The sequence below is a fragment of the Perissodus microlepis genome, chromosome 7 (assembly GCF_051167445.1).
Source record: "Perissodus microlepis isolate ML-2025 ecotype Zambia chromosome 7, ASM5116744v1, whole genome shotgun sequence".
Classification (NCBI taxonomy): domain Eukaryota; kingdom Metazoa; phylum Chordata; class Actinopteri; order Cichliformes; family Cichlidae; genus Perissodus; species Perissodus microlepis.
Genome location: NC_140467.1, coordinates 32,844,710 through 33,279,880, shown reverse-complemented (window position 1 = coordinate 33,279,880; position 435,171 = coordinate 32,844,710). Strand labels below are relative to the sequence as shown.

The window sequence follows — 435,171 nt, the reverse complement described above, 5'->3', positions numbered from 1 at the left end:
CCACCTTTTCTGAATAGGAATTGATCTTTGTCTGCAGGTCTCTCTCTGGAGTTTAACTAGCAATCCTTGATCCATGAAGCCTCAAGCTATAGCCAAAAGGAGCAAAGTGGACTTGAGCTCGGCTCCCAGAGTGATCGATCACAAGAACAAAACTGTGACGATATCAACTGCAAAATGAAACCCTGTGCTCCAAGGCCATTGTGTTGACAAATGGCGGTGTGCAGTTTTGGCAGAGCTTCAGAGCTGAGTCTTCCTTTAAAACTGAAGCCAGTGCAGATATTCATTCCACTTTATTAACCAGTAACTGAAGCGGTGGTAAGGCTGACTGCTCTCAGAAAAAGAACCATTGTGACATTTAAAGCGCTATACAAATACAGACCATTTTTTTACCATTTTAATTTGAAATTATGATCCTGGGTGTGCTGGGTGACAAAATTACTAATGTCAAAGTAATTAGTGAGGTTTAAAATGGACCAACAGACTTGGAAAATGAAACTAACTCGGAAAATGAAAATGGTCTTTGGAAATGAATCAATAAGACAGAGAATGCACTGACCATCAAAGGAGCAAATGAGGTTAAGGCGGAGCCGATTGAAATCACAGATGAAGTCAGCACTCTGCTTTTTGAAAGTGATGCAGCAGAACTGTCAGCAGGCGGCAACCCAGGGAGCTGAGATAAAAACAAAAGCATTTCAGACGATACGCATAGTTTCACAGGAGGAGGTTTATCATTCAATGACTCGCTTCCCAGAGTCAATCTTCTTCCTCCAAATAAGCTCGTTGGAATATTGATGGTTTGTTTCCATGGAAAAATTACTTCATATTGTGTCTACAACTGTCTCCCTATTACAGATTAATCAGAAAATTATTTCCAACAGCAATTTTACAAATTAATCGTCCTTAATTGTTTTTTCTTTAGACAGCAGCTTAAAAACAACAACAACAACAACAACAAAAGTTGATAGAAAACAGAAAAAGGCAACAATCAAATATGTGAGAAAGTCAAACCAGAGAGTATTTCACAGTTTTTGACAGATTAAACAAGTTACTAATTATCAAAACAGTCACAGTGATACTGGTAACAGGGATAAACTGTTCTGGCACTTGTTACAGACTCATTTAGTAAATACTATTAAATCTTGTTGTTACAGATCACCACAGGAATGTGCGGGCATGCATCTCTGCCCATAAAAATTAAAAACTCATGCCTGTGCTGCCCTTTATGTGTGGTGGCCCGGGCAATGTGGAGGTTTTTGTGTTTTACTTTACTTTCTTTCTCTCTCTGGTCTCAGGTGGAGTTATGGGATGGCTGTTCCGCCTGGGCCCACCTGCTCTGTTTCCCAGGGTTCAGCCGTCACTTCCGTCTCTCATCATCTCATCAGTGAGAAGCATTTAAAGACCGGTTTGTGCCTTCATTCTCCAGATTGTTGTCATTTCGATGGTGGTAATTGGCTCCCTCATGCTCAGAGCTCATTTTTACTTCAACCTGTGATCACAAGCTGGCTACCAGCTACCTAAGGAATACTCACCTGTAACGTACTTCTCTGCCCCCCTCCTCCCTGGACTCTTCCAGCCAGTCAGTGTCTGCTGACCAAGACAACTGGCTCCACTTCATTCTGAAATGAATATTGACTTTGAAACACTTACCTCTCCCTGAGTCTAAGTCCTGTTTTTGTTTTGTGTATTTCTGGCAGTGATATCCTGCCATGTTCCTGTTATCAGACTCTTACCTACACAATTTCCTGCTGCTATTTCCAGCATTGTTAAATTCCAAACACCTGTAAATAAAGCGTTTTGAATGGTGGCTTTCGGAGTCAACTTGTCCATTTGCACCTCTCAACTGCTCCAAATATTCCTGCTACTGTACCTTTGGATTGCTCACTACTGTCACTTGTCCAATTAGTCTGAAATATCCATCATCCATTGCATTTAATTTTTTTTTTTTTGGGGGGGGAGCCTGAAGGGCCAGAAGTGGCACGGAGTATGACCAGTAAAGTGTTTGGTAAAGATTGGGTTGGTGTGGCCCCACTTTTCAGTGGGTGCTACTGGTAGAGGCAGACTATTTCTACAGGGCTGGCCAGGGTAAGCTGCTGGTGTGGTATACAACTCATGTCTTCATTTATTTTTGGGTTGGACACCCAACCCACCCATCCATCCATTCTCTTCTGCTTATCCTTGTCAGGGTCGTTTGGGGGGGCCTCTAGCCCCAGCTACCATGGGGCTAGAGGTTTGTTATCTTAATGATTTAAAAATATTTAACATTTCTGAAAGTATTTTTTATTTGTTGCCAGTTTTTTATTGTTAAGCTTCATAAGGCAGTTACTATATAAATGGTTGGTTATGCTGTTAAAATGGATGTTAACAGCAGTCATAAGTAAATAACTCTGAAGGAATGTTACACTGGAAAGAGACTAACTAACTCTGATTCAGTGAATACATGTGTAGTAGTTCAGTTGGAGAACTTTTTAAACCACAAACTCACATACCCATATCTTTACCTACACCGATAACGCTACATATCCTTTAGTGCCAGAAATACACTTAGAATCCAAACGCACGACTCTGTGATGAAAGCAGTACGTTTATTTACAGTGTAGTAAATAATTACACAACTATGAATCCCCGTGCTCGTACTCCGTGTCTTCGCCCTCACTGCCCTGTCATTCTTGCACTCCTGCTGGAAAATCCACAGAGGCAGCCGTTAACACACACCTAAATAGCGACAGACTAACACTCACTGATTTTGCTGAGAACACTGACGGGTAGTCACACAACGATCCACCGTCAAAGAGAGCTCAGCCGCACTGCTAAGTAGCTCCCCGGAGAGGCTGATCAGCTACAGGTGTGTGTCATCATCGTTGGGTGTGGCCAGCCACCTGGCCTGGCAGGGCACACTCACCAGGCCTGATGGTGGTGCCTGTAAACCAGCCTACCAGATACACCCGCACGCACACACACACACACACAAGCAGGAAAACAGGGACAGCAGCACAATATACACACACACACACATGCCATCAAAAATATAAACAAGTCCAAAGACGTCTCATGAACCCTGGGACCCTCAGACCCAGGTCTTTGACACCATCCAGCTTTTGGATTGACCAAATGCTTCTGCAAACCTGGCCCAATCACCCAACATCAACGGCAAAACTTAGTAATCCAGATTCTGGAGGCTATTACAGCAGCTACTAGTGGTTTGGTCCTGTTTTGGACGTTGTTTGTTTTACCAAGAAACTAGGCAAGTGGCTTTCTGGAGTGAAAAAATGCAGACTAGATACAAAGGAATAAAGAGCAGTTTCATAACTGAAAAATCTAGAGTGTAATCTGGAGTATTCTGTAGAAAGTGTAAGAAAATTGCACGAGTCTTGGATTTATTAAAAATTAAATCCATGTCTAACTCATCACAATCTAAGAAATGGTTTTCCCAAGTGCTTAGTGTAAGACAGGGGCTGGTTGTAGAAGTCAGCCCGGTCAGACATAAATCACCAGCACGGCTGCAAAATGTCTTTGGACAATAATCCTGCCTCGTTGAGATGACATGTTGCGGCCTACAATAACGAAAATGTTTCCAATTACAGCTTTCAATGTGACAAACAATAAAAGGTGAGTGCGCAGTTGGTTTCACAGTAAAATTAGAATGAGAGTGAACACTTGCAAAGTAGTGATTTTAGGGTTTGAGGAAAAATTGTGACTGTCTATCTATATTATCCAAATTTGGACAAATGTTCTTTTTTAAGACCGCTGGAAATGACACAATGACATTTCATTACTTCAAGTTTTGCAGTTTCTATAGTTGGCCATTACTATTGACCAAAAATGGGTGGTAAGATTATCATTATATTGTGATGACGTGAAAGGAGTTGCTCATTGTAATGAGCTGTGGGCTCCGCAGTGAGTCTGTGGCCAGCAGCAGTGGAGTTGGACAAACTATGTCAAGCAAAATAGATTAAGTTTGTCCAGCAAATAGTAGATTTTAAATACACCCCATTATGCACAATTTAAAAAGAGTCTTCACATTGGATTCATATGACAAAATAGAGTTTGGTCTGGGTTTGCAAATTTGACTTTCAGTGATTATGAAACAAGTAAATTGAGCCAAAATCATAGTTTTTAGCTATTTTGTTTTACAGCGATATTCTTATCTGGTCTTTCAGTGCACACTTTGTTCTGCAACCAGCCTTAAAACTATGGCATGTTTAGTTCAGTTTGCACGTATTTAAGGTCGTTAGAACTTTTCCAAAACTTCACAGTAAGAAGGCTGCTGCTTCAAGCCCAGATCTGCATGTGGGGGGGGGGGAGAATATATTCCTTCTTTAGGCTGGCTATGCTTAGCCTTAGAAATAGGATGGGGAGCTCAGACTTGCAGAGAGAGCTTGGAGCTGCTTTTTCTTCATGTTGAAAGGGGCATAAAATGAGGATCTCTTCAAGGCATGCCCAAACTAAGGGGCAACCAGGGGTCGATCCAGAATTTGCTGAAAGATTATATGTGTCACCTGGCCTGGAAATGCCTCTTTCAAGCCCAAAGTCTGGTGGGGAAAAGGTTAATTTGGGTTATTTACAGAAGTTTTTGTACAGGAATAAATGAAAACCACAGGAGGCTTGTTGCAGAGATCTGATAGATGAGCTTGAAGGAGGTGCACTGGCTTGTCCTCGTGAAAGGAGTCCATTAAGAGTAGCAGAGTGGGCTGGCACGTGAGGCTAGATGGTGAGCCTCCAAACAGAATCCTTAATGGGGAGTATAAAATTCAGGTAGGTTTTAAGGTCTCTTTCTTTGGCAGTTACATGGGAACACAGATATAGGACCACAAGTAAGTAATGATAAGTGTAACTCAGAGTGGGCCAATTCACTGTCTCAGTGAGTTACACTGAGTTACACTGAGTTACACTGGCTCACTCTGATGACTTGGTGTTGAGCTGCTCCTTAAATATCAGATGCTGATGAGCTCAGTGAACCATAGGTGCTAGGGAGAAGAACATCTGTAATACCCTGCTTAGTCTGCTGCTAATGGATGGATGCAGCACAGTGGTTCACGGCCAGAGGGTTCTGGGATGGAAAGTAATGGCCGGATTGGGCCCTTCTGAGTGACTTTTCACTGTAAAGCCAAAACACTGCAAAGCCAAACTGCAATTTAATGGAAGAACACCCACAGCACAACAAACAGAGCAGATGCAGAGCTCAGTGTGTGACACAGAAACTGAATGACAGAGAGAGAGAGGAGGACAGACAGAAAGACAAAAGAAGAGCCAATGAACACAATGAGCTGTAGAGGACACCCACAATGATTTTGGCTCTTATCACAGTTTTCAATTTTCACTGCATAAACTCTTAGCTAAACGCCCAGCAATGAAATCCCAGTGATAGATAAAGACAGATTCTCTCATAGCAGCAGAACAATTAATGTGCTAATGAAGAGATGACTGCTGTGAGCTAACCAGTAATGTCAGACAAAAAATAAAGGCTGCATGTTGTTCCCTGTAGCTGATCAGTAGAAACAGGGTATGGGAATTTCCCAAAATAAAAAAGGCTACCTATTCCCAATTAAATTTCATGGTTAAGTGTAATCATTCTGAAGGCTTAACAAGGTTTAAATACTTTGCTTAATAGGCTTAACTACTTATGATTAAAAGCTTAACAGAGTCATCAGTTTTCATGAAATGGGAGATAAATGGGCTTTTTAAAAAGTGTGTTTTAAACAAAAGGGTGTTATGATTAAAACTGAAGAAATCAATATCATTATATAGGAACAGGTCAAAGGACTGTGAGTGATTTGAAAGGACGCACTTAGTGATGAAGTCATAAAGAATTATAAGCTACCTCTGCAGTTCTTTTGGCACAATGTTTGCACTTAAAGGGCCTAAACTGAGGGTTTGTTTTTAACCAGACAAAACAGATACGGGTTCTTAATGAAGAGTAGGTGAAGGTTGCCTCACAGCCTTCAACAAAAATTACATTAAATTCAGTTTTACTTATTTTGCCCCAAATCACAACAACAGTTGCCTCCAGGTGCTTTAAATTGTAAGGTAAAGACACTTCAGTAATACAGAGAAAACCCAAACAATAACAAGAGCGCCTATAAGCAAGCACTTGGCGACAGTGGGAAGGGAAAACTCCCTTTTAATGGGAAGAAACCATTGGCAGAACCAGGCTCGGGTCAGGGTAGCCATCTGCCAAGACCAGTTTGGGAGGGAGGCAGGATAAAAGACCACATCCATGTTTTTTACTGCTGTGTATTCCCTCCGTTCATCCTCTTTCTCAACCAAGCTGTTTTAGCTTCCTTCTGATTGGCTCCCCCTCATAAGCAGGATGCTTTCACAGCAGGTGGTGGTGTTTATATGTGTACAGCCAGAGCTGTGTGCCTTAAATGACCACAGTAAGGATATCCACCGTCTTTAACATCATGTAGACCCAAGTGTGTAAAATATCCAAGCTGGCTTATAGATTCAAACCTGAGACTTTCTTATTGTAAGGCAACAGTGCAAAATATATATATATCTACATGCAAACATTTCTGTAGTGCTTTACTTTAGTCTAGTATGGCAGGCCGTGAGTGATGTCTTTGTAAATCAGCAGCTCTGGCAACCTCTCTCATGATGTGACTCTAACTGTATCCAGCACAGTGCTTTCTGGTACAAAGTACATTAAACAGCAGCTTGCAACTCTCAGCAATTTTCACACTTTCCAAAGTGGGCTTGATTTGACCATCTGCAAGGCTGGTTGTGCAATCGAAATAATGTCATTGCACTCATGTTACTACAAAACACCTAATGCCCAAATGCTTTTTGTTTAATAACACTAGACGTTTTTTTGTTTTTTTTCAATATCAGAATCAATTTCAGGATCAATCAGGAAAGAAACCTGAAGCTATTCTTAACATGTTCACTGCATTTAAAATCGACTTAAACAGCTACAGAGGGACACTTAATCCTGAGAAAAAAATCTCCATCAGCATCGTGCACCTTCTCTAATCGTACAAATCGAATACACAAGAAAGTCAAGTAGAAAAGTGTGACCTGTATGTGTAGGACAACAGCTTAACAGTATGTAGGAGGAAACCGACTGCAGGTAAGATGAACTGAGAGTGCGGAAACATTAATACTCTCTGACTGGAGTCATTAATGAGTCATGCAACATTGATCTTGTCCCAACGATTAACTTTCAAATACAGCTGTGACTGTTCAGCTGAGAGGAGGTTTAATTTGGTTTTAAGTAAGACTCACTGCAACCTTACAGGATTTAACTGGAAGAAGGCGCAAATGAAAAGAAGGTGCTCCATATGATGTATACAAATTAAAGGGACACTACAGGAAGAAAGTAAAACTTTGAATTAATCAATGTTGCCATGAAGTTTTCTTCTTATATAAAATACTAATATTTGAACTACTTGAAATACAATTACCTATGTAAATCTGCACTGAGTTGCTTTATGGAACAGAGATCTGAACTTTGGAGAGACTGTGAAACACACAATCTGTAACATGATGCAAATATATTGCTACAATAGTCCCAACAGAACTGTGTTCTCTGTGTTTAACAGATAATATCTTTGCCATAATAAGCACCTTTGTCATGTTAGCATGATAATTGTTGCTATGGACAACACATAACAAAAGTCAGGCTGTTTAGTAGAGAAATGTCATGGTCGGTTTTAAGTTTGTGGGAGATTTGGGGGTTTCTTTTAAAAGTTTTGCTAATGTATTATTATTATCATTATTATTATTATTATTAGACTCATATACATTTATTGCTGTAAACATCCTGTAAAGCACAACTCCAATGAATCAATTCTTGAACTTTTTCATGTATTTCTTATTTTCAAAAGAAGGAAGCACGGTCTTACTGTGTGAGGATGTTAATGACCATCCTCCCGAGTATGCTGAAATAAAACAACCTTCTTGACCTGAAAAGAGACATCTAAAAGACTCACGCCGCACAGCTCACTGCTTAAACAGGGCGTAAATCAAATAAAATCAGGGCAGCACTTTTGTGAATTTGCATTCTAGTTTATCCAATTTTCTACATGAGTAGCTCCCTGTGGTGAAGCTTTCATGGTGTTTAAAAGGGAGTCTCAACAGGGTGTGACAAGAACCAAAGACAGTCGACATGCGCTAAGAAATTGGGTTTCTATTCAGCCTTTTCTGTTTTTTGATGAAGGTGGCTCACAGTATGAAATTGATCTGTAACCCACCTACAAAGCAATTTTTTAAACAGAAAAACGTACAATCCAAAGATAAGTTAATAAAGAGAGAGTGCATTAAAAATATATCTGGTATTGAGCAACTGTTTCTATTATTATATATTATTTAATCAATTTGTTTTCTTATTTACTGCCAGATTAAACAGATTTGGGACAACATCAAAGATACCAAAGCTTTACAAAAGCATTTGTGTTAATCAGCGATTATGTGTTCTGAGGCCAAACTATTATGATTACAAGCAGAAATGATTTGCAATCACAGAGGACATCTGGCTAAAGCAATTAATTTCTGCTGAGGTTAACATAATAATAAACACTCAATATTGTGGCAATTTTACAGGTCTGTTCACTCACTTCAGCACACAGCATTGATCCAAACCTAAAAATACCCATGCTGCGTTAGTTTGTGATTGATTATTTTATCAGGGGCCGCTGCTGCGGGAATGTCAGCAGAGGATGGACAGCTGACACAGTTTCAGACAATTTATAGGAACAAACAGGCCCACACACACCGCACACAGACACACACACAGGCAGCATGCAGGCCTGTGATTTAGCTCGCTGCAAGTGTCTAGTCAGATAATCTGCAGAGATAAGCTTGACATCAATCAAGAATCAGCATGTGCCTTAAATCTGCACATTCAGATCACCGCTGGTCTCCCTGCACACCGTGGAGCAGATAGAGCCAATCTGCCTTGTCTGGCTCTGTAAACACAAAGCTGGCAGCCAGAGCTCTGCGGCACCAGAAAGAACCCGAAGTCTGCATTTCAAAGCAAGAGTCAGCGGTTCAGGTTTAATCACAGATTCTGATTAAAGCTTGACAATTCATCGTCCCATACGAGTCCACTGATAAATATGTAAAACGAAACAGATGTTTTAAGCTACAACTTGAAAGGACGCAAAAGGACTCTTCAAACACTGGCATATATAGCTGTACACTAGAATGGAAAAAGGATATTGCATTTGAAGAAAAATAGATTTAAGTGGGTATAAAACCAGAAAAGGATGTTGTACAGTTTGTGAGCTGATGCTGGGGGGGGGGGAGAGAATCCTGGTCTGAGCCTTGATTCTCTGACGTATAAGGTTCCTTATGGCAATCTTTGTGGAACTTACAGTAACTAAGATATTTTTGGCATGCAGCCACTCGAACTGCGTTCATCTCTTGCTCCGTTCCTTCCTTTTAATTTCTCATCTGAGAGAGCGTTGTGGTTGACATTTTGCTGATAGATGACAGCTCCCAGCAGAGCCTGGTGCCAAGGTCTCGGGCTGCTCAGATGAGTTCACCTCTCAGTGATGAGAGGAGTTGTACTGCTGAGTGAGTCTGCACCATGGATCATCTTACACTGAGGTGGAGACATGGGGAGACCTGAAGGAGTGAAGCTAGAGAGGAAAGATAATCAACTTTTTGGACAGTCTTAAGATTATTGTCATTAAATCTACTGTCTCATTTGTATCTCAAAGTAAACACACAATAATAATAGCAACACTGATCCAGTGTGTCTCATCAAATGCCTTTGTCTGTTTCCTGGAAGTCTGACCTTGCAAAGAGGTTTTGTTTTTTTTATTTTAAAGTATGCGGTGTTTGCATCCATGTCCAGTCTTTTTCTTTATTGTCATTGCAGCTGCATTTCTATATTTACTCGCACAAATTTGGAATAAATGAAATAATGTGAAACACTATACAACCGCATGTTTTAAGACATTTTGTTTAAGGCTTCAAGTTTGTTCTACTGCTGATTAAACCCAGGAAATCGTACTGCAACAAGGTTAAACAACTGAGGGACATAAAAATAAAAAAACTAAAAAACTAAATCACGAGTCGTTTCTTTTACACTTGGGAAGGATCTAAAGACACTGATGTTTAGAACTCAGCTGTAATACACTCAGGATGAGAATTACTGTTCCAGTCTGGGACTTTTTGCACAGCCCTCAACAGATCTCCTTCACCACTGACTCCAGTACTTCAGGAGTACTTCAGGAACAACTCCAGGAGGCAATGCTGAGTTGTTCAAAAGCCAACAGAGAGACGTTAACTGTCTCACGTATACTAGCATTGTTAATGTTGAGCATGCCTAAACCACTTCACTTGTAAAGTACCTTAGATATTCCTTAACCACCTCAACTGGGTGCTTTAGAGATAATCATTTTGCACAATCCCAAAACCTCCAACTTTCCAGGAGCATTCCAGAGGAGTTGTGGCTATAGTAAGATATCGTCTCACATTCTTAGGCCTTTATGTTGGATTTCAGATCACTGGTTAACCCTGTGCTTTGGGGTCAAAGTCATCATAGGTGGTAACCCTAACCATACCCTGATACCTTTGTATTTTCACCCACTTCACCCATGGTGTCAGTCCATTTGATGGACAGTAATCAGCCCCATAGCAAGCCAGTAGCGGTAGTTCATGTTTTGATGTTTCAGTCTTTTCTGAACAGTCAGTCTTATGTTTGACCTGTATGATGCAGAGGCGTATTCTTAATGTGATCAATTTAAGGTACACAACTTTGCCTGTGACCATCTTCCTGCTGTTTAAACCTTATGTTTACATGTGATGGCCATTAAGAGGTAAGCTGACTCAAAAACAAAACAAAGTGAGCCACAATACTTTGTTTTAGATAGAGGGTTTTTTTTTTTTTTAAAAATTGTTAATCATGAAAATTCGGCAGGACAGTCAAATAATAAAAATGTATTTTATTGACAATCACCTAAATCGCAGTCATCAAACACAGAATCGCCCACATTTGTTGTATAAAGGATGTTTTTATCTGAAAATATGTACTTTTTGCTTTTCTTGAAACAGGCTGAAACAGACTTTAAAATAGAGTTTCTATTCTGCAACAATATCAAAATACCAGCACACACCAGCACTTTTACCTGCAGCTTCAAATGCAATATTCAGATATATCTCCCAGAGGAAGTCGGATGCTTTATACACATACAGTAAACAATGTGTAAAAAGCTAAATTGCTAAGTTAATGTTCACTATAACTGTTTGAATACCTTGCAGGAAAAGTGAAGCAATTATAAGTTTTTTTGAAGCCTATTAGTTGGCAAGAAGCTTAATGTTCTAGGTGAATAACCCTCTAAATCCTCCCTCTGGCAACAATTATTTTCATAAAATGTATTCAGTTAAGGGAAGAGATGCAGCTTTAAGCCTCAGGATAACTTTCGGAGCCAAACCACAGACTAATACAGTAATTCTGCAAAGTATCCGTCAAGTCAGCAACAGCAGACCTGAGAAACACCCAAATCTAATTATGCATACAAGTTAAAGATGCTGGATTACACTTGGCTTCCAAGCCATCTGTCTGTAGCATTATACCCCACGCTAGTTACTGCAAAAAATAAATAAATAAAATTTAAAAAAACTGTAGAGGGATCAGTTTGAAATCATTCCATGTGGGTGTGCAGTTGCTAAGATTCAGGGGGTGTATTGACAAGTATGTTGGTAGGTGTCATTTTCATCTGCCAGTGGATTTTACTACTCGCATTATTTCTTAAGATAAAAATAGCCACATCAATATTTATCAAAAGCATAACTGTCCCCCCCAAACATACAAACCACAAGATACAAGATTTAATATTTCTCCTCCACCACTGGAAGTACCATCGAAGCCGATGTATCAGATTAAGTTCCTGTTGTCTCTTTTTAATGTCATACAGTGCTTGCCAAAATGTGACACCTACAGTATTCTGCACCCAGAATCACCATTCATGTCTTTATATTTTACTATATAGACAAAATTGGAACAGCAATTTATTGAAATTTTGAAATGTACATGAAAAACGATCCGAACAAGCTTGAAAGTCAGTATTTGGCATGGCCATTTCAATTCTTCAACACAGCCTGAACTCTCTTAGGCAGGCTTTCTTGTAATTGCTTTAAGCAGTCTTCACGGATAGTTCTCCAGGCTTCTTCTTTGTTATTTTTTAGTTACATTACACTTCTTCTGTTCCCTTCTCTGCCAAGATCCTCAATAATGTTGAGGTCCGGGCTCTGGGGAAGCTTCTTCTTTTGTCTTACACTTGCCCAGTTTCTTCATTTATTTATTTCATGCTGAGACATCCCAAGTGGGAAAACCAGATGACTCATTAATTATTGAAAAGAGAACTCAGTGTAATGGAGCCATAACACAACTTTGGCTAATAGCTTCTTTGGGAATCATCTTGTTGGTTCAAAAATACACCAAATATCAGTGTCAGTATCCTTTTTGCAAACCCTGTATGGGTCATGTGCCACTAAATAATACGGCATACTAGACTTGCATGGAGTGTTTGATTTTTTTTTTTTTTTTCTTTAGTTCACCTTTTGTGAGTGACAGAAAAAGTTCCGCCTGATTAAAAAAAAGATATTGGGATCATTTAATGTGATATAAAACTTTTGACATCTTCAGATAAGAACTGTCATTTTTATTTTTTCTGTGACTGAAATGAAAATTGGGGGAAAAACAGATGTGTCAATATTATTAAGAATTACGTCTCTGTACTGTATCTGACAATTTAAAGATTACATCTGTGCTTCCTTGTGTAAACTACAAAGGAGAGAACAGACTGCAATCATTTACAGTTCATTTAATACTTTTTTTTTAAACAGAGCAAAGACAATACATGGAAAATAACAATGAACATACAAGTGATTATACTAATTAGCAGCACGACTGCTTTTTGGAATAGCATTCCACAGATCATGAGCCTTTCCGATGTGAAGATGGAGATGGATTCATCACTCATTCAGACTAAAAGATTAATTATAATGCTTTTCAATGTAAAATTACCAATAATTCTGACATTTATTCACCCAGCAAGCATGCTCAAGTAGGCAGATGTGGGTAAGTTGTGGGGCTCTGTGGCAGGGCATACCCACATTTATCCAATGTGGGCCGCACGTGGGTGTACCCACACAGAGCTCACAGCAGTTTTCTATGGGAAAGCCCACAGTTGGCTTGGCCACAGAAAACCAATGCAGGACCCAGAACAGTTTTGCTCTTCTGGCACCCCAGTCCTCCTGAGCTGCCTGTTCCCGGATTTGTTTTTCTCCCTGTCTCTCTCTCTTCTGTGTATGTATGCCTGTCTATGGTCAGGACCCACTGTGGGTTCCTGCCTCTGGCTGAACACACCTCCAGTTATCAACCACCTGCACCGCCAGATCATCTCATCAGGAGGCCACTACATAAGCTGACGTGTGACACTCATTTTTATAGATTGTTAAACTATGCAATTTTCGTTGCAACTAACCTCATCATCCTTCTTTTCATGTATAGACCTTCCCTGGAGTATTTGGAGAGACTGCCTGAGCTGAGTGAGTGAAGAGTTTTGGATTGTCTGGATTCCCCTTTTCGCCTGGATTCCTGGAGCCCCTGTTTCAACACCGTTACCTATATATATCACTCTGATGTTTTCTTGTCACTGTAAACAAACACACTAAACCTAAACTCTGCCCAGTGTTCTTGACATGTGTACAGACACCCAACAGTAAGCTTGATCACAGAGAACCCATGCGGGTCACACAACAGTTTTGGGAATTCTGTGGGCAGCCCCCTGTGGGCCCATAATGGGCCCCATTGTGGGCCACTCTGTGCTTAATGTGGGCAGCCCACAGTCAGCACATGCCATGTGCTGCCCAACTGAGGCCCAGATGTGCCCAACATTTCAGGCCAGTACTGGACTCCACAGCGGGAGCACTGTGAGCTATGTTGGTAAATGGACTGTTTCATATATAGCACCCTATGTGAGCACTCGAAGCACTTTGTACAACTTACCTCATTCACCCATTCACACTTTTTCCTTTGCTTTTTGTACTGAAGTGCTTTCTATCTAACATTCAGACACATGCATGCTCTGATGGATGCATTGGATAACAACTTGGGGTTAGTATCTTGCCCAAGGATACCTTATATGCAGCCAGGGATGAAACCTCCAACCTTCTTATTAGTAGATGACCTGCTCTACCCCCTGAGCTACAGCCACCCAATGTAGGGGCATGTTTGCTCGGCATCCACATTTCCTGTGCGTTTTAGTAGACCTTTGGGCCCAAGCTCATTTAAGGCAGAAACAGGCAAAGTGGATCCAATTAAAATCTTAGATATGCATAAAACCTCATAAAAACCTGGACAAGAGTCCTTGAATCTGTGACAGTGTAGGGAGACATCATCATGTTATCGGTAAAATGCACATCTGGGCAATCTCTACACTGTATGCTGGTTCTGCTGAATTACATGGCTCTATGTGGGCAGCATTTTTTGCAGTGCAATGTAAATTACATAGGACTTCTAGTCACAGAAAATTTGGAGTCCTTGGCCCTGGTTAGGCTTTTAAGACACAGCTGGCCTGCCTACAGTCCAGACCTGTGGCCCATTAATAACATTGCCTGCATTACTGAACAACAAATATAACACACTAGGTCCCAAACTTTCTTTGAAATTCAAAATTTATCAAATTATTAATAAAGCTTTAACACTGGGTACTGTATGTTGTCTCTGTACTATTTCAATCTAAGCATTCCTGTTCACATTTTGCACAGTGTTCCAACTTTTGTGGATGCAGGGCTGTAGAAGTGTCACACAGGCTTCACGTTGCTGTAGCAGCTGTCATGAGAATGAGCAATAAAGGTGTCAGGAGGTTGAAAATTACCCGTGTGTTATTTTAGACCGCGCAAGTGGGATCCGGGGAGAAACACTGTCACACACATCACCACCAGCCTTGACCATTATTGTGGCTGCCTGTGTTATTATCTGGATTTCTGTGTCAGTTTTCATTTTCATTTTACTTCGCCACCACCTTTGCAGGGAGCTAAACAAATGGTAAGTGAATCTTTTATATACAAATCTTCACTTATTTATTGCCTGAGTTAATGATTAAAAACACCATATGAAAGCAGTTCTTTCTGAAAGTTTGTGAGTCAGACAGGAGTCTTCGGGGTTGAAACATCATGAATTGAGTGTTGTTTGTTGTCCTTACACACACAGAAAACAGAATAGGAAGCGTGTAAAGAAATATAAAAAGGAGACAAAATGAGGCAGCATGGAGTCTTCTCCTTTTGTAATTTATCACACTTCTTTTTTACCTTCTACAGTGACTCTATGTGAGCAAGCATGATGTCTTCTGTTGCCTGTTTTAAGATGAAAAACATTTCCTGGTAGAACACAGCTTTACTAGAAAACTGTAAGCTTTTGCATTCATTAGGGTAATTAGGAAGTGCTTCTAGTATAGGCAGAGATGGATGGTTTCTTCTGCCCCCTGGTGTTTTAATTAGACAACGGCAGCTGGAGTTGGATGTTTAGAATGTGAATGCTTAACATGCTATTCCAAACCCATGGGCATTAATTTGCAACTATTAGCATCTGCTCTTCTAGGAAAACTCTCCAGTAGACTTTCTGGCACTTCCTGTGACTTTCCAGAGTAATTACAGCTACTGTGTGCAGATGTGATCCAGCCACAGCCTCTCCCTGCCTCCACACCATTGTATGCAAGCAGGTAGAAATTTTGTGTGTATATGAATCAGTGAAACATTATACAATACTATACTAATTTACTAAAATGTGCAAACATATATGGGAATATGGTATGTAAGGCAAAAAAATTAGTTTATACAATGCTAGGAGCTTGAAAGTCAATATTTAATCAGCACAGCCTGAAATCTCTCAGGAAGCTTTATTTTTTCAGGACGTTTTCTAGGCTTCTTTTGAATAACATGGATAGCATGTTAACTGCTTTAGTTCTGTTGGTTGTCAAGATGATTCCAACATGCAGAGTGTTGCAGTGTTGTTAAACACATGGCTGTAGACAGTGATTGTTGTGAATCTCTCATGACCGCCTCTGCATACTGAATATGGTTGAACTAAAAATTTCACACGTTTCATTTCACCATAACACTTTTTGCTATTGAGTTTCAGTGCAGCTCTTGTAGCATACGTCAACCTTTTTCCCCAGTTTCCCTTCGTTAAAAATGCCTTTCTAAAAGCGACCCTCATATCTAACGAGGCTTCGGTGAACAGGAAATGGATCAACTGAACGGCCAAATGTATCTCTCTAGTTATGTGTCAGGCCTTTGCCTCGTTTTTAAGGACATGACTTTCAGACATTGTTTAAAAAAAAAAAAATTAAAAAAAATCTCTTTAAAGGTCTGGTACAAAGACTGGACTTAAAAAAAAAAAGGGGGGGGGAGCCAATAGGCAAAGACAAACTTCGAAAGATCTTCAGAAAGCATGGACAACTACTGCTTAAATCTGCTTTTCAGAATTACAAGAACGTCTGGTTCCTTCCATTCTCTTCCTCTTATCCTTTTCAAAAGTTTCCAGCTATCATAGTCGTGATAGGCAGGGTGCAGGTCACCAGTCTGCAGCAGTGCATGTCTGGTTCTTTGGAAACAAAATATTAAGACTGGCTCAAGACTTGCATAATACGGCAAATGGTCATGACGAGGCGGCATGCACCAGTACCCAGCCATTCATATCTGTAAAGACATCCGTAGAGTTCAATAGGGAGAGACGGGAAGGGAAAAGATATCTATAACACAGAAAACCAGCTTTTCTAAAGTTTGAATTATTGAATGCAGAACAAGAAAACGTTGCACTGAAAAGCTTTATTGGAAAATTCAGTGGGCATGAAAAAAGTCTGACTTCAGCGAACATTTCAATAAGCCACAATTTGAGTTACAAAGTGCTAAATCAGTCACCTGTGGAGATTTGAGAAAAGGAAGAAAAATGCTCTAGGAAAAGCAAAGAACAAACCAAGAAAGTGTCAAAACATTATAAGCTTTGAAAAATAATCATTTCTGTAAGACATGCAGATGAGTTATCGACTTGTGGGCTCTGTCACAGTAAAGTACAGTGACGGCCGTGTGAAGCTGTGTGTTGTTTTTTTTCCTCAAGTGGCTCAATCAGTCAACTGAAACAGCATAAACAAAATTGATCCACGTCTTAGGTCCCAGACAAGGTGACAGTCGGAGCAGGAGCCTGTGCAGGCAGGAACCGACAGACAGTGCTCACGTTTTATTGCCCACATTTCATGAAAAATATAGCAGACATAATCATAAGTGGTATATTCTGCCAATCAGCAATTAAAATAGTTTTTACAAATACTGTACATTAAATTGTACAATCGCTTCTCAAAAAGAAGAAGAAAAAAAAAGACAAGATTTTGAAATATAACATTTGTCGAATCCATTTCACTTCATGTACACATTTATTTAAGAAAAAAAAAACACTTTACAAAAGACTTTTTGTACAATTAGGGACAAAAAATAATTACAATATGATAAAGCTGTGTTTATTGTACCATCCATACACTGTATGAAAGATGAATGAATTACCAGTCATTAGCCATTGAGCATTTCATGGAGTATCATCTTTTCCAAATTTTAGAATGACCAAAATGTGCAAAACAGACTTAACGTTTAACTCTGCATCATTCCAATTGAGTGACTGAGAATAAACTCATAAGAAAGTGTTTGTGTCCGTTTTCACCATAGACTTCAACAGGAAGAGAGCTCTTTATCCAATCACACATTTTGCCCTCTAGTGTCCATTAAAAATAATGGAGGCATAAACCAACTCCATTTGGGGTTCACTTTCTGACACACAAGCCGTGTTTGACTTTTACACTGTCATGGTGCCACCATAATAAGTGCAGTTGAAGCGTGGCATAATTAACATGCAAGGTTAAATACATATCTTAAGACACGTTAACACAGCTCATCTTTCATGATTTCTTATACAGCAGGAATTAAAAATTGAATTATAAACCATAGAAAACTGTAAATGAGACTGTGTAGAACAGATGCTAGGAGATTTAATTATCCCCTTGCTGCTGTGCAGTGAGGGAGGAAAGAAAAACTCAGTCAACAGACATCAGTCTCAGTAAATGTTAAACTTCCCTTAAAGCCAGCTGCTTACAGGATTCAGCTTCTGCAAAACTCTTTGTAAATTATATGTGGGAAAAATAGAGATTATACAGGAGACAAAAGAGAGAGAGGCTATGGCAATGTTTGTCTGCCAGTCGGTCAAACAGTTTGGTTCATACTGAATCTCTCAACAACTCTTTGACCAGCTGGTGTGACAATGGTTATGCCTTGAAAAACAACAACAAAAAAAAACAAAAACGGGAAAAAACCCAACATAGCAAAACAAAAATAGCATCTTTCAATTACATTTTTTCAACATGACGTTACACAATATTAAGACGAGAAAAGGCTCAGAAATCAGGACACCGATTTAATTCTGTAGGAAACAATTTACATTAAAAATATTTACACCACTTTTTGTCATCCACCCACCCTGACTAAAAATACAAGCCCGACTTTTAATTTTTCTGTGCTCAAACTTCCACTCCAAAAGCAGCAGTAATTACACAAAAGAGGAAACAAAACCACCAAAGCACAATATACATCCAAACAGGCACAGCAGAACAGTGGCAACAGTAGTGTACATTCAAATATGTGGGTCAGTATGGCTCTCTGGTGGATGAAGCTTATTAACATGATGTTTGAGTGGACCCATTATGCTAATTTCTAGCTCCATATCTTTACTTTTGGACTCTACTGGAGTCCCTTTGTTGTTCACAGTTAAAAATAATGCTCATTTATCTTATGCTTCGCACTCTAAAACAACTTGTTTTGATTCCTTTCCTTCTCCTTTTAAATAACCTTCCTTGATTGTTTTATTTGCATGTAACAACCAAAGTCTGAAAGGCAGGTATGCAGGGCTTCTGTGGTCATAACGATAGATGGAGATAATTAGCCTCAGCCTAAGCGCATTATTTGAAAATTTGGCCATATTTAATATGTGATTAAAGACATTAAATTGACTTTCCTAACACTTGTTGCGCATAGTTTTTTTTTTTTTTTTTTTAAATCCTTACCAAAGTCCTTTAGTCCTTACTAAGATAATTTAGTCCTGTATGTGCTGAAGAAGGTTGCCCAGGGAGAGGGAGGTCCAGGCTTTTCTGCTTAGGCTGCTGCCCAGGTGACCCCGATTTGGATAAGAGGCAGAAAATGGATGGATTTTAAAAATAATTTTGTTTTGCCGTCAGATGTGGAATACTCATTTCTGCTCTGCCCAGATCAACTTTGCAAAACCCATAACATTGCTGAAGGGTGTTTCTTCCAACTCTGCTTTTAAATTTTCATTTGTGGCCATTTTAAATGTCAAAATCAACATATCGATAAATGGCTAATATTGGCCATCAGTCAAGACTGACTGATGATTTCGTTGGGACCGATATATATTGATCAAAGTCTAACTGTAACAGTATATGTCAAAACATAAAGAAAAGCAACATAGGACCACTTTACAAGTGGGCCTTGACATTTCATCTAGTTCAAAAACAGATACAAATCAGAAGCAGTCTGTGATCAACTATCTTTAAAGCAGTGCTTACAGTGCACTGGATCAGTCTATGAAATAGATTTTTTCCTATCATTATCATAAGGAAAACAGGCATCCCATATGGCCCTATATAGGCATATGATAGATCTGACATCTCATGATCAATAAACAAAAACTGAATCAATCATCATAAATTAGAATAAATCACATATTTAAAAAAAAAAAAAAAAACAACTGTTAAACAAAATCACAATTCATAATTTATTTTAATGTTCAGAGTACAGAATAAAAACTACATTGCACAAACTTTTGAGAAATTAAAAGGTCAAGGAAAGTGGCAAACAATCATACCCAGGACAAATTAATATACTTTTACTAAAATCTGACCAATACTCTAGAAGGAGTAGTGATTCGTGTAAAAATTTAAAAGTGGTCATTAAATGACCAATATGCCCTCAGTCTGGTTTCATGGTGTGCAAGTTTCACTAAAATATGACCAATATTCTTGGAGTAGTGATTCTTGTGAATTGTGGACAGATGGACGGAAGACACCTTGCCATCAGTACCTTGGATAGACGAGTTTTAAAAATCTTAAACATGTCATTAGAACATTAGAATGGCCAGCTATTTGTTGTATTAGCCCAGTAAAAGGAAACCATAATGACCGATCACATTTACTACATATTTTTAACATTTGTTTTTGACGAATAGGCCATTTTACACTCCTGTTGGCAAAGGGTCCCTGAGCCATGTCAAACCCACATGTGTATATGGACTATCCCTCATAGCTTCAGTCTCTTCACTGTCAAGCATTAAACAGATTTTCTTTTTCCTGCAAGCTTTTTGTCAGACTAGTATCTCCGTCTATTTCCACCATAAAACTTGAGTATTTGACAGAGTCACAGGGAAGACGTCAGGAGATAGTAGGAAATCATTTGCATTCATAAAGAATGTATTTCCTCGGTGGCAATGCAGCATGGGCTTCAGAAATTTTTAAAGACTTTCTATAAATACATCATTGCCAATTTACATGGGTCTTACAAGAATCTCCACGACTGCTGTGGTACCAAAACTGAACAAATTTAAAGTGACCATGAAAGCAGATTGATTTGAGTCAGTTTCAGCCAGTTTTGCCTCTGAGGGAAGTCTGCAAAATCTGGCTGTGACATTGGCTTTGTGAACAAATATCCTGAATGAAAGACTTTTGAATCCTCTCCACAGTCAGAGTTGAGGGAGATACGCTGTCACCTATTGAACCCAGCACAAATTTGTTAATTAAACTCTCAAACCCATAAGCCACAATTTCAGCCTACACAGTACTAAACTAGGGGAAGGCGGTCCAAATACAAGTAGAGTAATGCCTTTGTTTTCTGGCCCACATGAAGCTCAGAATGGCACTGAAAAATACAGATTTACAAAATGTTTAGTCAAGGGAAATAAAGCATATCTGATGGAGTGGCTTTTACTTTAGCTGATAACAGAACAGAACTAAAAAGGAACACATTTCTAGATAAAAACAACCAAACAATGAGCTCCTGATCATCTGATACAGAGCTGTTTGCAGAGGTTGTAGGTGAGTGCCACCGCTGTAATGAAGAGAATACCTGCTTCCTCTTATAACGTGAATTTGTCGCATTAGAAACTCACCAGCCAAAACACTGCAGTACAAGAATGTGTTGTACTGGTACTCCTTACAGAAACAGTATGATGTTTTATTGAATCCAAGTGCTCTAGCCCTTGAATATAACATGACCTCCTTGTTTCCAAATCTAATTTACAGAGAAAAATGATATCAGGGCCAAATACTGGATACTGTCCCTGACACTGGAATGATAATGTTAGTAGGTTTGTTTGCATCTAAACTTAAAGTAACTACCAGCTTAAAACTGTATGGCAACCATAGAAATTTCCCTTTATGGAATATATTGTGCTTAACAAGTCTATTAAACAATCACTGAGTGTAAGGTTTATTCCACAGCTTCCCTAAATTAACCACATTGGTAATTAGTCATTTTTATGCCTTTTAACCAATATGTTTTTAATGCTGCAAATGCAAATATATACGTATATATTTATATATATTAATTTAAGAAGCCAAATTCCATTTATTTGCATTACTGAACACAAAAAATAGATTATGTGATTGAATATTATGCTTAAATTCTGACTTCCTTTAAGTCCAGTTTGCCGGCTCAAATTTGGGTATAAAAATAAGAATTTTGTTCAAGCTTTTCAACGATTTCTCAAATATTTGTGTTTTCTTCTTTTTGTGACAGGCTAATAAATTTGTTAAGCACTGCAAGTGCAAATATATTCAATATCACAATAATATATCTATAATAATAATAATAATAATAATAATAATAATAATAATAATAATAATAAATGGCTGCATCTCCCTAAGCCCATTTGTGTCCATCTCCCCTTCTCAAAAAAAGTGAGTTCTTCCTTCCCCCTGTGGCCAAGGGCTTACTAATAGGGGTTCTCTATCAAACAGTTTAGCATCTTCACTTTGAAACATAAAGTGCCTAAATATACAGTAAGCATTAAACTTCCTGCCAAATACTGGCTGATCTGCTAACATAGCTTCAAGGGGGGGGGCAACTGACACTTTGTGTATTTATTTATTAATGGGGGGGGGGGGGGGGGGGGGGGGGGGGTGTTATATTCCAGGCCAAGACTCCATGATCTAATTGCAGGTCATTGATGACACCTTTTTTTGTAAAGGACACAAGAAGCTCAAATGAGTGGTGGTTACAGTATTGCATTTTAGTAAGTGCATTCAACCAAAGTTTGATCAAACACGTACTCTGAAAGAACACAGACTACAAAGACTGCAAAGCTTCTTGTGCCAAGATTATTATTCAAGACTTATTACATCGTTATTACATCTGTAGAGCCAGTTTACTGGAATACAGGTAACACCTAAAGAACCACGACTGCTTTAATGCTACACAAAAAAGGTAAAGATCGTAAACAACAGCCACATTTTTCTTTACAAACACAGATATGGCTGTTCAGGAATTTAATTCATTTAACTCTTTATTTTGCAGTATCATGTAAATCACAGCTAAAAAGTGTAAAAGTGATATAGAAGAAGACAAAAAACAAAAAAGAGCAATGAAAAGTAACGGAGGTCAACAGCTGGAAGCTGCACAGCATGAGGGTGTAAAAATCGGTATTTGTCCTATTATTTCACTTGAAGACTTTTTTTAAATCAAAGACATAAATGTTCAGTATTAGGAAAGCTCTGATTTCCTCTGCAGCTAGGCACTGACTTGTGACCTGGAACTGATCCCCTGTGTGCTGCGCTGCAGTAGCCCATAGCTCCCACACACAGGGGTATAGGGCCACACGGAGTAACAAAATCCTGAGGGGTTTTTGACTTCTGTGTCATTTTTATATGTGAATAAGTGCCAGTGTAAAGATAACTATGCATCACACCACACTCACACACTAGAGCCAAACGTTTAAATATAAAATTCAGCTGAACGTGCTCAAAACATTTCAATCACTGCCCTTCAAGCATGAGAGTCAACAGACACCTAAACAGCCAGGACTCCTCAACATGTAGGACTAATGAGAGTTTTTGAACTCACATGGCAAAAACGAACAAACAAGAAGATTCTCAGTCACCCAAGTACTAAATAAAAGTGTTCCCGGTAGCTTGATCTGATTTTTAAAAAGTTTTTTTTTTGTTTTTTTTTACATTAGAGACCAGCTCTGTCACTAACCTTTTCCTTAGGAAAAATTAACAAAACCCCCCAAAACAAATTAAACTCCTTTACATATCAGGCAGACAACACAGATCTGCTTTCACACAGCAGTTCAGCTTGGACGGAGACTTAGAGATGCATGTCTCCAGTGTATTCACTTAGGTGGAGAGGGCCATATGGGGAGAGGATGGGCTTCTGTGTTAAAGACATACTTGTCTAGACTGAGAAGCTCCATGTCATCAGAGAAGAGCAGATAGAAGTACTTCAATGTCTCTCCCAAGAAGAAACTCTCCATCTTGTCCCGGGGCCCGGTGCTAAGTGGGTCGCGGACGTTGTTAATGGATGTGTAGCCACCACCAGAGACCTGCAAGAATAGAGGCACCTAATCAGAAAGTTAATTTCCCCATTGGGAAGCAGAAAAATATATCATGATGCAAATTAAACTTTTCCAAAGCTGCCCAAAGTTTTACACATGAAAAACAATCAGCTTTCCGTGCATGCACTGTGAAGCCACAAGAGAGGGAGACATTGAACTGTGGTCTTTTCTTTTCTCCATCAGTAATCAGTCTGCACTGCTTTACTTTTTATTTTTGTAAGTTGAAATAAGTGTGTGAACCTAATCATTTTCTTTTATGATCAAAAACTTAAGAAAACTGCAACTGGACTGGACTTTTAAATGATTAAAGCCAATGTTCAAAGTACAAATTTACCCCCCCCCCCCCCCCAAAAAAAATCAGATTCATTTACTGGCTAGTAACGAAAACGCATAATCTGATCTATATTCAGCTGTCTGTACCTTTGTGTACTTATTGAAACTCTGCAGCATGTCCCATCCCCAGTCTCTGTACTTGGCATCTTTGGTGAATCTGTACATGTAGAAGAGACTTTCCACAGTTTCTGGTCTCAGCAGGTTGTGTCTGTCTGCAGGCTGAAGTGTACAGGAGAGGTTGTCAGAACATTGTACAATAAAAACAACAACAACAAAAAAGATGACATAAAGATCAGTGTTTCAGCTTGACCCTTAATACAACCAGTCAGTCCCACAGAAAATGAAAAATACCATTTTGATGACATCTTATAAGAGCAGCAAGGCTACAGTTAAGATTAAATACAAGCTAAGAGCAGGGAGGATCAAAACTCAGTGACTGCACAACAGACATCTGGACAGCAATGAAGTCTGACTCTGTAAACCCCAAGCTTATCGGTATTATTATACTACTTTCTACCTTACAGTACCTACACAAAATACTTAGGCTGAGCGTGTTTAATGTCAAAATCATGTCTAAAAGCAACTTATGTCCAGAAACGTCAGGTGCACACTCACACAATGTGTAAAATCCTTGAGAATTTCAAACGCCTTCCTTAGTTTTTATAACAGAATTTAAATGAGCTCCTGAAATGTTTCAGAACCGTATTTTAATATTAATAGAAGTGGCAGAGCAGAGAAGAACAGTAACCATATAAACCTACAAGCTGTTAATGAAAAATGAAATGAGCCCTGAGGTGGGTTAAGGAGGGTACAGTCATGACTTTGACAACAAACATAAACTCACTGATTAAAATTTCCCTCAAAAGGGTCAAGAACTCTCAGTGGGTGTGCATTACTCTCGGTTATTGCAGCTCGTTAAGTATTGTACTTTTAATACAAAGAAATAACAAAGACTGTTTCGCAATGCAGATCTATAAATTCAAATAAATAAAGACGTTTAAATCATATGTGGTTGTAGAGAGTTCTAAAATGTTCACCAAGCAAAACCTTTGTGCTGGTCAACATCACTTTTTCCCAGCTGCACGATCACAGGGGGTGAAGGGGAGGTCAAAATCTACACTCACTAGCAGCCGCTTCTTAGCTGCTTGTGTCTGTGCTGGACTACAAGAGAGGGAAAGTAAATACAGCTGTTCTCTGAGTATCCAGCCTACATAAACTACAACATTAACATGAAAAATAATGCTTGGAGGAAGTGTTTGATTGCTTTTGGTCTACTAGGTAAACATCAGTCAGCGAGATTCAGTTTATTGCAACAGATTACCTCCATGGATACTCTAGCAACCAGATATCATAGCATAGAGCCCTACATCTCCATACCACATTCAAGCATTCCCACTCTGGTGGGACACACCTCCTTACAGTAACAGTAAGTAATAATTACATACAAGCCACACTGAAAATTAGGGAATACAAAAACCAAAAGACACTTCTACATGTGATTAATGTAATAATACATTTAACAATAATAGTAAAATAAGACATAAGATGATCAATAAGTTGAGTCTCACCTTCACAATAACATCACTCCCATCACTGGCCTGCAGGCTGAAGTGTGCAATCTCTGGGCTCAGTCCAGTCTCCATCTGCTTGTACATCTGGTGACAGGTCTCCATCAGCTGCACAGCCAGATCCATATGATCCCCTGGGAGGCCGTTGTGGGCCCCGAGAGCAAGAGTCCCTGGCAGGAAACATACCAGGTGATCCTGCAGAGTGAGAGATACAGTCCACAAAGAAGAGGCTGAGAAACAATGATAGATTAATGATAGCCAAAAATCGACCAGCTAATGAGTGTCATGGGACTTTTTATTGATACAGATTTAGCTCAAGCACAACGGGTGATTGATTTAACAAGGCAGTTTGTCTATGGTTGACTGACGATGGCATTATAAAAAATAACCCCGAACAAACAAGCGCATTGGATTCAAGACCACCTTATCTTGTCAATGACTCTGAATAAGTATCTCTACCATCTTAGGATTGAAGCGGTTGTGGGACAACTCTCCGACAAAGGTCAACTTGCTGGGTCCCGTCTGTCTCACCAGGTGTTTTTTCACTCCCTCTATGGCCTCAAGGTAGTCCTCCAACAGACTGAACAAAGCATACATATAAAGAGGAAAATTAGCAACATACATAACAGACATTATCATATGATTAGTCAGTCTGCAGTAATGTGGTTTGGGACACTGTAATACTCACTTGATAAAGTGCACTAACTTTTGTTGTCAACATAAAACACAGTTCAAAAATCTCAACTGATCATGACAAAACCAAAATATAAAGCCAGAGTCACAAAGGCGAGAAGAACAAGAAGTTCAGCAACAGACTGTCTGCTGCCACCCAAGAGCTTTGATCTTGACATCACAAATCTATTCAGAGCATGTGGTATCCATTCACAAATGAGTTAAAGTCAAACTGTACTTTAAAAGCTCAGCAAGATTTCTGCATGTGTTCAAAATATTTTGCTCTTCAAAACATGTTGTGGAAATTTGTGTTTCTTGATGTTTTTGTTTTTTGATGTTTTTTTTTTAGGAATCTTGTATATACTAGCTATGAGTCTGACTGAAAACGAGGACAATCAACATCTTTCTAAGATTAGTTAGCAAACTGCTTGTAAATCTCAAGTTCATTACATTGCAACACTTCCTGTTCATCTGTTAGACACACTCTTTTGATCTTTAAGTCCCTTATACCTTTTAAATATTACACGGACAACAAAATGATCGAGTACAGTTCATCTTAGGTGAGACACACACAGACTGATGATGGTTTATTACATTTTTTAGTTCTGCAGTTTAAGCTTTAGCAGTCTGGCACTTTCCCACAGAATCATGGAAAAACAATGGCAAACTGAAAAGCTGTACTCACTTGTCTTCTGTTTTGCCTCCCTGAATCCACTGTTTGAGCAGGTATTCATAGTAGCTGTCTGCCCGGGCACCAAGAGTGAAGACTCCTTTGTGGGTGAACTGGCCGTTGTTGGTATTGATGAACATGGGCACCAGTCCGTCATGTTTGCCGGGCAGTTTGTGGACCAGCGTCATTACCTCATTCACAGCCTCCTGGAGAGACAAAAGCGAGGAATGGGACTAATGAGATGACATGAAACCAACAGCCTCTGTTCACTTACTGCTGATGTTTTGGTTCATGTTTCATTTTTTCCACTTTAAGGCTCATCAAAAGCTGGCACACGTCTGTCTCCGGATGTGACAGAAACGATTTAAGTTCATGTCAGACCGGGCTGAACTTCTTTAGGCATAAATTTATGCTTGTCACTTCAATCCCCAGAGAACGAGTGATGGGTACACAACGTCAGATTTTAACTGAACTGAAACACATCATCTTACCACATTAATTGTTTATTTGTCACTCCATCTCAAAAATACAGATTACAATACATTTTACTGTAATGCAGAGCTTTGTGGTGTCCTAACCTGATACTGTGGGTCCTGAGTGAGGCGGCTCAGCTCTCTGAATTCCAGCTGAATGCTTGTGACTTCAGCGAGCGTACTGTCTGATGTCCATCTGGGAGGATGTGCTGTTCCCTTTCCAATGTTGACATCTGAGAAGGGAATCTTTGAAGGTGTTTTGAAGGCAGGCATCAATCTGGAGCCAATGTCTTTCTTTAAGTGTAGAGAAGAGACCGAATTAAAGAGGAAGTCACCACGTACGTGTTCTAAGATTAAAGCATTATTGAATTTATTTGAAAAATGCAGCTGATGAATTCTAAGTACAGCAAACCATTGTGATGATCAATTTTACTAGATAAACATAAATTATAAATATAGAAAAAAATAAGGAAGATTAACCTTATAAACACTATACTCTAGTTTATAGATATGGTACATGCATGTTCTAATGGGTTCAATTTATTTCACAGCCCTAATTCACGTAACAAGCAAGACGATTTTTGTTATAGGACAACTTACAGCTTTTTCCAAGAAAAGCTGGTCTCCTGTTAGATGGTAAGTGCTCAGCAGCCCCCCCAGGATACGTATGGTTGTTTCAAATAAATTCACATCCACATTCTTGTTAAAGGACAGATCTTTCTCTACCCAGGTCTTTGCTTCTGCAAATTCTGTGCCAAGAAAGGTAAATTACAACCGTGTGAGAAAGAGATACAGGACAAAAAAAAAAAAAAAAGTCTGTACATCTGTATGGCCGAGTTTTACTTCAAGTAACACAATCGAGTGGTGTAGTTACAGAGCACACCCAACCCTGTCAGACGAGACTTAGCTGGTCTGACAGGGTGAAGATTACTCCGTGAAAAAAGACAGTTTTCAAAATTTGTTTTATTGCTATTATTATTATTATTATTATTATTATTATTATTATTATTATTATTATAGATCATACTCCTCCTGCCACATTATTATTCATGGACCATGGATGGGTGATGCAAGCAACAACTAATGTCTCTAATTATGCTTGAAGGCTAGCAGCTGCTACAACGATGGACCTCTACATCTCCTCCTTGGTGGATTTTTTTTCTTGCATAGAGAAATTTTTGGTTAGTCAAAGTAAAATCAGCAGCACTATAAGACAATTATTTTATTTCAAACTAGTCTTGTTAATGGGGGGGGGGGGGGGGGGGGGGTCATATATTCAAGTATAAGCACAATTTCATGGTTTTAGCATAAACAACAAATAACAATAATTTTGTGCAATATCCTACACGGATATCGCGTTTGGTATCAGTTTGGAGACAATTTCAATGATGTCAAGCCCCCCAAAAAACGTCAAACCCAAAAGCCAAAACAAATGAACAAACAAACAAACAAAAAAAAAAAACCTAAAACAAGTAATAATATAAATAATACCTTCTTTTAGGCCCATAATCCACATGGTGTCCAAAGCATCAATCAGCGTCAGACCCAGTCCAAACCATTCACCAAAAGATTTGGAGATGGGCTTGAGTTCATCGTGACCCCAGGCGTAGTCCTTGTAGCCTTTCCAAGCATGTCTGAAGGCATCGCACACTGCCTCCAGTCGCTCTCTAGTTTCAGGTGAAACTACAAGCAAAGGAATAACAATGAATAATTAAAGTGTAAACTTACATCTGTGTCTCCTGCTGGAAGTTCTTTGAACAGCATACTTCTTATTCTTATTATTTGGAGTAGAAAGAGTAGAAATGAAGTAGAAATTCTGTGTCATGTGTTGATGCTTTGAGCACAGCAGGTCTTCATGGTGTGAGTTGGAAACGCTGAGCTATAAAGAGCATATAATAGTAGAACTGGCCAAAGCTATGTTAAAGAATCTGTTTGAGGGGAAATTTTTAAACCTTCTCAGTGCACCCTGAAAGCAAGAAAGGTTTGCTTAGAATTACAGCAAGCAGTGCTGACCTTCTAGTGGGACAGTGTCAGCTGGGTTGGCAGGTGCTGGGGGCACTGCTGCCTCTTTCTCATTGGCTGAGGGTGGAGGTTCTGTAGCCTGGTCAGCTTCAATCATTGCTCCTCTCCAGCTGTGTATTAAAAGTAAACATCTTATTCCTGAATTATTTATATCGGTCTCTCTGATATATCTACTGAAGCATGTGTCACTGCCTCCATCCAGCAAAAAAATGTTTGACTACAATCTTTTATCACCTGACAATCTTCTTTTGTTTTTCCTCCTCTTCACCTTCTTCCTCTTGTACCACCTGCTCTTGCTTCTCCCTGCCGACCGTGTCTGAAACATTTGCATCTCTCTGTAGGCTTGGTGGACCTCTTTTGTTTGCAAATATCTTTTTCTGTGAAAACACACATTGCTAGAGCTAAAAACACAAAGGAAAATATAAAAATATCATGGAAAAGGTCTGATGTGGGTCACAGGTTGTACAGGTCCTTCTCAAAAAATTAGCATATTGTGATAAAGTTCATTATTTTCTGTAATGTACTGATAAACATTAGACTTTCATATATTTTAGAGTCATTACACACAACTGAAGTAGTTCAAGCCTTTTATTGTTTTAATATTGATGATTTTGGCATACAGCTCATGAAAACCCAAAATTCCTATCTCATAAAATTAGCATATTTCATCCGACCAATAAAAGAAAAGTGTTTTTAATACAAAAAAAGTCAACCTTCAAATAATTATGTTCAGTTATGCACTCAATACTTGGTATTGAGTGCATAACTGTGCATATATCTGTGCACATATCGGTACTTGGGAATCCTTTTGCAGAAAATGACTGCTTCAATGCGGTGTGGCATGGAGGCAATCAGCCTGTGGCACTGCTGAGGTGTTATGGAGGCCCAGGATGCTTCGATAGCGGCCTTAAGCTCATCCAGAGTATTGGGTCTTGCGTCTCTTAACTTTCTCTTCACAATATCCCACAGATTCTCTATGGGGTTCAGGTCAGGAGAGTGGGCAGGCCAATTGAGCACAGTAATACCATGGTCAGTAAACCATTTACCAGTGGTTTTGGCAATGTGAGCAGGTGCCAGGTCGTGCTGAAAAATGAAAACTTCATCTCCATAAAGCTTTTCAGCAGATGAAAGCATGAAGTGCTCCAAAATCTCCTGATAGCTAGCCGCATTGACCCTGCCCTTGATAAAACACAGTGACCAACACCAGCAGCTGACATGGCACCCCAGACCATCACTGACTGTGGGTACTTGACACTGGACTTCAGGCATTTTGGCATTTCCCTCTCCCCAATCTTCCTCCAGACTCTGGCACCTTGATTTCCGAATGACATGCAAAAGTTGCTTTCATCTGAAAAAAGTACTTTGGACCACTGAGCAACAGTCCAGTGCTGCTTCTCTGTAGCCCAGGTCAGGCGCTTTTGCCGCTTTTTCTGGTTCAAAAGTGGCTTGACCTGGGGAATGCGGCACCTGTAGCCCATTTCCTGCACACGCCTGTACACGGTGGCTCTGGATGTTTCTACTCCAGACTCAGTCCACTGCTTCCGCAGGTCCCCCAAGGTCTGGAATCAGTCCTTCTCCACAATCTTCCTCAGGGTCCGGTCACCTCTTCTAGTTGTGCAGCGTTTTCTGCCACACTTTTTCCTTCCCACAGACTTCCCACTGAGGTGCCTTGATACAGCACTCTGGGAACAGCCTATTCGTTCAGAAATTTCTTTCTGTGTCTTACCCTCTTGCTTGAGGGTGTCAATGATGGCCTTCTGGGCAGCAGTCAGGTCGGCAGTCTTACCCATGATTGCGGTTTTGAGTAATGAACCAGGCTGGGAGTTTTTAAAAGCCTCAGGAATCTTTTGCAGGTGTTTATTCGTTGATTCAGATGATTAGGTTAATAGCTTGTTTAGAGAACCTTTTCATGATATGCTAATTTTTTGAGATAGGAATTTTGGGTTTTCATGAGCAAGGCTTGAACTACTTCAGTTGTGTGTAATGAATCTAAAATATATGAAAGTCTAATGTTTATCAGTACATTACAGAAAATAATGAACTTTAGCACAATATGCTAATTTTTTGAGAAGGACCTGTATAATACACAACAGATGTATATAGCCAAACCCTAATTTTGAAGGAGGAGCATTTTGGTGTTTTGATACGGAATGAGAAAAGGATCTGAGAAACTAAGCACACTGCATGCTCATAGAATAGCAACAAGAACACCCTGCTTTATAGTCCATTTAACTATAAAAAAGCACCACAATTTTCAAATTAAACATCACATTGCATTAAATATTAACAGAAACAGAAAATTGGGATTATGAAATCAGCGAGAAAGGGCTTATAGAGGTCATAAATGAGTAAGAAAAAGGGGTTATCATGTTTATGCAATTTTTGTGTACTTGCTACAGCACAATAAACAATAATTACACAGAAAAAAAAATAATTCTACAAAAAAAATAATTACATTTTAACAAGTGTTAAAGCTGGGTAAGTGTTACTAGACATCCAAGAGACATCCACAGGTGTTTTTAGACCAGAGCAAGGTTCAAACGCCAAGTTTCAAAAGCTGAGTCAGCACTGAATACCTCAGGCATGAAGACCTGTTTTGTTTTTTAATTTCCCCATATTCTTTTCAGGTTTTTTTGTTGTTTCTTTGTTTTATTTATTTATTTATTTTTACCTACTGCAGTTTTAACTTATGCTTCCAAAATAAAGAAGTACAAATACAACTCTAACCTTAACTGGAGGCTTAACCAATATGGGGATATTTGGTCCTCTGGCTTCTCCTGCAGCATCTGGAACAACAGTTAGCCGCAAATGAGGTCCCCCCACCGGAGCTGGAGCTTTACCTGCAGCCTGGCCCAACACTGGCTTCACACCTGGAGGAATGGCCTTTAATTCTCTGTCATTCAACTCCAGCCAGTCCTCCTGGTCAGACAAACCTACACAAGCACATGCACACATAAGAAAAGAAGGCCGTCATGATGGTAGCCCAGTAAACTACATTGTAGAGCTATTGCTAAATATTTTAATTATAAACTATGATCACTGTGTCCTGGAGCTGTAATTTTTTTAATCACTGTAAACATGGCAAACACCCAATCCAAATAACCATTTAGCTACATAAAAAGTAAGACCATTAAAATTAATAACAGACTTTTGTCTCTGTGTATGTGATGTTAGCTTAGCATGGAGAGGGAAGTGTTTACCTCTCCAATGTTCTGTGATGCTGCTGTAGGAGAGCAGTCCCAATATGAGCAGCAGAGCCAGCAGGAACAGGATGAGGCTTCGCTGGAGCCGAGACAGCTGCTTCCATTTCTGTGGGCAGATAAACAGTGCTAGCTAAACTGGAACACATCTAACAGCTCTGAATTTCAATCACAGATGTCTCAAAGGAGGTTGTAATTTCTCCCCAACAAATCTGTTTATGCTCCTTTTCAAAAAAAGTAGGAGCGTAAAAGAAGGAGGCATGATAGTCTTCTTACCCTGTATAAACTCCACATCTCTTTCCGCTTGGTGCAAGTACATTTTCAAATTTCTCATCTAACCAGCTAAACCCAGCAAAGCAGAGGGAGTGAGAAAACCAGCGTCTCTGAGGAGAGAAGGCAACAGGCACCCTGGCACCACTCTGCTCTAATTAACACCTGTGCAACATCATGAAAGCATTGAACCATTGTATGAGCCATGGCCTCAGGGGGCATTTTCATTTCAACATAATGAGGATATTCTGTTCAGCCTAACAGTCCAAAAATTGTGCACTGAAAGCAGTGTTTGAAATCACCAGGAGACTCATGATTCAGTTTTATACTTTTTGGCCAAACTGTGACGTTCAGATCTGCAGTCAGAGAACAGACCGTACATAAAATATGGCTGATACTTCCATGACATCACGAATTGGTTACTTAAGTTTAGTTGTGAAGCCTCAAGTTGAACATTTCTGATGGCAACATGTTGTTGTGTTGAAACTAGATGTAATAAGCAAGGGTAGGGGAAAACTGAGAAACCAAGGCTCACTGCTACTTGTCGATAACATGGTAAATCCCTGTGCATCCTCCCCCTTTGAACTGTAATGGAAACCAAAATTTACAAAAACACCATGTTGCATTAACCTACAACTAGCGACTAAGGCCATAAACTCACCCAGAAAGTGTTTACTAAGCTCACAGACAAGAGCCTTCAACTGTTACTGTCATTTTCCTTTTAATTTCCATCCAACTAGAGATCTTTTTGAAAAGAGACGCCCCCTACTGGTCATCAGGAAGAATGCAGATTCAAGGCACTTCACTTTTCAAACACAGAATAAGTTGCACTTCTATAGTGCTGCAGTCAAATGCTCCAAACCTATGGGATAAAAACATTCATAGAAATGGAATCCTACTGTGCCAACACTGGAAGAGAGGCAGGATTCATCCTGAGCAGATCAATCGTTCATCACATGGAGACAGACAACCATTATGCTTGTTTACACACCTATAGTGCCATGACTTGTTCCCTACCAGATTTCTTAGTGTCTTACATATTTGTCACACACAACCAGTTCTCAAAGGACACCTATCGTTTTTCCTTATTTTCTCTTACCATGACAAACTGTCATCTTAAATACAGCCAGAGTTTCACATAAGGTCTACAGCACAGACCCACGTGCCATTTAAAACTTCTATTTACGAGGGGCAACCAATCAGAAGAAAACTAGCTAAAAGGAAGGGAGCTAAAACGGCTCTTTTCAATTAGTGGATGAACCAGTTTAACATACATTAAAAAAGAAAGCATTATTAAGCATGAATTAACACCTTTACATAACATAGCTTAAATGGATGGATTGACCAATTCCAAATTCATGTACAACTATAAAATCAGCGCAAAATCCGTTCCTGACAGGCTGCAATGAGATACCCCTCCAGCAAACCGGCTTTTTGTACCCTCTTAAGCTTTTTTCTGAGAAAATTTAATTCAGTGCTCTAATAGCAGGAGATGGATGTTAAACTACCCTACCCTTCTCAAAGTTCATATAACACAATGAACAAAAGCCAGTCATTCAATGACCTCATCTGCAGAGAGAGAGGAGGAAAAGTATGAAATTCACTGCTTCCCACCTGTTACGTGTGCTTTTAGAAATGTAGGAAAAACACCCACTATGACTGAAACAAGGGCAGAGCACTTATTGAAGTCCCTTGTGCAGTGTGAGAAGCAAGCATTGAGCTCCTCAGAGGAACATGATTTGCAGAGAATGGTTTTCTCAGGAACCATAAACTGTCATTAAATTTGACGACCCTCAGGTGCAAGTCGACAGTCCCTGCTTCTTTAAGAACAGGTTTTATAGAAGAAATGTCAGATGACATACTGCTGAACTAAAACATTACAGATTAGTCGATAAGAGCAGTCATTTGCCTTTCCGGTTCAGAGGACAAAATTAATTCCATTTACGAGAGCCAACCGTGCAGTTAAAAAGTGAAGGAAAGTAATTGCACAGTGTTTATTACAGAAGCATTTTTGCTTATGATCTGGGCATCTGTAGAATTTCTCTTACCAGATTATCACAATCCTTTTTATAGCATTCAATAACAGCAACTAAGACTGTTAAAAACTGAATGCAAAATTGATTCTGTGCATTATGGCAAAATAAAAGCGGACATTGATTTGAGAACTGAATGTTGAGGCCAAGTCGAACACTGTTTAAAATGAAGCAGATTTGTTGGGAAAAATCATTTGTATTTGCAGATTCCTATGAGTGTATATGGATCTCAAGGGTTCAATTTGTCAGCAGTCATCTTGAAATGCTTCTGGATAGTTATTTTGAAGTCTTATTTAAAATAAAAATTTTCTTCCAGAGCTATTTTACTTTTAATTCTGTGAAGCTGTTTTTGTATTATATCCAGTTTTGTTTTTGTTGCAATTTTAATAGAGCGTGTGTGTGTGTGTGTGTGTGTGTGTGTGTGTGTGTGTGTGTGTGTGTGTGTGTGTGTGTTCCTTTCTTTTGCATAGTTTTTAAATGACTGAGATATATTTGGGGGGTTTTTCATATTGAAATTATATACAGCAAAAAATTGAAGGAACACTTTAAACACATCAGATCTTCTTCAGGTTCCAGGTTTCGCCTCATGTGACACAAAACCTAGCTAAATGGAAAACTAGTGGGAAAACACACAAAACAAACAAAAAAACAGGAGGAAACAGTGTCAATGGCTTCCACCATCAGGAACAATTTTTCAGTAATGCATTTTATTGAGTCATTCTATTTTATTTCATTAATTTTCCTTTATTTATCCAGGTAAAAGTCTAATTGAGTTTAAAATCTCTTTTCCAAAAGCGACCAGGCCAAAGTGCAGCAGAAGTTACAACAAATAACAATATAAAAATATTATATTTATTTATATATTTATACAGTTTGGCTACTGTAACAGTAATTTCCAACTTTTAAGACAAATGAAGCATAGCTTATCTTATAGCTTATTTTATATCGAATCAATGGTGTCAAATTTGATTATTACTCATTTATTTATTTATTTATTTTGAAGTGTAACACATTTGTTGGCATTGCCCCCAAATTTTGTTTTAAAATACAGTTTCTTGATTTCCTCTGGAAGTGATACTTCTACCACCATCTTTGGTGTTTTGGTGTAAATTTGACAATTTAAATTAGGACTTGTCTCTGTGCCTCAGGAGAGCAACAGTGCAGAGTGCAAGGGAAATGGGTTAGAAACCTTCTGTTGCTTTTAACTCTGTCTTTGAGCGAGTGTTTTACATGCAAATGCAGCACCGATTATGCCACAACCATTGTGTTTAAAAGTGATTTAATGGTAATTATGCCCCGATTATGTCAAGAGGAGAAGCTCCAACTGTAGGCAACACCTACACTTATGTGCTGTTAGAGTAATCAGAAAATTCACATGAACACAACCTTCAAGTCAAAACAACAACTCAAAAAGTCAGAGAAAATTTTGGCATTCTTGTTAGCAAAACATGAAACCACGTCATTTGAATGTAAATATTTTGCTGACGGCAAGAAATTTAATTACAGCCATTTTTCTGCAGAGATTTAAACAGTGAAATACCTTGAATTCAAGTTGAAATCCTGCACTTCAGCTGTTTGAATTAAAATAAACTGCGATCTGTCATTGTCTAAAAACTTATGGACCTAACTACAAAGCAGCTACATACTGAAAACCGTTATCATTGTTTATCTGCACAATTTAGCCTCTCTCGACTGTCGTGTACTGTTGTTTCCACCTTACAACTTAAAAGAACATGAAGACACTGAAGCTGGAAGAACAAATTTGCTACTTGGGAAATGGAGCCATCTGAGGAGCATGAGGACTACAATTTCTTAGCAGCAAATGACTTTACCTCTTTAAAAAGAAAAAGGACCACTTTCCACCCAGGACACCATGTCCTAGCTACTGTTCTGGTCTCCTGTTCTGCCTGCATGGTTTGTTTGTCCTATGAGTGTGACATAAAATACATCACAAACAGGATGTGATATTCCTGAGCTTATATCAACCTGCAGAGGAAACAAAGTAGTGCTTAACGAACAACATCTGATTCACAGCTTTTCTATTTAAAGCTGAGAAATGGATGTCATCCATTAATTCATTAAGAACCAAGGCAGTCCCATTGTGAGAAGGTTGTAGGACAAGTTGTACAAGGATGAAAGAAACCTTTTAGCAAAGCAGCACTGTGACTGTCAACCCCCCTGAGGAAGAGCAAAGATGAGTATTGAGACACTGAATATGCACAGCATAATATCCTTGCGAGTACTAAACTTGACAAAGAAGATGAGGACCCTCACAGATTAAACGCACAAGGATGAGAGCAAAAGTAAAGAAAACAAGATTAAAGAAATTGAATGTAAAGAAAACAAGATTAAAGAAAATGTTCTGGGAGACAAAAGAGAAAGTGAGGGGACCAATATCTATTTGATCTCGCTGGAGTGATCGGACACATTATGTGCTCAGGGGATGCTTTTATCTGAAGAGGTTTAAAGTTCAGGCTGCTCCACAACAAAGGAGGCGTAAGAAAGGAAAACTGAAGCCCTGGGAATCGATTTGTTACAAAAACAGGTCATAAAAACAGAGATAATCAATCCAGTCAGACTTGTAACTAAATAGTCTAATGCTTACAGCTGAAGAACAGAGAAACTCATTAACAAGTGGTCTTATCTTAATGGTGTTTCGCTCACTCAGTTTATCAAACACGTTCCCACCCAGTAACAGGAACACAAATAACACAACACATATTTCTACATCCGTTCAACTTCAAATTTAAAAGCTGTTTCTAGAGACCAGAGTAAGTGCGGTGTAGCAATCAAGTTAATTTGGATGAGCATTTCTCATACTTTGGTTCAAAGCTGATGTCAGTTACCAGTGTTTTCCCTCCACTGGCTGCTGCTTGCTCCACTAGGGGGACTGTGTATTTGTTGTCTTTTAATCGCCATTTGTATTTTACTAACATTCATTCTTGTGTTTCCACGTTCATATTTTCCCAGTATCCCAATTGTTTCCTTGTTGTCATCTCCCTCTGGTTTGCCTAAATGTTAGTTCCCTGTCCTTCCTTGTTTCTAACGCCCCTTTTATTTTAATAACTGGGCTTTGTGTATTGGCTGCGACTTCTTGTCTTCATCTTTTCTCCTTATTCCACCTGTGTCTCATTTCCTAGCTTTGTGATTATCTGCGTGCAATAGGCTCAGCATTTGTGGTTCCTACAAAGCAAGATTAACGACTTAGCAATCTATCTGGATCTTAAAGTCTGAGTTTTATGCATCACACGAGTGGTTCTCTTTCTTTTTACCAGGCTAAATTATTGGGGCAACTTATGATGAACATAACCTGGTCGGAGCAAGTTATGTTCAGAATTTTGGTTTAAGAATTATCTGGCCGCCTTTTAGCCAAATCATTTATTTACATGTTTTAAGTGCAGTAGGTTTACAGATTATCTGCAGGGCAAATACATTTTGTGTGCGCCAATCTGTTAAGCCATCTACCTTGCTAATATGATGAATGAACCTGCAAAGTTGCAGCAGTGTAAACTGTGCATCAGATTCCCACACTGGAAGCGATTCACTCACTGCACATTGTTTTGAAGATCACTCCAAATGTTCCAGGTGCCGGTTGCCTCGGTAACCCCCTAAAGTTTTTACTACTACCATACATCAACCAGCTTAATCCTGCATGCACACTGGTAGTTCAGTGATTCACCAGGAACAAATCTCATGCCCTGCCCACTTCATGTAGCTAGTGGTTATAATTTGCCTGTAGTCACCAAATGCCACATTCACTTTATATGTTCACTGTTCACCACATTGCTTCCATTGCGGGTGCAGCATACAAAGCTGGAATTGCAGCTACAAGAACACAGAACACACGCTAAGAATATCTGTTCAGTCAGTAAAGTCAGTTTCACTTTGATCTGCCAACAAACTAAACCACGTCTCCTTTATTAAGCTATGAGACAGTAACCTTTAAACCATTAAAGTCTGAGAACTTACAGCCATCAACTTGTAAGTAAGCAGCAGTGCCAAGAGCATATTCAGAAATAAAACCATTAACTTGAATTAAAATGTTTTTTTAATTGCTGTCAAATCACAAGAAGCTCCAGAAAATACGATTAATCTAAGTTTATTGTTTACTGTTATGTTCTCTGTAGATTGTGATGCATTTTATCATCATCATTCGTTAACGTCTGTGATTGGAGGAGGCAGCATTCGCAGGGATCTTTTTGTGCGTCAGAAGTGTCACATGATGTATGACAGATTGACTTTTATGTGTGCACACACAGACCCTGAAGCTGAAAACCCAAATTAACGGAGCAAATTATCGAATGGGGTTTTAGGTTTTGTTAAATCAGTTAAAGCAAGGAAAGCCTGGATCTGTTAAATTTCCTTTGTAGTACACCCCACAGGCCAAGAAAACACATCAATACTTTTGGTTTATGTTTCTATTTACATTCTTTATTTAAATTATTTTTTAGGTTACCATTATTATTTTCTTTATCTTGAGTCTGTAGTTTTCTGGGAGATCATTACTTATGTTGTTTAGATAAGTGATTCTGCACAATATCACACATACACAAAACAGCACACAGCCATCAAGTATCATTACATCTGCCCTCTTTACAAAATGACTGCCTGCGTTTGATGCATTTAGGAGAAAATTGAGGCTACAAAAAACAACATGGCCTGAACTCAACTCTACCTGAAAGGGCACTGCACTAGTTCACATAAAAGGTGTTTACTTGTTTGGAGTTTTGATGATGATGACGGTGTGTACTGCTGTCTAACACACTAGTCCTAAAACTCTAAAGTGCTTTGTGCTATTAAAAGCTGGTATTGTAACTCTAGTCACAAAACATGATTCACTTTGCATTCACAAACACTTAAAAGGATTACTGAACACTTTGGTTATCAAAGCACAAATAAATTATTTCCATATACTGATATTTCTTTTAAGCGTTAGCCCTGTGGCCTGACGTGTTGTTGCCAGCACAACCAACTAACCTGTGTCTCTACCGTAACTTCTCAATTTGCTCATCAGCTTCTTTAACTCGATGTATATTTAACAATTTCCAATCTGTTCCTGATTGACAAATAACTGTACATGTCTCAGCTTCATCATTTTAGTTTGAAAGTCAAGTCATCTTTATTTATATAGCACATTTAAAAGACATCAAGTGTCGGCCAAAGTGCTGAACAGAGGGATAATATAATAAAAGAATTAAAATAGAAAGAAAACATTTTAAAAATAATTGTAAGACATGTAAGAGTATATAGCATATAATGTACATGCAAATATGCACATACATCTACAAAACTGTACACATTCACACACAAGCACACATATGTGAACATAACGTATATACACATACAACATCATCCAATAAGATAAGAGACCAAATAGACAGAATAAAAAAAAGATATCAAAGAGATCCGAAAGCCTTGGAAAATAAGTAGGTCTTGAGATTCGATTTAAAGACTTCCAAGGATGAAGAGGATTTTATGAAGGGGGGAAGACTATTCCAGAGTCTCGGGGCGGCAATGGAGAAAGCCCTGTCACCTCTAGATTTGAGCTGGAGCGTGGAACTGATAAAACCATCTGACGGGAGGAGCGCAGAGATCGAGTGGGTAAGTGCAGGCTAAGAAGATCTGAAATTGTTCACTTCCTGCCACCATCGACTCACTTCAGTTTGCTTACCGGACTAATCGTTCCACAGACGATGCCATATCTCACCTGCTCCACACATCCCTGAGTCACCTGGACACTGGCAGAGGGAATTATGTTAGGATGCTGTTCGTGGACTACAGTTCAGCATTCAACACAATAATTCCCTCTAAGCTTTTCACCAAGTTGACGGATCTAGGACTCAGCTCATCACTGTGTCAGTGGATCCTCAACTTCCTCACAGACAGACCCCAATCAGTGAGGGTGGGAAAACAAGTCTCCCCCTCCATCTCACTCAGCACTGGAGTGCCTCAGTGCTGTGTTTTAAGCCCCTTGCTGTACTCACTGTACACTTATGACTGTGTAGCCACATCAGACACCACCTCCATTGTCAAGTTTGCTGACGACACTGTTGTTGTGGGCCTGATCTCCGACAACATTGAGACGGCCTACCTGGAGGAGATTAGGAACCTGGAGACCTGGTGCCAGGAGAATAATCTCCTCCTAAACATCAGCAAGACTACGGAGCTGATCGTGGACTTCACTACAAAGCAGGCGAGGAATTACAAACCCCTCATCATCAGTGGCACGCCAGTGGAGAGAGTGGACAGTTTCCGATACCTGGGTGTCCACATCACTCAGGACCTGTCATGGTCCTGTCACATCAACACCCTGGTTAAGAAAGCCTGTCAGCGTCTCTTCTTCCTCAGAAGACTTAGAGACTTCCATCTGCCACTGAAGGTGCTCAAGAACTTTTACTCCTGCACCATCGAGAGCGTCCTGACGGCAAACATCTGCACCTGGTTTGGGAACAGCACCAAGCAGGACAGACGAGATCTGCAAAGAGTGGTGCGCTCAGCCGAACGCATCATTCAATCAGAGCTCCCTGACCTGCTGTCCATCTACAACAAGCAATGCAAGTCCAAAGCTAGGAAGATTATGATGGACCTCTCCCATCCCAACAATGGACTCTTCTCACTGTTGAGGTCTGGGAAGCGCTTCCGCTCCCTTAAGGCCAAAACAGAGAGAATGAGGAGGAGCTTCTTCCCCCAGGCTATTCGGGCCCTGAACCAGGTGTAGGACTGGACTCTCCCACACACATCACTATAAGACTGAACTCTCACACACATCACATCACCACACGCACCACCACACATTTCCTATAATTTATAATCTTTATAATCTCTTTCTGCTATTTGCACATTTTTTACTGTAAATTTCTAAGTTAACTTGTAAATTTTGTAGTAACCTGTAAATTGTAAATACTGTAAAACTTTTTTCTGTCATTTAATGGTCGGGCATTGCACAGCTACAAGCATTTCACCCCCATGTCATACTGTGTATGGTTGTGTGTGTGTGACAAATAAAATTTGAATTTGAATTTGAAATGTAACCTGGAGCCAAACCATGGAGAGCTTTAAAAACAAATAGTAAAACCTTAAAATCGATTCTATGTTTAACTGGTAGCCAACGTAGAGATGCGAGTACTGGGGTAATATTCTCTCTCTTTCTAGTACCCGCCAGGAGCCTTGCGGCTGCATTTTGAACAAGTTGCAGGCGAGTCAGGCTTGAGTGACAAATGCCTAAATAGAGAGAGTTACAATAGTCAAGACGTGACGATATGAAAGCATGGATAACAGTTTCCAGGTCTTTAGATGACAGGATATTTTTGAGTTTAGAAATGCTCCTGAGTTGGAAAAAACTGCCACAAACAACTGAATTTATTTGCTTGTCCAGCTTGAGAGTGGAATCAAAAATGAAACCAAGATTTTTTACATGGGGATGTACATTAGCTGATAATGGGCCCAAATTGTTTCTTATGAGACTAATAGAGTCCTGCTTACCGAAGATTAATTAATGTCAGTTTTGTCATGATTTAGTTTGAGAAAGTTCAGAGACATCCAGCAATGTATGTCGCTAAGACAGTCTGAGACTTTCTGCAGTGTACTATCAGCACCTGGTTCTCCTTTCCCCTTTGGATATGTGTGTGTGTGTGTGTGTGTTTGTGGTTTTAAGCCTAGTTCAACCACTTTGACATTTTTGGCTATTTGCCTTTACTATCTTTTCTAACCCTCTCATTCCAGTTTTTAGTGCTGACTCCAGCCTCCAAGTCACTCCTGGTCCTATGCCCTAAAAATCCTCTTTAGGTGGCACCGTTTTAGATAATTATACGTGCATTCCTGTTTCATGTTTCTAAAATCTTTAAGAAACTTCACGTTCATTCGTCAGCCGAGCTCTGTATATCAAATTACAGGACTACTCACTCTCCAGCAGGACTGCCTTCGGTGTTTGCCATTGTTGTAGTTCTGACTGTGTGGGTCACTGAGTGTCAGAGAGATGAAGTCCTTTCTGGAAGGCGGGTACATCCTCTGATCGGGGTTGATGGTCGTATGTCATAGAACCTGCCCTAAGAAATGAAGAACACACGAAGTTAGGACTATTCCCTAAAATAAAGTGGAATGTAAATGTAAAATCCATCAATTTCAGCATTTTTTCCCTTACACATTCTTTCACATTGCAATTGTAAGAACTGTAAGCATGCTGGCTTACATTAGATTAGTCAGCTTTATGACAGCTTTTGTACACCTGACATGCAAGCCTTTTACTATGCTGCTTCTTCTGTTGGACTCATAAACAATAAAATAAGTTTTATTTGTGCTGACAGTGTCAGCACAAATACACCCCCACATAAGAGATGTAGTGTGTGCATGCTCCTTGGTGATGTTTTGGGAAGCAGTATAAAAACTCTGGATTTTAAAAACCCAAACTTTAACATGCTCTGTAATTCTTTTAAGGACAATTATCAAGATGCAAGTAAGCGTGTGTACGGCAGTACGAGTCATCTTTTTCCTTTTAACACCATGCTAGCTAAAGCGTAAAAGACTCGACGTTAATCCAGTTTTTCTCACATCGCTGTCACGCTGTGTAAATAACACCACAGAGTCCAAGTCAGAAGTCAAACACTCAGCTGCTTCCCTCTCACCTTTGTGCCTGGTTGGCTGCCTCACAGCGACGCTATTATCCCCAAAACTGAACAGCTGCTAGCGGGCTACCAGAGGCTAGCTGTGGCTCTTCGGGTCGTTTCTGAATGGAGCGAAATTTTATTTAAGACGCAGGTTAACAAACATGCAGCGCAGTCCTGTGTTCGAGCAACACACAATAAGACCCAAAATAAACTGGAGCAAATACGGTTGAAGTTAAGAGATAGGAAAGCAAAGGGAGATACGGAAAAGACCTGACAAGCTCTGACGAGGTAGGTCATGTGATGTGCGCACGTGATCTGAGAGTGTTTGAATTAACCCGTAACAACCCGGTTTCTTAACGAATTTGGCTTTGTGCTTGAGGTCATCATTTAACTTTATTTTAGCTTCTTTTTCTTTTCATTGAACACATTGTGTGGTGTTTTTAGTAACATCGTTTTAGAAATGTATTTAGTTTAAACAGTACAACCCTGAAGTTTGTTTCCGCCACTGAATTACTAAATAAACAAACTTCCGTTTTAGTTACGTTTGATTTACATTCGAAAAATTTCAGCGTAATAATTCAATCTTCTAAAAAATGACTCCAAATTTAATTATTTATTAAGAAATAAATAAAGCAGGGGAACTTCAGTACCACATTATATAAACGCATCCACTATATACATTCTAAAATAATAAAAAGAAATAATTTCACATGCCACTGCTCATCTGTTACTGTCAGTTTTATGAGCAGTTTTCATGATAGAGACCTTGATTTTGAGATATTTATAATATCTTTTTCTTTATTTTTTTGTAAACTTGTTTTGTATATTTCATTTTCTGTGACTTAAAGTGCAATGCCTTATCCAGTATGATCTTTCTCTGAATTTTTCAATTTATTAACTTGAAATTTCAAGTTATTGTCTCACTTTGGAGTTTGAGTTACAAGGCCATAACTTGAAATTTTAACCCTTTAAGGTCCACACTAAGAAAAAAGCAATGGAACATTTTTTTTTTGTTTACATTTCTTATTGACTTGGGTGAGTAATAACCACAATCAATATTTTTTTTTTCAATAGACCCTATAGTTTTTAAAATATTCATTCCATCAAAGGAAAGTATTATATCAAACAACAAAATACATATTTTTTTAAATCTGCAACTGTGAAAAATGTGCAGCAGCACAAAATACTCACATTCAGGCCACTTCTGATTGAATGCTACTGTGCAAAATAATTTTTGTTTTTAAAAAAACAAAACAAAAACTGTGCAAATCAAGAACATCTACTGGTTTTGGTCATTGGGGTCTTAGGGTGTAGCATTTATTCTGTGGTCATGGAGAGCTGAATCATGGTTGTCCAACTGTAGATGCTGGCTTGTTAACTTGGTTCAGACACAGCCAGGCAGAAACCTTTTGAGAGCCATCGGTTTCTGGTCCACTAGGGCACAGTCCCTCTTGTAGACCAGGAATTCAAGTCAAGGATGTATCCGAACACTGGCATATGCCATCTCCTTAACTTGTGACTTATAACTTGTCTTATACAGGTGTTATAGCATATCAGAAAGCTCAGTTCCTCCCATATGCTAATTATATACAGGGATGAGTGATGGGCATCAAATGGTGATCTTTGCATTGGACTCTTTGCTCCACCGTTTGACCAATGAAAGAGGCATGAGGTTGTCAAACCATTTTACTGCAATCATACCTTCATCAGACCTGTAATCACAGGTTCCATGGCCCTTCTTCATCAGGTCTTTGTCTGCCATCAGGGGAGCTCCACCGGTGCAGTTTGGTCATACAGTACCAATGCACCTGACACCCAAGGGCGTGTGCAAGTTCTGGACCAAGCTGAAACTTGTGAAGACCTCAGGTTCTTTTGCATAGTGATTTCTACAACTTTGGCCCCTTAGAGGTAGCTTCTGTTCCTTTTCACTGAGGGGAGCATTGAAGAATGTAGATCCCCCTTGATACAGCAGCAAGTCGTGGATGATGCCAGATGAACTTGCTTGGCAGAACAATTTAAAGCCCCACTCATCTAGTTTGTTAGCAATATACTGGTGGAGAGTGCCAGCCCTGTTGGCTTCATATGAAACCATGACCTCAAACACACTGTGGTTGAAGGTGGATGATATCATGAGACACCGCTCACAAATCTGCCACAGGAGCATGTGACTTTTAACTGCTTAGCGTCCATATAGTACTAGTTAAACATGAAATTATAATTTTGACAGCTTAATAATATTAATTTACCAGCTACTATAATTTGGTCAAACGGTAATTAGTTGTGATATTTGTGATTTCCACATGTTACTCTTGATTTTTACCATATTTACTAATATTAACTCGGAAAGTTACAAAAATTACTTACTGAGGAAATTATTTCAGCATATTCTTGCTGTGCTAACACTTAATGTAATTTATCAACAGCAATGGATAAATAAAATGGGTCCAGTGGGCTGATTTTATGGCAAATAATCAATTTTAATAACATTTAGGTTATGTTAGCATTAGCACCACAAAGTGACAAATCAACTGTTTGGTTGAGCACAAAAATTATTAAACATTTAATTTCACTTTTTTAATGCTGTCAAGTCAGATACGTTTGTTTAGTAAGTCCTCTAACACTATCATATATCAAAAAATTATAGCTTCCTACCTTAGTTTCATCAAAAACACTCAAAATATGTTGGATGGTTTTCACTGACCAAATAATTCCAAAACTTACAATAATAAAATTGAACTGAGACAATATTTGATTATGTATATGTATTTTTTTAATTCAGCTGACACACTTTGAACAAGTTGATGGAGGGATCACACAAGTTAGATGCCCAGCATTTTGTTTCATATTTTTAAGAGTGATAATTTTACAAAACAAGCAAAGTAAGAATGATCAGTCTCAGCCAGCTAAGGCAATCATATAAAATGCTATTATAAAATCTAAATACAAAAAAGAAAATATTACATATTTAACACAAAGCCAGAATGAAACAAATGTGACTGAGATGTTTAATTGTAATTCATCTGGTTGACTTCTGGCTCTCTGGTTCCCGGCAGACTTTGGTTTGAGAATTATGTTTTTTTTTTAGTTCTCCAGTTGGACTGATGTTGTTTGGGCTCTCACCACCAACTCCCTGACATCTTACTCTCCGTGCACACTTTGCAGCACATTGCTCATCACTCACAGCTGACCGACTCTGGGACACAAGCACAAATTCTGCAGAGTAGCTATGAGATTTTCCTCCTGCCACTGGACCCAAGCACTTTGCAGACTGAATAAGGAAGAAATTCAGGTAAACAGAAATTTCTCAAAGCTAAGTGGGTCATTTTGTTTAACAGTGAGTCAAAGAATCTTAGCAGGGTCAGGGTACTACTCTACTACTGGTTATATGTGTTTAGTCTCACTTTTTGGTTTGCATAACACTTCTCACATGGTTGAATGTCACATTTCCCATGTTAAAAGGGTAAAAACTCTGATGTAGGACTACATGTGTGGGGGAGAAGGATATGAAACATTTATTTAAAATGTGACAGATTGTCAGATTCCAGCAGTTTTTTGTCCAAGACATTAAAGAAAATGGAGGAAAACAGTAAGTTAGATAATCAGGATATTTCTAGACCTAGTGTGGATTCAATTTTTTTGAATTAAATGGTAATTTCTTAAAAAAAAAGGTCTACGTGTTAGAGAGAGCTGTAAATGGTTAGATTACGTTTTGTTTTTTGTTTTTTTTACTTATACTGGATCTGTGATGTCAAAGACAGAATAAATATTAATATGGTCATTTTTGAGTCAAAGCTCTGGATGTGAGCACTGAAGACCCACCCACTTGCTGTCAGAACATTCTGTTTGCAAGGGACAGCCAATCACAACAAAGCTGGCTTAAAGGGAAAGGAATCAAAACAGTCTGTTTGAGGCTGCACAAAGGATCAGTGTCAGGTAAATAAGGATTTTTTTCCAACTGTGAATCATGCAAAGCTGCTGTCGTAAAGCACATGAATTACAAATATGGAGCTGGAAACCAGTATTAACTTTAATACGGCTGGTAATCTCTATATGAATATTTAGAATGTACCAAGGGATTGGTACTGAAAGCTCTGGTTTCCACTTGTAGTTGCATTGACCAGTCATGTCTTTGCAGGCTTTCATTGCATGCAGTCTATGTGATGCTAAACTGTATTGGATTATTACCCACTTTTGTCTGACAATTTAGTTTTTTTTCTCCTGTATGGTTTCAAAGGTGTGACCCAATTCAAAATGTACTACTAATTTGTTTATTTACTTAATTATCTACTAGTTATTGGATGCGGAAACATCTTCTCAAAATGTAATGGTCGTGGTAGTGAAACCTATGATGCATGGTTTGGAGATGGTGGCACTGACAGAAAGACAGATGACAGAAGGCAGAAGGGTGGGTGGGGGGGCAGATTTCAGGATTTGAGGATGTTAAGATTTTTGCCGGGATGGACGTGATTAGAAATGAGTACATCAGAAAGATAGCTCAGGTTGAGCGGTTTGGAGACAAAGTTAGAGAGGTGAGGCTGAGATGATTTGGACATGTGAAAAGGAGGGACACTGGACAAAGGATGTTGAAGATGCTCCTGAAGGCAGGAGGAAAAGAAGTTGACCTCAGTGGAGGTTCATGGATATAGTGGAGGAGGACATGCAGAGGGTTGCTGTGACAGGAGAGCTAGAGATGGAGGAAGATGATCCACTGGGGTGACACCTAAGCAGCCAAAAGAAGAACTGTCATTACACCAATCATGCTTTTCTCTAAACTGAAGTGGAATTCTGTTAGAAAAAAAACTTTGAGGAATTACCTGAGACATACGGGCGCTACAGTTTTTACGCCACCATGATACTATGCACAACCACAAATGAATCTGGAGTTAATAATTACTTTTTTTCCAGCTATTTTCAGCTGTGGAGAAATACACATTTGTCCAAGATTTTTAAGGTTTTGGTTTCCTAAAATTTAAAAACTTCTATATTAGCGTCCAAAAACATTTATCTATCTTTATTTTCTATTTGAAATTGTATCCGTTCTGTAAATTATTCTACTTCAGTAATGATGCAAATAGATTAACAGTCACTTGTAGCGACTGCCAATGGATCACAAGCCACACAGCGTTACCGCCACAAGTCAGAAAAGCCACCAGCATCGCTAAAGGGCCACATTTGAGATGAGATGAGATGAGATAGCCTTTATTTGTCAGTTGCAGGTCTTTTGCCCACAACCGAGATGACATTTCACTGGCTGGCTGGCCAGCTCACCCCATACGGCTGTGCTGAGTGAGGATTTTCCCCTCGTAGCCGAGAGCTTTGCTGGATGAGCATGTGGACCAAAACTGTGTGTTGCTTATATGCAAAGTTATGCATATTAAACTCTTGAATAAAATGCATTTCACAGATATTGTTTTGAGAGATATTTGCAGGCAGTGATCATAAACATGGGAAATATTAGAAAGTCTGGTTGTTCCTTGGCTGTTTCTGTGCACAGCCATGATACTTGGTCTTTTCTTGTGCTGCATCACATTTAGTTCTCTGGTGAGTATCTCTAGCTACAAGATGAGGGATGGACAATCACATATTGTGTTTTCATTTACCATTAGCAAATCACTGTTGGATTATGTGTATTTATCCAATGTTTGAAATCAAGATTTTCTAGGTTTGGTTTAAAGGCCAAACTACAAAACTGGACAACAGAGTGGCAACATCGGATTCAGTGCCAACATGTGTAGTCATACCTGAGACAAATTTAAAGAAAGAAAACAAAAAAAACATAGCAACATTAAACATTGAAAACAATAAACAATAATTTGTATTTCAAGAGATGAAGACAGTTGGTCTTGTTGACAACAGACAGGTAAAATCAAGTAACATAACTGTCCCTTTCTATTGATTTTTGTATTAAATAAATGGTGGTCTTTTGAATAAAATTAGCACCTTGAGAAAAATGACACCTAGGTTCACTTACAGTACTAGAATAGTGGATTTACAGTGAGAGCTTTACAGGCCTATGGGACACCAGAAGCCGTGTCCCTGTAAAGAACACATTGTTATAGACATCAGCGAGGACAGTCTGACGTTTTATATATACAGTGAGCAAGCTGTAACACTATCCCTGCATAACTGCATAACAAAAAACTGTATAAAGGATGCTTGTAAAAAAAAAAAAAAAAAAAAACCATACACTTAAATTATTTAATGTCTCTGTAAACGAAATTGCCTTCTCCGTGAAAAAAAGCCTGGGGGCACTATTGGCCTCAAAGATTCAGTCATACAAAGTCACTGAACTTGAGGGATAAAATCCTCCAACACTAGAGGATAAAGAAGCAAAAACTTCACAGACTGGAAGGTTCCACTTGTCCATGATTTAAACAGAGTTTGTGTCCTGGACCTGAGAGTCTTCCGGGATGGTACAGTTTCTCCCACCTCTAGCTGAAACACACAGGTCCAACAGTGAGGCCAAACTGGTATGTCGCGTTTCCTCCTCCCATTAGTGCCACGTCTCTCAGAGGAAGGAGATGTAGGTCCTCAAACTCCAGCACAGACTCCCGAGGACCAGACTCCATCTCCTCTCCAGGCTGATAAACAAAAAATAGATTACATTTGAACATTTACAGTAGTAAACCCTAAGTAGAGATCAGCTTTAGATAAGTTTCTCTTTCTCTTGAATTGAATATACATAAATGGTATACATACATACATAAACTCTCTGTGTTATGATCGAAGAAACAAGAATAACTGCGAGAGCGCAACCCCCCACCCACACAGCTCAGTCTCGGACCAATATTTACTTTTAAGGAAATAGTATTGAAATGCACTTTTAGTGCATTAAAAAGTGCAAAGTGCAGCCTTTTCTTATTTTCCCTGTTGAAACCCATTACCTGATATCATTTTGAATATAAATATTTTTTTTACTCTTTTTATTTATGTGAATATATTATATTTGTAGCATTCATTTAATTGTTTAGTAAAATTCACTTAAATGTTTAGTCATAAATATTAAGTGAAAAAAAGTTTTTGATCAGGAAGTTTACTTTGTTTTTAAAAAAAAAACCCAAAGTAAATCTTATTCAGGGTCATTGTACATGTATTCAAACTGTTGTGTTTTTAAATGATTATAACCTGTAACTGTAATGTACAGAACAAAGTCATGATAAAATATTGCGATATTTAGAATCCTCATATATCATTCCCTATACACCTATATGTTGTCAATATAAACAATGACTGTAAGTTTTAAAATACTTTTAAAATACTTGATATAGCGTTATTATCACTTTGATCTTTTAGGTCAACCTATTGACCTTGAGGTCAAATGTGACATAATAATTGAAATCTTTACATGGTACTTTCTATATGTTGACACACCACACCTGTAAGAATCATAGTTTCTAAGTTATTAAACCTTTTGCCAAGTTTCAACCAATAAATCATTAAGTTGACCTTGAAGGTTGTAAGCCAATTTTGAACGGATTGTTAACATGACCCCACTGTACACTTGAACAAAGCTGTATCAGAATTTATTTAAAACTTTTAAAGGTATTGTGTTTACACACGGAGTGACAGAATGACATGTACGCACATAAACAGGACCAAAAAATACAGCTTCAATACGACTGCAGTAACCAAACTCCTATTTGTGAAGGTTTTTTGGAATTTCTGTCTCAAATCTGTGAGGCTTTGGCTGTACTTTAAATCTAATTAGCTAATGTAAATTCCTGTATACGCAGATCGATACAGATTCAATCACAGTTAATCACTGTGTTCTCACAAAAAGATTGCATGTAATTGCCAACTTGACCCCATTCAGTCACAAACTGATAGCAGACTGACACATTTATGCCATTTTACATGAAACTATTTTTCTTCTTTTTTTTCTTTGTTTAATAAGCAAGTCATGATTTTTGAAAACTGTATATATTTTTTGCACATTGAGCTCCACAAACCACATGCCATTTACTTATATATAAAAGATTCAGGATATTCAGTACAGTACACAGTATTTTATTTTTTGTTTTGTATAAAGGTGGTAAATATCTTCACTCCTCTTACAGATAACTACTACATTTATACAGATGCCAGATATTTTTCTCACTTTTTAATTTTTTAATTTTTATTTCGGGCCTTTGGGAATTCCTTCCAAACTATCTTGGATTAACAGAGCTTTATGTCCTTCTACACCCTGCCCATGTTGAGTTAATCTGTCCAACCTTTTGCAAATCTGGCAAAAAGGAGGTGAAAAAAAGTAAAATAGGAAGATATTTTTCAGTAGTTCTGTTACATACCACACAATCTTGAACTGCTCCGAGGTAACTTTGTGTCCTTGAGTCAGTGAGGAATTTGACATCTCGGTAGGCCGGGCCCAGTCTGTGTCCTGGATGGCAGGAGTAGGTAACCTTCTGTAAAGCTGTGCCACTGTGCAATCTCAGAAAGCGCATCTGGACCACATTAGCACCTTGATAATAAAACTATAAAAACATATTAGAGTTATCAGAAAGGCTTTATTATAAATCAGGCCAAAGACACTAAATAAAAGGAAAACTGAAAAAAAAAATACATTAATTATATGTGTGATAATATAAATGCATTATTATTATTGTTATCATCTCCTGTTTTCTTTGTGTAATGTGAGGTGTTTCCAGCTGTTTAGCCTATTTTAGATCATTATTTTGGTTTCCAACCATATTTACAAGCTCAAGTGGAACCTGCAGTCCCAGCTCCAGGAGGCGACTGTTTCAGCAAATCAAGTTCGATGAACTCAATGTATATGTGTCCAGTAACAACTGAATATCAGTGTTTTAGAGGGTGTTTTATTTACTCAAGCATAAAATACATTTTTATTTAACAAAAAGAAAGGCATCAAATGATCTTTGATGGCAACGAATGTCTTCAGAAGGCTGACTCTGGCCCCAGGGCCTTATTTTGATATCCATGCTTTAGACTTTAGCTCTTCTCCCAGTGTTTCATCCTCTTGTGTCTTTTCCCTTGTATTTAGTCTAGTCATGTCTGTGTTTTCCCCATTTAGTTATCTCACTTCCTGTTTGTTGTTGGGAGGTTGTGGTTCCTTGTTTGTCGTCTAGAGTTTTGTTTCTTTTATCTCGTCTGTTTTGATTCTGTTTAGCTGTGTCTCGTTTTCCCCTATTTTCTATTTCCAGTCCCCCGGTCACCCTTTTAGAAATATGTAGTTGCCGTCTATATATACAACAGAGCATCAGTTGATGTTTTTTGCCTTGTGTTTCCCAGCTTCAGTGGTGTTTTCCCTAGTGTTTATTCCCAGTTTAGGTTTCTGTAAGTAGCCTTTTTTAGTTCCCTTTTGTATTTTTGTGTTTCATCTTTTGTATTTTGGTCAACAGTCCAAATAAATGGCTCATTTTTTGTTCTGTCGATCTGTGAGCGCGCATTTGGGTCCTCATCTCCACTACATATACATGACACCATGTCATTAGCAGTGTCTCTTTTCCCTGTTCTGATGCTTGGTTTGAACTTTAGCAGGTCGTCTTGACCATGTCTACATGCATTAATCTGCTGCCACATGATTGGCTAATTAGATATTTGTGTTAACAAGCAGTTGAACATGTCTACCTAATAAAGTGAGAGTACATTTTCTCCACTTTAGAAACTTTTGCCCATTTTATTCATCTAGCCAACTTTATAAATGTATCACCAAGAACTTCTTGCCTAGCAGAACCCAGGCCCTAGAATTAATGTTTAATTTTGGCAGTGCCACCCAGAGGTATTCACTCACCTGAAATCCCTGATCCAGCTTGCTGAGCCACTGAAAAGATCCTTCCTCGGAAAAGTCCTCCATCCAAGCTTTCATTGGCAGCTGTAGGCAGATGAAAAGAAGGCACAATTTCCCAAACTGAATGTATGTCCCACTTTTACGTAGTCAGCGTTTTCAGACTGTTGCTAATGAAATCCTGAATTACCATGCTGCTTAGACATGACTAAAGCAGTATTCGACTCATGCTAACCGAAACCAATTCACATTTCTCTTTGGTTGAGTGAGTCAATTATTTATGTAGGCTGGACTATATTAGAGTAGATAGGGTGAAAGGTGAGTGTGTTTTGTGGTTTTAAACAGACTGAACCAACCATGAAACCAGGAAAACACAATACAATGAGAATAATAATAGTTTCTGTCCTTTACATGACCTGATACCCTTCAGATGAATATAAAGTAATTTAGCCATGCATTGCTTCATTCCTTCCTGCAACCAGACAACTTAGTTTTCTTCATGCATACCTCTGACTGATGCAAACAGATTAAATTTGAAACATTTAATAAATGAGGGGTGACATGCAAATTTAGTTGAATACATTTTATCTAATATATTTGATGTAGCTCATTGAATTTAGTTTTATATAAGAAACAAGAAATTTTGGAATTGTCAAATGTGACCATTTCTAGGGTACAGAAGATCTCAGCAGTGAAATTAGCAAATCAAACATTTTTAAGTGCTTATTACTACGTTATTCCCACTCATAGCTTCATAACTGTTCACACTTAAGTTGAAAAAAGGAGAAAAAGTGTAAAAGTGCAAAAGAAATTTCCTGTTTAGAGACAAAGATACAGGTTCAAGTTAAAGTCACTACTGCAGAAGCATGAGGTGAATGACGATTCACCTACAATACAAATACATTAAATGATAGTGGCCATGTCCTTGATTCAGAGGTACAATTTCCTGCAGACTTTCTCTGCTGATGTCTTTATACCTGAGAGTCTTGAGGATGAAGGCAGGTCTGTTTTGATGTGGAAGAGAAGCTGCAGTAAGCCAGCAGGGCATCGGCAGGACTGCCCTGGTTGGGGTCAATGTAATACATTCCTGTACAGAAAGGTTAGCAGGAAATGAATGAGAAACCCAGGGATCAAAGTATTACAGTATGCTCCATGCTGACAGTAAAGGCAGTGAAATACAGGGAGCACAAGAACTTCAACATGCTGGCCTGTAAAAGGAAAGCATTAAAGAGGCTGGAGTGTAAAAATATGTCTTCTGTGAACTATTAATATCCCCGTGGCAACAAGCAACAGGATTGCTGATGATCTGCAAATTTGGATCTTTGATAGTCAAATAGAATTACCCATATTCATTATCATTTATATACAAATATACCTTAATATATGTACCAACATATACAATAAGGTTGAATTATTTGTCAATATATTATATGCTGATAAAATAGATAAAATAAAGTTATATAAAATAATCTCTTCAAAGGAAAAAAAGTCATAAATGGAAAATAACATTTATTTTAAAACAAAGCATTTATCTATATACACAATGCTGCTGGGAAAAGAATTCATGCATTTTACTGGGTGATGCTATTTGAAACAAATTGATTTTGAGACTTGATATCAGCACTTAGGGACTCTTAGCAAAGTGGCAGTAAAACCTAAACAGCAAGACAAGAATTTAAATCTACCATCTGTGTTAAATGAGCCTAAATAAATGCAAACATTTCACAAGGCTACTTACTCTCCATGCTTCAGAGGTAGGTGAAGTACAGGGGTAATGTTTAAAACCAAAGCACTTCAACTGGTTTTGCTCTAATAACAATATGTATGTATAAATAGTATAAATAGGTTTAATCCATAATCTTAAGAAGCTTATCCAACTATGAGCACAGGGAGCCTATCAGAGCTGACCTTGGGAAAGAGGTGGAGGTGAACCTAGTAGATTCTGCTTGTTGATTATATGACTCAAATTATTTTAGAAGTACTGAAACAGACGGACGCTTTGTTGTAAGGTGAAGTTCTGGTTTAGATGGCCTAAACCACACGCTGAACCACACTACACAGAGAATATGCAGGTCAATCATCTACAAAGCCTCACTTTAGCTTTTACTCAAAACCAAATAAGAGAAAAATAAACTAATCTTTTTTCATTTTTCCTCTGAAATGTATTCTATTCTGTAAATCTATTCTATTATAGCACAAAGCTGTAATGGAGCAGGACACACTCATTTAACCCTTTTTTTACTCCATCTAGCTTGGGGATCCCCCTTACACAATCGTTCAGTGTTGCTTTAGTGTTTACTTTAAAGTTTCAGTAACTGACCACTGCTGTATTCAGGGTGACAGAGCCAGAGCTCCAGACAGGTAGTAGCTGGATGCTCTTTGCTGCCATCAGGAGGATCCAAAAGCAGCCGAAGCTCCTCCTGAAGAGTATCCAGCAACGTCTGGATCAGAAGGTAGCTGGGCTTATCTGACATGTACATGAGGTCCTGGATATGGGAAGACAATGAGGAGAATATGATTCGGTCAAGTTTAATGTTTAGAGCCCATGTAAATTTAATGAAAAATAATGATTTTGATATGAAGGGGTTTTTAAAAAATTCTTATTTCTTTATATCTCTATATCTTTAATTTCTGTCTTTCTTTTTTAAACACATACTGTTTCCAGTTGTTGGAAAGAAATGTTTTTTAATATGCAACTTTAATCGAATATTTCGTAACAGAAAACAATTCCAACATATAATTGGCAATACAGTTTAGAAACTACTTGCCTTGAGCTGAGACAAGGTCATGTTCAGTGACTTTCCGGGAAGTCCGGGAATGCCAGGTGGACCCTAAAACACAAGATTAATCTTCAAATGACTAAACCTAAACTATTACAAACTAGCCAAAATAGATTAAAAAAAGTATTATATCAATCATTTGACATAACTGTGAATAATTCTGTTATAATATCTTAGTATAATGTAATTCAGGGTAATTAGAATTAAACTGTACACCCTTGTTTGGGTTTTGTTTCAAGCTTTCCAAACAAGCTTTGCTAACCCATGAGAGCAAATTTGGGGCAAACACAGTTTCTACTCCACCCAGATCAGATGAAGTAGGAAAGATGGGAAAGCCCTGCACCCAGGTATTGCAACAGACAGAAAACTGTTTGCATTGTTAGAGCAAACATGATAACCTAGTGTTTTTTACCCATCTGTTGTAGACTTACCGGCAGCCCCTTCCTGCCAGGTGGACCAGGCAGACCTTGGTAGCCTTTCAATCCCTGCAGGGAGAATTATATATAATAGCAACAATATAACAATACAATTGCGTACTCTTCCACATGGCAATATCAAACTGTTAATTATCACATACACCGATAAGGAAATAAAGACTGCTGCATGATCGCATTAGACTGCCAACTTCCAAGTGTGACATCTTTATGATTATGTGAGTCACTTAAAAAAGGGGGAACAGGCCATTTTCTTCACAGAGTGGTGAGTAAGAGCTGAAGAGTGTTTGATATAGAAGAACAAGAGAGCTGGAGGTGATGATTTCATACCTTTAATCCAAACAAACCCTGCAAGAACAGAGGACAGGGGAAGAAAAGGGCATTAGTGTGATTTTTCAGTATGAAGTGCATTTATCGACTTCCGACTGCTTTTATCAGCTGCATTAAGAGCCTGTCACCTGTACCCTTGCTGATTTTATAATCTTAGTCAATGGACATTTTTTTCTCCTTAAGACACAGTGGGTTGAACAGTTATAAAGTGCTTCTGAATGATGATTGATTTCACAGGCTGGTAGCTGAAGAACAGGGTAGGCTAACAGATAGCAGTCTGCCTTTATGCAGAAATTGCAGGGGTATTATAAAACAATAACATTTGTCTTCATTTTTCAGACATACCCTGGCAAAAAGTGTCTGAGCAAAACATGTGAAATTCTTGAATTGAAAACATAAAATATTGAAAAAGTCCAAGATATATCTTCCTGACTAAACTTTGCATATCAGAGGGGGAAAAATGACAAACAGAAAAAGAAAAATACAACAGTTAAAGAGGGCTGAAAAAATGTATCATGAATAAAAGATGTTGCATAAGCTTGCCATACTCAAAAGTATATTAAAGATTTAGAGAGAGATAATACTTACAGGCAATCCAGGCATCCCTGACATGCCCCTGGGCCCTGGCAGACCAATGTTTCCCTAAGACAACATCAGTATAGTGAGAAACATAAACATCAGTCAGTCTTTAACATCATTTAAACACAGTTACACATGGGAAAATTCAAGGCTCTAAACCTGAGAGCTAACAATGCTGCAGTCTTTTTTTTGTGTACCTGTTCCCCTTTTGGACCCTCTGGACCAGGCAATCCAACAGGACCACGGATACCCTAAAAAAAGGAAAATCCCAAAGCAGCAGTGATGTAATGTTTCTAGTGTTTTTAATGGCCCCAGTAAATAAAAACCAGAACCACCTGGATGAGCGCTCTTTGATCAGAATGAACCACTATGTGAATCTCATTTGGCATTCGTCTTCCTTTTGTTATTTTCCAAATTATCTTGATATATCCAAACATATTAAACAGTCATTTACATCCCACAAAAGACTACAAGTTAAATGATCCTGTTTGTTTTGTTTACGACAGTTTTTCTCTTTAAATCTGTTAACTGCTCCTACCTTCATGCCATCAACTCCAGGTAGTCCAGGCAGTCCCATGTCTCCTTTGTCACCCTAAGAAGATATGAAACATATGTTAACAGACAGGATGAAAGACACTTTGAAAGACCTTTAGAAAGCCTGAATAAGTAGTTGGAAGCAAAACATAAAGAACTAAGGGATGACCCCAGACTTTCGAACAGTACTGTAGTCGGTCTTAGTTATCTTTTTACTTGTTTACCTTTTCACCCCTTTGACCTTGATCACCTGACTCTCCACGTAAGCCGGGGATTCCCTTGGTAAAGAACACAAAAACACATCACATAAAAATAAACGCATCGTATTTGTTAAAATCATCCATTTGTCTCCAACTCACTGAATGTGGTAGACCAATGAAGAAGCAATTTCAACAATGATGTATGGATGGGTAGGTGCACAAATTCACTTACAATGAGTCCTGACCATCCAGGGAGCCCCACCGGTCCTGTGTCTCCCTTTTCACCCTAAACAATAAAGCACAGTCTACTGTTAGGTCATATCTCATATTTAAACCAACTGTAGGGGTTACACAAAGCATATAGTTGTGTTCCCACCTTTGGTCCTCTCTCTCCCCTGGGCCCTCTGACTCCAGCCTTTCCCCTTTTTCCCTGAGGATGAATACGCCATGATAAAAAAAGAAAAATAATAATATTGATAATATAGAGATCATCTTAGCTTCATCACAACTGTGGACTCACTGTTACATCCTTAAAGCTATTTCCAGTCACTTTGTATACAGTGGATACTCTTCTCAACATAACTCCCAGAGAATTTGTTCCTCCTCCCACAGTCACACGGGGAATATTTTGCTTGTTAGCATGTAAATGACTAAACTATGGCGCTACAGCCTTACATTACATAAACCTTTCGTTGACCTTACCCTCCTTCCAACATGACCCCTCTTCCCTGGTGAACCAGTCTTGCCTTCTTCTCCCTGTGGAGCACAACACAAAGTGGGAAAGTTATTTGAAAAGTAAAAGCCAAGAATTCACATTTTGGACAGAGAGGACAGATGGTTTGAAAGAGGAGTGAAAGAAGCCATTTATGTCCACTGTGAGCGACCATCTTTGAGCAGAGGCGGTGGCTTATGACACCAACTGTCTACCATCTATAATCCAGTTTTGAGATCTCTTCCCAGATGCCTTAACGCCCACTCACACCCTGGGCCATCTGACCTCAGGAAATCACATGATAGGGTGGGGCCAGGTTTCACAATGAGCTCACCCAAAACCCTGGCTGATTGTGACCCACACCCGTTTTCACACCTTGGCTCATGTGATTAGGTAGAGGATCATCAGGGGGTCCTTTTTCCCTCTTTGGGGGGAAACTCCCACTGGGTTTAAATCTGGGACTCTCCACCATTTGACCTTAGAACTGAAGAAGCTTCTCGGATGAGAGGTGAAATGTCTTCAAGCAACTTAAAGAAGTCCAGACGCTTTTTTCTTTCCAAGCTCCTTAGACTACGATGACCTGGATGACTGAGAACCTTCACAGACACAAAAGCCAAGAATGTATATACACTCAGATATATGGCACCCAAAGGTGACAGTAAAGAAGATATAGGCATTTTGTCCATTTTTATGAGGAATCATAAGAATAGACAAATGTCTCATGAAACTTGTTGCGCATTACTTTAAAGCTGAAAGGTAATTATAGGCATTCCAGGTTACTACCCTGTCATGTGACTCTTGCTGGAATCATCATTTTGTTGCCCATAGTTGCTTAAGTTATCAAATGTCATTCATCTTCTGTGTTCTGTGGTCACCATATTGCTGCAAAATGCTTCCTGTGTGGGTGCAGCTGAATATTGCATTTTGTGCAACACATTAGTAGGGCCTCTTTAGTGTTTTGTGCACTTGTTGCTAGCTGAGATAGATTAGATAGATTAGACAGATTAGATAGGTAGATTAGATAGAATAGATAGATAAGATAGATGATAATTGTACCTTCTCCCCCTTCATGCCCTGTTTGCCTTCAGGTCCCGGTCTTCCTTGAACTCCCTGCAAGAACAATTTTTTTTTCTCATTAGCGGCTTTTTTTCAGGCACACAAACACATCGTGTGTACACTCTGTAACCAGGAACAATAATTTTAAACAAGCTGGCATGTTTTCATCATCTATAGTGACTTTATGCTATAAACTGCACTCACAGGAACACCTATAGGACCTGGGAGGCCCTGGGGTCCCACCTCTCCAGGAGGCCCCTAAAGAAAAGAGAAGATAGAAAGAGAAGTTATAAAGTCAGGGCTGTTAAGCAGGAAAAGTGCAGTCTTTACAATTCAAAATAGTGGTTTGGTTTTCACCTCTAACCCCGGCAGAGCCTCAGGACCCTGAATTCCTGGAAGACCATCATCGCCCTGCACAAGTGATCAATATTAACATGAGGATGTTTTTAAGAGGTCATATATTATAGACAGATGCAGTTTTTAGATTTAATGTTATTATTAAGATGGCAACGCACAATTATATTTTAATAAATGTTATACAGTGGAGTATACATATAAGACCTAAATCAAACTAACCGGCTCCCCTGGTGAGCCTGGAGGTCCTGGCTCTCCCTTGAATCCCAGTTTCCCAGGTTCTCCTTTACTTCCCTCGTGTCCCTTTGGTCCTGCATGTCCTACTGGACCCTGCAGGAGTCACAAATGTGGTACAAGTCTCGTGACATATTAGTAACATCTTTGATTTTTCCTTGCCCTTCAAATCTGATTACATTTAACATAAGATAAGATAAGAGAATGTGATTTTGAAGTAGAATGCTTCTGTATAATTCTGTATACAATTAGATGCCAGGTCAACTAAAGAACTGCGCTGAGTACACCTCTTGTACACAGTACATCTTGAACACCTGCAGGTACTTCAGTGGTCAAAGGCGTTTATTAAATTACTTTGGCGATTATTTATTTTAAAGATCATAATAAAAATTTTGACTGTTGTAGTATTCTGCTCGACCTTTCTTTAAATTACTTGATAATAAAGTTCTGACTCAAACACTTAACTGACTGATGTTTGCTGGGATAGAACAGAAAGTAGCACAACGCTGAAATATTAGTTTGAAACTTTGAAACAACTTTCTGATACTAGAAGGCACTTACAGGTGGTCCGAGCCTCCCAGGATCTCCTCTGACACCACGTGACCCCATTATCCCCTAGAAACATGAGAAAGAGAAAGCAAATTTAATTTTACATGTATATATGTTCTACACACTAAGTTAAAAAAAATATTAAAAGGAATAAAAAGTTTACCTGAGGGCCTGCTGAACCCGGCGGTCCAGTAATTCCTACGGGCCCATGCTCGCCCTAGAGAGACATGGATGAAGACCTTTTCAAATCACTGCTTAAGCATTTCTTTAAACAGAGCTCTGCAGGTTCTGGGCTCTATACCAGAAATACGTTCAGCATACCCAGGGTAGCTTTCTGTTATCTGGATTCACTTCACTGATCAGGATACAGGATCACATTTAGCTGGTTATCAATGTGCTAATTTAACTCGGGGTTTCCCCAGTTCACATGAAAGGGGTGGTGTTGGCAGCATACGGCCAATCTAAACAGGACTTTTAGAGATCATGTGACTGTTCTTCCATAGAAAATGATCCCTATGAGTGTCACCTACTCATCAAATGGTGATTATTAAAAATCTATAAAGAATGGTAAATGGCCTGCATTTGTATAGTGCTTTACTTAGTCCCTAAGGACCCCAAAGCGCTTTACACTACATTCAGTCAGTATGTGCCGGACACTGGCGCCACCGGGCCCTCTGACCACCACCAGTAGGCAAAAACATAAACGGTATAGCAGTAAAAGCCACCACTGTTGTAAAAAAAAAAAAAGACGAGATGAATTTTGCAGCAAATCATTTATTTGGATTAAACTGGATTGATTTAAACATTAATCCTTTATAGGGTGGTCATAGAAGGAACTAAATATTATAGTGCCCTATAAAAGGTTAAATGTTGTCCGCAGCCTGATGAAGGAGACTTATAAAAGAGATGTAGGAAAAAAATAAGGAATAAAGTTGCATTTAAGAATCTATATTTATTACTGATGCTCATCAGCTAAAATCCTGCCTCATAGTACAGGCCTCTGTACTGTAAATAAAGAATATGTTGATTAAAAAAACAGGTCAGTTTTTTCCTTGTAAGGAAAAGGTCCTCTCAGCCAACCATGTACGAAGCAGAAATTATCATTCATTCATTAAACTATGACTGTCAGCCTAAAAAAAAAAAAGAAGAGCCAAAGCACATTAAAGCTGAGGATTCTACTCACCTTAAGGTTACTTGTGGAAAAACAGGGGTGGCCCTATAGATGTATTTATTATTTAACAGCAATTTTCAGTTGTGCTACTCAGAGGCAGCTGATGTTGAAAAAATCTTCAACGTCTGTACTCAGGCACTAGATGTGTGCTGTGGCAGTGTCCAACTGAACAGCGCACAAGCCCACCCCTTGGCACGGTACGCTTAACCATTCCAAAACTCAACATTACTCAAATAAACTGAATTTTGGGGTGAAATGTACTGAGGCAGTGTATAGATAGCATATTGTGAGTAAACCTACCCTGCCCTTAGTCTGTTTGGGCTGAAAATAACATGAGCTGTGAATTCAGAAAGAACATATTCTGTAAATTGTGACTGACTCATTGATGCAGCATGTATATATGTTCCTCTAGTGCCAGGTCTCTTTCCCCTTGTTGTCCTTAGTCTCTTTCCATGTTTGTTTGTCCAGGTACGAGGCTTCATTCCCTCCAGCAGACTACTGATCATTCACACCTGCCCTTCAGTAACTCTACTGAGCAGCTGTGCATCTAAGCTGGCTTTTCCTACCAAAGTGATAACGGCGTTCATCAAGCTGCTAGACTATTGGGTTTGAGCCTCAGATTATCCCTGACTGATGAAACGAGTCTGCCTACAGCTATTGCCTAACTCCTGCCTGCCAGTGCAGACCATCTTCTTTATTACGACTCGTCCATTAACCCCGCATCACAGTAAAAATAAACCAATTGAAGTGTCTTTCTGAGTCTGAGCCTCCTTTTAGGCTTGACTTCATTGTGCATAATGAAAAGCACTTCAAAAGTTTGCTGAAACGTCGTGAAAAAACATTCTTAGAGGGCACGCTTAAAATTCTTATTTGGAATTATGTACTATATAAATCTTAACAGCACTGTGACTCTTATGAGAAACTGTTTTGTTACCTTCTCTCCCTCAGGTCCATCGGGACCTGGACGTCCCGGAGGACCTATCATTCCCTGAAATGAGAAAAGAATCACAGCACAATAAAGCTGCACATTAACATCAGTTTGCAATCTGCAGAGTTGTGAGGGAAAAAGCCAACTGTGTGTCATTAAATATCAGTCACAGCTATAAACTATTCAATACAGGTTAATTCAAAAAGCACTCTAAGCAGCATATCAAAAGCATCAATACTCTACATTCTGGTATTCAACTCACCAGTAACCCAGGCAGGCCCACAGGGCCTAGTTCACCCATCAGTCCTGGTTCACCCTGTTCAAGAGGAAGACATCAGTTTCCAATGATTTTAATAAATCTGAATGAAGTTCTTTGTTTAATTTACAGTGATAGATCTTAGATAATCTATCCTTTGTGTCACCCTTTTGCATTTCAGTGCTCTTAAAAATTGCTCTAATAAATCTCACTGTTGTAAACAAGCTTGAAGGAAATGTGGGTAGTGTTACTAAAATGTACTAAAAATGTACTAAAATGTAACATCCAACTTCCACCGAACTGTTGAGTACACATATTCTCACCATCAGTCCCAAGTGGCCCTTCTCCCCCTTTGGACCCCTGTCACCATTTTCTCCGAGGGGTCCCCAGGGACCCTCTCGACCAGACAAACCAAGAGGTCCCAGCTCACCCTGCACACATTAACAACAGCATGACCGGTACTGCAAACATCACCCAGAGAGAACTCGCCTGCTTGTTCAATATATTGTATTTTTAACTAAACTGAAGCTTACCTTCTCCCCCTTGGGTCCAGGATCTCCAACTTCACCGGGAAGTCCAACATCCCCCTGAAGAAGATGAGGGAACAGAAGTTACTTAATGGTTCAGTCATCAAGGAAGCCTACAGTGAGGTAAAACCAACATATTTTCCTTCTTCATAAGGCAATGTTTTACATGTAATAAAGAATCAGATCTGTCAGAAAACTCATGTTTGAAAAGATTATACAGTTAGTTTGGCCTACAGCTTTCAAGCACGACTTCTCGCAAATAGTTATGAGGACATGAGGAGGTATAGGGAAATATCCCCCGAGCCCAAAAGCCGGGTTGGTGGAAGGGTTAAAACATGAGGATAGGAGATTTTTCTCTGCTTAAATAGACCATCGAACTGGAAGGAGAGTGAGGTTTGAGTGGGAAACAGTTCGAGCTGGCTGAACTAGATATCAGGCTTCACTTTGTTAAAAAACAATAACACTGTTGTATTGCAGACAACAAAAAGATTATTAAAAGATACTTATCTTGCCACATCCTGTTTTGTTTGAGGTGCTTTCAGGGTGTAATGTAGATTTAAAAAGATGTCATTGTTGAAATGATTACAAAAACTACAAGCCACACAGCCACACAATTCTACCAATAATTAAAAGCACATCTGTTGCACAACAATACACTCTGGACAGGATGCTTGTAGGATTCAATAAAGGAAACGGGGTTCTGGAAATAAAGAATCACCACCGGTACAACAACTCTGTTATTTAAGAGACAGCAGCTGGACATGTGTTTCAACACCTGAAATAATTTAAGTAAACAAAAGATAATTGTACTTACCTCTTTACCGACTGGTCCAGATGGTCCTTGTAGGCCTTTTTCCCCCTGAGGTCCCCTCTCTCCTGGTGGCCCTTTAGAACCAGGTTTCCCACAAGGTCCTAAATCCCCCTGTCAAACAGGAAAATGTCGGAAAGTCAGAAATCAGGCTTTTGGAGGCTAAAAAGTTGTTAGTTATCAAACGTTTGGACCCTTGCAGACTGTTCTAAATCACTAAACAAAGTCTCCTTGGCTTCATGAGGTCCAAAAGAAAAAGTAATTTAATATCTTCCACATTTAAGGTTCCTGTACCCAGACCAGACTGTTCCATTTTCTTAAAGTTGCTCAGCATGGAGCATTTAATGAACAGGCGCTGAGTATTGCTGCAGCTACAGAGGTATCGCATTTATTGTGAATTTAATTTCTGTTGCAATAAAAGAATTAGAGAAAATGTTCATCTGTGCCACTGATTAATACAAGGCACAGTGGTCCCTCGTTTATGGTGGGAGTTACGTTCCAAAAATAACACGCAATAGGTGAAATCTGCGAAGTAGCCAACTTAATTTTTTACAATTATTACAGATGTTTTAAGGTTGTAAAACCCCTCACTACACACTTTATACACTTTTCTCAGACAGACATGAACATTTTCACACTTTTCTCTCTTGCTTAAACACTCTCAAAGTTCAAACCTTCATAGAAAAATAAGTGCAGTATTATAGAATGAAAAAAAAGGCACCCGCAGGTGATGACGTTTCATTGACATTTTTGTGTTTGTCGGGGAGAAAACAAACATACAGTACAGCACTTCAGAGTCACACTGCTACCAATCGAAGATTTATGTAAATTTGACAAGCTGAACGCATTCTGTACTGTACAGGAGACAAGGCACGAAATTGATTGACAATGGTCTACAGCCAATCAGGACGCAGAACACAATGCGCTGTAAAGAAAAAAAAACATTGAAAACTGCACACAAAAAAGTCCGCCAAATAGCGAGGCTGCGAAACGTGAACCACGTTAAAGCGAGGGACCACTGTAACTTACAATTCTGATTGGGCAGAAGTGTTTTTCAAGTCTGACTCTGACATTGTTATGAGAATAAAGACATTTTATTTCAAGTGTTTCCTCAATAATGGAGTCCAAGGTTTATAATTTCGGGTATACAACTTTGGTCCTGTTACCACTGACCTGGTCTCCTTTCCTTCCAAGTGGGCCCTCGATTCCTGTGTGGCCAGGAGGACCCTGATGAAAAATGTGAAAACTGCTTTATAGAACAGCAAAACTTTAAATTCTAATAGAAAAACATAAAACTAATCGGTGGCAAAAAAAAGGAGCAATTAAAAAAGCCAATTAAAAATAATATTTTCCTTATAAGCATTAAACAGGGCCTTAATCACACCGTAGTTTATGTTCAAAGTATGGAACAATTACAATAAGGGTTGTATTGTAGGCTCTGTCATTATGGCTACTCAAGCATGAACCATGAATGTGACTTAGTGTTTAATTAATCAGTGTACATTTTATATAATAATATATAATATAAAAGCTAGTTCTCTTTCATGGAGCTTGCCATGATGCACTGCCAAGTTATTCCAACAAAATGGACCAACAAAACAACGGCAGCTTAAAGTTGTGACGTTGCATGAGAAATTTGAGAACGCTAATTTTATTGTACTCTTTACAAGCACAAAGCAAAAACAAAATCGTTGCTGGTGACCGCACAAAGCATTGTAACCTTTTCTGGACTGAAAATCTCTCTGCTAATCAAAAATACATTTTCTTTTTAACAAAACAGAATTTATCAATATCTGTCTCAAGTTTTATCTCATCAATGGATATTATGGTGACTCAACACAGTCACAGGCAAAGAAAATTGAGCTCAAATCTTACTACCAGGTGTCAATAATTCCTACACACTTTCTTTAAATCTAATATACAGAATAAGGAAAAAGCTCATAAGATTAGATAAAAGTGCCTTAAGTATTGATCAGCTGGCTTCAGAGACCCAGCAGTTAGGAGAGGTAAGTGAAGAAATCAGATCTAAGAAGTTTTAATTGCTTCACAACAAAATACACCAACCTGCTGTCCTTGCCGTCCCATGGGGCCTGCTTCTCCAGGTAATCCAGGTAAACCCTGGAAGTTTCAGTGTTTGAACATTAATGAAGGAAGAAATAAGAGATTGTCATTATAAAACATTTACATTACATAATTGTTGAAGTTTACTGTAATTTACCTTAGGTCCTCTTTCCCCCGGTTCCCCTGATAATCCATCAGCACCCTGCGGACCCTGATCAGATCCAACAGACATGCACATCAGCTTTTATGCACTCTTGTGATGATTCAGTTTATTTTACATGTATTGAAAAACAAATAACATGGACATTTATCTCTCCATGCAACATGAGGTAACAGCAGTCGATGGTAGGTACCCACTCACTGGGATTCCTGCCTGCCCCTGTGGTCCCTGAGGTCCTGGAGGCCCTTTGCTTCCCATTGGTCCTGGTTTTCCAATTGCCCCATCAGGACCTGGTAGACCTGGAGGACCCTTAAAAATGACAGAAAAAAGAATACATATTGAAACTTTTTCAATTAGGTTATTTTTTTAAAGTCTAATATAAAAACAATCACTATTTTGCTCACTGATTATTTTTTTCATTAATTTGGAGTAAACACTTCCTGAAGCACATCCTGTAATTTAATCACAACACATTTTTCTCTTTAATGTGTACAATTCATCAATAACATACAATCAATTTTAATTTAAAGAGATTTTAAACCAATATATTTGCCCGTTTCCCTATATACATGTCTAACAAATGCAAACGATTGCAAAAGAACACTTCTTCTGTTTTTATGCAACGCTGGAGCACGTCGATGAGGAAATGACTGGTAACGTACTGATTTTGTGATGATTGTTTCATGGATTGTGAGTAATATAATACAAGAACGGGTTGCAGGGAAATCAGCAACAATGAATCAATTAAAACCCATTTATGTGATGTAAATACAGCATACTCAGTTTTATGGAAAGACAGCTCCCTCCCTGCAGTAACAGCTTACAACAGCTGCATCTCATTCACTGGAGCTTTAGATGATCTTTAAATGATTAGTTTTATTTTGTCTTATTGTGGGAGTCACAGTAAGCCTGACCAAAAATAGCTTCATCAACAAGTCTGACGGGACGATCAGCAAAAACATAGAATTGAATAGTAAGTACTGCAGACTGGTTTTGTTTTCTAGGCAGACCTTCAACAGCATGCAGAACTACATATTCTTCAACACCTAATCTAAACATGCCACGTTAAATAAAGGAAAAAGCAGTGAGTGAGATCAGGCAAACACAATCTGCCCAAATGAAAATGCAGAGTGCAATCTTCTTTATTTAACTCAAACTTACTTGTGGACCCTGTATCCCTTTGAGGCCGTCATCTCCTGGACGACCCTGTTAGAAACAACAACAGTTCAACTTGTTGATTAAGAAACACAGAATTGAAAGTCATGCTGTGATGGCTCTGAAAAGAATTTTAGCATAATGTTAAATTGCCTTTAAATCTGTCAGTTTGTGACCTTATTTAATATATTTCCTCATTTTATCTCTCTGACAGTTTTTAGTTTGCTCTGGTAAATATGCTATTAGCAAAATATCTGTAAATCGAATCTTGTTGGGCATGCTTTGTTCAGCTTATCACACTGATCATCCCAATTTAGCAGCAGGCTATTTTAATGATTAATGATGCTAGTGCTCATGCTAAATTGCCTTTAAATATTTACTGCAATTCTGTGAGGCTGTTTGGAATGTTTTTCTTCTTTTTAGCTTTCAGTTTATTCTAATTTAGGCATACAACGTATTGTTTGATGAATCACAATGCTGTTGCTAAACTAAACTAAATTGCCTGTAAGCCTGTGATGCCGTTTGGTATATTTTAACATTTTATTTCTCTGACAAAGTTGTCCTTCTGCTCAGCAGGGGTTGAGCCAATGGATGATGGTGTCAGGGATTGACGATGGTTAAAGTGACTGTGATAGTTCACCAATGTGTTCACCAACAAGGTGAACACATTGTTCACCAACAAGGTGAACACATTGTACAACAAAAGCATGTACACCTCCAGTACTTGGTAAAATGTCCCTTAGTAACTCAACCTTTTGATAGCCATCAACAAGTTTCTGGTATAACTCTGGCTGGATATTTGACAACTCTTCTTGACAGAATTGGTAGAGTTCATTTAAATTGGTTGGTCTCCTGACATGGATGCCTCTTTTAGCATTGTTCATAAAATTTCAATAGAGTTGAGGTTGGGGCGTTGGGAAAGCTATTCCAGAAGCTTAATGTTATTCTGCTTTCCAAACTGAGTTTTGATATGAATTTTGGATCATTCTTCTGTTGGAACAGCCAACTGCATCCAAGTTTCAGCATGATACTATCATCACCATACTTGACAGTTGATACAAAGCACTTAGCTTTGAAACCCTCACCTTCACTCTTGTCATTGAGCCTAATAGCTCAATCTTTGTTTCTCTGACCATGAAACTTTTCTCCAGAAGGCAAATGGATTTTCCATGGTGGCAGCTGCTCAATTTAAGCTGAGCATGAATGAGTCCATTTTAGAGCAGCGGCTTGTTTCTTGGTCAGCACCATCTCAGTAAAATAAAACTCTGGCTGTGTACAGTGATGCTGGTGTTTCAGCACTTTCCAGTTGGTTGTTCCTGGGTTTTCATTGAAAATCATAAACAATTTTCTTTATATCTGAGGGTGATATATTGGGTTTTCTTCTAGACCTTAGCAAAATGGCGACAAATCCAAATGTCTTGCACCTGTGTACAATTGTTTGAATGAATGAGCTTGGAATCTGCAGCTGTTTAAAAATGGTTCCAAGACAGCATCCCAACTTGTGTAAATCTATAATTCTCCTACTTCGATCTTAATCTTCCTTGGACTTTCCTATAACTCTGACTATTGGTCAGTCCAATTTGAGCAAATCCATTTTATGCTGGCAAAGACAAACTACCAGCTGTAGTCATAATCATAATCACTAATGAAAAGTTAATAGGCCTTTGCCTTATGAAGTTAAAAGACATTGTAGAACCTTTGGCACCACTCATTGAAATATTTAAGTGAGTTTATCTATACATTTGAGCCTGTATGCACTTTTGACCCTATGTGGATTCAAGAAAATGCTAAATAAATGCAAATGTGCACCCAGTTATTATATAAGTCAATAAAGATGTATGCTGTACAATCATTCCAGCCTGTAACTGTATAACCAGCACTTGCAATACAGGCGTCTGGGCATGCATGGGCATGTGCGTTCAAATTCATGTACCCACTTCCTTTGAAGTTAATGTGTGTGTGTCATCGTCATCATCATCATGGCTGTAGCTCAGGTGGTAGAGCGGGTCACCTACTCACTGGAAGGTTGGTGGTTTGATCCCAGGCTCCTCCAGTCTACATGCCAAATATCCTTGGGCAAGATAATAACCCCATGTTTGCCTACTGGTGGTGGTCAGAGGGCCCGATGGCACCAGTGTCCGGCAGCCTCACCTCTGTCAGTGCGCCCCAGGACAGCTGTGGCTACAATGTAGCTTGCCATCACCAGTGTGTGAATGAATGGGTGGATGACTGATTGTAGTGTAAAGCGCTTTGGGATCCTTAGGGACTAAGTAAAGCGCTATACAAATACAGGCCATTTACCATTTACCATCATCGTCATCATAATTATCATCATCAAATGCGAGAAAACAAAAGAAGGATATTTCTGACTGTTGGGCTGATTTTTAAATCAGGGTTTAATTGCATTTGCAGAAATACTTATTCATCTTGTGCCCTTTTTTATTTTCAGTTTATTATTATTATAAATTATGATGTTTAATGTGATGGTTTCTCAACCATCACATCCGGCAACAATATCAATATAACTCATTGGAATTCTCTTTATGATAATCTGGAACTGAGAACATTTCGATACACAGACCATAATGTTCTAGACTTAGAAAAGGATATAGACCCGGAAAATAATTTCTTCTACAACATTAGCAGTAACTGCTGCTACTTCACTGATGAACAGTTTAAGCACACCATCAACACGGAAAATAAATTATCAATAATCCATTTTAATAGCAGAAGTCTGTATGCCAACTTCAGCAATATAAAGGAATATCTAAATGAGTTGACAAATCCATTTGGAATTATTGCCATTTCTGAAACATGGATCAATGCGGAGAAAGGACTGGACTTTGGACTGGAGGGATATGAAGTGAATTTTGTAAATAGAAGGAACAAGAGTGGAGGGGGAGTAGCTGTGTATGTGGATAAAAACCTAAACTACAAGGTGGTAGAAAGTATGACAACTGTAATTGATAATTTACTAGAATGTATAAGAATTGAAATTTATAAGGAAAAAGAGAAAAATGTAATAATTAGCTGTATATATAGAACACCTGGCTCTAGTATTCAAGTATTTAATGACTTCATAGAGGAAATATTCTCTAAAACAAATCAAAAAGTTATGTTTATCTGTGGTGATTTTAATATTGACCTGTTGAATCCGAAAAAGCATAAAATGACCGACGAATTCATAAACACTATGTACAGTTTGAGTTTACATCCTAAAATAACCAGGCCTAGCAGAATTACACCACATTGTGCCACCTTACTTGACAATATTTTCACTAACAATGTGGAAAACAACATTGTGAGCGGAATATTAATTAATGACATCAGTGATCACCTACCAGTTTTTGCAGTTTATGACACTAATTATAAGAAAAATCAGCATGAAGAACAACTGAGATACAGACGTGTAAGGACAGAAGAAACTATGAATGCACTTAAGAACGATCTATTAAATCAGGACTGGGACAATGTGTACAAAGAAACTGATATTGATATTGCATATGGCATATTTTTAAGAATATTCATGGAGTTGTACGACAAAAACTGTCCAACAATAAAATACAACAGAAAGCACAAATATTCAGATAGACCATGGATCATTAAGGGTTTACAAAATGCATGTAAAAAGAAAAATACACTCTATAGGGAATTCCTAAAACAAAGAACAAAAGATGCTGAAAATAAATATAAAAAATACAAAAATAAGTTGACCAATATTATACGTGTATGTAGAAAGGAGTATTATAGTAAAATATTGAACAACAATAAACATAATATGAAGGGAATATGGGATGTTTTAAACAGTATCATTAAAAATAATTCTGGACAACAAAGTTATCCTCAATACTTTATCGACAATGGCAATATTATGGAAAACACTGCTGATAAGGTCAACAGCTTTAATCATTATTTTGTAAATATTGGACCAAAACTGGCAGAACAAATTCCTGAGTCACTGCCATCAGTAGACTGTAGTGAAAACCTGATTGATAGGAACCCTAACTCAATGTTCCTCACATCAGTGGAGGAAAAAGAAATAATTGACATTGTACACATGTGTAAATATAAAACATCTACTGATTGTAATGATATTGACATGAAAATCGTCAAGAAGGTCATTGAAGGAATTGTAGGACCTCTAACATATATTTGCAACTTATCATTTCAGACGGGAAAAGTGCCAAACAAAATGAAAATAGCTAAAGTTGTGCCGCTGTATAAAACCGGGGATAGATGCCACTTCACAAATTACAGGCCTGTTTCTTTACTACCACAATTCTCCAAAATCCTAGAAAACCTGTTTAATAAACGATTAGACAAATTCTTAGATAAATATAAATTACTCTCTGACAGTCAATATGGATTAAGATCAAAAAGATCAACATCTCTGGCATTAATCGAATCAATTGAGGAGATTACAAATGCTATAGATCAGAAACAGTATGCAGCTGGAGTATTTCTGGATCTCAAGAAAGCATTCGACACAATCAATCATGACATATTAATCAATAAACTGGAACGGTATGGGATCAGGGGGGTTGTACTGCAATGGGTGAAAAATTATTTAAGTGACAGGAAACAATTTGTGAAGCTGGGTGTCCATTCCTCATCATGCTTGGACGTTGCTTGTGGTGTTCCACAAGGCTCTGTACTGGGTCCAAAATTATTTATTATTTATATAAATGATATTTGTAAGGCATCTGATATATTAAAATTAGTATTATTTGCAGATGACACAAATATTTTTTGTTCTGGGGGGAATCTAAAGGAGCTGCTGGATACAATTACTTCAGAAATGTGCAAAATTAAAAAATGGTTTAACAGGAACAAACTATCGCTAAATCTAAGTAAAACTAAAATTATCTTATTTGGGAATTCCCTTAGAAATGCACAAGTGCAGATTCATTTAGATGGTGTGGAAATTGAAAGAGTACTTGAACATAAGTTTCTTGGTGTGATTATAGATGATAAATTAAACTGGAAGTCTCATATAAAGCATATACATAACAAAATTTCAAGAAATGTCTCAATCTTGAGTAAAGTAAAACACATTCTGGACCACAAATCACTCCACATTCGCTATTGTTCCCTGATTGCACCGTATTTGAATTACTGTGCAGAGGTTTGGGGCAATACTTACAAATGTTCGCTATCATCAATCTTTACATTACAAAAAAGGGCCATAAGGATAATCCATAAAACTGGTTACAGAGATCATACAAATCCACTATTCTTAAAATCAAAAATTTTAAAATTCCCAGATCTGGTTCATTTTCTCACTGCACAAATTATATATAAAGCAATAAATAACCTGCTTCCTGACAATATTCTAAAAATGTTTTCTAAAAGGGAACGGGGATACAATTTGAGGGGGGAATTAAATTTAAAACATCCTCGTATCCGTACAACATTAAAAAGTTTTTGCATCTCTGTGTGTGGAGTGAAGCTGTGGAACAGACTAAGTAAAGATATGAAGCAATGTCCAAGCATGGCGCAGTTTAAAAAGCGGTTTAAGGATATGGTTTTTACAGGGTACAGGGAAAAGGTAGAGATTTGATAGGGTGTTCTTGTCTAACATTTTCATGTGTGTGCGGGTGCACGGGTATGTTGGTATGGGTATATATATATATTTGTAGGTTGTGTATCCTTGAGGTGTTAATGGGGTTATTGAAAATGTGTATATGTGCGTATGTGTATATACGTATGTATGGATAGATAGAAACATATATGTATATATATAAAAAAAAAAAAAAAAAAAATTACACATGACATATAATGTAATTGCAAGGAGGTATTTCTGTAGTCTATTGATACTATATAGTGGAAAAGGGGTGGGATTAAATAAGCTTATGCTTCTTCCTGCTCCTTTTTGAACATGAACGTTATTTGGAGTTGTGGTTGCTCGTTTTCCTTTTGTTTTGCTTTGTTCATTTGTCTCTTTTAATTCTATTTTGTTGTACTTTTTCAACATGTTCAAAATAAAGATTCAATCAATCAAAAAAGTGATATTTCACAGAGACACCAGAAACTTAACACTTACAACTGAATTATAAGATAAACCACCTTGTGAGGATTTGTCTCACCTGTGGTCCCCGGGGTCCCTTCTCTCCAGGAGGACCTTGCAAACCCTAAAAAAAATGAAACAGAGTTAGATCATGCTCCTTATATCTGCATGTTAAAAAACACTCACATCACATTGGTTGCTTTCTGTGGTTGATCAGCTATGGGATAAGTGGGTAAAATATGTTAAACCTACAAAACTGGATATTGTTGATGTCTTAGGTGATCAACAGTGTGATCTTATTTATGTATTTATATTTAATTATTGTTATTTTATCTTATTTATTTATTCATTTTTATGTGGGCACTTCTCCAAAATTGTAGAAAGTTCACACAAGCTGTAAAATCTTATGATTTACTGACATTGTACTAGTTCTATTACTTGATTTGTAAAGATGAACTGTTATCTGCAGATGAAGATTTTTTTTTTAAACTGTAATTTTAGTGATCTCTGGCTGTAAAGATGTGTTTTAGGTTACTCAGTTTCAACCTGTCCTGAATCTTTAACCGTAGCTAAGCTAGTGTAACACCAATACAAACTAAACACACTTAAAGGATATTAAGTTCTTTAAGTATCTTTAATGATTTTATGACCTGTAATTGACCTAAAAGCACGTTTAAAAATTTAAGTTCACTTTTTTTAACTTATCTAAAAAGACAATATCTTCTGTCTGACACATCCCCTTGGTTTGTTTACTTGTATTTTGTTATTCTCACTGAGAATAAAACACTAACATTTGTATGCCTGATAATCTTTGGAACCTTAACCTGGGTTTTTCTCTCCCATGATGAGTGCAGCTTTAAATGCCTTCAGTGATGCGGAACAATGACGAGTTTAAGACATTATTTAGCATTCAAACTGAGCTCAAACTGCCTTATCTCTATGACAGATTGATTGATTTCACTGCAGTGTTGGGCAGCCATCTGTGTAAGTAAAAAGTGGCTCCAATGACACTGCATTGAGTGCTGGCAGCTTCAAAAAACAGTCTCACTTTCACTACTTAAAACTAACTATTTCCATGCACAAGGGACCTTCTTATTCCTAAATCTAACCAACAAAAAGGCCGACAGTGATTTATAGGGTAAACAAACTTTGGCAAGAACAGCATAGATTTTGTTTTTTCTCCCACAACTTAACCAAAACTGAAAAAAACATATGAGTCAAGTTGAGGTAATTATTTTGTACCATTACAGAAAAAAACAATAAACAGGGAAGATCAGTGGAGTACCTATCTGAAGAATTAAGCTGGCATTTGATGTGTACAGTTGTGGCCAGACGAGAAGACAGTGATTGGAACAATTTATTTGTCCTCTTTCAGCTGAGCCTGCCAAATCACTTACTTCGCCATTAGATTTTCCTCCAGAGCTCTCAGTAAAATCAATCACTCTGACTTGTTTGCCTTCATATACTGGCAGTCCCTGTAGACCAGCTGCACATTTCATCGGTCTATTTTATTTACCAGCCCCTTCTTGGTGTGACCCCACCATCTCTTCTGCTTTAATCTAATCTGCTTTACAATACTCAGTCTACCCCTCATATACCCCAAATAGCTCCCAGGGGTTAAAGGTTAGGAAACAAAAAACCAAAAATAAACTGCAGACACTTACTGGAGGTCCAGGCTTCCCAACAGGACCGGGTAATCCTCGTAAACCTGGCTCCCCCTGGTGCAGAAAAAAGAAAAATAATTTTATTGTGATTGTTTCTGATAATTGAAGCTGTAAAGTTACTTCCAATCAAAAGATTTTAACAGCTTTAACAGAACATTTCTGTACTCACCTAAATGTCAAAAATATTCTAGTCAAAAATCTTTCGCTTGCCCTTTTCATAGCTGAGTCCCTCACTTTTAACACAATTTACCGACTCATATACGTACAACAGCATCTTTCGTCCAGTTCTTATATCAAAAAGGACAAGGTGAGATAGATGTCAGGAGGACGATCTTACCCTCGGTCCTGTGAAACCTGTTGGCCCACGCATTCCCACAGTTCCTGGGATACCCTAATGACAGAGGGAGACACAAGACATTATTACTACTATCATTTCAGCAAATATGGAGCTGAAGGCTCTTGTAGGCTTTTAGCGCCATACCATAATTATTTAAAGATTAATTATTTTATTTCAGGATATACTACAATGTTCACGCGCATATTTGAAATCATTCAAAACTAATAAAAGCTATTACACACAACAGCTGTGACTTTCTTCCCAAAACATCTGTGTATTGTGTTCAAGTGATATGAGCTGAAGTCCAACTAGGGCCGAGCTGTATTCTCATGTAATACCAATTTTAACCACTATATCAAACAAAAGGCCTGGGGACCAGAATTGGACCAGCAAAGACTACAATCTGGCTAATTGTATGGCTTCATAAAATGTGAAAGAGAACAGAAATTTTGGATTTTTAATTGTATGTTCATAGGTTTTACAGCTTTTCCTACTGATAAAACCTCCCCCATGGCTATTCATGCTACACCAAAGCGGTCAAATTATGGTTTTCTGTAATTTTACACATTTACTTTTAAAAATGTAAGGTCAAAGAGTCGTGGCGACAGATTTCTTTCTTTAGAAATAACAAAGAAAAACAAAAAGAAATATGAAAAGACATCTATTTCAGGCCATCTACTGATAAAATGGTGTTCCCTGGTCATGAATGTTTCAGCAAAGAATAATTACAAAAAGGATCTTTCATCTTCAAAAATACACCATATAGATGTTGATTACCTATCCTACCCAAGTTCAGCTATACAAGCTCTAAGAGCTGTCTTTTGCTAATAATAGCCAGGAAGTCAGCCTGCTAAATGAGCCACATGGTGCCTATTATGCCAGTGTGTTACATAATGACACAGATAAGTACTGGATGAAAAGTACAAACAGAGCTTTGAAGGCAATTAAGCAACAGTGGTGACAGAGTAAGGTTCTCTTGGTGGGGACATTTCATCAAAGAAAAGCTATAAAATACACTAAAAAGACTGAATATACTTCAGAGCCAAGCCAGTCACCTTCAGACAAGATGGCGCCTGTGATCGGCAATACCGCTGTCAGGGTCTCTATTCTTGTTTTGTGTTGTATTACCTATTCTGCTGCTGTTTGTGGATGAGATTACAGCTACCTCTCAGGATCTAACCACAGATGTTTCAGCCTCGCCGTTTAAGATGACCCTATTAAACTGTCGTTCAATCTCAAATAAGGCATTTGTCCTCAATGATCCTTTTATTAGGAATAACCTGGATTTTTTATTCCTATCGGAAACTTGGCAGCGAAATATGGAATTTGCTCATTTCAATAAACTGTGCCCTGCAGATTTGTCTGTATTTGTCTGACCACACCATTGATTTCAGGATGTGGAGGTGGACTGGTTGTTATTGCTAGAAACTCCTTTTTCTGTCATCTGGTGAAGACCTCTTCTTTTAATTCTGTTGAGATTCAGATGATGAAGATAAACAGGAATAATCCCTTCCATGTGATCTCAATCTATAGACCACTGGCACTAGCGAGGAGTTTCTTAGTTGACTTTCTATCCTCCACCATCAAGCTGAATAAAATCCTTCTGCTGGGGGATATTAATGTCCATGTTGATGACAAATCATGCCACACTGCTTCTGAATTTCTTAGTCCTTTAGACTCCTTTAACTTTACCCAACACGTAACTGGGCCAACACACAGTGGTGACCACACCTTAGATTTGATTCTATCACTGGGTCTGGATATCGGTCCAGTTTGTCGTGAGGACATTTTTATTAGTGATCATAAATATCTTTTATTTGATCTCTCCTTTATTTCTGACACACTGCCCTCTGTTCATGTGAAGCATTCACGATTAATTACTGACCCTTTAATTCGCAATGTCAAAATATTCTAGATAAAGTGGCTCCTCTTAAAATCAGGAGAGGCAGCACTACCAAATCTCTGCCCTGGTTCACAGAAGCTATTCGCAGCTTTAGGCGAATTTGCCGTAAAACTGAGCGCCGGTGGAAAGTCACAAAACTTGAGGTTCATAAGCTCCACCTAAAAGAACTATTATCTACCTTCAACTACATGGTGAAAGATGCGAGAGCCACTTATTTCTCTAAACGACTTGCAGTAGGAAAAAGAAATCCTAAGGTTCACAGTACAGTAAATAACATAGTCTCTCCCAAACTCCGTGTACACCTGTCATTTCAGATAAGGACTGCAATGACTTTCTAAGATTTTTCCAAGACAAAATCAGTGACCTAAGAGGAAACTCAGCTCCCTCAGATAGTCCCTTCAACCACGATCTTCCACACCCTGTAATTATGGAATCCCTTCACCCAGTTTCTTTAGAAGATCTATAAGAAATACTGACCCAAATGAAACCCTCAATGTCCTACCTACTGATGTCCTACCTACTTCTTTATTTTGCAAAGTTTTTGACACCATTGGGCCCTCTGTGGTCACACTGATATACTGTTCCCTACTGTCTGGCTCTGTCCCCAGGTGCTTTAAACAGAGTGTTATTCAACCTCTGCTGAAAAAGCCGAACCTGGATCCGACTCTTCAGTCAAGCTACAGACCCATCTCAAAACTTCCTTTCATTTCTAAAATATTAGAAAAGGTCGTTTGGTCCCAAGTAAAGAAGGCACTGGAGAAACATAACATTCATGATGACCTTCAGTCGGGATTCAGAAAGTCACACTCCACAGAAACTGCTCTCCTCAAAGTCACAAATGACCTTTTGATGGCCGCGGACAGAGGTGATTGCTCAATCCTTGTCCTATTGGACCTTAGCTCGGCCTTCAATACCGTTGATCATCAGATCTTAATTCACCGCTTAAATCATATGGTGGGGATATCTGGATCTGTTTTGCCTCATTTCTGGCAGATAGAACATTCATAGTTTCATAGCTTCAAAATTATTTCCTACCACCTGTATGCAAATGATATCCAATTATACATCTCCTTTAAACCCTGGGAATTAGACAAATTATTCCCTCTAATGGACTGTCTTAAAGAGATTAATGGTTGGATGACAAACAATTTCTTGCAGATGAATGCAGACAAGACTGAGTGATTGATCATTGCCCCAGAGAGCATCAAGCCCCAAATTAGTCAATGTCTGTGTCCTTTTCATCCTCAATAAAAGCTACCGCTCAGAATCTCTGTCTTTTGACGCTCATATCAAGTCTGTGACCCGCTCCTGCTTTTTTCATTTAAGAAACATTGCCAAACTCAGGACTATTGTATCCAAAGGCAAACTGGAGATACTTGTCCATGCCTTCATCTCCTCTTGTTTAGATTACTAACGTAACGTACTCTTTTCTTGTCTGCCTAAGGTTTCCCTAAATCGCCTCCAAGCGGACCAAAATGCCGCAGCAGGGCTTTTATCCCACAGTCATAAATTCTCCCATATCACCCCTGTGTTAAAATCATTGCACTGGCTTCCGGTTGGGTATAGATATCAGTTTCACTCTTACATTCATGTCCCTACAAGGTGAGGCCCCCACTTATATCACTGAGCTTCTCCAACCCTACTCTCCAAACCGGATCCTTAGATCCACTGATAGTGGTCTTCTAACCATTCCACGGGCCCCTTTGAAAACAAAGGGGGATTACGCTTTTCAACCCCTGGCTCCAATACTGTGGAACAGCTCCTTTTAAAAAAACAGCTCAAAACACATCTGCTTAGACAGGCATTTAGGTAATATTCATGTGTAGTATACTCTTTTATTGGATATGCTACTATACCCTCTTTATACTGTTTTATTGTTTCGATTGATATGCTTTTATTCCCAAGTGAAGCACTTTGAAATAACTTCCTGTTTTAAAAAGTACTATATAAATAAATTTTACTTACTACTTTTACTAGTTGTTATGCTAAACTTGCGCTGCTTATATACTGTATGTACATACATTTTGTTTTGAAATGTAATGCAGGCGGATTCCTTGCAGCAGAAGAATCACTTACATACATGCCTACAGGGCCCTGAGGTCCCTCCAACCCTGGCTTCCCTGTGAAGCCCTGAAGAAACACATTCAAAACACAAAAAAAACATTAAAAAAAACTTCTCTGTAGACAGATATTACAGAGGTCATGACTACTATTTGCAGCCTCACCCTTTCTCCTGGGGGTCCTGGTGAGCCTGGTGGCCCCGTCTTCCCCGTTGGCCCCTGATATGTCAACAACAAGGAATCCATCAAAACTAAGACGTGGTAGAAAATGTTTATCTTATCAGCCAGTCAGATTTACATGTCATGACATTTTTGCAAACACAGTTATTTCCTGTTTCTCAGGAAATGATACCAGCTACTCAATATTGCTGCAATATATTAAGCTTAGTTTGAATATCATCCCAATAATTATGCAAAGCAGCTATAGTAGAGTCTAAGAATAAAAAAATGGACCTGAAATGAGCATAATAGGTGCACTTTACATGAAAAACCAAGGGATTAGATAATACCTTCATACAGTTTTTGAGCTATATCCTTTCAATGACAAAGTCTTTCCAGGCTATCAAGCCTCTACACCAGGGGTCCCCAATCCCAGTCCACGAGGGCCAGTGTCCCTGCAGGTTTTAGATCTCACCCTGGGTCAACACACCTGAATCACATGATTAGTTCATTACCAGGCCTCTGGAGAACTTCAGGACATGTCGAGAAGGTAATTTATCCATTCAAATCAGCTGTGATGGATCAAGGGCACATCTAAAACCTGCAGGGACACCGGCCCTCGTGGACTGGGATTGGGGACCCTTGCTCTACACGCTACACAGGTACAGTGCTCTGTCTCTCAAAATGAAATAAAAACAAAGGCATACCGCAGAACCTGGTGCACCATCAGTTCCTCTCACTCCGGGAATTCCTTGAAACCCCTAAATAGGAAGGAGAAGACGTAATGAAGAATGGGCAAAGAACCAAGGAGAACTGCACTGATGACCTATAAAAGTGCAAACACAAAATAATGTGCAGTGAGCTGTTATACTATTAGTCTAAATTGGCTGATTCAGCATTTTGCTAATGATTGCTGAATACAGGATTTAATTGTTTCTTGGCAGTTGCATTAAAAGGGATTCATGAGATGATTCATGTTTTCTCAGCTGATTTGGCAGCTTTCTTGTGCTCGGAAAATCGTATCTTAAAGTACATTTAAGATAAGTACAGTATAAACATTTTAGAAAATTCTAATTTTGTAGGAAAGGTTTGGGGAAAATTCTTCTTATACACTTGCTTTTCTCTCCTTTTCAGGGTCGTGGGGGGCGCTGGAGCCTATCCCAGCTGTCTTAGGGCAAGAGACAGGGTACACCCTGGACAGGTCGCCAGTCTGTCGCAGGACTAACACGTATACACAGACAACCATTCACACTCACATTTACAACTATGGGCAATTTAGAGTCTCTATCCCCACTAACTGCATGTCTTTGGACAGTGGGAGGAAGCCAGAGTACCTGGGGAGAACCCAAGCAAACACGAGGAGAACATGCAAACTCCACAGAAAAAGACCCCTCCCTGATGGTGGAACTGAACTCAGGACCTTCTTGCTGTGAGGCAACAGTGTTAAGGCAACAACTGCCCGATTTGCAAATAATCATCCTCTAATTTATAAATGTAGACAGACTGCCAACACCAGTTTCCAGTGTATGCACTGCTTTGCAATAGGGGATGAATTAACTGGTTGCCAACTGGTTGTATTCTCTTTATAGTCCTTCATAAAAGTAAGGTTGTAGAGTGTATGTGCACATGTGCAACTTTGCTGTTAAATCGCCATCCCACAGCATCCTTCTGTTTGTGTATGTAGATGACAATAATTTTTTTTGGGCCTTTTTATCTTATACAGATTGCATGTAATTGCTAAGTTGACCCCATTCATTCACATACTGATAGCAAATTGACAGCAGACTGGCTCCATCTCACTGCTGATTTATCATCATGTGCACCACCAAGCTCATTTCAAAGAAGAGAACTGACAATGAGTGGTTGAAGACCTGGTACCTGTCTTTGAAACAACCATTTCAGAGGCAACAAAAATGCAAGTTCATTGGACACTCTCACAATAATTTTGTTAGGCATGAACAAAAATTTAGGTTTTCCCCAAGGCAAATGTAACATGAGGGAAATTATGCTTCATAATTTTTCACGACGTTCTGCCTTGACGAAAACTTAAAACCAGTGACTGAGACTGGGCTTTCACAATATTAAATTACATTTTCACCTCATGATTATTGTTGCACTATGTATAAAAAATACCATCAGCTAAATGTATTTATAACTTCATTTTATAGTGTTTATTTTAATTAAATAATAAAAACAGAAGTGCAAGAAAACATCACGAGTGTTCAAAAGCAAAAAAGCAGTTGTGTGAATTACAGACACAAAAAATTATTGTTTAATTTTAAGATATTGTTATTGCCTATGCACAGCCCTAACTGAGACTATAAACTCAGGAAGGAAACTGATTAATGAGGTCATAAAGTGAGCAGCATATACTTTTATATTATCTGCCCCCTTTTTTTCCAGCCAGATTTGCCTCCTGCTGACCATTAGAAAGAATGCATGTTGAAGGCTCTTCCACATCGACTTTTCAGAGTTGATGTCTGCTTACATACAGTTTATACTTCAGGTGTCTTTGAGACTAAATAGAATACAGACTGAATGTTTTCTATTTCTATTGACTGACACACTAGAAGCAACTTGGTCATCACAAATTGCTTTGAAGCTTTAAGGTTACCCAATAACATATTTACCAGATCACATGACAATCAAAGGTATCCTGTGCTCCAAGTCACACTGAAAAGTTAATCTCAGGTCTATCCCACTTTACATAAGATAAGCTTTTGTAATGTCCATGGCTTTGGAAAATGTCCAACAACCACATATTGGTTCAGTGAGTCCAGAAACATTTGCAAAAGAGTGAGTATTTATTACATTAACTATGTGTAATTATCCTTGTGATACATACACGAATATACTTACTCAGACCAGCCAACGCAGCGCTGAAAACTCTAAGTCAACACAGCTGATATGTTTAACGGGCCGGTAGCGAGCGCTGTTCTGTCTTGTTAAAACTTCACTTTTTTAAGTGTTTGTTGCCTTCTCATGAATTTATAGAACCATCTGTAATTTTATCCTGAGCTGCCTTGTAAAAATGGTAATAATGTGTTTTTATTCTGCTGAACCCTGGAGGATGTGGCAAAAAGCCAACAATGCAAGGTTTAAGGAATGATGTCATGTACTGCTGAGGTCATCCTGCGGCTAACGGCCTTACCATCGGTCCTTTAGTACCAGCAACACCAGCTGCACCTGAGGGACCCTGAAACAGAGACAGAAAATACCAACAATGCAATTTTTCCCGGCAGCAGAGGTCATTAAAAGTACAAGTGTTCAGTCTCTTAATTATATGCATCGTTAATCATGCACTCCTACACATTTTCTGAAAAAATAAGCAGTTACACTAAATACAGAAATTAAAATACTGATTATAATGAGCCAAATGTGTTGCTGTGTAGCTCTTGTGTACATTACAATCAAATACATGTTTTACATGGGATCAGTTGGAGAGATTAGCAAACAAGACAGGGAGTTATTTCCTTCAGTACTACCGTGCTGTACAAAGACTGCCTCCTGCTGTTTAAACCAACAATTATTAGACACCTTCCCCTCAGCTTGGGAGTCAGTTTTGACAGTTTGAGGGCAAATCCATCATCACTACTTAAAATCTGTATTCAGCAGTCACACAGTTGTAAAGTGCACGATGTGCATTGTCGTGTCTCTTCCCTATAAAAGACAACACTGGGTCTAAACCCAAGTGATAAAATGTTTGTGAAATGAGTATTTCACTGAATAATACAGTACATGCTGTTGCAATACAGAACGAGATAGTAGTACATGAAATGCAGACACACACAAACACACACGCAGCATTTTCAGGTGATGGGATTGAAATATGATAGAGAATGGGAACCTGTGTACCAGGCTTTCCTTCTGCTCCCTCTGTTCCAGGTGGCCCCGGCAAACCCTGAAAGGAGATGGAGAGAAACACATAACTGTAGCTCAGCCGGATATTACTGAACAGTACAAAAGAATATGTGTTTACTGTATAGGTATATTTGACTAATTAAATTCAGCAATCCTCTAATGCTAAAACATTTTTTAAATAATGTAAATCAATTCTTGTATGGAGGACTGTAATGAAATTTAGATACAGAATATATGATAAATATACAGTTTATAAACATATCAACTGCAACTCTATGTAGCTACTGAGGGCTTATATTTGTAATAAATATACAATTTATTTATTTATTTATTTATTTTTGCAATTTGAACATTTAACCAGGGGTTAAAGTGAACCAGAATGACCTGGAATTGCATTCTGGCATTTGCAGTTTTGAATAATCAAATCTGACAAGCAGTTTAATACATAATACTGTCAAGAGAATTAATTTTTTGATTGCTGCAGCTTGGAGGTGCCTCCAGCTGACGGCATACTTGGTCAGTACTCAGAAAATGATCCCATCCTAGCCGAGTTCTCTGGCTAGCAAAACCAAAGCGGAGCTAAAATAAACGATTCGAATATTTGAAAAAATATCTGTCCAGTTTGCACCACAATGAGTGTGCAAGCTAAACGTAGAGAAGCTCGTGTCAAAAGGACTGTTCAGGTTTTAAAAACCTAAATTTAAAGCTTCTTAATCATGCTAGATTTTCTTTTAATAAGATAGTGGATCTATATGTGATGTGTTGCTAAAGATTTTTTTTTTTTTATTTATGAAATGACAAATTGAAGTTTGTTCAGGTTTGTCATTGTGGTGGGGTGTGGACTGCGGTGCTGTGCGGACACACCTGCATGGCATCTGCAATCACGCCCGTCCTGTTAAACACGGGGAATCAGAGTTTGGGGAGAGAGTTGTAAAAGTTGTGAACGTGGTGTGATGCGTGTGGCTGCCAGCCGCAGTCGAGTAAAATAAAGATGGCTCTGAACACCAATCTATGGATCGGCCGTGTCTCAATCACACCACAGTCATATTTAACAACATATTTATTTATTTAAAGGTTAAAGGTAACTCCATGTGAGAGTGAATGAATAGTGGAATTGTAAAGCGCTTTGAGGGGTCCCGAAAAGCGCTATATAAATGCAATCCATTATTAATATAAAGCGCCTTGTTCACTGTTGTTGTGATTTGGCGCTATAAAATAAAACTGAAATTGAAATTAAATAAATCTAAATTTTTACATGCCTCACTTCCAAGTGATTCTTTTCCCTACCCTGAAATGCTACACCAGAGCTTAGCATTCCCCCAGCTGCCAAATCTTACTCTAACCAAAGCTACAATATAAGTTTACCGGTGGGCCTGGTTGGCCAGGATGACCTCTTTGTCCGGTCAAACCCTGGGGAAAACAAAAGGAACAGATTAATATGAATGAATTAATATTGACATATATATGAACTTGGTAACAAAAAATGTGTGTATTCAAACATCTTTTTGAGTTCAATACCTTGTTCCCCCTGGGTCCTGGTTTGCCATCACGTCCATCTGGTCCCCTGTTTCCCTTTAAAGATATTAGTGACTACAATGAATCAATCATCTCAATCAGCTGTCCACAATGTCAGCATTGTGGCAATTGTATCTAAATCATATTAAAATCACAGATTATATTTTTATTACACAAAAAAGAAAAAAAAGACAAGAACAGAAATAAGTCATATTTCTGTTTATCGTTAGCTATGCTGTTATATGGTGGTGAAACTACATTAGTGACTGATTGTGTGGACTGAAGGATGTGAGCATGTGACACCAAATTTACATTCAGGAGGTCACTGGAAGTTCTGTTACGTAGTTAAATTGGACATTTGGAACAACATATGAAGTCATCTGACATTTTGTGGTGTTCAGACACATAAATCATCACTGACCTTTAACCCACGGCTGCCCTGTTTTCCCTGGAGGCCAGTTTCGCCATCGATGCCCTGAGTGGAAAATATATAAAGTCAGTGAAGCGCATCTCATTTTTTCATTCTCAAAAGGCATACTTCCAGATAAAAGAGCATGTTATACAATATTAAGCTGTGGCAAACACCAGGCCACATAGTTTATTGTGTTTATTATGAGTCTTTTGAACTGTATCATGAAAAAGTTTATTTTTCTGGAGGTTAACTCGAGATTGTTGAAACTCAGGACTGACTTTTCTGCCAGAGCTGAATTTGCACACAGCTTCTGTATCACACTGGGATCTCCATGAATAGGTTTAGCCACAGTGCTACACACTGTACCTCAGTGCCTTTAGGGCCGGGCTGGCCTTTGGCTCCTGGGAAACCAGGGAATCCAATGAGGCCCCTCTCGCCCTGAGGACCGCTAATGCCTGTTGCCCCCTGAACACCCTGAAAAAAAAAAGTTCAGATTGTTATTAAATCTAGATCTTTTTTCTTACTCACACACTGACTTTACAGCAAATGAGATGTTAAAGGAGACCTTTGACATTTTTGGAAGCACACTGGCTGAGTGTGATGGGTTCTTTCCTGCTACCACAAATTAATTTGACATAAATTAGAAGCAAAATGATAAAAGCATCAATTTCTTTGAGTGAATGTCATCTATCCCTAGGAAGCACACATATGTGAGGTTTCACTGCTAACATGACAAACGTCCCAAAAGTTCTCATATTATTAGGGTTCCCGGTAAAAAAAAAAAAATGCAATAAACAGTTGCTGTCAATGAATTTTTAATCACAGCTAATATGAGAAGTGATAATGTGACAGTCACAGTGCTATTAGATGGGATCAGTGTAATAGAGGGTGGCACCGGGCACAGACGAGCATACGGCAGCTGTCTGAGTGAGACAACTTACATCTGCTGAAATCTATAAGCCGACGTGACAAAACATATCAAAAGACTAGAGAAACAATGTAAATGGTCAGAATAGTAACTCTGTGGAGGGGACCAGAAAGGACCGCAGAGTTTTGCCTTTTCTGTCGTCCAGTTCAAACTCATTTCAAAAAATGATCATTAGTTAAAAACAAACTTTACAGACAAGGAAGGCACATCATTACAGGCTTTATCAGTCTGTCAGTGTCAACAAACAAAGTTTCAGGTTCATACTCTGTCGCCTTTAGCTCCTGGATCACCCTTTTCCCCGTCTGGTCCTCTGTTACCCTGTGAGGGAAAAAATGTTTAAAGGAAAGGCTCAGTCGAGCATGTTGTGCTGTAAATATGTTCGTCAAGAGCACCTACCGTTCTTCCAGGAAAACCCACATCACCCTTTCTCCCTGGTGCACCCTGTCAATTTAAAAAAAGGAAAAGAAAAATAAACTTTTATTGTTTTAATGTGGGGAATGTAAAATTATACCACACAAATCACATTAGTCAATGATTCAGAAGCAGATTACTGCTAAGAACATAGTTTTATACAATAAGAAGATGGCGAAGTCTAAATGAAAAGAATGTGAAGAGCTAATAAGAGCAGGATCTAGTAATGAGCATCACAGCCAGTAGATGGCACTGTGAGGCTGCAGCATTGTTTTCCCTCTCCGTAGCACTTTTAGAGAACCCGTGAAAAACACTTTTTATAAGCTGCAAGTGTAAACTGTGAAGTAGAGCTGCTGTGATGACAAAAGTTACAGGAAAAAATAAAAGAATAATAAACTTTATTTATTTATTATAAGAAAAGCACCACAAACAACAGAGTGAACTCAGTGATCTCTTTTAACATTCTGTCTGCTCACACAGTATTTATACATGCAGGTGCATAACTGTAATGTAATGATGTAATGGCCTGAACAAGTGTTTGCTCACCATAGGTCCCTCTGAGCCGGGATCCCCCCGGGCCCCCACAGGCCCCACAGGCCCCTGACATAAAAAGGAAACAGAAAACATTAAAATTCAGTTTTTTTTCTGTGATTGTTTGTACACTATTGTAAACTTATCATCATGCACATTAAGCATACATAGAAACTATATACTGCATGCATGTTTTAATATGATATCAACTAAAAAACATATTTAAAACACTTGAAATTAAACTGCAAAACAGTTGGAGACTCCCACCAAACGTAAGACTTAACACATAAAAATGAAGTGGTGGGTTTGTTTCTCACGATGAAAAGCTGGAAACAAAATGAAAAGCACCAGGTGTCTACTGCTAACTTATCTTTCCTAGAGACCTCTCTCCTCCCATCACCTGGAAATCATTTGCTCTTCCCTACCGTGAAGGATCTTCATGACACACCTCAAGGGGAGCGCTCCAAAAAGAGACTCACAAAACAGACCCCTAAAAATATAAAAATCTTTCCTGATCAAAATTTGGCTCATCTCACATTCAAGCTCATCTCTTAGGACATGTCCAGTCAGCTTTCAGCGTGACAATCTTTCAGATTATTCCCTGGGTGTTCTTTCCTAATCCGGCCATGGGGGTGGGGTTGCAAGGCAATGTATGCCTAGTGCCAGTCCCAAGCCCGGATAAATAAGAAGGGCATCCAGTGTAAAAATCTTTGCCAAATCAAACATGCGGATCATTTCTTTGGATGTTCTTTTCTGACAACTTGGATTTCGTGCTCTGTGATTTCAACATGGGCCTCAAACTTGAACAGAGAAAATGTCAACTTCTGTTTCACACTGACAGAATTTCATGTAAGGATCTTTGTAGGTTATGGGAACCTCCAGCTACAACCAAGCAGTTTTTACATGAAGAGTCAACACTACTTTCCAACCCAAAGGCAGAGTGTTAGGTGAGAGGCGAGACAAGGAGCATGTTCATAACTTTTTTCAGCATCTATCTGTTTGTGCACCAGGAATTCTTCCCACAGAGTCATGCTGTCAGCATTCTATCTACTGCAATGACTTGAGGCATTTGATGAGATACCAGTGCATTCCAGCTTGCCATCTCTCACCGGCTCAGAGCACATTAAAAAAACGTTGAAGCTTTTTGTCCACACAAACACAGTCTTTGTTCACCACCACTCCCCACGTTTGGCTCTCTGTAATCTGCTACATCATACACCCTGGAGGAGGTTTAGCCCCTTAAGGGGCCATGCTGGAGCTCTACTGAGAGATCTAAAAATGAGAGCTGTGGTAAATGAACGTCCAGATGTCCATGAGAAGATGACCATGAATGTGAAATTGGACAAATTAAAATCAGATAGGTTTTTGATTTTTATGGAGCTGGTCTGGTTATGGAGCAGAATGTTTTAATCACACCTTGTAGAAGAACTAAGATCAAAGAAAACAAAAATGTATCCTGTGCAGAACTGGGATGTGCACACGAGGTTCACCGCCACACTTTCTTGTGTTGTACATAGACATTATATAGACATCTAGGAGTAATATAATCAACTGCATTGTCATTGTGAGATAAAATTAATGCATTATCCCTTTAAACAGCCTAATATGTTATAAAAAAAAGAGCTATTGGCTATATATGAATTAAAGCTAATAATGATGTCACTTATGAAACCAAATAGTTTTCAGCTTTGGCCTCTCCATTCTTTCATCTCTTCCTCCCATGTTTCTCTCTCACACAATTACACTAAGAAGAGACAAATATGAAAAAAACATGTTTTATCAACCCTTATGGCATTACTAAGGGTTAAGACTAAAGGAAAGACAATCAACAAAAACAATGAAATACCCCTTTAATACGCTGCTACTTAACATTTTTTTTTCAGCTAAATTATTAAATGAAAATACCAAACCAGAAAAAGTGAACAAACTTACAGGATCTCCTTTGGGGCCAGGAGAACCCGTCAATCCTAGATGCCCCTGTTAAAATGGACAGACTGGCATTAACCTCTTGTACTTCATTTCACTGACAGCTGAGTGAAAGGAGCAGCAACTCAACTGAACTTAAAAGCTTCCATCAACAGTCTTGCCTTGAACTCTACTCACTTGCGGTCCTCGGAGTCCCGGAGGTCCAATCTGTCCCTCGAGACCTGGAGGCCCCTACACAAAAGCAAAGGCAGGTGAAACATTTTCTGTCAAACACAGTGTCTAAACATTTCCAAACAGCTGATTATCTGCAGCATATACATAACCAAGCAAAGCTTATACCTGTGGGCCTTTAAGGCCAACACTGCCAGCAGGTCCAATGTCCCCCTGAAAGAAATAAAGAGTTCACACACAGGCGGGATGCAACCTGTTAACTAAGTCTGGGTTTAGACTGACATCACACATAAAGCATCAGATCAGTACATTTACATTTCCTTTATTACAGAGGAACATTTCACTCCAAATTGTTACATATTTGGATACTGTGCTCTAATTATCTCCATCTAAACTGTTTTAGTGTCACAACCCACATTTTTGGGGTTGGCTGTAGAGATGTCTGCCTTCTGTTGAAAACATCCATTATGTATACAGCAGTTGCCATGTGGTACTCAAAGTGACATCCCTTTATAACTCTAACTCCTTCAACCACCCAGCCCTAGCAAAATAACCTAAAAAAATGGGTGAAAATCAGCAGAAATTTCAGTTTTCTTTCTGCAGTTTACGTCCAATAATCCAAAACACTGCATCATCAAGTGAGGGGAGTACCATCAGTGTTTACAGCCTGTCATGCTGACACAAACATGAGCCTCTAGCCATGATGTTCTTTTACACAGAGGAAACAGTTGCTGGGTGTGGTTCAGTGGAAAGAAAAATGTCCCTACATGAAACTGCTCACAACAAACTATGGAGATATTTTTGAGAACTGGGTCATGATTTCTGCAAAGACAGATTGCTGGAGAATTTTTTCTTTTTCTTTTTTGGGGGGGACAAGCACAAGACAAGTGGTATTAATTTCCAGTATACTGTGTAGGGGGGAGATTTCTCTAATAGCTCAGTCACACTAGATTAAAAACAGGACATTCGGTGATCGACAGCAGCTGCAGCAACCAATTTGTTCCCAACAAACTGTGCAACACCCTCAACCTCTAGGTGACCACTGTTGATCACATGGCAATCGTACAGGTCGCCTGGTTTGAGGTAACCTGTCTTCAAGCAACTGTGATCACATACTGACAGCAGACTGACTGCATATTATTGCTTTTTATCACCATGAATCAAAGGTATTTGGAAGATGGCAACTCACTGTAAGTGGCTGCAGACCTGGTTCTTGTCTTCAGAGCAACAAAGTTCATTCTGCATGGTCACAATATTTGCTTTTTTCATGCTGCATTCTCCAACCACTGTTTTCCCCAGTGTGACACAAATGATACCTAACTTTGTTATCTTTGCAAAATATTAACTTAACTTCTTTTAAATAAAACATTTATTGAAAATTGCTTAGAGAAGTGATTAAATCCTTAAAAAATCCACTTTAGGGAATTTTTTTTTTTTTTTTTTGGTAATTTCATTACAAATTGAGAATTGTATATATGTGTTTCTAAATTCAAGCAGACAGAGAGAAATATATGTTTTTCAAAGTGGTTATTAGTTTCAGCCTCATGAGGAAATCATCTTTAAGTTGCAGGCAAACTGAGCCAAAATAAAGACTTGAGGTGTGACTGTACCCTTGAGCCATTAACTCCTTGTGCGCCAACTCGTCCTGTGGCACCTGGTGCACCCTGTGACACACAGAGACACACACATACATGATTGCAGGTACATCTGGAATTTGCACAGACAGACTAATAATTAATCACTGAATATCCGCCTGCTTACCAGTGGCCCTGGCAGACCTGGGAGGCCATCCAGTCCACTCTCCCCCTGGTAATAAGCACAAAACAGCATGAATAACAGACAAAGAATAAAACCTTTTAATACATTTAAGAATAGAGAAAAAAAACAGGCATCAACACTTGCCCCTAATTTGGCTTTAAGTAATATGAAACCTTTAATTATAGAAAAACATAAACAAAAGAAAATCTGTTTTAGTACAAATTCCATCTGTTTTGCTTGACATAACTACTGTGCACTTGTAGTTTGGCACTTGTAGTTTAATCCTTTCAATGAACAGATCACCACAATAAATAGCAGCAATAAGTCGCAAAAATAGGATAACCCAAAAAAAGACAAAAAAAATAATGCAGGTATTGGTATCTTCATTTATGACAGTGCAATGCACAAACTAAAAACAGGACTATTTGCTTTTAAGGCTCTAAGAACTAGAGTCAGACAGCGGCTCACTCACATCAGGCCCAGGGGGTCCCTCTGGCCCAGCGCCACCTCGGATTCCCTGAGGCCCCTGCAGAAAAGATTAAAGATGTCAGCTTAATAGCAGTATACCATTAAAGTACATGGGGAAGAGTGTATACAAAGAGAGGATTAATGATACTAAAGCTTAGTCAGAGACTCCATTTTCTTGCCAGGCAGAATCAAAGTAAAATCACTGATAGACCAATGAGTAAAGCACAAGTGAATACCTCATTGTTTGAAACTGAAAGTTCAAAGGGTGCCTGAATTAGAGATTAAGATAGATTACAGAGCGCATGTCCAATTTTAACAAAGTTTTTTGATCATTTTATGTTTCACTAGTTGGGAGTAATAAGAAATCTATTGGATAAGAACTGTCATACTTTTACATTTGTAATTTTGAATGTATGCGCTGGCATCTTGTCCAGTTGACTACAGAGTATGAGCTGCTTTGTAAAAGAGATAAAGGGAAAACTGCTCCTGGCTCATGATCCACCCTTTTTTCTTTAAAGGAGTTATAAATATCATGTAAAAAAAAAAACAACAACTGAAATTTCTAGTTTTTTGCACATATAAAGCAAACCGTAAAAGACACTCACGCAGGGTCCAACAGGGCCTTGTGGACCAGGTAAACCAGTTCCACCCTACACAAGGAGAGAAATTTGAAAACAGATATCTTTATATCCACATAACCCACAAAGCATTATGACCACTGTCTAATATACTTGGTCCAAACAAAATGGCTTCAACTAAACAAAAAACATGGACTCTGCAAGACCTCTAGGTGGTATCTAGCACAGGAAAACCCAACATCCTGCCACTGGATTATTGTCTACCCCTCCTCTGACCACTATTGACAGCACTGTTGACCCAGAGCAATCCATAAACCCAGTGTGCAATCTTTACAAAAAGTAGTTCTAATTATATATTTAAGATTGATCAAAAAATAAATACAATTAATCAAAGAGTACCTTCTCGCCAGGTTCACCAATTTCACCTCTTGGACCTCTGGGGCCAGTAAGACCCTGGAGACATTAGCAAAAAACACATCCATCATTTAAATATTTTTTTCTATATGCATGAACATCAATTAATTTCACATAATTGACATGTTTCAAAATAAATGTTTTCCCCTTTGAGCAGAAGGTGCTTAAAAAAACTCATTAAATGTGGATTAAAAGTATAAGAATTGAGAATTTGAGTTTCTTCTGTTAACACTTAAAAACACTGACCTGTGAAAACATTTCTAAAAAAACAAGCCATCACTGCCACTGACACGAAAACATAATAAGCTTCAATTATCTGAACTACAGTGACAGCAAATCTTAACTAAAGCTAAAAGGTGACAGTAAGACTGCACAGAGTCTAAACATGTTCCTGCCAATACATACACATAATTTCACAACAGTAAATCAAATGTTTAAACAACACACAGATTGTGTTCCATCAAAAATGTCTGTGCTGTTTTATTACTCACCTCATCACCTTTTTCCCCTTTAGGTCCTCGCTCCCCCCTGTATCCCCACGGGCCCTGAAGGTTTCAACAGAAAACACTCAACATACACTAGTTTACTATCTGTGTCACACTCACCCATACTCTGCGTGTTGTTTAACAGTTAACATAAATAGAATATGCCCACCTGTGATCCAGGAACACCAGGTGACCCTGGCTGACCATCTTCCCCATTGTCCCCATCTCGCCCTGCAGTCCCAGATCGTCCTGGAGGGCCACGAGGACCACGATCCCCCTGTCAGACAGCATAAATCAGACACTTAATGCTCATACAGCAGCTTGCTGGTGGACAGTTTTGATATTTTACTTCTGATATGGTTGTCTTGTTACTTCAAGACAACTATCAAACCTGACAATGTAAAAGATACAAATACATAATCAAATAAACTGGAACTGCAGCGAGTAAAATCCACGGAGCACAGAGATTCACACTGGGAAAGATATTATAAATTATCAGTGTGGACTGTGAAGACACTGGCTCTCCAACTATGAGCAGCAATTCATCACAAAGACAAGGTATCGCCTATATGGCAACACACTGTCTAGAAGATTGTGCTGTGCAATAACTCAGGTGGGAAACGTGCCGATTCACAGTGAATGGCTAAACCACCTGTGCTGGCACTGAATAACACTGCATCTGGGATGAAGAATTATTTTACCAGGTAGGTTTTGTAATAATTTAAATGACAACTGGGTTTTACGAGAGTTGAATTAATTATTGTTTTATACTGTAACCTGCTATTATGTGTTTCCACCAGAGCCAATTTAGCTGTTATGAGCAAGAAGGTCTTAGTTCACTGAAAGTTTCTGTGCTACTTACAAATGCACTATATACACTTTGCCTGCAGAGGGTCAAAGAGCTGTTAAGTAACCTTAATTAACTGATTTATTCTACAAAAGATCATAAAATACTGTAAAATGACAACAACTACATTTCCCAGAGCCCAGGCTGATGTTTACAACTGCTGTCTGTGTGCTGTTCGCTGTCTGTTTAACGGTCCAAAACCTCAAATATATTCAGTTTACAACAAAAAGCCACAAATTTACAAATGACCTAAGCTGGTATCGTCAAAAAGAAACAAATACGTTCAACCCAGCCCACCAGACGGGTTTGCGAACGGAGGCCTTTCTTTTGGAGTTTCCACTCAAATATAAACCAGGAAACTGCATTCCTGTATATGCTGGTTATGAATCATCTTAAGAAAAAGTAATCATTTAATCTTATCCAGGGATCTCAGTTATCTGTGTTTCCCCCCCTCTTACTCAAAAAAAATAATTAACCAATTAATGTACAACAATCACATAGAGTGGTTAAGCTAAGGAGTCGTGCTGAGTCTATACGTCAGCTGAAATACAGCAAAAGGCAACTTTGACAGGTTGCCAGTTCATCACAGAGCTAACACAGAGGAACACACAACCACACTCTCTCACATCTGCATCTATGGCTACTTTGGAATCGCCAGTTAACTTAACATACATGTTTTGATTGTGGGTGGAAACCTGAGTAACAGCAGGACACCCACGCAGCCACAGGGAGAACATACAAACTCTGCACAGCAAACTTTGGCTGTGAGGCAATGCTAACCACTGCAATAGTGTGCCACACTAGTCAAGTCAGCGTAATAATGGATAAACATCCAGAATCTCAGCCTACAGATTCAACATGGTCATACTTACAAAAACATACAATGTGTGAATGGCTCCATAGACAAAACCTACATTTTTATTCAGCTTTACAGGGTTAGACTGATGGACATGCTACTCTCTCATGAAGAGAGGGGTATTTTATATTGCTGGTTTACGCAAGACACTTAGGCATGTGACTATTTTTATTTTGTATTACAGTTAATTTTTGTTACACATTCACTGGATTGAAAAAAAAAGCCCTTCGGGGCATTTTTGCCTTTATTTGATAGTACAACATTCAGGAGGGGAGAGAGAGTGGGAGAAGAAATGCATGAGGCCACATGCTCAACCAGTGAGCTATACTGGGACACCTGAACCAGATAACTTTAAATCCCATGTCCAACTTTTGACTTGAAAACTTGACTTCATGAGCAATACCGACTCCCTGTTTACTTTAGTACAGCTTTCCTTTTGTTTAGGTTTAAAACACTGGGAGGCAATTTTATCTTGAGTCACCTCATAGCCAGTAATTTTAGAGACACAGTATTTTATATAAGTTCGACCTTTATTAGGTACACCTTGCTAATGCCAGGTTTTACGCTCTTATGCCTTCAGAGCTGCCTTACTTCTGAGAAATCATTTTGATTTTCCAGCTGCTGGAAACATTCCTGAGAGATTCTGGTCCATATTAGCTTGATAGCATCACACAGTTGCACAAAGGTGCGCTGCTGGATTGAGGCTTGTGACAGTGGAGGCCATTTAAGTGCAGTGAACTCACTGTCACGTTCAAGAAAGAAATCACTTTGAGATGATTTGAGCTTTGTGACATTCAGCATTATCCTGCTGGACGCAGCCATCAGAAGATAGGTACTGTGGTCATAAAGAGATGGACATAATCAGAACTAGTACTCAGGCAGGCTGTGGTATACAAAAAATGTTCATTCAGAACAAATGGACCCAAAGTGTGTCAAGAAAGGATCCCCCACATCATTACACCATGACCAGCCTCTTGAACAGTACTAATATAGTATTGTTTAGGTACTATGTTAATAGTACCTGAACTAATATAGTAATAATACTATTTGAAAAAGATTATTATGCAAAACAGGGACTTTTAATCCATTTACATTTCATCAGTTACTCTGTGTTCTTTTGCTCTAATAGGATTTTACAAAGAGCCTTTATTTGTGATTTTTTTTATGTCAATAACACATTTGAATTTTCCATGATTGATGCTGACACACCCCAGCATTGCTTACAGTGCTGATGTATGATTATTTTTGCACAAACAGCAAGGTGCTTTGTCAGCGTAGACTACACAGTCACTCAGACACAAACAAACACAAACAGTAGATCAATATTCTCTGCCACATGGGTCCAAACATTTCAGGCAGCAAAGGTGACTGAGTGTTTCCAACAATCCCAAACCACACTGTTTCTCATCACCCAGCTGAGACCTCACACAATAGATGGCCCTGGCTTTCAGTTTCCATACAGTCAGAGCCCACTTCCAGGACTCATGTTTATGTATTTTGAGACAGTTTTCGAGATGGATGTAAGATTTACCTCTACCTTAAAAAGCCATTCACCCAAACAAATCAAGTCAGAGTTTTTTAGATTTAATAAAACCAGGCAATAAGCGACAAATAACGAGGTCCCACTGAGATAATGTGAAACTTATGAAATAACACAATAGAAAACTTGATTAACTATGGTTCAGCGTAATCAAATTTACTCACAGAAAATATGCAATGTCTTAATTTTGCAGTTAAAAAAAAGTTTGTTCTCTAAATATGAGAATGGTTACATCATAGGGAGTTTCATGCACACGGGGTTTCCAAACACCCACTCCCTTTAACCGCACTCACTCTGCTCAACCAGCTATGTGACGCTTAATTCAAATTAGCACTTAATCGTCCACAGTGGACTTGCTCAATCCCCAACATTGGCTGGTTCGCTTTGATGAACCACCCAATGTTTACAGCGACACCAAATGTGTCAGCTTTTACTAAAAATGGGTGTGTACCTTTTGTGATTTAATGATGGCAAAGTGGACACAAATTAGAGATATTCATCACATTCATGACTAAAAACAAATAATAAGATTAAACATGTAAAGAGGATGTTTCAGGACAGGCTTCATGTATTAATATGTGTCAGCTCATTGCATTTAGGATTAAATTTACTGCTGGAATTCCATCCATCCATCTATCTCAAGTTATTTTCTACACGTTGACTTTGGCATACTAAATCAAATTTGTGGCCTTACAGCAGATTTTTTTTATTGATAACAAACTTGCTGAAATTTCTGGAGCAGGAAATGCTGGTTTGTTTGCTTACCATCTCTCCTGGCATCCCTGGTCTTCCTCGCTCCCCAGGTTCACCAGGTGGCCCCTGTGAAAGAAAATCACTAAATCACATGGGAACATGTTTGTAACATGCACTAATATACTGCTAAAAAGAACTCATCTCTAACCTGTCTGCCAGGCCTGCCCATTTCTCCAGGTGGTCCTGCGGGGCCTTCTCTACTCTGCAAGCTCACAGAGAAGAAACCCGCCTCAGATTCACAGAAACAAACGAAACACAGAACAGCTTTTAGAAGAGAACAGCATACTTACAGGCCAACCTGCAGCAAGCAACTGGTAGAAACTGGTTTGCTGCGAGAAAAATGGAAACACACATTAAGTAACAAGTAGTGACCACAGCAGGTTGTCCACATATAGTAGTTCAAAGCACACACGGTAACAAATCGCCTTCACAAACCACTAACAGACTTTTATTTCTGTCATCTTTTTTCAATAACTGACTTGAAGCTCTCCATCATGCTGGCATACTATATGCATGTGTGTATAAGTACGTGCCTTATACAACACACAGCTGCGTCCAATGGAAACAGATTAAACAGATGAGGACAGATCATCAACTTGCATGCACGATAACCGAAGGGTTAAAGGTTTCACAGATAGTCTGGAAATCTGGGTTTAAGTAACATCGAAGATTATTTCAAGTCCTATGTGTCCTTTAGGTGACTCACAATAAATTATATGAGGGCAAAGGAGAGAGGAACGTATAAAAACAACTTCTTTGAGGTGTTCTGTACTTGGTGCCTTGATGTTTAATGGAAGGCCAGGAAAGCAGTTGATAAACCAACAACAGGTTTCCTCTTGGGGGTCTTTCTGTGTGGAGTTTGCACTTTCTTCTAGTAGGTACTCTGGTTTGCACCCATGGTCTGAATGCATGCATGTCAGAGTAACCTATGATTCTAAACTTGCTATAAGTGTGAATCTAAGAGTCTGTAGATGTCTGTGTTAGCCCTGTGGTGTCCTGGTAATCTGCTCAGGATGTACCCTGCCACTGGCCCTGCACTTTGCAATATCGGTGGAGCAGGCTAAGCTTAAGTATTATATAGCAGAACATTTTACCTGGAATGCAGCCCATTCCTCAGCAGTGTTCCTCCACAGGTAGAGGGTTGGTAAACCTGGCGGTCCAGGAGGTCCCCTCTCCCCCTTTTTTCCTTGTCTTCCTTCAGGGCCTGTCTTACCCTGTTTGTGAAAGATAAATCAATTTATGTGGTAACTTATATATTAGTTCTTGTTTTATTTAAAAGAATGCTGAACTTTGGCATAAATAACCTTAATGGGAGTTAGCAGAAGTCCACTGTGGACGATTAAGTAAAACATGTCTTGGATTGAAACTGAGGTTTAAATATTAGATACCATCTGAGATATTATTTCAGAAGCAGCTTTAACCTAACATATCATCATAACTTACTAGTTTATAAACAAGCTTCGGTTACCTTATCACCTTTAAACCCAGGGAGGCCAGGCTCACCAGGACAACCCTGTGGAAACATTAACTCTCAATAAATGAAAAAGACAAAATGCAATGAGGATAAATCAGCTGTCACGACACAAAACAGTATTTATCACCAACTTTAACAAGCCAGAGATACGTGACAGTTTATCCCTGACATTTAAGACTTTTCTACTACTTTCTAGAAGCAAAAAAGTTGATCTGATAATACTCGATCCTTGTAAAACCTCACAGCTTGTGGCACATTGAGGACCAAAAGGTATTCATTTTACAAGAGCTCCCTCCCTACACCTACAACAATAAAACACTTTAAGATAGGCGTATCAGGTTATACTGTTCAGTAACGCTGTTGTAAATTGATAGGAACTGTGTGTGGCTTCTTTGGTGCTTCCTGTAGGATCTGGAAAAATTCAAAAAATTTGGTAAATCTTGATGAATCTTTCAGGATTACTCTGCCTATGTTATGGATTCTGACCAAGTCTGAACACTAATTTACAGAAAGTTTGTTTAAGTCTGTCCTGAATCTTACTATAATGCTCGCTGTGTATCTCTGTTACCTAACGCCTCCTTGACACGTTAATTAATCTGGATGAAACTCACTATATAAACTGCCTAGTTTTACAACACTGAAATCCTTACAAATCCTCAAATGTGAGTCCATAATTTTTGACAACATAAAGCTTGCAATGCAAATTGATGAAGGGAAGACGGTGTAATCACTTTTGAAAAGTTTGAATATAATAAGTTAACTCATCTTTAGATTGACATTAGTGAGAGCTACAGTCTGTGGTTATCAGGCAATTGATGTGAGTCAAGAAAAATTACCATAAGAGGTTTACATAGGTGTTGATTAAACTTTTGATTTGACAGCCTTATGAGTCATTTTGATAAATCATTTAAATACCTTTATCAATTAATTTTTGCAGCCAGGTACTTTCCGGAAACATGCTGATAGGATTCAAGATGATCAAGAAGAACCTGTTGTGCCGCGTATGTGGACAGAAAAGCCAACAGGACATTTTCCCTCATGTTCAGCTGGGTCTAATCACATTAATCGTGCTGAGTTATCCTGTGGATTTTATGGCAGCGTGACTCCAGACGTAACCAGATGTGATGTCTGCTTTTGGTTCTGTCTACCCTGCAGTCACAGTTAAGACCCACTTCTTAAACCAGGTAAGTGTTCCAACTAGACAGTATGACCTGACTTTACTCCTCCCGACCAATCAGATAACTTGGAAGCCAAAGGGTAATCCTGTCATATTGTGTAATGCTATGACAAACGGCTGAGACTCCCTAAGCGCGAGCACTCCCATCACAGCAACAAAGACATGTGGATCAGCACATGTTTGAAGAGTGTAACCACCCCTAATCAGATTCATATGGCAGCTGATGGAGAACAGCGCTTGTAAGCTGTAAAAGCAAACAGTCGTTATACTCTTTTCATTCACAAAGAATTTTTTTTTTTCATCTCATCCAACAATGGACCAATATTATATATCCAATTTACTTTTAAACAAACAGGAAGGCCTTTGCTTTGATAAGCAAAATGAATAAACTCTGCAAAAAATTCTCACTGAGATATGGACATGAGAGAGAGCAAACTACAACAGATCATACAATAGAATTAAAACAGGTTTTAAAGAGCAATGAGAAGACCAAAAGACCACTTACTTCCAGCCCGGGCGGACCCATTCGGCCAGGTGGGCCTCTCTGAAGCCGGTACATTTTGCCGTCTGAGCCCAAAACCAGGTTTCCATCTCTAGACACAATGGCTACAGTTGCAGGGCGGCCTTTTTCTGGTAGTCTGCCTTTGTGCTCACGTCTACGATCAAACTGTATGGAACTCTGCGTGGTGCGGGAGCTCCCCTTGACATCAGGTAAAGGTGAAATAGTCGTGGTCTCTTTGCTAGAATCTGTGGCGGATCTGGGATCTGAAGGAATCTTAGGAGGTGCAGGAAAACCTAGCGAGGGCTTCTTAGGAGAACCTCCAATGTCCAGGTCTATTATATCATCTGAAGGCTTTCCAGGAAACAGTGATGAAGTCCTCCCATTAGAATCTTTCTTCTTCTCTGTGGTAATGTTTTCCTCCATATTTTTAGATGCTAGTTCAGGTTTCCCTTTCTGGCTTCCCTTAGGTCCATTTCTGGAAGGTTTTAACCGTGGGTTCACTTGTCTGCCATTTTGGAAGATCGTATCCAACAAGTCAGTGTCCTCATCCACCAAAAGGACACCCCCACGACCTACTGAACCTTTCCGATTGGGTCTAGAAGGGACCGTCCCATCGCCCCGTGAACTTTCTCGTCGCAGGAACGCATTCTGTCAAGAAAGAAAACAAGAATTGGGGCTCACATTCCATCTTTTAGACATCAAAGCAGGGTTTTCTGGTTTGTAGCACTGTTTGATGTCAGCACTTGTATGAATCTTTCATTGTTTGGTTCTGCATTATTGTGGTGGAATGTCTGATGAGCTTTAAAAATACTAAGATAAAAATCAGCCTGGTGCAGTTTGAAATGTCCTTACTACCATTACCATCAGTCAATAGAAACGAGAACAATAGCCCACTGACAGTAGAGACCCTGTTGATGAGAGAAACCAATGTCATGACAAGTGGACAAAAGCAAAACACACCATATAATCATTGTCAAATCAAAAGCTCTTTCTGAAAGCTGTCTGAAAAAAAAAAAAACACTTTTTAAATGAACAAAAATTTATTATGTAATAAAGAAATGTTGGTGTTGGGATGGTTTTAAATCCAAATGACAAAAACCCACATTTTCCCCTACTACAGGCCTCTACCCACAGAAAAAAACACTTTACTGACATCTGGCATTATTTCATTTTATCTGCCTTCAAGTTAGTTAGTTACTTTTAACCCATCTGGCAAATAAAAATGCACACCACCACAACTGATAATGGCATTTATTTTCAAAATAGTTAAATACGCTGTCTCTAATTAACATTTCAGCGGGTTACACTGAGATCCTAATTGAACCCAAAACTATTAAGAACTTCTCTTTTCGGCACTTAACCTTTCCAAAGTGCCACAGTCTCTGCTCTTTGACCGTTACTGTAGGTCAGCCATCACATTTCTTACAGCATGGTTGGGATACCATTGCTGTTGTAAATAATGACAATAAAGATCTCCTCACCTAAACTATAAAAAGGAACATTTCTGCTCAAATTCCACGGCTTTACCTACTGTCACTTCTGCAATCCTTCAGCTGATACTCAGGTTAAAGCACGTCTATCTCTAGTTGGATCTTCGTCTTAGGTTTAACATCAATCTTGACAAGACTGAGTAGTGCCTTTTTATTTACAGCAGCTGTCTTTGCAGACTGTACTGTAAGAAATTTTACTTCAGTACAGACTCTAGACTGGAGCAACATAGGCTCCCTCTGTGTCAAACTCTGTTTTACACCTCCCCACAACAGTTTATACAGTTTAGAGCTTTAATCGACTGCTCTTTATTCTGTAATCGTTCGTACTGTAAATCAGCTTTGCCAGCTGTCAAAATGTGAACTTATACATAGGCACGCACACACACAACAAAATAGAGCAAAATGCTGGGCCCTAGGGAATGGAGAATAGTGAGAGAGGCCTTTCAGGGGAAAGGGACCACAGGGATATAAATTTTGTTTGATGACCGTAATGGGCTGAAATGGAGAGCACAAAAGCGGAGCTAAGAGGCATATGGAAAGCAGAAGGACAGGAAGAGAAAAAAGAGGCGGGGGTTTACACATTGTGCAAGGGTCTAACACAAGATACAATTCAATAATCTCTCAGAATAGATGGCTTTCTACGCCAGGTCTATGTAACCGAATCGTTTATAGGAACTGGTCATCTGGAGATACGCAGACGTCTTGATCCTGGTACACGCACAATGTCACAAATCATGCTAAATAAACATTTTAACCAGTGAAGTCACATTGTAATTTTTTTAGTAACAATTCCAGTATCTTTTGGCACATAAGTGAAACTAGGTTTTGTGTTTGGACCATTAACCTGTGCCTTTTTTCAGCAGAAAAGGCACAGTGAGCAGAGAAGGCAACAGTTCATAACCCTTCCACCGATATCTGAGAACTAAATAAAAGTTTCCATGGGACGTAAACAGAGCTATAGAAAAATGAGAGCATCAAATATTAGGAATACAAATGCACTGGAAAGATTGCAGGAATATATATGAATATATGCTCTGTTTTCTTGTTGGTTATAGTTGTTTATCAAGGCAAAAATCAATTCAGCATGCTCAATGACATGCCCAAACATCCAGAAACATGTCAAATAAGTTAAACATGGCTTTCATTCATCTGAAACAACAGGCCAACAATTAGCCTTGTGCAATAGGGCCAGTCAGCCGGGCCAGCAAAGGCCCGAGATAGGCAAGAGCCAAAGCCAGTGCCCCGAATGGAAACAAAAGCTCTTTCTCTTTTTCTCTTATCCCCGGCCACATTCAGTCAAACAGGCCCAGCTGATAACCTGACACTGGATCTCCTCTGGTCAACATCGTCTCCTCCACTTACCTCCCTTTCAGTCAGAGAGACTTCCTTATGATACCATTATACATCTGCCAGTCAGCCAGGTGCTGATAGTTGTCAATGACTACAAGCCTTTAGGATATATTGAATGTTATATGTTGTACTTTATATATTCCAATCTGTTACACATGTACACAAAATAAACTCAAAAATAAAAACTAAGCAATAAAAACTTTTAGCTGGAAAAAAGTCCACATGTACAGTACAAAGACGTATTGCTTAATTTATTACTTCAGTAAACACTTTCCTGATGTTTTTATTAACTCAGTTGCAAGTTTCCAATCTAATTTTATATAAAATGACATTCATTTTGTAAATGATTTTCCCCTTTAGAGTAAAATAGAAAATAAAACAGGGCATGCTTTACAGCACTGACAAGTACAGTCATATCTGGTCTTAAAAAAGGACACACACGGCCAAGATGCTGAAGCTCAAGGCTTCAGAACTGATCGTCACAAACAAACAGGTGACGTCATGGTGGCTACATCAATCTCTTAGATACGGTCTATGAATCAAACAAAATATTTCTGCTGGAGATAATATCCAGAGTAGCAAATATGAACATGCAATCCTGTCTAAAAGAAAGTTTTCAAGTACACTTGACTAGCTGATTATCAGCCGATGAGACCGCCTCTGTGGAAGTAGATGTTTTGGCAGTTTTGCTCCTCATCTGGAGCATTCAGGTGTTTCTTAAGACATTGCCACAGTCTTCTCAGGGGCAGCAGTCTCAGCAAATTCACCCCAAACTCAGGCTGTGCAATGCTTGGAGAAACTGCAAAAAATTCTCACAAAAACTCTACAGGCCTCAGTTAGCATGTTAATTGTTAATGAAAGTACTCTTTGAAAAAGACTAAACAAGTAGGGCTTTTTTTTTGGAAGGGTTGCAAAGACAAAGCTTCGTCTTTCTAACAAGAAAGTGGAGCCAAGCTTAGGTTTGCAAAGTTGCATCTCAATAAATCCAAAGACTTCTGGAAAAATGCCTTTTACAATGATGAGACAAAACAAGATGTCTTACCATTTTTGGCAAAAACAAACCACCCATACCAAATGTCAAGCACGGTGGTGGAGGAGTGATGATTGGAAATGCTCTGCAACCAAAGAATGGGACAGCTTGTAGTCACCGAGTCAATCGGGAACTTCTTTCTATACCAAAGTATTATAGGGTCAAATGTGAGGTCTGTCTCATAACTACAGCTTGGTCCAAACTGAGTCATGCGACAGGACAATGATCCCAAACACACCCGAAAATCTAAAACAGAATCCTTATTGAAAAACTGTGGTGGGACCTTAAGAGGGCTGTGCATAAATGAATGCCCTCAATAAACTGAAACCAGAATTCCTTGTCACTATATCTATCCATCCGAAGAATCCTCAAGAGGTACTACTCAGTCCTGTTTGAGCAGCATTTGCTAAGAACCAAAGTGCACAGCTGTTTTTCTTAAACTGAAATCATATTTTTGCAGCCAGTTTATTAAGGATTTATGTATTCAGAGGAAACCTTTGAACTTGGAGATGAGTGCTACAAAGAGGATAACGAAGTCAAAGTGATAATGTACTGAAACACTGTCGGTTTGTCTAATTCTAAGGAATGTTTTGACAATAACAAAATATATCATGAAGTATGTTGCAGTCACACTGTTTATGGTTTAACAGTGGTGCTCACCACATTATACCATGTTTTTTTAATCATATTTAGAGAGCAAAAAGTTGAGTAACTGTGGGTCAGGGGCCCACACTTGTACTTCTCTAACCTACACATCAGTATCGGACCTATGTGAATGTTAGACACGGAGAATGAAGCTAATGGATTGTGTTTATCAACAGGTCTTCTCTACACTCTGTAACGGTCCTAGAGTATCATCAGGATAATGTTACATGTGTTAAATGTGAAAAACAACTGAAATTCAAGTTTAAACTCTTCTCAGTCTAAGGTCACACCAAGGCCTCCATGAGTCATCTTTAAAACAGCAGTTTTAAAGATGATCTACAGAGCAGACGTTGCATAGCATGTGTCTGTGTAGTTATCCTGTCAAACAAAACTCTAATAATCCCAGCAAGTGACTCTATGAGCCTTTAAATCATGAGCCAAGATGATGTTTACACTCGATATCTCTCTAAAGGTTCTGTAGTAGCAGGCTCGAGCAAGCAAGCATGTTCAAAGTGTGTGTGTTTATGCGTGTGTGTGTTTGCTTTTTAATCCTAACAAGACTTCTCGAGTTGGAGGAACGATGCAGCAACGGCACAGCCTGAGTCTTGGCTGACTTTAAGTGACTGGGGAAATCCATGATTTGATTTTATTATTATAATCCATATTATTTGCTGTTTTGGGGCTAATAATAGCAAATATTTTGAATAAAGATGAAAATTTTAGAAAACTAGTTTATCTTCTTTAATCTAAGTATGCCTGTTTAGACTGGACTCACACATTTGCACTGCAAACACAATGAAAATTGTAAGTAAAGGTACATGGACTGACTTATTAGTTACAATGAAATGTCATCTAGCAACACTTTGCTGCAGGGAGGAATCATGGCAAAGTTAAGTTTGGAAATTTTGCATATAATGATGTCAAGAAATTTCAAAAGACTTGGTCTGAAGAGAACAAAGCTTTTGTCACATATATTTATTAAGACTGCAAACAGACAGTACCATGCAAAAAGCATGATGGATTCAGCCAGTATTGGTTTTAAAAAGATGAGCCAATTAACTGACAGGAAATGTGCCAAATGTCTTAAAGGCAACATCATTTGCATTCATACAAACACTTGACTAATAGATCCAGGTATTAAGGGCATAACTATGCTTCTCCATTTGTTTTTCAGGGTACTTTTCCAACCTTCAAGGCAACTACTAGCCAGACTTGCAGGGACTTGAATCTAACCTAATCCATCATATTGTCTTACTATCATCTTAGTTAAAATACCATTGCATGGTAATGCTGTTGGAATGACTTCCAGAATGACATCAGTTCCATCAAAACAAAACAGGAGAATTTTTCATCCACTAATTAAAAAAAAAGAAAATCTCAATTTAACTTATGTGTCACTCTTATACACAGTAAATAAAAGTTATGGCAGGTGTTCACAGGGCATAATTAATGGCTATCTACACAAAGCTCAAGTCTCAGGAGGCGTAAGGAGCTGACAGTAATAAGAAATCTATGGGGGCCTCACAGCCTGACAAAGATGCTGCAGGCTAGAGTGTTATTATCAACACACATGTGCACGCACACACAGACAATGAAGACTTGCTCCTACAAAGGCTAATCAAATGGCAAGGTCCATAAATCTCGCTAAGACACAGGTATGCAGACAAGACATAAGGCGAGGCAGGCACTACAGTGTGTGTGTGTGTCATGTGCACACAAGTCAGTGTGTGACTTCACTGCAGCTCAGCAGGTCAAGTGTGTGGCATTAATGGTGTCACGTTCAGGGATTTTAGAACCAGCGGGACCACCCATGTTAGAAATGGTACATTTAGTTGTGATCAAAGCATCCACCAGTTCAACAGTGGTGGTCTGGGAATGTACAATAAGATCATAAAGCATTATAGAGAAGAGGAGAAATACCTAAACTTTTCTTGCACAATAAAACTGCTCTCCAGCCTACTAAGTACTGGTAGCTGGATTTGCCAGATGACCAGAAATGCTCTCTCATGGAGGCCGACACAGACACTAGCCCTTGTGAATAACTCTCACATTCACAACAATATAAAAACAGATAATAAAATAATAAAATAACCAACAGAACATTTCTAAATGGGCAATGACTGTCACTAATGTTCCCATGAATCATAGTTTTCACAAAAAATGGTGCATTGATGTTCAAATTTTCCTTTGTTTTTAAGTAGTTTGAACCCTCCACAGAAGAGTTAGCCAGGCAAACCATAAACCATGCAGGGGTACATCTGGCTAATGCAATATTCTGAATCCAAGAAAGTGACCAAGGGGTGTATCTTTTCTACTAAATGTTCTCATCAGTAATGCAAATTGTTTCCGTTACATATGAAAGATCCCTGATCCGAGACCAGGAGAAGAGGCTGAAGGGTCACAGGAAAGTGTATTCCACGTGCTGTTCACAAGCCTGGATAAATGTGAGAAATGAGAATCTCACTATACTGTTTAGTGTTACTAAAAAAAAATTAAAGCGTGTTTAAGCATAAGACAAATAATTAAAGAGTTAAGGTTTTAGAAGCTTGCTTTTATGAGCATCTTTAGGGTATTTATAAGTTGAAAATCACATCAGTTGCAACCTTGAATTAATTAGAATGAACAGCATTCTCAGCCAAGTAAATTGATTAAATTAAAAGCACCTCCACACTGAGTGCACTTCACTCCTGTCCAGAGTCTTTGCATCAGAACAGAAAACTCCAAAGAAAAGGTTAAAATCAGTACATGTATGAGCCGTAGTAGGGAGTACCTTTACTTCCCGTCGTCTTTGACCTTGTACATGCAACCCCAATAAATCCAGCAATAGGCATCCCAGGAGCAAGTACCAGCCAACATGGTAGGGCATGACTGCAGGAGACACTGCGGGTCATTCTGCACTTGAGCTCAGCTCCAATTGTAGACAAAGGCAGACCTCTGCACAGAAGGCTGATCCAGCTCCCAGGAGACACACCCACACACCTACTGGGTACACACTCACCACCCAACCATACAGGTTATATAAATAATACATCTAATCTGGCTCATGAAGAGACTAGCACAGCCAATTAACCCTCAGGGTGGCCTGGGTAATTGTTGAGAACTACTAGTGACCGTAACAACTGCAATGTGGGTCCAATTTGAATGTTGAACTCTTGTGAATAATAAATATGTTCTATTCTCTCACCCACAAAATGTCAGAGCAGGCAACGGCTGTTCTAAACTTATTAAATCCACAACATCTAAATTGCCAGCTCTTAACTAACCAAGACTGAGGTTGTGAGTGAACTTCTGATTGCAGCAAGCTATTGGCACTAAACTCAAACCGCAACATCACGGGCAACTAAAAATCTGCTTGAATGAATGCAGTGGCTGCTCGTTCCAACCAAGCAGAGCGCAATGAAGGAAAACAGGGATAAGGAAGATGTGAGGGAATCCCCACTGCTTTTGCACATGGTTAGAGGCATGCACAATAAAAAAAAGAAAACCTATGGTGGAATTAGGGGAGGGGAAGCCACAGTTCCCAGATTCAGTGAAATAACCACAGCTGAGAGAACTTGTGAGGGGAAATATTCATTGTGGATTCTCTGAGGTTGGCTTGATTTACATTTATTGTGTCGATGCAGAGAGAAGACCCCGTCTGCATTAAAGTCAAAAACAGCAGGGCACCTCAGTGTCACCGGAAGCATTACTTCATGTCTATTAGGACCAAAAGGCGAGGTGGTCTAGGACAAACAGCGATATAAATAAACAAGAGCAGGGGGAGGTTGATTCAGGGTGAACAGAACTTCTGTGGATGCTTTTGAACTGCGCGGCAGATGTGCAGGCTAGGGGGGAAATCAGTGATCTCTTTTTAATTGTAAACTACTTCCCGGCACATCTTCTTCCTCACCACATAATGGCTTCCAGAGGTCTCTTGTGTCTGCACTGAAAACGCAATTTTTATTGAACTTTAACAGCTGGGACTTGAATCACAGGTATTTCTGCCCTCATGAAAGCTAATGCGCTGATGTAGCACTCGTATAACAAGTTTTCATCACCTAGCATGTAACCATTTATCATCACAGCCTAGATGCCCTGTTCTAAATTACAGATGCGGAGAGGAAAATTATCAGTACGAGCATGTCCGGGCTTGTCATGTGGAGAAAACGGTTCTGCGCTGCTTAGCAACACAGGGAAAGAAGTGACTACAGAAACATTTCTTCAATCCTCTGTTTCCATCTCCTCCCTCACTTTTATCCAAGCATCTCTGCTTCCTTTTGTACTTCACGGTTTGACTTGTCTGTAATTATTTTATATTGGAAACAGTTATAAACCTTGCTATGCAGATGAAAAATTATTGCTGGATGTATGCTGACGTGCATAACAGAAAAGCTTGCCTGTCTCAGCTCTGGTTGTTTCCCAACACTTTTCAAGCATGCTGTTGTTCAACCTCTCCTCAAAAAGCCTAACCTGGATCCATCTATACTCTCTAATTATAGGCCCATCTCCAATCTGCCCTTTCTGTCCAAAGTACTGGAACGAGTTGTCCTCAGGCAGCTCCAGTCATTTTTAGACAACAACAGTCTCTATGAGAAGTTTCAGTCTGGTTTTAGAGCTCGTCACAGCACTGAAACCGCCTTACTGAGAGTTTTTAATGATTTGCTTTTAACTGTAGACTCTGGTTGTGCTGCTGTCCTAGTAACCTTAGACCTGACAGCAGCCTTCGACACTGTTGATCACAACATATTGTTATCCCGCCTAGAACACTGTGTCGGTTTGAAAGGTACTGTTTTAAAGTTTTTCCAGTCCTACCTGGATAACAGGAGTTTTTCTGTTCACCTCGGTGAACTGTCATCTCCCAGAGCTCCTTTAACTTGTGGTGTACCTCAGGGGTCCATTCTAGGCCCCCTGCTGTTTATTCTGTATTTGCTACCTCTGGGCGATGTGCTGCGCAAACATAACGTGTCCTTCCACTCCTTTGCTGATGATATTCAGATCTACCTCCCTCTGAGGTTAGACTGTAAGGACTCTCTGCAGCCGTTATTCTCCTGTCTGTCTGACATTAAGACTTGGATGGCTCTTAACTTTCTACATCTTAATGAAAGTAAAACTGAAGTCATTGTGTTTGGGCTTCCTAAAGACCCCAACCTTTCCTTTGGTTTTATGGGACCCCTAACTTCCGAATGTACTTCCTCCATTAAGAGCCTCGGTGTTACTTTTGACAGTGCTTTTAAATTTGATAAACAAATCAGCTCCGTAGTCAAGGGATCTTTTTATCATCTACGGATTTTAGCTAAAGTCAAGTCCTACCTGTGCAGGAACGATCTAGAAAGGGTGGTCCATGCTTTTATTACTTCACGGCTGGACTACTGTAACTCCCTTTATGCTGGTTTAGATCGTTCCTGTCTGCATCGCCTCCAACTGGTGCAGAACGCTGCTGCTCGCATGCTGACCGGCTCTAAAAAGAGAGACCACATCACTCCGGTCCTCTGCTCTCTCCACTGGCTCCCAGTTGCTTTTAGGATTGATTTTAAAATTTTACTGCTGGTTTTTAAGGTTCTTAACGGTACTGCACCTCCTTACCTGGCAGAGCTTCTTAGCATTTACCGCCCCAGGAGATCTTTGAGGTCAGCAGACCTGATGCTTTTAGATGTTCCCAGGTACAGACTAAAGACTAGGGGAGAGAGGGCTTTTGCTGTGGCTGCACCCAGACTGTGGAACAGTTTACCTCCTCACATCAGATTCTCCACAAGCCTAGGAACCTTTAAAACTGCTCTTAAAACTCACCTCTTCTCATTGGCCTTTAGTAAGGTTTAACTTATTGTTTTAATCTATTGCTTTATCAGTGAGGTGTTTTATGTATTTGTGTTTTATTGTATTTTATATTTGTATTTTATTGTACAGCACTTTGGTCAGCCTTGGTTGTTTTTAAATGTGCTTTATAAATAAACTTGACTTGACTTGACTTGACAGCATGCAGGGCCATCGAGCTGACATAAAAACAAAGAAATATCAATCAGATACACAAAGCATGCTTCCTCATCCTCGCTCTCTAATTAGGCAATATTTGAAAATAGCAAATGTTGCATGCCCTTCACTGAGCCTTTGATGTATCAACAGAAAACAACAGAAAAGCATGCCTTTAGCGCCAAAATCGATCCCACCAGATGATTGTTTTAATATGAATCTTTATTTTATTATGTTGTCTTGAGGAAAATAACTTTTTATCTGTTCCAACATATTTGCACTGCAGTGTATCAACAGTTTGGTTGAAGAGACCTCAGTCTTGGAGAGCTTGGAAAGATCTCAAAGTGTTTTGTGAAACAGATTTTATTGACCCTTTGAAGATATGGCTCCAAGTAAATCCTAATGAAGCGATAACTTAACACAAGGGTGAAAAAAAGAGGGAAGCTACCATGTGAACAGTATTGGTTGAAACCTCCGAGGAGTTTCTCAGAGTTTCTCAGATGGCTGCTTGTAACTGGCTTAAATGTGAATTCCATAAACTCCTTGGTTAAAATGCCTACCTATCATTTCAAAAGAAGATTTAAATTAATGCATTATTAGAAGCTTGGCTACTTTAAATGACACATATATGCCAAAAGCAACAGCAGACTAGCAGACTGCCAGTTTTGCATTTGCAATTTTTGCAACCTGATGCGCAGCCAGCATGGGCAGGTTGAAGATACAAGCCTATGAGTGCAGGAATTACTGTAACATCTGTCAAGATTTCCTTTCTATTTCAGCTTCTTTTACTCTCAAGTGGCAACATGTATCACTCAGCAGGAGATTGCAATAGGTTGAGGGCACCCCAGCCACCAGTGCAAATGGTGACCGGCTGTGGCGAGGTCACAGTTGACATGTGACACAACTAATATCTAGAACTGCTTTAAGTGCGGTCTATTAGGGTCAAGATGATAAAGGAACGTGAAGTATTCTGGCATGAGAAGATGTTGACTTTCGCAATAATGTGATATGAGAGGAATGCTTTGCAAAAAGGATTTTTTCTTTGTTTGTTAACCCATTAAGCCCTGTAGCCCAGCGGTCCCCAACCTTTTTTGCGCCACGGACCGGTTTATGCCCGACAATATTTTCATGGACCGGCCTTTAAGGTGTCGCGGATAAATACAACAAAATAAAACTAGTACCAGTACCGAAAAAAAGAAAATTTATTCATAACACACGTGAAAAGACCCAGGAAAACCGAGTAAACAATAAAAACGATAACAAAATAACGCTGAAAACCGATAAAAAGCCTGAAAACTATACATTTCACACCTGAGCCTCAACTCTCGCGGCCCGGTACCAAACGACTCACGGACCGGGGACCGCTGCTGTAGCCTATTGAACACATGGTTAAACATACAGACTTTTTAATTATACACATTTCACATGTGAAACTGCACTCCCAATTTAGTCAGTCACTGCTCCAAACATGATCAAATAATGTTGGACTATCTCTTACTCCTTATTAACATCCTTACCAATCAAGAAATGAAAAAAAACCCTGTGAAAATTGAAATTTTACGCACTTTAAGCATGAGAACCAGTGGTTCTCATGTGTTCTGCAAGGAATCACTTCCAGAGAGGGGAAAAAAGTTAATGCAACTGCATGACAGAATCAGCAACAGAATTGCTTTCAAATTCCAAAAATATAAATTCAGTTTAGTTATACTGTATTGTATTTTCCCTTCTGACTGAAGCCTGACTGGCAGCAGCTTTACACCCCACCAGCCACTAAAGAGGCCTCTAGGATGGAAGAGATCAATGATAATTTCAAAACTTTCTGTCCATACAAGTGCACAAACACACACTACAATAGCAATAACCTCCTTAATCACTGAAGAAGTATCTCATGTCCTCATAGGGTTGAATCCAGGCTAACCTGACCATCTTACAGTCTCTTCAGACCAGCTGGATGACCCGGTCTTAGCATTTGTCTTCAGCCAAAGGTCAGGTGTTAAATGAGGGGAAAGGGGAGTTAAGTTGCTGCATATGGAAATAAGACAGCAAATCCATGTTAACACATCTGTTCCATCAAAAATAGATTTTAATTTATCAACCTAAAATGGGTAATTCATTAACAGGCACACTCCTCAATGCTAAGGCTACGTCATGACATCACAAATGACACCTCACGTAAAGCAAGCCATTCTCGGCAGTGTAAGCGAGTCATGGAAAAGTGTCAGAATGATGGATCATTTTTCCCAAACCTCTTTGCTTTTGTCTCAGTGGGACAGTTAAAAGCCATTGTTTGACAAGCTTTATGAAAGGGGACTTCTCTAGAGACCCTAACGGAAACACTTGGAAGGGACAAGACATGGAACAGGGAACATTAACTCCATAGGCGTGTGTGTGTTTCTCTGTCTGTCTCTGACACTGTTAGGAATCGTGTGTAAGCAGTGCTGTAACTACAAAACCCCTCCAACAAACTGGTTTCAGTTGCCTGGTAACCTTCAACATAGAGAAACAATCAAATGCAAGCTTTGTCATGCTCTCCAGCACTACCTCCTTCTCTCCCCCCTCTTTCTGAAAAACATGCATTTTGCACATGGAAAGAAATCTGAACACATGCCTTCTAGTAGACTATAACGTTGGGAAGCTAATATGTTGATTACTCCAACAATTGATCAGTTGTCTAACCGTGTGGTTCTCTAACTTTTTGCGGGCAGGGAACCCCCACATGCTGAAACATTTTCAGGGACTTCTGTGTAATCCTAACATCAATACAGCAACATTTGGGTTCTTCTGGACTGAAATATTTATCCATGTTCATGAGCTAGCTGACTCACGAGTCAGGTGACACAGCAGCAGGAACAGTTTGAGAAGTTAGTTACATATGCCGCAAGTTTCCATTGGCCCAAAGATGAAGTGGGAGAAAGTAAAGAAAGGGAAAAAGATTCACAACTTTCTCATTTTATTATCTGTACATGCACTAATTGCACAGCTTGAACCCATTTTGATAACTACTTCTTTATCCCAATAAAAGTCTGCCAACAATATAAAACAGCCCTTAAAAATGTGCCACAGTACATATCGATGACTTAACATTAAATGTCTTGTACAAGGAAAACTCTGACCTGAGTGATTATGTAAAATAGGTGAAAAACAACATGGGTTCACAATTTGAGAAGCTGTAAATGACAAAGAGAATTTGCAAAACAAAGTAACTCTGACTAATACGGGACAAGTTAATTATAAGTTCAAAGCGATCAGATTACACTCAGGTTAGCGCTGACTTTGTGATTACATGTTTAGCTAAGGCCCATGACCTCCAGTGCCATTTAAAATCTTTGTGCACACTTGAGGTGCTGTACATTGACTGGTTGAAAGCCATGTCTCTAAAGAGAGTACCTGTCAACGGGGGCCCAGAAGGGACATTCATCAAATCAGGAAACCCCAACAAAGAGGCCCAGCAGTCAGAAATGTTAGGTTTCAAAGACGACTGCAGCAGACCTCAACAAAAGAGAAATAGGTCTTGTTAATGTGTTGCTATATTTACTTTCTTTAGAAATGTTTTTTTTTTTAAAGAAGGGAAGAGGGACCAGAAGAGAGCCAGAGGCAGCTTTACCACCGCAAGCATGGTTTGCATGGCTGTAATGAGAGACAGACAGCAGAAAAAACAATTATATCCTTATTCACTGATTTATTGTTACCTACATGATAAGCCGTGATCATCACTCACTTTCACTTGTAGCTAAGTACAGCTATTTAGTTGCCCAACAATGCCATGCAAAAATTTCATAAGCAAAAACAAAACAAAAACAAAAAAACAAAAACTCAAGGATGCAAAGACTTAAACAGATAGAAGAGGACAGAGACATGGAAAACGGAAAGACGGAATCAGACACAGTAAAAAACAGAAAACAGAAACAGATGAACAGACAGAGAGATAATTACGTGAGAAAATGTGATGCAGCCATATGAAGAAGATTTCAGTGACTATTAAGACGGATCTGGGGCAGCTTGTTCCTGGAAAAAACCCAAAAAGTCCCGACAAAACAAAACAGCAGGAGAGGTCCTGGTCATGTACATCATCAAAAAGGAATCCCAATGCCATCCTGATGTAGAAGCTTCTGCCTGGCGGGGCTAGCGTGGCACGGCATGGTCTGTTTTTTGTTTTTTTTCTTAAATATTCAAGGTTGTAGTAGCTTCTCTGGCTATACACTGCTGCATTTTTTTAAAGACAAACAGACCCTCACTGATTATTTAAGGTATGTTTTGTATACACAAAAATGTAAATTCAAACCAGCTTTGTTTTTCCTTTGTTTCAAAACATATGTAGCCCTCTTTGTTTTCCTCATATGGTGATTCCAGAAACACTCTACAAGCGCCAGTATATGCATTTCAAGAAGTGTTTGGTTCATGTGCGTGAACAATAGTATGTGTATGCACATTTTGGCATCCTAAGGCTGATGTGGGATGTGCTGATGAGATTAAACATTCATCATCACTGACATGATTTTAAACACTGAACGATCTTAAGTAGAAACAAATGAATCGGCTGGTACAGAGAGTAAGGCGGTTTTATTTGATGAGCAATCAATATTGCAATTAACCCTTTAAGACCTACCATAGAACCAAGTCCGCCAGAGCTTATAGTATATTTTTACATGCTGTGGAGCCATTTTTTGGAGCATTTCAAGTTGCTATACATCAATACAGCCATTATAGCCCAAATTTTAATAATATGTCTGCATTAAGTGCATAATAATTACATAAATTGCAAAAAAGTGCAATAAACTACAAAAAAATTTAAAATCGTTTTTGATTTTTTAACATATATTTCTAGTTAGAGAAATTTAAGAGGCTTATCCCTCAAAACTGTAAATACAAAAAAGTTGCACAAACTAGTTTCCCACCAAAGGAAATTTATTTTAACTGTCTTCATAGTTTTATTTTTGAGATACACCAATTTTCATATACTGCAGGAAAAACGAAAAAATATATTATAATGCAAATTTGCAAAAAAAAAAACAGCATATGCATCAAAATAAAATATTTCCAGCAGTGCAATATGAGTCCTCAGCATCCCAGAAACGACACAGAAAGTCATAAAGTCAAACATAACTTTTAAAAACACAAGTATAGGCTCATGAGGCCACGATGGTAAAAAACTACATTTCCGCAAAATGACGTCACTTCCGGTTTCGGGCAGGTCATGCCGGACATGTGATAGTTCACGCTGATGGACGTAGGAAGTGTTACAAACAGCTGATCGGATCGGCAAAGCGCGTTTCTGGAATATTATGTTTTTGTTGCTGCAAGTGCTTTTTATGCAGTTTTTGCAAAGCTATATGTGGAAGGAAACTGTGACCTAGGACAAGCTGATGGCATAAGATGTAAGTACAACTCCTCCGGTTTCATATGCAAAAAAAAAAATTATTGCGGTACCTTACGTGGTTGCAGTGCTACCGGGATTTAAAAATAGTTACGCAAAATGGAGCGTGTCCGCTCCGACCGGCTTTAAAGGGTTAATGTTAACAGTACATTTTCACACCTAATTACCTTTTAATCACTGCATGGCCAAAAATATATGATGTCTGTGTCTGGCCGTGAACTGATCATTACATGTGTGCTCGCACTCATCACCAACAGTGATTCAACATTCAGTCTACCTGGCTTGTCCTCAAAATTGTCACCAAAGACGAGGAAAATGAAGTTCCTCAAATGGCCACTTGAGGCTGATTCTAAAAGTAAGTTTATCTCCAATATTTACATGTTGTAATGCCCAACTTTACAGCAGAAATAAACAAATGGTAAATGGTCTGTATTTGTATAGCGCTTTACTTGGTCCTAAGGACCCCAAAGCGCTTTACACTATACACAATCATCCACCCATTCACACACACAGGTGATGTCAAGCTACATTGTAGCCACAGCCACCCTGGGGCGCACTGACAGAGGTGAGGCACTGGCGCCACCGGGCCCTCTGACCACCACCAGTAAGCAACGGGTGAAGTGTCTTGCCCAAGGACACAACGACCGAGACTGTCTGAGCTGGGGCTCGAACCGGCAACCTTCCGATTACAAGACGAACGCCCAACTCTTGAGCCACGATCGCCCATAACAACTCTACAGCCTGGTACTAGAGCAGGCTAATTTTACACTTCCTAAATACTAAAGGCTGATTTAAGTAATAGATGAGTGCCAACTAGCAAACTATCTGTGAGCTAGGCTTCACCTTTTGGACTATTTTTTAATGCAATGATTTGACAGAAAGGTTTGGACTGCTGTGCACTTAACACGTCTTAACTTTTTACTTAGCACGAATTAGCAGCTATCTATCTCTGTCCATACATTTTGTAAATGCAGGTTACTAAACAAGTGGTACAATGTTCACTGCTACATGATTTCTCATTATTTCATCCAAATATGGTCACTTCTGGCTCAGAAAACTAAGGCAACAGCATACAGAGAGTATAAAATATGGACCTAGCTTCCAAGTTGGAAAAGTGAAGCAAACATGGGTAAAAAAAATAAAATAAAAAAAAAAGTCTTAAATCTGTATTTTCTTGCTGCTGCCACCAGGAGGCGACTCCTCTATTTACGAGAAGACATTTATATGAGAAAGCCAGCCTTTGGCTACCTTGATCCATGACATCATTAAGCATTTTCCTGGTGACTCTTCCCAGTTTCTGGAATACTTTGAATAAAACATTATGGCTATGTTCATTGGCTAACTTGTCAGTCACAAGTAGTTAGCTGGGGAAAGTCTGGTTTTCTCAGTTATTTCATTAGATCCAAACTTTGCTTGTTTAAAAGCACCAGGACTGCCTCAGTGAAAACCCCTCAAAGCTTCAAAACTCAAAGCTTCATAAAATGCAAATCCACAAACCGGTGAGGGATTTCTTGGTGGCCATATCAATATTTCACATACAGCCTATAGTTTGAGCAGTAAGCAGTAAGGAAACAGAACAATATGAGAGATAGTGTTTAGATATTATTTATATAAACAGCAGAGAAACTTTACAGCATACCAAAAATCCATCAGATCATCCAAAAGCTAATTTACTGGAAATAATCAGGTGACTACTTTAACAACAGGGGGAAATCACTTTTCACACTTCAAATTACTAGTCTGCCTCTTATCAGTGACCCCTAACCCCCCTACTATTCTGTCAAGCTTCTTCACCTCTGCACATAGAAAATGGATGGGACTCCCTGGCTCCACCCACCTCGGCACGTGCAATGTTGTTCTGCACAAAAGTTGACAGTTTCAGTCCGGTCCTGATGCTCAGAAAACAATACTCTCATTTGAATCCAGATGAGCTGCTGATTACACATAGTATGGGAATCAGCTGTGCTGATTATTACTTCATTTTAAATATTCAAAATAAAACCACTACTCCAATCCCAAACTGCATTTGGTAAAGATCAAAAGAAATGAGCCATTGCTACAATTTATCAAAGCAGACTTTTAGCCTCAGTGAAGGAATGAGGCCTCTTGCAGGCTACAACAAAGGCCAGTGAGCAGACACACACAGTGTCTCACAGATCAAGCACTTAAACACACATATGCAGCGCACGCAACCATGTGAAGTGGACCAGTCAGCCAAAGACAGAAGGTGGGACTGCTGGATGAGGCCTCTGACGCCTGAGGCTCAGCACAGCATGGCTAATTAATGACAGACTGTTGCAGACTGACGGACTGTTGGTTTCACAGACACAGACACTAATGGCAAAAAAAGAACCTACGTAAACCAGACCAGTGGTTGGTGTATATATACACTGGTTATAAGCTGCCCATAGTCTGTCACTACAGCACTGGGCGACAGCTGTGAAACCAGGTAACTGCACTTTTTCACTGTTTCTAACATGCGAATTAAAAGTGAATTTCTGGTTAACAATTAACACTTAAGACACCCAATATCCTACTTACAGTTCGGTCAAAGCTCAAAAAAGACTTGTCCTTTGGATCCCCCAGCAGGTTCTCCAGGTCATTTGAGGACAACAGTATATTCTGTGTGGAAACAGAGGCAACAATTTCTAAATAAAAAAACCACAATCAAAGACTGTTCAAGCCTGCACTGATGAACAACCAAACACTCACGAGTTGTTAAATTCACCAGACTGGATCAAAACCACAGGAGTCAGTGCAGTTTTTATTTTAAATCCTCTGGTGATCTTTCATATTGCTTATATTAAATTATATAGCAGTGCCTGCTGTCAGTGAATTAACTGCAGGAGCCTGAGTGTTTGTGTTGTGGGCTTCAAAAGACATGGATGGCTTCACCTTAAATACCTCAGTGACATGTTTGAGGGCTGCTGTGTATACAAGTCAAAAGAAAATGTTCCTGATTTAATTTCTTTTGCCGTTTCTTTAAATCAGCGTTCCTCACCTGCAGCGGGTTGTTGGTGCGTGGTAAGCGGGGAGGCTTGGGGGCAGTGACACTGCAGAGGGGTGGGTGGTGGCTACAGTGCTGCTGGGCAGCATCTGGATCTCCCATCAGGAAGGCCAGCTGTCGAAGATGACCCTGCACAGAGAAATTAAAGAGCAACCAAACATGCAGTCTGAAAACACAACGTCAAAAAAGTAAATGTCTCTTCATGTCCTGCTTTTTATCCCCGTGAAATATCAGTTTGGATAGCCTGACATACTAGAAGTTTAACTTAATTTACCTATAACCGAACTGTGGTGATATTAAGTTGCAATATTTGAAACAACAAAATCAAAATATTTTAATATTCATTTTCAAAAACTTTTCCTCATCTATGTTACAAGTGATGAAGAAAGCTTTTAAGGAAATCTGAGAAGCCTAAAATTACCATGCCAAGTTCTAGCTCACTTCTACAGAGGAACATTTTAAGGATCCTAACTGGAAGCATTACAAACTGGAATGGGATGTCCATGACTAAATACCAGAAGGCACTGAAACTGCCCAGAAGATCACCAACACCCATCTACTGAGCATTAGTGATACTGGTGAGGTAAGACATCTGCAGAGAGCCTGAGGCACACTAAAAATCAACAGTCACCCCTAATGCTTTCCAGCAAAGCATACAGAAGCTTCTACTGCCAAACGGCCAGACATTAGGACATTCTCCACCATATTTATGTATTCCTTTAAAATGTTGTCAAAAGAAACTTTACAACTGCAGTTTTAATTATACAATCTTGTATTGTATAGCAGCACTTCAATAACTGCACCTGAACATGTAGCAACAACCTGCTTTGTGATAAATTTAGTCAGATGAACGTGAGAAGTTCTACATCTCTGCTGCATTTTATAGTCTCAGGAGTGGAAGTTGTCACTTAAATATCACAGCATTTTAAAAAGATGATAACAGTGCATTTCATAACATTTTACAGAGTAACACAAAAGTAATGTAAGGAGTAATGTAACTATTTTTTTCTCCAGGATATAATTAAGTAATGAATTCCACTGCTTTTAAAAAGAAAGTAACAAGTAATGTTAAGGACCCCAAAACTGAATGTGAAGATAATGAAACCCAAATGACAGACAAAAGCCGTCAGGTGAACACACACGTACGCTCTCACACACACACACACACACACACACACACACACACACACACACACACACACACACACACACACACACACACAGGGTTTACTGCAGGTCATGCATTTCACTGCAGTTCCCAGGGTCCTTTTCCAGTGAATCTCCGTCAGGCCAAGCAAGAAAAACAAATCATGAGCAAACCTCTGCCCTCAGGCTATGTTAATAAGAATGTGATGGTAGGTGAGAGCATGCCTCTGTGTTTGTGTGAGTGCAGCATGGCATAAGGTTTGTTGTTTAGGAGATAGATGCCCATGACTTTGAGACTTACTGAACCTAAAGTAAGTGAAACCATACATGAATGTTTACAATACATGTAGAAATTACATTGCTTATGCAAATTTCTTGTTGTTTATCCAAATGAAAGCAATGAAGTCCAGGTCCATTTTAGAAAAAGTAAAATGCATTTTAACAAGCTATTTGATCTCAGCTGCTTACAGAAGAAAAGTAAGAGACACACAGTCTGTAAGGACTTCAAGGAAAATCCATCTGAGAAATGTTATGTTTTATTTAACACAGACCTGTGTTACTGTATATAAAGAGATAGTTTTAGAGATGTTTCATGTCCTCCGAAGACGAACCAAATCTCAAGTACCTCTGTTAGAAAAATCCCATGATGACCTTCAAATAGACAGGGGATCAAACAACATGTCTGTTAAACAGATGCATCTGCAGTACATTTTCATGAAGGACAAATATTTCTATTAATGTAATTGGTGATTGAAATATACAACAGACTTTTCTTCAAAAACCAAATGCAGCTGTCACTCCTGGATCTTTACAATGTAGCCTAAAGTATGCAGCGTGTGCATAACTAAAGCAATCATGTACAAGTAATCAAATCCATTTTAAGAGCACACACTTTAGCACTTAGCAAATCACAGATCATTTTGTTTATTTACAGCACGAAGCAAAGCACCCAGAAATTCCTGTTTCAACATGCCACACATTTTGCCTCTCTTTAAAATCATTTTTTTATGAGAACCTAATCCAGAACGAACAAAATTATTCTGAGAAGCTCTACTCATGCTGCACTGGATGGCAGTAATAGTTGCATATAAGTGCAGAGTTCATTAATATATGGTTTCACTGTGTCGAACACAAAAGATTGTCCAGAGATAAGACTGTCAGCACCTCAGGGATCTGTCGCCGTGGGATAGATGGATGCAAAATCCATTTTAATTGTTGCTAAAAACAAATCCAGATGCTACCTCTATAACGCTCGTCCTCACCCCCACTATGATGCAGTCACTGCCTGCTCTGATCCTCAAGCTATATCCACAAAGCTTGTTATAGCAACTAATATCCACAATGCTTTATGGGCCATCAAAATGCTCTTGAGATGCTCACATAAAAGTTTAAAGAACCATCAATGTCACATTTGATAACACAATTCTTAGGAGAAGCCCAGCAGGTGAATGAAAATAAGGAAGCACAGATTAGTGGGGAAAAGAAACAAAATGCAAAAAAGGTATCAAGAAAACAATTTTAAAAAAATGAGACATCAGCAAACCAAAGATCAAAGACTGAACAGAGGCACACATCCTAAATGAACACCAGGGAGAAGGATAATAAGACACAGGTTAACTAAATCAAGACAATAAAAAAAAAACAAAAAAAAACAAACACGAAAAACAAAACTAAGGAAAGTTAAAAACACAGAAGCCCACTTGAAAAAAATAACCTTCGAAATGGTTAACTGGTTAACTGAAAGAGGTCAAAATCAGAGAGCACACAGGAAGATGCAGACATACAAAGAAAGCAGAAAAGGCTGAAGAACGTTTTAGCAAAACAAAAGCTAAAGTGAAATAAAAAAAACAATGAAACCATCATAGAAGCTAACACCATAAAAACAACAGTGTGACGATGAACATATCTCCTGAAGCTTTGGTTTGGATATCTATCAAGCGAGCTTTCCGTCAATGACTAATACCACTGATTAATCACCAGAACAAGTCCACATGTTTCTGGATCAATTGCATACATCCAGATGCTGAATCCATCCATTTTAGTCTGTTTTGGATGCATGAAACACATTAAAATAAATGCAAAAACAAAACATGAACAGTACATGCTTAAGTCAATATGCAAGCATGTCTATAGACAGATTCTCTGCTTAAAATCAAAAACATGGTTTCCAAGCATCTTTGGGTCTGTGATGAAAAGATACATGGGTGGAATGTGTGCTCCTTCCTTTGCTGTTTACTTGTAGAAGGATGAACAGGAATGCATGACTTTTCAAAGTAAAAGAAAATCAACTGGACATCACACATTGCCATCTGTTTGGAAATAGTTGCTTTAATCTGTTGATAGCAAAGTTGTTATTCATATGAAGTGCAACAAGAAACAAATAATAAAACAAATAAATAAAATGTTTTAAATCTAAACAGGACCAATCATACCGGATATTGTCAGGGTCTATGTACAATAAACAGAGGTGTCAGGGCTGGAGCCCCTTCTTTTTTTCATCAGTCAAAAGGTTGCAGAGCCACTTACTTCAAACGGAGTTTCAAAGCTCTCAATAATTCCTCCAACCATGAGCAGGCCGTCGGTGCTGATCCCCATGCCGTAGTAAACCCAGTCCACACTCTCCAGCAGAGAGCAGTCCACATAGAGTGCGAGCCGCTTGGCAGCCACACTGATAGCCACATGGTGCCACTTTCCATCAGACAAACCACTAACCGGGAACCTGACAGACAGAGACACGCAGATCATTGGCTTTGTGTCTTAAAGTTCTTGTACGAATGTGACAAAGCAGTTGAGTTCAAAAAATGCTTTGGGCACTGTAATCATAGTAAGATAACTTTGTGTTGACATCTGGGTGCCATCTAAATCTCAAGGACTCCACACATTCTGGATTCTTTCATCAGGCTCAGCCAAACAAACAAACAAACAAACAGAATGAGCTCTTGTTCTCTGAGAAGGTTTAATCATGTCTTTCAGTGTGGGCATGTGTGTAAGTCCTGTGACAGCACATAAAAAATCAATTACAAGACCCCCAAATTTGGCTGATCTCCCCTTTACGGTCAGCTCCTTGTTTACTTAGTCTAGTTCCAGCTAGTACTTCATGAAAGTCCGATCCAACCACTTGTATGTCCGCTCTGTGATTTAACCAAAGACCTCAAAACATTCACAGAATCAAACAGGTCAACTTGATCTCTGGATCTAGCCAAACTCTAATAGTAGAAACCTGATAGACATGCAGCTTTCTGTTAAAAAAGCTGAAATAAAATCATTCATGTGCAAACAGTACAAGATAACTACAGTATCTGTGTATGTCTATCTTTTGGCTCATTTCTGTATGCTGTCTTGCACTGATGTATTGCTTCAAGCTTTGTGGTTCTTTTAGAGGAGAAACCTGCCAAGAGTTACCTAATAAATCATTTCTCCAAAGAGACAGCCAAAAGCAGTCATCTTCAAATAGAAACACAGGCTGCAGACAAATATACCTGCACAGAGTTCTCCTTTGTCTAACCAAGAAATTTGCATACAATTCTGCTACGAAGCAGGAACGGGCATGAGCTGTTCTCTAATACCTCAACATCTGGAGTTTGTCAGTGATGGGTACAGAAACCATGCACTCACTTGGCGGTATCTTGCTGGCGGACTTTGAGCAATTTTACTTAATCACTTCTGAATAATTCCTTTTATCTGCCAAAGAGGTTTCACAGGACTCGACACAAAAATAATTTATACTCAGTTTTAGGGCTGCACAATAAATCATTGCACCATCGAAGATGCGATGTGCATAACAGTCACATCACAGGACGTGCAATGTCAAGTACAGCAAATTAGCTTGAACATATCAGACTACAGTTTGATTTTTTTCTCTTGGTGTGTGATACTAAAGGAAAACCTGCATGGTTCTCTTTCGCCATGACTCATCCAAAACAGGAGACTGTATGACTGTATCACGCCAACGATAGAGTTTTTGGATTGACATGAACTTTACTTATATAACAGTTTATTTAGTGAGTGAAACGCAGGCATGTGTGTACAGAGCAATGAGCATGGAAGAGAGAAAAAACAGAAAAGGGAGATTTGGCTGCCAAAAAGAATGGACTGAAAAGGTGAGCCAATTTATTTATCTAATCAGAGACAGGGCCGGACTTGATCAGATAGAGAGAAAAGTGGCTTGTTGTGCTGGTATCTTTTAGTGCCAGCAATCTCAGTTCCCTTCCTATTTGCCAGTCTGCCCCTTTCCCACCGACAAACTGCAATCCAGGGCAGGTGAGTCACTGCAGCCCTATCAGTCCTTGATTAGAGAGGAGGCCAGAGAAAGGCTATTGATTACAGGTCTGCAATGAACCTGCACCTTTCAGTAGTGGTCTGCGCACTATTCTCCTTGCAGTGCCAAAGCACCTCAGATGTAATTCCGAGGACGTGAGCCATAATGGCAGACCCTCCGCTGCAAGCACAGAAAGGCTTCTTCATCAGTGATTGCACTGCGGAAACCAATTTTGTAGTCATAAAATTCAACAAATGATTGTTGACGCTCATTCCATAAGAATTAAAAGACACTTTCGGGTTGTTGTTTTTCTTCTTTTATTTTGAATTTCTATGCCCATTATGGATGGGTGCATTTATTCCAGATGGTGCCATTTAGAAACCACTAATGAAAATTATTTGATTTTATATTGCCCATATTGTACAGCCCTACTCACTTTCCAAATAATCTGGGTGGAGAAAAAAAATCAAGAAGTGGACTCACTCATAGTGTCTCTGCTGCGTTCCTATGAAGATGATGGCATGAGCACTGATCCGCAGCTGCAGCATGACATGATTGTCGGGGCTGAGCATAGTGAAGACACTTCGTTCTTCCCTCTGAGGACTTCGCAACTGTACCAGCAAACTGAACTCATCTTCAAACCTAAACACAAACACATCACTTAGCCATATAATTGGTACTCAAAGGATAAATAATACAGCTAAGTCCTCTTTAATAAGTTGCATGTGTGGGCACAAATTGTACTATAAACACCAGTGGATAGAAACATGTTGCTAATTATAATGTCACATGATAAAAATAAACAGAAAACTCACAGGAGGACTGGAAAAAAAGACCATTATGATTTTTTTCCCTAACTTTACCTTCAACAAGAGCAAGATAGAGCAGGAAAAAGTGAGAGACGAAGAAGACATTTTACCCATCGATGAAGATCTGTCTCAGAGGGAGGGCCAAGGTGGAGTACTGTCCCACCTGCAGGACCGGACACTTGCTCTCACCCACAGTCATGGAGGCATTACTGCTGTTTGTGATATGAAAAGAAAGCTCCTGCAGGATGTTCACTTCATCTGTTGGGAGACAATAAAGAAAACGCTCATCACCTAAAGTAATGATTCTCAAGGTGTTTTAATAATGCACCTGGTTGGCAGGGAGGCAACTCTTGCCCACTCTTTCATACCCGCTTCATGTTAAAGCCCACCCTAAAGGAAACTCAGCTGTGCATTCCTGCAGAATATAACATGTGACTTACTGAATTTACTTTTTAAAGTCAATCAACTATATTTCAAGTATTTTAACAATTACAAGTCTTGAATCCATTGATTCCTTATATTTTGCAACTGAAATGGGAAAAAGGTGTAACAATTTCTTCAAACCTCTGCAACTGTATATGGAAGTTTGGTATATTAGGCAAAAACAGAGTCTTTATAATTCTAAAGAGTCAATATTTAGTATGACCACTTTAACACAGCCTCTAGGTACCGAGTAGTAGTCTTCACAAATAGTTCTCCAGGCTTCTTAAAGGTCATTCAAAGCTCTTCTTTGGACGTTGGCTGCCTTGTGTTCTGTTCTCTGTCAATATAATCCTACACTGCTACAGTAATGTTGATGTCTGTGCTCTAGGGAGACCAATCAATGACTGACAGTCTCACGTGGTGAGATAGATGCTGAAAACTGAAGTTGTTGACAATCAGGCACTTTCCAGATAGATTTTGATCCAACATGGAATACTGGGTGCATTTCTTTGAATTCATAATTTCATACATTTTGATTTGGATCTCCAACACTACTGGTAGAAATGCAGCCCCAAACCACGACTCATCACTCTATCAAACCTTTTGCCACATGATTTTCAGTCCAGATCTTGCGTAATTTGGCATACCGCAGCCTCTTCTCCCTTTTCTTGAGTAGATGGATGGCTGTCAAGAAGCCATCCATCCACAGAGACCATTTCTGATGAAGCTACAGATCTTTGGGAATCACCTTGTTGGTGCAAAAAAAAAAAAACAAAACATTTTTTGCCTGTTAAATTATATTGTCTTTGACAGTTTTCAACTAAATACTACTGCTCAGTTCAACTTTAAAAAATATACAAGAAAGTCTGGCTAAGTGGAAGCAAAACATTAAGAAATGAGGGTTTTTGCACAGTACCGTACTTTACCTATCTATGCCTAATCAACAAGGTGTGCTGCAGTAACTTCCTATTGTTTCCATCACACTAGCATGCACCTGTACCTGTAAACAAAAACATTTGTTACCTTTCTTAATAAGCCCATCTATACAAAACCAGGCCCATAACAAAATCCTCTTTTCAGTGTAATGTGGAAGAATTTGGCCTGCACAGGGCATTGAGCTCAACCCCATCCAACATCCTTGAGATGAAGGCTCAAGTGTCCACATACTTTTGGCCATGTAATATAAGTGTTTCAAGATTAATGCATCCAGGCGGCGACCATGTGTGTTGTAGGCGCACCAAATAATTCAGTCTGCTAGAACTTAAGAGAAACCTTAGCATGCTGTGAACACAGCACTCACTGTTGGCATTACTAAAAAGCGGAAAACCACTTGCGGTGCTGTTGCCTTTTAACGCTGCAGAGGGCTGTTACATATTTTAACCTGTTTTTTTTCCTTTTTCTCTTTTTGCTGCCTTACAGTACTAAACAGTGTTTTACCCCTCCCCCATTGGCTTATTTTCTGTCATTAGATAGACATTACCACATGTGAGCAGGTAAAGTGCCATTCGTCACGACTTGCCCACAGGTGGGCTCGTTCATTACTCTGTACTTGAAGAACTCCTTTCAGAGGATTATGAACGCAGCTTTTCATCATATTTGGAGAAACTGAGTCACCGTTCTTAAGAAGACTGGCATTGTTGTATGGTGGTCACACACTCACCTGGGAGCTCACTGAGATCCCTCTAAACCAAAATGCCAATGTCATTACATAAGGTGCAGGCCTAAGATTAATTATGCTAACAGAGTAGGAGTATTTGAGCATGATGAGAGAGAAAAAAACCTAACTAAAGATCACTGTCTGAATGATTTACATGAGCACACAACAGCAAGGGTGACTTTTTTTTGAAGATACATAATTATTCCAGCAGAAAAAACGGATTTTTTAAAAATAGTTTATTTTTTAATTGATAAATCTGTGTCTGTCAGCCCCATCGTAGACCCACAGGCTCTGTCCCGCTGGCAGCAGAGCTGCACAAATCACCACTCGACGAGTGCAGCGTGATCACACTCTTCTGCTCAGAGGAAATACATTTCTGACAGACCCAGTGTCACATCAGTAATTTCAACATAAAATCACTTAGAAGTAAAGAAGGCAGAAAGAACTAAAACAGGCAGATGATAAAAGAATCAGAAATTAAAGTAACAAGAGGTAAAGCGCATAAAAGCAGCTGGTGCAAGCATTTTACTTAAATAACCAAGTGAACAGATACACTCATTGGCCCCTTTGTTTCTAATGAGCCAGTTCCTTGGAAGTTACTTGGAAAACAAAGTCAAGACGACCTGCTGAAGTTCAAAGTAAGCATCAGAATGGGGAAGAAAGGTGATGTAAGTGACTTTGAATGTGGTCTGGTTGCTGGTGCCAGATGGGCTGGTCTGAGTACTTCAGAAACTGCTGATCTCCTGTGATTTTCCCACACAACCATCTCTGAGGTTTACAAATAATGGTCTAAAAAGGAAAAATTATCCAGTGAGTGGCAGTTCTCCGAGTGAAAATGCTTTGTTAACACTAGATTTACTAAACCTGCGCAAATTTGCGTAAATCCCCTGAACCTAAAACCTAGAATTACTGACTTTTTTTATTTTCTGGTGCAAGTCCCAAGGTGTTATTCACCCCTGCTGAGGTTTTCACAGGTCGTCAGCTCGATTCTCCTCCTGCTTTTGTTGTGCAAACCACCCATTATCCTTGAGGCCTGGCACATTTGCATTTGTTGACTCAGACAAGCTCAGATCCAAGGCAGGAGAAAAATCTGTTACAACCCTCAAAAATGCCTGCCGTATCTATACAAAATATCCCACACATTGACTGACCTGCAAATATGAAAGACACGCATTCACAATATATGGAAATACAAGTCTGTTTAATTTATAAAAAATTGTGTGAAAACAGAATGAAACGTTGCTAATACAATGACATGAGTGACATGTGTGATCTCTCCAGCTTTGCATGTTCTCTCCTCTGCCTGTTCATGTAAAAATAGCAAAAATTAATTAAATAAATAAATAAATTCTGTCTCTCAGTTCCCTCAGTTCAGTTCTTTTGCAACACGGCAAAAGACAGCACTGTGTGGGTAGAGGGGGACATTGGAATGCCCAGTGCAGTAGTCGCTCGTGCTTCACTGCGCAAGCTGGACCCACAGAGGTCTGCTAAGGTTTGCCATTGCCATAGTACATATGATATTTATATAAACCCATTTAGAGTGAGGTTCATGTAAATTTACCATTCTCTATTTATTTATTTACTCCCCATCAGGGAGTGTACAGTCAAGCAATCCCACAGAACAGAGCAGGACTGGAATTTGTCAATTAATGAACTGATAGCATTCATTTCAATTCTGTTTGTAAAACATGTGTCCTGTTGGTGCCATTGTGGATAGCTGGTCAGAAAGATTTCTGGTGCCAGTAATCAAAGAGACAATGCCCCAAGATAGATTCAATTCAAGTATGCGATTTGATGACAAGGACACGCGGGCAGAACGGGTGAAAACAGAGAAATTTGTGGCGATCTCCGACATCTGGACACGCTTCGACAAAAACTTTTCTAAGAGTTTCACTCCAGGAGAACACATGACCATAGATGAACAGTTGTTCCCTACCAAGGTTTGTTGTCCATTCACCCAGTATATTGCAACCAAGCCAGACAAATTTGGGATCAAGTTCTGGATGGCCACGGATTTGGAGACCAAATATGTCTGCAGTGCATCTCCTTACTTGGGAAAGGACCCCAGGCGTCAGAAGGGAGAGAGGCTGGCAGAGAACGTGGTCATGAAACTGATGGAGTCGTTTTTGGATGATGGGAGAAATGTCACAACGGACAATTTATTTCACTGTCAATGTCACACAGACTGTTGCAGCGCAAAACAACATTGCTGGGCACGGTGAATGAAGTCCGGCGTGAAGTTACTCAATTTGCATAAGACACTGCACAGCGAGAGGCACTCTCCATTTCAATGCTTAGAAGTGGCAGTGTCTCCTTGACAATTTATGCACCTAAAAAAACCAAGACTGTGTGTTTTCTAAGTTCCATGCACCTAGACGTGACGATCGGTGATGGCAGAAAGAGGAAACCCAACACGGTAACGGACTATAACCACATGAAGGTATGTGAATGTGTGTATAATTTTACACCAGTGCTACAATGTTTTCTGATGTGTGCTATACAGGCCTATAGAAAAAAAACATATACTCATGACTCTCTCTCTCTCTGCTTTTACAGTGTGGTGTAGACGTGTTGGACCAAATGGCGCAGATGTATTCTGTAAGAGCAGCAACACGCAGGTGGCCAGTAGCGGTTTTCTACAATATGCTGGACCCGGCGGCAGTGAATGCCTACATTTTGTACAAGGCATGTACAGGGTGGACAGGCAAAAGAAGATTGTTTCTGAGTCTTATAGCCAAGGAACTTCGTTGCCGATTCATGCAGCACAAGGTAATATTAGCACAGAGGCAGGCTGCTGGAGCTGCTGCGGCTGCTGCTGTGCCAGGGACTGTAAAGACAACGCAGTGCCAGGTGCAAGAGAGCTGCAACAGAAATCGCAGCAGGTTTACAGAGGTTTGGCCTGCATTGGATCTGAGTACACAAATGCAAATGTTGCACGCGCGCACACACACACACACATACAAACGCAGCAAATCTGCATTTATTAGTCCCACAAGTGGAAAATCTGCATTGTCATTGCAGAAAAGTGGACAGTGCAAGACAAAAGCAGCAAAAATAAAAACTGTACCAAGAGTACAGTATAAAAAGTGGACTATACAAACAATCTGGAGACATAAATATGGACACGTGCATATTGTGTATATGCACAACATTGTGTATATATCTTTATGGACAGGAATGCAATGTAGTGACAAAGATTGACATTAACTAATATTGCATATGAGAAATATTGCACATAGAATCTACCAAGGTGTATTTTAGGCTGCAGGTACTTTGAGTCTGACAACGATTGGAAGGAAAGACCTTCTGGATCTCTCCCGGTTGGCAGTTGGGGAAGGGTGTGTTTGCACAACAAAAGCAGGAGAACAATGGAGCTGAAGGCCTGTGAAAATCTCAGCGGGGTGCTAGGAGGTGTTAGGTTCAGGGAATTTACGCAAATTTGCGTAGGGTTAGTAAATCTAGTAGTAGGGACTTGCACCAAGGAAAAAAAAAGGGTCAGTAATTCTACAGAGGTCAGAGGACAATGGCCAGACTGCTTTGAGTTGAATGAATCCTTAGGCTGAACACCCACCTAAGGACTCAGCCTAAGGACCAAACAGTGAGTTTCGATGAAATGCTTTGTAATAACGAAAACTTTAAAAAGACAGGGAGTGAGCAAATGAACAGTAGTAGTGGAGTGATATAAGACCACCTGTTTGACCTTTTAAGTGTCCAACAGCTACTCTACCTGAGGCATAAATCTGCAAGTCATGCAGGGTTGCTTAGACTGGAGAACAGTAAGTAACAAAAGTCAGTGCAGGATGAGATGAATGTATGCTGACCTAAATCCAACACTCATTATGTTTCAGTCCATCTGATGTTATCAGGTTGCACCTCAGAATGTTCAAGAACTCAGTGATGCAGTGATCCTGATCTGGGAGGAGAAACCCCAGGACACCATTCATTGTCTCATTATGGGCATGCCCCAACTTCAGGCATGTATACAAGCACGTGGGAACTGCACAAAGGCATGAGCAACACTTTGAGTTGCTGCAGTGAAACTTCCGCAAAATGGACCAGCCTGCTGCCTCATTTCTCCACTTTGATTTTTGGGTGTCTTTGAATTCAGCCCTTTCCAGGTTGATAATTTTCATTTCTATCAAACAATTGTGGAATCTTTTCATTCCCAACACATTACCCAGTCTATATCAGTATAGATATCGCACATGATCTTTTTCTTTTTGAGAACTGATGTGTCCTTTTATTCTTTTGAGCAGTGTATTCTTCAACCTTTAAAAATAACAATACTATAACCCAGATGGCGCAGTCAAGATTGTGGCATCGATGATGTTACAATGTCATTCTTCCATAATAATGTAATCACGTGTATCTTAAACATGTCACAGGAGATCAGCAGTTTGTGGTTAATTATTAGGAAAACTAGGCATTTACCAGGGTTTCTTTTGATTCAAAATTACATAATCTTGAAACAATTTAAAATTTGCACCGAAGCACAATAATAATATTAACATCAGTCACACAAACCACAAAGTCCTCTGTCATAGATTGACCTATGAGAAATTGCTGAAGCTACAGTATCTAAATAAGCAATAGTTTATAGCCCCAGGAATTAGAAAAATTTTCTCACACAGTTGTTGATCTAATGTGCTGATGGTCTTTATTAAGCCCCAGTTGTGTGTGAGCATTCAAGAAAAAAAAGTTTTGTGTGCCAACAAAGTGCCCTTAAGGAAAACCTTCCCCCAGCGCCGTAATCAAAGGATCAAGCCATTACGACAGGGCGGGGGTGAAGAGGAGGGAGGGAGAGAGAGAACTGCTGCCAATCATGCCTGTTCTGTTTCCTGCAAAAGTAAAACAGATGTTTGACGCCTTCAAATGTGTGAACACTAAGGACTCTTAGGGTTAGTCCAGTCTTTGGGATACGGCTATTTACCCTATGTAGCCACAGACTAAGATTTTCTATATGATTCAATATTTCAGTGGCCAGTTACTGGGCAGATGTTTTGAATTAAAATTAAAATTCAGTGACTCCCCCAAGATGTTGTCATTCAGTTTGACCAATTAGGCCTCATCCAATTATTCTTCCTAAAGTTGTGTGGAGTTCAGCTCGGTACTAAATTAAGATATTAATCTTTGCTGCTTGTATGCTTGTAAGTTATTACTCATCAAAATTCTCCGATACCTTTCTTTTCCAGTTTCCCTTTTAAGATTTTACACCCAGCACCATGCATGCACCAGGCAAGAACATTGCTAGTCTCTTGAGGGGTTAACACACAGATGGCAAACACCTCAGAAAGACCAGAAATACTTCTTTTGCTTTATGTCCTCCGACTGAAGCTCAGTACTGGCAGGTGAAAAGAAGCAGGTGTGCCCTGGAGCCAAAAAAGGACAATTGAAGAGTCTGTTGGGTGGTCAAACAACACCCCCTCTGTGAAGCCAGGCTTCTCAACTGCCATCAAGTGTGGCCATTCAGAGCAGGTATAAATACCTCTGCTTTTCAAAAATTCTACAAAGGGGCTGGTTATGAGCCTTTCCCCATGTCTCACCTTTAGCTATGAAAACAACAACAGCGCAGAGTGAAGACAAGAGTAACCAAAGAACCTGAAGTTGGAATTTATTTTTGCCTAACATGTTTTGTGCATATCTTAAAGCTGAATTGGGATTCCCATGCTGTAATTTTAAATATTTTGTTACTATATAACACCAGATAACTTTGTCTTTTTATGCATCCCAACAGTAAAACACATGACAGCCATCCTGTTGTATTCTGATCTAGAAAAGACCAGTCAATACAGATCGTGTTGGACTAAACTGGCATATAACCAGTTTTTTATTTTTTTTATTTTTAAATTTTCAAGAACAACAGTGCAACAAACAAACAAACAAACCAAAAAAGAAAAGGAAAGGAAAGAAAAAAAAAACATACATGGGGAGAGTACCGAAGAGGAAGGAAAAAGCATAAGATATATATGATATATAAGAGTATATCAAGGGTTACAGTTTTTCGGCAACATTGGGGTGCCCGACTCCTCCAAAGATCAAAGATCCTTGTTTGCCACTTTGCTAGCCTAATTATTTATTGTTATAGTAATTTTTATTATTATTCTTGTTACTATTATTATTAGCAATTTATCTATTATTATTTAATATATATATGCTTTTACGTATATAGTTACCGTAATTGTCGGGCTATAAGCCGCTACTTTTTGCACAAGCTTTGAACCCTGCGGCTTTTAGTCAGGTGCGGCTTTTCTATAGATTGTCCATGATTTTTGTGATATCGTAAGAGGATTTGTTTTGTTTGTTCCGCTGTTGTACGGCACTACGTTGCCTGGCGTAAGGATCGGGGTTCAAGAGTGGTATGTTGGTCACATGTCCGTCCGCCAGGCAACGTAGTGCTGTACGAAGTAGCGCGAAAAACAAACTTCAAAGTAGCGCTACGCGTTCAGCGGGAGGCGTGGATGATGAGCGGCGATAAACTTGCGAAAAGCAAGTTATGCTCAACTCCACCGGTGGAATCTGACAGCGTGGAAAAGTGTGAAAACATCCACGATCACCAACGGATTTCGAAGGGCTGGACTGCTGCATGTTGGAGAGGAGGACACCGCCACGGCCCTTCTGAGGGTGTTCGACTCTGACACTGACAACGAGGATTTCTCTGGTTTTGAAAGTGACAACGAAGGAAAGAAGCTGAGAGTGGATGACGAAGCCATCCTGAGCCTGTTCGTTTCCGACACTGGAGAAGAGGACTTTGGTGGTTTTAGTGCGCAGGAAGAAGAGAAAGATGGTGGTGAATGACTGACTTTTCTTCTTGTTAAAGCCGTGTCACTGCACCTGAGCCTAAAAGGTAGGCTGAATCTATTTTTCTGGTGTGGTGTAGGTTATTGTTATGTACTACATTTGTTACTCATTTATGAAGCACAGTACATGTTTCATACTTGTAATTACCGCTACTTGTACATATACCTAAAAAGTTATGCAAATATGTACCCATAACTTGTTTTTCAAAATATTAATAAAAGGGGTGTGTCTCCAAACAGCCATCTTTTTCCTGACAATTCCCTTTGTGCATATTCTCTTACATATGATAAGTCAACATTGAAACACCTGCGGCTTTTAGTCAGGTGCGGCTAATGTATGTACAAAACAGGATTTTCCCCTGATTTTAGCTTGTGCGGCTAATATTCGGGTGCGCTTTGTAGTCCGGGAAATACGGTAAGTTAATTTGGGTCAGCTGCACCAGCGTCACTGGGACAACAGGGCCCCCGGAAACCCATGTATCAATCATACTTCCAAAACCTTACAAAAAGTCAGATCTTGTTGGTTTAACATATTCAGTCCATTTTGACCACTGTTCATAGAACTTGGATGACAGTTTTTCCATGTTGTAGATTTCATTGATTATATTGATCCAGTCCTCCTGTGATGGTGGTTCGACCTTTAACCATTTCCTTGTAATTGCCTTTTTGCTAGCAATCAAAACAATTGCCAACAATCTTATATCAGACTTCTCCCAATTTTGCATATTTACATCCCCCAAATATATACACTGAAATGAACAGGGGATTTTAACTCCAAAAACGTTATTTATATGATTACAAATATAGGACCAAAATGACCTTAGTACATTACATTCCCAGAAGATATGATAATGATTGGCCCCAGAGGTTCCACAAAGCCTCCAACACGAATCACCGCTTTCCTGGTGCCTTTTTTGAATTGGTGTAATAAAGTATCTCATTAGGTTTCTCCATCCAAACTCTCACCATGTATTGGAGATTGTTGTGGTCCACTGCAGTTGATACATTTTTGCCCAGTTTTCACTAGGAATAAGTACACTGCCTTCCGTCTCCCACCTTCTCTTACTGTATTCTGAGTTGATCTCTTTGGCATGCTGGATTGACTTATATAGTTTGGATATCATGCGACTCAGAGAATGGGATTTTAATAGCGTGGAAAAAGATTCCACAAAACCCAATTCACTGTTTTCCATTATAATTTTAATGTTTTGATCAAAGTAATACCTGACTTGTAGATACCTATAAAAATTATCTTGACCCAATCTATATTTTTGTTTTAATGTCTTGAAACTCAAAAATGTCCCCTCATGGGCCAAAGAGTAATTTGTAGTTAAACCTTTTGAGACCCACATCCTAAACCTATTATTGTCACGGCTGGCGGGGTGAGCCGTGTGGTGTTGGAGGAAAAGGAGGACCCAAAATGCAGGCAGCCGACTGATGATATGAGTGAGGGTTTATTTACAGGTGACAGTGGCAGAAACAGACAGCGAAGCATGAGAAAACAACTGAAGAAACCTAAACTGGAAGAACTAAATGACAAACCTGAGAGCATACAAAAGGGGTGCGGGGCAGAGAGACGCAGAGACAGGAACGAAACACCATAGAACGCAGACGAACCGACAACGAACACAGACCGACACCCACTATATATACACACACACAAGGTAATCGGGTAATCGCACACAGGAGGGAAGAACAGCTGATCTGAATACACATGATGACTGGAGGGCACAAGCTGAACACAATGACAACAGACACAGACCTTCAGAATAGAACAGGAAATCCAGAACACGAGCCTTCAAAGTAAAGCAGGAACACACAGACTGATTTACAACACAACACGGGGACATGAACAGAGCACCGAGGACAGACACAGGTAGGGCTGAATATACACCAAACTTCAGGTTCAACCCTAAACTAATACAAAATCAGAATAAACACAAGGCACAAAAATGAACTTCAAGGAAACACAAAACGCTGGGTCAAAATGACCCAGGACCATGACAATTATCGTGAATATTGGACAGAAAATCAGAGTCATAAGCAATCCATCTCAGTATCCTAGCTGCTTTCTCCAGCCCACTTGTTTGAATAACTCCATCCCAACATTTTAGGAGAGAATCGTACATAAAACCACCCAAGATTTTATTTTATTTCTACGCTTTGTCTTATGTATTGACTTAAAGGTTCAACAAATAGAGAAAACAGAAGTGCAGAGGTCCCACATCCGTGACGGGTTCCTCGTTCTAGTCTGATAGATTTTGTCAAGTCTCCACTGATTTTAATCCTAGCAGTTGGTCTAGTGTATAGTGCAGCGACTGTGTCAATTATACCAGAATGGAAGCCAAATCTGGTCATGACTTTGTATAGAAATTCCGATCTCACGGAGTCGAACGCTTTTTCTGCATCCAAACTTATCATAAGTGTTTCCAGATTACTTTTTCTTTTACATATTTCATAATCAATAAAGTTTTCCTAATATTGTCCTGAGTTTGTCTTTGTCTAATAAAACCAGTTTGGTCTTTATGGATGGTAAAAAGTTTTTAATCAATATTAAGTACACTTACTGGTATTATGTAATTCCCACATTCTAATTTGTCTTTATTCTCTTTAGGAATTATAGAAATTATAGACTCATTCCATGAAGGTGGAATAGTTCTTTTTTCCAACACCCAGTTGAATGTTTTTACCAATGTTGAGACCAGTTGTTCTTTCATAATTTTGTACCATTGTCAATTAAATCCATCTGACCCAGGGGCCTTACCATTTTTTAGTCTTTTAATGGCCTGTTCAACTTCTTCTTTAGTTATATATGATATGAATCTCGTATTTTGGTCATTTGTAACTTGGCACAGCTCCAATTTTGCTAAAAATATTTCAATGGCTTCCTTACTGCTACATTCTTTGGGTTGGGAATACAGTTTTTGATAGTAATGTTCAAAGCATTCTTTGATTTTTTTCAGGGTTAGTTTCTATCCTATTTCTTACTGGATGTTTAATTTTGTGAATTGTTTTTTCTGCCTGCTGTTTTCTTAACCTGTACGACAGAAGTTTTAATGCTTTAATGCCTCCTGTGTCATAATACCGTTGTTTTGTAAAGAGAAGGTTCTTTTGAACCTCTTCTCTGTGTATTACATCTATCTCCCTCTGTACTTCTTTTATTTTCTTTCACTAGTTTTCTAAGTTTACTTTCTAGCTCATGTAGCTTTTGCTTTCAGCGCTTCTATAACACAGAGGAGATGGCTATGATCTTACCACGAACTACTGCTTTTAAGGCATCCCATAATATTACTGGTGAAACCTCACCATTATCGTTGTATTCTAAGTAAGATTGAATTTCTAATTTCAATGTGTCTTTAACTTATTCAGAATGTTTGCATTTATCCTCCAAATAGTAGATTTTGTTTCATTAGCTATGTTAAGTGTCAAGTACACAGGCTCATGATCTGAAATGGTACAAGTACCAAAGTCATATTCAACTAATCTGCATCTATCGCTTTTAAACTTCAGGAAAAGGTCAATTCAGGAGTAAACATTGTGCGCTGAGGAATAGTGGGTACAGTCCCGTACAGTAAGGTTATGTTCCCTCCATATATCCACTATTCCAAGTAGGGCTGTTCGATATAACGATATATATCGGATGATGATATAAAAACGTCTATCGTTTCATTTTGCGCTACCGTTTGTTTCGTGGTGTTGCAAAATAAACTGTTTACGGCAACATTTTTTCATCATTTTGATGGCCACTGTAGTGGCTATATTAATTTCCTAAAGTTCTCTCTCTCTTATATTTAATATAACCACATGGACAAGCGCCTGTTTTTATGCATTGCCTTTAGCAACAACAATGGTAAAACCATCGCGTGTCCGCTTGTTTATTTTCCACATAAACCTTTCACAATAAAGCTCAAGATCCTGTTGAGACTTTTCAAAATAAACTGAATCACGTGAAAGACGATGCAGAGTATTTACCGATGAGAAGCAAAAAAGGAGCCGCCAGGTGCTAAAAAATAAACCTTAGGCTCAAACGTTAGAACAGGCTTTTCCCCGCAGCACGCCGTGTAATAAATACTCACAAAGAAAACGGCAGCCGTTACAACCTATGTCTAAAAATGTGTAGTTTCATGCATCGGTAAAACACTCGACTCCAGATACACGACGCCCAGCTGGAAACACCTCAGCTACCCGAGATTCACAAAATTTACAGAAAATGTTAAATTTTTGTGATTTATATCGTTATCGGACGATAGATGTTTTATATCGGGATATGAGATTTTGGTCATATCGCACAGCCCTAGCTCTTTCATGTAATTATTAACCTTTTTACTAATACTTTTACTTATACTTTTAGTATTAGTAAAAAGGTTAATACCTTTTACTTATTAATAATACTTTTAGTAATACTTTTAGTCTTTGTCCTCCCATTGGAACTATCCATTTTAGGATGCAGGCTTATGTTAAAATCACCCCTGCATATTGGAATTCCTTGACTTTGAGTTGTAAATAGCTCAAGCACCTGTTTATAAAATGCCCAGTCACTACCTGGAGGCATATATACACTTAGCAGACTCACTAAGACTCCATCTATTTTACCCTTAACCATAATGTAGCTTCCCTCCTTATCTTTATGCTCAGAAATAAAATCAAACTTACTTTATTGGAAATCAAAATTGCTACCCCTGTACGTCTCCCAGAGCCATGTGAGGAAAAATATATCTTGGAGTATCCCATTCTGTTTAATTTTGTATGTTCACTATCAGTGAGATGAGATTCCTGTATATATGCTATCTGAACCTTTTTAATTACGATAACATTTTTGATCTTTTAATTGGATTTAGTATGCCATTTATATTTAAAGAGACAAACTTTATAGGTCTACTAGACATCTGACTGTATTACAACCTCATTGGCATGCAACCAATTTAAACTATTTTTGCTGGTATAGCACCAAATCACAACAGTCACGCCAAGGTGCTTTATTTTTGTAAAGTAAAGACCCATCAATAATAGAGAGAAAACCCCAACAATCAAATGACCCCCTTTGAGCATAATAAAACTACTTAGACAGAAAAGTCCACAACTACATTTGGCACAGATGTTAACCAATTAGCAATTGATGGAAGTGAGAAACGAAGCAAACCAGTCTATCATAAAAAAAAAACCTGCAGTACTCCTGATGTCCACTTGAGGCTAACGCCAAAAGCACACACAGCCTGAACACACACAATGTTTTGTCTCTATGAATAGTTTCCCTCTTCGTAACAACTGTGCGGGAGGTTAATTTTTCACGACTCATCTGTCATAATCTGGTTAAAGCTTAAAGTTATGGGTGTGGCTGTTTTACTAGTCAGTCACCCGTGGGTGAAATTCTAGTACGTTATTAGTCTGTTACTTAGCACTAATTAGCAGGTGTCTGTGTGTTAACTTTAGCTGAAAACGTACTCCTCTGGTCCAAATGTGGTACTGTTACTTTTTAAAAACTAATTCATTATGTTACTTGTAGCATGCCTTTTGCCCTGCTCCTTAACACCTCATGAAATCCACTGTGACATAATTACCAGTTAGCAAGATAAACCTGAAGCTACAGTCCCACACACTGGCACAAATCTCTATCCTAACTCTATCCTAGCACACAAGCTCTTTCTTGTAGTGTGTAATTATTAACACACTGCTGACAGAAAAACTAAAGTGTCAAGGCGATGATATGAAGACTACAATTCTCCTAACATTGATTCTGTTACCTGCTGATGCTCAGGCTCTGGCTGCTATGCTTGGGACGACATACACGCTGCTCTGGGTTCTTCACTAGCTTTACATGTTTTCTGTGCTGATCAGTGTTGGTCAAGTTACTTGAAAAAAGTAATCAGTAACTAATTACTGATTACTTCCCCAAAAAAGTAATCCCGTTACCTTACTGATTACTCATTTTCAAAAGTAATTAATTACTTAGTTACATAGTTACTTTTTAAAAAACATGATTTACAACCTGAATAGGTGATAAAGCGATAGATCTTTCAGCCCAATTCTACTTTTTCTGCATAATCCATCATATAAAATGTAATCAAATGAAAAAGTCTCTTTTTAAAACTTGTTTTATTAGTTTTAATCTTTTAACTTTATGCATCAAGCAAAAATTAAATTATATGCAACATTCACTGACTGGAAGAAATTAGTTCAACATTTAAACCTATTTTCTGCACATTCCCGCACATAAAATAAAATATTTTTTGTGTTTACACTCAGTCTTTCAAATAAATGCAAGTGAAACACAGCAGAAAATAAATAAAATCAAAGACTCAGCGGTCCTGTTGCTCTATTTTCACCTGTATAGCAGGCGGAGGTTTGCCCTGGTGCAGGTGTGCCGCAGCGGTCAGTGGAAGAATCCGCGAGTTTCTCTGTGAATTTCACATTGCGTGGTAGCGCACTCGGTGCTTGCTCAGACGTTTAGGGTTTTTTTCGCTGTAAAAAGAAGTTTTCTTCCCACGCAGTGAACAGCGGACGCTAATGTTTTTGTCACTTTTTACGGAATCAAACTCAAAGTAAGGTCAGTACTTCCACGCTTTAAACGCTGCACGCTCATACTTTCTGCCGCACTTGATATATTATCCATTGTTGATCTGCACACAGCTGTTGCCAAGAACGTCGCACACGCTTACGTCATTGTCATGAGACACTCTCGCAAAAAAAAATCATGGTTTTAGTAACGCAGTAACGCAGCGTGCTTACGGGAAAGTAACAGTAATCTAATTACCTTTTTTGCAATAGTAATCCCTTACTTTACCTTACTTTACTCCTTACTTGAAAAAAGTAATCGGATTACAAGGAACGCGTTACTGCCCATCTCTGGTGCTGATGCTTGCAAAGAGTCGATGTTGTGTGTGAAGTATAGCACGTTTGTTTTGTGTGCAATTTTTGTGTTTTGTGCAATAAAGATACAAATAATTTATATCTCTGCTCTTCAGAAGTTGTAGACCCCTCCGCTGTTTTCCTTCTACCTACACACCAACTGAGATCAGCTGACTGTAGTGCACATGTAGGAAAAAGAGGCACACTTGATGATCTTTTTTATTTTTCTCCTCCCACCATCCAACTAAAGAATCTTTGTAATGGAAATAATGAAATAATTGCATTTGTTATTTGATTGCTGAATTTATTAGCATGTTATAATGTTGCATTACAAAGTAACACTGAAATATGTTCACTTTGGAAAGAAAAAAAAAACAGCAAGCAAAACACAAATTTTGCAGAGTTCAGAATCTGAGTGACATCACAGCAGCATTGTACAGTCTGTGTAAACCGTCAACGAAAGGAGGAATTTGGTACTAGCACTGGCAATGTTAGCAACACTCAGTAAAACTAATCTAACATTGTTTGGTTATTAAAACATGTGATTAATCATTTCAAATGGCTCCTAAATACATACACAATATTTGCACAGGCAATGGTTAACCTCATCCACTAGACTGTGGTCAGTTTTGACCATTTTCTTACTTTAAGACTAGTCAGCTAGTCTATTTTTTTAGCCTCGCAATAATCAGCCAGTCAATTAGTTCACACAAATGTCACTATTAGAGAGCTAATTTTGTATGTATTGGACTTAAGAAGGAAAAAAAATTATGCTCAAGAGTCAGACCAATCCCCAATTTCAAAAGCAAATGAATTTAATATCAACAGCATCCCATGATTCCCATGTAAGCAAAAGTTAAACCTTAGGAAGTAAACACAAACAACATAAGAATATACCAAACAACAACAAAATCATATACAGAAAAGCTGTACGTGGTTTTCTTTAAATTCCCCAGCCGTTGTAAAGTTTCTTGTCTTATTGCTAGCATGCTACGTTCTGGTCCTCTTCATAAATCTCTTCGGCTGCCTTCTAATGAGGGAAAGTGAAAGTCTGTAATAAATGAATGCCTTCATGATGAGCCACCATTGTCATAGAAAAGAATATAAAAGCCTCTCGAGAGACATAAAGACAAAAAAATAAAATACACCAATAATTCTGTCTTTACATCAATAGCTACTACAACTATTTGACTTACTAAGCTCAAGGAGTGCTGACAGTAGATGTCTTGGGCAACAATGAGTTAACAACTTTATCTTCACTGATGCTGATCCAGAAATATAAGCACTTGAAGCTTCACCACAATGCAGTTTAAAATCTGAGAAAAGCTGTGCGGTGGGATGATCAGTCATCTGCCATCTTATTGGAAATTGTTTTGTGTTTATGAGGCACACATATGGTTCCCATGCATTGCTCCATGAAGCTACAAAAACGCAATCATTCAACGTGATTTCTACACACATCAGCAACCGTAACCGAGTGTTGAAAGCTCTGAGCAGTGAAAAAAGATTAGCTGAAAGTTTCAACAGATTGAGCAATTCAAAACCAGAAACATTTTACATAAGCAGAAAAAAAACTTGTTCCTTGTTTTCTGGAGTGAAAAACCTCAAATATTCCCATTCCACAGGGACGATACTACGGCGTGAACATGAGCACCAGCACTTGGAACAAGATTTTCTTTGGATGGGACTTGTACATTGTTAAGAGGATGGAGACAAAAAGGGTACACTCCAGAGCTCAAATTCATTATTCCAAAGTGCAGACACACCTTCGTGATTTTTTTGACTCAGACATCCATGAAGTATATAAAGAGCTTATGCAAACTATATGACAGGCCATTACTGTAACAGCTCTGGTGCATTTGCCAGCAGCAGACAATGGCACAACTCCAGAATTAAGCCAATGGACGTACACTTCCTTTATTTGTGTAAATCTCTGGAGTTATAGCAATTATCAAGCCTGGCTGGTGCCCAGCTGTGAGTCAGTTCACTGCTGTCACAAACATGATGAGTCTGAAGGCAAAGAAAACAAAGTAACTTACTCAAAGGCCTTGAAAACAAGTGGCCATCAATTAACAGACGACTTACATTTTAGGCTTTATCTTCATCTTACTGTATCGTCTTTACTTTATAATACAGCACAACTTGAGGTGACTGCTATTGTGATTTGGTGTTATTTAAATAAAACTGTGAGTTAAATTAACCGATACAATGTGGTTGTTTGCAAGGCAATGCCTTTAAACCAAGCGGTAAAATAAAAACTTTATACATAAGCAATAATCATAAACTGTATATAAAAGATAGAAGCACTAACATTGGCATCACCATGTGATTTTCCAGGGACTGCATTTTGAAGCCTGAACTTTAGGATTTTAGCTGTTGTTTTTTTGATTTTGCATCCATAAACTGTAATGCACAGACACAGGCACCCGGTATTGGTGTTAGCCTAAAAGCCTATTAAAAAGTCTATAAAGCCTATTAAAAAGCCTATTATTAAAAAAGAGAGAATTTCACTCACCAAAATTAGAGCATTTATCAGGTTGTTAGATTAAAATGCACTTGCAGTACAAACAGAGGCCCGGTTTAGTGGAGCCTAGCAGACAGCTACCGCCTACACAAGCCTGTGTCAGCACAAATCCAAAAGACTGTTATAAAGGGATCAAAACTGATTTTGTACCAGACAGTAAACATGTAATAATCATCCCTGAAGTTGTCTATTTTAACCAGTAGTTGTTGGTAGTGTACAAAAAGCTAGGTTCGTTCAGATGTACTGACAGAAAGGCTGCTGCCGGAAAGTCTTGGTTATCACCTTTTTACTGGGATTTTCCACACACTGATCTTCCGGCATGATAGCTGAAGAGGTGAAACAGCTGTGTGCGTGGCTTTCTCCTGGCATGTTGGGGCACACAGGGGGTCACTGAAACATGACACAAACACCAAATGTTTCCTCGCCTGAGGCCAGAGGTGCAAACTTTCGTGTAAGCAGATCAGTGGGGCCCAGGTCCTTCAAACCCAGACGAGCACACTTCTACTGTTTACATTTTACACACAGCACCCTGTAGCAAATGCCAGGGCACAGAGGAAGAAGGGAAATGCATAAAGTGTAAAGCTGACCCACTGTCTGTTACCTGCAAAGCAATACAGATATTCACAGAAGTGGGCCATCTAGCTGGTGAAAAACAAGAGCACTGAAAATGATGATTTTTTTCCTGGATGTGTGCAAGGGCGCATGTTTGCTGTGAGATGCCAGAACAATTATAATAAGAAGACAACATGTCAAATGTGTCAAATTCCCACCCATTCTGTAGACTTTTCTGAAGCACTATTTCTTTTTCCCAGCAGAGCTATTAGTTAATGGGAACTGATTAATGACGCGATAATCACACAGACATTTTAAGACATCACCTCCTCGGTCTACATCAGACCCTTTTCACCACTGCCTCTGCCTCCTAGTCTGGCCCACTTCCAGCTGCTGTAATCAGGGGAAGTGGAGCCAGCTGCCGTGCTGTCCTGCGGTGGGATCACATTACCCTAATAGGCTGAGACAGACCAACAGATAGCTCAATTACTGCACTGCTACAATTACTGGCCTTTGCTCTGGTAGAGGGGGCATCTCAAACAGGCAGAAGATTAAAGACTTCCACCTCCTCTGGCAGAAAACAAGGCCTGGGGAATCACTGGGCCAGAAAGTAGGAAATGAGAAATGGAAAGTTGGAGTGAATACAGGAAACATAAGAAACGATTGAGATGTTCCTAAACATCTCAATCATTCCCTCATCAGAAAAGCCATGAGTGATGAGCACACCTATGACCACGCTGACCCGTAGCTGTACTGCAGATTGTCAAATGCTCACAGATGCAGCATTCATAATGGAAATACCTCCTGCTAGTACAGCAAGAGACCACTGACTTCATGAAGACTGTCTATCATGGAGTAAGAGATCCAATGTTGGGATATTATTTCAAGAGCTGTCCTTTACAGGGGATAAACCAAGCTTACGTAAAACCTGGGTTTGTGTGAAGATGTGCTTGTTAAGTGGGATTACAGCCCAGTGGAGGTCACAGAGGGATTTAAGTGGATTGAATGCATCTAACAGACATGTTTTTGGCCTGTGTGTAATACGGCTCAGGGAACACAGTTGATATCAGCTCTTGTCTTGAAATCCTACAATATCTGGAAAAGCAGGAAAGACATGCAATACTGAAAGGAGGTTGGGGGTTTGTTAGCCTCCCCCAGCAGTATATTTAGGAGTTATTATGTTAAAAAGGGACAACCAGGCAGACTGGAGTGTTAGAAGCTATTTTTTAAAAAGCTTGTACACTATAATAAAGTCATTATAATCTCAACACTTGGAAACTGTACATATAATTATGCCTGCCTTTACACCACACTGCTCCAAGGGATAACATTCCTACTGTTTGTTTGCTTTCAGGGCTAAATACTTCATAATGCACATTTGTCACTTATCAGATGTAAGCCGCAGGATGCGATCTTTCTCTTGCTTTACTTAAAGTGGTTATCCACAGCAACTAATCACTAAGCACTGAAGGCTTGAAGAGAGAGACACGAAAACTTCCTGTGCTGTTTTTCTCTGACTCAACTGCTGTCGTCATCCCAAATCCAAAGAGAGCCTTAAGAGCACTGGAGCCAGTCCTCAGTGAGGAAAATTAATCATTACAGTGGCATAAGTTAGAGGAGAGAAAGGGTCCCTTTGATATACTGACTGCTAGGTGCAGGGGAAATCTTTGTTGAGCGATGCTTCACACGATACTGATGACCTCAGAAATATTGTAACTGGAGAGTTACAGCACAGGGATTTCTTATAAAGCGACACACTACTTCACAGCAAACCAAAATATCACAAAGGCACTTTAGGTTTTCTTTAGAAGCGCTTCTGAATAAAACCAAAGAATCACCCCTTTAAAAATATAATTTAACTTTAAGCTTTAAAGTTTAAGCTGTAAGCTGTGAGCTTAAATCTGTGCTGTAGGTATGTTGTAACATCAATCCCTTATAAAAACTCCTGTAATGCTCTAATGTGATGTGCACCTCCCCACAGATGTAACTATGCATCACACTCCCAAAGACTGTGACTTGCCCATTCGTTTAAGCTAATTACAAAGATGCAGGGGTTAATACATCCTACGTATACAAGAATACATTATTCTATGAGGAGATAAAAACCAAGACTCAGGGTGTCACAAGCCCAGATAAATGGATTTCATAAGGAAAGGCCCCCGGCATAAAATCTGTCACAAATCAAATGTAAAGACACATCTGCTCTGGCAAGCCCTTGGGAAATAAAGTAGCAGCAGATATTACCCATACCAACAAAACATGGATGGATGAAGACATGAGGTGACAAACATTCATGTTTATGGCAGTTCCCCACAGCATGTCTCCTTGAAACAATGTTCTTTAGTTTTCCCGATAACTGAGGAAAAGTCGAGCAACACCAGTCAACACTTGCCCTGATGAGCATACCTCCGGGTCAAATTCCTCACTGGAGTGAATAGCACTAATGACATGGATACAGGCCTTCATAGCTTGAAGGCATTTCCTGCAAATCAAAACAAGCACACTGTAGATGTGAGAAATGACAAATATTTATTTTGATTCAGCTGTTTGAGATTTAACAGCAAGTCTGAAACAGACAGCACTATGTACAGATGAAAAAAGGCAACCTTTAAACATCTGTCTAAGCCAGGTTCCATGAACAGCTATCCTATTTTCACCCTTTGCTAATTGTACTGAAATGCCATTAGCTTTGTTTTCCATGTTGTTACTTCTTTTTCACTTAAAACAAAAAACTTTCTTTACAGTTTACTAACAGTTAGTTTCCTGAGTGGTACTGTTTTGTTTTACTGTTGTCTCTTCAATAGCTTTTTTGGGGGATGAGTCGGGTCATTGTATGTTGCACTATACGAGCCACCAAGACTGCACGCCTACAGGAGGTGGTGACCCTTGGAAACCCATGCTATGAAGCTATTCTTTCTGACACATGAAACATGAGACTTCCCCAACATTTGTTAAGTGTAGTTTTTGTACTTGTTTACTCTCTGTCCAGCTCACCTAGTTGTTGTGTTCGCGATTTCAAAGACGCATGTTGCCAACAGGGAATCTGCTGAGTGTCCTCTGCTCGACAACCTATGCAATATCAACACTCGTGACATCTTTTTTTTTTTTTTTTTTTACATTTATTGGCCATTATAAATACTGACATCGATGGATTTTTAAATATCTGCTAATAACATCAGCCTGTTGATACATCAGTCGGGCTGCAATGCCGATTGGTTGAAATGATGGGTTTAACAGAAGAAAGAAGCGCATTAAAACATCAAAGTGCTGGAAGACTGAAGGAGAAACACACCTCCACTGGAGTGGAGGACAAATAAGGAGCACCCACTACCACTACACATTACTTCTGTTATTATCATAGCACAGGATTAAACCGAGTAGCAGCATCACACACAACAGCAGCCTACAAAAACTTGTGGCGCAGAAAAATGCATCATCTTCCCAACAGCTCAAGTAACTAACTGACCAATCAAAAGAAGACTGGATGAATCAATGCTGAATGAATACATCAACTATGCACAACAACTAAAATTAAAACGAGCATGTTTTGTGGTGGGATTTCAGTAAAAGCAAATATAAGCTGCTGTTTTCACAGATGTTGTGCATGAGAGATGTACAATGCACATCTAGATCCAGGGACAGATTACATCCTGGGATCACACCTTTGGGGGCTGCAGAACAGATGAAGGGGTGAAAGGGTCTTTGCAGACAAACTCCAAGTACATCTGGAGAAGCTGATTTTACAGACAGACTGTCTCTTAAGCTGGGCTCTGCCCAGGCACATAAACAACACCTGCAGTAATGAACTGGCCTGTGTCCTACAAGCAACATGAGACTCTGTTTTCCCATGTCAAGAAGAAAAATTTATTTTAAGGCTTTAGTTCTAGAGACAAAAACATGACAGGATTTGAGGAAATTATTTGTGATTTTATGCTCATTAATGGTTTTATAACAATATTGTTTCTTGCTTGTCATGATTTGTTTGCCTCCTTTTTGCCAGCTGAGAAATGCATCCTCTGAAGCTGCAACCACACGGGGTGAGGAAGGCTCTGAGGTACACATGTCTCACATACCAGCTAGAAAAATAAAGCTGTGGAGGGTGGAAACGGGTAGGGCATAACAGCCTGTAAATTAACATTTTACACGAGATGGGGAAAGCAGAGAAGGGGCTTTTGGGTGGCCTCGTGAGCTTGTGAGTCAGGTAGTGAGCCTGCTGGAACACTGAAGCAGAAACATCTCCACTGGAGTGGAAACGCATAGAGTGAAACAGGGTGTGTGCTGGACAATGGACAAACCACCAGAGACCAGGCCCACCAACGATCATCAGGACTAGGAGAAAAAAAAAACTTATCCAAGGAAAAGAGGTCAATATTTCCACAGAAAACATTTATATGTAGTGCCAACACTGTCTCAGCAGCCTGAAATTAATTTTTAATGCATAGCACTCCGAAGTTTGTTGATTTTCTGTCCCGATTGTTGTTTTTGTTCAGTAATCTTATAGTCATGACTCACAACAGAAAACCAGATTAGTTTCCCAGGTACATAACTGATACTGTATATGTTTCATGTTACACTGCAACCATGTTACTACAGTAAGGAACCTGATTCATGTTCTTTCCTCTCAGATATAAATGTATTTTCAGACTGAAATGAAACAGGATCCGGGCCTATCAGTGTGTGAGAACAGCACCGCAAGACAGCCGCTGCTGTTACCTCTGTACAAACAGTGCTACATACATCTGTGCTTTCTTTGTGTGGTTAAAACTCTAGGATTAAGTCAAACATTGCATTAAGTAGACTTTTTCTGGATCAAATCATGCTGCTATGACACTTTGAAAGGCTCGACCAATGTCCAACAAAACAGGTTTTGGCAAACTACATTAACAAATAAACAAGTTGCAACAATTTTCATTAAACATTTCAGATGTTTTTCATCAAAAATGGCTGTAACTCTCTGAGTATGCTTGGGAAGATTTTTGTCTTTTTACAGTGTTTCAATTGCAACTTATTAAATCTGAAAGCACAAGTCTATGCATACTTTTGCAACTATAACAAAGTCAAAAACTAGCATATGGTTCAACTGGCTATTATTTCCTTCTTCTTTCTTTTTTTAAAAAGCTAAATCATCAAACAACAGCTGAGACAGCAGCAAAGTCATTCAGCAACTAACTGGTGTGCCTGCACAGAGATCAGCACCACATACTCTTTTAATCGATGGATAAGTAGAAACTATATTTAATATGTCGACTGTGTGTCTAGACTGTGTTTCACAGACATTCTGGAATCTTGGGTAACATTAGATGAACACACGAAATGTACTAATTCATATATTCCAATTATTCAAAAGAAAATTACAGGCTCACGCAAATTTCAGCAGTTTCCCAGGTGAAATAACAAAACTAAAGGCCATTGGGTTAGGGTCTGCAAATGTGGCAGAAACCCAGAATAAGCCAGATTGTTGACAGGTATGCTTTGTTCTGGTGGGTGATCAACTTAGACCTGGTAGACAACTGGCTTGTTATATACTGATAGAAACCCTTATACTTCTCAGTGCTGATTAAAAATCATTGGACTGCTATCATGCAAATGGTGAAGATACTAAACATTATAGCTGCTAAACATCTGTGTTTGTCGTGGGCATGCTGATGTAGCCATAGCGCTAATGTACTTCAGTATCCAGCCACACAGACCCATGCTGTATTCAGCAAGCTTCAGTGTGAATAACTGACAAAATTTGCACCTTAATATGCAGAAAATATTGTCTAACAAATAGTACTGGTACTGAAGCAACTGGTCAGTCACCTGTGTTATTTAATGACATTTATTTATTTTACAAGACTTAATTTCATCAGCATAGTTACAAGATGCAAATCAAACCCTCATTGTGATCATAAACACTGCTCTTTCATGTCGATGTCATCATTGTTATGCAGGAGATGGTAGGTGGGGTGCCTGTTGGTTCTGCGCTGTATGCATCCTGACCCTGAGAGTCACATGTAGTTGAGCTGGTTACTCTTCACGTCTGCAGCAGTAAACAGGCTGAGAGCATACACCACAGTACCAAGTAGACGGAACAAATCCATCTCAGGCAATAAACCACAACACATGGCTGACTTAATAAAGAATAGATGTCACGTAGAAATCCTCATGAATGTAGAACAATTAGTCCTAAAAACAGCATCTGCTCAGTCTGACTCCTTTAACAAGTATGAGGTCTGCAACATGGTAGTGACAACAACATCTTGGAAGACGTGTCTGTGTGGAAGGGCGCCAGCAGGACAGATACCAGTGGTTTTCTCCTCATGTCTGTCGGCAGCAGAGACCTCAGTCGATTACATCACTCTCACCTAATCAGCAGAGTCGAGAACACAGCTGGGTCACGACAGCCAGGTTATCCTCACTCAACTGGAGAAGGAAAAGTAATAGACAAGGATGCCCTAATGATGATGGATGGTAGATGATTGTGCAAACCATGATTATTAACCATGTAGGCATCTCGTAAGCATGAGCATTCATTAGTTTTTGCTCAAAAATCGACATAATTTATGATTTTGAGCTGCAGCGCAATAAAATGATTCAGCACACCAAGGCAGAAAAAATGGTTTCCATGTTGTGCTTGGGTTCATTCACCCAACGCAAAAAACACCAAACAAACTGCTGACTGCTATCCATGGGACCAGACCTGGTGAAACATGGCAAGAGAACGGCAGTCACCCTGGATGGTTAAACCTAAGGGAACCACAGATTCAAAAAAAATATTTATTTGTTGTTTTTGAACATTTGCATCAACATCAGACTATTGACAACCTGTGAAAAAAGCTATAAAACTGTACAATAACTGCACTGTATTCAGAGGATTTTATACTCACATACAGCTTTTAAAAAATTTATTAGACCACCGCCCAGTGTGAGGTAAATGCCACAGCTGCCTTAAATTAACGGTATTGGTAATTACCAAAATCATTTTTCAAAATCATCATTGGGTAATCCATCAGTAGGCATTAGCTCTTTAATCAAAACGATATTGTAGTGGGTCAGGGCTGTTCGGGGTTCTGTTTGTACAGTTATGTTTTGTTTATGTTGCCATAGTGACAGGTGACGCCCTCTCGCTGCGACGGTGTGTCCTTCCGGGGTCAGAGGGCGCCCTGTGTTGTTGTTGTTGTTGCCGCGCTGAGCAGTTAGCTAGCGGCAGTGTTCTTCTGCGAATGTGAATAAACGGCTGTGCTCCCTGGCTAGCTCACGGGAAGCAAGACCAAACGATACCTCCGTCTCCTCCTTGTCTGAGCTCGCCACATTGGTGTCAGAAGTGGGATAGCTCACCCTCGCCGTAATGGAGAGAGACATTCAGAGGCTGGAGCAAGCCGTCGAGGAGAACATTCCCCGCTTGGGAAACTGGCGATGGAAGAGAGAGGATGTGAGCGGCCATGTAAGTCCCCCGACGGGTCCCGATGGTGCGAGCGCACCGCGGCGGCGGCCCGTCGCGACAGATGCTAGGGCAATGCTTCATGGGCTACCTCTGTCGACCCACACGCCGAGCCCCCAACCGCGAGCAGTTATGCCTACCACGCCAGTTAAGGTACCGAAATACAACGGGCTAACCCCGTTAGAGCCCTACCTCTCACAAGTGCGGCTAGCCGCCAGACATAGTGGCTGGAGCGAAGAGGAGACTGCTACACACCTAGCACTAGCATTAGAGGGAGATGCACTGCAGATACTCCTTGACCTAGCCCCGGCAGAGCAGCATGAGCTCCAGGCCCTCACCGCGGCACTCGAGAGGTGATTCGGGCAGCGGCACTCCACTGATCAGAGCAGAGAGCAGCTAACCAACCGGAGCCGTCGACCAGGGGAGAGCCTGGGCACCTTTGCAGCAGACGTGTTGCTGTATGCTCGTCGTGGCTACCCGGAGTTTCCAGCAGCGGCCCGTGAGGAGCTTAGCCTGCATGCTTTTCTGCGAGGACTTTTCCCAGAGCGACTACGCCAACACGTCCGCCTGGCCATGCCTCAGACCCTCCGTGAGGCGCTCCTTGAGGCTGAAAGGGCCGAGCCGGTGCTCACCTCGCGACCTAACCAGCAGGTGCCCCCCCCAAACTACCCCCAAATCAGAGCCGCAGACTGCGACGGGGAGGTCGCCGAGATGTCCCAGCTGCAACCCTCGGTGCCCCGGAGGCGTCCTCGTCGACCAACCGACCGCTGCTACCGGTGCGATGAGCCTGGCCACGTGGCGCGTGACTGCCCAGCACCAGCCCCGAAGACCGGAACTACGCAGCCTCAGGAAAACGAGGAGGGAGCGGTGTAGCGAGGGGACCACCGCTCCAGCTTCCTGCCCCCCTCCAAGGACGATGCACAGTGGTGGGCCGAGTTGGGCACCTCAAGGGACTCCACCTGAGCTGCTGTGTTGAGGACCAGCCATGCCAGGCCCTGGTGGACACGGGGTCTACCATTTCCCTGATACGACCTGGCGTGCTCCCTGAAACATCCGGGCCACTGTTGAAGGGTTGGTTGCCCACAGACACCCAGCTGATGACAGTGACGGGGGAGAAAACTGTTATGCGGGGGAAGAAACCGTTGCGGATCCGAGTGAAGGATCTAGAGCTGGTGCACGACTTCTGGCTCGCCGACATTCAAGACCAGTGCATCATTGGCCTGGATCTGCTGAGCCGCTGGGGGGCCTGCGTCGACACCGCAAAGCTGGCTATCACCCTTGGCGCAGAGACTTTTGCTCTCCAGCGCGGCCAAAAGCAGGGAGCGGGGACCAGACGAGACAGGTGTCGGGCAGCTGCCGCTCAGCAGATTTCGGATGCCGGTGGCTCCGGGTCATCTCCACTCGCCTCAGCCTCAGCCTCTCAGCCTGACAAACCTCCTTCGACCGAGACCATCGAGGCTGTTGATGACCTTTGGCAGCGCAGCAGCGTAGGCCTCAACGTCGACCAGCGCCAGCGGTTGAGGTGCCTCCTGGACGAGAATGTGGACATCTTTGCCGCCAGTGACAAAGACTGCAGGCAGACGAGTCTGGTCCAGCACACCATCGACACCGGCTCTGCTCAGCCCAGCCGCCTGCGCCCACACCGGCTGCCCCTCTCGAAACGGCAGGTAGCGGAAGAGAAGATCCGTGAGATGGCTGCGGCTGGGGTGATCGAGCCGTCCAATAGCCCATGGGCGGCACCCGTGGTTCTGGTGGGGAAGAAGGATGGCAGCCCGAGGTTCTGCGTGGACTTTCGCCGTCTCAATGCAGTCACCAAGAAGGACTCGTACCCGCTGCCGCGGATCGACGAGGCCCTAGATTACGTTACCGGCTCCAGTTGGTTCAGCTCCCTCAACCTACGCAGTGGTTACTGGCAGGTGGAGCTAGCCCCCGACGCAAGGCCTAAGACTGCATTCACCATTGGACAGGGGCTGTGGCAGTTCAGGGTCATGCCATTTGGGCTCTGCAATGCGCCAGCGACGTTTGAGAGGCTGATGGAGAGGGTGCTCGTGGATATCCCTCGTAGCCGCTGCGTTGTGTACCTGGATGACCTGTTGGTGCACGGTGGCGACTTCGACAGTGCACTGTCTCACCTGAGCGAGGTCTTGAGTGCCATCCGACGAGCTGGGCTGCGGCTCAACCCCGCGAAATGCCGCCTGTTGGCGAGAGAGACCACGTTCTTGGGCCATGTGATCAGCGCTCGAGGTGTCGCCACTGACTCCGCAAAAGTGGCTGCGGTCCGGGACTGGCCGACTCCCTCGAACGTCCAAGAACTGCGGAGCTTCCTGGGCCTAGCCTCCTACTACCGTCGGTTCATCAAAGGGTTCGCGACAATGGCCAGCCCCCTCCACCGCCTGACTGACAAGGGACAGCTGTTTGGCTGGGGGGATGCCTATGCTGCGGCTTTTGAACAGCTGAAGGAGGCCCTCACCAGAGCCCCGGTCCTGGCCTACCCCGACGCCCGGCAACCTTTCATTGTGGACACTGATGCTAGCAATGTAGGGGTCGGGGCGGTCCTTTCCCAGCAGGACGAGGCTGGAGAACCGGTCGTGGCGTACTTCAGTCGTGTCTTGGGGCGAGCCGAGAGGAACTACTGCGTGACCCGGCGGGAGCTGCTGGCCGTAGTGCTAGCGGTGCGGCAGTTCCAGCCATATCTGCACGGCTGCCGGTTCCTCCTGCGCACTGACCATGCATCTCTGACTTGGCTCCTGAACTTCAAACACCCAGAAGGGCAGGTGGCCCGCTGGCTGGAGGTCCTTCAGGGCTATGACTTCGAGATCCAGCATCGGCCAGGTCGACAGCATGGCAACGCTGATGCCCTCTCCAGACGGCCCTGCGTAGCCGTCGAGTGCCGCTACTGCCTGCGACAGGAAGAGCGGGCCCAGGAGGTGCTGGGGGTGGCTACTGCTCAGGCCACAGCCGGCGGAGGGGGGTGGCTCCCATTGACAACGCAGCAGCTGAAGCGGGAGCAGGAGGCCGACGCGACGTTGGTTCAGGTGGGGGCCTGGCTGGAGGCGGCGCAACGCCCCGCCTGGACGGGGGTGTCGGGACAGGAGCCCGAGGCGAAGGCCTACTACTCCCAGCACAACAATCTGGAGACCCACGACGGCCTCCTGTACCGGAGATGGCGGGCCCCCGGTCAGGGCAGAGATCTCCTGCAGCTGTTGGTGCCTCGGTCGCTGCGGTCGCAGGTGCTTGAGCTGGTCCATGGCTCGGTGGGGGCAGGACACTATGGGAACGCCAAAACTCTCCGCCGCCTCAGGGGACGGTTCTACTGGCCTGGCTGTCGACGGGATATGGAACTTCATGTGCACTGCTGTGACACCTGCACGGCACAGAAGGGCCCAACTCAACGCTCCACTGCCCCCCTTCAGCAGTACCTGGTGGGGGCCCCAATGGAAAGAGTGGGAGTGGACGTCCTAGGGCCTTTCCCCGTCACAGAGTCAGGGAACCGGTATGTGTTGGTGGCTATGGACTATTTCACGAAGTGGCCAGAGGCCTACGCGGTGCCGGACCAGAGCGCAACGACGACGGCCGAGAAGCTGGTGGAGGAGATGTTCACCCGTTTTGGGGTCCCGGCTGAGCTCCACAGTGACCAGGGGTGTAACTTTGAATCGAAGGTCTTCGGGGAGATCTGCCGGCGACTGGGGGTGGAGAAGACGAGAACCACACCGCTCCACCCACAAAGCGATGGCTTGGTTGAGCGCTTCAACTGCACGCTGGCCACCCAGCTCACCATTCTCACCAGCCGCCACCAGCGAGATTGGGACCGACATCTGCCCCTGGTCCTTTGGTCGTATCGGACTGCGGTGCAGGAGTCCAGCCAGTGCACACCTGCCGCTCTGATGTTTGGTCGGGGACGACTGACCCCTTAGGTGGGGGCTATGTAGTGGCTCAGGGCTGTTTGGGGTTCTGTTTGTACAGTTATGTTTTGTTTATGTTGCCATAGTGACAGGTGACGCCCTCTCGCTGCGACGGTGTGTCCTTCCAGGGTCAGAGGGTGCCCTGTGTTGTTGTTGTTGTTGCCGCGCTGAGCAGTTAGCTAGCGGCAGTGTTCTTCTGCGAATGTGAATAAACGGCTGTGCTCCCTGGCTAGCTCACGGGAAGCAAGACCAAACGATACCTCCGTCTCCTCCTTGTCTGAGCTCGCCACAATATTTTTAATGTTAAAGAAGAGTGAGGGTCTGTGCTTGTGTTTACCTCTTTATTATTTTGCAGGTGGAGGGGTGAGGTTAGCATTAGGTGTTTGATCCACCTGTGGGAAGAGTTCAAGTATGTTTTGTGCTGGGATACTCTGCTCCTTTCAGTTACCAGGCTCATGCATTAGTGAATCATCTGTCTCTCTGGGACCTTAATCTCCTTAATCTCTGAACTTGTGACACATTCCATCCAGAATCAGCTTGGAAACTCGGAAACGTGTAAAGAAAAGGACTCACCAGCTCTGCCTTCCAGCTCACTCTCCATCAATTCTCCTCACCCACCTCTGGAAACTTGCCTGCAAACTCAGACATCTCCCAGGTCTAAACTCACCTCTCACTTAAGTAAGATCGTTTCCAATCTCTACGATCCAGTCCAAAAACCACTGACTCCATTTGAGCCACCATTAACTCCGTCCTCCTCCGCAGAGCTCCTGTGTGTGTGTGCCTAGTATCACACCTTCACACACTTTAGATTTGCTTATTCACCTTTTTGTGAAGAAACAATTCAAACACACAAACTCCCTCTTCACTCTGCTTTCAGGGTCCACGCCAAAAAAAGATGCCAAGTAACATTAATTCACCTGCAATCCTGAACAGCAGATATTCAGTTCTAGTGGTTAATTGTTTAATTAACTAATTTCTGACTTCTCAGAGTCCAGTCTGCCGGCTTAAATTTGGGTATAAAATTTGAATTCAGATAACATAATTTTTCTTAATGAATAACATTTTAATTTTTAACATATTTCTAAAATATTTGTATTTTTCTTCAAATTTTCTGTCTAATAAATTTGTTAAGCACTGCGCTGTGAAGTTTTGACCACGGTGTTTAAACTCCATTAACACAAACAGAATAATACATTTAGGAATATATAAAATTTTTCATTCACCAAAACCTTATATTGGTGTTTACAACCAGTTTTGAGGAACCCCTTCCCTTATTTACATTCCATTATTTCAGTTCCAGTTAAAATCGGCACTGATTGTTGCTTCCGAGCATAAACCTTTTCTCATAAATGTTGGTTAATTTTATTAAGACTACCATGCTGCTGCTGCTGCTGCTGGAAGCAAAAACTAAGCTTTTGTCTGCTTATTTTGTTGTTTTTTGTTTTTTGCCCTTTATCCTCGTCCCTCTTCCCCGCTGTTTTTCTTTCCCTCTTTCTTTCTCCCCTTTCTTTTCCCCAGTCAAGTCTGTCCCGTATTTAGCAAGTGAAAATAAAATAAAATAAACAATAAAAGGTGAATCAAATAGACCATTACGGCAAGGCTGGGATGGTCCATTTGGTAAAGTAAATCCATTGGGCATCTTTCTTCGCCTTTAGATAATAATTCTGATGGCAAAAGAGCCAAACAGGCAAAAAAGGAAAAAAAAAAAAAAAAAAAAAAACTAAGCTGGGCTGTTTGTAAAGTTTAAATCTGCAGATTTGCGTTGTGGATATGAGTTGCAGACAGAAAGGCTAAAGAGAGTGCAATTATTTTAAGAGCCAACTGCAAAGATAAAAGAAACAGCATCTGATTTTGGTTTCATTAGAAGGATAATAGTTACCAGCTATTGAATATTTACTAATGATAATAATTAAAACAAACATGAAGGCAAAGGCATGTTGATTATTTATTTAATTCGTTCATGCAGTTCAAAGTGCAAAATACTTCTTGGCTGTTAGTGTAGCATGCACATGTTGTGTGATCATGACAGATGATCCTGCAATAACAAAAAGAAACTTTATGAAGTCAATTTTCTCTGTAACTGAATCCCTGACGTACTTGCTCTTAAACCTAATTTTAATCTGGTATGGCAGTAGGGTAACTCTGCTTAAAAAATCAAATCGTCATCAAGTATTTTGTTGCACACAGCATCAGTTTTGCTTAACACTTTCACAATGATGTAGAGCCCAGGCTGTAGCACTGATTACCCGCTTCTTGCTTACGTAAGGATAAACTTGAATGTGTCCTGTGGACAAACAGCAAATCTGCACAAGCACAAACACACATGAACACACACTTCTGCACAAAGCTGAAGGTCTTTGGGCAAACTTATTTGATTGGCGTGGCACAGTGCCATGCAGGCAATCCATGAGGAAACAAATCCAGACTGGGGTCTGTGGCCCCAAGAAACAAATCCACAGAGGCTGATAAACCTTCAGCAGTCTGGACCAAAACGTGAGCATTAAAGTTAAAAAAAAATCTCAGCAGGTTGAGCAGGCCCTGACAGACAGCAGTTGATAGGAGTTTGAAAGAAGGTTATGGTTCACTCACAGAAAAGTAAAGCAAAAAAGAAAAGAAAAGCTGGTCTTACGCCTTTCCTCCAGCTGTTCAACGTAGGACCTGCTCAAGCTCTTTTAATCATAACATAGTTGTCACCTCAGGTCCTTTTTCAGTCAAGCTCAGCCAAACCAATAAAGATAAGCATCTGCACATGTTCGTCATAATGGAGGACATTTCTGAACATGTTGAGGGCTTTTCATTTCAGCCCATCATGCTTATTACTCTTATTATTCACTTATTCACTTATTCACTTCATCAAGGAAGTTTAAATCAACTTATTACCAGCTGAAAAAAACGAGAAAGCACTAAATAAAGAAAAAAAAATCTGCCATTTAGTAGGTGAGTTTATTAAATCCCAATCTAGCAACAACTTCTTGGACAAAAACGTGAATCCAAACAGTAACAACTGCAGTTTTAGAAATTGCCACCTGAGGTCATCTCCAAAAGTGAGTGAATCCCTATAAACACATGTGTTAAAAGGCCCAAAATTAAGCAATAACAAAGAAAGTCCTCCCCCCCCATGAATGTTCTTATAACCAGTGTAATGGACTAGAAGTAACATGTTATTGTAATCACATTACATTTTCATTGGTCAGTGATGTCATGTGTTTCTACACTAAACTGAATAATAAAACATTAATAAAACATCACTTTAGCTTTGCTAACACAAAGCTAGCCAAGAACCCAAAGTGATGATAAAGCTCAGTGCAATACCACCCAAGCCCAGCAGCCTGAGCTTGAACTTCTCTAACGGATTACTTTCTCTGGCGAGTAATTTAGTAATATACTGCATTACTTTTATAAAAAGTAATGCAAAACAAATGGGGGATTTGTCATTTAGTTTTGAAAAATTTTGGAAACCCACTGTGTAACGTCTTTAAGGCAACGCAATAACAGCTGAAATGTCTGTCCCTACTTTTAAAGGCAAATAAATCTTCAAGTCATCTGCAAAACAGTGAAATGAAAGGTTATACGGTGAAAATATAGACCCCAGTGGCAACATATACAGTGCAAACAAGTCTGGACCCAAAATTGAGCCTTGAGGCACACCATAACTAAGAGGGGGTATTTTCAAGCTTTAGGGGCCCATGCTCACATAAAAGGTCCAGATAAGTAGAACTGAAACCACTGAAGAACAGATTCTTTTAGACAAACACTTGATTCTAGTTGCGATAGGAGGATATCATGGTCAACCATGTCAAAGTCGAGCCCAACAAGAGGACAGCAGGGCTGTGAGAATCCAGAGTTAAAAGCAAATCATTAAAAGCCTTTTAATGGCCATCTTGGTGCTATGTAGTGATTTATAACCAGATTAAAACTTCAGCGATCCCATTATGATCAAGATGAACTTGCAACTGTGAGTAGACTAATTTCTCTAAAGCTTTTAAAAGAAGAGGGAGCTTCAAAATTGTCCAGTAATTAGCCAGAACGGTTGCATCCAGACTGTGTTTTTTAAGAAGAGGCTGAACTGTAACCTGTTTAAAACATGATGGGGCACAGCCTGCATCAACAGAAGAGTTCATTAATCGCTGGATAAAAGGGCCAATAGTATCAAAAATATTTTTTAGCAGACTTGGGGGAAGACAATCTGATGGGGAGTGTGATGATTTTAGGCGATGAGCTACCATAGATAATTCACTCAAGTAAATATGTGGTTAATTGTACTAAAAGACTGTCTGTGCTCCAGTTTTAGTGAGTCAAATTCTAGATTTTTAAAGTGTTGGTAACTAATTAGCAGGCTTGTGTACCCTGCACCTTGCTGACTAATCTAGTTTTAGCTGACAACTTAACACTGTATCCTCTTATCTGAATGTGGATTTTTTTTAACATGTGGCTAAAAAACAAAAAACAAAGACTATGACACAAAAAAATAGCGTGTGCAGCAAGAACAGAGATTAAGTATTTCTTACTGGTATGAGACAACATTGCATCACCTGGCATCTATTTTGCAGAACACAAGCATATTAAGGCAGTTACACATGTCCCAGCTGCAGCAGTTAAAACTGGCCTCCTGGCTCCACCTCGATTTTTTTTAATGATGAATTGCAATTATATGATAGTTTAAATGTGTCCCATGGGGCAAATGGTTGCCAAATAAAGTCAAGATCTGCTATGAGACACCAATCAGCTGCGCCAGATTTACATCATGCTGACTGCTGTAACTGAGCTCTCTGCTCATAACCACAGTGTGTTGTTATATTAGCAACACAAGCAATACACTATTAGAAAACAACATGTAATAATAATATTCATAACTAACACCAAAAACCATGCATTGCTGCTAACAAATATAATTAGTAATTGTTTTGACCACTAGGGGGCAGCAGAAACAAAGTGAGAACTACACTGACTTGCACTATTAACCATCTTAGCAAAGTTACTGGTGAGCAGTTGCAGTCCTGGTCTTCACTGCTATATTCACATGCTGGTTGCAACTGTGTCTGTCTTTTGTTGGATGCTAAGAACATAGTGCATAGTGGGGTTTTATAATGCTATAAGAGCAGTGAAGGCAGTAAAGGTGCAGTACAAAAAATAAGATGCTCAATAAAACTAACAGGAGTTGCAGATTCCTACAGGATCATCTCAGCAAAACTCCTTTAAAGAATAAAGAAAGCATAAAGGTGGCTACCTTTAGTTTAAATATTTTATCTCCAACTATCTATTCATATCCTGTTTCACTTGTAAACAAACTGTATATTAATGATGGACATTGTTGAATCACCTTATTTGCATTTTTTTCATGGACAGCAGGGTGTTGCAAAAAGACATCAAATAGTATAGAAGCGTGAGAAAAAGCTCCTGTTTCTCACTTAGTCTGGAACCTCAGTCAAACTAAATGCAATATAATGCTCATTTTTCATTAAATTCCTTTTATATAGTTTACAAAAAGTCCCTCAGTTAGTCAGTTTCACTCGTCATTCATCAGGTGTGGTTTTAAAACACCAGTATTCCGATGTCCAAGCGTTTACTTAAGGCTTCATAACCTTATTTTAGAAGTCTTTGTGGCAGTATCCATCTTTTATATACAGGCTGTGTTTTCATGAAAAAATCATTTTTCATTCTTCAAAAGCATAGAAGTGTCACAGTTTAACCGGTGTACTACAGCACTATTTGGAGCATGGCCAGTACATTGGTAAAAATGAAATGAATTTCAATATGTGCCTATACTGCTCCTCTGTGGTACTTTAATGGAAAACAGTTTTAAATCAAACCACTAAACATAGTTATTCAACTTAAGGAATGTAAACTGGCACACCACAAATAAAACGGTACCGCTTGTAATACCAGGTGCAACGTGCTCTTATAGTCACCGCAAGGCAGGTGTTCAACATTTGCAACTAATTCCTAGTGAGTGGACACAAATATGCGTGTTAAAGAAGTGGAACCACAAACAGAAACAACTGCATTGTTAAACTGTCCTGTGTCTTTGTGTCTTACGGACTGTAATTGTTGGTCTCACTGATGTGGCCCGACAGTGGGGTACAAACTGGGAAATGATACCACAAAGCCTTTGCTGCAGTAATGTTGTAAATTGTCAAAAAATAAGAATGAAAAGTTATTTTTTCAGTTGTGTGTAATATCAAACATCTGAGGAACTTTGTCTGTACACTATCAACCCACTCTATCTTCCATCTGGTTCCAGTCGGCTTGAGAAGAGATTGCAGATGGAAAGCTGTTCTGGTCCAACATATGGTTTGCACCTAGCCATCTCCACCCGCATTTTTTTTAAACAAATCTAACCACAAGCTGTGGTCTGCTCCACACCCAGAACCAGACCGATGACCCAGTCTATGCATACTACAGGGAATAGCAGCACACATGCTACAGTGTGCGTGGGCCTCCGTCTGGTTAAAAGCTGCCTAATGGGCTCCAGATCAGGGCTTGCCAGCCACTAAGGCCCACGATTATGTTTCATTGGATGCAGATGCCTGGTTATGGATCCGGCATAATACTGGCGGTGACATCATGAGCTCAACCTGCTGGGAAGCGCATGAGTATCTCTGTGACATAGCTGGTGCTGTGCTTTTGATCTGGTTTGACTTTAGGGCTCTGCAAAGTGACATAAGTGTTGCAGAACGTACTGAAAATCACTCTCAGTGACAATGATTCTATAGTAGAGGGAAAAAAATGTAAAAACATGAATGTCAGGTCAGTTAGTGAGCACATTTTTTGTTTATTTTCATTTTTTTTTTTAACAGAAATTAAACCTCTTCATGTTTATGATTCATATCATAGCTGGTTGGCTTGGTTCAAGGCCTAAAAATGTTAACAAGAAATCTTAAAGGCGCAAAATGAATGGGAAATTCACTTCCAAAACCAGAGCCCTTAAAAAAGTGTGCAGTCAATCTTGAGTTCTAACGAAGTAGTAACGAAAATAGTTGTTGGTTCCCTCGCTCTATGAACTCAGTTAACATTTTCTTGATGAGTGTATGGCATTAATCACCAATTTCACTTTGACTGAATAAAACCTGAAGATCATTTTGTAAACTACTGTCACCAGTCAATAAGCCTGCAGTGTTATTGGTCTCACAGTGAAATCTCCCTCTTCACAATCTGTGTCACCACACAAAAATAGTGAAAAAGCTCAACCTGAAGCTTGATTACAAGACTTTTCCATCCATTGTTTGGCATCAACATGGCTACATCCATCTTTTATATTCTCCATGGTATAAAGACATTCATGTACTCAAAATAGCAATTGAGCAGGTGTAAGCATGGACTATATGAAATCTAAAAAAAAAGTTTCCATTTTCAGTATTTCTATATAGAAACGCGGTGTGCATTCATCGAACCGAAAGTAAAAGAAACATTCAACAAATTTCTAGTGACATATTTTCTGCCCATCAGCTACCAGAGAAATCATCACATCTGCAGTCAGTTCATTGCAATTTCATGGTGAGGTCATTCTGCCAATATCTTCCGCTGTATTTCAAAGCGCAGCATGGAAAGATATCCTTACGCTATATCCTTAGAGTGCTCTCAGAGCAAAAAGTTTTTGAAGTTGTTAAATCGGAACCACATTTAGGTTATCTATAGTATATATGATTGAAAACTTAAAAAAAAAAAAAAAGAAGCTTACAACTTTGCTCCACTGACACAGAAGGTCAAGATGGTTAGTCAGCAAATTCAACTTCTGAGGAAAGTGGATGAGTGATGGTGAGATGTATGGAGACACTCAGACACATGGGCATCTCAAAACCTTTCCCAGCAGCTGTTCTGCATACTATGTTCCAGTGATACCCATCTCACAGGGTCAGAGGTTACACTAGCTATTCAAGACATGTTGGAGTATCACAGCTGGATATGGATGACTGAAAGTCATAACTGAATGGATTGGGAATGACAGAAATGCTTACATTCAAGCAGTCATAGAGCTGCGAGTAGGATGCAGGGAAGTGCATCAAGGAGACAAATCGTTCCACGCTAAATTTGGAACAAATGGGCCCAACCCAAACCATGAAAAGCAGCTTTGGTTCAAAAGCATACAAAAGTAAAGTTGTCCAAAGTATGGTGCATAAAATGCACCCAGTCCTGTCAGTCCTAATGAAATCTTGTTGCTTTATCATACCAAACACCCAACTGTAGAATTTAGATCTCCTGCTAATATCTTAGTAGATATTTTCCTTTATTCTCTAAACTCAGTGAAAATTCTTGTCCTACACATGTGGCGGCTTCATAAGCACTGATTACAGTTTTTTTCCTTCTCCACCAGTCTAACAGGTGCAGACTCAGCACTTAAAGACAATGCCGTGCCTTCAAAGCCCAAACACAGCACCAGTGACAATGAGAACAGATAAAACAAATGTCTAAAATGTGAAAAAGGAATGCTCCACTCATAGTACAGGTGATTTATGGCAGTCATAAGGGGTACAGATATAAAGATGAATGACTGCTGACCTCTTTCTTCTTTTCTTTCCCTCAAACTGCAACTAATAAAGCAAGCCAACGTCTTTGAGCAAGAAGCCAGGATTGAAACGGAACACTGGGAATAAGCTGGTTAATGTTTCTTCAAACATTGTAACTATTTTTTTAAATCAGTGCTTTTGAAAGGTTTAGTTGGTTATTTTACTCAGGTAGGATCCCTGAGTAAAATAAAAGCGTCCCTTTTACACAGTTAGTGTCAGTGTCAGACAGAATTTCTTTGGAATAAAATTCATGGCATGTAACTAATTCTTGCATAACAAAGGTATAACTAAGGCATAACTAATAAACCAATAAGTGAAGGTGCAGATGGGCAGTTTTGGGTATCATGCATGTCTTTTTGATGTTTTTGCAGAGATCTAATGACAAATTTAGCAAAGCTGAATAAAACCACTTAATGACACCACTTTGTTTTTGTTAACTGCAAATTGGTTTGGCTCAAACTTTCTGTTCTATTCTTGTGGTACGCCCTGTCTCATTGTCACTGTATAAGCAGAGTTCAGAAATTCCCAAATGATCTCAGTTACATGTGGAGCCTGGCAAGCTTTAAGTAAAGATACCCAAAAATAACAGAGGAAATACAGTATACTGTATTTCCTTAGTGTGTTTAGTGACGCCTGCCATGGACAAAGCTTACAGTAATTCTATGAAAATACTCCATGAAAACATTAAACAGTTCTCAGATGTTTCTGTGTGGGTCTCCTGTGTGGCTCTAATACAGATGAACCCAATAAAAAAATTTAATAAAACTCAAATGGGAGAGTAAACACAGTGTGATGGAGAGGTACTCCAGTCATGACATAATCATGTGACTGGAGGAAGTCCAATCTAAGATTCATTTCCACAGCTCTGGAGTGGATTACAGGGCTCAAAAACACAATGTAATCGTGCAGCACGTACAACACTGTCACTGCATCAACAAAGAAGCTCCAGACAAGTGAAAGCTCTGATGAGACAACAGGGCTGGCTCTGGAAAGTGATGCTTTGATTAACTAAGACTGTTTGGCACCTTAAACACATTCCATGTGATTTAATAAACTGTGGTGACTTCTGGTTTCAGTTTCCACATGTATTCAATACAAACTAAAGGCATTTTTTTGTGAATGATGTCTCCGGCAACTCTTCTTTTCATCTATATTATCTAAAAATTTGTGATTCTGCCTTGTCTAATTCAGAGATAAAAGCATTTTTGTCTTAGATTTTGTCTTGTCTTAGATAAATTGATAATAAATCTAATTAAAGATGAGCGCAACAATGGCACTCTGGCAGCAAGAATCTATATTTAAAAGGCCTTTTTTCTGGTTGCAAAATCAGTGCAACTTTTAAAATTAGGAATACGAGAGACTTCGTATTTGTGGTTTAAGGGCTTCCAATTTGTTGATGTGAAATAGTTATCAGCAGGTTTTAATTTGAATAACAAATGTGCTCTAAAAAGCTTTTTAATTAGTATTTTCTTCTTGTGAAGCTGTCAGAATCTTTAAAATACGCCATAAAAATAAGTGGTCTGTGCTCAAAAAATAAATAAATAAATATAGTCACAGCCTGATTAGTTCATTGTGGTCTGACTATTCACAGCATGCAAAAACAAAATTATTCCCTCAGTCTACAAACGCTTTAAGTTTGCTCTCACGCCAAAAAGCGATTAGAGGAAAAGCATCAGAGCTGGAGCGACTGCAGTTGTGTGGAGGAGCTGCTGATGAGAAGTGAAATATTTTTATCTGGATCCAAATTGCTCTGAAAAAATGATGTCATGCTGTCTAGCTGACTAATAGTTCATCCTGCTGTTGTCCTGCTGGGTTATAAGCGCCTTTAAGGGGGATGCATCAGCAAATGTGGCATAAAAAAGGAAAATAACACTTTTGCAGTAAAGGGTGAAGAATACAGAAAAGCACATTTCCTGGATTTCCAAGAAAACTACAATGATTTTATATTTTATGGCACATAATAGATGACTTTGTTTAGTATGCCAGAACTGAGGAGAGAAATGCATTTTATGGGACTTAGAGTGTTGAAAACTGTGCTAATTTCATTCTAAATGTCACCGATGCCATGTTGCAGGCAGATTGGGACTTTAAAGCAAAGCTGGGTGGAGGGGTGCAAATGTGAAGAATGTGGCTATAAAACTTCTTTAGGTAACCCAATTGGTCTCAGACGTGGAGCGCTGAGCCAGTGCAGGTGTGCTGAGGAAGACGGTGGAAACTATGAAGTGAAGCCAAAGAAAGAGTTTCTGATAGGCTAAATTCAAAGTTTTGCTGTTAATCATCTTAAAAACATGAGGTGTGGGGCATGAACATATTTTGTCTTAATAATTGTGACATGCCAGAAATGACTGAGAACCACAGACTTAACGCATCTCCTTGTAAAAGTTTCCACTGCTGCAAGAGTAACCCTGATCTTATCAGTGAGGTTATATTTATTTCAAAAGCAGAGAGGCTCCACAGGTGTTTGCACCAATCTTACCTGTTTGCAGCGTCCCGGAACCGGATTCTCCCCCGAAGTCGACCGATGCGTCGTCAGGTGAGGCGTTGCTCGTCGTGAGGAGCCCGAGACCGCAAACTGTCCATTTTAACAACCAGAGCAACATCTTCCCGGTGTGGCCGCCTTTATGCTTCAGAAATGAAACATATGCAAACTAGAAAAGTACTGAAAGTCTGAACTGATCCAGTTAAAGAGCAGTCAAAGTGGGGAACATTGCTGAATCGCACTTTTTCTATAATTCTGCAGTTTTAATAGGAGCGAAGTGCAGAGTAACTAACTCTTCATCCTCTTCACCTCTCCTCATCCTCCTTCTCAGCCAGCAGCAGCTTCTCTCCTCCTGCAGCTGTATCACATCACTGCAGAGCCAAACGAGCAAAGAGAAGCCCCGCCCCTCTCCTGTTGACCAATTAAATCCCTGCATGGCCTCCGCCCATTTTTGTTTTCGAGCCTGTCTTCAACTTACTTTTAATTTGTTTGTTTTGAAAAATTGACTCGTTTCCCTCTCTCCACCTCCCAAGAGATGGTTAGAACTTTTGTAATTCCACTCCAAACATACAACATTGTGAGGTGCAAACACAGGCTACAGTACCAAGCTCACAATCCAGGAACCAAAAACAGGAAGCAGTACAGGCAAAGGTAAAAGGGTAAAGGTAGGAAGAACGCCTACTTGGTAAAGTAGGAGATTGGCTGGACATGGGTTAGGGAGATTAAACACTCGTCAAATGTGCAGATTCCAAAGCTACTTGGGACCAATATGGGTTTCTTAAAAACTATGAAATTTTAATAAAATATATCCTCCAGCATGGCAAGTGCACAGTGTAGCAGTGTTTTTTATATCAAGTAATTGAAACGTTTGAATAAGAGGCGGGGATGGAGGAGTCAAAAACACACTTGATTTCTGATAAGTAGACAGGAGGTCAAGTCTCAGATGACACCTGACCTCTGGTCCACTTGTTTTGCTTTAAATTTTGCTTACTGCCTTTTCATCTACTGCTTCCATGTCTCTCACCATCATAACTACTTGTTTTGGTTTAGAACAAGTCTTTCACAACCTTAACCTTGGGGCGACCGTGGCGCGTGAGGTTGGGAAGCGCATCTGTAACCGGAAGGTTGCCGGTTCGATCCCCGGGCTCTCTGTCCTGGTCGTTGTGTCCTTGGGCAAGACACTTTACCCTACTGGTGTTGGCCAGAGGGGCCGATGGCGATATGGCCTCGCTTCTGTCAGTCTGCCCCAGGGCAGTGTGTGAGAGTGAATGAATAATGGAATTGTAAAGCGCTATATAAATCCAATCTATTATTGTTAACCTTCTAGGTCCTTGTGTTTTTTCTGTACCTCATCAAAGACTCTATATAAAAGAGAGATTTAATGCCTCACACCTGTATCCTTTTTTATAGCTAGCATGAAGCAACTCATGTGCTTATAAAAAGACTTCTGGTTATATGGAAGACTTCATGATGACTTTATCATCATACTGAACACATGATGTTTATTTATAAATGATGGTTCCTTGTACAGAAAGACACATATAACATGTTATGCATGTAACAATGTGATGTCTGGTTCAAACAACGGCTGATTACATCTGTACTCATGTGGTTGGCATCCTAACCTCCAGATATCAGGTAGCACAGCACCAGTTTTAGTGTGTTTAAAACTTGAGAAGCCAGGATTTGTTAAAATTCCTATTTAAGTAATGTCTTACCTTCCTTTTCCTTGTAGAAACCACCGAAGGTCTCAAGTTGACAAAAAAATGTTAGCTCTAATAAAATGGTAAATAATACCAAACTCAATCAAGAGACATTTCAAGGAAATCTTCAGACACCGACATTTCATAATCATACCTCTTTATTCAATGACTTATATTCATACAAAATCTATAGGTAGAGTCCAAATGACTGCAGGAGAGACAGTCAAGTAACAGATCAGGCAGCGAAGGATCAGCCACTCCAGAACCTCTAATCTGCTTCCACTTTGGTGGTTCTGTGAGAAAATGTTATTCAAGCTTGTTTTCTTTTTTTTCTTTACCTGAAACCGATACATCGTTTGTTTAGATAATCAGAAAATACAACCAAGGAACGAATTGTACAAATCATGGACATAATGAAGCCAAACAATACTTCTATTATTATTATCTTTGTTTCTTTTCTTTTTTTTTTTATAGCACATGCACATTTTCTTTTGAGAACATGCAAAGAGGACATGTCCAGAGGGGGGTGGGAGGGGAGCTTTAGAAAACTGGAAGAGGAAAACTTGGCACCCTGGTTACGTAGGGCTCACTGGAGGTTTGAAAATAAGGTCTTTGACATAAACACAAATCTCTGCCCCAATATAGCAACTTGCAATGAGACAACAAGCAATCTATTGTTGCCCCGATGAAGAACAGAGTCACACCTTTATGGTCTAAAATCCCGTGAGATCCATCAAGTAGATTGCACAATTAAGAGAAAAAAATTAAAACTGTATCTGGATAAAATCAGACCGGGTTAGAATATTTGCAAATAATTTGCATGTTTATAAACTTGCCAGAACAAAATAGGCACAGAGGTTTTGTACTATAATAAAAGCAGGAGGTTTTTGAGATATCAGATAACAAGGACTATAATCATCACCTCCATGGTTGATATAAGAAACAAATTCTTGCCTATTTTCAAAGCTTTACAACCTAATGTATAGCAGTGTACATTTAAGTAGCAGGCTGTCATTAAAGAGAACTCTTTCAGCCATGTACTTTAAAGGATAGGGCTGGCCATGTTCTGCAGTATTCCTATTTGGAAGCCAATAAAAGAACTAAACAAAGAGTGGATTTAAGTATTCTCTGTGTATTCAAAACTGCTGCCCAGAAACGATTTAAAATTCATTAGTGAACCACACGCTTGCACTGGGTGACACTTTCCTTCCTTTCCTAAACAACAGTTCAAGTCCCACAAACACTTTCTTACTATCCAATAATTTTAATACTCAAATTTGTGACAAAATAACAGTTTTCAGTGACTTTTCTTAGGATATTTATGAATGTGTAGATTCTGTAGGTAACCAATATTTTTGATACTGTAAGTTAACTGGATTATATAGTATGGTTTATATATTACATATTCCTTTATTGACCTCTCATGTTTAAACGCGCTTAAGATGCATGTAGCTAAATCAAAATAAAGCACTGGCCCTACATCTTAAGTTAGATTTAAAACTTTGCTAAATGTGACTCAGAATAAAATATAGGATTCATTTAACAAGAACAAAATTTAGGAAAAAGAAAAATAATTAATGTGTTTTTTTGGATCAGTTTATGTGGTTTAGTTGAGGCTCTAATTGAACATTAAAAAAAACCCTTTTGTTGTTAGCATCACGAGCAAACTAATACATGCAAGCTAGCCTGTTAGAAATGCTTGTACTGGACCTCATGTTGGTTTTCACTGCTGCAATTCATATTGAAATACAAAATACACCAGGCCTTGTGTACAGTTGTAGTACCAGTTTCATTAATCCCACAAAATTTTGGCTGAAATTCAGTTTTCATTTAATTTACACTTCACAATCCTATTGTCAGCTAGCAGATCAAGCTACTCATGAGCATTTTGGCTAACCTTACGATACAGAAAATAATATCTCTGACATCTAGTATTTTTAACACTTTTAAAGGACTGATTGATGAAATGTTAATGCCTTAATTTTAGATAATAAGTGACCATGCTCTAAAAATGAACAGTTAAAGACAGATCGGTGCCCTAATGTAGCAAAAGTGATATTGGAAGATAAATTGACATTTTTAGTCCACAGAGGTAAAAGAATGGCATCAGTTAGAGATGTAGGCAATCATAACCCAGTGTGCTTAAACAATGAAGTAGCATCACATAACCAGAATTACCAGATCGCTGCATTTTATTAGTTAACCCCCCCCCCCCCCCCGATTCTTTTAATATTAATATTCTGCATTTTATATATTCTTTAATATATTCTTACATTATTTATATATGTTTTAATATTCAAAAAAATTATAGTGAAATATAAAAATGAGATGACAGAACAGGAAATGTCAGGCTGGTTATCCTTTTCATCAGAAAGCTCCAAAGTCATTGCAACAGAGATTTTTCAATATTCGTTTTCAAGAAGGTTTTAAGATTACATTTGCACTAATTTTATATGCACTTTTTAACTTTCTAAAGATCAATATAGAGCTGGAAATGTTTGCCAACAAATTACTAGCACCAACCCAACTAGTTTTTAAGTTGAAAAACATTTCTAAAGTCTACAGTAACTAAGTTTAAAAAAATAATTGAAAAAAATACTCTACAAACACAAAATGTAAGATATGAAATTTATAAAATTATATTTTGTTATCTATTCAGAAAGGTTGCCATTGCTAGTTGTATAAATGGGCTTCAGGCTAATAAAGCACAGAAAGAACTGAGTTTTGGTTTGAAATTTGTTGACTGTAAAGAAAATAGAGTATTGAAAGCCTTATTCTGTGAGGATTTATACCCTGCCCAGTTGGAAGAGGTAAAGATTCAGAGGAGTTGGTACAGGTCTGGTTCAGGTCTCACTTTTGAGTGACATAAAACCACTTCATTAACAATCTGAAGAATCTGGCTCTCACAGCAAGTTTAAAAACCACTACAATTATTTAAAAATACAACTTGACCCAAGTCTGGAAAGAGAAGAACACAGTTTTATATTTTGGGTGGTTCTATCTGAGTAGGCGTCGTGCAGTCAACTTGCAAACCTCAAACATGCCCTGTGAATTCACTTATATCCGCTTGGATACCATTCGTGCCTTTAGTGTGTGTTGTCAGTTAACTGTACATCATATGATACATTTACAATTTACAGCTCTTCACACATGAATGTAAAATTTGGTCACAGTCACACTAAAGCCTGAATCTGGAGTTTCCAGAGGGTAAAGCTACAGGGCGGATGAAGTGTCGTCTTGTTGCATAGCCCTACTTTAAGTCAACAGTCAGCAGCAACAACACAACTCTTTATTGTACCTATAAATATGCACACAGGTACCCTCACGCAAAACTTTGTCTGAGGAAAGATTAGAAGATAGGAAACCCGTGAAATTTGGGCAAATATGGCCAAGAAGGGATTTGCTTGAGGAGGCAGATATGTCTGGATGTGAGATTCATGTTCAGAAAATCATAAAAAAAATGGCACTTTTCCCCTCATTCAGAGAATGTTTTCCACCAAATGTCTGGCAGTATATCTGAAAGAGAAAGGCAAATGCTTACCACACACCCTCAGGCAAAAGTACAGACACTATTTTTGACAACCCTGGCATGCACTACACTTTGGATCTCTAATTTGAATCTTCCTACGAAAAGATTCATCACAAAAGAAATGTTTTGTTTTGTTTTTGATTTTTTGCTTTCAGCCCAGATTCAAACACAAGTTTTGTTCTGACCACGTTTTTTTTGTTTTTGCTTTTGCTTTTTTTTAGCTACACCCAACCTCCACTGACCCAAAGTCAGGCTCCATTTTAATACATTGTGGTAAAAGAGGCACTTAGTAGTTAGCCACTTAATGTCAAAAACGAGTTGTTCTAGTCCCTATGTGCTCTCACAAAATTACATCTGGGAGATTTTACAAAAGTGGGATTCTAAAAACTCAACTCTGGTCTTATCTTAAGTCATTGTGTGACTTTTGTGTTTACTGGGTGTTATGACAGAATTTTAAGACATACATTAAAAACAAAAAGCTTTCCTAATCTGCTCTGGTAAAGATGTGCTGCAATACAATAAAGAAACAAACCAGGAGAAAGCAAGAGAGAGAAATTTGGTAACAAAATAAGACATACAGCAATAAAAAGTGTGGTGTGGGCAGTCATATCAATGTCGGGGATGAGCATCAGTCTAAAGCACAAACAACAGGGATATTTTGGCTTTTGTCTTCTTCTCCACTGAATATACTGGCCAAGGCAAAATACTTGAGAGCCTCCACATGTGCGCTAATTCCAGTGCAAGTAAAGGGGTTAGAAAAAGTCAGTGTTTTTTTCTTGAAATTGGTTGATATATTAAAAAGACAGTAACACTAAAAAGCTGTAATTATTTCTGATCCCCTCTCAGAGCGCTTTCCACTGACTTTCCCTCATCGTGTTTTCTTCTGTATCAGTCGCCTGGCCTCCTGTTGTACCAGCTCCTGACCTGAGCGCTGAGCAGCACTCATGAGCTGCCCCATTCTAGCTAACAGCAGGCTTTCTAAAATTTTCTGCCACGCTAGCACCAGTCATCCTCCTCCCTCTCCCTGAGACTTCCTGCTCCTCTATTCCCAGGCCCAGACGAAGAGTTGACCCCAAGAGTGAAGTGGTACCCGTTAGGCATGACCACTGCTCGGCCCTGTGTGGTGGGTGCTGTGACGGGTGTAGCAGTAGTTGGGTAAGATGCGGAGGCTGTAGAGGAGGCAGCAGTTCTGGCAGAGCGGCCTCCTCCTTGGCTGCTTACAGCATCCTGGAAGTCCTCCTCATCAAGGATAGCCTTCTGAGACGAGTCCTGCTGCCGGTTTAAATTAGGGTCAGACCCAATTCGAGTAATTGGTATTGGGGACTCCTCGTAGGCTCCGAGTAAGCGATCGTGCTCTGAAAGACCACGGCTGAAGCGAGTCTGGTGCCCTGTTGTAGCCATGATGGCACTGGATGGGAGATTGGAGGAGTTGGCAGTCTTGTAGGCCACAGCGGGACGAGGGGTGAGGGGCGTCTGGGGGAGCTGCCTGCGACCACGACCCGGTGTGCTTGAACCAGATGGAAGTGTCCCGTGGCCAGATTTAACCACACTGCCGCCATGCTGAGAAAGGAAAGACTGAATGATTTAGTTGCACAACAGCGACTTTGAAAGATTAATCCTTTTTTTTTTTTAGCTTTAATGTTTGTTATTTGTTCACCTGTCCATACGTCCTGTAAAGACATCCCTTCTTTATGTTATCTAAAAGCACAATAAGCCACATGGGCACAAATATACAGACCAATGTTACTATGAGAAGGCAGCAGTTTTGTTGCTGTAGTTGCAGACACAAGGGAGGTCCAAGCTGAAACCATTAATTAGGACTGAGTTGCATAAAAGCATAAAAGCCTTTTAAGAACCCCCCCCCCCCCAGAAGTGTTTCTGGGGACACAATAATGAGATGGACCAGATGGGGAAGTGACAGAAACCAAAACATTTCAGTTTTTGCAGCATTTTTTTTTTCTGTTTTCGTTGTGTTTTGTGTGCGTTTGCAGCATTTTTCTGTTTGCTGGTGTTTTCTTAAGTTGCAGTCCATGTGACCTTTCAGTGCCACCATATTAAACCCTAGTGGGGTTGTCCCTTTGAAGGTGGTCCTTAGAGTCACTGATCCATTCTGTCATCATATGAGTCACATGAACCAAGGAATTGGTCATTATGGTCACATGAGCCAAGGTGTGAATTCTTTGAGGTACTACTGCCCCACCTTGCAATCAATTGAGTTATTAAGGTCATGTGGACCAAGGTGTAACTGGGGGCTAAATGCCTGTAATGCGATCTCAGGACCACCATAAAGGTGAAAAACTTTTTTAAAACTGAAGTCTCTCAGATTAAAGGTGGAACATCTTCATGAACCTAAAAAGAATTACAACTGCCTTCTAACTCAACGGTTTAGGACTTCCTTTGGGATGGTGCACAACCTGATGAATGTTGGCTAAAAAAAAAAAAAAAAAAGTATGAACATGCTCCCAAACTCATTCCTCGGATGACATGGACTTGGATACTGTGGACAGCTTAACTGAATATTGCTGAAAAGTGCCTGGTTATAGTTGGAAACACACCTTTCATGATCAGAGAGTTGTTGTCTGCTCTCTGTAAACACAGAGCACAGAGGACTTCCATGGAGAGATCTATAAATATCCGCCATTCTGGAGAAGATCTGAACATGCCTGAGAGGATGAACTTTAATGGGAGATTGCCCAAATCAGGTTTTGATGGAACTCTTCCCAGAACTTACTGATCATTCCTCATACAGCGTGATCACTCAAATAATTTTTTTTGAAAAACTTAAACATCAAATTATTAAACAAATCTAGAGGCTTTCATTGTTGATTAAGCTCAAAATTGCAATTTAAATGGGTGTTGATGCAAATGTGGATGTAGATTGACTAAGCTGTAAGTCAGGCCACTGTTTGAATACATACAGACTGCATAACAAGCAAGCTGTTAATCACTAAGCCACATACAGTTTGGCAGGTAACTCACCTGTCTGAGGAAACCAGAGTCCTGTCCCTCTCCTGGAGACGTGGATCGGCTGGGACCAGCTGACTTGGTGTGGCTCTGCTCCCTGCTGCCGTAACGCTCACAGGAATAGTAGCGCTGCTTCTCTCCCGCTGAGGAGTGGTGCCTCCTCTCATGGGGCCGACTGCGGTCCCGTTCCCTTGCTCGCTCTCTGGACAGTCCTTCAGCTGAGGGGTCGGTAAATGAATCTGGAGGATGGTACCATCAAAATTGTATATAAATAAAGTTATGTGATTATTATATTATCCTACTGGATAACAGTATCTTGGGGTCTTGTTCACAAAGTTAAAAAGACAAGATTGAAAGATGGATTGGTGAAACTTGCCAATACGTTGTGGTGAAGAGAGAGATGAGCATAAAAATGACCCTGTTGAGTTACTATTCAATCTACATTCCTACCCCCACCTATAGTCATGAGCTCTGGATAGAATGAATGAGGACTGAAAGAATGAAACTGTGGATACAAGCAGCAGAAATGAGTTTCCTGCAAAGGGTGAGAAGCTCGGACATTTGAGCAGCCCACTATTCCACACTGAATTTGGGATTTTCTAGGGTTTACAAAGAATGGTCCAAAAAAGAGAGCAGCAGCTGTGATTTTCTTTTCTTTTTTTTTTGTTTTAATCAATGAAAGAAAGTCAAGCTTTCACATTAATATACAATTTCATTTGTAAGGTTTTGGAACAGAGCATTCACAGGAGACCTTTATGAAGTGCTAAGGTACAGACAGGAAAAGAAATCCCCAGCAAAATTCATCTAATCATATGGAAAGACTGACATGAGAAACTCCTGACTGAAGCACTGCAGAAAACCCTTCACCTACATAACCCGATCATGGAACTTTAATCCTATGAAGAATTTCAGCAGCAATGCCTGAAAGGAAAAGTTTGGATTGCTATCTGTTTCTCTATTGAAGTGATGCCAAGTTCTGGTATTAAAATAGTCTCCTTGTAGATTAAAAGCTAACTAATTAATCAATCATTCAACACTCTTCAATAGTTAGTATATCTACTGAACATTAGTGTTGTAGGTAAGTTTTATAGGATGTGCCGAAAGATCTAAAGTTATCCAAGAAAGAGGACAATTTAATACATAAAAACAGTAAAAAAAAATATTCTTTGTCCAAAACCTAACTAAGGAAGTGTGATGCAGGCAGTTTGACAGCTAAAAATGTCTGTCTAGATATCAGTCAGCCAGTAGCTGGCAGAGGAAAAATCAGGGGATCTTAGATATCATAAACATCTGCGATAAATGTCTTTGTAATCCATCTAACAGCACACATCCATCTTCTTACCAAAATGTTTCGTGTTCTGTAATCCATCACAAACTGCAAAAAATAGTTTTTTTCAAATGGTCATAATTAAGAAACCAGTGGCTGCAAATTCTGACCTTTTGTTCAGTTTACTGCTGTTATATATGGGTACTTTTCATTGTTTCACAAAATGAATGTGTTTTTAGTAGAGACTGGTTGGTTCTTGCTGTTAAATACCTGATTGAGATATTGAACTATAAAAGTTTTCTTTATGTTTTGACATCACAACAGAAATATTTTATTGCTGTTGGCTGAGGATAAACACAGATTTTGTCACCCAAAACAGGTCGCAGCAGACAGCTGCCCCTCCTAAAGCCTGGTTCTGACAAGGCATTGGCTGATTGTTGGAGTTTTCTCTGTATTATTGTATTGTCCCAACCTTACAATACAAAGGGTGTTGAGGACACTGATGTTGTGATTTGGATCTATATAAAATTGAATTGAAATGCTTTATAAGAAAAGTTTCAGTTCAATAAAAGTACAACTGTGGCTATAGAATTATGTTTACTGAATTGAATGATGGGTCGAGACATTTTTAAAGAGTTCTCTTTTGTTATTATGTGCTGTACATTATAAATCAAAAATCTTTACTAATCATATAATAAGAATGCCTCACCAACGGTGCTGGATGGCTGCACTGATGCAGCTCTATCCAGAGACTTCTGCTTCTTGTCTTTGTCCTTATCCCTGCGTCTATGGCAGCGGTGATGGTGGTGATGGTGGTGGGCTCTGTCTTGGCCCTGGACCTGGCCCATCCCTCCAGAGGACTGAGCCTGACTGGGGCGTTCCAGGTCATAGTCCTTCAGCCCGACATCCTGGTAATGGTGCTGTGGTGTCAGCGAGGATGCTGAGCGCTTTATAGGACTGAGGTCCACAATCGGCTGAGAAGGGAAGACAGATGTGTTATGAGACTAGAGCGTGTGAAGCTGGAAGTAGTTGTTTTTACCCAAATCAATTTTACTGAATCACCAAAAATATGCACAACACACAATGAGACAGCCTTTTGTTTAAAGACTGACATTCGATCCCATCTACTCAAAGCACAGATGTTAAAAAAAATTAACAAGAAGGAACAAAAATCTGTCACACAACTTGAAGCTACTGGACTTCACTAGCAACTCTGTTAGTGAACAAAGAAAAGGTGGGGGTGGTGACACTGGCTTTGTGGCATTTTATTCTTTTCCCAAGAGGGTACATCTAACTTTACAAAGAATGTAAATAATGAGTCAATTACTACAAGGTTAGCCTCAAATTAAGGTTGTGGCAGCTTGGGCTGTCAAAATATCAAGTTACTCTGTATTATTGTGGCTAAAGAAATTTATGATCAGGATTATATCTGGGAAAAAGTGATTTTGTTTGTACAGCTTGACTTTTTCATGGTGTTTTGTCTCTTTTGGTAAATGAATTACGTTAGAAATGCCTGTATAGAGGAGATGAGAAAGTCAATAACTGTAACTAGCTAATTGCAGTGTCTTGTGCTTGTGCTTTTGTTTATTATCCACTGTTTTTAAATATCACAATTCCACTACATTGTGAATACCCAGTGCCCAAGTGACAACTTATTGTATCGTTTTTAGCCATCAGGCCTAAAATTTAGTTGCTTGTTGCTTTGCTTTACTCACCATTGAAAACAGACATTCCAACCAACAGCTATATCTTAATCTAATTACTCACATCCATGTGAAGATGATCCAGACACTCATATTTTGCCAAAATATGGCCATGTACACCCAAAGATAGTTTACCTGTGCTACATTCAACCAATTCTGTAGCAGAAACATGCTGGAAACACAGTACTGATGTATCAGTAGTTGTGATTAACTTTACAGAGACATTAGTATTATAAGTATTTATGTCTGTGTCTGCCTGATTAAAATAATTTTCCTTTTTGCTCTGTTTTGGGTCTACTGTACCAGCGCCTGAGAAAATAGGCTCATTAGCTGCTTAGTGAGCCATTATTTTTTACCAGACAGCCTATAATATATAGTGTTTAAAGCAGAATTATATAGAGGTGTGTTGCTTTAAATTTGCACAGTCATCCTTTATTTTCCCCAAAGTACTTTGAATAAATGCCTGGAGGACAGTGACACTCCCTCCAACAAAGTCTTACCTTACTGACCAGTACAGCTACCAGGTAACTTGTGTGATAGGAAGCTGGAACAGCAGCCGAGTTACAACCCCACCTGCTGGTTACTGTGTAGATTTCATTTAATTATTTTAGCCAATCAAAAACATTGTCTTTAATCATACTGTAAGCCCACTAAAAACAGATAAACGGTTGGTGGATAAACGTTTTTTTCTTTCATTTTTTCTTTATTTTTTTGTACATTGGTTGCTGCTTTCACAGACAGCAATAGGTTGGACGTGCTGTTCTTTTTGTTCCTACCTCACAGTCTAGCCTGTAGCAACAGTCACACAACAATATCACAACACTGCCAACAAAATAAAATCTAAATCATATTACCAAGTCAGTTTATCTAGTCCACAGTCTTAAAATCTTACCTCTTAGATTAGTGGTTTAATCTCTCAATTCTTCCTGTCTCTATTCACACCACTGGAAGAAACAGTGATGTGATAGAAAGGTTTTCTGTCTTTTAATAGAGAACATGCCTTCAACTAAGAGGCTATAAAAGATTCGATTTTGTCTGGAAAAATAAGATTTTAAGACCAAACATGACAACAAATGACAGATAAAGTTGGAGAAGGTTTTAAAAAGAAAACCTTTTAGATAGCAGAAAAGCAGCAGTACCGTCTCAACCTTGTGTTTCTTTTTTAAAGACCACACTAACTCACAAGCAAAAACTACACACTAGATAACAACACTTACATACATACACCCATTTTTACCAAAGTGTAGTACTGTACTGCTGTAACTAATGACTGAAAAGCAGGACAGAGTGCTTGACATACCTCAGTTAAACATACAAATGCTTTTTCTGGGTATGTTTAACGGCTAATACTGGGTTTTAATGTGTTTACTGTGTCTATCAACAGTCTAATGGGATGAGCAGTTATTAAACTGTGAGGTGGGGGTCATTTTATCAATGATGGTGGGGAGGGTGTGAACTCCTGTGATGAGAGGAGCACATGGAGGTAAACAGACATGAGAAAAGAAGAAAAAAAAGAGGGTGTGGACAAGAGGAGGAGAGAGGAGAAGAAAGAGAGGTGTGGCACAACAGGTGGTACATACTGCCAGGTGGGTCCCAGGGGCGTGGCGAGGGTGGCTCCGCTATCAGACAGCACACACAAGAGGAGGTGGGCAAAACATTAGCAGTGAGCATCGAAATCAGGAGAAAGGGAAGACAGAAAAGGAGAGCAGAATCTGAAGAAGGATGAGTCAGTTGATATTCTGCATTATATTTCTGTCAATGAAAAGACCAAAACCAACAATGTGTTCATCCTGCTTGTCAACGCACACATGTGTCATCATTACCAGACAGAGACATCGACTGTATGGAAACTACCACAAAATGTGGTTTTTAGTCATTTTAATACTTAACGGCTGTCTGTATGTGGACAGGAAGAAACAGTCATGTGATAGAAAGTCTTTCAAACTTTTAATACTGAAAAAGTAAAAGGTTAGATTTTGTCTGGAAAAACAACAAATGGCAGATGTGTGTCATTTGTATAAAGCCACAAACTTTACAGGTGTGTAGCTGATATCAGGCATAGCATTAGTTTTATACAAGCCATGGAGACCAGATCAGCTATGTCAGCTGATCTCAATGACAACACACTTTTTCTTTCCTTCTTCACATTTAAATGGCAAATCTCACATCAATGCCACGTCTGTTGTCATTGATACCCACTTTGTTTCGTATAGGGGCCTTACTGCAGCTCTCTCTGCCTCTGGCTGCAATATCATGCCATGCCATCAAGTCGAAATTATTGCAGATGGAATAACAATCTTCTTTTTGATCAAAGCGATCCGGACTCCTGACTGAAATGAAGGCTGAGTTCAAAGATGGATGTGGTAGGAACTCACTGAATACTTTGGTCTGAGCATAAGCATGGTGATGGGCACTGCAGATGGTGTGAATCATGTCCTGAATTTGAAATTAACTTTGCCCATATGTGTGGTGGCTCACAGTAGCGTATGGTGTTCAGGTGGGAGGAGAGGATCTAACAGGGGGGAGGTGCTCAAAACCAGGCTTAGGGGTGATGAGAACAATGTCTTATAACATGTTCTGCTCAATCTGTTGCCAGTCTTATGATTTTTTTGCAATAAGAATAAGGTGCAGTTGATGTGTTCAAATGCTTTTAAAAGACAATTAAGTAGAAAAGTGTACAAAATTGTCTCTTTATCATGTGTTCACATTGTTCTGCTTTGTGACTTCCAAGAGAAGCTGCTTCTTCTGTAATGTTGCCTCCTTGGAGTATTTTTATTTACCACAAACTCATGTATATTTCACTTCACTAAGCCCTATTGCAATCGGTACCTCTGTATGTACGCCAGCTACATTTGAGCTACATTTTTGTGTCTTTAAAAACATTAAAAAAGCATCAAAAATGTGTATTGATATCCCGCTAAATACGACATTTGCAGTATTTACTCATACTTGATTCATCTTTGCTCTAAAAACAAGTATTAGAAAAAGTGTAAAATATTAATCTATGAACTTGCACATTGTTGGGTTTGATCCTTTGCAAAAATTTCTTAACAGAAATGAAACACAGAGTAACTCCAGCCTGGTCCGTTAAAATAGAGAGAGCGTGAGAAATCAAAATGCAACATAAACATAAGGAAAGCACATGTTACGTGTTGTGGAAGAGAGCAGAATGACAGAGACAGACACACAAACGCAGACAGGCAAACGGCAAGGCCAAACTGACAAGATCTGACAGGTGGAAAAATCCAGAAACACAGAAATGATGGACAAAAAATTTATCTTAACATGACATCCATATGCAGCAGCCACGAGCAGCTACTGTAACTCACAAAAGTGAAATAATTAATAATGGTTGCTAAAAAAAGTGCATGTCATAAAAATGAACAAATTAGTGCAGTCACGCAAAACTCAGACGTTCTTGTAGGTGAGCGTGATTACAGTAAATATCATAAAAATGTAAGAAAATTATAGGACTTTAAAATTTCAACTAGACCAGTCAGCATCAAACTGGTTTCCTTGACAACAAGCCAGTTTGATTTTTATGCCAGCTTTTTCAATCTGTATTGCAAAAACAAAAACTGAAAGATACCTAATTTTAATGTTATATGATAATCATGCAGCATATGGTTTATGACCTTTTCTAATATAACTATGTAAAGTGTTAACATTTGTCTCTAAATTGACTGCACTACGGTCACATGACTTCACCACCTAACCTCCTATGTTAGCTATGATATAGCTTCTCATTCAGCTGTTTGGTAGCAGACCTATTTTTATGTTCTAGAATGAAATGCGTAGTGTATTTAATGTAAAATCTTTGAAGTTTACATTAAATACACTTATCAATTCATGCATTTAACAAAAAACTCACTGTTTTAGAGACAACTGAACTGGAGTAACTGGTGCAAAATGCCAAATCATTTCTGGGTTTTAAGACCCATCCCTGCAGCACTCTACACTCATAGAAATGCATATTATAAAATACTTTATTTTAGTGTTTTGGTTGCAGGAGATATAAACTTAAAGTTAAACATCTTAGGTAATGTGCTTAGCTGTTTCCATTCAGACATTTACAAAAGAAAAGCATTACTGTCATGTCTGTGCATTATGTGAGCTTTTAATATCTGAGACGTCATATCTAAGGTTTATCTATCACTTTTCTTTAAAAGAGATTTCAAGCTTGTCATGCTTTAAGAACTCTCAGTACTGTATCTCATCTGGTTATTGCCTTGGTAATATCATTGCCTTTTCTACATCAGTACAAATTAACAAAACCTTCTATCGCATCAAAGGTAGAGTAAATTGTTGTTTCTACACTGGATGCATTTTAGTTAATGGATTCGGTAACGAGCGAGCTATGATCAAAGTACAGAAACCAAAAAATTAGACGCAGTATTTTATAGTTCCAAATATTTTTGTCCCTGCCAGGTGTGATAGCTCCTCTCAGTTAGTGTGAAGCTGCTTCCTGTTAACTAATTTCCTCTATCTGCATATTTATTGTATCTTTTATTCTTTACACATCTCCATGCTGAATTTCCTCCTTGGTAAAATATCTGAAATTCTCAGGGGAGGTCAACAGGCTGAATTGATGCGGACTGACAGAGAGCCACTGCTTCCGGCTGCATTCTCTAACCAGTAACCCTTCAGCAGCCCATCAGCCTTTTTCAGTCTATTTTATCTAAAAAAAAAAAAAGTTGCACAATTTCTGGACTAAAACAAGAATCTAGAAAACAAAAAAGTATTGTAAGATTCTTCCTGTGAGTAGTAAAACAAGAGGCATGACCTCATGAGCACCAGAGAGCTTACGTAGTATTCAGCATTTAGTCGGGGAAGAGAGGCTGCTCTGCAGTGACCTTCCAGGCTGGGATATGCCTCTGCATCTGAAGTGTTCTCCACTTGCTTCAGTTCAACCTGTTCCTAAAGGAAAGACAACACAGGCATAAGTGCATATACTTAGAGTGTATGTTATATAATAAACATTTTAATGACTGTGATTTTTTTTACCTGAGGTCTTGTTAAATTTTGCACATCCTCCGACTGGCCTCTCTGCAGCTTTCTTCGACTTTTGGGCCTCTGTGAAGCCTGAGAAACATCTCCAGACTGGGAATGTTTTATGGCAGTCCTCTGGTTGAGTCTGTGCAAGAAACAAAGACTCTGACTGTAATATCGGATGCTGTCAGCGGTGCAGTGTCAAGGAGGTTTTACTTCAGGTCTGTAGTTTAATTCCAGTCATTCTGAGTCTGCTGGATTCAGATGAACTCATTGATTTCAGTTTGATTTCCTCAAATAAAACTGTAAACAATTCAAACCCTGCTAGGTTATAATGGCCAGGGGTGTGGTTTAATATGAACAGGAAAAAGAAATCAAAATAACTCAATCTGGCTGCCGTTGTATCTGGTTTGCCTGCAAATGTTTCACAGATCAACAGTTTATGGCTTTTTCTGAGCATCTGTTTGTGCAACGTGCATCGTGTGGAGAACCTCGAACAATCTGAGTCAGCTGTCTAATGAGGGAGTAATTCTTTGCAATGATATTCTTTGCAATGCTGATGACTCCCAGCTTGTCATTCCTTCATTTGGAACGACATAGATAAAGTCACTTACATTGTGTCCTTGTTAATCAAGGTGTTGGTGTTGGTGGTGGTAGCTGTCGAGGCCTCTGGTTTCTTTTCAGGCTCAGGTGAGAGGACTTGTTTGGGCCTGGAGAACGGTGGTTCTATTTCCTGTATGCGAGTGAATGGCAGTACAGGACGGAACAAGGACCCCAATTTACTCTGGAGAAAGAAGGATAGCAGAGAGTTGAAAAAAGATCAGTGGAGAAAATATTAAAGCTAGTATAATTATATTTAAATCTACTTATTAACACATCTAACACGTACAAAGGTTAATGCTATAGACTATTTTTTTCATCTTAATTTTAAGCCAACCATCATTTCCTAACAGGGCATGTATTGAAACACGTGCAAAAAGGCATGCAAATATTTAAGGCAAAAACAGAATTTGTATAGTTTTATCAAGGTTGAAAGTCAGTATTTGGTACAACCACCTTTATTCTTTAACACAGCTTGAACTCTCTAAGACGAACTTTCTTCAACTAGTCTTCAGAAATAGTTCTCCGGGCTTCTTGAAAGACACTGAAAGCTCTTATTTGGATGTTGGCAGATGATCCCACACTGCTTCAATACTGTTGAGGTCTGGGCTCCTCTGAGGCCGATTCATGACTGATAGTGTTTCATTGTGTGTTTTTCTATCCAGGTATGCTTTTGCTGCACTGGCATTGTGTTTGGGATCATTATCCTGCTGAAAAATGAAGCCACTCCCAATCAAGTGCTTTCTAGATGTTAATGCATGATGGATCAAAATCTGATGGTACTTTTCTGGTTTCATCAGATTTGACCACACCCCATACACCACTGGCTTAAATGCAATGACACTGAGCAATGACAGAGCCTTTAATGTGTTTTACAGATGGCTGTAGACACTCACTGTTGTCCTCCAATTGTCCGGTTTCCAGTGCAGTGTAAGTGTTTTGCTAATAGTTCTTTTGGAACAGTTTGATATTGGGCATTTAGTGGGAAATGGGATCGAATTATGTGTTTTTGTTACCGATTGCTAGTAACAAAGTGCCTATACATACAACTAAAAACATAAAGAAGAAGGGGTGGCTCAAGACTTTTACACAGCAACGTAAATGCAACTAAACAAAACCAAAATCTGTAAAACCAAAAGACTAGGTGGTAGAGTTCTGTGATAATTCTCATCATTAAAGACGACACTTTCAAACAACCTGATTTTAAAAAAATCCCTTTTCTGAATTCAAATAGCAGCAGCTTTGTTTCTGTGTTTTGTTTCTTTTCCTTTCCTTTTACTTGAATCCTTCAATTTGTCAAATATCAAAAATCAATGTGTCAAGAAATACTCTGAAGACAAGTCTAAAAAGGACCAAAAGAAGGAAGGAATTCAAGAGGCAATGATACCAAAGAAAGGCGAGCTTTAATTTTAACATGAATAAACAGGAAGGAACAAAAAACCCAGAAACAGCCTGAAGCAAACAAACAAAAGTGAAGGTTGGCAAACAAAAGAATGGGAAGTGACTAAGGCTGGATGATCAGGAAAAACTACTCAAAAATAATATAACCTCACAATGACTTAGAATAAAACTGGAAAGAAACAAAGGAGATGAACACACAGTGGGACGCAAACAGGTTGGATAAAGAAGAGGGTACACAGGCTGCTAAACAGAAGGACTGACATCTAACCAGGGGAACAGGGGACTATAAATACACAAGGAACAAACACGAAACAGGTGCAACCAGTGAGGGCAAGGCAGACAATGGGTGTGACCAAATAGTCTAATTTGCTTAGGATTTTTTCTAACTGGATGAAGTGAGCTGGAGATAATAACGCATGGCTGAATTTTGCTTCGTGATGTACCTGAGGTCCATCTGAAGAATTCTGCTGCTGGAGTCTCTTAGCACGATTCTGCTTATAGAAGTCGTAGATCATTAGAGCCGCATAGACTTTCCCCACAGTCAGCTCGTTATCTAGAAGAGACAAGTGAGAGACAGTTCCTCCAAGTAAGCAGCAGATGGCGACAGAGGAGCAGTAACTCGGGGGGTGAGACTGCAACAGTTTGCAGCAGGATTACTCGAGCAAAACAAAAGAAAACACACGGCAACAAAAACTAATCATCTTATGAAGTAGTTAGTGCACAGTCCACTAGTGACTAGGTAACCGTACAGTGATTTTTAACTTTTTATGGCGAGTATGTCTTCACAACAGATGTGTTTCTTTTTAATGTTCTCACTACAGTAGACACCTTTTTTTTTTTTACTTTAAAAACTAAAATCTGTATATCTCAATAACAGAATTTATTTTATCATTTTAAACTGTTTGTTTTCTTTAATCTAGCCTAACTTTCAAGCTCAAGCAAGAGTGATAAGATAGAAGGAAACAGCCATAGCAAAAACAAAACTTAAAAGGTAAAGTGAGTAAAAATAAAAACCATATAACCAGCAAGAACTAGTAAATCCCATCAAAACCCGCACACAGCTGTAGCTCACATTTATGCGGCGTCACCAGCAGGTCCATGGTCTTCTGTGACAAGTTGGGCCACACTCGGTTTATTTCCCTCTTCAGGTCAGCATCGCACAAACGCTGTGCCAGCATGCCTGAGGATGAGCCCACAAACATGTCACATCGCATCTGCACCAGAGAGTTCAGCGCCATTCACATTCACATCAAAGCTGTCAGGGCAGCTGCAAGGGATTCTGGCTTTTGTAGTTTTAGTCTCACCAGATGCCAGCTTGATCTCCAGGGCTGTGCGAATCAAGGCCATCAGGGTGGAGGTGAAATGCACTGTGTTGTCATCCGCAATTGGCATGTTCATCTTCACCAATCGCTACACAACAAATTAAAGGATTGCTTATCAATGCTGGATTTATCTAATTTTAAAAGATTAAGAAACACCAGAACAACAAAGATTTGTTTTCATTAACTGGTATGATGATCTACAGTTACATGCTGTGGCAGCAAATAATGATTCATGACTATGTTATTTAATATAGACATGATAAGAATAACAAGAGATGCCCATCACAACAGATAAAACAGAAAAATGCAGCAAATGCATCGACTAGAGAATCATTAGTGAGTAAAAGAGTAAATATTTGGGGTGAGGTTAATAAAATAATTTTTGACTCCTATGTTTACTGTAAAATTAAAGTAAAAATGCAAAAAAAAAATTTGAAAAAAGATAAATCAGTCATCACTTTGAATTATTTTAGCCCATCCAAATAAAGATTCACCCTTTTTTGCCACAACCTAACAGCAGTAAACAGAGCCGTTTGTGGCTGCTGTCGTTGCTACGAGACTGCTACATGGCACAGTTCTCCAAAAACCGAAAATATGATTAACTTATAATGCTAAGCACTGTGAGCCTTCACTGCTGCTGCTGCTGCTGGAAACATGCAGCAGCATGTCCTTCATTCTCGAAATAGTCACTTAAGGAGGAGAAAGGAAAGGTCGCTGGTTGGCACGCAGCTCTTTAATCAGTTTGACAGAAAAACCAACCATCAAAATGTTAATGTGCTGAAAATGCTGCAAAAGATAAAAATCAAGCCGGTATTTTCTATGTGCTTATGGTCTGTGGGGTTTATTCCTGCTATAATGTCCTAAAAACACTGAGCAAGGAACAGAAGACGGGGAATTTTGTTTAAAAAAAATACACAAAAAAGGTTCTTGCTTGGTGTATTTAACTTTCACTGAAGCTGCACATTAATTTTATCTGAACATTCAAATGCTTTTTTGCCATAGACTGTACATAAAAGTTATACATAGCCATTATCACTCAACAGTTAATGAGATTCTTTTGTGAAACTTCAAACTCAGCAATTTTGCTGTTGCCGTATTGCCATTTCAAAACTGGATGACTGAGTAGCAGACCTGACTGAACCCAGTGTTTGAGATGACACACTTCCTTTTGCATTCATAGGAGTTCCCCCTGGTGGTCACAGGAAAGAATGCAGGTTTAAGGCACTACATCCATCTTTTATATACATTCTATGGTTCTGTGGTTTCACTTGTCCTCCATCACTTTAGGGCTAAATTACCTTATAGTTACATTACAATAGATACTTTTTTTTCTATAAGGAAAAAAAGTCAAATTTTAGTAAAATTAAAAACTGCACCAACTTTCACTCTGTATTGTTCTCCTACTTGTTCACACCCAACCTGTAATGGTTCTATTTTCTAAATAAAGAATCCAGAGAACCATTTGATTACAGTGATAAATTATCATTGTTCTATGTGAGAACAATGTGAATCTATTTTAATTGGAAATTTGTTTATAATAGAGCTTCCACAACCTCAATTTGCCAGCACCATCAAAATGAGAATATTGGTTGGTTTAAACCAGTCAACCATTTCCAATCAGCTGGCTTCCAAACCTTTTTTAATGATAAGTTTCTTTGTCTTGAAACATGAAAGAACAGGTCACTGCACCAGCATAAAAGAAATTAAATTTCACTTAGTTCTGGAAAGCCTTGCTGACATAATAAACTAATTAACTAATGATGACATTGATTATTACTTTTAATAGTTTAATGATTCTGAGATTCTGAGGATTTGCTGCTTTTCTCTGTTCCATATTGTTCAAAATTGATTGTATTTAGAATTCTAGACAACATTGGCACTTACAATGCAAGCTTCAGGTCCACTCTCAATACTTTCAAATTAAAAAGTATTTAAAATTGCTATTAGTAGCAATTGCTTGGCAGCGCTAAATATCAAATTTTAAAAAACAAACAACCATTTTAAAGAACGTTCACTGAATTAATTTTTCATCCATTGTAAAAAAGAAGAAACTAGTCAGCATAAATCCGTGCCAGTGCAGCAATGCAATGATTCATGTACACATGCATTGATGAATATATAATAGGGGTGGTGGAAGCATGCATGTATTGCATGTATGACTTTGAACTGCAACTGGAGAAAGTTCAGAGACAGCAGAAAAACAGGAAAGCTATAATTGATGGTTTTCACTTTCTTCAAGTGAAATGGACACAACACAGATATACAGAAAGAAGATGAAGAGATGGAGCGATTAGAGGCGAGTAAGAGGAGAATGAGGAGGAGGAGGGGGAGTTAGTGCCTGGACTGTAGAAAACATTGACACATATGAAGTCTTGCTTCTGTAGTTCTCAGAAACAGACTGAATAAGAATAAAAGCTGAAGACACAAGATGAAGAAACACACCATCAAAAAGGTGCTAGATGCTGTTATGCAGAAAACATACGTGCAAAGACATAAGCTGCACACATAGAGAGAAAAAGAAATCCTCAGAGAGGATACAATGTCAAAAGGGAGAGTGATGCTTTGCCTAAAGTCAGAACATAAAAGTGTAAACTAATGGGTAACAGGGACAACTGTGACTAGGATGATAACGCGTTCTTTAGAAACAAAGGGAGGTTAACAAAGAGTGTGATCAACAGCAAAGTGGTGGGAGTGAAGAAATAGAAAAAAATGGAAATGGGAAAGATAAAAATGCTAGCCTTGCTCTCAAGTGGACCGCTGCTCTCGCTTTGTTCATGTCTTTCCCTTCCGATTCACAAAAACAAGAGTTATATTTGGAGATGCAGCCACGTCAGACCCAGACATTTTTAACTGGGGCAAGGGCAGGGCTGCTTTAAATCTGATTCATTTCGACAGTTGCGCACATACTGGAACCACTCACATTAAGTCTGCATGCTAAGAGGTTAGCAGCCAGCACAGGGACTACCTGAGGATTGTCGAGGTATATACATATACTTGACTCCCACTTGACAAGGATAAAAGGTGTTCTAATCACAGGACACATGGGAAAGGCTCTCTTTTATTCCGTTCAGTGATAAGATGATGGTGAAAATGTTTTAAAATGACTCATTTTGCAGGAATGAGAGATTCCTCAATAAATCCTTTTTAGCACATGAATCCAGATGGGATCCTTCAAGAAAAAAATCGCTAAATATTCTCTCTCTCTTTTACAAATTTTTTTTTCATAAACCAGTAGTGATGGGATTTCCGGCTCTTTTTAGAGAACCGGCTCTTTCGGCTCCAAACCGGCTCTTCGGGTTGTTTTGTTGCTTTAATTAATTTATTATTAACAATAATATAAAATTATGCACAAAAGGAATTACTTTTTTTTTTACTATTTATATATGTTTATATATAAATATATGCTGTGGCCCCTAGAGACAAAACATGTACAAACTCCAAAACACATTTCTAGCGTTAACTGAACTTCAAAACAGAGCTACCTAGATCACTTAAATTACATAATTGAAAGCATGTGTGTATTGTTTGTGTATTTATACACAAGCACTCATATATATTCAAATAATTTAAAAAAAAATTCATTTACCTGTTACTACCACACACCAAATCCGGTCGTTGGTACTTGCTGGCTTGTGTAGCCACTAGGTAACAAAAGCTCAACACTGTGCCTAGCATTCTGGAGCACTTCTGTTGTCTTTTGTACGTGTTTTGAGTTTTTACGTGCTTCGGAGTTTTTATGTGCTATGGAGTTTTTACGTATTTTGGAGTTTTTACGTATTTTGGAGTTTGTACGTGCTTTGTCTCTAGGGGCCACCGTAAATATACTTTTATTTATTCGCTCCACATAAAATGTAATAAATAAATCATATAATACAAAAACCAACTATTCACAGTTCAACTTTTAACTATTTAAATTTTCAGCTTTTTCCTTTTAAACAAATTTAAAGTGAAACAACATAAAACACTGGAAACCACAACACAATTAAATATAAATTAAAATATGAAAAGAAAAAGAAGATGCACATTCTCTGTCATATGGGCCTGCATGACTGACTTTCTGAATCCTTTATCATCTGCAACTGAAAATAGTTGTGGATGATTACTATACCTTTCTAATGTGACGTTGTTGTCCTTGGCTCTCTTTCTCTCTCTCTCTCCCTCCTGCTCTGTTCCTGTGCTACTGCCAGTGTAACTACCGCCCCTCCCCCCTCTTCCCAGCGCAAAGCACAAAGCTCGCATGCAGAGTGAAGAGGCTATGGTTTAACAAATCACCAAATCTGGTACAATTTTCTCTATATGAACATAAAGTGTCAATTGGATTTCACCAAAGCCATCAGGAAAAGAAATCTAATTTAATGGTGATTTATCTGGATGTTGTCATCCCTTAAGGCCTGTTGGAAACCTGGCAGATAATCAAAACACCAGGTTTTTTTTTACCATTTATCTTGTGGGGTATATCTTTAAAGGTATTTTCTTGATCTTACAGACATCAACAGTATTTCCAAAGTAACAAAATAATTGTCTGGGGAACAACCCGTTCTCTTATTCACTGAGTGTTTGTGTGGATCTTTGCACCCCTTTTTTCTTTTAAACCAAACATTTCCAGATGCAGCTGACCCACAGCTGGATTATCCTACAGGTTGTCTGTTACTTGCTACTTGACCAAATCACAGAATGGCATGCATTAAGTTCATAAATGGTGTTCAGTCTCCACTAATCCTTGAGAAAAATATCTCATCCAAATGGCTAGATGTTCTTTCCTCACAAGCTAGTCGCTATCTTTATTTTTCTGTTAATTGGTGCTTGGCAGATGGTGTACAGTGGATTTAGCAGAGCGTGTTCGCTGAAAACAGCAACCTGCTGCTGGAAACAGGGGTGCCAAGACAGCCATAAAACCAAAACAATAAGCAAAAGCTCTGTGGAGTTGCAGAATACATAATAATTTTCTGTGGTGTCAACATAGAAAGTAACGACAGGTTTAACTATCAAACAGAAAAAAACATATTTTAGTTGATGCTGATGCCATTTTAATAACCAATACCTCCTATTTTCCAATGGAGACTTTGTGAATATGATGCTTTCCTCATCTCCCTGATTTATTTCTATTTATTACTGTTGCCTGGCCCTCTAGAGCAGACGAACAAAATGCACAGAAAACCCTCACAGAACAGGACAAGCCCAGAGAGCCACACAAGTACACAGAAAGAACATCAGAACAGCAGGCCAGAAGATATCAGCTTTGACACACTGACAGAAGCCTGAAGATGTTTGACAGGTGAGCACAGGCAACCTGCAGTGGCTGCAGGAAGAAGAGATAAGGAAGGAGGAAGATGCGATTCTACCTTATAGGCGACTCGGGGCGGACATTTCTTTCCCAAACCTAGTGGAGGGGACATGTCCCGAAGCATCTCGTACATATCCCGGTAAGCTATGCGGCCACTTGTCAGGGAAAGGTTGGTAGGAGACCATGGAAGGAAGGATGAAGTTTCCCCAGGTGAGGAGGTGGAGTGGTAAAAGAAGAATGGGAAGTTATAACAGAAAGTGGCCAAACCAAAAAAAAAAAAAAGAGAAGGGAGAGGAAACACAGAAATCCTTGTTAATAAGATTTCCAGGATATGATGACCAGGAATGCCATCCTAGTTGAATTTACAGATTCAGGAATGGATTCCAGAGAAGGAAGGAGGGGAGGATGATCCAGAGGACTGCCTGTACAAAGATGAAAGGTTCCCAGTGGAAGGTATGCTTTAACAAATCTGAGTACATTTTTCTTTAAAGGAATACTCCTTGAAAAAACAATCTGTTTCAAGTAAATATTATTGCCTGTAACAAATTTTTAAAAGGTGAATGTAGAAAGTTTGAAGGCTACTTTACAAAAGCTGCAATGACATTATATTATATTATTTAAATAAATGCAGAAGTACCTGAAGACATTTATAAGAATAGTTTGGTGTACTTCCTTTCTTCTTTTCCATAATTCTGGGTCAGTGTAATATATTATCTATAAATCATAATCTGAAGCGGTCATTACCAGCGGTACAAACAGTTGACAGGGTGTATTTCTGCAGTAGCCAGGGCGCATGTGAAGAGATTTACTAAACTAGTCTTAAAAAATAAACAAGTGTAGTGGAAAAGTTAAGATGTTCTCATACCTAGAGCTGGATTACTCCAGTCTGACTCAGTTGACCCGGCTACTCTGCTGTATCACAGGATACATACATTTATGGTTATATAGCTACAGCGTTTAGCTCAAACCTGTAGCATACACCTGGTAGTTGAGTCAGATCGAGGTCGGGCCACGTTCTCACCATAACAGAACGTCTCTAGAGTGCATTTGGGAGGGGACAATCCAAGGGTTTTAGTGTTTCTATGGTTTTGATCTGCCTGAGCACAACTATTGTGTTCATGTGTGCACAAATCAACTGAATAGCACCAACTATGAAGATACCAAAGAGTAATGGATAAGCAGCTGTTATGGACTACCAAAATAAATGCATAAATTATTTAAACAGATTTTTAAAAATGATCAAAAAGTAATTAAAAACATTTTCACTAAAAACATTGCTAGTAGTTGCTATTGGTAGCTAAAAGTATGTAAACTGAAAATAAAACATCTTAGCTAAATAATGTTTTACAGATAAAAAAGATTAATTATTAGATGAGACATGTATAAGATAAACATAAGGTTAAAATAGCTAAATAAGGTTATTAATGAAAAATTGGACATGATTACCTATAACTATGGCTAACAACAGATGGAAATTGTTTGCAAATGAGAGATAAATGAAACATCACGTTAAATATATGAATTTAAATAAATAATTGTCACCTAAGCAGAACAGATGGATCTACCTATTAACAGATAATTGCTAGATAGCACTAATAGCAATTAATAGCAATAGCTAGCTAGAATAATTGGCTAAAATTATAGTTAACAGTTCAAATTTATTAGCAAGTTGTTAGATAAAGTCTGATAGTTTTTCGTGAGCTTAATGTCATTTATGCAGCCAAGAGTAAATGGGTACTTGAACATTTCAAAATTGATTTTAAATTTGAAATCAACACAGTTTTGATGACGTCCAGGGCTCCTTAGGTGCCATGAAACTTAACATCTATGAATGTGTCTGATCTAAAACAGCAGCTTTAAATTTTTCAGTTTCACCTCTTAAGTTGGTGCTTATGAATGAAAAACGAGATGTTCAGTGGAGTATTCCTTTAACATGCACTCTTTTTCTGCATGCTAAGAGACAACAGCAGTAACCAAAGTGGAAACAAAGCACACAATGCTCTCGTCGTCACTCTTCTTTCACTCCTGTGTTTAGAAGCAGGAAAATATCTTAGACATGGCATCTGATGCCTTCTGTTTGAGGCTGACATGCTGCGTTGTTTCCTGCACTCGCCATGGTTACCTGCCGGCTGGTTAGTGGAGGATCGATGAGCATTTGTATGCATGTGTGTTCAGGTCATTCTCTGGCACCCCAGTGAATGAGAAGAGACACTGACAGTCTGAAACCATAACAGTCCCTTAAAAAACAAAAGGACTGTGGGGGAGGGCAAACCTTATAAGCCACCCTGCTGGGGCACTTCTTCCCCAGGCCCAGAGGAGGTGAGATAAAATGCAACAATTTGTACATATCCCGATAGCATATTCTCCCGCTGAAAGAGATGAGACATATTCGAGAGGTTAGGTTAAAGGTTAAAGGTTATTCCATTTTATCTATTCATATTGATCTATTATCAGTCAGTAGACATTAACAAATAACTGTAAAGAAGAGGCAGTTAGAAGAAAAACAAATACAGCACAGGATCTTCATTGTTCAGTTTGTTTTACACTTCTCTTTTTTTATACATCAGTGGATTTTTTTTTGGGGGGGGGGGAGAATTAAAAATGTGCAATGTGGCATAAATTCTGTAAGCTGCTGGTGCTACAAATTTGTCAGTACAACTATATACACTTATTGGCTGCTTATTAGTTATGATATTCTGTTGTCCAATTTTGGTGAGCCTGTGTGAACTGTTAACTGACAGGAGTGGCATCCAGTGTGGTCTACTGCTACTGTAGCCCATCTCTTCAAGGTTCTCCTGTGTTCCCACCAGGGAAGATCTTCTGCATAACATATATTCTGCATACTGGTTGTGACAAGTGGTTATCTGAGTTACTGTTGCTTTTCTATCAGCTTGACCCAATCTAACCATTCTCTCTGAGCTCTGGCGTCAACAAGCTGTTTTCACCCAGACAACTGCCACTCACTGGATGTTCTCCCTTTCTCAGACCGCTCTCTGCAAAACCTAGAGATGGTTGAGAGAGAAAATTCCAGGAGATCAGCAGTTTCTGAAATACCAGCATTTTTAGCACCAACAACAATGTTCAAATTGACTTATACAGTGGGATGCAAAAGTTTAGGCAACCTTGTTAATTGTCATTATTTTCCTGTATAAATCGTTGGTTGTTACAATAAAAAATGTCAGTTAAATATATCATATAGGAGACACACACGGTGATATTTAAGAGGTGAAATGAAGTTTATTGGATTTACAGAAAGTGTGCAATAATTGGTTAAACAAAATCAGGCAGGTGCATAAATTTGGGCACTGTTGTCATTTTATTGATTCCAAAACCTTTAGAACTAATTACTGGAACTCAAATTGGCTTGGTAAGCTCAGTGACCCCTGACCTACATACACAGGTGAATCCAATAATGAGAAAGAGTATTTAAGGGGGTCAATTGTACGTTTCCCTCCTCTTTTAATTTTCTCTGAAGAGTAGCAACATGGGGGTCTCAAAACAACTCTCAAATTACCTGAAGACAAAGATTGTTCACCATCATGGTTTAGGGGAAGGAAAGAAAGCTGTCTCAGAGATTTGGACAAGCCAGAAGCCACCAAACCTGAATGAACTAGAGATGTTTGGTAAAGAGGAATGGTCCAAAATACCTTCAACCAAAATCCAGACTCTCATTGGAACCTACAGGAAGCGTTTAGAGGCTGTGATTTCTGCAAAAGGCGGATCTACTAAATATTGATTTCATTTCTTTTTTTGTGGTGCCCAAATTTATGCACCTGCCTGATTTTGTTTAACCAAGTATTGCACACTTTCTGTAAATCCAATAAACTTCATTTCACTTCTTAAAAATCACTGTGTGTGTCTCCTATATGATATATTTAACTGACATTTTTTCTTGTAACAACCAACGATTTATACAGGAAAATAATGACTATTAACAAGGTTGCCCAAACTTTTGCATCCCACTGTATCACTTCTCCTCCCGATTCTGATGTTCAGTTTTAATTTCAGGAATTCAGTGAGTATAGATTTTTGTTTTTGTTCAAAAAGTAGTTGAATTGTGTTTTGATAGTGACATGTTTCATTAAAGATGATCATAGTTTTTCAATAAAAATCAAAAGCCTGATTTTAAATTTCCCCCACATGCTGGACTCTGGACTTCCAACTTGGTTTCACTGTGGAGGGATACAGAATATCGTAACCGGTGGTGAGAGGTGGATCTCACCAATTTTGATAAAAGCTGAAAACAATAAGCCTTAAATGTACTGACATAAAGAGAAGTTGTAGCAGTGGAGAATAAGCTGAATGTTACTGTAGGCACTTCTGAGAGCAGCTCATTTATATTCAAAGGAATAAATAATATTTCCTCCCCCGTAATGTCTGTCAGGTGATGATAATTTCATATTTCTCATCTCTCCTGGAGTCCTGACTCACTGACAAGGCTCCTGTGAAGCTTTCGTTAAAACCTAAGGAGCCTTTCATAATCTGAGACAGATTACTGTCTCACTCAAAACTTTTATAGTGTTTTATTAAAGGTAAACTGCTTCTGTTTGGTGTAAAGAGCAGCGAGGGTCGGGGCATGAACCTGTATTCCCCAACTGGATGGATAGAAATAGTCTCTCTTCACACCACAGTGAGAGACTGAGTCGCTTTGGAGCTTATCAGCAAGGAGAGCTGAGTGGACGCCGAGTGGAACTCTGGATTTGCATGCATCCCAACCAAAAGAGGGGATTGTCACCAGCTTCAGCCCAAACTCTGGGCTCAAGCTCAGAGTTATCCAGCTGGGACACAGAAGTCAATCTGAGACTGTTCTGCTTCCTAACTTGGCTTCCTTTCAAATGAAAACCACCTTTACCACTTCCTAACACTGGGGAGTAAAATGTAGCAAAGTCAGAAAAGGCTCCTACCAAGCAGCAGGGTCATACTCTGCCCACACACGTATGAATTCATCAAGGTGATGAGGCCCCAGGATGGAGGCGTCCCTGGTCAGGTACTCAAAATTGTCCATGATGACCGCAACAAAGAGGTTCAACATCTGGTAAATGACATCACAGTAAAGTGAAATAAATTGCATACATGTTGATTAATAGGAACATTGGTATTAATTTAAGCTATTACCTAAACTTTATTTTTATTTTTTTAAACTGCACAGTACTGTGGTGATTATATAGCCTATGCATTCTTCTTTAAAGGAATGCTTTACACATTCATTAAAAAACACATATTTTTATTACTAGATAACATTTTGTTATGCATGCATTTAATTTTATCCATTATCTGTATAAATTGGAGAGTTCAAAATTAGCTTTGCTACCAACTTTATTGCCTCATAATGGCAACACTACTGGGCTATTAAAGGCAATAATCAGGCCTTATTAAAATGTTCTATGAATGTGTTTGTCTGTGTCACTGAATTAGATTTATGAAAAGAGCATAAAAAGCAGTTAAACAGACTGTTATCTACAGGGGTTTGTCTCCTCAGCAGCACCTCATTTACATTTAATTCCTATTGTTCTCTTTAACTCGCTGTTACTTGCAGCATTCTTCTGAGACTTTCAGAATAAGAACATTAAACTTCTGGAAAACATAAGTCGATGAAAACATGCAGTAGGAGGAGGTATTTACCAGAAAGGAGCAGAGGAAGATGAAGGAGACAAAGTAGAAATAGGCAAAGTCACTGCCACACTCGTCTCCTGCAGTTCCTGAGAGCTTATCGCACGGCCGGTTACTGAGGCATGCTAGCATGATCTCATGCCACGCCTCGCCTGTTGCGCTCCTGAAAGATGCACAAGTAAAGATACAGGAGTGAAAAGTGAATGTGAGTGCTTGAGTTAGTTTGACCCAAAATCATTGGATTATCTGAGCTGCCAGAACTATTAGAGCATGGAAGCAGGGTTACCTGAAGAGAAGGGTCAAGGCCTGGAAAAAGGTCTGGAAGTTGTTGTGGTGGTTTATGGCGTTCTCCTCATTCAGCTCAATGTTACCAAACACCTGCAGCAACAAAGGAGGTGTTATAGATTATGTGAACTGTTTTTAACCCAATAATTTAGATTATAAGAAACCCCTGTAGTACAAACCAAGGTCGTTGAAAAGCACTTTTTCTCAGTCTTACTCTGGTCCTTTATAAAAACCTGTGTTATAATATTAGCTGTAAGAAATAGTCTTGGTAAGAGATTTATGAATTATAACCCAAAGTCAAATAAACACATGAGGCTTCAGCCGATTTCACAGCAGAAGGCTCAGCTGGATGGAGATCATACATTTCCTGCCCTACACTGAGTTGCTGTGTTCAGACCTGTGACATTGCTATGTAAGACTTACATGTAAAACTATGTCCCTCTCTTTTCCGTATATATAATGCATTATTTATATTAAATGCCCCAGTTGTTGTCACATTGTAGAAATGTTGAAAATGCGTTTCACATTAAATTATAATCTGCCAATAAACAGTATACTTATAATTCCCAGTGTGGCCCTTTCTGTCTTTGTTAAGTTTCTTCACTGAATATAATAGGTACTAATGGATGCCATAAACAGTGGTTTATGGATGTAATTTGAATATGAAATATAATTATATTGTGGCCTTGTACAAACTGCTTTTGTAAGCCAATAAAGCTAGAGCTAATTTTCCTTCTTTGTGTATATGCGTTATCTGTCATTAACTGTGTAATGTTGCGTGCATTGCAACTACTTATTGCATACATTGTGCAGATACAGGCTTATAATTTATCTCAAACATTACTCGTTTATGCTATGTCAGCATAGTTTAATGCAAATGTCGTTCCAGGAAACCATTTCTGACCTGAACTGGAACTGAATGGCAGACACAAAGAGAGTAGATAGCTGTCATAACTCATGGTTATCCTGGTGTCAGTCCAATAAAACATCCCAGAGGCCTTTTTAAAATATTTATTTGCCTCTTGGCAAGTCCATCCTGCTGACCTATAAACACCAGCTGCTACACCCAGGAGACCCATGATAGCAGTCACCTATGCAGGTAGCATCTTGTCCATCCATTTTTTCAGGAAAAACATATTGGAATCCTTTATATCAGCTGCCTCAAAAATAAAGAATAATCCACTCTGAAAACACATTTAGTCTGTGCTTAAGTTTATAATGTAATATCTTTACCAGGACTGTATCAAACGTATAGAAAACAGTCATATAGCAATGCCAGACACATTTTTCTTGTGGTTGCTGTACATGACAAAATGCATTAAATTTAAAGAACACAGGAAACATCTGGGAAGGTAGCATTTATCCAGCACAGAAGTTCTGTTAGTCTGCAGTCAACAACGACTATTAATCAATTATATTCAAGCTGCAGCGTCAGTGGCTGAAAAATGAAGTGTCACGCTGAAGTGTTACAAACTGCAGTTCCTTGATGTTCCTTGTGACTGACTTCCACATGCAAGTATTTCAAATCGTCAAACTTTAGAGCAGAAATAAAGAAGCAAAAACTCTGCGTAGTTCCAAACATCTGTCTAGCAGAGATTCATCTGTTCTCTCATGCTAACAGGTTATCTCAGCCCTGCGCTGTCATAACACTTACTGTAGCACACACGACATCACTTCATTGCACTGCACTGTTTGCCACACTGTTACACTGAGCCATTTGAATGTCAGCTGGTATTTGCTTTGAACTTTTTGGAACATTTAGGAAGAAATTTTTTTTATTGTTTCTTCTGCTTCGTTGACTTAGAAATATTCAATTGTTTTATTTTCAGTTAAGAGTCGTTTTAATCTCATCACCTGCATCCATGAGGTTTTTGATAGTGTTTGAAGCATCAAAAGTGGTCACGTGTCATTCTGTCTGTAAACACGATACCGCGTGTGAAGTTTTGGATGAATTCAGATCAAACTTTGTAGAAGTGTAGAGTGGGGTTAATGACTTGAATGATTTACTGATTGATGATTTATTGGTTAAAAATGGACAAAAAGCTCTTACAAAGTTCTTACAAGCGCGGTGTGTAAAGATTTAAAATATCATGTAACATTTGACCTCTGACCCCTCCTTGGAGGTCAATAGACTGATCTAAACATCAAAACGATAATAATTCTATATAGAGCTATTTAAAACTGTGTTTCTTACTGAAAGTGTTTTTATAGGGAAATTATAAAAATCACATTCCTATACTATGGCGTCACTGTTTAAATACATAACAATTTCAATGTTTAATGTACAATGTTAAAATAAATAAATAAATAAATCAAAAGAAACAACTAAAAAAAAACTATGATTACATTTTTTTTCCCCTTTATATTTTTTTATTAAACATTTCAGTGAATTTTAGTAAACAAGGAGATTTACTATATGTCAGGTAGATTAAAATGGCTTTCAACAGAGTAAATAAGAAAAACCTGGAATTTGTACTTTTTTTTTTTTTTACTGCACTAGAAACGTCTGACAGCAAGTTTAAAAGCAGCAAACTAAGCAAAATTAATATCGATAAAATGCGACACTTTTCCCTTGAAAGTAAATACTGCTCAGCGAGTGAGCTCTCTCTTTGGAGGTTTGAGCTTTTGGAGTTTTTCATGTTAAGATAATTATATATTTGGTTTTATCAAGCTGCATTGTACTTATTTTAGGTGTTTATCATATGTTTGGTGTGTTTTTAACTGCTGTGACAAAAGGATTTTCCCACTGTGAGATAAACTATTTCTGAAAATGACTTCCTGTGCAGTTAATTACACCAAAAGCCAGTCTAGGAAGTTTGTGGACCTGTTTTAGTGGATGAAATGCTTTAAATTTGTATTTCACTTATCATTAATTAGATGGTATCTGATGCCCCAATATAGTCTATGAGTGCTAACCAGCCTTGCTGACTGATAAATTCACGCTGGTCTAAATGTAGTCAACTGTGGCTTCAAAAACCAAGATGGCAATGACCATAAAACAAAATGAATCCACAAACCAACGGGTAAATTCCTGGTAGCTACTATACATCCATCTTTTATACAGAGCATTTGGTTAAAATGATGCCAATCGCTATACTGGACATCAAATTAAGAGAAATGGTGAAATGCCAGTTAAACACAAGCTAATGTGTAGTCACACCCACTCAGGTCATTCACTGATAGGCTACTGGGAAATCTTCACGTTGCAGAAGGCATATTTCATCGAATCATGAAATTCAGATGTGCTTTATGCACATGATGACTTACCTGCATTCCTATGATGGCGTAGATAAAGAACAGCATGGCAATGAGTAGGCAGACATATGGCAGGGCCTGAAAACATACACATGAATACAGTCTAAACACACTCATATACTGCATGGCACCAACAATATCCATTTTATACACACACAGACACACATGGGGCACAGCGCCTCTTTGATCTCTTCCTCTGTGTTTGTATGCACGTACACACTCATAAATCGGATTCTCTACAGAGCAACAAGCACCCTTCTAACATTTTACAGTATTTATTTAAGAACCCGAGCAATGAACCTGACCTGTTGGGTTGATTCTTTTCAACCAACTATTTATATGGCTGCAAGAAGGCGGCGAACATTTGTTGTAATTAAATAGCCACCTTTTAACACTCTGAAGCTACTGTCCATTTTCATTGGGCTTAAAAGCTCTCACCACTGACATTAAAGCTGCTCTAAATTCCCTGTGCTGTGGCCCCAGCGCTCCACATTTAATTCAACTTGTCCCAGGGGATTTAGAGAACAAAACTGGCACGGTGTGAAAATCTAAACTGCTGTCTGCTGAGAGCTATTTTGTTCAATTTGAACAGGAAAAAGCATGCCTAGGCCTGTTTTTTGAGCCCTTTATTCCACTAGTTGTATTGTATGAGATATACTTTCATGCAAGAGCAAATAAATCTGGCTCAGATTGCCAGCCCATGTGTCTTTCCAAATTTACAGTTTCTTTCTGCAAGTTTACACACTTACCGAGATGCTTCAGACTCTAACTCGGATGTTTATAATGTTTCTATGTTACTCAGTTTTTTCCTTACCTTGAACGACTGAACGAATGTCCACAGCAGGATGCGAATAGTGTAGCCTTGTCGCAGAAGCTTGATGAGACGAGCTGCTCTGAACAGCCTCAGGAAACTCAGGTTGATTTTTTCTTTCTGGGAAAGAAAAACAAATGATCTGTTATTATGTACCAGATTTGAGGATATTTTTATTAATAATTTATTAAGCTGGTAGCATACTGCAGTACATTTTTGTAGACGATTTCAGGTTTTTTTGTTTTGTTTTTGCTAGAGGGAAAAAATGCGTACTGAGATTTACAGTAAAACTCTCTCCAAACTAACCATGTACAATTTGATCTAATAGCAGAAAGAGTAAATAAATAAATAACAATTAGCATCATTAACCTGAAAATCAGTTACAAGGACGCATCTAAAAATGCGTGACAGAGTAGCCAAAGTCAAAAGAAGAACTATGAGAGAACTCCAGAAAGGTTGCAAAACTATTGCTCAAAGCCACTTTTAAAACTGACAAGAATGTCTGTCTCCCTGGAAGCAGAATACAAAGAAATGAGGGGTTGCCATAGACTTTTAACCACTACTCTTTTAGACATCCATCCTATGATCTTTTAGGATAGGTTTCAGTCCTCCTGCAACCCTGAACTGATTAAGCAAGTAAAAAAATGGATACTTGGATGGATCAGTGGGATGATATACTGATAAATCTGATATAATCTAGAAGCAATACAGACAAACTAATATTAACAAGGTTATTATAATGAACTAAAACTGAAATTAAAACTAACTGAAACTAAACTGAATTAAAAACAAACTGTCAAAATAAAATAAAAATAAAAAAATAATTAGAAAGTACAAAACTATATTAGCTCTAATCCTAATTGATCCTTTCGTAGCTCAGAACTGATCCAGCTGAATGAAATGACATTAGCTGAACACAGCATACACAAGGCAGGCCAAGAAGTATAGCTCAACCCAAATCCAAGCACATCAACTGATTTCGGTTAAAGCTAAAGCAAATGTACGCTATTTAAGTTACTGCCTACAGTAGCTGCACATCTGAAAACCGCTTTGCAACCCACCTCCACCTTCGCACCTCCTTTTCACACTGAATCAGTGTCAAGTCTGTTGACACTGTTTTGTACAGGGAGCTTTGCTGCTGCTCTCGCAGCCTTTGGCTGTATGCACATGGAAGGTCAGAAAGGTGCCAGAAAAAACGCCAGGCTGCCAAATATAAATTACTGCTGATGGAAATAACAACGTTCTTTTCACTGTAGTGGATCTGACTGAACTGTACATTTTCACATTAAGGGCTTATGTAACAGTAATTGCCGTAGAAGGTCTGATTACTGTTAAAGCACACATTTCATGCTACATTGGTTTAAAAGGTCTTAATTTATATCATCTCACATTCAAGGTGTAGTTAGACACTTTAAACTAAAGCCGTGGAAGAGAACAGCACACAGTGACGGGGGAACTGACAAAATCAGTGGCCAACAAGGAAAGCCACTTACCGTCTAGAGGTGTCAGATGTGACAGAAGGGGCAGAGTGAGGGCACAGGCGCCAGGAAAGACACAGCAGAAGATGAAAAACAGTGGGGGGAAAAAAGCAGCGAGAGAAACAGAGAAGAAGACTAATGATCACAGGAAGAGAAAGTCACACAAACGCTGACTTTGCAACACAGAAAGCTAAAGTAACCTGCCTCAGTCCTCAAGCCGCACAAATACTTTGCATCTGCTGTGATTAAAAATATGAAACTAAATGTTCAAGACTGTAATGTTTAATGTTCAAGTCGTGTGGCTTCCCTTGCTTCATGTATAGATTTTTATGATGTCATATTTTTTTCTATGGACTTGTTTGGCTGATTCGAGGACTGAGACTAAGAGTACAGCAAAGCATGACATCCACACTGATGATTTTGAAGCTGGAAAAAAAAATAAAATACTGACATTAAGCAAAAACACATGCAAATTAATGCTACAACAGCTCAAATTTTAGTGAAAGTCGGAACAGCAACTAAATGAATAATTGACAGTTGGGAGGAATTGGTGATATTTCGGACTTTCAAACTTTGAACAACAACACCCCCCCAAAAAATAAAATAATAATAGAAAATGTGAAATCAGCAGTCTGGGTTGTCAGATTTTTTGACAGTCCAGGCTGCTTTGGTGGGTATTTTTCATAATTTTTTTTCTGGCTTTTTATAGACAAAAACATAAAAAAAAGAAAAAAGAAAATAGATTAATCATAATAACAGTATTTGAACGCTTGCATGCCCAGAGTAAATCACTTCCACTGTAGCAAAATATTAACTTTGATTAGTCCATTATTGTGATAACAGTTTCCCTGATTGGACTAAATCTGCTTCCTGTGTCACAGCATGCTGCTTTGCTGCTTTGCCGTTGTGATCCTACAGCTATGAGCATGCACTGAATTTTGGTACCCATGTAGGAAGTGACCCATGGGTGCATGCGATGAGAAATGTAACTCTTACGTTTATCTCTGTGCACAAAATGTCTGTAATGCTTCCAATCACAGTCACAAAGTCAAACACATTCCAGGGCTCTTTCAGGTAGTTCTAAAAGAAAGAGAAAGAAGAAAAGTGGATGTTATAGTTAACCTTTAAATATTTTATACAGTGTCTTCGTCATAACTAACTGCTTTTAAACCGCTTTCCACCCTTTCAAGTGTACATTCAAATGAAAAATTGTAGAGCCTTCATTCAAAGGGCTTTACAAGTTGGCTCTTGTTCACATTCACAGTCATAAACTGAGAGTATTACAATATTTACACCTGTCATGGACAACAATAAAACATGAAACTAATTGGGTTGACCTGTCTGGTGAATGTGAATGCGTTTGTGTAGGTGGATGTGTGTGTGTTTGTTTGTGCGTGCACTTGTGTAAAATGCCTGGTGTCATTTGTAAAGTAAATATGGGCACTCCATTCTGATCAGTGTATGCGTATGTTTGTGCTGCGTTAGATTTGTGTATATTTGTTGCATATTTATTGTACAAAATTAAAATACCCTGATGCTTAGCACTAATAAGGAAGTATCTGTCCATTGCACTCCATTCAGTTTTTAGATGTACCTGACGACTTACCACACTCTACTCTAAATATGGTCCAAAGGTATAAGATATTAAATTTAGCTTTAATCTAATAATAAAAAATCGGGAGCTCAGGATTATCAAAAGATGCGAACAATTGTAATCCATAACTGAACTTTTAGATATATAGATAAATAAATAGATATGTCAAAGTTGACTATTATATAATTTTCCCTGCTCTAACCACAATAAACCAAGTTCTAATGCCAGTTTAAAAACCTGTTTAATTATAGATTACATAAATTATTACTATTGAGCTATTCCTTTATTCTTATGTATTTAATTTAATCTTTTTAATAAACTGACCAGACTGGCAGCACTGTGATTTTCCCAAATTCATACTAAGACATCTAATCCAAGCAGACATTCTATGATCCATTTTCCAGCAACATTCCCCCTACACTGCCTCATTTGAATGAGTCTCCTGCGCACGAATATGTGGGCAAATTTTAATACAGATCTAGATACAAAAAGTTGCAGACACAGATACAAAGTTGAGGCACACAAAGTATTCAAATGAGCACACTTCAAAGAATAAAGACTAGCCATCTCCCTGAGCACACAAATCAACTTTATATGTGCCTACATTACACACATTCACACACATAAATGCTAAATGCACATCTTTTGCATAACTTCTGAGGCTCTTCAGACTGGTCAGTCATCCTGTTCCTCGGGGCAGAAGCTGCTGCCAGGTCCTGCAGCTGCTTTTTGAAGAGCTACAGTGGCAGCAGAGCATTTATAATGGCAGATGTGAGCGCAGTCATCTGGGCTTAACAGCTAAAACAGGTGGAGGTAAGTGGTGTGTGAGAAAAGCTATTTAATAAATGGGCCTCGCAAATGGAATAGAGCCTAAGATGAAATGCTTCGCTGGAGGCCAGACGGCGCCACATTGAGAGATTTATTTCCTTTGTGCACTCCCTCTTTTGTTTTTTTGTTAGCTAACTCTTCCTCTTTCTGAAATGAATGCACTTTAAGAAGATCCATACAGTCTTCTTAAAGTGAGACTGTGTCACTGACTAAAAGATACCTTGAAATCAACTCAACCTTTAGAAGAACCAAATCACTTAACCCTTTAAGTGTAAACTGGAACATTTCAAAACCATCAATAGCTGCTTGCAGAGTACAGCACAGTATACAGACTTACAAAGACAACTCACCAGTGGATTGAAGGCAATAATTTTGAGGATGCACTCGAGTGTGAAGAGGCCCGTGAAGACGATGTTTAAGTATTTCAGCATGGACTCGTACACATCTGGAGCGCCATAGAACTGAGGGCAGAAGATGAAACACGAAACACTGAATATCTGCTCTTTAATATCTTTAATTATATTAACAATAAATGTGTGTAAAATTGACTCCCGTTATTTATTGCACACTTAATGCATGGATCAGACAGCCTCTGTACATGATACTGAAAACTACAGCTGTAAACGCAACACCAAGACACTGCAGATCCTTTTTATTCATGTTTATTCACTCCTGTTCTGTTCTGGACTGCTTCCACCCACCAGAGACGTCTGCATCTGTCAGGTCTGGCTTATTAAATTTTAAACATCTTACATATCAGAAAAGGCTTGTATTGCAACTGCATGTGATTTCACTGACATTGAAATGGGATTGTATGTATCTGCAGAGTTCATGCAAGACTACCATAAAGACGCCACAATCCTCTTTAGCCATGCATCATAGAGATAAAATAGGACTGCACATGATCAATTATTGCTGCTGCTTGGTTTTGAATAAAGAACTCACTGGGAACAAAAAGTTTCAGGACTCAACCCATAACAAGATTCTAACCATCTCCTCTATGAGGTTGCCTCGTGCACCTCTCAAATGCCTTTTTAATCACCCTCTTATGGTCCTGTTCTAACTGTTTATATTTGCTCTATGATATCACCATATAATCAGGATCTTGGGGGGGGGGGGGGGGGGGGGGGGGGGGGGGACAGCTGTTCCAACATTGGAACAGCTTGTACCCAGAGGACTGACTGTGATATGGCACCAACACTAGTTCCTAAGTTTGTCTCCATGGAAATTTTAATTACATTTTTAGTTGACGTTTCCCTCCATGAATCACCACCAGGGCTGGACTGGGACAAAAAATCAGCCTGGGCATTTTGACTAGTGACCGGCTCACCATGGTATTATAGGAAAAGCCATAAAGCCTTTATAATAAACTTAAACCTACACCATCCTCCCTATTCTGGTATTCTAAACAGTACTTAGCAAAAATATAAAACAACCTAATTTATAAATACATATACCTAACTAATAGGGTTGCCAACTCCCAGCAAAAAAGAAAAGAAAAAAAATAGGGAACTATTCCCGTACCCTCTGCCTCGATGCTTAATTGACAAAATCGATTTTAATTTAATGCACGTATAAAACAAATGCACAGAAATCTATTATTTTTCTCCAGTAATTAAATAGATTCAACATCTTTCTTCAACAGAATTGCAGACTGCACAGATGGTACCTTCCCAAAGGAAAGAATACTATAACTTACTAGGGTATATACTAGACTTGATATTTACTGAATACAATAATGGATTTCTATACATTTTACATCAGATGAAAACTTTGGTTGTAAGATTCAGATAATTATTTATTAAAGCTTGACATTTTAAATGAGAATAAGAAAGAAAAGTATTTCTTTGTGCCCCCCTTTCCCTGTTAATGCCCTACCTGGCCCCCTGGCAAAACTTTCCTAGACCCGCCCCTGCACACATAGCTGTCAGCTACATAGAAAAGGATTCTGGTGTTATTTGTCTCTCAGAAACAGTTCATAACTTCCCTTCAACTCATTCATGTCACCTAAAAGGTAAACCTGTTTCTCCATCACCTGTTCAGCTCTGATGATTCAGTAAGGACATCTCCTGGTTTCATCTTCATGTTTCCCTCTCACCAGATATACAAACCGATATCATGACCAGCAGTTTTACAGCTGTGGCTCCAGCAAACATCAGCTGATACTAGAAATTAATATTAAATAAATTCTAACAACAGCTGATCAAGCTTAAACGTGCTGCTGTTGTTTAGCGCGACCTCCGCTGGTTTCCTCCTCCTCGGCTGTAATTGGTCCAGCCCAGAGTCGATCATGACCAACTGGCCAATCCACCACCATTCATTTATACCGTTAAAAAAAGAAAAGAAATAAAACCCCATCGGCCCATAAAAACGAAAAATCACGAGCGGCCCACTGGGCAAATGCCCGGTATGCCCGATGGTCAGTCCAGCCCTGATCACCACCTCATTGTGGTGGAGGGTTTTGCATGTTCTAGTGAGTCAGCCCTGGTAGGGTCTCCCAAAGCAAAATGGTCCTGGGTGAAGGGCCAGGCAAAGAGTGAAAACACCTGTGATATCCAAAAGATCAAGGAACCATGCCTTGAACATTCAATATTTAGTATTTACTGTTACTTACACTTATCTAGGTTATTGCAATGGTGCTGTGTTTATTGTGTTTCCTCGTTTTGCTTGTTTTCTCTTTTTTGGGGCATCTTTCTTGGCCTTCAGACAATAATTTTGATGGCTAAAGAACCAAACGGGAAAGGCAAAAAAAAAAAGAAAAAGAAAAAAAAGAATGGACATTCCAGACAGGTTTCTGAAAATTACAGCCATGTAGGATGCAGTTCAGAGCTTCCCAAAGAGACGACCTTGAAGGTGAACAAGAGCTAAACTTAGGGTTTATCAGGATTCATTGTTAGTTTCCATGGCTCCATAATGGCAGAAAAAATCATTCAGACCAGATGAGATAACCCGGATTACCTGAATAATTAGAAGACGAGTAAAGGAAATGGATAAAATACAAGCTCTTTTGCCTCAAACTAGAAAGTAATGTAATGTAAAGTGTCAATAGTCAGTTGCTAACAACAGTACGTCTTAATGCCAGACCACAGTTGTTTTCATTATTGCCTTTAAAAGTAAAAGATTGAATGGTCGTTTATAAAAACATCTCCTGTAATCCTTTTTGATATTTCAACAGTCTGTTGTATCAAATTGGGAACTGCATAACTATCGCTGAACCAATGCACTACTTTCTCTGCCTCAGAGGTGTCTGAAGGGAACTGTCACATGCCTCATTAGTGGGAGAAAAAACTGACCTTCATCATCAGCACGACGGTGTTGAGGGCGATCAAAGTCATGATGGCATACTCAAAAGGAGACGACACCACAAATTTCCACATTTTGTACTGGAAGGACTGCTTGTTCTCTGGCATGTATCTCGTCAGCGGCTTGGCATTGATGGCAAAGTCAATACAAGCCCTCTGAGAGTTGAAAAGACAAAACAAAACAGATCGGGTAAGAAAACTCTCTGATGCAACAACTTTATATCTTTCATCAGAGAGAAGAATTCAAAGTTTTTAAAATAAACAACAGCTGGCATACCACTACCGACTTTGTGTTTTGTAATGTTAAAAGAAGATACCACAAATTAAAGTTCTCTGATCACTAGCCAATACATCATAGAAAGAAAACAGCAGGGTTTTCACAAAGTCCCTGTGAAGAAGAGATGAAGGGAGTGAGAAGATAAGCCCTGCTGCTTTCTTTTTAAGAGCAGGGAATTGTCATGTTTAATGTGATTTGCATAGAAGAGACATTTAGAAGAGGATCGGCATGAGTGCTAGTGTCTCTGAAGAAATTACCAGTGTCTTTGTAATTTGTGTTTTTTTCTTCTTCACAGAACACCCCCCACAAAAAAAAAAAAAAAAAAACCACAATAAAGTGCATCACTTTCCACTCTCACCTCATTCTTTTCCAATGTACATTCCGACATGGCCTTGTCTCCCTGCTCCTGAAAAGTTATGATGATCAAAGCTACGAATATGTTGACAAAGAAGAAAGGAAACACCACAAAGTAGACCACATAAAAGATAGATGTCTCCATGCGAAAGCCTGGACTGGGGCCCTGGTCCTCATATGTGGCATCCACAGAGTGCTTCAGGACACTAAAAAGAAGGAAAGACTAAAATCATTTTCAAAACCGATGTAGATTTCTTCCCAAGTTTTACTAAACAACGCATTTTGAGCAGGTTTTGGTTGCTTGCAGGCCAATGGATCAAAAGAAAAATAACAGAAGAGATTTTCAAATTTAAAGATGAAACCATCTTGAAAAGGATAATATTCTGATTACACCCAGAAACCTTGAAAAATTGGCCAATACCAGCAGAGGCTAAACGGACATCCACATAGGAATCAACTGGATGTGGTAACCATAGCAATTGGATATAGTACCCATAGAAAGTCAATGACATTCAGCGACTTTGAGCAACAAAACCTTCCTTCACTTTGAGGCAAGCGATTGAAGTGACTACCAATGAGAAAAATGGTAAATACATTGGAGGTTTACCTAGGCAACTGGAGCTTAGAATATCTGTTATCGGCCGAACATCAGCGCTTCCTATGTCCAACCCTTAAATGTGTGACCCTTTAGTCAGCAGATGAGGTTCCTTCCACGTCTTCTGTTTAATTTATTAATAATATTTCTTTTCTTTTTCTTTTATACATTATCATTTTAGGTTAAGGCTTTTAGGTTAAGAACAAAACGTTATAAGGCTGTGTCTCTATCACTCATATTGCAGTATCTACAGGTGCAATGTACTAGCATAAAACCAATCAAGAGTCCTTCCTTGTGATTATGGTCTTACTGAGCTGTCACAGCTTGTTAGAAAGTCTGTGATTTTCAGCTGTCATGACAAGCTCACTCAGTTTAGCAATCTACTTTTCATTTTCAGGTAAGTACATGAAATGCCAAAAAGCAAACAGGCATCAACGACCTTTGACAGAGACAACGATGAATCTGCTTGTGGTACTTCAGCCCAAGCAAAGGCGTTAAGGCACAGAATGACAGACTGACATCTATGCAATGAAACTTGATTGCATATTAACAGAATGCACAGTAATTACATCTGGGAGAAATCAGGTACATTTAAACTGCACAGTACAATCTGGCTCCAGGTGTGATGAGTGCCTTTCAGGATGAATCACCAATGGAAATTTTAACTTGAAAAAGTCACGAATGTTTCCAACACTCAAGCACTTATTGTCAGCTAAAAATGTGAGTAATATTTCTTTCTGCACCAATTAATCAGATTTATTAGTTTCATATCTTTAATGATAAAAACCACTTGGACCTCAATCTAGGTGCTACTGAAAATGATATGCAGGCTGTCCTGACTTACACTGGCCAGCCCTCTCCGGTGGAGACGGTGAAGAGTGTTAGAAAAGCCCACAGCACGTTATCATAGTGAAACTCATACTTCTTCCACACTCTGGGCTTCGCCGTTACTTCATCCCTGTCGTAGTCCAAAAACTGACCCCTGAAAGCAAGAAGGCAGACAGAATTAGTTGAAAAGATGTGACAAAAAAAGGAGAAAAAAGTGAAGGAGGAAGATGTAGTTAGAATAGACAACAGTAATAAAAACAGTAATATAAACGTACCTGCAGTCTTTCTCCAGGGTCTTGGACTCGTCACTGCAGTAGAAAAATTTCCCCTTAAAGAGCTGAACAGCAATCACAGCGAAGATGAACATGAAGAGGATGTAGACGATGAGGATGTTGAGGACGTTCTTCAGAGAATTTACAACGCAGTCGAATACAGCCTGAGAAACACACACACAAGCACACACACACAGAACTGTAAAGTTCTTGACTAATCAGGCCTGTCACATCTAAAGACCTCACAGTACCTTATTATCCTAACAGAGTGCTTTGCTCTCAGGCTCAAGGCCTACTTGTGACTCCTAGAGTATTTGAAAGTAGAATGGGAGGCAGAGCCTTCAGCTTTCGGGCCCCTTATTATGGAACCAGCTCCCAGTTTGCATTCGGACAACCTCGAGACAACTTTCAAGCTTTCCTTTCTGACAAAGCATATTATTAGGGCTCTTTTCACTCTCTGTGTGTTTTACGTTGTATGGCTGCCTCTGTGAGAGGTTTCTTCCTGTTAAAAGGGAGTTTTTCCTTCCCACTGTTGTCAGGTGCTTGCTCATAGGGTGTCATGTGATTGTTGCGATTTCATTCTAACATTGTAGGGTCTTTACAGCATAAAGCATGCAGTTTTTTTTTAAATTGATACTATATAAAGAGAATAGAATAGAAATTAAACTAATTGGATTGAATTAATGGTAAGGTATTTATGTGTATCTTCCCGACTGTAACCTCCAGTCATCACAAAAGTGGCAAGCAACATGCAGTACCTCTCATGGCCACTTGAGGCTGCCTCCGAAAGACAGTCAGTGCAGAGACTCTGTTAAAATGCCTGACTTTAAAGGAACAATACATGTTTACAGGCTGATTCTAAAAAACTGTTTTTCTTTCTATATTTTATTTACTCCTTCATGAAACAATTTAAATTTTATAAATATTTAAAGTTGTGCTATTTTGTGGTGTGTGTGAACCCTTGTGAGTAAGGAAGCAGCTGAAACGTTATTTTACAGTTCAAAATGATGCATTATTAGAGATGTAGCAGCTTTGACGGGCAGGTTGGTGCAGAAACGGGGACGATACAGTTGCTAGCTGTCTGCTAGACATCACCTAAACAAATTCACACTACTAGGATGACATTTGAATTCTGTTTGTAATGCTGACATATTCACTTTAAACAAAGACTATATTCATAAACCAACGATTTCTGTTAGATGGCTTTGTTTCTGAATGAAAAGCTGTTGTAGTCTCACTAGTAATCTGGATCAAATGTAATCTAGACCAGCGGTCCCCAACCTTTTTTGCGCCACGGACCGGTTTATGCCCGACAATATTTTCATGGACCGGCCTTTAAGGTGTCGCGGATAAATACAACAAAATAAAACTAGTACCGGTACCGAAAAAAATAAAATTTATTCATAACACACGTGAAAAGACCAAGGAAAACCGAGTAAACGATAAAAACGATAACAAAATAAAGCTGAAAACCGATAAAACCCCTCAACTCTCGCGGCCCGGTACCAAACGACTCACGGACCGGTACCGGTCCGAGGCCCGGGGGTTGGGGACCGCTGATCTAGACTAGCCACTTTGTGGACACAGTCAGCCTTGTTCTAAACCCAGATATCTTTCCCATCTCCCACCTGCAAACAGCAGTCTGTGCCTGTCACTATCTCTGTCAGCTTGTGCTGGGATCTCTTTGAGAGATGAAGTGCTTTGTCGATCCACTCTGACATGTATGCAATGTAACCAGTGAATATGCTGCTACTTGAGTGACTCCCATCGAGGCTGCTCTTAAACCAGAGTGAAGACAGAGGTACTTTAACCAGCCTGTCCTGTCAAACCACTCTCCCTAAGTATCCAAGAAGAGCTTTGGATGGGCGTCTGTCTGCCACCTTCGATCTGTCTCAATCATCTCACTTTTATTAGCCCAATCAGATCTCTCCTCGTTTGACACATACGTTTGTCCACACAGCAGAGGAAAGCTGTCATTTCTCTGTCTGAGACAACAATTGAGGAAAACAGGATTCTATACAGCATTGTGCTCCCAGTGTAATTCTTTATAATATATATCTTTATAATAGCTGTATCATGGTAATATATTATATAAATTCTAACTATTGATTTTAAAGATCTTCAAAACTCTCTGCAGTAATCAATTCTCCATAAGCTCAGTATAATTAGCACAACACCTCCAATAATGAGGACATGTAATCCTAGGAGTTTTTGTAAATCCACATAAAAAAAACCCACCTTTTTTTCTTTAAATTAAGTGATTTTCTTTTTTCTTTTTTAGAAACACACAATTTAAACATATTTTAATGAAGATGGAAGACAAATAGAGAAGAACAGACTTCACTTCTGCGGTAACCCAGTTTCTGCAAACTCAATTTGAAATAATTGCCAATTCATCACAAACAAAAGAGGAATAGCTGCCAGCTCAAGGCTGACAGGTAAGTGAGCACCAAATAAGCCAAACTATTAACACTGCAAATGCAGCAATCACGTCCAAATGATTAAATATATCGCATAAGTCATAAAACATTAGCTAAACAATGAGAAATCATCAGTGTAATGTGTTACAGTGCATTAAGTATGTGTTTCATTGTTAATTGCCACAAAACTCCTTCGAGAACCAAGTACTCACCTACTGTAGGCGTGTAAGGCACAGAATATAAAATTCAGTATCTAAGCAAAAAATCAAGCAAAAATCAAACTTTTCATGTCTGATATGGTAGAGTAGGTTTCTGGAGACTTTGACTGCCTCTCGATTGTGTGCACGAATGTGTCAGGGGTGTATAAGTAGGAGGCATGAAGTGCTGAATAGAGCAAGCTGATCAACAGACAAACCAGGATTCAAATGTGTTAGTTGTGTTGTTCCACTGATTCTTGTAGACTTTCGATGTTGAGAACGGTTTAAACTGTGCGGTGGCAGGTCTATCTACAGTGTTGGGGAGTAACGGAATACATGTACCGCCGTTACGTATTTAAAATACAAAATATGAGTAACTGTATTCCGTTACAGTTACCGTTTAAAAAGGTGGTACTTTGTTGAAATAAATGGATTACACGGTGGTATTTTCCTGTTTCATATTGTGGGGGTCAGGACTGTTTGGGTGCTCTGTGGGTTTTTGGTTTTTCTTACAGACTTACAGAACGATCTGTGACAGATTTGATTACCGTACCTTCAGTTTGGGCAGCCGTTTAATGGTCTTGAGTGGCCGCAGGACCCGGAGGACCCTCAGGGACTTGATAGTGTTGATGTCCTTGCCTTTTGTCCCTCTGTGCAGATTGAGAGTACAGTTAGTCTGGGTGATGTAGTGCAATGACACTCTAAACCCTTTCAACTCAGGCTGCATTAACAAGAACTGACTGCACTTCACCAGGTTTATATTGTAGGATGCACATATTCTGTTAGTAGAACACATGCATGTGAGTGAGGTACGTTATTCTACAGAAACATGCTTCACCAGTCTTCTCCTCTTATCCAGATACTTTTGTAATTACTCCCTTTCTTTTCCTTTTTTCTGATCTTCCCTTTGGCTGCTTTGTTTTCTTTTTATTGTTTTTTTTTCTTTCATTCCTACAACTTCACGCATCTTTTAAGATGTGTGAGTCTCATTATGTTCTCTTTTCTGTTCCCACATCTTCCTTCCTAGTTTTCCTTCCTTTTTCCTTAGCTCCTTTCCTTCCTATCTATTTCTCTGCCTTTCTTCCTTATTTCAGAATCAGAATATTTTATTAATCCCGAAGGAAATTATGGGTTACAGCAGGCAGCACGCTAATGGCGCATGTGCACTTACAAAGGAACCTTCTGACCAAACTTTACATAAACATCACATTGGGAAGACATGTTTCCTTTCTACCTTCCCCCTTCCTTCTTTCCTTCTTATCCTCCTGTCCTTTCGTCATTCCTTCCTCTCCTTGTTTCTATATCTACTTCCTTTCTTCCTTTTATTTCATCCTTTTTGTCTTTCCATTGATGCTTCTTTTCCTTCCTACCTTTCTTCCCTTTCTCACTTATTCTTCTTCCTTGTTGTCTTTCCCTCCTCTCCCTTCTCTTAATGCCCTTCTTTCCTCCCAGTATAACTCCTTACTATGCCTCTTTTCTTCAAATCTTCTTTTCTACCTTCCTTGTCCTAACACCCCTCCTTCCTTGTTTCCCTGAAACCTGCTGCCCCTTCTTTCTTCCAAACCTCGTATCCTTCCTTTCATCGCTTTTTCTTTTCCTTCCTTCCTCCCCTTCTTCTCTCCCCCTTGTTGTAGTCCATCCCCAGCCTTCTTAATTCTTTCTTTTCCTTATTCTATCTTTCGATCTTTATTTTTTCCTTCCTTCTAACCTTATTTCCTTCTATTATCTTTTCCCATTGTCCTGTTCTTGTTTCTAAAACCACTTCCTTTTGTTCCTGCCTTCCTTTCTTAATCCTTTTCCTTTTTCCTTCCTTATTGTCCTCCCTCCGCTTCTTCATTCCATCATTCAGTCATCCCTTCCCTCCACACCTTCCTGACATTCAATATTTTCTTTCTTTGAAGATTCTGACCTTCTTTTTTGTTTGTTTCTTACATGCTTCAGTGTATTTTCTGTTTATTTTTCTGTTTCCTGTTATAATGTATTTTCTTCCAAACCCCTTTTTAAGCCTCTTTTCATTTTCTTTCCCTTTGTTCTTGTTTTCTTTTCCTTTAATCTTTCCTTTGGTCTGTTTTTTCCATCTTCAAAATCCACAACAAAAGCTATTCACACAACAGTGAAATTACACCCTTTTCATTTCATACTTCAAGTTTTCATTGAAGGACTATGTCTGGTAGTGAATTGTTTCAGGTATTGCTTCCTTCGATGCTTCTTCCACAATACAAACTAGCATTGTTTCTGTTTAATAACACACAAAATCATACATTTTTACAGTAAATGCACAAAGAATCTGCCGCAGGTGCAGGAGGCAGTTTCTTTGCAGGAACCACTGCTGTCACTGCAGACGTTGCACGTTTTGCTCACTAATTATGGGAAGTAAGCGTGGGGGTTTAAAAACTAGCCGTCATGATAATGACATACAGTCGAGCCATCATTCACAGAGTGACACTGGCCAAGGATAGTTTGAGTGTGAAGGATTTTTAATTAATTAGTGACACGCATTGTGGGTGTCAACTGTATATCCATCATGCATATCTCCTGTTCTACCACATCCCAAAGAAGCTCTACTGGACTGTAATCTGGTGGCTGTAGAGGACCACTTGAGTACAGTACAGTGTAATGTTCAAGAAACCAGTTGGAGATGATGTGAGTTTTGTGACATGTAGTGTTATCCTGTTGACCACTGTGCTCAAGAAGGCATGGACAATGTCAGCAAAATTACTCGGGTAGGCTGTGGTGTTTAATTGGTAAAGTGTAAAAAAAAAATGTACCAAGAAAATATCCCCCTACACCGTTACACCACCAGCAGCCTAACGTTTGGATATATAGTCTCAGTTTCCTGAGACTATATTTACCCCCTTGCGTTCTTCTGCTCATGGAGCCCATGTACTTTTAAGCATCAACTTGTTCTGCATTGCTTGGTTGTAACAACTGGATATTTGTGTTACACTTTCTTTTCTATAACCTGGTAGCAGTGTGGCCATTCTCCCCTGATCTTTGACACCAATAATAGGCATTTTTGCCCAGAAAACTACTGTTCACTGGAGATTTAATCTTTTCCAGAATATTCTCTGTAAACCCTGCCTGCATGGTAAAATCCCAGTAGATAAGCATTCATTATATCTGTTGATCAGTCACTTAAATCACATTTTCCCCCCATTCTGATGCTTGGTTTGAAGTTTAGCAGGTTGTATCAATCATGTCTACACCCCTCAATGCACTGAGTCGTTGCCATGTGATTGGCTGAATAGTTACTTATTTAGAAGTTGAACAGGTGTACCTAACAAAGTGGCAGGTGAGTGCATTTTATATGAAGAGTTCTGTAAAGAACTCAAACTTTTGGTTTACTCCTGTCTGGAAAGTTTATTAGTTCGAGATACCCAAAAGCATATCACAAGCTTTTAACATTAGCATACTAGCCTAAGATGTCCTCGACCTGCAATAGTAAAAGGCATATTTCCAAAAAATACACATTAAATTTAAAGCACAATCCTTCCCTCTTGTGTTTTCTTTTTGGGTCATTACCTGGAGGCTAGCCTCTTGGCACATTAGAATTAGTCTTGCAGCAAGAATAAAAATAAGATACAGGCAAACAAAAAGAAAATGTAGAAACAAAGCTACAAAGTTTTAACATACAGTAATGCCTTCTTCAGTACCTTTTCCTGGCTCATAGTGTGCTTACCTATTTTAACCACCCTAACTGTGTCTAAACCTCTCAGCAACCCTAAAACCCAACCTTAAAAGACCTTTGGAGAAGTGAGGACAGGACAAAAAGTTCCTCTACAGAGTGTTCTTGCTCTGATGCTCCCAAAGTGAAAATGGTCCTCATTAAGGTAGCTGGACAAGCAGAGACATACTCGCACAGACCCAGGTCAGTATGTCAGCGCTTTACAGGGTCTCATTAAAAAGAAAGGATTGTTATTAGGGACTAGGGGACTCAGAGAAACCCACCAGAATAATGAACATGGCTATTTTTTTAATATGTGGTGACTGGCGAGGGAAGGACAGAACTCAAACCGGAGAGAAGCATGGTTCCAAAATATTCTGGCTCCGGGGGCCTTTCAAATTCTCAATAAAAAAATCTAACAAAACGGCATGCGGCTCTCATGCTTGGATAACTTGGATACTCTGGCATGCAATTTGCAAAGTCAATGCCAGTCCTGCTTTTTAAGGACCTCAACACATTGAGATGGCAAGAACAGTCTCCCAATAGCTTTCAGAAGCGCCACGGGGGAGGGGGAGGGAGATGAAATGTGAGCATGAGTTGGGCACAGGCAGAGAGTTTGTGTTTTCATGTCGATGCAGCACACATCAGCGGTGATTGCAACATATTCAGCAGCCACACATGAGGTCATCTGGAGTAGCTTAACTTCTGTAGCTGCTGCTCGCTCATGAAAGAGAAGATTTCCTGTTCAGACACGTAACATCTGACGTCTAAAGCTGCATCAGCAAAATCGGATGCGCAAAGCTCCTGCTATCTGTTTCAAAATTTACAGAGGATTCAAAGTTCTTGAGGAATTTTGTATAATGTATGTTTGGCTTATTATTTACCATTTTAATGGTAATAGTGAAGGTTTTCTTTGACTATTAGCAAAAGCTGAAAATGCAGGTCAAAATCACATTTTAAAAAATATCTCCAACACAATCCGTATCGTAGGTCAGCCTTTCTAGTGTTCATTTAGAGCCTCTAGTGCATAGCAGCAGCTGGTTTGCATATTTTCTCCATTTTCCTCTTTGATTTCTACTAATGGGAGTATTTTCAAATCTACAACATTGCAAGAGGACACTGTTAACACACTCTTCACCCAGTGTAGCCCGATCCGCTACTTCCATTTATTCAGAAACATTTTTAAAAGGTTAAAAATATGGCATACTCTAAAATTCTGTCTTTTTCAAAAACAAATATTAACAAAGCAAAAGCTCTCTTTTAACAGAGAAAAACAGATGTCTATTGTGATTTTCCTTACAAACACGACAGGCTGTGAGGAACAAATTAAAAAAATTATTTAAGGTGAATTCATGAGAGAAGCTATAATCCTTTATTGGCTGCCCTCTAATTCCATAGGCATAAAGAAGAAGAGATGAAGGTGGAGGTTGGTAATCTCTTGGACATTTAACCGATTAAATTGACTTTAGTCATGATTAAAAGAGAAAACTGAGAGGATAGGTAAGGACTTAAGCTTTGATACAACTGATAACCTGAGTTTCAGATTCCTGCAGCCCAAATCCCCGTCTGTGTGTTGATTAACTTCTGAAAGCTATGAGGGAGAGCTCCCAATATTTCCTTTTTGTCTTGATGTCCCAATAGTGGGACAGGAGAAAAGGTTTATAAAAGGGAGGGAAAGCGAGGAGGGAAGGGAGTCACATCCCAAGCATTTTGGGATGAAGGGCGACAACGTAAACCTCGGAGGCTGATAAGAGGAATGTTCTGTGTTTCACAGGAGGAGGGCAAAAGGGTACGAGGGGTTAAAAAGAAAAAAAGTAGATACTGACAATTCCCACCTGGCCACGCTTTGTTGCGATCTGATGGGGAAAAGAAATGATAAGCATATGCACGCAGACAACACACAAAGACAGACAGCAGCATGTAAAGCAAGACAGAGCAAAATAAACACTTTACACAGATATCACCCAGGCGTGAAGATATAGTGACAATTTTGGTGGTTCAAACTTCAAAACACATCAAAAGAAAGTAAAGATAAGAGACAAAAAAGTGACTTTTAAGTAAATTTAAAGTAAACACCCTTTTAAAGCAAGATAAGCTGGATAAAATATTTGGAAGAAATAGTGTTTGTGGATACTGAATATGAGGGAAAATCAAACTGATGACATGAAGATGATTATAATGTCATGACTGACTACATATACTCTGGAGTTAAGAAATGTGGTCCTACAGTAATTCTGTTACATTGCAGTGTTTTAGTATGCTGAAGATCATGGGTATGGAGCCAAGACACCAATGCAGCTATACTCTGATCATGTGGTGCATTACTACTGCTGCGGAAAATATTTTAGAAAATTAGTATAAAATGCAACATAATAATAAAGGTAATAATGTTACAGAGTGTTATACTGATATTTGCATTTAACCATTTCTGAAGCAAATAAAAACATTTTGTAAATATGTGTCTTTGAGTTTTACATTTTCTGTGAATACAATTGTTTGACAGTTTTATCATTTTTAAGCTGTGGCTGATTAGTGGCTACATGTTAGCTTGCTCTCCACAAATTGTATATAAAAGACGCATGTAGCAACAGTACCATCACCCATTAGTTTGTGGACTACTGTTGAAGCCTCAAGCAGAGCGGTTTTGCCGTAGCCATCTCGCTTGAAAGTGATAATCAAGCAGTGGACCTGTCTGAGAGCTGAGCATCTCTCGCTCAAAACCTAGTAATTATTCAATTACTAAAGCTTTATTGTCCTTTTTACTAATAGTGAGTGCCATAATTTTCAAACTTAGCATCATACAGTATTAAATAAGACTAAAAACAAGCAATCCGGTCGTTAAGTCTGACGTCACTAGCCGTGTCTGGGCCTAAACTCCGCTGCAGGTCCATATATCAAACGATCACTGTGGCATTACTGAGAGTTGAAAAACTGTCCAAAGTCTTTCATCTTTAATAAAATGATCAGCGTTCTGCTCTACCAGGTGTAACAATTGAGTTTAACATCCAGGCGTCCATGAAAACGGAATTTATGACATTTAACGGAGTTAGAAGTTAGCAGGAAGTTAGCTCGCTAGCTTCTATCTAAATACAATATAGCATGTCCTGACTGCGGGGTTTTGGAAACAAATTAAAACGTACAGCTCTGTTATCACTTCCAACATAAATGAAGACAGAAAACTAAACAGCAGTGACATTTGTAGGGTTACTGAAGTTTGGCTAGCTGGTATATAATGATGTGCTACGTGACCGCTAGCGACACAGCTATGTTAGCATAATATAAACAAGCTAACTTTTTTTCCACTCGATAAAAGTTAACATGAGTATTCTCGGTGGTCAGGAACAAATGTAATTGCATGGCAGGATGCTGTAGAAGGACCAAACTTCAGCCAGGAGAACAACTGAGATAATCCATCCACAATACGAGGTTAGTCATTCATATACTGCTGCATGGGCTGGGCTGTAGTTGTGTGGATACTTTAAGGCATCCACACTATTGAGTTCCTGTTTCTCTTTATTCTTTATACTTTATTATTGTGTGGATGCTTTAAGGCATCCACACTATTGAGTTCCTGTTTCTCTTTATTGTGTGGATGCTTTAAGCATCCACACTATTGAGTTCCTCTTGGGACTTCCGTACACTTTTTGGCACTTAACTACTTCCACAATTTTCAGCCGATTTTCACCGTTCAAATTTTAAACTATTCTGCTATTTCTGCTAATGTGTGCTATGTCTTTTGGTATTTTTCACTATTATACTTTTTAAAATATTAAGCTTAATTTGTCCCATTGAAATGAATGGGGAAACTTCTGCAATTCTGCTAAAATTTGCTTGTTTTTGAAACTTAACTACTTCCTCATATTTTCACGTAGAACAACCATTCAAACTTTAAAATGTTCTCAAATTATTGGGCTATTCAGGTATAAATCAGCTTTTTCAAATCTTTTATCGTTTTACTTTTATGCCTCTTAAAGTTTTCAGTTGCAAAATTGTGATTTTTCACAAAATACATGCGTTGTTATGGTTGCTATGCACTTGACTTCCAGTGTGCCACTGAAGGTTTTGCAGTCTTCTCTTCATGTCCGAACAACTTCTTGCTACTTACTCAATTTTCACTCAACGTCCACAAATTATACATCAAAACGTAGGTATTTTTGCTGGCTTTCCGAAAATGTCACTATCATTGTTGTGGGATTTATAGAATTTTGGCAAATCTCCTCAGACCAACACAAAGTAGCAAAACTCTCCATAGAAAGTCAATGGAGAGCTTGTTCAAATTCACCGCTTGATTTCTGTAATGAGAGGCATATTCGAATCGTCATATCTCCTTAACGAGTTAAGTTAAGACATAAGGCTTGTCCCAGTATATCTTCAGACACTCCTGACACTCACAATTCAAGAATTATTTTCTCACCTATTACCGTTCTGAAATGAGTTAGACTTGTTTGAGGGTAGGAAATTCGTCCTTCACTCAGATTTCTTCAGATTTCAAACTCTGGAAATGAACCACTTTTTTCTCTCGTCATATCTTTTTAATGGATTTCCACAGAGACCTGAAAATTTCCATGATTGTTCACCAAAGCCTGCTGTCTCTTACGGTGAAAGAATGATATTGATACTCCAAATAGATTTAGAGTTAGAAAGCGTTGTTTGAGGGCAAGTCAAGGCAGTTTTTGCTTTGCTCTACTCAGTTATGGTGCATTAGAAGTCAAATATCTTTAATAATTCATATTTTAATGATAAATTGTCAACACTTTAAGATTCCCCCATCTCTTCTGAACAAAACGGTGTAAGAATGACCGTTCTAGCCCCTACGGTTAGGAAATTATGGTCATTTGTTTGAGGGGAGTCGTCATTATGAGAAATAGACTGCAAAAATCCTGTGTCTCTCTGTGCTGCGTGCACCTGTTTTGGCGGGAAAAAGTGCACAGCCTCTCTGATTGGTGGATTCAAATTCAGCAGCTCCCAGGCTGCTTGACTGAGCTAGAAACTTACTTCTCTCTCCCTGTGTGTGTTTGTGTGTGTGTGTGTGTGTGTGTGTGTGTGTGTGTGTGTGTGTGTGTGTGTGTGTGACAGAGAGCGAGAGAGAGAGAGAGAGAAAGCCTTTTTATGGGATGATCTCATTGTAAGATTTAAATTCAATATATTTAGACTGGTTGACTGAATTGGATCTTGTGTGTGTGTCTCTGTTATATTTTTTTTTGCTGATTTTTTTCATTTAACAAGTATATTTTAGGGACCCTCAGCATGTTCAGCATTTTTTCAGCTGTCCATTTTGCTTTTCCAATTTTTCTGTTTAAGTTATTACTATTGTGCTAAATCATAGCATTTCTGCTGCTTTTTAGTATTTCTCCTGAATCATACTATTTCTGCTATTTTATAAGATTTGTGCTAAATGTAGTATTTCTGCCAAATATAGTATTTCTTAATAATTATAGTTTTTCTACCAAATCATAGTACAGTATTTTTGCTTTTTATAGGATTTTTATAGGATATTTATATTGCTTAATATAGTATTTCTGCTTTTTATAGTATTTGTGCTAAAACATAGTATTTCTACTAAATGTAGTATTTATGCTTAATCATACTATTTCTGCTTTTTATAGTATTTGTGCTAAAATATAGTATTTCTACTAAATGTAGTATTTATGCTTAATCATACTATTTCTGCTTTTTATAGTATTTGTGCTAAAACATAGTATTTCTACTAAATGTAGTATTTATGCTTAATCATACTATTTCCATATATTACTGCCAGGTCCCCAGGCAGCCAATCCTCTGTGAGGCCTGAGACATTCAAATTTACATATCAGGGCCTGCACGGGTTCCCAGCCAGCCAATCATATCTTAGGCATGACACATTCAAATTTACAAATCAGGGCCTGCACGGCTTCCCAGCCAGCCAATCATATATGTGGGCTGAGGCATTCAAATTTGCATATTAGGGCCTTCGTGGCTTCTAAACCAACCCGTCATCCATGTCATATATCTCTAAAAATTCATATTTTAATGATAAATTGTCAACACTTGACGATTCCCCCATCTCTTCTGAAGAAAACGGTGTAAAAATGACCGTTCTTGCCTCTACGGTTAGGAAATTATGGTCATTTGTTTGAGGGGAATCCTCACTATGAGAAATAGACTGCAATAATCCTGTCTCTGTGCTGCGTGTGTGCACCTGTTTTGGCGGGAAAAAGTACACAGCCTCTCTGATTGGTGGATTCAAATTTATCAGTTCCCAGGCTGCTTGACTGACCTAGAAACAACTTGCTTCTCTCCCTGTGTGTGTGTGTGTGTGTGTGTGTGTGTGTGTGTGTGTGAGAGAGAGAGAGAGAGAGAGACCCTCTTTAGGGCAGCATCTCATTGTTTGATAAAAATATAATATATTCAGAATGGCTGACTGGCATAGACCCTGTGTGCGTCTCTCTCTTTACATTTCTGTATTTATTTATTTGTATTTCTTTTTTTCCCCACAGGTGAACAATAATTAGTTTTGAGAGAGCTTAAACATGTTCCATTTTTTTTTCAGCTTGTCATTTTAGTTTTCCAGTATTTTCACTTAAGTTATAACTATTCTGCTCAATCATAGTATTTGTTCTAAATCATTGTTATTATGCTATATTGTAGTATTTCTGCTAAATCATACTATTTCTACTATATTATATTTTTCTTTCTAAATATAGCATTTCTGCTATATAATTGTATTTCTGCTATCTTATAATATTTGTGCTAAACCAGAGTATTTGTGCTGAATCATAGTATTTCTGCCAAATGATAGTATTTCTGCTATGTTGTACTATTTTTCTAAATCATAGTGTTTCCGTAATGTTTAAGTATTTTTGGCTAAATATATTCTTTCTGTTATCTTATACTATTTCTCCTAAATTCTTGTATTTTTGAGAAGTTATCATGTTTCTGGTAAGTTACAATATTTCTGCTAAGTTCTGCTATGCTATTGCATTTCTGCCAAGTATTATGTTTCCTCTAAGATATTGCAGTTCTGCTGAGTTATTACATTTTAGCAAAGTTCCTTTGCTTCTGCAAAGTTTTTACAATTTCTGCAACTTTTCAGCCTTTTCAGCTAGTTTTTGCAGACAGCTTCAGCTTTAAAGCATCCACACTGCATTTTCGCAGGAACTGAGCTTAAATAAATGATTAGCGGTAATAAAAGCCGAGGGAGGTCAACAGTGATCACTGACTGTTTTAGGAGCTTTTTGAGATTAAATAGAAGAAAATACAAAACATTAAACATGTTAACAACACAAAAGCCATATTAAACGCAGACTACTTTAGGCCCGGAAGTAGGATTCGTCACGTCATCACTTAACGACCGGATTGAGAGCTTAATCTCATCAAGAAAATGTTCATTAAGGTCACAGATCACGCAAGGAATACATGCATTTTCTCATAACCTTCAATATAGCTGCACTTATTTTTGGAACCAAAGGAGTCGCCACCTGCTGGCCATTAGATATAATGTTCGGTGCCTAATTTTCCTAAAGTTGCTACAGGTCAGGTTTTATACTATGGACACATAAAGACCTCGAGTCTGTCTTCTTCACTGATGGCTGCTTCTTTAGGACAAAACACAGCTTTTTAAGTGAGATTAAAAATCATTTTCAAACTATAAATTTCCATGAAAACAGAAAAATTGGTGTGAATTAACAACTTTGAATTGGATTGGTCAATGAGTTATCACAGTTTTTAAATAAATTTTGACCTTTCAGTTGAAACACAATATTAATATATAAAATCCTTTTATATCTAGACATTAATCCTAAAGTAAGCGCCTTCAAAAACACAAAGCAGTAACTGTGTTGGATGTTTCAAAACAGACAGTTTGGGTAACAGGATTACAACTTGCCTTCCTTTTTCCTGTGTTTAGATTAAGTATGAAAATAAGATCTAAATAAAAATAAAATGTAGGTTGTCAGGTATCACATCTATCCATTAGACCTGGTGCTGTGAATGGAGCCTCTTACATGGTTGATTGGTGTGAATGAGAGTTGATTACAGAGCTGACGGGAGAAACAAAATGCCAGACAGGAAGTGAAAGCTGAATTGAGGGATGAAGGGGTTCAATTTGATAACTCCTGAATATCATTAACTGTGCATTATTGGTAAGAAAATCCTTCATCTATTATTCACTCTGTTTAATAGTTTTTATTTAGCTCTTTTATTTATTTGCGTCGTTATTATAAGCAGCATCATTCAGTTTCTTTGTGTTCATAATGACCTGAATCACGCTATGAAAGCTCAAATGTCTGATATGTTTTTGAAGCAGTGTTTTGTTCAATCTCAGCACTGGTCCACTGTGCACTGTGTACATTGTAGCTTCTAACACACATAAAATATGTCCAATAAATGGAAAATGGGTAATTGCTCTTATGTAACCCGAATACAGATGTAACACAACATAGTTACATAACACAAACAGAGGAAATGCAATGTCTTTAATCGTGACTGTGGTGGCGATGATAAAAATAGAAAGGAACAAAATATGACATTTGTGCAAAACATTTAGCTGTGAGAAGACAAAAAACAACACCTTGCTGAAAATACCACGAGCTAAGGTGGAGAAAAACTGATTCAAACGGGCAGATATGCACATGAATAAACAGACAGACTGACAGAAAGAGCAGGCATTACCCCATAAGGCTCCTGAAAGCAATCCAAGCCAGAAAACAAAGAAGAAAGAGAAAAAGTGACAGAGAGAATACAGAGAAAGAGTCAGCAACAGATAAAAGACAGAGACAAGCATCAACCTAGTGCTGGCAAAAGACAAAAAAAGGGAAAAAGAGAAATCAGAGACAGAAAGCGTTACAAAGAAAAACACACAGGTGACAAGCAACTGTGGAGAGTTTCAGTCAGTGTGTGAAATAGTGGCAAAAAACCCTGAAAACATTGTTCAAAACAAAATGTGTGATCACCAGCTTTCTCAAGAGACCCAGAACTCCTCTGGCTTTGGAAAACATTTATTTACATGATTTCCAAACCAGTTGTATACTGAGATATACTGAAATACAGGTAACAAGAATAAGTCTACTGATACCAGTAAGAATGCTCACCAATAAGGAGTCAATTCCACTCAGATTACAGTGCAAGTGGGGATTTAATTTTGACTTACACCACAGTATCTAAGGGCAGGTTATACAACAAAAAAAATGCAATGAAAAAAATCTGGCGCCTTTCCAGAGTTTCTTCTTTTACCTAAATTTTTGTATTAAATAAAAATAACCCAAGTAAATGCAAAATTTAGTTTTTACATTACTATTATTTCATTGATTAAGGGGGGGAAAGCTATGCAAACCTAACTGGCTCTATGTGAAAAAAAGTGTCCCGCTTGCTAAATCATGAATCTTTCTGTGATTAACCACATCACATCGTGGCACAGCTGAAAGAAACAGCTGAGAAACAAAGTCATTGACATCTATAACTCTGGAATGGGTCACAAAGCCATTTCTAAGGCTTTAGAGCTCCAGCGAATCACGCTGAGACCCATTATCCACAAATGGAGAAAACTTATAACAGTGCTGAACCTTCAGGAGTGACCAGCCTATCAAAAGTACTTCAAGAGTGCATTGATGACTAATCAAGGAGGCCACAAAACAACCCAGAACAACATCTAAAGAACCGCAGGACTCGCGTCAGTTAAGGTCAGAGTTCATAATTTAAAAATAAGATAGATACTGGGAAAAACCCATGGGAGTGTTCAAGGAGAAAACCACTGCTAGCCAACAAGAACACAAAAGCTCATTTCACATTTGACAGAAAATATCTTGATGGTGTCCAAGACTTTTGACAAAATATTCTGTGGACTGACGAGACAAGCGTTGTAACTCAAGTTAACTTGGGATATTCAGTGAGTCCACATCTGAACGGCTCAAAAAAAAATCCAGACAAGAAAAGGAGGTTTTGGAGTGGACTAATCAAAGTCTGGACTTCAATCAAATTTATGTGCTTTGGCATGACATTAAACAGGCCGTTTATGCTCGAAAACCCTCCAAAGTGGCTGAATCAAAACAATTCAGCAAAGAAGAGTGAGCCAAAATTCCTCCACAGCAAATGAAAAACTCATTGCCACGTATCGTAAACACTTGATTTCAGGTTACTTTTTCACATAGGGCCAGGTAGGTTTGGATAACTTTCCCATTCATAAATGAAATCATCATCTGAAAAAACAGAAAAATGAATTTTGTAATTACGTGGGGTTATTCACAATTAAAATTTATTTGATTATCTGAAACATGTACAAATGTGCAAAGATTAGGAAATCAGGAAGGGGGCAAATACTTTCTCACAACACTGTAAACAGTGTGGTTCTTATAACCATGCCATTGACTGTATATAAAAAATGGACAAAACATGGCCACCATGTTATCACCTAATGGTTTACGCCATTGTTTTGAAGCCTAAACATGAGCATTCTAGTGAATTGTCTATGACAAGGTGGTAGTGGCCTTCTTTATCATCAATCCAACTATAAATGTGACCATACTGTATATTTAAAATAAATACCTGACAATATTAAATAAGACATAAAACTAGCAAATGACATAAACATTTTACAGAATGTATAGAAAAGATGTGTGTAAACATTGTTACCTTCCCTAAACTCATTCATATATAACTCATGCACAATGTAAATAAGTTGATGCAGTGTTTTATATACAGTCTATGATCCATACTATGTTCGAACTTCTACTCCACTAAAAAGAAAACTAATATTCAAAAAGCAGATTCTGTATAAGGCATTAAATCCAAAGTACCAACTAGATGGCAGCTAGAGCCTGACAGTCATGGGAAAATCCTGTCCTTCTGTCTCCACCTGAGCCTTAAACCTATCAGCCAAATTGTGCATGACCTATTAGCCAACTAGCAGGGAGGGGCTGTGAAGACTTTATGTAACATAATCATGGCAGCAAAATAACCGCTGGGCAGCACAAAAGTCTTGGAATTCATGGGAAAACAATAAGACGAGCACATTAAAATTCATAATGCTCGTCCACTGGATAGTTGAGAGGAGGCAACAAAACAAACCATTTGGCGTTTTAATGATGATGGTTTCCACATCTTGTTATGTGGTTGGTGTACATTATATTCAAGCACTGCTGGGATAATAAAAAAATGAACAGAAAAAAATTCAAGGGAAAGTTGACTCACGAGCAGGCAAAGGCCACCAGAGCTCCGCTGACCACGATGAAGTCCAGAATATTCCACAGGTCACGGAAATAAGAGCCAGGGTGGAGAAGCAGTCCCAGGTCAATCATCTGGAGTCGCAGAGAGTGATGGAATTACAGAATTAAATTAGACACATTAGGATGGAGTGTTATCTCCACGTAAAACCACAAAGCCAATTAGTGATGTCAGTGACATACTATGCACAGTTTGCTGGCCTTTTCATTAAAGCTCAGATGTGGTTATAAGCAGGTCAAAAGCATAAAGTAAAAATAAATCTAACAAGCTAAATTTGGTTAAAAATGACGAAAGCTCATTATGAAACAAATCCTTATTAGATAAAAAAAAACCGAACTGAAACAGATTTATATGTATCTTATACTATATAAGTAAACAGTGCATATATCCAGAAAAGGACAGAATCTTCAAGCCGATAGAAATTAATGTCTGTCATGAAACTATTCCTGCTGCTTCCTAATTGGACTAATTATTATGGAGAAATCTGTGAGCCAGTTTACATTATTAAGTGATGCAAAACCCAAATATTCTTCCTTGTAGCGGGGTGTCTGGCTTCTGTTTTAGGTTCAAATCTCCAGGACTCTGACTTGGATTATTTTGGTTCTTGCAGCAGCTTAAAAAATACCACTATCAAAGTAGAGAAAGACATGCTACACATTGTAAAAGAACAGTTAAAGGCAATAGGATGTAAGCAGCTGATTATGAGAGTGACATGCTTGCTTCTGAATATTGTTTTTTTTTAATGATGCATGCATCAAATAGTTTTCTGTATTTTAGCGATCAAGGCAGCTATCAAGTATTATACCAATGCAATATTTTTGGAGAAAGTGTCAATGTAGTTTTATTACTTTGTGATTGTGTTTTTAGCCTTGTTGAGTGTTGATCAAGGCAATCTTTACATTTAGCTCACCACAGACGTTGTAGACGTTTGACTTGAAAATGACCAAAATCTTGCACAGCAGGTTTTCATAGCTCATGCGGCTCAAATGAAAATGTACCTTGATTTTTCCATCCTTCTCACCTTAATCACCATCTCAAAGGTGAAGACTCCAGTGAAGACATAATCCAGGTACTTGAGAACCTGCAAAAAGTTAAGCAATAAGGAAATATCCTTTAAAATGACTCACTAACAGACCCAGTGACAGATGCTTTCGGTCTTTGAAAGGGTGTGTGTGTGTGTAAGAATGGACCAGATATGCACAACGTGTTCCTATGTCCTGCCAAAAATCTCAAACTCTGTCAGCTTTGCGCTGTACTGCATAGATACACATTACCTTAACACCTCACAACAGGCACACACGCTCACCAAAAAATAAATAACACACACACACACACACACACACACAGTTTCCCTCTGCACCCCTGACTGCAATACTAACTAGCTGTGCTCGTCTGTCAAAACAAAACAAAAAAATCATCCTTATTCCCAGCATGGGCTAACATATCACACAGGGATGTAAAGAATACAAAAACAGGATAGTTACTGGATTTTTGGCTCTGAACCACTTGCGAATCAGTTATTTCACCAAGAAATGATTAAAAGTTTGTTTTTGTGCCTCCTACCACTCATTCCTCAACATGGATAAACTGTCAGATCCTGTTAGGAAGAACTTCTCAATCGGTCCAAATGAATCAGTCAGTCAGCCCAAATGAGACGTGTTTATGTGTGAATCCTCATCCGGACTGTGCTAGCCTGCATGTTTTCATGCATATACTTGTCCATGTGTGTTTATCTGTCTGACAACAAGTGTGTTTGTTGTGTACTTCCAGATGTTTATTTATGAAGTCTTGATGTAGGCCTGACTCACATCGTTGCGCGTCGCATTGGCTTGCACGGGGTCCTCAGCTGCCAGGGCGATGCTGCTCATGGTAATGACCGTCAGGATGCACATTTCAAAGTAGCGTAGGTTGACCACATAGTGACACAGCCGTCGCACCCTGCAAGACCAACATATAAACACACGCACGCACAAACTCGAGCAAATGTACTACACACTTAGCAGTGACAGCTCACAAGGTGCTTTCAGGTGACATCCTTCCATAACAGGCTGTGGACAAACGCATATCCAAAACAATACATGAAGGTAGGGAATGAATCTGCCGCTGAACTATGCCGTTTCACAGAGCTATAGAGCATCTGCGTATTTATAGCATTACTATTTATATTTTTTTTTTAATTTATAGCATTAGCATTACTATAGCATCTGCATTTTATGTTATGCTTCTGACTATGATTCAATTCTTGTGTTAAATCTTAAAAGCTTAAGGCTGAAATTTTAACTAGCCATGCTTTAGCTCACTTGTCTATAAGATCTTGAGACCACTTGAGCGTCCAATGGCCTCGAATTTGAGGTGGCACCTTCCTGTTACTCAGCTAGAATTTACCCCAGGATGCACAAGAAATAATGTTCTAATTGGGTGAAGAGAAAAGGATCCAAAAAGCAGCAAATGTCCAAAGAAGAGCCTTGGAAGACCTTTGGAAAGCCTGGAAAATATTGCCCGTGACCACTTTAAAAGAAATTACAAGAAACTGCTTGGAAGCAAAATTAAAACAAATGAGGGATGGTTCAAGAACTTTTGCACAGTACTGTATATTTGCAGTTGCTGCTTTCCTCCCCAAAACAGGTCCTCACAGAGAAAATGACTCCAAATTGAAGCTACACCCAGAGCTCCACTTCTGGGAGTGACTGTTGCCTTTGTGTGTAGGTGAGGCATGAAATACCCCAAAGAGAAAGGATTTATTTAAGCATGACAAGTGAGAATAACGGTGATTTGTTATTAACCACTAAAGAGTCAGACATAAGCAAACCACTGACTGTTTCAGTGCTTTAAAGAGGAATCTGAATGAAATCAATTAAAGCTTTTAATTCTCAATATGCTGTTTATGCTAACCCCACGCCAGTCCGCTGAGTCACCTCGCAACTTACGGGTTTGTTTGGCCGAAGATGAACATTGAGCTGTAGGGAAGGATCTGCCGAGGCCCATTAGCTGCCTCGTCCTCTTCCAGATCTTTCTTCTCCTCACTGAGCTGGAGGTTGTCACAGTCGATGTTGTTCACTGATGCGCAAAAACAAATACGCTCATTTAGCTCAAAGAAGCACAGACCATAACAAGTGAGGTATTTTCTATGGATGTTAAATGCAGGCTTTTAGTTTCTTTAGGCATTTTATAGCTGCGCTTCACAGAAATATACAACACATCATTTCACTAATTAGACATTTCTCATAAGATCGTGGTTGCAGGGTCAAGATTAAGTGTGACAGCTATGTTATGAAAAACTGTTTTTCGCACATGGAAGAATATTAACTTAGCTCACAAACAAGTACACATACTTTTACAGACACCTTGAAGAGATGCAGTATTTCTGAATAAAAAAATTACATTTTCTTTTTTCCTCCTTCAGATTAAAAAGGTAAAAAAAAAAGTCATCCAAACACAAGTGTTATGGCATGATTTTTTCACAGCGTGTGGGCTTCATCGTCAGCTGAAATAAAACTGTGCTTTTTGACAGCTCATTTTGTATTTTAGGATATTTGGCTGCTTTTATATGTGTGATAAAAGTCTACTCACTCATTTGATTCTTTGCTAATCACGAGATGTGGTGACTTTTGATTGAACTTTGTAACACAGTGATAACTAATATAACACAAATATGTTTAACCTCCCTATCCTTCCCCACCTCCCGTCTCAGTAACACACTATGCTCACTGGGTATGATGGTGGTTTCTCCAGGCGGGGCAGTGATGGTGACAGGAATGTGGATAGCATTGCTGTTGAGGCCAGCCTGGCTGGCCCTAGTGGAGTTCTTCTGGTTGTCAGCATCCTCTGTAGGCTGCTGAGGACTGCAGGTAAAGCTCTCCTCCTCAGCATCTGGCTCCATCTCCCTGGAGAAAAAAAAAGATGGGTTTAGTGTAAAAAAAAACAAAACAAAAAAACCCCCAAACGTTGTTTCCTTTCCCTTTTGTACAAAGAAGCACAAGGTAGCTCTAAAAACACAAATTTCATATAGTATCAGTGTATAAAATAAGTTCAGGTGTTCATGAGCAGCTCTCATAAGGCCCCACCACAGCATTGTAATCAGGTTGAGGTCTGACTGGACTATTGCAACAACTTGATTCTTTTATTTTTCAGCCGCTCTGTTGTATGTCTGACTTCTTGTTCAGTTCAAAATACTGTACAGGTCCTGTGGCTGTAAAACAAGCCCAAATCATCACCCCTCCACCATTGTGCTTTATAGCTGTTATGAGCTGTTTGTGCTGATATGCGGTGTTTGGTTTCCTCCAAATGTGGTGTTGTGCATTGTGGACAAAGACCTCCACTTTGGTGTCATCTGACGTTGTTCCAGCTTTCTTGTGGTTTATTGAGATGCAGCTTTTCAAATTTAAGCCTTGTTGCCATGTTCTCTTTAGAGAGAAGAAGCTTTCTCCTGGGAACCCCAAACAATCAAAACAATCTGAGTTTAAGATATACCTCTTGTTTTGGGGGTTTTTTTCTGCCAGGACTGCATACAGTTCTGTAAAAACTTATTATTCATATGACTGCAAGAGTCTCAAGCACAGACTGTTTTCATAGCCACTAATCTGAAGTATCGGTCTTTGTGCAGTTGATTACAGTCCAAACACGGCCAAGAAAGGCGAATACATGGAGAAAAAAATAATATGTTATTGAACAGCGTGAATAAAAGGACAAGTACAGGTGACTCACAGGTCCTCAACTGGCAGTTTTAGTAAATACAGACCATAAAAGCCACACTATGGTTTTTTTGTGTGAAAAAGGTAATAGGTCTTCTTGAATAAATCTTCAAGTTTTTGTCATTTCTTCAATGGAATAAACTTTACTAATTTCCTAGAACAAAAATACGATGATAGGGTGCATAACCCAAACTAAAACCATTTGACCCAGGTTGCAGATGTGCTAACAAGATCAATTCGCCCATGGAGTGATGATGGCTGCAAATGGGCCTCAAAGTTGGATCTACAACAAGACAGTCGAAGTGTGTCTGTGTGGGCTCTCAGTCATCCAGGAGAGAAAGCAGCTGGACTCCTTTAATTTTCTTAAAGAGGTTTCACCTCTCATCCGAGAAGCTTCTTTGGTCTTCTAGAACCAAATGGTAGAGAGTCCCAGGTATTTAATCCCTAGTGGGAGTTGTCCCACACACAGGGAAAAGGTTGCTTTCTTTCCACGCTTCTTAGACGAAATTCAGAGTGGATTAATGTTTTTTTAAGTTATGACAAGTTATGACTGAAGCTACACCTGACAGCAGAACTGTGTCTTCATATTTTTTGCTGAACTTATTTAGAAACCAATTTTGGTGGAGTTAATTATTTGACTTGATTCGAGGTCAGGCATCAAATGACAATCACAAGTAAAGGCCATTAATGGCACATGGAGTGCTGGTAATGTCCACTCAGATAGGTTGTTGTCTAAAACTGGCTTTACCAAAAAAGAAACAGTGTTGTCATAGATGTGGAATGAAGAAATGGGAAGCAGAGCGAAAATCTAATCTTACTGAGCTGCAGTTTGTAGTTGGGAGCAGTAATATATTAAATGTGCTGATGAAACCAACAATAATAAAAACTTCTGTTCAAAACACATTGCATCAGAAAATTACAATAAAAAAGCAAAAGCACTTTGGTGTTTGTTGTCTGTTGTTACAGACGCAATCAGAGCTTCCACCTGCAAAAACTCACTTTTTTGCAACACTGACACAGAGTTATGTCAACTTTTTAACTTGACATGGAAAACAGTTATTAATTTACACATTTAGCAATAACAAAGCAAAATTTGCACTAAGGTTTGTGAGCAAAGCAATGGAAAGAAGAGGAGTGAATGGGATGAATAAGTATTATAAAAAAAAATGTATTATAAAATTTCATATAATCTTACTTATTACTGTTTACACTTAAGATGTCAAATAATCATCAAACGTCACAACTAACTAACAGCCAGTGAATGAGATAATCATTAGTCAATCAATAATTTATGGCATATTCTGAGGTAAATACACCTAATTAAGTTATTTGGACACATTACGACTTAAATAAAGTGTATTAGTATAGTGTGTTGGTTAAGTTGAAAGATTAGGTCATTATTTTTGAAAATGAAGCATTTTATATGAACAACAAAATCTGCAGCTTTACCTGTAACCTCTGTTTCCGTTCTTGTTCCTCTTAGAGTCATCTCCACCCAGAGCTGCCTGAGCTCTGCCTGTACGAGAGCATCGGTCCTTCCTCTCTCCATTACTATCTCCTCCACCTCCCCCTCTACCCCTTTGCTCTGACTGTGCACCATTTGCCAACATCCCATTCCCCTCTTTAGGTGGACGATGTGAGTGATGATGGTGATGCCCCTTATTATCTCCTCCTCCTCGTCCTCCTCCCTGCAGGTCATTATTTTCCTCCACAGGGGAGCCGGCCTGGTGGTGGTGGTGCCTGTGCCCCTGCCCTCCATTGCGGTTGTGACTCATCTCCCCTCTCCTCTCTTTTGTCTGTGGACCATCAGCATTGTGATCTCTGCTCCTGCTGTGATGGGTGTGGTGCCTCCCTCCCCGGACATCTCCTTCATCTCTGCTCTCCCCGCTACTGTCGTGGTGGCGGTGATGCTTCCTGGAGTGTGTGTGAAAGCTGTCATCCTGCCGGAGATCCCCTGCCTCCTCCCACCCTCCCTCGGGGGCCCTGCTGGATTTGTCTCCATTCTTGGACTCCACCCTAAGGGGCCTGTCCAGGTGAGTCTTCATGTCGGGGTGCAGATGAAGGGCGCTGGACATCAATAGGCGGTCATCGGGGTCGAGCTCGCTGTACAGGGCCTCGCTGCTAGCTTTTATGTTATGTCTCCTAAGCTGGTTAGTCCTCTGCTCCCACACTGACATAGCCTTCGCTGAACGCTGCTGCTCTTTGCTGCAAACATCGAATAAAACCCACAGGAAAAGATCATGGAACAGCAATAAGTAATGACATACAACACGTTTAGCTCTACTTGATGAGGTGAACATTACAATCCACACTTTCATCCATAGTCATCCATAGTCACACTGTCATCTGCAAATTCTAACATTTATCTTTAAAATGACGCTGGATAAGTGAGTTAGAAACAAGCCTATGGATGTGTCAGCACAGATGTGTGCAATGGTGAAACCTTTACTTACCATGCATGAATATGTATCTCAAAACCAACATAGAAAAATTTGACAATTTTTCTTACAGTTTTCTTTCTTACAATCTTCGTACACAATGTCTTCACACAGCATACACTCTTGCAATGTGCACTCGAAAAAATATCTACTTATCGGCAAAATGTTGGCTTTAAGTCATTCGATGACATGTACATTTTTTATGTCATTTTGTTAAAGAATGTAAACAGTTATATTTAAAGGAGTTTTGTTAAATGAAATTTACCTGATATGTTTGTACCAGGTACAATTTCTTTAATGACTAATGAGTTAAATGAATAAACTTTTACTCGCATTTTATTCAGAAAATAATTCTATGTCCTCATAAACATGAAGCATTATTTTTGTGTCTAAATAGGAGATCCTTATTCTTAATTTGGATATTTTGACATTTAATTCTCTTACCACTAAGTATGTCTTATATTACACTGTTAAGCTTTTAAATGTAGTGAAATTACATTATAAATCTCTGACTAATGCAGGTTTTTAAGTTTCTTTAGTCACAGACTAAAATTTTCTTCTCCAATCTAACTCACTTCTCCTTGGTATGGCTGTATAAATCTCACATGTTGTTATTAAGGCGTCATTCTCTTTTAGACTACAAGCAGGCTTTTTGTGGTATATAAGAGATTTGCACATTTTATAAAAGTATTTTATATGCTCAAAGAAAGTTTTTCCACTCAGGTGAGTGTTTGCTAAAAAACAAAGGTTTATAATAATAAATGGACACATGTACAACTATTTCAAACTTAATACAGGTACCCAGTTTATACCCGAGGTCAGATTTGAAAGTAACAACCAATAAGATGAGATTTTTTTCCACTAATTTCATAAATTGAGCGTTTACTTACAGATATTTATCTTACTAAAATACACAAATTCTAGTCTCTCCGTCCATGAACTCCTCCTACACGATCAGAAGCTGAGCTACAAACCCTACCACAGCTACATCTTAGACCCCTAAATGATCTATGTTGCATATTGTGAGGTCATCGTGTTGTCTAGCAACCACATAACACATAAATCACAGGTTTAGAAACCTGTATTATAATATGGGCATGTACTATTGTTATTGCATTACAAACTAGCCAACTCACTATCATTGCTGTGCACAGACCGAGCATGCTTAGTCCTTTAAACAAGAACATGCACAGTAATCTATCCCCCTGACAACTCTTAGAATCTTTTGTAAATTTGTGGAACAAGTTATATTGAGTATTGCTGCATGGTGGTGCATGTCAGAAATTAAAATAAAATGAGAGGGTCAAAACTTTGATATGCCTGTTATTTAGCATGTACATTGGCGGAATTGTTGGGTTTGTGTTATCTTGCCAAAACTATCTTTGTAGGCGATCGTGGCTCAAAGAGTTGGCAGTTCGTCTTGTAACTGGAAGGTTGCCGGTTCAAGCCCCGGCTCGGACAGTCATGGTCGTTGTGTCCTTGGGCAAGACACTTCACCCACCGCCTACTGGTGATGGCCAGAGGGGCCGATGGCGCGATATGGCAGCCTCGCTTCTGTCAGTCTGCCCTAGGGCAGCTGTGGCTACAACTGTAGCTGCTTCCACCAGTGTGTGAATGTGAGAGTGAATGAATAGTGGAATTGTAATGTTAAGCGCTTTGAGGGCCCTGAAAAGCGCTATATAAATGCAATCCATTATTATTAAAGAAGTCAGTAAACTTTATTAAAACAGTAACATTGGTCATTTTAACGTTGTCATGAGGTGTGCATACATTTCCATGTACATTAGTAGTTCCAGTGAATCCTCCCTTACAAATAAAAAAATATAAATAAATAAATATTGATACTTGCTATTTATCACAACGTCATTTGATTGAAAGTCTGGAATTTTAGATTATTGAAACCTTATAGATTGACGTACTTGTCCACACAGCGTATTAATTCTAGTATTATCAGATGTCTATATTCCAAATAAAAAGCACATATTAATGTATATTAATACATATATACATGCTAATTTATTCCTGTCTCATTGTGTGTTGCATGGTGAATTTATTTTATTTGTACAGGACATTGGGAGTCTTGCACTATAACGGTGTAATCTGTAGGGATACTTTTTTAACTCTTCCCACATGCAAGATAAGTTTGTTTTGTCAATTATTAGAAAGATACTACAGCTACTACTAAAACTTTTATTTTAGAAGTATTTTTCAACCATCATGTGAAACTTAGAACAGCTGTTGTAGCAGACAACATCAAAACGTTTACTGGGACTTCTTAATATGGCATGCCTCACTGACATTGCACAGGGTGACCCGAGTCATGTGCAAATGGTTCAGGCAGGAAAATCATGCGGTGGGTAATAGCAGAGTTTAGGGGAAGATGATCTGGGATAATAATTATGGGGCGAAATGGGAGCTTTTTTTATTTCTCAAAATAAAAAAATCAAACATAGAGCATCCATTTAATGTAATAATATTACTGGTTGTCATCAATGTAATGCATATTGCTCCTGTTCACAGTATGATTTGTGAGTTTTATGGGTTAGGTCATTTATTTCCATTTTATCACCTGTACCTCAAGACACATCGAGCAGGGGAGGAGTAGACAGTATAACTCCTAAGAGACAGACAGGGAGACAGAAGACAGGACAGGACAGGTATCCACAGACAGGTGAACTACTGAAATACATGTAGGCGATTGCAGAAATGAAAGCTAGAAATGCTACAGTAACTGGTGAGATATTGTGACATAGCACATGCACACTCAAAAACACAAGAAGAGCAGTCCTTATAAGAAACCAGTGTTAACTCAAAGAGGTGTGATGGCCTTCCAGCAGCATCGTAATCAATTAAGAGAGCAGATCACCAGGAGGGAGAGCAAAAGCTGGTTGTTGTTGTGTTTTTCTTTTAGTGACAGCCTGGAGTCTACAATAACAAATAGAATGGAAATGCCAAACTGCCTGTGGTAGTAGCAAAGCAGAGAAATTAAACATTTATAGACAAATTATTCACATCACAGAGCTGAAGATCTATTACTGTAGGCACCGAAGGCTAGGCAGAGGCACAACAATCTACAGTTTACAGTCAAAATTAAACCACAGTGGCACCGTGACTTAAAAAAGAAGAACCATAAATACATTTCACTTCACTAGCAACGAAGTTATGACAGAACACAATTTAGTTTTATGAAGGTGCAGAGGAAAGGAGAGGAAAAGAGAGGACTGGAGGAGAGAGGAGAGAACAGATTGTCCGAAAGTGGGAGGATACAAGAACATGAAGAGATGTAAAGAGGGAAAAAAAACAATGCATTGCAGAGAAGAAAGGAGACAGAAGGGATGAAAGACTAGAAGAGAAGGCAAAGAGGAAAGGAAACAGGAGAGGAGAAGAGACCAGGAGGAGAATATTGTAACAGAGAGTGATAACTCACGGTGACTGAATGCTGCTGATGGACGACCTGCGAGAGAGTGCATCTCGATTTTGCTTTACAAAACTGTACATGCAGAACAAAAACAAAGGAAAAAAAATGAGACACAAATCCGAAGGGGGCAGGTGGACAAAAAGACTGACCTTCCACCTGCCCCCTGCCTTCTGTGTTACAGCAAAGGACTAATCTGTGCAAATACTTCAATAACACAACAGCAACGGAAAAACGTGGGACATCTTTATGACGAAAACTGAAACTGAAAACCATTGAGGAGTTTCAATCCAAAACATATGAAGAGGAAAAATGTAATCTTATATTTTACAATGAAATGTTGAATTTGAAACATATTTAGATATTTAAAATTATTTCAAATGAAGATTCTTAGATTTTGTCTTCAGTTTTGTAATGAAACCCTGAGTTTCTCTGAAACAGCACATTCAACACAGATAGTAAAAATAAAGAGTTTCTTATGAGCCCACTGACTTTTTGTGTTAGCACACTGTTCAATGCACAAACTAAACATGTCTGACAAGGCTGAAACTAATGCACAGGGCCACGTGATAACACTAAGAGCAGTGTAATGGGGAACAAGTCGGCTAGCCAGGGATTATTTTCTAACTGACCTCATAGTGAGGACGACGGCAATTAAGGAGCAAGTTTTACAAATGAATAAAAAAAAATGTCATCACAAAAAGACCTATGCAGAATTTTTTAACACACAAGTGGAAACAATCACGCACGAACACAATGCAGAGACAATGCATTGTTGCTGTTTTAGTGAATAAGATAGGAAAATACAGTGAGACATGATAATTTATAGCTATGAATAATTGATCCGTTTGGGTTCTTTTGGTTTTCTTGTGCCACTTTGAGTTTCTCCATTTTTTATCAGTGTTGCCCTGTCTGTCAACATGCTTAATGTTAGTCTTCATGTCTCACTGTTTATGATTTACATTAAGCTTACTCACTCATAAAGAGCATCTCATGTGTCTTGCTTTGGTTTTAAGTTGGGACCACATAAAAAAAATGCAATGAACCCATAATTTGTTCACAGCAACACAGAAACAAACTGAAGTTTTAAACTTAAAAATGTAGCATTTAAAGACTGTGTGCACTGTGTATTATATTCAAGCATCTCCACTTTCCTCTATCCAAAGGAGCATGTACCAGACATCCTGCTGTTTGTTCAGATGCAGCTTTGCAGAACCATGCTGCTGTGTTTTTTGTTTTTTTATAGAAAAGAGGATTTCTTATGGCAACTCTTCCAAACAAGTCACACGTTTTCAGTCTTTTTCCAAGTTTACTGTCATTAACTTTAACATTTAATGTGCTAAGTGAGGCTTATAGAGTCTAAGATGTAGCTCTTGGACTTCTTTATGTTTCTCTGAGCATTGCATGGTCTGGCCATGGGTTGAATTTGCTAGGAAGACCAATTGTGTAATTTTTGTGACATTGTGTTAACACAAACCAGCAACCTGCTAAACTTTCAAGTCATTTGCATTTGAATTTTATTAGCAGTGCCCAACTTTACTTATACTTCTTACACTCTTAATTCCTAACAGTGTACTTAGTTTTCCAAAGACTGCAGAATCCTCAGAAAACTTTGAGTATCACATCGAGTATCTGCGCTAATCATTACTCACTAACTTTAGTAGACAGAGAGAAATAACTGGGACACGATATCTAAACTGCTACTGAGATTATCATCTAAAGATGCAGAATGGAGAGCTGCATCATTTGTAAGTCATAATCAAACAACAGCTTTGATTATAAAATGCCATTTTAGCAGCAGGTAGCAACATTCAAGGGCAAAATAAAATATATCATGAAATTTGCTAGTGGAAACTCACATGTATTACTCACTGAAGCTTCCTTAATTGCCTATAATATTAAAGAGGGTAAAGAGTAGGGGCACTGACTTAATGGGGGTGGATGAGAAGTTCAGAACACAGACAAATCAAACAGGGTACAAATATACACACAGACATGTCAGACTGAGAGGGAAGAACCTACGGAGAGATATCATACAGTTTTATTTCCATGTGGGACTGAACAGAGCTGCTGTCTGGGGAAAGAGAAACTTACGCAGCGATCGAAATGTTGGCTGCTGACATCGGGCTGACTTCTTTCACTTCCAAAGCTTTCTGTAGAGCAAGCTTCTTATTGGCTGCCTCCTCCTGCTCCTCTTCATCCTTCAGCCAGTGACAACCAAGACATTAATTTGTGCTTAAGAGGAATATATTACTATTGCAACAGATCTCCATAGTTTTCTGGGCAAAATCAGATTAGGTAGTCATGACCTTTGTTTAGGGAAAAAAAGTCAATCAGAATTTAATTGTGTCATCTGATATTGTCGAAATTTTACCCAAGACTGATATCTGTTTTCAGCCATATATAACCCTTATACAGCCATGAAAATAGGATCACATCAAACCCAGGAAAAGCTTGCTGAAAAAGCTCACTCTGCCAGGTGTCTCAGCAACACTGAGATTTGTTCAAGGAGTAAAGGATGAAACTGTCTTTACTGTGTTTCAAAAATCAACATCTGGCAAGTGTTTTTTTTGTTTTGGTTTTTTCCCCGCTGGATTGGTTTTCCCGCCTACCTTCGTCAGCTCTTGTGCATTTGCAAGGTTATCGACGGCAATAGCCAAGAAGACATTCAGGAGGGTGTCTGAATAACAACGGCACTCAGGAGCAACAACAGTTGGACAAATTAAGTATTCATTGGCTTTTCCCACCACAGTAGTAGCAATCTGAAAAATTGATGCTGAATAGATCTGTCAGTTTACCTGACAGAGCAGGGCCTAATTTTTCACCTCAAGTTGGGATCTTGACAAGAGTACTTGAAGGCTGACAGAGTGAGAACTTCTTCTCATCTTTCATCACCTTTGTTTTTTAGAGAAATCACTCCTATTTCAGCCTATATTTACGAGCTTGAAAGACTTAACTTGTAACATGAGTTGGCTGTAGCATGATCCAAAGTAAAACATCCCTGCAATAACATTTCATTTACATGTATCAATGAAAATACTATGGTTTACTGTTGATAAGGTCAGCATTTACATTGCAATTAAATTTTTTCTGTAATTGATGGGCACTGCTTCTGACTGTGGGTATGCTGTGATGTCAAAAAGGATACAGTTTCCAAAGAGTGTGAGGACGATGAAGTAGATGGAGGAGAACATGCCGCCGCGAACGCCTCCTTGAGACTCGATCCCGTGGTACATCACTGCGTTCCAGTCCTCGCCAGTCAGAATCTGAGGGAAATGAGAGTCAGAGCGAGGCTGGGGTCGTCGGCAGGTTGTAAAGGAGCATGCAAATCTCACAGAGCACAGAATTAAATTACTTTACAGAGTGAGGGCTTATGAGCACAGGCTAATTGAAGGATTATCAGTGAGCTCATTAGGGCACACGGAGGTATGCAGACCCCTCATTTGCTCTAATTAAAATGACTGATAACAAACTTTATTTTTCCATAGTGTCAATATGCTCTTGTTCTCATTTGGAAAGCATGAGTGCGCACATATGTGTAATGTTTTGTTTTCTTGTTTTACCTGGAACACTGTGAGGATGGCTGCTGGGAAGGTATCAAAGTTTGTTGTTGGAGTTTCATCTTCAAAGTTAAACCTAAAAAGGATTCACAACAACATAATTACAAACTGAAAAAACAAAACAAAACCCAAAACCATTAGAGCAAATGTTAAAAATGAGGTTCCAGTCAGGTCTTAATGGGGTCTACCTGCAGTTCAGGAAAGTCACTTGGATTAATGAGATAAAAAAAAAGAAAGCTGTGAGGAACGATACATGTTTCAGGACATGAGAAACATGAGAGCACAAAAAAGGACAGATTCACACTGCAGTCACAACTGGAACATTTTCTTCATTTTGTTTCCCATCTGCAACACCCCCACCACACACATTTACACACACATTTGTACTTCTATACCTGTGAGGACATTCAATGATCATTTCCTGATCCCAACAATTAAAGGATAAATGCAATTTATAATAACATGGATATTGCTTTTGTTGTTTCATTTATCCATAAGACCTTGCTATTGAAACTGTCAACAAACTGACAGCAGATCATGAGACAGACTGGATTTAATATTCCTTATGCCATCTCCGAACTGGGGAGAGTTCAAAGCCTTACAACATTTATATATTTATATATTTGTGGCTTTTTCTTTTTTCTTTTTTTATCTTGTGTAAATATTCTCTGACTTTTGCTATAGCAAAAATGTAATTGTGATCGTCACCTTTCTATAGAAAGGTGACGATCACAATTACATTTTTATAAATTAATAAATTTAAATAGCAAGTAATACTGACACCAGGGCTCAAAGTAATACATTACAATGATGCTCAACAACTTTATTAGTTTTTTAAGAGAAAAAAAATCTACAACTTTAATTCTGAGTGATTCTGGTGACATCTGTTAAAGGCTACGTTCACACTGCAGGCGAAAGCGCATCAGATCCGCGTTTTTTGACCCTATGCGACCCATATCCGATCATGGTATGACAGTGTGAACGGCACAAATCCGATATTTTCAAATCCGATCTGGGTCACTTTCGAATGTGGTACTGAATCCGATACATATCCGATGTTTTAGAAAGCGACTGCTGTTTGAACGGTCATGTCGCATTAAATCCGTCTTTTACGTCACTGACACAAAACAGACGCCAATTATCAGCGCCCGAGAAGACATCGCGAACACTTCCTGGCCATCCAGTGTAGATGTTAGTCAAACTGTTGGGAAGACAATGTGAACATTTTATTTGCACTGTATAATCTGCAGATTCTGACAGAAATCTGCAACTATCCTTTGAAGCACCGCTCCTCTCTAAAACAGCAATAAAGATAATTATTAGGTTATCTACACTATTATGTAAATAACAAAATAACTTCAAGCAAAAATTGGGAAACGTAAAGTCCGAAGTCTTTATATTAAGGGCCATCAGTCAAACAATATTGTTTGCTCTGGGTCTAAACAGAGCTCGTTGTGTGTGACGTCTTCTTTTGCGCATGCGGGCCGCTTTGAGCGTTCACACTAGAGCGCGTTTGCTGTCGCATTTTATTTGTAGTGTGAACAAGCAGACAAAAAAATCGGATTTGATCAAAAAATCGGAATTGAGCATCAAGACCTGCAGTGTGAACGTAGCCAAAGTAAATTGAAAATGAACAGCTTCAGCAGAGAAAAAGTGGCATGTTCAAGGTCACAGAGCCTCATTTCCAGTAATTTTCAGCTATCATTCCAGTCAGCTATCATTTTCAATTAAAACATGAATGCATTCATTGGCAATCCAACTCTTTTACACATGTGCAGAAGCAACCTTCTGTAGGCTGGATTGGAATTTATTTGGCTAGTTTTATCCTGTCAGCCATAGCCAAGGCATAACTTCGGACAGTGCAGCCAGTGTAGGGGATCAAGGGCCAGAAGGTAGAAGGAGGCCAGCTGAAGTAATTAATGGAAATGAAATAACATAATAAAATAACAAAAATGCATTTTAATAAATGCTCTTGCTGTAGTGTGCATAGCTCTTAACAGCTTTTGTTTTGAGTTCTGTAGGCTTCTACTTCATTGTAATGATTCTCAGTAGACAAGGGTTGTATTGTTTTTATGTACTTATGTAACGGTAGAGTGTAAAATACCTTGTCCTTTTTTTTCAACTAATTTACACTTTTACACGAGCTTTACACAAGCAGATTTTCCAGAGTTTACCAAACTTACCATTAAACACGCTACATGATGCATTGTCACCATCCTTACTTAGTCTTTGATCATAAAAAAACTGAACATTTAACTCCCAACCTTTTTGTAGGTAAAATCAAATGCCAGCATTTACCCTTACATATTTTGCTCTAACTGCTCTTTGAATACATGTTCATACAAAATGTACACACCTTCCAAAAATGTCTAAAACTTACACGTCCTCACAAAGACAGAAGCACAATACACTGATGGGAGTAGGCTTTTCGGATTTCTTTAAAGATCCAGGGAGAGCTTAGTCTTCTTACATCAAGTGGTGGGGGGTGTTTTGTATTGATAAAGGCTTGTAGAGAAGGATGGGAGGAGGGACATGCAACAGAAGGACATAATGGTCACCAGGTAGCCAAAGCTCACGGCTATTAAGTCCAAAACACACTGCTACATTTGCTGTATTCACAAGCAAATCAACCAATTCACATGCCATGTTAACCATCAAAAAAGTTAAGCAGATAAAGTAAAATGTGAAGTATACATTTTTCTTCCTTTCACACAATTCTTCACCAAAGAGCTGATTTCAGTTCTTCTGTTAAAACACTTAAAACACCACAGAAGAAGTGCTAAATGACAAGAGGTAGCCTGGTTGTGTCCATGCTTCATCACCTTAAAATTAAAGTAACTTGTATGAAGCACATAAAATAGTACACATGGCTATCGTGGCATGCATCAGAAAGTGCCAGTCTGTTTTGGGCTCAAGAAAAGAGAAAACCTGAATGGAAAACTGAACATGCGGAAAAGGCACCAACAGAAATCACCAAAGAATATAAGATAACGTTCCAGTATTTACAGCTTCACTAACAGCATATTTGTTGTGTGCAGCCTCTGTCTTCTTGCCACACAACCTTTAAAGCTATTCTCTGCTGCAAGTATGTTAGTATTAAGATAAACACAAGACTCCAATATGTATGTCTGATATAATGGATCCAAAGTGTATTCAGTTCTCTTTACTGGATTTCTACGACACTGAAGCAATTTAGAAACTATATAATGGACGTTAATAAGAGGCTCTAGCTTAATGACATACTTTCATCAGACATGCACAGTTTCAACAAAAAGACTCTAAATCTTTGCAAAAAGCCCCCACATGACCCAACAAACCTGCCAAAACCTGAATCCGCAGTCTTGAAACTAAAGAAGACAATGAGAGAGTGACACAGAAATGCATGAGGATGGGTCGGTCATTCAACTGAAAATAACCTGCATTCCTACTATTCATCATTTGAACTTCATTCAGTTAATGATGAAAATAAAAAGGCAGGTATAAGAAATGTTTGAGATTGGATAAAAGAAAAAAAATATTTCAATTCATGGCAAAATAATGGGAAATATGTATTGTTTTTAAATGTATGTTATTTTAAAAATTAGCACTTGTGATTGTTTTTAATATGAGAAAAAAAATGACTGTTCACCAGTTTCAAATTCTACTTAGTTTATATTCACCTTTCCTCTAAAAAGCAAAGAAAGAAATTAGTTTAAGATGGATTTGGTCATCTGGTTTCACATTTATCTTCTGGTTTATTAAATTCTGTTGTGGTCCGATCACATGCCAATGCACTGCAATCGAACTGAGTCAGGCTGCATGTAGCGGGGTGTGGTTCGTGGCTCAGCTGCAGGGTAGGGGTGGAGTAGTGAGTTCAGGGTGTGGTGTCAAGGGATGGCTGACCCACACAGCTGACCTCCATCTCACTAACTATGCCTCCCCGTTTTCAGTAGCTACCAGGGGCTGGAGGAGAGCGGTGTGTGCTGAGCTGGAACTCAGCTGAGCAGTGTGAAAACTGCATAACTCAGAGTGGCATTAAACATTGTAAGTAAATATTCAACTGTCGACGCTGCGTGTGTCCGGTCCTTGGGCACAAAATGGGCACAACACATCAGATACTCAACTGGTTGTATTTTGGATGTGTGTCATTTTGCTATTAAAATTTCTGTCCTGTAAAGCACCTGACTCAGGATTTGTGGAGGGTTCAAGGTTCTGGCTGGACTGAATGTATGTAACTAATGTGAATTTATATGTACGTAGATGGCAACAGAGTTCCAATGGATAGCAACAGATTTATGAATTATCACTATACCCATTTTAAGCAAACCCAACTTCTTTTCCTACCCATACTTTGAGTGATTTCTACTCCACCTTTGATGCTTTTCAGTTGTGACTGATTATGAACAATGAAGAAAGCAAGCAAGGTGCATGGTATTCCACATATCCATATGTCTTTTTTTTTTTTTTATCTTTAAAGCTATTGTTGGAACTACACCACACTGTGGGTAGCTGTTGATATTCACAAATTAAATGTGTATTATTTAAGTGGTATATTTAAAGTTTTGAGAAATATTAGTAAATTGGTCAGTACATTTGAACGTCTAACCAGACTGTGAGATACTGTGTAAAACTGTATACAGCCAACATTATTTTAACATTTAAATCCTACATATAACAGTGTCATATCATATATAAACAATTGCTTGCTAGCATAGATTTTGCTTTAAGTGACTGAATGTCAATGACTTTCCATGTCTCTTATCATTACTCTGCTGCTAGCTGCTGCCTGTGTAGAAAGCCCTTAACTGGGATACCTTTAACTCTAGTCATCCTGGATTTCAGTTAAAATGCTTCTCACTAAAATATTTTTATTTATTTATTTATTTTTCTTTGAATGGATCTCCAGTTTTTTTTATATACACAAAAAAGTATTTTATTTATTCATTTATTGTTTCATTTATATTGGACATTTAAAATCAAAGTGCTTTACAATAAAAAAATAACATATAAAGTAAACAATAAAAAATAGTAATCAGAACAAAATTGCAGGTGAGTTTTAAAGCAAACTATACAGAGCTGAAATATTCTTTATAAATTTACAATCAAATATAAATAAATATTCTTTCCATCTTGAATGTCTCCCGACATCAAGGTGTAATAAAAAAAATCTGAAAAAATTGAATTCAGAAGACAGAATAATCCTGACAAAGTTTTCATGCGATAGTCAAGCAAGATGCATATTAAAGTTCAGGAATTATATAGCAAGCTCCCATTGAATGCTTCCAATAGGCATTCTACAGGTATTCACCTAAAATTACTTATATGGGTTCAAATACTGTAAATTTGAGTTGAAATGCAATTATTTTTGCAATTTTGTATAAAAATTAAATGTCTTAACAGCCATATAATCCCAAGCATGTGATATGTCATGCAAAAACCAGAATGGAACATGTGGGGGAAAAATGTTTTTGGAAGTCAAACCCACATGTAGAAGAGAGGAAAAAGGAAAAGGAACAGACTTTAAGATGAGGAGAGGATGTGGAGCGCCGACAGTTACCAAAGCGACTGTCGGTGCAAAAGAGCAGACCCAGCTGTAGGCACATGTGTCCGTGTGTGTGTGTCCGTGTGTGTGTGTGTGTGTGTACTGTATGCATGTATACTTGGTTCTGACCAGTCATGGATAATTTCAGGTCAATATAAATACTCATATTTAGTAAAATAATCTTTTTAAAAACAGAATATTAAAAAAAAAAAATTCCTGCAATATCTGACCTGTTGTGGTGATACTTCGGCATTTTCAAATTACTTTATCTATTTTTTTAATAATAGAACCATCAACTCTAAGGTACCTCAAACTGATCTCAAATTTCGATCAAGGTTATTTTTATTATATAAAAATAATTTCTCATATTAATTATAATATAAAATATATATATATGTAAATATATATATCTATATATTATATGCTTCAGCTAAATAAACTTTACCTTGGGGTACATAACATTACATTATTTGTGTTAGGATGATTTTAAATTGGAATAAAAAGTGACAAATCATTACCCTAAATTTTGGGGAAATGATTTGTCTTTAATTCATCCTGTCTGCTTTCTTCACCAATTTCTCCACTTCACATCATATCGGTATTCCCTCTTTTTATTCTTTTCATTCCCTGTTTTATACCCACACACACACTCTCTCCATCCCACACTTCTGTCTTTTTTCCCCCTCGTTCACCGGGGATTAGTGGAATCTGAGAATGGATGCTGCATTTTGCTGCTGCCCCTTTGTGTGCAGGCTTCTGTTTACTCTGATAATAGGGATTGGAAGAACACTGTTTGGCTTCCATGTGTCGTCCATGGAGACTTCATTAAATCAGAGTCATAGAAGGCCAAACTCCCCACATGCTCATGCTCTCACTCTCCTACATCATACAGCATTTACAACAGCAACAACAACAGCATTTTTATTGTATAAATAATGGCAATGGATATTGTTAACACATGACTATTTAAAATATGCAGCTAAAATATTTTCATATTATAGGTTTTTAGATTTTTGAATCATTTTTGTCATCAACCAGTACCCAAGATTTAGTATTTATTTATTTGTATCTAATTTCAGTTTTTTTCATAAAATAAGTGGCAAATCCTGCTATGAGATAAGAAACAGTGTCAATGTGTTAACTTTAAGTTATAAGAAAAACTAGAATGGCCACTTAAAGTTTGCTCTAAACTGAAGTCAGCCCACATAGACGCCTTGTTAATAATGTTTACTGTACAGCGTGGCACAAAAAACGAACAGACTCTTCGACTGCACAGATGTTGATTTTTTTTAACACTACAAAGGGTTAAAGTTAGAGATGTGGCAGCTTTGACTGATGAGTGAATGCTGACACAGCAGTTGGAAACAGGGCGTCTACAAAGCCTAACCGCTGAAAGCTTGAGTCACTGAACTGAAATTTCTCCATTATGTTTTTGGTGTTTTTAATGCAGTTCTCTGACAAATAAAATGGCTTTCAGTGTGGCCCAACCAAAAGTTTCTACTTCAGTTACAGTGAGTGAAATTCAATGTTACTCGGAATTAATTAGCTTATATAAGTGACCTATGCCACAGGTACTGAGAATGTACCTTTCTAGCCAAGCTTTCCAACAGAAGATAAGTTATTACTAAAACCCAGTTGCATTCTGCCAGGACAATTCAAATCTAAAAATAGACATCGATTAAAATGAAGCAAAGAAAGGCAATTTATCTCTATTTATCTCAGACTGTGCTGTCATAAAGCTGTTTACATCCATCCTTTAGATCAGGGGTCGGCAACCCTGGGCACAGCAACCGCCCGTGTCGCCCGTATCAAAAACCGCTACTGCCAGGAAATGTCCTTACTGAATCATCAGAGCTGAACAGGTGATGGAGAAACAGGTTTACCTTTAAGGTGACATGAAGGAGTTGGAGGGAAGTTATGAACTGTTTCTAAGAGACAAATAACACCAGGATGCTTTTCTATGTAGCTGACAGCTGGTAACTATGCAGGGACGGGTCCACCTGGCCCCCACCTGGCAAAGTTTTGCCAGGGGGCATTAACAGGGAAAGGGGGGCAAAAAGAAAAACTTTTCTTTCTTATTCTCATTTAAAATGTCTCGCTTTTCATAACTAATTATCTAAATCTTACAACCAAAGTTTTTATCTGATGTAAAATGTATAGAAATTATACATATACCAACAAGACAGTGTACATCACTGTCACAACAGCGTCTGTTTTCATTCAAAGGCTTTATGGCTTTAATAACTGGTGAGCCGGTCTCTAGTCAAAATGCCCGGGCTGATTTTTTGTCCCAGTCCAGCCCTGGGCACGACATGCAGTGAATTAATCTGAGCAGGTGCATTAAAAAATAAAAGCCAGCGGTGCACATCGCAAATTAGCTCGCATTGACACATTAGTTGTGCCGCTTCTTAATGATGGTATCTTAGCTAACAACCCCAACTACCAGATTCAACTTGTAATTGGCTAAAAATAACTTAGCCTACCGGTGAGAGGGACGTTGCTAGCTGGCAGTTTTTTCAAGCGTTGTTGAAATTTCCACATTCTGACACAAAAGCTTCAGGAGCTGTCCGCTCGGTGCAGCACCCCGGAAATACACGGATACATCCGTAGACTCGAGACAGAATTCACAATGTATTTTCGGGACTATCAGGTGTATGGACCAATGTTTTCTTTTCTGATCAAACCAGAAAGCTTTAATGAGCAGCTGGATTTGTCTCGCATTAACTGGCATTAACTGTCATTAACTGGCTGAGTTAATGCCAGTTAATGCGACATCGAAATGCAGCTGATTGAACTGTAAACCTCGACTCTGTGGGGGTCAAAGTTTGCAGAACTACGAATGCAGCTGGAATCCACAGCTGTGCGTGTTCATGGAGTTTGCATTTTCACCTGCTGGACATCACTACCTGACAAGTTTAACTGTCTTCAGAACATTGCAGAGGCCTTATTGACAGTATTTGGCTCTACATGTCTGTGTGAGCAGATTTTCTCTTACATGAAGAGTGTCCTCAGGTGTCTGAATGCTGGACACTCGGAGACCTGTGTCTCTGAGTGGGAGATCAGAGATCACATTAACATGTGTGTCTCTGTATTAACAAACATGCCATATTGGCCCAGTTTATTTTTCTTATCATTGTTGTGAGGAGACCATAAATAGCATTTGCATTTTCTTTTGTATAGTACATTTGCTGTTATGGAGTTCTTGTTATGGATAAAAAGTGTCTTTTTTTGTTCCAAAATAGCTGATAACTATTCGCTGATAACTGCCAACATCTGCGAACAAATATAATTCTATAAAGTTGTTCTGTATAGTGTGTAACTGTTAATATAGAGTGTTATTAAATTTATTGCCAATGCAATCATACGGCACATTGACTTCTGAGGAAATTTTAGATGGCGCTCATCATCAAAAAGGTTGCCTACCCCTGCTTTAGATCACTGCCATCTTGTGACCACGGTTGTCTATTGTTGCTCAAAGCTCTGCTTCTTTTGTACTCATAGGAAACTGTAGCTGTCACTGTTTAACATCTCTTTTTTTTGTGATTTGCGCAAGCACGTTGTGGATAAACTGTAAATCTTTCACAGTAAACTGATGTGGAATAGCACGCGAGGCGAGGCAAGCTACCGCTGGAACTGTTTTTACTGCTCTGAGGAACACAGCTAGCATTAGCTAGTAAAGATGTTTCAATGATGTGGCACCATAACACATGAATTTCCTCTTGCTAACCGCCATGGTCAATGTGCGACTTCCTTCAACAGGCAAGTTGAGCAGGTGCAGGCTCAGCCAGCACTTTCAGATTAGCATCTACACAATATGCTAACGCTGAACTGTCATAAGACTTGACAAACAAATCATTTGTGTTGGGAACATTTATTTTAAAAATGCATTTCAGATCACAGTCAGATGGATTTTTTCTGTGGAACCTCAGCCTTGATTTTTCTTTGTTCACTCTGGCTTTTGAAGAAGTTCTGAAACACTGTAGAAAATGATGGGATGAATTTTAATTTGTATTATATCTTTGCAGCATAATAAATTCCTGGATGGACTGACTGACCACGAGTGATTATTTTCATTGCAGATTAATCTTATAAATTTTTTGATGAAATGCCAAGTCTTTTAAAATGTTCCAAAAACTCATTAACTGGAATGTCAAACAGGTTGGGAGTAAACAATTGTCCTTTGATGTTTTCTGTTTCTGATCTGTTTTGAAAGGATGTACAATTACCAATCCTGGACACTTAAAAGGGCCTGAGCAGAAAATGTAAAAATGCCATCTCTCCTGTGCCCACAAAAAGTCAGAGTTAATCAACAAAAGAAGGTCTGTACCTCTAAAACTGAAAGCTACAAAGCAGCCAACAGAAAACAAAAAATTATTGCATTATAATAAATCCTGCACTTTTGAGCTTATCACTTTTGCAAAACAGTCAACGATGTCCTGTGAGTCTCAGCAGGAGGATGAACAGTCCTCTACCTCAAGCTGTTTATCTTTCAGTTCTCAGAATTTTTACCGTTCTGAGAGCAAGTACATAATCTCTGAGCCAAAAATAAAGCCTGGGTATAACAAAGCACTTCTGCTGCCTTTTAAAAGGCCACTCAGTCTTCTACTTAGGTTTGAAAACTTTTTATTTAAAACGAAGCTCTGTCTGAGGAACGGTTGGGCTTTCTTTAGATTTTACCTGACCCGACTGAACCACTTCTATGTTTAGACTCATGAACACAAAAAAAATGTAAAATCCTGGGCACATTTTTAAAGGTAAAAATGTTCGAATAAGGGAATTAACAATAGCATGGTTGTTATGGTGGGCAGAGAACACTGTGCTCAGCCTGGTGTGCTCAGCTGGCTACAAGCACCATGTGGATGTCAGACTCATCTCACACTTGTCCATCACCAGAGACTGATGTGATGTTAATGATGCTGCAGACTGATGTAAGGCTTGATGCCATGGCAACAGCCTCCTGCTTCAAAGAAATTCAGTTGTGGTTTTTATGAAGGCCGTCTGTGCATTTCAGTTGAGTGTATTTATGTATAAAAATACAATGGAGAAGAGATTCTTAAACCATCTGAGGTCAATGCTTTAAATAAACGCATATTTATGACATTTATAACATCATGCAAGACTCATCACTCTGACAACCTGACATAGAATCCAACCTATTAAACACTACAGCTTATAAACTCATCTATTTGTTTTAATTTTTGTTTAAGTTAGGTATGCCTGACCAGGAGGAACATAAATCCATCCATGTGTTTTAACTGCTTTGCAAACCAGTGTTTTCGTGGTGACTGAAGTCACCCCAGCTGACTTTGCTAAAAGGCAGGGACATCAGAGAGACAAACAGCTCATCCACACTTGAATTTACAACAATCAGTCTTTGAGAACACACTAACTCCAAATAAAAAGGTCACTCAGCACATTAGGCTTTTCCTTTTTCTTGTGAGGCAACAGTACTAACCATTGACACTGATAAATACATCTAGAAGCCTGTTTTTGATGAAAAACTTGTTGTTGTTGTTGTTGTTGTTGTTGTTGTTTTATCACATAATGTGCCACTACTTGGTTAAAATATAATTTTAAATGTGTTTTGGTTGTTCAGTTTAAACTTTCTTGGAGGAAGAACATTGCAAAGCAAATGAGTGCAGTTTTTCCAAAATAAAAAGAATGGTTAAGAAATACTCTTCCATGTGTTGCTTACTGTTTTTCAAACTGTGGACACACAGAAATACCAACACCTTTTTTTATCTCACAAATGACATCACTGTGTGTAATTTTTTTCTGATTGTTTTTCACCACTACTCTTTGAATCCGTGTCTGCAATCAAATATAATCCCTGCCTCAGCTACCCTGGTTTTCCAGTCTGTGCTTATTCCCACTTGGGAAGCACGGTGCTTCCTTGTGCTTTGGACTAACTTCACTGAGATTAATTGTTCTACTTGATTGTTTTTTTTCTGCCAGCCTCCTGCTAGCCAGCTGACCCCTCTCTGTGTGGTGTTTGCATGTTCTCCCCATGCTTCCATGGGTTCTCTCTCCGGGTGGTCTGGCATTCTCCCACAGTGCAACACGTGCACGACAGGCTCCAGGTCCCTGCTACCATTAATTGAATAAGCAGGTAAACATGGATGGATGGTTGTATGGTTGGTTGATTAAACATTCTAGACTTTAAAATGTGAAATTTTTTATTCTTTGTATTATATAAATTCTTTATAGTTTAATGGCTAGCTATAACATGGCTTCCATGTACAATGTCAGTTTCTGGGTCATAGGGTATTCCAAACTAGGTAGGATATTATTAATCCCAGTGACAGGACTCTGACTTTAGGTAACAGAGATTTCAATTAAGTTTGTCATTCTCAAAAAAGTGGAGAAAAGACACTCTTTTGAGCAACATAGAGACAAGATGGAGATGGAGAGACAGCAACCAGACACAACTGACTACACAGAGGAGATGCTGGGGAGTGCACACAGAGGCTAAACACAGGAGCTGGGGATAAAACAGACATGGAGACACGACAGAGTGGAGGGACAGAACAAAGCCCAGACGGGGACATGACTGAGCTGAGAGAGCAAGAGACAGAGACAAGACCGGTGAAACGGGAAAATAAACATGGAGATAAGGCTGGAGACTACAAAAACCAACACAGGAAGCTAGACACAAGAGAACGAGAGAAACACTGAGGGAGGAATTAGTCTCACTAAACACTTAAAGCATGAGGTAAATGAAACCAAGAATCAACTCAGAATATTCAAACACTATAATGTCCAAAAACTACAATGCAGGGCCATGACATATAGAGATTTACACTTGGTGAAACCTCGGCAGCTGCAATGATCCACACTTGTGATGGCTCACATGATCAATAGGGGATCAATGACCCTCAGGAATACCTCCAAAGGGCCCCCTACATTGGGTTAAATACCTGGGTCACACAGTTGTTTTAGAAGTGAGGAAGCCTTTTGGACGAGATGTGAAATATCTTCACAAGCCAAGAGACATCCAGTTACCTTCTTTTTAAGCACTCAACAGGATTTAATAATAATTTTAGTACTGTAGATTTAAAAAGGCAAACTATCTGACCAGAGCAGTATTTGTGTGATGTGAAATAATATGCGAGGAGAGAGAAAGTAAAATGTTTGTGTGTGAGTTGAGTCAGACGGGGCCAGATGCCAGGCCTTTGATTAACTGCAGCCAGCCCAGAATCATGAGGTGTTCCCGTTGTTAGAAGACATGGAGCTCCTGCTGAGAGTGATATCAAAGGGCTGCAGTCACTACTGCTGATCTGCCAGCTACCTGCTGTGTCAACATGTCTGTCACCACTGCCACGCTGGGCCAGGGATCATACACAAGAAGGGTCAGGTGGGGAAATGAGTAGAGAAGTAGAAGAGGAGAGGATTTGTGTTTGTGTTGGTGCTCGTGTGATGAATTATAAATGGTTGGAAAGAGGAGGAAAAAGAGCAGATCAGGTTGGACAAATCACTTACTGTCCTCCGAAGAGCTGCATCCCCAGCAAGGCAAAGACCACAATGAAGAGGAACAGGAGGAAGAGCAAGCTGATGATGGACTTCATTGAGTTCAGGAGGGAAACAACAAGGTTCCTTAAAGAGTTCCAGTATCTGACATGAAAGAGCAAACAAAAAGAGGGGCACAAAGAAATTATTGTTGTACATACTGGAGCACACACACACAAAAAAACAAAAAAACAAACAGGAAGACTCAGACAGACAGAAGTAATATGACAAATCTTGCAAATACACATATCAGAACAACCAAAGCAGAGGAGGGCAGAGTGGAACAAATAGCAATAAGAAGTGTAGGTGGCATAAAACAAATCAGTGTGTCAGGGTGTACAGCTGCCAGTCTCACTGAATGAGAAGATTAAGGCTAATCTAATGGCATGAAAGGTATAAACTATGACATGATTGTCAGTACAGGGAGCAAGGCAGAAAGAATAGAAGAACACAGCTTCAATATTTAGGACCTTCTGATAAGAAACTATTTTATAGATGTATTGGTAAGTTTATTATCAGGTCTAGTCAAGTGCAGTCCAAGTGTTATGTTGCAGGTGTGTATTAGCACAATGCCACAATATTAGCAGGAGTGGACAACCCAATAAATTAACCCCAAGGTCAGACATGCCCAAACCGAAGAGCTCATACAACAGGACAGTTATGTCAAGCACAACAATAAATATACAACAGAATGTCTGAAAAAGAAATACTGTGGGAAGACCTTAAGAGTGCAATAAGAACCATATACATGAATGCAATACAATTTTCAGCTAGATTCAGGTTTTACTCAGTAAAGTAGTGCTTTCAGTTTTATGATACACTGAAAGGTTTTCCTGTATTGCCTCCTGAAGACACACATTTTAAGTGTTCAGATTAAAAGTCAAGGCAAAGTGATAAAAAGCATTCTCCTTAAAAGATTTCTCACTCTAACGTTATGTATATTTCACAGTTATGCACTGTATACTGTTTTTGTGTTCCACTTTGTCTGATTTATGACACCAAGAAGGAGACATTTTTCATCTAAACTGCAGCACACAATGAACACAATAATATTGGTAGGGCTGCAAAGTGCAAACAAAGAAAACATTTCTGCATTGAAGGCATGTTGTCAGGGATCTGTGTGCAGGCAGGCGGAGACTCGTCGAGACAAAATAGCAGCTCAAAAACCACAGCTTTATTGCCGGCAAAGAACAAACACATAAACTGAACAATGAAAGCTGAGACCGGAAACAGAAAGGCAAATCTGAGGGTACGACACGACGGTGAACACTGGAGGACACACACTATATATACACATGAGGGAACGAGGAACAGGTGGGAACACAGCTGGGAGAAATTAGACCTACGGAGACAGAGAAAGCGAAACTAGAAACACTGATATAAGACATAAACCTTCAAAATAAAACAGGAAACAATTCGAAAAGACGCAGACTTGACAGTGAACTAAACCTATACTAAACACGAGGGCACAAGGACAAAACCTAAGAACTAAACCCTTAACCAGAATAAACTGAAACATAGATTTATAATAATGATCAACAAAGCAAAACAAGGGAATCAGAATATAACCCATAATATAAAATCAAACCAAAACATAAGAACTCAAAATGCTGGGTCAAAATCACCCAGAACTGTGACAAATGTATGGTTATACCTTGTAGTTTCACACAGTGAACTTACTTGGTGACTTTGAAAATCCTAAGCAGTCTCAGAGCTCTCAGCACACTGATACCAAACGATGCTCCTGGTTTAATCATATCCCAGATCACCTCAAAAATGCTGCCAACAATCACCTGAAGACAAAAGGAGAAGGTAAAGTTATTATCTGATGTGTGTGGCTCTGATTTTAGGACACCAGTCATCATAAACCAAACAGAAGCTTGGATTACAGCCTACACTTACCCCAAAATCAAAGCAGTTAAAGGAGGAGTGGAAATAATTCCTTACTCCGAGGCCGTACATCTTCAAAGTCATCTCAGTCAGAAACAAACCCAGAAACACAAACTCTGCAGTGTCTGATGGACAGAGCAACAAAACAGAGAGGAAGTAGTCATACAGGCGGTGAATAAGTGAGTATGTAGGAGTGCATTTTATTCTGAGACTTACAGAGGGCTCTTGTAAGCCACTCGGGTTGGTCATAGTGGACTATGGCCACGCAGAGTGTGTTGAGGCCAACCACACACAGGACGATCCAGTAGAAACTCTGAGCCTTCACCATGCGGCGGATGAAGAAGCGGGTCCTCTTCTCTTTACGCCGGAAGTAAGATGAGCTGTCCATCTTACCGCTGCTTTTCACACTGGCCCGACCAAACGGAGACCCAGGAGGAGCTGAAAACGATGACCAAGAGGTGAGAAAGGAAATGTGTGAGTGTGCAGCGTCTGATTATTTCTCAGATTCACAGTTTTCACAATGAATCACTGTTCGTTTCCTTTGCTTTTTTCCCCTGGTGATCTTAAAATTAGCTTTTACACTCAGATGGCTGTAATGCTTACAAGGCTTTCGTTTAGCAATCATAGAGAAAATAATAATCCACCTACTTCCTCTTTTAGACATAAATTAAATATTTTTTATTGTAAGGTAAATCTGTATAGAAACAGTTAAGCCAGCTGTAGTTTTACAGGAACTGTGTGATGGATATGGGTATGTGTTTGGCACACTGGTTTCCTGCCTTCCATTCATAAAAGACTCACATTCTGTGACTCATATAAACTAAGCTGGTGTGGTTTGGTTTATAATTTTTTTTTTTACAGTAATGTTTTATAATAAGAGCTTGCATGCATCACATCCTGCCCTTTCAGCTGTGGTGTAATTAAATATTCAGGCTTCTGTGTATTGGGATTTTTTGCTTCGAAGAAATAAACATTTTACTTCTGTCGGGTTAAGAAAGCTGCACTCAGAATTTCAACCAAAACAAACACAACAGACTTTATGAACCCAGTGTCAAAGGCACTGTTAATTCTCTGTAAATAACCTCTCTCCTCTATACATGAGCAGCTCATGCAGGTTAGACAGAGCAGTAGGAAGGCTTTGATGCAACTGTAGTTTTTTTTCTTTCAAATTTTAGGTCTGTACTCATGGAGTACGAAACAGAGTTCAAGCGTGTGTGTATATCTATCTATCTATCTATCTATCTATCTCTCTCTCTCTCTCTCTCTCTCTCAATATACATATATATATATATATGGAGCAATATATATACTGGAGCAACATACACACACACACACATATATATATATATATATATACTGACCCATAAATACAGATAAGGTAGCATCCTAATTTTATGCCCCTAAAGCGAGTGCCACTGGTCTTAGGGTGTTTGAGATTCAGATCACTTTATTTGTACCTACAGAGAGATACTCTGCACAGCATGTCTGGATTGTTTACCACAGGCTTGAATGTTGTACGTAGAATCTGCTAGAGCTACTCTTCCAGTTTTCCAGTTTGGGGTTTACATAATGCTACTAATATCCCCTAATGCTCCTATTATCGCAGGAACCACTTTGGATTTCACTTTCCACGTCTGCTGCATCTTCACCTCCTGGTACTGCTCAGTTTTCTCATGCATAGTTGTAAGGCTGTTCTTTCTAACAACAGATAAGGGGTTAAAATTGCAGTTGAAACATCCCCCTAGAAAAAATCTCCCAGACTTAAACCGCCGATATTACGCATAAGCCCTCCTCTGAATACGAGTCTGATACATCTATCTTCACAAGGAAGAAACTGAAAGTCACTAGGAAAAAGGTGCAAGTATTGAAGGAAAACTGAGCCAGCTGTAACTGTCTGGTGCACAGGGACACTCGCTCGAGTGTAATTCTTCCATTTGACTACTTCATGTAGACTGAGACTTTTTGCACATGACACCAATAGAAAGGACAAAACTGATTCAGTGAATGCACAATAAAATAATATTTCTGTGGTTTGGTCAATGTAGAAATAGAGCAGTTTTAGAACAACATGGGGTAGGGCTCTCAGTTCTGTTTGTATTAATCTTGTTTTAATTTGAACTAATGTTCTATTTTCATGCTTTAGCCATTTTTTAAGACTGCTGGTTTTATATTATCCTAATCTTCAGTGTGTGTTTTTAAGTTTTTAGTTACTGGTATTAATAAGTTACTGGTAAGTTGCTGCTATTTTGGGGGCAACTATTGAGCTAAGCTCACAAAAAAAATTAAAAAGTAGTTTTTTTAACTGTTATACTAGGTAAAAAAAAAAAGTGCTCTGAACAGATTTAACACACTTTTAAATCTGCTCCCAAGCAATGAACTTGTTCATGGCCAAGATTGTAAACTGATTAAATTGTTTTAAAAAAATCTCCCCATGGGACAGAAATCAAACCATTAAATCACCTAAACACTCCTTGAAATTTACCTGCAGCTGCTCATTAAAACTGTGCACCTACTACTTCTGTGCTGCACAGCGGAACTGCAGGCATTATGAGTGAAACCAGTGAGATGAGACATATCAATATATATATAACAATATATATGACATCTATTCCCTCAGCAATGTTTTTTCTAAAAAAACAAACAAACAAAAAAACAGTCATTAGATCAGATAATGGGGAAAATAATGAAGGCAGCTAAATGGTTTCATTTACCCTGCTAATGCCTGTTTCCAACCCACAGACAAGCAATTACATGTTGCCTTTGTTGGGAAGCATGAAGTCCCTTAATATTAAAAAGTATAATTTGAATATGCTGCAGGTGATTCTCCTGCTATTTCAACAGTCTAATTAGAAAAGTTAATTATACTCCTTTACCCTCAAGGTGATCCACAGCCGGGAGAAACTTTAGACATTCGGTCTCTGAATCCAAGAGCCGCTAGAATAATATACATTATTAAGATCATTATTATTATTATTAAGCCTTGTGTTTAAATGTTGCAGAGACATGGCATCCTGATCTGATGAAGGGAGGCGACAAAGTCAGAGAACGTGTTCACTGTAGAAGATGAGCCTTTATGGGGGGTTTATTGTAAAGGTCGTGTTTGTGAATAGACAGCATGTAAAGGTCAGGGGTATCCTGCTGGTGGACGTGGGTAAAAAAAAAAAAGATTTACCAACAGAGGAGATGTCTGCGAAAGGATCGTCCCCCTCCTCAGCACTGATCAGGTCGTTTTTACCCTTCTTCACTTTGCCTCGCTTCAGGACTGTAAAGAGAACAGCGCGGATGTAAAAGGATAATAATATATATGAGGATACAGTAGGAACTGTTCTGCTTCATCTGCATTATTTAATGCAGATCTGTGAAAGTGAAGTTAATTATGCCAAGAAATGCTAGCATTTTCTTTTTCCAATGGAACAACTGTGTGCGTGTGGTGAAGATGGGTGAGCTAATTGGGAGCTATGAATAGCAGGCATCAATCACGTTTTTCATTTGGAGATTTTCTGCCTTGCTGCTTGAAGTCGGCTTTGGAATGAAAAACCGCCACCATGACATGAATGTGAGGGTCATGTGACCACTTCAGTGCTGTTGGAGTGGTGGGCTTGTTCATTAAATCCAAACGCCTGTATATCTGCTCGGGAAAGCAGCTGAGAGGCAGGAAGGAGGCTGAGAAAATAAATACGGCTTTGAGACCACTCCAAGTCTAATTCTTCATCATCAAATCTCTTTCTGTAACTGAATCCCAGAAACCTTTGTTCCCTCTTCAGAGAGGGAAAAAAGCAGCTATGAAAATATCAACCTGTAAAAACTCGGTTTTTGAAGAAATGCCTGTACCTGCACTAAGATAACATATGTTTTGGTTGGCGGGTTTGCTTTGTTGTAAGCATTTTATAATGATTTATTTATAGGAGCTCAAAAAACAGCCAAACTGATTTGAAAACAAGGAGATATCTGCACAAATGATTAAATTAAAGAAACCCCATATTTGTGAGAAAAGCAACAGATGTTATATTTTAATTTTTTTTTTCAAATTTCTGTTCTTTGAAAGTAATTGAAAGCAGCTGCCGCACATCTTTTATCTATAAATGAAATATCCAGCCTGTAGAGTACGTTATAAAAAGGCTAATTTCCTCAATTTCTTATCATTAAAAGACTTAGTAAATCATTTCAGAATAAAGAGTTTTATAATCCTTTTTTTCTCCAGACGGGCAGCTATGATTGACACTCTGCTCCACTAATCATACCTGTCATTCATCTGACGGATGCCAAATACATATTTTCTGCTTCAACAACATCAGAGTGGTTTTTCTAAAGCTGTGCCTCATACGTTTTAATCCTCCATTTGTAACTGATTGAGGGAAATAACGCTGCTGACTACTGCCATTTTGCTGGAGTCATTAGCATGCATGTGTATCAAATGTGTGTGTATCAGTTTACCGTCATGTATGTATGTGTGTTGGTTCAATAAGTTTCCTTCAGACTATCGCTGTTAATCCCACTAATTAACCCCTCCCTTCACATCGGGCCTAATGCAATGACATCATGAGGAAGAGAGAGAGACAAAGACAGAGACAAAGAACAGTGAAGATGAGAGGGCAGAGTGGAAACCATGATTAGCAATCAAATGTCTGGCTAATCATAAATGCTGATTTATTTTGCAGTCATGACCAGCAGGCTGCACTGTACTGACAGCATATTTTACAGATGTTCACTAGGACTTCATGTAACACTCCGCGCTATATTTTATATTTTATTTTAATGTTAAATGTAATAAGAGTAATTGTTTGAGTAAAAACCACTATTTAGCACATATACAGTTAAGATTATAAGTTTACATAGTACACTCACCATAGGCATGAATGTCACAGTAATTTTGGGCTTAAACGATTTCTTTTAACTGCTGGGTGCACAAGTTTTAATGTATTTTGGATTTTCTCTAATTCCCATAGGGTTAAAAGTACACATACAGGCTCAAAATACAAAATATGAGTAACTGTATTCCGTTACAGTTACCGTTTAAAAAGGTGGTATTTAGAATACAGTTACTTTGTTGGAATTAATGGATTACACGGCGGCATTTTCCTGTTTCATGTTGTGGCGGGTCAGGACTGTTTGGGTTTTGTTTGACAGCTATGTTCTGTTGTTCCAGGCGGCAGCGTTACGGTTGCCATGGCTACAGGGTGACGCTCTCTCTGCGACTGTAGCTGTCTACTACACATCAGGCTGATGCACTTTGGTTTGATACAGTCTGTCATGTGTCGCTTTAGTTTCTTGTTGTTGTCATCAAAGGGGATCGCGGTAATGGTGAAACGTCGGCTGCATCCTCCGGAGGCCGCATTTGAAGGCCGATTACGTCACAGCTAGGCGACAAAAGCTGTCCCAATTCGTCGACTCCTACAAATGTGTCCTTCATTTCCCTGAATTTGAAGGATGGGTCGGGTGTGTCCTTCGTGGCCCACCATATCCCAGAATTCATAGCGCGGCTCAGCCAAATTTCAGCTGCCAACAATGGCGGCCGCTAATAAGTTTTAAAATTAGTCTTATTAATCTTTCTGGGTCGCAAAATAAACTTTTAACATATTTTCAGGCGAGAAAGTAGCTGTGTAAATGACAAATATCTGCTTGGTTTATCAAGACATTGTATATTTGCAAAAGTGTGCCGACGTTTTCGGAGACGTCTGTCACCCACCAGCTCGATAGCAAGCCGGGGGGTTCAATGGTCACTCGAGCCGGCGAGAGCAGCGGACTCCTGGCTTCATCGTTTTCAGACCCCCACTCTTTCGCTACTCAGGTTAAACATGATATATAAGTCACTCGGATAACTTAAAAATGTAATTGTTTGCCTTTTTTCGGTGTTTTATATGTTCCGGAGTAAATCGGTTTGGCTGAGATCAAAGTTATTAGATTAAATAAAACTTTATTAATCCATCGGGTGGGTTCCTCCGGGGTTTTCACACAGCTGAATAAATGTTAAACAGAAGTGTGAGACTGTCGAGAATTTACGCCAGTGTCCTGTTATATTTTAGATAGCAAGGAGCAGACGGCCGAGTTTATTAAACTCCACCGACACAGCGGTGACGCAAATCTGAAGGCTAGACCGTCCCATTTCACAGCCTCGCACTTCTGGCCTTCTCGGTCTTCGAAGGACCTGGCCCACGTAGACCGCGAAGGCCGGGTCCTTCGAAGGATGCAGCCAACGTTTTGGGACACAGCTTGTGTGTTTCCTGAGTGAGAGAGGCCTTTTTGTTGTTGTTGTTGTGCTAAGCCAATAGGCAGAATGCTACAGGCATAGCCCTGAAGAATGTAGCCTCATGGGCAGTGTAGTCCGTGCTGCAGGGAGAATGGACTGCCATACCCGTTATGTGTCTGTGAGCAAGAGGAGGGAGAAAAAGGAGAGTGGAAAAGTACGAGTTGTCATTGAGCATAAACGGGAGCTGGAAGCATGTAAATATAATAATAACCACTGCAGCCAAGAAGAGTGCCTGACGAGCCCAGTTGTAAGTAAGCTATTAAGACTCGACTGTACGCTGTGTTCGTGTTTTCCTCTGAAACAATAAGTTCAGTTGGAGCAGCCTTTCAATGCCTCTGTCTCTCGCTAGCAAACTTGACCCAGACAACAAAGTAAAGCTAGTTTTCGGCTACGAGCCCGACACAAACCCAACGTATTAGCCAGAGGTCCCTTTACTATGGTTCGGAGCCGCGGACCTTCAGTAATAGTAATAAATCACATTCATGTAGTTGTAAACAGCATATTAAGTAATCCAAAGTATTCAGAATACGTTACTCTCATTGAGTAACGTAACGGAATATGTTACAAAATACATTTTGGGGCGTGTATTCTGTAATCTGTAGTGGAATACATTTTAAAAGTAAACTTCCCAACACTGCAAATGCACACCTCCGCTTATATTTGGTTAAATGTCCCTTAGCAAGTTGTACTTCAGTCAGATGTCTCTACCATCAACCAGCTTCTGGTTTAATTCTGGCTGGATATTTGACCACCTCTTTCCTGTTTTTAAGAATATAGTCCTCAAATTTTCAGTATGTTTGAGGTCAAGGCGTTTATGCATTATAGTTATTTGGTGAAGCAATTAATTTGGCATTAGCAAAAGAGCAAAGATTAGCAAGCTAAATACATAAATCTGCTAATGGTTTGTCAGTAATATTAACTGATATTAACTGTTTAATTCTGATGTGTTATGATGCAAATGTCTCAAAAGCCTGGAAACAGACTAAACATACTGAGGTGACTGACTGGTTAAATTTAAATAAAGAACCTTAAAGATTTTAGATATATGCTAATTATCTGAGAATTGCACAACAAAATCTGTTTAGCCATAGATTATTTTTGCATGAAAAGTTAAAAATTGCAAGCACAACTACTTTGTGTTCATGGTTTTCAAAGATCCAAATAGTCACTGCTAACTTCTGGCGGGACTTGATCCTAATCCCCCTACAAGCTGTTTGCTGACAACCATTACACAAAAACACAACAAACAAAACACTAAATAACTACCAGCAAAACATATGTGACACTGTGAGATTAGACTGTAATAGAAAAGAAGAATGAAAACAACATTCAAGCAAAAGACCACAACAGCCATCTTAAAGTTAAACAAATAAAATAAAATGAGGTGTAAATTGCATGTCTCAAATCATATGTGCAGTCATTTCAAAGTGGTTCAGGGTGGGGTGTGATCTCTGAAGAATAGTTTACAGTACTTTTGCTTGAAGTGCTCATTCTTAGTGCTCAACAGCACTTCTAAGGCTAAAACTGTGAAAACGACATGCTGCAGTGTTACATGCCAGACAATTTTTTGGCTGCAGCATCGAGTTCCTGGACTCCTGTCATCTCCATAGGATTGCCAGCTAGCTTGTTGGGTTTTAAAAAAAAAACCAAACATTTCTCTAATCACAGTAATAATTTGCATCATAAAAGTCCATGCAACAAGTAGACGGGTGAAAAAAAAGAGCCAGATCACATCCATGACTGAGACTGATGACTTTAAAATGATCCATGTGCACAAGTTTAATGATGTCCAAAAGCAGTCATGAGATGGAAACGATGAGCCATACCTCTCTGTGCCTGGTTTACCATCGGCCTCCTGTGGTAATGGACCATGGTAAAGCAGGCAACAGATACTCAGCCCTGTTTTCACCTGGAAGGTTTTGTTTCCTCTTGTACCACGCACCGTCCAGTGGGGACTTCTCCTCTGCAATCTCATCCTCCTCCTCCAGCAACACCTCCTCTGCAGCGAAAGAGAGAAAGGGAAAAAAAGGGGGGATTTTCTTTCTTTCCCTTTCTTTTCTTTTTTTTCCTAAACACAACCATGCTTTTTGAAAGATGAGTCTAACCTGCTTTGCAGATCCACTCCAAGTATCCGGTGAGCTCTCTCTCAATCTGCTGTTGCCTGCGAAGCTTTAGAAACTCCTGTCTCTTCTCCACACGCTCTCGCTCTTTGGCAAATTCTCTGTTGAGGCAGGTTTTTTTTTTTTTTATACACAGCAAGAACAGATTGCATTAACATTTAACATGTGGTAGTTTGCATTTAAAGACTTTTTTTATGTTTGGCTCATGTAAGCAGATATTGATCTACGTAAGAGACAGATAAACTGTAGAAGTTGAGGTTCAAACAATTCGGGCAGATGGATTAATAATGTCAGAGTTAAGATGACAGCTGGGAAACTGTTGAGGATATGCAAGAGGAAAAAAAAGGCTGCTGGCATAGCCATAACTCTCAGGAGATATTTCCAACATTTTCAGACATGAAATGTTTGGGTGGAGAAGAAAGCTCATGATGCTGTTTCATGGCTCTGTGTGATAGGACTATTGGCAGCATATGCACTTCACGTAGAGAAAACAATGAATCGTAAGATATAGTATTTTTTCCTCAGTTCTGTTTTAGGAAGCATGTTTATTCAGTTGTCGCACACAACTTTCTTGTCTTAAGGTCTAATATGAAGCTATAAGCAGCAGGCTATTAGCTTAACATAAAGACTGAAAGCAGCGGTATGCATATGACATCTTTTTTTGTTCACAACCTCTGTAGTAGAATCATTTCAGGGATTAAGTTATTCAACCTTAGTAGTGCTAGAGTATGTCTGACTTTTCACTTGTGTTATTGCGATAATAAGATAAGAAAAGATTAACAAACAACCTTTGACCAGCATTAGAAGTGCCTGCTCAAAGGATTTTGTTACCTTGTTGATTTCCTCTACTTTACTATTTATGCCTTGTATATAGTTAATGTAAGTTAATGGATTGGTGGCACACAGTCATCAGGAAACATGATTTGGATTACTGAACAGTTCATAGTTTTTAATAGTTTCATGAAAACCAGGAAGATGAGAGGGCAAAGTGATCATTTCACCGAAGGAATATGAGCTAGCTGTTGTTGGATCATCATTTTTCTCAAGAGCTTCATTTTAAGCAGCGTTTTCTTACGACGTCCAGACTAATGATCAAACATGTTTGCTTTAATCAAGAGTTTAAAAAGACAAGAGGCCGTGAGTCACGGCAGGTGAGGCAGGGCTCTTTGTGACCATAGACACAATGAGATGGACAGACGTTGCCTTCAGTGCAGAGGACCAGGATGATTAAAGCTACCGAGCACGGGCTTTTCATTACACAAGACAGGGAAAGACAATGAAAGGAAGAAGGTGAAAAGGAGAAGCAGTAGATGATAGAAAAGCATGCTGAATATTCTGTTGATTTACTTGATTAACACTCAGTTTAGCACTTTATCGCAAGCCATAAGATAATCTTATTTTTTGCTGCTCCTATAAACAACTACAATGTGGCCCTAAAATACTTATTTGTACATACAGACCACTGAAACAGCCAGAAGCTTTAATTTAATGTCCTTTTAAAGATTATAAAATATTCTCAAGAAGTCTAATAGAAACGCATCCACTAACACATTCACATAACTTAAGTGACATAGACTTCCATTTACTGCTTATTAGCTTGCAGCATTTCCTGTCATATGGATGTGATGAGAGGATCCAAACATCAGTATGGAAGTTTATTTTTGCACTGCTGAGAAAAAGGTTTACGTTCTGAGATATGTAAATTTTAAGTTACCTCTGAGTAAGTAAAAAATCTTGAAATATGTAACTCAAAATTTTAAGTTATTTAGTGGAAATTTTGATAAGATCACCAAAAATATATACATACTGTATACAAGGGACACATGGGCAAGTTTAAAAAACAATAAAAGCTAAAAGTCTTTAGCAGTTGGTAAAATTCTATATTTAGCGTCTTTGATCTCTAGTTCTCACACACACAGTTTGTCATCCCTGTGTTCATTTTCTCGTGTGCTACATCTTCCTGTCCAAGTACAGTGGAACCCCGACTTACGAATACCCCATTTAACGAAAAATTCAAGTTACGAAGGCACTTAATGGCAATATTTCTGCCCGTGTTATGGCAAAATGCCCGTGTAACGAAATCCGCTGGCTCTGATTGGCTGAGCCCAGAATGCCTACAATCCCCACAATGCCTTCCGAATCATGTGACAACCCCCTTGGCTTTCGTACTTGCGCTTCGCTGTTCCACTTGAACGACGTATTGTTGTTGCAGTTAGCAATTAGCCTGTAGCCTATCGTTCACTCAAAAGGCACGATGAGTGCTTCGACTTACGAAAGACCCTTGGGAATAGGGATGGGTACCGGTATCCGGTGCCATGATGGCAGACCGAAAAGCAGCGCACATTTCGGTGCTTTATTTCGGTGCTTTTTTTACTGAGATGTCATACACTTTGGATTCCAGCCAATCATTTTACCTTTGCAAGCGTAGTAGGCGGGCCCAGGTACATATGTTCTTTTAGAGCAAAGCTACAGATTAAAAACGCCCAAGGTGAAGCGGTCAAAAGTCTGGCTGTACTTCACAGCAAAATATGCAAACTCAGCAGCCTGCAACAAGTGCTTTAAGGTGATACTGTGCAAAGGAGGTAACACCTCGAATCTGATGAAACACCTGGCGACGTATAGCGTTTTTTTAAAAGCCGAGAAATGCGCCGTATTTGATAGCTTGCTGCGAGACCTCACACCGAGCACATCTACTGCGGGTGTGGTGCCTGTTATCGGACCCGGAGTTAGCAACATCCCCCAAAAACCCGAAGAGGAGAGTCCTGGCCCCTAGCCCTGCCAGTGTAGCAAAAATGATGACGGATGATGATGGCAGCAGCAGCCGTTCTTCTCTGCGTGAGTAGCTTCATGTTGTTCGTGTGTAATTTACGTTGAGTACATTATTACATTAATGCATGTAAGGTGAACTAGCAAACACCGTCGTAGTTACATGCGGCTGTCTTCTTGTTTGATGGCAGATGCTCCCTTCACCCTGGCCAAAAAAGCTAAAATGACCAAAGAAAAAGTGGGAAACAGTTAAACATGAGAGGTTTTTAGACAAAGTTGGTGTTTTTTTCCCCCATTGATTAAGCACTGCTTCCAGCCAAGAGTGATACCATAAATCCCCTATAGCTGCAGAAAAGGCTAACATTGTTATCTTTTTACAAAAAAAACAGCTGAACATGAGAGGTTTTTGGACCAATTTTGTGTTCTTGATTCTTTAAGCACCGGTTCGAGCACCGGCACCATTTCAAAAGTACCGGTTTGGTACTGGTATCGGATAAAACCTAAATGATACCCATCCCTACTTGGGAATGAATTAATTTTGTAAGTCGGGGTTCCACTGTATTAGTATTTGCTTCTTTTGTTCATTGACTTATTAAAAGTTAGTTTTCATTGACTTTTTGTCTCACTCTTTCATTTTGGCACATCCTTTGACACAGACTGTAAGAAGTAGAAATTCAGTCAAAGAAACTGGCAACCTGAGAAAAACAGCAGGGGCAGAGGTGATTTCAAAACAAGGCAAACAACATGCTGATCGTAAAGAAGAGAATATATAACTACAGTTCACCCTTTAGGTTTACCTGTAATATATGACTTACCCCGAAAGAACACCAAGCACCAGGTTAAGCATGAAGAAGGAGCCGATGATTATGAGAGGGATGAAGTAAAGCCAGTTCCAAGTGTTTCCTGCGACGTCATTGGTCTGGACACACAGAAAACAATATTAGCATTAGCACTGGTATATGTAGATTTAATTCTTCTGTGCCTTGTTGTGAGATGCACTCTCAAAATCAAATTAAGTTCAAGTTTGTATACGTTGAGCTCCAAGAACATTTTCAGTGTCTTTGCCAAACTCTGAAAAAATTTTTATTTCCAGTGGGAGTACAAATAAATAAATTCTCATTTCATTCATTTAATTAAACTCATAAATAAAACAAAAAATCAAAGAAAAAAGAAATGCAAAAGCTCACAAATATAAACACCTGGGCTTACTGTTCATTTTCTTATTATAAGGATAAACTGCATGCTCAGTGTAAGGTAGTAACTACACTTTACAAATTAATGAATAAAGTTTTGAATAAACTTGGTTCTGTATTATTGCTTTTCTTCAAACTATTTTCACATTTGCATCCACAGCTCTGAATATAAATGTATTTTTCACTACTGTGGCTGACAGAACAAGAACTTTTGCCAACTTGCCTCATCAGAAAAAGAACTTTTCAATTAAATAAAACAAAACACTGAAAAAAAAAAAACAACCCAACACTCTATCATATCAATGGGATCCCCAAAACAGCCCAGCTAATGTTCCACATGCAAATAACTCGGTCCTCTATCAATGCCAAACAGAAACCTGTATTTTAAAAATAAATTGCTCCTACACAAACAGAGAAACAGAGGATTTAAATGACTCTATATTCTCACTTCAAATACACAAACACAAACTGATCACCAGTCCAAGAAGGCACACGGCACCAACTGATATCAGGTAGGTGCAAAATGCAGACAACACAAACATAATAATTAGATCCCTGAACATTAGATGCATATCTGATGGCTGAAATCCAAATCACGAGCATTAATCTGCTGAGATACCAGCCTCAGATGTTCACTTGTGTTTCCAGTGTTTCCGTGCTTAGTGCAGATGGTCAGACCCACAATGAAACATAAAAGAAAAGCTAAAAAATTAGGATCTATTAGGATCTACACTTATGGTCATTTAGTTCTGTCTGCTCTGTGATTTGTGACACACACTTGTTTTTACACACTTGTTTTCATGTTTTAGTTGGGACATCCAACTGACGTTATGTTATCCCTAGCATGCTTTCCCTAGCATTACCTAGCCCAGGGGTGTCAAACACACAGCCCGCGGGCCGGAACAGGCCCGCCAGGGGGTTTAGTCCGCCCGGGGATAAATTTGCATTATTAAAAAAAAAGAATAAGCTTCATTGCTACAGTTCCTACAGTTCCTACAGTTCCTATGTTGTTCGCTAGGGGCGTTGTGTTTTAGTCAGTTCAATCGCTTTACTCGCTTTTTCTCTTGGAACGGGCACCCTCATCAGCGAAATGTCTTTGTCAAAAAAGAGAAAAGTGGACACAGAGTGTCGGATTTTTCAAGAAAAATGGACTTCTTCCTATATGTTCACGGAGGTGAATGGGAAACCCGTGTGCCTAGTGTGCATGCAGCAAGTTTCGGTGCTTAAGGAGTACAATATTCGGCGCCACTATGAAACTCAACATGGTGAAAAATACAACAGCTTGCACGGAGAACTGAGAAAACAGAAGGTAAATGAAATGTTGGTTGGTCTGAGGAAACAGCAATCTGTTTTCACCCGGAGCCGAGAGGTCAGTGATGCTGCGGTGAAAGCCAGCTACGTAATTGCTAGCCAAGTAGCATTAGCATCAAAGCCATACTCTGAGGGGGAGTTCGTCAAAAACTGCATGCTGAAGGCTGCTGAAATTGTGTGTCCTGAGAAGCGACAAGCTTTTGCCAATATTAGCTTGACGAGAAATACCGTGGCAGACAGGATTTCGGAACAATCGGCAGATTTGCCAACTGAAACGCAAAGTGGAGTCATTTCTGGCATTTTCTGTTGCAATTGATGAGAGTACTGATATTACAGACGTCGCTCAACTGGCCATATTCATTCGTGGAGTTGATGATACTTTGACTGTCACAGAGGAGTTTCTCGAGTTGGTGCCTATGACCGACACCACAACAGCTTAGGACATTTTCCGCTCCGTAGTTGGAGCACTGGACAGGGTCGGGCGGACTGGTCCCGCGCCGTAAGCCTGGCCACTGATGGTGCGCCGTCAATGATTGGGGAAAACATTTCATTGCATTTTGCATCAGGAGGCATTATGCTGCAAGTCCTTAAAAATGGATCACGTCATGGAGGTGGTTATCCGAACTGTTAATTTCATCCGAGCCAGAGGTCTCAATCATCGTCAGTTTGACAGCCTTCTCAGTGACTGTAACATTACCCATGGTCTGCCATACCACACTGAGGTAAGATGGTTAAGCAGAGGTGCTGTGCTGAAGCGCTTCTTTGATCTACGTGGGGAAATCGGACAATTTATGGAGAAAAAAGGAAAACCTGTTAAGGAATTACAGTGCCCATTTTGGCTGCAGGACCTTGCATTTATGGTTGATATTACAGAGCACTTGAATAATCTGAACAGAATGTTGCAGGGACGCAAAAAAATTGTAACACAGTATTATGACAGCATACATGCATTCAAGTTAAAGCTCACGTTATGGGAGACGCAGATAGCAAGCGGAGACCCTGCTCATTTTCCCAGTCTCCGAGATGTGTGCGCAGCAAGTGTTAATCCTGACATGAAACAGTACAAAGACAAGATTTCAGGGTTGCTGAGGGAATTTGAGAAACGATTTCAGGTCTTTAGCGAACTCGAGACAGAATTCGCAGTTTTTCGCTCACCATTCACAGTCAGAGCTTCTGATGTGCCTGTTGACATGCAACTTGAAATCATTGATTTGCAGTGTGATGTAGAATTGAAGGACAAATTTGCCTCTGTGGGCTTGGACACATTTTACAAGTATCTCCTACCACGCTATCCTAAATTGACAGCACTGGCTGCAAAAATGTTGTCCATGTTTGGGACTACCTACCTTTGTGAGGAAGTTTTCTCACTCATGACCATTAATAAAACAAAGCTATGCTCAAAGCTCACACATAAGCACTTAAATGAGATTCTGAAACTGGCTGCTACTCAGGATATGATGCCTGATATTGATGCACTTGTGCAGGCTAAAAGATGCCAAGTTTCAGGGGCAAATACTGAGCAAGACTAAATTCTATGGAATGCTGCTTTGAACGTTGCACTATAAAATAAACAAATGTGAATATTTGCTCTAGTAATTGCTGTGAAAGTCAGTGGTAGTCAGAAACAGATTTACAAGAGAAGACTATTGTTAAGTAAAATATTATGTCTTATGCATGCCACATATGTTATCTATGTGAGGTTTTTTTTGTTTACATTTTATGCATTAACAAGGAAGGGGCCAGATTTACTTCATCAAATGTCTGTTTAAAACAGCTACCACTTAAGATTTCAAGTGTGTGGCCTCAATTTATGTGTTCAGAATTGCTTCCTAGATGTGGAAAATGGATTTTAAATTCATTCATTTCTAAATTTAGATGTGTTTGATGTATTTTAACATGCAGGGCAGTGTTTTTAAGTTCCACAAAACTGTTTGTTGACTAAATGTTTTAAAACATTGTACAATCACTGTGATCAGATTTTTATGTATAATGCACTTAAATAAATGTTAAACTGAGTAAAAGTGTAAAAGGACAATTAATTTAATGTAAAGATTTTTATAATTTATTTCTTCTTTGCACTAATACAAAGAAAAAAAGTGGACTTACTGTTAGTTCTATGTAATTTTGGAATGAGTTTACTGGTCTGGCCCCCTTGAGATCAGATTAAGCTGTATGCGGCCCCCAGACCAAAATGAGGTTGACACCCCTGACCTAGCCACTTCCCCTAACCCTAACCATCGAAAATAAATGCCTTGGCCTAACCCTAACCTACTTATAGCTCTGACACTAAAACCTTCAAACTCAGGGACAGGTATTTTTTCCCCATAAGGGACTTTTGGTCCCCACATAGTAGCATTCCCATTTTTGGTCCTCACAAATATCTAAACATGGTACGTACACACACACACACACACACACACACACACACACACACGCACTTACTACTCTATAGGATCCTGTGATTATGAAGTACTGTGTTCATATTAATGCAGTCATTAATGCAGAGTTTTTGGACTTTCCTCATTTATTGTTAGATCATTTCCTTAGTTTTTTTTATCAGTAGAGTAAAATGAGTTTGTCTCAACAGCTCAGATTAGATGATAAACCATTATTTTAGCATTTTTACAGTTTTTCTCAAATGCTAAAACACAAAAGCCAATCCTCTGAACAAAATGACCAGTTGTCTAAACACATTTACTAAATCTAGCCATCATTTACCAATATCATAAACACATGTCACATGAAGACACAATTCACAGGACACAATCCTCCGTTGTCATAAATCTAAACACACCTTTCCTTGCTAAAACACAAGTTGCAAAAGAACTCTGCTCATATTCTCAAATGAAAGCTCATGTGATGCAACATGCTTGCCACAGTCAGCAATATTTGAACACAATGAACACACCTGGCATCATTCATTACACACAACGACTCAAAATTGAAGACACCTGTTGCTAATGCTGTGACCACGTGTATAAAAGCAAGTTCAGAGTGCACAGTATGCTGAAGAGTCCAAACAAACACAATGGATGAAGGCAGAGTCAGGGGAAGAGGAATTCGATGCAGAGGAGGGAGAAGAGCTGGCCCTGGAAGAAGAGGAGCAGGCCAACGAGGAAGAGGAGGAGGCCCAGGAGGGAGAGCAAGACAACCTCGCACCACCATTACGGACAAGATGCGAGCAACAGTCATTGACCATGTCATTGTCCATGGCATGACAATGACTGAAGCAGGACTAAGAGTCCGTCCAAACCTGAGTAGGTTCACCGTGGCCACCATTATCAGGGCATTCAGACAACACAACAGGTATTGTACTCGATTGCTTTCTTTGTCACAATACAGTTTTACAAACCTGTGAAAGTAGTCTATTGGTTTCAAATCAGTTGTGACTGTATTGAGCACATGTCAATTGACAACACATGTTTCTTTCTTTAGAGTTGAAAGAATGCCACATAGAGGTGGGAGGGTTGCCATATTTACAGCGGCACAAGAAACCCTCATTGTGGATATGGTTCGTGGGAACAACCTCATCAGACTCCGGGAGATCAGAGACAAAGTCATTGCCGATAATGTCAACTTTGAGAGCAGTGACGATGTCTCCGGCGCAAAAAGACGCAGATGAAACAGGTCTATAGGGTTCCCTTTGAGCGCAACTCTGCGCGACACAAAGACCTACGTTACGAGTATGTGCAAGTAAGTATACATCCATGTTCACAGTACAGTTGGTGGACATACTGTGTTGCTCAGTGGCCTACATTACGTCTGGACAATACTGTGCTACCTGATTGACTGTTGTTCTGAACACCTGTGCACTTTCACATTTTCACAGAGGATATTACAGTTGGACACGATGGCCAGACCTCATGAGTACCTCTTCCTGGATGAGGCTGGCTTCAACCTGCAGAAATGAAGGCAAAGAGGCCGTAACATCATTGGCCAAAGAGCCATCACTGAGGTTCCTGGCCAACGGGGGGGTAATATTACCCTTTGTGCGGCCATGGGTTCGGAGGGGCTTGTCCACCGGCATGCTGTCCTTGGGTCTTACAACACCCAACGTCTCCTCACCTTCCTAGAGGAGCTAAAACACATCCTCCTGGACCACCAACAACACCATCCTGGGCCCGCACATCACATTTATGTGATCATTTGGGACAATGTCCGCTTCCACAGAACAAACCAAATCAGAGAGTGGTTCACCACCAACAGTGACCACTTTTTAAATGTCTGTCTGCCACCCTACTCCCCTTTCCTGAACCCTATAGAGGAGTTCTTCTCATCGTGGAGATGGAAGGTTTATGACAGACAACCATACACAAGAGAGAACCTCCTAAGGGCAATGGAGCTGGCCTGTGTTGACATCCCAGCGGAGGCCTTCCAAGGATGGATTCGCCATTCCAGGGCGTTTTTCCCGAGGTGCCTGGCGAGAGACAATATAGCCTGCGATGTGGATGAGGTGATGTGCCCCGATGCAGCTCAGTGACATGATGCCGCACAGTGATTGTGGTGTGTGTGTGTGGTGTGAATAACGTAAATAAAAAAACTTCACACCCTGATCATGTTTTCAGGAGTACTGTTGTGTGCAATAGATTCTGTTTTTGCATTGAGTTGTGTTACAGTAGTGTATGTACATGCAGGATTTTCTATAGATTTATACTCTTCATATGAAACTCACAAATCTAAATGCCTAATCCTCTGCAGAGATCTACGACGATTTGTTACTGTATAGTTTCTAAAAATATGCATTGGCAGTTATGAAACAAAGAACCTTCTCACAAATTGAGCATTGTGTTTTCAATTCTTTTGCTGTAGTGTGTAATGATGTGTATAGTGTTTACATTTTGTTGTGTTTATGTAGCTTTAGAAAAGGGTGTTGTATTTAGACATTGGGGAACATGGTGGAAACGTTTGTGAAATGTGTTTTAGCATTTGAGAAAAACTGTAAGGTATTTGTTTTGGATTTGCGAAGTTAATATTTACGGTTTGGTTCAGTTTCAAGACACGCAACACAAAAACCAGATGAAAAGATTATTAAGATGAATGAGAAGGAAATACTGAATCATCAGGTAGCTAAAATATGATTCCTACTGAATTATAATGTTGCCTCATGTAAGCTGTAAGGCTTTTTCTCCCCCATTTTCTGAGGCTTAAGTTGGATGTTTTTTTACACTGGTGATGTCCCAAAATGACACTGTACTTCACAGTGACTGAGCTACAATGGGGATAATAGTCATGTTACTTTCCCCAAAGGCGATTCTGGGAGTCAGCACCCACACAGCGGCCTGTTAGCTCGGGACAGACCTGCCGACTGATGGGCTCTGTTGAGGCCGGTGACTTTTTGCAGACGTCAGTGTCGCGGCGCTGCCACACACTGGCTGTAATTGTGATGGGAGGTTCGGGGCGGCTGAATCAGCAGGCAGGAGATGTATATTATGCACCCAAGAATGTGAGAAGAACGCGCACAAATGTACAGAAGCACACCCTCTGTCTCGGCTGTCAGAGAAGCAGCCGCCCACACACCAGGATAAATGGCTGAGGGAAGCTTCGCTGCTTTGCACTGCATTGTATCTTTTACAGCATTTCCAGCATTTCATCACCGTCTCATCATCTTATCACTCAATCTTCATGTCTTTCTCTGCATCTCTTTTCCCTCCACCTTTAGTTAAATTCTCTCGATATAAACCTTACAAGATTTTCCTTTCATGTTTTCTCTTCCACTCAAATCAGTTGAGTTCAGTGAAGCATGAAGTAATAGCTTTTGGAAATTACCTCCCTTTTTTTTTAACCCAACCAGCCAAGTATTGCAAGTAAAAGAAGGTTCAAACATTTAGAGGTCATCTTGATTGGCACCACACCAATCTTTAAACTCAGCCTTCATTTTGATGTATTGCTCACCTGTAGTGGTATATTGCAGACTTGTGATACATAATATGATGCACTGAGGTCAGTTTTATTACCGTGGCAGTTAAGAGTGTATTCTAAATGTCTTCTAAAAACTCTGATTACAGTTACGACTCAAAAAACTCTAAACTGCCACAGACTCTCTTTTCATCACTTTACCAAAAAGCTGTGTTTTATAATTCAATCTGGCAGGTGTAAAATTGTGAACTTAGCGTAAATTCTTTGCAAATTGAATGTGTGGCTCATTGGTAATACTGGATTAGTCTGGGCTTGGATCATTAATGACTGCCTCCAGTCAACAGGGTACGAGTAGAAACTGTTGTGGAAGAGAAGAGGGGGATGGCACATTTGGAGACAGTGAGAGAGAAGAAAAGGCAGGGGTTTGGAGAGTGGTTAAACTGGGCAAAAGATGTTAAAGATCTGATGTGGGGACTTCAAAAGAAGATTATAATAGATGTGCAAATGTAGACTAATGTGACTGAGTGAAACTAAACATATGAAATATTTGTGATGATTCCAGAGAAGTCTGAAGTTTATGGTCACCACATTGGTTGTTTCATTTTTCATTACCCAACAGTGCTGTCACTGCATCCCCATCAAGTTTTTTACTGGAGCTTCTGGTGGGCTGGACTTGCTGCAGTTTTCAGAAAAAAACAAAAACAAATAACACATGAACATGAGAGTGACTCTGGCAACTAAGGGCACACAAACTGTGCCTGCCCATGCCTGTGATCTTTATGGACTAGTGTGGGTGTAATAGATAAAACACAAGATGAAAATAGCTTCTACATCTTAAAAGTGGTAGCAATGTAGAAAAACCCTAAATCTCCATTCTATTTAGTGGTCACCAGGGGGCGACTTCACTGGTTAAAAAAAAACCAAAAAAACGACCTCTGGTTGTATAAAAGCCCTTGGCTCCCTTGCTCTGTCTCTTCAGTAAAAACTTTCCTAATTAATTTTTTGGGTCAATCACTAGCTTTTGGCCATACTGAATAAAACATGAATTTCAGTTTACAAATGATCAGAGTCAGAAAGGCGGACAAGCCAGAGTATGCTCATTATTGTTAGCCAGGGAGGATGCAGCGTCCCTTGGTCCACTCAGATTGCCTTTTGCCTTCGTGGGTGTGTGTGTGTGTCTTTTCCCATGTTATCTCTATTTAGTGCATTAGAACACCTCCAGATGTAGGAGAGAGTTATAACTTTGTCTATTTCGTAATGAGAAATATGTGTGTATTTAGAATCACTAAAATGATAGAAATGTTACCAGGTCTGACCTAGTAAGGCATCACATGCAGACTTCAGGTTTTCCCATTAACAATATGCAACAAAATCTTTTTTATTTTCTTGAAAACATGCTGGTTTTTATTTATTTTATATTGACAGTAGTAGCATTACATGTCTTAGTATTTATCTCTCAGGAGAACCTGGGAGACCTTGTTAGGTAGTGCAGTCTCTTGCATCAGCATTCACTCCCAGAGACAGCAGGTGAGTAGGTAAGACTTTTCTCTTGATTCTCAGCTGGCAGCTTGGAGAGATGAGCTGAATTCAGCTGAGCTTGTGCAAATCTTTTTTTTTTCTTTTTCCCAGATACTGACATACAGTAAGGTCTCTGAGGTGAAAGCCTAAGAGCTGCTGGATTTCTCAGATTTAACCGTCTGAACAAACCGAGTACATAGTCAGCTGATTTTAGCTACATGTGAGGATATTCAGGACTCCAGAATTAAGTATCCTATCAGTTGCTATTTTATTATTTTAAATATAAAAATCACTGAAAAATAGGGTGAAATTATTCTGCTGCATTAACCTCAGTGTAATCACCAGGATGTGGGCATTTGTTGCAACACTATCTGTTGTGGTTCTGACAGAAAGAAGAAAGAAAACCATCTTTTTCACTAAGGAACAAATGACCATATTGACGGGTTAATCTAGCACAGAATGTAATAGGTCAGAAGGGCTGGAGGAAGTGGCTGTTAAGAGGGACCCGAAACCAGATAAGCAGCTGAAGAGAGACAGGCGGACACCTTTCTATCTACTGGACTCTACTGGTATCAATCATTCAACTGTAAAGCTTAATGACAGCATATTGCATCTATGTGATGCTGACCTGCATTGGTACAGTAGACATCTCCAGGATGATTTTGCTCCATGATAACACGCCATGTAAATATTTGTAAATATTACCAGCTAGGCTTTAATGGTTGATAAATATTATATATTTTAGATTGTAAAGAGAGAATTACAAATAAATCCAAAAATAAAAAATGTGCTACAAAGCAATAGCTCCTTGCTTCCACTACATCTACACCCATTCTTCATGCAGTACTCGTGGATCATTTTTGAACATGAATCTGATCTCAACTAAACACCTGTAAAGTTTTGTGCCTGTGACTTAGACAGTTGTAACACTATCACATTCATAATGTCTCTGTGAAACAAACATAACACCTCTAAAAGTGCTCAAAATAGTCTTTGTGTTGAATCCCATTGTAGTTGTGGGCACATTTTGTCATGATGACAAAGACATAAAAACATCCGGTATGTACAGACAGATAGACAGCCAAGGTGAAATCAATACCGCTGATAAAGGAAAGAAAAGACCTGTTAAAGCCCCTGGGCATCCCTGAAAGATATCCATCACATCAGTTTATCCTTTATCACTTCTGGATGGAGGGTGTGATCCACTCACTATTCTATATATCAACAAGCAGCCTCTGGCACTGTGAGGCACATCTGTGCTTCCATCTACAGGGAGTGCAGAATTATTAGGCAAATGAGTATTTTGTCCACATCATCCTCTTCATGCATGTTGTCTTACTCCAAGCTGTATAGGCTCGAAAGCCTACTACCAATTAAGCATATTAGGTGATGTGCATCTCTGTAATGAGAAGGGGTGTGGTCTAATGACATCAAGACCCTATATCAGGTGTGCATAATTATTAGGCAACGTCCTTTCCTTTGGCAAAATGGGTCAAAAGAAGGACTTGACAGGCTCAGAAAAGTCAAAAATAGTGAGATATCTTGCAGAGGGATGCAGCAGTCTCAAAATTGCAAAGCTTCTGAAGCGTGATCATCGAACAATCAAGCGTTTCATTCAAAATAGTCAACAGGGTCGCAAGAAGCGTGTGGAAAAACCAAGGTGCAAAATAACTGCCCATGAACTGAGAAAAGTCAAGCGTGCAGCTGCCAAGATGCCACTTGTCACCAGTTTGGCCATATTTCAGAGCTGCAACATCACTGGAGTGCCCAAGAGCACAAGGTGTGCAATACTCAGAGACATGGCCAAGGTAAGAAAGGCTGAAAGACGACCACCACTGAACAAGACACACAAGCTGAAACGTCAAGACTGGGCCAAGAAATATCTCAAGACTGATTTTTCTAAGGTTTTATGGACTGATGAAATGAGAGTGAGTCTTGATGGGCCAGATGGATGGGCCCATGGCTGGATTGGTAAAGGGCAGAGAGCTCCAGTCCGACTCAGACGCCAGCAAGGTGGAGGTGGAGCACTGGTTTGGGCTGGTATCATCAAAGATGAGCTTGTGGGGCCTTTTCGGGTTGAGGATGGAGTCAAGCTCAACTCCCAGTCCTACCGCCAGTTCCTGGAAGACACCTTCTTCAAGCAGTGGTACAGGAAGAAGTCTGCATCCTTCAAGAAAAACATGATTTTCATGCAGGACAATGCTCCATCACACGCGTCCAAGTACTCCACAGCGTGGCTGGCAAGAAAGGGTATAAAAGAAGTAAAACTAATGACATGGCCTCCTTGTTCACCTGATCTGAACCCCATTGAGAACCTGTGGTCCATCATCAAATGTGAGATTTACAAGGAGGGAAAACAGTACACCTCTCTGAACAGTGTCTGGGAGGCTGTGGTTGCTGCTGCACGCAATGTTGATGGTGAACAGATCAAAACACTGACAGAATCCATGGATGGCAGGCTTTTGAGTGTCCTTGCAAAGAAAGGTGGCTATATTGGTCGCTGATTTGTTTTTGTTTTGTTTTTGAATGTCAGAAATGTATATTTGTGAATATGGAGATGTTATATTGGTTTCACTGGTAAAAATAAATCATTGAAATGGGTATATATTTGTTTTTTGTTAAGTTGCCTAATAATTATGCACAGTAATAGTCACCTGCGCACACAGATATCCCCCTAAAATAGCTAAAACTAAAAACAAACTAAAAACTACTTCCAAAAACATTCAGCTTTGATATTAATGAGTTTTTTGGGTTCATTGAGAACATGGTTGTTGTTCAATAATAAAATTATTCCTCAAAAATACAACTTGCCTAATAATTCTGCACTCCCTGTATATTGAAGGCAAGATTTGCTAAGCAGGGCAAATTAGAGGGAAAAATGTAAAGTTCTGCTGGCACACACTCAGCCACTCCATTCAAGTAATTGCCAATGGAACCTACGAACACCAGTGCCTCAAACAAGCAGACCTGGTGAGGGTGTAAGTAATCCATTAAGAGCAGCTTGATGCTTGTAGTCTGACAAAAATAAGTGTCAGTGGGTTTTAGGCATGGACTGCCCTATGTTTGGCAAACTCTCTTTAAAACCTTAAGGATAGACAGGATCATTTGGAGAACTGGAGGGCCTCAGATGGCCAACCACATCCTCAAAATAACAAAGAGTCACAGGCTCAAACTGGTCAAAAACAGCAGAGCGAGGGATTCTCACAGCCCGAGTGGTGTCATTAAACCAAGGCTCAGTTTTAGCCTTGGGCTGCCTGGTTTTAAATGTACCACAGAGTCCAGGATAGTTTGGCGGGAAGATTCAAACCAGGAACTGAGGTCCTCTGTGCCCAAGGGAGTGAGATCAGCGGGGACAGACAGCTGGCTAAAGGCAGAGGAGAACTGGGCGGCAGTGGAAGGGTTAATGATGCGACAGTGGCAAACAATAGCGCTGGTTTGAACTGCAGTGTGTGAAAACACAGCATCAAATAATACAGGCATATGGTCAGAGAAGAAGTCAGAGATTTCCACGTTAGACGCAGCCAAGCTGTGCGACAAGACCAGGTTTAGTGTCTGTCCGTGTTCATGTGTGGGACCAGGTACAGACTGGATCAGATTACAAGAGATATTAAGGCTTAAAAAATCCTTCACCAGAGGTTTGTCAGGACAGCAGACATGTACATTAAAATCTCCCACAATAAGAATGTGATCGTAGTTAGGCATAATCCCAGCTAGAAATTCTGAAAAGTTCTTATTGCATTTTGGGACGCGACAAATAACACTAAACAGGACTGAGTTAGAGCGACTGACTTCGAAAATAATTCAATAATTCAAGTGAAAGAAAATAATCTGACACACAGCTATCTGTTAGGAACAAAAGGGACATTCCTTGATACCTGCAATATTTGGATATTAATCTAGCTCTTCACATTTGCTTTTGTGCTCCCTGCAGTTTTCGTGTGGCAAATCACTTGCAGAAATGTGAAGGTAAACTTAAAACACTAAACACCTCACTGCTCAATCTAAAAAAAATCATCATAGCCATCCGCAGCATATACGCATATTGTGATGAATTATTCTCTCCATTACTCTGACAATACAAAAAAAATAATATTATAAACATAAAATATACAAAATTAGACTTGGGTTAAAGACGATAACATCCAGGGAAGGCTGAAGCTTTCATCCTGCTGTCTTTCCATGGAGATTTTCTGTTGTTATACAAGTAAACACAAGCAGAGAAAATTCTCTCCCTTTTACAGAAAGGTCTCTCTTTTGGGTGGGACATACTGCAGACCCGTCAAGCACAAAAGCGATAAAAATTATTTTTGTATGCATAATGACGCAACTGGAAGTAAACTGCCAAACCTTAGTGAAAAATCTTACTAGACTCCATTAAATACTCTCCTCCTCTAAATATTGGATTACGAAAGGGGAATATCTACAAATACAAATGCAATAATTCCTGGAGCAAGAACAACTGTTCACACTTTTATACTTTTGAAAGCAGTTTCTTTTAATAATAAAACATATTTTGCACTTCCAATTTTTTTTTTTTTTTTTTTTTAAATACCACTTAGCTGATGTTTATGCATGATTTGGCATGGGCGGCTGTGGCCCAAATTGAGATGTGAAAGGCAGAATAAATACCCCTACAGCAGGGATGTCAAACTTATTTTACATAGTGGGCCACATGCTGCCCACTTTGATCTCAAATGGGTCAGAAAAGTGAAACTACATGATAAATGTGTAGAATTATATATAGTGGAAAAACAGGAACTTTTCTGTTATTTTGTTGTTAATCCACTGGTAAATATAAATGTGCTAAAAATGCAAATGCTTGTTTCTCTGTCTCACCCTGTGACAGACTGGTGATCTGTTCCGAGTCTACCGAGCCTCACAACCCAACAATCTAGAATAGCCTCAAGCTCCCTTGCAACTCTGAATTGTAGAAAGAAGAAGTGGGAGAAGTGGGGATGGATGGATGGATTGATGGGTGGATGGATAGGGCTTATGTTTCACACCCCTGCCCTACAGCATCATAACTTAAAGGCTTTTTTGCAAGTAAACTTTATGAATTTTTGTACACTAACCTCACCAAATCCTAAATAGCATGAAGTTGCAATTATCACAGGGATGCTATTGCGTTAAAATTTAGCTTTCACTGTAAGAATTTATTACACATGTGTATGTGACACATGATTAGTTCACTCTATGTGTAGTCCTTGGGGAGCTAAGCAATGAGATTAAACCACATTGCATGCACAGCATGAGAGCTAATACAGGGCATATGGCAACCAAGGCCAGTGGCTATATTAATTTAGTTCATTACAAAACTACTGATGCAGTATTTGGCCTTTAGCGAGCTCCTTCTAATGGGGACATATGTTGTTTAAGTATAATGTTGAAAAAAAAAAAAAGTAGTCTAAGATTTAGTTAGTGTAAGGTGTATTTATTCATGGGAAAAAGAACTAAATCCGAAATATTAATACATACTGATAATTAATATTATCATTACTCTGAGATTCATAATAAATTAAATCTGCCAAGCCACAGTTTCATTCCACACCTCCACATATAACCAAAGCACAGACTTCTGCTCCCTTTGAAGTTAATAAACACTGATTTATCATCATCATCGTCGTGAAAACAGTATAAGTGACCGCATCAGTAGAGATGCTTGTTTATGTCATCTAATTAGTTGTTTTGTTAGTGAAAAATGTGGTAGTGAGTGAGGATGGCATGGTAAAGATTGCAGGAGTAACAGGTGAAATATTGTACACAGGGGAAAAAACGTATGGTTAAACCTTTATAGTAGGATTATATAAGTTTACTTAAAAAAATTAAAGAGCTGGTAAATATCACAACTTCTCACTGTGCAATTAGGTTAACTAACTGAAGTTGGCTAAAGAAAATCAGTGCTGTACATCAATGTGTAAATGTTTCTTCATACTGCAAGTGAAAAATAAACTCCTGGTGTGTTTGTTTCTCAGCCACCCATGTGTTTGTAGTTATAAAGGGTGGATTGTGCTAGTATAGTGGGTAGATATTGATCTATTAGCGTCACAGGCGATGCCACGACTGGACTTTGGACTCAATCGCCCAACCCTACTAACAAGACAGTGTGTGGGGGAAACACAATGGCAGGAAGTAAAACAGGAAAAAGCAAACAAGGAAAGAAATTAGCAAAAATAAAACAGGAAGTGTCTAACCAAGGCTCAATAAGCCCACATAGGAAGAGAAGGAAACACATGAAACACTGTGAAAAGGTAAACACTAGGAGACAAGGGCAGATCTAACAAAATAAAAAACACGACAAAGCACTATTGATGATGACAAACTGATGACAAACAGTGCTAGAAATCTCAGCATCAGCATGGACTCGGACCTAAATTTTAAGCACCAGTTTACATAACCTGAATAGTACAACGCCTAAATAACACGTCAGACCCTTTGTTTGAGCAGAAGAAGTAAATGATTCAGAGATACAATTAAACCCAGAGAAGCAGCAAAAAAAACCAAAAAAAACCTTCAATCTGCTATCTGCAAGCAATTCTCAGTTCTTTCAAATCAAAGCTTTTAACTTTTTTGTTTGTAAGTTCATTTGGGAGTATTCCTTCATAACTTCCATTGAAGTGTAGCTGGAGTGTATTTTTCCATTTCTGGGAGTCTTCACTTATTTTATCTCCTATCTCCAAATTTAGCTTACTCCCTTTTTTGTTGCTTGTTCTGTCTTAAATTACTTTGAATTGCCTCGTTGTAGAAAGGTGCCAAAGGAGTAAACATTCATTTTGTTGATATCTAAAAACAACCTTTGGCTTGTGGCAATGGTTTATTTTCACCAAGTCTCAGGTTTTTATATGAGTTCACTTGATATCGTTATCCCACCTCTGTCATTCCCGTGAGTCATCGCGGGCTTACTGCTCTGAATGATCAGTGAGGAAAAAGCAAAAACTGCAACAAAACTTGGAGTCATGCATCATGCAGTTGTGTGGTGACAGTGTACTCCCACTCTCAGCTCACAGAACTGCCACCTCACACACACACACACACACAAAGCTTGGTGAAATGAAGTCAGCCTCTCTGAATCAATCCAGCAGCTAATTTACAGCCTTGAAACATTTACAACTAGCTGCAGTGAATGTGCTCAACAGCTCTCGCGGCACAGAGGATATAAGATCTTTAGAGAGGTGCATGAAGAAGAAGAACATGTCAAAACAGGTTTCTGTTTGTTTCTGACATATTGGATTTGAATATCTGGTCATCTCTTTCGCTTAAGAGGCCTTATTTTTTTTTAATTTATTTTTTTGGGACTTTTAAAATAATTCCAGCAGGCTAACTTCTAGTTAGTATCTACAGCAGAACCTATTCTTTTTAATTTCCCGCAAAAGTTTTTAATTTTTAATTAAGTCCATGCACTTACATATTCAACCTAACAATAGAGGAGACACCCCCCGCAGGAGAGATTCATAGATTTTATTTTAAGGTTGGCTTAAACTATGAAAACATTAAGTCAGTGCTTTGCAGTACACAGTTTTTATATGAGTGAGAGACATCAGGATAGAGTTCTTAGCAAAAGGCGACACACTCATCACAAGGTATGTATGACTTTTTCAGTCTCTCACATCATTGTGGAGGAATTTTGGCCTGCTCTTCTTTACAGTATTGCTTAAATTCATTGAGGTTTGTGGGCATTTGTTTACACACAGCTCTTAAGGTCCCACCACAGGATTTCAATTGGGTTGAGGTATGTACTTTGACTGGGCTATTGCAACTCCTTGATTCTTTTCTTTTTCAGCTATTCTGTTGTAAATCTGCTGCTATACTTGGGTCACTGTCCTGTTGCATTTTACAATATCAGCAGAGCTTTCGCTGACAGACAGATGGCCTGACTTTTGTCTCGAGAATACTTTAGGAACCCCTTGCAGTCACTGGGTCGACCATGAACTACATGTATACCAAAATCTTGTGGTTTGTTCAGGTGCAACTTTGCAAACCTAGGCCACGCCATATTTGTTTTAGAGAACAGGCTTTCTCCGGGCAAGCATTTGCAACATGCCATAGTCAGACATATTCACTCTTTTCCTATTTTTGCTGTCATGGACTTTAAAAAGTAACATTTAACAGGTTATCTGAGACCTGTAGAGCATGAGATGATCTTGATTTTTTTGCTATTTCTCCGAGTATTATGCAGCTTGACCTTGGGGTGAATTTATTGGCACATCCATTCCTGAATAACCGTCTTATGTATTTTGTACTTGTGAATAATCTTTCTCACTATGCTGACTGACCAAGGACTCAGTGGACTTGCACTCATAAACATCTATTTTCCAGAATTTGACAACAGAGAGATTGGTAGGAAAGGAATATGATGTAATTTTCTCGTATGGAGCTTGATTTGGTCTCGAAGTTGCGCTTGTGTTTTTTTTTTCATGATGTTGATGTCGCTAAATTCAGGAGTCATGTTTAAATGCAGATTTCTCAGGGTTAAATATTACTTTTGGTTGTATGTTGGTCTGGTTGGATAATCAGAAGTTTTTTTGATGGTGTTAAGTTAATATTTCTCTTTCTTGGTAGCTGTGTTGTAGTAAAGGGATGGTGAACATACATACCATAAATTTAGCTTCAATTGTCCCGTGAATTTTAAGGATTCATACAAAGACAACTGAATCACACACATCTTGTTGCTTTGTCCTCTATTTTTACAAGAAGTTAAAAGCACAAGATGTCACCATGTTGAGGTCAAGGTGCACCTGCCTGTGTTGCTCACAGAGCTCTAACGAATGTATTGCGAAATTTGCCTGCAAGCTTATGTGTCTCACAAACAATAAAATTAATCTCAGATACCAAAAAAGGCAAGAGTTTAATCAGAGCCAGAAGTCAGTGTTATAGAAAGATCTACAGATATACCAAAAGCATTGTTAAGTTATGACTGGTGCAAACTAATACGAGTCACAAAAGCAAAGAAAACGTGATGTAATGTAATTATGGATCAGAGTTTTTCAGTGTAAACTCTGAACATGACAGAGTAGAGGTAATTAGGGTTGCCACTAAATTGATGGCAGCCGGTGGGTCACCAGGAGAGACGCAGGAAATGTAATAAAATCACGAGCCATGAAATGAAGATTGCCACATTATCAGCGTTGAGAAACCACCCACACATCCTGCTGCTGCTAAAACACTGTCACTTCCCCACTGACTGGCCTAGAGCTAAAGCAGCATTCAAAGTGTGAATAAATGCAATACTCTGCTGTCTTTTGGAGATCGATGTTGTGGATTTACTGCTAAAAGAAAATGTCAATAGAGGGGCAAGGTCAAGATGGCAATATGGTCATGCATGTTGAAAACTGTGAAAAGGCTTCCTGTTTCCAGTTATTGATTGATTTTTTTATCTGCTTTAATGTATTATTTTGTACAGTAACATAAAAACGTAGGATGTTTATTTTGTAAATTGTGGTCCTTTACGATCAAAGCAAGTTTTTCTTCAGGGTGGGCCTACTTGTGATTGATGGATTATCCACGAACTATCAAATTTTGGTGCATTCCTCTTGCTGTGTGGGGAGTCCTTTACCCATCCGGCACTCCATTTACACTCAGTTTGTGACCCTCATCAACCATAGTCATGCAATCTGAGGACTAAGACACTTTTCTCAACACACAACCCGATACTGAACACTGCAAAAACACATGGTCAGTGTAGATTTCAATATGTGCAGCACAGACTCACTCCCAGTTTTCATTAACAGACACTGACTGGAAAGAGTTCACACCTTTAACTTCCTGGGAACCCACATTTCATACAGTGTTCGCTGGTCTTCTAATACCATGGCTCCTGTCAAAGGCACAGCAGCTTATACACTACCTGAGAGCGCTGAGATAAAGCAACCTGAACAAAAAGCTGCTGGTGGCCTTTTACCTTTGCTCGATAGGAAGCCTTCTGGCATACTGCATCACAGTGTGATACATACACTGTCCCGCGCAGACAAAAAAGACTCTGGAAAGGGTCATAAATACTATGAACAACTGTTGCCTTCTTTTCTCCCTGTATAATATCACAAAAACCTGCATCTTTTTCAGAGACACAAATATCAGTGACTGTTCACACCCCAGCACCCATAGTTTTCACCTGTCAACCTCTTGAACATCTTACAGCTCATCCAGAATCTGTGCTACTAGACTTATGAACAGTTTCTATTCCAACTCAGTCATGCAAAATCAAAATAGCCCATCCAATAATGATCATATCTGCAAAAAAAAAAACATTCATGTGGAATTTCTCACTCAAATAATTAGTTTTCATTGTGCAAGAATATTGTGTGTGTGTGTGTGTGTGTTACCTACCCAACACTCACTGTACTTTTTCTGAATTTTTCACACAGTGCAAGGACATTTCTGTTCTAGTTGATTCTATTCTACAACCCCAATTCCAAAAATGTTGAGTTGCTGTGTGAAATGCTAATCTCACAAACATATCTTTTATTCACAATAGGACATAGAAAATGTATCCAATGCTTAAACGGAGAAAATATACCATTTCAAGAAAAATAGCAGCTTATTTTAAACTTGAAGCCTGGTTTTAATGCAGTGCCTATCTTTACTCTGCCTTTTTATACCCACTCATGTTACCGACCTGTTGCCAGTTAACTTAATTAGTTGCAAAATGTTCCTTCAGCTGTTTCTTTTTAGGACCACTTACTTCTCCAGGCTTTTGTTGCTGAGTAGTGTTGCTGCCATCAAATTAAAAATGAGCTAATATTTTTTCTTAAAAAGGCTACTTTATCTGCAAATCATTCCACCCTGTTTTTATTTATATTTAAAGCATTTGGAAAATTTCCTCAGTTCCTCCGTCAGATCCACCCTTACTTATGATGTCAAAAAAATATAATGGCACTGGAAAAAACGTTCAGCTCAAGGCTTCAAAGCATAGGCCCTAACATCATAGCAGCTACGGCAAAGACACTGTAACATGTTTTCAATTCCTTTTCCCTGGACTTGCTTGTAGAAGGACTGGCTATGCCATTATTTCTATACAGTCTAAGGTTGGAATGAAACTTCTAGCTTGCAACTTTTAAACATGACACCAAGGTTGGTTCATTTCTACCCACTAAAAAAAGAACACACCATGCTTAAAACCATGACCTTTCCCCATGACCTTTAATCTTGCCTTTTTAAAGCACACCATAGAACCAAGTCTGCCAGAGCTTATCTTTACATTTTTACATGCTGTAGTGTCATTTTCTGGAGCATTTCAAGTTGCTATTCATCAATACAATCATTATATCCTAAATTTTAATAAATGGTAAATGGCCTGTATTTGCGCTTTACTTAGTCCCTAAGGACCCCAAAGCGCTTTACACTACATTCAGTCATTCGCCCATTCACACACTATGTATGCAGTACACCCAAAGTAACTGCATAAATTGCAAAAAAGTAAAATAAACTACAAAGAAATTAAAAATCTTTTTTTTTAACCACATTTTTTCTAACAATGCATGTTATGTAAATACAACTCCTCTGGTTGCTGTCACGGTTCTGGGTCATTTTGACCCAGCATTTTCAGTTTCTTATATTTTGGTATTTTCCTGTATTATGGTTTAAATATACTGGGAATAAGGAGGGGAATGAGACACAGGAGGAGAGCACAGCTGGGAGAAATCAGACATGACGAGACCAAAAGGAAGCAAAACTCAATACATTCATCTAGGACACAGACTTTCAAAGTAAAACAGGAAACATGACAGGCACAGACTAGACACTGAACTAAACTTAAGAACAAACTCTTAACCAGAATACCACTGAAACCTAGGATTATAACATTCAAAACAGGATAACAAAAGAATCAGAAAATAAACCATAATACAGAAAAACACCAAAATTCAAGAAACTGAAAATGCTGGGTCAAAATCACCCAGAAACGTGACAGTTGCATATGCAAAAAAAATTTAATGGGTACATGCCCTCTCCCGTGAGCTTAAAAGGTTAACTACCCCTAATAATTAACTTAGCCAAAGAACGATTCATGGGGATTACAGTGAGAGAGAGAAATGACAGAATGGGCTGTGCAGATCGGATCTAGTTGCTGGTGCATTTTGGCAACAAGATCTAAAATGATGATCTAAAATATAATCTTAAGGTGAAAATTAAAGTTATTTCAATCTGTTTTTAGGTGTTTTTAGGACAGGCATGTTGTGTTTGAGACAAAAGCAACTCACACCTGCAAAACAACAATGTATTGGTAAAAAAAAAAAAAAAAGATAAATGTAAAGACAAAGTGTGATCCTGCCTTAGCCTTTCCTGCAACTGTTAGTATTACAACAAGTCAACTTTTTGGGCAACCGTGGTTCAGGGGGTTGGGAATCTCATCTTGCAGCCTCGCTTCTGTCAGTCTGCCCCAGGGCAGCTGTGGCTGCAACTGTGGATTGCCTCCACCAGTGTGTGAACGTGAGAGTGAATGAATAGTGGAATTGTAAAGTGCTTTGAGTGTCTAGAAAAGCACTATATAAATGCAATCCATTATTATTATTTAGTTGTGAGCAAATTAATTTCAAGGAAAATCTGGAATATTCTGGAGTAATAATTTCTCTCTGGATGGATCTGTATTCAACTATAATCTGGCCTCCAGCACTGCACGGTTTAGCTGAAAAAGACAACTCCGATAGCGTGAGGATATTTTTCTCAAGTGAAAAGCACAGCTCAGCAGCAGCTGGCAACATTTTGATCATTAGCATAAGCTGAAATCTCTCTTCATTTGCCTTCCCCTTTCCCCTGCTTCATGCTTATAACATCAAGAAGGAGTGCTGAGTGAGTTTGGTGACATTCTGCCCCCTACCAAGTTGCCCTCTTGTTTTAATGACTTCACTGCAGATTTCAGCGCGTATCAGGTCTTGGATTGGTCTTTTAGACTTCTTTACACCATCAAGAAAAAAGTAGCTGCGTCATTAGTTACAATTAGAGAGTTAGAGGGCCTCTTCAAACGAATGATAATTTTCTGACCTGCAACATCTTAGTTGAGAAAAAGGTTATAAAAAGAAAAGTCATGAAGCTCACAATATTCAAACTGGATTTCCTCGCTTAATTGTTAATGCTGCTTGCAGTGCTATTGCCATAATGAATGCACCTTCATTGTAACCACTCCCTCAAGCTACAGGATAATGTGGAAGACAGCAGTGCTTCATTCCACCATATCAGCTGCTGTGAGACTGCAGGATCCTAGGAAACGGCCTTGTCAGGCGGAGGTTGTGGGGCAAGATAGTAATGAAGGGGAGAGACACTTTGCATGTTCTTTTTTTTGCACTATTAGAAAAGAAGGTCTGAATGATCCCCTTCTGGGCAGCGGCAGCGCAGTCATCAATCTGCAAGGTGAAATCTGGGTGAGAGAAAGTATAAAATCTACAGAACAAAGCTGCCTGAATGATTCTTCTTACTTTATGATATCAAAAACTTTCTTTCCCTTTCCCTTCTTTGCCAAGAATGAATTGATATGGGTTCAGGATATTAATGCCTCCGCTTCCCTGCATTCACACAAGTACACTTACGATGCTATTCTGCTGAATTTGTTTTTGTATCTCCTGTATTTCCTTGTTAACCCTCCCTTGAACTTCCAGCCTCATTCCAACTCATCTGAGCCTTCTCTTGCTCTTCTAATATGTGTGGATTAGGTGTAATTTGCAACGTAATCTACTCCAGGAGAAACTGGGAAAACAGCTCCCCCAGACTCATATACTGTTTAGTCATAGTTGGAATCTCAGAAAAATTCAAGACAGATCTTTTTGAATTATTGTTATTTACCAAAGAGAATAAATTCCTTTTCATTTAGATTTCACTAAAGTGAATTTCACATAACTTTAAGTTCAATATATCCCACAAGGGAAGTTTATTATGGAAAAGCTTCTTTTAAAACTACATCTGGTCCTTCACCATGAATGTTTGTAGTTAAAAATGTCAATGACTTCAACTGACTAAGTAAATATATTAGCTATGAGTGAATAAAGCGTTAAGAATTATCTCCCACCATAATTCCTTTGGTTCAACTGCAGCAACAGTACTTTATGAAATCTTTATACATTTTCTTTACCTCTTAGTGGCCCGATCCTCTTGACTGTTGCTACCACTCGATCGGCTCATTATATTTTATTTATTTAACCTTTATTTAATCACAGAAAAAGCACTCTTGAGATTTAAAATTCTTTTTGCCAGAGTTTTCTGGTCAAGATAGGAGGAAGAAAAATCAAACGTCCCACTTCACACAGCCTGATGGAGGAAGCCAAAGAAAAATTGTTTAGCACTATCCTATTAATCTTTAATATAAGGTCTGATTTGGGTTTTGGGATTTATTAAAACAAGTCGATGTATTGTCACTAGGCCATGTTACCAGAGAATGAATGGTCGCCATCTTCACTCCCCTCCTGGCCTGCGCTGTGCTTAATGATTTAGGCCTAACATCTCAACTGATTGCTAAGCCCCAATCATGCAGGCCTAGAGATCAGTCAGTGAGCGCATAGTAATCACAGGTTGCTAAGAAAAAAAAAAGTTTATTTCACAACTGGTTGGTGAGCAGTTGCAGGAAGTTGCTTGCTGTTTGTTAGGTGAAATTGGTCGTATAGAGGCTATTGCATGGAAAATCTGTTGATTTTGTAGTTTGTATGGAAGACAGTGACGTGTCTGCAACTTGTTAACTACTCCCTAAGCTGTTGTGAAACTGCAAAGAGTGCAATGCAGACTGGGTACAAAGTAAAAGGTTTTTTTTGAATTGAATTGAAATTTTTTATTTCAGTCAACAACAACAACAGATTATAATTTTACATAAAAGTACTCAAACAGTAACCGAAAAAGGAATAGGCTGAAGCCTTATGGCTTATACTTATCCTATCCCTTACCCCCATAGAAATAATCAAATCCTTAACCAAGAAAATAAATAGCATTGATAAATAAGTTGTATAACAGTTTGAAAAGAAATCAATGATAAATCAAGAAATTAAATCAACACAAAAAAATTGTGTTGAAATACTTTTGGTTTTAGCTGTGATGCACATTTGACTTTGAAGTGAATCGTCTCCGTTTCCAGTTTGTGCCACAGCCTTCTAAGTTACACAGCTGCTTGGCGAGCACTTGGCAGGTGTTTGAAGGGTCTACCATGCAAACTGTAAGTGGTATCTTTGTGACTTTTTTGGCCCTTGACCTCCAGTAACCACTTGCCAGTCCATCAGGGATTACACATTTTTCCCCATTGAACAGAGGTTGTCAGAGCGTCACCAACTAGTCTCTACGGCAGTGTGATTGAGGCCTAACTGAACCACACCCATACCCACCCCTTCAAACAGGCCAGGCGACGGCAAATATGTTTGGGCACAGATGGATTACCTTGCATGAGTACACCTTAAATGGATATTACGCTTTAGAACTTTCAGTTCCCTTCCAGATTGTTTTTTGTGTGTTTCCATAAAACTCTCCAGCCTTGTTTGTCTGTCTCTTTACTTAGATTACTTGTTTTTGCCACAACCTTTACCCTGCCATCTGGTTTTGTTTGCCTGACAACCTGCCACACTGTCTTTAAATGCCTTCTGTTTTTCTGTTGGTTTATTTATTTTTGATAAACCACATTTAAATTGCCAGCTTACTTTATTCTGGAATTGATTCCCCGTTTTTAGAGTCCTGAGACTTTCTTTGTTTTTTTGCAGTGAGAGGTCAAAGGCACTGTAAACTAAGAAAACACCAGATAATAGAAAAGCGCTAGCAAAAGCAAAAAACCCCCAAAAACAAACCAAATTTGATTAAAATGAAATGGAAGTAGGAAAAAACAGAAGCTCACAGAAGACTGCACATGCACTGAGACATTCTGAAAAGAAAAACATGTTACATTGTCACATATGGGACGAAAAAGACTGCATGGAAAACATAAGCCATCATTAGTTTATTGCATGGACACTTTAATGGGGATAAATAGGACAAAAGTGTCACAAGTTTTTTAAAGGGTAGGTTATTAATCATCTGTCACAGACAGTTGGCAGTTCTACCTGTTAGGTTGCTGCATGCTCAATCATCCAGGTAAGGAAATCCCAGAAAGTTGATTCTGTTCATCTGGACGTAGCGTTTTCGGTGGGAGAAACGTTTTGTCACTTGGATGAGATGAACAGAATCAACTTTCTGGGATACCTGTTAGGTCCTGACAGAACAAGTTCACAAGGAGGATGCTGTTCCATCATCTTCATACATATACCTGCATATATACAGTCCCGATCAAAAGTTTAAGACCACTTGAAAAATGGCAAAAAGGTTCCAAGTAGAGCTTCAGCATGCAACAAGAAGAAATGAGAGTGAGACAAAACATTTTTTTGAGCATGCAATTTATTGAAAACAACACTTAAACTGAAACAGGAAGTTTTACAGCTGATCAAAAGTTTAGGACCACACCTCCAAAAAAACCTGTAAACCCCACCAAAACAGAAATCAAAGTTCCAAACATGAACTCAGTAATGAGTAGCTCCACCGTTATTGTTGATCACTTCAAAAATTCATTGTGGCATGCTTCATGCAAACGTTTCCATGAGGTGAGTGGGAACAAGTGGTAAAGACAGGTGCACGAAGGGCATCTACTGTCTGGAACTGTTGTCCATTTTTGTAAACTTCCCTTGCCTTCCATCCCCAAAGGTTCTCAATTAGATAACACACAGGATGGTCCAAAAGAGTGATGTTATTCTCCTGGAAGAAGTCCAGCGTTGTCCTGTTGAAAAACCCAGTTGTTACCACACAGACGAGGGCCCTCAGTCATGAGGGATGCTCTCTGAAACAACTGGACATAGCCAGCGGCCGTTTGAAGCCCCTGCACCTCCTGAAGCTCCATTGTTCCACTGAAGGGAAAAGCTCCCCAGACCTTTATGGTGCCCACGTACTATGGTGTGTAGAAAACATCTCAGGTGGGATCAGCTTGTCTGGCAAGCTGGGATCAGCTTGCCAGTAACGTTGGAAACCATCAGGACCATCAAGGTTACATATTTTCTCATCTGAGAATAAAACTTTCTTCCACCTTTCAATGTCCCATGTTTGGTGCTCTCTTGCAAAGTCCAAACACTCAGTTCTGTGGCGTTCAAGGAGACGAGGCCTTTGAAGATGTTTTTTTGTTTTTAAAGCCCTTCAGTCTCAGATGCCGTCTGATGGTTATGGGGCTGCAGTCTGCACCAGTAACGTAAGGACCATCCAGTGTCATGATGGAGCCTTCGGCTCAGTGCTGGTGAAATTTTGGGGGGTCTTCCACTTCACTTTTTTGTTCCATAAGCCTCAGGATCATTTAAGAAGTCCCAAATGACTGTCTTACTGCGTCCGACCTCAGCAGTGATGGCGCGCTGTGAGAGACCCTGCTTATGCAGTTCAACAACCGACCACACGGTTTTTTTTGCCTTTGCTATCAGTACGCCAGTGTGACTATCTGACAGAAAATGACAATGCACAGATTTGGCCTTTTAAAGGGATGTGGTCCTAAACTATTGATCAGCTGTAAAACAGCCTGTCTCAGTTTAAGCGTTGTGTTCATTAAACTGCATGCTCAAAAAATGTTTTGTCTCACTCTCATGTCTTTTTGTTGCATGTTGAAGCTCTGCTTGGAACCTTGCTAAGATCCAACCATGCAAAATATGATTTTTTGCCATTTTTCAAGTGGTCTTAAACTTTTGATCGGGACTGTACATAGCTACAAAGTTTTCACGAAATATAACCACAGAAAAATGGTGACTGTTTGACTTGCAAATGTGAAAACTTTTGCACTGTGTAACCTAAAATAATCATCCAGACACATACAGTATGTCAACTGCCTCTGAAATATTTAACCTAAAGAAATAAAAGTAACCCAGAATTCCTACAAGCAATCTGATAAATGAGCAGCATGTGGATTTATAAGGTTACTGTTACCTGGTGGCTATGCCTTACATCTTAGAATTTGAAAGTTATTGGTATTATACTGTTCACTTTAACAAACTGCTGTAGATACAGAGCTCATTTCATACCGTTACATGCATACTGAAAATGATGATGCCTTTAAAGAAAGTAATATAAGCACTGAGCTACTATAAAATCACAAGGTACAAAAGGGGAATCTATATACTGTATGCGTCCACTGCAACCTCATGAAAACAGAAAATATAGCCACAACAGCACATGCAAATTAAAAACCTGTTTAGGAGGAATTTGGTTTTAGATTTTAAAACCTTAGAAACTTAATACTCAATACTAGAAATAACAAACCACTAAAAAGATCAAAGTATGAGTACCACAGTATAACAGCTAAATAACATTATAGACAGTATTCTAATCTCAACTCTTTATATTATGTGACAACAGGACATGCAATATTTTCTTAGTTTAAAAAAAACTTTTTAGAGGGAAATTTATTTAACTTAACCTCAGTATAACTTTCCAACACATTTTGAATATTAAACCTATTCTAATATAGTATTTTTATGGCTAAAGAGAAAGATGTAAAAAGAAAAAAGTAAAGTTTTTCAAAGATAGCAAATCAAACTGTCAGGTTTTGTGTCGTGGCGAGGAAGAAAGAATGAGAGACCGGTGAGTACACAGCTGAACATAATCTGGCTAACAACATGAGAGACGAGCTGATACGGGAAAAACAGGAAGTGAGAACAACATTGATGTGGCAAAATAAACTGAACATGAACAAACTGAAATCACTGGGTCAATGACCCAGGAACCCTGACACAAACACTGTCCACTGAGCCCAATACTGCATATGAGTGGTGAAATAAAACCCCAAAACAGCAATTAGATGAGCCAAAGTACTTTAAAAACTAGCCTGCCTCCCTTAATCATATGCTTAAATGATCTCTAATCATTGACATCCCTGATGTGTGCAGGAAATGGCATGTCTGGCAAGGTTCTCAAAATATTCAAAATTAAATCATGGAATAAAATATTTGTAAAAATTAGACATCCAAATGTGAAACTACATAACTGATTGTGGAAAAACACAACACTATGAGAGGTGTTCTGTCTCCTGAATGCAAAGGCGGATTTTGAGCAGGCACACAGCTACTGGAGGTTAATGGAGCACTGTGGACAGAATAGCTGTTTGGTCTTGGTGTGCAGACTGCAGACTTTAGATACACAGGTATGAAGAGAGAAGGAGAATGGTTTGGCCAACCAATTATTGGATGTAAGTGCACAGATCTCAACTGAGCACCTGATGGTAAACAGTGTTATGTCATAACTTTTTGTGTGGGGCCCATTTTCTTTTCCAAGATGATTTGTGGAACAATTATGAGTTCACATGTGTCTGAAAATGTGTTTTTATGAGAGCAAGTGAAGACTGGAGTTGAAATACCTTAGATCAACCATCCAAAGCAATGGATAGTGCACAAGTGAGTTAAAGGAGTGAGGGCAGGCAGGGATGGAGAAGAGTGGGGTGATTTGTGACAGAAGTAGCAAGAGTGAAAAGGAAAGTTTACAAGACAGCAGTGAAACCTGCTGTGATGTATGGTTTGAAGATGGTGACACTGACAAAAAGACAGGAGGCAGAGCTGGAGGTGGCAGAGATTAAGATGTTAAGGTTTTAAGGAGAAGGGATAGTGTATACATCAATAAGTAGAAAAGACTGATGAAGTGTGGAAAAAATAAGGGGCGGCTTCTAAGAGCTTGCATTTCTTGTCATAACAATTTCCATCGCACACAGAAGTGTGTGAAGACACTTGTAGTATGTACCCAAATTTTATCAGGTTTATTTTTTTTATTTATTCGAGGTATCTGAGGTTGGCCAGATGAGTATAGGTGTTGTTAGTTTTTACCTTTACAGTTGACTTTGCTTTGAAATTACAGAGTTGATAGCCTCTAACACAATTTCTTCAGCACATTGCCTTTTCTCCACATCTCAATAAGTGACTCAGTTTCACACTAAGTGATATAGGAGTGTCTACATTTACTCAACAACAGTGTTGGTCAAGTTACTTGAAAAAAGTAATCAGTAACTAATTACTGATTACTTCCCCCAAAAAGTAATCCCGTTACTTTACTGATTACTTATTTTCAAAAGTAATTAATTACTTAGTTACTAAGTAACTAAGTAATTAATTACGTAAAAACACGATTTACAACCTGAATAGGTGATAAAGCGATAGATCTTTCAGCCCAATTCTACTTTTTCTACATAATCCATCATACAAAATGTAATCAAATGGAAAAGTCTCTTTTTAAAACTTGTTTTATTAGTTTTAATCTTTTAACTTTATGCATCAAGCAAAAATTTAATTATATGCAACATTCTCTGACTGGAAGAAATTTGTTTAACATTTAAACCTATTTTCTGCACATTCCAGCACATAAAATAAAATTTTTTGTGTGTTTACACTCACTCTTTCAAATAGATGCAAGTAAAACACAGCAGAAAATAAATAAAATCAAAGACTAGCGGTCCTGTTGCTCTATTTTCACCTGTAAAGCAGGAGTGGCGTAGGCGGAGGTTTACCCTGGTGCAGGTGTGCCGCAGCGGTCAGTGGAAGAATCCGCGAGTTTCTCTGTGAGTTTCTCTGTGAGTTTCCCATTACGTCGTTGCGCACTCGGAGCTTGTTTAGGGGGTTTTTTTCTCTGTAAAAAGAAGTTTTCTTCCCACGCACAACGGACGCTAATGTTTTTGTCACTTTTTATGGAATCAAACTCAAAATAAGGTCAGTACTTCCACACTTTAAACGCTGCACGCTCATACTCTCTCCCGCACTCGATATATGATCCATTGTTGATCTGCACACAGCTGTTGTCCCGAACGTCGCATTCGCTTACGTCACTGTCATGAGACATTCTCGCAAAAAAAAATCACGGTTTTAGTAACGCAGTAACGCAGCGTTCCTACAGGAAATTAACGGTAATCTAATTACCATTTTTGCAATAGTAATCCCTTACTTTACTTGTTACTTGAAAAAAGTAATCGGATTACAGTAACACGTTACAAGTAACGCGTTACTGCCCATCTCTGCTCATCAATATATATATGGGAGCAGAAATCAGGCTCATGCACATACAAACATTTCCACAATGGCAGAGAAGAAAAATAAAGGACCATGCCTAGGCATAAAGACGATGAAATGAAGGTATATGCACATTCTGCATTTGTGCATGGACACAATTTTCTTGTTGGAGACGTGGGCAAGAAATACAGCGATAAAAGCCAAAACAAACTGGTCAGAGTAAAAATAACTGGTGTATCAAAAAGGGATGACTTTGAGCAGAACGAAATGTAAAAGGCTGAAAATGCAAAGAAAACGTTCTGACTGAGAGGAAAGGCGTTCTTGGATCTCAGCGGTGCGCGGCTGCAATGCTTAGGATAATGAGCCAGAAAAAGCAACAGGAGATGTTTAAAGTGAATTGAGGAAGAGCGAGAAGAAGAAAAGAAGGAAAGATGGCTCTGTAAGTGGCTCCCACTGTAGTACCAGTTAGCTGCTCTCTTGTGGGAGAAGAGAATGCAGGGAAAAAGAGAAAGAAATAAGGCAGGGAAAAGCAAAGGAGACGTGTTTGGAGGAATGAAAGAAGGATGTAAACACAGGGAGAGCAAGGGATGATTAACAGAGGAAAACAGGAAAAAGAAACATAAGTAACAGAATTTAGCTGTATTTATTTATTGAGCAAATAAATGGATGAATTCATCATTAATCACCCATAATTAGGGCAAATGCACTTATGTTTTTCAGATGCATATTGTATGAGCCATTCACATGCTGCACCAGGCTGGAGTCGCACTTTGTCACCCGTTCAAGCGTTTGCAAGGTGCAGCTGTCTAATCATTGCATATGCATTTAAAGGAGGATCACACCAACAGCACCAAGGCGATTATGTATTCCCTCTGATTTAGTGAGGTCACAGTATTTGTGGCAATTTTGCAGACAGATTCTCCGCCTTTGAAATGAAGGCAATGAAAACATCACAGTGGGGGTTTAAAGGAGTAACAAGGAAGAATGCAGCGGGAAATGAAACATGCTTTTAAGACAGGCTTGCATGTAACTGGGAAATATTCATGGAAACAAAAATTAGACGATATCTAACAAGAGCAGTCTGACATGAGTCTCTGTGAATCCAGATTAGTTTGTGATACTTTTGGAGAACACGATCTCCTAATTTTTTCAGTTTCAGTTTGGTTTGCATGAAAATGATACATAATGTCCTGCTTTTTTGTATCTTTAATGATATAGAATCCTTCTGCAGTTCGGCTAATTACTTTTAATTTGTGGCACCCCTAATGTCTGGTGATTTCCATCCATCCATCTTCATCCGCTTTATCCGGGGCCGGGTCGCGGGGCCAGCAGCCTAAGCAGAGAAGCCCAGACCTCCCTCTCCCCAGCCACCTCCTCTAGCTTATCCGGGGGAACACCAAGGCGTTCCCAGGCCAGCCAAGAGATATAATCTCTCCAGCGTGTCCTGGGTCTGCCCCGCGGCCTCCTCCCTGTGGGACATGCCCGGAACACCTCACCCAGGAGGCGCCCAGGAGGCATCCTTGTCAGATGCCCGAACCACCTCAGCCGGCTCCTTTCGATGTGGAGGAGCAGCGGCTCTACTCTGAGCCCCTCCCGGATGGCTGAACTTCTCACCCTATCTCTAAGGGAGAGGCCAGCAACCCTTCGGAGGAAGCTCATTTCCGCCGCTTGTATCCGCGATCTCGTTCTTTCAGTCACTACCCACAGCTCGTGGCCATAGGTGAGGGAGGGACGTAGATCGACCGGTAAATTGAGAGCTTCGCTTTTGCACTCAGCTCTCTCTTCACCGTGACGGACCGGTGCAGCGTCCGCATCACTGCGGCCGCAGCACCAATCCGTCTGTCGATCTCCGGCTCCCTTCTCCCATCACTCGCGAACAAGACCCCGAGATACTTGAACTCCTCCACTTGGGGCAGGAACTCATCCCCGACCCGGAGTGGGCACTCCACCCTTTTCCGGCTGAGAACCATGGCCTCAGATTTGGAGGTCATTTTGTATGGTGATTTTTTTAATGCAAATCTGTACATTACTGTGTGTAATTCTGCTCAAAAACCTTTAAATAACCTAACCAAACCAAACCATAATGTCCCTGCTAATTACTAAGATGCAAAGAAATTTGAACTGTGAATTAAACCACAATACAGGGCAGCTGAATGTCTCTTTAGTTAAAGACATGCAGCTGCAACTTTAATCATCTAAATCCCCAACATTTGGTAAGTACTACTACTGCAATAAATGATACTTTGGTTTACAATTTTTAATTGGGTTAAAATAATAAAAAACAAGAAGCTCTGGATAAAAATGGACATTGCCACATCGGCCCAGACATGTTGCTATTTCCTAATTCTGCTTGGCTGCACAGCCCTCATCCTTTAGGGAATCTTTTCTCTTGAATTCTAGCATCGTGTGTTTTCATAAGGCACTATCACGCTTTTGTCTGCACTGAAAAAAAAGAGGTGCTGGAGTTTAGATAACAAAACTGTCTGGGTCTGTGATAGAAAGGGGAAAGTACTAGAAACTTAAAAGGCTGGAGGGGTTTAACCCAGTGACCCAGTTGTCTAAGACACAAGAAATCTCTGTTTTGAGTCCAAGCACAGAATGTTACGTGACATTTAGGCTCCCTCTTTTCTTATGTTTCCTCTCATCCTTTAATGTGCTCTGGTGGCTCCAGCTGTGGAAAATGTGTCTTTGCATCACAACAAACAAACAGAAAATAAATCTAAGATTTATGTTTGACTGAATTAAGAAGGCTTTGGGAGAAAGAGGCATCTTCATGCCCTAAAATAAAACCACAGAGTAAATTTACAGCCGCTTTCTTTTGGAAAAAACAGCCAGTGTTGTTGTTTCTTCTGTGATGTTTGTGAATGTGCATAATGAATCTTGGGTGAGTCTTTAATTTTCAATGTGCCAACCAAATTGCTTATCTTTCTCTTTCCTTCCAGCCACCATTGATCACATCTTTATGCTTTAACTGGTATTCCAATAAAAATATCACATTTTTCTACTTGCTTTGCAGAGCACAGCCTGTAATTTAAAAAGCTTCCTCTCTGATTTTTATGTCTTTCATTTGTCGTATACCGCAATGTTAGTGCCACTACTCTATTTCACATCACGTACTCCCAGACATCCTGAGGGAGCTCAAACTAGACTCACTCCTTCTCACTGAAAAGCCAGCTGAGGTGGTTTGGGTATATGATCGGGATGTCTCCCTTTGTGGGCATGCCCAAAGGGAGGAGGCCCCGCAGTATAGACCCAGAACTCGCTGGTGAGATTATATATTTTGTCTGACCTGGGAGTGCCTCGTGTTCCCTTAGCAGGACTGAAAACATCATAAGAAGAAAGAGCATCTCGAATAACATGGTTAGCCGGCTGGCATGATGATCCAACTTCACATAAGTAAAAGAAAATGGATGGATGCCCCTACTTGCAAGTTTCCTCACTGAAGTGATAAATTCCTGTTTTTATGATTCACAGATTTATATTATCCATGTAATTATCCTTAGTGTTTGTTATTTTTTATTTGTATATCCAGCTCTTGTTTTGCTAAGTGTTTTTCTTTTTAATGTGCCTGCTTGTGTTTCCCTCTGTCTGGCTTTTCCCTTCCAGTTTTCTGCTCTCATTACTGCCTGATTTAGTTTACAGACTCCTTACTGTCCTTCCCTCCATGTGTGTTTGTTTTTAGTCTGTCTCAACCTTTGTCAGATTGTTGTCGGATATCCCACGTTTTCTCTCGCTTACTCTTTTCTCATTTTGAGACATTTTTTTCCTGCCATCAGTGTGCAGCGCTTTGCATCTTTTAATTTAACTGACTTTCTGACTCCACTCAAGTGCACTCTGGTTCTCTGTCTCTCTTTGGGTTGAACAATCTCTTCAACACGACTGATAATTTTTATGTATTTTTCCATTATGTACTTACTTGTTACTGCTGATTGCTTTATCATAACCAATCAGAGATAAACACCAGTGAGTGGACAACATTCTTCTTTAAGCTCTTCTCTCATTTCATTTATGGTCATTTAACTTCTAATTTGTTTGGGGGCTGGTCTTTTTTATGAAGCGTTGAAGCGTAAGACTTTTTTCCTGTTTCCGTTTAAAAGAAACAGACTGACTCGTATTCTGTGGATGTGAATGCACAGGGACACTAACACTGAACAGTGACACTACCATACAAACAGAACCCTAGGCTGACACTGACACACTGAAGCGGACCCCTGTTTACTTGTTCAACATTTGAGCAATTGTTTTACAGTATGCATACAAAAAGGCATGGTCAAAGATGAAGTAGTCCAAAGTTTGCAAGTTTTATGAATGAATCAATGTGAAATACCTTGGTGGTTCCAGGTGTCAATGTGTGCTCCATGTGAGTGTGGAGGAAACAGGTCACACAGACCCAAAGCACAATTTTTTTTTCAGAAAATTTAAAGTTCTGCCAGGTAAACAAGCTAAAAACAGCATGATTCTGCTCGTCTAACCTTAACCTCCAGTGGTAGGCCAACACTGTAAAGGTTGCACTGAGGGAAGTGCTAGAGGAAAGGTCATGAGATTCATACACTTTCATGGTTTATCTCAATGCAAAAATAGAACAAGAAATTAAGTCAAGCCACAAGTATCTACAGTATAAAACTATTGTGATCAGTGCATAGAATTAGAACAAGGGTTCATGCTCTTCAGATCAGCAAAATACATATCCTGATATCATTATCAAAAAAGAGAGATAAAAATATGGAGATAATAAAACTGGAAAAGTTGATGAAGAATGAGGAAAAATAACATCTCTGTGGATAATATAACAAATAAGTGGATGTTCAAAGTTTTAGTGTGGATAGACTCACGCTGTAAAGGATGTCCACCCAGCCCTCCATGGTAATGCACTGGAAGACGGTAAGCACTGCGAAAAGGATGTTGTCGAAGTTGGTAATACCAAAGTTGGGTCCGGTCCAGTACACTTTACACTCGCTCCCACTGGGACAGGTCCTCGCTGGGGGCTCATTACCACAAGGCCAGTCAGCTGTTCTCTCATCTGACCAAAAGAGAGATACAGAGAGAAAGGAAAATGATTCTGCCAGCCTGTTTAAATCTACTAGACATATACAGCATAGACTTGTTCCTGCACTTGTGTGCGTAACCAACCAGAGTTATCCCAATGTTTCCAAAATGTTTCACATTCTTCCAAAAAGTCCAACTATCTACTCCTAATCAGTCATCGTTCATGGCTACAACACTTACAAAGAAAAATACACCACAGGTCCATTAGTCACATCTGTGTCATAGTCTGCGTGAGCAGCTGGGTGTGGCCTGTGTGGATCCCTGCCTCCTGTACCCACCTTGCTGCGGGCCTACCATCCACTCACCCCAGCAGCACACCTGGAGTTAATTCTGGGCAATCAAGGGAGGGTATTTAGGCCAGTTCACCAACCCACCTAAGTTGGTAACAGCCTCTAGCTCAAGAGCAAAGTTCCTTGTTTGCTTACCTTGTCGGTGTCTCTCCTGCTCTGCCAGCCTGCTATGGCACAACACCACCACTAAGGTTCACCTTTTGGATTCTGGACACAAACCCTCTCAGTATTCTCAGTCACACTCCGGTATCACCAACCGCACTACCTGCCTGCCTTCACCACCCCACGCAGGGGCATAGGAAACTCAGGTCAGACCTCCTAAACACTCCTCTGCCACCCACTCGGACCTCTGCCTCAGCCTCCTCCTACCCAAGTAAGGCAGTCCATTTCAGTATTCACTATAATCTCTGGCCCAACCCATGCACCCACTAACACCATTTCTCTCTCTCTCCCTTTAGTGCGCACCGTGAGCACCACGCCACCAGTCACTGCTTATGTAATGTACCTCGGGCTGCCAAACTAGGATTCTCTGCCTTGTAGTGAATTGTGTATGAAGTCAAGTTTCTAGGTTTTTGTTTCGCCACCACACTAGTGTCCACCCACTAAGCATTATATTGTGTATAACGCCACGCTAAGGTCCCTGGTTTGTCTCTCCTTGTTTTCCCTGTGTTGTTGTAAATAAAACTTCTTTAGTTCAACTATTCTGCCTCCGCACTTGAGTGCAGTTCTGGTACAGGCATCTGGCCCCCTTGACAATCTGCTCCAACCCACATTCACTGGTTTTCTCAGGTGAGGACCACTGACCTAGTAACCTGTAACTCGGAGTCAAGCTGCAGCCTCATGCTTTCAATCACTGCACAAAGCTCGGGTCCACAGGTGAAGGTCAGTCCAACAATCATCTTGGGAATTACAAGCTTGGCTCTCTGGCTTGGCTCACTTTAAAAGAATGACGCTATCATTGCAGCTGAGGCACTTAACTAGCAGCAAATCTTTTAGCTCCTCATCTATACTGATGACACCATAGCTCGACCTACATCTGTAAAATAGATTTCTTGTATCTTCTTTAACTTAACAGAAAAGAAGATGGCACAGATGAACTTGTGACATCCTTTCTTGTAAGTCAGGTCAGGATATTTTCCATTGATGTCCTTTCTAACATGTAGCACGCAACAGGAAAAGGCTTCAGACACATTGGCACTATTAGAAATATAGCATGTTGTTTATATAATAAGGCTGCTTGGATGGAGCAAACAGGAGGCAGCACATATGATGGGTGCAGCAGTGAATGCACTGAACAATGAGCTGCACCATCACACAGAGTTTATGGTAGGGAGAAGTCAGGTTAAACACCACCTTTGCTGATTGATGTTGAGAAATGAGTGAAAATAGCTGTAATGAAATATGTGAATGATGTTTTACGGACTTTTATTTCATTTTCTAATCTTTTCTTTGCATCACCACCAGCGCCTGGGCAAAGCCAGAGAAACTTAGATGATGGTGTCAGAAGATTCATCAAGCAAATGTGCATTGCATGATCACTAAAAGAAACACAACTCAATAACAACAGTTTTATTGTGGATATAAACAGAAATAATTGATACACAGAGCAGTAAAAAACAACAACAAATAAAGTACTTCAATGCACTTGAACTGTTTAGGTTTTGTATGGAAAGAATTCAGATAACATCAAATCAAGCAAACTGCAATGTGTGTGCTTTCACTTGAAGCTCTGAATCTGCACCATCTCTGTAATTGCATCAGCTGCCAGAACACTGTAAACCATCCTGCTGGATAAGCATGATTTAGTCGTATTCTGCATTCAGTTTCCCCTGGATGTCAGAGCTGGGAGTAACGTCACTCCTGAGTTCAGTGCTTTCCAGTGGTAAGCTGGAAAAGCTCGGAAAAACAAAATTTGTTTTGCTCCTTTGTGAAGTAGAAACTTTTATGCATCGCTAGCATTACAGCATAATGCCTGCTTTTGTTGCGCTTGAAAACACCACCACAGCATGTTCATGGAAAGAATCTCATCAGTATTCTATGTGTGGCTTGTTTAACGACTCAGCAGCACAGATTATATATTTTAGAGTTTTACTACATGCACTGCTGCCATCTCGGATTGTAAATTTGGACTTGGTGAGCTCTATATATTTTATATATCTGAAATGAATGTTGTAAAATAATTTTTTCCAACCTGCCGTGGAAGCTGTCTAACAAAGGGATGGAATCTTTTCTGGGATTCTCAAAGTGACAAATAATAATATTGGTGTACATGACAGGCTGCAGAGAGTTTGGTTAAAGGATGTGCTGGCACACATGTCAGCAGATGGAAACTAGAATAAAGAATAAATACTCTGAGTATAACAGATGCCTTGTGCCTCCAGAGTTTCATGAGGCATAGTGGCTGATCACAAGTCGAGCCAAGTTTTAACGATGATTTGCAGAGCCAGATTGCAAAGCCAACATCCCCCTGGTGTCACTCCAGTGAAATGTGTCCTTTCCTTCCCACTGACAGGTGCCGTGTCAGCTGGACTCAGTGTTTACAGGTGATATGGGACCCCTCTGAGGTCTTCATTTTCTTTGGCTGGCTACACTTCTTCAGTTTGTAAGAAATGATAACCTTAAATAGCATGTTATTATTTAAAACAAGTCAGATGGCATATATTTATATATATATATATATATATATATATAAAAGCCTCTGGAGTTGGACATGCCAAAAAAGGTCTGAGAAAAACTGATCTTCATTTTTCAGCTCTCTTGTGCCTATATGTGCCAGAAATTGCAGTTCCTCGAGTGGCAACTTCAACTTGGCCTTAAAAGTGAGCTACTCCTCATAGATTTTATCCCTTCATTTTCTTCCGCTTATCCAATTCAGGGTCACAAGAGTCCTCGGAGGATACGTTCTAAACAGATCTCTAGTCTGACATAGGGCAAACAACCATTCACGCTCTCAATCACAACCACGGCCAGTTATGACCACAGAGTAACCTGTCTTTAGTCTGTGGGATGAAGCTTGAGTACTTGGAGAAAACCCACAGGTAGAACAACTCCACATAGAAAGGATTCAAACCCAGGACCTTCTTCCTGTGAGGGAACAGAGCTCACCACTGCAACATTGTGCCCCCAGTAGGCTCTCATGTTAGAATGCCAAACTTTAGAGCATTAAAAAAGCATGTTAGCTGTTAACTTGGTACTCCACTCTCTCATCCAAATATGGTCACGTCATAGTCACTCCAAAAAACCCAACATGGTGCCAGTAAAAACAATAATATTGAGGCTTCAGAGTGCACAGTCTAAAACCAGTGGGTTATTGTCACGGTAACTACATTCCAATATGGTTTCTGATCTAAAGGCAAAGTATCAAAAGACAGATTTAAAGAGATTAACCTCTTTTCTGTCATGCAGAGGTTGAGGTCAAGGTCTAACACATGTATTACACTAGGTCCTTGTGACTTTAACTAGCATTATGACTCACTCGTTAATACGCACACACACACACACACACACACACATAAGAGAAGAAGAAAACATAACTATCCAGAAAGTTACCAATGCTGCACAGCTCAAACCCCGCTGTGTCCGTGTGACCAAAATAACTCAAGAACACGTGCTGTACATTAGCAAGCTGTCACAACTGCTCACACCATTACAAGCAGGGGTAAAACACACACATACACATGTATGCTTATGCATATAGTCAGACGCACACATATTTTACAAATAACCAAAACAATAACCTTCACAATAGCCTTCACACTCTATCTGACACTAGCAATGTGCAAATAACCCTTCTCATAATATTTTATCACTGCATTACACAATGGGTAATTTCAGCCAGTCAACCTGACTGTTTTCTATAATTACTAGAGCACTGTAGTATAATAACAACCTCATAATAGTAGCCTGGCTTAAATTTATCAGAAATTGTTTTGCTGCTCTGCTAACTCATACACAGGAGAGCCTGTTACATTTTTTTCTCCTTCCCTTTTAGTTTCATTTTAAGGGCCATAAAATAAGGTTATGGTGTCTCATACTTAAGCGTTTCACAATGTAAACGACCATTTTACACACTGTGTTTATAATATTCAACATGCACCTCTTGTCCGCCTTTCCAGGGGGACAATATATATGTGTGTGTGTGTGTGTGTGTGTGTGTATGTGTATATACATACATATATATACATTAAGGAGCATCCATGAGACATCATACCTGCTCAGCATATGTAAAAGTAAGCCACCTGTTGTTAAAACCTTCTGTTTGTGGGTTGCAAACAGTCAGAACAAAAAAGTACACAAGTCAAACTCCTCCAAAAAACAGCTCCTTTATAGTGGAAAAATATTAATAGAGCTTCTGTTTTTGTTTCTGTTCTAAAGGTAGACAGCCTAGGTACTAACAGCATGACTCCTGTTTGGAGTCTGCCTCAAGTGGCCATTAGAAGAACTGCAGTTTTTGGTATTTCAGCATCGGTTTCATTTTTCAGCTCCAGAGTTTGCGCTTTGGTCTTAGACAGTTTGGTCTCAGAAGGCACTGCAGCAAGGCCCAGTATGACATAAAAGAGGATTATGATGAAAGCCACTCTACTAGAATGAAAGTGGTAAAACTGAAGTAATTTATTGGTGGAAACTTTAATCTCCATATTTATATAATTGTACGTCTACCTTTAATTTAATTCTACAAATGTTCAGTTAATTTAAGGACAGTTACTTTAAAAAAAAGAGAAACTTTTACTACCTATTAACAGGAACTGTGTGATAGTGCACCACCATAAAAGCTATTCATTTTCCTTAGGGAACATCCTCTGAAACAATTAACTGTTAAAATAAATTATTTTCCAGCGTTATCATTTCTTTTAAAAGGTAATGAAGCTATTTGAAGTTTGGAGATGAAATATACCTCCACGTTAACTGCTTTACCATGCAGGTCTTTCAGAAAAACAAAAAACAAAACAAAAACAAAGCACTGACCTCATGCCCATTGTGATTGATCACACGTTTGTTTTTTCAAGATCTGAGTTTCATACAAAAATCAATGGCATTCAAAGGCCTCCTGAAAGGTAAAATGCTCTTATTCTGACATGCTGCAGCTTCTATTGGTAAATTCCATTATTATTATTAAATCCGTTGAGATAAAACCTTTAAAAATGTAATGCAAAAGCTTTTCTCACTAGAATAAACTTCTGATGCAGGAGAAAGGTGAAAGCAGTAACAACCTCATTAACCCCATCTGAGTTTCCATTCGATCGAGAGGCCCAATGCTAAAATATCTCTATTGGGTTACTACAAAAGCTATCAATCACAACTTGTAGACAGTAAAAAATGCCATCTATCAATATCAGGATTTGAAAAATAGCTGACAAAAACTGTGCTGTGGGTTTGTTTGCTACATTGATGTTTATCATACTGCCTCCAAGCGCTGTGAACGTGCAGCTATTCATGTGGCAGGAGTACATATACAACATAATCATTTATGCATGCCTACTTTAATACTGCATTATATGTTCTCGTATTTAACAAATACATGGACACAGACAAAAGAAAAAAAATGCTCCAGCAGCTAAGCTGATCAGTCAGTGTTGTCCTACAAATGCGCCACAGACAAGCTGTCACTCTCACCAGTGCCGTTCTTGAAGCAGGTGGTGTGGAATTTGCCCATGTAAAACTCCACCCCAATGATGGCAAACATAACAATGGCGAAGAACAGCAGCAAGCCAATCTGAAGAAGTGGAACCATGGCTTTCATTATAGACTTCAACACCACCTGGAGGCCTAAGAGACAAGAGGAGAGGAGGAGAATGATTATAGGCAGGGATTTGCCAATTTCTTGGAATTTTAAAACTTAAAAGGCAAAGTGAAAACTTCATGAATATCAAAAAACTAAAGCACATACAGATACGTATGCTTGTGTCTGCTATGAAAACACATAAATAATAAATTCAATTTTATTACAAATTAGGGAGGCGCATAGACGTGTGTAACAAAGTTACAGTCACAGTTAAAACTGACAAATAATGACAAAATAACCTACTTGCAGTAGGTAAAATAAGTATTTATGATAAAATGTATAAATAAATTAAATATAAATTTGAATAAAAGCAACATGCTGTATATCATACAATTGCTTTTGCTTGGAAAATTAAGTATTCATAAGAAGAAAATGGTCAGGAACTAAGCCAACTTTCCAAGAAGAACTGGATCTCGGCTGCTTTAGCATTTGCATTTACTGGTTGCATTACATTTATCACATTGCTTTTAATTAACTGCTATCTTGCTTTATGTTACCCATTCGTTCACTACATTTAGCTACTACTTAATTTAACATGTGTTTATTTAAGATAAGATAAGATAAGACTTTATTGATCCCACGAGGGGGGAAATTTTTGCGTTACCTCAGCTCAGGTACAGATATCAGAAGGAAATACAAAAATACAAATAAGTACAACCAATGAAAAAAAGTAAGATAATACACTATATACAACGGTAGCATACAGAGTATGTGATTATGGATATGGTTGTGGAACTATGCAAGACATAAACTATATAGCTTAACATAACTATTGTTATGTTAAGCTATGATACCCATCCAATGATGGCTGTATCATCTGAGAACTTCTGTAGATGGCAATCGTCCGAATTATAACAGAAGTCTGAAGTGTAAAGGCTGAACAGGAAAGGTGAGAGAATCGTGCCCTGTGGTGCCCCCGTGCTGCAGATTACCACCTCGGACACACAGTCATGGAGCCTCACATACTGTGGTCTGTCGGTAAGGTAGTCGATTGTCCATGTAGTCAGCTGTTTTCCTACTCCGGCTCCCTCCGCTTCCCTCTCAGTAGTGCAGGTTGGATGGTGTTGAAAGCACTGGAGAAGTCAAAAAACATGATCCTCACAGTGCTCCCCACCTGCTCTAGGTGAGGGATCGGTGTAACAGGTAGATGACAGCGTCTTCCACCCCAATTCCAGAACAGTAGGCGATCTGCAGGGGTCCATCGCTGAGTCCACCAGTGGCCGAAGGTGGTGCAGGATGAGCCTTTCCATTGTCTTCATCAGATGAGAAGTCAACGCAACAGGCCTGAAGTGGTTGGGCTTCTTGGGGTGTGCGATTTTTGGCACCAGAACCACACAGGAAGTCTTCCACAGTTCAGGAACCCTCTCCAGGCTCAGGTTGAAGATGTACAGGGCCACCTGACAGAGCTGGTCTGCACAGTCCCTGAGTAGTCTGGAGCAGATTCCATCCGGACCTGCTGCCTTCCTTGCCTTCATCCTCTTGAGCTGACTTCTCACCTAATCAGCTGTGAAGTAGATGTGAGGCTGGGCTGGAGTGGGGGGTGGGGCTGGCTCTGTTGTGGGTAGATGTGTGGACAGGGGTGAAGCAGGGTTGTGGTGAGAGGAGAGCTCAGGTGACAATGGCAAACACTGTACCTTCTTGGTAGGCACAGTGTTCTCAACACAGAAATTAATGTAGTCCGTGATGCAGTGGGTGAGGGCGTCGATGTCCTCATCGTGAGGCTTGCAGAGTTCCTGCCAGTCTGTGCATTCAAAACAGTCTCTTAGGGCCTCAGTGCATTCCTCAGACCACACCCTTATCACCTTCTTTGTGGGGGGTTTCCTTTTCACCATAGGAGTGTAAGTGGGGTAGCGAATGACCAGGTTGTGGTCTGAGTGGCCAAGCGGGGGGAGGGGTGATGCGCTGTAAGCCTGCTTTGTTTTGGCAAACAATAGATCCAGGGTTTTGCTGTCCCTTGTATGGCAGTCAATGTGACAGATATTGAGGCATGATTGAAGTCCCCAGAGATAATAATGAGGGACTGCAGATGTGCCATCTGTAGCTGAGAGACGGTGGAGTGAATGTACTCACAGGCTGCTGTAGCGTCGGCCGAGGGTGGGATGTAAACTGTCAGCACAATAACGTGTGAAAATTCCCTGGCCAGGTGGTATGGCCGGACGCTAACCACCAATAGTTCAATGTCTTTGGTACAGCGCTGTTCCTTCACAGTGATGTGTCCTGGGTTACACCATCTCTCGTTGATGTACATTGCTAGTGCCCCACCTCTCCTCTTACCACTCTCCATTGCATTCCGGTCCGCTCTAACCAGTTGAAAGCCATCCAGAGTTATGACAGAGTCCGGTGTGTGGTCTGTGAGCCATGTCTCAGTGAACAGGAGGAGGCTGCTCTGCTTGTACTCCCACTGCAGTCTGGTTAGCGCAATTAGCTCTTCCATCTTGTTGGGTAAAGATCTTACATTACCCATGAGAATGGATGGAATGCTTGGTTTGTACCGTCTCCTTATTTCCCAGTACTTCACTCCAGCCCTGCCCTCCTCCGACGCCGTAATTCCTTCGGAATCTTGGGTCGCTCCTCCGGGAGTACTTTCCTGTTGCCCAGTGCTAGTAGCTGTTCCCTACTGTAAACAATGGGGTGGCTTACAGATTCTCCAGAAATGGTGGTAAAAAGTCCCAAAAAGAGTAGAAGACATGCTACTACTCTCATGAAAATTTGTGGGTCCATGTCCCGTTGCACAACAAATAAAAGATGACCAAGAGTGTCGGGTAAAAAAGGTTAAAACACAAGAAAAAAAAGAAAGGAAAGAAAAAAGCTGGGAGCTGAGGAAACAGGCTGCCTACTGTGGCGCCATCGTGTCACATTGGTCACTTATTATAATAAGTGACCAATTTTAACTATTCATCTTGGGCTAACCATTATGTTTTTTCAAGTTGTATTTATCGTTAACTTCATCTATCACTCTCTACTTCTAAATGTAATGGCTACAGCAGAGTATTAGGCCCACATTAAGAAAAATATATATATTATTGATAATTTTGAGATTAAAATCCAAATTTCTAGGTCAAAGTGAAATATCTATTTTGGGAAAAAAGTTTAAATGTTGAGATTACAGTTGTTGTATCAAGACAAACTGCCACGGTTGGCATCACATTTTGACTGTTTTCACAAAATAGACTTTAATTTTGAAAGTTCAGCTTTACTGCTCTAAAACGCTACCTATATAAACTTACTGGGGATTCCTGACACCAGCTTCAGGGGTCTCAGCACTCTCACCGCTCGTAGCGTTCTCAGGTCAAAGTCTGAACCCACCGTGGCCAAGATTCTGTATGCAGATGCAAACAAAGACAAGAAATAAGCCCATTAAAAGTCAGAAATACATAAATGTATGCTTTTATCTACAAGGAATATACTCTAGAAAAGCTTAGTGAATTTTTTCAAGTGTGTGTGTGTATGTGTGTGCATCCTTGCTAGTGAACCACAGCTGCCAGCCCTCATTACAAGCTGTACACAGAACGAAAGACCTAAGTGCTCCAGTGAAACACACACATAAGAAACACATGCTGTAGGCTAAAGAGAGAGCACGAGTGAGTGCGAGAGAGAGAGGAAGATGAAAATAAGAATTACTGTAAAAACATATATGTGAATGTGAACAAAGATATTCCTTTGCATTTCCCACTTTGGACTGGTTCTCATAATAGTAGCATTTTATACAACGTGCCTCACTCACACACATACACGCTTTTGTACCAACGTACCAAAGAGCAACTTGGCGTTCAGTATCTTGCCCAAGAATTCGATGGCACACAGATTGCACCAGGGATCGCACCACCAAATTTTCAATTAGTATATGACCTGCTCTACATTATGAAATACAACCACCCCATAAAAATACCTTGCTAGACTTTATTTATCACTGAGTGCAGGACAGGCACCAAGATGAAGTAGACAGTTGCATGTTACCATCCACCTATGAATATGTTGCCATCTTTTTTTCTCTTTGTGTATATGTGTTCAATATAATATTTTGGGGAGACTGGCAGGTTGGTATTAGTCTAGCAGTGCAAACTTCAAGTATAAATGAAAGTAACTACTGAGTGAAAGGCAATTATCTCGATATCTGACATGTTTCCATTCAGTTGTTCAATGTGGGACTTTTTTTTTCAACACTAACCATACAAAAAATCTTCCTCTGTGACAGATACACTACAATGTGCCCCATTTAACTTTGAAATGAAACCCACACGTTTGCTTTGTTCATAAGAAAGAGTTATTTTTAACCACATTTGAGTATAATTAATATTTTTAACATCCCAAATGGGTGTGTTTTTTAAGTCTCTCAGTTAAGTACTGTTGGGAGCCACAGAGCAGCCCCAAAAACCTCAAGAGTGCAATAGCTTTTATGTTGAAGGCAGAATATACTCACGACTGAGGAAATCTTCTTCATGTAAGTGTGCAACATACTCACACACATGCACACACACATACACACACACACACACACACACACACACACACACACACACACACACACACACACACACACAGAAAGTGAGAGAGAGAGAGTAGCAGACAAGAAGAAAGGTCATTTATCACTCCCTGGTTACCAGTTGGCATGATAACAAATAAGGCAAATCTATGCTTTATGATATTCGCGTTATGGGTCAAAATCAGTCTGCTGGGATAAAGGTGACCGTCCTAGCGCTGTAGTATAGAATATATTATTTCATTTAAAAGGGCCATTTTATGATAAATTACAACTATTTCTCATTATCGGACTCTATCTGTGTAGCTTTGCATGATTCACAGCTCAAAATAATTCGAGTTTGCCTTATACTGGGTTTTAGTGCAGATTCAGCCAATTCAGGCCAACTTTCACCTAATTGGTTACCCTTTGCAACCAAAAGGTTTGAACAACAGGTGGTTGGGGCTTCTCTTGTGTGCCTGAGATTATAATATTATGAAGCTCTGCTGTTATTGAGGCCATACTGAGCCAAAAGTAGACAAAACACTGAGTGTTTAAAGCAGGGGTCTCAAACTTGTAGCCTGGGGGCCTATTGTGGCCCACGTCACCCCTACTTGATGTGAAGAAGTGGCCCATGAAGTTACTTTTTTTGTTAGGGAGGATTTGTTTGTTGTTGCGTGCAATGTTAAAATAAGTTCTTTAAAAAGCAAAACATTACGAGCAATATGAGCAGGAAGCACAAACACGTTGAGGGATTGGCTGTGTTTCTTCAGTGAGAGACTTATTTGTAAGGAAAACAATTTTCACTAGCAGTCAAAAACGAATGTGTACACTTATGTCTGCATTTTTATTTTGTTAAAAAGGAATAAAATTATAGCATGTCTGGCCAGAAAGAGAGTCCCAATTTGTTTATTTGGTAGTTCACCGAAAGGCTTCAGATAGTTTGCAGTTTTGTCTTGTTATATAAGATCTGAAATTTTAAAAAACAAACACAACTCTACTTTTTGGAAATATTTGTGGTTGTTTTCTTGTTTGTTTTTTTCATACTACCTGAACACTAAAGTGGCCTTCTAATGTGATGACAGTGCCAGCAGTGGTCCATAGCTCATTTAGGTTTGAGACGCCTGGTTTAAAGAGTTTTTGGCTTACAGGAAATACTTTTGTCCTTGTTTAATATGAGCGCCCACCAATGTAGCCATATATATGACAGAAAATAAGGAAGGGCATAGTAGTAATTGCACATTTTACGAACAGGCTTTGTTCAAATTCTATGCCTGGGACATATTCACAAATATTATCATTTACTTTTTCATATGCGGTACATTTTATTTATCATACTATAATTTCATCTTTCAGTTTCTTTTTTTTAAGTGACAAAAAAGGAAGCACAAAGTAAGAGATCACAGTTGAGGGATGAGTTAAAGATAACACAGTGGTGAGGACTGTGTAGGAATAGTGTAGCAAAAGCTTCTAAACACAACACAACAGGAACAGCCACACAACACCGCATGCATTCATAAGGTTGAAAAATACAACCTTATTTTGCCCAGATTTGGATGGTGTAACTAGTTTCTTCTGTGGCCCTCGGTATCCACTGTGCTTGCCATCTTAAAAAGCTTCAAAATCTGAAATATTTCTTCCTTATCTAGTGGAAGAAGATGAAATGCATTGTGTAAGCCCTTACGGCCACCCAAATAAGTAAAGGCCTAAAAAGCCATATATATGTGTATATATATGTGTAAGATTTGCTAATATTATGATTTGGTATCAGATCAGTTATTAGATGTTATGTGTGGTCCAATGGCTGTAACAATATATAATGGGGTAGTCCAAAAACAGAAACATACAGTGCACATGCTGTAACATAATCCTGACTCTGACAGCTCAGATTTCTCTTGCAACTCGTTCTAGTTCTTCAGTTTTCAGCACTTTAGTGAAGTCAGAATCATCTTTAGTCAACTCCCATTGCACTAATGACTGTCACACATCAAAGAGGAAGCCCAGGTGGAACAGTGTTTAGACCTAGATAAGATCAGGTTTTTAACTGTGACAAAAGAGGATTAAAATCCCACGTCTGAGCCGGGAAACAAGGATAACATTTAAATGAAGAAACAACCAAGGAGCGATTTACAGCAGCTGGTAACACATCTAAAAGCAGAGTCGACCCTAAGTTATGTATTAATACATTTTAATTTCCTGTGTGTTTAATGATAAACCAAAAGTTTCTTGATATTTGTTTGTAGTTTAAAATACTCCACAACAGGCCTGTCCGTGACTCCTACTACACCTAGCACTACCATTTCTGCGTGGTAACTACAAGCTCTGAAACCTGAAATGCTCCTTCATAACACCCAGAACCTCCAAGGGAAATGTTTGTCATTCACCCAACTGCAGAGAAAATATCAAGGCAAGGATTCCCAGACACTAATGTTCGCTTTCTTTGGTATTAACAGTCATAAATCTGAACTTCCACAGCCACTGACAGAGCTGCGTATGGACAAATGTATGCTCATTTATCCATTCATATTCTTAGTCACCTATCCAATTTAGGTTTGCAGAAGGAGAGAAGTGGGGTACACCTAGAACATGTCACTAGTCCACATCTCCACTAAAGTAAGAGAATGATGCTTCTCCCTGACTGCATGGGAAGGAGTTATACCTTTTTATAAAGTACAAGAGTTGATTTTTGCTGATTTTCAGCAATAATTTAAGGCTGGAAGTGCTACTGAGCACAATCTGTACATGCAAGAATTGTTTATTCAGCATATGTCACTGTGACCTGGAGAAATCATAGACTGTATAGAAGATGGGTGTAGCCTGTGTGTTATCACCAGCTGGTTAGCGTTACCCTCGAGCTAACCGTTTCTCCTGTCACTGTCGTGATGTTTTGATTCTGGATGTAATGAGTTAGAGCTGGATCTAAGTGCAGGCTCAGTAGCAGTTTTCTAATTGAGTTGCCCCCTCCTGGGAATTACAAAGCATGCACGTTGCACACTTTTCAGACCTGGAAGCTTCCTCTTTCCTACTGTCTATGAGAGCAACAGAATAAAAGGGCCTATGAAAACATGAATCACCCTCTGTGCTATTTTCTTTTTTAATCACAGTCAATACTTCACTTTGGTCTGTTGCAAACAGGTGTGTGTATGTGGGTGCACATTTCTTGTGAAGGATCTATCTGATGATTGTGTAGACAGACGGTCGGGCAGGGAGCAGGTTGACAAAGAAGAGTTTTAATATCACTTTATCATTTCCACAATATATCCATGCCGGCGCCAGACACCAGCACAGGATATGCAGAAGGTGATGCTATCGTCTGTCAGTCGCTTACACAGCGATATGCCACTTTCCTCCCTATTGTTAGACAGACGTACAAAAGTATGTTCATGCAGGAGCAGACTGATAAAGGAAAAAAAAGGACATGAGCATGAAAAAGCACAGAACACAAGAAGATTTCTACATAACTGCATACATTCAGATGAACACAATAAAGGTTCACTTCCTGTTTAGTTCATCAAATATACAGATGTGATTCAGCCTTTATGACTGGATTATGAATAGCACAGGAACTACTTCAACACTGAAGAAACAATGGCGGAAAAAATAGATAAGAGTGATTCATGCTGCCCATCAAAATCCGCAGAATGAAACTTTGCTTCATTTAGCTGTCCATTATTTTTTTTCTAAATGCAAAAAAAGAAAAAAGAAAAGAAAACAAAAGAAAAGAAAGGAAACTGTGTTATTGACAATCAAGTTCCCATCCTGATTAATTGACATGCTTTCAGAAGTGACTTAAACTTCCCTCCACACAGGGCGATGGCCAGACTTTCATAACCAAGAATGGAAAAGTGAAGTGGCTAATGATGAACATGGATGACGTTACTAGCAAAGAAAAAAGAAAAATTTCCTAACACTACATTAAATGTTAATTATAAGATCTTACCCAAATATAAGATCTAGAACTTATGTAATGTGAAAAATGCTCCTCAGAGTGACACAGTTGGCATCTATATATGCAACTCTATTGAGGTTTTAAGCCCTTTTTTTTTGTTCACTGCTGTGGTTTCACCGCAGCTACTTTCAGCATCTTCTGATTAAAGAATGAAGCCTCTGAGGTACTTGAAGCAGACACCGTCACCAGCACTGTGTCATATGCGCATGTTAGTGCTTTTTATGTACTATAGCCTTCGTGGATCTATTGAAAACAGGCAAAATTGTAATCGAGGGCTGAGTTGAATATTTGTGCTCTCTGTAATAAACTCTGTTTGTGTTTTCAAAGTGGAAAGATTTTTTTCCCCAAGGCTACAAAGAATGTTCAATATGAAGTCTGGAAGGGAAACACAGAGAACATTCGTGGATGTAGTGAAGTGGGAGATGGTTGGTGTGACAGAGGAAGACACTAGGGATAGGGTGACATTGGAGCAGATAGTCCTCTGTGGCAAACCCTATATGGAAGAACCAAAACAACAAGAAGATAAAATGTGCATTTTACCAATGTTTATGTCTTCTTCTCTAAGTCACAGACATTAAACTGTTACAACTTCGCTATTGAGAATATGATATGTCACATTATATTGATGCTCAAAGTTTAAAAAACAACTAAAGCCAAAACCAAGATTTTTTAGATTTAGATTGTCACACTTGGACTGATATGATTGCATCAGCATGTCTCTCTGCAACCCTGGTATGAATGAGTGAAAGAAAATGTATGCTGGCTGGATATTTCATGTGGATATCTTTTGTAATTATGAAGTTATGGAGGCTCAAAAATGCTGGATAATAAAAATCAACTGATTCTCAGGGCGTCAAGTGGAAGGCATGGTTGATTTTTTCATGCAGTGATCAACATATAGTATCAACTCCTCACTGCTCAATTGTATGTGTGTTGCATTTGTAGTGATGAGCTTGTAGCATAGATGCCAAACTGTTTTTTGATCCCTTAATAAATCAGTCATTTGGGTTGTCTAAGGAACTAAAGAACAATAAGCACGACTTGGCATTTGTCTTTGAAATTTGGTGGAGATCAAAGTAGTAGAATTACAGTCCTCAAGAAGGTGTTGGTTTGACCCAGCATCAAAGGAGCTTTTTACATTCTCGTGTATGCACATTACCCCCGTTAGCAGCTCTAAAACACCTCTGAAGTGCAATCATTACCGTTTTAATAACAGAAGCAAATTTACGTTTCCAAATGTGTAGCTATTCCTTTAAGGAAAGATACAAAAAACACAGAGGAGGACTCAGAACGATGCAGCTGAGAAAAAGAAGTGGGGGGAAAAATGGAGAAAAGCAGATTCCTGTGAGGCTGACTGATGTAGTTTAATTACTGCGACCCTGCCCAGCTGGGCGCCGGGGGCTGTGATTGAGTTTTTCACACATGCCGGTAAGAAGAGACGGAGCTCTCTGAGGACAGACAAGAGAACATGGTGCTGACAACCTGACTGAATAACTGCTGCCTGTCTGTGCGAGCAATACCAGCTGGTCACTGACTGTCTGCCTCACAGCCTGTCTCTGTTTGCTTCTCTGCCTCACAAGAAGCAAACAGTGAATCTTTTCCATGCAATGCCTGCTCGTTAGCGTGTGGCTGTATTCTCCTGGGTTAACGCATTAATCTTTACCGCAGTGCTACCACTGTGGGCAGTTCATATGGCCTCTGCGCATGGCCTTCAAAGCTTTCAGTACTAAAGAGATTCACAATAGTTTTAGCTCCTGTGGCAGGCATCTCCCGCTCCACTCAATATTGCAGTAAAGATGTAGATTGGTGTACTTTTTTTGTGGCTTACTACATCTGTGAGGTGAATGAGGGCAGCATGTTTTCAGAGCTCTGGTGGGAGGAGCCATAGATGTTGATCAAAATGGCACTCTGAACTGAGCCACAACTTTGCACTGGCACAAGAAAGGAAAAAAGATTTTTAAAACTTATTTTGGGGCAATTTTCAAGCAGTTTTTATTAGAAATACTACAAAGGCAGGTTTTATGTCCTTGTGACCATTGAAACTGATGCGCTCTCCAATTTCACTCAGTCAGGAACTTCAAAATAACTGCCTGCAGGCATTGCTAATTGGCTCTGAAGAACTGAGACTTGCTTCAGGCTTGTAAAAAGCCATTCTTTTCTCATTGCTTGGGATAAAACTATACTGATTACTGCACTTGATATAAGTGAACAAAAGCAGAGTAAAAACATTAACCCTCTCGAGGCAGGCGTTGCCGATTTGCAACAGTTAAAAACTAACAACCTGATTACCCCACGTACATATTTTATGAGGTTTTTTTACTCAGAAGTACCACTGCAGGACTTGGTTGTGCATTAGCAACTAAAAGTTTAATTTGAGCCTGAGAGGGTTAAGACAGATTAAAATGGTAAGCCTGTGGTTGATCCACAGGATGGGACAGAGGACAGTAGATCCACAGGTCGCTTGTGTCATGTAGAGGACCAGAAGGGTTTAAGGCAATAGTAGTTCACTGAAATACTCTGGAGAAAGACCATTCAAGGCCATTAATCCCAAATTTAATTTCTCGTGTCAGCATTTATTATCAGGACGTCTTCATTAAGTGTAGGAGTCACTGGTCTAATCACTAAAGTGCAGTAAGCATCACTCTGCTGTTTGCTTACTCTGATAAGTCAACGTCTATTTTCCCTTTTTTTTCTATGCAGACTTCTGTCAGCATCTGTTGGATTTACCATCAGACATTGGCAATTAATGATACGGTCTAGTAATGTGGAAATCCATCTTCCCCATTCTAATTAAATGTTTTTTACAGGTGTTTCTCCTTTCACCCCAACTGCCTCCCACTTTTGATTATCTGGTGAATATGCTGTTATTTTTCTCAGTAATAGGACAGCAGTTGTTTAAAAAGATAGTTATTTTTAAAAACTGATGAAGATCAAATCTGTTCTTCCTTGCTGGAACCCAACCAGGTGAATCAGTTTTACATTTGTTGTTGACCAAAATCTCTCTTTCGATCATCTTGGCTTAAGCTCAAATAAGCTGGTCTCAGTCTGCTGGGGCTTTATAACAACAGATAAAAGAAGAGCGCCGTTGCTAAAGGAATGCAGCACAGCAATTATTTTGACTGGCTTGTTTTATTTTCATAATGCGAATATAAAATTAGATTGAATTCAAAAGCCCTTACGGGTAGCATGAGGAACCAAATGAAACATGAGGAGCTACCTGCTTTGGTGACCCTGTGTGAATAAGGTAGTAAACAATAGTGGCAGTTTATAATTTCTAATAGATTAAGTGAAAGTAGCACAAATAATACCAAAGCAATACTTACAAGATGTGGCTTTTAAGATAGACTTGTCTAAATCAAACCACAATTTTCATGAAACTACAAACCTCGCTCACCATTGCTCTGCTTTATCAGTGACATTATGGCAAGACACTCTATAAAAAGTATCTCTGATATATCTGGTCTATTTCATTACAAGAGTACATGGACGTAATGGCACATGACCCAACATATGATGTAGAAAATGAACCTCATCATTAGCCACAGGCTTATTTCTTGCCAATTAGACCTCGTTTCTAACATCCCATCTAATAAGAAACGAGCCACCAATCATGAATCGGCCTACAGAGTGTCACATCCTGTTTGTGAACAAACATGTTTGTGTACGCGTGCGCGTTAGTGTGTGTGGTCGACCATATCGCCGTGACGTTATACGATGCGAGTGGACAGCTATGACAGTCAGGAGAGCAAGCATTTCCCACTATGCACATGGGGACAGAAGGGGGTACTCATGAACTCATCGCGGCTGTCAGAGCCACTTGCCATCAAACGAGGCTGCCGTGGTTCTAAATTAACACTGCATGTATGCGCAAACATGCACGCACACATACACACATGCAGGTTTCCTTCTTATTAGACTCATGAATAAATAAAGGCAGTCAACTAGCACAATAAACTATAGCTGCTGTCCTCAGGCTATAATGTAAATCATGACCATAGAATGAGCTCAAGTCTAAAAAATGCTTCTTCTATACATCATACGTAACTGAAAAAAGTTATATATCTCCATCAAGCAGTCATCAGATTCAAATAACATGGACATTTTTTTTCTCTAAAGTTGCAAGTTTAGAACTGAATGCTTATTGAATCATAGGGCGTACTTAGTTTTTCATACACTTTTTCTGCATTTTGGCTTGTTTTTTCCTTAAATATACATACCGTATTAGATACAGTGTAATATGGCATATGTTGCTGTTCATCTGAAGTTGCATTTGCCTAATTTTAAATCTAAGAACATAAGAAGAATTTTACCAACACTCCTGTCTTCCCTTGGTTTTGCCACATTTTTCCTGGTCTTTGGTGTTGCTGTTTTTGCCAAGGAAGCTCCTAAAATTTGTGTGACCCTGACCCTCAAACTATATATATTATTAGCAACAATTCAAGAACATGCAAAAGTAAAAGTTTAGTGGGTTATCCCTTATGTTACCCAAGTAACATGCAGGCCGGTCAGATGCTCAAACAATTACCTACAATCTTAGCTGTTGCAACGCACATTAAACAGCGAGACTTGAAAAGCATACAGAAATAAACCATGGTGGGACGAGCCATACATGCAACTCTTTGGATGTGTGCTATACAAAGATGGAAAGATTGGCATCGATTCAAGAGTCAGTAACAACCATAGTCAACAAGTGGCAAATGTTTTCATCAAAACTATCTGAGCTGGATAATTTGATGACATTGGTTGTGGGTTGTTGTCGCTGGATAGATGCACCATGATTCCAGTGTGTTTGGACTCTCTACAGAGTGCAACACTGGAAAACTAAAGCCTCTTTTCCACCATTACCTACTCAGATCCGCCTGACTTGACTTGGCTCAGCTTGACTCAGTTTTTTGGGTTTAGGTGGTAGTACCTGGTACCAGGTAATTTTTTAGCACTAGCTCAGCTGGGGTTCCAAGCAACCGGAGTCAATCTGAAAATGTGACGTCAACAGACTGCATCCCACTGATTGGCATTTAATGAGTCATAAGAGCGACTCCTTCACAAAAAGCAAAGCTGCCATTTTTGAAACCTGGCAACATGTGAAACAGCTACACAAAATCCAAAACAGTGGTCCCCGAGTCTGACAATCAGCCATAGACCAAAGAGAAGGTATACCATCGCCTCGGCGACCTCCATTGTCGTGTTGTGTTTGTGTTGCATTAAAAAAAAAAAAAAAAACGTCATGGGACTTTCGGCTGAGTTGCTATAACGACCCCACATACATTGAGGTGGAACTCAATTGTAATGGAAAACAAGCAAAACCAAGTAGAATCAAGCTGAGCTGAGCTGAGTAGGTAATAGTGGGAAAGAAGGACAAAACTACACAATTTACACAGCATAGTGTACGCAGTCGCCTCAATGTGTTTTATATTTTAAGGTAAAGACTATGATAACACTGAAAAAATTCCTGTAAGCAAGCACTTGGTGACAGTGAGAAGAAAAAATTCCCTTTAAAAGGAAGAAACCTCCATCAGAACCAGGCTCAGGGAGGGGCAGCCATCTGCCGCGACCAGTTGGGGGAGAGGAGAGGAAGACACAGCTTTATGACTTAACATCTCTTATCAGGAACAAACCAAACACACAAGTGTGGATTTTAAAAATAACAACAGGATTACAAAGCTCTACAGTAAATGTGTGTTCATTTTAGTAGTTGTGCATGGCTCGGGTGGAGGCGTGAGATGCGTTTTTGAGCCAAAGGTTAAAGTCCCACCTGAGTAAACATAAACTCCAGAGCAAAAGGAGAAGGCGCTCCCCCTTTAACCTCCCCTCCTCCTCCACTCTTCTTTTCCTCCTACATCTGAGAGTTGATTAACCCCAGTAATGAAGCCTGAGTTGTCAAATCTTAAACACAGGTTGTTCCCCAGTCTCACGCCAAGATAACTTAAAGTGAAATCAAAACTGAGACTTGTGTGTTTTTGCACACGTGGTATCGGTGCTTGAAGTGACAGAAGCAGACAGAAAATGGAGTTAAAGGAAGAAAGGCAAAGAAAGGCTGTTGCAGTGGTTTGCACAGTGTTTGGGGTTTGGGAGTCCCTTTGGCTCAGCTATGTGTCTCTCCTATCCTATTTTCTCTGTCAGTGCTTCATGGCCGCCTAACCAGAACCTCACCTGACGATTAAAGATCATAGAAAGCAGCACTGCAAAGCCTCGATATGCAATACAATGTTCTTAAGGGAACTAATGGGTCCTGACATTGATTTAAATTTTTCTTTGACACATACTACCCACTTAAACATCGGTACAGACCAATCGCCTCTCTTCACACACACACACACAAACACACACACACACACACACACACACACAGCAATGTCATAACAAATGTAAGCTGGTTTTCAGATAGATTTTCAGAGACCTGACCCAAAAGGGAACCAATTCAAGAAGAGGCTGACCTTCGCGGACCCAAATAGAGAGATCACGCCAACACTGCTGGCAATATGAGTCACCACCAGTTGATGTGCAGCTGTGGTTAAGCATAGCAGTATATCTTTGATATCCTGCTTTCTAAGTTCACTGTCTGTCAGAAAAAAAAATCATAAATGATTCTCCAGTGATAGAGAGTCAGCTTTGATCGCCTGAGATTATTACACATTTTGACACAAAGACATGCTCAGGTTGTATTTGACCTCGTTAGACTGAATATAGTTTGGACCAGACCCAAGTCAATTCGCTAAGTGGACTTATAAAGACTCCATTTAGGGGATGTGTTATGGTAGGAAGGGGTACGGGTGTCATCCAGAAAAGCAGTGCTAGTGCAATGTAGAGGGTGTAGAGAATAGATCACTTCCCCAATATTTGATAACCAAATGAAAGCTGTTACGTGGCGTTTTAACCATTAGTAGCACCATATTATTAATGTTTTCATCCTTTTATCTGGGTTTAAAGGTTTTGGTCCTCTACACAATGCTTGTACTGTTTGGACCACCTTTTATTTTGATTCAACAAGGCATTGGATTTTGGTCAATACTGACATAACAGCAATACTCGGTGCAGATTTGTCAGTTGCACATTCATGAAGCAAATCGCTTGTTTCACCACATCCCAAAGGTGCTCTGCTAAGATCATTTGAGTGCAGTGAACTAATTTTCATGTTCAAGATGCCAGTTTGAAACAGTTTGAGCTTTGTGAGAGGGTGTGTTATTCTGCCAGAAGATCGGTAGGGCATGACCACACAATGACCTCAAACAAAGATCCCAGTAGATTAGCAATTTCAGCTGCTCTACCACATATCAAACTTTGTGTGTATTTTTATACAAAGTATAACTTCAAAAAAAACCATTGCATTTTACTCAGTAGGACTTGAAACTAGCAACTGAGAATATGAGTTTGTCAAGAAAGATTTACTGAGATGAAGAAAGAATATGGACAAGTTTCAGTCAGACTATTGTCAAAACAGACTTCTTTTGGCAGCTAGAGATCTCACTCCTCCATTGAGCATTTTATGAATTCAGTTGTAAGCCATTTTTGCATTTGGCTTAGCTTCTCAAATCTGGAAACTAGATCTGCTTTTTATTAGTGCCCTATGTTTTACAGCAGGAATTGTAGCAACAAAGGCAAAGAGGCAGAAGATTGCCAGCAAATAAATGATGATACAAATAGTTGAAGTTTTAAAAAGAATAGTTTTATAAGCAGGAAAACATTCAGCATATTTAAAGACCTTCAATACTGTAATGCTTTGATGCTGTGTGTAAACAGAAAAGCCCTCAGCGTACCTTCAGACATGAATTGACAGATTGTAAGCTGCAAAAGCAAAGCATTTTATATCATGTTGATATGTCCATATGTGTGAGCAGATTTTTTACACATTCAGCAGTTACAGAGGAAGATTAGCCTATTATTAATCTCTACAAAGTCCTAAGAGAAATATCGGCCACTTAGACTGTTCAATGCCGCACAAAGTTCAGCAGATAGTTACAAGCTGTATCTACTTAAAAACAATGCAATGAGAGCAAACAGTAAAGGTACGCATGAGACAAATAAACCTTCAGCCGAAATTCTCCATGACATTAAAGCTTAGGAGATTTCCATATTCAGGTGAAAGCTTTGTAAAATAGAAACACTGGTAAAATGTATACCAGTTGTGTTTTTGTTGGGTGTGTTTGTCTCTCAGTACAACAAATGGGAGACGAAGGAGATGCTCACAGCTGCAAAAATACAAAGGAGTTTGAAAGATCATTGAAAACAAACAAAAGCTTGTTAAACACATCTTGAAGACCTATTTTCTCAGTATGCTGCTGGATTCCAGTGTCACATGTTAATTTAATAAGTCCCGGATCACGTAGTATTAGCACGGGAATGGAACATGGCTTTAGACCCTCTTTACTTTTATGCCTGCTTAAATGGATCAGGGTGTGCTTGCAAAAGTCAATACAGAGTCCAGGTGTTCCAATAAAAGCACCTCAGATCTGATAACCCATCATCACATATCAGCTCCAAACAGGAGACAGATGTGTACCAGAAGAAGAAGGAGAAGGAGGGTAAAAAAGACGCAGGTGTGAGTATGTTGTGCTGTTTTTAAATCTGGCATTCTACAAAGACAAAGGAAACTGCACCCAGACCTTCAACAACTATTCACTACTGTTAGCAGAACATCAACATTTTGGAGCATTTGCAAAGACAGCATGCTAACACAAAGATAGGTAGACAATTCAAATGCTACTGTATATCGATCTATTTATGTTTTTAATCATATTTTATTTACTTTTTCCTCTTTGCTTTGACATGTGACTTGAATGAGCTGGAACTCATAATGTGCTTTAGCCACATTGTAAATATGCAAACAAGCATTTAGTGAAACTGTCTTTATAAGTTTCCTCTTTCTAAACGTCTACATGTAATTTTATGATCGCACTCATATGATGCTTTTAGGGGAAATGTGTCTTCAAATGGGCAACGCGCAGTACAAGTGTAACAGGAGTACATTGTTCATGTAATCTTTCCACTGAATAAAGTCAGTATTTTCCAGTAAAGTAGCTGTTGTTAGAGAGGATATTTCCCACAAGGACAGCAAGATGTACTCTGATTTATGTCTATGATTTATGGGATTTATGCCTGTGTCGCTGTCAACTCGAGCCGATTTCTTTCTGGAAAGCTGCACGCACATGAAAGAGCAAGCATTCAATGCATCGACAATTATTCTATATATTTCCCAACTCAAAGTACATCACTTGGATTGAAGCCTGAAGGGTATTGAAATTGGACTTCCATATGAAATAACATTTTCTGTCTGACTCTTCTGTTTCATCTTCATGGGGTTTTTCCAAAGTGCTTACCAAGAAGCTAATAAAGAGCAACACAGAGAAGAGAACAGCAGACTCGAAGAAATAAAGAAACATTAATAACCAGAAAGATTAATATAAGCCAGACAGTAAATATATTGCCTGAAATATTAGAAAGAATTTGTTTATTGCAGGAAGAAGCAGGTCTGCAAGAAATTATCTGTAAATATTGTTTCATTTCTTTTCCAACTGCAACTCTAGACTAACACAAAACTTTTCTTAAAGACTGAGTTTTTCCCTCAAGGTCTCATAGTATCTATCACATATAAACATACAATCATCAGCAACAACATTAACACCACTGAGAGCAAAAAAGTGAACGATTATAGTCCAATGCTGGGAAACCGAACGCATCCTCATCCGTGCCATTTTATCAGATTCTGCCTGTTTCTTACTGTTACACCTACCATGGAAACATTGGCTGCCAACAAATAAAAATTTCAGTTCAGAGACCTACAAAGTCCCCGTAAGGAATTTTAACCGGCGCCGTTGGCACAGGCTGGTCACAGTAGATCATGGTTTGCGTCCCATTTGGACCTCTGTTTTTTACACTTTGTTTTACACTTTTTTTTCGCACTTGATGATTTGTTTTGTTTTCACTCACAGTGTAGTTTTGCTTTCAGCTGCTGGTTAAACTTCAGGACTAAAAGTTGCTTGGTCAGGCTGAGGGAGAAGATAAAATATACCCTACACAACAACAATCCTGACACACTACGGCACGTGGGCAGCTTAGACAAAGCTGCCTTACTTGGATTGAGAATGTGCTGTGAATGTGACAGTTAAGGGACTTTGTGAAAGCAGCATCCTCCTCCCAGGAAGACAATAATTCCCAAAAGCATAAAAATTTCTGTGATAGGCTCAATAAATCCAACAGAGCTAACACCCTGCCTTTAAATTCAGCTGATATAAATCAAATTGAGCACCTGTGGGATGTACCGAAGTACACGTGATCAAGCTAACAAGCGACCCATAGCCCACAAGGCCAGAGCTAAGGTAGAGAAACTTCTACTGATGAAAAAATGTGTTTTACTCTGTTATTGTCTTGATTCAGCAGTAAACCCAATGCATTTTTTAAGTGGCATTGTTTTCATTATCACTGACCCTGTATGTGTGATAAACTATAATTTACACGACAGAGTTTATTACCATTAATATTTGCCCTATTCTTTGAAATAATGCTAATTCAATTAATATATTATAAACAGATTATGAATCACTGCTACTGTTTTTTTTTCTGATTGTCCTATTGATTTGTATATATGCAGACCCATTTTTCTGTTTAATTTCTTTCTCTGCCTAATTTGTTTTTTTCCCTCCCTTCCCCTGCCCCAGAGGCAGTTTCATCATTTCAGTAATTATCATCTGCCTCAGCAAAATATCACTGACCAGGATGCTTAAATTCCACAATACCTCCTCGCATTACAGCCAAAAGCATTAGCTGAAATACCCATAATGTGAATGTTGGTTTGTTTTGAACACCTCTTGCCATTTTAACCACCTCAGTGTGAACCCACTGCCCTTTATTTTTTATGTCCTTGTTGTCACAGATTTTTGTGTTGCTGGTGAAAAGAAACTCTGAGCCTGTCGACATGCTAACAGCCACGCTGTCATTCACAGGACTCTAATCAGTGGGGAGATCTGTCGTTCTTGGAAGAAAAACTCCCTAATGTGCAGCCACCACTTGCTGAATTTGGATCACTGTCAGAATCTGTCAGAAACAGATTCCCTGGCTCTCATTCCTTGCAAACATACACTAGATGACAGCACTGCAGGAAAAAAAAACTGCATCATATCATAAAACAAATATATTTTTTACTCATATCTGTCAGGTTCACCTCAAAGACAAATAGTGAATTTTTAATAATGTGGTCCTTTAGTCATGCAGCTGGCAGAGTGAGCAACAATTTAACCACAAACAAAGCCTGACAACATTAGTCAAAAGAACAGTTAAACCCCAGCAATATTTTAGCAGAACAGCTGCAGGCTGCAGATATTAACAGAAAAATATGGCGATAAACATCTTCTTCATTTGGGTCTGATCATTAGGGGTCACCACGGAGGATCATCTGCCTCCATCTCACTCTATCTCTAGCATCCTCTACTGTATTACCAGCCTCCTTCACGTCCTCCTTCACTATATCCATCTTCTTCTTTTCCTCCTGTCTGACAGCTTCATACTCAACACCCTTTGTCCGATATATCCGCTTTCCCTCCTCTGCACATGTCCAAACCATCTAAGTCTTGCCTGTCTAACTCTAACTTGTCCCTCTGATGTACTCATTTCTAAACTTGTCTATCCAGAATGTTTCATCTAAAACTCTGCCACCTCCAGCTCTGCCTCCTGTCTCTAAATCATACATCATAGCAGGTCTCACTACCATCTTGTGAACCTTCTCTTTCCCTCTTGCTACTATCCTTCTGTCACAAATCACTCCTGACATTCCTCTCCACCCACTCCAACCTGCTTGCACTCTCTGCTTCACCACCATCTGTTGCTTTGGAAGGCTGACCCTAGGTATTTAAATTCATTCACCTTCACTACTTCTGCTACTTCTACCTTTGCACCTTTCTTCCTCTCTGAGTATATGTTTGCTTCTCACTTTCAGTCCTCTTCTCTCCAGTGCATACCTCGTCATCTCCAGGCTCTCAGTCTTCTTTCACTACAGATCACAGTGTCATCAGTGTCCAGGGAGACTCCTGCCTGACCTATCCATCACCATCGATAACAAGAAGGGGCTCAGAGCTGATCCCTAATGTAAACCCATCCCATGCAGGGTAGAAGTGCACAATATGGTGCCAGAGCCCCACAAAATTACCTCCAGTAGGCCACTGGTGTGAATGTCTTCATGTGAGTTCATGAGGGTGGCCTGAAGGCCAGACATCCTCTAGTACACCCTGCGCTCTCTGGAGCCCGACTGGCATTTGCCATAGAATACCAGAATTAGCAGATCCACTCCTGGCACCCTGTGCTTTTCACAGATAATAGGAGGTTCACCCTGAGCACACAGGACAGATGTGAAAGAGTCTGGAGAAGCTGTGGAGAATGTTATGCTGCCTGTAACATTGTTCAGCATGACCAGTTTGGTGGTGGGTCAGTGATGGTCTGGGGAGGCATATCCATGGAGGAATGCGCAGTCCTCTACAGGTTAAGCATTAGGTATCAGGATGAAATCCTTGGAGTAGTTCCTGGGTTCCTCCAGGTGCACGACAATGCCCAGCCTCATGTGGCATGAGCATGTAGGCAGTTCCTGGAGGATGAAGGAATTAATACAATTGACTGGACCACACGTGCATCTGACCTAAATCCAGTAAAACACCATCCATCGTCTTGTTAGCAGCAGGCTCCAATATTGTCAGGCATACATACAAGTATGTGGGAGCCATAGAAACTGGGAACCATTTTGACTGCTGCAGTGAAATTTCAAAGTGGACTAGCCTGCTACATAATTTTTTTCACATTGTTTTTTGCATTAACGGTCTTATCTTATGATAATATTACTAAGTTCATAGGTGCATATGTTTGTGTCTCTGATATGCTTTGGTGTTTAGAAACTTAAATATTATTGTATGTAAAATTTCAGCTGAGTGTATGTTTCATGGGTTTGTCATGGAAACATCAGCAGTAATACCCCTTCCCAACATTTGACATAAACATGTCAGAGCTTTGTGCATTTGGACAAGCAACCTCAAACAACCTTTATTTTGATGCCTGCTCTGTTTTATACCATGGCTCCAGGGTGCAGGACTGCATCTGCAGGATGTCAGAAAGCAACACGATTTGCCTAAAGTTGTTGTCACAATCCTAAAATGCCACATTTGCAGCCTTACACACGTAAAATTAACCAACATTATTTTTGTTGCTATATGCAGTTCTTGATTTCATGAAGAATCTTGATTGAACATAACCTGAACATAATGTCTGATAATAACTGCAGGTTTCAATATTCTCTTTAGCTAAACACGTTGTGCTAATGCAAAATAGATTAAAGTTTGATTGCTTGGGAAGGAAACTATCTAATGATTGTTTTCTCAATATGAAATGACAAACACAGTGATGGATGGGCAAGTCGCTGTAATAATCACATTTTCATTAGAATTAAATGAGCACCAATAGGAGCTCCTGCACATTTCATGTGAAATAATTTTTTAAAAGCTCAGCATGACATTTAGCTATCATACGGCCCTAAAAAGGTGTAAAGGTACCAATGAGTATAAAACATACTTCTGAACCGTAAAAATTCCACTAAAAATCAAACCCCAGCCTCTTTTTTTTTTTAATTGTTCCAATTTTTCTGTCCTAAATTTGAATGGATTATTATTTATAGTGCATTAAATTTACATAGGAGAATTTCCTACCATTGTAGTAGTTAATCAGCCAAAAAAAAACAAAAAAACAAAGTTAATTATAAAATTATGCATTTGATAGTTTCAAGCTGTGTTTTAGCAAATGCCTAGCAACAGTTTGTTGTAATGTGTGACTTAGTCAGTCAAGAGATCCAAGCCAGCCTTCATTTGGGATCCTATCTTTGCACATTAACAGCTCAGAAGTTCGTTTACTGATCAGCTTTGCTTATAGTCACCAGAAAGCCTCAGAAATTCATGTTTCCAGATGATGATGGAGGCATTCGGTCTCAATGGGATGTGACTGAGAAAAGAGAATTAAGTGGAGCGAAGCTAAATGAGATCTGCCGTGCTGCAGGCGCCTGGGGATTTTATGGGTGACAGAGAATCTAATCTATGCAAATCAATTTACTCCCTGCTGACAAATTTGAGTTTTAAGCAAATACAATGACTGGTGTATTTTGGCCGAGTGCAGCAAATATAAACGTAATAAGAGCAAAAAGAACATTTATTAGTTATTTTGTTAAACAGGACATTTTCGCTCATCATTACAGCATCACTAACACCACATCCATCAAATCAAGCCATCCGGTCCCAGGCTGCTTCTGCACAAAACTTCCACTGCATCTACTTTACTGGCATTAACTAAATCTGTCTGGCTGTGACTGTGTGAACAGCTCATCTGTTAACTACATCATTCATTTACAGTAACATCACTGAGAACAAACAGTGAGTCGTCCTTTGGTACAGGAAATGGACCGGACACGCAGAGCCAAGAATGCGTCCTGTTCCTCTTCTATCTGTCTCTAATCTGTTTACGTGCTTTGAACTTCTGATTTCATGCCTCACTTCTGTCAGGGTGTTAATTTTAATAAACATCTATAATTCACTGCCAGAAGAAAAAGATCAAACTTTAAACAATCGCAGAAAATCGTTTTAGAACAACAGTTGCTACTGTGACGTGTTTTTAAGTGAAGTCAGAAAAAGATGAAAATATGTTATCATGTATGATGTTTATCTTGTATTGCTTAAATTTAACCTGTGAGGTTTAAATAAATAATCTGCATGAAAGATTTTTATGGCAGCTGGTGGTGGCAGAAAATCATTTTCTCAGTGCACTGTTGGGTCCGGTATGAAGGCACATTAGAGACACAAATTGGGGGGGGGCGGTCTGTGTTAATGTTAAATAAAGCGTAAATTTTTCAAGATTACACCTAACTTACCATTGAGATAGACAGGAAGAGTTGACTTCATTCTCAGAATTTATTATACTCAAAAGTATTTTTTTTTTAAAGTGTGATTTTCATCTATCTAAATAGCATCTAAATAGCATTTGCCAAAAAATGAGCCAAAGGCATGTCTCTATAAGATTGAATTGTTATAAATCTGGTAACGCCAAAACTTAACAGTAGCTTAAAGCTAATTAGACAGAAGATATGAACAAATCCCCTGGGTCTAAGTCCTTGAAGTCATTCACCACGTTATCCATGGTTGTCACTCTTTGAGTGTGACAATATCAACACATGCTTAAAACTGAGCCAGTTCTAGTTTTATAGAAATCATGTCAAGCAGCACAGACCAAGTGAGAAGGGCAGGAAGTCAGATACAGGAATAGCATGTGGAATCTGGGAATTTTTCAGAATAAAATACCCAGTGCAAATAACAGACTGATTCTAAAATGCTCTGAGTGTGATTTGAAGCTGTGGTAATGATGCCTATGGTGGAGAGTCACAGACACAGACACAGAAAGCAAAAATAAAAACCTTACGCAAAACATAAAGGTTTTAAAACTGTCAGATATGCTAGCACTACTCCTCCAATCTCACACTGAAGTCTTTGTAGAGCTTTAAAATGGAAACATAACCTGTCATTGACAAATACTGACACATCTGCTTCCCCATAGACTTCCTGCAATGGGCACCTTGTGTGAAACTGCTCCCTCCAAAATGTACTTGGCAAGGCAAAGCAGTAGGAATTACATGTTATAAATACTGCAAATATACATAGTCAGAGAAATTAGTGCTAATATGCACATTCACAATACCTACAGTACATGTAATCAAAGAACACATTTAAAAATCACACACATAGTGTGTTAGATTATGAGGGCATTAACACCTCACCTCCCTTTGTACACAAAAATATACTCGGCTAAATAAACTTATGGATACAGGTAATAGCTAATCAATGTTGAAAATGAACCCATGCAGCGAGTTCTGTTCTGAACACCAACACTCATGAATCACTTTGTCTATACAAGGCTATTACTGAGCTATTAACTACGCCGTAATCAGCCTGCAACTCATTCGTAATGAGAAGATAAATCACAGGAATTCGAGCCAGTGACGGAGGCAGTGGAAGACAGAACAGAGCTACAATTGATACTTACACACTCTGCTTTTGGAAACAACACGTTTTTGAATGAGCGCATCAACCACACGTGCACAAAGATGACCTTTTCCCAAGCCTAACGCTCCATCCCTTCTTTACACTTCATGTCTCTCTATTATGTCGGAGAACTGGAGCTGAAGAAAAAGCGGGAAGCCTCGACACAGAGCTGAGCTGCTTAATGTGGAGCTGCCACACTAACACAACGTGTGGACGGCCGGAGTGAATGTCGAAAGACCAGCGAGAGACAGACGGCACTGACACTGCGTGCAATGTGTCCTCTTATTACCCTCCCAATGCGCTCTTCCTAACAAAATAACAATAAATTGAGAATACAAATAAAACACAAAGGAGCTCGAGGACCCAATTAAAAAAAGAAAGCAAATTAGGGTGTTAATTACAAATAATTTTTACTTTGAATAAGCTCCACTTCCTCCGACTCCGACTACCTCACCGACAGACCACAGTACGTCAGGCTGAAGGACATCACGTCGGACACTGTGGTCAGCAGCACAGGAGCACCACAGGGAACTGTGCTGTCCCCTCTTCTCTTCACCCTGTACACCTCTGACTTCTGCTACAACTCTGAATTATGCCATATTCAGAAGTTTGCAGACGACACGGCCATCATGGGGTGTATCTGGGATGATCAGGAAGAGGAGTACAGAAGTCTGGTGAGGAACTTTGTCGCATGGAGTCACACAAACCACCTGCAACTCAACACCTCAAAGACTAAGGAACTGGTTGTGGACTTCGGGAGGTCCAGAGAAGGTCCACTGCCGGTTCAGATAGAGGGGGAGGAGGTGGAGGTGGTCAACAAGTACAAGTACCTCGGGCTGTGGGTGGACAATAAACTGGACTGGTCATGCAACACAGAGCACCTGTATAAAAAAACCCAAAGCCGACTGTACTTCCTCAGGAGGCTGAGGTCTTTTAACATCTGCAGGAAGCTCCTGAGGATGTTTTACCAGTCAGTGGTTGCTGGAGTACTTTTCTATGCTGTGGTGTGCTGGGGGAGCAGCACAGCAAAGAAGGACTCATCCAGGCTGGAGAAACTGATCAGGAAGGCTGGCTCTGTGGTCGGCATGAAGCTGGACACTCTGGTGACAGTGGCAGAGAAAGGGACACTAAAAAAAACTGCTGGACATTATGAACAATGCTGGGCATCCTCTGCACACGGCCATTAACAACCAGAAGAGTCTGTTCAGTGACAGGTTGCTTCTCCCCAAGACAAGAACCAACAGACTTAAAAACTCCTTTGTCCCACACGCCATCAAACTGTTTAACTCCTCTCTGGAGGGGAGAGGGAGGGGAAACAGGAGGACAAAGGAGGGGGGAACAACTAAGCTGTAGTGCCTCTTCACCTCACTGTGCAATTACCTTTTGTGCAATACTTTTGTTAATAGTCAATGGTGCAATAGACTCCATACTTGAAATGTGCAATTCACTTGTATTTTTATTTTTATTCCTATTTATTCTATTTATCCCCTTCGTATATTTTATTTATATATGTCTCTATATGTCTATATCTCTATATGTCTATGTGTGTGTGTGTGTGTGTGTGTGTATATAATATTCTGTAACTGTAACTTCTGTCGGTGCTGTGCTTTTGGAAACAGAATTTCCCAGAGGAACCCACCCGAGGGATTAATAAAGTTCTATCTTATCTTATCTTATCACTTATCAGTATGCTTTGAATTAAAGTAAATCTGTCATTTGTATTATTACAACAGTGGATGCTCATATTAAACACGCAAAGTTTCAGATAACAAGGTTAGTGCATTGTTTCACACATAATTAAGCTGTATTTATTTAGTAGATTTCTAAAAAGAAATTTAACAAACATTTTAAAAAGGAGCAATAATCAGCTCCTTCTTCAGGGAAAACCCTCCAACTCAACAGTCTTAGGTAGCAAACACTCAATTTCTGGCATTTTTTTTTTTTAATTTTTGGCTGTGTTTAAACCCACCTGCTGTTCAAACCTTTTGTTTACACGGGGCAGCCAATGAGAAGAAAGCTTACCAAACAGAAAATTAATCATTTCGCAGTAACAAGCTTATAGCATGAGACTATGTTAAAAGTCAAGATCACATGTCATCATTTATCATGTTCATTGGTTGTCAGGAAAGGTTGACAAAGACAGTGACAGGAACAAATGAGAGGTGTGTGCTGCTAAAAAGAGACACCTTTCAATGTTGATAAAAACACTTAACTCCAAAGTATTCTGGTTGGTCTATGAACTTAGTGTGCAGTTGGCTGCCTCACCTATCAAAGTAAGAGGTAGGAATAATCTGCATTTGTTTTTTCTAGTTGTCAATAATCAGGGCTTACATAGATAAATGTGATCACCTTTTGGCTGTTGGAGTGAAAAAGTTTACAACTTGTCTCCACAGGTGGCCACTTTATTTTAATTAATGCAAATCTACACAAGCTGCGTGTAGTTTTCATGCTCCTTACATGTATATGTAGGCTGTAAGTCTTGTGCACTGCTTTCTGAACACTACTGATGTTATGTCTATGCTACGCTAACCTTCTGCAGGATGTGTAATTATGGTTTCTGCACAGCCTAAAGTGCACAACTCCTCATTTTTCCCTTTTTTCAAACTGTGCCATGTTCCCTTTGTCTCTAACTGTACAAAAAAGTTGCCTAATGTAGCTGTAAAGTTATATTATTGCCCAAATGTGTTAGATAGTTAAATAAAGGGGACATTTGTTTGGCCTCAGGAATCGTTTGCAGGCTTTACTCTCATCTGTTATGCTGTTATGTTATTCTCTTGGCTGGTGGCAACATGTTTGGCCACTTTAATTTAATCATCCAGTTGCACAGAGTTTACTTCAGAATGTATTTAGTTCTCTTTTGAACAATTTACAGTGTCACAATTGTACAGTGCTTTAATAAGGTAATGAGAAAGTATGCTTTCCAGCTTTCTGGCAAATTTGATTCTCTAACAAGGGAAGCTGCGTACACATCTGAGCCTTCCGAACATTCCCACTTTTGAGGCCATGAAAACAGGGGTGCTCTTCTTAAGAACATAAACATGATGCTATTTGAAAGCACCTTAACTCCAGTACTTTCAGTTTCCCATAAGTGGAGTCCAGTATGGACTCATCTTATGGACTGGTAAAGAGAACAAGATGCACCTGAACATCACCACCGCAAAGAATCTGACTGCTTTTGTGAGTGTAGTGTGTTAAGCTGAAAGTCTGTAGGTTACAAAATCAAGACAAGTGTATCAATATCCACACATTAAGATTTACTTAAAAGATGTGCGCATTAATATTGTTGTTCAGAAACCTGCAATTTAGTGCAAGAGGAGGAGAAAAATCACAAAGACAAAGCTGAACAATACATCTAAACAGAGAAACAATCAGATATGTGATAGAAATTCAGAAGAATGGACCAAATCAATCAGCTGGACCTGTTTACCAACTGCTTCTGTGGCTGAGGGCCAGCGTGAGTGTTTGTTTCAGTCTATTTGCCAGGCTGCCCGTCACGCTGTTTGAAAACATCCTCAGTCACAAAATTTGAATACGTTCACATGTAAGAGTTTTGTATTATCACAAGGAAAAGGTGAAGGAAAAGGAAAAGAATACAGCTTGTGAACAATGAACCTCCTTTATGTACCTGGAAGTGAGATCTCAAAATTCACAGCGATGTGTAGCCTATTATTGTGCCGTTGTCAATATATGTCAGAATCGTTCCAGCACATTTTTTCACACTTCACAATTTTCTTTTTCTTATTTCCGTACTGGAATTGTTGCCTGATTACTCCGCAGAGCTGACTACCAAACAGGCAGCTTTTGTGTTGCATCAAAATTACTTTCTGTTGTTCACCAGCTTCACGGTTATACATGTTATGGTTTGAAGCATGCTGCTCTAGAAACAAGAAAAGGTCATCTCTCAAAATAAAACATAATAATAACTCCATAAAAACTGAATTCCCACAAATAAAACTGTCCACTTGATCATGCGCCCGATTAAGTAAATGCAGTGTGTAAAGCACGAGTGCCCTGGTCCAAAGAACCTCTAGGACTAAAAAACAATGCTTTTATGAATGGGTGAGTAAGGCATGTATGAATGAAGACATGTTGTATAAAGCAATCTGGGCGCTCAGGTAAAGTAGAAAAGTGCTATATAAGATTTAGTCTGTTTGCATTGTTGAGGTGGGTTTTTTTGTATGCCAGTTTCCCTCCTCTGCTCACTGTCTCACCACGACGAGAGGAGCAGAGGAGAGACGCGAGAATATCTTGATTCTTGATCTGATTTGCTACAGGACTCAAAGTGCAAAGACAATTTGCACAAAGTGCTGTAACAATTACATGTTGACACGTTGACTGTGATTTTAAGCTACTTTTTATTGTACTCCTTATTGTTTTAACTTCTATCTTTTACCCTCTGGGCTGTTTTGGCCTTTCATATTTGGTGTCATCGTGCAGCACTTTGGTCAGCCCTGTTGGGGGTTTTTTAACGTGCTTTATAAATAAAGTAATATGGTATGGTAAAGCTCAAATCTGGTTAAAACAGTATGAAAGATGAAGGAAATGACTACGCCCCTCATTCCCCAAGGAGGAAAAATAGGATTTTATCTTAATGAATTCTGGAGGGAATAGGTCTACTGTGTAAGCATAACCATTATAAACATTTATGTATCTCTTTGCCAGTTAAGCTGATTAATGAAGAACTCACGCAAGCTCTGTCAAGCTTGCGTGAGCAGAGAGTCTTCGAGTACTTTTTTAGAAATATGAAAGGTGTCTTTTTCATGTGTTCTTATTGTAATGTTTGATATTTGGTTCTGATGCAGCCTATATACGGCCCTTAACCTGAAGCGTATTAGTTCAGGCAGGCCATAAAGCTCAAGCTCAGCCACATCAGCTGATGCTGAAAGCAGGTGCTGAACATCTAGAAGTCTCTTTGCTCCAAGTCTCTTTCCTTCTTTTATCCTTGTTCTAATTGAAATAGACATATATGATGCCTGCTTTGTTCTGTGCTTTGTCCTACTGCTGCTGCGCTCCCTACCTTATGCTTTCCATATATGGGTGCGGAAGGGTGGGAAGGTTCCAGAAGAGCCAAACTACCAATTAGAAATTACAGCAGATGGCTATTGTGGTCGTGACTGGACAGAGAGAAATTGAACTGTCATAATCCAAACTAATAAAGTGCCTTTTTGGAACAAGCACACACATATTTGCAGAAACTATAAGTCCAAGAAATACTCTGCTTTGCTGGGAAGTACTTGCATGCCCACTGATGCATGCAAGTAAAAAGTGTACCTGATGAAAAACGACTCTTTAGAAGCATCTGCCTATTGTTAGAGTCTACCTTCACCTTATATTATTATGAAAATGTTATGAGAATAGAAAGTATTTTATTTCCCAATAAAGACTGAAGACAAATTCATGCCTCTCCAACCTCCTCCAGTGTACTTTATCACATTGAATCTGTCTTCATTATAATATGTTACAAAGAGCAGAAGAAGTGAAGGAAAATGTTTCAGATATAAATCTCTCTGTTCCATCTTCAGCCCTCCTTTGTAAATAAAAAATCTAATGCTTTTGAAAACCGAGTCATCTAATCTATCAGTATTATAATAGTACCATTAGAGTGGGACTGGTTATGTACTCGAACTGCTTGCCTGTTTTCTGTAAAAAAAAAACAAAAAAACAACCCTGTTATTTACATTGCAGTCATATCTGTCCCTCTATCCCTTTAAGAGCGCATCTGTCCTTTAGCTAATAAAGTGCAAAATGTATTTGAGCACTAGCCGTGTCTGTGGTAATTAAAGTGTGCAAGTGTAAGCAAGTGCCATTTATCATGGTGTGTTCTGTCAGCGGGTTTGTGGATATGTGAGTGTATGCACACTTGTGTAGTGGTGTATTAACATGTACGCATGTGCTGGTGCCAGTCACGTCTGCATGCCAGCATCTGCCTGGGGTTCAGTAGCAGCTGGACGAGTGATAATGTAACATGCTCCAAAGTCATTTCACAGCTTTCTGTCTGGGAAGGAGAGAGCAGGTGTGTGTTTGGCTAATGCCTCCAGCTAAAGAGACATCTGTTTTGACATGATACAGCATCATTACAATGGGCAGAAGAAGAGAAAGAAAGAGACGCTGAAAAGGGGTAGTTGGCTGGAATGGTCCGCGAGAGAAAGAAACTTCCTTTGCCCTCAAAAATTATGAATTTAACATCTTGGACCTGAAACCAACCACATTAAACACCGAGGAGTAGGATATATGTGAAGTGTAAGCAACAAGAAACCACAAACAGGAAATGCAGGTCCTTCAAAACATACCTGACTTGCTTTAAAAAAAACAAAAAACTGCAAAACTGGGAAATAACAAATGCCATAGGTTATATACCTGTAAGTGACGCCAACAACCTCTGGTGATTAGGGAAAAATCTTTATTACCCGAACAGTTGCTGGAGGTTGTTGGCTGTCGCTGGATAAAAGCGATCACAATGAGTTTGAAGGATAAAGGAACAGAAACATTAAAAAAACTGCATTAGCTCAAATAAAACTAACTGACAGTGATTGCATTAGATCTTTGAAAACAAAAAATACTAATGGCAGACACATTCAAGCCCATAATGAATATGACAACCCTATGTACCTCAAACCTTTTTTTGCTACTCTTCAAATGTCAGTAGTTGACATGGTATCACAGACATTGGGAATTAGAGGTGTGTGGCTTCCAAATGCTGCATATTGTCACATTTTAATATTTGGGGCAGAAGCACAACCTTAAGTGGCCTGTGCAGTCCTCCAAAATCCTAGCTGCACGGTGCTTGACATGGATGATGCTGTGCGGCGTTCCAATGCTGGCTCGTTTAACAAGTGGGCTGCAACAGAGAAGAGAGCTCAGAGTACTGTATGAAAAGTACAGACAGTGCCTGCAGTGGATGCTTTTTGTTGTTTTTAACACTTTGCATGTATGTTAAAACTTTGCTCTTCTAAACAGCACAGGCAAGAGTAGCCCACAGGCCGTTTGTAACACATATTATTGATACTAGAATAGCTACTTTATTGTCATTCAGAACATACAACAGTTAGTGCACACGAGAATGAAACTACAGTGCACTGACTAGAATAAGATATATACATGTAAGAATATAAGAAAAATGTCTCTCTATATTATATAAGTATAATAGTATAATGTACAGGACCTTACAATATATTTGCAGCGATATAGCAGCACAAACTAGTGTACATCACTATGTCAGACATATTACACTGCCCATCTCAAATGAGACACTCTCTGCAGGTAGACCAGGAGTCCAAAGTTGCCCACACACTGCCAACGCACTTCCATAACTGAGCCATAATGTCCCCATTACTCTTCATGTTGTAATGTTATGCTTTTGGTTACTTCCTGTTGGGTCTCTTTTCCAGTGTAGCCCCGCCTTTCCCTTTGTTTTTTTCTTTCTTTCTCTGTGTCCACCAGTGGCTCTTTACATGTCTCATTCCCCTTTTCTACATTCCTGCTTTGTTATTCCAGCCCTTTGGACTTTCTCCATCTGTGGTTTTCACAACATCCATTAAAGGCTCCACCTGCCTGCTGTCCTACATTTGGGTCCTCTCACCAATGAAACACTCTGACTGAGGTGCTTGCCAGATGGCTCAGAAGGTTTCAGCAATGCCCTCTGGGAACACCTTTGATGGATCTGATCATTTGTCACTCTAGCCAGAAATCGCACCCACTTCACACTGTGATTGGCCAGCTGTATGTAGGTGAGAAATGAGACAGGATTTTAACTTTTAACTCTTTATCATGAACATCATCCTGTGGTGACCATCAGTCAAAATCCAATAATGTCTTTTTATTAACAGGGAATTAATTGTGTGTTCTCACACGGATAATTCATTTGCACTGAATTGTTATACGCCCACTGCCATATAGAAATGTTCAGGTAAAGAAATAGAAAATATATAGGCTATTACCTACTCATCTTAGCCTCACATTTGGATAAGTTACAATTAACGATTTGCATGAGCAGCAGAATTAAACATTTTCCCAAATCTTTTGGACGTTCTAGACTATTATTTACATCATAATCCTTGTACAAACTTTACTGTCTCATTACTGTACCTAATTATAACTGCTAAAATAAATTTGAATGTGACGAGTTGACACGAAGGCTGACTGAGTGAGCGAAATGTGTGTCCACTGGATCACAGTGTCATTTAAAGAGAAAGTGGACATGCTTAAAAGTCATTTGGGCAAGTGAGGAGCGATGAGGCGAGAGACTCGCTCGCGACAGATCGCACCTCGTCACCATAGAAACTGGAAGACGACATGACAATGCCTCTCTGGGCTTATGGAAGATACACGGCAGCAGTGGGGAATGAGTGCCACGGTAAGAAAGGGATGTGGGTGAGAGGGAGAGAGAAGAGGCAGGTGGGAGGGGTTGGAGGCAGAGGAATGAATCACATATTTTTGTTTGCTTTGTTAATTCGACTCTGCACTGTGGTCCCCGGCGGATTCATTTAATGACTGCGATATGAGACATGCGAAAATGAGTGATACTCTCGGGCTCTGTTTACATACAGGCAGTCTCTACCCAGATGCTGATTATGAAGAGCAACAGAAACAGATTCTGAAATGAATTCACTTATCAATTAAACGCGGATAAAGGAGAGCAGAGAAATGTGTAACATTAGGCAGTGCGCTTCTGCAAACAGATATATGGAAGAGCATTTTACATCCTGCTGCATGCAGTCACACCCAAACAGGATGGTTTTTCCAGTCAGACAAGTGGCTCTAAATCAAACAGTTTAAGTCCAGCATTCATCACTAAATGTGGTGACATACACAGGATCAATTTCTTTCAAATCCAAGCACTCGTGCTGGACGGTTGAGTTCATTTTTTGGTTTTTGTTAACTATGTGTTGACAAAAAAGAAGCAGGAAAAGATATTCCTCTGAGGATGTGGCAAGATTTCATTTAATTTTAACTAAAGTATAAGACACTGCCAGCAGATTTAATCCCAGCATCTGTGTCCCTAGTTGACATTTATTTAATTACAATCTTATCTCACAAGGTGAGATAAGAATAACACCATGTTTGTGCATTAAGTGCAGAGCATACAGAGCGTAGACTGTATGGTAAAGGGCTGGAGATGTTTGAAAGGTTACATAACACGTTTCCAAATCCATGTTACAAAATCCATGCTTCCCATAGAAACTGAAATAAAACAAAATATTAGAATAGAAAAAAAGCTAACAGTAGAAATTGCAGACATTGTTCACACCTTTAAAGGAAATTCAAACTTAAGTAAAACTGAGAAAAGCTTTGACATAAAGGTAAGGATGTGACTGACACAGCTGGTCTGGTTTCCTAAGGAGCTCATTCCAGAGTCTCAGGGTCCTGACTGCAAATCTCTGTTAGTTTTTAGCTGAGACCCTGGAAGATAAAAGATGTCTGCCCCAGGAGCTCAAGGTACTCACCGGTGCATATGGTACCACCAAGATGGACACGTGGGTAGGAGCAAGGCTATGACATCTATTCTAAAACATACTGATAAAAAATCTAGCAAATGACTAAGTTTTGCCAGCAGCAACTAAAAATATATTATTACACACAGAAACTAGCCCTAAGAAGCAGCCACAGCAGAGACGGTGGGAAGTGACAAAGTACACTGTGAGAATTTGGGGACACCCACAGTGATGTTAACATTTAAATGTCATTTGCAGGGACAAAAGGACTTGTTGGCAGTACATGAACCCAGGGGGATTTTCAAAGGAGAGACAAACAACAAGATGAAGAGACAGACTGAAGAAAACAACCAGAAATGCAGAGGAAAAATACAGCAGGAGGCAGCGATGGACTGAAAGTAAAACAAGAAACTGCTTATTTTAATGCTTATACTCACATCAGCACTTTGTTGTTTTGTAGACTACCAAGTTATTGTAGAGAACTCCAAAGAGAGAACAGCCACAAACACTGACGACTCATGAATTAATAATGATTGAGCAAGTATTTAACAAAATAGCCTACAGCATTGCCAGTAGCTCCTATGGGCTGTGTGTCGCTGTGCTAGTATACAAACAGTGACAGTCTCATTCTGTCTCGCCTTTGTTTTAAGGAGTCATATCAAGCAAGTAGGTTGGGAGGTTAGTTGAGATTGTAATGCTGTGGGTAAAAAGCTTCTACCCTTTCAACTGGCTGTATGGCATGCTGGTATGTACCAAAATTCATGTCAGGGATACACCACAGTAACAACCCTACGAATGTAGTAAACCCAGCCTTTTGGTTAACCGTGACTGCAGAGTACTAGCTGAAGGACCCAGCTCTCGTCACCAGCAATGGTATTTCGGGTCAGTTTAAAACAGAAGCTGATGCGATGTCAGGTCTGAGTTCTGTATTAGAAAAACAGTATATTCATTAGACTATGATCTTTGTAGGATAGACATTCAATTCATTTTATGATTACACCTGCATTTCAAACCGCCTGCATGTGCTTGTAAATACCAGTAAAGAGAAACAGTGTTTTTCTAACAGCCTAAATAGCTTTGCAACATTAAGAATTATATATTTTGGCAGCTTTAGGTGAACACAACTCAACTATGCAGAAGTCCAGGCCAAAAAATGTATACATTGTTAAATAGCTACTCGAGTTAAACTTATGTTTGTTACAATTTGTGTCGAGTAGGACCAGGTAAACTCACACCTGTTGCTAGTTATGTGCTCTGTGACTAGGTAAACTCATCCTTGTTGCTGCTTGTGTGCAGTAAGACCAAGTAAAGCTACACTTGGACTTGGGCTTAAGTGAAATAAGATCAGACAGAGTCACATTTGTTGTTGTCTCTGTGCAATAGTATGTAAACTCACACCTTTTGCTCCTCGGGTAAAAATTAGCTAATCTTTCTTTTCAATATAATAAGCTGAACTAACGAGGTAAAAAAAAAAATGGTCTAGCTGAGCTGAGGCTCATTAACAGAGCAGAGCTGTTTGACTGGTCTTGGAGAGCGAGAGGAAAACAGACAGAAGCTGATAACAAACACTGTGTATCCTGCACTACATATAATCTTTGCGCCTTTGTGTAAGCTGGAAAACAATAACTTGAATGTTACAGAGCAATAAGCAGTGATTCCCCACAGGAGCCATTCTGACCACGTGTTGTGATTTATGCCTGAACATAATCAAGTCAAGCCAATAACATCCTCAGCAGAAACATTTCTAAGCCAAGCTACAGATATCAAATTACAGCACACATTTACAGTATAAATGAGAGGACAGAACAGACTGTAGTCTAGCTTTTCATTAGTATACATGTAGAATCTAACCCCACGTTCCCTGCTATTTATTAAAATATCACACGTCGACTTCAAAAATTTATTTCTTTTTTACCAAGTTGCCAGTTTGCCAGAGCCGATGTCTAAAACAACAGAAGCATAGCCAACTTTTGTCATCAAGGATCAAAACAGACCAAAAGTAATTCTGCCACAGTTAATTTGCAAACACAGCCCATGTTGTCAGCAGCCAGCTGTGACCTGGCAGCATAATCACCGCACCTGTACACATTAATACATGAATGAATGTTTCCATTTTTTGTGACTGCCACATCAATCTGATCGTGACTTCTAGTTAATAATTAATGCGTGTGATCTTTCAGAAAGATTTCAGTTTCAAAATGGATGAAAGCATATTGAGTATTTCACTTTAACTTTGATTTCTTGAAGTATTTTAGGATATATAGATTTATAGATAATGTGGAAATACTGATACCACTTCACAAAAAACTACTTAATTACAAGCAAATGTCTTGCAAATGTATGATAAGAAAAATATACACAAGCCAAAGTAAGTTTCCTCCTTTATGCTATTATCATAGGAGTACAATTCATGTATTCGTGGATAGACTTTACTGTTGTAAGTGGTTGGGATGGAGCGACTATTTAAGTCTGACTATTATTGTGATTAATATTTTCTCACTTAACACCCACGTGAAAATTGTTGCAGATCAAGTGAAACAAATGGCAACAGCACCCCGGACAGCAATACTCTCCCTGCACATAGAAAGGCCCAAACCTCAGAAATAGTTTAGGGCGACACACTGACGAGTCCGAGGCATTTGGTTTACAGCTTGGTTTTATCATGTAAGAAATATTGTAAACTTTAGACATTTTTATCCATACCTGGCTAAATGTCTGTGCCCACAGTATCGCTGCCAGAAAGAAAGAAATCTGACCACATCACACTTGTAAGGAGGTCACTACATTGGCTTTTGGAATTGTATTTAAAATTTTAATTCTTTTACTTCAGTATCTGTGTGATAAGCTTTAAAGCAGCTGAACTCTTCAATCAAGATCACACCACCTGGTTATTGCCCTGGTCTCACCGATACTCTTAAATCCACTGGTACAACCTACCAAACCATATTTATTCTGCTTCAACATGATCAGTGTTATCAGTATCTGCTTGCTTTTTCACTTTTAATTTTAATGTCTAATCTTAATACCCAACTTTAATTCTACTACTTTGATTTTACATATGTTTTTTGTCATTGTGTCTGCTATATTTTTGGAATTAACTGACCTTCTGAATCTTCTTTCTAAATGTCTTTATGGATTTAACTTAGACCTCAGTCACGCAGGCCTACAGACAGATTGGTGACCCCCTTGGTAACCTAGTTAGTTAGTTACAAACTAAGGGTACGGTAGCTGACTGATCTCTAGACCTGTGTGACTTGAGCCTTATAGGTTTTATAATTTTTTTAATTCTATTGTTGCCCTTTTGTTTGATTTTATTGGTGATTGCTCTTCTTAATTGTATTGTACATCTGTCTACAGTCTTAATTTTACATTGCCTATGTACTGCTACAGCTGTGTCCACTGTGGTAGCTCATGTTTTGTGCAGCTCATTGTGCTTCCATCTGCAATGTGCTATATATAAATAAAGTTTTGCTTGCTAGCTTGCTTGCTTCAATTGATCCTTCCTGAACTTATAAGCATCTGAGGGAGGCCTCTGAAGAAGACTGGTCCACAGAAGCCCCACCACACAACCCACAGAAACCACTGTGCCGATATACTAACAGGTCAGATCAGCTCTGCAGCAATAGGAGGTGGGCTGTTTTAATATTGTGACTGTACATTTAGTTTAAAGTAGCTATAGCTGTAAAGAGCATAAAGCCAGCACATTTTAGCATTTACAATTCAAAGCACGAGTTGAGAAGAAGCGGCAAGGAAACTGAAATCAAGCCAAGTGCTGTTAACTCACAAGTAACTTAGTGCAGTTTGACTTAATGTACCTTCCACAAGTGTTCTTCACTACTTTCTAAATAACACAATCAGTGCTACAGACAGTTTGGTTGCCCTTTATATACGCAGACCTTTCTTTGTTTTCCTTTATAAATGGGCATGCTCTGAGTCTGTGGGACATCCTCATTATATGATGCTCTGGTCTACATCAGAGTGAATTCCATCTCCAGATCATTAGTGACTATTCTGCTCCTTCTATCTACAGATGTTCATTTCATAAGCAAAAAAAAAAAAAAGATGCTCTGTTTTAGTCAACTCTTTGGTTCCTTTCCTCTCTCTGTCTGTCTCTTTCTGCCATGATTGCCTTTAGAGTTTTCACAGCCTTTGCTAACGTAGCGCAGACACGCAGTGGTGCATCTGTCACTGTGGTGACTAAAAGGCCCACTTTATTCTCAAATGCTATTCCTAAATATCTCTTCTCACAAATGTAGACAAATACTGTGGTGAAGGAGTGGAGAACAAGTGGAAATGTAAGGCAGCCGAGACAGATATTAATTAAAAGGAGCACATGGTTTGCAGCATGCTGCGAGAGCTTTTGCCTTTCAGGAGGGACTGCTTTTTTATTTCAAAAAAAATAAATAAATAAATAATTTGTTTGGGAGGTGAAGGATTAGTATTTACAGCTTTGGCATGTAGATGAGATAAATCATTCTCAGTCACAACAAGCCGACAGTCTGTGTGTCTCACACTTGGGCTATTTTATGCACAAATTATATCACAATTTTTCTAATCAAACACTTTGTCTCTACTCTTTCGCTCATGTTCGCCATGCATGATTTCACTAGAATCCTCTGCACTTGCACCCCGGCTGTGCAGACACATTAGTTCCTGTAGATCTTAAAAGGGCAAAAGACAACCTTTTATTGCTAACTTTTCAAGAAAAGATTATTATTAATTGTATGGTGTAGCAGCTACAGAATAATAACACCTTTTCTGGACTTGCATGGTTTCACTATGCAATTCTGCCTTCCATCAGGCATGAAATCTTCCATGTAAAGGAAGGCTTCATCGCACAGCCAAAACAGGAAGAATGTAGTTTTTTGTTTACCCAGTAGTTATCAGGAGCTTTTTTTCCCATGTATCTAAAAATGTTGGATGCTGGAACAATCAAGAGTAACTGTGGCAACTATATAAGGCAAAAGATAAAGAGCTGCTGGAGGCAAAAAAGAGAAGTAGGGGAGTGAGCGGCTTTAAAAGCAACATTCAGATATTTCAAATAGATCAGTAGGTTAGAAAAATAGTAGGTTTAAAATAGAAGGATGATCTTTGCAACCAAACTGTCTGTAGGAACCCTTTGCAAGAGTCGGGAGAGAAGATTGTCGGTGTGTCTTTACATGTAACCTAATAGAGACAATAAGATCCTTGGTCTGTGAAAGACGACAACATATGTGAGTTCAAAGAAAACATACTGAATCTGACCTGGAACTCCACTGTAGTCTTTGTATTACAATACTTTTTAACTTACTAATGATCAGTTGATGAAAAAAGTTCCTAATACTTCCTAATACACCAATTTTCAAGACATTTACTCTCATCTCGCTGTGCTTTCTGAGGGTATTAATTGGTCGCTCATCATGCTGTTAGGGTTTATTAGTGTTTGAAAAAGGCACTAACCGATTTCAAATCCATTCTGACTGTCTTTGGGTCACCATCAGATTTCTTTTTAATTACATCATCTCTCAGTAGGACTTTAGAGGGTCTGTCATGCTTGTAATGTTTGTTGTCATTATTGGAGAACACTAGCAAAGATTTTTAGCTTTTCAAATCTCTACCTGTAAAGATTTTTAACCTTAGACTAACTGCACAAGGCTATAAAAGGCAAGTAACTCACTAAAAAAAATAAATTAAAAAAATACATGAACAGGATAGAAAGTTACAGTTATTTTACCTGGTTGAGAGTTAGATGATGAGGATGAAAGATCTCGACTGTGCTCTGTAAAGGACAAACATCCAGCGTGTCTTTGTAGTGAAGGAAAACGTTTCACTTTCTTTCCCATTTACACTCCAGTATTAGTGGTGCTTCACAGAAATGGCCTGGGAGTCACACAACACAAAGCTTGCCTGCTTCTCTTGAGACTTTTCAGTCTCAGCACACATAAGCAGAGACACAACTATTTTTTTTTTTTTACTTTTATTTGATGGTATGTCTTGGGGCAATAATAGCACAGGTCAGGGATGGCAGGGATGTTGATAAGAAAGGTATTGGGATGAAGATAATAACAGCTGTTATCTTCGGTTACTTTATGTGCCAGTGCACTGTTTCGGGGAGGTTGTCTACATTTTGGTGCAAATGCACAATCACTATCAGTTTCAGTCTGCCATTTCTGCATCTTCCATCTGCTGACCTGTTAACTTCCCAGAGGTTAACCTCACCTGACCGTTTGATCTTCTGATCTACATTTTGTGTTCACCTTTGCATTTGTGCAGTGAGGGTGGATAGTGAAAACAAATGCTAAGATTTCTACAAAATGTGTGTCCTCTCTTAAATATATGAGGTAACATTTTCTTGCTGTATAATCTCACTTTTTTTCAGGCAACAATCTGATCTGTTAAATGAGACTGAACAGGAAGTGAAAACTAAACTTAAAAGTAAACGGTAATACAATCTAAAGTTGAACCCTGTTGCTCCATCACTGAGCATACCTCATTACAAAGACCTTTTTCTCTTGAAGATTAGTTTTTCCAAATGCTGCATGAGAAGGAAAACTTATTACAAAATAAGTCAGTTCTCATGTGTATCTGGGATAACACATGAGAACCGATCCCTGCAACATTTCTGCAAGTAAATATTAATCTGCAGGAATCCTTGCCAATACGAACAACCCAGTTGACTTGCATCTCTTTTATGTTGATATAATCAAGTTTCTCTTTGTACACCTACCAAAAAATTAACCAGCAAAGCATTGATCTCTTTCCAGCAGGTCCATAACTAGGTTGGAAACACAAAGTTAAAATGCTTATTAACACTCATAAATACTATCGGAGCCTAAATCTTAGGTATTTGGCCCTTGACAATGACATAAAACACTTCTTAGATCAAGCAGGATACACCCAACCTTTTCTGTGATCAAATATCCAATGAAATCTTTCTGGTTCAAGATTTTCTTTGGTGGAGAACATTCAATTCTTCACTTACTGCTGTTAAGTTCTACTTTGGTAAAATGATGTTATATATATTTGTTCGAATCTAAAACTAATATTTTTAGTTCTAGAGAGCTGACGGTGATTCAGATTCTTAGATGCCCATTCATCCATCGTTCAGCTGTTCCAGTCCTGCTGGGTTTTGAATTCTGAAGGACAAACTGGGTCTTGGACCCCATCGATCCCTAGCATTGCACTCTCATAAGTGTTAACAGGCTTGTTCAGTCGCCCACACTGCTGAGTAGACATTTGGTCAGAGAGCCTGCCTGGTCACAGAGATGAATAGAAAGACAGAAGATACTCTGCTGGCAGATTACTCAAGAGAAACCACTAATTCTGTGCACCCATCTGCCCTAAACTAGTCTCCTATCCCTCTACTGTCAGTATTAACCTACTGTAATTTGGTGAATTGTACAATTAAGCATGCATGCCTCCCACAGGGTTTGGCCAAAGCACCAAAATGCAGTGTTTTGCTGAAAAGATAAAAGCTTTCCTTGTTTGCTCAATTTGCTTAGATAAGAGATGAGATAATTAGGTGTAACAGAACATCAAATTAACAGCAGGAAAACATTAGCACTCAAACTGCAATTATGGTTGTGCAAAGCTGAAAACGGCCACTGAATTAATGAGTCTAAGGAAGACGTACTGGAAATGATAATTACACAAAAGCATCTGAAACAGCATCCCTGCTCATTAATGGTAACAATGGCAACGCAGTTTAAAAATAAGTAAGACCAAGCAAACTTGGCCACTTAGCTAAGGATATAACATGGTCTCTCTCTCTCCCCTTCTCTGTACACTGTGCACCAAACTCTAACCTGGCCAAAAGACCTGAAGGAGAGTTTATGATATGCCACAGAGTGCTAATACAGTATAAACACTAGTTAGAGAGGCTTCTCAGTCATTGTTTTCTGCTCAGACATCACCATAACAGCTTGCATGTGTGTGTAGGTGTGTGGATATCCCTCGTTTAAAATGTCAATTTAAATGAGGGAGGGGTGCTAACGCTAGTTAGCTATAGCAAGGTGCATCTGGAGACTATGAGTGCAATGCATATGTTAGTATGTAATTCCATGTAAAACAACTAAATCTGCAGAAAGTTCCCATTTGACCCCTCAGAATGAACAGGTTTCTTTGGTCTACTTAATGAAGGCATTCAAAATTTGACCTTCTTACTATGAACATTTTCTGAGTCGGAGGCCCTAAAAGTTTGTCCTGCCTCTCACCATATGACAGCTAGGATAGGCTCCAGGATCCCACCATCCTGGTATGGATGCATGGGTGGATAATTTGCTTTTCTTACATATTTTTGAGCATTCAGAGCTTCATAACTCCATCCACATCATTTTCAGGAAAAGCTCTTATAAATATCTAGGAGCTTTGTTTAAAAAAACAAAACAAAAAGAAAACACTCATTTCAAAGGACACAATCTTGCTTTTGTTCATCACATTTTTTTAATTAAAATTTGAGCCTCAGTATCTTGGGATACTAGCAAAACGGCCCTTGAACCTTGGATGTTTCTAATAATTGTCTGAATAAAACTTTTAAATTGTACTTCTGATAAGCTCTGAAGACCTATGTCTCCATGTGGGATACATTACATTACATTTAGAGATCACAGAAGAGTATGGGCTGCTCTCATGGTAACATTTCTTTTGGAAAATTATGGTATGTTCCTCTTTCCTCGCTTTCAATAACTTTTGAGGGGAACAGCTGCCCAACTGCCCAGTGTCTGTGATGCTTCGCTTTAGTGTAGTTTCCTGAGTGATGATTTTAGTCTTATGCAAAGCAAGCACAACCACAAGCGTAGAAGTGTATCACCTTATTACTTAATATCCACATATTACAATGTTTAATTCTAATAGGTGAGCTTGTAAGGTAAAGCTTGTCTATACTTCACTGTAGGCAGTATGGTAGCTGTTTATAACAGCTCCACTAAACATATTTCATGAGAATTCATAAAAGCACACACACACCTACAAAGATGTCCAAAGATCACAACATGTACAGTCGCACAGACAGCAGACTAAGTGCTCTACAATCCAGTTAAACAAAGATGAAAAATATTGTAATTAAGCTCACTGACGCTCAAAAATAATTCTGTCAGCGCAGAAATACACAAGGTTACGTATACTGTTTATCGTGATTGCTAATCCTACGGCACTTTAGTCTCAGCCTCTCTTATCGCCCTCATTTTCCCCCCTCTCTGTTGTGCCCTACACCTCTCTGTGTGTGACTCTGTCAGTTATTCCACAGTGAGAGAGTTTACACGGGGGCCAGGAAGGGTGAACAAACAGAGCGGCTCTCCACTGAGGCGAGACAGAGAGAGGCGAGGTGGAGGCGGCAAGCACTTCGGCAGCGGCAGCATCCTCCTGGTAGGTTTAATGAGACAGAAGGGAAGAAAAACTGGAGGAGGAATGTTGTTTCTCTTACCGCACAGTGCAAACAAACCCCCCCACCGATGCCTTCTCTCCAGCCCACAGCTGGAGGCAGCAGGCAGTGAGCAGGAGATGCTCTCTGTGCCACAATTTGCTCCATTAGGTTAGGAACAGAAGGGGATGCCACAGAAAGCCACTTTCCAACCTTTTTAGGGCTTAGCTCGGAAGAAAACAAGGGGAGACAATTCATCCATTACAGCAGGATTATGACCGAGTGGGCTCATTTTGTGGTGCAGCTGCTGCATCTGCAGGTGAACTCAGGGGGAGCAGGGAGATGCTGTCTGGCAGACTAGAGGAAGACATGATTAGATAATTCAATACTGAGGTTGCTTCACTTCACTTGCATTTCTAGCTGAGACATCATGGGGAGGTGGGTCAGCACTGAAGGGCTGCAATAAGATTTAGGACAGAAATCAAAGTAGAGCGCAAAGACGGTTCCTGCCAGCAGTAAAGATGAAGCTCATTACATTTGCATGCGTTTAGAACAACTAGATGTTTCCTTCTGGTTGCATGAAAGAAAGCCAGTGAGAGAAAAAGAAATAAAGCACTAATGGTATGTACATGAATTTAACTCCAGTCTATTAAGCTTTAGGTGACCGAGTTAAGTCTTCAGAAGGGCTGGAGAACTATTGCTCAAGACCACTTTGTTATAAAAGGACAAGAAAGTAAGACTCAGGAAACAAAATATAAAGAAGTGGGTTGACCAGTCCTGCCTTTATATACTAACTGTCAAAAATATTTCCTGCCACAATTTTGTCTCGTCTCAAATGGGAACTGACCCATTAGAGTTACAAAGATACTGGAAAGTTGTCAGGGTCACTATGGAAATACACATATTTCAAATATTTTAGAATATCTAATTCAGCCAATGAAGCGTGTGTGGCCTCCCAATACAAATGTATTTGGAGTCTGTTTATTGTGTTTATAATCATCCATGGTGCTAAACCAAAAATCACACGTACCAAGAACCACCAAAGGTAGCAGGTAACACTAGCACCAAACAGGGAAATGGTTGACTGAAATTTAGGTTTCACCTATTTATTTTTTCCATGCCAGCATGCTAACATGTTGTAACCACAATCAGTCATCCAGCAAGCGCAGAAATGTTTTAATGTCTTTCTAGTGGCCAGCAGGGGGCGACTACTAAAATGTCCCCCCAAAAAATGTATCATGGGACAGAAATCTGAGAAAAGTATTTTGCTTCTCACTCCATTTTGACCTCAGTAAACATTTCCCTTGGTTTATGATCCTAATCACTAGCTTCAAGTCTTATGTTCCACTTGTGTCTGTGAAGGTTCTCAGTCATCCAGGTGATCGTAGTCTAAGGAGCTTGGAAAGAAAAGCGTATGGACTTCTTTAAGTTGCTTCTTCAGTTCTGAACTGAAGAAGCTTCTTGGATGAGAGGTGACGCTTTTCTTTCCAAGCTCCTTAGACTATGTTCCACTTGTCCTTGCTCCCCTCCCCCCAACCATTCGCAGCAGATGGCTGCTCCTTCCTGAGCCGCAGGTTTCTTCCTGTTAGAAGGGAAATTTTTCTTCCCACTGTCGCCAAGTGCTCGCTCATATGTGGTCATGTGATTGTTGGGGTTTCTCTGTATTGTATGCTATCTAACAACATAAAACACCTTGAGATCATTTTGTTGTGATTTGAAGCTCTTGAAATTAAGTTTAATTGAATTGTTAAAGTAAGGTCCAACTTCTATTGTAAAACAGATGGTAAAGCAGGATTTTACTCACAAGTCAGTAAATTTTCACCATGCTGTTTGACATTTTTAAAATGAAACCCACGAAGCTGCATAAATCATTTACTTCAAGCTAAACACTGAACACAACACCATCCTAGGGAGTTGCATCACACTGAGATCTATAACACCTGCGGGAGTTGTGAATGACACAAAAATAATCTTAAAATATCTATATATAGTTTCAATTACAACTTTATGCACAAAAGCTTTGATGAAGTACATAAGAGAGGCAGCCATGCTTCTTCTGCAATGGCTGAATCAACAGCATTTGCAGTTTTAATGCCTTAAGCTGGGGTCACACACAGGTAAGCAGTTCAGAAAGCAAAGGGTCTGAAGTCCAAAATCTAATGTAGCCATAAACCAGAGAAAATGACAGAGAATTGAGGAAGAAAGGGAACCATGTGAGTAAACATACTGGGTGAGTAATTATCTAATGGGACACAAGTGTAGCAGAAATTTGTCAGGAAACAGAAACAACCACAGGAGAAAGTAACATCAATAGGAATAAAACAAGGTGAGCCGTTTCAGAATAAAACAGAAACACAATTTTACCAATTTTTCAAGCTGAAAAGATAAAAATGACATTGTCCAGCAGGTCATGTCAAAAATTTTGTCTGAACAGCGAGTTTAAACACACAGGAGTGCACTGAGACGTAGACTGCTGCTAGTAAATGTCAAAGGAACTATCAACCATTTCACTGAATCACAGGGCAAGCAGGGTCAACACACATCGTGGGTAAGTGCAGTAAATATTTCCTTAACAATACTAACATTTAAAGCTGAATGTTTCTATTCCGTAACATGTTCCTCTCTTCCTGAACCTGAGATAAAGAAGCATCTTCAGCCAATGACGGTGCACTTATAGTCAGGATGAAGAAAGCAAGATGTCTGTCAGAGGTGACAGTCACGTTAACATCCTGCAGGCTGCCAAGTCATTCATGCCCAAATGTGCTACATAATAAACGTGACATTCTCTTAAGTGCTGCTGACTGCAGGCTTGAGAATTTAAAGGTCTGCATGTGATCCTAGCTAACCCTGCCTCCAAGGCGAAATCTGAGCCTCACCCTGCTGGAGGACCACAAGAGGACACTTAAAGCTTGGCTTGGTTTTGTTGTTCGGTATAGACCTCGCGCTTCAATTTTTTGGGCTCGTGTAATTTATTGCTAGAGAATCACTGTCATTTAACTTAATTAAAATGAAAAATAACTTTTTGGTCATAAAGTCTCCTTGTTTTCTTTCATTATGTTCTTTACACCACTCACAACCACATTCAGCCATTCAGAAGACAGCTGTTGATGCCAAACTAACAGTGCTGTTCCCATTACACACACGGAACAATCTCAGTTTCACAGAGGTCCCGAGAGATTCGACTCTTGTGGGCACAAACACGCCACCGCAAGTTCCAGTGTGTTGATTTGTTGCTTATGTAGTGAGCTCACACATTAGCTTTTACTGTACCTACAAACAAAATTTGGTTGGGCTAGAGCAGTAGTAGCATCCTATGTTCTTCTGTTATGTCTGTATAATTTTTCAAATAATACATTACTCAGGATAACAAGTTCAATACTGGTGTTTTGGCACTATGTTGTTATGTTGGGAACTTTTTGACAGCCAGGTTAGTGTAATCCACAGTATGCACACTGAAATTGCTGACACCACTGTATCCAAAGATAGCTCAGTGATACATTTGTTCTAAGGATCCGCTGGTTTATTGGCAGGAACGCAATAAGTTATCACGATAAACACAGCACACTTTTCCCAGAACATTTTATCTCAAGAATTAGTTTGTTGTGCATTTCGTTGAAGCAACCTGAAACTGAAACACCCTCATTTATGTTAACAGAACAGGATGCAAATGGTGTTGAAATACTGTTGCTTACGCTCTCAGCTTGCTGTCTTTAACAATCTCAAAGATTTCCCTGCTTCATTGCACAGGGATTTATCTAAACTATCACTACATAACAGTGTCATGTTTTGGAGAAACAAATGTAGGGAGATTAACTGAGCAAAGCAAACTTTTAATTTGGTTAAGGTGAAATCCCAAAAGTACAAAATCCACAGGGAAAAACTAAAGCTATAAACAAACAGGGAAGAACAAAGTCTATAGACTCCAAAGGAAGGTAACAGACACTCCAATAAATGTTAATACAAGCTCTAAATATTCACATGCACGATGAGGACTATTCAAGGGATTGAGAAATGGCTCAGGAACAGAGCACAGCTGAATCTAATCAAGACAGTGATACAAGAAGTGAAACTTAATACACAAAAGACAAAGGACTATCAAAATAAAACAGGAAGAAATCAAACAATCAGACAAAGACTTGACAAGATACAGGAAAAGTGTATGCTGCAGAAGCTATAAACACTAAACTCAAAGACAAACACAACCAATTAAGGAACCTGGGGACTATATACAAGCATTAATGTAACTACAAAATGACAAAGAGCCAGAAAGCAATAAACTAAGAACAAAAAGACTCAAAGACTATGAACAAAATAGAGATGCTTAATAGACAGTAATAGTCCAAAAACAGAATCTAGGTCACAGAAGAATCGATAAGAGAGATGCGGGATCCTAAAGACTGAACTAAGAATAATAACTGCATGGAAAACATTCAGGCAAAAAACCTAGATTGCACAACAAATAGTAATATGAGAATATAAAACCAACTACCCAACTACCCATTTTTCATTGATTGTACTTATTTGTATTTTTGTATTTCCTTCATATATCTGTACCTGAGCTGAGGTGACGCAAAAATTTCCCCATTGTGGGATCAATAAAGTCTTATCTTATCTTGTCACAGCAGCATTGCGAACAATGCTACATTTATGCTCTAAAAAAGATTTTATAAGGTAATATGAAAAATGACAGTATATTTGATATAATATTATGGTTATGTTAGTAAACTGCATTATATTTACATCGTTCTGTAACATTACTGCTGCTCTGCAGAAAAGTCTCTGTGTGATCTGGTTATTTTGTGGACATAGACCATCATCAGTTGGTAATAATGAAACTTACCAAATTATGACCAAATGCAGAGAGGAAATGAGCAGAGGAAAATGTAATTTTTTAAGTGTTGGACAACCCAGGGCTCTATAATTTAATCAGAAAATGAAGTAATGGAGTGAAACTTGCACACTAGTTCAAGCAGCTGCAGTGTGCACATGCAACATATCTCTGGCTCTGCACGTAGCATATCAAACATGCCCTGTAATGGTTGTAGAGACACTTTATTTTAAGATTCTAGTGAATTCTTATGCAGTTTGTGGTGGCTATTTTTTGTATTTATGCAGAGGAAAACATAAAAATGAAGCAAGATATAGAGAAATATAATGCAGTGAAGCCTTTAGGAATTGTCATTCTCAACTTTTCTGATCTCGCTTTTGCCCTTGTTTAGTCTCCACACATACAAAGTATTCAAAGCATGTCATACATGCATCAATGTGTGTTTCAGGAACATTTCTAAGAATCATCTAGATATGTTGTTGAGGCAGACTGAAAGCCACAAAGACAGACAATGTAATCCTAAGATTAATTAGCAACTAATAAAACATTCAATTCTAAATTATTTGGTTCACAACTTACTTGGGTTTCAAATTTTATAAGCAAAAAAAGGACAACCACCTGATTTCCTTCTGGCTCAGATTATGTGGTTACAACTCATAGCTGACAGTTTTTTCTTTCTCTGATTCTTTCATGTTTTTATTTTTGGTGAACAAATGCATGCCTAAATATTTCGGGGACTGTATTCCCACCAATACCCCTAAAATCTACACTTCTATTTAAAATGGAAAAATCCTAATCTCTCCCTCTGACATGTCACTGCAGCTTCTGTAGTCTGGCCTCAAGCTGCTTTTCTGCCATGGATAAAACACCATATCTAATATCAGGCTCTAAAATATGAGGATTTGCTACTTTTCTGCATGTTCTCTCATCTCCTTTGGGCTGTTCCTGGCAGGACTATTTCCTGAAGGAAGCAGGATCTCTGAATACACTATTATGGGAAGCTGTGATGTGCTTTTTAATCCTTATTTTTAATTTCATGCATTAAACTAAATCAAAAAATATTTTAAAAAGCAAAAGAAAAGCCCCTAGGTGTATGTCTTGGAAGATTTTTTTTGGCATCCGGAGTCATTTTAGGAGGGAAAGAAAACATCCTCATACCTGTCACTTTTGACTAATTTGGCTGGAGCACCTGTAAAATTACCGATGTTTGCCAGACAACAACACGTTGTTTGCATTTAACTCCGGGCTGAATCGTGTGTGAAGAAGGAAACCTGCCAGTCTGCCACATCAGTGGTGAAGTCGTGCACTTCCTCTGCCTACAGGAAATGACAGGCATCACTTTCCGCCATGCTTCACTGGAACTTTGTCAGCCAAGCCAACAGACTCATGCATGCATACGTGTGAGTGTATGTGCCTGAGTGCTGGTGTGTAAAAATAGAGAGGATTTACTTTGATCATATGGGTTTTCATGTGTCTAGACATGCATGAGTGCTTGTGTGTGCTTCACTCCTCATGCACATCAGTTAGAACGACAAATCTGTGATTAATTCCTGTTATGGTGTGCGTCTCTGCGCTTACCAACCCCTCACTGAGTCAAGTGATGTCATGTTTTTCTTCAAAAGCATCCATATCATGAGCCGTGCCTTTCTACTCTATGTTATGTGTTACAGCTGGTGGTGCAAAATGTGGTAACCTTGCCAGCCACTGACCACATGAGAGTCATTGAGATAATTGTTTGAGCTACTGCATGTGTAGCCATCTTGCTAGCAGCCATTTCAGTCAGACATAAATAGGTGCGATAGCAAAGCCGTAGATGCAGGCTGGATTTTTTTTTTTTTTTTAAACATCTACAGTGTTTGTTATTCTGAGTCACCTTGGCTTTACTGTATTTCTCTTCTCATAAATATTTATGAACTGGGGCTTGGCTGCTGGTTATTGTGAGCTCTTATTAATTAATTTGTCAAGTGAGTTGTCCAAACATGCAAGTGTGACATCCTCATCCAGTGACCATAAACTCAGATCACCTGTGGCTGTTTGTCGGTTCTTCTGATAGTTTTTTTTTGGCCACCAAGATTAATAATTTTAAAGAAATTCCATTTTAATAAAACTAATTTACTTTAAAATGCTATAATGTCCCACTCTTTGTTAATAAATTTTTTTAAAGAAAGAAAGAGAAACACAGACATGCAAAGTCATGAGGAGAATGGCTGCATCAATGAGACTTTTTACTTTTACTGTTGTTTTGACAACTGTGGACTCGTAAGATTATTCTCACACAACGTCCACATGCCAAAGGCCACTCTTTGCATAAATTTGTCCACCTCAGCAGCTTTTCTACAAAGTGGTATTAATTAATGCCACCGGCTGGTTTAAATACTGCTACCTGTGAGAAAACATATGAATAGCAAGCTACTAATTGTACAGAATAATGTATTTTTCAGTACTTACTGAGAGAATATAAATGTTTAAGTTAAAAAAAAGATTGTTTTCTTCATACTGACAGCTCACTCTGTTATGATTCTTACTTTAATTTTTTTGTTTTTATGCTCGAATTATTGTGGATGTGTTCAGATTCAGCTAACAATACTGAGTATTCAGAGTACTCCAGAGTTCACTTACGATGATTTTGGCTAAGACAAATTTTATACTTTCTCAACACCAGCACTGAGACTCCTGTAGGGACCACATGCCCACAATTGTGTGGTGCAAAGAGTGGGAGACCTGTGACAAAACCTTGAGAGATAAACATAGGAACACTGAAAAACAGCCTAGTGGTATACTAACCACTGACACTATTAAGTTGTAAAGCATAAATTCAATACAGAAGAAACACAAAATTAACAGTAGAAAGCTGTTGTTTCATGCAGGAAAATTAAGTCTGCATGACTGTAGTGTGATTCAGCAATGACATTTCTTAATGTGCATCTGCATTTAAAAGGCACTTTTACAAAGTGCCTCTCATTCCCCCTTCACACATCAATGCCAGCGAGCTACATGCAAGATGCAAGCCTACCCACTGGGAACTATTTGGAGTTTAGAGGCGTTGTAGTAGTTTACGCTCGTAGAGAGGAGGAAGAGGAGGAGGAGGAGGAGGTGGGGATCACACTACCTATCTTGTGCTTTGCAGACTGACTTTAGCTCAGGAGGAAACTTAGACAATAATCTGCTGATTGTTTGGGTGGATTTAAAGTTGGAAACAAACATAACAATATGGTCTGTTTGGTAGATATGAATGACATTGATTGAGAAAAGAATAACCAAATCAGCCTGGTGTTGCAGTCGACAACAGCTAGAATTACAACCAAACCAATCATAGCTTATTCATGAGGTAGACAACCTTCATGCGCCCGAAAATAGCAACAGAGAAATTGCAGAAAGAGTGTGGATGAGATGAAAGTAGCTGAAAGTAGATACTTCTTCACATACAGACATATATAATGTTTATATTTAATTTATAATTTTAACAACAATTTCACATAATCTATTGCACAATATGAGCAGTTTGTAAAATACTGCAGGAAAGCCTTTTTAAGTCGTTTGCTCTTTTTTCATGGTTGTCTTTCCTTTAACTGACCATATAATCTTTTTATTGACTCATCCTGGTGCATTGGAATAATAGTCGGAATTTCTGGGACTGAGTCATTGATTGCACAAAACAAGCAATTTAAAGACACTGACCTATGACATTTAGAGTTAAAATCCAACAAATATGAAAAAGTTCCCATCTGACGCCCTTGGATTCTGCTGATTTTTCTTTTACTTTAGTGAAGGCATCCAAAATGTACCTTTATACAATGAAACATTCATTTTTCAATGTTATAGACCTACACAAAGGTGAATCAAAACTTTGCACTATTTTTCCAGCAGTTTTGAGCAATTATACCTTAGCAAGCACAGAAGACAAAAACACATGACATTTTCAGGGTCAAAAAGCACATTTAAGCCCTTTGCAAACTGCAGCCAAAATAATTTTACACCCACTCCAAGTGTCACTATCTTGCCTACAACAAAACTTGAGCATTAGTGTCATGGGACATAATTTCAGAAGCACAGCTGCACCCTTCGATACCCATGAAGTAGAGTAGCAAAAAGCAGTCTTCTCATAATTCCCTGGAGAAAAACAAAATGTACTTTTTAAGGTTAAAAGGGTCACCGTGTGGGATATGTGGCTATTATAGCATCTGAAAGGTCTCCTTTTTACCTACGTTTTGATACCAGATTTAGCTTCTCTTCAAGATTCCTTCTGTGCCAAAATAATTTTCCAACAAAGTCATATTTGAAAAATTTGAGATTCTGTTTTCTGAAAAAAAAAAAAAAAAGAAAAAAAAAAAAAACTAAAATCAAGCTGCAATCTGAAATTTCACACAGCTATCTCCTGTACCTATAAGGTCTCAGAAATGCTGGAAGTAAAAGTAATTTTTGGGCCTGTAAGACAGAAAACATTCATAGCATGAAGATAAAATTTTGTATGCACTCACTGTTTTCTCGTGAAATGACCCTGGCTATTTTCCCTACTTTACTAACATTGTATAGACTGCGTGATCAAGGGGTGGATCGAATAAATACACACAGTTTAATCAATAATGAAAGCATTATTAGTTTCAGCTCCATTTCACTTTGTATTCCTGACCACATCCATGTGAACGTGAGTGGGAAGAGGAAAAAGCCGGCAGCGTTCCCTCCCGCTGCTCGGAGCTCTTATGTGGCCACCAACAGACAGTGCAGGGCTGGAAACAGCCTGCTACAACATGGCATCAACAGCACTCAGCCAGCCCCTGAGAACATGCAGTGTTCAGCAGAGCACTCACTGAAGAGATCACTAACTGGCTAGAAGGCACTAAAAGAACAGACCAGCCACCACACACTATATACACGAAAACCAGTTCAAGCTCACAGCTGCCAGGTCCCTGACCACATCTGTCAGTCTGATTATATTGACATAATTGTCCATAAAAGCAGGGAAAAAATCCATAGTGGGAGCACGCTAATAATTGAGTCTGTAAACAATTTACTGTGTCCACTGTACATGGACGCCATAATGCTTTGAGCTAAACGCTAACTCAGACATGTTTTTTGTCACAGCCAAAATCACGACACTCCCGTTACGAAATGTGAATATTAACATCATCATCCTGAAGAAGGACCAAATAGACAGATGGTTTGAGAAAGGAGTGAAGGAGACCACCTGGGAACCAGCTGTAACGCAGTCCAAAAATCCCTTCCAAAGTGTTTCAAACATAAAGCCCCACTCGCGCCTTGACCCATGTGACTTGTTCCAGTAGACCATGTTAACCACATACTTGGATAAGCAAAGAAAAACAAGCTTTACATCGCTCCCTAGCGAGGTAGAGCCAATCATGCATCATGAGCAATACAACACAATGCTTGCTTTTAAAAAGCAGCACGTTCATGGACAAAGCCTGGTAATACTGGGATGGTGTTTACTTAATATTAAATGATGTCATGGTGGCACATGCATCCTTCACAGTTACAGTTTATAACTTCCACCATCAAAGATTTACTATAAGGTTAAAGGAAAATGTGAATACTTGATTATGTGTCGAATTAACATTTTGACCTGAGGATTGGGCTAGATGAAAAATCAGGTAATAATAATAATATATCCTTATTATACAGAAGCCATCAGCAGTTTCTACCTACTGGTGACAAAAGCTAATTACTAAATTCAAACATAAAGCCAGACACGCCCAAAACTAAAAAAAAGTTAACCCAACATTGCGAGGAAAAACATTTTTAAAATGTACAAGAAGACCGAAATATGACACTCTTAAAATAACATTTAAAAAAGATGAAATGATATTACATAAAAGCAGGCTCAGAAAAATGTGCTTTAACAAGTGATTTGAAGGACGCCACCGAGTTTGGAGGCAGTATTTCTTCAGGCAGGTCTCTGCAAAGTTGAGGGGCCCAGATGGTAAAAGCAGGGTCACCTTTAGATTGAAGCCTTGACTTCAGGGCTGCACCTGAGGTTATAAGGAAGCAAACTAACTCTCATGCAGTCAACATTTCTGCTGTGTAGCTTGGTGGTCACACCCAGACGTGCTGGGTTTTCAAAGTTATGAATGAATGAATGAATACGAACATGTTTCAGGTGACATGAGATATAAGAAGCCAAATCACACAAACACTATTTAACCCTGGACTTAACCTGAGCCCACAGCTGCAAGTAGAACACAGCAGATGTATGAAAAACAAGCACAAAGACACAAAACAGTCCATACAAAGCGCACGTGTAACTTCAACAAGTCCATGACTGAAAGACCTACAAGATCAGACAGCAGCACTTTGGCTGCTGTTCAAAGGTAACATTTATTCATGCTGTTGGTTGCGGGGCATAAGCTAAAGTGACCTGTCTTCTGTAGTCTCTGCTGCTATACTTTGAAGCCTCCCATTGTGTTAGCCCGTTGCCTGAGAAGCACATGAAAGGATATCGCAACTTTGAAGTCGACATAAGCTCCGACTCTCGCCCCAACCACTTACTGCTGGGGGCGTGTGTGTGTGTGTGGGGGGGGGGGCACCCCCACACACACACACAATCAAACATTCAGATAAATAAATGAAAACAACTGGTCTCTGGTCTCTCTGGACATCACAGTGGGATTATTGTTCTCAGAGCCTTAGGCCGTGGTTGCCATAGTGTCCACACAGGCACTAAAAGGCCATGGGAGGCTTTAGTCAATAACAGCGACTGGTTATCAAAAAGGGCGTGCCCCCAATTTGGACAAAGGACAGAGATCTAAACGCAAAGCATACCAGGTCTGCTGGATTACCCAGGAGCCAAGGCCTTTAATTTCAGCTACCTGTTTATGTATTATTCCATATTTACTATGTGTTTCTCCTTTGTGTGGATTTTTTTGGTGTATGTTTTAATTTGTGAACCTTACATCTGAGTATTTGTATGGCCTTGCTGCAAATTAACTCTGTCATCACTTCATAAATTCTAAATGTAAAAGAAGCCACAACCACCAATCCAATGACTGCAGAATTCCTGTGCACAATACATAGTTTTGTAAGTCCTCTAACACAAATGTTAAGTTGTGTTAACTTCACAAATTAGTTTCTTCTACATCTTCTACAATCTGCTCTATTTCTTACTTTTGTTGCAGAAGTTATCTATAGTACCTATCTACCTAATACTTTACAAGTATGTATTTCATTAATGAAAAGTTGCACACATCTTTATCTATTCAAGCAGGGCAGTACATAAGCATATATACAGTGCGTTGTTTCTTTAATTTATTGTCTTAGTTTGTCAAACTGGGGAAAGATTTCGAATGCCATTACACACAACGTCATTTCTGCAAACTAACATCTGTAAATATGCAAAGTGGACTTTGTTTTACTGGCAAACATGCAAACCGTTATCGCGAGTTTGCTCAAAAACTTTTCTGCTGTTTTCCCTCAAATATTTGCTTATTCAACTTTTACAGTGTAGCCATCGTCATGAATATGAAATAACAGATGTAACACTAACACACTGGATCCTACGCTCATCTCACAGTCTTCTCACAGCCTCACAACCATAATCTACTTCTCCTACAACTTTCCGTAGTTTTTACAGTAGCTGGCCCATTGGTGTAGCGAGGATAATGGAAGGTTGTGATAAATGCGTGCATGTTTGTTTTATTTTAAATTACAGCCTTTGATTTTATTTTAATTTATGTTTTCTAGTAAACAATTACTAATAGATTGAAAGTAGCAGGCTGTACTGTATCAGAAGGATTGATTTTTAGTGTTGACTGCAAAATATGTCCTTTCCATCTATTTTCCTCCACTTATCCAAGTCCTTCCCAGCTGTCATAGGACAACAGGCACAGTACATGCTGGACAGGTCTCCGATCTATCACAGGCTTCACGCTCACACGCACACCTGTGTTCAGTTTTGTCAGGGACCTATGCAGGCACAGGGAGAACATGCACAATCCACACCAAATGTACTATTCAACAAAAGAAATGCAAAATTAGGCATTAAATCTATTTTATAGACCCAGTACTGTAATATATGTGCATACAGCATGTTAAATATGAGGTGGGGCCTCCTCTGGGCATGACACAAGCTGCCACCCGTCTCTGCACAAGTGTCCGAATCCGTTGTTGAGGAATTGCTCTCCGTTCCTGGATGAGTGCCCTGCAGTTGTGCAACGTCACTGATTGTAGCTGCCTCTGATCAAGGCATTGTCCTGCCAGTACAGTCACAGGGTGGAGCAGCTCATCTCCACCAAAAACAATCAGATGATAGATGGTGCTGTTGTGGACATGCAGCACTGACATGCATGCCAGCATCCAGTATGTCAACGGCCTGTGATTTATATTTGTACAAAAGTATTCCTGTGAAAGATATGATGACATCATACATGACTCAACTATGTCATTTTAGTCCCTAGCAGCTTGGTCACCTGAGGGTTAAATTGCATTGATATAATATGAGATTAAGAATGAATGCGGTGAAGATTTTATCTGTGTTTTTATAATTCTCACTTTATAATGGCAAACACTCCAGAAAAGAAAGTGTTTTTCTAAGCAGAGCAGGCTTCCCAACCTTTGTCTTTATGTCACGGACGCTGCTGTGCTCAGCATGTGAGTGTCCATGTCTGGCTCCTCATCAGGGCTCCGTGTTCCTGAGCAAGCCAGCTCAGTGTTATATTGATTAAGCCTGTGGCAACACAGGCAGATTTATTCTCTTATTAGGAGCTCCTAATGCCTGATCAGGACAGATTAAAGGTCTGCCACTGCCTTCAGCTACACTATCATTTAGACCCTCTCATTAGGATTGGATGGCTGTATCAACATAATTAGCCTGAGGACGAAGCACTGGAACTGTACAACTGGCAGACAACAAACACTGATTCCCAGCAAAGTGGAAAAGTGGGAAAATAAGCTATTGACTTATTGATGACATAAGATGATTAACAGAGCATGACTGAAAATATTTTAATTCCAGGGAAAACAGAATTACTTATTTCTCCATATCCTGCAGTACAGCCACAGCCACATCCTGTCAGAATACATCCTACATTAGACTTCAGCCCAAGGAGATCAATAGAAACTACAACCAGTCACTTTTGACTGATTGCCTGGCATTTTTAATATACATGTTTTATCAATCATTTATGCAGCTGCCACTAACATCCAACTGAAGGAGCATTACGTTTGTTTTTGATTGATTTTTCTTTTTTTTAAACTCTTGCTACAGAAACTGCTTTCATTTTATTATCGTTTCATCACCGAAATACTCTGCAAAAATACATTTCAGTGGATGTAAATGCAACACGTTTAAATCAGGGATATTAAAACCACCAGTTTAAGGTAATATATGCACTTACAAATTCACAATACATTTTTTTTCTTAGTAGCTAGATTTGATTTGATTTGACATTAGTATTTTGATTGGTTTGAGGTTTGGATTTATTTTGCATACTCACATGTTTTCATAATTTTTTCAGTTTTCTGATAATTTACTGGACAAATATTCAAAAAGCATAGGTCTCATCATGTGGGAGAGACGTATTAAAGGTTTCCTTTTTCCTAGATTTTGATATTAGCTTCATCTTCCAGCCGCATGTCAGAATAATGTTCTAATGGCTTGGTTACACTATAGTAAAAGTAGGATGGTAACCTCCGTACAGCTGGAAATAATTTGCTGTCAGAGACCAACTGCAAGTAATTGTGGTGACCAACTGGTCACCAAGAGGTTTAACATGTGACACCTTCAACCTCATGGCACCTGCTTTTAATCAGAAAACGACTGCACGTCGCCTGGTGGGAGGCAGTCTGCTTCCAAACAATCAGTCTATCTACTGTCACACTCAGGGCATTTTCACATGTATAGTTCATTTGCTCTTGTCTCAATCGCTTGATGACTTTGTAAACTTGTAGCTTTTTCTCATGGTTTGGTTTCCTTTCACACTGGAAAAAACTGAATACCATGCATCACTGTATACCATGTGACTATGTTTAATCTGCTTATTGGTTAGATGTGCCTGCAGCAGGAAACAACAAAAGCAAACACAGGAAGAAAATGTGTTCTGGCCTAGTGGATAACATGGAGAATTTACACCTTTCCTACTATAAACAAACTGTTCTGGAGTTCATCTGAAACTAGACCAAGGAGCATAACTATTAAGCCTGCGCCTAGAAGTGTAAGCCATCTGCGATTTATCTCTTTGCTAAAGGAGATTTGAATCAACTGATTGTATTCCCATATGTCCCGCAGAAACTACATTTATGGAGGACTTCCTGTTTCAAACATATGAGGTTCTGGCGGGATTGTGTATGTGAGAAGTTAATGTGAAATTCTGTGTACGTAGAACAGGTAACTGACTTTGTCTTATTACTATTTTATCATTGTCTTGGCAGACCAAAGTTGCTGCAAGTGGTCAAAGACCTGGTCCCTGTTTTTGAAGCAACCATTTTAAAAGGCACAAAGATCACAAATTCATTGCACAAAATAGTGCTATTTTAGTCAGGTGGGAGGCACCTGACTGTGGATGACCTTGTAGTTATGTGGAAAAGTAAGAAGTTCAATAGTTTCTTTGTTTGTTTGTTTGTTTGTTTGTTTTTTAAATCAAAATAGAAGTTGGAGACTTGTTAAAGTTATGTAAAAGTAACAAAAAAGAAAAAAAATTATGCACAGTATCAGTTCACATAGGTCTGCAACTAAATTTAAGCTACAAACTGATAACCTGATGATCAGATCACATGATCTCAAGCAAGCCTACATCAGATGATGGCTCAGCTGACCTAATCAGTGTCAGGTGTCTTGTCACTGAGCCCCACTCTGGTCTAAGCTGGGGGCGTCTTGCGGCTCTTCATTTGATTCTGACTGAAATAAAGTTGATTGATTTTACTTGAAAAAAAAAAAAAAACCACATAAGTAGTTAATATTAAGACTTATCTTAATAAACTGATATAATATAAGCCCATACAAAAATGTAGAACAGGGATTTTTGTTTTTTTAGTTGATTAACAGGGAATTTTTATGAGTGTATTATTATGATCGCTAATTCTTCCCTATATTGACAACACAGAGTGAAGCAGAGGCTCTTTAACACCCAGGTGAGCAGTAAAAATCCACTTAATCCTCTTAAATTCATCTAAGAGGGGTGAATGTCTGAGGACATGTGGTTAGCCTTCTATCATTTGCCATTAGGATCATTCATCCGATTCCTCCTCCTGTGACCCAGTGATCCATCCAGAGGTGATCTGATTGATTTCAGATTGATGTGGGCTCAGTTCGAACACCTTCATCCCGCCCCACCCCCGCCTCAACCCAAGCCCGGTCCCACAGGGGCGTGTCGAGCAGAAAACAAACAGCGTGTCACACACAAGCTCGCACACACACACACACACACACAGAAACCCCCGATTACATCGAAGCACATTATCTACTGAGGTTGCTTGGCAACCAAACGGAGACACACACATCACAACATAATGGCTAATTTGTATCCAGCTGTGTCAGCAACGGGTAGACAAACCTGAAGAGCCATTTCTCTAGCTTTAGTTTCTGGAGCAAAGAAAAGCCCTTCAAATAAAAAGCTGGTTTTGATACACTGTAAACAAAAAGCTATTGATTGAAATCAGTGCATAAAAGTTTAAAATGCAAAAAAACATACTTCTTTATGGCTTATTAAGCATAAAGACCAAAACACATTGCAAAAGTGTGATCACCACTGCCATTTTCAGATGCAGATAGTTAAGGATCCCATCAACTGTCTCTGAAGTTAAAGCTAGTGTCCCAGAACATTGTAATGTTTTACAGTCAACCATGGCTAACATGCAGTACTTTTCAACAGTCTTGAGCAATCACTCATTTCCCTATACTATTTCGAATTTAAAAAACAAACAAACAAACAAACAAAAACATACATAAGGACACATAAGATCAGTCTGAGGACAGGTTATAACCACCTGACCTATCTTACACTGTAGGTTGGAAATTATGTTTCCCAGGTGAAAAATGACCAGATGACCAGACAGTTCTTCAGCGTCAATCATAACAGGTTTGCAAATGTCAATAATTAATAAATAGCAATGAAAGTAACTTTAAACTACACCGCAGGATACCTTTAAAAACACATGTTGTGCTCTGAGTCTGAGAGACTCTGATTATTAAATATTGTGGCCAATGACATTGAGACCTGCTAAAAAACAGAAGAAGACGTCAGTCAACATGCCTCTGTATGCTCTGATCTTCTAACAGAAACTCTTTGCCTCAACAAGTACAGCAGGGAGAGAATAAATGTGATCATAGATTCTAACTATTTTCCTGATTCTACGCCAAGTGAAGGCAAAAGAAGGTCTGAAATGTGCTCTTTATGGCATGACACGACTGAAAAAGAATAACTGTTCTGAGATGCATGAACCAAATCTGTCATTTGAGCCTCCCTTGCCTGCATTGATTCCAGCTGTTGTGTTTTTATCGTCACCTGTCAACACTTACAGCCCTGTTCTGGTTTCCATTTAAAATCCAGCTCAGTTTATTCCCTTTATTGACATTTTGAAAAAGCCATTAGCTATCACCGGAGTCCAATCAAAAGCTCATAGAGTACGAATGCCGGACATTATCTCTCTGGGCATGCATTTATTAAAGCAAAACAGGCATTTATCAGCGCGTTTCTAATATTGTATGACTGCTGGTTGGGGACATTGTATTAATACTCTAACCTGACAAAAATCAAATATTTGTTCCCTCCTGGGAGTCACTAGTAACCCAGTCAACATGGATCAATATCATATTTGAAAAACTGCAATTTCTCCAATGGCCACATGAGGCTGGTTCCAAAAGTGAGTCATTCCCCACAGTTTCCATATTAAAATGTCCAACTTGTTTACAACATTGACAACTCATTTCCACCTTCATGACAAACGTGTGTATTCAGTTTTTCCATAAATCTGCCTTTTAAATTGCATTTTGTCTTAAATGTATGCATTTGAGAGCATTTCCATTGTCTTTACCTGGCAAAAAAAGGCTTGTTGTGTGATTTGTACCATCAAAGAAATCTGTGCTCCTATTTTCATAGTTCACCTTCTTATATTTTATCTGTACATTACTGACATCTGAGTCTTTCCAGGTTTGCAATCCATGACCCTAAAACTCCACTGTAACATCCTAACACAGTCAGTTCTGGCTTACAATGGCGACAATGCTAAAAAACTGATGGGCACTTTACAGAATAATGGGTGAAGTCACAGTGGCTTCATCTATGTTTCATATGCAATCCAATATCAACATTGATGGGGTTTTCCAAGCACTGGGTAACATGTTTGTTAGGCTATGATTTCATGTTGAGTTGAGGACACAAGTGCAGATGCATAGAGGCAGGTACAGGTGAACTTAAAGTGAGCTGTTCATTACCAGACCAGTCGTTGAAACAAAAGTCTCAAGGGGAACACTGGAAACAAGGAGCAATCTACACTGGGGAATACAGGCTAATGAAGTATGGAAACAGGTCCAAATGTGGGAGTGGGAACACACCTGAAACTCAGATTAAAACAAAACTGGGGAAAGTAAAACGTAAAACAGTACACTAAACACATGGGACAAGGACTACCAGGAAAACAGGAAACCAAACTGAAGGAGACTTGACACAACGGGGGCAGAACAGAATTAATGCACTAAGCAAAAAGATACATGAATATAAACTCAAGGAAAACCAAGAATAACAGATTTATATACATTTACCAAAAAAAACCAACCTCTAAATCACTGGGTAACAGAGCCAGGACCATAACAATGTTATCTAAGAGGACTCCGGTGTTTGGATAAATATCACAAAGTGTCACTAATCAGCCAGAATATCTGTGTGTCCTTATGGTAGAACTACACTTCTTACTGCATTACCAAATCCCCTAATGAAAGATTGTGTCCTACTCGCTTTTAGGTGGAATAATTACAGCAAAATGTTAAACTTTTTAAAATGTGTTTCATAAAAACACTAAATGTTCTGGCACTGAGTGGCTCTAACCACAGGGCACACGATTGTTTACATTGTGCCAGTTTGTGGGTTTTTATTGTGCTCTATAAACAGGAAGTTGGTTAGGACATTAATTCAAGTCGATCTATTCTGCTCATTTCCAGCTCCAAAACACATTTTACTCATGAACTCTGTTTGAGCAGCTTTGCATTATTCACACTCAGTGATGGGAATAATGGCGTTACAAGTAACAGCGTTACTTTTTTTCAGTAACGAGTAATCTAACTAATTACTATTCCTTTACTAACAAGAAAATGTGGTGCGGCCACGTTACTATTTTTCAACAAACAGACGGTTGAAGCTGTCTTCAGTTTACAGTATCTTATACCAGTTGCACGGAAGTAGCTGTAAGTAATCTGGGCGCTACAGCTTTAAGCAGCTGCGCGCGCTCCCGCGGGCGGCAATCACTTTCTTGCAGACGATCACGTTTTGGCACAACACCTGGAGCTAAGGGGGCAAAACAATCGCATGAGTGCTGCTGTTTGACTGAGGGAGAATGTAGTAGTCGTGGTAAACCAATCACATGACCACTTCAAGATGACAAAGCAACAAGGTGATATAGTTTTTAAATTGTGTCGATAGGCCGCGTAAAACCTGAGTCATGATAAACAATATATACGCGTGTTTTTTCCTCAATAGTTTCATAACGTTTACTGTCCAAGGACAGCGCAGCAAGCACTCTGCTTGTGACCAAAAAAAACAAAACAAAAAAACCCACCCCTTTCGTGTTGGTGGAAAAATTCACCATGTCGACCAATCAAAAAAATGATATGGCAACATGACATTTGGTTGTTTAGGAAGAGGGGGAAGTTTTAGGAGTGATGATGAGAGAGAGAGAGAGAGAGAGAGAGCGACAGCAGAAAAAGAGAGAGAGCAAGTTTTGAGATGTGCGAGATTTATGTACTTTAGCGTGTTTGGAGTGTGTAGTTAATGTGTTGTCTTGTGTAGTTAGTGTGTAGTGTTGTGGATAGTTTTGTGTTGTGTGTCAGAACAATGAGGCGACTGCTGTCTCCAGGTAGAGAACAGGAATGCAGAACAGCTGATTGTTATACAAATAGTTTGAAACGGTTATTTTAAAAAAAGGTAAAAGGTAAATGGGTGCAAATAACTTTGTTGTTTGCAAAACTTGTACATAGGATTTTTAAATTGACAATTTATATTTGCATTTAAAGTTATGAAATATGATTCAGTAAACATGTTTGTGGTTGTTACAGTAAAAATATAACTTTTTTTACTCAGATGTTATGTTTTCTGTCTGATTTTAGATCAGTTGTGTTAATACAGTATATCAAAATGTACACATAACTGTAAATTCAGACACGTGAGGTTGTGCTGAAAAGGATGATACCAAACAAGGCAAAGTAAACAGTTTTTAAAGATGAAATGTAGAGGGAAAATCAAAAGTGGTTAAAAATGGCCAATTATACCTTGGACCTCAGAGGGTTAAACATTTTTTTAAAGTAACGCAATAGTTACTTTTCCTAGAATTAATTACTTTTAGAATATTGTAACTTAGTTACTAACTCAGTTACTTTTCTGAAGAAGTGACTAGTAACTATAATTAATTACTTTTTCAAAGTAACTTGCCCAACACTGATGCCTTATTATAACAATGCCCCCGCCCCAAGAAACACTCACAAAAATCCCCCAAAAATACATAAATACTGTATACTTTACTTTATATATACTGTATAAGACAGACTCTTTGTCCCATAAAGACAGCATTTCACCCTTAAAGACAAGCTTTGACATATTAAAGGTGGCTTCCATGTGTAAGCAGCTCAGAAGGACTTTATGATTCATATCTTTTGAAGAAATAGAGGTAATGACTGTGACATGTAAACCTGAAGACTAAACTCTTGTATCTGACCACAGTAAAAACAACACCAACTTAGAAACGTATTAATATCCTTACACCCTCTTCCTGTATTACACTGTAAGGACTTCTTACATCATCAAAAGGGAGTACTGTACTGCCCTAAGCTTTGAAATCCTAGCAGTAACTACTCAGTACTATTGGCTTGACCATGTTCCCTGTCACTGACTCTTCATGGCTCCCCTCTGATGATAAGAAACACAGGCTATTACATCTCTCCAAAGGCCTAGAGCCTCAATGGCTTCCCTGCCGAGAAGCCACCAAGAGCTGCTCAAAAGAGGAAGAAAAGCTTTCAACAATAAAAGCATGTGTCACAGAGCTCACTGCGCCCCACTTAGCTAACAACTTCCAGTGCAGACATGCAATTACATCTGAAATTTATATAAAATGTGAAACATGCAGAATATTGAATATTGTACAGCCTAAGGCGGTATGTCAGCCCCGCAGTCTGGCTTACACTATATATCTTAATGTCACCTAAAATCACACATCAAAAGAAGGCAACCTCAAATTGTTAGAAACAAAGATGGAAGCCGCTCTGCGAGGACATGGCGTCCGTATGGTGTTGCCCAGGAACAGTGTTGAATTCAAGGACAGAGGCAAAAACAAGCAAATGCTCACATCGCACTCCTTTCACTTCTTTCACAGGCTCGGGTTACTCGTTGAATAACAGACATCCTTGTGGGCACATGATCTAACTGGAAGGAGGTGATTCCACTACACTCCCTCTCAGGGTGCTCACAGATATGCACAAAAGAAACCACTCTTACTGCAATGTTTCCATCTCCAGCTGACACCCAGCGGGCGAGGGACTCACCCCGTGAGGACGACCACGAAGTCCATTACATTCCAGCCATTGCGGAGGTAGGAGCCTTTGTGAAATGCGAAGCCCAGGGCGATGATCTTAATGGCGGCCTCAAAACAGAATATTCCAATAAAGTAGGGCTCTGTGTCGTCCTGCAGAAAGACAGAGAGAATCAGAGAGGGGATGAGACCAGCAGAAGAATATCTTTTTGTTGGAGGTAGGAGAGTGTTTACTGAAGCATTAAGTCAAAGAGCAGGGGGTGAATAAAAGAGAGGGAAAAAACTTCTTTCACTTTTTATGCCGGCATGAGCAGAAATGCAGGAATTGAAGCTCTCTTTTGGATGAAAAGACAGTAAATACTGGGAAAACAAATATCCACAAACGCAGGATGATCGTATGGGGGTATTGTAAATTAATGGCGCCCCAGGCGTGCACATTTAATGCATTCAAACAAAAAATGGAGCTTCAACTGAATGCAGACAACTACATGTGCAAACAAAAAATTAAACAAGCTGTGTGTTCTGTTAAAATGTCACATTAAATATCATCAGTGCTGCGTGACTCCAAAAAAAAGGGCAACCTCTGCTGAGGCCATGCAACAGGGCACTTTAAATGGAATAGAGGGCCTTTCTGTCTCACCAGTGAGGTAACAAAACCAAAACTAGAGGTCAAGTAGAGTATCTGGCACTAAGAAATGGCCACTTAGGCTGACCAGAGAGGCATTTGAGGTACTTAGCCTGATAGGGCAGCAACAACAAAGGCACTTGGCCATTTCTGGTATGACATAAGAGAAAAATAGGGAAGGGAAATCTTGCTGCGATTATGTTGGTAGATGGGCAGAAAGAGGAAAAGGTGAGGTGGGGACTGACCAGAAGGTCACTTAAAGTACTCGTGTAGCATTTGAGGTTCCTAATAAAGAATCAGATCCAACTGAAAGGAGTCTGAGCGCTTTATTTGCCCTTATTGTGTAAAATACAAGGCAAATGAAAGGCACCTTCTTAGGATCCTAACCACAGACTGTATATAAAAGATGGATGTAGCACTATAATGTCATTGAATGGTTTGCATGGTGATTTGGAGCCAGACATAAGAGATGGATGGATCTCGCTGAGAAACTCTCATACAGTTTTGACTTGTGACTTATGAAGCTGCTAGAAAGCACGGCCTTGTTCTTTGTCTCTACTCTTATTGTGATGAACATTTACAAAAAGAAACATCCTGATATGTTAACTAAGACTTACAACCAGCTATTGAAGCAACAACCACATCAGAAAGGTGTTTACTGAGATCATGGATCATGAAATGAGCAGCTGAGCCATTTTTCCATAGATATCTACAGAGCTGCCCCCTGCTAACCATGAGAAAAAATTCAGGTATAAGACCTCAGATTAAAGACTTTTAAGTTACGTGAGTCTTTTATAGACAGTCGTTGAAGGTTAGTTGGGCACAAGCATAGCATTAGAAACTTCCAGGGAAGAACTTGACCCAACCAGAAAAGAGCTTGGACTGTTCAAATGCCCTGCTCATGTGTCGTGGGAAAATATAAGCAACCAACCAGGTTTTTAAGGTGTCAGCCAGAAGTGCCAAAAACTGGAGCATTTGGACAGTCAAACTGGTGCTTGGAGCAACAACAGGAGCACAAAAATGAAGCATCGCACTGGCAGGCAGGAGCAATTACAATAATTGGAGATAGCAAGGCCAAAAAGTCAGTTGGACCAACAAATAGGGCCAATGGTCAGAACACATTGGAGCAAATGGAAAGGCATTTAAGAGGCCCCGTGGCGTGACAGCCCATTCTTATTTCCTGGGTGTCAAATGCTGCCATTCTGTCACAGCTGCTGGAATCTCACAGACACGAGGTCATGACGTGCTGGGTTATAACCATAGTCCCACTGGTTTCACATCCAGCTGGTCAATTATACATGTTTATAAATAGCAGCTTAATGTCACACGTAAATGCACTTCATTTTTCAGCATGCTTCATTAATGCTGTGTATTATTAACCTAAACTAGCATGTCAATGTCATGTGAAAAAAACGAGAGGTAATGTTGACATTGGACTTCCTTTTTCTCATAAGATATCTCAGGGATTAAATGCTACAACACCGTGAACTGTTAAACTCCTTTAGATGAACAGAAAGGGCCGTTTCACTGGTCCGGCCCTCTTAAGATGAAAGCAGGCTGTATAAGTCACAACACTATGACTTTTTCCTAAACCTCACCACGCAGTTTAGCCTTCTACTTTCACAAAATAAGTGTAAGTACAAAGTAAAGGAAAAGGAAACGAATCAGCAAGTGAAAACAAAGCAAATCAAACTGGGAAGCACAAAGTTCCCAAACAGGACACACACTGAACTTTAGGAGACGGCTATTATCTCCTGGCATCTAACGCTGCTGTTGTAGAATGGCTGTAAGGGACGCCTGGGATGAGAACGTGCTCCGACACGGGCCAAATGTTTGCACTTACATGGCAACACGTATGACTGGGCAGTTTATTTGAGCACTGCACTACTCTCGAACCATGTCAAACAAGCAGCTCTGGGTCACAGCGGAATAATTTGCACTACGTGGTTGAGCTAACCCTGGGCTGTGCTGCAAGTAAAGGAGCTAGCTCTGGCCTGTGTGGCAGGACACTCTTTGCCTTTGCCTCCCCATTAATATCTCAGAGAGCCTGAAGCGGCGCACAGGGCACGAGCAGAGGATATCTCACGCCTACACTTCGCCTTCTCTCCCCCCTCCATTTTTTGTATTTCTCTCTCTCTTGCTCCCAGCATGCTACAAGCTGACAGACAGTGCCCCCAACCCCCAGCCTCACCCAGCCTCCAACATAAATAATCACATAAAAGCAGTGTGACAGGCCCATGCACTATAAGAAGGGTGACCTTTTCTATACCCCCTGAGTGAGTACAGTGAGCACATGATATAGATATGTTGGATGAGAGTTACTGAGGTGGTGGAACAAGAATGGGTTGGGGTTTTTTTATAATTGAGGAACAAATTAGTGGCTTCTAGGCTATTAATTATAATAATTCCAGTGCCCTATAAAAGGACAATAATCATACATAAAGAAATTGAAATCTTTACATACATAGCGGGAGGAATTTTGGGAATCATAAAGAAAAGCCTTCTGAAAACAGCTAAAGAATCCTCTGCGGATCATGGCATTAAAGCCCTGCAATGGATGTGATGTACTCTCACTGAATAGCTTCTATCATCACTTCCACTTACAGCATGCCTGCTGGTCTATTGACAGAGCTTCATAAACAACAACAAAAGAAAAACCTGATCCCTTGTTCTAATTAAAAGGCATCTTGTTGCATTACATCCTCGAGGTGGAGGAGGCAGCGAGAGGATGCTTGTTTTCCTTCTTTGTGTAACCACTCTAATCACTTCCTCGTGCACGTCTTCGCTGCTGAATTAGCATCACGACCATCAACAGCAGCAAGGTGGATGAATATGTGAGGAATTCTTTGACTTTTTCCACATCAAGCTGTTGCTCTTCGTAGCGCTCTTTGCCTTGCTATTTTTAAGGCTAAATTCCCCTCGGCCACAGCACCCTCAAACTCAAGAGGAACAAAGTGCTGGAGCATGCAGCTATGCATGCACAATTTCTGTCCCCGGCATATATCACACTTGACCTCGCTGTGCAGCAGTCTCTTTTGTTTCTCGTGTCTCTTTTGACTGGTCAGCAGTGCGACGTGACTGTCAGAGTTCAAATGCTGGTTTAAATTGCATATGTGAGAATGGCAGCAGGAGTTGTGATAGGATGAGGAAGAAGAAGAAGAAGAAGAAGAAGAAAAAGGGTGGAAAAACAACCAGTCACAGCTAAACACACCAAATGAACAAAAGTAATTAAGCAAGTGCAGATCGATATTTGGTAAGATGCTAATTAACTAGTTGCTTACTCTTATTGATAGCTTATTGTGCAGGATCATTTATTAGACCATAATGAAGAGCTTTGTTTTAATCAATAACCACCTGATAACCATTTTTGATGTTCAGTAGGATATATTATTTCAGCATTTTTCTGCCTTTCCTTCTGGGATGCTCACTTTAGGGTTCATCACAGCAGGCCGTTTGCCTCCTCTGTCACACCAACACTCCGCATGTCCTCCTTCACTACATATGTGACCCTCGTCTGTGGTCTTTTTCTTTTCCTCTTGCCTGGCAGCTCCATCTTCAACACCCTCTGATTTCCACTCTCCCTCATCTGCACATCCAAACCATCTTAGCCTTGCCCCTCTTCCTTCTCCAAACTGCTCAGCCCGAGCTGTCCCTCTGATGTATTTGTTTCTAATCCAATCCCTCTTGCTCTGTCTTTCAACAAGGACTAACTGTTGCATTTTGAAAACATTGGTTATCGCAGTTTTCTGATACAGCTCAGTTTCCATAAACCTGCACTGCTCCTCCTAGGGCTACAGGGAACTGCTGAGTTTCTCACTCGTGATTTAATTTCTCTTTTTTTCCACATGATTGCAGAACTATCTCACTGTGGGTGTTACTTTCCTCAATTTAACATATTGCCACTTTTAGTGAATTTGTTCTTTCACTGAATCTGACTGGAAACTGTGCCTCTCAATAAGAAGAGGAGCTGCTAACTGCAGTAGTAGTGTGCCATGGTGAATTTCAAAAGTGTGAAGGAGGTTATTAAAGTGTCAAATACAAGTGAAGGAATCACTTTTGATGTTTACCACAAGAATGGACTTATATTTGTTAATAAGGATTGTAGTAGTGCCATGAAAGGCCCATACTGAGCATGCATAAATACGTAAAACCAATAAGCAGTAAACTGGAGATAAGTGTCGAATAATTAGCAATTAGTAAATGTGTGCACTTAAAATAAAGTGTTGCCCAATATTTTTGTAAATCTGGCACCTCCGGGGAAGGGACAGAAAATCAACGTGTGAGGGATGCGACCTTAAAGAGATGGACTTACCAGGCGCTCTGACATGGGCGTCTTGTCACCGGCGGGTAGATGCTGCTCCAGGGCCAAGACGATGCAGTTGGCGATAATTGTGGCCAGGATCATGTACTCAAATGGAGTGTGCAGAGTTAAGGAGCAGTTATAAATGATGTCATATGTATTTCATTTCAGTATGTCTAAAAACCTTCTTAGCACTGATAAACTACTTTATACTGATGAATAAACATCACATTTTTGTAACTCATCTATTCTAATGGAATAAGGAAGCAGATTCATGGCGGTTGCACAGAAATGATCCTGCATGCTCCTGTGCTAAACTTGAATTTAGATGCATTCTGTCCAACTAAGCATAAATTTTCCATCACGCTCTGGTTGAAGGCCTTTTGTGGAAAGAAAGCATCCTATACATGTGCTCATGATCCTTCCAGATGGTTGACCACTTCATTCTGTCATTCATTTTCACTCGGTCACTGCCCTGAGGGTCAGTGCCTATTGAGGGTCCATGAATCACAAGGGAATTGGAAGCTGATGATCATAACAGCAAAGATATGGATAAAAATACTGAGCTGCTTTACTTATCCTGAATATTTCAGGAATGAGTGTGAACGCGGTGATTATTTTATTATCTTGTCCAGTGGAATATCAGAGGTTCCGGTTCATATCAGCCCATAGAGGGCATGGACAAACTGATAAATGCTGTTATTTGATTAGAGCTAATGTTGTCCTCATTGTCGCCCACAGAGCAGATCCAGCTGTCTGGTCATGTCCATCACACAAGCCCTGTGGCTTCGCAGACTAAACAATTTCAACACAGAACTATATAACCTCTCTCTGAGCTTATAACCTACAGTGGAGTCTTTAAGAGACATTAAAATATGAAAAAAAAAATGTTTGGGTGTTTCTGGCACAACCAGTAACAAGTAACAACCAGAGTAACAAGCCACCAAGTTAAAACCTGAATCTTTGTCAGATGATGGCTGATTTTTTTTTGTTCTCCAGGTGTACTTTTTTTCCCCTTCACACAAATAAAACCTGAATGTGATCAGAAAATAGAATTTAAACCCTCAGCAGCAAAACTCGTGCCTGTTGTTTAGATGCAGATATCAGTTTAGCTTTTTTTTTTTTTTTACATTTTAAAAGTTAATGTTGCATTATATATATGAAAAAATGTGAAAATGAGATTATTATTATTATTATTATTATTACACCTGTAACTCTCTAAAACGTTTTTAACGTTTAACATCATTAAAACACAGCTACAAACCTACTTTATGAGGGGAATGAAACGGAGTCTTAAAATCGGGGGAGATGAGATTATTTCTTGAGATTTTTTTTTTTTTATTTATTTATTTATTTATTTTTTTTAAATGAATGAAAGACTCAGAAACACGCTGCTGATGATCAAGTCTTTCGCTAATTTTAAGAGAGCAAACTGCGATTATAAAAGTGACCACGACTCCTCGAAGAGGACTTTTTATTCTTTTCTTTTTTTTTTTTTTTTTGCAGTGTGGAATAAACGGCGTGGAGCGGGGAGCGTGGGCGAGTTCAGCACCATGGAGAGGGCTCCCGACTAAGACAACGAGGCGTGCTGCTATCCTGGACGAGCGCTCTCTGTTTTCTACTTAAAGTAAACTGCGCGCCCCACACAATACAGTGTAGGAGAGCACGGGGACACTAGGGCGGTTAAGCGCAAGCCACATCGCCCCTTTTACGCACGCATCCCTTCATTGACTCGTAGCTGTGCGGATCAATAGCGATGTTTGATCGTGATTAAACACCGCTGTCAGTGCCCAGCGAGCAGTTTACAGCTGACATACTGATAAAAGAACTTCTCGGTATATATGTGGGCGCCGGGAAGGTGGGGGTAATAAAAGAGGCAGCACAATAGGCGGATGTGAAGTCTTTTCACTGCCCGCTGCTGTTCAGAGAACAGCTTTGTGTCATGTTGAAGGGAGATAAGAAGCGGGGCGACAGGTGTAGCCAGCGTTGCGCGGAGGGGGATAAAGAGGGGACAGTGTGTTAGTGGCTACTCCACGGGCGTAAATAGCTGCACATTCAACACTAGAGAAGATAATCCACATCTAAACTTAATAGCTTGGCAAACAGGCCTGCAGGCGGTTGTGTAGCTCTGCTTTTCAACCACTGTGCCTCTAGGCTACAGATGCACCTGCTCTGTGCGTCAGGAAGGATATGGCCACTCTGTTATTCGCTTTGCATACTTCCTGATGAGGTTGTCCTCGCGGAAGATGAAGAGGGAGCGGTTGACGGTGAAGCAGTTTTGTTTGACAGGGTTCGGGTTGTAGATGGCCATCGTCCGGGCTCTCTGGGCCATCGACTGCTTGTACATCCTCTGCCCACCCGGAGCGCCACCACCCCGGGCGCCTCCTCTCCCAGCGCCCGGTCCACCTCTCCCTCCGCCGCCTGCGCTTCCTCCATAGCGGGTGGGTAGATCTTCTGCGAAGCGAGCCATTCTGGAAACGCACAGATCCAAAAGGGGAAAGCCAAAGTGGTGTCAGTGGAAATGGAGGGGAGAAGCATCACAACAAACACGCTTCATACAAACCACTGCTCAGCGTTAGTGTGAGGAGAAAGCGCCGCGTTTGGGAAATAACAGATAAAAGGTGGCCTCACTGAAAACCACGCTCTCTTGATCCTTTCCATTCATTCATCTTCGGCGAAATTTAAAACGTTAAAGTTTTCGAGCCGCAAAGCACTTCCGATGTAAATCACTCAGTTGAGGCTGTTGCATCCATTACAGCTCAAAGTGGAGAAAAATCAGGCTGAAATAAGATCAGAACATCCTGTCTCAGTCCCAAATCCTGTCAGCATCGTCTCCAAACACCAGTTGAAATGTCAGGTGGTCAAAAAAAAAAAAAAAATACCAGGAGGAAAAAGAAAATCCGTTTTTGCGGCTTTTTCCCCAGCCGACAGCAACAATAAAACAAGCAAATCCAGCAGGAGTATTAGTCCTCTGATTTCTGTTTGGTCGCTCCCTGCATGAGGGGCTGTAGGTTTTATACCAAGTCCTTGGTGGAATAAGGAAGAGCGCACGTGACCAGAACGAGCCTATCAGTGACTGGAGCGCACAGACGCGCTCACCGTCTGCTGGCAGGTTATAATGAAGTTCAGAAAAGCCCTGAGGCTCGAACATTTCCCTTTTGGCACCAATGACAGAAGATTAATGCTTACGAAAGACGAGGTTAAGGTCCACCTTTAACATCTCACACTGCAAAACAGGTTGCGCAAGTATCCACATTCAGACCGTGGTTAGAGTAACCATGTTAGAGCTAACAAAAAATAAATAAAAAGGAATTCACTAGAAGATGAATATATGTTAAATTAAGATGAACGGAATCTACAGAGGTGCTGAAAATGATGTGAACACTTTGGAAGTTCAGATCCAAAAACAACATCAGATCTCCTTAAAGAAGACAAAGATAATCCAGTTAAACAAAACACCCAAAAACAGTTTGCTCATTCTTTCATTCATTCAATCCATCAGTTATTTATTTATTGCAGAAACACAGGAGACTCAACGTTTCAGAAACTTTGCAACATTATTGTACCTAATGACATCTTTTATTTTTAAGCACATTTTTACCCCACACAGTGTGTATTTGTGCATATGATGGTTTCCTGTTTTTTTGTTTTTTTTTTAAATGTTTTCTTTATGCTTTTGTTCCTGTTTGTCTGTCAGCAACGTTGTGTAAAATCTGTAAATCCAATTTTCATGAAACCTTTTCTGTCTGCACTTGATGAACTAAATTAATTAAACTAGCACATTAAACCTGATCTAAAATACTTTCATCTTATTTGCTTATATTGAATTATTTCTTTATTTATTACTATGACTTATATTTGATTTTCAAAGGTACTTATTGTAAATTTGTTTAGCTACCAAAAGAATAGCTTTGAATCCAAAACATCAATGTACTGTGTCGAATGGCTCGGTCACTCGACAACAGTAAAAATAAATAAATAGATTTTTAAAAATCTGTGGTTGCCTATCAGATTATTAATTAATCAGATTATTTTGATTGCACGTGTCGCCTGACGGGAGGAAACCTGTCTCCAAACAATTGCAATCACTCTCAGATTTTTAACATTTGTTTTGAAGACAGCAACTAACTGTGAGTGATCCTGGTCCCCATCTCCAGCGACCGTTTTCCCTTGGGTGACCCCAGCAGGAGAGGTATCGACTAAAATTAAACTAAGACTGGACTGTACTTTTATGCAAGACCACTTTATACAGCAATATGTGACTCTATTTAACCACATAAGTCCGTAAAAACATTCTTATTTAAAAATTTGAAGTCCCCTGAGAAAACGGGGATAGGGCCAAAAAGAAATATATAAAGTTAAAAGAACGGAAAGTGAAAAAATCTCAACATACAAACTGGTAAAGTGCTGCCCCCTGCTGTTGAAGGTTTGAATTAAATTCTGCAGAGTGGGTAATTACAAAAAGTACCTTTTAAGATGGAGCAGAGAGACTCACAGGACTGTTAATGTTTAAGTTCAGAGATTGATGGAGCATAGTAACTGTGCTTCAGCTATGTGGTGCTTAGGTTTTTGTGGATGTGCCTGTTGGATACAGATCTGAGTTTCCATTCAGGAGTTTTTAATTCACTCGCAAGATAAATCACTGGCCTTGGCAGAGCTATGCGCTCTCAAATGTCTTTCATTAAGTTACATAAATGTTTGATGGGCCTTTTTTCAACCTGACCGCATGCTCAGACTTTTATTGTTTATTTATTATTTACACACAGCATGTGTGTACAGAATGTGGGGGCCCTGGATGTCAGTTAAAACTTAACTACAAGCTTTAAAGTGCTTTATTATTTTTAGGGGGTTGCCAGATTTGATCCCCTTCCTGATGCAGCTTTCCCATTTTTCCGGGGCTAGGACCGAGACGCTAGCTCATGCGCCTTTGAAGCTGGGTCATGTGTCCTGCCAGAGCTGAGCATGGGGATATTTCACATGCATGGCAGATGTGTTAACCACTACAGCAAAGAGCCACAACTAAAGTATAAACATCCTCACAGACACACGCGTGATGTTGTCTCCTCCCTCTCTCTTTTTGTTTTTCACATGGTAACGTTTCCAATTCTTCTAGCTGGGCTTGCATATGTGATGAGCTTTATAGATGTTCATGCTTCCACCATTGTTTTGTATTGTTTCGTTTCGTTTTCTGCATGCGTGATCATTTTAATGAGCTGCTGGTAGTTAGTTGTTATAGGAAGTGGTTGCTTCCTTGATTCAGACCGCTATAAATCAGGCAGGAGTCTGCAGAGATGAACATTAATTGCCGTTTTATGTGTGCCACTTACCGGAGACAATGGTTATGCTTTTCAAATTAGATTTGGAAACTGAATCTGCTTTACCACTTAGATCTGTAAGTGTGTTTTCTTTCATTCATCATTTTCTACGACAGTATTAATGAGTCTGAATATTGAAGTAGTTTCCTGTTTTACTGCATGTCATTACTTCAGCTTCATGTGAGTCACCTCCTATTAATATTCATAGAAGAATTGTTGTACCGGTGTCTTTTTAAAGCAAACAGATGATTGTTAACGGCTTGTTTCTCTATAGTTTCCTTTGTGTTTGTCCTTCAGGTAGCATGTGGTGTTTAAGCGATGTTCAGTTGGTACTAATGAGCCCTAAAGTGTGCCAAGAAAATATCCCTCACAGCATTACACCACCAGCAGTCTGCTGATACAAGGCAGGATGGATGTATGCTTTTATGTTGTTCATGTCAGATTTTGGTTCTATCATCTGAACATTGCAGGACAAATTGAAGTTCATCACACCAGGCAACATTGTTGTAATCTTCTGCCATCCAATCATGGTGAGCTCATGTGATCTTAGTTTCCACTTCTTAGCTACCAGGAGTTCACCTGGCCTGGTTTTCTGCTTCTTTAGTCTATCTGCTGCAGGGTTTCACATGTTATGCATTCGGAGACGCTCTTCTGCAAACATTGGTTGTAGCATTTCCACCTTCTCGGAGCAGTGTGATCATTCTCCTCTGACATCTACGTAGCAGCTCTGTATTTTAACCCAGAGAACTGTCGCTCACTGGAAATTTTCTCTTTTTTTTAGACCATTCTCTGTAAACCCTATGGTTGTGTGGCAAAATCCCACCAGATCAGATCAGCAGGTTCTAAAACACTCAGTCCAACAACCATATCACGCTCACAGTCACTGAAATCCCCTTTGTTGCCCATTCTGATATTTCAGTTTCAACTTCAGGAAGTCTTCTTGAGCTGCTGCCACATGATTGGCTGATTAGACGTGCTAATAACGTAAAAAGTGGGTGTAAACCAAAATTATGTCGACACTGGAACACAAAACATGTGTCCACATAATTCACATTAGCCAAACAAACAAAATCTACATGACCTGCTCACTTTACACTCTGGTATGACTTTAATGTAATCTCATATTTGTTTAGTGTGTCATTTTATATTCATTTTCATGTTGCTTTATTTAATTTTTTATATACATATTATGCTTTGTTAAGCAAGTTTATTGTATTATATAACGCTTTAAATAGAATTTTTAATGGATTTCATGATTTTCATTTTCTTACTGGGCATCTTTTTCTTGTTTTTCTTCATTATGTAAATGAGCTCCAATGTTAGTATTACCTTTGCTTCATCTAAGTATTTGTTTAGTTATGTAATTTCTTTCTTTCTTTCTTTCTTTCTTTTACCTTTATACATTATTTAAGGTTTTATAGACTACATTTAATGTTTTAGCTTCTGTAACACAGGAATTTCACAACTTTGGGGATAAATAAACTTATCTTATTTCATAAATTTAACCTTTGCCACTGTATTGCAACAGATTTTATAAAGGAAGGTGTTGCCTTTTCAGCCTGAGTACACTTTATTTTAAAGCTAAACTGCATGGTGCCATTTATTCATGAACATGAGACAACATTTCACCATTAGCCATAAAACTTCAGACTTTTCTTACCTTTTTTGTATCTAAAGTATTCGGTTCATGTTAAAGTAGTTGCTGTGAAATGCTGATCATGGATGCAAACTCATTAGATATGACTGAGGAGACATCTGGTGGTTTAGCTGATTTACTGCAATAAGAGTTACAGACACTTGTGCTGTAGTTAGAACATTAAATCAGCAGATGTTTGTCCAGTTGTGTGCTGGAAAAGCTGTTAAAATAAAAATAAAGAATGGAAAATATCCAGAGCACAGGATTTGGTGACAGGATTAGTCTACCAACAGTATGATTTCCAACCAGCCACACCCAAACTGTCTCACCTCTGATTAGTGGAGGTGCTCTTCAGGTTGTCATGCTTCTTTATGGCCTCCCGGACACCATCTCCCATTTCTCGTCTGCTCATCCCGTCCAGGTGCAGAACAGTCTCGTACTTCTGTTCTGGGTCCTTGTCAGCGGATATCCATGAGGACTCCCCCTGCTCTCCAGTATCTGATGGCCCCGGCTCCTCCTCCTCGTCCTCTCTGACCAGCTTCTCAGGACATTCTCTCCTGTCAGGTGACCGAGCCCAGGAGTCTAAGTACTCCGCCCCCATCGTGAGCATCCTCCAGGAGCCGAACGTGGCTGAGCGAACCGCTGGAGCATGAAACAAGTAAACAGGATGATATTTATCATTTCTGATGAGTAGAAAGAGTTTATAAGTTTAATATTCTAAAGCTTAAGACTCACTACATTGGCTGCCATTAAGAACCCTCAGATTGTAAAGAAATATATACATTATACAGGAATATATACAGGCATTTTTTCAGTTTATTTCTTCAAAATATATTGTGCAGTTTTATTTTAGCTTTTGGGTGGAAACAAATGCACACTGATTATGTAGAAGTCTAATAGAACTCACAAAAAGATTCACTTGGCTTTAAAATTTAATACAATAAAATGCCATTAAATGCTTGTTTTAAACAATCAAAGAAAAAAAGTTGAAAACACTATAAATATATTATAAACACTGCAAATTTTCAAGGCTGTATGTGTCATGGGCTGTCACATTTATATCACCAAATGTGTATACGTTAATGATTACGCACCATTTTTTCTTCTTTACAACTTTGTTTCAGTTCTGAAAGGTGCCCAGCTTCTGTGACTGCACACCAAGCCTTAGACCATCACCACTCCTCCACCGTGCTTGACAGCAGCTCACTGAACTTTAACATTTAACATGCTAACTTTACATGTGTAATGATGAGATTTATGTAGCAGCTGAAGCTGTTTGAGCATCCTGGCTCAGTAACACCTACTCAGGCCTTTTTTAATGATAAGAAAATAACTTTTTTTTGCGCTGTTTCAAATTCTTCAAGCTCAAGTTTAAATCTGTAAAATCTGACATCTTAAACTCTGTATACAAAAGTAGACTAAGTTTGTCAAACTTTCCATAATCTCCCAAGATAATCTCAGCCAATTTTACAGCAAAGATTCCCAAGAACTTCCAGAGACCTGTTAAATTAAAGGTCCTTTAAGGCCGAGACACAGCATCATGACATGCTTTTGAACAGTGAAATGACTACACATCTCAGAACTGAACACAATCTTCTATATAAATACTTTTTAAATGCATAGTATTCATGCAATTACAATAAAATAAAGTTAATTTGTTTGTTAAGCTTCTTGTCATTTCTGAGACTTTAAACAGGAGCTACTGACACTCGAGTTAATCTAGAGGCCTTTACGCACCATTTACTGCCGTTATAAAGAAAAGAAATATATGGAAGGCAAACAAACAAATACATCGAATGTGAGCAATCCAGAGTTTTACTTACCATAAACCACGGTGGATCGTCTTTCTGCCCATCTGGAGTAGTGAGGAACGGCTTTCTTCATCGCTGCTCTGTAAAGCAACACAGTTCATGCAGGTCTGCTGACAGGAGGCTGCCCTGTATGGCACCATGTGAAGGGACACCAAAGACCAAAAGAAAACTTTCTGCCACCTTGGAATGCGGAAAGGCTGCTTCCTGTCCTGCCAAGCTAAGAACCTCCTTATCAGACCAGCCATCTGCAATGCTCGGGGAGAAATTTCTCTGATTCAATTATCGACTCCGTTTTCGCTGTCCACCCTGGTAATCAGGAAGGGAGCAATCATCAGCCAGTTTATGAGACCTACAAGGCTTGCAGATGCACAGTCACTCACTCCCTGTGTTGTTTTTGCTATTTTTTTTGGGGGGGGGGCTACCTGCTGGCGCTATGGGGACATTTTTCAATCTTGGTCCACCAGGGGTCTTACAGCTTTGCTGCTTGAGTGACAGCATTTCAGCCTTTACTTTTCTGTTTTACATTTATCTGACAGCTTTACTGTGCAGAATAAAGTTTAACGTCCCAGTGTAAGAGCAATACAACAAGAGGATGATTTGGTTTCCCCTACTGGATCTAAATTAAAATAGTCAAGGATATATAGTGTTGATTTAGGCTGGCCAAGAAACCCTACTAAAAATGAACTTTTGAATTATTTACAAATACTAACCACTGTTAGCTGAAAAGAGGACCATTTATCCATTTAAGCAGATTTACTTACAAAAGACAAATCTATTAAAGCTACAATTTATGAGTGTATTCTTCCACGCTTGTTTCATTTATAGCAGAGTTTAAGAAAAAGGTGTGAAACTGATGGGTCTGCTCACTCCCTTTCACAAATATTATTTAAACTGTTTCAGTTGCATGTACACTGCAAGCTGCTTTGCAACATGGCAGCAATCCAATGGGCGTAACATGCATGTAGATATGGTCATGAACGCCTGGTGAAGTTTAAACTGAGAACCAGAATGTAGAAGAAAGGTGACTTTGAATGTGACATGGTTGTTGGTTTTGTCAGTATCTCTGAAGCTGCTGATCTGCTGCGATATTCCCCCGACAACAATTTTTAGGGTTTACAGAGAAAGGCCTGGAAAAAAAAAAAAAAAAAAATCCAATAAGCAGCAGTTCAGAGGATGACCACAATGTTTCAAGCTGATAGGAAGAAACAAACCAAACAAACAATTACAACCAAGGTATGCAGAAGAGCAGCAGACCACCACACTGGGTGCCACTTTTTGGAAATTGGAAACAAATTTGAGTCTCGATTTTTGCTCCAACATTCAGACAGTAGGGTCAGGACTGGGGATAAACAACATGACAGCATGGCTAGTAGAGCACCCTTGGGATGTGGTAAACAGGAGATTCCCATGTGTATGTGTGGATTAGTTGTCTCATCTGTAATATGATGAATATTCGATGAATGTAGGAAACTCCCATTAACCACACAATATACAACCCCCCACCGCCCCAACAAAACTCAGAGAAGATCCTATTTTATCGTGCCTAGTTTAGTCTATTAGGTTGTATATTTTGGCATCACACATGAAGCTTTGCACACCAATTTTTATAGCCGATTCTCCCCCCCAGAGCTATACCGACCAAGATGAAGTAAACAAAGGGTCACACATTGGTCATTTGAACTGAAACATGAGACACGAGCACTGAATAATGTTTAACTACATGACTTTTGTAGACTTGATTGGCTAGAAAGCCCAGAACATTTTGTTCCTTGTATCAAAAAGCAAGAGCTCTCTGTTAGAAGAAGTTGCTTTTGGTACTTAGTCTAAACTGCTACAGAAATGAACTCATGACACAAACAAGATGCTTTAAAAATCTAAACTCATTAAAAGGAGGCTGCGTATGAAGCGTCAGCCTCTCAGGTGCTGAATATTTAAGCCCATCTGTCAAACCTGGGCTGCTACTCAGTTTGTGCTGGGTCAAAGTGCCTGCAGGCTTCACCTCTTTGAGTAATGCGTTTGTGGTTGACAAAATAAAAGCTAAGAGGAAGCAGTTTCTGTTCTAGCACAGTTTCAGGAATGCGTTCAAGCAGATTCCAACAAATGAAGCATAACAGGATAAATGCATTAGTATTAAATTTATTGAAAAAGATACAACCAATCAGATGGATGGTTCACGGTCCAGAAATATGTAACAGAACATAATGGAAGTGCATTTTTATAACCTTTTTTCCACCTATACCTTTCAAGACTTTGCACAACAGTCACTGCTTTACTAACAACATTTAAAATGACAGGTTGGCTTCTGTCGGCAAAAATCATGAAACTAAAATCGACTACGGCAACTACAATTAGAAAACTGGAGATAAAATTAAACTTAAAAAAAAAAACTTTAAAACATTCTCTTATTTTACAAATTATGTTCACTTGGGTAATAAAAATGAAAACAAAAGTAAAAACCTTTGTCAGCACCATTTTCTTTTTTTTTTTTCCTTGCTCATTTTCACTTTAAATCAATTCGTCAACAAGAACAGCGAAAACGTCCGGCACGTTTCACACCCCGTACACATGCTCAATAAAAAGGTCAGCCAATTTATTCAGACTAGAAACGCCTCAATGCTGAGGAATGGATTAACATTGTTCCACTTTACAACCTATAACCACTTGAGGAGCAAATTAAAAGCAGTCCACTTCTTTCTCTTTAGTAAATTCATCTTCAGGTGTCGTGAAAAATGTCTGAAATGTCCTTTGAAACACTCAAAGATGAATGACACCAAAAAAAGTGGCAACATAATTTAATATTTATCAGCTAGTTTTGCTGGAATGGTTCATGGTCAATAACGGCAAAGGTTAGAAAAGTAACACCCAGCTGTGCGCTGGGGCTGTCTTTGCAAAAGACAATATTACCCTTAATCAGTGACCTCAAATTCTTTGATGACTTTTGTAAAAGTCCACTGAAAATCGTCAGTCGTGCCAAAAAAAAAAAAAAAAAGAAGGAAAAAAAGGGGGGGGGGTGAAAAAGGGAAAAACAAAAACGCACAGTTCTGCTTTCCAGCAAAGTGAAGTATGAAATGTAAAGACTGTTTTATCGTCTCTGTGGCGTTTACTGTGCGTGATGACATCACCCCCTGCTGTTCACATTACATACGGCGGAATAATAGAGCAGGAGGTTAGTCCAGGATGTGATTGTGCATCTCGTCTTTAGGTTCTCAACAAAGGTCAGTGGTCCGTGGTTTCAATCCAAAGTGGAGATACAGTACAAGTTCACCAATGAAAGTTTAAAGAGGATGTGGACTGGCGTCCCCGTGTGTCCGTCAGTACACGAGGCCAAACTTAGTGTGTGGAGCGTTTGTTTGTTTTTTTGTTGTTGTTGTTTTTTTGTTGTTGTTTTTGTTTTTTTTTTAGGAGGGACTGGAAGGACTGTTGGAAGAGCTGGTGTCAGGCGACGCGCTGGGCTGCTGCTGGTCCTCGGGTGTGCTGTCCGCCTGCAGGGACGCCATTGCCGCTGATGAGTACCTGCACTTGGATGAGCCACATTCACAGCTGAACACCTTGCTTTTGACTTCCCAGAAGTGGTCACCATAGTTAAATCTGAGAGGAGGACGACAGAAGAAAGGAAATGTTTACATAAAAGTGCTGCTATGCAACCAAAACTACATTTATCTTACAGCCAAAAGCTTCTCGCTGGTTCACGGCAGTTCTAAATGTAAATCCAAATGCTGTAAATTCACAGCAGTTAAAAAGTAATTTATTCAAATATTTCTTGCAAATACAGTCAGCAGTGGTTAAAAGTTAGCATTTTTTATAAACGGTCCATCCACTTTCTGCTGTTTATTCAGGTATGCCACTGACACTGTGGCAGTGTCAATTCAAAGCTCTCCAGATCCCCTTCAGCTCTTCAGCTGACATTCCAAAACCAGTTCAGAGACACAATCTCTCCAGTTTGTCCTGGGATCTCCCACCCAGGAAGCTTCATCAGCTAGCTCATTGTGATGTGGAGAAGCAGTGGGTCAACCCAGGGCCCCGTGCCTCATTCTTGCATGCCACTGTTGCCCTTAACTGCTGAGGGAGGGAGATGCTGCATTCAGGAGAAAACTGCAGCAAGTCCGGCACGTCTCAAGAGCCAGTATAAATGGCAATGGTACCATGGTGGACACAAACCAGAAGCTCATTTCTGCCACCTGATCCATGATGTCACTCTTTCAGTCACCACCCACAGCTCATTTCCCACATGTAAGGGTTGGAACTAAATAGCCGTGCTGATCTGTAGCAATTCATCACTATGACATTACTAGACCCCAGAAACGTATTTATATTGCTCTGCTGTCTTGTACAGCGTTGCTGTTTTTTAACTTTGTTTGTTTTCCTTTGTTTTATTTGTTCAGATTTTCTAAGGGGTGGGGGACAAAAAACAAACAAACAGGGGACTATGTGTTATAACAACAACAAACACAACATTGCAGAAAAACAGATGAACATAAATTAAAATAACTAAAGCTTACCCAAGCTCCTCTCCAGCTTTGATGTTTTCACTGGCAAAGAAGGCAATGTGTGGAAAGCGCAGGTCCTGGTGTTTCGTGAACACTCGACAAGCGAACAAGTTGGGCTCGCACATGTGGTTGAGGAAGCGACTGATATTTCCATAGAAACGAGCATCAATGCAATAGAGATCCTGTGGTTTGCAGAAGGGGGAATAATAAAATAAATGAAAAGCTCAAATAAAACATTTTTTAAAAGAATTCTGCATAGAAGGAAGAAAACCAGAAAACAGTCCAACGTCTATTCAAATTTTTCTTCACTTTTACTTCACCTTGTCATCCAGGCTGAACAGGTAAGCATCATTTTGCCTCATCTCTGCTTCTGCTTCAGAGATTATCTCACCGACATACCTGTTCAAAAACAGACGGGCCATGAGGGGCGGGAACATTTTAATATTCATCTTTTGTTCACAAGTTTGTGACATGAACCGTGCAACACACCACAGACTTTACAGCCCAAGCTGGTTTGCAACACCCGTCCCTAGAAGAGTTTTTAAAGCACATTCAGAAAATCAGTCACATAAGGCACGAACTGCAGTGTACCGAAGGGCCGTAAAACAAGGGGCAGCACATTATTCATGACCGATTCCTCTTTGAAAAGCAGTGATTTCAGCCAGGGTCCAGTCTGACTTCTGTAGATAAAAAATCCAAGTCATTTATAACCTTCTGTGTTGGTCGGACATGATGTACCACTTCCTTTGCTAGGACAGATATTTCTGATCCTTCCATGCTCCTGTTTAAAACTAAACTTAACCAAACATCTGGTTTTGTATGTGTAATACTTGCATTTAGACTACTGACAGTCGTCTTGGGTCAGTCTTGGGACCATCTGGCAGGAGATAAAGATAAAGCTGCACGTGCAAGAATAGCATTTTAATTTTTCCCAAAATGAAAACAGAAGTGATAAAACACAAAGTCGTGGCTACTATTCTCCTCGTTTTCAAACTATAAATTATGCTGGGAAACACTGAAGGATCGATCCCTACAAAACAAGCGTTATTGGGCTGTCTTTGACTTACTCGCATACAAAGGTCCCTTGTGGTATGTCTTGCAGTGCTTGGACACCCCAGCCTTTCTTACTGGTCCTGAACAGCTGGAGTCTGGTCCTAGAGGACCAGAAACATCTTTAAGCAACACTCATCTTTTTTACCTTCACACAGCAAGTAGTGCAGCTCTTCACATCAAAACTCTGTTATATACACATGCTGGCTTACAAAGCTACAAATCCTTTAAGAGTTGTATTTGTTAAATCACCTGAGTCCGTTTTGCACTACGCGGTTCTTGCAGGTCCTCCAGCAGGAGCACGCATGGTTACACTCAAAGATGAGAGGAGGCTCCTCTCGGCAGAATTCAGGTAGAAGTCGACCACTCTAAACAGGACAATACACACACATGTAGTGCTCTCTATGAGCTTGATGGTTTCAACGATGGTAGTTACACTAAACTGTAGTGATTTAATGTTGGGTAAAGCTTATTTTATTAAGGTGTAGGCACACTTTCAGACTCGCAGATTGCCCATTCTTACCTTGTCGTACCAGCAGCGCAGACTGAGCTGTCCACACATGCAGATACTCGCAGAGCAGTCTTCCTTACAAACACAGTACTGCAACAGAGCGGAAAATAACATAGGTCACTTCACAAACTTCACAATGCAAAGAAAAACCTATAGGTCTTTTTAAAATGTCTAATGGCACTGTATTACTGATGGCTTGGATCAAATGCAACGCAAAAGACGTTAAAACATTTAACCGAAAGTGCCGGAACAGTCTGATCACACATTCACTCCAAAAGTAAACTTTTGACCACAAGTGTCCGCAAAATTAGGTGATCTGAATCAAACGATTTCAACCTTAGCAACAGAAAGTGGACTGAGATAAGTGAGTGAAATCACAGGACTTCCTGTGAAGTTCTGGTAATGTGCTGTAACTTGTTTCCAGGTTTCAGCTGCACCCTTCCTCCCCTTGGCAGTTATGACCCAGCATTCGTGGATTCACAACGTGATCGTTTTATTTTTTCTTAAATACAGATCCAAGTACATTGTAAGTTGTGATGTGAATTCTGTGTTATGTTGCAACAGTGAAGAATCTTCCATAAATTACTGGGTCCAAATCTGGATCGCCTCCAAAACTTCATCACTTCTAAGTGGAAACGCAAATTCATCTGCAACTTTTTGAGTAAAAAGAAAAAAGGTTTTCTTCTTGAACTGTGTTGACGATCATGGATCTTTGTGTTGATGACAGGGTTTTCTTCTGTAAATCTGAACTTGCTGTTCTTCATGCAGACAGTTTCCTTTTAGTTTGTCTCTTTATCATTTGTTGTTGGGGTTTAAGTAATGTTGAAAGCCTAATCAGATGGCCTTTAGCTCACCTGTAGGTGTGTTATGTTCCTGTCAATATTCATGGGGGAAGTAACACAGTTTTCGGGGATGTACTTGTAGCCATCTGGGTAAGGTTCACTGTCAACTGCGTTGACACAGGGGATGGGAACTCGCTCTTGCCCTAAAGCTATGTCACTGTAAATGGACAGAGAGACAGTTTAGGTGCTTTAATTTGAAAGAAACAGGTGGGCAGAATCTTGACATCGCTATTTATGATGCTTTATCCCTCCCAGCCTGGTCTTTAACCTGTGAAGGGCTTTCTCTTCTGCTCGACTAAGCCTAATGTTTTTGGCATCCCTCTCCTTCCTGTTGGCCTGCAGAGCGGCCCAGGCCTTCGAGTTGTGGCTGCAGCAGTCTGGGGGAGTTTCTCCCTCGCGGTTCTTCAAAAACACATCTGCTCCTCGAGACAGGAGGAGCCTGATGAGACAAAGAACGCATTTTACTGACTATCTACGACAACAATTACTTTTTTTAGCGCCGTTTTTATTCAGTAGGTGAGGCTGGCAACTCACGTGATGCAATCCAGGCGATTCTCCCGAGCAGCAATGTGTAGAGGAGAGTCTCCGTGGATGTTGACAGCTTGCAGATTGCAGTGAGCGTTCAACAGCAGCTCCGTTATCTCCACACTGCCAGAGAATGCGGCCCAGTGAAGGCAAATGTTTTCTTCCTAAATGAAGATAACCCAAATAAACCCACAATTAGCCAACATTTAATTCTTCTGCAAAGGATTTCAAACCTGGGGTGGAGAGACTTCTATGCTAACCTTGTCCCTGATGCTGCAGTCAGCTCCTTTAGTAAGAAGCAGCTTCACCTGGTCTGCATGTTTGTACTCTGTGGCCCAGATCATGGGCGTCCAGCCTCCATCATCCTGTGGAAAATTAAAAATGGGCTTGAAAATCAGCTGAAGAAATACTGAAACAACATCAATCCAACTACATATTGGAATTCCTATTAAAAAAAAAAAACTAAGAAGAAAAGCACAGCTTTTAATTTTCAGTCCTCTTGAGTACAGAGTAGTAAAAGAGGAAAGGCTGCTTCATTACGTCAAAGCTGTCCTGATGCTACATATAGCAAGTTCAAACATCTTAATCCAAGACACATGCAGCAGAGTGCAGCACGTCATGCATCAATTATTCCCAGAGAACCTTTTAAGCCCAGTTACAAAGTGCTTTACAGTAAAAATACACACCTCGTGTGTCACATGAATGGAAAACAAGTAAATCAATGAATATTTATTTTTTTTAATGGGAGTTACAGATCATATGAAACATATTATTCATTACTGAGCTTTGAGAGCAACAATTTTTAGTGCAGGGGACATCAGTCAACCAAAACATTTTAGCTCAGTGCAAAATGTTTGCTTTGTAGGCAGTACACTGAATAAATAAATAAACTGAATACGAACGCACATCCTAACGGGAATTACTATTATATAAAACTTTGTTTATCATCTCTCAGATCTGAAATTTTAAGAAACTTAAAAGACTGGTGTGGAAGTATTTTAAACAGTTATGGGGAAAGGCATTTTTACAGGGTTTCAACAAATGTAGCTAAATTTAGGATTATGTTTTAAATTCTACTTTAAATGTCTCAAAATGAAAATTTGAAAACTGTACAAATTCTCTAGGATTGAGACAAGTTTCATGTGTACTCGTGAGCATCCACAACAACTTCATCTATGTTGCTTGTCAGAACTGCTTAAGCCATCAGATTTAAGCAACCAGCATCAATTTCCAGGTTTCAAATCTTCTCTGCTTCATTGCTAAGAAAGGAAGGCTAACATATTTTGGACATTTTCAATAACAATGTCAGAAAAATTATTTCTTTGCAGTTTTAGAAAAAGACATTGAGACATTAACACACACTGAGACCTTATTTTTGATTAATGATGCATTTGAGACTTTTTAAGGACCCTCAGGAACCTGGACACCATGTGTTTCTTTGCCCATGGATCAGAAGCTTGATACCCCCTCATCTACAAAGCAATCATCAAACTACAGCCAGAAAACCAACCTTTTGCTAAGGTTGAAATCAACTGGGAACAGGGTGACTATGGGAAGCTGAAGTAAAAGCACACATTTTTTTGTTTTCTTAGAAACTAGGATAGCTGTTTTTCACTGCATGTTAAAGCTAAGCTAAGCTAGTCTACACATGGCTCTGTAGTTAACACATAGACAGCAGAGTGCTGCATCCTGAAGCTGTACATTTCAATCTTGCAGCCTCTCTCCTTCTTTCACAAGAGACATTTTTAAGTGTACTAACCTGGCAGTTAATATCAATCAGTCCAGTGGACAGAAGGTGCTCAACAATCTTGTAATGGCCAGATTTGGCCGCTAGGTGGAGGCACGTGAACCCTTCAACATCCTGAGAATGGCAGAGGATTTAATTATTGATTCAGGTTTAGTCAAACATTTCACCTGGATCTTTAGTTGGCTGATGGGAACCTCGGAGAAAAATCTGGTGCATATTTACCTTGTGCATGGCACTGGCTCCTGCTCTGAGCAGGTACAGGACCACCTCCATGTGGTTGTTCTCACAGGCTTCCATCAGAGGAGTCCGCTGATCTTCATCACACATGTCCAAGTTTGCACCAGCCTGAAACATCAGACAAACAGCTAATGTAAAACAGCTTCCACAAAATCAGAATCATTAATATTAGAACAAACCTCTGGTTGAGATTTTTATTTTAGTTTTTGTCAGAAAGTTACTCAAAGTTTAATATTTCCGTCACAGAGATGTGAAGCACAAGGTTACCTGAACAAGCATGTGGCAGATATCTTTGTAACCTCCCTCTGCTGCTGCGTGCAGCGGGGTGCGTTTATTCTGCGATTCCATCTTAAAGTTCGGGTCAATACCGTCCACTGGAAGGTAAAGGAAGGCGAGTAAGATGCATGAAAATATCCACCCCCCCCCCCCCCACCCCCAAACACACTTCTGTGTAAACTATGCCAGCTGTCCAACTTAGAGCAGAGCTAGTTTTGATGGATAATTTGTTTTTTTAATGGCATCATTTGTGATTTTACAATTAGTATTTGGATCAAAGTCGGCAACTTCTTGTCACATGTTGGATGCATGTGACAGGAAGTTGCCAGCTTGTGGTGACAGATGGGCTGAAATTGTATACAGTGTGTGGACTGTGTATTTAGGCTGGGGGTCAAGGACTTTGTAAGTTTTCTGTGTTTGTCTAATGCTACCAAATGCATGTGGTAAAATTATTCATAATAAAATTTGAGTGTCATGAAAAATACACCAGCTTCCTGGAAGAAAGAGCAAAACTAGTTTTGGCAGACATCACTACAAGGTGAAAAATGAAAATGAGTGCAGATGACAGAGCCTGAACTGGATTTACGTACCCAACATGAGCAGGACCTTCTTCAGTTCTCCTTGCTTGGCAGAGAGGTAAAGTTGTTTAGGGTGGAAGCGCAGTTTCTTGGGTCTGATCAAACAGACACAAAAAAATGAATTAGCTTGTAAATGGCTTGTGGTCTTTTAGGTGAATTAAGGTGGGTTTACTTACTTTTCTGTGTCGAGAGCCACCAGGATGCTCTCTAGAGTTTCTCTGGGTCCTGGAGTGAGTGTACACAGGGCTGTTGTTGCCATCCCAGCCTGCAGGGGGGCAGCCCTGGAGGACCCAGGAACAGCAGATGTGTCGAATCCATGTGCAGAACGAACAGGCAGCGAACTGTCAGCCCGGCCACTGACTTCAGCCCCCACAGTTAAACAAGAGGAGCTAGAAAACAAGTGAGAACAAAAGTTTAAGTTCGGCATTTTGTAATAAACAAACAAAATAGTTCCAAAGTTGCATTTTTACCTGCCAGTGGTCGTGTCTGCTCGGCCCTCAAGGGCTCCAGGCGTGGCTGGCCCATGTTCAAGAGCAGGGGGCACGGTGGAGGTGGTGTCAGCCTTGGCAATGGTGACCTCCTTGGCCTTGCTGGCCTCTTCTCCGCAGTGAGGACAGAAGCTTTGACCTTTCAGCACTGAGGCACAAGCGTGATGGAAACGATGAGAGATGTTGACATCTGGTTGGCACTCCATGAAGGTCCCCTGTGCAGGAACAACAAACAGTCTCTGTAAACAAACATTCACAAAGCACATGTCCTCTGACCACGTCTCACACGAAAACAGTGTCTAGGTTGCTTCTGTAAACCTACAATATTCACTCATAAGAGCCCAAAGGAGGAAGAGCCCTACAACCAACATCTGCCAAAGAAGAATGGTGAATGATGTGAGAGTCCGCCATAATGAAAACAATTACTTCAAGTTTCTCCTGATAAAGTTAGTTCTTCACGATACTGAATCATGACGTGTACTTAATGAGTGAAAAGACTTACTGACATCTAAGTGTCATCCAGGACTCACACTTAGAAATCTGAGGCACAAATTAGGAAAGTGTTTAGTCAAGACTGTCAAGCACAAACTTAAACTGTGTGGTCTTATGGATCTGTGAACGTACTGTGTGTATAAACATATTAGATGAGTTACACATTCCTTACAGGAGCTCCACAGATCTATTAAAAGGCCTTGAGGTATGAGTAAAGGAGCCAAAGAAAACAGAAAACCTCAATGGCTTCATTGAGAAATGGCAAACGCATCACATGCTGTGTCCTGTGTGAAAGCGTCATTAACCCCAAAGAACTGAGATTAGTGCAGCTTCTTCAATCTTCAGAGTAAATGCAGAGCCATTTACCATGCAAGTGTTTCATCTGTGTAAATTGTTCCATTTGTGACAGTAGCTGCAAGTTAAACTGCAGCCAGAGGCCTGAAACTGATTGGCACGCAGTTTTCACTCACCGCTCTGCAGAAGAAGCCGCAGCCCGGACAGCACTGGTGCTTCACCATGCCGTTGCGATGGTCCTCGCACAGAACGAGTAGCTGAACGGAGTTGGAAGGACGCATCATTTCATGTTTCACTACAGCGTCCTGGCAGCGAGTCAGCTGTCCATCTACACTCTCTGTGGCCATGCACTTCCTGTCTGCCAGAATGAGAATTTCTCGACTCTTGGGGGTCTCCATGCGGCAACTGCAGAGCGGAAGCTCCTGAGCCTCCTCAACCGCCGACCCTGAAGTGTCTGAAGAAAGAAAAGAGCGTGGCCAATGAAATCAGCCACATTGGTCTCACCAGGAATAGAAAACTATTTATTCAAATCAACAAAACAAGACATTTAACCCTTTATCACCCAAATATCACAGAAGCCCTTTGGAGGTTTGTTGGGTTTTTTTTGTAACTAGCAAATTAAAATCGAATACTCAATTTTCACCACTCTCTCAGTTCTGTAGCATTTTGTCTTTTAAAACCTTGTGGCTCCATTGCTTTGAATGTGTGCACTATAACAGCTCCTGATTGACATGAAGGGAAGGAAAGAAAAAAAAAAGATCCAGCAACCATATTAACAACCAACTTCACAGCAGAAATAAGCATGTTTACAGCCTGCTATGAACACACTTTTGGCATCTGGATAGGTTCCACTTCGATAACAACTCTTGAGTGGTGCTTTTTTTTTTTTTTTTTTTTTTTAGTAAGTAACTCATCCACCTGGATACTGAAGTTAGGGGTGTAGATGCTTCGACGGGTTTTGTGGCACAGGCAGGTGGAGCCAATCTGTGTCTGAGGCCTTACCTCTGGTAACTGGAGTGACTGAACTAGACTGAATCTCACCTTTGCTGGGTGAAGGCGTGCTGAGGCTGACAGGTGGGACAATCTGCGTGTACTCCTTGTGATCATGGGGTTCGGCTGGAGTTGGAGCCTGAGGCTGAACAGCCACCTCCGGCTCTGTGAGAAAGACGAAGGATAAGAAAATACTTAAGGAAGAGCCTTGGTGAAAAATGTTCAGACAAGATATAATTATGGCATTTTTCCTTTAGTTCAAAGCAGCTGCAGAAGTGTAGATGTATATCAAACAGGAACAACAAGTGCAACCAGTTGGGCGCTGGGTTTGAACTGTGCCATGTTTTCAGACCAACGTGGATCTGAAGTTTTAGTCAGCTTGCAATCTAACTTTTGTCATTTTAGTCAATAAAAGCCAAAGCCACCCTGTAGAGTCTCAGACAGATTTTAGGGTTTAGCAGAGGCTTAAACTCACGTTTTTAGAATCCAATTTTTACCCAGAAGATCACCAGCACTGTGATTATATACATTTTTAAAGCTCATTTTATTAATTGAGCAACTATTTACACAAATATAATATACTTTTAAAATTAAATTGTCAAAAATGGCCAGAAAATACATAGATTTCTGCCAAAATAAGCTAACTTAACTGTGTGCTGTAATCCTGCGTGCATGTATACTGAAAAATACTGCCCGCCGCCAGATACATATGTATTTTTCGCTACCAAACAGCTGGAGACGTGGCCTAGGGTTGGGTTAAGAGATATAAAATGAGGCAATATTGCCAGTAAAGCTATCTCCACCTCTCACATGGGATTTCAAGCTCCCTCTAAAAAAGGAACCTGAATCAAGGAGACAGACAGAGCTGCTGCAACAATTGAGAGCTTTGTTTATTGTTTATTTTGTGAATGTGCAGTTCAGATCTGAAGTCTGAAGTCAAGAAATAAACTCACCAATCAAGGTGAGCGGCACACAAACAATTCACATGTTTTTGAACTAAAATGACTGTTTGTCAGTCTGGCAGCAGGTAAAGAGGTGAAAAGTTTATTTAGAAAAGAATCTAAATAAAGCCAGTGTATAAACCGATACTGAATCTATTAGGTGGCTAAAATCAGTTCACTGCTGAACATTTACCCAGCAGTACATAGTTTCAGTTTCTGGGGTTAATGTCGGTTTCAATTATTAGAATTATTTTCTGTCATCCACTTGCGACATGTTTCTCTCAAGAAATAGCATCAGTCAGCCTGAGAATATTGAGATAGGTGATTGGGTGGATGTGCATATAGAGGAACAGCGATCACCTTTGGACTTCATCCTCCTTTTTCGTTTCCTGGAGGGCCGGAGCCATGCGCTGTCAGCTTTTGTTTTCTTTTTCAATTTTTTCTTCAGACTTGACTCTGTGCTCTGATGCAGGTGAGAGTTTGGCCACAGGGATGATTTTAACAACAGAGAGAAACAAGAAAAAAACCCAAAACAAAACACATCAATTCTCTTCTATTTTTAGCTAAAAGAGGGGGTATGAGATGCAGTTGGAGAAGTGGTGGCGAGCGGTCTTACCAAGTCAGATTCAGTGCCTTCCTCCTCCAACTCTTCCTCTCCAGATTCTTCAGACTCCTGCTCGTCTTTCACCTCCACCAGGAAAAGCAAACAGAATTCATCAGTAGCATTTAACACATAAGACTTTCACTGCAACACATTGCATTCACAGTTATTCAGAGTTCCCACAAAGAAACAACCACACAAGGTTTCAAGAGAAGGAAACAACTTTTATTCTCCAACCTGAGCGATGGATTCAGAGGTTTCCTGCGCAGCACTTTCCGGTTCTTCTGATGGCTGCTGTTGTTCCTCCTCTTCAGACTCCAGATCTTCTGACTCTTCATCCTCAGATGCATTTCCCACTTTCTCCCCATTTATGCTGGCCACCTCTTTAGCCTGCAAGACAACAAATGGAAAAAAGTGGATGTAATGTCATATCTTAAACTGCATGCCTTAACAGCAGCACCTCAGCATTTCCGAGGTCATAAATGAACCTGAACAACTTCCCATTAACCTTACCATACCAACAGTCCTGGTCTGTTTAAAAAACTAGGAAAAGTTGTCGGAGACGTTGATTGAAATATGTTCTGTTCTTAAAAATGCAATGGCACATCTAATATACAGAGCTGGGGTCATATATGACCATTTTTAATTGCCTATGTCTCAGTGGACAATGATTGGAATAATTTATTCCACATGTGGCAATTTTTTCAACATTCAAGTGCAGAAAATGCATGAGAAGCGTAAGACTGAAATACTGTCAATGTATGAGAGGTGCCTCGAGAGGCTAAATGAATACGTGTTATGCTTTCTTTTAATTTTGCAAATTTTTGAAAAGATGAGAAGCACAGACCTCTGGACTCTTGGCAGTCTGTTGTAGTTCCTTAAACATTTCCAGCACAGTTCTCTGCTTTAGCACTTTGGTTTTCTTCTTGGGAACCAAGCTGTACATTCCCATTCGCCTCTTCTTCTTACGGGATGACAGCGCTCCCGAGTAAGAGCCTAGAGCACAAGAGAACACCACATTTACAGCAGAGTGTTACCGCAGACAAACATTACACTCCGCTCCAATTTTTAGTGCATTAGCTTTTGTGATGTGTCGCTGGAGTCAGTCTAACCTAGCTGGAGCTTGGCTTGGACAGGAGCAGGAGAAGCCGAAGGAGCTGCCCGTTCTGCAGGAGCTGGAGGTGGCTGTGGTGGAGGAACAGGTGCTGGTGAAGCTGATGATGCAGTTTGTGCTGAAGATGGTGTATCTGGTGGACTCTGAGGTAGGTGGTTCTGAGAGGGTGACTGCGGTGAGGATTTCTGCAGGTCGGGTGCAACATGAGACTCCATTTTGGCACTCTTTGCTTCCCTTAATTCCCTGTTAAGAAGCTGCAGAGTGGCAGAAGCATTTAGGATCAATGTGTTACAAAAGGTTTCCTCATGGTTAGTTCTTGTTTTATTTTCTTGTTTTTAAAACCAATTTTCATTCAAATGGATTTGTTCCAGCTCCAGGATCCCCCCCACCCCCCACCCCCCACTCTATTCATGGACTCCATTAGAGCAGCTTAGCATGATTCAAGTACAAAATAATCCATATTTATCGTATACTGGTTCAGCTGATCAGCTCATCCTCTGTCTCCTAACTTTAAACCTGTGCTCACAGTCAGAGCTGTGGGTCCGAGATGTCCACATAAGTGAAATCTGCACGCACTGACATCATAAAGAGCCAAGAACAGAAAAACTCCCTCAAACTTGAGTTTGTAGAAGTAAACCAATTGAGCTACAAAGAGTGACTTCATTATCTGAAACTTTGGATATGCTTAATATAAGCATATGATTGTAACAGTATATTTATGGCAGAATAAGGAAAGTAAACAATTTTATTTTATTTTTTAAATAAAACCTAAATATACACACACTAAGTAAAATAAAGCCAACATTTTTAGTGTTGTAATGTCCACATAGTGAGCTACGGTTTTACAACCATTCAATTAAATATTTCCAAGTAAGAAGACTCAAATACACGAAGGCTCCATCATTGCCTGGGGCTTCATTTCAGCCAGTGGTGTTGGGAGAGTACCATCAGATTTTGAACCACCATTCATTACCATCTGCAAAGCTTCTAACTAGCAACAGCTTCATTTTTTCAGCATGAAAATACAGACTACAATAGAACGGTATCAGCCATGGACTGGCCTCCCCAACGCCTGAACCTCAACATTACTGAAGCAGTGTGGGATCAATGTGATAGAAAATAACAAAAAGGCTGCCGACATCAAAAAAGGAACTTTGAATGTCCTTCAAGAAGCCTAGAGAGTTATTCCTTACTAGAAGGTTTTCTAAGAGAGGCCAACGTGTGTTGAAAAATGAAGGTGGTCAATTTAACTGTTTTTGCCTTATATTCATTTTATATTTGCGCATGTTTCTATACATCACTGAACCTCCCTTTCATTTTCCTGAAAACATATAAAGCAATGAGTAGCTGCTCGAACTTTTGCACAAACACATTTCCTTATATACTGCTAGCTAGTTAATCTGTATCTATAACTGAGTATCTAAAGTGTGTAAACAAATATAGTGGAGTAAATGCTGCGCCCACTCTCTAGACTCCCCTCTGCAGGCTGCAGCTATTCCTGCTAGAGAGCCAGGATGGCTAATTCCAGCCTGCAGCTATTTTATTAAGAAATATCCTAAGTTTTATTCAAAGATGTAGAAGATAATGTGCACAGATTTTATTTGAACTTCCTTATGCAGTAATGCTGTCGCTGTGTAAAACAAGCCAGTAGTGGAAGGGAGCACCTAAAAACACTTCTTTCTCTGTCAATCTCTTGCTCTTTTAAAAATAAATAAATAAATAAAGATTTAATTTATTCTTTTATCCTTTACCAAGTGAGTGGCAGACAGGAAATGACAAGCAGTAAATAGCTCAGGGCTGACGTGAGCCTGGGCTTCTGCAGTAGGCTTCCAGCTTATGGGTCACTTGCTAAACCAGGTAAACTTCATGAAAATACTGACTGTAAGAAATATAAAGTGGTTTTACATGTCCGAGCACAATATCAGTGTCACAAATGCAAGAGTTAGTGAAGCCTGTGAAGCCTTCAGCTGTCAGCCATCTTGGCTTTTTGAAACTGAAACTAGGGGCTGGATCTGACTGTGAAACTGATGGTCACAGCACGCCCAGTAGCCAAAGAGCACACCCTGGATAATCCTCCTCTTTTATTTCAATAATGACTGCAATTTAATCAAATTAGGGTGTTTTAAACAGCCTGAAACTACTGACTGAACCCATAAATTCTTCAAGGTTTTTACTGAGGTCACAGGACAAGGAACTGAGGCTGTATAAAACTGGTCACCAGATGCTGGCCAAGAATGCAGGCTTAACTTTTACTGCACTTTTACCATTGAGCCCTGTGTTTGCTATAATTTGCTCTTGTTAAAATCTTGTTCATTCGTATCGTTTATCATCTGCCTTCATATTAGATTAGAGAAGCTGCCTGTTGAGCAGCTGGCTCGATGAACCTCAGAGTGAAGAACTTGTGTGCCCCATGCCCGCTTCTGCTAATCAAACCAAAAGGTCTGAGAATTAAGCCTGCTTCCTGCTGCAGGCAAGTAATACAAATCTATCTATATTTCAGGAAATGTTTAAGATGTTTACATTTTTACATATCTAACAAGTTTTGACTGATAAAAAATAAATAAATAAATAAAAAATAAAGTGTTGAGGAATAATTTCCTTGTTTTTCTCTGTTTCATAAGATATGCCTCAACATGTTTGCCCAAAAGTAAATAGACATTAAAAGTTCAGGCGCCAGAACCACAACCCATTTAAGTGCTAAAAATCGTTATCAAACTGGCTGAAAAATAAAAAATTCAATTTAATACTTATGCACTAGACCCCTATTCTCCAGGATAACACTGCTATACGTTTTTACATGATAGAAAAATCTCATATCCAGATAACAATGACACAGCATGCAAAACGAGATTAGATCATGCATCAGACAGCCTCTGATGAGGATGAAAATAAGAGCTACTTAGACAACATCCAGCTAAGTAAAATGCTTTGAAAAATGTGCAAGAAACCTGTTTTAAACCAAATATTGCAGACGGCCAATGACACCCCTCAGCCGCCTAGAAGATACACCTATGGTATCAATTTAAAACTCCTACATTGCTTCGTTCTTGAGTCATGTCATTCATAAACTTGGGTCTCCATGATGCCTGCCTCGCTGGCCGGCAAGGTGATGACACCCATCAGCCTTTAAGGGCTGAGGGGTTTAAAAACAAACAAACAAAAAAAACTACTATAGTGTATTTTCCAGGCACTGGTCTCATCAGGTAGGATTTAAAAATAAAATTTGATCAGATTGTTTTTAAGGGGGGGGGGGGGTTCAATTTCCAATTAAAAGTTTCACTTTTCACCAAGGAGACCCATTACATTTGTTGTGGTTTGCACAAGGGCTGCAGGTAATTCTTCTTATTGACAAATGTGCACCCACATGAGGTGTTTCAATGGTGGCAAGTTCTTCCTTCCACCCATCTTAGTTTTAATGACAATCATTTCAAAAGCAAAGTTCCACAAAGGTCCCAATCTTTTCCATTTCCACTCTGCTCCTTATTAAATGTTCCTGTCAGCACCTTTGTAAACAGTTCTTAAGAGGTAGGAACTTTTAGTGACATTTCAGGTAACAAAGGCAAGATAAGATCCTTTTGTGAAAAGAGCCACAGGTCTAAAAAGGAAGCAGTCATGCTCGAGTACACAACTATATAATTCTGTTTCGACAGCTTGCAGCTTTGAGTTTGGGGAAGCCGTTTTTCTGGTTCATCAGGACAAAATACACATTTGCAAAGCCAGATCTATAAAGAAATTGTTCTTTATGATTTGCCTAGTCAAATGAAGTCAAAAACCACAAGAAACAAGAAAAGAAAATTGGGCTGGCCTACATAGTCACTGACCTCAAGGTCATCAAACACCCTTGGGATGAAATGAATAACACACCATTACTCAGAGGAAATGTGGTTGTGCTCAAATTGCTTCTAATACCTGCCTTTATAGTCGCAGATTAACCCTGTAAGCTCTAACATCAGGGTTAGGGTTGATGTGTTGCAGCATGCATGAACTACTACTTTAACACAGCTCTGTAACCATTCACACTCAAGTGTGAGGCACCCAAATGCTAAGGTGTGGATACTCAGACAGAAATGACCACGCTTCAGCACTGGAACAGAAATGGAAAAAGTTCAAACAGGAAACAAAATGTATGAGGAGGATGTTTTCTGCAGAACATCTCATCTTTTCCTACGTTTTTAGCATCTCCCTCTTTGCCAGCTGGGAATCTGAGAACTCCTGTGTTGATGTATGATAGAGCTGCTGATATAAAGCATAATGCAAGCCTCTAGCAGTTTAATAGTACCCTAACTATGAAACTGCTATTGAAATTGCATACAGGACAATATAAGCTGTATTACTATAAGAGTTGCTGCAGGGATAAACCTGTTGTATATTGTTAGGGCATTTCTGAATTACAGATTTTTCCAATTTGGCCTTCAACTATTTTTATTCCTTAAGGTGTCGAAAAAAACAAATCTAAAGCAAACATGATAATCCCTTGCTCTTGGTCATGGTTCACCTTTTGTGCAGGGCTGACAGCAGGTCTGGACATGGTCTTGCGCGCTCTGTGTACGGTGACTGGTGCTGGAACCGGGGAAGGAGATAAACTGGGGCCATTTTTAGTGTCTGGTGTCCCCTGCCCCGGCTTTGTCCCTGTACTGGGGGCAGTCCTTAGTGCACCTGAACTCTGTGCACTCCCAGATGCCGAGGCAGGGAGGGTTTTGGCTGCATGCCCCCCTGTCGGTGAGCCCGAGGGCAACCAGTTAGTCCTGTGAGGGGAAACTCCCAAACCTGGTGCCGCTGCAGCGCTGCCTTCCTGCTCCGGCTGCTGCTGCTTAGTGAGAATGAATCCATTGCTTCCAGTAACAGAACCATGCGGTGGCTCCGTGTCAGACGTGCCATTTTCATTTAACAACAGTACAGTCTTGTTATTTCCTGTCGTCAGGTCCTTGTGGCTTGTGTCGTCGCTCTCGGTGCCGTTCAGCATCACCTCTGCTGCAGGGGAGAAGGCCAGTCTGTCTGCTACCTCTTTGTCTCCATCTTCGCATCCAAACAAGACAAATTAAATCACAATGTAAAACCATCATTTACACAAATAAAACACATTCAAGCGTATTTAGACAAATACCTGACTTCTCTTCTCCATTGCTTCCTGGATCGAGTCCCTCTTTCTTTGTGGATCCACCTTTATCCACGCAGCTCTTGGCTAGACCAGCGGGCTGATTTAAAGAAAAACAAAAACCAAAAAAAGTACATGTGAGGGAAACTGTTAAATTAAGCTTTATTAAATACATTTTTTGTGGATAACATTATCAAGTGGCTGCTTAGTTTGTAATGTGTCTAAAAACAGGCCCCCCAGGTGTTCGTTCCTAAAGCCTAAGACTATCTGAAAAGTGAGTGTAAAGACATATTTCTTGATAAAAATACCCCAAAAATTCTGGTTTTAGCTTCTCAAAGCCACATTTGTGATCCAGGCCTAAGCAGGCATATCTCTGAATTAAACCATCATCCTTCGATGCACCTAATCCTGTGTAAAATCCTTTTTTATTTGTGCTTTTCAGTGATGTATCAGTGTCAGGAATACTGTAGAGCCAGCCAAGAGATTGGGGGCCACCCCTATGTACTCTCATCGTCTCCGGCTTCTCTCCTTATATGCTACAACTAACCAGTGGAGCAACAGACACCTGCCACAGCTTCAAAAGAAAACCAAATCACCCATTGACTGTCTTTACATCTCAGAGATAACAGCAGGAAACATAAAGACTCTTCCTCCGGAGCAGACCTTCATCTTCATGCTCACTCTGGAAAAACAGGCCCAAAGGAAACAGGAGGCCTTGAAGGAAAAATCATCGTGACTTCACTCTCATGCTTACTATTAAGGTCTACTTTGTTGCAAAGCCTTCACTTTCAGCTCAAATGTCAACATTTAGTCAATCTAGGCCAGTTCAACCTTGAGGAATTACACAGAACCAGCACAGAAAATAAAGATTTACACTTTCCCTAACCTCATAAGACTCATTTAGGGCATATTTAGGGACAGACACGTGCTGATCAGTGGTGAGAGGTCATATCTGATGAGAAGTAAGTCAGGTACTGAAGCCGATTGCCCCAGGAAAGCAGAGGACTCATTTTCTTCTCACATTAAGCCAATCAAATATAGTGTGAGTGGTCTGCCATGCATCCTTTCTCCCTGTTTGCTTCCCAAGTGTCCACCATCCAGATAAAAGGCAAAGCCTATCCAACAAAATTATACTTTGCATAAAATATCAGTTAACCTTTATGAAGGAAAGCAGAGGACACATTTTCTTCTCACACAAAGCCAATCAAAAGACCTGAGAGAGAATAAGGCCACTATAAGCTAATGGATTCAGTCAGTTACTCTAAAGCCTCTCCTCAATGGCTCAGACAGTCAGACTGTGTGAGTCCTGATCTGCTTACAACCGAGACTCCAACTAAATAAACCGTCAGGAAACATGTCCCTGTTCATGCTCCTGAGCCAAACATGAACCTAATCAATTAGCAACAAGTCCAGGCCAAGGACTGGTCTGTGAGGGTTTGTCCCCAAAGAACATCTAGTCTGGGACAACCCTCTTTGGTGTATGATCAACATGGAGGAATCTAGTGAACACTTGTGAGCGTCAAGAGAAGAAGAATCTTTTAGTTCCCCCCCCCCCCCATGGTTTGAAGAAAGCCAGTTACACAAAAAACACACAAGCCTCAGCCCTCCCCCTAGTGGTGAAAAGTGGAACATACACAGTGGAGACAGGAGAAGGGGGAGGGAGGGAGGCAGAGAAGGCTGTCTGCAGATCGCCGCCATTTCGCAACCAGATTGTTTACTGACACAGCGCAGCCATTGCAGCAGTTTTCCACTAGATGGGGACTGAAGGGGTCTGGAAGCTCATAGATGGGAATATGGAGGCTGCTGAAAGAAGCTCCAAAGCTGAAACCAAGGCTGTGAGAGCTAATCAGAGCCTAAGCTGCAACTATGAGTGCACAAAGAAGGCCCCAGTGGTTGGACTTACTAGTGATATTACACTATAAATATTAGAAAGAAGCTCATAGCACTATAAAGGATCAGTCTTTCCTGTCCATACAACTTAATGTGAACCTCTTATGTGACAAGGCAGGTGCTGATGTGACCTATCTTTAGATCTGCTGAAAGAGACCTGAAAACAAGTCAGAGAGAGCTACCAAACCACAAACACATTACACAGGCAGCTATCAGGCTGCCGGGGCTGGCACTAACTACCGAGTACCTAAGTACCCAGATGAGATAAAACAATAATGAACCCTGATCCCTCAAGAATGAAGAACCAATTTGCAAAACCTGTTCTCTGCTGTGATCTGCTTACATAAAAGTACCCCCCTCCCCCCATCCTAAAAAATGCCCAATCGTACAGATCACCCTGACATTTAACTTGCTACCACTTCACAGTAACAGCCTGACACTGTGCTAAAGAAATCTGGCAAAGAAGCTCTTTTTCCAGGTGGTTTAGGGATTGAAGCTGCAGACTGTAATTGCAAAAAACCCTCAGTTTGAATAGTCTGGGTGGCCTGTCATGCTGCCTCTCTTCTAGCTCATTTCCTGTCGTTTCCCAGCTGTCCACTGTCTAGATAAAAAAAGGCAAAGATAGCCTTAAAAATAATTGACTTGGCATAAAATTTCAGCTAACCTTTATGAATATGTCAATAATTAACCCGCCATGGGACACATTGTGCAAATGAACCAATGACCCTGAGCCAGAATCCAGCAGCTGGTAAACATAGAAGCTCACATCACACCCCAATGTACTTCCTCTAAATTAATAAACAGCATCTGCAGTATATATCTGAACATACTGTAGCCTAGACAAGGGCAACAGTGACCTCATTACTACATACTGACCACTGAGAGAGTAGAGAAGAGAAGGGATTAAAGATAAAGGTATAACCAAAAAAGGTGGCTGTACCTCACTTTAGAAAAATCAGGTGAATTTCAAGATCTTCAGGAGGTCACGCTTATCTTCCCATATTGAGATTGACATTTGTCATGAAGTGATTGCTCTAATTCAAAGGGAGCCGTCTCCAGTCACAGGATCCATCCATGCCATAATCACATTTCTCTGCTACCACACACACAAAAAACGCACAAACAAATCCTCTCTCCTTTAAGATCTAGTTTTCGATTTCAGGAATCCAGAGAAATCTGACAGATTAGAATTACTGACAGATGAGCAGCTCGAGGAGCAAGTCTTAAATTTAAAAAAAAAAAAAAAAAAAAAAAAAAAAAAAAACAAAAGAAAGAAAGACAAAACAAAAACAGAGAAACCTTCTCAAAGAGAAGACAGCAAGAGCTCAAACTAATTGGTAGTAACTTGGTCTAAAAGGAACTGGGAAGAAAGACTATGCATCTCCTCAGACCACTAAAAGCCAACTAAGGGTGAAGAATACAAAGCTAACATGTCGTTTCTCTTGTGCCTCCAGGAAGCATCATACCTGCTTTCTTCTCATGGCCTCCATTGAGGAGAAGAAGGCGGCAGAGAAGGAGTGAGTGAGGGAGAGAGTGTGTGTTTGAGAGAGAGAGAATGAGGGAAGGAGGGAGGACAGAGAGGGAGAGGGAGAGCGCGAGGATCTGTCGAACAGATTGTTCCTCCTTTCCTTTTCTTTCCCCGCATGCACATTCACCTCGCCGGTCATGTGACCTGGTGGCTCCCTCTGTCGGTCCTCTCTGTCAGAGGGTCTCCACAGAGCATGCTCAGTCATTTCCAACTGTAACACCACTCCATTTTCCCCCCCCCCAAACTGGAAGACCCCCACTGCCAACGAAGACCCAAATCACCACCCAAAGGCTGCATACCCAACAAGAATAAGAGGAAAAAGCCTGAATAACCAGCACGTACAGACGATTTTATCTGTCAAATCATTCCTGTATTCATGCCAAATTCACTTATTCTATTTATACATATTTTGTAATTCCTTTCATCGTTTCATATAAAAATAATAAATCTTCTCGTCAGTAAAGGATTTTTAAGCTCCAAAAAGCCTCGACAGTATGCAGGCACTGCCATTTCAGGAGGAGCAATGGAGAGAAGGAAGGAGGAGGTACAAGAAATGAGGCCCAAAACCAAACTGCTTTTCTTCATAGGCAGCAGGCCACTTTTTGAACCTCTCAACAGGAGTGTCTTTTGTCTCCACTCAGCCCGAGGCCAACAAACACCACTAAACATGGCCTGCCAGGCTCATGAAACAGATATTAAGTTATAGGCTGAGCAGCCATTAAAGAAGCCTGGAAACACTTAGAAAGGAAAGCACAAAAGGACCTGAAGATATCAGCCTACGAGATCAATCAAACTTAGCATAACATGTCAGTACAAAGGTTTTCCATCATTGTTTTTGTTGTCTTTATCGTACTTTGTTTTAATGTGATCAATGAATTGATTCATCTATCGAATAAAAAAAAAATGACATCAAGAGGAAGTATATCAACGAACCCTGACATTTTATTTTAGCATTTCTGCCAACAATTAACTCACAATTAATAAAAGATAAAAAACATAAAAACAGGTTAGTTCATTGGGAGACTTCCTGGACAGGTAGGAATGCAGATGTAGAAATGCTACAGCTTCTACTGTTTCACAGCTAAACAATAACAAGCTAATCCTGACATGTGAGCTATGCAACATGCCCAAGACAATGACAATGGAAGCAGGTTGGGAGGCATACCTTCATACCTTTCTGACATTTTACTTGGGTGTCTAAAACATGAAAATACTCAAGTTATTATGAATAAAAAGGAGAAAACAAACAGTTCTAACAGAAAGCATTATACTTTATATTTCAAGAATGTTCATTTTAATTCTGATTCTGGCTTCTAAATTATGACAGCCAAATAATCAGGACATAATTATTACTCTCTCTGTATTAATTTTCTCTACAAAGCTCTCCTTTTCCTGCTCCAAATCAAGCACTCCCATTTCCATTATATAAGTGCATTTGTGCCCCTCCTAAAAAGCTCAGTGAGTCCCTGATGATAATAAAAAATAAAAATATTTTTTAAAAAGTACTCTTTCACAAGGAGCTATTCAGCTATTCTTCAAAGATCGCTCACCAGCCAAAACATGCTCTCAAATGACATCGGCTTAATGATCCATTTATGCTCGCCACAATGGCTTTGTGCGCTGATCAGGTGACGTCATCACACAGCCACATCCATTTGTACTCGTGAAATTACTCGGCACTGCTGCAGTAATCTCTCTCCACGATTTCTGTCCTCCCATGTTCGTTGTGTCATATATATGCTTGTAGAGGTGGACATGCTCACACAGCCATGCCTGAAACATGTCCATTTTGAAAATAACTGCACCTGCTATAATTTAACTTAAATGTGCAACCAGCTGATACAACACTAAAGGACGGCTTACACTAGCGGATGTGACGTCGCTTTTGTCATTTGACACCACTCGCAATGGTGAGAATGACAAGCATAAGGTCTCAAGACCAGTTGGTGACCCCTTACAACCACTGGTGGCTCAGGAAAAATGTGTGTTCCCCGATTGGTTGCAAGTGTTTGCTGTCTGCAACCAAGTTAAATTGATTGCAAAAAGGTTGCTGCATCAAAACCTTCCTTGTGATTTTCTTTGAAGATACTGCCTGTAGTTTGCATGGACAATGACAGCAGAAGTAGGCCTGGGAGACACCCATTTTTGTCATATCTTGTAGAGATTAGCATTTGAAGCAAAAATTCAATTTGTTATTTAGTGGGACCAGACAACCTCACTTGCCAACACCTCTCCCTGATGAACACGTGTGTAGGCCAGCCAAAACAAACACTCCACCACACTCCACACTCCAAAAACTACAAATAATAAAACCCAAGGCATCAATGTGGACTAAAATAAAAATTAAAAATAAAAATTAAAAAAAGCTTCATATCTCAATCTGACTGAGCATTGATGGAACAAACTTGATTCATAGAGACCCAACACAGAGGATGTGCTGCCAAAGTTCTGATGATAACACACAGCTACACACCCTCAGATGCTCCACGTCCATTTCCCGAAGTGTCTAAGCTTTTCTAGGAGTATAAAGGGACCCCTAAAAAAATATTAGAGGGGTGATCTAATTGTTGGGTCCTAGAAACCCTTAAAAAGCTATCCAGGATAAATCTATTATTATCTATTATTAGAAAAATGTGTTTTTGAAAAGACCCCATAGTTACTAAACCCTAGTAACCCTAAAAAGAGACTGCTAAGCCCAAATCATTTACATTGAGCAAATGTTAACTAGGGATGGGTACCGGTATCGGTTCTGACATAAACAGTAGTGACCAGACCGAAAAGCACATGTCGGTGCTTTTTTTCCCCCCGAGATGTCATACGCTTTGGATTTTAGCCAATCATTTTACCTTTCCAAGGATAGTAGGTGGGCCCAGGTATGTATGTTCTTTTAGAGCAGAGCTACAGATTAAAAATGCCCAAGGCGAAGAGGTCAAAAGTCTGGCTGTACTGAAACACCTCGAATCTGATGAAACTCCTGACAACGCATAGTGTTTTTTTGAAAGCCGAAAAATGCACCGTATTTGATAGCTTGCTGCGAGACCTCACACTGAGCACATCTACTGCAGATGTGGTGCCTGTTATCGGACCCGGAGTTAGCAACATCCCCCAAGAACCCGAAGAGGAGAGTCCTGGCCCCTAGCCCTGCCAGTGTAGCAGAAATGATGACGGATGATGGCAGCAGCAGCCGTTCTTCTCTGGGTGAGTAGCTTAATGTTGTTCGTGTGTAATTTGTTTAAGCACCGGTTCGAGCACCGTTTAAGCACCGTCACCATTTCAAAAGTACCGGTTTGGCACCGGTATCGGATAAAACCTAAACGATACCCATCCCTAATGTTAAGTAAAACAGAGTCATCTGAGAAATAATAAAGACAATCTCAAAGACGTCATCAGTGTGTTATTTTAAACAAGAAATAAATTTATGTTCTGAGATGATCACATCACATGGAAAATGTTACACTAACTACCCAGATAAAGAATTTAACTGCTCTCCAAAAGCTGATAAACAATTTCACTGTGTTTGTTTCTGGATGACCTCCAGAGAAGAAAGGACTACTGTTGCTAGCTTCAGTCCTAGAAATAAAGTCCTGTTGAGATCAAGTACACCAGACCTAGGATCTTCAGTGTAGAACTAGCTGAATTATATCAAGGTCTGTCACAACAACAATGAACCAGCCAAAGACGGAAAACAGAGTTTTAATAAAACTTTAATATTATGAAACTCTGTACATGGCTGTGAATTCAAAGTTATACCTCTCTCCCCCTTTATCTAGTTAGATGCTTTAAAATAATTGTTTAAGGGCATTGCCAAGTGGCAAAAGAGGGACTCTGGTAAAACTTCACTTGCTTGCCGATGTCAGTGCTAGTAAAATACTACTAATATAAAACTGTGAAAATGCTAGCTAGATACCTTGCCAAAGTGTGACAGCTTGGCAATAACTACAAGGCAGGGACTGTTAACCAGACAGCTATAAGTCAGCTATGCAAAAAGCATCTGGCACATGTAGCTTCTTCACATTCAAGTGGACCACGATGCACCTAATCAGCGTTTCCCCGCACAGACTGTGTTTTAGAGAACGTTCAAAGTATGCTGTCTACTCAAGTATATTTAGTGAGACGTTTAAATGTTTATTTTTTATTGATCCGAGAGAACCAGGCCACCTGTGATCAAATCAATAGTGGACAATAGCCACTTCCTGTCTCATGTTTTGAGTCACACCACAGCCAACAGCAAGTGTAAAACTCCTACACTGAGACAGCAGAGCAAAAGGATGACAACCAGCTGCAGTCAAAGTCTGGAGAGGATTTGAAGTGTATCAGTAGGACGAGAGACTCAATGGAGAGGCAGCTGATCAGTTTGTTCTGTTATTTGTCACACAGTACATTCTAATATATTTCTTATCCAACCGCTTATCCTCCAGTACAGGGTTTTGGGGGATCTGGAGCCTATCTCAACCATGACAACAGGAATAGACTAGTGACTTGGACAGTTCACAAAGTCTATGTCCCAAGGCTAACCCACAGACAACTGTTCACACTCACATTCAAGCCTGCTGCTAATTTAATTGCCAAATAGCCTAATATGAATTTTTTTGGACTGTGGGAGTGGTACCCATAAATAGGGCTGCCACGATTAGTCGACTAGTCACGATTACGTCGACTATCAAAATCGTCGACGACTAATTTAATAGTCGACGCGTCGTTTGAAGCTTTATAAGGTCCCAAAAGACGCAGGAATAAGTAGTAGGATTTAAGAGTGTAATAACGGACTGAAACAGAAGATGGCAGCACTGCATGTACAAGGATGCCAGTTGCCGTTAAACCCCGAAGAAGAAGAAGTAGCTTTGTCCCAGAATTGACTATGTGCACGTTAGCATATGCTACTTCCGGTGCGGAAACTCCTGTGGGGAGCTTTGTTTCCGGTGTCCTATTCGCGCCTGGTTTATGGTCCAAAACAAGTTAAGCAAATGAATGAATCAAGCGGCGATTTACATTTCTATAGATGTCTTGGGCATTTACCCAATATATCTGTAAATGATGTTCATCGACTTGCCGATATTTTTCCCCGCGCCTCAGGGCAAAAGAGAAAATGGATTCAAATGTTATATTTCTCAGCTGTCCCTCGTTTATCGCGGGTGTTATGTTCTAAAAATAACCAGCGATAGGTGAAATCAAGTAGCCAATTTTATTTTTTGATGGTGCAAAACGTTTCGTGGACATCGTGGACATACAGTACTGCACTTCAGAGTCACACTGCTAGCGATCGATGCAGCGATTCTGTACTGTACAGGAGAGACGTCACGGAGGAGATCGTCTGCAGCGATCAGGACGCAGGACACAATGTGACGTAAAAAAAAAATAAGCATGCAAACTTGCACTAAAAAATCTGCGAAACAGCGAGGTGAACCGCGTTATTAGCGAGGGACCACTGTAATTTTTAAGGTAAGTCACAACATACCCTTCGTAAATACTAATGTATAGAAACCGTTACCAGCAATCATTCATTTTTTGTGTGGCTTTTTTCATGGTTTGTTAACATGCTGTGTAGGTGTGTACTTGACTAGCTGATCTCGATATATTGGGGGAAACATCTAGTTTGACTATTCTTCACCTGTAGTTTGAATGCTGAACATTTGCCTGTTTAAACCATAATAACTGTCACTATGCAGAGATGTGCTTCTGAATGTGGACGATGTGTCTTCTGCATGCAGTAATGCAGTTCTGCTTGTGTTGAGTGATGTAAACAACTGATCGATCTAAACTCTTTAAACATCAAAATTGATCATTCGATTTTTTTATGCCACAACAGTGGTGAGTGTTCCCACCTTCTGCTCTTTGTAACTTAACGCGATCTTTACGTTTTCGAGTTTTGGACATGATTTTGGAGTATATCTTCGCAGTAGCGATTGACCGCAAAGTAAAGCTACCGGAAATGTATAACCCCACATCCGGTCTCAAACCAGGAAGTTAGCATTTTCTCGTGCACAGGGTCAATTCATAGCGCAGCCCAGCTCAGTTTCCAACAATGGCGGCAGCTAGTTAGTTTTAATGTTACTCTTATTATTCTTTCTGGGTCACAAAATAAACGTTTAACATATTTTCAGGCGAGAATGTAGCTGTGTAAACCTCAAATATCTACTCAGTTTATCAAGACACCACATATTTTCAAAAGCGCTCCGACGTTTTCGGAGACGTCTGTTACCCACTAGCTCGTTAGCTAGCCGGGGGCAAGGCTCACTAGAGCCGCTGAGAACACCGGACTCCTGGCAAATCGTTTTCAAACCCACCGCCGTCTTTCGCTACTCAGGTTAAACATGATATATAAGTCACTTAGATAAGTTAAAATGTTATTGTTTGGCTTTTTTCAGTATTTTATTTGTTCCAGAGTAAATCGGTTTGGCTGAGATTAAAGTTATAGTTTTTACACAGCTGAATAAACGTTAAGCAGACAGCTGATTATCAGAAGTGTGAGATGCTCGAGAATATACTCCGGTGTCCTGTTATATTTTAGATAGCAAGGAGTTTATTAAACTTCACCGAAACAATCTGCAAACTTCATTAAAATTTAATAAACTATCATCTTGTCTTTATTTTTAGTTAACACATACCTTAAACACTAAAAGTTGTAAGCTAATGATAGTTATATAAGAGCAGATGCTGCTGGTGCAATAAGCTGTACGTTTTACGTCCAATGGATACATGATCTGATTAGTCGACTAATCGCAAAAATAATCGGTGACTAGTCGACTATCAAAATAATCGTTTGTGGCAGCCCTACCCATAAAGAACCCACCAAGCACAGCTAGAACATACAAACTCTACACAGACAGCCCACAGCTGACCATTTGATTTGGACCCAGGATCTTGGGCAACACAATGGTACAGTGTAGTAGGAATGTGCATAACTAGCCGTACCAGATGAACTAGTAGTTTGATGCCCAATGTCGGTAAACTGTTGTGTCCTAAATTTTATGCAGTCATCTGCCACCAGGTGGAGCATTGATGTTGAGAAACTCCATAAGTCTATTAATCTAGGCCTGATCTTTTTGTTAACATCATTGTCATTGATTCTTTTAAAGATGAAAGAATGAGATTACAGATACAAGCAGGGAAAATGAGCTTTCTCTAAAAGATGGATGGGCTCTCCCTTACTATATAGTAAGGCGTTTAGTCATTCAGTAGAGGCTTAGAATAGCCCACTACATCGAAAGGAGCAAGCTAAGGTGGTCATCCCCTGGGTAAGGTATTCTGCTCTGGCATGTCTAACCGGGAAACGGACCCAGGGTAGATCCAGGACACTGGAGAGATTACATCTCTTGGCATCTCTTGAGAACACCTTAATTTTCCCTGGATAAGCTGGAGAAGGTGACTGGCAAGAGGAAGGTCTCTGTGACCCGACTTCAGATAAGCGGCAGAAAATTGATAGCTAGATGAGTTATGATTTTGTTATTTTAATTTTAAGTTTAACTGAAGTGGTCTTGAATTTCGAATGAAACAACATGCACCACTCATAATCCAGAGCACATTTATGAGTTTTCCGGATCCCTGGATCTGTTTCGAGTAGAGATCGTATTGTTCATAATCCACGATGCGAGGTGCTGCTCAGTTAAGTAACATGATTCATTATTGAAGAATATGATTAATAGTTTTCAAATTTTATTAACAGTTTTCAAATAAGAGTTTTTGAAATTGTCAAATTTAACTTGATATCTGAGTGTTTTAGTTTCAGCATATAGCACATGCAATAACACAACAGAACACTGCAACAGCAGTGAATCATCAGTGAGCATGTGCACTGAACAAATCTAACAATCAAGATACTGAACAGCTGCAGGGGTCAAATAGCACCAACAACTTACTACAAAATCCCTACAACAGCATAGACCATGTTGTAAGAAAATGAAGAGCAAGTGGAACCTGTTACGTGCATATATTCAGAATAGGCACGGCTTTGACACTAAAAAATGTAAACAATGCAACATCCAGTTTTAATCAATAAAAACCATATATCTTATTTGAAAATGTATCAATACATCTTAAAAAGTCAATGCCACACATCAGTTATTTTACCTTAATAGAAGACTTCATGGGCTTTAGCCTGTCTGCTTTTTTAAAATCTTTAGAATATTTGTCATAAGTGTGCCTACTACACAGAACCATTTGGCAGCATCACAATTCCCTTATAAAGGCAGTTTTAGCTCGACAATATAAAAATCAACCACAGGAGCCCAAAGCACTGCTCGACATTTGTCCAAGGCTGTTCTCCAACTTCATCTCCTGTCTGAATGAGACACAGATGTAACCAGTGTACACTGAGTAAAGAGGAAATTAGAAACACCTGTACAATATAATGCCGAGCTCTAGGGCTGGGCTATATCATACCGTTCACGGTAATACCGGTGTAATTTTGGGAAACGAAAGGAAAATGAAATATCGCGACAGAATATGGGTAAAACGCGCATGCGCAGTGCCTATGTTTACATACGCACATGGCGGCAGCGCAGAATGAGAAGAGCGAAAGTGGATCGTTAAATGAAACGGATGAACCAGAATTGGTTTGTAAAAATGCTGCAACTTCAGTGGTGTGGAACTGGTCTGGCTTTCGTCCGTCAGATACACAACAAAGCACTATTTTTGGTAGAGCGTGCTAGCGGGCTGTCGTTATTACCGTGTTGTTTGGAAAATACGGCACACTTAACATCAATCCTTTGATTTTTCTGAAAATCGACAGTGCCCCTTATAATCCTGTGTGCCTTATGTATGAATTCTGGTTGTGTTTACGGACCTCGAAACGATTTTATGTCGTACACGCCGCTCAAAAATCTGTCAAATGTCTTAGTACGACTTTGCTAAGCTACGAACCCGCACCGCTTGATGGATTGTCGGAGCATTACGGCTATATTAGGCAGGCGCCTCGCGGAGTGATACGTACTGCGCTTCGACATAATATTACCGTATTGTGTGTGTATAACCTCTTTTTAAGTTTTGTGGATATTATACATGGTTATGCTGAGGATATGTCGGCCAGTTTCCACTGGAAATGCCTTTTGGTTAAACTGTCAGCAAGGAATTTGCACTGTTAAATTTTTATATAACTTTAATGCACATAAAAAACAGCTGCTTGTTTAAGTGAAAATACATTGATGGGGTTTTTTGCACTAATAAAGTTGTGGAGTTGTAAAGTATTTTGTCTAGTGTCAATTATATCGTCAGTTATATTGTTGTCACAAATTTTCAAATGTATATCGTGATAAATATTTTTGGTCATATCGCCCTGCTCTACCGAGAAAAATAAGTGTTGTGATTATTTTGGTCAATTTTATAATTTCAATTATTTAACACAAGATATTAACTATATTAAAAAAAACTGCATGATGTTTGTTAAACAGTGGATTCTCTTAGCTTTAAATGTAATTCAACTGAAAATCAAATAAACATGACACAGGTTCATTTGACAATGAGTTGGGCCGGGACTAGCGGGTCTTTTTGACAGTGAAGCCCATCTCGCAAAGGCAAGTAGACTGCTGTCAGAACTACCTACTCGTCTCAGGTTTTCCACTGGGTGGTAGCACATAGCACCAGGTACTTTTTTTATTACTTACTCAGCTGGGGTTCCACGTGATCTTAGGCAACCCGAAAATGTGACATCAACAGTCTGCATGCTACCGACTGGCTATTCAGTGGCGTCACTCGAGTCATGAAAGCGTCTCTTTTTTTAAAAAACCAAAACCACTCTTATTAAAACTTAGCAATGAGGGGAATGGGTAAACAAAGAAAGAACACCGTAGTCCCCAAACAAAAAGTCATACACTAACCAGCAGGTACACCAACGTCTTGATGTCCTCCATTGTTGTGGTGTTGTGTCGTATACAAATTGTGTCACTGGACTTTCACCTGTGTTTCTATAACGACTCCACGCACACTAAATGGTACTCGATTGTAATTGGAAATTACTGCATGGCAGGGCATGGTCTGTGGCGCAGCTGCGGGGGAGGCAGACACACCTGACCGGCATCTGCAATAATCAATTACAGTGGTGCCAAAACCCAGAAATCAAGCATGGCGGAACTATGACTGGGCCAGCCAGGCGAGGTGCTAAACCAAATGGTGGCCGGGAGAGCGGAAGGAGCAGGTGGCAATGTTACGTCGCCAGTGGAAACAGCTGCAGGACCGCACAGAGTGCCGGATGCAGCTCGGATTGGGTCCTGGCTGACACTGCCACCTCCCCCATCGGGGTCCGTCGTATGGCCAATGCCATTCGGTCCGGGTGTCCGGCAGCCGTGCCAGTCCCCAGGGTGAGGCCAGCCAAGGCACAGCCTACCTTCGCACTAGTACCAACTCCTCGGGTGGGAGCAGCTAGTACCCGGCAGGTGCCTGCACCTGTTCCTGTTCCCTGGAGGAGGGCAGCCGAGCAACCTCCACTTCCACCACCTGCTCAGCCCAACCCAGTGGACAGTGTGCCAGAGGGACCTGCTCTGCCGGAGCTGGGGATCAGGGCACCAGAGGGACTTGCTCAGCCTGAGCTGGTTGACAGTGTGCAGGAGAGTCCTGCTCATCCAGAGCCGGAGGCCGATGTGAGGGAGAGTCCTGCTCAACTGGAGGAGGTCAGAGTGCAGGAGGGACCTGCGCACCAGCTGGACCTGCCTCGTTTCTACCAGAGACCAGCGTGCGGTGGGGTCCTGCGTGCCGGCCGCCTGCGAACCTCGGCTCACGTCCGTAACTGCTGCGCCAACGCCGCTTGCCATGCGGCCGAGCCAACACATACCTGCTGCTGAATAGGTTCGGCCGGATGACTCCCCGGCCTCATTCAGGCGATGGGGGTATGTGGCAAGGCGTGGTCTGTGGTGTGGCTGCGGGGGAGGCAGACACACCTGAGCGGCATCAGCAATCACACCTCACCGGCTTAAAAGCAGAATGAACTGGATTCTGTTGTTGTTAGTGGTGTGTTTAGCTGGCAACTGAAAAGCTGCCACCGTGCGTAACTTGTGACAACCGGAAATAAAAGAAAAAGTGCTGAAAAGTGGGAAAATGTGGTGGAGTCTGTCATGCATTGTTTAGAGACAATGTCTAGCGTTAATAGCCTTAGCCTCTAGCATTAATTTAGAACAAAATTGAATTAGTTGCCCTACCTGATCTTTACACACCCAGTGGGATTTGAAGCTCTGCAAAGGAGGCAGACAAGATAGCACACACACCCAATGCTTTCCTGATGTTCGAATTAACCCAGGATGCACATGCTTTAAAGTGGCAGCACCAAGAAAAAGCCAACCATGAGGTTCAAACACAAAACCTTCTTGCTTTGAAGCAACAGTCATAACTACTGGTTCACCATGCTACCCTTAGTTTTAAAATGGTTCTTTCATGTTGGTGTTTTCTTTTGGGATATATAGGCACCTAGTTGGTGAAGTGGTTCCTACAAAGAAGGGTTGCCACACAGGAAATAAAACATTTTCCCACTTTGCTTTCACTTTTACAGTGAAATCAACTTCAAAGAATCAGCAGGCAATCCTTCTGCATTATATCTATGCTGGGGGTGTGTCATAACCGCAAAGGCTTGAAACCCCTACACTGTACCCCATCATGCACCTCACTAAAAATGTAACTACACATCACATAAATGCAACCTTCAGTTACTGGGATGGGCCCATTGAGTAACATTTCCTCCTAAACAGTTCTGGTCAATTCTTCTTGTGATACCATTTTTTTTAACTGACTAAATGAAAAAGGCTGAAGACGAAGAAGAACTCCACCATCAACTAATGTTTTGGCATAATAATGACCACAGAGCAATAGGGATGGGTACTGATGGTTCTGACATAATTGGTAGTAACCAGAACGAAAAGCAGCGCACATTTCGGTGCTTTATTTCGGTGCTTTTTACCTTTCCAAGGATAGTAGGCGGGCCCAGGTACATACATTCTTTTAGAGCAGAGCTACAGATTAAAAATGCCCAAGACGAAGCGGTCAAAAGTCTGGCTGTACTTCACAGCAAAAGATGCAAATTCAGCAGCCTGCAACAAGTGCTTTAAGGTGACTGTGCAAAGGAGGTAACACCTCGAATCTGATGAAACACCTGGCGACGCATAGCGTTTTTTTAAAAGCCAAAAGTGTATCGTATTTGATAGCTTGCTGCAAGACCTCACACTGAGCACATCGACTGCGGGTGTGGTGCCTGTTATCGGACCGGGAGCTAGCAACATCCCCCAAGAACCCGAAGAGGAGAGTCCTGGCCCCTAGCCCTGCCAGTGTAGCAGAAATGATGATGGATGATGGCAGCAGCAGCTGTTCTTCTCTGCGTGAGTAGCTTAATGTTGTTCATGTGTAATTTACGTTGAGTAGGCTAACTACTAGGGCTGCCACAAACGATTATTTTGATAGTCGACTAGTCACCGATTATTTTTGCGATTAGTCGACTAATCAGAGCATGCATCCATTGGAGGTAAAACGTACAGCTTATTGCACCAGCATGCATCTGCTCTTATATAACTATCATTAGCTTACAGCTTTAAGTGTTTAAGGTATGTGCTAACTAAAAATAAAGACAAGATGATAGTTTATTAAATTTTAATGAAATTTGGAGATTGTTTCGGTGAAGTTTAATAAACTCCTTGCTATCTAAAATATAACAGGACACCGGAGTATATTCTCGAGCATCTCACTTCTGATAATCAGTTGTCTGCTTGACGTTTATTCAGCTGTGTAAAAACTATAACTTTAATCTCAGCCAAACCGATTTACTCAGGAATAAATAAAATACTAAAAAAAAAGCCAAACAATAACAGTTTTAAGTTATCTAAGTGACTTATATATGTTTAACCTGAGTAGCGAAGGACGGCGGTGGGTTTGAAAACGATTTGTCCGGAGTCCGGGGTTCTCACCGGCTCTAGTGAGCTTTGCCCCGGGCTAGCTATCGAGCAAGTGGGTAACAGACGTCGGAGCGCTTTTCAAAATATGTGGTGTCTTGATAAACTGAGCAGATATTTGAGGTTTATACAGTTACATTCTCGCCTGAAAATATGTTAAACGTTTATTTTGTGACCCAGAAAGAATAATAAGAGTAATATTAAAACTAACTAGCTGCCGCCATTGTTGGAAACTGAGCTGGGCTGCGCTATGAATTCTGGGACGGAGCTACTTCTTCTTCTTCGGGGTTTAACGGCAGCTGGCATCCTTGTACATGCAGTGCTGCCATCTTCTGTTTCACTCTGTTATCACACACTTAAATCCTACTACTTATTCCTGCGTCTTTTGTGATCTTACAAAGCTTCAAACGACGCATCGACTATTAAATCAGTCGTCGACGATTTTGATAGTCGACGTAATCTTGACTAGTCGACTAATCGTGGCAGCCCTACTAACCACGTTATTAAATTAAGTCATGTAAGGTGAACTAGCAAACACCGTCGTAGTTACATGCAGCTGTCTTCTTGTTTGATGGCAGATACTCCCTTCACCCTGGCCAAAAAGGCTAAAATGACCAAAGAAAAAGTGCAGAAAAAAGGAGACTGCTAAAAATAAAAACATAGAGGTTTTTGGACAAAGTTTGTGTTTTCCATTCTTTAAGCACCGGTTCGAGCACCGTTTAAGCACCGTCACTGTTTCAAAAGTACCGGTTTGGCACCGATATCGTATAAAACCTAAACGATAACCATATTGCTCTGTAGGGATGGGTATGAGGTTAAATGGGGTTGAACTAGCACTACTATAAATGTTGGCAATAGCAGTGGTGCCGGACATTTCTATAGGTGCTACATAACTTGCAACTCTGTCTTACACATTTACAATAGCTTATTTAAAAATAAATAAATAAATAAATAAACACTGCTAGGTTTAATAAAATCTTTAGTATCCAAAAATAAAAAAAAATAGGGTTGGGTACAATTCATATTTTAACTGGAATCTGGAATTAAGTAGAGGTACCCAGCTATACCTTTCTGGCATTTTAGACTGATCTCTAATCTGTCTTTTGTCTCTTTGGTGCTGGAGAAATTTGCTTTCTACCAGTTTCAGGATCTCCTAGGGAAAAAAAATGTCATCACTTAAACATTTCAGTCTGGTTTCAAAACACATAATGGCACAGAAGCAGATCATTTATTGATTTTCTACTGGAGAGTTGTACTAAAGAAACTCTGCAGAGGTTTCACCACCAGGTTGATTAGTTTTTCATCATAACCTGCTCCCCTCACATGGGGGCTTTACATCCTAGGTCCAGTACTCTTCACTTTTCCTGCTCCCATTAGGATATATTTTCAAAGAAAATTTCAAAGAAAATGTATCCCAATGCGAGTCATCTGTTATGCAGATGACTCACAAATCTATCTTACTCTCAAAAAGAATACCACAGCCCCAATTTCAGACAAAGTTGTATTTCTTGAACCTGAATCAACAAAAAACAGAAGTGGAACTAGCCCTCCTGAGCCTTATGCGTCCTTTAAATGTCGTCTTGGCCCTTTGGATAATTTCTAAATGTCCCTTGCAAAAAAAACTGACAACAGCTTCACATTTGGTAAACAAATAAATGCTGTTGTTGGAGCTAGATTCTTCCAGTTGAGGGGTTTTCTAAAGTCTAAGCCCATTGTATCTTTCATTGACTGTAAGGAAGTAATTCATGCCTTCATTTAGAGCTGGGCAAATTATACTGTGATAAGGCTTTTAGGCCATATCACAGTATAATTTGAAGCATGTGCGGTAACGATATATATATCGCGATATATTCTTTTCTTCTGTATAAAGTATTTTACACACTATAAGGCACACTTAAAATCCTTTAATTTTCTCAAAAATCGACAGTGTGCTTTATGTATGAATTCTGGTTGTGCTTACTGACCTCGAACCGATTTTATGTGGTACACGGCGCACAGATATCTGTCAAAAATGTTTTAGAACGACTTTGGTAAGCTATGAAGCCGCACCACTTGATGGTTTGTCGGAGCATTACAGCTGCCGTAGTCAGGAGCTTCGCGGAGTAATCTGGGTCCAAAACTCCGTCTGCTTCAGGTCCCAAAGTCAAACGAACACTGCGGCATCACTGAGAGTTAAAAACTGTCTAAATTCTTTCATCTTTAATAAAATGATCAGCGTTGCTGCTTTACCAGGTGTAACAAAAAAGTTTAACATCCAGGCATGAAAACAGAATTTATTAAATTCAACGGAGTTAGAAATTAGCAGGAAGTTAGCTCGCTAGTTTCCACCTAAACATGATATGCCATGTTCTGACTGAGAGATTTCTGAAAAAATGAAAAAGTACAGCTCTGCTATCACTTCCAACATAAATGAAGACAGAAAACTAAACAGCAGTGACGTTTGTAGGGTTACTGAAGTTGAGCTAGCTGGTATATAATGATGTGCTACGTGATCGCTAGCAAAACAGCTATGTTAGCATAACATTAGCACAGTGAAGCTGAAGGATGGACGCTAACTTTTTTCCACTCGATAAAAGTTAACGTGAGGGTTTCTGGTGGTTAGGGACAAATGCAACTGCATGGCAGGATGCTATAAATGGACCAAACTTCAGTCAGGAGAACAACTGAGATAATCCATCCACAATACGAGGTTGGTTATTAATATACTGCAACATGGGAATAGAGCAGCTGCGAGAGAATTCAACATTAATGAATCAATGGTAGGGAAGTGGAGGAAGCGCAGTTTTTGGCTTTCCCCATATTCCAAAAGTGCTTCGTCTCTTTGCTATTACTGTCGCCCGGCATAATTTGCAGATGATGTTGTTTGCAGCCGCTGCAATGCTTTCGACCAAAACAGGCGCAGCTTGATGATGACACCATTAACATGCGCTATCGCGGTAGAGTCAAAATCTCTACAGTTGGCCAAATTTATATCGTTTCTACCGTATACCGTTTATACCGCCCACCCCTACCTTCATTTCATGCATGCTTGACTATTGCAATAGTCTTTATCTGGGCAGCCAGGCTCTGCTTTCTCATCTGCAACTTGTCCAAAATGCATCATCTCGACTCCTTACAGGAACACACAAGCGGAACCACATTTTTCCTGTTTTGGCTTCTTTCTTTCACAGTGTTTTTCAGCTTTTGTTTGTTTTCTGCTCTGCCACCTGAGCTACAGCCAGGTGGCAGAGCAGGTCAGCCACTAATCAGAAGGTCGGTGGTTTGATCCCAGGCTGCCTCCTGGCTGCATGCCAAATATCCTTGTTTGCCTACTGGTGGTGGTCAGAGGGCCCGGTGGCGCCAGTGTCCGGCAGCCTCACCTCTGTCAGTGCGCCCCAGGGCAGCTGTGGCTACAATGTAGCTTGCCATTGCCAGTGTATGAATGTGTGTGTGAATGGGTGAATGACTGAATGTAGTGTAAAGCACTTTGGGGTCCTTAGGGACTGAGTAAAGCGCTATACAAATGCAGGCCATTTACCATTTTCAACAAATTAAATGGGTTAAAACCTGCTGACATTCCTGCTCTTAACTATGCACATTCCCAAAAGATTGATGAGATAAATACAATTCAGTCAGTACCCCTAAAACCTAAAACACAAAGCTTGGTACCCAACCCTACCAGTTTCAAAATGTAGGTTAAAAAATAAATAAATAAATAAATAACAAAATAATCTTTTAGATGTTATAACATGTTTTGACCAGTGATCTGTTGGGCAAGGCAATACCAGACCATCAATGTTTCAAGTTTTCTCCTTTGAATTTTCAGATAATATTAAGAGCACATTATGGCCCCCAAATTGGCTGTGCCGCACACAGTGGTGTCACCACAGCCCTATCACCGTTTTTAATATCGCTGTATCAATATAATTATCTAACGCTCATGTCTTCAATCCAACTACGCTAGTTTACATAAACTTAGCAGTGCACAACAAGCCCAAATGAAACAAAGCGTGGCTTGAACCACGAGACGTGACGTTTCGGTGAGTATTTACTCTATGCTATAGATACTAATGCCTTACTTATACTATGATGTAGACATAGAAACCCAACAGCCAAGTAGTCCTCCTTGTTGTATGGCTTTAAAGTCCACCTAGAGCTGGGCGATAGAACGATAACGATATGTATTGCGAAATAACTTTTTCTCGATAGAAAAGTTAAACTATTGCAATAGGCCTCATCTCTCTTGTCCTCTTAAAAAAAAAAAAAAAAAAAAAAAAAAAAAAAAAAAAGAAGAAGAACAGCCAATCCAAATTAAGTAGCGCAGAGCCGAACCAATCACAGCCGCAGCGTCACGTCACGTGACTTGTTACGTACAACACAAGTGCCAAGCCGCACATGTGTATTTGTTTGGCAAGCAGCCAGCCGCTGTGCCGCCCGGGTAATGGAGGAAATGAGTGTGCCGACTAGAGAAAAATCAACCGAGGGCGTGACCTAAGGTTACCGAAGAGAAAACAGATGATGGTTCCAATGCCGGAGAGATTGTTGAACGGAAGAGCCATAGAAGTTCTGTAGTGTGAAGGTATTTCGGCTATTTCAAGTCTGACAAAAAACAGAGTAGCGCGCACTGTAAATTGTGCCGAAAGCAAGTCTGGAAATACAATAAACCGGTGCATGCTCAATCTCTGACTGGAAGCGCTAATTCGTCATTCGGCTTTTGTCAGACTAAAGTAACTGTTAAAACTGTTTGAAAAGCTAAGCTATACAACAAGGAGAGATTGAGAATTTCCTTTTAGTTCTCAGTTTATTTGATATTGACAAAAGTTAGTCAATTTTGTCTGTTCTTCTGTAAAACAAACTAAGATTTATTTTTAGAATTAATATTTTGTTTCTAAGTGGAATTGACAATTTAGTAGCCTGTTGTTTGTTCTATTTTGAAACTTAAACGCTTTAGCGGCTGCCTTTTGTGTAGTTTGCAATATTTGTCTTTATTTATCTGAAAAAGTCTCATGTTCCTTAAGTACATCTACCCTGTTGAACTTATTATGGGAAATAAATATTTAAATCAAAACAAGCTGCTGATTATTTCACATTTTACTTGTGAGCAACGGCACATTTAAATCTTACAAATATAGTTATTTGGCTTATATTGCGATATATATCGTTATCGCCTGAAATGAAAAAAACATATCGTGATATGAAAAAATCTTATATCGCCCAGCTCTAAGTCCACCTAAAGTCTACTGCTTGTGTAGTTTATGGTCCATGTGTAGTTTATGGTCCATCATGTAAATTTGTGGACAAGTGCATGTGGTTGCAAAAAACAAACAAAAACAAAAAGCTAGCCATTTGCACGAACCCTCACCCTACACTCACCATCTGATGATAACATTCATATCACAGGGAACCACACAGACCCTGTTGGTCTCACGAACATGTAAATTATAGTCCCACAATAAACTGGAGCAGGTTTGAAACTCAAACAGGGATAATGCTTAAAGTTGGTGATAAAAACACGATTCTGGGTTTAGATTGTGACTCTTGAAGTGGGTGTAAAATTGATTTACTTTGGTTCTGAGGGGGTGAAGTAGAAGAAATATATTTTTTCATGGATTTACCTTTTAACATTCATTTATTCAAACATTCATTCAGGTTGCCTGTTAATAACCAATGTATCTTTAAATTTTTAAAATGAAAGGTCCAACATTTCATTCATATCATTTCTATCACATGAAAAATAAAGCCTTCCAATTCCTGACTGTACTCCAACATGGTGCCTGAAATCATCAGCTTAAAACCATGAGATTGGCACGCATATTTCCTCATTTTCCTCCTTTTTAAAACAGGTGAAGTGGCCCATTGAGGGCAAATGCATCAAATAACAAACAGTCACTCACTCACACACCAGCTATGAGCGTAAACGGAAGTGGCTCCACAGCTCAATGCCCTACACCTTTCTCTGCTACACCTCGAGATACTCTCAGCACTGTTGGAGCGACCTCTGCCGAACAAAGCAAGCATACCATATCTGCCATATCTACTAAAAAGAAATGAAGCACCAGAGACTGAAGCTGTGGCAGCTTTGCACATGCCGATCAGCTGAAATGATCCACCTTCACCATTAAAACCTTCCTGTAAAAGCAAATCAAATCAATGCACCTACAAAACAGCCAGCAACACTGAGAGCCGTGACAATATCCAACACAGATCAGCCTTCACTCGACGAATAATTCAAATCATAATTGAAAGGTTAAAAAAGAGAAATAATGAGTGAAAAGGTGAATCCGGATCTGGCGCCATATGTATGCAATGGGAGGCTGTTGCAGCTCTGCCAGTGCTGGCTTCATTTGACTGCATCAGTTACAGCACACCACCGTGGAGATAGCATTATCAGTCGAGCGTTTAACCGCACTGTTGGGGAATAAATGGAGACCGATCGGTGTAAAGAGGACAATCGCTGGAATCCGGGTTTTTTTAGGAATTTAAAAGTGAGCATTCTGTTGTTAGCTAGCATCGCTGCTAACAGCTAGCTACAAAACAGTGTACAAATTAGCCACCAGTGAGCCGGCGACAAACAGTGCAGCAAGAACTTTGAGAATATTGGCTAAAAATGCAAGTTTAAGGTGTGTATGTGGTTTATTTTGAACCGCTAAAGCTGGACACAGGCAGGACAGTGACACAACCCGGGACCATGTATAATCAGACCCCGGCGAAAAGCGAACAACGTGCCTGCACAGAGTATTCATTTTCCGGGGCGCAGCATCTTCCTGCACATTCAGTTGCCCTCCGGTCCAGCACAAAAGCAAAAGACTCCAAGGCTGGCAGCGGCCAATTTAACGCGAACCGACAGTTCGACACCGGCGGCTCGGCCGCTCACAGGGGGCTGGTCCACCCGTCGGGACAAAACATATTTTCCGTGGAGCGGAAAACAGGGCAAAAGGAAAACAAGCTTGGCGCAGAAAAAGCTCACACACTCACCTCGGTCCCAACCGAAGCCATGGTGCCTGGACGTAAACTCCGCCCACCGTGGAATTACGTCACATTTATTGATGCGCGCACTGAGTTAAAAAAGCCACACCTGAAGGCTGCTTTTGAAGAGCTTCTGTACTAAGACGGGGTATCAACGGCTCCGAAGGACAAAATGAGGGGCAAACAAGGGCAAGTCGATCAATTTATGGGGAAAAATGTCAAATTTCACAGAACAAAATTTGGAAATGTACAAGAAAAAGCTCTCAAATTTCTGAGGAGAACAAAAACATTTTTTTGCAAATTTAGAACGAAATTTTTAAATTAAATATTTACAAAGAAAAAATGGAAAAGGTTACCAAAATTTAGAACAAAAATTTAGAAAATAAATGAACAAATTAGGGAGAAGGCCCTGGGGGCAGACCCAGGACACGATGGAGAGATATCTCTCGGCTGGCCGAGTTCCCCCGGATAAGCTAGAGGAGGTGGCTGGGGAGAGGGAGGTCCGGGTTTCTCTGCTGCCCCCGTCACCCGGCCCTGGATAAAGCGGAATAAGATGGATGGATGGAATTAACAAAGAAAGAATTACAATACAAAGTCACACATTTACTAGGAAAAATGGCAAATTTACTAAAATTGGGGAAAACAAGGAAAAAGTTGCAGATTTCTTGGAATAAAACGTACGTAAAACGTAAAATCATGCTTATTAAACATTCTGCTTTTGAAAGGTTTCTGTACTAACATGGACTTTCCTTCCTACTGCTGTCAGACTCCACAACAAAGACTTTGCAGCTGACCAAACACGCACATCCACCCATGTGCAATAACACTAAGTGCAATTCTCTTTTTCTGACAACACTGTATTTTCCCACGTGTGGGACTAATAAAGGTTATCTTATTTGACTCTTAGAGGCTACGAAGGACAAAACAAGGGGCAAAGAAGGACAAAATGAAAAATGTATAAGGAAAAACTGTCAATAAGATAAAATACAAGAAAAGCTCTCAAACTTATGAGAGCAAAGTCAGAAATTTTATTCAAAAAGTTGCAAAGCTAATTTAAAACTTTAAAAAAATCAGATAAGATAAGACTTTACATCCACATCAGGTGAACGGTGTAGGAATTTGGCATTTTGCATATGTGCCTCCCACTTGTTAAGGGACCAAAAGTAATGGGACAGAATAAGAACCGTAAATCAAACTTTCACTTTTTAATACTTGGTTGCAAATTCTTTGCAGTCAATTATAGCCTGAAGTCTGGAACACATAGACATCACCAGACGTTGGGTTTCATCCCTAGTGATGCTCTGCCAGGCCTCTACTGCAACCGTCTTCAGTTCCTGCTTGTTCTTGGGGCATTTTCCCTTCAGTTTTGTCTTCAGCAAGTGAAATGCATGCTCAATCGGATTCAGGTCAGGTGATTGACTTGGCCATTGCAAAGCAGTCCACTTCTTTCCCTTCAAAAACTCTTTGGTTGCTTTTGCAGTATGCTTTGGGTCACTGTCCATCTGCACTGTGAAGCGCCGTCCAATGAGTTCTGAAGCATTTGGCTGAATATGAGCAGAAAATATTGCCCGAAACACTTCAGAATTCATCGTGCTGCTTTTGTCAGCAGTCACATCATCAATAAATACAAGAGAACCACTTCCACTGGCAGCCATACATGCCCACGCCATGACACTTCCACCACCATGCTTCATTGATGAGGTGGTATGCTTAGGATCATCAGCAGTTCCTTTCCTTCTCCATACTCTTCTCTTCCCATCACTCTGGTACAAGTTGATTTTGTCTCATCTGTCCATAGGATGTTGTTCCAGAACTGTGACGGCTTTTTTATTATTTTTATTTTATTAATCCTTTATTTATCCAGGTAAAAAATCTCATTGAGATTAAAAATCTCATTTCCAAGAGAGACCTGGCATCATGAGAGAGACCTGGCATCATTTTAGATGTCGTTTGTCAAACTCTAATCTGGCCTTCCTGTTTTGGGGCTCACCAAAGGTTTACATCTTGTGGTGAACGCTCTGTGTTCATACTGCTGGAGTCTTCTCTTGATCGTTGACTTTGACATACATACACTTTCCTCTTGGAGAGTGTTCTTGATCAGGCCAACTGTTGTGAAGGGTGTTTTCCTCACCAGGGAATGGATTCTTCGGTTATCCACCACAGTTGTTTTCCATGGTATTCCGGGTCTTTTGGTGTTGCTGAGCTCACTGGTGCATTCCCTTCTTTTTGAGAATGTTCCAAACAGTTGTTTTGGCTACGCCTGATCTTTTTGCTATCTCTCTGATGCGTTTTGTTTTTTCAGCCTAATGATGGCTTACTTCACTGATAGCTCTTTGGATCTCATCTTGGCAGTTGACAGCAACAGATTCCAAATGCAAATAGCACACTTGAAATGAGCTCTGGACCTTTTATCTGCTCATTGTAATTAGGATAATAAGGGAATAACACACACCTGGCCATGGAACAGCTGAGAAGCCAGTTGTCCCATTACTTTTGGTCCCTTAACAAATGGGAGACAC

At 39.6% G+C, this 435,171-nt stretch overlaps 4 protein-coding genes across 13 annotated transcripts; all 4 read right to left on the bottom strand.

Annotated features, from left to right (window-relative positions):
* Positions 1 to 22,266: 22,266 nt before the first annotated feature.
* man1b1a (mannosidase, alpha, class 1B, member 1a) lies at positions 22,267 to 43,767 on the bottom strand. The gene is made up of 14 exons (XM_084934723.1): positions 43,477 to 43,767; positions 42,758 to 42,900; positions 32,553 to 32,661; positions 32,080 to 32,285; positions 29,587 to 29,729; positions 29,344 to 29,462; positions 28,822 to 29,013; positions 27,931 to 28,079; positions 27,436 to 27,624; positions 26,873 to 27,063; positions 25,975 to 26,095; positions 25,516 to 25,710; positions 24,035 to 24,166; positions 22,267 to 23,602 (listed from the first exon to the last, which is right to left on the bottom strand). The coding sequence occupies exons 2-14, from the start codon at positions 42,857 to 42,859 to the stop codon at positions 23,393 to 23,395; spliced, it is 2,058 nt and encodes a 685-aa protein (XP_084790849.1). The 5' UTR covers positions 42,860 to 42,900; positions 43,477 to 43,767; the 3' UTR covers positions 22,267 to 23,392.
* Positions 43,768 to 46,095: 2,328 nt separating this feature from the next.
* On the bottom strand, positions 46,096 to 167,270 carry LOC146383463 (uncharacterized). 2 transcript variants are annotated; one of them, XM_084934721.1, is made up of 68 exons: positions 166,925 to 167,270; positions 125,931 to 126,078; positions 125,495 to 125,653; positions 123,280 to 123,472; positions 119,602 to 119,736; positions 119,142 to 119,222; positions 100,769 to 101,413; positions 99,081 to 99,125; positions 98,707 to 98,826; positions 97,903 to 97,941; positions 97,761 to 97,814; positions 97,625 to 97,678; positions 93,786 to 93,893; positions 93,623 to 93,676; positions 93,117 to 93,170; positions 92,745 to 92,789; positions 92,144 to 92,197; positions 91,675 to 91,719; positions 91,524 to 91,577; positions 90,082 to 90,126; positions 89,920 to 89,973; positions 89,749 to 89,793; positions 87,832 to 87,885; positions 87,271 to 87,315; positions 87,139 to 87,192; positions 86,313 to 86,420; positions 85,956 to 86,009; positions 85,538 to 85,591; positions 85,385 to 85,429; positions 84,006 to 84,059; positions 83,310 to 83,354; positions 80,866 to 80,919; positions 80,165 to 80,218; positions 80,016 to 80,069; positions 76,037 to 76,090; positions 75,700 to 75,753; positions 74,115 to 74,159; positions 68,035 to 68,079; positions 67,075 to 67,182; positions 66,871 to 66,924; positions 66,717 to 66,770; positions 65,826 to 65,879; positions 64,659 to 64,766; positions 63,851 to 63,904; positions 63,641 to 63,748; positions 63,324 to 63,377; positions 63,068 to 63,121; positions 61,126 to 61,179; positions 60,975 to 61,028; positions 60,402 to 60,509; positions 60,183 to 60,236; positions 60,030 to 60,083; positions 59,826 to 59,879; positions 58,760 to 58,813; positions 58,434 to 58,487; positions 58,290 to 58,343; positions 58,082 to 58,135; positions 57,862 to 57,915; positions 57,521 to 57,574; positions 57,333 to 57,386; positions 56,745 to 56,762; positions 56,412 to 56,465; positions 55,969 to 56,031; positions 55,521 to 55,686; positions 54,178 to 54,287; positions 53,207 to 53,287; positions 51,747 to 51,929; positions 46,096 to 50,039 (listed from the first exon to the last, which is right to left on the bottom strand). In XM_084934721.1, the coding sequence occupies exons 1-68, from the start codon at positions 167,046 to 167,048 to the stop codon at positions 49,890 to 49,892; spliced, it is 5,457 nt and encodes a 1,818-aa protein (XP_084790847.1). In that variant the 5' UTR covers positions 167,049 to 167,270; the 3' UTR covers positions 46,096 to 49,889. The 2 variants fall into 2 exon arrangements, with proteins under 2 accessions (XP_084790847.1, XP_084790848.1); XM_084934722.1 differs by lacking the exons at positions 119,142 to 119,222; positions 119,602 to 119,736; positions 123,280 to 123,472; ... (1 more) ...; positions 125,931 to 126,078; positions 166,925 to 167,270 and adding an exon at positions 108,051 to 108,206 and having other exon boundaries at positions 46,097 to 50,039.
* A 1,500-nt stretch (positions 167,271 to 168,770) lies between these two features.
* Positions 168,771 to 389,297, bottom strand: cacna1bb (calcium channel, voltage-dependent, N type, alpha 1B subunit, b). Of its 7 annotated transcripts, none has more exons than XM_084934715.1 (51): positions 389,174 to 389,297; positions 387,680 to 387,992; positions 382,593 to 382,870; positions 380,412 to 380,518; positions 375,488 to 375,627; positions 313,972 to 314,063; positions 310,576 to 310,728; positions 304,459 to 304,646; positions 269,625 to 269,728; positions 266,029 to 266,144; positions 265,833 to 265,922; positions 260,849 to 260,938; positions 257,893 to 258,114; positions 257,689 to 257,801; positions 257,467 to 257,579; positions 255,760 to 255,891; positions 242,763 to 242,835; positions 242,348 to 242,465; positions 241,812 to 241,879; positions 241,294 to 241,400; positions 239,212 to 239,274; positions 238,360 to 238,401; positions 234,796 to 235,551; positions 232,364 to 232,539; positions 231,583 to 231,712; positions 230,464 to 230,593; positions 229,677 to 229,736; positions 228,623 to 228,729; positions 214,349 to 214,445; positions 211,182 to 211,342; positions 210,923 to 211,060; positions 209,488 to 209,689; positions 208,844 to 209,008; positions 205,901 to 206,011; positions 204,125 to 204,208; positions 201,654 to 201,770; positions 200,852 to 200,917; positions 197,586 to 197,677; positions 197,312 to 197,462; positions 196,594 to 196,721; positions 193,962 to 194,058; positions 186,388 to 186,493; positions 186,156 to 186,263; positions 185,527 to 185,636; positions 183,697 to 183,866; positions 183,098 to 183,227; positions 182,900 to 183,010; positions 179,674 to 179,712; positions 177,100 to 177,364; positions 175,139 to 175,362; positions 168,771 to 173,719 (listed from the first exon to the last, which is right to left on the bottom strand). In XM_084934715.1, exons 1-51 carry the CDS (start codon positions 389,232 to 389,234, stop codon positions 173,156 to 173,158), a joined length of 7,578 nt encoding a protein of 2,525 aa, XP_084790841.1. In that variant the 5' UTR covers positions 389,235 to 389,297; the 3' UTR covers positions 168,771 to 173,155. The 7 variants fall into 7 exon arrangements, with proteins under 7 accessions (XP_084790841.1, XP_084790839.1, XP_084790842.1 ...); XM_084934713.1 differs by lacking the exon at positions 193,962 to 194,058 and adding an exon at positions 191,748 to 191,844; XM_084934716.1 differs by lacking the exon at positions 193,962 to 194,058 and adding an exon at positions 191,748 to 191,844 and having other exon boundaries at positions 265,866 to 265,922.
* Positions 389,298 to 391,281: 1,984 nt separating this feature from the next.
* Positions 391,282 to 432,755, bottom strand: ehmt1b (euchromatic histone-lysine N-methyltransferase 1b). Of its 3 annotated transcripts, none has more exons than XM_084934712.1 (26): positions 432,662 to 432,755; positions 409,439 to 409,529; positions 408,830 to 409,350; positions 404,333 to 404,588; positions 404,068 to 404,216; positions 403,458 to 403,610; positions 403,236 to 403,307; positions 402,980 to 403,082; positions 401,730 to 401,843; positions 400,865 to 401,142; positions 399,885 to 400,117; positions 399,591 to 399,803; positions 399,427 to 399,509; positions 398,828 to 398,934; positions 398,546 to 398,668; positions 398,336 to 398,437; positions 396,837 to 396,941; positions 396,586 to 396,740; positions 396,320 to 396,490; positions 396,064 to 396,208; positions 395,222 to 395,299; positions 394,951 to 395,066; positions 394,716 to 394,802; positions 393,969 to 394,047; positions 393,661 to 393,830; positions 391,282 to 392,749 (listed from the first exon to the last, which is right to left on the bottom strand). In XM_084934712.1, the coding sequence occupies exons 1-26, from the start codon at positions 432,680 to 432,682 to the stop codon at positions 392,560 to 392,562; spliced, it is 3,915 nt and encodes a 1,304-aa protein (XP_084790838.1). In that variant the 5' UTR covers positions 432,683 to 432,755; the 3' UTR covers positions 391,282 to 392,559. The 3 variants fall into 3 exon arrangements, 2 of the variants coding, with proteins under 2 accessions (XP_084790838.1, XP_084790837.1); XM_084934711.1 differs by lacking the exon at positions 432,662 to 432,755 and adding an exon at positions 412,786 to 412,987; XR_014800754.1 differs by lacking the exons at positions 391,282 to 392,749; positions 432,662 to 432,755 and adding an exon at positions 412,786 to 412,989 and having other exon boundaries at positions 393,786 to 393,830; positions 393,969 to 394,802.
* Between the last annotated feature and the right edge of the window lie 2,416 nt (positions 432,756 to 435,171).

Coding starts and splice junctions, on each gene's coding strand:
- ehmt1b (XM_084934711.1), bottom strand. CDS start 412,986: ATGACCGGCGAGGTGAATGTGCATGCGGGGAAAGAAAAGGAAAGGAGG. Junction 398,669..398,827: donor TCTGCCACATGCTTGTTCAG/GTAACCTTGTGC, acceptor CTGATGTTTCAG/GCTGGTGCAAACTTGGACAT. Junction 396,491..396,585: donor AATCGCCTGGATTGCATCAC/GTGAGTTGCCAG, acceptor TTGTCTCATCAG/GCTCCTCCTGTCTCGAGGAG.
- LOC146383463 (XM_084934721.1), bottom strand. CDS start 167,048: ATGTTGCTCTGGTTGTTAAAATGGACAGTTTGCGGTCTCGGGCTCCTC. Junction 60,084..60,182: donor AGGCTCTGCCGGGGTTAGAG/GTGAAAACCAAA, acceptor TCTTTTCTTTAG/GGGCCTCCTGGAGAGGTGGG. Junction 51,930..53,206: donor AGCTGGATCAGGGATTTCAG/GTGAGTGAATAC, acceptor ATGTTTTTATAG/TTTTATTATCAAGGTGCTAA.
- man1b1a (XM_084934723.1), bottom strand. CDS start 42,859: ATGTACCCGCCTTCCAGAAAGGACTTCATCTCTCTGACACTCAGTGAC. Junction 29,730..32,079: donor TGGTTAAGCCTCCAGTTAAG/GTTAGAGTTGTA, acceptor GTGTTTTCACAG/AAAAAGATATTTGCAAACAA. Junction 24,167..25,515: donor GGAGTGATGTTATTGTGAAG/GTGAGACTCAAC, acceptor TGTACACTTCAG/CCTGCAGACAGACACAACCT.
- cacna1bb (XM_084934715.1), bottom strand. CDS start 389,234: ATGAAGAAAGCCGTTCCTCACTACTCCAGATGGGCAGAAAGACGATCC. Junction 257,802..257,892: donor GTGGCTTACAAGAGCCCTCT/GTAAGTCTCAGA, acceptor TCTGTCCATCAG/ACACTGCAGAGTTTGTGTTT. Junction 173,720..175,138: donor ACTCTGGTTTCCTCAGACAG/GTGAGTTACCTG, acceptor TTCCTTTCTCAG/CATGGCGGCAGTGTGGTTAA.